This window comes from Ambystoma mexicanum, chromosome 7q (assembly GCF_040938575.1).
Source record: "Ambystoma mexicanum isolate Mex_15411 chromosome 7q, UKY_AmexF1_1, whole genome shotgun sequence".
Lineage (NCBI taxonomy): Eukaryota > Metazoa > Chordata > Amphibia > Caudata > Ambystomatidae > Ambystoma > Ambystoma mexicanum.
Genome location: NC_090941.1, coordinates 736,072,306 through 736,649,021, shown reverse-complemented (window position 1 = coordinate 736,649,021; position 576,716 = coordinate 736,072,306).

The window sequence follows — 576,716 nt, the reverse complement described above, 5'->3', positions numbered from 1 at the left end:
TATGTCCAGTTCATGCGTTCTGGATGACTACCCCTATATAACACCCCTCTCTTGGAATCCCCCTGACCCCACTGAGCCAAGAAGTAGTTATGTTTTGCAAGTTTAAAAGGTTTATTTGATAATTTAAACAATAGATATATATATCACACTTTATAATAAATTAATAATTGAATATCACACTTAATCTGAGCAGTAATCAATAATGGATAGTCTGGCACTAGCACACTTCTTTATAATCAATGATGAGTGGTTATAGGATGGATAAGATAGCAACAATACTTTTATGGTTTCAAATGGATGCAAGGTGGAATGAAAATGCAGTACAGAAAAAGAACTTGATAGGATTTCAGCAAAAGACAATGTAATCACTTTTCTCTGGCAATTCACTCTCCCCCTTTATGCAATGCAAGGAAATGGAAGGAAAGCACACAGTTCTCAGGAATGCAATCAATACAATACGAAATTCAGTTCCCCCCAGCAAGCTTAGAGGAAAACAGGTCGGAGTTTTAAACACAGGCCCAAAATGCTTTGAATGTGGTTTGCAAGGAAGTGAAAAATATGCTAAAGTGCTTTTAATTCCCTTTAGGAGGTTCAGGGTAAGTGGCATCTAGTTAATATTAGTCCAGGCTCACTCTAGCAATAATTCAGGGATGTTTCTTAAGAGGCAAACGAAATTTAGTAGTTCAGGCAACAGCAGCTGTCTTTTTACAAGTAAAGAAATCGGGCCAAATCGCAAATCGCGGCAAAATTCGCGAGTGCGAGAATCGTGATTACAGAGAAAGTATATGAGGAAGTCGGTTCTAGGCTCGTTGAAAAGCTGAGATGCTAAGCTTTCAGAGGAAAGTTAAACCAAGTTCCTAGCCCAAACGGTTCCAGAGATATGGACAATTAAATAAAGGTAGTTTTTCGGATTTGAAATTTTAAAAGTTCAAAGCGACAGGTTACAGCTTACAGCTTGCAGCTAGAAAATGACAGGTGACAGCTTTGCAAATGACAGGTGACAGTTTGGAGGCAGTTCTGATTAGATTAAAATAGATTGAATTATATTATTTTAACTAAGAGATTGGTTCTGCACAGTTCTGCTAGGTACTCACAATATATTTAGAAATAGAATGGGCCTCGCCACGGATCTGGTCAGGTTTTCTTCACTCGCCACGGACGGTCTCTGCGCACAGCGTCTGGGTCAGCTCTCTAGTTCTGCGAACAGCGGTCTGGGTCAGCTCTGCTCTGCCTCTGGTTCTGGATACTGCTCTGCTTTCTCTGGGTACAGCACTGCTTCTGGATCTTTCTGCACAGCTTTCTCTGGACCCAGCGCTGATCTGCACGGCTCCTGGATGCTGCTATCGCTGTTAGGTTTGCTGGATGCTGAGGCCCACTGAGAAGAGTTCTCAGTTTGTGGGTTTAGGCCCTTGCTTTGAGTTCTGAATCAAGTTCTTTGGAGTTTTAAAGTCTAAGTGTTGAATCTAGTATCTTCTGGATGTTGTGTGGTCCGGCAGAGCGTGTTGCAGCAAATGGAATTGAATGTCCCTATCTGTCCTGACTGTCTGCGTTTATGTGTTTTGAAAGTGGGTGGAGAGGCTAGCTTTCTAGACCCTACCCCTCTCCACTTGTCATTGGCCACTTCATCCTCTTCCCCTTGATTGGGGGAATGAAATGAAGTGTCATCATGATGAGGTCTGTTTATGATACAGAGAACCCACCCCTGTCAAATTACACACAATCTATATTTTGACCCAAAAGACATATTTGCACAGGTACACATTTGTTTAAAATTGCATGCACCCATCACATATCACAGGAGGTATACCCTGTCCAAATCTGCTCTTCCTGAGAGCTTGCATTGAGAAATGGCAACATTTGCACTTTTTAACTGGTTTTGCAATATCGGACATTAACCCAAATTTACACACATGTGCGCAAGGAGTATGGACATTAATTGATGAAGTGTCAGATTTTTAACATGCATACATTTTAAGTAATACCCTCTTAACTGCTAGCTTGCCCGCAGATCATACCACCGGTTCTAAAAACCTCTTAAAATGTGGGCAGAAAAATCACAAGAATTATAGTATCATTTATAAAATTTTCACAAGTCCGCTCTATGAATGATCCATCTTTTTAGAGTTATGTTCTGGCCCCAAAGGGGTGTGGTTTCCCCCCAGCACAAGGTTGAATTTCTGGTTTTTCCAGTTCTGCCAAGCCAGCTTGCTCTCACAGGCAGTGCTCCTCCCCTTTCCTTCCAGGAGGAAGCCACATTTACGACTCCCACCAATAAAACATTTGCCTGAGTCAGGACAGGGCTTTGTTCAATTTCCTGCAGAGCCCAGGTAATTCAATCAGAGAAGTGTCATATCCCTTTTGGTGGGAACAGCAAAAGGCAGCTAGGCCTGGGAACACAGCTGTTGTGCAAGTCTCAACTCCTGTCGGGGGTAGCTGGTGGGCAGAATTCAGTTCCTTAAGCCAGGCCCCAGCTAATGTCACTTTTAGTTACCCAGTTTTCTGCATTCAAATAAAACTAACCATTTTTACATATGCAGCTAGAATGCTGATTCTAAGTTTAAAACTATGACATTTAAACAATTGAAACCTATGTGACACTCAAAAGTAGGTCACTCATTTCTTTTAAATATTTAGATTTTTAGTGTCTTTCAGTCCAAATTTACTTAAACTGCTGAAATCCACAGCTCAGCCAGTCTTGTTATAACCCTTCAAGTCACTTCAGAATATAACTTTACATTGGATCCACCTCTCAGTAAGTCTTTCTTTGGCCTGCTTTGGGTTCATTTATTCAGTTTTACACACAAAAAAAAGTCTGGTGTTGTTTTAAAACGCCGGCTTTCTGATAGTGGTGAGTACTGGTAATGCACCCATTTTTGGGATTTAAGAAAATGAATTCCCCACAATTCTAGGTTGCTCTTGGCAATCAGCATTGCCATTCCCAATGGTTTCAGGCTACTGTGTGGGTAGTCCAATGGGGTTTTAGGCAGTGCCCTCCTGTGCCCATAACATCGGCAAAAAATGGGTGGCAGCCTATTCTTCATGCATTTCCCTGGGCATTTTCTGGGAAGCTCTGGCCATCATGATGTTTTCAATGCCAGTACTGCAGAGTTTTTGAGGTAGGGCTCGGATGCATGGGTAAAAACATCCCACAAGGTGTAAGAGGTTTTTTGGAATTTTTGATGCACGTGATGTTAAAATCTCCTGCCAAGATGGTGTAAAAGCTAGATGGATGTGCAGTTATTAGATCCTATAATGATTCTAGATCTTTGATGAAATCATCATGTGCAATACCTGCATGATTCCAATATGCATTTATCAGGGCGATGGTTGGACTAGAAGAATGTATCTTTACCAATTGTAAAACTGTTAGGCTGTTAACCATAGGATGTCCTCTAACCGGAATTTTAGCTGGTATCAAGGAGATCATGTGCAGTTCCCAGACTGGCGGTGAGGTAAGCCAGATCTCCTGAAGGGCTATTATATTGTATTCCACTAGAGGATTCAATTTTGTTTTGGTAAGGTGTTTATGTCCTCTGGTGTTCCAGGATGCCAGAGAGCAAGAAGAGCATTTAAAACAGCTGTGATGGCCACCGGGAGATAAGGTATTGAATTGTTATTGGCGGAAAGCGAAGCCGCAGGAAATTAATGAATTTGGGCCGTATACGCTCCTGCAGCAACGTTTTTGGCACATCTTGATGAAAGGGCGATATTAACAAAGCACCCGCTTGGACCAACGAATCTGTTGATGTGTTTGTTAAATCGACTCTCTCGTCATTCGAAACGAAGGCCTGCCGTTCAGCAAGGATCACTGGGGGGGACAGGCAATGGAACAATCAACGTCTCATTACATCTGCTTTCTGGGGTGCAGAACTTTCGTATATCCAAAGTTCAAGAGATCATACTAGCATTCAGAATTGTATTACTACTGCGACGTGAGAGATGAATAGGTCTAGATTAACTCTTCGGGGTTGTCAAGGGATCAGACGCCCAGCTGTTGATTTCTTTTACAGGAGGCCTATCAGAGGTAAGGGTTACAGCCTCAGAATACACAGATGTTATTACTTTATTATTGCAGACACATTAGATTTCGACACAGCATATCACCAGTGAAACAGAAATAAAAAAAAACACAAATAATGATCATTCAATGAAAAACACGAACCAATTGTGTAAATGTATTACTGCTGGCTCACCCGCTCCCAGCGTCCAGCTGACAGCCAACAAGCACATGACAAAGCACCTGACAAAAGCGTGCGAGCAGAATGCGCGCGGCCTGGTGATTTTATGGGATACTGGGAAGCGGGGAGGAGTCTGTGGCCAATTAAGCCCAAAACCCTTAGTTCTTTCTCGGAGTACAGCAGGGAGTGGAGCCAGCAGCCGACAGCACTTGACAAAGCACTTCACAAAAGCTATTAAATGTGTAATGTTCATTTCCAATGCTCACTTTCAGTATGTTTTTGAGTTATAATAAAAACGTTCCACTTGTTATTTTTTAACATCTTTATTTGTTTTCAAGTTAGACATGTGGAAGGCTACAACAATGAATTCTTCGAATAATATAATCAACATGCTATAGAACACTTGTTTAACTCTCTAAAGCACATGATCAAAAACTAGAAAAGCCTTATAATACATTTTCTGATGGAAGTTTGTCATTTCAAGAGGTACAGTCTGATTCTCTCTTATTTTACTCTTTTGAAACCTCTTTTGGGAGCAGGGAAGGGCAAATGTCACCATAGAGGGTTGAACCCTGATGTGCATGGAATCAAAGAGCATTTTGGGAACATAAAAAGACCACAGAACTTTATAGTTGGCAAATATGTCTGTGATAAATGGATTGTAGGCTTGAATCACCAAGTAGATAATGCATTCTGGACTTGGTGCTCATTTAATTGTTCACAAGACTGACCCTAACATTAAAATGTTTGCAACATTGAACTATACATACTTATTTGAACGGATTTCGAGAGCCGAGTTGAGGGTAAAATGATGGTAACATCAGTCCCTCCATTGGGGTACAATGGTTGCCTGGCGATAATGTTTCCTTTGCCTCTGCAGAATTTTTGCTGAGTCTCAGGGCAAGGAAGGCCCTGCACATGCTCATTTGCAAACACACAGACATCCAATGTGAATTATATATACAGGATTCACTTACTATATCAAAGGTATATAAGCAGTTTCCAGCTATTATCAAAACAACTTTCAGAAGTCTTCCGTAATGTAAGTAAATATGTTTTTTTGTAGTTATACCGCACCATCTAATTCAAGCCACAGTAGTTCTACAGTGTAGATTAACAACTACTTGGAGGTGGAGGTAAGCATAATGAATGTGCAAAAAACAATAATTAATTTAAAAGCACACCAATGTCATGTGGTTAGAACAAATAGGGCATATGATTTTCTCTAACAAAGGGTCTAAGAAAAGCAAAGGAAGAGATGTCCTACTTAGGTCTTTTGCTCTGCTGCAGGTGTTCATCTCCTTATAATGGGTCATTTGTGATCAAGACAGAGAAAGAATTCAATTTGAAAAAAGATGACCTCAATTTCTTCGAACATTATAGCTTGTATTTCTATTCTAGAAGGAGTTCTTAATTAGGGCTACTAAATATAGCTGATTAATGGTAAACCGGGCTTGACATGTGAATCACATAACAAGAACATCACACATGCATAGATAAATATGACACACTTGAAGCATGAGAGGGGGTGTTTGCACATCTGCATTGTAGGTGCCCCAGCAGAAAAAAAGATTTGAAGCTAGAGTTAGAATATGTTTTTAAATACACATGTTTACCAAACTTCTGTTTCCTGAACCTCAGGTCACAGATTGGCTGTTTGTATGTTTTTCATTGAAATATATACAGCACAATAAAATCATTGCTAAAGGGTCAAAATGCATCAATTCCTTCCAGCCAACAGTGTCCTGTTTCTATCACACATCTCCAATCTACCGGCCTCTATCACTCCACGTCCACTGCTGTGGGGATAGTGTTGAATCATTCTGCACTATTCCCCCAAAGTTAATTCCTTGATTGAGTCGACTCTCTTTGCCCTTTGTAACATGGACACAATAGGTCCACTTTTTTACTGCTGTTTCATCTTCAATTCAATTAATGCAATCACACCAGAATGTCTCAAAATGAGTGTGACTACCTGATCTATGACCCTTTTGCTCTAATAGCACTATTTACATTTCCTCATACACCCTTTCTTCTTAACAACGTACAGGTGTGCTAACCGAAACGGTTCACATGATCTGTTTAGGTCAAAGCAAAATGATGTATTATTATACTGCGGCGCTACTGCACTATAGTTAAGGTGAGTACTGCGTACCATAGGAAATCGAAAACATTAATTGCTAATAACTTTTGATTTGTATGGCGAATTTCGCTGAAATTTTGCAGACAATTTGGTACCGCAATTGTAGTTCTCTTTTGTTGGTATTGCCTTTTGAAATGTTTGAAAGACACCATTTGGTATACCTGTCACTTTTCTTGCAGAACTTGTACAGTGCTGATGCCAATTGATTGGCTCTTGTGAAAAGCTAGTTCACAGTGAGCATTTGAAATTACTTAAACATTTCAGAGGTTAATTTGACTGTGGTGAATACAATGTATATTATATCATTTTGATCAGTTTGTGTGCTCTTAAAAGAGTGAGTGTCAATGTGAATGGTGAGTAGTAATGTGAAATGAGATTCAGAAGTACACTTGTGATGACTTCTGATATCCGACAGCAGGTGCTAATAGTCATTCATCCTTTTTGTTGCTGTTACTTTAATAGAATTACTTTACTTTATAACACGAAAAAAGGAACTGGGATTATTAGGTGTTTTTTCTCTTCTATATGTAAGGTGTAGGGTTTTGGAAGTGTATGTAATAGGAACGCATTGTAGGTTTTTTAGGTGTACTGAATGGTGATGTATGGTTAAACCTTAATTATGATGGTTTTTATGTTTCACAAGGCCTACATTGATATGGTAACATTTCTTATTATGTACACGCAGTAAGAACCGTTTAATTATATGTGGGGAGATTCCATGTTATGTTTGCATGGCATGACATTAAAAATGAATTAGCTATGGCTACTAATAACTGGAAAATGGTACAATTTGGAATCCTTCTTTTCACAGTAATGTAGGTATTTAGCAGGGGAAATTATTGCGTGAGAGGTAGAGGGCTTGAAATGTAATTTAGTAGACATGAGGAGAAAGCAGCTCCAGCGTATTAGAGAAAACCATATAGGCAGGAGCTAGGTTTGGCCAATCAGGTGCTAGATTGATTACATAGGGGAGGGCCTGAGTAGCAAAGACTTATCCAAAATCTGTAAATGATCTTTAATATTTTGACCTTTTCTGGTGATGTTGTTTCTTTCTTCCTTTAGTTTGCCTGTATGTGCCTCTGATTTGTATGCATATGTATCGTTTGTACTAACACAAGTGTGCAGTAAGTCTTGAATTGTTAGCTATTTATTCCATGTTTAACATTGCTCAAAACTCTGATAAGGTAGCATTTATTATTTTACTATCCATAATTACCAGATTAAAAATATTGCACTTCTATGGTGCATGCTGCAGCCATCGCCTCTGAGTATATATGATTATGTTCTTGTATTAACAACAACACTCCAATATAATATTTTGTTTAGATGAGTAGATTCTTTAATACATGACGTACTTCATAATAGGTCTCGTAATCACCTCTAATAATAATAATAATTTAGCATGTCCATAGCGCTACGAGCCCTCAGGTATCTGAGCGCCGCTTATTATTACCCATGGTGTGTGGTGCTCATTTATCGACCTCAGAAGGATGAAAGGGTGAGTTTGGCCCTTCCGTTATTCAAACCTGCGTCAGCAGGCTCTACACAGATGTCAAAGCAAGCGCTCTACTCACTGTGCTATCATACCTCTGACATCTTGGTACCACCATTGTAAACACAACCCTTTGTAGGACCTTTTTATCACAATTAATTTAATATGGGATGTCATCAGTGATGTCATCCATGACATTTGTGATGTCATCTTTGATGTCCTGGCTGTTAGTGTTAGCAGTGCACAGTGGTGGTGTGAGTTATGGTTGCTTAGCTTACCATAACTGGTGAATTTCTGGGGGTTTTCGGTTTTACTTGTAACCATAACATCCCTTAAACAAAGTTGTTTTTTTCACAGAATTTCATAGGTTTTTATTAGTGCAACTTAACCATAACGTCCCTTCCACAAAGCTTTTTCACTGAATTTCATGGGTTTTTACAAGTGCACCCTAATTTGCTACAGCTTCCTACTTTTATACTTACCCCCAATATAGCAGCATTTTCAGCCGATCGAGAAAGTTTCACCTTAAAACTGTGCCACTACTCAACTTCTAACAACATTTGTAACACTTCTATTAACTTTTTGCACCGTTTTTTGTTTGCTGATGTTCAGGAACGCTTGATGTCATGGCGAACTTTCCCGACAGTGTCACGTGACCCTACACACATGCGCAGTGTGATGATGTGTTCGCAAATTGGTCAGCGCTTTGCGAACGGGTCTGTGCTTTGCAAACAGTTAAAAACAAGTTTCTCAGCTGATCTAGCAAGTTTCAGGCTGAAGATTTACCCTAGCACAGCTCCTAGACCTATTCTTACTGATTTTCATTTGAAATCCAGGAGAGAACACATGCTTGGAAGAATTTTAGCACAAATGCTAGCACAGCTCATAGACTTATTCTTACTTATTTCCATCTGCAATTCAGGAGAGAACACATGCTTGGATGAATATTAGCACAACTGCTATTTGACTTCAGAAATTGCATCATCCATGGCCATTCCTCCTTCCCAGGAGCCACCACCAACAACACCACCATCACCACCACCAGTTGGTGGGCCTGGACAATGGAAAAAGCGTAATGATGCAGAAAAGAATCAAGAGGACCAGGAAGATTAGATAGAGAAAATGCCTACCTGCAGCACCCAGAGAGAATTATGGGTGTGGCAGTTCTTTACCACCATTGGGGGTGTACCGAACGCTAAGGCTACCAAGGTGAAATGCACAACCTGGGCAGTGCTCCTACAGAACTACCTCCATGCGCCGCCACACCAAATCCAACCACCGGGATGCTCTGAGAAAGGCTGTTCCTTTCTCAGGAAGTAGTAGACTGTCTTCCTCTACCTCGTCTTCCTCAACCAATACTGCCACCACACAGGCTACTCCTGTGTGGCACAAAATCCCAACAGCTACCTCGCAAGCCAGAAAAGAGGCTGTTGATCTATATCTTTCCATGACAACAGTACTCTGTATATACTACAACACACCACTCTGCAAGGGGGAGCAGTTTCAAAGTGCTTCCAAGGCTGTAAACAAGGAGCATGAGAAACACTGCACCGACCTTAGATTTAACACACGCCCAACATCTTCCCCAGTCCACCTGCCCCCAAATCTGTGGTTGGTGCCCCTTCCCTTATTTCCCTCCCCACCTTACTTCCTGGCATCTCCTTCAAAAAACACATTTTCAAAATAATAAAACACAGAAAAAAAGCTTATAGACTCCATCTACTTTACATTGTTCAGTAAAGTAGTTAGACTCAATAAGATTCTCCAACATTCCCATTAGCATGTTCTGCTGTGCTAATGCAAATAATTGACAATTTTATACTAGAGAAAAAGAAAAAAGCACAGGAACAATTTTCTGTCCCAAATATTTTTCTCCAGCATACAATAAGGGGAGAAAAATCCATGACCTTCATGACTATCTGAGGTCTCTGCAGTACCCTCTACAGGCCATGCATCATTAAAAAACCTGGATTGCACATGCACAAGACAGCCCTTCTACTCGTTTTACTGTTATGTTTGTAACATTCCCTCATTGCCTGCTTTCAAGCAGTCACACATCTATCCACCAATAAGTTCAGAAAAATCTACATATAACCCTATCAACATATTCAACTTCCACCCGCCGACTGCCACTTAAGAATGTTCTAGAAATCTTTTGCATCTGCACTTCCCTTTCTTATCCAAATAAATTGTATATAGTACTGCTATAAATGCACATATGTATTGTGCAGTAAGAGAAGTGCATGAATGGAAAGGGGAGTAGGGATTGCCAAGTGCTGATAGGAGCCCAGAAGGAAAGTGCAAAGAGATGCCAAGGTGGGAGGGCACTGGCATGCTGGGGCAGAGGGGTCCCAAAGGTCGGATACACAGCTGCCGGGCAGTACATCCGCAATGGCAGTGCTGAAGTTTGGGGGGGTGTACTGTGTTGACTAGATATAGGTCCTGGAACCTGTGAGGTTCATGAGGGACCAGGACACTAGTCTCACTGGCAGTGGTATGAGTTAGCAGGGAAGGGATTAAGTAAAACAGGAAGAGGAAAGCAAAGTTTTCAGAAGTTTCTGGGACTTAAGGAACTCCAGTTGAAGTATAAGAGGAGCAGGGATGCTGTTCTAAAGAGACGTACCGGCCAAAGAGAGAGACATGCCTCCCGCTCTCTGATTCAAAAAGTGTTTGACAAGCAGAGAATGGAGTTAGAACAGCAGAGGGCCCTAGCAGTGAAGTATTTAGGGAGACAATGTTGGAGATATTGTAGTCCCTGGCCCCAGAAATCCTTATCACTGATGCAGAGGATCTTGAATTTCATCCTTGGAACCACTGGGAGCCAATGTCCACATTTTAGGGCTGCATCGATACGATCCCTGGGCTTGAGACCAAGGATAAGTCCTGCAGCCCTATTCTATATGAGCCGAAGGGGCATAGACAACAAAGGGGGAGGTTAAGGAAGAGGCTGTTGTAGTAATCCAGCTTACAGAGGACAAGCTTCTGGGGGAAGGTGAAGAATGGTAGAATGCCTACAAGCAAATGAACCTGAAAGTGGGCTTTCTTTACAAGTTCCACAATGTAAGGAGTAAAGGAGAGATAGGGCTTAAAGATGATCCCAAGGTTTTCGGCCTCACAGGATGGTGAGGGTAGAGGGCCCAAAGAGGGCGGCCAGAGGTTAAGGGAAAAACAGGGCACAGGTGTCACAATAAGAAAGATTTCCATTTTACTGGCTTTGAGACAGAGATTGTTAGCCACACACAATGGCCCTCATTACAACCCCGGCGCTAAACCATGGTGCTATTAGCACCATGGTTGGTGCTGGTGTTGTAACGAGTCTGCCATGGTGAAATGGGGAAATACCGGCCCATTCCAAGGTAGGCGGTGCAGTATTTCCCCATTCCACCATGGCCCTTCCCCATTCCCATTTTTGCCCCATAGGGCTCAATGGGACTGGGGAAGGCGCCAAGTACGGTACCGCAAATTGCAACTTTTTGGTCAACATTATAAGAATCCCTCCTACAGAGTTTTCATGAAAAGTAAATGCACATGTGATGTCATCAGTGATGTCATCAATGACATTTGTGATGTCATCTTTGATGTCCTGGGTGTTAGTGTTAGTAGTGCACGGTGGCGCGAGTTATGGTTGCTTATCTTACCATAACTGCCGAATTTCAGGGGTTTTTCGGTTTTACTTTGAACCATAACGTCCCTTTAACAAAGTTTTTTTTACTGAATTTGATAGGTTTTTAGTAGCGCAACTTAACCATAACGTCCCTTTTAACAAAGTTTTTTCATTGAATTTCATAGGTTTTTATTAGCGCAACTTAACCATAACGTCCTTTTAACAACATTTTTTTACTGAATTTCATATGTTTTTAGTAGCACAACTTAACCATAAAATCCTGACTTTATATACATGTAACATAGAACATACTGAACCCCTAGCTAGTGATTTCGATGTCCGCGGACTACCGCCATGTCCGCGGACATATCGAAAATCTGAGCGTGGTGAATGTAAATTTAAATAGTGTGCCCCATTTCCCCTTTGAGGTTGGCTCTGAAAAGAGCGTTTTTTTTGGGGGGTTTTTGCAGATGCTTGACAGACACCTGTTATTTTGTTTTTCTTTTATTTTTCTTACTTTACTCCTAAAATCTTCACATAACCTTCTCCAAAGCAACCCTTACATTCCAAAACAGAATGGCATTTCCCATAAAAGTTAAGGAAATGCCATCTTCTTTAAAATAAACAGCATTACTGGAATCAATATTCTCATTATTACAGAAGAACATACCAGCTCTAAGCATGAAGGCACACATGCCTCGGTTGATTACACACATAGCATTGTTTTGCTGAGGACAAAAAACTGAACTATTGTCCCATATTGCCCTAGGTACTAATCCAGAAAAAATTACTTTGGCATTTGGAAGGATGTTCATTACTGCTTGAACCAAGTGTTCCAAATCTGCCAACAAAGTAGGGGCACTGACATAGCCCAAATGGAAAGCACCATAGTGCAAAACTACCACATGGGGACTGTTCATCCTGCCCATATCTTCACAAACCTGTACAATTCCCTGTACATCGCAATCAGGCACAGTGCTCCACACCACCTCCACTCCTTTAACATCAAAATTCTTTGCAACATGCCTGCATTGAGCATACTATTGTAAAGCATGCACAAACATATCTCCAAGCACCAACACCCTGACTTTCTCCACTTCTGCCATCTTCACTAAACACAGTCTCTTTGAACACAAATCCACAACCTCAACATCTGATTGGCTGATCCCTACAGTCTTCTTTCCATGCTGGATTTGCTGGAAAACCCTGGATGTAGCATGCCCTGTCCGTGGGCCGCGTAACTCTTAGACAGCCCTTCTACCATTTCCACTTCACTCTCTGTGCCATTCCCTCATTGGATACAGCTGAGCAGGCACACAATACGGAGAACGTCCTCAGAACACCCCCATTTTGTTTATTTTCAAACATTTTAGGACACCGCGAGTGTTCTTAGAACACATTCAACTTGCCAGCAAACAATACAGACAACGTCCTCAGAACACCCCCATTTTCTTTATGTACGAATATCTCAAGACTTCGAGTGTTCTTAGAACACTTTCAGCTTGACAACGAACAATACAGACAACGTCTTCAGGACACCCCCTGCGAACATTCCAGGACCCCACAAGTCTTCTTAGAACACTTTTAACTTGACACCGAATCCATTCTGTTTATTTACGAACATTTCAGAACAGCCGTGTTGTCTGCAGAAAAATCAAACACAACAAAAGCATCTAGCACATTAAAAAAACAGAACATTGAACCTATCTCATACTCCCCCACCCTCCCCAAACACTCTTACACACCAACACACTCCACTAAATACAATTTTTCATCCAAGTTTCTCCGCGCTGTCCGCGGTCGTCGGCCAACGCAAGATGGCGGGCGCCACAAAAATCTGACACGCTCCACGCCCCATGCCGTCCAATCAGCAAACACGTTGCATGTTCGCGGACATCACGCAAGCCAACCGGCCAATCAGTGCACTGTCCGTGGAGTGAACCGGGAAGTCCGTCCGCGAACAGAGATATCACTAATTTTTTTGTCTTACATTTTGGTCATTTTAAAAAAACTCCTGGATGGATTTACACCAAATTTGCAAAAGCACGCTTTTGGGAGCAAGCCCCCGCTCCTGCCGCAAATTTGGTGTAAATCCATCCAGCGGTTTGGGCTGTAGGCGTGCGCAAAGTTTTTTCCCATTATGTCTATGGAAAAAAACAAAAGTTTTGGGACCCCCCTATAACTTTGCCCCCCCGGACCAAACCTCTCCAAACTTTTCAAAACAATTCAGAGTGGGCCATATACTATTTTTGCAGAGTTTGGTGAGGATTCGTCCAGAGGGAGCGAAGTTATAAGCCACCCAAAAAATGCTCTTCCTATGGAAACACCAACTTAACCATAACTACATGGACACTACCGCGTCCATGTAATATTCACTAACAAAAACATTGTTAAAGGACGTTATGGTTAAGTTGCACTAGCAAAAACCTATGAAATTTGATGGAAAAACATTGTTACAGGGACTTTATGGTTGCAGGTAAAACCCATGAAATTCGACGGCTATGGTAAGCTAAGCAACCATAACTCATGCCACCAGTGTGCACTGCAAGGACTAATACCCATGACATGAGATTTGTGATGCCATCTTTGATGTCATGGGTGTTAGTCCTTGCAGTGTACACTGGTGGCACGGGTTATGGTTGCTTAGCTTACCATAACTGTCGAATTTTGTGGGTTTTTCGATTTTACCTGTAACCATAACGTCCATGTAACAACGTTTTTCCATTGAATTTCATAGGTTTTTGCTAGTGCAACTTAACCATAACGTCCGTTTAACAATGCTTTTGTTAGTGAATTCCGAAGGTTTTTAGTAGGGTACTGTAAGCAGAGCGTTGCTTTAGCATTCTGTTTAAAGAGGTTAGGTATTTGGTATGGCAACATAACCATAACATCGTGTTCACAACGGTTTGTTACTGATTCCTTGCCGGCCCTCATGATAAACGTGTGGAAAGGGCAAATTGTCTGGCATATGTATCCATTTGCGCAACCCCTTACTTTGCCAAATGGAGTAGGTGTATCATACCAATTACAGATGTACATAGTAAATGTTGTATCGGTTGTCCGGAGGCTCTCTTTTTCTGTTAACACTGCATGATAAATCTGTACTGCACACTACTGGCCGGGATAACTACAGATGAGCAATATGGACGTTTCCTTGGGACACTGCACCTGTTTGTCATATGTGTAATCACAGTGCAGCTATCCGTAGGACTCTATTACTGGCCGCATGTCTGCATCTTCGATTGCACTTGTAAATAGTGTTAAACGGGATATGATATCGTGCCTCCTTTATTGTATATATTGGCCTAAGCCCAGTCGCTCTGCGAAGAAATCTGCGTTGCAAAGTTCCGATCTTAGATCGACTTAGCCACCATTTTAGGTCCATCTGTCATTTTGATTTCCATTCCAAAGTAGTTCTGTGTTCTAAAATGGTGGACAGTGTTTCCCGCTTGTAACCTAGCTGTCCCGACCTTTGAATACAAGTTAATGTCTAAACTGTCCGTTGGCCGAATGTTTGGGTTGAGTAAAGAGACCTTGTCCCATGTCTGACTTATAGACAGAGGATTACCTGCGCCAACAAGTCCGATCCGCGGACATACATCAAATACAATGCTGTCTAAATACTGAACATGGACATTTGTTGAACTACATTGTATAGGACGTTTGTTAAGACATAATGTTAAATCTGAAGATACACTGTTGCCATTGTGACTTGTTGATGTACAAACTGGAAATAATCCATATGCATATAGTTGGACAAACTAGAAGTGAACTCGGTACGAACCCTAGACCGAGAATTACTAACCTGTAGGGGGGCTGGACATTATGATCAAAACTGTATAAAAAGTGTACATTTTAAACTTCCAGTACCTCTCACTTCTCACACCGAAAGGGCTTGTATTCTCTGTGATGTACTGAGGGCCAGATAGCTATCTGATACTTTGTTTCTTTGTAAACTGTACAGTTATTTGAATAAAGATCTGTGAATCTTTATAAGCCCGTGTTTGGTGTATTTCTTTTTGGGGTACTCAGCCTCGATATTTCCTTTTGCTTTTACAGTAGTTGGGGGAGGGCACGTGTTTCTGTTCCACACCTAGACCCATGCATAGGTCATCCGCTGTTTGCTGGTAACACCGCCCCTGTTGCTTGCCCTACGGATTCATGCAGTAGGCTACCGCATTTAAAGTACTGCTGCCCACTTTGTGGGTGGCTGTGCAAACCTGCCAATGTGTGGCTAAAGTAGTCCTAACTGTATAACAGCCACTGGTAAACAAGCAACAGCAACCTGCAGTGTCACATGGGTGGGGTAAATGTTGCATTACTTTGATTTATCTGCTGCTTGCCTTTCCATGACCCATGAAACACATACATTGTGTCTGCACTTAGCAGTGTGACGTAAAGTATCAAGAGGTCGCCTGTCATTCGTGCAGTTGAAGAAAACATGTAACTGCAGGTGGAACAGTTTGTACTAAGTCTGCAAAATGGCAAAGCTGGTGCACTTTCCTCACGCAGATGCTAGTGCATGTAAAGACAAATAAGAAAACAGCAGAATATGCAGAGCACAAACAACCTTAGCGGTGGTTAGAAAAGCGCGGTAGCTGCATGGGTCACACACAATAAATGGCTTCCTGCTGCATGTAATAAAGCTGTGTTTCCCTTTGTTGTAAACATTCTTGTATTCCACAATGTATGCATATCTGTGAATACTACCCCTAACACTAATGGCGTAGCATACAGTGTTTATACTGCATGTGACGACAACTGAAATGAAAGCACAGGGGACCAGTGGGCAGGCTACCACCCTTCCAACAATTACATATCCTACTGTCATGTGTGTATATTGCATGTGACGACAACTGAAATGAAAGCACAGGGGACCAGTGGGCAGGCTGCCGCCCTTCCAACAATTACGTATCCTACTGTCATGTACAGCATTTCCCACATCTGCTGAGGGCAACAAGAGGGGGACTCCTGTAGGGCAGCAGAGCTGTAAAACAACCTTAGAAACCATATGCCGCACTACAGAGCCTTACAGGGCAAAGGGCATTGTATTGTGCATGTACTGGAACACGCTACTGTACAGAGGGAAGGTACTTCAAAGTGTGTGGTAATGGTCCTTACGGGAGTATTACAATGACTGGTGCCTATGTATGTGAGGGCAACCCAATAATTCTGTCTCCCGACACGTCCCCTATACTATCCAGGTAGGTGCTGACCCTTCTGTACCTGACCTTTGCTGTCGTTCCTTCTGTGGCGTGTGTGAGACCAGCATGATAAATGAAAATGTAATGGGAAAGGAACAAAAGGTAAATAAAGAAAGCACCTTTCACAAATCAACAATGGAATTGCCAGTGCACACATGCATGGCTGGACGTGTGGCAGTGTGGTAAACACTGTAGTGGAATCATTTAGAAAGGGGGGCGCTGTAGAAATAGGTTTTTTTACGTGTTGCAGAGCATTTTCAAGAGAGTCACATTGCAACACTAACTACAAAAAAATATGAATACTTTCCAAAACGGCACCAAACCAATGTAGATGGGGTAACAAAATCGGGATTGCTGGCATACTAAGATGAACGTTATAGCTGACGAAAGGTATTTGTGCTGTGAAACGTCCTATTCCCAAGGGCGAAGTATGTCATTGGCACATGTCAAAGAAATGTAGAAATACACTTCTTTGCAATGTACCGCGCTGTCTGCATTCACGGAACAAATAGAAAATTACGCTCCCACATCAGTGGCTGCATAATGCAGTAAAAGCGTGTGCAAGAGATCGGAAACAAACGCATAAACTGGGCAAGTGCCTCCTTCATCGCAAACGGCACTGAAACTTGTGTAACACGCTGTGCAATTTTCCCTGCACAATCAACAACAAGAATATCGGCATGATGGTTTGTCACCAAATTTTCACACAGAGAAACCCAAATCAGGCACTTCATTGTAGCTACTCCATAGCGCTACAAATGCACATCATAGATTGCAAACTTAGTAGCCACTGCACTGTGTTTTCCATTCACTTTCAGTCAATGTATGTCAGAATCGCATAAAACCTGCACACTGTGCCTCGTGAAACACACAGCCATAGCCACACCCTCTGCATTTCTGTCCACAAATACAGCGTGTAGCACAGTCTGTCCGTACACACCATGCCCACAAACTTTGTTACCCAATCCCGTAGTCTCTGCATGCCCATTTCTATGGGCATCATCTGAAAAAGGGGCGTATGTAACACGTGCCACCCTACAACTATCGCGATATTCTGAGAATTTTCGTGCTGGCCGCTTGCGGGAGCGGGGGAATAACTTTGAACCCGGTGAACGGACATCGTTAGTTGTGGTGGCTCTCAAAAGAACCTTTGGGGTCTTTGTGTGTGTTGTTTTTTTGTTTTTCTTTAAGGTGCTTCCCTAGAAACACTGTTTTTGAGGTTTTCATACATAAATGTGTGTTTTCAACGTTAGCTCACATTCTTACAATAGGGTCTTCAGTGCAGTTTGTAGATTGCAAAACAACATTTCATTGCCACTGTATGACAAAGACATGCCATTTGTGGTGAAAAGGTGTATGTATCGCGAACCAATGTTCTCATTCTCAAAGTAGAACATCCCAGCAGCACTTAAGAAGTCATACATTTTTCTGTTGATGAGCCCTTGGCGGTAGGAAAAATGCGCTGCACTGCTTTGATCATAATCATCAGTTGACGAAACACACAGGAACAAGGCATGTAACCCATAAAGAAGGCTCCAAAGTACACAATCATTACATGTACAGTTGACGAAGAGGCCAAGCATCGACATTCTAGAAGCAGTCCGCTGAAACAGCACGATGCAACACTACTCCACAAAGCGTCCACTCTCTCCAAACCGAAATTCCCAGACATATCTTGTTGAAGGGCATACATCCACAGATCTTCCACAAAGCCATCACCCACGACAAAAACTGTACGTCTTGCCATGTTTGCCAGCCGCAGTACACAAAGTAATGGGGAATGTGAATGCCTCCCTTTCCTGTGATGACACCCAAAGCACCTGATTGGCCAAAAGGCCATAGTCCCATTTCCATTGGCTAGCATGCTCTCAAGTGCAAAATGTGGCACATGCCTTTCTCCAAGTACCGGCAGGGCCACGCCCCAGTAAAGCAGGAAGAGTCCATCTTCCTATTGGCGTGCTTTCCTCTGACACACACCCTGAGCAGCACCTGATAGGACAATCGCTACAGTCCCATTTCCATAGGCCAGCATGGTGAGGCGCATTGAATGTGGTACGTGCAGGTCCCCAAGTACGTTGAGGGCCGGTCCCCTGTGCAGCAGGAGTCCCTCTTCCTATTGCCGCACATCCTAAGCAACTCATTGGACAATCCCCACAGTTCCATTTTCGTGGCTGCCACCCACAAAATCCCTGCATGTGGCTTCCATGCTGCGTCCGGGCGTGGGGGCATGGGGGAATACCTTGCAAACAGGGCGACTTAAAAGAGTCTGTTGTTTTTTTTTGTGTAGATCCTTCTACAGAAACACCTTTTTTGTCTGTTTTTAGTAGCTTTTGTGTTTTCATCTGTGCACATTAGTTCAGTAAACTTTTCACTGCATCCTGTAGACAGGCAAACAAAACTGCATTGCCAATGGGTGACAACAAAATGCCATTTTCTTGGAAAAACTCTGCATTTCCACAAGTAATGAGCTCATAGTTGCAGAAAAACATTCCATGAGCGGACAAAAAAAGTCTACATTCTTCTGTTGATGAGACACCTTCCTGCGTCTGGCTTGGATCAACATCCATGAGCAGTGGGCCATACTCTTTGGGGTATTATAGATGAGAAAAGAACCTTGGCGGTGGGAAAAAGCATCCTCACGACATCCAGCAACCTCCTCAGTCTACACAACAAATCTAAGCAAGGCAGGCAACCCATATGCATGTTGCCGTAATGAATGATGATAACATCTACTACTAGAAATGTGATAAGGTCTTTGCAAAGTGCATGCATATCGAAGAAATTGCACTCATACACAGCGTTCCACAATGCGTCCACTCCTTCCAAACCAAAATTGCTGTCAAAGTGTCTTTGCAGGGCATAGTTGTGCAGATGCATTACAAAGGGATACACCTACAGACAACACAATATGTTTCGCCATGTCAGCCACCCTCAGTATGCAGAGTATAATGTGCAAGCGTTTCACCTCCCCTTCCTGTTAACCACACCCACATTACCTAATTGGCTAATCCACACACTGTGATGGCAATTTGGCAAGGTGGTGTAAAGGACAGATTTTGGCACATGCGCCTCCCAAAGGAGCGTTTGCGCCGCACCCCTGTAAAACTGGAGCAGTCTTTCTTCTCTGCAGCTCTACTTGATTGGGTTACGGGTAAATAGGCACAAACGCATCCACCAATCGCATTGAAGCCACCATCTTCGAACACTGTCACTCCTTTTACAACACTTGAAATGTACCGTTACACATTTAAGTACAATTTCTCCATCCGCATACATCAACATAGCCACCAAGGATGTGGCACGTGCAATTCTGAAAGTACCTTTTAGTGATAGTGAAGGTGGGGGTTGAGGGGTGTGGTAAACAATATGAAACTGGGTAGGGGATTTAGTCTTCAAGCTTAGATGTATAAAGGTTTATTTTTTTGTTAAGTGCGTGCAAGCAATTTTGTTTAGTATTTTCTCTTTATATGCATTTCTGTTTGCCTCTCACATTTTTACAACATTCTGGTCAATGTTTCTTGCACAGTATAAAAGAAAATGGCATTGCAATGGCACTCAAATAAATGTAATTTCTACAGAACCACTGCATATTTTGCGACCTCATGATCTCAAAGTGGATGGAAAACATGCCAGCAGTCTGCATAATCTGACACATAATTCCATTTATAGCACACCTTCCGACCTCTTGGGGGGGACAAATTACACCGTCATGGACCTACACTGCTCTTGGTGTTATGCATGCGAAAACAACCTTGGCAGTGGGAAAAATATGCATCACTGCAGTCAGCAACCTCACGACATGTAACCCAAATGTACACTTCGATAGTGCACCATGTCAAAGTCCACGTTCGTGATGGACGCCACATATCTGCACAGGTGAGCCATCCCACCGAAACTGCAGTCACCCTGGCAGGCCCAGAAAGCATCCACTACTTCCAACCCAAAATTACCAGCTACTCCTCTTTGCACGCATCACCTGTGCAGATGGCGCACAAAGGTATCACCGACGATAAGCACTGTGTGTCTGTCCATCTCGACCACCCTCATGACACAGTATTGGGGCGAAATGGTACCGCCCCTTCCTATGAACCACACCCTAAACTCCTAATTGCCTATTTCCCACAATTCCATTTCCACCCTGCTTATAATGGGAGGCAGGCGCCCTGTCCCCATCTACAGTGAGGGCCATCACCCAGTAAAGCTCAGACAATACTTCTTCCCTTTGCACAGTCACTTTTTGCAGCACTCCCCCATTGGGTGCTGTCACATTTTAAAACACGCATGCACCAATCACATACAAAACCTCTGCGTTGCACACTGTCATTTCTATACACCACTCCATATTTACCATTAAACACTCTCAGTACATGTTCTGTTTGATTGCAAAGCCCCTCCACCAGAAACTTCTGCTAAAGAATTCACAATTACAGCATCCACAAACATCCTAACATGCACCCAGCACACCTTTGGCCATGCACACAACATTGCAACCCTTTCCGCACCCACCACAACACTATACATCCAAGCAAGCGACTATGTGGGCACCTAACATTATGCCCAAATGTAACATACGCAGCGGCACTTCTACCCAACTCCCCCACACCAAAAAACACCCATTCACGAAAACGTGTCACACTTAGCAGAAGCCACAAACAGCGCAGCCTGCACCACCCCTACGCCCTGCCATTCAAAAGCTATTGTGTCACTATCATCCTATGCACAGCAGCTTCACAACACTGGGCCTACTTCAATAAATCTGCACACAGCAGAGTAACCATCCACATATATACTGCCCTTCAACCATTCCACTTCTATACTCACATTATGTACGCACTTCACCCTGTGCCCACACTACACAACTTCTCACTGCACCATCTCCTGCCACACACCAAATACAGTAGCATGTTCCAACTATCACCACAACCATAGAATGCACAATACATGATTTGCAACTCACCTGTGCTGCTGTAGCATGTCGACAATGTGCTCCACATGCATTTTCCAAAGAGCACCACCCTGTGCCTCATACACTGCCAAACCTGCACTGTGCCAGTGGGTGTGCTCCATGCACACATTCCCCCCACCATAATTCAACCATACATGTCAGCATATCACCAACTACCACTATGCACATATGCCCCACTGGCATCAGCACTCCTAACCAACCTCCACACCGCAATGGATGTGCACATCGTTACATACAACTGTTACCATAATGTATAAACATCACACTGTCTCCGGCACCCCTATGCCCTTGCATTCACGTACTATTGTCTTACCCACTTCCACTCAGAAAAGATTGTTTCACTGCCAACATAACCACAAAATGCTTACAACATTGCCCATACTGCAAGCATTGTGCACACAGCACATGATCCAAGCACATATAAGCTGCCTTTCAACCATACCATGTAACATACTGACAGTATACAAGCATTACACCCAGTGCCCACACTGCGTGACTTTTCACTGCAGCATCTCCAACCACAGCGCACCGCCATGGAGCTATGCAGTAACGCATTGCAACAGTTACCATGATGTACAAACAAGACACTCTCTCCTGCATCCATGTGCACTTTCAATCACATACTATGGACGTACCCACTACCATTCGCAAAGTGTTGTGCCACTGCCAACGTACCCACAATAGGTTTGCAACAGTGGCCTATAACGGCTTAAATGGGCTCGACACCCATTCCTTACATTTCATCACCCTCTAACTGATGCATATTGAAAAATGCATTGCTGCTGTGCATGTCCTCAAGGCCTAGACTCTTCAATGCATGGCCTACGGCCTACGGCCTTCGGCCACGCATCCAAGAGTCTAGGCCTTGAACACACTCACTGCAACGTAATGCCACCATGCATGTCTCCATGTCAGCAACTACAACAATCCACATAGACAGCACTGCCACCAACACTCCTACCCAACCTGTACACAGCCATGTCGCTACGCAGCAACACATTGCAACAGTTACCATAATGGCCATATGGGCAGCTAACATTTTGCACAAACATGCCATATGTAGGTAGCAGCACTTCACCCCAACTCCCCAACACCATAAAACAACCAAACACGAAAACTGGTTGCACTTACCAGAATGCACAAACACACCACATCCTCCATCACCTCTACCCACGGCCATTCACAAGGTATTGTGTCAATAACCACAACATTTTCACAACATTCGGCCTACTTCAACAAATCTGCACACAGCATAGGTATAGAACACACCTACAGCAACTTAATGCCACCATGCATGTCACCATTTCACCAACTACGACCATTCACATACACACCACTGCCACCAGCAGTCCTACCTAACCTGCGCATCACCATGTAGCTATGCAGCAACAAATTGCAACAGTTAACACAATGTACAAAGAACACACTCTCTCCTGCACCCCTATGAACTTTCATTCACATACTATGGGCATACCCACTCCCATTCACAAAGTACTGTGTCACTGCCAATATACCCACATTTGGTTTGCAGCTCTAACGTTACTGCAACCAATCTGCACACACTGCACTATGCAAGCACCACCCTGTATCGGATGCAGAGTCAAACATGCCTTCCTGCCGCACCTCACCCATGCATGCCTCCATGTGCCCAACTACCACATTCCATCTACAGCACACCACCACCCGCGCTCCCACCCAACCTATGTCATGTGCAATTCACTCCCCATCTGCAATTCACCTGCCACCTCTCACCACAAAAAGAGGTTGCTGCAAACAGGTTGCAGCAGAAGGAATGGGACAGTTAAGACAGCTGTTTCCAATGACAACAGAAAATACTCGCCTACATATGTCACATGAACCACTTCTCACTCCCCCAGCCGTTCCTTCCTGTATTTCCGCAAACACAATGCATACGGTACATTTTCCAGACTTTTCCGCCGCTGCACTGTCCTCCAATACACCATGGCGGCTTTCCCAAAAAATGTTGAAGCACAGCAAGCTTCCCTCCAGCCAACCAACGGCCGCGTCCAAACTTCTCCGACACCATGCCGTACCGCGATCCAATGACACTTCTGTCCACGGAGAGAACAGGGAAATGGGTCTGCGGAGCGGTCCCGGATTTTGGGATGTGCATTTCAGTATTTTGCAAAGAAATGACTTGTTGGATTTCCACCAAACACACAAAAGCACGCTTTCTGGCCCAAGCATCCGCTCCTGGCGCAAATTTGGTAAAAATCCATGCAGCCGTTTGGGCTGTAGCCATGCGCAAAATTTTTCCCCATTCAGTCGATGGGGAAAAAAAATGTGTGACCCCCCCCTATAACTTTGCCCCCACCCACACGAAACCTCGCCCAACTTGGTGAAAAAATTCAGAGCCGGCCATATACTTTTTTTTGCAAAGTTTGGTGAGGATTCCTCCAGAGGGAGTGAAGTTATAAACCGCCGAAAAAGGGCTCTCCTATGAGTTTAGCAACTTAACCATAACTACACGGCCGCTACCACAAGCCGTTTAATATATGTGTTTGTGTGTGTGTGTGTGTGTGTGTAACTTTATCACAGTCGGTGGACATTGCCCTATTGATAAGATATTGTGGCGTCCCGCAGGGCTCTGCCCTGTCTCCTCTCTTGTTTAATTTCTATATGCAGGCACTGGCTAAACGTATTGCCAGTGACGGAGTGCACTTCTACTCTTACGAAGATGATACTCAGATTCTCTTTCGCCTGAATGTGCCATCATCTGATCCCCCTAACAAACTAAAAAACCGCCTGGCTGCAGTTGGGGACTGCATGGCCAATAATTGGCTCAAACTTAACGGAGAAAAAACAGAGCTTCTCCTGGTGGGATCGAATATTGTGGGACAGCCCCGGACTTGCGACTATTGGTCTTCCTCCATGGGTCCATGTCCAGAGCCTACTCCAATATTGAAGAGCCTAGGGATTAAACTAATTGCTACGGGCTCTAGAGAAGCCCAGATCTACACAGTCTGACAATTAGGCTACACAAAATTGAAATTTGGGGAAAAAGGTCCTACCATTTCTTCCGGCTACATGTATGTCCAAAATTGTAACTGCATCCAACATGAGTTCCCTGGATTATTGCAACGCCATCTGGGTCAACCAGAGATGCTACTGCAATGCCTTCAAACTCTCCAGAAGGCAGTGGCGTGCCTTGGTCTGGGAGCCCCCAGACTGGCTCACTCCCGAGACCTACTGCATCAACTGCATTGGCTTCCCATTAGGTGCCGAATTAGGTTTAAGGTGCTCTGTCTCGTTCACCATGCTACTCACAACGCCGGCAGAACTTCTGTGTTCTAAACTCGTGCCCTATATTTTTATCAGACTACTACACTCAGCAAATCAATCTTTGCTATATGTTTCTAAGTTTCATTGTGCCAGAGCGGGAGGAAGATCTTTTACAGTCCTTACCCCTATGCTTTGGAATGCCCTGCCATTTGATCTTCAAAATCTTTCTGAATATCTCCTTTTCCGAAAAGCTCTAAAAACATATCTGTTTTAGTCCTTGCTGTTTAGTGGCTTCTCTCTTACCCTAGCGCTTTGATGCCTTGCAGTCTTTATTACACTTTAGAAATACCTATAGACTGCAATACAATAAAACCTACTTAAGTTGACTTTTCCCAAAATTCTCTTAACTTTCATTTGTTGGATGGATTTTGATGAAAATGTCCAACAGAATTGTCTGGCAAGGGCTCCTCTAAACTGGAAGCTTTGGGGAAAATGCAGTAAATGGTTCAAAGATTATTAAGAAAACAAAAAACATCTGTGTTCAACCTACTCCCATTCATTTCCCTATTGAAAAAAGGTTCTTACTTTGAACACCAGTAGCACAAAAACTGCCTGAAAGATTTGCACCAAATAATAAAGAAGTTGGGCACAAAGCATTGCAGGTATTTCTCTTTATTGGTTTGGTGTAAATCCGTCCAGTAGTTTCTTTTAAAAATCCACAGAGAAGGGGATCCCACAGTCCAAAAAAATGTTTTATGTATCTCTCATGGGCCATTGCAGTATTGAGACTTTTCAGAAATGAAAAGACACAATTTTGTTTACATGATGCAGCAGATTCCTGCTGTAATCGTGCTGGAAGCCAAAGATGAATAGAGCTCACCACAGTACTTGGACGAGGGAAAGTGGTGGCTTCATAATAGGGTAAAAAGGAAGAGGCTGAAAGAAGAACACATGTGCAGTGGAATTGTTTGGGGGGGGTTAGAAGACTGGTTTTGTAACAGACAATGTCCGTCTTGCATCGACAATCCAATCCTCTGTGAACCTTTTGCTGCAAAGTGGACAGTGATCACAACTTAGCTTCAATAATAATTGGTGCTACATGGACAGTGAACCCGCCTGAAGGCCATTGCCAGTGGGCTGTGGAGAATATATAGCATAACAAAATCCTTAAAATTGGATGAAAAACCTTTAATTAAGCCCTAGTTAATATGATCCGATTTATCATGAAAAAACCCTTGTAATTTGGCTGATGTGGAAGGCATGACAATCTTAACTCGATGTACCCTCCGCTGCTAAGCCCAGAAGCACATGCATGAGATCACAGCAGAGATTTGCCATGGGATAAAAAATGGGATCATTAGGGATATCTATGGGGGCTACTCTGAGTTAAACTTCTCGCCAGCTCCCACATCCGCTGAACTTCATGGAGTTTTTTTTATATCTGATTATCTTAACTCTGTCTTAACTAAAGTGTTCTCACTGAAAATTATAGGGCAGTGGTCGACTCACCAGAGTTAAGTTGAAAAGTACAAAGTATTGACAAAAGAAATTGCCTGACACACACCAAATCCCCCAAATTGGAAGATTAGGAGCAAAACAGTTTTAAAATGATTAGGCATGTAAAACAAAGCTGGTTTTGAAAGAAGCCTATTCATTTTTCCATTGGCTGAAAGGTGCATCATTTAGGCACATGCACAGCGAAAATTGTTGGATGGATTTGCGACAAAAAAGAAGACAGTTGGGTGCACAAAGCCAGACAGTTGTGCCTTTAGGGGTTTGTGGAAATCCATGTAGTAGTTTTCAAATGTAATGATGAAGAAGGCACACCTGATCCAAGAAAACTGTTATATATCTCTGAGTGTTGCACTGCAACACTGAGGCTTTTCAGAAATGAGAAGTTGCTGCAATAATCCTGTGGGAACTCAAAATTATATTTGGATGAGGAAAAGGGGAAGTGTAACATCATGGAGGATGTGGGGGTGAAAGAGGAGCAGGTGATGAGTTTGACACTTTGTCACATGGCTGTCATCTATCACAGAGGGGTTATCGCAGGTAAATCACGAGATTCAAGCAGAAATGTCAGTGTTTCAGGAGGCACTTTGACTCTAGGAGGAAGGTTGGCAGACCTAAACACAAAGAAGGATGCACATGTAGAGTTTCAGGGAGGCTGTGGAAGACATTTTAATTTGAAAGTGTAATTTAAAAAAGTTGCGTGTCCACAGGGACTGCTCTCATGAGAAGAGAAGTCCATGCAAACACGGTTATGGTTCCGCAAACAATTCTCAGTGGAACATAATGCAGGATAGAAAGGGCGGCCAAAACAAAAAGCAAAACGACGGCTCTGATACCAAAGGGGATATTGGCCCAGGTCTTTTATCATAATTGTTGCAAAGTGATCAGAGGCCATTGCCGAAGGCCAAGGCCAGTGGACCATGGTTAATAATTATTATAGATGGTGTAAGATACAGCACAACTAAACCCTTGAAACTCAGTGAAAGCACTTTAGTTAAGTGACAGTTAAGGTGACACAATTTATCATAACAAAAGCCATGATATTTGGTGGGTGTTGGAATGGAACGCAGCTGCTTGGGTAGGGTAAGATTGTAAATAGTGTTGTGTGATTCACCCCTTTTATATAAAAAGTTTAAACCCTGCTGTTTTACTGGGAAAGGAGATAAGTAAGGGTTGAAGGAGTGTTCCTTATGGGGGGCGTGGCGGTTGTCTGTTCCTACAGTCTTTCTAACCCCTCTACAACTCTGGAAGAGGCAGCTACACACAAAAGAGATCCCCGGGTGGGGGAGCGTCACGGGAGTGTTGAAGGAGTGTTCTTTGTGTGGTGTACGGCGGCAGTCTGTTCCTACAGTCTTTCTACCACCTCTACAACTTTGGAGGAGGTGGCTACAAGCAAAAGAGAACCCCAGATGCGGAGGCATCACAGGAGTGTTGAAGGAGTGTTCTTTGTGTGGTGTACAGCGGTGATCTGTTCTTACAGTCTTTCTACCACCTCTACAACTTTGGATGAGGCGGTTGCACAGAAAAGAGAACCCCGGATGCGGCAGCATCGCAGACGTGTTGAACAAGTGTTTGTTGTGTTCCTTGTGGAGCATGAGGAGCGAAGTTCTGGTTGGGACTTGACACAAAAAAATGCAGACCCGGACACTCCAGATACCAGGTAATACCCTATCAACGTTTTACCCTCTGCCATGTTTGTTTTGCAGCATGCTTCATTAGAGGTTAATATCACATATCATAAGTCATAAGCAGACAAATTACAACTGTGGAATCATTGTAGTGCGGTTGTTGTCACCGTAACAGCACCTACTTTTAATTGGACTGTGTAATTGTGTCATAAGAGATCATTTAGGATCACTTGATCATCCATTCGAAAGGGTTGGGGTTTGGTACCTCAAGGAGACATATGCCCAACTGCTATAATTTGAGAAGCAGTATTGGCACTCATAGATGAAGGGACAATTTAAAAGCTCCCGAAATTGATAACATGCCACGTGAAAACGCAAATGATCTGGGCTATATGCTTATAACTTCATCTATGAAGCGTATTATAACTAAGGGGATGACACATAAGAGGAGAAGTTTGAGTGGTAGCCAGAAATGGATGTTAGGATAGTGGTAGTGGATATGCGAGAAGCATGTACCCTGCTGAACCCCGAGAAAGGCACAAGAAAGCTGGTGGAGCAAGGGGCTCTACCTTCCACCTCTATGGGCCCGCAATTTTCTAGGCCCTCCAGCGATGATTGGCCCAAGTCAACAATCGCCACCAACCCAAACAGCTCACTTCCCAATCAAACTCTGTCAGCCCTGAGTTTTGTTCTAAACTCCCTGGTCAGTGTTTTTAAGCTATTAAGACTGAAGTTCAAACACATTCAGGAACTCTTCTTGAATTAACCAGGGAGGTGGGACATGTGAGTCCTCAATGGTGGGTCTGGGTTATTTAATAAACTCATCTGTCTCTAAGGACATGGGACTTTTAAAGGAAGCAAGCAGCAATCAATCTATGTTATGCAAGGAAATTAAGTCCCACTTGGCAGACCTCGGACAGGAATTTCATGAAATGATAGCTGAGCTCAAAAGTATGAGTATGATAACAAGATGGCGGATCACCAACCTGTGGCAGATGCTTTTGAAAATGTCTCCCCTGATGAGGCTCCCCTTTCGCAGTCAACTCTGAAGGAATTTATAAGTCTTGCCCAGTCTGGGGAGGCCATCCTGGAAACACAGAAAAAGGGGTCCAAAGAAATTGGACCTCCGCAAGAGAAAGAGCCTGATCAAGATACCAATATGGCCCAACATACCATGGCTCCACTTAGGATTGAGGCTGCAAGATCTGTGCCCACATCCAATGTGGAATATGATTATGTGGAAGGAGCAAAGAAAAAAATGGAACGGAAGAATCAGAGGGATGCCCAACAAATAAAATTCAGGGAAAAGACAATTCTTCAATGCCCTAAATAAAGTGATCAGTATGGACTCACCAAATGCTTCAAATTCTTTGGCTGCTCATCAAATGAACACAAATGAAGATCAGGGTGGTACCGGCATAGGTATGGGAAGTGAAACCCGCAATTGTCACAAAACCTGGACAGAGCCACTATCACCAAAATCAGCGTGGGCCTACATACGGATTAACCTAAATGAAGTGAACAAGGTACCTCTACACCTGGCCGCAATGTTTCTCAAGGAAATTGCAAAGTTGGGCCAGGAGCTTAAAACCAGTGATACTATCAGTTTGAGCACCACAGCTGTGAACCAAACGATCGCAATTAATTTGCAAGGGCAAAGGATGGTGGTATTATAAACATTGTGAATGAAGATCCACCGACTCATGGCCCGAATTGCTTGCCACATTTGAGGCTCATACAGAAGCGAGAGATCAATCAGGCCAGAAGGAAGCAAGTCCCTTTACCTTACCCAGAATATGGCTGAAGAGACTGGATCCAATCCCGGATAAAGCTAGCCTGATTAGAGGAACTATCTTGGCCTTAACAAGACAAATTCCGGACCTATTTGTATTATCATCCCACAACATTGACCGTATAAGTTTCCCGTACGATCAGAATACTAGCATAGTGGAGGTGGTGAGGAAATCTCAATTGGGTGCCAGGGTGATTCTTGAATCAGGGCAGGAATTTAAGGATTTAGGGTTAGAAGTGTCCCCACCCTGCCCTTAATGTCACAAAATGTAAGGTCTGGGTCTTCCCTAATTCCCTAATTAAAATGAAAGGAAGAGGTGGATCTCAAGATAGAGAGTAATGTGGGTAGCCAAGGAGTCATAAAGGGGGAGGAGGGTGGACGGCTAAGGATCAGCGTGGTGACAACAGGATCTGGTCATTGCTCCCAGGTATCCTGAGTGAGGTATTCCAAAGGTTGAATGCTGTGGAAGAGCTACTTTAGCTGAGGGGAGTCTGAGACTTCTCCGCTGGAATACGCGGGGCTCTAGCTCTTTCAAAAATGCATAAATGAGGAAATATATCTTTCAAGGACATGGCTTAATTCTCCTACTGGAACATGGGCTGAGGGTGTCCTTTAACTTTGACGGTTTTACTACCTTTAACCAGTCAGCCACAATGTGGACGGGGGAAGGCCCTGGGGGGGGGGAGGTTGGTGGTTGCTGTTCGTAACAGCTGGGCAAGTAGTATCGAACAACTTCCCGCTAAAATATTGGGCTACTGATTAGGATCTGCTTTTCTCCCCAGTACATTTGTAATTCACTGTTATTGATCAACATATATTGGAGCCCTGCTCATTCCACCTTAGAACATTTTCTGGACGATTTAGCAGAAATACTTCTTAATGTGGGGATTGCCTTCCCAAAAGATAATTGGCCTCATTACGACCCCAGCGGTAGTAGTGCCGGTAAAAATGGCAGGCTGCTGCCAGAGTCGTGGTTTTTTTCTGGCATCTGACAATGGGGAATCACCGGGACATTACAGCCCTGGCAGTCCCTGAAGAGAAAATGTTCCTCCCCATTCCCATTGAGTGCCATAGGACTCAATGGGAATGGGGAGGATGGATGCAGCGGCACTGTGTGCACCAGTGCTGGTGCATCCGTCACAGTCTGGGGGCGGGTGCCATTCTGCCCGCCAGGTCAGACCTGGTGGGAGGGAGGGCACAAGCCTGCAAAACTGTCCGGTAACAACGGTGCCGGTAGCTTAACGGCACTGTTGTTACCGGAACCGACACACTCCTAATGAGGCCCAATGACTTAGTAGCAGGCGCTTTGAACTCCAATTGCCTGGGTGGATCATCAGGAGGTCTCATAGAGGGACTTCATGTGTGAATGGTGGGACATGGTTAAGTTTCTTCAAGCAATGGAACGTGTATATTGCAAATAGTACAATCTCCAGGGATATTCCCCGGCTAACACTTGGAGAAGTAGTGGCTCTGCTTCCACCATTGACTATGTGGTCATGTCGAATCTTTCTTCAGGGACTAGAGGGAGTTTAAGGTTGTCGACATAGGTACGAGTCATCATATACCACTGTCAGTCATCTTTGAACCTTCTAAACTGTGTCCCCAGAAAGCAGTTTATTCCACAGCACTCATGTAACCAAGGGTGGGAATCGACTGGTCATGTTGAAGTGTAGAGGGGGAATCTCAATTCCAAACTGTAAGATCTATTGGGGGCTGCAACCCCAAGGGCATCAAATGACCTATATGATCCCAGGTGTTTTGTTGACCTTTTATGCGACTTAGACACACCAGGTACCAAACGAGGCCCCTCGGGTGGAACCCACGCTCATAGTTATGATTCAGAGACCATGGAGCGCAAAAGATCATTGCGCTGCAACATCCAATTGCTGGCAAGAGAGGGGCTGAAATTAGAAGTATTCCTTACGGAAAAGAGGTCCCTCTGTAATCAATATAGAAATTGGTCAAGGAACAAAAACTTCGAGAGAAACCGCTTGCATGGACTGTCTATGCTTAAAGCAGTGACAGAAAGCAACTCTTAGACTTTTTGAGATCTTATTAATCCACAGTCACAACAACAAGCCTCAGTCCAGTCTAATTGCATTACTGAATTAACATGGATTAAGTATTTTTCGGGGGTATTCGAGGAAACGAACCCATGGAGCTGCAGGTTGAATGCAAAAGCGAAGTGGGATCTCGATTTTGAGGAAAAAGAGATTGAAGGACTACTACGTAGTTCATCGAGATCTAGGGCTGTGGTGCCAAACGGCCTTACAAACGAAATACTACGGCCTGCAATAGGCTTATGGACCTCCATTCTATTTAATCTCTTTAACAACATCATAAAAACTTGTAAAATCCCAGATTCATGAAACAGCCATAATAATACCCATTTAAAAGAAATGTGATTGTGGGAATCCAGGTAATTTTTGCCCTATTGCCTTGATGGATATAGAGAGCAAAATTATTGCCCGCATAGTCTTGAAAGATCTGGAAGCATGGCAGAGCAGGCAAATATTATCTCTAAATCCCAAACATGTTTTCAAAAGGGTATGTCTACAACCTTAAATGGCTTGGTGCTTAACATGTTAAATACAAAGCAAAATAAAGATCGAAGACTCTATGGGGTTTGGATAGACCTATCCAGGGCATTTGATACCATCAACAGAGATAAACTCTGGTGAAAATTAAAAGATTGGGGCATTCCTGAGGGTCTCTTGGCAATCTTAATACATCTGCACGATAAAACCATGATACCAGTGAGACTCAACCCTGAGGGACATTTGTCCTCACCCATTTCAACTGAGAAAGGGTTAAGACAGGGATGCATACTTGCATCCTGTCTTTTTAACCTTTTCTTGGCTGATCTTTGGAATAATCGTGCACTCCTTTCATTGGCTGCCCCATCAATTGGCAGACTTAAATTTACCGGTCTGGCATTTGCAGAGGACGTGGTACTATTGGATAACACCCCATAGGTTTGCATTGCCTGATCACAGTTTTTGAAAATTATGCATGTTCAAACGGCCTCATCATTAACTCTAGCAAAACCTTCATTATGACCTTTAACTGTTCAGCTAATAAAAAGACCAGAAGTTTCAAATGGAAGATGGCAAAACAGAACGTACCCGTGGTAAACAAAATCAAGTACTTGGGCTTTCAGATTAGATCGACTCCTTCAATGGTAGCCCTAGAGACAGATTTAGGAAAAAGTTGACACAACATATTTGCCAAATGAAAAAAATCCTCCAGGGCAAGGTGATTCCAATGTTACTGTATGGAATCGAAATGGATAAAATGGCCTTAAAGATTAATTGGGTTCGAATTGAGGGTCTGATTTGGAAAAAAGTTCTCAATTTATGACGCTCACCCCCCCCCAAGCCCAGGCGACATTATGAACTAGGTCTACAATCTCTAAAATCTCATGTAGAATGGAGAAGGGTCATGTTATATAGATCAATTTTATGTCTCTAAAAAATTCTCTTTATGTAGATATCTGTAGCCTGATGGAAAATAATACAAATGAGTGTCTCGGTGAACTCAAACAAGACGCTATAGTGACGCTATCAATGCCAGTCCACAGAAAAAGAGCTGATGGAAAATCCACTTAGGATCAAAAAAAGTTGATACGTCTGAATGACTGGATTGCAACTAGGGCATTGTTTGTAAATATGAAAGGTTTTGAGGATTTCCCTGTTACCGACAAATCCCTGCGTTATCTGTCACCTTACCTCAGGAAGTTTCCAAATCCAAAGTGAAGGATGAACTTCCTATGGTTTTGCATGAACCTATATGTCACTCCTGACCTGCTCAGAATCGGGAATAAAGGCTCACAGGCAGATGCCATGTGCAATCTTTGCGACTTGGGTGCCCGACAAAACGTGAAACATCAATTAATATCATGTATGGGCACTAGACAGCAGAGGGTTGCCCACTTCTCCTGCATTGGCCAACACATAGACTGGCTAGATTCTGAGGAATTCTGGAATTGAATGTCAGCAGGAAGAGAAACTTTCTTATCCTTGGAAGTTAAGCGGTTTTTGGAAAAAATTCAATACATTATTAGGGTATGACGATTGTCTTATTGGAAAAGTGAAAACATTTTACACTTTAAAATGTTGTGGTAGATGCATACTTTTATTTTATTTTCTTTGTGTTCTTTTTTTATGAATTAAGTGAATGTAAATGTGATGTTCATGTTGCATTCATGAATTGATTTTTTATCTTGTTTCTTTTTGTATGTTTTGTGAAAAGTCAAATGTTGACTAACCACAAATAAAAAATAAAAAAAATAAGACAAAAAAAGATAAGTAATCAAAAGATCAACTGAAGGGACCTTACACCAGCATTTCATTATTTGCCTTTCCTTTTGTGTCTGCTAATAGATGTTAGCACATGGAGATCGTTATTGACCTCCTCTGAGCCAATCAGACTCTTTATAATGCAGTCAATAACTACTGGTATTGATTGCGTTCTGAACATTCGGTCTTCAAATGCATACAGGGAGACAACAATGCAACTTCTAGGGATATTATTTCAACAAGATAATTCCTCTCTGGAATGACCTTTATTTTCAGCAACATGTTATTTAACACACGAAAGAGAAAGAGAAAAAAGAAGAAAATGTTCTTTATTATAAAGAAACCATTTTGACACCTAAGTGCAAAGGTTTTCCGAGCAGTTGTTTTCAGGGTGCAGATGAGAGGTGTAATACAGGGCTGTGGAGGGGAGGATTTATATATATATTTATTTATTTATTTATTTAACATTTGTATGTTGCCCAAACAGCAAAAAGTGTTTCCAGGCGCCACAAGACAAAAGGGGAGTGGGGGGTTGGCAGAGGAGAAAAACAACAATAACGGTCCAACTAGGCCTTGTGATATTTGGATTGTGCAAGTGCAGTATCAAGGAGTGGGGAGATCAGGGTGAAGGGGTGGGATAGGGAGATGGTGGCGATAAGTGCAAGAGGGAGGGGGCCCAGGGGATGGGCATGTGCTGAGGGGAGCCGGGAGGGAAAGTGCAAGGGGAAACAGGGGTAGGGGTAGGCTAATGCAAGGAAGGAGGTGGACCAACATCAGTAGGTTAGTCAGGGAAGGGTAATGAAGAGCAAGTGCTGGTAAGAAAGGGTGCGGTGGAGGACTGGTCGAAGGAGGGTCTGAATCCAGTTAGACTCATAAGGGAACAGGCAACCAGTCCCAGCAGCAGGAGGGGGGTAGAAAGGGAGGGGGAGAGAGAAGGAGGTGGAGGAGAAAAGGAAGGTCTTGAGTGAGTGTAGTAAGAGGGTAGTGAGGGGGAAAAGGGAGCATAAAGAGTAGTGTTAAAGTTAGTGAAGGCTTCTTCAGCGGATGGAAAGGTGAGATCAGTGTAGGTGGAGAGAGAGTGGTATAGGTCAGAGAGGTAGTCAGGGAGTTTGGAGGAGGGAAACTTGCACTTAGTAATAGTTGTAGTATATTGAGAGAGTGAGGAAGAAACAGGAGGGGGGGTTGAGGCAAACACCATAGGGTGATCATAGGGAGAAGGCACAGTGGAGATATTAGAGGCAGAGAGTTAAGAAGAAATGAGAATAAGGTCAAGGGAGTTTCCATTTGAATGAGTGGGCCGAGAGTGGATAGAAGTGAGTGAGTGGTTAAGTAGAAGAGAGTTAAAGGCAGTGGATAGAGCAGCAGAGATAGAGAGGGGTGGTTGAAGTCACCAATGAGGTGGTGATCGGGAGGGAGAGAGTTAATTAGTTGGGAGATGTGGTTGAAGAACTGACCTACCGGACCAGGTGGCTGGTAGAGAGAGCTGTTATGATGCCTACCCCCGGGGCACCAGACCAGGTCCAGCAACCCCGGAAGCAGGTATCAAGTTATTTTGAGCAAGCCCAAAAACCCCTGCTAGGGGCTGTTTGGGTGTGGTCCTCCTGGTGCCTATGGCGCCAGGCTCATATGGAGAGTCAGTCCTGGCGCCATAGGTGCCAGGCTCATAGAGTAGAACTTACCTGATGCAGACCATGCTGCAGAGCTCCAAGCCAAATGAGGCTTGGAAGGGACTATTTTACCTTGGGACTATTTTTTACTCGGGTGGGGCTGGGAAGGAATACTTACCAGGGACTACTTTGGAGGCTATTTAAACCCCGCCCGAAGAGCAGCACACGCTTTGCGTTATTCTGCATCCAGCAGCATAACGCTCACCGTGTCTGCAAGCCTGCATCCAGTCTTCTGCCACGCCCGCCTCGAGTCTGCAGCTCCTAGAAAAAGGGAGGAACAGAAGGAGAAGAAGTTAGAATAAGAGCAAAACCTTCGATCCTTACCTGAATTCCGGATCCACTGCACCTTCGAGCTGGAAGAAAGAAGCATTTTACGCGCGCCGCCTCGCCTCCTGCAGCGCCACGCTGAACTCACCGGCCTTCGCAGCATCCTCACGATCCACCGCATCCTTCTGCACGTTCCCGCCGCATTCTGGCACCTAAGGGGAACACAAGAACAGCAAAGGTGAGCAAAGGGAAGAAACAGAGGCAATAGTAACTACCGCCCATAGACTTACCTGATTACCACTGGGGGTACTATTCCTCTTCACGGGTCGGCGCAGTCTCCAATGCATCCTCGCCGTACCCCGGCCCCTAAGGGGAACAAAAGGACAACAAGGTGAGATGAAGGGACATACAAGGGGAACTCTTCTCACCACAATAGACTTACCTAACTTTACCGCCGGAGGCATTATTCCCCGAACTTCATATTTTCTCTCCACACCTCAATAAGGGAGCAAGCAACAGGTTACATTCTGGCCATATTTTATTGAACTGTGTAGGCTAAGCCAAATCCTTACCTGAACTTCGTCAGCTACCACGAGGAACTCTTCGCTGGGGTTAAGCTGCAAACTGCAAGGAATCAGACAAGAGTGAAAGTCAGACATGTGAACTCTTACGAACTACATACTTTTCAGAGTCAGTATTGTTCTGGAACTCACCAATTCCTTCGAGCCAATGAAGCAACTGGTTATCAAGGCGCCCCTGCGCTCAATGCAGGATGGAGAGCTCATTTTTTCAAACCATCAGGTGAGACTATAAGAGGGGACATCAAAGGTAATCTGTGGGGAGAACAGCAGGGGTGGGGGGATTTACGCTCAACCCCACGGGTGGTTAATTCCCTTTCTCCATTTACAGAAGAATATTCCTACGGGCCAAGCAAACGAAGCTAGGTGGGCCAGTCCGGTCCGTCATCTCGGCCCTACGCGTCACACTGGTGGAGACCGCACCTGTCCAGTTCATATCGACGCCTCTGTGGGAGCCAGGTGAGCATAACAGAGATAACATGTATGCCATAGGGGCAGTGATTGGGGAGATTGTGTATTCGAATGAGGGACAATTAGCAGGAGGTAGGGGAGTAGGAGAGATACAGTCCTACACCAACACCCCTGCCAGTGGGGCCGGAAGAGTGAGTGAAGGTGTAGCCAGGGTCATGATGGGCTGCAAGGGTTGCACAGTCAGAGGCAGAGGTCCAGGTTTCTGTAAAGGTAATGATGTCAAGAGAAGGAGAATGAGAAAGGAAGATGTCAGAAGTAAATGATGTTTTATTGCAGACAGACTGTGCATTCCAAAGAGCAATAGAAAGAGAGTGAGATATAGAAGCATAGCCATGTTGAGTCTGAGAAATAGAGAGGCGCTGAGGGTAGATACGAGAAGAGAATGTTTAATGGAAGTTAGGGTTGGAGCAGGTTTTGCAATAGAAAGAGTAGTGCAGCGAGAAGAGAAGTGGCATTAGGAGAAGAGATGATAGGGATGGGGAAAGAGTTGAGATGGTTCTGACCGGCTGAGAGTGAAGAGACATGTAAATGGGAAAGGAAGAGATAGCATGAGAAGTGTATGGCAAGGGTGAAGCTGAGAAGAAGCAATTAAGGGTACTTACAGACAAGTAGCAGGACACAGCAAAGCAAAGGCTCAGAAGCTAAGTGGCAAAGAGACTGGTCAATGGCTGGTCTTCATCCTTTACTGTTTCACCCTTAACTGGGATGCCCCTAGCTGGATGCCGCTAAGGGGTTAAGAAGGGATGACACACTCTCCTGTCACGTGATTGCTTAGTCCATCAGTGGTTGGTCTCTCTGATATTGTCCTTGATGTTGCTGGGATGAGGCGATTTCTTCCTGATTGGTGTTCCCAGAGGAGCCTTTTGTTGCCTTCAGCTGGAGATGGCTGATCAAAGATGACTGCAGGAAGTGATGTCATCGATCCAAGATGGCTGCTGGAAGTGAAGTCCTAGATAGAAAGGAAAGCCAAAAACCAGAAGGGATGAAACACGCTCTTGTCACCTGATCGCTTAGTCCATCAGTGGTTGGTCTCTCTGATCTTGTCTCTGGTGTTGCTGGGATGAGGTGATTTCTTCCTGTTTGGTGTTCCCAGAGGAGCCTCTTGTGTTATTCAGCTAGAGATGGGGCTGATCCAAGACGGCCACAGGAAGTGATGAAGATCAGAAGGGTAGAAGCAGAGTGAAACCAACCATTTTTTTTCGGGAGCTCAAAGGACACAATTTAGAAGGGCATTGTGACTAATCACGCAGTGCCCCTTAGGAGTCTGCACAAACAGCGGCTTAATATTTTAATTAAGCACATTAATTTATTCATTTCCGATATTCTCACGTACCATCATATATCACGAGGACACCCTAATATGCCCATTCAACATATATTACAGGAACACTTCATATGCCCATTTTAAGTCTTCCTTTCCACAGACAACCATCAATAACAATGATACCAATGATAAGTTGTTTGTGCTTACTGGTCACTCCCGCAGTTTAATTGCTTCTCAGAATTGTAAATAATAGGCATCACAAATAACCATATCGGGGACACTAACTTTATCAATTAGAGAAGGATCAATAACTTCTGAGCATTTTGTTTTCATCTAAGCTGTAATTCACACGTATACTTACAGGCACATTGGAGAGCTAAGTACATAAACCATATCCTATAGAATGAACCCACTACATCGTCAGTAGTAAAAGCCAACAAATGATAGTAGTGCCGACAAACCACTGCCTTTCTTTCTCAACCTGCATTTCTAGTGAGACTCAGTAGTGAGGATGCAGCAAACAACCAAGTTTGCAAGTTACTTTTCACTGATCTTGCTTTTTTGACCACATCATTTTGCATTTTCATGCCTCCCAAATTCTTACAAATCACAGTAGATCAGCAGGCCGAGTGCCTTAGTTTACAGAGTTGACTTAAGATAAATTCACTCGCCCCGTGGTGACCACATATGTACCACTGCTTCCTGTAAAATGGTGCTGTCTCGGGAGGTTAGCTCAGGGGTAACGTGCTCGCTTTGGAAGCAAGACGCCACGGAGCACCACGGGTTCAATCCGCGGGTCTGCACTTAGAAACCTCTGGGTATTAAGCACATTATAAATATCATATCATAAGCACACATCATATTAAGTGCGATGTTGCCACCCAACGGCCAGCCATGTACAGTGAAATTTTTATTTGCTGTTTACTGCAAACGTAATTTCTTTGCATTAAATGTCAAATTAAAGTTTCAAACATTCCCATACTCACCAGCAAGGTCCAGTACCAGGCAAATGGTACTTGCCCTTCATAGAATCTCCTCGCCAATGTGAGTGGGCCACCCAGGCTAGTAGATTTTACAAGCTCTGATTCTTGTACTTAACTTGTAGTTTTTATATATTATGAATTAAAAACTCCACAAATCAGAACGCAATATCAAAGTAGCCAAAAAGCTGTGACTGATTATTTCACACCTGATATGGAACAATGTGATACTGCTGGTAACTGCCATATGCATTATTCTATTTTTAAGATCTAAAGATAGAGCCCAGAAAATGATGGTGATAAAATCACCTGCTTTTATGAATTGTGTGACACAGGGTAGCAGCTTACATTAACGTGGCCGCATTCAGAAAAGCCAACTCAGAGCCTTGAAATGCACAACGTGCTTTTTCAGCGCTAGTTACCGAACATTCACGCTTGACAGAATCAGCATCTGATCAGTGAATAGGGTCTCTCCTATACTTCATTAATCACTATCTGTGGTGTCTGCTTCAGCCCAGTATCACAAAATCACTTTTTTAAATAAAGCTACTGTATGAAAAGACAGCAAAACACATTGGCTGCCTCACAAGGCCAGGATACTGTTGAAGACTGTGTGAATCATCTTCAAAGCAGTTACGAGTAGCACACCAGCCTCTAGGGCAGCTAAGATCCATATATCTGGTGACGCACGCTCCTTGCGCAGCAAATTTACCAGCCGGCTCGAATCACAACTAGTCCGCAAAGAGAGGACCCACAAATAATCCTTCTCATGTCATTAACCCACCCACTGGAGTTCGATCCCAGTATCAACTTGGAATGCCCCCACAATTCTCCAATTTAGCAAATCTCTCAAAACGTGGCCTTTTCACCAGCGCCTGATCATGGACTAATCCCAATAGAGGCACAGAACACACTCACAGTGCTGCGCTATTGTTAAAAGCTGCCAGCCCAAACGCTGGCTACCCAAACCGTGTGCAGTGCTAAGTCAGCGCTTTCAACATAAAATAATAAATACAATGGTAATTATTGCCAGAGTGAGAAATGCTACTTTTGTCGTCATTTTTGGAGAGCTTCAGCTCCCCTAAACCAGTGGTCACTGCTGCGCCTGGATAGGAGTACACCCGCCACAGAGGGGCCAGAAAAACATAGTCACTAGTAGCCCATTTCTTGAGTTCATTTCATGCTCATGTTTGAGTGACAGTGTACCTGGGTACAGCTGCTGTTGCTCATTGTCCGTTTTTATTGGCTAAAGGGATAAATGCTTTTGCAGCAGAAAAATCTTGGAGAGTTTGCAAATAGACAATGTACTTATAAATGACATGATGAAATAATTATTTTGTGAAATGTTTTTATCTAATTTGGGTTTTCGTGCCGTTTTTTCCTAATTGTTTTATTACAAAACAAATAGTTGTTGATAATATTGCAATGACTTTATGGTTTTGGGGGCTCATTTGCAATACATGTTTTTTCATGGGCGGCACCTTCTAGCATTTCGCTCTGGGTGCCACATTCTCTTGAAACTGCCCCGTGGACCGAGGAATTGTATTATACACATGTTATGCTTTACTCTTATGAAATACTATTTGGAATGACTCAAAATCAGGCTTCCTGGTGATGTTAGATAGCACCATAATTTCCTAGAACTTTAAGTTTACTTTTCTTATCCGCCGGTAGGGGGCAATAGAGCCATTGAAATCGTAGAACATTGGAATCAATTATTCTTCAATAAGTATAGGCAATGAGTGCTTGGCGGGAAGAGATTTTGGTGAAAATAACGCAGAAGGAGGGGGCCGCGGAGATTATGGTGGCTTCCCCGGCTGGATAATTACAGCCCCATTTTTCCCCCTCATAGCCACCCCCACCCAGGACTGTGTTTAAGTTCACACCCAGGAAACCGTCTGTGACTGCCTGGTCCAATGAGTTAATCCGGCGAAAGTGGGTCGGTCGAGCAACAGATTATGCGCACTGTATATATAGCACGTATTGTGTAAAGCTTTGGGGGCCGGCTGGCCGAGAACAGAAGGCAGTGGTCGTTCCTGTTATTTATTTGTGTTTTGGTGGATCTGGGAAGAGCCCCATCGAAACAGGACTGTGAACGCCGGACAAAGGCAGCCACCCAGCGCTCCTCACGGGGAGTCGTCCAGTGTTTGCGGTGCTGTGTGTGAGGTGGTCTGAAAGACAGTGCGCATGGGGGTATTTATGACGTTCTCTCTCTCCCAGCAGCAGGCACCGCCGTTTTTGGCCAACAGCGCTCATGCACGGCCCTGTGTTGTCTCGGCTGCTGGGTTTCTTGGCTCCAGCCGTCTCTCCAGTTAATAGTGCTTTTGGAAGGCAGAGCCTCGACTTGACTCGGCTTGCGCTCCTCAGTCCTGGGCAGTCTTCTGGCCCTCTGCAAAGCAGTGGCGTCGCTAGGGGGAGGGGGAGGCGAGCATTGACCATGTTCGCCCCTTACCTTTGTCTGTGCCCCCCCTACTTTTGTCTTTGGCCCCCTCTGTGCCCCTCCTAAATTTGATTCCTGGCGACGCCACCACTGCTGCAAAGTAGCTGCAGTACCTTTTAGGGAGAGCCTCGGTAATGGCGCAGCGGTTTTCTTTGCAGGCTGTAGCACGGCCGACGACGGCTCTTGTTCATTTGTTGCGTGTTATAAGAACCCTAAATAAGTTATACAGAAATAAATAAGAATGTTTTTTTTCAATTAGAACAGCAGAAAGGGCAAAAGAGATGTGGAACGCTACATGTTTAAACGTTAAATACACCTATTAATGTACCCTTGAGTCCCACAAAAATCACTAGTGTACAACCATATTTTGGAGGTTTCAACATCCTTATGAGAACAGGGAGATTAGCAAGGATATTTTGGTGTAAATTGCTGACTTCACGGGCGATCAGAAAGCCACTCAGACATGATCTAGTCTTCCTTTTAAAGCCCAACACATTTAGGGAACACGTAGGTTGCTTTTTTCCATGCGTGAACGGTTCCAGTGGAATTACATAAGGGGTACAAAGCCCAGATGAACAAACACCGCCTGCTGTCACCGCCTCCTGATCACGACAGCTAAGTCACCAGGCCACACATACAAGCCACGCACAATAAGGATGGAGGGAGGGGTGAGCAGGTCACTGACATGGTAGCCATAAGCCAAAGGGGGATTACCACTGGGCCCGCTGCTTTTACTGAATTTAGGACATCGGAGCTGCTTTTAAAGACAAGGGGTGGTTTTGTTTTGGGCAGAGTCAGAGTGCCCACTAAAAAGCCACAGAAAGCTGAACGGCAAGGGAATGGGGTGGGGGAGGAGTGTAAGGTCTCTCTGTTCGTTGCCTCGATGTGAGCATACAAGTAAAGGGGAGCTGGCCACAAGTAGCCCCAAAGGAAACAGCACTTTTGTGTCTGCGGAAGGAATACGAGTTGCTGCTCAATCAGAAGTGAATATTACAACTGATATCTAGACTATTGCCCAGGGAAGTGAAAGGACTGTGTCTGTGCCCAAACGCCTGGACCTGCCAAAACAGTCCTCGAACCTCATGCTTAGGATAAAAAGGGGGGTGCCCCGAGGGCACACTCAGAAAATGCAAACGAGCATGCAGATGTACACCCCTCAAATTGGAGGGCTTAGTTAGCATGCACTTGTGAGTTAATGTTGTGCTTGTCATATACGTATGGTTGGGATTAGGGTGTTTGCCATGTTCATTGGAATGTAAGGACGCACGTTATTTGGTAAGTGGTGTGCCCTCTGGCATCACAACATGGAGCCTTAGAAGCTGTAAGTTGTATACGGTGTCACAGGCCAAGGGGTGGGTGTTGCATAAGATCTGACAGATGGGCACCTTGTATTGTTATCGGATGCCCATCGTGGAATGCTTCGGGGGCAAATTGATGTTCGAATATCCAGGGTACATTCCAATTGATGGGTATATCAGGGCTCAGGGCTTATATCTAGCTAACTATTCTGCTGTGGGTACTCTTTGAGGGGGCATCTGAGGCATCTGGGAAGGTCCCCCTGGAGGTGGAACCCCTGTCACACGAGCTGGAGAGAGGTCTGTGCAGGGCCATGGGCCCCTGGCATGCAGAGCTTTACCTAGGCCAAGAGGTCCGGGCATTCCATGTAATGGTGAGTGGCACTGTGCAAGTATCCAGAGGGCGTTGTTTAGGATGATATAACATGCTCATCACCTACTAATCAGCGCAGGGTCCTCTGCATGGTAGACTGTCAGGCAAATTTGGGCAGACTTTTGGGGAGCAGAAAATCCCAACGTAGGGCCATCAATAATGTCCCATTCACACAGTGGACACCTAAGATGCCCACGGCCCTAGGTAAGGGTGAAGCCGGCATGGTAGCAGATTCTGAGAGCTCTCTGTGCACTGAAAAGGAAGGGGTTTATCAGCCTTTCTGCTCTACGTATAGAGGTAAGGGGTTAGAAGGTGAGCTTTGGCCTGTTTTACAGCACAGTAGTTATACCATCCAGATACACGGCTCAGTATCACCAGGCTGGGAATACAAAGGCGCCAAGGCTTTCCCGATCTAGTGTCCAATTATCTAAAACACAACCTGACCCCACACATTAGGCTGCCCCCAGCAATTCCACCCTCCTGCAATTCTGAGTGAAACGGATGACTTCCCTCTTCAAGAAACACCCCCTTAAGCCACATCACAGAACACCCTAAAAGCATGCACCTACCTTTCTACCCCTCTTATTCTTCCCTCTCCAATCTTTCTGCTCTCTCAACACCTCCTCCCATGCTCACCCTGCAATTCACATCCCCCTGTATCTTGTGCACTCTTTCGGTTCGGTCCCCCCTACTGTACAGTCCTGTGTGCTTTACAGCTAGGTTTGCATTTTATAACACCCAATTTGCATACATATTTGCATACACACAAGGAGTCCCCTATCTTGGATTAACAGCGGACGGCCATCATGGTACATAATTCATGTTCTCATTTTCGGAAAAGCTAACATCAAGAAAGTATTATTTTACACAGTCATTAAATACAGACATATATACATTTGTAATGCAGGCCTCTCTGAGCAAACTACACACCAGGTACATAGACAGGCACAGATAAGGAAAGTCTGCAGCAGTCTTGGAGGAGTGAGGAGCTGCTGCTACTGCTACTGGAGCGTGAATTTGCTTGCTTTTGTGCCTTTGAGCGAGTATCTCTTTAAGAAAAACAACATCTATTGCCCTTAAAAACTCCAGGTGAGCGCGGAGCTCGCGCGGAGTTCGGGCACAGAGTTCAGTCTGCAGCAATCCGCAGCAGCCGGAAGCAGAGGTAAGACCCAGTATATGGCCGAATCCGTCCCACAGACACGCTCTAAGTTAAAACAATCCCTCCATTTGCGAGACTGCGCTGTAAACCAAAACATGTTGCGACATCAAGGAAATGGGGATGGGGTAGAACTAACCGAGTCTTTGGGTGGCTATGACTGGTCAAGGAGGGGGCTAGCAGAGCATGGGGACGTGCTATCTAGGCTTCAAAATCCTCAAAACCTTCTTCAACCTCAAAGCTCTGAACCCCGCACCTCACCTTCAAGAACCTCTATACATGTGCCCACAAGTGTATACCCTCCATCCCTAGTGCAAATCGTGACAGAGCACTTGCATACCGCATGTCAGCACACGATGGTAGCACACGGAGCCACAAACGTGACAAAGTACACCAACGAGGCACCCGACATCTGCGACGATGCCCATGGAGACGGCCATGGCGACGACGCCCTTGTCAACGCTGCCAAAAGCGCACCGTGGGCTGAGGCGGAGGTCCTGCCCAGCGAGGCTGCTGAGGTAGCTGAGGCCGACGGCGACACGAAGGGCGACGGATATACGAAGATGCCTGTTGATACAAACACGGAAGCAATTTCAAATGTGATCGAAGTCAACATTACGGCCTTTCAGTCTCCATTCGATGTACTGACATCGAATTGTTGGAGATGGAAGTGCCAACGATCGATACTGATACAAGAAATTTCACCTTTCCTGAAAAAACAAAGGTGGCCAGTATAAATCTTGCAAACATCACAAATAGTGCTGCTCTTGAGCCAGTTGCCACAGGGAAACAGTCCAAAATGGCGCCGCAAACAAACTTTGACAAAACAAATACTGCGCTCACAGAGAGAGGCACGAAAGGAACACTGGAGAAATTAATTACCAATGCACAGAACGATTTATACAAAATTACTCCACAATCGCACACAAAAATGACAACAGTGCATACAAGAGAAGCAACTGTATACCCCATCGGGCTTGATCTTGCTGGGCGGGAAGCCCGGCTCACCGAGCGTCTTAGAGCAGACTTCGTAACAATGAAGGAGCGTCTTGCTGAGAGCTTTGAAAACACCAACAAAAAAAAAACACAGGGCTCGGCATCCGAAAAATCGCAGATGGCAGAAGGACACAGTCTGCTCCAAAACTCACAGCAAACCTATGCGGACCAAATCCAACATGCTGAGTCGCCCCAGTGCAAGGAATTGGGGTCCAGCCGATATCGCGCTCAAGGTTCGAACATTAACACAGCAAATAAGCGAGTTAATGGGCCCCTTCAAAACATCAAAGACAAAATCTTACCGGCAAGACCCCCGTCTCACTGCTCTACTCCGAAAATACAGCACGATGTGAATGGTTCCAACCAGCGGTCGCAGGGAACTGTGGGACCTGGGGTCCAAAACGACCACGAACTGTGTAACATAAGCAACGAAAATGATTACACGTACGTTCCAAAAGAGGCATCTTCTGCAATCAAATCCAATTTGTCGGCAGCCGCTGCCATACAGATACATAACAATGTATTAGCAGCGACATCGCTGGCGCTTATCCCATTTACCAAGCTTTATGAAAACTTACATGAAGCGGTACAAAACAACGGGGCAATTGTAGGGCAATTAAATTAAAAGTTAATAAAAATGGAAAGTTTGAATACAATGCTTCAAGGACGTTTGGATAACAAAGCCGCAACCTCAACAATGTGGCACAATAGACTGAATGAAATAGCTGTGAAAGACATGTTGGAAAAAAAAGCACTGATCGAGTGCATGAACCAATTGACTAAAATCATGAGGCAGAATCCTACAATGGGCTCTGGGTTGAGCTGCAGTGTCACAAACGCGATTACATAGGCAATCGCGCCAATTGAGGCTCCCACGATGAACACGCAAGAAAATGCTGTCCTAAATGCTGATATTCTGCGAGATTCTTGGGACTTAATGCCTGAAGAAGCTGTGATCCCATCATCAATGATGCCAAATAAGACACTGGCTATTCAGAGTGTGATTCCACATGCGACAGATGATACCCATGTTGGAAATAGTGAGCCTGTAACTAGACTGCCAGTGATTGCTGATAAGGCCGAGAAAATGATAAATAATGAGCTGGCAGAAAAAGTCCCCCTACAACAATCGCCTGTCAATGCACACTGCTCAACATCAAAAATGTCTTTCGGCATATTTAGTGGAGCAGCAAAAACAGTGAAGATCGCAAACCCAAAGCAGAAAGTGCAAGAGACAGGTGCTGGTCAAACTAAAAAAAAAACAGAGAAAAAGAAAAATTGTGCACCAAACAAAATGACCAGTAATTCAAGAAAGTTCATAAGAAACCTAACAACACCAGCCAAACCAAGCCTTTTTGAAAGAGAAAAAAAGGGGGAGATGGTCAACTCACATGCCCCGTGGAGGCGCAGAACATTGTAGAGGTATCAACGGCGACACTGATCACATCAAATCCCAAAAAAAGACAAAGATTGGACTCGGAAGCAGAGTCAATCTATTCAGTGACTTCATCTGAAGAATTATGTAACCTCTCCACTTACTCAGAAGATTATGAGGAAGAAAACAGCCACGAACGACACGAGGAAAGCTCATCTCGCCCCGATGTCTTGGACAAGCAGGCTAGCGAGGCTGAGATGCTAAATCGAAATCCTTGAATTGCAAAAATAAACCCTGGCTCAAATTCCGATCATGAGGGTGCATGAAAGGAAAGACAAAGACAAATCGGAAGCAGGAAAGATAAGGTCACACCAGCACCCTTTCAAAGAGGTGTCAAAGAAAGTCAACAAACTGCTAATCAAAACTTAAAATCGAAAATGACAGTGAAATTGAATCCCAAATTAACCACAGCCCAGCGTCAGAAGGAGCTAAGTCAGATTGGACAAAAAACTATTGTAGACCTTAAACCACTGACTTTGAAAATTCTGGTTGTGAATATATTTGAAGATGACAACGATGTGAATCTAAATAGAGGAAATGTAATTCGACTCCTGCATTCAGTACCGGCCTTAAGAACTGTGTCCTCTCGTGATATTTCAATTGTTGAATACATCTCTGAAGAACAAGCTGACAGAGTATATCTACACATAGAATCTCAGGCTGTACGTAAGAGCATATTATCTGCAAAAGAAGAACTTCTGGTGTTAGGTTTTGAGGTGTCAGAAGTGCTGCATGAAACACAAACAAATCAACATAAAACAGCGACAAGTGCCAGAATGAGATTACTAGCGAGCAGCGCAGAGATGAGATAAGACAACATCTGACCACAGCGCCAAACATCTGGAAAATGGAAGACTGGCGGGAGAAACCATTAGCTAACACAGACCCGTGGAGAAACATCCTCGACTCTGCTATCATGGAACACACGTGGATTTCGCCATCTATACGAAGATTTTCCTGTAGACCTGGGTAACAACTTTGCAATATGTCTGCAGGAAACATGGTGGAGGAGAACTTCAGTGAAAGACGGCTATCTCACCTTGTTAAATCCTGCAGGGAAAAACTCCCAAGGCCGTCCATTCTCAGGATTAATAACGATGATAAAGATTGGGACAAATTGGGAGGTGCTCGAAGTTGAAAATCCAAATATATTTGTGCAAAGCACACTGATGCAACACGTTACTACAAAAACATCAAAAGCGCTGCAGTTACTGCTAATCAATGTGTACTGGAATCCGGCCCAGATAACATCAGAAAAGTTTGTGTCATCAGTAACGGCGATTATAGATAAACAACAACAAATCTATCGTGACTTGCTCAATATTATTTGCAGCGACATGAATACCACTTGGTTCAATATAAATGGAGATCGAATGAAAGAGACTACAAAGGAAAGGCAAATTCATCACCCAATAAGCGCCAAGTGGGAAACAGAAATGGAGGCACGTGACTGTGATATGGCAAATGGGCAGGTAGAGGGCGATATACCGCCCCATACCACCTGGCATAATATGGGCTACGAGAAGACCTTGGACTATATATGGTTGTCAAAACATTTTTGGCACAAAATCGTGAGATTGAGAACAATCCAGACAACAAATAGCGATCACAATGTTTTTGCTTTGGATATGATCTTGCCCGTAAAAACAGACATTCTGAGAATGGACCAAAACTTGGAGGTAACTAACGGCCAAAACAGGCTAAGAATAACTAATAAACAAATAACCTCGATGACCAACAAATTCCAAAAGCTGGCCAAGTCTTATAGAGTTACAGTAAATTACCTCGCACTGCTTCCTCGCCAAAAAGAAAGCTCCTTATTGAAAAAACAAACAATCAAAACACACACTCATGAATGGAGCACAAAAGTAAAAGAGGAAAAAAAGAAGGCTTACAAAGAAATACGTAAACTGAAAAGGCAAGGTGGACTGGATGTCCTGGTTTGATTAAACAATGGAAGCAAAAATATCGCAATTGGGTTAAAGCCTTTGCCTTTTTGCACGACCAAGAACGAGGTGTTGGGCTAATCGAATAATTGTAGAGATATTTGGCGCACCCTGAATAATTGTACCAGAAATCAAGCTGATACGATGGCCAGTGGGGTGGCCGAAAGTGATTGGAAAAAACATTACAACAAAGTATTCTTGAAAGACAAGGTAACATCATCCCCTCTAAAAGAGGAAGTGGTAGCGCGATGGGATTGTAATGAAACGGCCAAAGATATAAGTGCCATAATTGTAAAGTTGAAAATCTCACGTGCAGCTGGACCGGACGGCATCACTAACGTCATGTTGAAAGCAAATAAACATGAATGGTCGATTTTCATTGCAAAACTATTCGCAAGAATCGCAGAGCACAAAAAAACACCACTCTCATGGACAACAGCAATAATAGTTCCTATCTTTAAGAAGGGCAATCGGGCTGATCCAGCCAACTATCGCCCGATTGCCCTACTTCATACAATCGGCAAGATTTTTGCTAATTTCCTACAGCAGAAATTAACAGCATGGGCAACCAAGAAGAAAATCACTGATTGTCGTCAAACAGGTTTCACCGAAGGAGTAGGGACTGAAATCAATCTGACACTGGTAAACATACTAAAATTGGAAGCCCTAGAAAAAAGAACAAAGCTTTTCATAGTATATATTGACATGCATCAAGCATTCGATACCATGAACCGCAAATTGATGTGGCAGCAACAAAAAAATTGGGATTGCCCGGAAAATCTCTTACAACCCATAAAAGCCCTACATACAATGACAACAATCCAAATAAGAATAAACGAAAAAGGCCAACTATCAGAAGCAATAATAACGCAAAAGGGCGTAAAACAGGGCTGCCCGATTGCTGCATATCTGTTTAAATTATTTATTGCCGACGTGCCTGTTGCATTGAGTGTTGTGAAATGTTTCCCTCCCAAAATAAATGGTCAACACATCAACTGCATAACCGACGCTGACGACTTAGTCTTGGTGGACACTACACAGCTAGGACTACAAAGACTGCTGACAAATCTCCAGCACTACATGAACCATAATGAGCTAAAAATAAATGTCAGCAAAACAAAAACCATGCAAATTGGATCAGTAAAAGGTGGCAGAAATAAAAACTTCAGTTGCAGGATCGAAAACATACCTATCGCAGAAATAGCGGAAATCAGATACTTGGGTGTCACGGTTAACAAATCAATATGCGAATGGAGTTGGGTACAGGACATTGTGCGACGAACCAAAACTTTAGCCATACAAGGTGCACAAATCCATAGTTTATATGGAAAATTCACCTTAACACCAGTACGGTCGTTCTACCGCCAAAAGGTAATACCAGCCATCACCTTCGGCTCCGAAGCTGGGTGGAACATAGACCACAGAATTTGGGCAAAACTCGAAAGGATATTTTGGAGGCGAGTATTAAAACTGCCAAAATATATATCGATCACAGTCATCAGACACGAGTTGGCATTAGAAGATCTATACATGAATGTGATCTGGAAGTCACTGGCCCTTCTAAGGAAAATGATAATCTCAAATCCAGAACCAGCGTACGAAATACTCGCCCCCAACCACAGTCGATCATATGTGGGAATACTCTCAAAATGGGTAAAAGGAATAGAGGCGATCATGCAAGCCGCCGATATAACCAGTGAGACGCTGACGGCCCAACCACAGATTGCAAAGAGACAACTACAAGAATGGGCGTGGATATCAAATTTGGCTAAGTTTGAAGAACTACCAACTGCCCCAAAACTTGGCCCCACTAAGAACAAATTGAACTTAATGCCGAAGTATCTGTTGCAGTTTCCGTCACGACATCATCGCAATGGATTTATTCGCTTGAGACTGAATGCAATTAAAACTAAAGAAATGTTACTAATGAGACACAATCCACTACGAAGGACAACACATGCAGATACTGTGGGATTGAAACAGAATCGATAAGGCATCTAATCACAGACTGTCATATGCTCAAAGACTTGAGAACTCTGCATTTGGGAAAGAAACTCCCAGAAACATGAATATGGACGACTGGTGGTTCTGAATATTAAGTGGGAGCTGTGTGCACTTGTCATGCTCAGTCGTAAATTTCATAGACACATTCAGGTGCTGAAATTGTGGAACTCAGAAAATTGGCAAAAAAAAAATGAAATGAGAGGATTTCTTTTCTTTTATTTTGTAACAAAAGTTTGTAATAAACTATATGTTGCAATAAAAATAAAAAATTAAAATAAAAAAATAAGGAAAGAAGTAATCACAGGACTGGCTACTTAAGCTGTAGTGTAATGTATTTCAGAAGGCTCAATTTCATTCCTTCCAGAGGAAGTGGTCAAGAGCACGAAAACTCACAAATAAAGGACTTTGTTAGCCTAACTAAGGTAACGACTTGTTGTGGGTTCAGCAGGGAGGCAGTGGCAGTCAGCGGAAGAAACAATACAGACACCTTCCTTTTTGGAAATATATGGCCACATTTAATTTTACATTTCTAAAGAATGAACCCATCAAAGTATTAATGTGACCCTAAAAAGGTTAAGAATGCACAATCATAACAGATGCATAACAAATGATATATACATATTTGCTGTGGTTCCCCCTTGTTACAGGTGGTCCAGGTGGAACTGTTAACTCCGCCCCCCCTGGGTGTTGCATAACGGTGAGGTCTCCCCTACGTTGCTGAGGACCTCCCCTCAATACACTATGTTGGGGGTGATCCCAGGAGGCACCTTTCTCTTATCTGACACTTTCTGCCTCGTGGCCCCACCCCACCCCCTTAGCCACCTCCCATCGAACCCCTGATGGGCCAAATCCACTCAGTGTGAGGCAGACTATTCTCTCGCCACTGCACCCTACCAGCCTCAGGGTCACCCGGGGAGGGGTAAATCACTGACCACATGGTCCACCCCCACCTGCCACAGGACCTTCGAACAACCAGTCGGGGTTACTGCCCCAGCTTGCAGTGTGCACATTACTGCCATAAACTTCCCGAATAATACGTCTGCTCCTTGGTCTGACAAGTGAACGCCATCGTGATGCAAATTCTCTGTCCCTCTCATCGGTCCATTCGCTACTACTCGCAGCCGGTCCTGGGCCCCTGCCAACCAGACCAGTTCATTGTTCAGTTTCCTCGCCAAAATGTTAAGGGGTCTTGCTGAGCCAGAACTTCCCATCTTATCCTTGGGATGATTTGTGACCAAGCGATCACCACCCATGGGCAAAACCTGCCCATCGAACCGAACAGCGAGACCAGTGCTACTCGTGGTTCCTTCCACCCCATGGGCACCATGTAATTTCACTCTACGTGTAGGATAACCAAATCCGCTTGGGCAGTTGATGTACAGCCCTGTGTTTTTTCATGATGATGCGCACTTCGCTTATCCTCATTTCCCCTTTCGCAATCCAGTCTATTGCTACCTTCATGTGCATGTGCACTCAATGGTATTCCCTCACTCTTTTTTCCATCCGCCTTATAAAGGAGTGACCAATCACCCAGACCTCTCGCATCAGCGGCATTCTCTACAGATAATAGAAGCGAATGATAAGTTATGCATGGTAAAGACAATCCTTTCATCTTTCGTCATGACATAGGTCAACCAATTGCATTCCCCCTCACCCCCCCTTTTGTTAATGCTACCCTCCTGACCCTAGCAGGCCAGGTGTGGCCTTATGTAACCCGTGTAGACCCCTGACTTCCATCTTCCCAGTTTCATGATTGCATCCACCTGGAGCCCATGTTTTGCCCACGTTGTAGCTACTCCCATTCTGAATGAATGAGGGGTGAACTCCAGCACCCCCCAGCCTGGCTACTTGGATGGATTTCTGAACAAGCACCTTGAACTGGAATTTTGAGGCCACTCACCCGTCATGGTGCCTGAATGGCGGACCCTCTGTGTCCCCCCTCAGAGTAATAAAATCCCCCAGGGCAGCCACCAGACAAATTATTCTGATTGTGTTACTCAAAGCAGAGATGTGAGATGTTCCCAGTATTGTACAATTTGCATGTCGCAGATTAAAATAGGGGATGTTGGCATCTTATGCTGATGACACTGTCATAATGGACAAGACTGCAGTTGGCCTCCAGAGATTGTTGGATGCAGTGGGTATGTATGCCAGTGATAATGACCATGTTATTAATCCTCTTAAATCGAAAGTAATGGTAATTGGTGCTCAAGTTAAGAAAAAGAAAAAAAGATCATATGTTTGGAAAATGAATAACGAAGCACTACAGATTGTGTATGTGTATCCATACCTAGGGTCGCCCTTTGGTAGCAACCCCTGAATCTCAATTTTTGAAAACCTGTTGTCAAGTGGGATGATTTATCGGTGGAATGTCATCAGAAAATATCTGGGAGCAAATAGTGGGCATTTGATTGAGGGGTTTATAGAAATGTATAAAGGCAGTATTGTCCCTGGAGTTCTGTATGCAGTGGAGGCACTGGAGGAGAAATGCGTACTGCGGTTGGACACATTAGAGGGCATGTTTTGGAAAGCTGTGCTCAGGCTTCCTGGTGCAGTTCTGATCGAAGCAATTAGACGCGAGCTGGGTACGGTTTCTCTTTCTACACTGAGGAAAACTCGATGTGTTAAATTAAATAACTAGATCATGAGACATGAAGAAGAAGCTAGCCTTTTTGGACTCATAGCTAAAACTGCTAGATCTGGATACATTAACACTTGTTTTAACATATTAAAATTATATGTGAATTCTTTTCTTCTCGACATCAATCTAAATAATATTGACCATGACAGTGAGGATCCCCGTTTTAACTCACTACTGAGGAAGAAGATATAAGAAGGGGATATGATAAAATCCTTAAAGCATCTGCACCTGCTTATTACATTTTGCAAGGTTTTAAAATTGGTAAACCGAGTGGCTATTTTTAAAATATGGTAAACTTGATTTTAAAAGATTCATGATGTTCTCACGTTTTAACATACTCCCCTGTAAAGAATAGATGGCTGGAACTCAGTTCCCTATGAGTTTAGGAAATGCAGTTTCTGTGGAAGGGAAGTAGAAACAGCGAGACACTTACTCACGGGGTGTTTAAATTTAAGGGGTTTCTACTCCAGGGGTTATATGGAATTAGTAAGTGATTTGGTCTCGATAACCTGAGGCCAATTTTGGGATGCAATTTATGCAGCCACATCTCAGGTATATGTTTGGGCTGCATTTTATATATGGAAGAACAACTTTATGTAATATTGTTTGATGAAGATTTTTTTTTGTATGATGAATTAATAACAGTTAAGAAAATAAAAAAAAACATGTTAACAGTGATAATAAACTGTGTGTATAAGGTTTTAATGAACCAATTTTGCACAATAAAGAACATAAAAAAGGATTCCGTTATTAGCTAGGTCGAGGATTGCCCTCTTTCCCTCCTGATCCATTTTTGATTTGCTCACATTTATTTGCAGCAAGTTATGCCCTAGAAAACGGACGTCGGACAGGGCTAACCCCCAAACCCCCAGATATGTCTTTCCTAGTGGCTCACACTACTTCCCCCAACCTTAAAGCCCCAAAGAAAGCTGTGATGAAGATGGCAGCATCTTGTAAGCATCCCTGCAAATTCTTTCCAGTGACCGCACCATTTTCTCCAGTTTTTGAAGATAGGGGGATGCCTAGAGTCCTTTTTTCCTGACCCCTGGCCTTCGCCACCCTGCCAGTGCCTTTTTGACATCAAAGTCATTGGTTGTCCTTGTTACCCTATGTAGAGCCGCTACAACACTCATGGCGGCCACTTTCCCTTTAGCCATTCCTACTGATGCCCCTGTCATACAAATGCCCCAGGAAAGCAATCAAGGTGTCCCGGTGAAATATATCACCCTTTCCCTTATCCCATCAGAATTCCCTGCATTCCTGAAATGCTTTTTCATATGCTTTATTTGTCGTCTTGGTCAGGGAACCAGTGATCAAGGGTGCTATGCTGGGTCACCAAAGCTCCAGAGAGTGTCCTGCATCTTAAAACGAGACAATGCGTCAGCAGCGTTATTGAACAGCCCTGGGATGTGCTTTGATTGACAGTGAAATGCATCAGTAGTCTAACCAGTACCATGGAGCTAGACGCCCTTTGATTCTTTATTGCCCTTACTACTGACATGCTGTCTGACCAAAGAACACATGCTTCCCCTGCAGGCCCTCACCACATATTGTTTGGGCTACCACGATGTGGAACGATTCTAAAAATGTTACCTTCCTAGTAAGCCCTCTACTGAACCATGCCTCTGGACACCTCTGTCCGCACCCCCATATGGCCTCACACCCCACAATCCCTCCGGCATCTGTGTATAGCCCAATCTCTTCGTTAGGGAGTTCTTTTTCAGGCCACACTTGAATCCCATTGCAATCAGACAGAAAATTGTCCCAGACCCTGAGATCCCCTTTGACAGTCTTCTATGATGATACTCTTCCGTGAGACCGGACCTTTCCTCAGCTATGGCCTGCGAGAAGGGGCGCCCCATCTGGATGATTCTAAGTGTGAAGTTTAGTTGCCCTACCTGACACCACTGAAATTGAGCCAAGGACACTTTGTTACACTGCAAGCGTATGTACACGGAGTCCCGGAATTCCACCACCTTCATGGCCGGGAGGCAGCATGTCCCCTGTACTGAGTCAATCTCGATACCCAGGAATGTTATTGTGGTTACGGGACCCTCTGTTTTTTCCTGGGCCAACGGTACCTCCAATTGTTTTGCCATTTTTTTAAATGCTATCAAGGTGCCCGAACACTGTCCGGAACGAGGTGGACCCAAAAACAAGACATCATCTAGGTAGTGCACCACTCTAGCCCCCTTCCATTGCCACTTCATGACTCATTCCAAAGAGGATCTGAATGCCTCGAAATAGCTACATGATATGGGGCTCCCCATTTGCATGCATTTATCAAAGTAAAACTTTCCTCCCGCCTGAAAACCCAGTAGTTGGCAATCGTCCGGGTGGACGGGTAATAATCTAAAAGCTTACTCCATATCGGCTTGCACTAGCAGGGCCCCTGTTCCTAGCCCCTTTAATTGACAAAGAGCAACGTCAAAGGATGCATATCTTACTAAGCATACATACTCATTGATAGCGCCATTAACTGATGCCCCTTTTGGGAATGACAAATTGTGGATTATTCTGAACTCCCCCTCCTCTTTTTTGGGCACAATGCCCACTGGGGCGCAAACAAAAGAAGGGAATGTAGGGGTGTAAATGCCCCCCTTATTCTCCCCAACCTCTTCTCCTTCACAAAAGACTGGTTTCTTTGTACTGCCGGAGTTACAAACCCCTGCACCGGAATGTGAAAGCCTTCTGAGAAACCTTTTAACAATAACTGCGCCTCCACTTTCCTAGGGTAACTATTCTCCCATAAGCGGAGTACAACCACCTTGCTTGGTGAGGGCAATGGGGCTTGTTGTGATGGGAAGCTATACATTCTTTCTGTGGTCCCTGTCTTTTGCTCTCTTATTGCATCCCTTTTTGGGGTGACCTGACTACACGCAGATGGAGCACGCATGTTTAAACCTGCATATTCTTCTGGTACATGACTTGATGTTGAATGCCCAGCATGTTCCTTTTTTATCCCCCCTTTGGGGGGTCTGTAAAGACTGGAGGGGGGTATCTGTACTCCTGCTCTCTATATATGGCAGAGTCGAAGCACAGAGCACCCAAGCCAAGATTCTCTCTTTGGTAAAACGTGGATGAGCAATCAAGGCTTTAGCACTCGGAAGGTGATGCGGGCTGGTTCCTAAGTACAGCATAGTCCCCAAGCCCCCACGAAGGAATGTCTATACACTATGTTAGTGATAACACAGTTCTTTATATAAATAAGGTTCAAGTTATATACACATACAATAACACACGTTGTACTCTGGCAATACTATAATGGTAAATATATACAGGTTTACGTGGTACCACTCTTTTTTTTTCATAAAACATTTTATTGATTTTTCAATAACATATACAAACACGCCCACGCTCTACGGGGCAACAATGCCTTTTCGTACTCACAGTCATCGGCCTCACACTAAAGGTGCAGCATATTATGGTTATTTACCACACATGATTACATTCCACTACAACAGTGTTATGTAAACCTAATTCCCTCATCACATCCCTGGATGTCAATTCAATTTGCTAATACAATCATCCCCTCAGTGGGAGTCTTCCCATTTCTGCCATATTCTCTGGGCCTTCTCGGGCAACTTCTAGCTGTGTAAACTCTTTTTTGCATTGCAATACAGATATCCACATCTGTGGCCCATTGTGCATAGTTCGGCGTCAGCTCAGATCCCCAAAGCTGTGCTATGTTCCTTTTGATCAGTGCGCTAGTGGTGGATATAAACAATTTTTCGTATCGTGACAGTTCACCATCGTCTTCCATCCCTAGCAACAATTGTTTCGCGTTTCTGTGAATCACTTTGCCCAGTACCCTTGACAATTCATTGGAGCACTTCTGCCAATATCGCTGAATATGAGTACATTCCCAGAGGTTGTGGAAGAAAGTGCCTTCCTCCCTTTTGCATCGCAGACAAGATGGATTGGTGATTTCTCCCCACTTGAATAATGTTACCCTTGGGTAATATATCGTATGCAGTATTTTCAATTGAATTAGCCTGAGCCTGGATGAGATGGCGGATTCCCTGGGAAACATCAGTGCAGTTACCCATTCCTCCGGAAGTATGACACCCACATCCCTCTCCCATTTGGTTTTCAGACCCACCAGTTCAGTGGTGGCAAAGGAGGTTATGGCGCTGTACATAGTTGACGTGACTTTGTGTTTGATCATTTCTGGAAATAAGTTGCGTTCTAGTGGGGTATAGTCAGGCATGTCAATCATGTCAGGGAGGTGGGTTTGTAGTGCATGCTTAAGTTGCGTGTAGTGATATTGCTCATTCAGGGGGAGTTTAAAGCTGGATACAAGATTTGCAAGTGGTATTATCGCGTTCTCCTTCATGAAATCTCCGATCTTTAATATGCCGAGTTTTGACCAAGAGGGCCATTTGGGTAGTTTGTTCACTTTTGGGAGGTGTTTATTGCCCCATAGTGGTTGTACCAGAGTTAGCTTTTTGTCCCAGCCTAGATATTTATGTGTGTCCGTCCATATTTGTGTTGTGTGTGTTAGCATGTATGGGGTGGCTGATTGGTTCTTCTCGTGATAGAGGTATTTCATGATGGGTCTTTCTTGTGCATTTGGGTTTAATATTCTATTGTGCGGTAGTGTAGGGTCTCCATGAAGTTTGTCGTTCACTACTGCCATTTGACTGGTCCAGTAGTAGGTTTGAAGATGGGGTAGTCCAATCCCACTCTCCCATATTGATCTTTGAAAGGTAGTGAATGCTAAACGTGGGTGACCTCCGCTCCATAGTAGTTTCCTAAGTGTTTGATCGATTTTATGAAATTCACTTGTCGCTATGGGTAGTGGGGTATTTGTAGTATGTAGAGAAAGCAGAGAGGGCCATCATTTTGAAGAGTGCTGCTCGTCCTAACAGAGTCAGTGGTAGGGACATCCAATGTCGGACATCTTCTTTGAACCTCACCGTCAGTGGATGTTAGGGAGAATTCTCTGTTTAGGCTGAATTTCCTAACCTAGTGAGTCCCCCAGCAACTTTGCTGGATTTCTGGAGTTTGTTTTTTTTCCATCCTGCCAAGAGTGAGACTCTTTTTCTCCCACTCTTGGACATGAATGTGTGTAATTCCTTTGAATGTCAATGTGTTCTATGGGCGATGGGGTCTTTTACTCCATAGGGTCTCATATGTTTTTCTATGTGTGTTACACCGCACCTTCCGTGCCGTAGCACTGGGGCATCCTAGCAGACCTCCATCATAGACTCCATACCCGAGGACTGATTACTGTCTCCCCGGGCATGTAAAGTCACCATTGGCTTTACTAGACCTAAATTTACTAACAGAACTAGTACACACCATCCTATTGTGGACGTACTAGTAGGGGTAATTCGATTATTCCTGAGTCTGTTATTCGAGGGGGCACTGTCCCGTCCCTCCTCGTCGAGTTTTGGCTGGTGGCAGTGGAAAATACTTGTTATATTCGACCCCGAATATAACTGTATGGGATTCTTCCCATTGTTGGAGGTTAATACTTTTCCTCGTTAATCTCTAACATACCACCGGTTTATTTATCTTAAATAAATCTATCGGTTGGTATTTTCTGCCAGAACTCGGTTTTTAAAATGGCGTCTGTGTTCGTCTTTGTGACTCCTAAACCAAAGGTTGAGCCCTTTGTTCCACTTTTGGCGGGCTTCTGTACAGAGACCATCCAAAGTGGTGCCATTCTGTCTGGGTAACCACAGGGGGTATGGGAGGGGGTTTAGGCACCCTGGACTGAGTTGCCTTGCCAACTCCGGTCGCACTCTGGTGTCATTGGCCCAAGTGGTGAGCCACTCCGCTCACCACTTAGCGTGTTTTGATTGACAGCTAGGCTGAATGAATGGGGGTTTTCTGCATAAAAGCAGGGCTTTTGGGACTGGATCTTTAGAAGTCGCCACAGGACCTAAGAATCTGACGAGGGTAAAGCTGAGCCGACCTGCAATGACGACACCTCTGGTGGAGCCCTGCTGAACCGACTCACCACTTCCCGACGACAGAGGAGATCTCCCTGCCGGAGAGTCTCTTCCCCTGACTGGTGGGAACAACCAGTCCCCTTTGCTTTTTCTTCGCTCCAGGACGCAGTGGTCGAATTGCCCCTGCATAGCACCTCGGCAACCGGATAGCCAATACCCCTGTACCGCGACCAAAAGGTGGTGCCTTGTGACGGAGCACTCCGCGGCTGGTCTCTTCCCTGGTGGTGCACCAGACTTCACTTTTCTTCGACGACGAGATCATCTCTACTCTTGGCAAAGACCCGACGTGCATCCACCACCAGGAACAACTGCCCCCGCCGGAGCTGTCTCTCCACAAACAAGGTACTGTGTCCGCCTGGCCTCCCTTTCTGCTGGATAGAGTGAGGTGTCTTAATCCTCGCCTTTCTATTGGGTCGCCTCCAAGCTTTCTTAACTTTCTGTTCTGAACTGGTCCAAACTTTCGATAACAATTTGCGATAAAGACTCGAAGAGCATTTCCACTGAGACACTTTTAGGACATATCGCCTTGCCTCTCTCCGAGTGGGCCTGGCCTCTGAACTTTGTGATCTGCAGTAGACCCTGCCTTATTTGCCATGTATTTGTCCGTAAAGTATTGGTACTGAGTTGATTTCATAACCTGCCTTGTTTTTCTCTCCCGTCCTAACGAATACTAGAGTGCCATCTAGGTTAAAGCATACACCTCTGTCTGCAAATAAGTGATGCCGGTAAACCTAGACTTGTCGAAATATTGTTAGGGGGATTGATCTGTTTCTTCGTATAAGTAATTGTGATTGAAGTTGTTTACCGTTTTAGTGCCAGAGTGTTTTCCAAAGATGTGCTGTTATAAATAAATACCTTTATATCTTTACAACAAAGCCTTGTTCCGTGTTTGCTTGTTCTACTGTGTAAATTGCCCTATTTTGTATACTTCACATACTGCCTAATTCTTCTTGAGGGAAGTCTGACTGCTCAGCCACAGCTACCAAGTGAATCTGTGTAGTACAGACTGCTACCAAGTGGGTTTACTGCCAAACACCTGTAGTCCTAAATCTTTTGCAGTGACCCAGAGAGAACTGCACAGGTTTCCGCCTAACACTGGTGTACAGCGGTGGGATTTGTATCGAGTATACAGTTTAGAGTGCTTTTCGACACTTTAGGATAACTAACCACAAAGCTTAGCACTAAAAAGCAACTTTCAAAAACATGTCTACTATGGAATTTTACAGTCAAGAATCCTTGTCAGGTGAAAATACTGAGAGTTTACGAGCTCTCTGTAGGCAAGAGAATCTTTCTGTAAGAGGCAAGAAGTTAGAACTGATAGCGAGATTGCTGGAAAACCAAAGTCTGGGTACTGGTTCAGAGGAACCAACTTCTCCAGAAAATGTAGATAACAGTAATGGTGTTGATCTAAATCAAAGTAATGATAGTGATGAAGAGGCTGAAGAGGAAGGAGAGGCTAACAAAACTGTCTCCCCTGCTCCTCTACCTGCCCTACCAGCTGTACCTACGGGGCCCATACCAGGTCCCACATGTAACCCTGCTTATTTTGAACTTGAAAAAATGAAGCTCGAATTAGAATACAAACAGTTCTTGGCTCAATCTGAAAGAAACCAAGAGCTCGAGTTCAGACGGATGAATGCCCAGGCTGAGCAGAAGCAAGCTGAGTTAAGACTCAGAGAAATAGAACTTAATCACGAGTTAGAGATGAAAAAGTTGTCTGTGGAAAATGCTTCTCTCTCCTCTGGTTCCTCTAGGAGCTCCAGTCCCAAAAGACCCTGGATGCCAAAGGAATTAGTGGGTATGTATGAACCGAGATTGGATGTGTTGGATTGGTTAAAACTGTTTGAGTACAATCATGGGCTCCAGGACATCACCAGGAATGATTTACTTCCCTGGTTGTTCTCTAGGCTCCCCCCTGTTGCGACTGATGTGGTAATGGAGTTGGGGGAGGCGGATAAGACGGATTACGAAAGTGTGACACTAGCTTTGATAGCTAGATTCGGGAAGACCCCTTCCCAGAATCATAAAGGTTTAGAACCCTCAAAAAGCATGATGGTACCCCTTGGGCTACCTGGGTGAGTGAAGGGTTGAAAAACTTAGAGGGATGGATTAAGGGTTACAAAGTGAACACTTATGAGGGTATGAAGAATCTTTTTATGTTGGAGTCTATTTATGATGCCTGTTCTCCTGAGCTCAGACAGCATTTGGCTGATTCGAAGGAACTGGATTCCAGGAAACTAGCTAAGGCTGCTAACTTGTGGGTTGTCAACAGGGCTACTCATAAGTATTCTGGGGCAACTCAGAAAAAGGATGAGGGAAAGCGGCCTAAGAAAGACTCAAAAGAGAATTCAAATAACTCAAATTCCAAAGAGGGCCCCAAACAAAACCAGAAGGGTAAGCCACAAGGAAAACCGCAGCAGAATAGTGTGTCTTCTGGTGCCAAACCGGAAGGGGGCCAGAACCAGCCACCATTCCAAAAAGCATTCGGTAAATGCTTTGTGTGTGGCTCGACTGACCACTTGAAAGGAGATCCCAGATGTAAGGGTAAACCTTCAGGGGTCCAGCTTGTCTCCTTAGTCTTCGCTCCAGAGGAGGAAGTCCAAATGGCAAGTGGAAACTTTCTACTGCTAGCTGATGAACCCATTGGAGTCTCAGCCAGCATTTCTTTAGTATCTCTGGGGTTGTGGGAACAACACAATTTAGACATCTATAATTCTATCCCCGATAATACTAAAGAGTATTATAAGGACAGTGTCCAGGTGAATGGTCAGGAGACTCATGTCATTAGGGACACTGGGGCCAGCATAACTGTGGTGGATAAATCGTTTTTTCAGGCTGAGGATGTTGCTAAGGCACCCAAATGCCTCACCAAGTTAGCTGGAAGGCCTGTGCAGATGCTTCCCCAATTACCAGTTCTCATCCAGTGTAACGACATGACTGTGAAGATTCCTGTCAGCATACAGAGTGAGGTACCAGGACGCGTGCTGTTGGGTAACGATTTGAAAACTCTCGGAGTTGTATCGCATACTCCCAGACCTCCTAGTAAACGGTTACAGGAGCTAACCAGACCTGCAAGAGAGAGGACCATGCGCGGTACTCTCCAGGAGATGATGAAGAAAGAAATCACTCCTGCTCCACTGGAATTTTCGGCCGCTGTCTCGAAGAAACCAGCAGCGAAAGGGAAACCTAAGACTCCTACCCCGAAACCAGCAGCCAGCATTTCAGTGCAGCCAACAAGGACTTCCCCGCGGTTGTCCAAAGTTACACCCGTAACTCCACCTCCAGCTGAGGCTGAGAGGGAGGTACAACCCTGTGTGGTAGAATTAGACTCTGAAGAGGAGCTAATGGAAGGCCAGGAACTCATTGGAGATCTGGATCCTGTTGACCATCCTGAGCTGCAGTCTTTACTGGCAGAAGGTGGACCCAGCAGGGCAGACTTCAGTAAGGGACAGAGAGAATGTCCAACTCTGGAAGGTCTTCGGCACTAGGCAGAAGCTCAGGCTGAAGGGCAAGAGCCTGGGAAATACAGGTTGCACTGGGAAGATGGCCTCTTCTACAGTGAACCGACCGAGTCTGCACCTGGAGACTACAAGCGACTTGTAGTACCCCAAGAGAACAGACCACAGTTCTTGCAGTTAGTCCACGAGATTCCTTTGGCTGGTCACTTCAGTTTCAAGAAGACTAAGGAAAGGCTCTCTCTCTACTTTTATTGGCCAAAGATGGGGGCCGAAGTAGAAAAACAATGCAGGAGCTGCCACACCTGCCAGACCTCTGGTAAGGTTGGCTCCAAGAATGTGGCACCTTTAGTGCCTCTCCCAGTTGTGGGAGTCCCATTTGAGAGAGTAGGGATTGACATTGTTGGTCCCCTTGATCCTCCAACCTCCTCAGGCAACAGGTTTATACTTGTTGTAGTAGACCATGCTACTAGGTATCCTGAGGCAATTCCTATGAGGACTGTTACAGCTCCGGCTGTGGCTAAGGCCCTCCTTGGTATTTTTACTAGGGTCGGGTTTCCTAAGGAAGTCATCTCTGACAGGGGGTCAAACCTTATGTCCCACTACATGAAAGCCATGTGGAAAACCTGTGGAGTTACTTACAAGTTCTCAACAGCTTATCACCCACAAACAAATGGGTGGGTAGACCGGTTCAACCGAACCATGAAGAGCATGATAGGTGCTTTAGAGGAACCCCTTAAGCATAAGTGGGACCTTCTACTGCCATGCCTTTTATTTGCTTATAGAGAAGTCCCTCAGGAGGGAGTAGGTTACTCTACCTTCGAACTACTCTATGGTCATCCCGTCAGAGGTCCATTGGCCCTGATTAAGGAGGGGTTGGAGAGTGCTCCTTCCCCCAAGCCAGTCAGAGTGACTGACTACGTGATAGGTCTCCAGAGGAGAATATCGCACATGATGACAGAAGCAAGCGATAACTTGAAAGCTGGACAAGCATTGGTCAAGCACTGGCACGATCAAAAGGCTAACATGGTTGAGTTCGCTCAAGACCAGCTCGTTCTCGTTATGATCCCAACAAGGCAGAGGGCCTTGCAAGACAAATGGATGGGACCCTTCAGAGTTGTGGGTAAACTCGGAGAGGTCAACTATCTGGTGGACTTGGGCAATCCCAAGGAGGCTCCGACAGTCTTCCACACCAACCGACTCAAAGCGTATGTCTCACGACCTGATGTAGGAGCGTTGCTTCTAGCATCATTCGAGGAAGAAGAAGAGAGTGAAGCTCTTCTGGATCTCCTCAGAGGCTTACCTTTAGAAAAAAAATTGAAGGAGTAAATCTCTCTTCAAATCTGACTCCCGAGCAACAAGAAGAGTGCAAATCTATGTTGAATCAGTTTGTCTCCCTGTTCTCGCTTTCGCCAGGCTTGACCCCTTGGGGCCAGCATGACATACTCACTGGTGACTGTCTACCAGTCAAAAGCAGAGTATACCGAATGTCAGAAAATGTACGAACCCACATCAAAGGTGAGGTCAGCAAGATGCTCGATCTCGGGGTAATAGAGCCCTCTACTAGTCCATGGTCTAGCCCAGTTGTGTTAGTACCAAAGGCCGGATCTAAAGAACTTAGATTCTGGTGGATTATAGAGCTCTTAATGCAGTCACCAAGACTGATGCCCACCCTTTGCCAAGAACAGATGAGTTGGTGGGCAAACTTGGAGCAGCCAAGTTCCTCAGCACATTTGACTTGACGTCAGGCTATTGGCAAATAGCCCTGACAGACCATGCCAAGGAGAAAACTGCATTTTCGACCCCCGTTGGCTTATACCAGTTTAAGGTAATGCCTTTCGGATTGAAGAATGCACCTGCTACATTTCAACGGATGGTAAACCAGGTTCTGAATGGGATGGAGGACTTCTGCATGGCATACTTGGATGACATAGCAGTGTTCAGCAATTCCTGGGAAGAACATGTAACCCACCTGAGAGATGTTTTGCAGGCTCTTGGACGAGCCAATCTGACCATAAAGGCGAGTAAATGCCAAATTGGACAGAGTAAGGTAGTCTATCTTGGACATGAGGTAGGAGGTGGAGAAATAAGGCCTTTGCTCAGTAAAATTGAAACTGTGCAAAATTGGACAACACCTACTACTCAAACCCAAGTGAGAGCCTTCCTAGGCCTCACTGGGTATTACAGGAATTTCATCGAGAACTATGGGACCATAGCTTCTCCACTGAATGTCATCTCCTCGCCCAAATTTCCTAAAAAGGTTAGATGGAACGAGGAGTGCAATCAGGCTTTTGAAAACCTGAAAAAGGCTCTTTGCCAAGCCCCAGTACTCAGAGCTCCGGATTACCGCCAACACTTCATTGTGCAGACAGATGTTTCAAATGTAGGAGTAGGTGGCGTACTCAGTCAACTGGATGGGAAAGGTAGGGAGCAACCCGTTTGCTTCATCAGCCGCAAGCTGAAGGATCCTGAAACAAGGTGGGAAACAATTGAAAGAGAGTGCTTTGCTATCGTGTGGGCTCTGAAGAAGTTTAGGCCATACTTGTATGGTTCTACTTTTGTCATTCAGACTGACCACCAACCCTTGAGATGGTTAATGCAGATGAAAGGGGAAAACCCAAAACTACTGAGATGGTCGATCTGCCTGCAAGGGTTTGATTTCACCATTGAGCACAGGTCAGGGTGTCACCACCAAAATGCTGATGGTCTCTCTAGGATGTATCTCATCGACTAGAGGTATGAGATTCATCCAGGAGTGGATTAAATCCTCCTGTCCCTTAGTCTGGGGGGGGCGAGTGTTAGGGAGAATTCTCTGTTTAGGCTGAATTTCCTAACCTAGTGAGTCCCCCAGCAGCTTTGCTGGATTTCTGGAGTTTGTTTTTTTTCCATCCTGCCAAGAGTGAGACTCTTTTTCTCCCACTCCTGGACATGAATGTGTGTAATTCCTTTGAATGTCAATGTGTTCTATGGGCGATGGGGTCTTTTACTCCATAGGGTCTCATATGTTTTTCTATGTGTGTTACACCGGACCTTCCGTGCCGTAGCACTGGGGCATCCTAGCGGACCTCCATCATAGACTCCATACCCGGGGACTCACTACTGTCTCCCCGGGCATGTAAAGTCACCATTGGCTTTACTAGACCTAAATTTACTAACAGAACTAGTACACACCATCCTATTGTGGACGTACTAGTAGGGGTAATTCGATTACTCCTGGGTCTGTTATTCGAGGGGGCCACCCCGCTCACCACTTAGCGTGTTTTGATTGACAGCTAGGCTGAATGAATGGGGGTTTTCTGCATAAAAGCAGGGCTTTTGGGACTGGATCTTCAGAAGTCGCCACAGGACCTAAGAATCCGACGAGGGTAAAGCTGAGCCGACCTGCAACAACGACACCTCCGGTGGAGCCATGCTGAACCGACTCACCACTTCCGACGACAAGAGGAGATCTCCCTGCCGGAGAGTCTCTTCCCCTGACTGGTGGGAACAACCAGTCCCCTTTGCTTTTTCTTCGCTCCAGGACGCAGTGGTCGAATTGCCCGTGCATAGCACCTCGGCAACCGGATAGCCACTACCTCTGTACCGCGACCAAAAGGTGGTGCCTTGTGACGGAGCACTCCACGGCTGGTCTCTTCCCTGGTGGTGCACCGGACTTCACTTTTCTTCGACGACGAGATCATCTCTACTCTTGGCAAAGACCCTACGTGCATCCACCACCAGGAACAACTGCCCCCGCCAGAGCTGTCTCTCCACAAACAAGGTACCGTGTCCGCCTGGCTTCCCTTTCTGCCGGATAGAGTGAGGTGCCTTAATCCTCGCCTTTCCATTGGGTCGCCTCCAAGCTTTCTTAACTTTCTGTTCTGAACTGGTCCAAACTTTCGATAACAATTTGCGATAAAGACTCGAAGAGCATTTCCACTGAGACAACTTTAGGACATATCGCCTTGCCTCTCTCCGAGTGGGCCTTGCCTCTGAACTTTGTGATCTGCAGTAGACCCTGCCTTATTTGCCTTGCATTTGTCCGTAAAGTATTGGTACTGAGTTGATTTCATAACCTGCCTTGTTTTTCTTCCCGTCCTAACGAATACTAGAGTGCCATCTAGGTTAAAGCATACACCTCTGTCTGCAAATAAGTGATGCCGGTAAACCTAGACTTGTCGTAATATTGTTAGGGGGATTGATCTGTTTCTTCGTATAAGTAATTGTGATTGAAGTTGTTTACCGTTTTAGTGCCAGAGTGTTTTCCATAGATGTGCTGTTATAAATAAATACCTTTATATCTTTACACCAAAGCCTTGTTCTGTGTTTGCTTGTTCTACTGTGTAAATTGCCCTATTTTGTATACTCCACATACTGCCTAACGCTTCTTGAGGGAGGTCTGACTGCTCAGCCACAGCTACCAAGTGAATCTGTGTGGTACAGACTGCTACCAAGTGGGTTTACTGCCAAACACCTGTAGTCCTAAATCTTTTGCAGTTGTCCCAGAGGGAACTGCACAGGTTTCCGCCTAACACTGGATGTAGATTTTTAGGCACATAGTCTGTTAAGTTGTTCGTTATCTGTATGCCTAGGTATCTAAATTGTTCGCTTTCCACGCGGTAGGGGCAGTCGGCTGGTGCTATGTTTTCTGCTTGCCCTAATGGAAACAATATGGACTTAGACCAGTTGACTCGGAGACCACTGAATGTACTGTATCTATTCAATAAATGCGTCACGGCGGGGCAGGATTTTCGTGGGTCTTTTAAATATATCAGCAGGTAATCCACATACAAGGACACCTTGTCTTCCCAGCCCTCCGACCAGTTAAAGCCATTCCATGTTTGTGTGGTTCTCAATAGCACTGCTAGGGGTTCGATTGCTAATGCGAAGATTAAGGCTGACAAGGGAAAAGCCTTGTCTTGTTGCTTTTCCTATTTTAAAAGGGTTCGATACGTGCCCATTCACCTTTGTCACTGCCTCTGGGGAGTTATATAGCAGTTTGACCCAGCTTATAAAGTTCGGGCCGATGCCCATGCGATGCATAATTTCCCAGATTGCCTCCCAATAGACCGAGTCAAAGGCCTTTTCGAAGTCTGTGGCAAGCAAGGCCAGGGGACCTCAAAGCTCGGGTAGTTTTTCTAATGTTGTGTGTAACCTGTGTATATTGTCTGGTGGATCTTTGCGGCATAAATCCGCACTGATCCGGATGTACCAATGAGTGTATAACCTGTTGTAGCCGATTGGCCTGCACTTTTTCTAATAATTTAGTTTCCGTGTTTATAAGGGAGATGGGTCTGTAGGAGCTGCATTTATCAGATGGTTTGTCTGCTTTTGGCAGTACTATTATGGTAGCTCTCCTTAGATCTGGGGGCAAGCATCCCTGTGAGTGTGATTCCTGGAAAAGTCCTAATAAGTGTGGAGTCGTCACATTTGCCCCTATCTTCTTCCATACTTCGATGGGGAAGCCGTTTGGACCTGGGGTTTTACCGGGTTGGAGCTCTTTCATGGCTAGGGTTATTTCCTTTCCATGATTTCCCGTTCTAGTAGATCGAACGGTTGCTCATTTTGGGTGGGTAGGGTAACTTCCGCCAGGATGTCAGTATTAAGCCGTGAGGATGGTGCTCTATACAACTCAGCGTAATACGCTGCAAAGCCTTCTGCTATATCTCGGTCTGCCACCAATGGCTCAGAGTCTGCTATTGTCAGCTTCCTAACTTGGGTAAGGCCGACATCTCTGTGTTCTAGCCATGCCAGTAGCTTCCCTGCCTTATCTCCCGTTTCGTACACCTTTGCCCGCATCGCTGTGTGTGCCTGTTTTGCATTATCTAAAGCTATGTGTTGTAGTTGTTTCTGTGCTAGTTGTAGTGCGCAATGTGTTTCTGGTTGATCAACGATCAGGTGGGCAGCCTCAGCGTTTTGTACTTTTGCTTCGGCTTCGTGTAATGCTTTTAGATGCTTTTTTTTGTGGGCTGTGATCCAGGATACGATTTCGCCTCTGAGCACTATTTTGAGTGCTTCCCAAAGCGTCCCGGGGCTGTCTACAGAGCCAGTGTTTGACTCAAAGTATGTTATTGTGACATTTTTAATGTGTTCTACCAGTTCTGGAAATCCTAAGTAGTAGCTGTTTAGTCGCCAACTGGGCGGAGGGACCGGTCTGTTGGTTCTGATCCCTATTATAAGGGGGGAGTGATCTGATATGCCCCTGGGAAGCAGTTGTGCTTCACGTGCTTCGTGTATGTTTACTAATGGCATGAAGAAATAATCTAGTCTTGGTAGTGAGCCGTGTGCTCCGGAGTGGTATGAGTATTCCTTTGTGTCGGGATGCAATTTTCTCCACACATCCTGTAGCCCTAAAGCATCAGTGAATGTGGCATGTTTGGTGCGTATGTCCGGGTTCCTGGTACGTACATGTGTTCGGTCAAGGTCTACATTGATCACTTTGTTAAAGTCTCCTCCAATTATCATGAGATCTGTAGCGTCACTGGTGATCAAGGGCGTAATGTCGTTGGTCAGGGGGGGCTAGTAAATTTGGTGGTGCGTAAATTGCGAGCATAGCTATGCTGCGTTCCCATAGGGTCCCCGTTAAGTATACAAATCTTCCTCCTGTATCTTGTATAACAGTTGAGAGAGTAAAGGGGAGTCTTTTGTGTATTAGAATTAGTACCCCACGTGAACCCATGGTGAACCCAGCATGTATTGCTAGTTGGTAATTGGTGCATTTAAATAGTGTACAATTTGTACCCGTTAGGTGTGTTTCGGTAAGGAACACCACGTCTGGAGAGTGACGATTCAGTAATTGTAGGACTAAGCGCCTCTTGATGCTATTGCCAACCCCATTCACATTCCATGTCATAGCTCGGATGGTCCTATTTTTTTTCTCGTTGGGAGCTCCCGCCATTTGGCATATACATAAGTTGTATCAATGTGTATTGAGTATCTAGGGTTACGGAGTGCTCTGACAGTGTGACTAGGGACTTGTCACGTCCACGTGAGGAGTGGCTTTTTGAAAGGACATGTTTACTAGTTGCTATGATTTGACTTGTTAGTAGAGAGATTAGTGTGCCATACGTGTTGAAGCTGGTGTGATTCATGACTATAAAACTTTGTTCCCCCGTCCCCATACTCCACCCTACTTGAAGCATCTGTCGCTCAATACAACAAAACTAAAAAGAAAACACTGTCAGAATGGCTTTTTGAAGGGACATGTTTACTAGTTGCTATGATTTGACTTGTTAGTAGAGAGATTAGTGTGCCATACGTGTTGAAGCTGGTGTGATTCATGACTATAAAACTTTGTTCCCCCGTCCCCATACTCCACCCAACTTGAAGCATCTGTCGCTCAATACAACAAAACTAAAAAGAAAACACTGTCAGAATTAGACAGTTAACTCGGTAACCATTAACTAACTCTTTCTTCTCCCCCCAGGTACCTGAAGTTCACGTCCGGAGAGAGTGAGCTATTGTTTTGCCCCATTAAGGGGGGGGGGAAGGGAAAGGGAGGAAGTAAGGCTTTAAGGGGGGACTTTCTTGTAGCTATCCAGGGCTTCCCAGTGTTGGGGACTCTTCATTGGGCTAGACTACTTGTGCGTTGTGCTGGCCGTGGTGTTCGTTTAGCAAGGCAATCCCACGTGGCTCATTCATCTATATCTGTGCGGATACCACAGGCTCTATTCTTGTTCTTCTTCCAGGCGTCCTGGATCCGGTGGTTCTGGTCATATTGGGTTTATAGTCAAAAAGTCGAAATACAAAAAGTCGAAAGTCATAATGTTGAAAACAAAAAGTCGAAAAAAAAATCAAATGTATATTTTGGTATGTTTTTTGTTCGAAATGGGGGGGTTCCCCCCAACCCCTCTTTTTTGTATTTTTTTTTTGTTTTACCCCTTTATTTTATTAACGAAACCCAAAAAAACCATATAAATAAAAAAATAAAACATTCAACTTTTTTTTTTCGACATTTTGTTTTCGACATTTTTGTTATTCGACTTTTTTTTTGTTGACTTTTTGACTTCCCAACGTCGTTTTGGGGGCATTCTCCTGTCCATTCGGGGTTGGGGTTCTCTGTTTCTGCTGTTCCGGGGAGTTCACCAGTCGCCGTCGATATGTTGCTCTGCCCATCGCCATGCTTCTTTGGGGTCGCTGAAATGGACCATGGTGCCCTAATGGTATATTTTGAGTTGAGCCGGGAATAGTAGCCCATATTTGACATCCAGCGTTTGTAGTTGCCTCTTTAGTTGGTCAAAGGACTGTCTGGCTTTCGGTACCTCTCTCATGTAATCAGGGAAGAAGGCGATTTTGGATCCATTGTGCGTTATTGTGCCCTTGGCATGCGCTCGTTGGAGCAGTGCATCCCGATCCCTGTAATTCAGGAGCTTGGCTATTATTGTGCGTGGGGGGGCACCCTGCACTGGTCTGCCAGTTGGTACTCGATGGGCTCTTTCAATGGAAAAGAACTTAGAAAAGGTTTCTGGTTCAAATGAGTCTGTGAGCCATTTTTCTGGAAAGAGCTCCGTGCTGGGGCCCTCGGCCTTTTCCGGTAGTCCGATTATTCAAACGTTGTTTCTTCTTGATCTCCCCTCTCCTTCATCAACCCTCTCTTCCATTAATTTTAGTCTGGCGCTGACACCGGATAGATGTTGCATGCTGCGCATTCCATCCTCTGTGTCGGAGATTCATTGCTCTTCTTCTCCGGGGCATGAGGTTAGTTTTTGTAGGTCATGTCGGAGTAGGGGTACATCTGTGCTGATGCCATCCATTTTCTGTTCCATGGATGCTCGAGAGACTGAAATTGCCGCCATGACATCCTTTAGAGAGAGTGTATTTTCAACCCCTTCCATTGCTACCGGTAGGTTGTGTCCCTCTTGTGTTTGTACGATTGGTGTTGTGTACTGGTCGATCCTGTTTTGTACCAGTTGTTTCTTCAGTTTGTCTTTGCTCATGCTGGACTCCGGGTCCACGATGTTGTCGTGTAGCTTAAGTCGTGGGTAGCACCGATGCGCGTAACTTTATGGTCTCTGCTCTTGGGTACAACAGATCAAGCATGGCAGATCACGAGTATTGTCTGGTACTGTTGTAATCGTGTTCTGTTTTAGTTTGTTCTCCTACGCCAGTGTAGTGGCTTTCCCTTTGAGCTGTGGTGAGTAGGACTGTGTGGTAGGGTGGTGCATACTGGCACACGACCAGTCCCTTATTTACGTTGTTCCTACTGAGCAGTATGAGGAGTGTTTGCAATACAACGTTGTTCTTTTATTGACTCATGTGTGCCTTTGTGATTGGTGGGGAGTAATCCGGAGTGTTTAATAGTTGTAGTATGCTTGCCTGCAGTAATCCAGGGGTGTTGCTGCTATCAGAGTAAACGTTGTGTTGTTTCCCTGGACTTCAGGTCGGTAGTGCGGTGTGGAGTGGCTGGAGTATCACCCTCTCTGGTGACAGGGAGTGGCGCGTGTCCTGCCGCAATCCCTATGACGGGAGCAACTCACACAGTAGCCGGTTCCGGCAATCGGACAGGGCAATCCATTTCTTTCCTTCTCCACTCAATGGTTTTGGGGAGGAGACAAGTATAGGGTCTGTGTGCCTTATGTGCTGCTTTGTCTCCGTTGAGGCTGGGCTCTGATGTCAGCCAGTGCAGCAGTGCTCGGGTCGTGATGGCGCCCAGGGGTCAGCACAATTGCTGTGTGTTGTCGTTTTACGGCCATACCGCGCCTTGGTGTCCGTTAGTTATGGTCATCCAGGAGGGCTCAGGGGAGCAGTGTTATTTTTGGGGCCAAGCAGGTGTTGTCGGAGTTGTGGTGACGCTTACAACTCTAGTGGGGATTCCCCTTCCCCGCACTCCGGTAGACCGTGACTGCTTATCTGGGCAGGAGTCTCCGCCGGCGGGCAAAGCAAGGTGCGGCCACTGCAATTGGGCCGACGCATCCATGGGCAGAGGTGCCAGTCACTGTCTCTCTGTGTCCGCGTATAATGCGGCTCTGCGACCCTCTGCACTTCCACGAGCAATCCAGCAGCTCTCCTCCGTCATACGCTTCACTCGCTGTTTATCCCAGGCTTACAATGGTTGTGGGTGGGCGAGTTGTGTCTGGTCTGCGGGGTCCCACAGGATCGAGGGTGTGATCCAGGTTGGTGCCAGCGTTGCGTGGGGGCAGCGGGCTCATGTGTTGTCTCTGAGTCTCCGTTGCACACTGTATCGTTGTTCGGTGTGATAAAACTGATATAATATTGTTTCGTCCTCATTGTATATGTTGGCCTATGCCCAGTCACTCTGCGAGAAAATCCACATTGCAAGGTCGTAACCTTAAGTTAATCGAGCCTCCATTTCAGGTCAAAGCCGCCATTTTTAGTTATTAGTGCAAAGTCACCCCGTGGCCTAAAATGGCCGACCTGTGTAGGCGAGTTAATGTCCAACCTGCCTGCAGGCTACATGTTAGGGTCATGTAGACCTTGTCCTTTGTTGACCCTGGGATCAGGGGATTACTTGAATCGGCGATGTTAACCTACAAGTATACAAGAACAATGACGCTGTTTAAACATGTCATACGAAACATCTGTTTGACCTGCATTAAAGAAAATGTGTAAAGAGTGTAAAGTTAAACCCAGAGAATAATAGTGTTTGTTAGTAAATGCATTAAGAAATAAACCGCATGCACGAGATATGTAAATTAGGAATGAACCTGGCGCGACCCTAGCCCAGTACATGATTAACTTGTAGGAGGCTGGACATCGTTATGAAGAAATTGTATAAATATGCTGATGTCCAGCTAGCAATTCCTGTTCATTGCTCACATTGAACCTGCTGGTGGTCTCTGTGATGTACTGACGGCCAAATAGCTATTTGTATACTTTGTTTTGTAAACTGTACAGTATTGCAATAAAGATTCTGGGAATCTTTACAAGCCTGTGTTGGTGTATTTCTCTTTGCATGGTGTAAAATCCTTAATATTGTATTTTCTGATTCCACAGATGGCGCCCGAATAGGGACCCTCAAGATTGACTTTGTCTCGTTGAAGGTTGGCTCGGCTATCGGACCGGGATCGGACGGTGTGAACAAACCAGCCCCTCTAGATGAGAAGTGAATTCCTCGGCGGAATAGCACGATCCGATTCCTGAACGGTGAGCTGTAGCCCAAGACGACGTCTTGACGAGGGTCCATATATCGAGGTGGGTAAATTTGCCGAAATCACCAGACACGTGGGTCCTTAGAACTGTTCTTAGTAACCCGATCGGGCCTCCCAGTCCTTTGGTCAGGTGAATCATGACCCGATTCTTAAATTAACCCTGACAATTTGAATTTGGCGCATTGTACTCGCGAGCACAATTATTTGACCAGGTAACACCAGAACTCTGATATGCCTGGTAAATTGTCTGCCTGCTTCAGGGCATTATTCCGCAGTGACAGACAATCTTTGGAAGATAGCCATCCCGCACCACAGGAGGGGTCGCCGGCATGTACTATGTACTGTAAGAAAGGCTTTGGTAGTATCGCATTTAATGACATTTGGCACAGACAGACCAGACATAATTCGAATCTTCGGTGGCCAACCAATGGTAGCTTTGAAATCCCTTGTATAGAATATTTAGAGTCTGTATTGGTAAAGAAAAAGGCTAGACCTGCAGCATTTGACGCATTGTACAGTTGGAAAACAGAAGCTTTGCAATAACAAAAGAGTAGAGAGAAGCACATGCGTCGACATATGACGAGTGTCGAAAAGGCACGGTTATATGATCAAAATTCACAATTGGAATCAGTTAGGAACACGGACAGAGCGTTTCAATTAGGCATTCAGAAAATCTACCCTTCGAAAGATTTTCATACATCCAATGAATCGATTAACAAACTTTTGCATGAACAAAGGCCTGATGCCTCTGCACCACCCCCGTACGTCCCTCCTCCTGGTGCTTTGCCCCTTCCTGTTGTTATTCCTCCTCCTATAGTTCCTCCGGTCCTCCCTGTTGTTGTTCCTGTTGTCCCTCCAGCTGCCGCTCCTTTGCCTGCCCCCTTGCCTACACCTGTTGACATTCAGAATGTGCCGACTCTTCCTCTTCCAAGTGATTCTGTATCCCTTGTAGTAGAGGGAGCGGGATCAAGGGTTGTGACTCGTAGTACTGTGTCCCCAGAGAAAAAGAATGAATTAATTGCTTGGGCTAAACACTGTATGGAGAAGGGTGAACAAGCTGATGTTTTTCCATACTCGAAAATGTGAAAAGTATTCCGGAAAAGAATGTTTTTATTGAAGGGTTAGGAATTCATTTGAGTATAATGTGGAATAGATTAAACGATGTAGATATCCAACAAGTGTTACGGGATTTGAACGCCTTAGCGTTGGCTAGAGATACTGCGGAGAAAGTATATGAGCACGTCAAGAGGATTTTCGTGTATAGAAAGGAGTTGGAAGAGTTACAGAATGAAGAAGTAGATGATGATAGTTTAGGTGCTATGTTCTTACAGAAACGGTTTTCTCCTCGCTGTGAATTGATAGGTGAGGAAGCACGAATTTGTACAAAGGATGCGATAAGATGGATTTCGGATATGTCGATAACTCCAGATGAAGTATATGACACGTATGGTCAGTATACGTTAGAAATGCAAAAGAAAGTGATTCAGGTTATGGTAAAATACCTGCAGAATGAGTGTGTAAAAAGAAAGATTTGTTGTCCCGCAAAATTGTTGAGTGTTTATGAGAGAGCTTTTTCGATGGATACCTCTTTGACTGCCTTAGCGCTTGATTTGGCCCTGTTGCTTAGTAAGCGTTCGGAGCTGCCTACTTCTCAGTTGCCTATGAGAGAGGTCCCTCCGACATTTGTCCCAAAAGTTGTGATTGCGGCCGATGCTGCTCGAGGTATACTCGCTGTGGACATTCCTGCACATTATGTATCGCAGTTTGTTCACGTCCCGTTCTCAAGACAGGAAGTGAACACCATAAAACAATCTATTCCTGATATAAGAAAGAATCTGACGGGGTTCTATAAAGAAATAGAGTCGGTCTTACAATCATCGGTATTCACCTTAAGTGATATTGATTTATTATTTCCTGTACTCCTGCCAGTTGATTTATGGAAACAGATTAGGACTGTAGATGATGTACCTGGGTTAGGAGATACATGTGATAACATGGTTAGGCTCGACAGAGAAAGACCAGCTGGCGAGCGACCGCCTCAAGTGATATTAACTTTGCCTGATAGGATTATTGTAAAATTAAAAACTATAGTTCCTGAAAAAAGGATAATTTGAGACAAGCTTACGGCCTGTGTCCAAGGAAAGTCTGAGGGTGCCACCGAGTTCTTCAATCGATATGAACAGGTATTTTCAGATTTCAGTGGACAAGACTTAGGCACAGAGTCAGGGAAAAGGCTGTTTGTCGACAAATTTGTACGAGGATTGCTGCCTGACATCCAGTTACAGATTATGTCCTCCGAAAGCGCTTGGCAGGCGAAGTCTCAATCAGAAGTACTGCACATGGCTCAGTACTATGAAAATCATGTAAACAATGAAAAGGAAAAACTTGAGAAAAAAAAGGGTGTCCTAAAAACAAAAGTACTATTGCAACAGATTGTTAGAAACCCTAGAGGAGGAAATCAATTTAGAGGTCAATACATTCAACAGGGAAGTACGCCCCTAGCGCCGGTAACCATTAACCAGTGTGCCTATTGTCGACAGGAAGGTCACTGGCGTGCACAATGTCTGACCTTGCAACAAAGGTCATTTGGGAACATGGGTAGATGATCCAGAGGTCGCCTAGGTGTAGGGGGTCCTGGTAGAGGTCAGTTTGCGCCAGAATCACAGCAACCCTCTTCACAGGATAAACAAGTATCGAGTGTGGATAATAGTAACATTTTTGATCACCCTTCTGCCGTGTACCTCTCTGAAGAGCTTCCTTTTGATGACATTCTATTTCATTAGGATTGCCCGAAACAGGATTTGGAACCAACGCCTATTCCCGTTCATCAGAAAGGCCCCTACGTTGGCGGTGGGAAATAGGAAGCATCTATTTTTAGTAGATACAGGAGCACAAAAGTGTTCAATTGACCATTCACGGGTTCCAAACAATCCCCTGTCAGGACAGCCCAAAGTTTCTGTGGGGGTTTCAGGCACACCTGTAGTTTGTCCGGTCTCTTTGCCGGTACCGATAACACTGGGTCCCTTTATGGAGCAGTGTCCATTTCTATGTACTACAAACTGTGGGGAGAATTTGCTGGGGTTGAATTTGTTGAAGGAATTGAACGCAGTAATACATTGCTCCCCGGACGGAGTTCGGTTAACAATTTCACCTCAGCAATCACTCGCCTCTCAGTTTTTGACTCGACCTTTACCTCCAGAATTCAGTAACATTCCGGAATGCTTATGGGCAATTGATGATATGATGTGGGCATTCTTCAAATTGAACCTGTTAAAATTATTCTGAAACATGGAGTAAAATCGCCTCGCATCCCGCAATATAAGATCTCAGTTAAAGTCGAACAGGCTTTGAAATGTATAGTTTCTGATTTTGTACATCGTGGAGTAATTGAGGAAATTACAGGTAGTGTGTGTAATAGCCCGATTTTGCTAGTATATAAAAAAAGGTGATAATGCGATTCCCTTTTGATTTATAATTGATTTGCGTGCTATTAACAAAATTGTGGCTCCTCAATTTCCCATTGTACCTGATGTTACGACGATACTAACTATGATTCCGGCTTCTGCCACTCACTTTAGCGTTGTTGCCCTTAAAAACGCATTTTTCAGTATTCCTATACATAAGGATAGTAGGTATTTGTTTGCGTTTAAGCTAGGTGGACGCTCGTTCACATTCACTTGTGCACCAGAAGGGTACACTGAGAGTCCAAGTATTTATAGTAGAGCATTGAAAGAGCAACTCGATACTCTCGAGTTGCCTACTACTTGCACATTACTACAGTATGTAGATGATCTCCTCTTGGCTGCTGATTCTGAGAGTGCCTGTAAAGAAGGCACCGTGTTGCTGCTTTGTCATCTAGCAAAACATGGCCACAAAGCTTCACTCAAGAAATTCCAATATTGTTGTCAGGAGGTCGCCTATTTAGGCTATCTCCTGTCAAAGGAGAGAAGAAGGTTGACACCTGAACGGAAAAAAACTATTTCTGGCATGTCTGTCCCAAATACGCAAAAGGAAGTTAGAGCCCTGATAGGTATGGCTTCTTACTGCAGATTGTGGATCCCTAACTTTTCGTTAACGATTAAACCAATGCTGGCTTTGCAAAAGAAGGGCATTTCTTTGCCATTGCCATGGACTTTGGAACACCAGACAGCATTTGATTTGCTCAAAACTGCGCTGTGATCGGCACCGGTTTTAGGGACTCCAAATTATGAAAAGGCCTTTGTGTTGTATGTGCATGAACGTGATGGATGTGCTTTGGCTGTGTTAACACAGGAACATGGAGGGAAGAATAGGCCGTGCGGCTATTTCTCATCCATCCTTGATCCTGTTGCATGCGCTTTGCCGAGATGTTTGAGAGCTGTCGCTGCTGCTGCTGCATCTGTAAAACAGAGCGAGGGAATGGCCCTGGGTCATGCGTTAACCCTAATGGTACCCCACTCTGTAGATATTTTATTGAATAGAACTCAAACGCAGCACCTCACTTCCGCACTATTGACAAGATACAAATTGATCTTGTTTGCTCCCCACATTCAAATTCAGAGGTGTTGTGTATTAAATCCGGCTCAACTTTTACCTGTCCCGCAAGATACTGTTGATGGTGACGAAATGTCACACGATTGCCTTTACACTACAGAACAAGAGACTAAAGGTAGAATCGATTTGAAAGACACGCCTTTGAATAACCCACAAGGAGAGCTATTTTGTGATGGCTCTTGTTTCAAACTTCCGAATGGTACATCCACGGCTGCTTATGCCGTCACTACTTTAAGCACGATTGAGGAAGCCAAAAGAATTATGCATAATTCCGCGCAGGCCGCAGAAACTATAGCATTAACTCGAGCTTGTGAACTTTCTGAAGGGCTTACGGTAAATATATATACCGAAAGTCAGTATGCCTGGGGTAGTTCACAACTTCGGTAGACTGTGGAAAGAACGAGGTTTCTTGACCTCACATGGCACGAAAATACAGCATGGCACGGAAATAGTGCAATTGCTTTCTGCGTTCGCACTCCCTGTTCAGCTAGCCATTGTAAAATGTACAGCACATCAAAAGGTTACAGATGATATAGGAAAAGGGAATGCTTTCGCTGATCAGATAGCTAAACATACTGCCACTGATTTTAGTTCAGAAATGTATACTGTAAGAGAAATTGTAAATGTTTGCACTTCTGGTGATAGTATCGATTCTGTAAAAGACATTCAAGCAGATGCTACTGTAGAGGAGACCAAGAAATGGTTCGAGGGTGCAGGGAGATTGGATGGTGATGGGTGTTGGGTGGACAATGTTGAAGGAAAATGGTTACTCCCTGACACCTATATTACAATGATGGTCATTATGGCTCATGGTCCGACCCATGTCTGCGCGCGTAAATTGACTAAAATGTTACACAGTGTATGGGCCAATGATAACATTTTCAAAATTGCAGAGCGCTTTGTCCAAGGGTGCATGGTCTGCTTGCAGCACAATGTAGGAAAAGGTACCTCGACTCCTAGAGGAAGTTTTGCTCCACCTTCTGTTCCGTTTGAAGTTATCCACTTTGATTTTATTGAGATGGAACGTTGCAACAATCTTAAATACGTGTTGGTTGTCATTTGTGCATTTAGCAAGTGGGTTGAGGCCTTCCCTGTTAGAGATGCAACAGCCATAACCACGGCAAAAACTCTGTTGAAAGAGTTCTTTCCTAGGTTCGGGCTGCCGAGAGTCATCTGGTCAGATAATGGGCCACACTTTATTGCTGCCGTAATCCTCCAAATATGCGAAGGATTGCAGATTGATAAACGGTTCCATTCGGCCAGACATGCCCAAAGTGCCGGATTAGTGGAAAGGCATAACAGCATTATAAAGAACAAGCTCGCTAAGACGTGTGCTGGCACCAAGTTAAAAAGGCCGGACGCCTTACCGATCATGTTGCTGTCGATGAGAACAACCCCTCAAACTAAGACTGGGCTCTCTCCCTTTGAGGTGGTAATGGGGAGGCTTGCTAATATTTCGGGTATGCCAAAAAGTCGCTTGTTGGGGATATAGAGAATGTGCTTCTTTCAGATTACTGTAACCAGTTGACTAAAAATCTATTTTCAATTTATCACCAGGTGCGAGAGGCAATACCTGTACGGTACGAGGGTCCTGGTCACAGTCTAAGACCGGGGGACTGGATCCTCGTGAAAGTTTTCGAGAGGTCGTCTTGCCTTGCACCTCGGTGGAGGGGTCCCTACCAGGTCCTGCTAGTCACCCAGACTGCTTTGCGGGTAGCAGGGCGAAAGAACTGGATCCACGCGACACACACCAAACCGATCCCGCAGCCCGTGCCATATGATACGGAAGACACAGAATCCCTTTCCAATGCTGTAACCAACGTGCCTGAAACAGCAACAATCGACAAGAGAGTATCGGAGACCGTTCCAGAGTTCGTAAGGCCGGACAAAACAGCCATCTTGTCTCTGCACTCTCCAACAGTGGTACTTCCGGATCAATCATTTTCTGATCCCATTTCCATTCACTCGGCACCTCCAGTGGGAAGTGACAACATACTTTTTTCTGATCCTTCAGCATCGGAAATTGTGAAATATAATTTACGTCCATGAAGATAGATGTACGGCATTGTTTGACTGTGCGATCGAGGAAATCATTTGAGGGCTTGCCTTTCTGGCCCGACTGTACGAAAGGATTTTGTTGGCTAAGGGTTGTGGGAAAGTCATTAAAGGAATGGTTCGCCCAAACATTTTTATTTCAAAAATAGATAGGCAACATAAAAAAAAACGATTGTCGTTTTTTTTTTCTCAAAGTCCCTATGTAAAGTTTTGAGCAATTCAAGCTCAAAAATTGAAAAAGCAAGCACATGGGTGCATCCATTTTGTGAAATGGCTGCCCGCCTGTGCTGGCTTTTGCGGCACTAATGAAGGAAAAGCCAGCCAGCTGTAGTAAACAAAAGCTACCACTGGGTGGCTTTTCCTTCATTGGTGCCGGGACTCGGAGGACACGGACCGGAGACTACAGGCAGAAAAGCTGCAGCTGCATCTCGGTAAGTGCTATTTATTTTTTTTAAAAAATAAGCACTAGCTGCGTTTTTTTTTCTAAGTTTTCTGGGCTGGAGGAGCCCGGAAAACTTAGAAATAAAACTGCAGCTTTAAAAAGGGTTGTATTAATGTTTGCGGTCGCTTTTGAAGTGACCGCAAACATAAATACAACGTTATTGTGTTTGAAAATGCTGCGGTTTTTCTTTCTAAGTTCCTCAGGCTCCTCCGAGCCTGAGAAACCTAGAAAGAAAAACCGCAGCGTTTTCAAACACAACCGCGTTGTGTTTCTGCCTAAATCTGCTTTCCCATTTGGGGCTTTAGGGTTCCCCACAGGGAGCCCTAGAGCCCCAAATGGGAAAGCAGATTTAGGCAGAAACACTGCGGCATGTAAACACAACCGCGTTGTGTTTCTGCCTGCCTTGGCTTTCACTTTGGGTCTCCGGTGCTCCCATTGGGGAGCACCGGAGACCCAAATTGATAGCCATGGCAGGCAGAAACACAACGCGGTTGTGTTTGAAAATGCTGCGGTTTTTCTTTCTGAGTTTCTCAGGCTCCTCCGAGCCGGTGGAGCCTGAGAAACTTAGAAAGAAAAAACGCAGCGTTTTCAAACACAATAACGTTGTATTTATGTTTGCGGTCACTTCAAAAGCTACCGCAAACATAAATACAACGTTTTTAAAGCTGCGGTTTTATTTCTAAGTTTTCCGGGCTCCTCCAGCAGCTAGTGTTTATTTTTATTAAAATAATAGCACTTACCGAGATGCAGCTGCAGCTTTTCTGCCTGTAGTCTCCGGTCCCCGTCCTCCGCGTACAGCACCAATGAAGGAAAAGCCACCCAGTGGTAGCTTTTGTTTACTACAGCTGGCTGGCTTTTCCTTCATTAGTGCCGCAAAAGCCAAAGCGAGCACAGCGACGGGCATCCATTTCACAAAATGGATGCCCCCATGTGCTATCTTTGAGCTTGAATTGCTCAAAATTTTACATAGGGACTTCGAAAAAAAAAAACGCCAATCGTTTTTTTTTCTATGTTGCCTATCTATTTTTGAAATAAAAATTTTTGGGCGAACCATTCCTTTAAGAAGACGCGCGACTGGACTCGCCAGCAAACGAACAATTGGTGTTTTTCGATTGAAGATGACGATGCCTGCACCTGCTACCGGTCGCACTGAACTTTTAGATCAATATGTGACTAGCAGGGACAATGATCAAGCGTGTAAGGGGACCCTGTAAATGTATTGTTGCCTTTTAGTAATAATAACTGGGTTTGTAGTAACTATTGGTTTTGGGTTATGGTATCTGGAGGAAGCATATCTGCTAGAGGACTTTTTACCTGTTGAAAATGTATCTGTTTTCCCCACTCCTTCCATGCAATTGCATACCTTGTTGCCTAGAGATTCTTCGCATAGACGGAATTATCAGAATAATACTCTTTTGTTAATAATGAATGCCACTCATGGAATATTGAATAGGACCAACTGCTGGATCTGCTCACATCGACCGCAACATGGGGATAAGGGGCTAGGTTGGTACATTCATCCTTTACCTTTGACAACTGCTTGTTATGCTTCTCTTAGAGCACTATTCTTTGGCCGATGGAATGACAGCATCTCAGGGAACTTTGATGGTACAAATTTGAATAGTTTTGAAAAACGTGTTTTGATGCCCCTGGGATGCTCGCTTTTTGCAAATAGGAGTAAGCCAAACATTGCTTCTGTTAGGCCCTCTGATAGATTGTCTCGTCCTTTTCAGTCTTTCATTTCTTTCAAAATGGCTCCTATAGGCAATAAGGATGCCACGCCTCCATCTTGTTCTGTTAACCATAGCCCTGATTCAGTTTCCTTCTGCATACAGAGGAATGGAACACGGTCAATGGGTAATTTTAGAAAATGCGCCAACGTTGCGAATTTGACTAGTGAGAACAGACCTCTGTACGTAGGTGAACCTGTCTATTTCGTTTGCGGTAATGTGGCATTTCCATGGTTGCCCAGGGATTGGCAAGGAACCTGTTATTTAGGGATTCTATTACCTGGGCTATTTATTGCCAGTACTGCAGAAATTTCGAAGATGTGAAAGGGGATACTCCAGCGCAAACTCTAGGCGACACCATGAAATCCTTTGTGCCATTTTTTGGGCAAATTTTGAATTCAGAAGATATCAGGGGACTAGCGAGAGTACTGGAGAGAACCATCAACCGGACCACTGACATACTCTATAATATGACGTTAGAACAGAAAGTGATAAGATTAGTAGCTCTTCAGAACCGGATGGCATTAGATGTCATTTTGGCAGAGTGTGGAGGAGTATGTAAATTAGTGGGGTCCGCTTGCTGCGTTTTTATGTACCAGACTCCTCTGCAACAATCTTTAGGGCGATCCAAAATCTACATGTTCTTAGTTCGGAAGTACATGTTCCTGTGGTAAACTGGGAACTTAGTACATGGTTTTGGGACCTCCTACGGTCGAGGGGATGGAAGTTGTTTTCAGCCCTGCTGATTATCTTGGGTAGTTTTCTATTCCTTTGTTGTTGTACACAGTGTCTCCCCGGTATATGTCCGGTAATAGGGGGGTGTTGCGTGCAAGCAACAAGTGTATTAGGGCATAAAATATACGCCCCAGATAAGGTTTCCAAGGAGTATGTGTTGAAAGAAACTCTAGTGTCTGATCTGATGGCAATAGATATGTCTGATAATGATTCAGGTGTATAGATGTTGAAATGTGGAGTTAGTCGTAAAGGGACTGGAAGTAGTTTAGCGCTTGGCATAGGCCAAAAGGAGGGTTTGTTAAAACTGATATAATATTGTTTCGTCCTCATTGTATATGTTGGCCTATGCCCCGTCGCTCTGCGAGAAAATCCGCATTGCAAGGTTGTAACCTTAAGTTAATCGAGCCTCCATTTTAGTTCAAAGCCCCCATTTTTAGTTATTCGTGCAAAGTCACCCCATGGCCTAAAATGGCCGACATGTGTTCTCTTGTTCTTACTTAACCTCTTCAACCTCTGTAGGCGAGTTAATGTCCAACCTGCCTGCAGGCTACATGTTAGGTTCATGTAGACCTTGTCCTTTGTTGACCTCGGGATCAGGGGATTACTTGAATCGGCGATGTTAACCTACAAGTATACAAGAGCAATGACGCTGTTTAAACATGTCATACGAAACATCTGTTTGACCTGCATTAAAGCAAATGTGTAAAGAGTGTAAAGTTAAACCCAGAGAATAATAGTGTTTGTTAGTAAATGTATTAAGAAATAAACCGCATGCACGAGATATGTAAATTAGGAATGAACGTGGCGCGACCCTAGCCCAGTACATGATTAACTTGTAGGAGGCTGGACATCGTTATGAAGAAATTGTATAAATACGCTGATGTCCAGCTAGCAATTCCTGTTCACTGCTCACATTGAACCTGCTGGTGGTCTCTGTGATGTACTGACGGCCAAATAGATATTTGTATACTTTGTTTTGTAAACTGTACAGTATTGCAATAAAGATTCTGGGAATCTTTACAAGCCTGTGTTGGTGCATTTCTTTTTGCATGGTGTAAAAGCCTTAATATTGTATTTTCTGATTCCACAGATGGGCCGCGGTCACTGGGCTCTCTCATCGGCCACTTTGTCTCGCCTTTCCTGTTCATTTGTGTGAGGTTCAGCGGTCGTTTTCTCCGGTCGGGCACAAGCGAATCTTCTAATTATTGCAGCTGCTGATGCCACAGGGTGTACGGTGCTCCCGGTGCATGTTTTGGGAGTCAGTATCAAGCCTTTTCAGGCTGGAAGGCAGGATGTTTGCAGGCAGTCACGGAACCGAAGAAGGCTCACGTCTGCATCGCTTCGTTGCCGGCCATGCCCCCTACGTGGTACCACTGCTAACAGTTCAAATGGCATACAAATCAGATCATAAAATGAATCAACGATAGACCACAGAAAGAAAGCAAGTTAAAGTGAGAAATGGCAGAACACGGACTCCTGTTACCTAGAGACCGTTCTGTGTGAGGATCCCCCTACCTCAGCCTCCGTATTCGTAGTGCACCTTGCTGGACCTGGTGGAGGTGTGTTATGTCCTGCTGTGCTGCTTACTGCTGCCTGCACTATTGTTGGTTGCCTGTTTGTGATAGATACCAACACATCCATCGTTGTCCCCTCTGTCCCTTTCCTCTTTTTTGTGGTTGGGAATGCAGCACTTGGGGCCACATTCTTTCTCCTGTGTCTTCCCTCTCTCTCTTCAGCTGCACCCACTACCTGTTGGTAAACCTAGATTACCCAGCCCTCTCCCCACCAAGCTGTGCCACCACATTATCTATTCCCCTATCCTGTAATAAGGCAAATAATGCTGCCACCTTGCTTGGGTCCATAATACCCAGCTACTGTGACTTAACACGCTCTGTAGTGTTTCCAATCCTTCCTAAACACTGTTCCAAATCTTTTGCATACAGCTGACTGCTAAGTTCTCCGTTACCCTTAACATGCCTTCTATTTCGTAATACTGCTGCAGGCCACGTTCTCTTTTGTGCCGCCTTGCCCTTTCACCTGTGTAGGTTCCTCGTGAAAATTCCTTATGCATGGTTCCTTTATTGTATATATATATGAATTGCCCCCAATATGCCATCAAGAACATGTGCAGAATTCAAGTTACAAAAACACAATCAGTAATGTCATTTGTAAATACAGTTGCTACGTCTCCTAAGCACTCCTGCAATTGCTGCTCCATGCCAGAAATGTTCTATGCGTCCTCCGAAAAGGTACACAGTCAACTTTTGCTCCCTCCGCCTGCTCCCACCACCGGAAACAACGCCTCTTATAAACGGCGCGCAGGGATCGCACTGCGCTGCTCTACTACACAGCCCTACAACTCTCCGGCATGCGTGCAACCATCCTCCCGACCGTTCCCAGAGTCAGCGCTACCCGCAGAGAGAGCCCACAACCACCTCCCCTCTCCTTACCTGCTCCACGAAATTAGTCAAACCCGGGGCCGCAACTTGTCCCAGGAACACAGCCAACGGCTTGCAGGAGTCCCAAAGCAGCGGTGGCTGCAGGCTCTCCCCGGCAACCTTCCTCCAGCAACGATCGGCAACCCAGCACAGGATACACTGGAAAACAGCAGTCATAACTGGATCTTAAGCATGGCAGTGCATTTCCTGCCAGGGCGGACGGTAGTGGGGGGTCCAGAGCAGAGGCGTTGCTAGGGTGGGGCTAAGGGGGCTATAGCCCCTGGTCTTTTGGTTGTAGCCCCGGATAGAATCTCAGGAGGTACAACCAAAAGGCTAGCTAGCCCCCAGTCCCAACATGAGCATAGCCCGTGTCTTTTCCAGACCTAGCAACACCCCTGGTCTAGAGGATCTTGATGGCGTTGGCAAGGTCACTTTGCAGGAGTGGAAGAGCTGCTGCTGGCACTCAATCCTCCGACCCTTTTAACAGCTGCCATTGGCGCAGTAGCCGAGGACTATGCATACACACAAGGACATCATTCATGTTCTCATTTTCTGGAAAAGCTAACATCAAGAAAGTACTATTTTACACAGTCACTAAATACAGACATATATTCATCTGTAAAGCATGCCTCTTTGAACAAACTACACACCAGGTACATAGATAGGCATGGATAAGGAAAGAAGGAATCACAGGAGGGGCTATTTAAGCCGTAGCGTAATATATTTCAGAAGGCTCCATTTCATTCCTTTCTGAGGCCTTGGTCAAGAACACGAAAGCTACTAAATAAAGGACTTTTAGCCAAAATAAGGTAACGACTTGTTTTCTTTTGGATCAACACGCTTTTGTACCCTTAACTGACACAGTGCAAGCAAACTGTCATTTTTGATTTTACAGTGTTGCCCAAAGGATAACATAACAAGTTTTAAGCTGTTGATCGAAAAAAGACAACAGGGGGATTAATATCTTAATTAGGCTAAAAAAATTATTTATTTGCAAGCTTGTGTAATCTTGAGATGACTGTAGCTTTTTGAATAGCTGGACAGCTTAAGAATTCACCCCTGGAATGCCTTATCTGTTCAAGTCTGTGTTTCAGATTTGTGGTTCCTTCACAAAGAGCCAGACATTTTTAAAGTTATCCTCACACATTCCAGTCTGAAAAATTCAAATGTGGCAATGCAAACTATATGCAAGCAGGCAAGAGGAAGGAACGCTGCTTGGGTGTTTTCAGAAAGACGTGCAGTGATGGGGTAGTGTCAGACATAGCATGTGCAAACCCACCGAAGGTCGGTATGTTTTAGACCGAGCAAATGGGTGTCCATCTTGACTGACCCCCACCATGACATCTATGTTTATGCACAGTCAGTCGCATGTTGGTCAATCGTATTTAGAAAATTAAGGAGGCTATTGATCACTTTTGCAACATTTCCTCTAAAAGGCTGGCAAGACTGAATAAAGCAAGACATTTCTCAAGCTGATCTGTTAGTGGGATTTGGTGTGGCAAAGACCTCCACATGTTGGGCTTGTGCTTCTAGAAAGCCAATTGGGAGGGAGAGCAGTCAGTCACGTTTTGGGCCTCTGACTTGTGAAGGCTGGTGTGAAAAGAATAATGCCATATTGAGAGTGCGCTTCTCTGCATCTTAGTGAAAAAGAGACAGATTCGGACATGGACCAGGAGCCCTAAGTAGTCCCTGGGAAGCTTGTGGGGCAGGACCTTTGAAGCACCAAGAGGGCTTGGGCTGGAATGAGTCCAGCAACAGGCCATTGCCTCATAGAGGCAGTTGGGGATGGGGATGTGTTAGTCAGGTGTCAATGAATAGCAATAGAAAATATTATGGGGAATAACAGGTCTATCTTTTATGACCTTTGGTTCCCTACGGTTGTAAAGTGTTGGAATTTGTCAATTGGGATAGTGACTAATAAAACCTCAATGTCTGTTCAAACCATCTTGGTCATTTGCATGCATTTGAATGTATATGCTTTTAGTGCATTTTCTGTGATGACTTTACAAAGTAACATCTCTAACTGGTTCCCATTGTTACAGACTATTCTTGTACCGATTGCTCCAAGTCACTTGAGAAAAAACAGTTGAAGGTGCCTTTTCATTTTTTACTCAGGTCATTATTGGGCATTTCTGTTTTTCCAAAAATATATTTACTTATGTTCATGCCAAACAAGGGCATGCTTTATTTTCTCTTAGGGGTGTTCAGTAGAGATATTTTTCTACAATTGACAAGTATTAATTATTTAATTGTTCAGGACATCTCACAGTTTTTAGCTTGTACATATGTGAGTAGATCATAGATTCTTCTGTTTCTGTATTGTTTATAGAATGAGCACTGATGATGGACTAAGTGTCCGAAATGCATTGGCTAGCGATTCTGCCACTCAAGCAATGGCGAAAGGACAGCAACAATAAAAGATGTCATTAAGAAAATGAAGCAATCAGGTTTCTACTTATTCATTAATGTATTGAACTGCTATACTATATACAACAAAGCTATCACCAATTCAGGTGGGGCTTCATCACTTATTATATCACCATAGACTTGCTGATCTCTGCATCTTCTCTTTTCAGGCTCGATTTTTCTAAGCAACTACCTTAACAATCACTGCTTTTGAGCTACTCTCTGGGTTACTAAACTATGCAGCATATTGTATTTCTTGTTACTTAAGTTTCACAAATTGTAACTAGGGAATGTTAACATATAAGTCACATGAAGTAGGGTCTTTGTTCAGTAACTATCTAACTAGTAACTCATCATTGGACCATATCTTCCTCCACTGTTTAAGTGGTGCCAACCTAATTTGATATGATGCATGGTTAATCCAAGTACTTCATGCAGAATGAAACTTGGAGCCAGGGAAGAAAGCCTCAAGAATGAATCGTCTTATAAGACTGCTCTCCACTACTTGTACAGATGATAAATAATTGTGGCCCAAGATTTCAGCACTACATTTTGCTATTTCCAGTTTGGCTTTAACATGTGTACTCATTGTCTCAAATGGTTGGCAATCAAAGTGCTCTTCAATTTCAATACAGCAGCAGTTGCTTATGAAAATATAGTCCTTAACCAGTAACATGACATGCAAAGGATGAGATGCAGAGTAACTCTTACACCAAATAATCAGACCGACTCAGGAAGTTGGCAAAGTCCCATTCAACTGTTTTAATGTCAGTTATCTAAAACAGGGAGTTACAACGGACATCGATGGACGTTCACTCAAGCTCTAAATACATTTTGCATGAAATCACACTTATATATTGAAAATTCATCATAAGTGACATCATACTACATGGCAAATGAGAAAAACCTTTGAGGGATGGTGGTTGGCTCAAGGGGAACATCTAAGTATACTTTCTATACAGGGTTGGGTTGTGATAGGACATCTACTGTCAGGTGGACAATTTAAGCCTGCCTCTAGTGCAAGTCATCCTCAACACTTATTAAGTACACCGAATACTATTGGCTCTTAAGGTATAAGGCCCTCTGTTATACGGCCCTTTATAACTGGTTGGCACGCTCTTGGCATGTCTGGGACTTTCGGCTCCTAAACAGCAGGTAAGCTAATACCCAGGTGCCGGGAGGTGGACTTGACTTTGCTTTCCCACCCAATTAGCCCAACATCTCTCATCGTCCATGCCTTCTGCCATGAGGATTGCCTTTGAACTTGGCCTTGCAATGTATTCTCGTCTCTGGGAATATAAGGGAGTACAGGCACATGCTTATCACAGTTCTGGTTGGCATGCCCAACTCTTATTTTCATCCTTAGTCCACGTGACAGGAGACCGTAATTCGGTAAATTGTTGAGTAATTATTTGTCTTGAATTAATAAACTTGGCACTCATGGTGTACTTTCTTTGCACTTTAACAAGGGATGATTCAGCGTCTCACGGTTTCTGTTCTTCAAGGATAGATAACCGGCCTTGGCTTTCTCCAGCTTTGATACCAGGCCAAACAGCTTCACCCTTCAAGTCTGTGATCTCCAGCTACTTCTTTGCTGTGACACACCGCTCTTGATCCTTCTCCCTCCATGGGTTTGAACTTACTAAAATGTGTGACTCCGATGTCCAGACACTATACAATGGTGGCTTTGCCTGCTGTCTATTCACTATGTATAGCTAGCTTCTATGGTTACTTAGTCTACTTGCGTTGCTGCGTCTGTACATTAATTGAATGGCTTGCATTTTCTGCAGTGTGTCCCACACACTTTTGCAATCTTCTTTTTCGCTTAGGAACGTTCACTCAATTCCTTATTTCATCATCAGTTTCTATAAGGTCCATACATCTTGTTCTTCAGCTAGTCTTCTCTGTGTGTCACATTTGTTTCTTGTGACATCACCAGCTTCTCTTTCTCTCATTTTCATATTCCTTCGGGGACCTCTTGCAAGAGATTATCATCTCTTCGGGCATTCATCTGGTATGGCTTTCTAAATAGATATCTTTTCTCGAACACTCGTCGCGGTATGGTCATAACTACTGGTGTCAAGCATCATGCAGTTTCAGGTTTCCAACATACAGGCAGTAGGGGGTGGGACTTCCTGCAGTAGCATTTGGCTGCTCCTCTACACTCCCCCCTCTGGTTGAGTCATCAACCACACCTTCATCAGTCTCCACATCTTGATATCTTTTCTTGAAGAAGTGCTTCTTTGGAGTCCAGATCTTCATCGCTCCCTTCAGAGAACCGGCTGATTTGGAATGTTCATCCACACTCCAGGTCATGTAACCGGACTGTCCATTTGGATTACAATAGACCCATCGTCCCATGTACTTCTTATGATTCTTTGGATATAGTAACTTCGTTCCCTCAGGCGCTACGATGCTGGCCTTTATGTATCCTCTAATTTCTTCATCAGTCAATTCCTTGGGTCCAAATTCTCATCAACATCAATCATGATTCTCATTCCCACTGCTTTCTTGGCTGTATTCTTGCACTGTGTAGTTATTATCCTGATCACACAGAATGCAAACATCACCATCACCAATATTTCTCCAAGCAGATTGAAGATGTTTGACATCCACTGTGGAACCCATGAGAATATAGACGCAAACCAACTGTCATCTGCAATGTCCTCTGTCTCATCTTTAATCTTGTTATGCAGGTTCGCCAGCAACTTTATGGCCTCTGTCAAGGTCCCATTCTTGTCATCGTGAGAAGGTATGAATGTGCAAAATGATGGCCCGATTTTGGCACAAACTCCTCCTTCCATCGCTGTGATCACGTCAAGGACATATCTGTTCTGCAGGGTCATTAGTTGTATTGCCATCAATTCTTCTTTGATGGCATTGAATCCTTTTATGGTAGTATTGATTGTCTGCAGAAGCTCCCTTCTGGTAATCTGCAACCATTTGGCATTGGATCCCAGGAATAAAGCTAGTCATGAAGATTGAATCAGTTTTGCTAAACAGCCTATGCTCATATGGGATAGCCTGGTATGCATCTATTGTTTTTACTGAGAAGTAATTCTCTCTCTTGGTTCGATTGAGAAATTCGAGCAATCTTCTCCCTCCGAAATGGGCATCTGCTTTTGGAAAATTCTCCAATGTTCAGGTCACTCTGAGGCATCACTAATGCTGGAACATGGATAAGCACTAAGGAACAGGTTCCTCCCCAATCTTTGGGCAGCTTCATGTAAGCTCTGGACCCACAAGCCCAATATCGATCCATCAGGGCCGCTGTTCTTGCTCCCATTCTGGAGACATTAATTGTAGTTTTGCAACCTATGTTATCGACAGCATGCCTCTTGCCTTCTCTTCAGAAGCATTGTGTCACATTCGCCAGTGGAATTACAAACATTGGACCTGATTCATCTTCTACCCATGTCAGCAGCTTGGCATGTTCGGGCCATGGCTTCAAACACCGATCATTTACTCTTTGCAATTCTCACACGTATTCTGGCTTCAACAGATGAGCTACACAGGACATCAATCCTTCTTCCTATCCTTTCTTGGACTTCACTCGTCCATAGACTAGCAGCTGAGATCGTTCTCAGCATCCAGGTGTCCAAGCTATTTCCGCTCTATCAGGACAGTCCATTATCTTCATTTCTTTTATGACTACTTCATCAGGTCCTGCCCTAGGATACGTGAGCATCTTGCTCTTCCTTGCAGACTCCTTTTCCATCTGTCAGTCTTGATATAATCATCCTGGAATGGAAATTACCATTTTGATCTCCATCGCAGAGTGGCTCAATTTCCTTGGAACTGTCCTAGAGTCATGCATGCTGCGAGATGAACAAGACTTCTGGCATTGTGTTCTGCAATTTCTCTGGAAATTAAAGTTCGGCCAGCATTCATGGCATAAGGTATGAGAGCACAAATGTAACAACTCTCTTTAGACGTTCTTTCCCCTACACTTCTCTTGTGCTGATACCACATGTTGTGTCCCAAGTGTGCTGTTTTATCCAAGTATGAATTTATCCCCTCATTATCTTCCTCCACACTTCTCCTATGTCTCCCTAACAGAATGGTTGCAGCCCATGGAAACAACTCTAAAGCAGCTTTACTACGGGGCGACAACACAGGGGGTTTTGGCTCATCTGTAATGGGCAAGTCAACATTAGTTCCTGGAGTGGGGAGGATCAAACTGGCCTCTATCTCAACAGGAGCAGCAATATAATAGGGAATGCTAACTAGGAGAAACAGAAAGACACAGAGTCTAGTTTCACAAATGTATATCAAGAATCAACATATTAACCCGCACCATTCATGTCATTCTGTAATTGGTTGGATTTGTTTGTTCCCTAAAACCGTGTTTAGCTCATCATTTCTCATTTCTACTGTAATTCATTTAAGGAAAAAAGAAACACTTTATTCCTGAAGTTGTAATACTTGTTCAATAATTGCAATTAGCAATCTTCTAATCACTGGACCATTTTTAGGATTCTGTAAAAAAGTTTGAATATCAAAATCTCTCCTGACAAGAGCAGGATAAGCTTGAAGGATAAATACAAAAGCAGCAAGCAAAAGACGATGAGCATCCCGCCTGTTAAAACCATAGAGCTAGCCAAATAGATACTCAGTGAGAAACGAGCCAGGATATTGCTCTCGTTTCCAGTCTTCAAATTCAAAGTCGAGCTCAGGCATATTTGTGATACATCAATACTTTGCTAAAGTTAATTTTTCAAGATTCCTGTGACTCTCGTGAAAGAGTTGCATGCCTGCTATAATATCTATAAGGAGTGTTCAAGGTGAGTCACAGTCCAAATGCTAATCTGCATTTTTCAGCTAGTAGCTTTATTGTCCTTCTTCCTTGTCATCGATCGAGTCTGCACACGCTGAACTACTTCTTTGTGTCTTGCTTCCGGATCGGCAATGGTTTGAGGTACGGTCTCACCTCTGTACAGTTTAGTGTCACTTAAATGAAGCCAAACTCACCTGCCTTGAACTTTTACTGCTGATGGGGTTATGTTTTCAACAATAAAAGAACCATGGAAGCGTGGCTCCTGCCACTTACTAGTGACATTTCTAATTAACGTGACGTTGCCAATAAACAATGTAGGTGTCGATAATAGTTGAGTTGATTTGGTTTTTGCATGGTTTTCATCTGTGTTCTGAGCCCGACCCCCTTGGCGCTTGAGTTGATCTGCAATGAGAGAAATGCTACACGTCATACATGTCAAATATTCATTTAATTCATGTTCTAACATTTTTGCTGTGCTCTGGGCATCATTCTACTCCTTCATGGAGGTGTAAGAGCCGTTCTCATTTGCCTCCCTGTTACTAGTTCATGGGGCGTGAGGTAATGGTTCAAACCAGGCTTGTTACATATGGCATATAAAGCTATAGGCAGGCAATATAGCCATCCCCTTTTCAGTGTCAGTTTTATCTTGGCTATCCTTTCCTTAAGGAGTCCATTGAGTCTCTCACATATCCTGTTCACTTGCGGGTGATAAGCAAAAGAAAACCTATGCTTAATGTTCAATAAAAGCCCCATCGGTTCAAATACTTAATTGACAAAATATGGCCCATTATCGAATCTTAGCACTTCACACACTCCCCATCTTGGAATGACTTTGCACACTAGAAACTTTGCTTCGCAAGTTGCATCAGGGTGTGTAGACAGACCTGCCTCGATCCACCTGGAGAAGGGACACACCACCACTATCAGATACCTGTATCCACAACACACCTGCATCATATCATGTCATGGGTTTTGACCCATGTTGAATCAATAGACTGGGTAGATGTGGGGATGAGCTGTCGCCGCCCATTATTCTATCCCAGAACAAACTAAATCAATAGACTGGGTGGATGTGGGGAGGAGCTTTCGCCGCCCACATTCACGCCAGAATAGGAGAACTGCGCAGTTGGCACAAGACCACTCCAAAGATACAACCTTCTTGTGGGGAATTAATTTTCTTAATCCCAAAAATGGTTGCATTACCAGTACTCACCACTATCAGAAAGCTAGCGTTTTAAAACCACCAGACTTTTGTGTAAAACTGAACAAATGAAACAAAACCAGACCTAGGAAAGACTTGCTAAGAGGTGGATACAATGTAAAACTATATTCTGAAATGACTTGAAGGAAGTAATTATTTAATGTATATGTAAAAATTGTCAGTTTGATTTGAATGTAGAAAACTGGGAACAAAAAGTGACATTTAGCTGAAACCTGGCTTAATGAAACTGAATTCTGCCTGACAACTACCCCCGACAGGAGTTGATACTGGATCAACAGCTGTGTTCCCAGGCCTGGCTGCCAGGCCTGGCTGCATCCTGAGGTCACATGGCCCTGTTGATTAGATTAGGGGTGGAGCACCTGGGGACTACAGGGAGTTGAACAAAGGCCTGTCCTGGACTCAGGCAAATGTTATATTGGGGGGCCGCAAAGTGGCTTACTCTTAGGGGAAACTGGGAGGGGCAGTGCCTCTGCTAGCAGCTGAGCTTGGGGGAAGTGGATAAACCAGTTATTTCACCCTGTGATGTGGGAAGCCACACCCCTTTTTGACCAGGGCATAATTTTAAAAAGATAGATAACTCAAAGTGCGGACTTGTCAGAATTATATAAGTAATATCATTATTTTTGTGATTTTTCTGTGAACATTTTGAGATGCGTTAGGACCCTGTGGTGTATTCTGGGGGGTTGCTAGTGGAAAATAGGGCCTCACTCCAAATGTCTGCATGTTAAAAATCTGACACTTCATCAATTAATGTCCATACTCCTTGCGCACATGTGTGTAAATTTGGGTAAATGTCCGATATTGCAAAACCAGTTAAAAAGCGCAAAATGTTGTCATTTTTGAATGCAAGCCCCCAGGAAGATCAGAGGCGGACAAGCATGGACCATAAGGAATATATAATGTGCACATGTAATTTCAACAAATTGTATATCTGGGAAGGATGTATTTGAATCAAATATAGATTTGTGGGCAAACTGACCAGGGGAGGATCCTCTGACCCATAAAACCTACAGCATCACTCTGACTCACATTTCCTTCCCCCAATCATGGGAGAGGGGAGAATTGGGCCAATGACAAGTAGAGAGGGGCAGGCTTAGCTAGGCCCAGGCACACACCCATTTTCAAAAGACATAAAAAGAGCCACTGGAAGCTAGAGAGGGGATTCAAATCCAGTTGCTGCGGAGCGTTTTGCCGGACCACACAACATCCAGAAGATCCCAGTTCCAGACTGACTACAGCTACATACTCCAGAACCTAGAACTTATACTTTAGAACCTAAATAATAGGCCTAAAACCACAAGCTGAGTTCTCTGCAGCAGGCCTCAAATCATTGCACGCTACTCACAGCCGGGCGAGCTGCTTGAATCCCTTGCCAAGAATTTTTGCCAGGACCAGTGCAGAGATCCAGGAGCCGTGCAGAGACCGCTGTATCCGGACAGACCAGACCAGAGATCCAGAGTGACCCAGACCGCTGTGAGCAGAACCAGAGAGCTGACCCAGATCACTGTGAAGTGCCGAGACCAGAACCGGAGTCCAGTCCAAAACCTGACCAGATCCGTGACGAGGCCTATTTCAAATTTATATTGTGAGTACCTAGCAGAACTGTGCAGAACCAATCTCTTAGATAAAATAATCTAATCCAAACTATTTTAACCTAAGTAGAACAGCCTCCTAGAAATCGTGTCATCTGTCATTTGTAAAGCTGCACAACTGTCACCTGTCAATTCTGAAGCTGCAAGCTGTCACCTGTCATTTTGAGTTTACTTTAAATCCGAAAAACAACCTTTATTTAATCGTCCGTAGCTCTGGAACCGTTTGGGATAGGAACGAAATTTAACTTTCCTCTGAAAGCTGTAATCACGATTCACGCACTCGCGAATTTTACCGCGATTTGCGATTTGGTTAAAAATCCAGCCACGTGTAACCATCAGCAGTCATTTCTTTCCTTGCTAAAAATTTGTTTGCCTCTAAATCACCATCTCTGAATCATTGCTAAAGTGAGCCTGAACTCATCCCAAGTATCTCTCACTCACCCTGAACCTCCTAAAGGGAATTAAAAGCATTTTCAGCATGTTTCTCACTTCATTGCCACCACATTCAAAGCACTTGGGCCGGTGTTTTAAAACTCATACCTGATTTCTCTAAGTTGCTGGGGGGGGAATTGAACTGAATTATATTTGATTGCATTTCTAAGAACTGTGTGCTCTCCTCTTCATCTCCTTACATTGCATAAAGGGGGGGTGAACTGTCAAAGAAAAGTGATTGCTTGTTTTGTTGAAATCATCTCAAGTATTTCTGTACTGCATTTTATTCCTCATTGCTTTTCCCTTGAAATCATAAAAGTATTTTTGCTACTTGATCCATCCTATACTAACTCCTCATTGATTATAAAGAAGTGTGCTAGTGTCAGATTACCCATTGTTGATTAACATTATATTTATAAGGGCGATATCGATTATTAATTTATTATAAAAGCGTGGTATCTATATTTTGTCTTATTTCTCAAATAAACCTTTTAACCTTGCAAAACAGAACTACTTCTTGGCTCAGTGGGGTCAGGGGGATTCTAAGAGAGGGGTGTTATATAGGGGTAGTCATCCAGAACTCATGAACTGGACATAAAGATATATCAATAAGGGTTTCCATTCAGTATCCCAGACTAGGCATTGACTTAGCTGTAGTGTTGAATTGAATCTTCTTACAATCAACATAGTCAATATGTAAATGCTCAATAGGACCATTTGGTTTCGGAATTACTCCTCTAATCATTCTCAGTGTGTGCCCAGTGGTAAACAATTGACATACGATGCAGTTTACTACATAAAATGCAATGTGTTCTAACAAATATGGAATGAACCTGTCTTCCGCAATCGTTGCTGCAAGACTTTCCCTAGTTACATGTGCGGGGTAATGCAGCTGTTCAAATACAACTTTTAATAATGCTACTGGCATCACCAGCTTTCTAGTGCTGTCCTGTCACCATAATGCTTCCGTGGGGGATAAAGAACACTCCCTTTGCTTCTGTATATTCCTGTTTTTCCTGTGGTGCACTTCCTTGAACTTCCATTAATTGGATCATCAATAATTTATTAAACCCTTCTTGCATCACCTACTTTTTCTTTGATATTTGGTGTATCAAAACTTGAAATGTCTAGAGAATATGCAACCGTCTTGGCTGCCACATCTGCAGCTTTGTTTCCGCAAGAACTAAAGTCTGTTTGCTTAGTGTGAGCTGCGCATTTAACGACTGCCTGGGAGTTGTAGTGCTCTAACAAGCCAGTCCAATAAAGATGCGTGCTGCACTGGAGTGCCATCCGCACAGAGGTAGAGGTAGCCCCCCTTTTCCAATGCGCTAACCCTGTATGTACGGTTGACATCACATAGGCAGAGTCACTGTAAACCATCACTTCCTGCCCTTCGTGAGTCTCAAGCGTGACAATGAGTGCTATTAATTCTGCTGCTTGCGCCGGAAAGTGAGACAGTATTCTTGCACTTGCTACCACTTCAAATTCCCCATTCAGTCTATGCCTTATCACAGCTGCGCCAGAATGCCTTTCTACACTAGTTTGATCAATATTCGAAGAACCATCAATAAAGAGAATTTCCCCTCCTGGCAAAGCATTTTCTTTTATACAAGGTATATCATCATAATATTCAACATAATTTGCACAGTCATGCACATGATCGCTCTCTGCCACTGGCCAGCTACACATGTGGCAGGATTCACTATTTTACATCTGACAATTTTGATCGTTGGATTTGAAATTATTACTTCATGAACAGAAGCTCTCTGGGATGTCAATGTACCCTTGGGTTTCTGTAAAATCAAAAAGAAAGCATGTTCCACAAAAAGTTTCATAGAGCAGCTATTAGAATACTCGAAGACTTCTCAATTGCGAACGTGGCGGCTGCCAATGACTGTTCACAAGGAAAATGTCCTTTCATAACTGGGATAATATCCCACTGTAATATGCTAAAGGTTTACACCTCAATGTGGACCTCTGTTTAAGCACTGCAGTCATGACTGTCCCATTCGCAAGCAAGAATAAGAAAAACTTCTCAGTTTAATTGGGAATCCCCAAAACAGGAGCTGTACAAATTGCTTTTTCAACTCCTCAAATCCTTCCTCTATCTCCTCAGTTCATTCTATTTTATTTTTGTCCACTTGTGCGTTTTTTAAAGCCTGCAAAAGGGGTCTTGTGTATGAACTGTAATCGAACACCCAGGCTCTAAAGTAATTACATAGTCCTAAAAACGTTTGCACCTTTTTTAACGTGTGCGGTTTTCATAATTGCCTCAGCCCTTTCAGGTGTCACCTTCTTTCCCTCATGTGAGATCAACTGTCCTATGTATAACACCTCTTCTTGGCAATATGCAATTTGTCCTTGTCTACGTTTTATCCCTTATCTGCTAGGATAGTCATCAGATGAATCTAGACTTGTTTGCACTCATCTTCTGTAGTACTACAAATTAAAATGCCACCTATGTACTGCATTACCATACTTTTCAAATCAACATTTCCTAGGTCCATCTATAGGACTCTGTTATAGATAGATGGAGACTCACAGTAACCAGTAACCTTGAGGCAAACAAGTGTGTTTCAGATGATTTTGGCAGAACGTAAATGAGTCCTTGTGCAACGGGATTGGGAAAAATGCATTTTTCAAATCAATCACTGTGAAATATTGAGCTTCCACTGGGATACTGCATAGTATTGTTGTCCGGTTAGGAACTAAAGGAAACTTTGCCTCTACAACCTGGATAATCGGTCTCATGTCCTGTCTGAATCTCCACGACCCTCCCTTTGATTTTTTCACAGGGTAAACCACAGTGTTCCACTGTGATTCTGATGGTACCAGATGCCTTGTTTCTGTGCTGAAATGGTCTTAAATATGCCCTCATCAGCCTCTCAAGACACGGGATACTGTCTTACTCGAGGTAAAATCACCCCTGGCTTCAAATCTATTTTGACTTCCCCTATCCCTTTTAATAATTCTACGTCATAAGGGCCTGTGGTCCAAAGGATGCTTGGCACCTTGTCCAGGTCTTCTTCAAAAAAGTCTGGATGCTTTCGCATTATTGTCATTCGCTGTGGGATTTCCCTTTTCTCTATTTTTATCCAGTATCTGATGCTAATAAAGAACACTACTTCATTTTCTGTTGGGCCATCTCTAAAAATATCATTCTCAGTAATATCGGTCAACCTGTACCCTTATTCAAGAGCTATTACTGTTCTCCATGGTCTACCCTCATCATCTGCTCCTTTCGAGCATTGCCATTTCCCCTCCTACTGTGGCAGCTTCTAGCTATATAGGGATAGTCTGTCCTCCCTCTTCGTCCATGGGTATCTGTGGTTTGAACAAGAATTTGTCAGGTATCCTCACAGTCTTCCCCATCAAGCAAGGTAACCATGTTAATAGAATGCTCATCCCATAAAGAAAAACCTCAGGCTCTACTGGAAGGCTTTGCAGAGCCACTTGCCCTGTGAACACCAGTACACATTCCCCCACATTTAAATATTGTAATCCAGGAGTGGAACATACTATTCCTTCGTCAGTAAATGAAATCATCATGTTAGGTTTTGTCATCAAATCTCTTCCCAAAATGTTAACCAGTGTCTGTCGTGAATACAATAATGGAACAGACATGTCACACACTCCTATAGAGACTGGTAATTCATCAGTAAAAGAAAATCAACTCATAGCTCCAGAGAACCCTCGAGCATTCATTGCAATTCCCGACATTAGATATTTTACTACAAAAGAAAAAGATTTGCCTCCTATCATCACATCGTCCCTTGGTTCCTCTTGGGGGTCTGGTGTCACAGATAGTACTGAACACATCAAGGCACTCTGTGAGCTGTCCTATTGTGGGTATACGCATACCCCTGTACCTATGAAAGGATTCCTCCCACTACAGTGGTACCTCCTATTCTAGGTGTCAATAGTTGTCCTGTATCTGCATACCTCTGTGTCTGCACAGGGGCATGTTGCGACTACCCTTGCGGTGGATTCATTCATACTTGCTCTGGTTGTGGTGTCTGTGGCATTCGTAGTGCTTGCATCTGATACACTGTCTGCCCTTGGGCATACCCTTCCCTAGTTTGTGTGCTATATGGTGGAGGATTAGCTGTCCCCCCTCTTGTGAATTGTCCATTCTGTATATACCCTTGGCTCCCACATAAGCGTGCAATGTCACCTGTCATCCCACAAGTCCAACATACAGAAGGAGACCGCCTGCCTAATCCCCCTTGGTTGAATCCTCCTTGCACATTCTGATTCTCATTTTGCACATTTTGAAACCCACCTTGATTGTTTTGAAATCCACCCCTTGCTCTATATCCCATACCTCTGCCTTGTGACATGAACCCATTCGCTCCTTGATCCATCGGGTGCTAATTATTTGCCTGCGATGTATCCACTGCTTGCTGCATTCCCTGCCCTTCTCCACTTGTCAATACCGCCGCTTCTATGGCATACTTTGACAATTTCTTCTGAACTAATTTAGCTTGCTTCATTTTCCTTGCCTCATCTGTCTTTTTATTTTTCTCCTGCAATAGCCGACAGTTATGCATTATCGTCAGCTGTATTTCTGCCCATGGATTTGCTTCCATCACCACTTACTTCTTAATTTGCCTCTGTACTTTCTCGGGCAACCCTTGTCATAAAATGTGGTAAAATAATGCCACCGATTTTTCCAATTGCTCCCTCGTTTCAAGAGTCCAACGCTCTTGAATGTCCTGAATGTAAGCAATATGGTCTTCATCTTCCTTCATCTTAAGTGTCATAATTGCACCCATATCTGATGTGTCAGGATACTGCACCCTGAAACCCCTCCAAACATCTGCTCTGCAATCTTAAACAACTCTCCATCATGTGCTGTGATCTGTGCTGTCACACTTGCATATCCTGCTCTCTTCAATATGTCACCAGCTCTCTCTCCAATAATGGCTGCAACAAGACGCTTAATGTCCGCTATGGCCAATGCGTATCCTCCTGTCATCTTTTCTAACTCATGTATACATTTCCCAGCACCCGATGTCATACTCGGGTGCTTGCACCTTAAATTATCCTTGACCATCTGCGACCATGTAATCTTGTGGGGTACATTTATCCGCCCAGTAGATCCCCCCTACATCACCAAGTTGCATTTTCAGCAGTACCAGCAGAAGGGCTGCACTGGCTCTGTTGAGCACTCTTCCCTTGCATCAAAACTGTGTTTTGCAGCTACAACAATGATGGCTGCGCTGTCTTTGCCAAGCACATATGGGACGAGACGGAATATGGAACACCCCGAGAATGGCTGCCAGTGTTTTCCTTATGTGCACCAAAGAAAAGAATTGAAAAGCAGCGCTGCGAGGCTGCTAGCTCAAAATCTCCCATGGAAAAAGGAAATATTTTGCATTTAGAATGACTGCGCCCTGATGACCGCTTCAACAGTACACCATTGGTTTCAGTGAGACCCAGCTATGTTTATCCACCTTCAGGTTGTGCTCCAGCAAAAAGGGGCATTTCTCATTGAATGACAGGCTGTGTCAGGCAAGATCTGTAAAATAACAAAAAACTTCACTCCAAGCCGTACAGAAAAATGCTTGACTCTGCAACAAAATATCACAGCTAAACTCTTCTCAAGAAGCCCTTCTCTCTGTGCTTATGTCAGTTTCAGTGGACCTTTGCTTTGAACGATTTCTGTGTATGAGAAAGTGAATAGGGCTACAAATAATGTTTAGAATCAAGATGTAAGAGAAAACCGCATTCTGAAGTGAGAGCAAAGGAAAATTAACCACGTTTAAAATTGTGCTTTTTATAAATAAGGAATTGTTGGTTGAAAGGGAAATTGTTGAATTAAGGCCCTGTCCTTGCATAGAAATGCGAGGGGGGTTTGTTTTAAAACCTATGTAGGATATTTAATTCCAACAGTCTTGTTTTCTGGTTCAGATTTTTTTTTAAAATGCTAGCAAGAAACAGGTTTTTCCTGGCCTGGCTTCAAAGGACTTTGCTTCCTGGGAAAAGGAACTGCCTCCCTTCAAGTGGACCAGCCCCCGGGGCATATGAATAGGCAAGGGTGGTGGATCTCGTACCCTCGCCAGACTCTGTGGCAGTGCTACAGGCTGGTACAATGGATTTCTGGGACACATAGATGTGACTTTTAGCAGCACCTCCCCTCCACTCAAACTGGGGAGCTTCAAAGGGTACTCCAGAGCAACATTGGGAAGTATGCCCTTATTTGGAAGACAATGCTGGGCATTTGGGGCAAAAGACTGTTCTTAATTAATAAACGTTAAGACTTTTATTTCTGCAACCGGAACACATACTAATGCGACAGTTTAAATGTAATTGTTGTGGCATTAAAACAAGACATTGCAGCTTTCTCTAGCATGTGGGGGACGCAAATGGCAGAAAAATGTAAATCATGGTAAAAGTATACATGGTATAACTTTGAAATTTGATGCAAACATGCTCTGTGATAATAGGTACACATATATAAAATTGTATAATTTTAAGTGAAATGTTTCACATCAAAACTTGTGAAACATTATTAGAACAACTAAACAACATCGTACAGATGTAGGAATGGTAATGACAGGTTCAGTGTAAAATATGTAATCTGGTTATGTGATGTTCCAAAGTGCTACAACTGTAAAAATGTGTAATTTATTTCATAACTGATTTTGGATAAAATGACTGTGGGATGGCCATGGGCGTTGTAAGCACACACCATGAAAACTGATGTCATGTCCCTGAAGTCCAACTGGCTGACATGAAGGCGGTGACTGCCACCCCTGACCAATCCAGTTGTTAGAGGCATGCCCAGCCAAAGCCTGCCCAAATAGTATAATCCTGTGATGTCATCCTCCTTCTATAAGGTGGAAGATCACAGAGACAAAGGACACTCTCTTCTGAATTTTCCAGCTCCTGCGCATCCAGAAATTTCATATTCACTCTGCAAGATTCCAGATTCCACTGCCAGGCAAGAGCATAGCTGACCCTATCCAGGCAGGACCACTGATCCAGAAAAAAACCACTAAAAATCCCAATAACTCAGGGAGGAAGGGGAAAGTTGGCTGAATCTCATTGGGATTAACCAGTACTACCTGCTTGCCTTGCTCCCTGCTTTATCCAGCTCAGGTGCTGCTGTGCCATGACCAGACCTTTGCTCAGCTGTTTTCTTCTAGGAGAGCATGCCGCTGTGAGCAGTGAACAGATATTGCCTCGCTGTCCAGAAACCAAGGTCTGCTGCCCAAACTACCCCATTCAAGTGAGTATTTCCCTTCCCCAACAACCACAAACTGCATCCCTTGCTTTGTTACCTTGTATGAAGTCCCATCCCATAGAAATCGCATAACTGCCTTAGCAGAAATCCTTAAAACTAAATCCTCTGTGCATCCTGTTTTTGATCTCCATGTGTTAGCACCATTCTTCCCTATCCTTTTAGTCCACTGCATAAGTCCTTAGTAATATTTCGAATAAACTAATTAATTCCCACATAAAGAGCCACACAGCACCATGGGGTTACATTTGCAAAGTAACCTGTGTCACGGGCAGCATCTCTCTTTTCTAGCCACTAAAATATAGTTTCTGTAAACTTCTCATTTCCTTTTTAAACCGATTTTTCCCTGTCCACTGCTTTCACTTTTAAAACCGAATGTCCTTTCCTGTTAAGAATCTCATCCAGTCATTCATTAAGAGTTCCCTTTTCACTTTTATATTATCCATGTAATGTGCATTGTCCCTCAGCATAAAAATCGCATTCCAATTTTGTGTTTCACCCATTTTAAAGCTGTTTTGACATTTAAACCCGTGAAAATTAGCAAATGTAATTTCTTCAGGTGTGATTTGTTGCACTGAATGTTCCTTCCAAAGTTGATTTTCTGAATTGTATGCCCATTGTTAGGACGTTGCTTGTAGTGTTCTTAAATCCCTGATACTGTTATAAATCATATTTACCTCATTCATTCAACCGCACATGTAAATGAAATATTTACTAATTCCGAGTGCTATTTTGTGCAATTGCAAAGGTTTTTAAATCCCATCCCAGTCCTTGGTGTAAGGTCGGATTTTAATTCTGTTTGCTGCCTAGTATACCTGACTCCTTGCTACTCCTTTCTATCCACCCACAATCTGATTAATCAGGGTTTGAGGGAGCATTGCAGGGGGTAATCTTAACTGGGGTGCTATCTACTCAAAAAGTAATATTGCTCTCATTCATTTGTACTTTGTATATGTTATTTTAGGAGGTCAAACTAAGTGTATTATATCATTTTACAGTGTTATTATCAGCCCACTGGTGATTCCTGCCCAATATTAAACTTGTCTGATTTCATTTGGATTTTCAAAATAAATAAATATTGTATTACCACCCACCGGCCTGGTTCACGGTCCATTGTGGCCCGGGGTATTTGTGGTTAGGGTTGGGTGCCATCTCAATCTGAATCCTTAGTACAATAAAGTAAAAGTGTTTTAATTGTGCGCTGCAGCCTCGGCCAGTATCAAAAGTCCTAGTCTGGTGTGTGACGCCCCATTAAAATCCTTAACAATATACTGTGGTCTTGCTCCCTCTTTTTCCAGTAAGGGAAACTCTGTAAACCCTAACTTGCAGTCGGCTCCCATCGTCGGTCTATCCATGGTGGGGACAATCATTCCTGAACGTCTCCTCGCTGGTAACGATCTTAACCTATTCATATATGGGAGTGATTCTCCCTTCTCACTATACGATTGTCCTTTCGGACGTGAAGTCCTGCTCTCAAATCATGACACTAACACTCCCTCTGTCCTCATTCTCCTTTATCTCTCCTCTGCCTTTGACATGGTTAACCACAACATCCTGATCTCACATCTTCGTGACACCCTGGGAATCACAGGTCAGGCTCTGGCCTGGTTAACCTCTTTTCTCTCCAACCGCCTATCCCAGGTCGAACTTGGTGCCTTTCTCTCGACTATCACCCTCTCAACCTGCAGAGTTCCCCAGGGTTCTAACCTATCCCCCTGGTTTTTCAATGTCTACATGGCCACCCTGACATGTATAATTGCCACTTTCACCTCTAATTTCCAGTTTTACGCAGATGACACGCAACTATCCTTCAGCCTATCCTCGGCTGCCTCCTCCTCCTCACTCATACCTGACTGTCTGCTATTCAGGCTTGGTGTACTACAAACGACCTCTGTCTCAATGCCAGTAAAACTGAGATTGTTTGCATTGGGACCTCTGCTCCCGCTTTCCCCTTCTCACTCTGTCTGGCCTCACTTGGCCCTGCGCCCACCCCCACCTGCGAGGCCAAAAACCTTGGGTTCATCTTTGACTCCACTCTCTCCTTCTCCTCACACATTTCTGACATCTCAAAAAAGTCTAACTATCAACTATACCTCCTCAGAGGTACTCTACCTTTACTCACTTTCCCCTAGTGGCTCCAGAGCCCTGGTTCTCTCCAGCCTGGACTAATGCAACAACCTCTTCCTCAACCTCCCTGCTTCTGCCCTGCACCTTCTGCAACCCGTCCAGAACAGAACCGCAAGACACATCCTTGGCCTCAAACACAGGGACAGCATCTCTCCAGCACTGAAATCCCTCCATTGGCTCCTCGTGGCTGCAAGGATAAAATTCAAGACCCTCTTCATTGTCCACAAGGCTTTCTGGGGCCTGGGACCGACTTACCTTCGATGCTGCCTTCCTAAATACTGTCCCTCCTGAGCCCTCCGCTCATCTACCTCCAACCTTCTGTGACTGAGCAGGTTCTCCAAGCAGAGATTTGGAGGGAGATCCCTTTCCTCAGCAGGCGCCTCCCTCCTGATATTCTTAAGTTCCAGAAACTCCTCAATGCCTTCCTCTTCTCCTCTTCCTTCTCTCTCACTCTGCTATCCTAGCTCTCTGATCTTCCCTCTCTCCCTCCTTCCATACAGCTCACTGACTGGCCGCCTGGTGTACCCCAGAGTCTCACAGGTCCCAGGCACCCCTACCAGTCCTACTGCATTTGCCTCGGGGCCCTGCACCCCACCCACTCACTGCACTTGCGATACATCCTGAGAGCTTCTCTCTCCGCACTTCCACTGTCTCCACTGACTGGGTGCACTTGATCCCCTGCCCCTCCCTCGTCCTGCTGCACTTGCTCTACAGCTCTGCCTATAGATCTTTATCCTTCCTTGTCTTACCCCTTAATGTGCACTTGAAAAAACTGCAGAATCGCCGTCAGGCCTATTTGTTGTATCCTAACTGTTAAATGTACCATATCCACTTAATCTGCCTGCCCAGACCGTTATCGCTTCAGAAATTCAAGGGCTCTGAGCGACTGCTGTTTTTACCACGTGTTGCCACCCTCCTTGAGCAGTTTGAAACACTTACCTGTGTATAGGCGCTTTATAAATAAACAATACCATATGGTATGGGATCTGGCATCCTGTCCTTAGGTTTTTCCAGATCTGACCATTTTACTACCTTATTTGTCTGCAGGCTGCTTTCGGGGGCGCATTCACTTCCTTCCTCTCCTCCAAGGAAAGGTTCCCTTTCTTCGTCTGACATGTCTTGTCCCCAAAAAGTTTGACTACCGTCCCCTTCACCCTGGTCTAGGTTCAGTTTACTTAAGGACAAGGCTCTATGCTCAAGACGAAACAGATTTTCTTCTTCGTTTCGTGGTTTAAATGCTGGGGACGCATCCCCTTTCCCTCAACTCTCATAGCTGCTACATCCCTTTAATTCCTGATAGGCCTTATCAATCCTATCTCTGATGCTTCCTATGTCAAAGTTTTCCTCTTCTAATGCTACTCTAGATGCCCCTAGCGTTACTTCCTTCATTGGAAGAAAATCTATTCTGTCTCATCATATAGCTGGTCTCGGCCATACTGACTCCCTTTGAGCAAGGCTAGATTCAAAATGCTGCTGTCTCCTTTTTCGTTCTAATTCTTCATCTAATTCCCTTTGTTGTCTCGCCTCCTTTCTGATTCTCTCCTCCTCTTGTCTTATCTCTTCTCTCCTTACTCCTGCTCTCTTTTCTTTCTCTTCTCTTCATCTCTATATCCTTTTGTCCCTTAATTTCTGAGCCTTTTCCTCTTCTTTCTTCCTTTCTCTTCTTTCCTTATCTCCCATTGCTCACTGTATACTATCAGATTTTCTTTGCTCTTCTGCCCTTTCTTCTTTCTTTTGTTGCTCCTCCTGATATATCTGTTCTCGCCGCTCTCTGCTCTTTCTTTTGTGTTCGTCTTCCTTCAATCTTTCTTCACGTTCCCTGTCTTTTCTATCCTATTGATCTTTGTCCTCTCTTTGCCGTACTTCCTCGATGCTTTTCCCATCTAGCTTGAGTAATATCTGTCCTCCCATCCATTAGTTCTGCACAAGCGTTATCTCGTCTTTTTCTCCTTTCCATCTCTTAATCTCTTTCTATTTCTGTTGACACATTCCATGGCTGACTCTTCTTTTCTTTATCTTGTATGATTCTAAAGATTTCCTCTTTTTTCTTACTCTCCTCTGGACTATCGTCACTGCTATACGCAGGCGGTTCATATATCGGATTACTATACCCTGCCACCATCTTCAGTTCCTTTAATGGATACAACCCTACATTTCCATATCAACGACTTTCACTTCAGGAGAGGTAAGGGGAGCCAAAGGCTTGACGCCTTCCTCTTTACGCTGGCTAAGCATCCACTCCTCGGGTGGTGGATCTTCCCTCTCTTCCTGGTACATTTTCCAAAGCTCTAAAATAGCTAATCTTTTCTTTAATTCGTTTCCCCTTGTAGGCAGCATGCAAGTATGTGGTCATGTGTTGCAATACTGCTTTTGACAGTGATCCCCACATGGCATGAACATTTTATCTGCTATGCCTTTCACCCATTACGCACTATACTGTTTGAGCTTGGGCATGTGCTTTGGGAATGTCTTACATAAATGCATCAGGGTAGTGATATCTCCCATTGTGACAAGTCTCAATTGACTGTCGATACTTAACAGATTTTAAAAAATGGCTTTCACTGCTTTTTAATACTTTTAAAAAAACAAACATGAGTGCACTCCAACAATCGCTGCTCAAACCTCTACCCTCAATTATCTCTGTCTGTGGATTGGTACCAATCTCTCCACTAAATTATCTACTTATAGCTTCTAGATTCTTCTCAACAATAATTTCACGGCTTCTACTGCTGCCTCAATATTTCTACTTCAACAGACAAACTAGTCGACTTTACACATATACTAAAAATATCCCATGATCACCATTTTTTCTCTTTGCCTCTAATCAATTACTCTGTCACAGAGTTTAACTTGTCTTCTTTCGAAAACCTGTTTAGACGTAGCCTAAAGACTCAGACTAGAGTGTGAGATGGCTTCTTCTGAAACTCCCTTGAGCCAGGACTCGTTAGTCGCTATCTCTATCTCTTTACACAATATTTCCCATTACTTTTAAAATTACCACAAACCTGTCCCCTTAATTTCCCATTCCCCTCAATCTACTCACCATTCGGTCGTTTGACTCAAGGCCCTCGGTAGCGTCTCCTCCTCGAACCGACCACTTTTGCATTCTGTCTGCAAAGCACCTGTGCAAACCAGGTAGGGATTTCGTCAAAGAGGGACCCTGCCCACCGTCTCGATTTTCTTGCAAGATTTCTATTTGACCTCTCTCCACAAGAAACCATGTGATCTTCCAGCTAAATGGCAGAGGATGCCCAATTGTCCAAACATTTTAAGTTGACAGGTCAATGGGTCAGAACCATCAAACATTGCTACCAAGTGAACATATGGTCCTTAATCAGTAACATGTCATGCAAAGGATGGGATTCAGAGTAACTCTTACATCAAATAATCAGACCGACTCAGGAAGTTGGCAAAGTCCCATTCAACTGTTTTAATATCAACTATCTAAAACAGGGAGTTACAACGGGCATCGACAGACGTTCACTCTAGCTCGCAATACATTTTACATAAAAACACACTTGTATACTAAAGATTTATCACAAGTGACGTCATATTATGTGGCAAATGAGAAAAACCTACGAGGGATTGTGGTTGGCTCAAGGGGAACATCTAAGTATACTTTCTATGCAGGGTCCGGTTGTGATAGGCATCTACGGTTAGGTGGAAAACTGAAGCCTCCCTCTAGTGCAAGTCATCCTCAACACTTATAAAGTACACAGAATACTATTTGCTCTTAAACTATAAGCCCCTCCATTATACGGCCCTCACTAACTAGTTGGCATGTTTGTGCCATGTTTGAACATTCAGCTCCTTAGCAGCGGGTAAGCTCATACCCAGGTGCCAGGAGGTGAACTTGACTTTGCTTTCCACCCAATTAGTCCAACGTCTCTCATTGTCCATGCCTTCTGCCATGCAGATTGTCTTTGAACTTGGCCTTGCAATGTATTCTCATCTCTGGGAACATAAGGGAGTACAGGCACATGCTTATCAAGTTCTGGTCTGCATGCCCAACTCCTATTTTCATCCTTAGTCAAAGTGACAGGAGACCGCAATTAGTCCATTTTTCAGTAATTAAGTGTCTTGAATTAATAAACTTGCACTCATGGTGTTCTTTCTTTGCACTTTAACAAGGGATGATTCAGTGTCTCACGGTTTCTGTTCTTCAAGGATAGATAACCGTCCTTGGCTTGCTCCAACTTTGATACCAGGCCAAACAGCTTCACCCTTCAAGTCCGCTATCTCCAGCTAATTCTTTGCTGTGACACACAGCTCTCGATCCTTCTTTCTCTGTCGGTTTGAACTTACTAAACTGTGTGACTCTGATGTCCAGACACTATACAATGGCGGCTTTGCCTGCAGTCTCTTCACTATGTACAGCTAGCTTCTATGATTATTTAGTCTACTTGTGTTGCTGTGTCTGTACATTCATTGAACGGCTTGCATTTTCTGCAGTGTGTCTCACACACATGCAATCTATCTTCTTTTTCGCATAGGAACGTTCACTTGATTCCTTATTTCGCCATCAGTTTCTATAAGGTCCATACATCTTCTTCTTGTGCAAGTCTTCTCTGTGCATCAAGTTAATTTCTTGTGAAGTCATCAGCTTCTCTTTCTCTTTTTTTCATATCCTTCGGTGACCTCTTCCAAGAGATTATCATCTTTCTGGGCATACATCTGGTATGGCTTTCTTAATGGATACCTTTTCTCAAACACTTGTCGCAGTAGCTCAGCGGCAATGTGCTCGCCTTGGAAGCAAGACGATACAGAGCAACACAGGTTCGATCCCTGGGTCTGCTCTTAGAAACCTCTGGGTATTAAGCATGTTGTAAATAACCTTTCATATCATATCATATGGTCACAACTACTGGTGTCAAGAATGGTGCAGTTTCAGGTTTCCTACATATAAATATAGGCACTGGGGGGGGTGGGACTTCCTGTAGAGGCATTCAGCTTCTCCTCTACCCTTGTATCATTCTAATGGGGTGTATATGTGCCCACATTGAAGAATATCTGAATGCTTAATAACCCCAAAATAATTAAATGTATGAACTTGGTCTAATTCTTTCCCATTTAAGTAAAATGCATGTTTCAAATTACTCTTAAACCATTATTTTACCTTTCCCAATATTGACTTGTAGTCCACTTTCTTTCATATAATTATAGTAGCCACTTAATGTCTGGATCGCTTTGGGCATTTTTGCTAAAAGCAAAGAATCATCTGCATAAGACAAAATTGGAAAATGCCTCCTACTTGCTCTTGGTGTATCCTTTGTAAGGTTGTCCAGTTCCTTACTTAATGAAGTAATATACAAATTAAAAAGGAACCCTAAATTACATTAAAAGTAAATGTGCATACCCCTGCTTCCCACATCGCAATATTATTTAATTATCCTTAGCAACTGTGCTGATATGGCAAATACTCTAGACTTAACCACAACTTGTCCCTTTCCACAAAGTCAAATGCCTTGCTTAAATCAATAAAAGCCATCAAAAGTGACAATGTAATTCCTATAGCATACTTAGATAATAGCAAATATAAATTAAAAATATGATCATTGGTTTCTAACCCCTACTTAAAAACATATTGAGTCTCATTTCAAATTTTCTGTGTTGTGAGCTACTCCAGATTCCATTCTTCAAAAAACATTTCAAATAAGGCTGCCAAAACATCTATAAAAATGGATGATGGGAATCTTGGTGACACGTGACACTTGTGCCCTTTTTTAAATATAGGGACAATAACGACTTCTCTTCAAGATTGTGTAATAGATCCTGCGGTCACAACAGAATTCACAACCTTTAAAAACAGTGGTGCCCACTCCTTAAAAACAGGATTTGAACAGGTCTCCAGTAAATCCATCCTGGCATGGGCTTTTTATGAGATTTTAGGGTTATCTACTATCTTCTCTAATTCTTCAAGTACGAATATTTTAGCGACTTTCCATATTACATGGAAGCTCAGAAACATAAATAGGCTGACTTTGTCCTGTATGACTATAACCTACTGTAAAACAATGTATCCAGTATTCCTCGAAAAAACTTTTTTCTGGTTCCTTATTGGCTCGATTATTTGAATATGAATTAGCAGACAACTTCCAAAATTCCTCATCTTGTTGATTACCAAATGTGCAGAGGCAATTAACAATTGGTCATCTGTCTTTATATTATTTTGCATCAGAACAGAAAATAACAAAGGGAAATTAGCACTTTTAATCTTGTACGTGTCCCCAATCATTACCACTAAACAGAAAATAATGTTTTGTGGAGTCTCCCCTCTGTGTACATAGATTGGCTTCCCTGGTCCAATATCTTAGCATTGCCCCATTCACGCCATGTAGATAACATTCCACCATTGTATCCAGAAGTCATACCATAAACATGAGGGCGGTCCCTCCTTCTAAATCTTTCTCGTCCTGTTCTATCCCCTCTGCATGGCCATTCCCTAAACTTAAATTAAAATTGACATCAACAATAGAAGAGTGGGGCCTCTCCCCAATATCTACAATTACATCTTTCAGCTGGATGGGGTGGTTCATTCTAGACTTTTATTTAGGTGATGAGTCGCAATCTCTCTTTTTCTTCCCCAATGATGATTAAGCCAAACTATTACTTTACTTAAAATCTGACCTTTCTTTTAACCTGGAAATATATGTAAGGGGATATACACATGCCTCCCAAATTGTCACCGTTTTTTCTTTTACTTGCGTTTTTAAAAAATGCAGGTAAATCCATATGTTTAGGCGGCATATAAAGCCCAGCTCTCTTGCAACATAATATCCTGGTGAAATACAAAACCTATGCCTATGTTTCATCTACAATTTTAGATGCTTGACCTGCGGTATTCCAGGATAAAATGGCAAGTTTCTTCACACACCGCAAAGCATTTTGTCTGGGGGTCTATCACAGTAATGGGAAGAACGCCAATCATAAGAATAAAACGTCCTGAAGAGTATAGCCTGCCCTCGGCCCACCTTAATTAAAGAGGTGAAGGTGATATACTTGCCACGCTGTGACTCTTTCACCTTTACGATTGGGAGGGATTGCTGCTGATTTAGTGCTAGTGTGGGGCTAGGTAGGTACTTTAGCCAGTACACATCCCTGTACTGTGCTGCGTAGTAGTAATTTTGTCACACTCCTTCTCTGTCTCCACCTAATTTCTCCAGCAAAACCCAACTGCAAGGGGGAGAAGTCCAACCAATGAATACAAACCATACCCCTAAAGCAGAGCAGATGTTAAATCTTGGTGTAGTGAGTGCTCCAGCCCAGCGGGGGAATGGGAATGGAAGTGCGCTGGGCAAAGAGGTTGAGCTTGGAGGGTCACACACCCCTACAACCCCCACTGACTCTACCACTGTTGCCCAGCTATTTTGATGGAAATCTGGAAATAAATTAGAGAAAAGGCGTATTTGTGTGAATTGGATTGAAAGGTGATAAGGAACCTCCCATTATCGAGTTGTATGGATCACAGAGTGGTTTTGCTGTGGTATCAGTGAAGGGTGAATGCGATGAGCATGAAAGTTGCTGAAGGTGTGGTAATACTTGGGTTGTCAATTGTTTTTAGTAGGAGGGTACAGAAAATAATATTTAGTGTTCGGAGTAGTTAGTCAAGCATTCAGCTAGCGACGAATATGAGGTGGAATAGTTGCATTTATTTGATAAAGATTGTTCAAAACTTAAAAAGCCAACTATTTTTTAGGGGAAAAAGAAATTAAGGCCCCATTTTAAATGTGCTCCCACGTTTTTAGTTCTCTTCATTTTAATCAAAACATCCTCCTTTTTTAAGACAGAATAGAATAGATTAACAAAAAACAGGGACCTGATGTACGAAAGTATGTTGCATATGTAAAGCCCATGTTACTCACAGTTTTAGGCTTTGCACATGCAAACTGGCAGGTTTCATTGAACAATATGAACCATTTCCAATTACCCTTGAGTATTGTACACATGGCAATCGCTTGCAATTGTCCTATGTGAGGGGTCAGAAATGTAAGTCTGACACATTTTAGAGTGTTTTTCAAACAATGCCATTTTATTAAACCCAGATTGTAAATCCAACACCTTTCTTGCCGTACTCTAATGGGGATTTCCCTGCCTAAATAAACTAAGGAAAAGCACTCTAACATAACATGTTTGGCCCTCACACTTATACAATAACATAAACAAGAAAGTATATGGCAATTTGTAAATCAAACACGTTTATGTGTAACACCTTTGTGTTTGACGTTCATAACCGTAGAGAAATCCCCTCCCCCAGGTTTTTAGTCAAAGTCAGGTCCAACACAAAAGAACAAGGAAATCCAAGGTTGAAACACAGTCCCAACAAAGTTCCTGATAAAGTCTGTTTGGATTGCATGATATGTCCAACACTTCATAGTTCAAGATCCTTCTCCTCCAGAGTATACAGTTCAAGAAGTTCTTTAAACAGAAATGTACTGCTTCTCTTGCAGTGCCACGTAACACAATAACACCTTGACTAAATATCACAGTGCTTTCTTCTTGACACCGTGAAGCACCAGCTGTACCTCACAGTGCTTTTCTCTTGGTACCATGAAACACAAGGTTCGCGTCACAGTGCAATCCTCTTGGCACCGTGAAACCAGAGGCGTTTCTCGGGGGGTTGAGGGGGCTATAGCCCCTGATCCTTTGGGTGTACCCCAGATAGAAGTTTGGGTGTTGCAACCAAAAGGCTAGCTAGCCCCTGTTCCCATCAATCCTGACATTAGCCTAGCCCCGGATCTTGTTCAGACCTAGCAACACCCCTGCATGAAACACAAGGTTCGCTTCACAGTGCTTTCCTCTTGGCACCATGAAACGCAACAGCTTCACCTTTCACCGGGAGATCCACTCCCAATCTTCTATCTCTGCTTCTGTCTGGTCCACCCTCGTGCAAGACCTAATTACTTCAATGGTATGCCACAAGGCGTTCACTTGTCTGCGTTTAAACATAACTTCTTCCACTTCAAACAGCTTTTAACATTTCTGTACAACATTATAGCAAAGACAAGATTTTTATCAATGCCCCTTTAACTCTGATAGACAAGCAATGTCTTTGTCTCCTTTTTAACACCACTTTCCTTCTAGGGCCACCTTTTAACCATTCTTTTCTTTTAAGCCACCAACGTAGTACTTTCAATTCAACTACAATTGGCTTCACCAGACGTCCTTTGCAGGACCCGCAAGCAGACCTCATAATGAGGCGGTAGAGGGATAACTAAGCCGACAGCTCTACCGGCGCCTTTAACCCTCTACCGCCTTCCTCGTAGTGAGGCCCAATGAGTTCATGTTCTGTGTTGCGGCCTTGGTTCACACATCTATATTTACAGATGAGTTTATCTTTTCTTTATCGGCGTCTGAGTCCCCAGTCCCCTCCGCTTGTGTCACATTTGACAGTTTCCAGGCCCACAAATTGGATATCCTGTTTATTGTCAAATTGGTGGTTCTCTTGCCAGTGGGTATCTTGCATCCTGGGTGTTGAGGAGGTTCAGGTGTTCCTGTATCCTTGTTCTCAGTTCCCTGATCGTGCTCCCAATGTACTTCAGGTTGCAGACACATATGATCACATAGACAACGTATTTGGATTTGCAGTTTATACATTGGTTGATATTGTGACAATGGAAATACTGGGTCATTTGAACCATGGCGTCAATGACCCCTCTGACCATCCCGCCACCACAATAGCCAAATCCCTCTCCACACTAGGTTTCAAACAACATATCACCAACCCCACACACAATAAAGGCTGCATGCTTGATTGGCTGGCCAATACTAACTGTGATATCTCACTCAAATCCAACCTGCCTTGCCTGTGGATGGATCACCACATCATCACCTTCTCAGTCTCTACTATCCCTCACATTAGACCTGTGACCACCCCTCTACCACCTGCCTGGGCCTGTCGCTCTTGCAAGCTCACTAGAGAGAACATCTCCCCCTTCCTTGACTCACTCAATTCTGAAAGTCTAGATTCCTTGGACCTGACCCACCTGGCAGAACTGTACACAGCTACACTAATGCATGCGATTGACTCCATTGCCCCTCTGGCCCTAGAAAAAGTCAAATCAATTAACCACACCAACGCCTGGTACACCAAGGATCTCAAAGTCCTCAAAATACAAAAAACACAAGCCATGACTTGCTGGAAAGATAACCCCTCCGAGGCCTCCAAACTACAAGTCGCTAACCTAGCCAAACAATACAAAGAAGCCATTATCCATTCTAAAGCAGACTAGCCTTCTGCAAAGCCCTCAAGACCTGGCTATTCAACTAAGCCTAGACACTCGCTGTATTACTTCCGGTCTGACTCGACCAGTAGCAGCTGTATAACTGTTCTATTACTCTGTAACTATGATTTATGCATCCTGCTCTCTCATCGGAGGTTCATGTAACTGGTTTCTGAGCGCCCTGATGCCTGAGGGATTGCGTGCACTTTACAAATGTAAAAAACAAAAAACTAATTTATAAAAATTAAACGTGACAATCTTTGCATTAAGTGTGTGGGAGCATATGAAGAATGTTCCATATTTGTGGAAACCGGAAACCAGTTTAGGCTTGGGTGCCATGTATGATGGGCTGAGCATGCTCTTGAGTGTTGGTGCTTTTATGAACGAGAGTTGGGGACTAGGGGGTATATATTTCTAAATGTCTGCATCAATATTAAGTATTTTGCAGTGTCTATTGATGATTGATTGTACCTTATAGCTGTCCTGGTGAAACTGGGGGACATATTACAGCACCTTGATGCCCTTGAGCTGTGCGCTCTACAAATCTAAATAAATGAAAATAAATAAAATATCTGACTTTTTCTTCTTCCTTGTCATTGGCCTTTATTTTTGCGGTCAGTAGGGTGTCAGTAGTGTGTCCCTGGCACTTGTCTTGGCCATTGTTGTTGCTGTTTCAACTGTCTTTTGTTGGTATCCCCTGTTGGTAAATCTTTCTCTAAGGAGATGGCATTCAGTTTGGTATGCTTGGTCGTTGCTACAATTCCTTTTTTTCCAAATGAATTCACCCTTGGGAATGTTTTCTATGACTGACTTCCTGTGGCAACTAGTGGCAAATAAAACAGAGTTGACCTCGGTAAGTTTCCTGAAGGTTTTGGTATGTAGGTCCAATCCGTCAACAGTGATTTTGATATCAAGAAAATCAATGGTGTTGGTTTGTCTGTAGTATGCAGTAGTATGTAGTATGAGCGCTTTGAACCACTTGCCTGTGTATAGGTGCTATATATATTGCTCCCATGGCAATGCCTTTGGTTTGTCTGTAGTATGCAGTAGTATGTAGTATGAGCGCTTTGAAACACTTGCCTGTGTATAGGCGCTATATAAATAAACAATACCAACAATGGGTCCCTTTTAAAAAGGAACACTTTGTTGCATAGTGAGAATTCAAGAAATTCCTTGGTCATTACCAAATGTAAGTAAAAAAGAAGCTGAGGCCTTCGTGTATGTGTGGCCGATGGCTTTGAGAGCCAAAGCATGGTCTATTGAGGTGTACAGTGCCCTGACATCTAGGGTCACAAGGATGTATCCTGGGTTCCAAATCACATCTTGCAGAATTAGTAGGGTATGCATTGTGTCTCGAAGATAGGTTGGGATTTTTGGTACTTCTCTGTCAATTACACTGTTGATATAATTTGCAATTGGTTCTGTTACCCATCCAATGCCGCTCAGAATAGGTCTTCCTTCTGGGATAAGGGTGAAGGTCTTGAGTACTTTGGACCAGAAGTAAATCCTGGGCATTTGTGCCTGATCCGTTTTCAGAAATGTGGCTTCATCATTGGTTAGGAGCCCACATTTATGCCACTTAGTGATACGTTCCTTAAATTGCCTAACAACTGTGGTGGTGGGGTTTGAAGCCAGGATCTCGTAGCAATTCGGGGTTTCCAGGTGCATTGTGCCATTTTGATGTAGTCAAGGCACCTTCTCTCGGTCCTCCCCTCATTGGGTGGCCTCTCTGCCCCCCTGCTCCCACACCTCATTAATCATTTCTTCTCAGGGACCCCCTCACACTCACTTTTCAACCACCATGCCCTTAACACTCCCACAGCGATGTGGATCCTACACACACCACTTACTTACCAGTAGTACACCACCTCTCAATTAAAACAAAATCCTCCCACCCCTTCCTTTGGGAACACCCCACCTCAATCTGACACTTCTAATCTGGATCTGGGGGCACGTCTCCCTCCAACCAATCAGGGTACCACTAACATACCACCCAATCACACAACCCTTTTCAAACTATATAATCAGCAATTCGAGATGGTGGGTGGAATCAAAAAATCACTGCGACCGCCCATCTTGAATGCAGAGGCCTCGCTGGCCCCATCGGTAAGTGTGTGCTTCAACGTGTGCAACCCTAGCACACACCCTGCAACCCACCGGTTCCCCCTTGCAGTTTGCCCTCCACGCGCCCAGGTCTGGACCCTGCTCTCACGCCCGAACTACGGGCAACCTCTGACATCGCCTCCGTGGGCCCATGATCCCAAATGACCCTACCCTTTCTCCTTACCCTTTTCGACCCTGGTAAACACTCTAACGGCCACCACACAATACGCATAGATTCACAGGTCTCTCAGCAGCACTTGAACATCAGGAGATCGCAGATGCCCAATTCTTGGCGGTTAGGCACCTCATCCTCTTTTGGGCTGGTCTGTGTCCCTCCACACAGCCACGATCCTGCAAAATTTGCCCAGGCCCCGTACATGGGGTCTCACCAGCCCGGGGCACCTACAATAACATGCTTAGAATGATCATGTGCCCGCTCCCTGCACCCGAAACTTCCCAACACGGAGTTCCGGCGCACCGCCATTATTAACCACACCCATTGAACGTCTCACACACCCCCATGGGCACCACAATCAACATGATTAACTCAAGACGACTACTCAACCCCTTAATGACACACAATTTTCATCATTGGCCTGGCTCCCACCCCAGATGCCTGGGCAACATATTATTAGGACCCTCACGCAGAATCCTAATTCCCCTGGGCACCACCCAAGACCCTACCACTGGATATTTAATTCTCCAGGGCAATACCGATGACCTCTCTCTGCCCAACGTTCTGATCACTGGACCTTACAATAACTCCTCAAACATATATAACTCCTATCCCTTCTTCTCCTACAGCTTGCTAAACAGCATGTACACCAATTTTGGACCTCCATGCACAACCCAAATGCCTAGATCATCATCCAACCTGGTAAGATACAACCCACTGCCCCCCTCATAGTGAGCCTCCAGCAGCCCTACTTCTCATCCATGTGCAAAACACCAGTAATTAGCCTCACTCTGCTTTTACAAAAACCAATGCGATTGTGCCAAACAGAATGTGCTAAATGCATACCCTCAAAACGTATGTATACTGAACGAAACACCACTGAATACTGTGCTTACTCTGTAACAATGCTGTCTTCACCATCTGTACCACCTAAATGTCACCATGATATGTTGATTATCACTGCACCCATGTCACGTCACACTTGTTTCTACATCACAATGACAGCATCTGTCATTATTCACCACAAAAAACACCATGTTATTTCATGCACCATGCAACAATGCACACTTCACTACGTCCGAATCGGCACAGCCCTGATAAAGACCCCTGTGGGTCGGAAAACGTGCCAGCACCTTGTATGCTGATAAGTCACATTGTCTGCTAATAAAGCATCACTTAAACCAAACCTGAGTGAAAAGACTTCTTATTTTGTGCTCTACCACGACCAATCGAATAGGATAGCAACCCCTAAAATATGTTCTAAATATCCAGCGCCTGAGTGTATGTGGGTCTTACAAACCTTCTTCATTTATTTATTTATTTATAATTATATAGCGCGCAAGCAGCCCAAGGGCATTGAGGCGCTGTTACTTGCAAGAACTTAGTTACACAGGTACAGGCATGGTAGCGGTCGTTGATACATTATGAATACTACAGAACATCATACTGTTGTTACAGACATTGCACTTGGTCATTGTGTTACAACGTATGCAGTGGGTCATGTGGTGAGTATTCATGCTAAAGTGCGGGGCCTTATGTGAAGAGGATAGTTTTCATAGCTTTGCGGAAGGTGGTGAGGGAGGCCTCACCTCGGATCATGGGAGGTAGGGCATTCCAGTGAGTGGGTGCAAGATAAGGGAAACTGGATCCACCCACTCTGGGTTTTTTTCTAGTGGCACTGAGAGCATGTTGGTATATGGTGATCTAGTTGGCCTGGTAGTGGAGACGGGGTGGATTCTTTTTGAGAGGTACGCAGGAGCGATGAGGTGAATGCACTTGTGGGTCAGTGTCAGAGCTTTGAAGACGATCCTTTCCTTTTTTGGGAGCCAGTTGGCTAGTTTCCTGGCCTCAGAAATGTGTTCTCTTTTGGCAATGCCTTGGGCTGCCTGGAGAGCATTGTTCTGTATGACTTGTAGTCTCTCTAGGTTTTTATTGGAGGTTCCTAGAAAGAGTACATTGCAATAGTCTAGCCTAGAGATGGTGATGGCTCTGGCTATGTTGATGCAGTTCTCTGATTAGTTTAGCAGGATATGCAGCTGCAGAGGCTATTGCATTGACTTCTCTGTCCATGGATAGTCTGGAATCCAGGTAGACTCCAAGAGTTTTGACAGAATCTGAGACAGGAATTTTAATGGTGTCGATGGTGAAGTGACTGAATTGTGAATCTAGGTTTTTTAGCATGTCGGGGGAACCTACCAGGAGGAGTTCAGTCTTGTCAGAGTTGAGGCATAGTCCATTGTCTGCCATCCAGGCTTGGATGGTGTTGTAGAGGTTGTTGAGGGTCAGGGAGTCGGTGTCATAGTTACCAGTGAGGGTGAGGAGGATCTGTGTATCGTCGGCGTAGTTGGTGTAGGAGATGCCCATAGCGTCGAGTATGAGGAAGAGGGGTCATGTGAAGATGTTGTAGAGGGTGGGGAAGAGGCAAGAGCCTTGGGGCACACCACAGAGTATGATGGTTGGTGAGGCGGAGGCTAGGTCGGAGAATACTTGCATGGTTCTGTCTTGTAAGAAGGAAGTGATCCATGCTGTGGCCTCTGGGCAGAATTTGGCAGTGGAGGAAAGGTGGTTGCATAGGACGTCATGATCTACGAGGTCGAAGGCCGCGGATAAGTCAAGGAGAAGGAGAAGTGCTTGTTTACCCATGTCTCTAGCATCGTCCATCTGGTTTTTCAGGTCAAGTAGGGCGGTTTCAGTCCCGTGTCTGGGGCGGAAACCCGATTGGCAGAGTCCAAGAAGTTTGTTTTCTTCAATGAAGTGCTGAATCTGCAGGTAGGCTGCTGTGTCCAGTATTTTAAGGAGGAATGGGACAGTGGTCATAGGTCTGTAGTTGTTGGGGGAGGTGGGGTCGAGAGTTGGTTTTTTAAGAGTGGGCGGACCCAAGCTTCCTTGAGGGAGGCCAGAACTTTCCCTGTGGCAAAGGAGGCATTAACGAAGGCTGTCAGGAAGGGAGCTAGCGCTTCAGAACAGTCTTTGATAATGGGGGCTGTGCATGTATCCCCTTTGCAGTTTGATGGTTTGATGTTCCTCATTATGTTGATGATGTCTTTTTCCTGAATGGGTTTGAAGGAGAAAGGTTGGGGGGGTCCGGGGCAGGTTGTGGGAGAGGGATGTGTTTATTAGGTAGGGCTTGTTTAGTGGCTATTATTTTGTTTTTGAGGAGGTTCAATTTGGTTTGCATGGCTGTTTGTATGTCATCACACCAGGTTTTGTCTTTGGTGAAATTCTGGGGGGCGGCAGTGGGTGTCTCGAGCTCCCTAAAAATGGCGAAGATTTCTTTTGTGCTAGATTGAGCTTCCGAGATTCTGGATTCAAAAGAATTGGCCTTTGCTTGGGTGATTGCTTTTTTGTATTTAGTGGATTGGGCTTTAAAGATCATCTTATCTTTGTCAGTGTGGGACGTTTGCCATTGTGTGAGTGCCGCCTTTTTCTCTTTGCGGAGAGTGAGGAGGTCCGGGATGAACCATGAGTTGGAGTGGGTAGTGGGTTTGGATTTGCGGTGTTTGAGAGGGGCCATGGAGTTGATAGCTGCTTTGATGGCAGCATCATAGGCTGTTGCAAGTGTTTCTGGGTCTGAGGAGAAAGGTGGTCTGAAGGCTGGGCCTTGGAGGAAGGGCAGTAGCCTTTCCTTTGTGAGCTGGCAGGAGCTTCTGGCGAGGCAGGGTGGGAGGGGCTGGGGTGAGGGGTAGCGGGGGAGCTAGTGGTGAGGATGCTAAAGGTGATGATGTGGTGGTCAGACTATGGGGTGGGAGTTTTTCCGGTGATGATGAGTGGGCAGTTATGTTGTGCGATCCAGTCCAGAGTTCTGCCCTGGGTGTGAGTTGGGCTAAAGTTGGTGTTCTTGTAGCACAGAGCCGTGAGGGCTGAGTCAAGGGATTTGGCTGCTAGGTCTTTACTATCCAGGAGCCCTGGGTTGACATCCCTAAGGAGAATGGCTTTAGACTGTTTTTTGAGGTTGTCAGAGAGGAGGTGGATGAGAGAGGATTGAAAGTCTCCTGTTGGGCCTGGAGGGCGGTAGACGGTGTACACAGTAATGGTGCAATGGGGAGAGATGGTTATTTTGACTTGGAGGTAGTCGCTGTTGTTGTGCAAGGATTTCGCTACCTTTCTGATAGAGAGGCAGTCTCTGGCAATAATTGCTACACCTCCACCTTTAGGGAGGCGATCTTGCCTAGTGATGGAATAGCCAGGGGGTAGAACGAGGGAGAGCGCAGGGCCGGAGGCCTCATGTAACCTGGTTTCTGAGATCATGAGCAAGTCGAGGTCATGGGTGGTTAGGAGGTTATGGATGTCATTTTTGTACAAGTGCAACCTTTAAAGATGTTATATCAGCCCCTTTACATCTGGTAGTAATGGTTATTTTCAAAGGAACCATTATTTCACTCACTTTTGGCTGAGGGTAATGCTTGTTCACCTCTTGTTCTTTCTTTCCTTTTCAATGTTAATACTTGGTATTTACAAGATACAATGTGGTCAGGCCTTTACCGAGGCTTGGTCTTTGTTTTAAAGTCACTTTTAAGCACACACAACCACTATTAATGTTGTAAAAGCTGATTTGAGAATGTAAAAGCTTTAAACTTCCTTCCACAGCTTATTTTGCTTATACGCGTGTGCTACATTTGGTACACTCCATTGGCTGACACGCTCCGGTTAGCTTTATTCACTTTCACTCCTTTACGAGTGAAAGGTAACTGATTACAGTTACCCACCTGCACTCTCCTAAGGCCTTGGAAACGTGCAGCAACACTCACTGGCTCTGCAGCCTCTGTCACAGGCTGCAAGGCTTCTACCACAGGTATATTCTTGACCAGGCATGCTCCTCTCTGCAAGCGGTCTACGGATCCACCCCAGAGGCATAGAGTTCAGCTCAGCACGACCCCCCTGGAGCAAGCCAGCCTCCAGGCCTGGTCTGCTGCGCGCTTGTCGTTGCTAAAACTCTGCAATCAGGTTCACATGGGGGAAAGTTTTCAGACTTCACGCTTCCTGCTGCTCAACCTCTGCATTTCAGACTTTGGAGGAAAAGGACCAACTCAGGATTGGAAATTGGAATAAGTGGATGGTAAATCTCGGCATCCCTTTTTCCTCCCACTTCTGTGGATATCGCCAACAATGTGTTTTCTTACAAGCATCTAGGGTCATGGGCAAAACAATACCGAAAGAACCAAAGCAGCTAGTGTTGGGGGTGGATGACGAGAGCGATATGACAAGATACGAAAAGTTATTCCTGTGAACTGCCACGGCAATACTCAGAAGGAACATTGCACAGTTATGGGGCTCAGAACTCACCCCCAGCTTCGATCAATGGGTTACGGACTCAGACATGTGCGCCGCAATGGAACACAGGGTGTACACTGCAAGAGGCTGCCCTGATAAAGCAAACAAAATATGTCAAAAATGGGAAGACTCACACTGACCAGGAAAAGACCTAGGGCCTCATCACGACTTGGGCGGTAACGCCGACGGTATTACCGCCGGTGGTATTAGCCCTACCGCCGAACTCCCCGGTGCTAATAGTGCCAGATCATGAGTTCGGCGGTAACGTTAATCCCCATTCCCCATTGGGCTCAATGGGGAAATTTTGTGCTAATGAGCGCAAATTTTCGGCGGATTTCGCCCCAGCTAAGAGCTGGGGCGAAATCCGCCGAAGTCCTGATTTGGCGGACCCTTAAATCCAGCGGTAATAGCGCTACCGCCGGATTTAAGGGTTACAGCCAAAGTCGTGATGAGGCCCCTAGTCAGGTAGATACAGACAGGTGTATATTGCGAAACAGGAAAACGCCAAAAGAACATTGCCCAATACTGACAGTGACTCCGTGCTCTAATCTGCGCTGTTGTTCCCCGAGATTCAAAGGGAGTTGGGGGGGGGTTTACGTAGAGACTTTAAATAAATGTACGTTTATTAATGTATGTGAAAATTAATAAAATTGTTTGATTAAAAAAACAATGTGTTTTCTCCTGCCACCTTCTCCTGCCCCAGCAAGTACTTCTGCTGCTTTAACTGCTACTAATTCTTCAACCACGACTACTTCTCCTAGCCTGCACCTGAGGAAGTATTTTAAGCCTCTCGGTCTCCCTCCGTTGAGGGCTGTTAAGCCAAATGGCCGACCTTCAGGTCTGCACTGCTATTCAGCCCTCTTCTTCGTCCCAGTTTTTTTGGGATTATGGGACTTGGAGTCCCAAGCAACAAGATCAGTTCTAACTACAGTTCACTATTCTTGACTTTAGAACTGTTTTGGTTATAGATTTTTAAAAGTACTTCATCATGTTTCATTGCAGTAGGGAAAGGCAGTTCTCTTATGCCACCATTTACCGATTTCCTCTTTCCATACCTTTAGGAGTAAGGGGGAAGTTTAACCACATCAAATATAACGGGTTCCTCCTTAAGTGGGATATTTAAAGATGTGGCATTCCATTTACCCATATTTCTAAACTTAAATTTAATATGGGGGTCATACATATTAACATGGCAATAGGCCATTGTATGTTTTTGTATATACGAAAAGGTTATTTCCTTTCAAAGGAGAATACTGTGTCTCATCCCATGGGATCCCTTCACCTCCCTGGGCCCTTTCTCCTCCCATGTGATCCTTCCGTGGTACACCACCCCCAGGGTCAGGATCAGGAAGCGTCTGCCTTTCCTCTGCCACCTGGGAGGAGACTTTAGGAAGGCGTACAGTGAGGGATCCATAGGATTCATCACACAAGCAAGATTGGGCAAAAAGTGATTTACACCCTTTCATTGCAACTCACATGGAAAGGTTTTGATGGTTTCTGGCTGCTGGGGCACCCTCAAAGCCTTCAATCATAACTCTCTCTCCCAGGCAGAAGTACTGGTTTGCTCGCACCGCCGCCATCATGTCAGTCAATGCATCTGGTCCCAGACATTGGGCTTTCTGACAACACAGACAGAGCACACTGGTGAACAGTGAGAAACAGTGAGAAATATACTTCTGAACAGGAAGGTTCCTCAAAGAGGCCAATATGTTTGGAGAAGGGCCAATCAAACATTACAAAGCTTGACATGTGACTAACTCTTCCGTAAGGCCTGTGTGCTATAAGAAGACACCCACTTGTTAGAAAGTCTCTCAGTTTGCAACTCCTTAACTCGCCTCCTTCCCACCACACTAGGGTATCATGGCCCTATGGCTTTCTCTATGCTTGTCAATTTTTAACACTCCAACCTGGAACACCAACAGATACAGGGCTCTCTGTCCACACAGAAGAGTGCTCTCATCTGTCACACCTTGTGCATTCAGGAAAAATGGCCTGTGGTACAAGCTGTTTGCTTGTATATCTCTTGCTGTCAAATTGTCTGCCGCCCCTCCATTGCGCCCTGATTTCTCTGCTTCCCTCACTGTGATCTTCTCCATATGAGTGTAAAGTACGCTGTTGCTTCCTAAAGCTAGGTCGACACTCAATAACTAGCCTATTAATAATGTATGTATTTTTTTATTTATATACAGGAGGAACAATGCTCCTTTGATCACAAAAGAACTAAATTAGTACCCGGCAAGGGGGTTGTGTCGGCCTTCTAGTCAATGGGGAGGCTCAAAATGTGGGCATTACCGCATGGTAATCCCGCTGTCCTGAGCCTCCTCGCCGGAGAATCAGGTAAGTCTTCTCCCACCTCCATCCTTCTTCCCCCATCCACAGAATTCCCTTCCCCTACTTACCTTCTTTTTTGTCCATTTCGAGAGCGGACGAGCTGGGAACACTTCAGTCCCCAGCGTGTTCGCTCCTGATCTGCAACAGGTTGTCATGGAAAGGAAGAAGGGACTATGTGTATTTTGTTTGTTTACTTTTTTTCCTATCTTTTTAATGGCCATCATGGAAAGGAAGAAGGGACTATGTGTATTTTGTTTGTTTACTTTTTTTCCTATCTTTTTAATGGCCGCCATGGAAAGGGTGAAGGGACTTTGGTTTCCCTTCCCCAGCAGCCACTTTTTTCAAAATGTTTATTTTCTGTTCAGAAACGCCAGAGCGTTTCGGAACAGAAAATGAAATGCCTTTAGTACACTGGTCTAACGGGCCAGGGCACTAATGGCAACAAGCCCCTTGACTGCGCTATTACTGCATACGTTAATGCCGCCGGGGTCCTGTAACTATGGGTCCTTATGCAGTAATGGCCCGCAGTCTCGGGGCTTATTGCCTAAATAGATGCGATTTGACAGGAAGCAGTGAGTTTCTTACAATGGGGTGAGTTTTGGGGACATTCTACCAGGTTGGGTAGAGGTGTATATCAAACAGTCACTGGGGACAATATATAAGTGGACATACATAAATTAAGGATAACACACATTGGACAGTTTTAAGTGGGGATAGGCAGTACGGCCAGCTGTGCTCGGGATGTGACAATAATAATAATAATAATAATAATAATAAGTGTGATTTCACAATAAGCAAGCTCTGCTTAGGGGCCAATATGGGTGGGCAATGTTGACTACATCCTGAAATGGTCAAAATGTAACTTGAGTCCACCTTTCGTCACCTTTCCTACAAGTCACACTAACAGAGCATGACTGTCAATCTACTATACAGAGTCCTCACACCAATCCCTCCATAGCCCTGAGGAAGACTGGCATTCAGGGAAACTGGAGAGATTTCACAAACGATGAAATCCCCCCGAGATGGCTTTTGGGTACGGGCATTTCACTCTGCTTGACATATAACTGTCTTTAACCCAGCCTGAACCAGTCTCCACTAGAGACCTGTTGTGAATTCAAGTTTCCTAACGGACCCTTCCCATACTTGAAGGCAGAGTTTGTTACAGCCCCTAATTTTTGGGAAAACTCATTTGCAACTGGGTTTCTGGCACATAATACAGGAATATGTGAGTTGGCTGGAGCGTATAATATATCTGAGAGTGCTCCTCAGTTATAATAACAGCCAGTCCACTGGAGCCTTGAGTAAGGCATGGGTGTGCATTAATGAAACTAATGCCGGTTAGCTGAAATGTGTGGGGACTTCTCCTTGCTCTCCTAATTCTTTACAACTTATCGAGAATAGTTCTTTGGATTTGCAGTGCAGGTTTGTGCCATATTTGCCTGTGGAGTTTGGAAAAGCCAGAAACAAAAAGCTTAAAAGGATTGGTGGTTATCTATACTGGAGAGATTTATTGTATCATTTGTATTGTGCTACCTTGTACCTTAGGGCCACTTACATCAAAAATTATTATAAATAATTTAAAATTGGCTTGGCCTTGGAATGGGGTTTGGGGAGATGGGCTCAAGCAGCCCCTTTATGCCAGCCGGGCGTGCCTAGCCAAGCCATATTAAGGCTAGTGGTTTATTTTCGCCTCACAGGAGTGAACACGCTTGCTTATCATTGCCATTATCTATGTGTCCCTCTACACTTCAGTGGGTACTGGAGCCTTCTGGGCTGTACACGTGTAAGAAAAGAGGAAACGCCAACGAACCGAACTCTCCCGCAAAGACCTCTGCACCCCTTCAAAACTGCACCCAACTCACTTTGACTCATGCAAAGAATGCAGGTGAATTGAATGAATACATCTCAAAGGTTAAGAGCAGATTAAGAAAGGAGGTTGGTGACGTTCTGATTCTTTCTCCTAGCATCTACAAGCACGTGGTTCCAAGAGAGGAATCCAAGCACCCGCTCCTGCTCAGGTTAAGCACCAAACGTTCGTTTGACCAAGGTCACACTTGCATCAGTCCATCTTGGCCGAGGGCTGGAGTGCAGGACGCTACGTGTGGGAATGGGCAATAGTGGCAAACATACAGAGCATAAAGTGTAAGGGAACAATGCACTACAGAAACCCTGACAATTAAGTTGGTACTAACAATGATGGTGAACAGGAGCAACATCATCATAGTGAACCAGACAACTGTTTGGTTCATCTGGTTCCTCTTGCGTGTGTCAATAAGCCCACTTTACTCCACCCTCCCTCGTTATTATATTTCAATTTCGAGTTTAAAACAAACAATTAGGTTAATTCAGCAACTAAATTAGAAACAATGTTTGCACGGGGCTTATTTGCCGCGAGCTGCAGTTTGCTGGCCTAGCCCCCATTGTGTACATGCTGCGTCTTCTTTCACTGGCGTGGGGCTTTTGTTTGGGTCGGCAGGTGTTACTGTTCACTTAGGCATTCATCAGATAGGGTCCGGTCCCCCGGGGCTCATGAAAGAAGGTCTGCCAGTGACGTGCTTAAATACAGCAGGTGGGAAGGCATTTTCCTATTTAGCAGGTGGAGGCTCCTGGGACAGCGCAAGAGAGAGTAATCTAAAGACAGGGGCCTAAGAGACTGCGACCAGCCCTATGAATTATACATACTTCAACAGAAGAGGTGCACCTCATATCTGCCACACACTAAAAACTAAACACTCACCAATTGTTTCTACGTTGAGCTTTGGTTACAGCTTTCCTCGTGAAAAAAAAAACTAAGGCCATGCCGCTGTGCACCTGACATTAGGAACTAAGGGGTGGGGCAAAAGTAGGAGAGGGACAGGAAGTAGCTGTCACAGGAAGTCGCCTTCGTGTTACTGAGAGGCTTTTTTTCGATGTGGGATCGAATGATATTGGACGGCAGAGCCCATTAGAAGGAGGAAAGGAAGCCAGGAGTTCTTAAAACCAAAATATGTCAATCTGTCAGATGTCCACCAGATGGTATACCAGAGGTGAAAGTGGGAGGGAACTAAAGGGTACGACGTCACGTTCCCTTACTTCTCTGGGAAATCAGTTATAGTTCCCTTACTTTATGTGACCTGGAGTACCTTTCCAGGACAGAAGGAAAGGCAAGAAAATAACAGTAAATGGCATTGTGCTATTTCACAAGTGCTGGCTAAGTGTAGGCTCAGGGGGCTTGTTTAGGCACAAGTCTTTTCAGGTAAAGGGAGGGGCGGGCCTGTCAATGTCTTTTGTCATGTACATGCCCCTTAAGAGGTGTGAATGGTGGGTGAAGGGAAAGGGAGGCTGCATAAAGCTGCATGCTGAGGGGGCAATGACACACTAATGGTGGTCATTGAAATGTGTATTCTTTCTTTGCGTTTTCTTTAGCAAGAACTTTTCTAAATCAGCTTTTTGGGGTGGAGGGAAGGACTGAAAGGACCCATATGAGTGTTTGAATTGTGGGGGGGGGGAATGGCTGTATTGGGGATTTAATGGAGCAGAAAATGGGCGGGGCATAAAAAAGGGTGGGGCACGGAACACGTTCCTCTTTTTTTTTTACACTTCGACCACTGTGGTATACAGATATTGCAAGTCACCAAGAAGTTAGGTGACAATTCAGAGGAACAAGGCAGAAGGTATATATTCCTTTCTTAGGTCACGGAACACACAACACACTAAGATGTAGGGCAGGAACTTCATTCCGTATAAAATCTGTAATCAGCCAATGGTATCATTTTGTTACCCAACTTTGATTTATTTTCTAAAGTTTTGTTTCTGTTTCCATTTCTCGCCTTTGCCTCCCGTCTTCTTCTAGCACTATGAGATTTTAATAATTTTATCATTCTTTCAATTTTACACAAATTTTTACTTTGCCTTTTTTAATGCATGTTTCTTTCTCCATTCAGTAACTCCCGCATGTCTTTAATTTCTTTCTTTCTTTTTTTCCCTCCTCTCATTTTGCTCTCCTTTTGACTATTACTTCCTAAACTTTTCCCTCACCATTTTTGTTTTGTCCCTTTTCTATCACACTTTCTCGTTCTTGAATTTTCCTTTTATTTATTCTCTGTGTGCCCCGTATTTACATTCTACCTCCCTTTTTTGAAAACAGAATCTTAGCCCTCCTCAGCCCCCAAAAGCAGAGCAACGTCTTCTGCAAATCTCTGTTTTCCTTGTCTGTCAGTGAGAGGCAGCTGCACAGTGGCGTAACACAAAATTTGGGGCCCCCCTGCGAGCCATGCTGAGGGTCCCAACCCCCATCCCCAAACATGGCAACAAATCACGGGTCGCGCCACACTCTGGTCCGGCCTAGAGTACCACACTTGTGCAATACGCACACGCGTGCTGCTGCGGTGGTACACTGCACACTGCACTAGGAGAAAGATATAAATAAATGTTTTAATGCATTATACAGCACACTTTCTGAGAAAAATTGGCTAAAAGGCCAGAGAGCTTGCAATTATTTTGTATGGTAACACCAATCTAAAAATCCAATACATGCAAGTCATCAACAGTGCACAGAAACATTAATGCTTTAAATAATATAATGCTTTGCCTTTACAAATGACATTCCACAATGAAAACATGTCCAACTGGCTGCACAATGTAGGCCAGTCTAGACACATAATCACATATTAAAGTAAAACATGCCAGGCCACATTTAGACATACCTAGACTGGTTGCATCAAAATGCCAGTCGAAGCAAACACACTTATTGTGGTTACTTTATCACAGATGCCCAGAAAAATATACAATGTCACAGAAAGAAACGTCTAGACTGGCAGCACCAAAATGCCAGTTTAGCCAGGCAATTAAACTTAGCAGGATATGCCCAGTTAAAGAAAAGTCAAGCCAACTGAGAAATGACTAGACTGGCTGCACCAAAAGTCCTATTTAGCCACTAATACCACATTTCATGCCTGCTTAGTTTGGACATTGATGACCGTTATGATTTATCGCACAATCCCTGTCCCACACATCCCCTCTCCCTCCCATCCCCTGCCCCAACATCCAAAAACATCTACTCAGCCAGAATTACCTCCACACTCCTTTTCCGTGTCCCAGTGCTTATGTATGAGGCTCCTTGCCTCATATCTAAGTATAGGGATGAGGAAGAGTGGGATTAGGAGTAATGAAGATTACAGGTACTTAAGCCAGGCATTACCTCCATGTCCCTCTTCCTGATCTCAGTACTTGTCTATGAGGCAAAGTGCCTCATACACTAGTACTGCGACGAGGAAGAATAGGGCTATGAGTAAGGAAGATTATCAATAAGTAACCAAGGGATTAAACACAAGTAGTGTCGCAACACCATTCAGCTGACTGGGCTTCAGCCCTCCCTGCATCCCGCTCTGAAATTGTGAGCTATATTGACTCGACCTGGCTGACCTACAAAGCCGTTGCCGAGCAGAACAGGACACAGATGTTAAACGGCACCTGGGTTTCGCTGTTAACAAAGGCCCGGCAATTTCACTGTTACTACCTGCATTCAAATGCATAATTTTTTAGGTAATTGAAATATTGATGTGGGTTTAGTACTTGCATGCCAAGGAAGTGATTGAAAGGGTAGAGAGGGGACAGGAGACTGGTTATTCTCACAGCAGTCCATAAGTGGGTGATTTCAGACGTAAAGGAGAAATGTAACTTCTTGTAACATTGAAACTGCACTAGAATAGTCTCATTAGAATGCATACAGAAGTTAGCTGCCCCCACACAAATAGGTTTACCCCTCCCCCACCGCCCGTGAAGTTAGCACCTCTTCCAACATTTAAAGGGTTAGCACCGCCCCGAAATGTAGGTTGTGTTGCGCCCCTGAACACAAGCACACACACCATTCACCATACACACACACACACACACACACACACACACCCAGTCACCCCACAAAGGCACACCCAGGCATTCACCCACACATTTAAGTATGCACTCTTTCACCATACAGGCACACACAACCAGGCAAGTGTGCACCCTTTCACCATACACTCACACAGGCAGCCACCTATACATTTGAGTGTGCACCCTTTCAACATACACTCACACAGGCAGCCAAATATACATTTAAGTGAGCACCCATTCACTGATCACTCGACAGGCACACACAGCCACCCACACATTTAATTGTGCACCCTTTCGCCATACACTCACATGGGCAGCCACCTATACATTTAAGTGTGCACCCTTTCACCATACAGGCACACCCAGGCAGAAACCCATACATTTAAGTGTGCACCCTTTCACCAAGCACTCGACATGCACACCCATCCACCCATAAATTTAATTGTGCACCCTTTCACCATACACTCACACAGGCACCCACCAATACATTTAAGTGTGCACCCTTTCACCATACACTCACACACGCACATGTCATGGGGTTGGGGGGAGCCCTATTACTTAAAAAGGAAATGGTCTCTTTTTTGAAGTCACTCCGACTTCATAAAGAAATGATTTCCGTTAAGGACCAAACCATAACGGGACACATTTATTTATGAAGGCAGAGTGACCTCAAAAAGAAATTATATCTTTTTGAAGTCATAGAGCTCCCCCCACCCGGTGACATGGAGGTCATGGGGTGGGAGGAGCCCTCTGACTTCTTTTGTAGTGACTCACCCTTCATAAGGAAATTATTTCAGTTACGCATAGGGGGGGGGGGGTGGTGGCTGCGGGGGCCCCCGTTACGCCAGTGCAGCAGCATCAACTAGAGCAGGGCCTGGGAAACTGCCACACCACCATCGCAGCTGTACAAAGTTACTACAGTCCAATGGTCGTTTTGATTTTATTGTTACAAACTTGATGAGATGTCACATTGCATATAATAGAAAGTACGTTTGGGAGTTTATAGGGAGATAATCTCCCATATAGTACATACAGAATAACGTACCACCAGCCATACATTAGAAAGATGTTAACAGTAAAGCGTGAGGCAGCAAGTCAAGTACTGTTTAAAAGACCCAGACTCTGATGCGACTTTTGATATCTTTACAATGCATTTGTCCTATATATATTCTATATACTAAATTGGATATACTATATATCAAATTAAACACAGCCTATTTGTTAATGTGTGCAATTTTTAGGGATATTTTTGTTGTATGATTAACAAATTACTTTTTTCTCAAATGTTATTTTTAAAAATAGGAGCTAGTAGGAAGTAAGGAAGGGCTGTGCATGTATTTTCTGTACGGAAGCAGCTGGTGAGAGGCTTGATGTTTTCAGTGGCACGGTGGAATGACGGGTGCCTTCCAGGGGAATGTGGCTGGTGTCTGGGAACAGTGCTCCACTCGGCTCCAGTACTCGGTGTCGGGTGTTTTGCGGTCGAGGAAGCAGGGCGCATTTGTTTTTTCGATTTCTTTCCGTCTTGTGCTTAATGTGAGGGAGGCGGCGTGTTTGCTATGTGGCTGTTCCTGTGTTGTTTTTTTGACACTGAGTTGAAAGAATGTCCTGGACGCCAGCGTGGGATGTTGTTTATTTCGCCAGAAGTTACTTCAAACAGGACAACAGAGCTATTGACCTCTGGTGAGACAGGGTGAATTTTAATACGTTGCTGGATGCTTTCACAACAACTCACACTTTATATTGCAACTGTGAAGGATGATATCATTAGCAGGCGATTAAAAGATTACTCTGAGCTGTGAATTTGTGGATATCATGTTGAAGGTGGTATTATGAAATGAACTGACCATTCCCTCCTCCCCCCCCACCACCCCTGGCGTTGCCTGGGTCTGTAGCTGACATGCGCATGTTGGCCTGTTGTAGCCTTGTGTATGTTATAGTGTGTCCTAACTGCCCATTTTTGAAAAATCGCAAAATCTGCAATCTTATGGAATCGCCTACACTGATAGCACAGAGCCGGATCCCCCTCCACCCCTGCTCAGGGCAAATGGGTGGGGTTGGTCAAATGTCACTGTCGCCAGTACACCCCAGACTGGTATGCCTACCTAAGGCCGAAATTTCAGCCCACCAACTGTTGTGGGACTGGAGCCAAGAATCGCAAAACTGGCAATCTCCCGAAATCGGCTATACTGATGGCACAGGGCTGGACCCTGCCCAGCGCAGGGCGAATGCATAGGGTTGGGCAAATTTCACTATCGCCAGAACACCCCAGACTGGTATGCTGACCATTTGAGCCCACCAACTGTTATGGGGCTGGAGCCATCCCCCGAACATACAAACACACTTTCACAAATATATATATAGATTATTTTGCTTCCTGTGCCCTACGGTCAGCTCCCCTTGGTTATTGGTATCTGCACTGTCCCCTTTGTACTATGTTAAGGATTTGCTCCTTTTTAGTTTGGCCTATTTGGTGGTTCTTGCGTGCCACTAATAATTCACTATTGCACTGGAGCACATATAGGAGGGAAGGCGAGGGACTATGAGGAGGGACACACAGCTTGCACATTTTTGGATTTTTACCCACCCATTGACCCTCTATTGCCATGCAAATCCCTATGGTCATTCCCATCAACTACCTGCCCCTACCTGCCCAAAATACACTCTCCTGGAATCTCTTTCAGCGATATTTTATCATGCAGTAACATCAAACCCTATGTTGTATAGGTCCTGCCAGTATTTTTCGAAAGCAGTCTTCTGAGAGTCAATGGCTTAATTGCCAGCTGCACATTAGCACGTGGTGTAATAAACATGCCTTCAACCTCTTGATTTATTAGAAATAAGTGTGCTTTGGTACATATTCCTTGCACTGAAATCCCTCACCGGCAAAGCCCATAGTTATGGTTCATGTATAGGTATTAGCTAACACCATCAGAGTTATGGTGGGTTTAAAAAAATGCATGAAAAACCCTTGTATCTTAAATGAGAGAGTGTAATCTGCCAAGCCATACACCTCACAGCATCACCTAGTAGCAGGGCTATAAGTGGGGTAAGAAATTGAGGGGGCCCCTCATTTGGGGGTGTGGTTTGTGGGATGGGCGTGGCCTAAAAAAGTGCACAAACTGTAGTAAGGTACGCAAACAAATATGTAAATGCTAGTAAGCATTTATATATTTGTATGTGTACCTTACTATGGTTTGTGTATTATGCAAGACATATTTTAAAAACATGGAAATATATAACATATTTCCATGTTTATAAAATATGGCTTTGAAAGTACACAAACCATAGTAAGGTGGGCACACAAATATATAACATTTATATATTTGTGTGCATACCTTATGGTTTGCTTACTTTTCAAGCCATATTTTATAAACCTCGAACTATTTCAAGGAATCCCCAGGTTCGCCGAGGGTTAAAGACGCCTCAGGGACCTGGGGAAACAAAGGCACAGTAACTTCTTCTGGTGACCCCTCGCGTAAGGGGACACACAGAGGAATTTACAGTGACTGACAGAAGTGCCAGCCAGTCACAGCGTCGCTGTGGCTGGCTGGCTGGCACTTCTGTCATCTTGCCTTATTTAAGGTGGGCGCATCTCCTGCCGCGGCTGCGGTAGGATAATGTGTCTTGCCAACGCTATGGTGGGACCGAGGGCCCCAGCAGGGCCCAGGCTCAGCCCCACTTTTTGGAGACTGCTGGAGACCAGCCCTGGGTGGCCCCGGCCCACTTCAAGCACTGCCTAGTAGCCATCCCTGGAAATTTCCAGTTCATAGCCATTGATCAATGCATTTGTGGGTATGCAAATTACCTGCAAAGCATACATTTCGACTCCATTAAAAAGACAGACAGCTTTCAAGAGTGCAGACAACCATATATGTTTTTTGCCCTTGTTAGGGATCATTAGTGTGGTACATTCTGGCATCCTTGTGATGGGAGTATTGGGGTATGTTTAGCAAACACCCTCAATCTTATGGTGAGTTTAAAAATGAATGAAAAAAAATCTGCCTGAAATGTGAGTGTATAACGGTGTTTCAGCTAACAAGCCACAAATACCACAGCACTACCTAGTAGTCATCCACGGACGCACTTAGATATGCATTAGCCTGATATTGACCACAAATGCCCAGGTACTGACACCATTTTCTAGCTGTTTCCATCTTATGGCCTGGTAGTAACATGTTGCAGTGCCTGGAAAATCTCTATACCTTACCTACTGAAAAGCCAAAACTGTTTTGTTTTCCAACACTTGTTTCCTTTGGCACCCAACACTGTCCTTATGCTGGGCCCCTTCTCTCTTCATTTAAAAATCTCACCTTCAAAACTATCTTCTTTCCAGATAGTTTTGTCATCATCCCTCACTTTGACTTTTTGAATGTTTAAGTTCTTTTGTCATTTTGTAATGTTGTACTGTCTACAGCGGTTTAGATAAAAGCTGAGCCCTGTCTCACACACCATTACAATTGTCCCCATAACATTTCTAGCAGGCTTCAAGAATTTTCAAGAATCCCTGTCCAGAGTTTTGCTCCCAGAAGAGCCACAGTTCTACACCTACCTCCCAGCTTTCCTGTCTATAGAACCTAGCCGTTCATGGCCGTTCTTGGCCTAGGGGAGTAAGTTGTATGGCTTTGCTCTCCTGTTTTCTTGTGGCTGGTTTGAACATACCCCGGCTTACAATGACACCCTTGAAATGTGGCCGGCATAAAAGTCCGACCACTGCTGAGCCAAAGACATGCCCAGGTCCTTAAACATTGTTTACAAAAGGGTGCCTGATTTGTCAAAAAGGGTGCCTGACTCACTGAGTACTGAATAACAGGCATCGCTCCCTGTCTACACTGTTCTTGGACATCCACATTCACCTTGCACACAGTCTACTCTTGTTTTTGCTACGCTTGGTCGATATGGTTGGTAGTTCCAAAATGAATACTCTGGAGTTTGCTATATGGGAGAAATACCTATATACTCCATGATAATAAAGGCCTAAATGCTTCACAAGGTCATTTTAGCACATCTCAAATCGATCACTCAGCCATACAGTTTGTTATATCCTATATTAAAGCTTAAGCGAGATTCATTCTTCTTTATGTACAGTCACCTTGGAAATTACACTGAACTTTCTGCACTATTTGTTTCTATTATTATTATTATTATTATTATTATTATTATTATTAGTTTTTGTTCCTCTGTTCGTCCTCTATTTGTTGTCCCCTTCTTCTCTTCCTCCACTCCCTCGCCTGCTCGTGTTCCTTACAGACTAGGGTCTGGAAATCCCGGGTAGGGGCCAAATGCAACCCTTTTCAGACAAACCTAAGTGCTCGGCAGAGTTTTGGCGCAGTACAATAACTTTGTAGCATAACAAAGAAAAAAGGGAGCAGTTTGCCAAAATATATTTAGAAATAGTTGCACATTTTTCAGTGAGTTGCTCAAATGTCAAATCCACATTTCTGAAACACAACCAAATGCAGTTATTCAAAGGGTCTCCAGGTGTACTCAGTGCCCAGATCACAATTTCTCTTGCCTGGGCGTCTGTATGAAGCACATTAACTTCGGCTTCTTGACCATTCTCTCAGCCTTGGCGGGCAGCGAAGGTAAGGGGCCCTTCGGTGTAACCTTCTTGGGGCACTGGTGTACAGGTTGTTGGATTGTAGCCTGAACGATTCCCTCCCTGCCCCTCAGTCAGATGAGCGAGCCTTACTATGGCATAAAGCACTTTACAACCAGCAAAGTTTGTCGTGGCCTTATGAGAAAGGCCATGTAACACGCAGCTCCTTGCAGCTCCCTGTACAGGAACCCTGAGCTGTGCAGTGACTGCACTCTTAGACAATATATCATCAGAATATTGAACGATTCCCCCCTCTTTCAGAGTGCCAGGCTGTCAACATATCCTAGGGTATGGCCACATGACCCATAGCAGCCGCCCTACCTTTTGGCTCTTCAGCTGCATTCACCTTTCACACAGTCAATCGTAGATTGGGCCACATCGGGCCTCCTGGCTTAGCAGCCCGACATTACTGTTCAGGAGTTTGCCCCTTGGAATAATGTAAAAGTAAAAACCCAGGTCAAAAAGTCACCACAATTAAACTGAGCAGCTGGAGCGCATCTTGAGCCCATCAAAAAGCTAAAAAGTGCAAGTAATTAACTTTCGCATGCCCCAAAAACGTTCTCACATAGACAATCACTCCGTATCAATCTCTATAGGAGATTGATATATCCAATGGTGGGGGTCTATGTTTCAGACTGAATTCAGACATTCCTTTCAGTGTGCACACTGCCATGGTGTCTGAGTCTCACACCTACAAACACAACAGCCAGCAAATCAGGACAGACTGTGAGGAATTGCCTGCCCATTTTTTAGAATTGGACCAAGGAACTAGATTGCCCAGGATACAGCTTTCCATTTTCCACCTATCGCTGGAAGGACATCCAATGCTTCTAGTTAGTAAATAAACAGATAATGATGTCAAAAAGGAACATTGAAAATCATTCGATACTCTTGAGAGTTAGTTCCCTTACGTTTCTTTATTATATATCCATATCTCTAGAGCTTAAGCAGTATGCAAGCCAGAGCCTGCACACCCTTTCCAAATCCCACTGACATTTGGCCTTCTGAATTCAGGCATTACCTTATAAGTCAACTGTGAAGAACAAGGAACACACACACAGCATTTACCCTTACAAGTAGGGTCCAGGAATAATCAAGTTTTTAAACTTTATTAATTCACTCCATCCCACCGCTCCCTGCCTTTTGATACCAACAACGTTCACTTTCTCACATGTCCTAATCTTGGACTAGGCCGCTTCATGGAGTCGGCTCGACAGTCCGGACTGAATTTACCTGCAGTATAATAATAGACACTGCAGGTATTGTAAGCCTATATATCTTCCAAGATTGCAGAACATGCCCTCTTGCCCCTCATGCTCCCCATACTGCTCGTCTGACTGGACCTGGCTCAGCCGGACACTGCGTCTCGGCTTAGGGGTTGCTTGGCAGCGGTGGGGAGATGGATGGGCAGCAATTGGCTGAGACTAAACACAGACAAGGCAGAGATAACGGAGGCATCCACTAACCAACATATAAGAAGTGTTGACACTGTGGGCGAAGTCAGATTTTGCACAGTGATGGTCCTGTCAGCTGCATATCACCAAGTGCTGCTGTTACATGAGAGTCAACACTTAACTTCCTTCATAACACCTGCAGGGCCATTCAAATTGTGTAGTGTGCCTTTTGGGCTGGTGTCGTCCACAGTCGTTTTCCAAAGAGTGATGGAGAAGGTGACAGAAGGATTGTCAAACACTGTTGTATTCCAAAATGACTTGTTGGTGTGTGCAGCCACTAAATAAGAGCTTGACTAAGTATTGAGGAATGTGTTAGAAATGCGTAAACCGGCTGGATTAATGGTACAAGGAGCAAGTGTAAAATATGTACAGAACAGGTTTAATACCTTGGCCACATAGTGACTACGATGGGGATTAGTCCCAAAATCACTCTAGTAGTCTAGTAGATGGCATCAATAAAGCACCTGCCCGTGAAAACTATGAACAGTTAAGGACATGCCTAAGATTAGCAGAGTACTACCACAAGTTTGGGAGCGGATTTTCAGTCTGGAGGTCGCACCACGTTGACAGTTGATGAGTTGCGATTTGGATTAGGAGCCACTTTGTCCCAGCATACGAAAGAAGGAGGAGAGCATGTGGTGGCGTTTGCATCAAGGCCATTGAGATGGGCTGAGTTGATCTACTAGGTTGTTGTGAGGTAGGCACTAGCTGTATGTTGGTCTATACTGCATTTCAAGTTTTATTTGTGAGGGACATCATTTCATTGTGAGGTCGGATCCAAGGCCTGTTATACAAACGTTTTCTAACACAGGGTGGAGTAATGTGTTGCCTAGGATATCCAAATGGCTACTGGGATTACGGTCATATACTTTTCAAGTGATATATTTACCAGGTGGGAAGAATGCTGCGGGGGATTGCTTGTCACATCTTCCTATAGATCCAGGAACACATAGTGATGAAATGTTGACGCTGAGGTGATGGTGGCGAGTTTGAATGTGAAAGCTGCCAGTTTCCAAGAGTGGAAAGGGGCAGAGGAGAATGATGAAGTCATGTGTTTTGTCAAGGAGTGGGCAGTCACAGGATGGCCTGAGAAAGTAACTCTGAGCAGGTAGTTTGACAATTGATTTGAAGTGAAGGAAGAATAACTCTACTTGGTTGTATGACATAACTTGACTATTTGCCTTGTAACCTGCAAAAGCTCCTCACTGCCCCAGGGTTGTATGTGTACTATATAAATGAAATAAATAAACAAATAAATTGACCATCATTGAAAAGGAATTGAGGAAGGGTGCCAAGATCATACATCATACATCCAGAAAGTTTGAAGCGCAAGTTGGTGGAGTTAGATCACCAAGGGTAATTAGATATAAGTGGTACCAAGAGAAGATTGAGACAGAGTTATTGGTGGCTCAATATGGATGACAGTGTAGAAAGTCAAGTTAGGGAGTGTGGAACAAGTGCAAATAGTGATAAGAGCAAAGAAGGTAGAGAGACACCTTGATTCCTGTAGAAGTTCTGTCACAACCATGGATCAAGGTGCTGGTAGATGTGATGGGGCTCATTCAAGGATTAGGTTGGAGTTGTAAGTACATATTTGTATTATTAGACTATCATTGAAAGTGGGTAGAATGGAGGCAACCCCAGTTGAGATGTTTAAGATTTTTCAAAGAAGTGTTTTTCAAGGATGATTTCCCAAGTAAATAATAACTGACAATAGAGTTCAGGTTTGTTCAGAATTGACGCAGACATTTTTAACAAGGTATTGTATTAAGCATATGCGCATTGCCTCATACCAACCAGGGCCAACAGGTTGGTGGAGTGGATGAATCACTTCATCAAAGAGGGGATGCAGTTAGCTATCAGGGCCAGAGCACCATGGAGAGAGGTTCTCAGGTACATGATGTGGAGATATTGTACCACTCCCCATTCAATGACCTTTTGTGTCCTTAAGGACGAGGGAAGACCGGGCACCAGGTTGTGCTCGGGGTGGTTGAGGTTGGCAGTTGCTCCTTAGTAGATAGGCAGAGGATCATGAGAGTAATAAAGGAAGGACAGGGATCCTACAAGCAAGTGTTTGATTGTGAGAAGAAAACCAAACAGAGAGAGTAGACAGTGGGAGAATCTGTGTTGATATTAAATCCCTAAAGGGGCCACAAATTCCAAGGGATATATATTTGGGTCCTAAGAAAATGATGGCGATACACATTTTTGTGGTGATCGTGAAAGCTGGTGAAGTGTGCTCCATGGGAAGACTAGTACCCTGAAAAGATGAGGGAGAAGGAAGTTGTCTGAGTAAGACATAAGATAATTTGAGTGACAGTCGTGAAGGCCAAGGCATCAATAAGTGTGATGAGGGTGTGGGAGATTGAGTGCTACGGCGAGGTCTCAACCAAAATGGCAACAAGAACAAAAATGTAAGGGATCTCTTAAGATCATAAACATTAGCTTTCACCAAATGTATTGTAAATAGTGTCTGTAATCTGGGTTGACTCACAGATGCAGTTACAATAGAATGCTGGTTTTGGTATTAAAAGTTAGGAATTAAGATAAATTAATCCGTGATAGGAGCCGGAGAAAGTTACCAGTTTAAAGACTTGTTTATTTGTCAATTTGCTGGGTGCACTGTTGTAACCATGTTGTTTATATAGATTGCAAGTTAAGCGAAGTTCAAAAGAATTGTGTGAGGTGGGAGAAATGTTAAAATGATGTCACCAGTTCCAGTTGGTAAAGTGGGAGAGGCCTGCCGGGAATGTATCGTTGTCATGGCCAGCTCCCTGCAGGTGAATAAATAAAACATAAACAAATAAAGAACCCACTTACCCCATTTGTGGAGCACCTCGTTTTAATACTTGGCAAGGCAGCAAAAGATCTCAAGGAAGCCACTGATGTGCCTGTTTCTGAAAAAAAATCTGCGGACCCCAACATTTTGGCCCAATTCTGGTCAATCACAATCATCCACTTCATGGTATAAATACTGGAGAAAATGGCAACAAAATAGCTCATAGAATATTATAAAAAAAGGAAATGTTTTACATCACTTCCAATCAGCGTTCTGCCCTGCACGCAGCACAGGATCTGCCCAGTTGCATGTCAAGGAGGCTCTTCGGTCTATGTGAGATGAAAGCTGCCCATCGGTTCTCTTCCTATTTGACTTATTCGCAGCTTTCAACACAGTCAATGATTGGACCCTGCTGCAAAGTCTTCGGCACCGTCTGGGCATTAAGAGCACTAAATGAAAATTGATCTTGTCATTCATTCTAGACAGAGTATCATGCATAAAATTCCCACGAAGAAGGGGGGGAGGGAGGACCCACGTAAGGACACCGGGGGTACAGTGTTTGAAAAAGCCATACCTGCTCACTTGCAAACCTGTACCGAAGAAAAACCTCTAATAAGCCATTTACGGGCGGGGCTCCAGGAGGAAGCACAACCGATTAATGTCTGCGGCTGCAACTCCTTAGGGAGAAATATGTGGCTCGAAGAAAGATGAACCTTTATAGCATGTTTATTGACTTACAGACCGCCTTCGACTGGGTCCCTCGTACCGGACAATGGTCCACTCTTAGCAATTTAGGCATCCCTGTTGCACTTCCCTAGGCTATCCAACTTGCCTATTTATCCAAGAAGGAGGTAGTTCCTTACCTTGGTGTGTGTGCATCAAGGAATAGCTTAACAGAATTGCTTGCAGTGAAGCATGGAGCAAACCAGATAATATGAATAATTTAACTAAGTTCCTGGTAAAAAAGAGAATTTAACTATAAGGAACAAGAGCAAATTATGTTGAAACTTAGTGGTACCCAAAGCTTAGCTAAATACTGGGAAAACAAACTCTCATTTGCCCTTGAGAGATTGCTTGATAATTTAAAAAATGTAGAGAGCTCTTTTAATTAAATTTAGAATTGGCACTCTACCCGTAGCAAGTCTGCTGAACAAGCGGAGCAGTGACAATCTGGATACATGCTGTTACTGTCAGGGGCTGGTGGAAAACATTGTTTATTTTATGTTTAAATGCCCCATCTACCTGGACGTGAGAAATGTTATTTGAGACCATTATTTGCCATAAACAGCGTTTGGAGGGACCCCACAGGGAGGGTTTTAATACTGACAATGAACTGATCATCTGCTCTGTGCCAAAATATCTCCTCAAAGCTTGGATGGGGAGGCAAACTTTAGCAAAACTTGAAACTTGGCTCACCTATATCGATGTACAGTTTTAAAATAATGATTTCTGCAGATTTGTATTCTTTTTAATAGCTCTGTGCATTTTAGCACTGATCTCTGGAGGGCTGGACTGTATTTTATGCGTGTATAAAATTATGTTGGATTTCGTATGCATTGTGGACTGAATGATAGTCTATCGAAACGGTCAATAAACTGAAACTGAAAATCTGTTTCTTTCTGCTCAGCTCTGTTAACCTCAAACACTGGTGTCTCCCAAGGTACAGTCCTTTCACCACTCCTCTTTAACTGTTACAGACACGTTTGGCCTTCACTGTGTGTTTTAAGCTGTATGGTGTGGCATGCAGATTGCTTTCAAACTGCAATCACCTGCCTGCTCATCTCATAACATCACTAAGTGTTTGGTCTCGAACGAAGACTGGACACCCGATAAACACCGGTTCCTGAACACGGCAAAAACAGAAACATGTATGAGCATTCTCTCTCCCTTCCCCTTTCCAAGCCTTGCTCCCATATCCCCCCACCCTATTATTGTTTCTGAGTGTTGCGGTTTATTATACGGTCACACGCAAGTCAGGGATCTCCTTCCCCTACAATGAATGTGGCACACAATAAAAATGCTTTTATTTATATCATTCAGATGCTTTTTGATAAGGCCTCCAACCCGTCCCGCACACACCCTCAACAAATCCCCAGTGCCACAGTGGACTAGGAACCAGGCCGGTGTGTATTAAGAATATTTATTAATTTATTAATTTAAGTCAAATTATTACACACAGATTACATCAGCCACCAATGTTGTGGCAACAAAAAAACAAAATGACTTGGTAAAGTATCCACACAGAGATGACACTAGAATATACAGTACAATAGTTTCCTTTTACATCATCCCCCAATACAAGCAAAGAACAGTTCAAAGCATGCAAGAAAAATGAACAGAGTTATACTTTTCTCCCAGCAACCCTCATCCCCAAACATCCACTAGGCTTGACTCTTTTGAATGGAAGGCAGTGGCAGGGGGTGGGAACACAAGGGAAAACTCAGTTTTTGGGTAGTGCTCACAGAAACAATATAGGAGACAGAAAGGGAATGGAAACATTTGTTTTGCAGAGCACAACCGTAAAATCGGTTCTTAATTATTTAGCACCACTGCTATGGGAAAGAATAGATAGACATGGGGAATTCGTTTTTCTTACACTTAAAAGAACAGTTAGGCTTTGGGGGATATTGGTCATCTCACAATGGGAAAATTGGTTTTGGGTTTTGATTCACAGAAACAATATGACATTAAGAAATGGAAGGGGAAAATTAGCTTTGCTGCACCGGATAATAACATACAGCGCTTTCCGATTATGGTCAGAACAGAATGGGAAAATCGATTTTGGGATGTTTAGCACAATTGCTCGCAATGGGAACAAAGGGAACGGAGGGCTTTTTGAAATTAATTCTTTTGGCAAATCTTTATGACTATACCAGCTCAAAACACACTAGGAAAAGATTGTTGGTTTTGAATGCCACCAATACAGATCCCATGAATTCAGTGGGGGAATTAATTGATTTACTTTGATCAATATGCTAATGATCTACACAGACAAATAGGGGATTTTTCAATGGGAAAATACTAAAACAATGCTTGCAAAATATTGGGCTACGCAATCTGTGGCTCGGGGTATTTCTACTTACAGTAGAGGTCTGGACTGGGCACCAGAGAGCATAAGGGCACGCTGCTGGGACAGCCAAAGGGGTCAGTCAAGGGGTATCTTCTCTTTCCTCCAAGGGTCCCAATCAGTCTCTATGTTTCCTGGCTCCACTGCAAAGTTATGCCTCTCACTGCTGGGGTGTTCACGCCAGATTTCGGCAGCAGGTCACCTCATGGAATTAGTGGGAGACCGCTAGCTCCGAGGCAAGCTGGCTTAGTTATAGGGCAGATGACATCACTAATGTCATAATTCTTATGAAAGGGATTGGTGGAGTCTCACTGCCCCACTCTCACCCGTGCGCTGATAGGCCAAGAGAATAGAGCAGTGCTTTGGAACAACTAGGGGAGGAGAGAACTTCATCATCCCACTTTGACAGGTAGGCTCGGTCTGCTTCCAGGACATAGAAATCTTACTATATAGCAAGTGCCCTTAATCTTCACATCTCGACATGTATGAATACATTTTTGAGCACCACATTTTAATATGAGTCAAATGAGACAAGTTAGAAGTCCTTGCCATGCTTTATCAACTTTTTGCATTGCTGTAAACACAAGGAGGCCCACATCACATTTTCATTAATAACTTTAGTTGTGTTTATCCCAAAAAAATCAATTTAGCATGGTTAGAAGGGGTTAATGGTCACCTTTCCTAAAAGCCTGGAATGACTGTTGTGCAGTGTACATTGTCAATTTTACATGATAAAAAGCATTTAAAAGCAATGGGCAGTTTTACTTCTCTGTCCCTCTGACACTCATCTTTTCTTGTTTCAGTTTCCCTGTTCATGTCTGTGACGTCAAGAGAGGGGTCTGTGTTTAGATTAGCCTGGCCTTTCAAGGGCTAATGACTAAGCTAATGCTCTTTTTATGAGACCTTTGGCCTGCAGGTCACAAGGGCTGCAGAACAGAACCAACCTTATCTGGTTTGCGCTGCACTTCCCATCTCAAAAGTAATTATTTTCTTGTATATTTAAGGGAGGGACTGACAATGAAGAAATCCAGGCCTAAATCACCAGGGCAACGGAAGGGCTCTGAAGTCCAGTTTCCCATATGAAGAAATCACCAGCCCACAGCTCATGGCCTTTCAGCAAACAGCCGGTCAACTCGTACATAATGTATTTTAAATGACATATAAGGCACACAATTTTCAATGTATGCTCATTATTTCTGAATGGTACATCTACATGGGAACACCATGCCCAAGGTTACGAGTCTGGTGGGCATTTTTCTGAGCCTATTATTAGTTTAAATGGAAAAACAAAATGACCTTATGTTGTTTAATGTACATTAAAGCAAATGCTCTGTTTCACTGCATCTGCTTGAACACTCAATTCTGGAATTTCATTTAGGGTTCTGTAGACTGCTGTTTCATGGAAATATCAGTACAGCTCTTCATGGATTTGACAATACATCCTGGCCACGTGTCTTTCCTTCATGTGAAGTTTTGTGCACATTTTAGCATCTTCAGATTTTTAGGCCAAATTTCTCTCCTTTTTGCTTTGCTTCTATAGGTCTTATGTTGGACATCCTTTCTGCACTGGCCTTTTATTTAGGGGCATGCCCACTAACTCTGGCCTCTTGATTTCTGGAATCCAGGGGCTATTTCACCCCACATGAGGCAAAACAGATAGCCCTCTTTTTCATCCTGCAAACTGTCTTTAAGCAGGTAGATTCACGAACTTTCAAAAGCATGTACTTTTTCACCAACACATGGTGGCCTGCTTCACCGCTCTTGATTGTGCATCATAACATTGAAGTTACTAGGACTATGGGATTAGCTAGGTTGGACAACTTTAATAGTTGGTACCTGGGCCTCAGCAAACACCTGTTCCACATCCTTGAACTAATACAAAACAAAGCAGCATGTTAATCCTAAAACTAAAAATGCAGAACTGCATCACTCAATTCATGAAGGCAATGTACTGGCTTCCACTGCAAAAAAGAGTTAAATCATTGTGCATCTGCCAGAAAGTACTGCATGGCAGGGCACCAGGATACCTCTATCTGTTCATTAAAACACACTCCCCACTAGAATCTTAAGGTCATCAACAGCCAACGAACTAACAACACCCTTTTTTAGAAAGAAGCGTCTTGGCCAATGCTCAATTAGTGCAAAAGGCTCTTGCCTCTGAAATCTCTTCTTGTCTGATCCTCAACACAAAGAAAACCTTGAAAGATTTAGAGAAAACGCAAAACTTACTTTTTTAAACAAGTCTTTCTGCCTACATGATTTTCAGATACATTCGGCATCACTCGGTGTAGCTCAAACTCAAGACGCGACAACTAAGAGCCACCTGCCAATCAACATCCACACACCTGTTTGTGTACCTGCACTTTATGCTTTTTACCAATCAATTGCTCCCTTCAATGCTTCATCAAAGTTGCATTTTCCTGCCCGTCTTCCATTTGCACTTACTCTGATCTGAATATACCGAGACCTTTGAAGGATCAGTTTCAATGTATCCCTCCTTTGTATTGTATCTATGCCCTCTCCCTTCCTACCTGGGACACTACAAAGTAGCTCTGTTTTGCATTTGTGCTGTACAAATCAACAATAAGCAAATAAATAAATAAATCAATACAACTACAAACTGCTTTGGAGCTGGCACATGAAACAGTGATAGGGAAAACCTTGCAGGAATTATTGTATAAATGGTAGACCATTTCCCGAACGATAAGGTGCTACTAGTGGGAGATGGAAACGCCTAATGCCCACAAGACGTCAGATGATTACCATATTTCAGTTATTAATAATAACAATGGTTGGTGTGGCCAAGAACCTGTTGTTGCACAATTAGAATTTCAGCATGTTTAACGAGGAGGTATACCAGGGAATTTGAGCATTTTCTCCACCTTTGTGTAGTCCTTAGTACACTGTGCCTTTATTTTGATTGAATACCATGGGGAAGGTAGGGATATGAGGGTTGTAACCACGGTAGAAAGTGATCATGTGCTGGTATTTAAGCATTGTGGTTTGGAGTATGTGAGGATACCCTGCACAACGTGCAGTCATTTGGTGATTAATGCTCTAAATAATAAAGTTGTGTAGTCGGATGATAAGATGAACTCTTAGCTATAAATGGCAAGTGGGCAAGTGGTCATGGGGGAGATAATGGCATCTTAACTGGGGTATGATGTATTGAAAAGAGGTTGGCCTAATCAGAGGAAGCATGAACACTGCTAATACTTCAAAATATTTTGCACAAAATATTAGCTCTTTGGAGAATGACTTACCATATACATCGTTAGTTTATTATCCAAACTGAGCAAACGTGTGAATGTTGGGAACCCAGAAGCAATCGATTAGGCAAGAAATATCCTAGTGGATAGGAATCAATATCTTATATCCGTCAATCAAAATCGCCATTATTTTAAAGTAGTCCACATCCTGTTTTACACTCCTATTAGTAATAATATTTGTGACCATGTTATTTAGCCACGAGTGGGGTCCACAAACGGTCCAGCATAATTTCCCAGGTTAAAAAAAGCTTTTAATAAACTAAGGTTTTCCCCTATATCAAACTGAAAATGAAAGGGCTCTGCACAGTCTCTTCTCAACAGTTCCAATAGTGTCAGAGGTGCCTTTGCACGATTTGGGTTACTTCCTTGTCACTTCACTCAGAGTTTGAAGGTGAATCTTTCTGGGCATCCTCCTGCTTGCTGTTGGGTTTCATGGGATGCAAGCACCTCAAATTCACCTTGTTATTCCTGTAGTCGTCCCTACATCAACCACCTCAAGCAGTAGTTAGTAGTCGAACCTCTTCCCCGTAGCGAGACAGAGCCAAATGGATTTTCTGTCCTTACTGACATCCCTCGTCACTGCCTCTGTACTCATTCTCTGGCCTCAGGTTCTTGCTCAAGCTTCTGCCTTGGGCCAAGCATGTACACCCATTCCTTCCTGATTTGGCAAGCTAGGGCCTCACTGCCCCCCCTTATTTTCTCCTCCAACCCACTCCCCTCTTAAACTTTCCATGCTAATGAGCTTCCTATGAGCGTCTACGGCTGTGAATGAAGATGGGTTTGGGACTCTGGTTTGCTGAACCTAGCTGGTGCAACTGTGCATGCTTTGAAACACTGAGGGTGGGCCAAGCCTGTAAAATGCTGATCGTCCATTTTGGATTTTTCCTCTACATTCAGTACTGCCACAGTCTCCCTGTGCCATCCTCCTGCTGGTTAAAGACCACAGAGCATGTGTCAGTGAACTAAGGTTTCCCATGAAGGTAATATGAAGAAAAGTATTTTGGAATTTGGCACTGTTTTCCTGCTTGCACTATTTGGGGTTGTGGTATAGTGAAACAGATGCCGTGCATGAGGTACAGTGTACTTGTTGTTTGAGTATTGGAGAAAAATCCAAGATGCCTCTGATGTTCACACAGGTTTGAGGGTAGAGTGGCACAAGAACATCTGGTGCATCTGATGTCTTTGCAGGTTTGCTCAGTGAGTCCCAGAATAACAATTAACATGGTTTCCCTGTGGGTCTGACTTCCCTGGTTCAGAAGCTGTGCCTCCTATAGGAATTACGTTCTTGGCAAGCACTGTGTCCCCTGTCCTGAGGTGGGCACTAGGTAGGGGGTACCTGGGGACCATATCCACACCACACCTAGGCCCATCATATTCTGGTTTGGGAGGCCCCCTTAGCCACGCCACTAGATGTCCCTAGATCTAGGGAGGGGTCTTTGTCACATCCCGCAGTTAAGCCGCTCTCTTTCCAAGATGTTTCTTGTCCGGTGCCAATTTGAACGGAATGCTCCTGCACTCGCTGATTCTAGAAGTCTATTGCGTGCAATGCTTCCATAAATTGTGTGAAATACTTGTGTATCAGCTTCATCACTTCATTCAGATAATAATTCTCGAAGAAGAGAGGTGCTATAAAGGGACACTACAAATTGGGCGGTATTGCAGCAGTAAATCTGCCGGAATACCGCCCAACGCAATTACTGTTACTGTCACTTGGTCCAGCGGCATTACCGCCAGATTACAAGTGGTGGTGTCGGTGTAAATCCACATTTCTTTTGGAGTCCATAGGATTCAATGGGGCATTTACAGCTGAATTACTTCAGCAGTAATTTTGCCAAAAATGGGTGGAAAGTCGATGGGCTTACCTCCAGTTCAGAGCTGGTGGTAAATCCTCCAAATTTGCAATGGTAACTGTATTACCGCTGCATTTTTACTGCACCGCCCAACTCATAATGAGGCCCACTGTCTTTTTCGTTAAAGTAATTATTGCGGCTCTGCTAAGTATAACTATCACTGGAAACTGGAAGAGCAATGTCTGTCCTAATGTGGTCTCACGATATATGGAGATGTTACCAATATACTTTAAAGAGAAAAAAACTATGGATGATTCAGAGACTATCTTAGCGTCTGACTAAGGAACGGGGGTGTTTTATGGGTTTTTGCAGATTACTCCATATATTCATCATTGTGCAAAACATGGTTTGGCAATAATCTTTCTATTTTAGGCTGGTTGAAAAGAGGCCTAAATTCAAGAAAAGATGGCTGCGTTTAAGTGGTATGGCCTATTATTTTTAAGTGATGAATAATAAATAATGAGTGGCTCAAAGCTGCCAATATGCATTATTTTACATGCAGCTTCCTAGGGTGCCATTTTACATGCATCTGCCTAGGGTGCCATTTAACATGCAGCTGCCTAGGGTGCCATTTAACATGGAGTTGCCTATGGTGTCATCTTCCCTGATGGCAACCAATTCCTCAGTTATGCCATTATTGTTAAGAGTAACCTCATATGCATGCTTCTGCTTGTTGTAAATTCCCTGTGTTGGGTATTATTTAAATGATTCGAATTCCTGGGGCTTTTTCTTTTTATTTCTCAAAGGTGCCATCATTTTGTAGTGACCCTAAAATGTGTAGAACGTAGATGGGTTCTCCTAAAAGTACTTAGATTTGAATCACTCATTGACTCTGGTAGCGAGTATGAAAGTATTTTCTCTCAAAAAACAATAACTTTACAGTGGAATGGCTGTGAATCCTATCCGTTGGGATATGAATGCAAAACAAGGTGAATGAGGAGGGAAGCAAAGATTCGGGAGGAAGTGTGGAAGGTCCTGGATGGTATGATAGTGAGCAAATACAGGAAGGACCCAGGCTTCCCCCTCCCTCTCGACACTTACAGGTGTCCTTCACACCACATTAGACAGATTCTTGAATTTGATCTGTGTTCTCATTCAGTAGATCACCACTGTTTTGTTGCACAGCAGAATTCTTTATTTTTCTTATATATTAAAATTAAAAAGCCTGCTTGAGGCTATTGACATTCTTTGCATATGTTACCAAACAAACAATTTTCTTGGTGCCCACATTGGTTCATCATATTGTACAATCATATAATGTAACTGCAGGATGTCAAATACACAGTGAGAGGGTTAGTACTTGAAGTGACTTAAAGTGTAGCTTTTATAACAATACACCTATCAAGTCAACACATTTTGTGTTTCCAGCATGAACAAAAATTATTACTGTTGTTGTAGTTGTTGTTCTTATGCTTTCCTCAGGACTGGTAAAAAGGAAGGGGGCACTGAATGAAGTGTTGCTCATCCAAACCTTTTCTTGGCTAAGTAGTGTATCTAAAAATCAAAGATTTTAAAATGAGGACTTGGTGTGTCTACATATGTGTCTGGGTTCATTAAAAAACGTGAGTGTCAATCATACCTGTTCTTATTTCTTCGGTGTCTCGGGTCAGTGTTTCTTGTATCAGGTGCCTTGCGTGCGCCATGATTTATGTCTCATCTATAATGACTCAAAAGTTGGGGTTTGGATGACTCGCGTTACAGCCATCTCGTCAAATCTGCAAAACATAGTGACACAGATTCAAGGTATATTCCTTAGTAGTTTCCACATGCTCTGTTTTGCTAACTCGTGATAGACCATATTGTCTTTCTGTATGTAATGGCTATCGCACATCCAGAGTGTTATGATAACTGGACTCTGCTACTGTAATTAAACTGTATTCTAGATTATTCAGAATAAATATTCAGGGAACAACAGTGCGTGGTGCGCTGATCCTATTGTTTAAAGGTTAATGGTCTAAAAGCTGCAAATAACAGCACGTGCGGTCTCCCTAAACCGACACACTCATGATAAACATAGCATAGATAATGCTGTCTTGCGCTGAGACCTGAAAACTAGAGCAAAAGCAAATGAAATCGACAAATAGTGCTTGTGTCAAATGAGTCCATTTAATTGATACAGAAGACACGTGTTTCGACCTATGGGTCGTTCTCAAGGCTGTTGTAATTCATACCATGTATAAATAAATAATCAAAATTCCCAAATAAATACAAACAAACAATATAATTTTTACATACCAAATTAAATCCGAGGCAGTGGCGTTAAAGGAAAAGAAAAGGATAAAATCCAATGAGCCATATAAGTAAGAAATAACAACTTAATTCAACAACACTTGTAGTGAGTTACTGTGATGTGTTAGGTCATGCATTGCCATCTCCATGCCAATCACCAAGACAAGTGACCAATTACCAAGAAAACCATACAATATATTCAAAGTACCAGGCCTCTGTCTATATGGCCACAAGGTGTACGAAATTAGTAGATGAAATGTGAAAATAATAGTAATGTAATCAATGTTGCATGTTTTGTCACTCTAATTGCGATATAGGTAAAATGGGGCTTACCCAATCTTGAAGTCACTGTTTGGATAGTAAAACAAAAAGCGTTCAATATGTGATAGCTATAAAAGATAGGCAAGAGTGTTGGTAAAGTTAAATGGGGCCCTGAAAATACTCACAAGCTGAATGCTTGATGATTAGAAATTATAATGTGTTAATTCACATGCATGTCGTTACAGTCCATGGGTCCAAATACCTGCAATAACAATAATGAACGCTATGTATTGCAGTAATACCATACTAGAACATGATACAATAGGAGCTATAATAAATGTATGGAGCATACATATGCTGAGGAGGAGGTCGCTTACCAGCTGTGCTAGAAGATCGGGTACAATCCCCTTCGGTCTAAAGCGGCTTGCATGCACTACGCTCGCGTGTTTATGTTGCACTGAAAGACATGGGATGTCACGTGTAAGCGTCCGCGGCGTCATGAAGCATGTGATTGTCACGTAACCAGTGGGTGCGGTAGCCGATGTGCATGCGTTAAGGGATTAGTGCTAATGCTATATGAAAATGCTTGAGAAGTTCTGTAAATGTCACACACAATGTATTAAACAGCAAACATAGTGCAATTGCGTAGATGCATGGAATATATTGCTAAAACATATGAGATGCTAATGTTCAAGATGCAAGTCATTAAATACCACACAGGTTGATGCAATATTAACTTAAGGTGGCTAATATGTAATCCTAAAACAAAAGGATTGTGATCTAATGGATGAATCTAAATGATAGGTGTGATATTGTAAAATTGGCAAAATACCCGACTAAGTTGTAATGGGCTCCTGTATTCTAATGATAGAATTAAAAGAGTTCTTAATACTGGATCGAGTATGAGATATAAATTATCAGACCAGTGTATGCTAAAGATGCAGTGTTTTAATGATGTGTCACTTGTTGTGGGATATCATGAATCAGGCAATGCATTAATGTTAGTACTAATTATCACTAAGTTGGTGCTTCCTAACCACATTTGCGTCCACTGTCCAAAAAACTGACATATCATAATGGTAACTCACATTGTAAGATACAGTAGTGACATACACAATAAATAAAATATAAAATTGTTGACCAATTAAAGACAATATATTATGAAGATCATACTTATGCATTAACCACTTGCAACAGGTTTCCTCTGATTTAATTTGGCATGTAAAAATTATATTGATTGTTTGTATTTCTTTGGGAATTTTGGGATTATTTATTTAAACATGGTATGAACTACAACAGCCTTGAGAACGGCCCATAGGTCGAAACACGTGTCGGCTGTATCAATTAAATCGACTCATTTGACACAAGCACTATTTGTCGATTTCATTTGCTTTTGATCTAGTTTTCAGGTCTCAGCGCAGGACAGCATTATCTATGCTGTATTCTAGATTATGCCCAGTTGTTCTTTTGGTACATGTGCAGTCTTGGTCTCTATAACTGATAGACTCAGGCTGACGCTGTGTGCGGCGCGGTTCCTTTCGAGAAGCTATATTGCAAAATTATTTTAACAATTGCGGATGAATAGTCTGTAGGATTATTGAAACGCTAACTATTACGTTTTTTCATTAAGCTGTATCTCATGGGCGTTTACGTTTTGTTGCTGTCTGGATCTGCAAGGAGCTGTAGACGCCGGTAGCTTCTGTCCGTGTACTGCACATGCATACTCGCGGGCCAGAGCTACGTGACTTGTTTAATACTGATTAGGTGCATGTTTTTTGTTGAGCGCGTAGCTAGGCAACGGCACGTTGCTGTTCCGGGTATTGCTCATGCGTGTTCATTGTTCCCAGGCTCTGTAACATGTAGGCATCTGATTGGATACATGTACGGGGTGTGTGTGTTCCTAGGTGATGCCTTATTGTTCCTTAAAGGATCCATCTTTGGCGTAATAGTCTATTTGACTACAGATTGACATACTTTATATCGTCAGCTACAGGACTAATGATGGTGATTGTGTTGTGATTTCTGTGATGGGACGGACCATATTAAATAATATTAAATAAATAAATAAATGTGTGTCTACTGGTTGCTCTAGTTATGAAGTGAACAATGGGACTCCCGCATTCTAAGTGCAGGGCGGGCAGATCGAAGGTAATGTGGTGCACCGTTCGACTAAACAAGTAAATTCAAAGACATAATACACTTCTGCTATTGCATATAGAGTAGATTTGACCTGAACATGTCAATATTTCATGCTAACATCCCACAGGTTATGTTAGTACAATTAATACTTATAAAACGGTCAATTTGATGCAGGTGTTTTCGTGTCAGTTGACGAGATCTTTTACACATTCTGTCCAGGTTTCACAAATGAGATAAATATTATACTTCACACATTTTGGCCCTTTACATATGTTGATGTAATTGTTTATTTAGATGCACCACTCTTTGGTCTTTTTTCACTTGTTTTAATATAGACTAGGTTTAGGTTGTGCTCTACTATATATGGGATGTATCGGTATCTGATTGGTCATTGTCTGGCCATCGTTTTTAGAAGAACAAATTCCACTCTATGGATACATTGAGTCCTTTTTTAACTGTATCCAAATGGTGGATCCATTTCTGTTCCAGCTTTCATGGAAACATAAACACACTGAACTCTGCTGGTTCATTATTCAAAAAGTCAGCGCAAAAGCCAGGGGGGGAAACTGTGACCTGGCTTTGAGAAAACTTTAACAGAAATGGATCCACCCCTTTTTGTAAGCTAAGTGGTATGATAGTGAGGCACACTTTGGCAGGACAATAAAGGCGAATTGCTGGAAGATTTCTGCCTGTAAAATCTACTGATTTCAGCGTATATTAACTCCAGTGAAAACTTTTTTTAAATGTATTTATTTATTGGGTATTTATAATGCGCCTATACAGCAAATAGTGTTTCTATGCGCAACAAGACAAAGAAGTGGGGGGCGGGGAACAGGGATGAAAAACATAAAACAAAACAGTTCTACTAGGCCTTGTGTCATTCGGATCGTGCAAGTGCAGTAGTCAAATTGTCACTTACAATGTAAGAGGCACTAGATTTACAGTGGATTACAGCCCCTATTGATATATAAGTATGCAAAGCAGGAACATAGGCCCAAATCGGTCCCAGGTAGCTATGGTAACATGCTTGTTCCCTAAGGGAAACCCAGAAAAAAAGAGAGACCGACACCAGGGTTATAGATGACATATTTTATTTAGTGTGTTTTTTGTGTGTCTTTAATGAACTGATCCATTAGAATGGGGCTGGATGCAATGTTGAAAAACGGAAGTTAAATGAAACGAAAGGACAGAACAGCCCTGTCCAAGAATGGGATGGGCAGGGGTACATTCTAGAAGAAGAAGAAAACCATTAGGAAAAAAAAGAGAACATTGTTAGAAAAGGAGAAACCAGAGAAGAAGAGAGAAAGAAAGAAGAGAGGGAGGAAGAAAAAAAACAACTCCATGGGGACTGCGGCCTGATCAGCACCCCAGGCCTTGAAGAAAATCCTACACCGGGCCGCTTGTGTATGGTTATCTGCATGTGCACAGTGGGCACCGGCTGTATGCCTGAAGCAGCTCGGGCACCCATGGGCGGTGGTGGCCGTCGACCTGCCCGGAGGCCAGACCAGAAGTCTGCAGTAAAGGCGTGCGCAGAGCTGCCCGGGGCAAAGATCCAGGAGCTGCACAGTCCGGGCAGCGTGTGGGGGTGGTCTGAACCAGGCAACCCAGCTGTGTCCTTTGATGGCGAGGTGGGCCCTGCATAGATGTCCTCCTGGACTGGGAATGACAGGTGTCCCTGGAGATTAAGAGGGGTGAAGCCCGCTCTGCTCTGCAGGGCGAAGCCATGATGGAAAGGCCTGGGCTGCCCCGCTGGGCAGCGTGGGTGAAGAGAGAGGCCAGAAAATTACTGGCCTGCAATGTCGTGGCAGCTCAGTTAAGGAAAAGTGCTGGGCTCCCACGGTGGAGCAGCCCGGGTGAAGGGAAGTAGCCCACCCCTCTAAGCCTACGATGCAATGAGGAGCGGGCCGCAAAGAGGCGAGCAGCGCCGTGGGTGCAACGGTTGACAACATTGACTTCCTCATGGAAAGGTGGATGCTCAGAGAATACACTGCAGGGTGCGCTGTTGAATTGAACAGCCACCCCAGGCTATGGGGCCGCCCAGAAGATGGCAAAGTGGCAGTGCATCGCAGAAGTGGCGTTGGGTGTCCCCCCAGGCTACAGGGCTACCATGAAGAGGGAATGTGGCCAAGGGCTATGGCAGTGATGCCGGACGTGCCCCCCATGGCCATGGAGGTCGCCAAAAAGAACGGTTTTGCCACAAGGTCATGACAGTGATGACAGCTGGGCCCCCATGGCAGAGGGCCACCAGAAGACTAATTAAGAGTGTCGACCATGCATGGTGAGGAAGGGTGGTCCCATGTATAAGACAGGGCCACCCAAGAAGATCAAGAAGGGGAGGCAGCCCCCGACCCACCATTACAGACCACTACTATAGGGGCTACAAAGAGATTTGTATTCAGGAAACGTGAAAAGTGACCACAACAGGCTCCAACAGTAAGAAAATTAAACATGGAGAAAGAGTGTGTATAAAACTGAACTCGGAGCCAAATGCAAAATAAGACTGCTTTGGAATGAGATAATATGGGAAATATCACCCAGTGGTGCTAGGGCTGGGCTCTATGTTGACTAAGGGAACAACTGCTGAGCCTAAATAAAGTTGAAGAAACATTGTGCACCCACACGATACCAATGGAGTCGCAACATCAGCTGGTCATCTGAAGTGGAAGTAACTCCTGAAGGCTGAGATCAAAATGAATACAGGCTCTCCACCACTGGTATAATGATGAATGCATATATAACTTAATGTGCTCTGGTGACCATATAATCTACCAAAACACTGTCTTTAACCGGCTTACTAAGAAAGAAATAGAATGCACTGAAAGAAATCAAAGGAAACACGACAGCAGCAAAGAGATAGGCCTGCATCGAGGAAACCCCAAACACAAGGATTCAAGTAAATTCTGTAAAGTCATTGCACATGGCATTGGTAACTACAGGGAAATGGTTAATCCCAGAATGAGAAGGAAAGAATGGGTCAGCTATAATAAGATGGCTTTCAGTGAGGCTGTAAGCCCCTGTACAGTTCAGAACTTGCTAATAGGTGTGCATGGTATCCGAGGTAATGTGTTCCAGCATTGTTTTCTGTAAGCCAAATGCACATTTGAAGCAGTCTGCTAGCCATGGTTGCACATGTGGGGTTTAGTGTAGTGGGGACTGTGGAATCCTTCGTAGAATGTGTACAGTCAAACATTGTTAATGATTGTTTTAGATATGCCACCATTTATGTATTCAATGCATCGTTTTACTAGTATTTAAGCATGCCATACCTCAATATACAATTTATATAAATATATATTTACTTTCAGTTGGTATGGTCCAAGAGCCCTCATGACTGTCATGGAATATTCGGAGACAGAGGCTGGTTAAATGGAGAGTGACTGTTACAGTAATAACACCCGCAGCAGCGGGCTCGAATAGCTGGTAACGGCCCAGGGCCCAAGGTACAGTCCTAAGTGAACTGAGGGCCCTACTGCCAAACCCTAATGCCATTAGCTGTGAACTAGCCGGCTGCCGTGGATGTTATTGCTTTTTAGCTCTGAGTTGCTACTAGCAAGTAATATTTTATCAAACATCTGTCTGCATCGTATTTATTTATTTATTTTATTTATTTATATTTATATAGCGCGCAAGAAGCCCATGGGCATTGAGGCGCTGTTACTTGCAATAACTTAGTTACATGGTACAGGCATGAAAGCGATTGTTAACACATTATGAATACTACAAGATATCATACTGTTGTTACAGATACTGCATTGGGACGTATATTACAACATATATGATAAGTATTCGTGCTGGTGTGTCAGGTCTTATGTGAAGAGGGTAGTTTTCAGAGTTTTGCGGAAGGTGGTGAGGGAGGCCTCCCCTCGGATAGTGGGAGGTAGGGCATTCCAGTGAGTGGGCGCGAGATAGGGGAAGCTGGATCCGCCCGCTTTTACTCTTTTTACTAGTGGCACCGAGAGCATGTTGGTGTACGGTGATCTGGTTGGCCTGGTAGTGGAGACGGGGTGGATCCTTTGAGAGAGGTATGCTGGAGCAGTGAGGTGAATGCACTTGTGGGTCAGTATCAGGGCTTTGAATGCGATCCTTTCATTTATTGGGAGCCAGTGGGCTAGTTTTCTGGCTTCAGAGATGTGTTCTCTTTTAGCAATGCCTTGGGCTGCTCACTAACATTGACTCAGAGCTTGATTTGAGGACAGTCAAGGTAACTGCATGACGCCAGACTCAGGAGGGATTTGGTTGAGAGGCCTGGGCCCTGCTTCTGTTCCTGTTTACTGAGTTTTCACCTCATATGACAAAGCCTCATTGCGGTGCTTGCCTCTGCTTCCTGGCGCCTGAGCGCATGCCTGAACCACCACCATATAGTCAAATTTGGGCACTGTCATCCAGGACTGAAAGCAGTATGCACCTATCTGTTTTTGTCTCAAGTAAGCTGGCAGACTATTATTTATATATTTTTATAAGTTTAACATTTTTTTTTAAAGAATCACTGAAGCTGTCATATCTAGCACATAAAAGTGTTGGGGATGACTCTTGTGCACTGTTAACCAACGGGTTGGAACCTTATCCTGCCTGTCGTCCTGTCTAATTGTCAATGTATCTCATCTCTCTCTGTCTCGTCTGCCCTGTTGTCGTTCCCTCGTGTTCTACCCTACTCCTTCCCACTCCCTTCCTCCTCTCTCCTCTCCCTTCCTACTCTATGGTGCTCTCTGTCTCTCTTATCTTTTCTAACTGCTTCTCTATCGACTATCCTGCTCTCCTCAGTAAACCTGGTAGGAAGAAGTTTACAAAGGACATCCTGGTCTCCAACCCAGGCCTCCCTATCGCTGACACCTAAACCAGTGCCTCCTCCAGACAAACTTTCACTGACATCCTCTTTGTCATTCCCTTGACAGACCTTTGGACTCTACATATGGTCTCTGTGCTCTCTCCCTTCTCTTGCACTCCCATTAATGGTGGCACTCCGTGGGAGGCCCTCCTGGCCTCCTTCCACTCCTCTAAGGTCATCATTAATGTATACTTGAATGGTACCATCTTGGTCCAAGGCCCTCAAGCCAGCCTTCTCCTCTTTGATAGGCGCTTCCCCCGCCTCATCAATTTCCTTTCTTCCCCTGCTGTCCCCTCTCTCCCCTCCATGGCTTCCTCCCCTTCTCCTGATTTCTCCTCCTTGGCTACCTTGCCCTCTCCTCCTTCCTTCTCTTCTGCCCCCCCTCGGGCATCTTATTCACCTTCACAGGGCTTACCTCTGATTTTTATCCCTCCCCGGAAGTCTTTCAAGGTAGGCAACCTTCTCCATTTTGCCACTCTTAATTCTCGCGCAGCTGTCAAACACTCATCTGACAACTGCCGCCTCCTGGAGGAACTTGACCTTGATGCCCTCGGTCTCACCGAGATATGGTTCACGGCATGCTCTGTCACAAGCTTTTACACTCTCCTCCCTGATGGCTACAAGCTCCTCTCCGCGCCCAGATCCAACTGTACTGTAGGGGGTGTAGCCCTGATCTTCCCTGAGTGGGTTCCTGCCTCTGTCATTCCTACGCAGGGCTACTCCTCTTTCGAATGTGCCTGCAGGCTCTCTCTCTCTCCTGGCCATTCCCTCACTGTGGGTACCATCTATCGGCCACCTGGTCACATCTCCTCCTTCCTCTCTGAGTGGGCGGACCTCTCCTCTTCCCTTCTGGTCTCGAGCACTCAACTCCTCCTTCTTGGAGACTTCAACCTCCACCTGGATGCTTCCTGTCCTTCCACTGAACTCTTTCGTGACCTCTGTGATTCTCTCTCACTCTCCATTCTCCCCTCTGGCCCGACTCACTCTGCAGGGCACACTCTGGATGCCCTGATCTCTTCAGACCTTCCCCTTTCCAAACCTCTCACCACTCCTCTCTCCTGAAGTGATCACTTTCTCCTTTCTTCCCAGCTCACCCTCTGTACCCCTCAGACCAAGCCAACTCCTGCACTGCCATCTACCTTCTCAGTTCGCCGACCCATGAAACGTGTGTCAGTCGAGGCTTTCGCCACCACGTTCTGACCCCCCTACCGTCTTGGCTGACTCACACCCTGACACAGCCCTTTCCATGCTCCACTCTGCTATATCTGATACTCTTGATGTACTTACCCCGGTCATGAGGATCCACTTGAAGCTCAAAGCCAAGTGCAATTCTTGGTATGACTCTGACCTCGCCACCCTTAAATGCAAGTGCAGGGTGGCTGAGAGGAAATGGCATTCTTCCGGTACATCCTCTGACAAACTGGCCTGCTGCCTGCTCCTAAGGCAATATCAGCTCTCCGTCCGCACCAAGAAGAGAGCCCTCATCCAAGCCTGCATCTCTGCGGCATCTAACAACTCAGCCCGAACTCTTTAAAATCTGCAAGGAGCTGGCCAATCCTGCTGCACTCTCTACCTCTCCTGTCCCTTCCCAGGCCCTCTGCACGGCCCTAGCTTCTCATTGCATCTCTAAAACTCAGGACATCCTGTCCTCTTCCTCTTCCTCTTCCCCTCCCACCTCCACTCCATGATCTTCCTCAGGCCCTTCTTCGGTCATCTCTCCTCCCGCCTTCTCTGCCTTTCCCCTGTTCTCCTAACACAAGGTCTCTAGACACGTCTGATCAATAAAAGTCTTGTCCAAACAGGTCCAGCCCTGTTCCTCCAAAACCATTAAGTATCACATTGACACTCTGGCCCCTGCTCTGGCTGATTTCTGCAACCACTCCTTTGCCACTGGAGTCTCCTACTGCCCCCTCAAGGACTCCCTTGTGCACCCTCTTCTTAAAAAACATCTGCCGACCTTTCCTGTCCAGCTAACTATCGTCAAATCTCCATCACTCTTTTTCTGGGCAAACTCCCGGAAAAGCTGCCCATCTCCCAGCTTAATCTTCACTCTGAATCTGTTGGTTGTCTCCATGACCATCAGTCTGGCTTCAGAGCTGCCAGAAGTTCAGGAGAGTTCATCAGGAGAAGTTCAGGAGAAACTGCTCTACTGAACATCTGTCAAGACCTGCTCTCCAAACTCGATTCCAACACCCCCTGTGTCCTCATCTTACTTGATCTCTCTTCTGCCTTTGACACGGTCAACCATGCCATCCTGTTCCACTGTCTCTGTGATAACCTGGGTATTACCGATCGGGCCGTTGTTTGGCTGACCTCCTTCCTCTCCGATCGACACTCCCAGGTACAACTTGTGTCCTTCCTCTCCTCTATTTCTATCTCTACCTGTGGTGTTCCACATGGGCCTAACCTCTCTCCCTGGCTGTTCAACCAATACCTGTCACTTCTTGCCCACCGCAGTGCCGCTCTCTGCCCCAACTTTCAGTGCTATGTGGCTGACACTCAACTCATTTTCAGGCTCCCTTCTGCCACCTCTTCTCCTTCTCTTATCTCTGACTGTCTATCCGCCATCCAGGAGTGGTGTGCCGCCAATGATCTCTGCCTTAATCCCAATAAGACTGAGATTCTCCTCATCAGCACACCTGCTCCCTCCTTTCATCTCACTCTCTGGCCGGCCTCTCTTGGCCCTCTTCCTGCTCCTAACTGTGAGGCTAAAAACCTTGGGGTCATTGTTTCTCTCCTCACATCTCTGATGTCTGTAAGAAGTCACACTACAAGCTGCACCTCCTCAGAGGTATTCTTTATTTCCTCTCCTTCCCCCAGAGGCCCACTGTCTCTAGAGCTCTGGTTCTCTCTAGACTGGACTACTGCAACAGCCTCTTTCTAAATCTGCCTGCCTCTATTCTCCACCCTCTGCAACTTATCCAAAACAGGACTGCGAGACTTGTCCTTGGCCTCAAGCCAAGGGAGCGTAACTCTCCAGGACTGAAATCTCTGCACTGGCTCCCAGTGGCGGAGAGGATTAAGTTCAAAACCCTCTGCATTGTCCACAAGCCCTTCTGGGGCCTGGGACCTCATTACCTTCAACTCTCTCTTCCTAAATAGCTTCCTTCTCGAGCTCTTCACCCATTCGCCTCCTACTCCCTCAGACTTAGTTGCTTCTCCAAGCAGCGAGTTGGTGGTAGATCTCTTTTTTCTGCTGGGGCAAAACCTCTGGAACAGCCTCCCTGCCTCTCTGAAACTTGAGGAGAACCATCTCTGGTTCCGGAAGCATCTCAAGACCTTCCTCTTTGCTTCTGCTTTCTCTCCTCCTCTTCCTGCTGATCTCCTGGCTGAATCTGAACTTGAACTGGTTACCTGGCTACCCTCTGATCTCTGGCCCAGGTACCCTCCCTGCCAGTTGCACACCTGCACTGCCCTCCTGACTTCCCTTGCACCTGGGGACTGTTTCTGTATCCCTACAGCCCCTACTAGCACTTGACACCTGATGTCTGCACTTACCCTTGCACTGGCCACCAGCTGGCCGCACTTCTATTTATTGTATTATTTATTTATTTATTTACTTGCTATCCTATGTACTACACTGCCCCCCGCCCCTTTCCCCCTGCACTTTTACCCTTCCCCCCTCCCCTGCACTTGCGCAATCTCATTGTCACTTGGCCTAGTATGATCGTTGTCTCTGTCTTCCCTCTGTTTCACCCCCCTTTCCTCGTCGGGCCTTGAAACACTTGTGTATAGGCGCGTTATAAATGCTATATATTATATCATAGCATATTCCACAGTTACAACACCAGTAATTACTTCGAAAATATATAAGGGGTTGTGGGTAAAGGGGTAAAAAGGGGATAGGGTAGGTTGGGATAGTGGTAGTAGTGTAGGGGCATGGGGGTATGAGGGAACCCCCCAATAAAAAAATAATCAAAGTAGCATCTCAAAGAATTTACTTCAATGTAATTTCTGGCATTCAATTGACATGGAACCGTTAGAACAAGCTCTTTATAGCATACACTAGTGTATTGTGGGCTGGCATATCTTGTTTGACCCTGTCAAAGACCAATGTATTGAAAGAGGTTGCATGCTTTGTGTGCTACATTTGCCATGCCCAGCTGTTAATTTGTGAACAAGGAAGGGCACCTGGTTGAGACCCTAATCTTCCCAGGAGGGCTCTATAGTAAATAACACAAATGAAAAGGGTCGGTCTTGCCTATATGAATATCCCCATGGACTCATTAACATAACAAAGTAGTCATATCTGTTTCTTCGACAATTATTTTATATTAAAAAAAAGACCTATTGGTCTATTGGCACACATGAACAATGGACAAGTTAATATTGGCTGGACATGGACATGATAAATGTAATTGTAAGGAATACATGTTCAAAAAAAGCTGTTTCGGAATTATTAGTAAAAAATAACATTCAATGTATAACCACCTACTGTTGTGAAGAACAGGGGTTAACACAATTTGCACAGTTATTCGACAGAGGAAAAAAACAACAAATAAAACAGTGTGTATACATGGCACACAGGGGTACAAAAGTCTACACAGGTGTGTTTCGGCCCTAGTGGGCTACTGAATTAGCCTGTCTTGTATGGGCCTTCATCAAGACGACAAAGAAGTTGTGCAGGGAGCCTGTTCGGTGAGTGTGCTACCTAAAGGAGTGAGAAATAAGGGATAGTTTTAGATCTTTCCAATGTTTCAAATAGGCAAGATAATATTTCTTATTGCTTAATTAAAGTCAGTTAATGTCTGGTTCGTACAATATCTTACCATGCGGTGGCCTGAATCTCTGCACAGTTCAAATTTTTAATTATAGATGGAGGTCTAAGCCTTGTTAGAGGTGCTCCTACAAGGACTTCATATTATTATTGCTTGAAGTACAATTTATGGATAAAAAGACTGATGTCATTATGCGTCTAATGTGGACATGAATCATGTGGACAGGATGCGTCGAGGGACGCCCACTCCATGGGAGAGCTAACCTGTGCTCGACTAGGTCTGTTGTATACGCTGTATTAGTGGTGCGAGAAAATGCTGTGGTGTAAACAGCTTCTAAAGTCTGTGCAGGTCGTAATGCCTATCAATATGAACAAAACAAAATATGGGGTTTTACTCCCTAGCTTGATATTGCAAATCATTATCAGCATATAATGCGGTTAACAAAAATAATAATCTGAAATCATCTTAGAGGCTGCAGATTCCGCAGACAATTAAGTGTCTGATTATTGCGATCTCTAGGTATGGAGGGTAAAAACGGAAAGGCGATCTAATTACCTATCGCGTTTCCTGGATGTTGTACAGCGGCAATTGTTCTGAGTGCTCAGTGCGTTCTCAAGAGACTTTTGTAGTCGGCACCTATTCCGTCTCGAGGAAGTCTGCCAAAGAGACAGACCCTCATCAGATCGAGGAGCGGTAGAATCGTGTGCTAATCCTGTCTTTGCTTAGTTTGTCAATCTCTTACCTAGTTCCTATCGAAGTGATGCAGCAGCCGGGTGGCGGTCTATGTACTGCAAAGGGAAGAATTGTCATCATGGCGACCAATTGTTTATATACTCCGCGGCCATTTTGAAGCATGTATTGCTTGTTAGTCGTTATCTCTACAGTGTTTACTGTAGTGAAGGAATCAGCAGATAGCGATCTAATTTATATCAATGTTTATGACAAATGTCATCAATATTTATCAAACTTTACGAGAACATGTTTTTAAGAAAAAACAATCATTGTTGTGACAACTGTTTCCATGCTAACCGTTCGTGGGTCCAGCAAAATGTAGGGAGCACTTTACTTAGTTTGTATCGACAGTGAAGCCTGCATCCGGATGGTAAGAGTCATCGTGTGTTCATCTACGACCGTGCTTTGGTTAAGGTGCAATCGTATCAAATTGCACGTAATGAGTGGCTGTAAAAAGGGTGTATAGCGGGGGCTAAAAATTGTAAATGCGCCTATGTGCTATGTTGTGCCAATCAACATCAATACATAATGCTTATAATGGGTGGCGAGCAAGGACATATTCTTGTGCGGTATTGTCAAAATGGAACCCATAATTACATTTGATGTGACAGAATCCTGTATCCCTCAATCAATTACTAGGTACAATTTCATGTTGGCAATGTACAGGGTATTCAACTATTGAATGTGTGCAGACAAATCACTCAGTTTAAAACATACAATTTTGAGGCACCGTGCATACAATCACCCTAATTTACTGTGTATGAACACCACATAGACAGATACTGTTGGCCAAATGGTTTCAGTTATTTTAGAAAAAGGACTTCCATTCAACACTAAGGTTTAGACCCTCATTAACATTGTGGACCCATCTCTGTTCAAGTTGTATTAGCACTTTGTTGATATCTCATATCTCCCCCTCTGAGGGTTGGTTTCCGTTTTTGCAGGATGAAGCATTGTAGATCTCTGTAGGTTTTTTCTCAGTGTAGTGGTCCACCAATGGTTTGTCGGGGACCTTATTGCATATGCAGGACCTATGTTCTGAAATCCTAGTTTTAACTGCTCTGATGGTTTTGCCTACGTAAAGTAGCCTGCATGGGCATTTAATAACATAAATGACCATTTTGGTATTGCAATTCGTATGGTCAAGTAGCTTCCACTGAATGTTGTTATGGTCAAAGACCTGTACCTGCATTGTGAAATCACAGGCTACACAATGGCCACATTTGAAGTGGCCCCGTACTGGACGAAGATCCCAAAGAGTGTTGCTTGGGACCTCAGGTTCGATGAATGTATGGACCAGCGACTCCTTCAAATTTTTGTTCTTCTTAAAAGCGAAACAGGGTGTTTTGTCCAAGGTCCCTAGGTGTTTGACTAAATGCCAGTGTTGTTTCACTGTTTTCTGAATTAGGGTACTGAGAGGACTGAATGTGGTTACACATACCACGCGACTCATAGTGGACTTGACTTTGGTTTCTAAACAGATGTCACGGGAGGTGTTTGCCACTCTTTTTTTAGCATCCTTGATTGCTCTTCTTGGGTAGCATCTCTGAGTCAGTCTGTCTTTCAAATCTTGCGCATGAGTCTGGAATTTGGCGGGTTCTGTGCAGTTACGCTTTACACGCAAGAACTGCCCATATGGCAGATTGTATTTTAATCCCTCAGCATGGTAGCTTCCAAAATGCAGTATTGTGTTCCTGTCTGTGCTTTTTCTATACAGTTCTGTTGCAAGTCTGTCACCTGATTTATAGATGTGTACATCTAGAAAGTTCACGTTATGGTGATTCCATTCCAGGGTTAACTTGATGTGTTTATTTTGTTCATTAAGCCACTGGTGGAATTGCAGAAGTCTGGTTAATGTGCCTTTCCAAATGAGCAGGATGTCGTCAATGTATATCTTCCAGGAGATGATGTTGTTCAAAAAAGGGTTGTCGGTGGTTTAGATGTTGTCAATCTCGTATTTTGCCATATATAAATTGGCAACATCCAGGGCGAATGTTGCCCCCATACTAACCCCTTTGACCTGTTTGTATATCTGGGTTTTATCCAGGAAAAAGTTCTCGAACATAGCCAGTCGAACACATTCAAGAATGAAATTAGTTGGTGTGGTTCGGATGTCGTTTCTTTGGTCTAGGAACATTCTCAGTGCTTCTAGTCCTTCTTGTTGAGGGATGGAGGTGTATAGTGCCTCTACATCCATGGTTGCTAAGATCAGATCGTCGTGCATCCTGATGTTGTCAAGGAGTACGATGGTTAATTTGGACACATCAGAGTCCCCAGTTTTTAATAACGAAAAGTACACCACAGATCATTTTGTGTGGTGTGGTTCTCATTAACCCATGCTCCTTTGGAATTCTATGCCATGTCTAATATTCATGAGATCTTCTCTCATGGTGATTAGTGGGTATTAGTAAAGATTTCTCTTTTAGCAACATTCCCTCCATTTCTATGGACCCCCCAAACCTTTTGCTTTTATCTTTCTGAATCTGACCTGAACTTTACACAGTAGAGAGAAGTCTTATGTTTTCCTGCACTGGTCTTTGCTCATATTTATGGGGAAACTGATACGTCCTTCAGGCTGTTAGAAATATTGTTTCTCTTAGTCTTGTGACTTTGTTGCTGCTTGCTGGTAACATTTTATTATTGCGCAAAGTATTTTAAGTACAGCACAATGGGGCCATTTGGGTTTATGGCCCTAGACACTCCAATGTGCTTTAGGACAGACTGGCAGCAGCAGTAGCTTTTTCTTATATTTGTGCAACCTTTTATCGAGCCATACCATGTTTATCTCGTTTGGCCCAAGACTGTGGCTGGTGTCCAATATGGCCGTGCCACGAGATCTTATGTTTGTTCCTTTTGCCATTTTGTCCTCTGACCTTGCCCCTGCCTTTCCAGGTGCGGGACTTCCGTATTTGGGCATGCAGTCACCCGCGAAAGCTGCTTCTTCTGCAGTTCCTTGCAGGTCACGTGTGTAGGCACCCAGGTAGTGGGCTGGGACTTTCTGGTCCCAATCCACATAACTGGTGCCATGGTGTCTGGTGTGCACAAGAGCATTAAGACCGCAGTGGTCCCTGATTGGACTGCTGCTGGCGTGCATTCACGGGGCAGATCTTCCGGGTGTGAGAACTCACCTTATTTTGGATATGAGGAGGGGTCCTGTGTCCATTCCAGCAGATCAGCAGCAGATCTGAATGAATCTGCAGAAGGAACCAAGTATCCTGAAGAGCCAAGCAGAACAAAAGATGATCCTGTGATGCACGCAAGAGGGTTGGCACCCGAATCCTGTTGTTGTCCCAGTCAAGCCCTGCTTTGTACATGATCTCAGAAGACCTGTGAAGGTGCTTCGAACCCTTGGAGTGGTGGGACCAATCACTCTCAACGTCTACTGGTAACCCTGCAAGTGAGCCTTTACGGAAGTCTCCCTGGGTCATGCAGTGGACTGACTAGCTGAAACTTGGGCACTGTGCAGGAGTGTCACTGTTTCGAGTTTCAACCTGAGACTTTGGGGAATCCCAACTCATCATACAAAGCACCTATTTACCAGATGTCACTGTTGCAGCACCTTTGGGTTGTGAGATAGGAGGTTTTGTCATACCACGAGAGTTAGGTGCTGTGGGTCACTGTGCGGCAGTGACGTTTGCTGAAGGTGGTTTTTCCGCATTCCTTCCAGTTCCCTGAGGCCTGCTGCATCTGTGTTTTCTTCATTCTTCATTCATCAACCGAATCAAGAGTAGCAGCTCCTGTCCCATATCAGATCTGAATCAGCACTCTGTGCTGTACCACAGGGTGGGAAACCAAACCTCTGACAACCACCTCTAGACCTGCCAAGTCTGGACCAAAACTGAGCTAAGGGCGGTAAAAAGTGAAGTCACTTATCAGTGGCCCTTTGTTCATCAAAACACATTTACGCAATGAAGGCCATTTTGGTCTTCCTTTTGGTTTCGGGTAGTATTCACTCCCTAGAACCCTCCGAAACCGTTTGACCCCTTAAGAATTCTCCCACTCTCTTTTAACTTCATCCTAAGAAGTGACCAATTGCTTTTTTTTTTCAACAAATCTTTTTATTAAGGTTTTTTAAACATGTACCTGCATCATTAAGTCTCAGGTAAATCATATAATCATATAAGGAACAAAAACAAAGAAATAAGAAACAGTAACAAAATGAGTACGGGGAATTCGGGGGGACCAAGGGGTGCAGCAATATATGTAAGCATCGTTACTCATGTTGGGTGGATTTAGAAGTCAATGGTTGCAGTCATAGGGCCACATTACGACCCAGGCGGTAAGTTACCGCCTGGGTCGTACCTTTACCACCATGGCGTAAACTACTTTTACGCCATGGTGGTTGGCAGACTTATCGCCCCATTCCGAGGTTGGCGGGGCGGTAAGTCCCCATTAACCCATTTACTCTTCCCCATTCCCTTTTTTGCCCCATAGGGCATAATGGGAGTGGGGAAGGCATTAATTACGCCACCGTAAATTACGGTGGCGTAATTAACAACAAGGTCCCTTAGCGCCATGGATTTTAACACCTGCTAAAAGCAGGTGTTAAATCCTCCATGGCGCTAAGGGACCTCGGAATCAGGCGGTAAGGGTCGACCTCGGAATCAGGCGGTAATGGTCGGCGCTGTTTACGCCGCCGTAAACCCCTTACCGCCTGGGTCCTAATAAGGCCCATAGTGTTTGTGGAATTGGGACTGAGATGGGGAGTTGCGAGTTTGATTCCCTCTTTCTTCCGGGATCACACGTTCAAAGAGTAGTTAGAGTATAAGTCTTTCCGGTGCCCAGCTGCCGTTTTAGTCCTGCTTCGTCAACCAGTGGAGTGTTGGAGGTTGCCGCATTTTTCCAGAAATTGCTCTGCATACTTAAAGAAGGGTGCAGAGACACTGAAAAATTTGCTATTTCCGAAATGGAAGGCTGTTATTTTTTCTGCAACTGCTATTTCCCAACATTTGGTCCGCCACATTGGGATTGCCAGGCCCTCAGGGTGTTTCCACAGCCTTGCTGTCGAGATTTTTGCCGCTGGACCAATCACTTTTATGCGCACATCAAAAATTGAGTACAAGGTACCATTCATTTTGGGGCTGGACTTATAAAGTTAGCATTGCCATCTCTGATGGTTGTCTGTGCTATAAAAGTTATTCACCCTCTTCCTTTACAGGTATTAGTGGAGTTACTAACTTTCTCACACTGACTCCAGTGTATGTATATATGTTGTATAGTAGGTTGCCTGAGTGATATTTTTACTATTGCATTTCATAATTCATTTGTGTTGTTGTTGGCCCTATAATAAATAGTATATATATTCATATACGACTGTCTAATTCTAATTCTTGGTGTTTTTCTGTGTTTAGCCTTGACTGCTTTCCAAGCTATGGTGAATTGGTCTTGCTATATTCCCATAAGTGCTCCCCTGTTCATCCAACAAGGGCGGCCTCCTAAACATCTGTCCACCAGGCCAGAGTTTAGAAATACATTCTAACAGCGGGAACAGGGTTGACCCCTTTATCTTGTGATCACCATCCTTTCTTTTCCATGGCATTTAACCTCCTTTCCTTGCCTCTGGCCAACTACTGCTGCTGTTTAGGTAAAAGGTAATGCAAGGAGCCTGAAAGGTCAAATTTATTTTGTGTTCTATCACTGGGAGGACATTCGCTCCCGGCCTGCCCTGTGTCCCTTGCATGCCTAGTTCCACCCGCTGAAAGGCATTGGCGGACTGTAATCCATTGCTGGGCTAAGTAGAATCAACTTGGATAATATGAAATGGACACCTGAATGGGCACAATGAAGGCCCAGGCAATGCCAGTTCTTTCTACCATAGCTATCAAACACGAAATACCATGCATCACAAAAGCAAAAACACTAGGGCTAGTTAGGGAGCCTGCAGCGGTCCTTAATCAGTTTCCAGCATTTGGGGCTCGTCTACTCAAGGAGAGTTGAATCTTCTCCTGTGGTGAACATTTTGCAATAAGCTTGGACAAACTTAAAAAAAAAATGTTCTGGGCCCCCTTGAATCCTTTTGGCATGATCCATCTTATCCCGCAAGTGTACAATGGGAATGTGGTCAAATCCTGTGATGATTTCAGTCCAGTCAAGAGCTTGGTTCTCAGGTCAAATCTAAGGCTTAGGCATTGAGTTTGTTCAGCCACTCAGAACCCCCTCGGATGATTTATCAAGTTCGGTAAGGCAACCAGAGCCCTTATAGGTCCTAAAGTAATGTTTACCCATTATAAATGTCTGAGTTCACATCCTGTTCCTTTGTGCGTTTTGCTAGGTTGTGAGAGGGGATGTATAAAAAGGCAGTTCACATTTGCAGGATATTTGGAGTGTATTAAGGAGTTTTTGGTTTTAGGTGCTTGTTTCTGTGTAGTGTGTTGGTTTCAGGAGTTTTTTTGTCAAGTAGTATTGTGCCACTTTGTCTTTGTGTTTCTTCATTCTTCTGTTACTTTGTCACTTTAAAAAAAACATACTCCTTTCCTCTTTTCCCTTTGTTTCTCCAAATAAAACATAAACAAATCCAAGAAAAGCTTCCTTATCCAATCCCATTCCCTCCATACCCTTTCCCAGTTGCCTCCTGTGTGGTTGTTGCTGTTGTTGCCTTGTCTCCCCACTTGCTGTTGTGTTGGCTTTGTTGGTTTTTCATAGCGTAGTGTATGTAGTGTTGTATAGTGTTATTTCGAGTGTTTACTTGTTCTCAGGGCATTTTTGTTTCTCATGTTTTTGCTGTTTTGGGTTCTTTGTGTGATTTTCAGTTCTCCCGGTTCTCTTTGTTTGTTGTTTGATGGCCAATTCTCTTAGATTGCGTGCATGCAACGCTCGTAGGAGATGAAGGCAGGAGGAGAGAATTTGCTGCATTTCCCCTTCCAGAATGAGAAACATTCCCTCATGGTGAATGAGGGGGCTGGCTTGTGCTGTTTCTTGCCACCGGTTAATCAGCCTGGGCAATGTAGCATCAACAAGGCTCTGAGTTGGCAGGGGAACCTGCTGAGGCATTGGTGGAGACTTCATGCGAAGGAGTGGGAGAGGGGTCCTGAGCACAGAGGCAAGGGATGCAGGGCCTCTTGTGGAGACTCCCACAGATGCAGCAGAGGCAAAGGCTCTAGTCAATGTTCCTTTTGAGGCAGGGCCAGTGGAGGAGCAGGAAGGCATGCAAGTGGAGCGGGAGGACACAGGCATGTTCCTCATGTGGGAGGAGGGGCGGCTGCAGCAAGCACCCAAGGGGATTAGTATGGTGGAATGGCTCATAACTGGTTGGTGGCTATTGGGTAGGGAGTGGTCTCCACCCGCAGAGCAAAAGTGACCAGTTGAGGAAAGCTGTCTGGAGGAGCCTCAGACAGAGGTCAGCCTTAGAAGGCGCCAAAGCAGTTGGCAGACCTACATACATAGAAGGATTTAGAGGAGGGAGATGAGGAGGTATTGGGGGAAGAGTCGTCTCCTGTGCCTGCTATTGCTGTCTACCCCCTCACAGAGACAACCTGGTGTTTGGTGTGGCTGTATTTTGCCCTGACACGGTGAACGACTATCAAGGTAAAGGAGAATGAGGTAATCTGCAGTGTAGAGGGATATGGGAAGAAGATATGGGGCAGAAAGGCAAGGGACATGCCCTGGGGACAGTGGCCATGCAAAATCAAAAATGATGGTGACATGCAGAGATTTACCAGGCAAATGTGTCCCCGGGCTCTGCTGAATATACTAGTGACCCAGGTGCCACAACAATGGCACAGCCTGGCATCATTGGACACAATGCCAAAACATCCACATTCGCGGAGCCTGTCCAATTGGTTCCTGTGGAACTAGCAACAGCAGCCAGTGGCAGGCCATAGTCACCAATACTGCCTTAACGTGTAGTCCGGGCAGCACATCACGGGTAGAACTTGGATTTGGGCGAATCCCCTGAACAATCAAGCTGATGAGGGATGAAAGCATAAATTGCCTGCATTGCATGATGCCTGTTCATCAGAGGGGAGCTTCCCAGCTCAGAGGATGCAACAAACATGGAGGCGAATGCAGCTGCACCACCTTTGTAAGGAGGAAGGAATGTGGCAGTAATGGCAGACAGATTAAGCTCACATGGCGACTCTCGAAGTACAAAAGTGGCATCTGTCTGTAGGAGAGCTGGAGGACTTTAGTGGGAGGCAACGCTCTGTGGGAGAGCCTGCACATTTTTGTGGGTGTTAGAGCTCTATGGGAGAGCCCACGATCTTTAGCGGATGGTTGCTGCTATGAGTGAACCTGAGAACGTTAGTCGGAAGCAGTGCTCCATGGGAAAGCCAAAAACGTTTAACGGGTGGCCCTGCCCTGTGAGAGAGCCAAAGAGCTTAAGTGGGTGGCAGTATTTTCTGTGAGATCCTGAGAACTTTAGTGGGTGGCAGCACTCAACAGGAGGGCCTGAGAACATGAAGGGAGGGCTGTGCCATGTGGGAGAGCCCAAGAAATGTAAAGGGATGGCAGCACTCTTTGGGAGAGCTTGATACATTTTGACAAGTGGGGCTTGTTAGTAAGATTCAAAGACATTAGTGCCACAATAAGCAATGTCATTCCTGTGTACATCACCAACTGGTCAGGGCCTCTCTGTCACTACTACAGTTATCCGTTTCCCAACTTCTGGCCACTTGATGTACCATAACGGTACTGGGTCATCATCTGTTCCTACAGTTGTAGAGGCCATTAGATAGGTGCGATTAAATAACTTCTACTCTGCAGGAACACAGAGTTGAGCAGTGGCTAAACCACTTAATCACACCCACACTACTAATAAACCTTGCAGTGATCCTAATCATGAAGGTGAAACAGGTACAGCCTGACAGGTATACCTCGTTTGCCTCCTCTGGTAGCATGGGCTGAGGCAGGCTATGTCTTCAGGAGGAGTGTGAGCTGATCCATTTGCAACACAAACAACAATAGTATGGGGGTACCCAAATAAAAGAATGGTCTATCACGGTTCTATAAATGTAGGGACATTCAATGCAATCAACTATCTGAAAATTCTGGTTTCCTCTGGGTTTTGTGTTCTTTATTAGAGTGATATGTGTGTCTCAGTCTAATAAAGAACGCAAAACCCATGGGAAACCTGAATTAAAATAGTTTTTCTTTTAAGTGCAAGATATCCGGGCTAAATCCCCTTCAACTCAATACAAGAGGCATGGGAAACGTCTCCTACCCCCGTGACTTTGCTGCAAATAATAAGCTCGCCAAAATCATGCACGTGCTGCACAAGTTTAATCAAAATCTAGTGCCCAAATCCTTCTACGAAGAACTAATTAAAAACACTAAAGACCCACCAACATAAGATTAACACATATACTTCAGGCTGTTGAACATGTCACAGATGGTCCAAGAATCGCTCCCAGTCTCAGAGGCAGTGGAAGGATTTTTATTGAATATTGTGTGGGGCCTATGGACATTCCTCTCTCGTCTAGGGTAGAACCCCCACCCTAACCCAAGCGTCCCTGACCTCCGATTAGTAGATACTGTTAACATATAATGTCTGGTTTTATCTTCTGCTAAGGGTGAGGGCCTAAAGGCTGAAGACTTTATCTCACTTTTACTCCCTCAGGGGCTTCCTGACTCTCCCTACACTAACCAGCATTTAGCGTTCTAATGGGGAACGGGATGTTTCCTTGCAAATAGTTTGATTCAGGCCCTTTTCTAACATGTCCACTCTCACCTCTTCCTTTTCTATTCTTACTACTTCGCCCCTCAGCCTCACACCCCCACCAATTTTCTGTCCCTTTGATATTTCACTCCTCCTAGGTCTTGTCACCACCCTTTTATGTTACTCCTCTCTCTGTGACTACTGCACCCTCTTCTTTCCCACTACTCCCTCCTCCACACTACTATTATCTCCTCGACACAACTACTCCTCTTCTTCACACTACCTCTTCCCTCCTCCACACTAATACTCGCTCCTCAACACTACTACTCCATCCTCCACACTACTACTCCTTTCCTCCACACTTATACTACCCTCATCAACTCTATTACTCCCGTCTTCCCTACAAACTATTCAAAAACCATCCTTTCACTCACAACCACTCTTTACATTAGCCTTTCTATAAGACTCATCAGAGAAACATGCACACATACAATGTAGTACCAGTTCCACTCTAGCCTCTACTTCACCTGCTCCACAAGTTGCCTTCACAGTCCACCACTCCCTCCTTCCTCCTGCTGGTCTCTTGGTCATCCTCCACCTCCACCTCGGACCTCACCCAAATAAACCACACTTCCTGCTTCCCGCTCTATCCCCCTCTTCTTGCCAGGATTGGATCTCTTTCCTTGGCCAATTTGGCCCTGTCTTCCCCACCCATCCCATGTGTGTAAACAGAAGAGGCATAAGTAGCGGGTGAAGCCTTACCCACTTTTCCATGTGGCCTTACCGCATGGGAAGGTCAGCATTTATATTTGTGTTCTGGAACCTGATTCCGAGGTGTCCAGAGCTAAGCACTTTAGGGCAGGGTGGTTCTTTCAGTTCTTGCATTCCCTAGTGGTAAAGGTGGCCTCTTGGTGGTTGCACAGGCTTGTCTCTATTGCTCAGCAGCTCCCTGAGGTCCTCTGCTCTGCTGCATGTAGAAGTGTCTTCTTCTCTCCCTGTCGAAGGGTACCACTGTCTCTAGTTTCTGTTTGTAGCAGAGGCTCTGCTCCCCTTCTTGTAGATGTTTCACTCTCCCTCTGCAGCCGTTCATTGCAGCTGTCTAGCGATGACTCTGATCTCTCTCCTCTTTCTTTGTTTTTGATTGCTTATCTTGGTTTACGATACGGGTGCTCTGAAAGCAATAAAAAGACGTTGGCAATGATCTGACATTGGAGGTAAGGTTAGAGATAACGGTAGTCTGCATAGAAAATGCTGGCACAAGGAGGTAACAGGAACTGGGGCCCACTGAACTGCCCTAGTCCCCAGCCTGAAAATTGGTTCTGGACTTCTCCTTATTCCTCCTTACCTCTTTTCTTGCGAGTTCTTAACCCCATTGGACAAGGCCAGAGTATTGCCTTGTCGCAATCAGAAAGGGACTGGGTTGATAAGCAGGGGTATTCAAGCCAATGATCCCAGCACCAATATCAGTGTTCAAGTATATCCCTTCAAAAATTCAGATAATGTGGTCTAAAAGGTCACTATGGTTCTTGTAGACAGAGAGTGGGATAGGACCCCTTCAAATATCTCTTATCTATGGGATTGATCAGCACTGAGCTGGATTTCTGGGTGCTTTGCTGAATCAAGATGGTGTTGATATAATTGAGTTGTGCTGTCCCTATGGCATCAAGTTGGTTTGAGGCATGGGGTTGCGTTGGATCGAGTCAACATTCAAGATTGTCAAGCCAATGGCTTCCGATAGTTTGGTACGACAGACAATGCTTCTGTGGAGATGAATCAGTGTTCAAGACATTGAGTCGGAGGCTTCCTCAACTTGGCGCTCAAATCCATTGCTTCCACAGAGTCGAGCTGGGGATTAGATTGGTGGATGCAGTCTACTACAATGGTTGAGCTGCTGTCTGGATAACTCAAAGAGCAGGTCAGCAGTTTGAAGATTGTAGAGTTCTAAAAGCAACACAAAGGGTCCTGTAGAACCTCAACGAATACTTAAGGTGGCAAACAGGGTTCCAGCTGCTTCTGGATTTGTGGGTTGCTGGGAGACCCAAAACAGTGACTCCTGGGACACGGCGACTCCTTTGATCTGCACTTCCAAACAGGGAAGATTATCTGGTACAACAGGAGGTCCTTCACCTCCAGTAAACAGAATCCTGGTCCCAGTGCACAGCCAACAGAGAGGACGTGCTCCACAGCAGTATCCCTCCACTGTTTCCCGGAGATGGTTGAGGAACAGAGCTCTCAGTTGCCTTTGGAAAAGACTGTACCCCCAACAGATTTCCAAATGAATCTTTCACCTTTTAGATTCCAAGGAGGCCTTAGAAGGCGCCAAAGCAGTTGGCAGACCGACATACATAGAAGGATTTAGAGGAGGGAGATGAGGAGGTATTGGGGGAAGAGTCGTCTCCTGTGCCTGCTATTGCTGTCTACCCCGTCACAGAGACAACCTGGTGTTTGGTGTGGCTTTATTTTGCCCTGACACAGTGAACTACTATCAAGGTAAAGGAGAATGAGGTAATCTGCAGTGTAGAGGGATATGGGAAGGAGATATGGGGCAGAAAGGCAAGGGACATGCCCTGGGGACAGTGGCCATGCAAAATCAAAAATGATGGTGACATGCAGAGATTTACCATGCAAATGTGTCCCCGGGCTCTGCTGAATATACTAGTGACCCAGGTGCCACAACAATGGCACAGCCTGGCATCATTGGACACAATGCCAAAACATCCACATTCGCTGAGCCTGTCCAATTGGTTCCTGTGGAACTAGCAACAGCAGCCAGTGGCAGGCCATAGTCACCAATACTGCCTTAACGTGTAGTCCGGGCAGCACATCACGGGTAGCACTTGGATTTGGGCGAATCCCCTGAACAATCAAGCTGATGAGGGATGAAAGCATACATTGCCTGCATTGCATGGTGCCTGTTCATCAGAGGGGAGCTTCCCAGCTCAGAGGATGCAACAAACATGGAGGCGAATGCAGCTGCACCATCTTTGTAAGGAGGAAGGAATGTGGCAGTAATGGCAGACAGATTAAGCTCACATGGCGACTCTCGAAGTACAAAAGTGGCATCTGTCTGTAGGAGAGCTGGAGGACTTTAGTGGGAGGCAACGCTCTGTGGGAGAGCCTGCACATTTTTGTGGGTGTTAGAGCTCTATGGGAGAGCCCACGATCTTTAGCGGATGGTTGCTGCTATGAGTGAACCTGAGAACGTTAGTCGGAAGCAGTGCTCCATGGGAAAGCCAAAAACGTTTAACGGGTGGCCCTGCCCTGTGAGAGAGCCAAAGAGCTTAAGTGGGTGGCAGTATTTTCTGTGAGATCCTGAGAACTTTAGTGGGTGGCAGCACTCAACAGGAGGGCCCGAGAACATGAAGGGAGGGCTGTGCCATGTGGGAGAGCCCAAGAAATGTAAAGGGAAGGCAGCACTCTTTGGGAGAGCTTGATACATTTTGACAAGTGGGGCTTGTTAGTAAGATTCAAAGACATTAGTGCCACAATAAGCAATGTCATTCCTGTGTACATCACCAACTGGTCAGGGCCTCTCTGTCACTACTACAGTTATCCGTTTCCCAACTTCTGGCCACTTGATGTACCATAACGGTATTGGGTCATCATCTGTTCCTACAGTTGTAGAGGCCATTAGATAGGTGCGATTAAATAACTTCTACTCTGCAGGAACACAGAGATGAGCAGTGGCTAAACCACTTAATCACACCCACACTACTAATAAACCAGCAGTGATCCTAATCATGAAGGTGAAACAGGTACAGCCTGACAGGTATACCTCGTTTGCCTCCTTTGGTAGCATGGGCTGAGGCAGGCTATGTCTTCAGGAGGAGTGTGAGCTGATCCATTTGCAACACAAACAACAATAGTATGGGGGTACCCAAATAAAAGAATGGTCTATCACGGTTCTATAAATGTAGGGACATTCAATGCAATCAACTATCTGAAAATTCTGGTTTCCTCTGGGTTTTGTGTTCTTTATTAGAGTGATATGTGTGTCTCAGTCTAATAAAGAACGCAAAACCCATGGGAAACCTGAATTAAAATAGTTTTTCTTTTAAGTGCAAGATATCCGGGCTAAATCCCCTTCAACTCAATACAAGAGGCATGGGAAACGTCTCCTACCCCCGTGACCTTGCTGCAAATAATAAGCTCGCCAAAATCATGCACGTGCTGCACAAGTTTAATCAAAATCTAGTGCCCAAATCCTTCTACGAAGAACTAATTAAAAACACTAAAGACCCACCAACATAAGATTAACACATATACTTCAGGCTGTTGAACATGTCACAGATGGTCCAAGAATCGCTCCCAGTCTCAGAGGCAGTGGAAGGGTTTTTATTGAATATTGTGTGGGGCCTATGGACATTCCTCTCTCGTCTAGGGTAGAACCTCCACCCTAACCCAAGCGTCCCTGACCTCCGATTAGTAGATACTGTTAACATATAATGTCTGGTTTTATCTTCTGCTAAGGGTGAGGGCCTAAAGGCTGAAGACTTTATCTCACTTTTACTCCCTCAGGGGCTTCCTGACTCTCCCTACACTAACCAGCATTTAGCGTTCTAATGTGGAACGGGATGTTTCCTTGCAAATAGTTTGATTCAGGCCCTTTTCTAACATGTCCACTCTCACCTCTTCCTTTTCTATTCTTACTACTTCGCCCCTCAGCCTCACACCCCCACCAATTTTCTGTCCCTTTGATATTTCACTCCTCCTAGGTCTTGTCACCACCCTTTTATGTTACTCCTCTCTCTGTGACTACTGCACCCTCTTCTTTCCCACTACTCCCTCCTCCACACTACTATTATCTCCTCAACACAACTACTCCTCTTCTTCACACTACCTCTCCCCTCCTCCACACTAATACTCGCTCCTCAACACTACTACTCCATCCTTCACACTACTACTCCTTTCCTCCACACTTCTACTACCCTCATCAACTCTATTACTCCCGTCTTCCCTACAAACTATTCAAAAACCATCCTTTCACTCACAACCACTCTTTACATTAGCCTGTCTATAAGACTCATCAGAGAAACATGCACACATACAATGTAGTACCAGTTCCACTCTAGCCTCTACCTCACCTGCTCCACAAGTTGCCTTCACAGTCCACCACTCCCTCCTTCCTCCTGCTGGTCTCTTGGTCATCCTCCACCTCCATCTCGGACCTCACCCAAATAAACCACACTTCCTGCTTCCCGCTCTATCCCCCTCTTCTTGCCAGGATTGGATCTCTTTCCTTGGCCAATTTGGCCCTGTCTTCCCCACCCATCCCATGTGTGTAAACAGAAGAGGCATAAGTAGCGGGTGAAGCCTTACCCATTTTTCCATGTGGCCTTACCGCATGGGAAGGTCAGCATTTATATTTGTGTTCTGGAACCTGATTCCGAGGTGTCCAGAGCTGAGCACTTTAGGGCAGGGTGGTTCTTTCTGTTCTTGCATTCCCTAGTGGTAAAGGTGGCCTCTTGGTGGTTGCACAGGCTTGTCTCTATTGCTCAGCAGCTCCCTGAGGTCCTCTGCTCTGCTGCATGTAGAAGTGTCTTCTTCTCTCCCTGTCGAAGGGTACCACTGTCTCTAGTTTCTGTTTGTAGCAGAGGCTCTGCTCCCCTTCTTGTAGATGTTTCACTCTCCCTCTGCAGCCGTTCATTGCAGCTGTCTAGCGATGACTCTGATCTCTCTCCTCTTTCTTTGTTTTTAATTGCTTATCTTGGTTTACGATACGGGTGCTCTGAAAGCAATAAAAAGACGTTGGCAATGATCTGACATTGGAGGTAAGGTTAGAGATAACGGTAGTCTGCATAGAAAATGCTGGCACAAGGAGGTAACAGGAACTGGGGCCCACTGAACTGCCCTAGTCCCCAGCCTGAAAATTGGTTCTGGACTTCTCCTTATTCCTCCTTACCTCTTTTCTTGCGAGTTCTTAACCCCATTGGACAAGGCCAGAGTATTGCCTTGTCGCAATAAGAAAGGGACTGGGTTGATAAGCAGGGGTATTCAAGCCAATGATCCCAGCACCAATATCAGTGTTCAAGTATATCCCTTCAAAAATTCAGATAATGTGGTCTAAAAGGTCACTATGTTTCTTGTAGACAGAGAGTGGGATAGGACCCCTTCAAATATCTCTTATCTATGGGATTGATCAGCACTGAGCTGGATTTCTGGGTGCTTTGCTGAATCAAGATGGTGTTGATATAATTGAGTTGTGCTGTCCCTATGGCATCAAGTTGGTTTGAGGCATGGGGTTGCGTTGGATCGAGTCAACATTCAAGATTGTCGAGCCAATGGCTTCCGATAGTTTGGTACGACAGACAATGCTTCTGTGGAGATGAATCAGTGTTCAAGACATTGAGTCGGAGGCTTCCTCAACTTGGCGCTCAAATCCATTGCTTCCACAGATTCGAGCTGGGGATTAGATTGGTGGATGCAGTCTACTACAATGGTTGAGCTGCTGTCTGGATACCACAAAGAGCAGGTCAGCAGTTTGAAGATTGTAGAGTTCCAAAAGCAACACAAAGGGTCCTGTAGAACCTCAACAAATACTTGAGGTGGCAAACAGGGTTCCAGCTGCTTCTGGATTTGTGGGTTGCTGGGAGACCCAAAACAGTGACTCCTGGGACACGGCGACTCCTTTGATCTGCACTTCCAAACAGGGAAGATTATCTGGTACAACAGGAGGTCCTTCACCTCCAGTAAACAGAATCCTGGTCCCAGTGCACAGCCAACAGAGAGGACGTGCTCCACAGCAGTATCCCTCCACTGTTTCCCAGAGATGGTTGAGGAACAGAGCTCTCAGTTGCCTTTGGAAAAGACTGTACCCCCAACAGATTTCCAAATGAATCCTTCACCTTTTAGACTCCAAGGAGGAATTAACAGAGGACAGGATTTCGTGTCCTTACAAAGGTAAACTGCTTCAGCAGATTGGTCCAAAGAGAGTCTGTTGTCAGGGCTCTAGTCCATGGTGCTATAACAAATGCCTTTTGCCTTCTCAAATCATAACCAGAGTCCTTTGTCTGCAGGAAGTGAGGGGGACAGGAAGTTGTAGAGAGCCCTGGTAGAAACCAAGATGGTGGAATCCGAATTTGGCTGAATATTTCTGTTTATTAACACAAAATGCAGGGGGAGACCATGCACACCCCCTTCATTTGCCCCAACCCCTAATTTCTGTATACCTAACCTAAACCCACCATCTAACTGTTTTGTGTTTAAAACAAAACTGAAAACATTTGGCAAATTGTTGGTCGAAAAAAGTGTGGAATACCTCAAATTCCCTGCTCTGTGATTAGCACTCCAGTGTGAGTGTGGCTTTGTTATATCAGTGCTGCCTTTGAAGTGCTGGTTCCAAGTGGAAACGGTTCCTGCGTCCTGGGAGGAAGGTGTTGTCCTTCCTCTGGGAGATCAAAGAAGCAGCTCCTTGGGCATTGTCCCACATGGTAGTTGTGGTGACCCCAGGCCTGACACTAAGACACATAATTTCTGTCATAGCTGTAGCACTGATCTAATATGACACCCAAGCTGTCACCCAAAGGCTGTGGCTGTACAATTGTGTGACCGCAGTAGCCACTATCCCATAACCAAGGAAAGCTTACATTTACAGTTTAATGTGACACCTGGCTGACTTGGGTGCACTTGATTAAAAATAAACCTCTGCTTGTTGGAACTTTGTGGTCCAGCAGCTGTCAGGAATGCACATGTACCTTTAAATCTGCCCTGCTGCCACTACAAAGCAGTTACTGGAGATGTCAGAAGACTGGCCGCAGCAAAGGTGCATGGGTAAACTACGTTTTTTGGCATTACGATTTATTAAAGGTTGGTCTGATTACAGTCCACCCTTTCAGTGACAGAATAACATGCATCATTTTATTAATGCAAATTTTCAAAAGCTAAGGCTTTCACACATTTCCCGAGAGCAACTCTGCACAATATGCATAAAAGAAGATAAACATCAAGCATCTGTCTGGGCAGCCTGTGTCTGTTGATGACCTCCTGTCTTCATTAAAGATGCCTAAGTCACTGATGGAAGTGTTCCACAGCATCTCCTCCTCATAGGCTATGTCTGCACTGCTCACAAACCTTTCAATAGGTGTCCGTGCCAATCCATGACATCCCATTGTAATTGGCAGAATGTGGGATTGTTGATATTTTTCCTGCTGCCTGCATTCTTTCCTTCAATTTAAGTTGCAAGTGCTAGCAAAGCATCCTTGTACGTTTGCACATTGTCTCCCCGTGTGACATTTGCTGAGAGGCCTTGTAACACACAGATGCAGATTAAAAGTGTCTGCTTTTTCTTTGAAATGTGGGCCCTTACAGGAAGCCAGGGGGTGCTCAAATGTAATTCCAACCAACTACCTGTGAATCACCACTCAAGTTTCAAATTGGGTCTCTCTGCAGCTGTGCTGCATCTGCATCACCTGCCAAGGCAAGGGTGCTCGCCCTGTTGGGCACATGGCTCAAGCAGGTAGACCAGATGGAAAACCTGACTAAAGGATGATTTGCAATGGCTAACCCACTTGATGGTCTCCTCGAAAATGCATAGATCTGTGGAGACATTTTACAGCAGCTGCCATGGCCACAGATTTAACAAGCATTGGCTAGCCAACAGTTTGGGCTTTTGTGTGGGTATGAGATAGGCATTTTCTAGGCACAGACATAATGGTACTACTTGACCATAAGACTGCAACAGCTGGAAAATGGAGCAATTATCTGGGCATATGATGTCAGGACATGGCAAATTGTTATCTAATACCTCAAGCCAAAACTGTTGGCTTTATCGTTAATTGTTTTAACAGGAATTGAGTGCATGGAAGAGATATAAATGAAGTGGCCACTGGCCCACTTGGTTAAGACATTTTTATCACACCAGTAATAACCATTTACAGCTGCAAATAAGCCATTACCTATCAGCATACTGCTGAGACAAAATACTGGCAGGCAAACTGTAATGTTACTGATGGATAGAGGGGATTGAGGGAGCTCAAAGTGGGTGGGAATGGCCATAGGGATTAGCATGGCCAGGGGCATTCAATGGGTGGGTAAATAACCAAACACCACTGACAAGCTGTGTGTCCCTCCTCACATATTGTCTGCTTCCTACCTTTACTCGAAAGGAATAGCGTTGGTTTATAGGTGGCTTAAGTGCCACCTAATAGCCCACACTCAAATGCCCCATCTATAGTTCTGTTTTGAGTGATGACATTGCACATCTCACTTAGCCTTTACACATGTGCAATTGGTGGGCACTGAGGTTTTCAGGATTGTGCAATGGCAACTTGTAGTGAAACTGCTGTTGGTGTAGCACATTTCTGGCATGGTAAGTCTGGCTGAAATGTAAGCTGATCTTCTGGGACAGAGCAACCATTTCTTTCACAGGTTGACAAATGATTATAAAGCATGTTACCATGAGGTGAAGGAGGTACGCAAAGCAGAGGATTACACTATTTTGCCAATTTGTAAGGAACCAGGTCATCTGATCCACTGTATTCTGCATGCTGCAACAAAGCCCAAAATGCAAGGAACGAGGCCCCTCCCACTGTGCCTTAACTTCTTGCTCCTTTTGCCAAATGTCCATTCACCTTTGAATTGAGACCCCTGAATACACACCATTGCCTGATGACGAACTGTATACACATGCTGTCTCCTTGCATTATTTCGGTCTCCCTCTTGGCTGGTAGAGGAAGGAAAGACATTCAGTGCAGTGGGATGGCCACTTTGTTGTATAATTGTGTTACCTCCTTGCAAGAGCAAGAAAGCAGGCAAGAACATCCCATCATTGATAGGATTTTGATGTAAGCCACTGGAAACCAGCATTTTCCACAAAAGAGTAGGGCAAAAGTTGTGTTGCCAGTTTGAAGTCAGGTTAGCATTGTTTGCCATGAGATTGGGGATATTTTTCACCATGCTCAAATGCAATGACACAGCGGTAGTATTTGCAGGGGTAATTATGCAGACTGGTGGTGGAATGTTGCTTCTATGATGGCTTAGCAAGGGATACAATTCATATCTTTTGACTTCTTCAATGTCTGTGCATAATGGCGTGGGCAGCACAGATGTGGTACCCAAGTTGGTTCTTGTCATGCTACAGCACACCGTTTCCGGGCAGTGTGAGGAAATGGGCATATTTGGTACAGCCATGCTTTTGATTTTTGTTTCGGGCTAGCAACACACAGCCTTGGCTCATCTGGGTGCGAAGGTGCTGGTAGATGCCTGTTTTCTAAATGACTTGTATAGACATGACATGCTTTCTTATCTGTGACACGAATACTGTTTCTCAAAGAGATTGTACAGATGGGGGTGGGGGGTTAGCTTCTATTACCATCTCTCTACCTGTTGTATCATTCTCCTCCTCCTGCTCCTCCTCCTCCTCCTCCTCGGTATCACTGCTTCCCAGCAGCAATGCACATTCTTATCTGGGCACTGATGGATCATAATCTTTGTCTTGATCAACATCCATGACGTTGTCATCGTTAATATTGTCTGACTTATCAGCGAACGGGTGTGCAGAGATAGAGACCTTGCATTTTCAGTCTCATCTTGCTGTTCAATGAAACTGTGTGTTGTTCTTCCCTGATCTTTGCTAGATAAGATTGGTGCACCTCTGCGCTCTGCTGTTGAAATAGTAGAAGGAAATGAATGTGCTACTTCCTTTGTCAGTCTCAGTGGATGTTCATCGTCTAGTGGTGCCATACTCGTGCATTTACTTGCACGGGTACATGTACTCCTGACCTGTGGCAGAGGAATGGGACATGAGTTGGCTGAGGATGTTCAATTGGCCACATGACATTCTGACATCTCCAGTGCTTACAACAATTGCTGATTCAGAAGGAAAATGACCATGAGCAGCACGTGGCCCCTTCCCTCTGGTTCATTTGGGTGCTGACATGTTGTCCCAAATGTGTCACTTACTCACCCATTGGTGTATTTCCTGCCTTCCTGAGTCTCTGCTGCTTCCTCCCACAAAACTCATGTCAGATTGACGCGTGCACAAGCCTCCCTCAGAGAATCCCTTCTATTCCTGCTCCTGCTCCCTGGTTTCAACCAATGGCACGTGTTTCAACAACTCACTTCAAGAGATGGACACTGACTCTGGTGCCTCATCTGCCTCCATGAATCACTGGTTGTCTCAAGTTGCCCTCAATAATTCTCTGCTCTTCCTGCTCCTCCCTAGCGTGAAGCACATGCCATACATGTTTGGTTTTCTTATGGCAAGTGTGTTGCAGTCACACAAGACACAGAAAGCCTGGTTCCTCTTCCTTTCACAAACAATTATTCCGATTCTTACAGAATCCTAGTAGTGTTACTCAGAATCAAGACTTTATGTGAATGTACGTGTCACAGCCACTCCTGCTGCGCTCCTTCTTGGAGGTCTCCTCTTCCTAAACTCAGAACAGATGGCACCTGTGTTTTTAGTTCACTTCAAGTCAGTAAATGTGCCACACATGCTGCGTAAGTAAAACCTATCCCAAATCTAAGTCCTCAGACATTCACCATCTCTCCTTCCCATTCTTTCTCCTTAACCCCTCTAAACGCAATTCATCTTATTCATGCTTCCATAACTCTCCTGAAACGGCCTCCACCAAAACACTCCTGCCTCTCTGAAAGCTAGTGAAGATCACAAAGGAACTCCAACCACAGGTCCCCATATTTGCTATGTGGGCAAACGTTGGTCAAACATCTTAAAAAGTATGGACAAAGTTCAACCTGCTTGAATCACATGAAATGTGTGTGATTTGGAGTGTCAGGGTTAAGCCTGCTTCCCAAAAGTTATAGATGAATACAGTAATTGTACTGCTATACATGAAAGTCCCAGCCAGTGAAAGCAAATCCCAATCTGCCGGCTGGACCTTGACAGTACGATCTACACTGAAGTTATCCTGAGAGTACTGCAAAACTGAATCGAGGATAAAGAATGTTTCAAACCGAGTACATGCAGCATGTGGCGTTCTACTGGCCCAGCCCACAACAGAGCATTGGTTCATCCTCTTACATTATACAAAATTGAGTATATGCAGTAAAAAGATACTTTATGTGGTCTACCTGCTCTTCAGTTCTGCCTTTCAACTAGTGGTCAACCCCAACTCTGGAGGAACAAACAGTCAATGTGTGTTGTTAATCGTAATCGTTCATCCACCTTCCGATACCTACATGAAAGCATAACAGCCCAATTTAGGAAAAAGTGCAACGGCAAGTTAATACAGCCTTTTCTACCCACTGTGGTACCATCCAAGAATGCTTCTTAGCCCTGCCCCTTTTTTGACTGAACATAAACAACCTCTACAGTGAGGTAAAGAAGGACGCAGGAGACATACAAACAGCAGGAGCCTTTGAAACATTTCCGGATCAGAGCGTGGGTGGCTCTGTAGCCATAATCTGCACACCAAAAGCCTTGCAAGAACCGCTGTATGCAGTAGAAAACTTCTGCAAAGGAAAGTTTCCAGAGATGAACAAAAGCAAGAAGAAATTCACGGTTTTTGACAAAAAGCGACGTAAGCATACTACAAGAAGATTTAGGAAAGATGCTGAACTTCTAGAAATGGTCAAAACCATTACAAACAAATTCGTAGTGACGGCCAGCAACTTTAGTTGGGACCCACGTGTCACCAGGTTGAAGAAAAATATTGACACTAATGCAATTACTTGCTGATTAGGAAGACATACCATAAGAATATTTTCTTTGATAAACACAATCCTACAGGTAACATTTAGAAGTAGTATATTCTAGTGTCCACAAAACTAGGAAAATGACTTTGACATCATGAAGCGTACCTCCTAAATAAAGGTATTGGTATTGCCCACAACTGTCCCTACTTTTGTGCCACAGCCTGACTTGCCAATCAAAACCATTGGCATGAAGATCAAGACACAAAACTGACTGATAGGTTTGGCTTTGAGAGAATCAACACACACAGGAGGAGGTATGAGACTAAAGGAATTCAGCATCTCGGGGCTCATCAGTGGCTTACTGGCAGACCCTTAGCTCACAAGCAATGCACTTTGCTTTTAGCTCGAGGACGCAATGGCATTTTTAATATAAAGTTTTATTCTGTATTTGTTGCTTCATTTTGTGTCATGAAAGGCTCCGTGTTATTGAGAGCATGCCACTGGTGTTTATTGGACAGCCCTTCCTTGTGAATTTGAATGAGTCGAACTGCGTGTCAATCCAATTATTTTCGATGGTCGGGGCAAAAGACAATCCGCTTGGTGAGAACTCAGTCACTTCTTTACTGGAAAGGTTAAACACTACATTGGTGAGCGCCTGGGTCTCTGTTCTATACAGTGATTCATTGCTACCCACAAGTTCCTCTCCAGCTCGTGCAGCATTGATAGTAGGTCTCCTTCCTCTGGCACTGCTCTGCTGGTTCCACGGACCCCACCGTGCCTCTGGAGCTCTGTGAGTGGAAGAGCAGGGCATGCCTCTGTACTCTATGTTTTGTTGGGAGTATTTTTACTCTCTATGTCATTTGTTCGGAGTATTGGCCTGTTTTGAGGGAGTAAAGGTGACCTGTATGCTGAATATCTGTAGGGCAGCAGGTGACCCTATGGCACAAAGAGTTATATATAGGTCCTCCATTGCCTGTTGACATCCAGTTTACTCTCTCTGAGTCGGCTCTGTGCCCTCCTAGCTTTTCTTTGTTGTGCATTTTGTATTTTTGCATTTGGGTCTATATAGCGCAAACCTAGCTAGCAAGTAACAGAGGGTTCTACAAGTTATTTGTCATGCAGTGTGTACCTTATCTTTTTAAGTAGAGATATCTGAGTATGTTTCCTAAATCTTATTCCCATTGATGCCAAACATGTACAGAATTGACATGCCTTCAAGCCCACAGTGAAAGGGAGGGGGTGTTTTGCCCGTCTTGCCTGACACTTTGCTCTGTCCCAGGGGGACCACAGTATTGCTGCTGCTGCTGCCTTCACCATGCCCCCTCCTCCACTTAAACATCGGCACCCTCCCGCAGGGTGAAGCCAGTGAGGAAAGAGGAAGGGTGTTTTGTGCCTGCAGGGTGTTCGGCACCTGCAGGGGGCAGGCTGCCTGGTATGGGAACTGTTCAATGGTGGATTTTCTGTGGACTTCGAGACACTACACAGCGGAAATCAACCTGTCTAACTAGGCATCAGGACGCCGCTGGATGACCCGTGAGAACTTGTCCAGGTGAGTAGACAGGCAGGGAGGGAGGGGTGTAGGGGAGGGGCGCCACTGTAGCACCACACCACCATTACCACTACCACATTGTACTGAGGCTCTCTGGCACTTGTTGGTACTAAACACAAAACGGTGTTAATGACTGCAAAACCCAAGGAGCAATTATTCAATATTAGTAACCCTACCCAACATGCCACTTGTCATGTTACTTGATGTGCCCAAACGAAAAATGCTAACTCTAAGGTGCAAAATCTGAACAGCTCTCTTACCATTTACCAGTACCATACCAGTTACCTAAGGGTTCGGTGCGCATTACCAAATAAACAAAACAAACAAACCATTCGCACCAACCGGTGCTGCTAAAATTGGGCCTAAAACCTGCAGATGAGGCATACACCCTCATCAGTGGGATACGGTTTATAGTGATATTTTCGAAACCCATATTTTCAAATGCCATTTTCTCGACACCAAATTTGCCGAACATTTTTTTCGATTTTTTTTTTTATTTTATTTTAAAATGGGGGTTCCCCCCAAACCCCTGTTTTTTTTAATTTACACTTTGTTTTACTAACGAAAGCCAAAACAATCATACATTTTTAAAAAAGCCATTCGAAAAAAAAGAATTTCGGCTAAATGTTTTCGACATAATGGTCATTCGAAAATATGTTTTCGAAAATATGACCGGATACCATGGGATACATCAGTTCCTGGGTTCCATCAATGTCCACAGGAGCTTGGGCCCCTGGGGGTGGGGGGCGAGAGATAATGTTCAGCTCACTAAGGCTAAAAAGGATGACCCATGCGCTAGCAGCAGTGATAGCATTTGAACTGCAGCTACCACTGATAATTTAGGCAACCCATGGTGCAAAGTGCTGCTCCATAGTTCTCACAGTCTTTGCATAAAAGACGGGCAGCACAATCTGCGCCTTTGCAATGGACAATAGCTCACGGGTTAACCGCTTACCTGTGATTTAAAGAAAGCCTACACTTTGCTCGAAGTTGCTGAGGAATGTGTCATGAAGTGCTATATTTAATAATAATTTGCAATTATATAGCACTACGAATATGCAGGCATCTGAGCGCTGAATATTGTTACCTACGGTGTTTGGTGCTCATTTATCAACCTCGGAAGGATGAAAGGCTGAGTTTGGCACTGCTGGAATTCGAACCTGCGTTGTTCTGCACGGATGTCAAAGCGAGCGCTCTATCCTCTGTGCTAGCGGTTAAACGCAGGTAGCACAGGGTGTGTTATAACAGCAGGCTCGGAACTGAAGACAGGTGGCCCAGTCAGTGTGACTCTACTGCTGTGTGAAACTACTTATGCCATCTAGACATCTGTGTTTGAAGACTGCGTTTGTTTTGGAAAACTGACATTGTCGTCACTTGCCTCATGTGACAAGCCAAAGGCATGCATGTCAGGAAGTGGGAACAGGGAAGAAGGAACATGGATGAGCATCCATCCATGAATACAACCTCACCCTCCCTCCTCACGCCACAGCATTAGGTTTGTCTCACACTAGGTGACGCTAAAGCACCACCCGTGATCCAAAACTAAAAAAGACAAGGGGCTTATTCAATGTAATTGAATTGGAACTGAGATGGATAATAAAGCGCAATAACAGCAAAATGTAATGCTAAAGAGCTGGATCACGATTGTGTACTTTTAAAAAATATTCCCAAAACAAAGATTGAGAGTGTTCCCTTTACTGAGAAGTGAACAGCAATTTTTAACGGAAATTCTTACAATGAGAAAGATGCATGCAAAAATGGTACAACAGCTGTCGTCCCTGATTAGAAGCCTTACATTGCCTGCAGAAGCCATAAACATTTGTCTAAGGGAATCCCCGTGGCTGTCAGATAAGAACATCCAGGGTCTCTTCTGAAAAACAAAAAGAATTAGCATCAAGGAATGGAGCGCGAGAATACTAAAAGTGAATTAAGTTGCCTGGACATATATTTTTACTCTTCAAAGGAAACCTAGGCTTATATAGTAAGCATCCAAAATGGAGCATATTGGCCCCGGGGGCTTTCACATCCTGGAGACCAATGATCAGAGAAGATCCTTGGTGCTTATAGAAGGTGATCACTGTACACACCGTCGCAGCCAGACCGTTGCCATGTTTTATATATGTGCCTGCACCACTGCAGAAAAGGAAAGAACTTCTCTTCCGGCTAATTAAAGAATTAAAAAAGGAAACGATAAATAAAGTATTGTATACCTTTTTAGCCACCATGATACAAAGTCTTTCAGAAAGTTGCAAGGTTTCTGAAACAGGGGGAAAGTAGACCCCCTAAACAGAGGTTCAGAGGACTGAAGCTGAAAGAATGCAGTGAGAATGCCAGTGTACTCCAGGGGACTTTGCATCTTGGGCTGAGTTACCAGGATATAATGGGGAGGAACACAGTGGACTGAGAGTGAGCGTCGGTGACTGAATGACATCTGTTCAGGTATGACAGCATTGCTTTGGACATTTTCAAGCAAGATGGATTGTAACATGGCATAAGTCTAGGATTTTCTTTTTTAATTTTGGCTGTTAGGTGGGACTAACGCACCTCCGAGAAGCCAAAATGATTGCACTGGAGGACAGCTAGAAGGAAGATGGGATGTGAGGAGGGACACCAAGCTTGTGGGTTTTCTTTGGCTACTTATCCACACATCGACACAGTCTTGAAAGCCGACATATATTTCGACCAGAAGGTCTTTATCAAGGCTGTGATGGTGTGGCATAGTGAATGTGCCATATTTGGTGATGTGGTGAATGTCGGTTTGCTGTGAGTAACAAAGGTGAGTGGTGACATAGTACGTTCCTCTTGTCTGCATCCCCATGTCCTGCGCCACCCACCGCCATGCTAGCCATGCCAGCTAGCACCCGCACTGGCCATTTGGCAACCTTCAGATAGGGTGGTTCTTGACACATCCTGACCCTCAACTAAGGGGACCCACCCTCAACATCAGGATCACCACCCCTCCACTACGAGACCACCTGCCAGGGGGGCACAGGCCACACCCTCACTTCTGCATCACACACCAGCCATCTTGCACTAGATAATATTGAGCACCCCCCCCTAACACGCTATTCTCCTTCTCCGCAGTTGCTATTCAGCCTCCTTAAGTAAGGAATATATAACTTCATCAATTAACTCGGTAAGAACCTTCTCCTTACCCTACCTATTACATATAGTATGGAGCAAAACCAAATCTAACAATCAATTTCTCTCTCCTCTCCTCGCCCCTTGGTGCACTCTCTGTCAATTATCATGTTGTCCCCAATGTGGCCATTTGCATTATTATAAATGTATAATTTTTCCACCTCTACATGCATATATCGGTCACTTCACACTCACCTTGCATCACTACACTGCTCAAATGACAACTATATGTCCTCATGTCACCTGGCAATGTACTATGACACCACTCACGTTTGCTACTCACGGCAAATCGACATTCACCATATCACCAATATGACACATTCACTATGCCATACCATCATAGCCTTGATAAAGACTTTCTGGTCAAAACATATGTCAGCTTTTTCCATGTGATTGGCACTACATGTGCTCTCAAGACTGTGGCAACTTAATGCCAATTAAACCAATACTGCACTTAAAACCAAGTAGTGAGACTCATCATTTGTTCATGCTAGAGACACTAACTTATCTGGGAATAATCATTGGAATCCAGTACCATTACAGACGGGGTTCCCGTCCTATTCCTATATCTCACCATACAGGATTTTTGGAACATTGTCCCTCAGGAATCCAGTACTTCCTTTCCTCTCCTTCCCCAGAAGCTTACTGTCCCTAGAGCTCTGGTTCTCTATAGGCTGGACTACTGCAACAGCCTCATTCTAAATCTGCCTGCTTCTACTCTCTGCCCTCTGCAACTCATCCAGAACAGGACTGCAAGACTAGTCCTTGGCCTCAAGCCCAGGGATCGTATATCTCCAGCCCTGAAATCTCTTCATTGGCTCCCACTGTCTGCAAGGGTTAAATTCAAGACCCTCTGCATTGTCCACAAGGCTTTTTGGGTTCAAAATACCTTCATCTCTCCCTCTGCAAATACCTTCCCACTCGAGCTCTTTGCTCCTCCATCTCCAACTCCCTCAGGGCAGCTGCTTCTCCAAGCAATGAGTTGGGGGGTAGATCTCCTTCCTCTGCTGGGGCCTCCCTCTGGAACGGCCTCCCTGCCACTCTGAAACTTGAGGAGAACCATGTCCGGTCCCACAAGCACCTTAAGACCTTCCTCTTTGCTTCCGCCTTAGCTCTTCCTCTCCCCTGCTGATCTGTCTGCTTCGGCTCCAAGCACCTGGCTACCCTCTGATTTCAGGCCCAGGTCCCTGCCCACCCAGCCACACACCCGCACTGCCTCCTGGCAACACTTGCACTTGGGTCTGTATCTGTAACCCTACAGTCTCCTTACCTGCACTTATCAGACACCCGTTTTCTGCGTTTTAAAACTTGCACTTGCCACCTTGCTGGCTGCACTACCAGTTGTTTTTTTTATCCCTTGCTCAGCACTTCCACCGTTCCCCTCGCCATGCACTTTCCCTTTTCCCTGCACTTGCGCATTCTCAATGTCAGTGGGCCTTGTAAGGTCATTGTTATGTCCCCCCTTGTTGCCCTCCCTTGCCTCGTCGCGCTCTGAAACACGTGTGTATGAGCACGATACAAATAATATATCATATCATATCATACTTGGCAGCAGGACGTACTTTATAACACAGAACAAGATCAGCGCAGGGATCCATCTTTCCTTTAATGCTCTTAACACTACCTCCCTTACTTATCCACACATTGACAGCCCATAGCCAGGCGAATCCCCACAGCCCTTCAACCCACGACATGCCATTCCTCCCCCAAAACACATCCTCCTGGAATCACTTTGAGGTAGCTTTACCAAGCAGTTACTTCAAACATAATGTTCTACGTGCCTACAAGCGTTATTTCATTCAAAGCAGTTTTCAGAGAATGAATGGCTTAACTGCAGCTGTAAGTGTGCTGCTGCCATAATAAAATGGTCTTAAACGAGTGTGACTTCAGCCACTTGATTAATAAGCAGTTCTTTTCTCTGAAGTCCAGTTAAAAACAAACATTGGCAAAGCCAACAGTTTTGGCTTGTGTATATGTATTAGGCAGGCACAGCTATCATATGCTCAGCACTGAAACCATGTGGCAGCTGTTATCATTTTATGCTCAAGTAGCACTATTATGGTAGTGCCTGGCAAATGCCTTTAAAATGCCTATCCAAAGTACAAACTGTTGGCTTTGCCCATGGTTGTGTAAAGGTTCCTTTTGGGACTCCAGCTTTGTAGTCAGGAAGGGGGCCTCCCTTTCTTACATGCTAGTGTTCACAATGAACGAACTGCATGGCTCACATTTCCAGATAGGAAGCTTGCTGCAAGGAGGACATGGATTTACATCTGGTATTCAAGAACCAATGGAAGCCCTCATACTTTCTGTGCTATCAGTGGACTGTACTAACCTTGATTGTGGACATGTTGACTGGAAGTGGAACAGAGACTAAACAATTGAGCAGGTGGTTTTTGTGGAGGAAAGCAGGTTGACTTAATGCAGAGTCCCAAACTCTACAGAAGTGCTACCCAAGTAAATAAGGCTCCTGACCACCTATGACCTATGTTCCAATCTGTTGTCATAGGCTTCAAGGGAGACCTCATATAGCTTTGATTCTTGTTGACAAATAGCTTTGGAGGATTCTCCCAATGAGATCAGATTCTTGTTGACAGAGTTCTTAAGGGATCCCTCCCAGGTATCTGACATGCTGAAAGAGGATCTTCTACTGGCGTCATATTCCAATGGGCACTTTCTTAATTGGAAGGATTCTCTGCTCTATCCGTCATTTTATAGTCTCAAGGTACAGAGGTGCTGTGCAGTTGCTATACTATGGCCTCATACAAGGGTGCCGGTCCCGTAACAACGGTACTGGTATGCTTGCCGGTACCGTTGTTAGCGGACCAGCAAACTCTGAGTTGTGCCGCGGGTGCCTTTCATTCCGCCAGGTCTGCCTGGATTGTGTATGGATTGGGATGGATTGTATGAAATGGATTGTGTTTTTAAAGAGGGCTGCCGGCCCATTTCCCGTTCCTGCGCGATGACGTAATTTCCGGGTCCGGTTTTTGCAAACACGGTATTACCATGCCGGTATTACCGTGCCGGTATTTAGGGGTTGTTATGAGGCGGTACCGCTATGGACGGGTACCGTGATGCCGGTATAGGGGAGTTGGAGGCCCTTTAGCGGCATGGCGGTATTGCCACTACTGGCATGGGGGAACGCGTGTGCTCGCGCACTCATAATCACCCGGTATTAGCGGGTTCATACGTGCACGGACCCGCTCATTCCGGCATGCCGGTAATGAACCCGGATTTACCGGGATACTCGTAATGAAGGCCTTTCTATTTTTGTAACTGTATTGACTAATATATACAACTAATTAGTAATATAAATGTAGTCTCAAAACTAAACTTGTATTTATGAAAGCATGTATTTATTAAACCAGTGAAGAGGAAGTGCCAAGCACCATCCACACTCCAGCCACCCCCTTCGAAGTGCCAGGTACGTTCACGCCAAAATATGTGACGTATGATGAACAGAAAACAGCAGAGCCAAAGCGCTTTACAATACAACAACAAGAATACATTGTAAACAAGAAGCATAACGTCACAAAGACATGAAACAAAACATCAAAAACAGTATGTAGATCAATTGACCAGTTCTAAAGGAGGAATAGATAAGAGGAAGAAGAAAGGGAAGTAGAAAGGGAGGTCAGAGCAGGGGAAGAAGAGGGGAATTAGGAAGTGACACCTAAGAAAACCTGGACAGTAAGGTACCCATTGAGAAAACCATATCTACAGGCAAGACGAAATGACATTTGTCAGAATGGACTACCCGAAGAAGCCAAGAAGATAATGGAAGACGAAGGGTGATGTCATAAGAAATCGGACTGACGCACATATAGAAGATATAATGACCTAAGAATACTGGCAAAGAGACGAACTACCACGGATAAGTGACATCTTGAGCCCAAAGTGAAGCAGTTGATGTCAAGACGCAGAAACGGATGTCATATACACGATGAAGATATTCAGTTAGTTTAAATGTGTACAGATGCAAGAAACCAAGAAATCGTATAGCTTGCTATGCTTAGTAGCAAAGATTGAGGCAAGCGCAAATATATACATATATATGCCTAAAAAGCACTTTATAGATGAGTGTAAATCCACTACGCACATAAGCAGAATTGAACAAAGGTTACTAAAGGTCTCAAGAGGAGAGTGTTGCAGCAAACAAATCAAGAATTAAGACGGAGAGAAACATAGCTGAAGGTAACCAGGCCAAGAAGCCAAGTATCGGGCTGGAAAAGGCCAACAGTGGATACAATTAAAGAGAAAAAGAACAGATTATCCTGTTCAGAAAGGTCAAGATAAGCCACAGATGGTAGAAGACTGGCAGAATTAAATCAAATACATGAAAATGCATGAAGAAGAGGCTGATTACACTGTGTGCGAATCACGTGACAAGGCAGGCAGGAAGGGATGAGACTTTCACACCTACGCATGGATCCCTGCCATACCCATACTCCTCAAACTTTCTCAGACCAAGAAGCAGACTCGAGGGAAAAATACAAAGAAGTGACACATGACCACTGAGGTGATGATTGATTGTAACATAATTGGAGGGAAGATGGGGTGCAGACATACTCCTTGTACCTGGCTGGTTGTTCTGCATGCTGCTAGACGTAAGTGGAAAAGTATGAGTGGGGTTGATGCCAATCCAATCATAGTGGACCTTGTAATCTAGGGTCCTATAGTGAGTAGAACCAATGACACGTCGTACTTTTAGTGACGTTTATAGTGGCCATTTTGAAGGAAGGGCTTAGTTGCCCCACCTGACATTGATTATCCAATCCCCTCTCCCTGTTACCACATACAGTTATAGTACCTATGTTAAAGTTACCTTCCTATAACCAATCACGTTGCATGTCAGGTTTTTAAGATTGCGCATCAGTGATGACGACTTTTTGATATAAATACTGTGTTTTTTTCAGAAATTAAGTGGAGCTGAAGCGAGAAGTAAGATCGAGCTGTTGCTGATGTTCATTGTACTCCCCGTTATTTGTACTTGTCATTAAATGGACTCCCTTTGCCAAACTATTGAGTTACCATAGTTATTTGATGCAAGAATACGAATATGCATCCCCATCTATCTTGAGGGTGCTGCTTCTCATTTTAAAGGGCTGTTTGGAGACCCCCAGTTAAATGGGCCAGCTGGGGTCCATCGAGTTCACCAGATAATCAGGTATCCAGTGATGTGACCGAATATAAAATAGACTGTGATTTTACACAAGGAAAAGTTAGAGAATGAAATTTTAACGAATCTCAAATACCGAAAAATACTGAATTTGTTTAAAAAATAAATATGGTGATGGGGTAAGGGGTAAAGTCCTGTGGGGAGGGGTTTGGGGTGGGTTTTTAAAACAGGAGGAAACAGGGGGCTTTAGGAGGAACACAGCAAAAAGAAAAAAAAAGAATTGATATTTGTTTCGTTATTTGAGATTTGTTAAAATGTAATTCTCTAACTTTTCATTCAGTAACATCACAGTAAACTGATAATCACTCTTCCTTTACATTCTTCATTGAAATTAAAGCTACAACATTTCTACTCTAAGGCCCTGATTCACTGAGCATTTTCCTATGGGATTGCACCATTATAAAATGCTTCTGTGAATCAGGCCCTAAATGTAAAACTGGTCAGTAAGTCATCAATATTCACATTCAAGTTAAATGCATCCAATTAGCTGCCCCCCCCCCTCATTACTCCCCACTCGTTTGCAGTTATATGGAAGCCACTATGAAAGCCAGCCATTTTCAGGAAGTCTGTATCAGGCTGACCCCAGCTGTTTTTTGTATTTTTAAAATGTTCAGAGGTGTAAATCAGCTCATATTTATCAGAACTCGAATGCAGGCCCCTTTTTGCCCTAAGAAAGATGTCCGCCTCTAGTTCACAATGCAGTTTAAAAAATGCCCCCGAATCAAACGGCACAAACACCAACAGCAACCAATTCCTCCTCTCGTAAATATTCACCATTATAGTTATTTTCTTCTTCATTTATTTGCTATATGCACCAAGATGGTTTATCCAATCAGAAATGTTTGTGCTCAACCATGATGTGACGTCATCTGATGGATTCTTGGTTACATGTCTTTATGTCAAAATATTTGATATTGAAAGAACATATCTCGAATATTTTATAACGAAAAATGTTATAGTGAATGCACAGTTTTTTGTTTTTTTGGGGTGTGGGGGTTCCCCCCAAACCCTTGTTTCCCACCCCTAAAAACCCACCCCAACCGTTTCCCAAAAATATTTAACCAATAACCCCACCCCTAAATGTATTCACTATAACACAAGAACCTGTGTTCCGAAATAAAACATTTCCATCTAAAGGTATTCCCAGCTTCCCTTTCTGTAACAGCGGATGCAATAATAACATAACACTGGCTTCATTCAGCCCACTGTTTCTCATGTAACAGGGCTTTCCACAGCTGCGAATGCTGTCACAACTCTCATCCTTATCTGGCTCACATAGCAGCAATAACGCCAATGTCGCACAGATAACTAGTTGTCATACATGACCTGCTCATGGCACATTTTATGCTGCATTTCTCATGTTATTGCATTTTCACCTTTCCATGGCTAAGCCCAGGGGTCAAGTCCTAAAAATTAAAGAGGGGGGACTCATCAACAAACGCAATGGGATTTGTTGCCATAAACTAACGTATGAAGGTGAAATATGCACATTTCATTAAATTGGCTTTGCATAACCACTCAAATTGCACAGGACGAATGGATTTGCCTTTCACAAAATCAACACGCACAAAAAAAAACAAGAGAGGGTATTTTCATCTAAAAGTGTTTTTGAAAATGTTAAAAGGTTTGCACGTTTTAAACTCCAAAACCAATACCGGAGTTTGCAGCACTGAAATGGGACATTTTACCTTTAGTTGTTTGTTATTTTTCATCAGGTTTTATAGTGCAGTAGTGAAGTGTCCGGCCTGCAAACCTGGTGACATAAATTCAAAGAGGACATTCAATGTTTCTCATTTTAGATGGGGGGGACTGAGTCCACCCTCTGAAAAAAAGTGGGTGGACTCCATCCACCCGCATGCATCCTCGTCTTGAGCCCTGGCTAAGCCATTTTCTAGGTTCTGTTTTTTTTGTAATGGAGCACACTGATTTCTACCGTACCTCAGAAACTGCATTTTTTAACAAAAATAAATTAGCCCCCCCCGAGCACAGCAGAACAGTAGTTAAGGTATTAGTAACATCAAATGCATGTCCTATTATTACTAACAATTGTTGACATATCATGCTCCATATTCATGCAATACAGTTCCCTTAAATCTCTCACCCATATCACGATACTCCCCTTCAACATTTGCCCTTTTTATCCTGATATCTTTCCCTCGATTTTCAAAATCCCAATCTATAAAATGATCTTTGAAAAGTAGAACAATGTCAGGCAACATACCAAACCATATCATTCTTAATTCCGACCTGCAGACCTTGGCAAATAGATGATATTAAAAAATAAAATCTTACATCTTTATCCAACCCTTCCCTAAAGGTAAAATTGTATGCAAATAAGTGATCCTCAATATAATAATTATTTTAATAAGATGTGATTTTCCAGCCACCTTTCAAACAGTTCCATATAGTCAAAGATCCATCTTAACATAGGCTTCAATTCTTTAGTCTTTTTTCTTTTTTTCCGTAACAGATTATTCCTATTCTAGGATCTCTGGGAAAATTGTTTTATATCTTATTTCTGTACTGTTATTGTCCCTACATTTCTTCTTTATGGTTAAGATGGGGTACAACAAGTTTAAGTTCCTCCTACATCTTTGTTGCAATTTTCCCTGGGAATTTAGTCCATTTTATGCACTTTCTTTTCGTGGTTGGCTCATCACCATCGTCGAAGTCATAAACCCTGATAATCCTCATTTTGTTGGTTGACAAATTATCCTCTTTGGATCATTTGGTCCTTTCTTCTCCTCGGATTCAGTATGCTATGGTAAAAATATAGTGTAACAGAAGGGTAAAGTATTAATTCTAACAATCTGTGCCCCTATTCTGTTTTTATTTTACTGAGGAACATAATGCAGTTCTAATGATCTCTCAATCTTTCCTTGCGTTCAAAACATTCCTACTTGCCTGTAATATATATGGTTTCCAATCCTTCATAGTGTTGCATCTGCCTCAGAAATCTATTTACTTATCTGTAAAAGCATGTGGTTTCCAGATCCTTTATATAATGATGTCAGCTGGTTCCTCCATGTACTTTTGTGAAAACTGTGGAGAATCCTGCAGATCCCCCACTAAAACTCTGCCAGACCCTTCCTGATCCCACTCCTGGGGGTGGTGAGAATCTCCTGGATGGAGACAAGGCCCAAGGTAATGGGGTAAATTCACAGGATGAGACACTATTGTTCCTTGGACGATAGTGAGATAATTCCCAGAGAAGTTATAGCATCTTGTAATTCAGAGGGATTGTTAAAGGAAGCGTCAGATGGGCGCTGCTTATCTGAACTTCCTGGTGATGGACGGGGAGGGGAAGCCAGTCTGTCAATGAATGCTGAATCGAGGAAATGGTGACGCAGGAAACCAACCCAACCTGATGGATTAAAAGGTCGGGGTGGACCGGCCCCCAACGTCACAAGATGGCGCTTCCCTGATAAGCGTGGTGTGAGGACAATGCAAGCACTGGCAGGGAAGGCCACTTGATGCCGAGTAGAAAAGCTGGGTAGTGCGCAGAACTCAGAAGGCAGGGTGCTGGTCTCTGGAGGCAAGTGCTGGTCTCTGTAGGCAGATGTTGGTCTCTGGAGGCAAGGTACCCAAAAAGAGACTCAAAGCAAGGCAATGACATGAGACCAAGAAGGAGAACCAAGGAACAGGGCCCCGGAGGCGAGAGAACAAGCGCAGGGAACCAGGATGGGAGGCCAAGAGAAAGCCTACTTGTAAGAAGCCCCGCCAAATGGAACCCAGAACATGGTTGTCCGCCCATACACAGACCCGCAAACATGGACACACCCAGAAAGCCAGTGGTTGGGACCAAAGGAGGTCGCCACAAGCACCATCGAAGGTAGACCCTCCATGTTGGTTCCCGCCGGTCCTGATGACCCTGCATCCTCACCCAGGTAAGTGGCATGAAAGGGAGGAAGGCTAGCTCAGGGGCAACGCGTTTGGCTTGGAAGCAAGACAATGCATCGCAACACAGGTTCAAATCCCGATCCCATGCTTAGAAACCACTTGTTGCTATTAAGTGAGTTATAAAAGAACAATTAAAATTATAAATGTCAGTCTAGGGTTAAAACCATGCCAGTAAAATCTGGGATAAAAATGTCCAAAGATGTTAACTTTCCAGAACCTTTCTTTTATATCCCCAAAAACCCATACCGTCCACAATACAATGCCCAAGGTATGCCAACAGGAACGGCAAATCTGTGACATTGTCTGCCCCAACTGTCTCTAAAAAGATTAAACATTTTAACTAGTATTATAATAATATCAACGGAGGACAATCTCTAATGAACCCTTTTAAAGATGTAGAGAAATTGTAACTTTCTACAATGTACTGCATGCCCCAGAATTCCTCAAGTACTGTGAAGAATAATAGGGCTGAAGAGACATGAAGGAGCTCAGGTCAGGCAGGCAAGCATAATGGCTTTTGACAGGATCAGGCAATTCATTCTAAGGGCCGGTAACTGAAAACAATAGGATGCTGCAGGGAGGAGCAGTAGAAAGAAGCTGGAGCAGGAGCTGGAAGGTCGGCAGTAGCAGAAGCAGAACAGAGGAATAGCAGATTTGACCTTCAGTCTCCTAGTTCGTCCTGTGCTCACAAACCATGTTTGGCTGTGGCAGCATTGGAATGGAGTGTATTTTGTATTTTATTAATTCTATAAATCGCTTTTATCCAAAGCGCTGTGCATAGTATAAAAACAACGGTACAAAATCAATGAAATAGGATAATTCAAATATCAAGTCAGAAAGCAAACAATCATTGGCAGTGAAGTAGGCGATTTTTCAAAGAAACATGAAAAAAAGAAAAACAGTGATAAATCGAAAAGGTAGCGGAAGAAGATTCCAATGAAGAGGAGCAAGAAATTCAAAAGAACAAAAACGAGATTGGGCACAGGGTGGGTGGGGAACAGTCAACTTAAAAAGACATGAAGAATGAAGAGAGGGAGAAGGGATATAAAAAGAAAGCAGAACAGCAAGATAGTCTAGGGCAAGCCCATAGAGAGATTTAAAAACCAAACAGAGAAAATTAAATTGAATTTGGGACTGAAAAGGCAGCCATCCAAGGGATGCAAGTGAGGCTGAAATAGAATCACGATAAGAGAGAAGGCAAAGTACGCACATAGAAGAATGATGAATAGATTTCAAGGACTGGAAGAAACAGGCAGTCTTTCCAGGTGCGTCTAATTGCTGTGAATGCAGAACTGAAGTCATGCATCCATCCAAGGGCCATGTGCAGAGGCAAGCCAAAGGAAACTGGAGAGTAGAAATCTCTCCTTTGATGAAGCCGGATCGGAGACACCTGTGCAGCAGAGGGGCGTGGGTCCCAAGAATGCCTGCAGCAGTATCAGTAGAAGAAACCAAGCTGGGAAGCAAAGCAGCCCGCAATCACAATGATTGTGGAGTCGGGAAAAAGAAGCTCCATACTCCAAATGAACTAAAATACCTTGCTGGTAACTGTAGCCAGCTTTATTGTCCCTCACGTACATATTCATGCGAGGAAAGTTGTTTGTAGAAGTAGGAAGTCAATTTAACAAGGAAAATGTAACATGCGTTGAGATTATAAACATTGCTGGGCAAACCTACTGAATTCTATTTGACTTACCCAAAATGTTACAAGAACAGTTTTAACATCTGAAGAGGTCGCGCATGAGACATTGTTTCCCGATTACTTTGGAGGCTATACGCTGATCGAAAGCAGGGGACGCTCAACTTTTCTTGTGGCAGTTCAAGAGTAAAATGAAATTGTGTGTGCTTAATTTCACTTTTATTAGACAACTGACTTCTTGTAACATTCTAAACAATGAAGCTGAAGTTTCATTATTAGAAGGAGTTGCTGGAGAGGGAAATAATCCCGAGTAGAAGCATCCTGACAAGACTTATATAAAAGACACTGCAGAAGTTGCAAGTAAAAAAGTTGTTAAGAAGAAGTGGTACTTTTGTCTTCAACTTTTTACTTTTGTCTTCAACTTTGTTAATTTTTTTCTTGGAAGGATCCCATTGGTGCTGTTGTTTTCTTCGTGGAACAGGAAAGGGGAATATTTTCATCAAGCGAAGAAGAACTGTTACCAGTGGATTTTTATTTATGTGAACTTTTATTCCTTTGGAACTTTTCAACACTTTTCTTTGCCTTGGAAGAATTGACTTTGGGACATTCCTGGGGGAACAAGATCTGCCCAGAACAAGTAGAAGTCATCCAAGACACGTGTTGTTTGGTAACCTTTCATTTATTTTGTTTTCATGTTTCTATAAATGTTTATGTTGTTTAGTGTGAGGGTTAGTATTGTTAATGCTATGAGGTTTTCCCTTAGATCCTAGACTAGGTACGGAATCCCCTTGTAGAGTATGTTTAGTTTGGGTTTATTGTTTATTTTGGTTAAAAATAAAATGTTGAACCTTGAGAAAACTAAAGATAGTCTGGAGTCTCACATTATTGACCCCTCACAAAACACAAAAGCATGTTGGAGATAATTCCTCAGGTTATCCCACATTGATGAACAGTGGACGTATTGATCAGGTTCTGTTAATTGGTTTAATGCAGTAAATGTGATACATAATGTTCCTGTCATTAACCAACTTGTTTCGAATTAAGTGGGTAGCTTTGGGGGGTGTTGCTAGCAAATACCAACTAGATCTTGCCTCAGCAACAAATGTCTTCAATGTGCTGATAATTGTTTGATTCCTTGTCTCAATTCCCCCACTTGTGCACAGTGTGTAGGAAATGTGTAGCTATTGCTCCATACAATCTTCCACATTTTTGTCATCAGTGTGCTTGTGAAATGCTACTTCTGTCTGTCTCACTTCTTTGGGGATAACTGCATCAATGGTGCAGGTGTTTCTGAGCTACAATTAGGAGTTGTGATGCATTCAATCTATCTTCATATCATTCAGGCTACTACCATCAGCATGTACTTATTTGCATGGGTTGCTCTTTGGACAGGATCCATAAACCCATAAAGTCAACCTAAGGACTGGACCATGGCAATATAAATCTTCTTTTATGGAGTGGTGCGATGACATGTGTTGTCAATATGCAAATTCCCTCAAGATTTCAAAAGTCATTTGTGCTCCCCTCTGCACTGCAGTAACAGCTTCAACCCTTTGGAAGACATGGGTACAACCCATTGAGTAAATCCTGATATTGGTTGCCATTCTAAAAGCCCATATTGTAAAATTAAATCATTTCTTGGTCTTCATCAATTCTCATAACTCTTCTTTTCCTGCACAATCTTCTTCTGAAATTGGATTCTTCTCAGGTTCTTCAACGTAATAATTGATTATTCTCAGTATGGGATCTTCTCTTAGGGCCATAATTAAATCCTTAGAAGAAGCATCACAACTCTAGGGAGCCACTGGGAATTAATGTTCATATAGTCTCCTTTTCTGGCTCTTTCCTTTGCCAGATTGTGGAAACAGAAAAATAATATGAGGCCGGGAAACCCAGAAAGAAACACACCAACACAGGTTACAAAGAACATACAAGTGCTTTATTTAAAAGCTACAACAGTTACCAAAGTCAATTGACAAACGGATAGCTATTCGGCTCTCAGAGTAACATAACAAACTTCAACAAGAGTTCAATGCGTTAGTGAGAGAGACCATACATTGGAATACTTGAATCTTTTATACTATTTGTCCAGCCCTTGGCCAACCCTCTCGCGGGTTAACCATTATAGGAGTCGGGCCTATGGGTTCCTTGCCAGGTCAATCCTATAATATATGCATTTTGATTAGTTTCGCTGATATAGTTGTACATTTACACATAGGTCAACGGTAGGACAAGGTCTCAGTTCGCGACCCTGACAAGTGCCCTGCAGGCATATTAATTATTCATGTGTACGGAGGTCACTACGGCCAGGCTCTTACTCAGAATGTCATTCGGCCTCCATTTTGATGTTCAGGGTGACTTCCATATTACAAGAGAACCTAAAATGGCGGCTTAATCCAAGATGGCGACTTACATTACTTTTCTCTAAGGTCAAGACCTTGCCGTGGAGTTTGTTCGCATACGATGTTTAGACAACTTGGCGTAGGCCAATACACATACAATTGTTGCGATAGGAGGCATAATATTGTTTCAATTCCGACAAACCCTCCTTTTGGCCTATGCCAAGTGCTAATATAATTTCTGATACTTCTGTAAATAACTCCATGCATTGTCGTCCATACATCCTGAATCATTATCTGTAATGTCTATAGCCATTAGGTCGTTCATCAGAACCTCTTGTAACACAAACTATTTAGATGCTGTACCTGGGGCATACATTTTGTGCCCTACTGTGCTCACTGCTTGAGCACAACATCCCCCTAGCATTGCACATATACTACGTAGACATTGGAAACAGCAACAAAGGAATAGCAGGATTCCCAAAATAACCAGGATACCAGAAAGCACCTTCCAACCCCAGGATCTTAGAGAATCCCAGAACCAGGCGCTAATATTCCAATCTCCCACAGGAACATGCACTTCAGAACTAAGGATGTGCAAGTTCTGTATTGCTTTGAAAATTGTCGGTGAGGAATCTGGTACGAAAACACAGCAAGCGGACCCCACTAATTTGCATACTCCACCACGTTCTGCTAGGATGACATCTAATGCTATCCGATTTTGGACCGCTACCAATCTTATTGCCTTTTGTTCTAGTGTCATATTGTAGAGTATATCCGTGGTCCGGTTGATGGTTCTCTCCAGTACTCTTGCTAGCCCCCTAATGTTTTCAGAGTTTGCTATCTGTCCCCAAAATGGCACAACTGATTTCGCTATATCTCCCAATACTTGCCCAGGGGTATCTCCGTTCTCGTCCCGCCGTGGGCGAGCCTTAGAAACTTCCAATGTACTAGCTATAAATGCCCCAGGTAACAGGATTCCTAAATAACAGGTTCCCTGCCAATCCTTGGGCAACCAGGGAAATGCTGAACTACCACAAACGAAATAAACAGGCCCCCCTACATACAGAGGCCTGTTCTCCCCGGTCAAATTTACAATGTTCACACAACCTTCAAACTCTCCCATTGACCGAGTGCCATTTCTTTGTACACAAAAGGAGACTGAATCGGGGCTATGGTTAATAGAGTAGGAAGGGGGCACAGCGTCCTTATTGCCTATCGGAGCCATTTTAAAGGAAATTAGAGTTTGGAAAGGAAGAGATAGTTTATCAGATGGCCTAATAGAAGTGACATTAGGTCTACTTCTATTTGCAAAAAGCGAGCATCCCAGGGGAGTCAATTCACGTTTCTCAAAATCATTTAAATTAGTTCCATCAAAGTTCCCTGAGATGCTATCATTCCAACGGCCAAAGAATAGTGCTCTAAGAGAAGCATAGCAAGCAGTCATTAAAGGTAAAGGATGAATATACCATCCTAGCCCCTTGTTCCCATGTTGCGGTAAATGGGTGCAAATCCAGGAATTACTCTTATTAAAAATGGCATGCGTTGAATTCATTATTATCATTAAAGTATTATTATGATACTTTCGTCTATGCTGGGAGTCTCTAGGTGACAAAGTATGAAGGTGTACAGAGGGAGTCAAAGCACTAGGTACAATCTCAATGGGCAGCAGAGGTTTTAGAGGGTAAATTTCTTCGAAGTACCAAAGTCCCACAGCAGTAATTACACAAATTCCAATTATTATTAACACAACACAGCAATAAGTTTTCGGGGCCCAGGCACATTGTTCGTTGTCTGAGTTGGTCACCCCCTTATTTACAAGTCCAATGCGGGGAGCAGCAGTGGAGGTGGCAGGCATCATAGTTTCTCAATCGACGACCCCAATGTTCGTTGCTGGCGACACTACGGTCGCACGACTTCTTAGTCCTTCCCAACCCTAGCCAGCAGAATCCCTTTTTTCCTTTTGTTCAAAAGGAACTTTCTTTTACAAGAGAAAACTTTCAATCACTTCTTCTTTCCGGATGCACGGAAAAGACCCGTGCCGTAGTTCTATTTTCTTCGTCGAAGGTCGTACCTGGTGGTACCCAGAACTGTTTGATCCGGAAACAAGGTAACGTCACTTCCTGAGGGAAGCAATGTATCGGAGGCGACGGAAGTCGCAGAACTTAAAACAGTGTTTTCCGGAAGTGACTTTTTGAAAGAGTGCAGAGACGAAATGGACTGTTCCCCAAGCTCCACGGGCTCAGAGAAATTCTCCGACGCACTCACAGTGCTGTTTGCTACTCCAGGATCAGAGATTGTAGCATCAGCGAGGGGTTCTGCTTCTTCTGTAACTTGTGGCGTCGGGGGAGGAAGTTTCTTGACATGCGTCGCGTGGATCCAATGTTTCTTTCCAGCCACCCGCACTGCTGTTTGGGTGACCAACAGTACCTGGTAGGGTCCCCTCCAGCGAGGAGCGAGACAGGAAGACCTTTCGTAGGCCTTCACTAGGACCCAACTTCCAGGCTGAATATTGTGTCCTGGGCCCGTAAACCGTACAGGTAAAGCTGATTGGACCTGATGATAAATGAGATACAGATTTTTAGTCAACTGGTTACAGTAGTCTACAAGCAATACATTTTCGACCTCCCTCAATGCTTTAGGCTTCGGAAGGCCCAAAATGTTAGCAGGTCTCCCCATCACTACCTCAAATGGGGAGAGCCCAGTCTTAGTTTGAGGTGTGGTACGCATGGCTAACAATACAATAGGTAAGGCATCTGGCCATTTCAGTTTGGTGTCGGCACATGTTTTTGCAAGCTTATTCTTTAGGATGCCGTTATGTCTCTCTAACAACCCAGCACTTTGAGGATGTCTAGCTGAGTGAAATCGTTTTTCAACATGTAACGCTGTGCATATCTGAAAAATTACTGCTGCAACAAAATGGGACCATTGTCAGACCAAATTACCCTCGGAAGCCCAAATCGTGGAAAGAATTCTTTTACCATAATCTTTGCAGTGGTCATGGCAGTAGCATCCTTAACGGGGAAAGCCTCGACCCATTTACTAAAAGCACAAATAATCACAAGAACATATTTTAGATTGTTACACCGTTCCATCTCAATAAAATCAAAGTGGATGACCTCGAAGGGAACAGAAGGTGGCCCAAAGCTTCCCCTTGGAGTTACTGTCCCCTTCCCCACATTGTGCTGTAAGCAAATCATACAATTCTGAACATGTCGCTGTGCAATCTTCGAAATTTTATCATTCACCCATACTTGTTCTAACATTTTCGGGATCTGCTGAGCACACACATGCGTAGGACCGTGTGCCATCGTAACCATTGCCAGCACATATGAATCAGGGAGCAACCATTTTCCTTCAGATGTATCCACCCAACACCCATCGTCATCCAGTATCCCCATTTCTTCGGCCCACTTTTTAGACTCTTCTATTGTGGCATCAGTTTGGATATCTCGCACAGACCTGATACCCTCATCCATTACATAGGCATCTTTTATTTCCCTTAGAGCATACATGTCTGCGCTAAGGTCTGTAGCCGTTTGCCTGGCTATCTCGTCAGCAAAAGCGTTCCCTTTTCCCACATCATCTATGACCTTACGATGTGCTGCACATTTCATGATCGCTAACTGCCTAGGGAGAGTGAGTGCCGAAAGCAATTGCACTATCAGGGGACCATGCTGAATCTTAGTCCCATGTGAGGTTAGGAACCCTCTTTCCGACCAGAGCCTCCCGAAGTTGTGAGCCACCCCAAAGGTGTACTGGCTATCAGTATATATGTTTACTATATGCCCTTCGGAGAGTTCACAAGCTCCGGTCAACGCTATAATCTCTGCGGCCTGCGCGGAGTTCTGCGGAATTCTCTTAGTTTCAACAACCGTACTCAACGTAGTAACTGCGTAAGCAGCTGTAGATGTACCATCTGGAAGTTTGAAGCAGGAGCCATCACAAAACAGCTCCCCTTCTGCATTGCCCAAAGGAGTATCTATAAGATCTATCCTGCCCTTCATTTCCTGTTCAGTGGTATACAGGCAGTCATGTAATTCTTCGTCACCGAAAACAGTATTTTGCGGGAAAGCTAGGAGTTCAGCCGGATTAAGAACACAACACCTCTTAATTTGAATGTGAGGGGCGAACAGAATTAATTCATACCTTGTCAGCCGTGCAGAGGTGAGGTGTTGCGTTTGGGTTTTATTCAATAGGACATCTACAGAGTGAGGTACCATCAGAATTAAATCATGGCCTAGGACCATCCCCTCACTCTGTTTTACAGACACGGCAGCAGCAGCGACAGCTCGCAAACATCTTGGCAAAGCGCATGCGACAGGATCAAGGGCGGAAGAGTAGTAGCCGCACGGCCTATTATTCCCTCCATGTTCCTGTGTTAACACAGCTAAAGCACATCCATCACATTCATGCACAAACAACACAAAGGCCTTGTCATAATTTGGAGTCCCCAGAACCGGTGCAGAGCATAACGCGGTTTTGAGAAGCTCAAATGATCGTTGATGTTCCGATTTCCATGGCAGCGGCAAAGAAATGCCCTTCTTCGTCAAAGCCAACATCGGTTTTATCACTAGTGAAAAGTTCGGGATCCACAACCTACAGTAAGAAGCCATGCCTATTAAGGCTCTGACTTCCTTCTGTGTATTTGGAACAGACATGCCAGAAATGAGTTTTATTCTTTCAGGTGTCAATCTTCTCCCCTCCTTTGACAGGAGGTAGCCTAAATAGGCGACCTCCTGACAACAATATTGAAATTTCTTGAGCGAAGCTTTATGACCGTTTTCGGCCAGATGAATAAGTAACAATACAGTGCCTTCTTTACAAGCACTTTCAGAGTCTGCAGCCAAAAGCAAATCATCGACATACTGAAGTAGTGTACAAGTAGGTGGCAATTCAAGGGTGTCAAGCTGCTCTTTCAAAGCTCTACTATAAATGCTTGGACTTTCAGCATACCCTTGAGGTGCCCGAGTAAATGTAAATGAACCTCCTCCCAAGGTGAACGCCAACAAATATCTACTCTTCTTGTGTATAGGAATGCTAAATAAAGCATTCTTTAAATCCACAACACTAAAGTGCGTAGCTGTAGCAAGGATCATTGTTAGTATCGTTGTTACATCAGGCACAATTCGAAATTGTGGGACGACAACTTTGTTGATAGCACGTAGATCAATTATAAAACGGTATGGGATTGCATTGTCGCCTTTCTTGTATACAGGTAAAATCGGGCTGTTACATAAACTACCTGCAATCTCTTCAATCACTCCTCGATGCACAAAATCGGAGACAATGCACTTCAAAGCACGCTCGCACTCAACTGATATTTTATATTGCGGAATGCGTGGTAGTTTAACTCCATGTTTCAAAACTATTCTAACGGGTTCAATCTGTAGCACCCCGACATCATTGTCGTCCACCGCCCACAAACATTCCGGAACAACGCTAAACTCAGGAGGCAATGGTCGAGTCAGAAACTGAGAAGTGGGAAGTTGCTGTGGTGAAACCGTCAGTCGTACTCCATCAGAGGAACACTGAATTACTGCATTCAATTTCTCCAACAAATTTAACCCCAGCAAATTCTCTCCACAGTTCGAAGTCAGAAGGAAGGGACAATGGTCCGTAAAGGGACCCAAAGAAACAGGCACCGGCGAAGAAACCGGGCAAGCAATTGGTATGCCAGAAAACCCTACAGAAACATTTGTTTGCCCTGACAGTGGAATGTTTGGAACCCGGGAATGATCAATGGAGCACTTCTGTGCTCCAGTGTCTATCAAAAACTGATGTTTCCTATTCCCCACTAACAATTCAACGTAGGGACCTTTCTGATTAACGGGAATAGGTGAAGATTCCAAACCCTGCTTCGGGCAGTCCTAACGAAATAAAATGTCGTCAGAAGGAAGCTCTTCAGAAAGGTAGGCAGCAGAAGGGTGATCAAATATGTTTCTCGTGTCCACACTTGAAGTCTGATTTTCCCGTGGAAAAAGGTTGCTGAGGATCTAGCGAGAACTGACCTCTGTCAGGGCCCCCTGCTCCAGGGCGACCTCTAGGTCATCTACCCATACTCCCAAAGGCATTGTTTGACCTTTGTCGAAGGACGGGGCACTGTGCTCGCCAATGACCTTCCTGGCGGCAATAGGCACATTGAATAACATTCACAGGACCCAAAGGAACGTTTCCTTTTGGGACATACTGACCTCTGATCTGTGAAGTACCTCCTTTGGGATTTCTAACAATTTGTTGTAACAATACTTTAGTCTTCAAATCTCCTTTCCTCTTCTCTATTTTCTCTTTTTCATTATTAACACGGTTCTCATAATACTGAGCCATGTGCAAAACTTCAGATTGGGATTTCGCCTGCCAAGCGCTCTCAGAGGACATAATCTGTGACTGGATGTCGGGCAACAACCCACGTACAAATTTGTCCACAAACAACCTTTTTCCAAACTCTGTGCCCAAGTCCTGTCCACTGAAATCAGAGAATACCTGTTCGAATCTATTAAAGAATTCGGTGGCACCTTCAGTTTTTCCTTGAACACAGGCCGTAAGCTTGTCCCAAATAATTATTTTCTCAGGAATTATGGTTTTCAATTTTGCGACAATTCTATCAGGCAAAGTAAGTATTACCTGGGGTGGTTTCTCACCAGCTGGTCTTTCCCCATCAAACCTAGTCATGTTAGCCCACGTATCTCCTAACCCTGGCACATTGTCTATTGTTCTAACCTGCTTCCATAAATCTACAGGCAAGAGTACAGGGAATAGCAAGTCAATGTCACTTAAGGTGAACACAGAGGACTGCAAAACGGACTCTATCTCTTTGTAGAATCCTGTCGGGTTTTTCCTAATATCGGGAATTGATTGTCTAATAGTGTTCACTTCCTGTCGTGAAAACAGGACGTGAACAAATTGCGATACATAGTGTGCAGGGATGTCCACAGCGGGTGCACCAGTCCCGGCGTTAGCGGGACTCTCAACCTTAGGGACAAATGTCGGAGGAACCTCTCTCATAGGCAACTGAGATGTAGGTAACTCTGACCGCTTACTAAGCAACAGAGCCAGATCGAGCGCTAAGGCAGCTGAAGAAGTGTCGGGCGAAAAAGCCCTCTTACAAATACCCAATAACTCTATACGACAACTAACCTTCTTCCTTACACATTCTTCCTGCAGGTACTGTACCATTACCTGAATCACCTTCCTCTGCATTTCTACTGTATACTGACTATACGTGTCATATACTTCATCTGGCGGTATCGATGAATCCGAGATCCATCGAATCGCATCTTTGGTACAAACTCGTACTTCCTCAAGTGCTGATCTACGACACGGAAGGAACCGTTTCTGCACATACATACTGTCGTCTTCATCATCCTCATCCCGCAATTTCTCAAAGTCCCTCCTATACTCAAACAATCTCTCAACATGACCGTGTACTTTCTCCTCTGTATCACTCGAAAGCGCTAAAGTATTTAGATCCCTCACCCCTTGTGGGAGATCCGTATTATGTAATCTACCCCACAGTACACATAAATGAGTCCCCAAACCTTCGATAAAAACATTTTTCTCTGGAAAATTGCCCATACTTGATATTGTGGAAAAAACGTTAACTTGATCACCTTTCTCCATACAGTGCTTAGCCCATGCAAATAATTCCCGTTTCTTATCTGCAGAAACAGTATTTCGAGTGACAATCTTTGACCCCGCACCCCGATCAACTTCAGTCAATACAGAACCACTCGGGAGCGGAGGTGTGGGCAAATTCAATGAGGGCGCAACTATCGGCGTAAGAGGAAGGGGTGGTGGAATAGGTGGAGGGACAACAACTAGAGGAATAGGAACAATAGGTTGCACAGGGGGAACAGGAATAACAGCAGGAACAAAAGCAGGAATGGGCAGAGCACCAGGGAGAGGATCATACGGAGGTGGCGCAGAGGCAACAGGCCTGCGTTGTTTAACAATTTTTCAATAAATTCTTTAGAAACATGGAAATCTTTAGAGGGATACATTTTCTGAATACCGAGTGAGAAAGCCCTGTCCATATTTTTGACTGACTCCGAATGTTTTTCCTTATCATATAACAGCGCCTTTTCGGCATTTGTTTTATGACGGCGTGCATGTTTATCCCTACTTTTAAGCTGCTGCAACGCTTCTTTTTTCCAATTCTGCAAAACATTAAATGCTGCAGGTCTGGCCCTCTCGAAACTACCATTGATTGGCCACTGAAATTCGGAGGCATGTCTGGTTTGTCTGTGCCAAATATCATTAAATACTATACTTCCAATGCCATACTTACAGTACATAGTACATGCCGGCGACCCCTCCTGTGGTGCCGGGCGGCTAAATTCCAAAGATTGTCGATCGCTGCGGAACAGAGCTCTAAAGCAGCTAGACAATTTCCCAGGCATTTCACAAAAAATTGGTGTTACCTGGTCAATAATTGTGTCTGCAGATACAATAGCCCAAATTCAAATTGTCAGGGTTAAATTAAGAGCCGGGTCACGACTACACCTGACCAAACCTAAGGAGGACCGTACGGTTTACCAAAGAACTTACCTAACGAATTTTACCTTGTGTTTGGTGGTTTCGACAAATCTGCCCGCCTCAAAAATGGACCCTCGTCAAGATGCCGTGTCAGACCACACGACTATCGTCCAAGGATCGGATCGTGCAGCGCTGCCGAGGTATCGCGTCTCGTTCGGTCGGGCCCGCAGTATCACACCGTCCGATCCCGGTTCCATAGTCGTTCCATAGTCTGCGTCAACCTTCAATGATCCGGCATCAATCTTGAGGGTCCCTATTCGGGCGCCAACTGTGGAAACAGAAAACTAATATGAGGCCGGGAAGCCCAGAAAGAAACACACCAACACAGGTTACAAAGAAACATACAAGTGCTTTATTTAAAAGCTACAACAGTTACCAAAGTTAATTGACAAACGGATAGCTATTCGGCTCTCAGAGTAACATAACGAACTTCAACGAGAGTTCAATGCGTTAGTGAGAGAGACCGTACATTGGAATACTTGGATCTTTTATACTATTTGTCCAGCCCTTGGCCAACCCTCTCGCGGGTTAACCATTCTAGGAGTCGGGCCTATGGGTTCCTTGCCAGGTCAATCCTATAATATATGCATTTTGATTAGTTTCGCTGATATAGTTGTACATTTACACATAGGTCAACAGTAGGACAAGGTCTCAGTTCGCGACCCCGACAAGTGGCCTGCAGGCATATTAATTATTCATGTGTACGGAGGTCACTACGGCCAGAATCTTACTCAGAATTTCATTCGGCCTCCATTTTGATGTTCAGGGTGACTTGCATATTACAAGAGAACCTAAAATGGCGGCTTAATCCAAGATGGCGACTTACATTACTTTTCTCTAAGGTCAAGACCTTGCCGTGGAGTTTGTTCGCATACAATGTTTAGACAACTTGGCGTAGGCCAATACACATACAATTGTTGCGATAGGGGGCATAATATTGTTTCAATTCCGACAAGATGGTCAGCCAGAACATTTCCTTATTTGTAGATAACTGGGTTCTTTGAAATGACCCATGATTTCCTGCAGTAAACAGTCATTTCATTTTCAGCAACCAATTGATCAATTGTTTGAATACATTAGTTGTGTTTTAAAGATTTATTTTTGTTTGTTAACATTCCTCTGACTTACCAAGTTGGGAGACAATCCACAAAGATGTTTCTATTATAGTCTTAATCTGTAATTATTACACATTATTTTATTTGATGTTGTGCTGCTGTGCTTATGGAGTGATATATGGCAATCAGTTCAGCCTCTTGACTACTTCTAGGACCAATTTTATTGCCAGCAGATAAAATCTTACAATTACCGAAAAAGACATTTCCTATTCCTGCTAATTATTTTTCGGAATCCTCATTTATATGGAATGCACAGCCATCCACATGCACAACGGGCATAGTTTGCAATATTCCTCATCCAAGTATTTGTGAGGGGATGTCAGGTAATTTTAAAGGTTATCATCACATTATAATTCTTCAGTAATTTCCATTTGTGCACAGTCATGCAACTTTGCCATCCTTGACCAAATTGACTCTTTTGTATGCAGTCCATAATTGAATTCTTCTGGAAAACCCTGCACAGATCAAATCTGAGCGGTAATCCTAGAATTAGTAAGAATTACAAAACTAATTTTCTTACTTTGAAGATATTGTAAAAGTTGGTGTGCAGTCTCAATTATTACTCTTTCACCTTGGACGACTGGACGAAAATGCTGTAATGTCCATATGGCCATCAACAACGCTCGTTCACACTCATTGAAATGGTGCTCCATTTGGGAGAAAGACTTACTAGCATAGGCTATCACCTTTTTCTTTTTCTCCTGTTCCTTATGCAAGACTGCAGTCATAGGAGTCTCAGAAAAAACAGCCTCCAGTAAAAAGTCCTGACCTTTTATTGGACAGGCAGGACATGGGACTTGTGTCGTGTATTTTCTTTCAGCTGAATGGCTGATTCATGCTGCTCACATTCCCATTATCAAGAAACACCCTTTTTTATATGGTAAGGCTTTGCGCCATTTGAGCATACTCTGGTATAAATGTTCTACTGTAATTTGTCATACCGAACAAACACCTCAATTTCTTACCATTTATATTTTAACTTCGACAATGCTTTAATCTTTTCAGCATTGAGACCTTGTGTGGTAACTTCATGGCTTCGAAAGTTCACTTCCTTTCTGCACCACTCTGCCTTCTGCAAAGAAACCTTTGCTCCAACATTTTGCAGTTGGGTGAGTCCATGTTTGATGTCCTGAAAATGTTAATTTAGTTCTTTACTATTCAATAATGCATTGTCTACATGTATTAAATTACATCTTTCTTCAGCGTGCAATATCGCCTTTGCACGAAGATATTGATTGACTCCCTCCTTGTCCAGCACAGATGCCTCAATTTAAAGGTGAAGGCAAACATCAGCTGAATTGTGGGGTCTTACCCAACTGGCCAGTAGCCGGAGGTTAAATCTAAGGTGGTAAATACCCAGAAAACTTCGATCTGTTCAAATCCGTGGGCAATAAATGGTAGCGGCCATCTTGAAACTGGAACTCTCTTGTTCAGGTCTCTTAGATCTGCACACAATCTCCACTGACCTTTAGGATTGAGTACTTCTAGAACAGGGGTATTGAAAGTACTATTTACAGGCCGTAGCATTCCTTTGGATTCAAGTGCATTTATAATTTCAGGTAAAAATTCTGACAAACAAAAACTGGCTCAAACTCACGATCATTAGCTAAGGTAGTCATATGTAGGGGCATATATACCCAATCATGTGCTTTTCGAGAAAGCACATCTTTCAAAAAATAAAAATATCCATCTTAATTGCTCTCTTTCTACAAAATTGGAGCATGTGTCTGCTAGCTGGACCTCTTCCTCTACTTCTCAAACTCTGTAAAATCGTCTAATGGAGGTATTTCTTTGTTTCCTTCTAATTGAGTGGCAGTATCTTTTCATATAGAGATTTGTTTTCTTTTCATCAGGTTATATTCTGATTCATTATTATCGTTTTCTTGGTCATCAGTGTCGAATTGGAAAAGTATGTAATTATCTTGAGGGCGACATATTGCATCCTCAGCTTCATATGGACATACTGTATTAACTGAAAATATTCCCTCTGGTCTCGTGTGAACAACTTCATGTCTTTCTCCTTTTTCGTTGATACACGCTTCACGTGTATTCCCAATATTCAGATGTTCAGATCTGCTGTGTAATGATACTCGCGTGTTCAGATCTGCTGTGTAATGATACTCGCGGATGGTCAATCCAATGGAAGTTCCTATTTCAAGATTGATGCTTTGACAACATTGTCTACTAAAACCTTGATTCATTCATACATGACTTCCACCAAAGGTGCATGATCACAAGTTAAACACTGATGTGTAATAGTGTCATTAATGCTGACAAATGCACCAGATCCCGTAAATTCCTTTATCTGATTTAAGGTCAATGTGAACTATCTGTTAAAGGCTGGAATACATAATTACTCTTAAACTACACAATAAGCCACTGGGTTGGGGCAGGCATACGGTGGCCCAAAGATGCATGGTCTGATGGTGGTCTGCTATCCTTTGATTTCTCAAATTTCAAATGCAAGCTAAACAAGAATGTTATAGCCAATTACGGGAATCTTACTGCACTATTTACAGAACTGTGAGAGACCCTAGGGATCATGTCGTGTGACGTGTTGTTGCTTCAGAAGCAGTCTCACCTGCATGCATGTGCACTGTGAGCCTCCATAATATACTGGCTAAATATTCACCCTGGTGTGCCTCATGACCACTGCAGGAAGCATTGGGAGACTGATCTTAGGAGGTGGTAAGTGAGGAGGTGTGGTCTGTAGCACGTTTAAACATTGCAAGAATCGAGAGCTTATTCAGGGTGTATTGGTCCCCAGCAAAGATGTTTTGCTGTGTTCTGCTGGATAGGAACATGTGGTGGGGGAGTAAGAGGTTTGGAGGCTCCAACGATCACACATTTGGGGCATGAGAAAATATGTCTGGATTCTGGGTGTAGGAGTGTATACATGTGAAGTTGCTTGTCAGCTGTATGCTTCCAAAAACTTTTGCGAACCTACTGGCGGTGTTCCCTCGAAATCTGTCCCTCTCTATAGGGTTCAGGCAGTGGTTATTTAGAGCAGTGGTCTTTGTGAAGAGAGATATACTAAAGGTATAGAATTCAGACAGGAAACCTTTGTGTGAGGACCGTTTGGAGAGCCTTACATTACGATGTTGTCTGCCAGAGAAGAAATAGCCTACCAAAGGAGGGATTGCAAGGAGAAGTACGAGGCTATTTCGAAGGCATCCTGTGATTTATACATTTGATGCCCTGATTGCCTGGTTCATTCCTCTGAACACTCTGTTCCTTCTAACTTCTTTCCCCTGCCCTGCCTTGTTATGCTCTGTGTCTTCCCTCTTTAGTGATGGTGTATTGTAAGTGCACCCCACGGTAACTGTTTTGTCCACCTAAACTGCCGAAAGCCGTGATTAAAGTGTTCACTGTGATAAAGTCATGAGGCTGGTCATGTTGGGTCGTTAAGGTGGAGAAGTTTGCTATTCTATGTAATCGTTCTTATGTTTTGTAGTGTTGATGCCGGGTAGTAGTTTTTTGAGGATCTAAATGTTTTGTATACCTAGTTCTATGATCTGTAAAGCACTCCTCTGTGTGACATTGTATCTTTAATTCTGATGTTCCTCTGTATGGATGTGTTCAATCACAAAGGGGGTAACTCATAGAATTCAGCGCACAAGTGGCGCATGCGGCTGGCACACAGTGTGCGCGTGCAAATCCCTGCACCAGCCGCGTGCGCTAAAATACATTTCGGCGCACAGCGTATTCATGGATTCCAGCCACCAAAACCAGCCGTGGCGCACAGTGGCGCAGCGAGCCTGCAGCAGCGCCAGTTACGCCCCCAAGAACGCCCCTTGCGCAGGGAAAAGCCATCAAAATCCCCAATCCAGCGCAAAGGGCTGCGCTAACCCTGTACCAGCACGGCAAGCGGGGTACGTGTATCACTGGGGTGCGCGGTAAGTTTCTCATGTGATTTCAGCGGGGTACGTGTATTACTGGGGTGCGCGGGAAGTTTCACACGCGATTGGCCCTCTGCGAGCGGGTTACGTGTATTACTGGGGTGCGCGGGAAGTTTCACACGTGAATTCAGCAGGGTACGTGTATTTCAGGGGTGCGCAGGAAGTTTCACACGCGATTCCATCAGGGTACATGTATTTCAGGGGTGCGCGGGAAGTTCCACATGCGATTCCATCAGGGTACGTGTATATCAGGGGTGCCCGGGAAGTTTCACACGCGATTTCAGCTGGGTACGTGTATTTCAGGGGTGCGCGGGAAGTTCCACACGCGAATGTCCTGGGTATGTGTATTTCGTGGGGTGCGCGGGAAGTTACACACACGAATTCAGCAGGGTACGTGTATTTCAGGGGTGCGCGGGAAGTTCCACACGCGATTCCATCAGGGTACGTGTATATCAGGGGTGCGCGGGAAGTTCCACACGCGATTCCATCAGGGTAAGTGTATTTCAGGGGTGCACGGGAAGTTCCACACGCGATTGGCCCAGTGCGAGCGGGGTACGTGTATTACTGGGGTGCGCAGGAAGTTTCACACGCGATTTCAGCTGGGTACGTGTATTTCAGGGGTGCGCGGGAAGTTCCACACGCGAATGACCTGGGTACGTGTATTTCGGAGTGCGCGGGAAGTTACACACGCGAATTCAGCAGGGTACGTGTATTTCAGGGGTGCGCGGGAAGTTCCACATGCGATTCCATCAGGGTACGTGTATATCAGGGGTGCGCGGGAAGTTCCACACGCGAATGTCCTGGGTACGTGTATTTCGGGGGTGCGCGGGAAGTTCCACACGCGATTCCATCAGGGTACGTGTATATCAGGGGTGCGCAGGAAGTTCCACACGCGAATGTCCTGTGCACGTGTATTTCGGGGTACGCGGGAAGTTTCACATGCAAATTCAGCAGGGTACGTGTATTTCAGGGGTGCGCGGGAAGTTCCACACGCGAATGTCCTGGGTACGTGTATTTCGGGGGTGTGCGGGAAGTTCCACACACGATTCCATCAGGGTACGTGTATATCAGGGGTGCGCGGGAAGTTCCTCACGCGAATGTCCTGTGTACGTGTATTTCGGGGTGCGCGGGAAGTTTCACACGCGATTTCAGCAGGGTACGTGTATTTCAAGGGTTCCGTGGAGTACTACATGTGAATTGGCCATGTGGGTCCTCCCAGGTGTTCGCTCTACAACCTCCACGGCCCCTGCAGGCAGCTCACACCACGGGGGACCACCCTGCACCCCTGCTCATGTCCCGCAGGCAGCCCATCCACCATGGGCATGCCCCCCAGCCAAGCCACATGTCACCTTGCACTACTGAACAACAATGCATGTCTCCCAGCACCCCCACCCCCCAGCAGTGCAGGGCACCCTCCACCAGGCCCCCACACATGTATCCCAGCACCCCCACCCTCCAACAGTGCAGGGCACCCTCCACCAGGCCCCCACACATGTCTCCCAGCACCCCCACCCCCAGCAGTGCAGGGCACCCTCCACCAGGCCCCCACTCCAGTCTCCCTGCACCCCCACGCCCACCAGTCAGGGGCACCCTCCACCAGGCCCCCACTCCTGTCACCCTGCACCCCCACCCCCCACCAGTTAGGGGCACCCTCCACCAGGCCCCCACACATGTCTCCCAGCACCCCCACCCCCCAGCATTGCGAGGCACCTGCCAGCAGGCCCCCACTCATGTCCCACTCACGTCCCCCTGCACCCCCACCCCCCAGCATTGCGAGGCACCTGCCAGCAGGCCCCCACTCCTGTCTCCCAGCACCCCCACCCCCCAGCAGTCAGGGGCACCATCCACCAGGCCCCCACACATGTCTCCCAGCACCCCCAACCCCCAGCATTGTGAGACACCTGTCAGCAGGCCCCCACTCATGTCCCACTCATGTCCCCCTGCACCCCCACCCCCCAGCATTGCGAGGTACCTGCCATCAGGCCCCCACTCCTGTCTCCCTGCACCCCCACCCCCCACCAGTCAGGGGCACCCTCCACCCGGCCCCCAGTCCTGTCTCCCTGCACCCCCACCCCCCAGCAGTGCAGGGCACCCTCCACCAGGCCCCCACTCCTGTCTCCCCGCACCCACACCCCCCAGCAGTCAGGGGCACTCTCCACCAGGCCCCCACACATGCCTCCCAGCACCCCCACCCCCCAGCATTGCGAGGCACCTGCCAGCAGGCCCCCACTCATGTCCCACTCATGTCCCCCTGCACCCCCACCCCCCAGCATTGCGAGGCACCTGCCAGCAGGCCCCCACTCCTGTCTCCCTGCACCCCCACCCCCCACCAGTCAGGGGCACCCTCCACCAGGCCCCCACTCCTGTCTCCCTGTACCCCCACCCCCCTCCAGTCAGGGGCACCCTCCACCAGGCCCCCACACATGTCTCCCAGCACCCCCACCCCAGCAGTGCAGGGCACCCTCCACCAGGCCCCCACTCCTGTCTCCCTGCACCCCCACCCCCCACCAGTCAGGGGCACCATCCAACAGGCCCCCACACATGTCTCCCAGCACCCCCACCCCCCAGCATTGCGAGGCACCTGCCAGCAGGCCCCCACTCATGTCCCACTCATGTCCCCCTGCACCCCCACCCCCCAGCATTCCGAGGCACCTGCCAGCAGGCCCCCACTCCTGTCTCCCAGCACCCCCACCCCCCAGCAGTCAGGGGCACCCTCCACCAGGCCCCCACACATGTCTCCCAGCACCCCCACCCCCCAGCATTGCGAGGCACCTGCCAGCAGGCTCCCACTCATGTCCCACGCATGTCCCCCTGCACCCCCACCCCCCAGCATTGCGAGGCACCTGCAAGCAGGCCCCCACTCCTGTCTCCCTGCACCCCCACCCCCCACCAGTCAGGGGCCCCCTCCACCAGGCCCCCACTCCTGTCTCCCTGCACCCCCACCCCCCACCAGTCAGGGGCACCCTCCACCAGGCCCCCACACATGTTTCCCAGCACCCCCACCCCCAGCAGTGCAGGGCACCCTCCACCAGGCCCCCACTCCTGTCTCCCTGCACCCCCATGCCCCACCAGTCAGGGGCACCCTCCACCAGGCCCCCACACATGTCTCCCAGCACCCCCACCCCCCAGCATTGCGAGGCACCTGCCAGCAGGCCCCCACTCATGTCTCACTCATGTCCCCCTGCTCTCCCACCCCCCAGCATTGCGAGGCACCTGCCATCAGGCCCCCACTCCTGTTTCCCAGCACCCCCACCCCCCACCAGTCAGGGGCACCCTCCACCAGGCACCCACTCCTGTCTCCCTGCACCCCCACCCCCCACCAGTCAGGGGCACCCTCCACCAGGCCCCCACTCCTGTCTCCCTGCACCCCCACCCCCCACCAGTCAGGGGCACTCTCCACCAGGCCCCCACTCCTGTCTCCCTGCACCCCCACCCCCCACCAGTCAGGGGCACCCTCCACCAGGCCCCCACACATGTCTCTCAGCACCCCCACCCCCCAGCATTGTGAGGCACCTGCCAGCAGGCCCCCACTCATGTCCCACTCATGTCCCCCTGCACCCCCACCCCCCAGCATTGCGAGGCACCTGCCAGCAGGCCCCCACTCCTGTCTCCCTGCACCCCCCACCCCCCACCAGTCAGGGGCACCCTCCACCAGTCCCCCACACATGTCTCCCAGCACCCCCAACCCCCAGCATTGCGAGGCACCTGCCAGCAGGCCCTGACACATGTCCCCCAGCCAACACGTCATCACAATCTAGATCCCTGGCCCTTATGGGCAGCCTCCACATGCCAAACACCCACCCAAGTATTGCATCCACCCACTCAGAATTGCCAATTACATGATACAACCCCAATGGCAAGTATGTAAATGAACACATGTCCCTCACATACACACAATGGTGTAAGTGAATGTCAAAACCCATATCATGACATGCATGAAACCAATGATATGATACTACACATTGAAGTTTGATGGAAAAAATGTATTAAAAGCAACATAAATGGGATTAAAAATAAACAAACGACAATGGGAATTAAAATAAAAAAAGCAGCATGTCCGTGAAATAATGAAAAACCACAAATCATAATCCAAAGGAAAGGTGTCCATAGTCACAGTTCAAAAAAGTACATCCAAGGGAAAAACAAAACCAAAAACCATTGCTCCATGGGTAAATCAAAAATAAAATCCATAATCCAACAGTCAAGTTTATACAGATATACAATCCAGGGTCCATGATCCCAACTGAAGAAATGAAACCTATCTAAAAATACTACGTAATAAAAAAACTATATACAAAAATGTTGGTCATTGTCCAAAAGGTCCAAAATCAAGAAAAAAGCAAAGGAAACCTAACACTAACTACATAACTATTTACAAGGGCAGCGGGCTAGTCCAACGGCTCACTGGATGTTGTCATGGGCCAGGGCATCATCGAACTCCTGTTCAATGGCTTGGAGGCGGGCATGTTCCCTGGCCCCGAGGTCTCGCAGGGATAAAGTAGTGTCCAGCTCCAACTCCCTGCGAAGACCCTCGAGGCACTCAGCCCGCCTCACCGCCCTCCGCATGGAGTTCTCCGCCCTGACCATTGTGAGCCGTTCCTCCACTTCCCGCTGCCGCTCCGCACCTATTTGCTGGCCTAACCACTCCCACACGGAAGCCACTCCCATTCCAGGGTTCTCCTGCCCTCCGGCCGATGCCTGCACCCCTGATGTTGATGGCCCCGAGCCATGATGCCTCCCATGTCGAGCCTGCCGCTGCCTCCGATGCAACTGCCTGTGCCAGCACGACGGCATCCAGGCTGATGGAATCCACCGACGCCGTCGTGCACGTGCCCTGCCTGATGATGCCGTCACATCCTCCATCTGCTGGGGTCCAGTTGCTGGTGTGTCCACCCCTGCTGGACCTCCGACTCCCGACTGTGGCATGGATGGAATCCCCACCGAGTTGGCTGCATTGGTCGGGGCAGGTCCACAGGGGGCCCTGGTGGCATCTGGACCGGAAGACGGCATGGAGAACAACTGGCGCATAGCCTCCACAGAGGAGGAGAGGGTCGCCAAAGTGCCCGACACATGTATGAGACCCCCGACCACGACCGCTCCCAACTGGGCCACATTGGCACGGTGCTCTTCGTGATGATGTGCGCGCTCCCCCCGGGAAGCACGCACCTCATCACGAATGCCACCCGTGCGCAACGCGACACCAATCATGACCTTCTCCATACGGCCAGGGGTCCCCTCGACTGCAGGTGGAGGGGAGTCAGATGACATGGACATCCCCCCTACCTGCGGACGGGCCTGGGATGGGGCATCCCTGCTGGTGCATGGTGGCGCAGTCACAGTGTCAGGGACAGTGACATGCACAGGCACCTCCACGGTGACCTGTGCTGCCTCCTGCCCCTGGACTGCACCACTTGCACCAGCAGGGATGCCCCCACCAGGCCCCATGTGCGGCTCAGTAGTGGCCTCCTCCTCCTCTGTGGAAACCACCAACCTGGATGGCTCCACACCGTCTTCCGCCGTTGCAAGCCCCTGTCGGGGCTCACCCACCCCTTCCACTGCAGCCGTGGGGGCATCCCCGTCGCTTGGCTCCACAGCGCCGTCTCCGCCCTCTTCTTCACTTTGCGCTGCGTAGAGGGAGACATAGAACACAAGCATCAGGGTACTGTACAATGGTCCCCTAGACAGGAATCAATAGCAGATGAGTGGCACTGTCAAAGATCACTTCCATCATGTCCCTCCACAACACATGGGTCAGTGCAGGCAAAACACATGCAGTAACAGGCATGGCGCATGATATGGATATAAGCAAACATGTCCAAGGGACTCTTGAAACATACAATGTTGTTTTTGAACTCACATGCATCATGGGTCATGCCTATCACATTCACACACTTCACCGTACTTTCATCCATCTGGACTCGTGCACCCCAGACACAGTGGATGCAAGGATCGCTAGGCTGCATCAGTGGATCTGAACATTGACACAGACATGTGTCATGCATCCATGGCATTCACAAGTCACAGAAACGCAGTTCAGACACACAGACATGGACACCATACATGTACATGGCATCATCACCCATCCCTCACCCCCACCCATGTCCAGGAACAGAGACTGGCATGCTCTCATGTGTCCATTCCGCATAGGGCTCCCCATGTAGCATTTAAACACATACACCAACCGCGTGCTTCACACATTACTGGTCTCACATGCATGACCCTGATGTCCCTGCACACACACACGCGTACATGGCCTATGTCACACATACAGGCAAGTATCAGACAACCAGCACACTACAACATGCCCTGTCTCACACAGCAATGCCTGGCCACTTACCGCTCAACCCCAGACGGGTCTGCCTCTCAAGGACCTGGACGTGGAGCGCTGGGGATATGCGTTCCAGGACCCTCATCTGATCTTCCGACAAGTGGCCCCGGCGCCCCTTAGCATCCGCTGCCTTCAAGAGGCGCCGGGCCTTGTTGAGGGTCCTGGACCTGAAGTCCTCCCAGCGCTTCTTGACATGTTGGAAGTCGCGGACTGCCACCCCCTCCGCGTTGATGGCAGTCACGATGTCCGTCCAGATCCTGTCCCGTCCATCCTTGTCGGCACGTGATGTTCCGAAGAGGGCATCATAATGCCCCAGGACATGCTCCACCAGGACACCAACTTCCTTCTGACTGAAGCTGGTGGCCCTCTGCCCCTCTGGCTGGGGGTCGCCAGTGGTCTCGGATGGTGTTTGCCCCGACATAGCGACCCCCGAGGCAGGCGTGGGTGGGCAACGGGGTCCTGGGGCTGGGCTGTGGAGTGATGGTATCCCAGTCGGGAGTCTTCTGTTCCAGCAGGGGTGGACACAGCAACTGGACCCCTGTAGATGGCTGATATGCAGGCACCAAATGGCAGGGCACGGTGGCAGCAGGCAGGCAGGCAGCAGCAGATGGCTTGTGGGAGGCTGCTCAGGGCTCTGGGGGGCAGTAATTCGGCCTTTTGGGCAGGAGCGTGGTCTTCCGTGTGCTTACGCGTGGCCAGCTTGATACGGAGTGATTTGGCACGTGAAAATTCTGCACGTCAGCGTGTAATTCGAGGAAAGGCCCTAAGTGCGTAAGCGCATCTGCACGCATACGCAATTTCATTGGACAGAAGGCCCTTCAAGCGCAAGCGCTTCTGTGACGTGACGCGCGCAGGCGTGCATGGGCGTTTCAGCGCACGTGAAAAACTGCACATCCGCGTGTAATCCGAGGAAAGGGCCCATGCGTGTAAGTGACGTGACGCGCGCGGGCGTTTCCCTCAGTTTCCCTTTGCCTTGCATCCACTGTGTCTGGGGTGCACGAGTCCAGATGGATGAAAGTACGGTGAAGTGTGTGAATGTGATAGGCATGACCCATGATGCATGTGAGTTCAAAAACAACATTGTATGTTTCAAGAGTCCCTTGGACATGTTTGCTTATATCCATATCATGCGCCATGCCTGTTACTGCATGTGTTTTGCCTGCACTGACCCATGTGTTGTGGAGGGACATGATGGAAGTGATCTTTGACAGTGCCACTCATCTGCTATTGATTCCTGTCTAGGGGACCATTGTACAGTACCCTGATGCTTGTGTTCTATGTCTCCCTCTACGCAGCGCAAAGTGAAGAAGAGGGCGGAGACGGCGCTGTGGAGCCAAGCGACGGGGATGCCCCCACGGCTGCAGTGGAAGGGGTGGGTGAGCCCCGACAGGGGCTTGCAACGGCGGAAGACGGTGTGGAGCCATCCAGGTTGGTGGTTTCCACAGAGGAGGAGGAGGTCACTACTGAGCCGCACATGGGGCCTGGTGGGGGCATCCCTGCTGGTGCAAGTGGTGCAGTCCAGGGGCAGGAGGCAGCACAGGTCACCGTGGAGGTGCCTGTGCATGTCACTGTCCCTGACACTGTCATGCGCCACCATGCACCAGCAGGAATGCCCCATCCCAGGCCCGTCCGCAGGTAGGGGGGATGTCCATGTCATCTGACTCCCCTCCACCTGCAGTCGAGGGGACCCCTGGCCGTATGGAGAAGGTCATGATTGCTGTCGCGTTGCGCACGGGTGGCATTCGTGATGAGGTGCGTGCTTCCCGGGGGGAGCGCGCACGTCATCACGAAGAGCACCGTGCCAACGTGGCCCAGTTGGGAGCGGTCGTGGTCGGGGGTCTCATACATGTGTCGGGCACTTTGGCGACCCTCTCCTCCTCTGTGGAGGCTATGCGCCAGTTGTTCTCCATGCCGTCTTCCGGTCCAGATGCCACCAGGGCCCCCTGTGGACCTGCCCCGACCAATGCAGCCAACTCGGTGGGGATTCCATCCCTGCCACAGTCGGGAGTCGGAGGTCCAGCAGGGGTGGACACACCAGCAACTGGACCCCAGCAGATGGAGGATGTGACGGCATCATCAGGCAGGGCACGTGCACGACGGCGTCGGTGGATTCCATCAGCCTGGATGCCGTCGTGCGTGCACAGGCAGTTGCGTCGGAGGCAGCGGCAGGCTCGACGTGCCAGGCATCATGGCTCGGGGGGTGCAGGCATCGGCCGGAGGGCAGGAGAACCCTGGAATGGGAGTGGCTTCCGTGTGGGAGCGGTTGGGCCAGCAAATAGGTGCGGAGCGGCAGCGGGAAGTGGAGGAACGGCTCACAATGGTCAGGGCGGAGAACTCCATGCGGAGGGCGGTGAGGCGGGCTGAGTGCCTCGAGGGTCTTCGCAGGGAGTTGGAGCTGGACACTACTTTATCCCTGCGAGACCTCGGGCCAGGGAACATGCCCGCCTCCAAGCCATTGAACAGGAGTTCGATGATGCCCTGGCCCATGACAACATCCAGTGAGCCGTTGGACTAGCCCGCTGCCCTTGTAAATAGTTATGTAGTTAGTGTTAGGTTTCCTTTGCTTTTTTCTTGATTTTGGACCTTTTGGACAATGACCAACATTTTTGTATATAGTTTTTTTATTACGTAGTATTTTTAGATAGGTTTCATTGCTTTTAATACATTTTTTCCATCAAACTTCAATGTGTAGTATCATATCATTGGTTTCATGCATGTCATGATATGGGTTTTGACATTCACTTACACCCATTGTGTGTATGTGAGGGACATGTGTTCATTTACATACTTGCCATTGGGGTTGTATCATGTAATTGGCAATTCTGAGTGGGTGGATGCAATACTTGGGTGGGTGTTTGGCATGTGGAGGCTGCCCATAAGGGCCAGGGATCTAGATTGTGATGACGTGTTGGCTGGGGGACATGTGTCAGGGCCTGCTGGCAGGTGCCTCGCAATGCTGGGGGGTGGGGGTGCTGGGAGACATGTGTGGGGGACAGGTGGAGGGTGCCCCTGACTGGTGGGGGGTGGGGGTGCAGGGAGACAGGAGTGGGGGCCTGGTGGAGGGTGCCCCTGACTGGTGGGGGTTGGGGTGCAGGGAGACAGGAGTGGGGGCCTGGTGGAGGGTGCCCCTGACTGGTGGGGGGTGGGGGTGCTGGGAGACAGGAGTGGGGGCCTGCTGGCAGGTGCCTCGCAATGCTGGGGGGTGGGAGAGCAGGGGGACATGAGTGAGACATGAGTGGGGGCCTGCTGGCATGTGCCTCGCAATGCTGGGGGGTGGGGGTGCTGGGAGACATGTGTGGGGGCCTGGTGGAGGGTGCCCCTGACTGGTGGGGCATGGGGGTGCAGGGAGACAGGAGTGGGGGCCTGGTGGAGGGTGCCCTGCACTGCTGGGGGTGGGGGTGCTGGGAGACATGTGTGGGGGCCTGGTGGAGGGTGCCCCTGACTGGTGGGGGGTGGGGGTGCAGGGAGACAGGAGTGGGGGCCTGGTGGAGGGGGCCCCTGACTGGTGGGGGGTGGGGGTGCAGGGAGACAGGAGTGGGGGCCTGCTGGCAGGTGCCTCGCAATGCTGGGGGGTGGGGGTGCAGGGGGACATGCGTGGGACATGAGTGGGGGCCTGCTGGCAGGTGCCTCGCAATGCTGGGGGGTGGGGGTGCTGGGAGACATGTGTGGGGGCCTGGTGGAGGGTGCCCCTGACTGCTGGGGGGTGGGGGTGCTGGGAGACAGGAGTGGGGGCCTGCTGGCAGGTGCCTCGGAATGCTGGGGGGTGGGGGTGCAGGGGGACATGAGTGGGACATGAGTGGGGGCCTGCTGGCAGGTGCCTCGCAATGCTGGGGGGTGGGGGTGCTGGGAGACATGTGTGGGGGCCTGTTGGATGGTGCCCCTGACTGGTGGGGGGTGGGGGTGCAGGGAGACAGGAGTGGGGGCCTGGTGGAGGGTGCCCTGCACTGCTGGGGTGGGGGTGCTGGGAGACATGTGTGGGGGCCTGGTGGAGGGTGCCCCTGACTGGAGGGGGGTGGGGGTGCAGGGAGACAGGAATGGGGGCCTGGTGGAGACCGACGTGTGTTGCTTCTTCCTGTTGTTTCGCGCGCCATCACAACTTCACTTCCTATCAAGGACGTATCTCTTCTTTTGGCGGGGGTATTGGCTACGTGTGTTTTTCTGCATCGCGCTAGTCAGACGGTGAGTCGCACACGCTATTTTTCCCACTGCGGGTGCCCCTGTGTATCGCACCCATTTTCGATGTCATAGTAGCCTGCGTGTCCCACGCGTACGCGTTATTCGTGTTACTGGGTGCCACCGCGTACTGTGGGAGGTTGATTCCACGCACGTAGGCTGCAGGGTTGCGTGCACGGTTTTACTGCAGTTTTGGGGTGCCTGAGCATTGCATGACCCGTCACTACATCACCGGGGTCACATACAGCCTTGCAGGTGCAGGGGGGCTGTTAACATCTTGCTTCCCACCCCCTTCACCCCAATTGCCCAGGTCAATTGTGGTGTACACCTCCCATTGGCACTACTCCATCTGTGCCGGCACTACTACATCTGTGCCATGGTTGGGAGGACACCAAAGGTGAGGGGCGCCTCAGCTGGGCATACTCCTCGTGGCGGGCGTGGTCAGGGACGTGGCTGTGGTGACCAGGGAGTAGGGGGACTCCAGGGTGTCCAGGGCGGCCACAGAGGGGGAAGAGGCAGGGGTGCGCCACTTGAGCACAATGTTGTGCCATGTGTCGGTGCAGTCATGCCACCACCCCCTGTGGTTCCGGGGGATGCAGCTTCTGCATCTGGCACTGGTGCCCGTGTGACCCGGCAGTCCATTCCATCGACTGCCACGGGCCCAAGGGTAGTGGTAGCTGCAGGTACAGCTGTGGACACCGCCACCCAGGCTCAGGGTCTGCCAGCGCAGGCTGTGTTGGCACTTGAGGAGCCCTTGGTAGATTTCCAACAGGCCAGGAGGGAAACCATAGGGGCAGGCAGGGCTGCTCAGACCAAGACACGTGTCCCTGGGGCAGTTATGTCATCTGCTGCCCCGAACAGCCGGGTGTTGGCAAGTGCAGGGGCAGATGCACCCAACAACACCCCGGTTGTGAGTCTGCCAACCAGGACCGTTGCGGTCAATGACCCCGCCACAGCTGATGTTGCTGCGCAGAGTCCATTAGAGGGCACCCAGATGCCACTGACACAAGTCAGGCCTTTGGTCGTCCCTCCACCTGCCACTCCCTTGGCTCAATCCACCGAACCCACTGGCCATACTGGTCAGGGCAGCATTAGCCAGCCAGGGTCTGCGCCACAGTCCAGGAGGAGGAAGGTTGCACCTGCAGCACAGGCTGGGACCCCACACACAGCCACGACCTCCTGCACATCGAGGAAGAAGCCTTTCTGCAAGCAGGAACTGGACTTCCTCGTGGGCTACGTGCGGGGCCACAGCCGTGACATGCTAGTGGGTGCCAATAGTCAGACTACGGCTGCCCAACGTGCCACCCACTGGAAGCATGTTGCGGAACATGTCAGTTCATTCGGCCATGAGGTGCGCACGGCGCAAGAGTGAAAAAAGCGTTGGAATGACATCAAACGCAGCACTAAGGCTAAGCGTGCCTGTAATTACAACTTGACTCTGGTGACTGGCAGTGGGCCTGCACCAGAAGAGGAAGAGCTCACTCCACATGAGGCACTCGTTGTGGAGTTCATACCACCTGAATTGGTCGAAGGAGTGGGAGAGATGCTGGACTTTGATGCCCAGTCCAGTGAGTGTTGATGCGTGTTTGTTGAGGACGTGTGTGTTTCACTTGTGGGATGTGTTGTGCATGATTGCCACTACATGTGACGTGTACATGGTTCTGATGTGTAAGTAATGCAATGCTTCCGTGATGCATGTCTGCTCTGCTGGATGTTGGACATGTGGAGCAGACGGGGACTGTCCGCATCACCACTATTGCACCCTACTGACATGCTGGTTACAAGTATGCCCCTCCGGTCCATGTTCCAGCTCACTGACCCTTCTGCATGTGGCATGGGGTGACCTTCCTCTCAGCCCAGGCACAATGTCATTGCATGTTTGACGTGCATGTCTCCTCTGCCTGCATGCGGGGACTCCATGTAGGCATGCTCCCTTGCCCCTCCTCTGCCACTCTGCACCCCAGTTCCACCTTTGCACTGGTCTGCTTCAATCTTGCCAATGTGTACTTTCCTGTTCATGCATCCTGTGTAGATGCCAACTTCCAGCATACAATCTGCCAGACATATGCCGTGTGGTACAGCCTTAGTACTTGATGCAGGGTATCTCACTTGTACTGTGCATAGGTCAGATGTCCCGCAGGGACATGAGTGCCCATTCATGCTCCATGTGCATTGCACGCATGCCCCTATGTGTCCTTGACTGGATGATCACTGTAATACAAGTCCTGGGTGACATACATTGCATGGCATCTCATCAGCCTTCCCATGTCAACTGTGGGTCAGTACTGCGTTGACACATGTTTAGGGTCTGACAATCTGTGTGGCTCACAGGCCTCAGCCTGTTTAATGGCCAATGACTCTGTCCAACTGTTGATGTGTCTTCTTCACACGTGGGCGGCCTCCAGAGTTTTCATCATGTGTCCTGCTTACTGTCCCATCATCATTTGCAGTGTTGTCACTTGAATCACATTAAGCTGTTGATGCCAGTCAACACTGCCTGTCAATACACAGGTGTATGGTCAGCCTTTTGATACCATGCTAGGCATCCCTGCTTTTGTACTTGGGTGGAGGGGTGCTTGGCTTCTAGATATGGTACACATTGAATGCACAATGCACGTGATGCCTGAATTTGACCTTGCACTGCCTTCACATTTCCTGCCACACATCATGGAGTCCTTGTACATGTAGGTAGTGAGTGGCGTACACATTTTCTGCACTGCATAGACCCACTTCCATGGAAACTGCCACCTTTCAACAGGTCTGATCACAGAAGCAATTCAAAGTTGACCCAGCATGCATGCCAGGTTATATGTTGTGTGTCACATGTCTGCCTGATGCGTTTGTTGTCGGTGTGTGTGTGTGTGTTGTGTGCTTCTGACATGTGTAGTGACCTTTTTTCTCTCTATTTTTCAGGTGATGATGCAATGGAGGCGGAGGATGGTGTTGTCATGCCAGACACAGAGTTGTTACCACTACATCAACCCGGCACAAGTGGGGGTCGTGGGGTGGTAGGCCACGAAAACCGCCAAGTGCTACAGTCCATCTTGTCTCTGGCTGACTATGAGTCCAGCCTTGATGACGACTCTGACGTCCATGTTGAGTTGGATGAGCATCAAGTCCATGTGTCAGGGGTGAGTGATTCTGATGTGGACACTCCTCTGTCCGCGACACCTGCACTGAGGGATCAGACAGTCTTGGTTCCTCCGCCCGTGGTGGATCGGGACGCAGGGTCACCCTCCACACTAGTCACTGATGTGCCTGGGACATCACGTCGACGGGGTCATGTAGTCGTGCAGCCGCGGGCGGTGCCAACACAGCGAGGACCCCCGGTCCTTGGGTCCCGCAGGGGTCAAGCCCGGCAACGCGGTCGCCGCGCACAACCGCAGTATACTGAGTGGGAGCAAGACATGACTGCCAATTCAGAACGGCAGGGGGCAACAATGGAGAACATCGCTGAGAGCATGGAGCGTGTGGCCCGATCTGTGCTCCCCCCTGCTAGGCAGGTGCTTCTCCAGCAGCAGGCGGCACGGTCCACGACCCGCTTGCTCAGGCTGGGCATGGCGGCCTCAGACAGGGCACGCCAGGCTGAAATGTCGTCTCTGCGTCAAGCAATTGCTGCTCACGCAGAGGCGCACATGGATGCCCTGAGGGAGGAGTATGCTTCCCTCAAATCCACTCTGGGTGTCCTTATGATGTCCCAGAGGCAGCGGGCAGAGGAGAGGTTTGCACAGCTTGAGCGTACCATCTCGGCTGAGCTACAGGCTTGCCGAGAGGTCCAGCGGTTGTCCAGCCAGGCATTGCAGGAGGAACTCCATGTTACACGTGCTACCTTGCAAGAGGAAGCACGTGTATCACGTGAGGTTCTGCATGCAGACCTACGTCACATCGCCACACAGAACCAGGCTCACCCGTCCGGCAGACTTGCTGCTGACGAGGGGCAAGCTGCGGCTAGGCGTGGCCAGGCTACTGTGCCACGTCCTCCTTTCCAGGATGAGCCAGACTCGGACGACCATCTATCTCCCACATAGGTCGGGCTGTGCAGGCGTTGAGCCCATGGAGGTTTTTTTTTTGGCTCAGCATCATCGCATGTGGGTGTTGAGCAGCACCCTGTACCTCCCCCCTCCAGGGTGCCTCCCCTCCCCCCCGGGTCGTATGTGGCCATTTTTGATTTTTCTTTTAGTTTAGTTAGTTAAGTTTCTGTTTGATAGTTAGTTTAATTAGGTAATGTAGGTTTTTCATAGTTAGTGTAATTAGTTAATATCGTTTAAAATTGCTAGTCTATTGTGCTTTCATGTGACGGTGCGGTGCTTTGTGGCTTTTGAAAGCATCCACTGTCTGTTCCAGCTGGGCCCTTCAGGCTTGTCTTGTGTATGTGTTTGCTGCTTGGGGTCCTTGACTCACATATGCCACTCCTGCCTCCCTTATCCATGGGCTCGCAAGGATGGTTCGATGTGACAGCCTATTACACAAGGGCTTTGGACTGTCATATCTGTGGCATGTCTGGTGCTGTGTGACTTGTGTTGACACCCCTAGTGGGGATGATTGCGGTGTTATTGTCCACTGTTCAGCTTTTGCTAGATGGGGTGTTTCATGATTAATGTGTACGTTCATTGCTATGCATTGTGTAGTATGTTTCTTATCTTTACTGTACACATGCTTGTTGCAATTCATGCCGTAGATAGTGTGTTCCACACTTTGTATGTGAAAGACGGACTGATGGTGTGATTTCTGATGTAAGTCTCTGACATGGTCCAGTAATGAGATGCCTGAAGAGACACACACAGATGACTTTAAAGCATTAATCATGTGTTTCATGCCCTTTCTGCAGGGGGATGAGCCTCCAGACCACCTTTGCCAGCAGACATGGCCCATTGGACATCTGAATTCTGGACACGTTTGTTGGTGCCCACATGCACATGTGTGCACAAGCAGAGGCACAGGGATTACAGACCTACATCCTAGAACTGCTGACGTGTTCCAAGGAACTCCAGGCAAGGTGAGCAGCACAGGGGGGCCACAACACAGCAAAGCTTGCACCAGGCGAGTTGCACATGCAGGCTTAGTAACAGCACTGAGGGTGAGCTTGGATGAATATTGGTGTTGAAGCACACAATGCAGCTCAGATGTGTTGGTGGACTGATGGCTGTTGATTGTAAGGTTGTCTGGGACACCTGCAGGGGCAGTGGCACATACCCTCCGGTACACCAAGGTCCATTGAGGCACTTGTATCAACCATGTAGCCTTCCGAGACATGGAAAGGGGCAGCTCACAGGGACATACAGCAAGGGACATACTCGGGTGCAGTGCATTTCATTTCCATGTACATTTTGATACATGCACTGCCTACTTTGTTTCGGTCATGGTGGAACACGACTTGTTCTGAAGTCATGCCTTCTGTCTGCTTACCCAGGGAACATTGCATGTTGCGTGAATTGTGACATATTGGTGTTCCATTTGCCACGCACCCACCGGCGGCTGACTTACTGCATTGACTGTGTATGACCCATCACAGGGGTAATGTTACATATGGGTACGAAGCACCTACACCAGATTGTCTGTTTGTAGAGTAGTTTTTTGCTATGGGGCATGTTTGGTGGTCTGTTTTTGTGTTATGGGCACGGACAGATTATTAACTGTGGCTCTCTTTGCAGCATTGCAGTGCTCCTGTAACCGGACCTGAGAATGCGCAGGCAGGAGACCAGCATTCAAAACCAGAGCTAAGTGTCTTGTTGTTTTTCTCTCAAACTGCTCTGCATAGGCTTGCTGGGGGGTGCACTAATGCATGGGTGAATGTGTAATTCAATCTGGTATGTTTGTTTTCCCCTAATCACCCAGAGTCCTATCCAATTTTAAAACCTGTACCCTCTACCCGGTGTTCCTGCTTCCTGTACCTATCCAAGCAACGTTCCCTAACCCTCTTTCCCCGCTGGGGTTGCGGATACCTGTGTAAGCCCCAAACTTGCAGGCGCCAGAACCCTAGAGGGGGTGGTTGGTTCGTGCCACTCCTAAACCTGGACTACAGAAGGCCATGACAATGATGTCCAAGTTTGTTCGGATTGTGTATGTGTTCATGCAGGTAGTACATTTTCGTGCATTCCCTACTTTCATGTGTCATTCCTCCTCCCCTCTCCTGCCACTCATTCCAGTTATCCAGTGTGCCAACACCTGTCCCGACTGCATATCCCTGACCCTCCTTCCCCACCAGGGTCTCAGAGGCCTGTGTGAGTTTGACCTTGCAGGCACCCAGGACACGGTGGGGGTGGTTGTTTCGTGCCACTCCTGCGCCTGTACACGGGACCTGTGACAGTACACATCCGTTCATGGTGCATCATTCTATGTTATGTACCACACATGGTTCACATCCTGTTGTGACATTATTTTACTGTGCTACCTTGGTTGTTACATCATTGTGGTAGTACTTGGCCTTTGTGAGGTACTGCTACGTCAAGTCATCTACTGGAGGGTGTTCTGGTTCGTTTTTCTGGCTTGGATTTTGTGATTTTGCAAATGAGGGTGGACTCTTAGGGTGCAGGCACCTTTTTACACACAAGGTGGGAGATGGTGACGAAGGGGAAGGGTGATCCTGTGGCCAGGTGAAATTGAGGGTTGAAGGTTCCATGACCCAGGTGCAGTTGTTCAGTGGGTCATGGTCATTTGTGAGGGGGGGGTTTTGTTGTTAATAGTTGCCTTGCCCTGTAGTGTGATGGGAACCCTGATATTGTAATTGTGGTATCCTATGTACATGTTGTGTTCTGCTGATCAATGCCTGTTCATGTGTTGTGTTTACCTTTCAGGTGTGAGGGGATAGTTGTGGTTTGACATGCTGGGGTGTACACATGGTGAATGTTCACATGTGATGTGTAGAGGACACTGATGGTCACTTGATTGCACATGCATATGTTGAGTGCATGTCCTTACTGACCCACACACTTGCACTATGATGCACTACATGTACAACCACCCTTGGATATCCACGTGTACACTCTGTTTGCCTTCTGGTGCCCACTGTATCCCTGCGGCACATGTTCTGTGACCAATTATGGATCCTGTACATGCCTAATTTGCTTTTTGATGTGGTTTGTCGTTTAGATGTGATGCTCAGGGTGTGCATCACACACAATAGCTGTTCGCTGTGCGCTGAGCAGTGTGTTGCAGGAGTTGGACACAGCACACAGAAGCTGCAGTGTTGATTTTGCAATGCACAATGTGCATGTAGACAGGCATTCATTGTTATGTTACGTCTACAACTTTTGTAATGCATTTGGGAATGACTTATTTTGGGTGGGAGGTTGTTGGTCAGTCATTTCATCTGATTCCATGTCAGGCATCATTGTCTGATGCCACTGTACATTTTTGACATGGCAATGTGTACCTTATTGGTACTGTGTTGTTGTATGGGTATTGCTTGCCATGTCATGTTGTGGTTTGGGAGGGTTTGAGTGACATAACAGTGATGGTCATGGCCTGTTTTGCAGGTGTGTGTGATTCACACCTTGCATGTCAGGGTCATCCGCTTCTCAAAGCAACTAGCTGGGGGTAGATCTCTCTCCGCGGCAGGGGCCTCCCTCTGGAACAGCCTTCCTGCCTCACTGGAACTTGAGGAGAACCATCTCCGGTTCCGGAAGCACCTCAAGACCTTCCTCTTTGCTTCTGCTTTCTCTCTCCCTCTCCCTTGCAAAATTCTTCACTTGAACTGCACTGGATCTGCAACTGGGCCACTCTCACCAACCTCGGTCCCTGGCCCAGCCACTCTCCACTTGCACTGCCTCCCTGGCAAACCCTGCACTGCGGGACTGTCTCTCTATCCCTACAGCCCCCCCTTCCCAGCACTTGTCTGCACTTACCTTTGCAGTTGCCACCAGCTGGCCTATTTATTTGTTTTTTAGTCTACTTACCCTGTACTGCACTCCCCCCTCCCCTTGCACTTTTCCCTTCCCCCTACCCCTGCACTTGTGCAATCTAAATGACACCTGGCCTAGTAGTATCGTTGTCTGTCTTCCCTTGTTCCCCCCTCCCTGCCTCGTCGCACCTTGAAACACTTGTGTATAGGCACGTTACAAATGCCATATCATGTCATGTCATATGTGTGCCTTTTGGTCACACAGGATAGCTTGTGTTTAATTAGCTAGGAATGCAGACAATGTGGCACTTCCATGGCAACTATCTCAGGGTGGTAGGTTTGTGACAGTTGACTGTCTCTTTGTCATCATTGATTGTCACCTGGTATGTGCCAGGCCTGTGTGCACCCCGCAGGGGTGGGAGTTTAGGTGAAAAATGTGGCCACAAGCTGGGTCCGGGCTTCCTCGCCACGTGCCCTGTCCCCTCCCATGGGCAGCGCCTGTGCCTGTGGTTGGGGATCTGGGGGCACCACCATGTCCACCGGTACGCCCTGCCGTGTTGCAACATTGTGCAGGACACATGCTGCCACAATGATCCTGCACACTACTGGGGGTGCATAGAGTAGCTGCCCGCCAGAGCGGTCAAGGGAGCGGAAACATGACTTGAGCACTCCGAATGTGCGCTCCACTATGGCCCTGGTTGCAATATGGGCAGCGTTGTATCTTACCTGGGGTGGTGTGGTGGGGTTCCGGATTGGCGTCATCATGTGGTTGCTCAGAGGGTAGGCACTGTTCCCTGGGGAGGTGTAAATGGTTGTGATTATTGGGGTTTGTGTATTTGTGTGTGTGTGTGTGTGACATGCATGCATGTGCAAGGGCATTTGTACTCACCTAGGAGCCAGGTGTCGCCATGCTGCCCATCTTCCAGGGCCCGGCTCAGGGCGGACAGTCTGTATATGAAACTGTCATGGGTGGAGCCAGGGTAGTTTGCATAGACAGAGGTGATGATTCCCTTTGCATCACATACCACCTGTACATTGATGGAATGCCAGTGCTTGTGGTTTCGGTAGATGTGCTCAGTGGCCCTAGGTGGACGTAGGGCCACATGGGTGCAATCTATGGCACCAAGCACTTTGGGGAAGTGTGCCACCCTGAAAAAATCCAGGACAACGGCCTGCCTTTCTGCGGGTGTTCTGGGCATGTATATGTGCCTGCGGACTGAGGGGCGCGCTGTCATGCTTGCCAGTACCTGGTGTAGGCAGCGTGAATGCGTGGCCTGTGAGACCCCCCCCACTATGGCAGTAGTCCGCTGAAATGACCCAGTGGCCAAGAAATGCAGGACATTGAGCACCTTCTCCAAGGGGCTCAATGCTTGGGAGCAAAGGGTGGGGGATGTAAGGTCATCTTCCCACTCCCTGACCAGGTCTAGGATGATATGGGGTGTAAACCTATACCTGCCGTAGACCTGGTCGTCAGGCATCCCAAAAAGGCTTGTCCGTGGTGCGAAAATGCATGTCCTGGCTATTCTCCTCCTCCTGCGATGTCCCTTGATCAGTACTGCAACAAATGGGGCATTCATCTTAGCTATATATACGTGTTTGTTGTTTGCGCGCACTTTAATACTGTGCGCGGGGACGCTTCCGCCTGCCTTCGTGTGGCGGATGCGTTGACGCCTGTGTGCGTCTTTTGCCGTGAGCAGGTTTCCCATATTCGAATCCATGAATACGGGTTGTTCGCGTGCGTGTGGGCGTTCCGTGTAGTTCCCTGCAGTACTTCCCCAGTTACGCCTTCTTTTTTACGCGTTATTCCCCATTCCGCGTGTTATGCCCACTGTTCCGCCCACTTTGGTTGTGTGCGCCGTGCTATGTGCGCTTTTGCTGTGCGCGTAGCGCACGCCGTGTGTGCCAGCGTGCGCCATGGCAGGATTTGGCGCACGGACAGCGGGAAACATGCACAGCGTCTTCCTTGAATCGCACGCGTGCGCGTGCGCTGGGTTTCTCACGCTTGCGCCACCTTGCGCCTGCTTGCGCTGGGATTTTCGGCGCACGTTGGCTCCATGAATCGACCCCAAAATGTTTTAGGAGCATGAAAGGGATTTCATATCTGTTCATCCATTCTCAGTGCTGCCCCTGGGATGTAACAGAGAAGAAGAGAAAAGTGATTAGGAACTTAATCAGCAAACAGTGGAATGGAACAAAGAAGGCAAACACTCTCCCCCAGTGTGGGAGAGGAGGTTTTTCAGGGCTGTGACAAGGAAGAGCATGAATAGGCATAATACAGATCACAAATAAATAATCTAATAATTACGGCCACATCCTTCTCTTCCTCATCCCAGTCCTTACAATCTGAATATTACACAAGACCGGACAGAATACCTGTCCCAAACAAAAAAGGCAAAGCCAGGAAAAAACAAAACCTGTGTACCTTTAATGCAGACAGATATCAACAAATCAACCATTCAAGGAATTACTGCCTGTAACATAGCCAAAGTGAACCGGTAATCAGTCCGCCCCAAGATGGACAGCCTGTAGTGGTATGATATGATATGATATACACAAGTGTTTCAAGGCGCAAATAAATGGTGAGCGAAAGTATTCAGAGAAGCCCATGTGAGGGGTTCCATGTGTTAATATCCCCCCAAAAATATTGCAATACAAAAATATCACCATATTTTTGTGGCGATATTGAGCCATGGACCCTGCGGGGGACACCCCCGAAACCCCTGCACTATTTTTAAATGTACGGGGGACACCCCTGCAATCCCCGCTCCCACAAATTAAACCCACCAAATATATCACCTATGGCGAGACAAACGACCATATGTACGGTGATACTTTTGGTGGAGATAATATGTAGGGATACCATGTGGTGGCCATGCACATCTCCAACAGAGATGCACCACCTAGCCTCTATGCAAAAAGTGGCTGTGCCTCCGGCAGACAAACCCACCACCCTTCCTGGAAGCAGGGCATCCGAAATTGCAAAGGCCAAAGTTGACCAACAACCTGTTAGAAGATATAAAGGGGTGGTCCAACTCAAATATGTAAATAGCACCTCCCTCACATCAAAAGAATTCACCTAGGCCCTTACTTTCGAATGTATATCTGAAAGCAGGACTGAGAAAAATGGTAAGTCGATGCCACCTTTGGTCAAAATGTGGGGTCACATCTAAATATCACGACCTTTGGTGAAATTGACAGATACATAGGGCAACAAAGGAAAGCCCCCAAATGCTAAATCCTATGAACTGACAAAATGGCAATCAGTAAAGTGGTTTTAAAGGTAAGGTGCTTAAGATCTGCTGAGTCCAGGGGCTCGGACCGCACACCCTGAAGAGCCATCAAAACCAAGGAGCGATACGAAGGAGCGGCAAGAGACTTAACTCTCAGTCTGGACATAGGCCCTCATTACGACCCTGGCGGATTTTTTCCGCCATCGGCGGACTTTTCCGCCATGGCGCAAAGTCCCTTTACGCCATGGCGGATGGCGGACTTACCGCCCCATTCCGAGGTCGGCGGGGCGGTAAGTCCCCATTGACCCATTTACCCTTCCCCATTCCCATTTCGGCCCCATAGGGCTCAATGGGAGTGGGGAAGGTGTTAATTACGCCACCGTACACTACGGTGGCGTAATTAACACCGAGGTCCCATAGCGCCATGGATTTTTACGCCCGCAAAAAGCGGGCGGAAAAATGACCATGGCGCTATGGGAACTCGTAGTTGGCGGTAAGGGGTCGGCGCAGCTAACGCTGGCGCAAACCCCTTAGCGCCAGGGTCCTAATGAGGCCCATAGACAAATTATGCAAAAACCTAGTTATGATCATGGCTGACTCACAGACTGTTGAGCCTGCAGTGAGGAAACTAAATGCCCTAGGTGAAACCCATCCTGCAAAAATCTTACAATGTCATTAGCCCCGCAATCCAAAAGAAGCAGACCATTCCTGGCACACCAGTCAGCAAACATGCCCCAGTGCCTATCATAAGCACAAAGGGTAGAGGGCTTCTTGGACCCCAGGGTTGCCAAGGATATGGGAGGACAGTCCCTGTTGCTTCCATCTTTCTCTTCTAAAGACCAAACTGTCAATTTCTAGCTGTTCTGCTGCTAGAATCACTGGGGTTGAGGATGGCAGAAATGGAGAACTTGGTTCCCTCATGGCAGAGGGAACCATGCTGTATGGGTCCAGTAGAGGGCCCTAAGAGACTCCTGGCGTTGGATTGTCTGAACCGACTCAGGATGCTGTGAATCACAGGAATCAGGAGAAATATGAACAGACTAGGAGGCCAACGGCAGGGCAGAGTGTCAACTACCCATATCCCCTCCTCCACTACACTAGAGCAAACCTTTGGAAGACTGGTTGAGACAAGAGGTAAATATGCCCATCTATGGAAGTCTGGTGTGCTGCACAACGGTTTGAAATGCCAAAATGCTGACCAGCATCTCCTGACATGAAGAGAACTTCCTGCTGAGGGAATTGGCCAACATATTGCGAATTCCCCTCATGCGTGCCACTTCCAGTGACAATAAATTCCTTTCTGCCCAAGAATTTAGCTTGAGAGACACAACCACCAAGGATGGAGAGCCTACCTTCCCCAAACAATTGTAGTTACCCTGGCAAATTTGGGAGAGGCTGGAGGGTTTGTTTTGGAGGAAAATATTAAGACTGCCTTATTTGCTCTCTCTGAGTTCAATCAAACGTGAATTGAGGATTCAGTCCCTTGAATTATTGGTCTTCTGGAAGTCTGTAACTCTCTATAGAAAATGTACGTATGAGCCGGCAGTAATTCGGTTTGCTATCTTTGACCCAAGCAAAGAATTGCAAGATAGATTCTTAATTCAGTGGAGAAGGAAGATTGAAGCCATTTTAAAAGGAGCTGGACTCGACTTGTGTGATTTGGTGGGAAATCTCATCCAAGTAAAAAAGAAACTCCAAGCTCTAGTCTGGACAACAACAGTCGAGAGATGGTAGCAGGATAAGCTGAGACAACCTCTTGGTTTAGAACAAAAAGGTTTAAATTGTCTCCCGGTGTACCTTCAAAAATGTCCTTCAGTGATATACTGTGATCTCCTTCTAAGATGTCGATTGAATGTCCTTCCCACTATAGAGGTGCAATGGGTGAGAATAACTCCTGGAATCAGAAATGCTCAGTGTAGATTCTGTAACGAAGTAGGCAGGGTTGAAACACTGACCCATTGGGTAACAGTATGTAAATCACTAAGGCAAGTCAGACGTCATTTCCTAGATGGGAAGATGCATGGAGACCCTTTCGCAATCCATGCACCCTGAACTCACATCCTTTTCTTTCCCGCCAGTTCCTGCACTCAGCCGTTCACTTATATGCTAAGTTGAATCCACGGCCTGTGCCTCTGCCGGATTCCTTTCTCCTCCTCTACCTACAGAGAGGGGACAGCTCACTCGAGGCTACGCTACCTCCCCTGACCACGGACACCCCATCCCGTGGCCATCAAGGTACAGAGACTGCAACTCATGCAGTCAACATTCACCTCCTCACACCCACAATGGCAACCTGGTGTCACAGCAGTTGGGGGGAGACGCGGGATGTTGAGCACCGATAAAAAAAGGGAACATTTGGATAGAACAAGTGCACTCCTTTTCTATCTCTTCACTGTTGACCAGGCAGCCACAGTAGAAAGCTTTGCACGATTAATACACTGAACTAGTAATTCCTGTGGAGATCTTTCTCTTTTTCTTCCCTTGTTGGTTTAATTTATTAATAAACTTAATTTTAACCCTGACCTACCGTTTGGACACCAATACAAGAGGCAATCACTGCCTTCTGCACCTCATTTTTACAACATGTCCTTCGTTACAAGTTTTCTTCTTTCTCTCTATTTCGCAGAATTTGTCCTTCAATGCCCTGATGAAGGCGGAATACTTCATTTCTCTCTACTTTCCTTTTGGTCAGTAACCGCCGAAATGCAAGAACTGTGAGGGGAGTGTAGGGGTCACTCCATCCACCCACACATTGTAACTTCCTCAAAACTGGGATCCCCCATTGCGTTGGCAAACTCTTACCTTGGATAAAAGACGATACACCCGAGAAGACATATCAGGAATCTATTGTTTGCATATTGGGAATAACAAGGAGTTATCTCTCAACCATAGCAGCAAAAACCATGTTGACTTTATTGATTTGTTCTTAATTTTGTGTAAGTACAGGCAGGTACACTCCTGTCCTTATTTTGCTGCTACTGTCAACTACGTGTTTCTCTTTCTCTACTTCTGCCTATCATTCCTCCCCCTCATCTGCATGTCCTTCCCTTTTTATCTGACACCACCACTTGGATTCAAACCTACTTTGTCTGTGACTATAGAACAGGAAAGTACTAGGTGTGTGTTATAGTTACTGTTACCTTTATTTGGTTTTTATCCTTTCAATGAGTACAACATCACAGGTTGTGCTTTTTTATCATATTTCATGCTTTGATTTACACCACGGACACTGGTTGCAAACTTTACATGTCTGGGATGATAATCACCAGACAAAGTTATTTTCACAAATCTGCGTGTGCAACCAAATACAGAACTGTTTTACTTCAATTAAGACTTGTGTTCTATTGTTTGTTTGTGTTTTTTCATCATATTTGCCTTACTTTGGTGTTCAACCTCTTTTTGTCTAGTGGATTAGATCTAATGTACCTCATGGCATTCATTGCATCAATATTGGGTTGACAAGGGGAGGTTTAGGAATAATACCAACCCGTCCGTTCTATAAACCCATGGCACAGCAATACCCTCTATCCCTTGATTTATAAGATGCATGGATGTGACACGCTGGGCCCTTCGGAATGGTGGTAATGGGTTTTGTTGGGGGAAAGAACCAGTCTTGTGGTTGCTGTGATGAAGATGGTGGAATCTATGTTAGCGAACTCCGGAGATATTAAAGGAGTGTAAATAGAAAATGGTGTAAGATTAATGGAAATAATTGAGGTATCTCAACCTCCGTTCCCTGATGCTCAAAATCCCTCTCTTCTCTTCTCAAGTCCCTCTTGCACCGTCGAACTGTACTCTATGGTTGAATGGAAATTAATTTTAAGGAAGTAGCAAATGACTACAATAGAAGATTTTATTTTAAATCAATGTATTGAATATGAGGAAGTAATTGTGATGATTTGTTAACTGAAGATGGGTATGTTAAAGGTTTAATTGTGTATGTTGTTTTTAAACCAATAAATAAAAAATAAAAAAATAAAAAAAATATTGCAAATTCCCCTCATGTGTGCCGCTTCCAGTGACAATAAACTCCATCTGCCCAATAATTTAGCTTGAGAAAGACAGCCGCCAAGAATGGAGAACCTACCTTCCCCTAACAATTCAAGTAGGAGACTGACCTAAAGGTAAGATTGGTAGTTTTTTTTGCAATCTGTGACGTCTGTTATTCCTTAAAGTCCTTGAGTATTTCTCTTGCTTGTGGGCACAGTGGACTTTCTCCTCTATCTTATCTCCAAACTATTTTGCACCCTGAAGCGGAAGAATTAGAAACACTTTCTTCTGAGATGTCTCTGTCTGCCAGTCCTTCATGTGAATATGCTTTCAAGCTGCCACCGTTGTGCCCACAGTGATGGGTGCTGCTCGGACCCCATCATAGGCCAAAAATACAGAGGAACTCCACCTGGTGATGCATTGCATCTAGAAGGGTGAAACACTCCTGCCCCTCTTTGCTACGAACAAATAGCTACTTGAAAGTCATCCAGCAAGGGTTGTGTAGTATAGGATACATAAGTGGAGGATCATAAGGAAAGGTAGGCAGCTGCCTAATTCTTTCTAATAGAGGAGGTGACTTTCTTTTCAATTGAGTCGTATACCACTGCTTCTCATGGAGACATGGGATGTCACTGTAAGATTTGTCAACAAGGATTCCATCCCTAGAGTCGTGGGCATCTACATCTCCTCACCCGTAAAGAGATAGAACTTACCTAGAAATCTGGGAATGGGGATTCGGTCATGTTCCTTCCATTCTGGCAGAACCTTATCTCTGATGTCCACAATAATCAGATGCCATTTTAACTGTCACATTCCAATACTGTGCCCACCGCCTCCTGATCCAAACAATTTCCTCTTTGGCTCCCTGCCTTCCCCTTTGGAATGCAGGGTGTCAGGAGAAGTGCATGAGGAACTGGAAAAGGAGGAAGGAGAATCCATCCTGTGAGGAGTTCTTGCCCTGCACCTGTGAGGAGTCCTTGCCCTGCACCTGTGAGGAGTCCTTGCCCTGCACCTGTGAGGAGTCCTCTGTTCCCGAGGCATGGTTTGTCTAACCAGGGCTTTAAGTTCTGTTCTGTAGCCCTCCACCCTCCAGTGTGATGAGTGCGATGAGGAAGCAGATTCACTGAATGAAGAAGTATTCCCACGCCTCCACTTTGCTCTTTTCTTGTGGGACGCCATGTTGCCACTGCATAGTCACTTCTAGTTTAGGAGTAGCACTGCCATCCACACCTACATCTATATTAATGCTTCCCTATCACCCTGTGCGATCGTTAGGGTCCCTTCCCGGCTGGCTGCAATCCGTGTACCGACACAGAGAATTAGCCCCTCCTCCTACGTCTTCTCTAACATCCAACACTTCTGTATCCTCTTCCTGTTCCCAGCAAAGGGGCGGGCCATCTAAGGTGAACATAAGCATAGTCTAGCAGGCCTATGCAGTACTACGAGAATCAAGAAAGTCAAGAAACAGGAGGATGGTCATAGAGTCAAGTGTTTTGTACCCTCAAGTGCAGGGATAGGGGAAGTTGGGAAGTTTTAGTAAAGCAACAGCATTTTCTGTTGTAACATCCGGGAAGGCTGGGAAATGTAGTCACGGGCGGGGACGGGACCTGGGGAGTGTCAAGGGAAGTGATGGAAACACAGGGAACAAGTTAGTTGTAAGGTAGAGCGCGATAAAAAAAGTTGTGCCCTGTTCTTTGGCATCCCAATTTTTCTTTGGGAAGATGCGTGTGGAGTCCTTGAGTCACGGGCAACCCCCATGGACTCAAAATTAGCGACAGAGGAGCAGCCTGCACTGTGGAGGTTCGAGGTGACTGTTATGTTCGCGGGCCCGCGGCCTACGCGCGGGGGCTGGAGTTGATCGATTAGGCCGCGCGGCCTGTGGCGCAGCTCCAGCGGGAGCTGGAATGAATGCACTCCCACGCTGATGTTGGGTCTGCCCCGGAACTGCCTCCCGAAACGCGGGGGCGGGGCTTTTATTAGGACGCCCTGCGTCACCGCGCAGCGGGACGCAGGGCGGAACGTAACATTCCTCCTTTATTATAAAACAAAACAAAACACATAACTATAACTGCCAAACAACTGCGAGGTCCAACAACAACTGTCCGTCTTCAACACTCAGCCGCCCTGCCATTAGGGTTCATGGCACCAGGGTACCAGCTACCACACATAGTCACTTAGCTTAGCTGGCGGTCTTGTTGTTGTTCTCAGTCTGTATCGTCCTTCGCGGGGTTCACCCCCCCTTGCTTCCGGCTCTGTTCCATCTTCGCGGTTCGGGCCCTCGAGGCCGGGTTCATCCACCGGCTCCCAGTCTCCATCCCTCGCTCCGTTGTCCTCAGGGATGGCCTCCGGCTCTTCTTCACTGGGAGGAGTGTCCTCGCCTTCCCAATGGCCCTCCTTGTCGGTCCACAGTGTACGTGGTACGGCCTTGAACCATGACGCATTCCTCGTCACTTGGCGGCTTCCCCGTGTCACCGTTACCATGGTTCCATGCCGGTTGCTGACGGTCCATGGAAGTTCCTCGTACCTGGTGTCCAGTTTAGACTTGGAGGGGTTTCGTAGCATGATGACCTGGTCACCCACTTGATGATGGGACGGCCTCGCTCTCCGCTTGCCACTCATGTGTTCGTTGGCCTCCCTTCTCCTTCTCTCTGTGCGTTCCTCGTTCACCGTGTCCGGGGTTCTGCTTGGGTGATGCGGGATTGAGGATCTGATGACGGTGCCGAACATGAGGTCCGCAGGCGGAATGCCGGTTGTGCTGTGAGGCGTGACCCGGTAATTTCGGAGGAATCGGAAAAGGTCAACCTTCCAGGGGCTGGCGTTAGCCTTAGATACTCTGAGCACTTTATTGATAGTCCTCATAAATCGCTCTACATCCCCGTTTGCCTGGGGGTGTCTTGGAGTGATGTGATGATACTTCACATTGAGTTCCTGTAGATACTTTTTGAAATCCTCCCCTGTAAACGGCGGCCCATTGTCGCTTTTGATTGAGATAGGTAGTCCGTGAGTCGCGAACATTTTCTCTAGTGCCGGAATGACCACTTCCGCTGCTGTGGACTCAACTACCTCGACTTCCGGGTATCGAGAGTGATCATCGACGGCCACCAACAGGTGGAGGCCTTCTCGGAGCTTGCAGAAGTGAATGCTGATGGCCTCCCAGCGAGATCGGCCCCGTTCTGCTGATATGATGGGTTCCGGGTCTGGCGGGGCCCCCGTGATCTGACAGGGTAGGCACGTGGCAACGAGTGTCTCGACCCGCTCCTCGATCTGGGGAAACCATACTCGGTGCTGAATGCGGGCTTTCGTCCTCACCAGTCCTTGGTGTCCTTCATGTGCTAGGGCCACTATCCTGTCCTGTAGTTTGAGAGGTATCACGATGCGGTTTCCCCGTAGTAACAGTCCACCTTCCGTGACTGACAAGTCTTGCCGCACTGTGAATATGCCGGACAGAAACCCTTTTGCTTCCGCTGTTCTGTTGTGTGTGTGTCTCATGAAAGTCTTCCAATCACCGGAAAGGATGGCATTTTTCACTAAGTCACAACACGGGTCCTGGTGCGTTTCCGCCTCGATCTCCTCGATGCTCACCGCCTTGGGTCTCATTGCGCGCACTACTTGGCATATGTGTTCCTCTGTCTCTGCCGCCACTTGGATCTCTTGTTGAGTGGCCTCTCGCGGATGCCTGGAGAGATAGTCCGCTGGGTTTCCGCTGCCTGGTTGATAGACGAGATTAAAGTCATATTGCTGGAGGTGCAGTAACCACTTGGTGATTCGGGCCGGAGGGTGTGCCGATGTTCCCATGAAGATTGGTAGCAGGGGCTTGTGGTCCGTGATTGTCGTGAAGTGACGCCCATAAAGGTAGAGGTGAAAGTGTCGGCACCCCCACAGCACGGCAATGGCCTCCTTTTCGATGTGTGAGTACCTTTGTTCGGTCTCTGTGAGGGCTCTCGACGCATACGCAATCGGTCTCTTCTCCCCTTCTCTCGTGACTTGCATTAAGATGGCTCCGAGCCCTACGGGGCTGGCATCTACGAATAGCTCTGTGGGCAGTTCAGTGTTGTAGTAGGCCATCTTGGTGTCAGCTGAGAGGGAGTCCTTGATGCTCTCGAACGCGTCCTGGCATGTTGGCCCCCATTCCCACTTGACGTTGGCCTTCGTGAGTTCCCGCAGCGGCTCAGATAGCGTGGCCAGGTTTCGGATGAACCTCCCGCAGTAGGTGGCCATGCCTAAGAAACTGCGCACTTCCGTGGGGGTCATCGGTGGGCTTGCCGCCTGGATGTCTGCGACCTTCTGCGGGTCAGGTGAGATGCCTGTGCTGCCAAACTTGTAGCCAAAAAAAGTGATCTCGGATTTGAGGAACTCGCACTTTTCCCGGTGTATTGTGAGCCCAACCTCTTGTAGTCGGCCCAGTAGGGCGTGAAGCCTCTTGACGTGTGTTTCTTTGTCGGGGGCGTGAATCAGAATATCATCGCTCACGTTGAGGACACCGGGGATGCCCCTGATGACCTCCTGGATGGTTTGCTGGAACACCTCCGCGGCAGACGATATTCCAAAACTCAGGCGTTTGTATCTCCGTAGCCCCAAATGTGTAGAGAACGTTGTTATGTATCGAGAGTCTCTGTGGAGTCTGAGTTGGTGATACCCTGCCTTTAGATCAATCTTTGAAAATATACTCGACCCTGTGAGGTCAGCCACAATCTCGTCGATTGTTGGGGTTATGTGGCGTTCCCTTTTGATGGCGGTGTTGGGGAGGCGCATGTCTATGCAGATCCGTACCTTTCCAGGCTGCTTGGGCTTCCGTGTTACCACCATGGGAGAGACCCAGGGTGTGGGCCCTGTGACTTCCTCAATGATACCTGCCTCTTCTAGGGCCTTGAGTTCCTGCTCCACTTGTTCTCTCATGTGGAAAGGCGTTCTCCGGTGCCGGACGGCTTTCGGCTGCACTGTCTCATCAATATGAAGCTTGATGGTTTTGCCTTTCAGACAGCCTATGCCTTCTTGCAAGTCAGGGTACTGGTTCAGCATCTGCTCCACTTCCTTTTCATCGTTGACATGGCAGATGAATTGGACCACACCCAAATCCTCCGCTGCGTCCCCGCTCAGGAGGCTCTCAACACCTGCCTTCACCACATAGACTTTGGACCATAGTCTGTTTTTCCCGTGTCCCAGCGTGGTGCGGAACCTGCCAATGACCGGCAGGGGCTTTCGACAGCCGTATGCATATAACAGGGTGTCGGTGCTTTTCAGCTCTGGTGTAGGACTTAGGGTCAGGAAAATGCTTTCAGGCATGACGTTCACCGAAGCGCCTGTGTCGATGGTCATCAGAATGCACTGGTTTTGGATGGATACCATGCATTTGCGCCTTCGGGCGGCTTTTCTGCGAGGTCCTCGGTCTTGGCATAGTGCAGACACCATGTATACCTTCCTTCCTTTCCTGTCTGTGTCCTTGGAGGGGGCCTGCAGCATCGCCGAGATATCATCCCCTTCATCCTCCGTGGAAGAGCTGGCCACTGCGACCCTTCTGGCACTGGCTTGCTTCTTTTTCTTAGTCGCGGCCTTCTCCGGCTGGTTCTGCGGGGGCTGTATGGGGGTGTCCGTCGATCGGCATACCTTCGCGTAATGGTCCTTCCGGCCACATGCTCCACATGTGGTGCCTTGAGCAGGACAGTTGCGACGGCCATGTCGTGGGCCACCACACCAGCCACACTCTGTGGGTCCCGGAACGCGCGGTTGCCACCTGTTTTGGCCGTATCCACCACTGTTGTCATCTCTCGAGGGTTGTTTGTTGGTGACGCGGGCCACCATAGCCGTATTTAGAGCAGGTTGCAGCCTGTGTAGTGTGGCCTCCATGTTGGCCGCTCTGGTGTGTGCTAGTTCCCTCTGACGTCCTAGTTCAAGGATCCGCTGTAGGGGAATACCCTTCTCACTAAGTATCAGGCGCCTCAATTTTTCCGAATGAATCCCGTTGATGATCTGCCTCCTGATTTCCTTCTCCACGTTCGTGAATTCACAGGACATGGCTAACTTTCTCAGGCGGGTGTGGTATGCATCAAGGGTTTCCTCCGCTGCCTGTAAGGTGGTGCAGAAGAGAAATGTCTCATAGTCTGGGTTCAGTTGAGGGAGGAAGTGATCGGTGAGGGCGTCTTTCGCGCTTCGGTACCCATCCTGGCCATCATCAACGTTGAGGGAATTGAAAATGTGCAGTACCTCGTCACCCACGCTGAGTAGAAGGTGTGCCTTCAGTTTCCTGGGCGCAGTGATTTCTTTGCACTCCATCGCCATCTCAAACTTCTGGATCCACAGCTGCCATCTGGGTCCGCATGACGACGGATCCGTGAAAGGGTCAAACGGCTGGACCAGTGTCGACGAAGTGCCTTGTGTTCGAGGTGGAGGTGGCGTCATGGACAGGTTTGCTGCAATTCTGGACGGCGTGGAGGGCCCAGGCGTGGATGCGCCAGCCGCCATGTTGGTGTGGACCTGATCCGTGTTGTCGTAGTTGTCTCTGACGGCCACCCATGCAGCGACGTTGGGCCTACCTTGGAGGTGCCGCCGTATCCAGGCACCGTGTTACGACTCAGGGCCTGGCATTCCCTACACGCCGTGATGCTGCTCCCTTGTGTTGGATGTTCGATGCCACCTGGTTTTCTCGTTTCTGGAGTGAAGAAAAATGGACTTGGTGGCAGAGAGCATGAATGGATGAGGTAGGCAAAAAAAAAAAAATGTTTTTTTTTTTTTTTTGGGTGGGGGGGTCACGTGTGTGATGGCACCCCCACCGGGTGTCCAAAAATTTAGCCGATGGCTGTGTGGCGTTATTGTGCTCTCCGAGCACCGAGCCTTTCGTGAGATTCGTCTCTCCTCGTCGCCATTGTTATGTTCGCGGGCCCGCGGCCTACGCGCGGGGGCTGGAGTTGATCGATTAGGCCGCGCGGCCTGTGGCGCAGCTCCAGCGGGAGCTGGAATGAATGCACTCCCACGCTGATGTTGGGTCTGCCCCGGAACTGCCTCCCGAACGCGGGGGCGGGGCTTTTATTAGGACGCCCTGCGTCACCGCGCAGCGGGACGCAGGGCGGAACGTAACAGTGACCTGTGTCAGGTCGCTGCTTATTTTCTACGCGCCTGGGCGTAGTCAGTGATCAGCGCGGCCTGCACGTTGCAGGAGTGCACTCTCTGAACAAGCCTGGTGCTGCAGCAGTGTGTACAATGAAGTGAGAGCCTGGTGCTCTGGCTGTGATTGCAGGTGAAGGAGGCAAGTTTGTGCACAGTAGAAAGGCAGTGCTTGTGCCTAGCAGGCAGCCACCATTGTGGGGGGTGTGGGGGCTCTCTGATCTTTCAGAAGCGTGGGACAGAATCTAACAGAACGACTGGCTGGCCGGAGGCACTGCATACCGCCGGATACATGGCCCAAATCGATTGATGCACACACATCTTTAGTTTATTTTGCAAAAGCACGAAATCTATAGATTTCAGTTTGACTATTCAGCCCTGTGACATCTAGGCAGGGTGTATTATACTCTTTTAGCAGGTCTGATCAGGACATTCCGGCCACCGTCCCTGTCACACCGAAGGTGCAAGTACAGAAAAGGGTCAAGGAATCCCTGGCAGTGCAGTTGCCTGGGGTGTTTGATGTCACTGACACCAGCAATATGGGGCCCAGGTGGATCAGGGATTTCGACCTTTATATAGGTGCTATGGGGTTCATGCAGGACAATAGGTAACAGTGCCTTTTGAAGCTGGCAGCAGGCCCAGCCTCCAGGGACATTATCGATGAGCTGCCAGCTGGCCCCATAGATATTAATCAAGACCTAAAGACTGCTCTGGCCATGTACTTCATGGCACATACTAATGTGGACTATGAGAAACACTTATTTCCTACCATCAAATAACTAAAAGGTGGGACTATGGATATCTTTGTGACGAGGCTACGCATCTAATTAAAACACAGTGGCCCTCATTACGACCCTGGCGGAAATCGAAAAACGATGGCGGAAATGCAATACCGCCATCGAATAGCGCTCGGTGCGATTATGACCCGTCACCGTAAAGTACGATGCCATTAGCGACACCGTAGTGAACGCCAACGCTAACTGCACCAAGTACGCGCACGCGCGCCATGCAAAACCGTAATTACCACCATGGCGCAATGGTACGCGAATTCTGACCCTAGCGGACATTTACCTAACGCCATCAAGCATGGCGGAAAGTACCATTCCGCCATAGTGAGAATTACGGCATCGCGAACCAACCGTAAATGGCCCTACTGAGTGCCTGTACACCACTCCCTGGCCACATTGCACAACTCCTCGTAGGTGCAATGAAGTCACACAATGCAACCAGTGAAATGTACAAGTCACCCATGCATGCCAACGAACAAATGAATGTAGGGGCTCCAAGTGCCTTGTGAGTGGCCATCCATATTTGGCATGTCACCATTGCCGTACTGATGCAGCACAGGCATGTGAAGGTTCAAGTACAGCAATATGAACTGAAATATGAGACAAAACAACAACAGGCCCCCATCGCTTGACACCAGTGTAAGGCAACATTCAAAGCAGTATACTGAGGGAGACTGCACCAGCCCTGTACTCTTGCCAGTAAACAAACCAACCATCAGCATAAGCATGTACCACACAAGTTGGCAGAGTGACTGAGCAGCCAGGCTCATCTCAAGAGGGGCCAATGGGAGCTGCAGGGCACAGATGGCACGAATACAGAAGCTATTCCAATGGACATGACCTCAGTCTCCCTCCAAGAAACGCACGCAAACACAGGCACCTGTGACCAGCCATATTCTGATAATCACATCATTCCACCAATCCACCTGGCTGACCGGCATCTGTTACACAAAAGCTAATCCCCCGCCCCTGAGCATGACATCATTAAAACAGTCATAATGGCAGCCCCTATCCCTGACCTCACTGGGCTTCGTAGGCAAACGCGCCCAGTACAGTACCACGCAACTATACTCAGAAGCCGGAACCCAATGCAGATCTTCTCACAATACATCGCTCCACAAATAGGAATATGCTACATTACTTGCAAAGAATAACGCTACACGGTTAATATCATAATAAAAATTTAATGCACAACAAAATCACCAAGCCCATACAGCTATTAGGTCATGAACTCCAAAATATATTTCATTATTGTGGGCTGCATCCGCAATAAATGACCAGCTTCTTCTTGTGTGACGCCCTGTTCCTTCATGGTACACAGGGGCTACATTCACGTTCAGAAAGGCAACATGGAAGCGCCTAGAACCGCAGGGCCGTCCCATTAGGTAGGCACTAGTCCAGCTGAAAGGTCGATATGTTGCTCCTAGCCACTAGTACTGCGTAAGGGCATGTGGCCCATTGGCGATCGTCCCATAAGATCGTAATGGTGCTCCACTGATTAACTCGAAGCAGCAGGTGTCGGGAGTAAAAGCCATCTGCAGGAGTGGCATACAGATGGCAGCGGCAAAAGGGGAGGAGATACCTGTCACCCAAATGAAATGAAAAAGAATAGTATGGGCATCAGAACTTCATTTGAATTACTCACTTCAATGATCACACTAAATCTACAGCCATATGCATGCTAGCCCACTCAAAAGGATTATTCCCACCCAAAAACCACTTGCGAATCATAACTATATAAATCGAGGTGAAAACACTATTACAAACGAGTCTTTGTGTGCATGCGTCTGTTAAAACAGAATCCATTAGATGGGATTAGTAACGTGCATAGACACAAGTGTTTGAAGGCGCGTCGAGACAGGGAGGGTTCAACAAGGGCAGATAGACGATGGTCCCACTATGGCAGCTCTGCATCACATAGCGCAGGGGAAGTGGATAGATTCCAAAAAGCCATGTACATGGCAAACTCTCAATTAAATCATCTGTCCATGCATTCATACATCATTCCCTCATCCCGGTATGAAAACGCCTGATTATTTACTCACATAACATGTGAAATTTCCATTGAGTCTGTGCGTAATGCAGTCTGCAAAATCCACTGTGCTCCAGCCCGGAATTCCAGTGTTGTGAAGTAACATGTATTTGGGAACGTCCTGCCTTATCGTCCACTACGCTATTGCGCATCCCATACTATTCATATCAATCATTGCATTCTCGCCATGGCCCCTGTCCGAAGGACATTAAACAATAGAACGTTATATTTGCAGTCAGACCTGTGGGCGTCTCCTCGCCGCTAGCTGAAAACCGAAAGCGCTGTCCTTCGAATTCCTCATTTGCAACATCACGTCGAAAAGGCATCTGTGACCGCTTGAAATCACAAATTCATCCATGTAGTGCGGCAGTGTGTGAAAATGGCAACTGGCTTCACTCACAAATGGGACGCCCCGCACGTCGGTGAACCTCGGTACAGTGCTGCATGAGGGTCCACCGTTAATCGAGTACTACATTCCACTGACCCTTCACAAGTTTGTTCGCGACTGCAAAGATAGTATGTGAAACAATGGGACCATAGCAGAATGAACATATGAACCAATATTTCACTGCCATCGGGATTAAATACATGATTGTAATAGCAAGATGCCATGCGTCAAATTGCAGCGTTGTGTGCGGGACGTGCTCGCCCAAAGGGGATTGCAGCTTGCACAGGTGGAATGAATCACCACAGGTGGAGGCTATACAGCCTGAAAACACATAAATTGCACACCCAACCCCCTCCCACAACCACACCCACTCCAAAATGCTACCGGCAGGACTAGCGATGTTGGCCCTGGGGGACCTGATAGCACTGCAAGTACTCCAACTTCAAGAAGAAGACGAACACCAACTACTACAACAACCGGCCGCACAGAGGAGACGCAGGAGGAGGAGGAGGGCAAGGCAGGGCCAGCAAGGCCCACCAGCACAGCCACTACCACCACGCAGGCAGCCCGCAATCCCACGCCTCCGAGCTCATCCGTTCAACCTCACTGATGAGCAGATCCACACCCTCTACCGTTTGGACCGGGACACCATAACCGCCATTGTGGACATGACACACGCTGACCTTGTCAGCATGATAGATAGCCCAACCGCCATCCCACCCCTACTGAAGGTGGTGTCTGTACTCCACTTCCTGGCCACAGGCACCTACCAGCACACAGTCGGACAGTTGCATGGCATTTCACAGCCACTGTTGTCACGGACACTATTGCAAGTGCTCGATGCCCTCCTGAAGCACGCAGACGACTACATCTCTTTACCACGCTCGGAGCATGAGATTACAAACACAAAAGTGGGATTCCATGCACTTGCCGGCATACCGGGTTGCATTGGTGCCATCGACTGCACCCATGTGGAATTGGTTGTCCCACATGCCATGGAGGTCCAGTACCGCAACCGAAAACAATATAATTCTCTTAATGTACAAATGGTGTGTGACTCCAACAGGATCATTACACATTGTTGTGCCCGATTTCCTGGATCAACCCATGATTCTATGGTCTTGAGGAACTCTACAATACCACGCTACATGGAGCGACATGCAGGGAACAGATCCTGGCTACTCGGTGAGTCTCATTTCATGCATGATAATGTGGGGTATGTGATGCGGCAATGACCTGGCAGGAAGGGGGGGGGATGCGTACGTAGCAATGTCATTCCACAAACATCCTTTATTGTCCACATACAGGTGATGCCGGGTATCCACTGAAGAGATGGCTCCTTACACCACTCCGGAACCCACAGAACCAGCATGAGGAGGACTACAACCATGCCCACTCACGTACCCGTGTAGTCATAGAACAGGCATTCGGCCTACTGAAGGCTCGTTTCCGCTGCCTCAGCAGGTCTGGCGGGGCACTCCTGTACCGCCATGAGAAGGTTGCAAAGATGGTCATGGCATGTGTCATGCTACACAACATGTGCGTACGTAGAAATGTGCCCATGCCCCCTGACGCAGAACTGCAAGCACCTGAAGATGGTCATGATGAGGGTGGGGATGTGGCAGCACCTCAAGGAGTCCGCGAGGCACAGGAGGCCCATGAAATTCGTCAGAATATCATAGATTCATGCTTCTAGCACTCACGCCTGGTGGCTGATACATGGACACGGGACTTGTGGCACTGTGTGTGTCTGGAACATGCACAATATGGACTGTACGCCTATAAAGGCCTCGTACACAAAGATCAATGTCCACACATCTCATTGGATGATTGTGAAATGTTTATAGCATATGTGAAATTATGTTACACACCCCATCGACCCGCCACCCATGAAAGCCCAACACACCCCCTCCACCCTCCTACCTCCCCCCCGAACACCAGTGTCCAAAGATGCTCATTGTCAGTGGGCAGATGCTATTGCAAGCCCCCTCTCCGGGTATCAGGGGCACCCCTGCCTGTGGAGCGCAGGTTCCTTCCAGATCTACGTTGGGGGCTGCCCTGGACGGAACTTGCAACGGATGATGTCTCTGCCTGCTCACGTCCATGCATGTCCCTAAGGGTTTGTGAGAGCTCAGTGAGCACACGGCACACAGCGGCAAGTTCAGCACATACGTCTTTGGACGTCGCATGCAGTTCCCCCCTCAGGCTCTCGGTGCTTCTCTCCATTTGTACCCTCAGGCTCTCGGTGCTTCTCTCCATTTGTGCCCTTAGTGTCTCTGTACTTCTCTCCATTTCTGCCCTTAGTGTCTCAGTAGATGTTTCTATGGCTGCCTTAGTACCCCCACATTCATCAGCATGCTCCTTGAGGAGCGTGGCCAGTTGCTGCTGTTGCACGATCACCTGGTCGAGGGACTGTTGCCTCTGCTGGGCCATGCCCATTTGCGGTGGTGTCACAGAGGGGCTGATCACCTCATGTTGCCTTGCCACAGGGCTTGTGGGGGATGGCCAGTCGTCGTCTTGTGGGTGCCCCTGCGTGGTATCCTCATGGTGTATGGGATGAAACAAACAGGGGGATTGAGACAGGTCATGGATGGATCCTACATCGACAGCACCGTTTTCTGTGTCGGAGCATGCTGCCATTAATGCAGTGTCACCTATGGTGCTGCTGCCACCAGAAGCAGTGCCTTCTGTGGCATCCATTGGGGGGACCTGTGGTGCTGCTGTTGTGGGCATGCTGGCTGCTGGGGTGCCTGTTGAAGTCCCCTCCTGTGTGCTGCCACTTGATTTGTGCTGCTGCCGTGTCTTGATCCGTGCAGCTGAGGTGGAGGGTCTTTGGCCGTTGGTCTTGGCCCTCTTTGCAGGTGTGCTGGTAGGGGTGTCCTGAAGCTCATCGTTTGAATCGGACCCTGTGGTGGAGTAAAGGAGGGCGAGCGTTATTTATGGGTCTGTGGAAATTGGAATGGCAATGTATCACTTGCATTGGGGTGGTACCTGAGGGTGATTTGGGTCAGGGCCTTGGAGGTGGTTTCATTTTTGTGTGGATTGAGGATGCAGTTGTTTTGCAGCCTGCAGTTAGGGTGTGCATGCTGCACGTGTAGAGGGTGTTTTTAGGATTTTTGATTATTTATGTATTTAATGTGACTTTTAAAGTGCGCTATCAGGCCAATGTATGTGGACGTTCTCCTGGACATGTGTTTCTGTTGCACTATGTGGACACATGGTACTTCACATGATTGGATATTGTGGATTTAGCATTGTTTTATTTGGCCCACCTACCTGATTCTTCGGATGTCTGCACTCCTTTCTCCATCCCTCCGACTCCCTCTATACTCTCCATTCCGATGGTGGAGGCACAGATTTCTTCCCAGGGGGTCAACTTGATGGGTGATTCCGATCCTCCCCCGGTAGCTGTGGCAATGTTACGGTTGGCTGATAGTATGCTCCGTACGCGTATCCGCAAGTCGTCCCATCGCTTTCTGCATTGCTGTGGGTTGCGGGGTGCGGTCCCCACCGCACTTACCCGCTGTGCCACCAGGGCCCATATGGCCTTCTTGTTCGCAAGTGCCGTCCTGGTCATTTGCGTCGAGAAGACGACGGCAGCATTCTCCTGGAGGGTCTCTGTGAGCACAGTGAGTTCCTCATGGGAGAAGTGGACCTGCCGCTTGTGGTCGCACGCTTTTTTCGCAACTTTTCCCATTTTGATTGTTTTCACTAGGGTGGCTAACGGGTTGGGATGTGTCTCAGGGTAGGATTTTTAATGGTTGTGTTGGGATTCTGATTTTATAGGTGTACGGCGTGCTGTTTCCCGTTCCGGCCCCATGTTTTTGCTTCCGTTTCCGTATATTTACGGTCACCGTATTTTGCGATTACCGCTCATTACGGTGACCGCTATGATGGGTGGCGGAATTGCACCTAGGGCGCCGTACGACGGCGGTGAGGGGCGTTTTGGGGACATTTCCGCCATCGCGGACTTTGCACTTCCGCCATGGCGTAGTGCTCGTGCCCGATGGGTCAGAATTAGCCGCACTTTACTCCGTCGTGCAATGGCGGAAACGCTATTTACGCTATGGCGGTCAGGTCAGTTACTTTCCGCCAGGGTCGTAATGAGGGCCAGTGACTTTAATAATTATTCCAACACGGAGGCCATGCGATCACAGATAATTGCAAGGTGTGAATCACAAAGCTTCAGGAGGAAACTTCTGTGCAAATCCAGAACAGTAGAACATATACTGATCCTGGCGAGTGCAGAGCTAGCAGTGGAGTCACAAGTGGAACCCATGTGCAATCCAAAGGGCTTGCATGTGCACCTGGAGATGATACAAAAACAGATGGGGGTGCAAAGGACTCAAGGTGAGCTGTTTTGCTACAGATGTGTATATGAATTTCCCTGTGGTGACAGCACATGTCTGGCAATAGGACAGAGGTGCTCAGCGTGTGGGGGGAGAACCACTTCAAATCAGTGTTCCGGATGCCCAGAAGTCTGGGGAAAGGAGACAGTGAAGGTGGCAGCACGACTAGGCCCAGAGAAAAGGTGCCAACTACAGCCTCTGAGGAATCCCAGATGGCGGCCCAAAATACATGGGCAGCACAGAGAAGGGGGACGAAGTGTGCACGATTCAGGGGATGAAAAACCTGGTAGAGATCGGAGAGAGGACAAACAAGCGAGACATCGGAGGAGGTACTGAGTCTTGTCCTCAAGACCAGAGAGACAGTCCAGACGCCATGTGCGATATTTAGTTGAACAAGCACCATCTGAAATGGAACTGAGCTCTTTAGAGGGAGAGCAACGACGGAAAGGATACCTATACGCATTAGGCAACAAACAGGCCACTGAACACATCCATGTTGTGCTCATGCACCTGAACGAGCAGCAGACAGAGCTTTTGATAGACACTAGTGCCACAGTGAACATCATAAGTGAGCATATATGCCGGACTCTTCCAAAAGCACTGTTTAGAGGGATTTCTAAACTCTGACCTGGTGGGCAGAGGTTCAGAAGGCCAGTCTAGTTTCTTGGAACAGGGTAACCTTCTGGACAAGCCAGACCAATCAAGGTAGCTTGGCGGCGATCAGGTCTCAGGAGGGGTGAGGGTGACTGAAAGACCTCAATGAGCACACAGAGAAAAGGACACTTACAAATCACTCCCAGTCAGGTGTAGCTATATTAAAAATACATATCCATTTATTTCAAGGCCGTTGAGTTTCTAACACACACGTAAAATCACAGTAATACTTATTAGACCAACACAATCTTATCTAAATACAAGACCAATGGGATCTAAAGGGTTAATACACAAAATGGGTCTGCAACCTAAAAGGGGAAGGAAACAGGCAGTGCAAATAGTCTTTAGCCCCTTGTACATCCAACACACTCCTAACTAAGAGGCAGTCCGATCCCTAAGAAGAGGGGAGTCTAATGCTCAAAGGTACAGGCAATGCAAGCGCAAGCGGTAGTTCCAATTGGCAAAACGGGGTCTCTTCAGGGGTCTGTAGCAGCTCAGGAAGGTGGGTGAGGCGATGAAGAATAGGTTCCCACTATTCGAGGAGGGTCTCCACTTGAGGGCAGAGTCGATTCCAAAAGTTGGGAATACTTTGCTAGTTCGCACTAGCAGTGGAAAGGAGAGGGTCCCCCGGGGCCACTCGTGCGTAAAAACGGATGGAGGCGCTAGGGGCCACTGGCTAGTGTTGCAATTACTCACCGACCCTCGGCGCTGACTCTGGACTAAACTTCGGCAGTCAAGTCCACTTCGGTTGCAGGTTCAAGTGCAGCAATATGGCGGCTCTGCGGATTTCAGCGATGAAGATACAGCAATGATTCCCAAACAGCACAGTGGAGATTTATCAGCTCCTGGTGGATGGATTGAGCCAGTTTCACTGCATTAGGCTTCAGGGGCAAGAGGGGCACAAATTCAGCACACCTGCAAAGGTCGCCAACACGGATGGGTGACACGGTAACCCTGTATGCTCTGGTTCGGGCACAGTCTTCTCACTTCAGACCTGGGAACGCCAAGTGTACGAAATTCAGTGTGAGGGTGCCGTGAACACAGAGCTAGCGATATACCAAGTTTCGAAGGCCTCCTCGAAACGACGGCAGAGACAGAGCAAAAGTCCTGCGTAAGCTGGTGAGCCCACTGGTTGGCCCAGGGACACTTCTGAGAAAGCTTACTTGCAGGGTTTGATGAAGGTGCAGAGAATAGTTGTCCCACTATTCCAATGGGTCGAAGCATCTTGGCAGACCTTCTAGGACGACCAGATGCAGAGGGGTCCCACGGGACGACAGCTGGCTCAGGGTGTCACACCTTCCAGCGGGTCACCAGCGGTTCCTCAACTCGGCTTCTTAGCTTTAGGATACTTGGATCCTATCCTTCGTTCAGTGAGAACTGGTATGGGTGTTTGGGTCTTCTCTTATCGAGAATCTCCTATACACCAAAATGAAGAGGACCCAATTGGAGATCTGCTCACATACAGGCATACCATACTTGGACCAATCGTGGACCACGGTGGTCTCAGGCATTCACAGCACTCCAGACTCTCTGTCACCCAGGATGAGTATTGGGGACAGACACCCCAGCCCACATCTTGGAGGCACACACACAAAAAATGTAGAAGCCCGCGAAAGCTTGGCGTTTCACAGGGAAATGCATCTCCAAATAAGGACTGACCCAGGTCAGCTCGACCTGGGGAAGGCAAAGGGGAAAGATGGCCAAAGGACAGGACAAACAACCTTGTGGCATGGGCATTTTGGCGCCAGGCCACCTGTTTGTGCCAAACACGGTAATCGCGGTTTACCTGGCAGGAAAGGGGTAAAAGTACATGAAAAGATAAGCTGCCACCAGCCCTGTACGTGACACATCTGCACATCTCCTAAAAAATCTTTCCAGAGTATCTAGGGCCTTTGGAAATGACTAAGAGACCTAAGTGCACTGTACTGGAACGTACATTGTACACTTGTTACATGTTGCAGAAAAGTTGCAACATTGGAAAAGGACTAAGGGAAACAAAGTCTCCCAGTACTGACTGTCTTAAAGCCATGTCAGTTTCCCCATAAAAAGTTAACAAAAGCCCAGAGGAGTGCAGCAGATGGCTGGGCTCCTCTGGCAAAGTCAGACTATGGTGTTAAACAGCAGCAAAAAAGTTGGGGGTACACAACTGGAGAGAAAATTACACATAAATGGAAATCTTTCCAAACAAGCACCCAGACTTCACCCATCTGAAGCGGATATATACCCATATGTGTCCAAAACCCTGTTGAAATACCTAGGTTAATTTGAGGCAAGATGCCGATGCAAGGAGCAAGAAAGGAGGATTCCATTACATGTAATCTCCATGTCGACGGAATGCGGGTGCATCCTAAGCTTTAAGACCGCCATGGACATGGGTCTGATTCATATCATGTGCAGGCTGATGGTCAACAAATACATTGAAACAGTAGTCCAGTTATTTCCAACATTCTTCAAGGGAAAAGCAAAATTACGCAACTGACAGATCAAGCTTCACATCGATGACGACGTTCAGCTGGTGGCATAACACTATAGAGACATTCCTGTCATTAAACAATGTCAAGTGGAGGAAGAACTCCACAAATTGCTGGAACAAGACATTATAGAACCAGAAGTGGGCCCCACGCATTTGGTGTCACCTATTGTACCTGATCCAAAGAAAGGCTTCGAAACCATCAGGCAGTGCGTGGACATGAGACGGCCTAATCAGCCCATCAAGAGGGAGCAGCATCTGGCCCCTCTCATCACAGATATAGTATACCACCTGAATGGAACCAAGGTATTTTCCAAGCTGGACCTGAAAAAGGGCTATCACCAGCTGGTCCTGAGACTGGAGAGCCGCTATATTACAATGTTTGTTATGCATCTGGGGTTATATAGGTTCAAACGACTGAGTTTTGGGGTCTCAGTGCCAGCGGAAATATTCCAGGCAGAAATACACAATGTAATAAAGCACATTCCGAATTGCATCAACTATTGTGATGACATTCTGGTATTTGGCACGAATGTGGAAAAACATGACGACACCCTCTCAAGAGTGTGCATGGCATTGGAAGCAGACAACCGCATGTTAAATCGAGATAAGTGTGAGTTCCAGAAAGGAACACTCTGTTTCTTTAGACACATTTTTTCAGAGAAAGGAATGACCCCAGATCCTGAGAAGGTTGATGCACTTAACGAGACGCCACCTCCAACAAACGTGTCGGAGCTTTGCTCTTTTCTAGGGCTGGCAAGTTATTCTACGAGATACATTAAGGATTTCACCACCATCAGTGAACCATTGAGGGCCCTCACAAAGCAGCAAGTGCCATTCCAGTGGTCAACAGCATACCAAAACGCATTTACAACCATTGTGGATCGGATAGCAGAGAGTGAGAACATGGCATATTGCGATGCAGAGAGAGACTGAGCTGACGGTAGATGCTAGACCGTAGGACTGGCCCCATTTTGGCCCAACAGGTGCCAGACAACTCCCAACAGAGACATATAGTTTCATATGCCAGTAGGAGCATGTCAGAAATAGAACAAGCATATTCACAGGCCGAAAATGAAAGTTTGGCCGTCGTCTGGGCCTGTGAACATTTTCATCTGTTTCTCTGTGGGAAGCCATTTACGATAATCACAGATCACCAGGCCTTATTGTTTCTGTACGGGAACCCCCAGGCGTAAATGCCTCCTCACATTGCTCAGTGGGGCTTACGGTTGCCAGACTACGCATTTAACATCATTTATTGCCCAGGGAAGCAGGGCAATTCGGACGATTTTCTATCCCATCATTCAATATCAGAGAAGGTGCCAGAACCGTCAGTGGCTGATCGGTACATCAGATACCTAGTACAACAAGCAATTCTGCAAGGAGTGGACCTGGTAAGAGTGAAACAGGAAGCGGAAAGTGACACAGCCATTCAAAGTTTCATAGAAGGTCTACGGTCGGGGAGGTGGAGGAAAGCCAAGGAGAGGAACCGACTCGAGTCTGAAGAGGGGAAGAGAGATGTGAATAGCCTCCTGCAGGTGAAGGAAGAACTGGCCGTGTCTGATGAAGGGTTACTGCTGAAAGGTAATAAGATGGTGGTGCTTACACCACTGAGAATGCCAGTTGTGGATTGGCACATGAAGGGCACCATGGATTGTGTTGACTAAAAGGTTGTTGAGGCAGAAGGTTTGCTTCCCACGACTAGACTCGATTGTTGAAGACCTACTGAAAGAGTACCGAACGTGTTGCTTGATCACACCCACACGGCACCCCAAAACTTTAAGAAGGAATAACCTTCCAAAAGGGGTGTGGGAGAAAGTGGTAGTCGAGTTCTTCAGACCCGTTGAAGGGGGAAATATGTGCTAGCAGTCCTGGATGGATATTCATGGTTTCTTGAGGCCAAGATGGTAACGTCCACAGTGGCCCACCACATCATTCTAGTACTGGAACATATATTCACTGCATATGGCATTCCTAGACAGGTGAAGCAGAGAACAGGCCCCCATTTACGAGCCAAGACCTCAAGACGTTTGCCGAATATATGGGGTTCAGCCACAGATGGATAACTCTGTTATTGCCCCAGGCCAATGGGACAGTTGAGCGCTTTATGGCCAACTTGAAGAGAGCACTACAGATATCCCACTTGACAGGACATTTGTATGCACAGGTGCTACATCAACTGCTGTGAGACTACCATAGCAACCCTTACAGCTCTACAGGGAAATGCCCTGCAGAGGTAATGTTTGGTAGCAGCATTCGCACTCGGTTGCCACAACACCATATGGAATCTGAGAAATATGTGGGAAATTATGTCATGAGAGCAAAGGGCATGGCTGCTAAGGAAAACATTAAACACTATGCTGACACCAGGAGGAGGGATAAGGACTCCTCACTGATGCCTGGAGATGTGCTAATTTCGAAACAGCCCAGAACCATCAAACATACTGCCACGTATCATGACCCATTGATCGTTACAGGAAAGAAGCGTTCCATGATCACTGGAGAAGGAGACCAGCGCCAGGTGACACGAGCCTCGTCACACGTCAAAAAGGTGTCAGCCACTGACCATCCATGGACAAGCAGAAATCATGAAAGTGAGCCAATCTATTCTTTGGAGGCGTCCTATCATGGTGACGGTGAGGACTCTGATGCTGCTGAGCAAGACGATCCAGTGTCAGTGCTTAGAGCCTGACATTCGAAGATGAGATATGATCGACCTCGAAGGGCACGAATAATGCACTGCAGACTTATTGAAGAAATGGGATAATGAGAGACAGTTAACGTTTGAATTGGGGGGGTTTAGCATCAGGGAAGGCTGGGAAATGTAGTCATGGGCGGGATGGGACCTGGAGAGCAGGGTTGGGAGTGATGTGGCAGAAACATGGGGAACAAGGTAGTTGTAAGGTGGAGCGTGATTAAATAAGTTGTGTCCTGTTCTTCGGCGTCTGCGTCTTTGTTTGGGAAGACGTTGTGTGGAGTCCTTGATTCACGGGCAGCCCCCGTAGACTCAATAGCTGTGAGAGGGGCTGGATGAAAGCAAACGACCTTCAGTTTGTAAGGCAGGGGAAGAGGAAAAGAAGGATGTGGAGGTAATGTTGACCAGTTCATCATAGTAACAACCGCAGCATGTGCACATGAAGCATCATCTGTGCATATGCTTGTGAAAATTAAATGTGCTGGAATAACAGCTCTGTTGTGCGTAGGATGTATTACAATGATATAAATGCAAACATTGTATTTGCTCGCCAACAGGCTAAAGGCGTTTTGCTGGCAGTACTGCAAGAACACATGCCCTACCTTTGCAGTTCAATGGCAGCAAAAGCTTTCATAAATCTGACCCTGGTTCTTACAAGGTGCTTTTCTCATCGCAGCATAGCTCAACGCAGCGCAATGGATAGGAAACGCGCTGCAATTTCCACCCCAATATTCCCTTTATAATACCTGGCAGACTGCAATACCCATATAAAAGCCTGTATTATTACAGGCCAGTTGTGACATCACTTGTGACCTGTAATAAGAAAATAACATCACTACTGCTCTGTAATCAGTTATTACGCTTTGTTGTGACTGCACAATGCCCGCTGCTTGAGTTAGCACAGTATCCAGTAATAAAGTCGCTAAGATTATCCAGCGGCAAAAAATGCAGATTTTTTTTTTTGCACTTATTTCACATATATATGTGGGGGGTGGGTCAATGGTAAGTATTTATGTTATGGGGAGTTTGGGCGGGCGGCTGTGTGGTGTCTCCGCCCTCATATATATGTGAAAAAGTTTTTAAAAATCATAATTTTTTACCGCAGGATTTATTATTGCGACTTTATTACATGGAACCGTTAGCCCAGAGCAGAAATCCAGCTGTCACTGAAGAACTTAATTAAAGTCATGACTAGCTTTTCCAAATTCCTTTCTTGTAAACTAGTTTTCTGTGAAACGTTGCAGACATTAACTGAGAAGGAGCTGTTTTGTTTACGGTAGTATGCTTATTTTGTGGACTGCTGGAGTTTAACACATGTCAGCAATAATCTGCACGGTATTGCCTTTTTAAAGGAAAAAAAAGAAAACGTTTTTAGATGCATTTTATTAAACTACTTGAATTATTTTTCTGCAACATGTAAGAAGATGCAGATTATCGGCAACTGGAAGATCACTTGCATTACATTAGGCAAGAGGTCCGGTATTAAAGGGGTTTACAGTGGATGTTCATAAGGAAAACAATCCTGTATGGTATCGATTACTTCATTTAATACATTCTATGAAAAAAAAGAACCACATTTTCATTGTACATTTAACAATTTGTAGTTGCCTTTTCGGCCAACGAATTTTAAAAAATTCCAAATGATCCCTTCTGAATCCTTTCAATTGCACAGAGACACTTCTCTTTCACGTGCTTTCCATGCCCCAAGATCGTGAGGTCGAAACTCACCAGCGACATATAAAACACCTTGTTCTTTAAGCCTCTCACCCGCTCACGTATAGCTTTTGAGAAATTGCGTGATGAAATCCAGTGAAAGCAGCTGCATTTCTGAAGAGGTGATTGCTTGGCGAACATGCAATGAAATCCGCGGTGGCCGGCCTTGGCCTGCAGATATGTGTGACATTTAGATGCTCCTCGCTGGAGGGGCCCCCTCGGTGGAAGCGGCCCTCCCTGGAGGTCCCGACGACACTTGTTTGAGAACAGGAGCAGATGCTGTGGATGAGGGCTATTCGCCATTTCACTGCACGTGTGCCTGGGGACTGCCGGCATGGCTGATTGAATCTGTGGCCTGCTACATGGCCTCTACTGAAACTTGTCGCCCTTTGGCTCCGCCATCTGTCTGCCCTGTTTTTGTAGACACAGCTAAAGGCCGCTGCTAATCAGATAAAGGGGAAACCATAAACACAGACTACCAGTGCCAGCCCGAAAGGGTAATAAGAGATTGCAACCTTAAATCTTCAACATTTACCCCAAAAAATGGATTATGGCCGGAGTCACATTCCGGGGTCAAAGTACCACGCTGCCTTTTAGGAGGACATTTGAAACTGAAAAGTCACATTTACTTCAGTCGTTTATTGCCGATTATTTTCTACATTGCAAAAAGGGTCATTTAAATCAGAATGGCATTCACTCAGAAAAAGACATGGTCACACTTTACCAAAACACTAAAAGACCACCTGACTGATCCCCTACATGTGAAAAGAACAGGCTGCCCGCAGGAACTAGAAATAATTCCCTGTACAGTTTCAAACGTTTCTGTTTGGAAACCTTATGTAACTGCTTAAAACGTCTACATGAATCCTAGCCCTGCAGGGGCCATGCATTCCAAAGAACTGAGAAGGGCTAAAAACATTGAAAGCACGGCAATTGACGTTTCTAAAAGGTTCTTAAATTCGCGTTCACAATATTAGTACAGATGTTACCAATACTAGTTATAATTTGCACAGCAGTTTGCAAAATATTATCCACAGCGTTTCATGCCTTTTACCCTTTTTACTATTTCAATCGGTGATTTAACACATTCAAAATATGATTTTCTTTTCAATCAAAATACTAAATATTATATTTTAACAACCCTATGAAGTTCAGCACAAGCTCTTGAAGTCAGTGTCCACCAAAACCCTGATTCAAAAACAAACCAATATACCATGGGCTAAACATGGAACCAATTCATGGAGTAATCTGCATGGAAAATAGGGCACTTGTGCGTGCAACTGTGCGCAAATCTGCCTTTGTCGATTCAGGGAATCGAATGTGCAGTACTTTTGCTGGACTTGTGTGGATTTCGCGCTGGCTCGGCACATTGCTTCGAGCGGAGGAACGCCTTGCGCGAGACTCCAAGCAGAGTGTGTACCGTGCCTATGCAGTGAGCAAAATAGGGGGCGGAACATGCAGAATGAGGATATACACGAGAAAATGTGGACATGTTGAAGGACGGTCCACAGTGAAGCAATCGCACGCCCATACTAGTGAAAATAAACACGTATTCATGGATTCTAACTCTGAACGTCGGGTCGCGAAAAAGTTCACGGAAATCCGGGTACACTCCCACCACCTGATAGCAGGCGTAAACGTCAACGCGCATCTATAAAGCACACAATACACACCAAACTAAACAAATCCAGCCACGATGAATCCAACATTTGTCAGAGCGATTGTGCACGGACACCGCAGGAGGAGGAGGATGGCTAGGGCCCGGATCTACAACCCATGTACCACCCTCTTCGGGATGCCTGATGACCAGGTCTATGGCAGGTACAGGCCCCCCCCCCATATCATACTAGACCTGGTCAGGGAGTGGGGAGATCGACTAACATCACCCACCATGTGCCCGAGGCCCTTAGCCCCCTACAAAAAAGTGCTTGCTGCATAACATTTCATGGCAACTGGATCCTTCCAGCAGACCACTGCCACAGTAGGCGGCATATTCCAGGTGTGCATAACTGCATGACCTTCTGTGCGCCACCACATCCATATGCCAACAACACCAGCAGAAAGGCAAATAGTAATGCAGGACTTATATGCTGTGGCACGCTTCCCACGAGTGCTTAGCGCACAATAGAGTGCACCCATGTTGCGCTACGTCCCCCCACATTGACAGAGCACCTGTACCGCAACTGCAAATATTGGCACTCAATCAATGTTCAGGTTGTGTGCGATGCCAAGGGCATCATAACTGAAGTGTATGCAAACCATCCAGGAAGCACACACGACATTTATATATTCCGAATGTCACCACTACACCGGTATCTGGTAGCTGGCAAGCATGGCAACGCATGGCTCATTGGTGAGTATGAATGGACACATACATGCATGCATGTTGCACACTTACCAATAGACACTGGCAACAAATGATAATGACAACCATGTGTACATTTACAGGGGACCGTGCCTACCTGCTGAGCACATTCATGATGACGCCCATACGGAATCCTACCACACCAGCTCAGGTAAGGTACAATACTGCCAATGTAGCGACTGGGGGCATAGTGGAGTGCACATTCAGAGTGCTTAAGTGACGATTCCCCTCCATTGACCACACTGGTGGTGTGTTGCTATATGCAACACCAGTTGTGTGCAGTATCATTGTAGCAGCATGTGTCCTGCACAATGTTGCCACACAGCGTGGGTTCCCAGTGGACATGCTGGTGGGACACCACCCACACCCACAGACATGACACTTGCACATGGCTGGCCAAAGGGCACATAGAGAGGCTGCACGTACACAGTTGGTGGAATCTTACTTTACGTCAAATCCTGCCCCTGTGTTTTCAACACGATCAATCCACATCCAAGGTGCCATTCAATGATGACCATGGGCCAATCCTCCGTGCCCACAGAAACACCCTGAGAATGTGCCCCTGGGAGGACAAAATTGTGTGCATCCATTAGATATAAAACAACATGCACAAAGTGTGACCAAATGAAAGACACATATGTGGGAGTATATCACCACCACCACGGTAAGCATGGAGTGAAACCACAAAAACATCACTAATGTCCAAGAAAATTTCACCCAAAATATGTTTTGCCACAGATAGATTCAGCAACTTGCCAACTAACAATTATGAGCAGCGAGGCATTCATGGACTCCAAAAGTATCATTTCCACCAATCCCCATAAGCACATTGAAATAGGGTTGCACACCTATGTGAGAATGTGCATGACAGGCAAAAATATATTCTTGTTGCTGTGAGCACAAAAGCAGTAGTTTCAGGATCCACATGTGACATACATGCAGCCAATGTGGAGACAATGCACCCCATATCAAAAAATGTACTGAACAGGGGACAATTGACAAGGAAGGCAAAGGGATTGACACATCAGCAAGTAACGTAGACATTCCATAGCAACATCAACAGTGAGTCATGACTATAAGCAGCATGGCATTGCACCATTCAGCAACACAGTCACATCAATAGCAAATAACAGTGTACATGTAGTACACCAAAAACAACACATCAAAATAGACAAACAACAAGACGACTGTCACATTGACAACAACTGTACTGCATGTAGACACCAAACCTCACACATGAGACCACAAGTAGTGAGGCACAGTATTATCCTCAAACCAATTAACACATACAAGGAAAGCCCTGGACTCACAGTGCGTGTTACACAACAAAAAACACATGCACTGGCCAACCCATTCCCTGACCGCAACAATGCACACAATACTCAGTGACATGAAAGTAGTCATTTTGAATATCAACAACCAAAGAACAACAAAAGTGCACTGCAAGAGAAATGCACATCTTATGCCATGTGTATTGCCTGACACATGGCATCCCATACAATGATTCACTAATATTGTTTCATACACACAGAAGACACTATTTAGCCTTTCTTGGGCAGGGTTCACCATTCTTGTTGTGCAGTCCTAAGAATAATCCACACACATGACACCATTGATGTACATGTTCAGGATGCTGTGTTGTCCATACACACCAGGCACACTACATTGAGCAGGGTTTGTTATTTGCCATGCATGTGCCATGCATGGGGCACCATGGGGATTACAGCGGCATATTGACAGCTGATATGTGCATGTCGATGCTACCTTCGATTCAATGCACATTTTATCCAATGCAATTGAGTTGCAGTGAAGTTTGCATTACCTTGCACTTTCCAGTTGCCTGCTCCCCTTTGTATGCATGTGTCTTTTGTCTCTGTTTCTCATTGCTTTGTCATGTCTGCTTGTGTGTTTCATGCCAGTTACCTCGGTGCCCACAACAATGTGCATTGACAGACAGCTGAGATATGGATTCTCGCAAGGAAACCCATAGGAGGAGGTGACAAAAGGAACATGCATCTCTGCATGACATGGCGTGTAAGTGATACTTTGTGTGCATGCACCGGTCTGGCAGTGCAGAGTGAAACGCAACAAGAATGTAGCAATGAACACTACTTGTAGGTGTCACATGTTTCCCAAGTACCGGGGGAGTACCCTTTGGGGGTTGTGTCCTGTCACACAGATATGTGCCACGAATGGCTGCCACACGGGCCACGCCCAGTATGATGGTCAATTGACAAGAGTCTGTACATCACAGGACATGCTTTACCCAGGGCTGTCATACAAATGCAGCCATATGTCCCAATACACATGATGTTGGTGATGCATGACTGGCAAAACACTGGAGGCGCAATGACGGACACTCACCTGATGTGTCCTCATAATTCTCCAGGCCTCCCATGCCTTGCACCAGCTCAGTGAGGATGAATTGGGCCATGGCCTCTTCATGCAGTGTCAGCTGTTCCTCCTCTGGTGGCCCCCCTCCAATTGCCAGTGCAGAGGTCAGGTTGATGCTGAGCTTGTGCTTAGCGCGACGGGTGAGATCATTCCAGCGCTTCATGACCTGTTCCGCTATGCCATCTCCACACCATAAGCAGTTTATCTCTTCTGTGACACGCTGCCAATGCACCATACGTTGTGTGACTGTACGTGTGCTCCTCACATACAGGCACATGCCACGATGGTGATCAGTCACATAGTCAATCATGATCTGGAGCTCCTCATCATAGATGTTCTTCTTCTTATGCGGAGCAGTGTCCTGTGCCGTGTCTTGGGGTTGAGCCGCTACATGCTGTGCAGGACGTTCCTTCCTGCCACGAGTGGCAAGGGGGTTGGAGCTACCCCTGTCTGGCTGGAACCACTTTGGCATCAAGGTGCCAGGCCGCCGTTGGACTGGGACCTGCCATGTCCTCCTGGGGCTGGGGCAGGTGTGTCACCACCACTTACCCGACCACCTTGGGCTGGGGCAGGTGTTTTACCACCATCACCTCCACCCCAAACCCCTCTGCCCCCTTTCCCTTTTGGGACCTTTCTAACCATGTCAAAGGTGTAACGTATGAATGGGAGGCACACAAAGTTATTGTCCTGAGCAATGTGAGTCAGGGAACAGTCTATGTGATGTACGACGTAGATGTGTGGTCCAGCAATGCTCAAATGTACCCCAAACAGGAAAACTAAGTGGTACATGATACACAATGGCACCCAATAACACAAAAAGTGCAAAGGCGACACCTGGAAAGCTTCTGAAAATGAAAAAAGATGTATACAATACGCAGTGGCACCCAATAACACAAAAGTGTATACACGAGACCGGGATAGCTTCCGACAATGAAAAAAGTGGTACGTGATTCGCAGTGGCAACCACAAACAGAAAAAGTATGGATGCAACCGACCGAGTGCTTCTAAATGGGGGAAACAGAAAATGTGCATATGCGCAGTTGCAAAACCATCCCAAAAAATAACAGTATGCTACCTGATGGGAACGGAATGCGTGACCACCGAAAATATGTGGAAACAACAATACTCTGTCTTCGCTCCTTCATGCCACAGCCAGTGATGCGTTTACTCATCCTTATGTATCCCTGTCAATGCTGTCAGCCACTTCAGCGTGCTGCGTGCAGCATGTGTTATGTGACCTATGTGCTAAGGGCCTTTACTATGTTTTTGGCTGCCTTTCGAGCTACACGCAGAAGACCCACTCTCCCGTCTCCGTGCCATGTTACCTGCCTCCTCCTGCCCTGTGCTGCCTGCAATATTTATAACACAAAACAGACAGTAGTTGTTTTATTAAAACAAATTATTCCTGGGTCTAAGTCCCTATTGATAGCTTTCTGGCCATGTGTTCTAATATCTCATACCCCAATGGTGTGGTACAACCATCCCTAGGTTGGCGATGGTGTACCGCCTCTAAAACGGCTGTAGAGATCCTTGCCCTAAGCTCTCTCACTACTTTCCTAAAACTAAATGATTAAGTGCACATTTCTTGGTGGTCGGTTCTCTTTTTATTTTTACCGCCCCCAGTCCATGTGTCTTATGGTTAGAAAACTGCTGAGGCCGAATGGCCGAATACAAAATATAAAATGTAGGTCAGGTCGCGGAGCGACGCGGAGTGACGCTGAGTGTTGGCAGTGTTGGGAACTCTGTTTTGCTGCCTGACTACCTCGTTGTGAAAGGAAGTCGCTTTTCCCTTCAAAGACCCAGCACAGGTCGCGGAGCGACGCGGAGTGACGCTGAGTGTTGGCAGTGTTGGGAACTCTGTTTTGCTGCCTGACTACCTCGTTGTGAAAGGAAGTCGCTTTTCCCTTCAAAGACCCAGCACAGGTCGCGGAGCGACGCGGAGTGACGCTGAGTGTTGGCAGTGTTGCCAGGGGTGCCTGGGGTGCCTGGAGCGCCTAGGGAGCTGGGAGCCGCCACGGCCCCCGCCTACGCCTCTGTGCAGAACTCCACTCGATTTTCCTCCTTGCAGCTCCAATCGTATTTTGTGCCTGAACGCGTCTCTCAGTGCATTTATTTTTATTTTTATTTTTTTTCTTCTACGTGATCCCTATGACTTCGATGATGAACACCTTAGACCCTGGCCCCTCGGGGATCAACTTGGACAATGCAGTGGTGTATCAAGGAGAGGAAGATACCACTCATCCGCTTACACGGCGGCAACAACGCTTCCTGGCTGCAGGCGGCTGCGTTCCCACTGACCCGCGCTTGGATCTAATGGAAAGTCGCTGCAAGTTCCGTAAAAAGAACTGTGCTTCCTCTACTTCCATAGACTCTGAGAACTTTTTTGATTGTCAGGATAGCACCTTAGTTTCGTGCAGTACTGACCTATATCCACTAGCAACGTCAACTTCAACGTCTCCGACTACACTAAAAACATTACAAACAGAGCCCAATATAACCTATGCGGCGAAGGAGGGAGAGTCCGCTGTGGCTGATGATGCTCATAGGGCATCTTTGGACTCTGAAATTGTTAACTGTGCATCTACAAACACCCGACTGGATAACACAATAGTTAATGCGGAGAAAGGTAATGAATTGCTGTTTACTAAATCTCTTTCAAGCATGGCCGGAACGGTAATTGATTCTGACAAAGACGTACAGGAGATGAGTATCGCCGTCAGTGATACCACTAGCGGAGGCATGACGAACTGCACAGACCCTATAGACAGTGCTAGTGGCATGGCTAGCGATGGCTGTGAACTTAACGACAAACGGCCTGCCGGACCTTTACATAACCCCAATAAAATTCTCCAGATGGTGGAAAGAAAAACGGGCGAGATTGTGGCCCACAGTGAGTTCTTCAGAAAAACACCACTGATGGATGCTGCTCCTGGGGAAATAGCTCTGATAACACGGTCTAGTCCTGGATCTGCTTCGGACTGTCCGCCATGTGTCAAGAAGAACTGTGACCGATGTTGCCTGATGGTCCTAGCAGACAGGAGTCTTGTAGACTGCGGAACGGAAATATCATCGGCAGGATCCCGCAACCCCTTGGAACAAGTGAAGCCATTGGAGGTATTCTCGACCCGTGAGGAGCATGTCAGCAGTCTCCCACGTGGCTCACTAAACCCAAACGAACTTCCTAAACCTTGGTTAAAACCAGTGACGAAAAGGAAACGTACAGAATCCATCAATGATGATTTTAGTGACCTTATTATTACATCACAAAAAAGGCTCGCCGATGAAAGAGAGCTAGCTGGCTCTCCTTTCACTGGATTGGAAATTTACTGTCCACCATCTGTGGTAGATATACAACCAGATGCTCGATCTAAGAAAAAATCGAATTTACGTAAGAAAAAATCTAGATTCTCTCGAATAAGATCTCAGAAAAGTAACAAACAGAATAGCCAAACATTAAACATGGCAGAACTGATGGCTAAAGAAATTACGAGAGAACTAAATACACTTATAATGGCTGCTCATACGATTTCGATGTCGCCATATATCAAACTGTACGAACAGCTGAATGAGAATATTAAAGATCAAACCACTCTCATAGCTTTGTTGAACACGAAAATTAACAATGTGGATCAAGATCTAAATTGGATGAAACAAACTTGGACTGATGACCATCTAAGAGCTGACGCATATATTAAGACCATTGTGGATCAAACCAAAAATAGTGCGATGGACAAACGACTGTTCGCCGAAGTAGCTCGAGAAGCCATAACACTACTGCAACAACATAAATCAAATCCTGCTCTTAAATCAATGATACCTAAAGAGATTATAGAGCAGAATGACGATAAAACAAAGGAACCTACTGCGAACAATACAATAGACTATGAGACCCAAATTATGATCCCAGATACTAGCTTAAATGCAGAGATAATCACGCATGAGATGAGGTGTGAAAAAAGAGATGCTAATGCTCATCCGAGGAAATGTACACAAAAATCAAAACGACCACGAGAAGCTGTCATCTGCACAAATGATAGAAAAAGAATCTGTAGTAGCGAAAAAACGACTACGCTAACCAGACAACTAAAAGATGTTCCACAAAGGTGTGAAGTAAATGAGAAATCATACCTATCTCAAATGCAGGACATTCCCTCTGACAGAGATGAGGATTCAATGTCAGCAAATCCTATAGACAAGTGCACAATGGACGGGGCTGTCTCAACTTCTCAATCAGAACAAGGTGTCAATGAACCCGAGACACAAGATCTCAGGAATTCTATGCTTAGGATTGAAGGTTCTGGTGCGACAGTCTCTCCTGCCAAGCCAGATTCAATACAAAAAGAGATGTACCCAATATTTGAATTAAAAAAATCAGATGCAACACTAAATAATAAAGTCAGAGACAAGATGATTGAGAAAAAATCCATAAAGAAAAAACAAAGAAAAAACCAATGTAGATCAAGTGTACGATCATTCTTAAGGAACATCAAAGGGCTTTGTTCTACAATAAACATCAAGCAAGTGGATGAAACTGCCGCGAAGGCTAATCATTGTACAGTGAAAAACGCCATACCAGCTGAGCTACTAAACCTAAAAGACGCATCAAACGACCAACCTGTTGGAATTGTGAGCATTTCTGAAGAGCTTTTAGATCTTTCAACATATGAGCAAGATGATTGGATTGAGATTCCTGATTCGGCCATGTCTGAAGATCGGCCCCCCTCAGACGCCTTAATCAACATTGACCTCAATATAGGGGAAAAAAACCAAGTATTCCCTAAAACGAAGATTCTTATAAAGCAGCCGGCTAATAGAACTATTCCTCCTTCCAGACCTGGCTGCTCAGATCATGAGACACATGCACTTCAACAAAAAGTCACTAACAGTGATTTTCCCAAACACTCTGGCACAATCTTACCCACCGTAGTGGAAATCTCCTCTGAATGTATGACAATTGAGGCTAAAAGAGCGCTAACCTTAGCCACCAAGAAACTCTTACAATCTGAGATAAAGCATAGCTCGAGTAACTCGGACTTGTGGAAATATGAGCAAAACCTTGGCATCTTGGAGGCTAAAATGGCGCTAATGGATAAAGGATTAACTGAACCTATTCTGATAAGAGAAGCTGATCTTAAAGTAGGATCTCACCATAAATTCAAACCTTCTTTGGAACATTCTTTAAAAGCTCCATCATCGCTAAAAAAGAGCCATTGGATTCCGCTAAAACCGTCATATCTGGAAGTACAGCATAACGCACAAGCAAGCGACGCTGATGGCCCTGATCATAGCCTACAAGTTCGAAGATCTAAGAAAATGGGAAAATACCTGTTGCGCTTAGAACGTATAGTGAGAGAAAAAGATGACCTTCTCTTGAATAGGAATAATGTGATGAAGCTATTACATCATATTCCACAACTAAGAACTGTGGCCTCTGATGACATCCTAATAGTAGAATTCGAGGATGAGAAAAATAATGACTGCGTGATCCTGCACATAGCGTCTTAAATCATCTGTGACTCACTTTTAAACGCTGGAACCATTCTGAACTCTATGGGGTTCGATATACACGAAATTCAAAATTCACAGAAGGCAGATCAACCGACGAACAAAGGACTAGTATTAGTCTATAATCCTGAAACTGAGAATAAAAGAGTGCAATGTGCTGAAGAACTATACTCAAAAAGCAAAAATGTTCCTTCTAAGTGCCACATCATTAATGAAACACAAACTTCAGAAACAGAGTTAGTTGAAGTATCGAATGAGCAGATGCACTCCAAAATGAAGAAAGTAATCAATCCACAAAGGGAAGATATGGACTGGTCATGGGTCGCTAAAACTATTAATAACACAAAACATAGCTAATGCCCAAAGATCAAGGAGACGGGTAATATATGCATCGCTTCATGGAACACACGAGGACATTCACATCTTTTTGAAAATACATCTAATGAACTGATGGATATAGACTTGCTCTGTTTACAAGAGACTTGGCTACTGGAATCACCAGTAGCAGACGGCTTTGAGATAGCCTTCAACAGAGCAATTAAAGGAGAAAAAGGACGACCCATGTCAGGAATGTTAACGCTCGCCAAAGTAAAAAGCGGTATACGTATCTTATCTCACACTATTGTGTCACCATATATACAAGTGTGCAAAGTGAAACTTCCGGAGAGATACGTGAACAAAGACAATGTACTAATACTGATTAATATATATTGGCAACACGCAACAACACTATTAGACAACTTCATGGAAACTATCTCAGAAGTAATTTGTAATATCAAAAGGAACAAAAAGTATACAAACATCTTAGTATGTGGAGACCTAAACATAAATTGTCTGTCTATTACAAATGACTCCCTTGAAGAAAAAATAACCAATGGCGAACATGCAGCCAGGCGATGGATGCAAGAGATGGAAGTTTGGAACTTACACTTGCTGAACGGCAATACGCCAGGGGACATTCTCGCCCATCCAACCTGGAGAAGACTTTTGCAAAGCTCGACAATTGACTACATGTTCGTAGACGGAATTCTAAGAAGCGAGGTCTTGTCCCTCAAAATCATCGAAATGAAGGCTAGCGATCACTGCCTAGTAAAGCTGTATTTGAAATCAAACGAATCGAGAAGACCAGTTGCCAATAAAGTATCGACACTTGAAGCAGGTCCTGGTCGTAACAGGTTAAGATTGAGTGAGAATAATATCATCTCACTAAGGAAATCACTTGAAAATACAACAGAAATGGAACAAATCGAGTACACAACTCTATTAGAGATATACCGGGAGAAAAAACACCGGATTTTACACAGCTCCATGCATGGGATGCAGAAGTTAACGAGAAGAAAAAAAATTTGAAAAAAGCACTGAGAATGTTCAAAAACAAGCCCAATACAAATAACCAAAGCATGATAAGACATCTGAAACAAACCTATAAGAACTGGCTAATCAGCCACAAACACATCATGTTACAGAGAGATGCCGAACTTATGATGGAAGTACTTGCTAAAAGAAAGATTAGAGATTTTTGGGCTTTGCTGAATAACATCTCAACACCCCAGGGAGCCATCATGAAATCTATGATTTCAGAAGTTCAATGGATCAGACACTACGCAGAAACATTCAATAACAATCAACCCAATATAAGAATTTTGCCATCCTCAGAGCACGAGTGGTCAATTGAAATAAATAAAGAGGAAATCTACAGAAACATTCAAAAACTAAGCACATCAAGAGCTCCAGGACCAGATGGTCTAACAAATCAACACTTAAAACAACACCCAGAACTATGGGCAGACATCTGCTACTTATTATTCCGGACCATTCTTCAGACGAAACAAATACCTTCTTCCTGGCGGTGCGCCATTGTAGTACCAATTTTTAAAAAAGGTGATCGAACCGACCCCAAAAATTACCGGCCGATAGCTCTACTTGATGTGGTCGGAAAAAATGTTGCCTCCCAGCTCCAAAACCAACTATTACGTTGGATCCAAGATACTAAAAGATACGATCTTCGGCAAACTGGATTCGTGAAAGGAGTTGGTTGCGGGCTGAATCTAACAATTCTGAACTTTCTGAAAATGGAAGCAATTCGACAAAATAGAAAGATCTACGTAGCATTTGTCGATCTATCTAGCGCTTTTGACACCATCGACCGAGAGGGAAAAGATGAAGAAATGGAAGTGCCCAGATAATCTACTACAACCTATAAAGGAACTCCACACGGATACAGTCATTAAAATCTGACTTGATTCAAGTGGAACGTTGAGCAAGCCAATCGAAATGAACCAAGGTGTGAAACAGGGCTGCCCGCTTGCAGCAACGCTGTTTGGTTTATTTATATCCGATATTGGCGATAGTCTCGCAGATGTAAACTCCTTTCCACCAAAAATAAATGGGCAGGCAATAAGTTGGATGCTATATGCAGATGACATTGCATTACTGGACCTAACACCAATTGGACTAACTCGAAAACTAGCAGCTCTGGAGAGATACGTAGAACAAAATAAACTAAAAATCAATCCAACAAAATCTGAAATAATAATCCTGCAGGACTTAACACGAAATAATAAACGGAGTACAAAAAGTATCCCAAAGTGGAGACTGAGAAATGAAATCTTAAGATGTGTTAAAAAGACAAAGTACCTAGGTGTTTGGATTAATAGTAACATAAATGATGCTCCCTGGACAGAGAATGCTAAACAAAAATGCAGACAATTAGCAAGTCAAGGAGTAATAATAAATAAAAAGTTTGGGAAATTCTCGTTACAACCAGTAATAGCCCACTATAACCAAAAAGTGATTCCATCACTGATTTATGGGGCAGAAAGTGCCCTAGGAGTGTCTGCCACTCTATGGCCAGAACTAGAAAATCAATATTGGAGGAGGGTTCTGCATTTACAGAAAGGAATCTCGAGTGCATGTGTGAGATATGAACTTAATTTAATATCCATGCATGCCCGTGTGCTATGGAACATGCTATCCATATATCGGAAAATCATCACAGTAGAATGTTTTCCTCAATTCAAGATCTTACAAAATGCTATGAAGGGCAACAAAGAAACTCTACTATGTAAATGGGCAGCCGGGTGTAAAAAGCAATTGGAACTACTGGGGACTGATCAAGATACCCTGAGAAATAACCCGAATTATGTGAAGAAAAAGCTATGGGAACAGGATTGGTGCTCGACAGTTGATGATCGCAATCGCCACAAACTTATGGAAGACGCAGCTATAGAAGCCAAAGATCGAAAACAACTGCCGCAATACTTGATGAGATCAGCTAATGCAAGACACCGAACAAACTATATGAAATTTCGTATGAACTTAATAAACACCAGAGTAAGTCGCGCAATAAGAACGAGGAATCTGAAAGCTTTACTCAGGTGTCGTTTCTGTAATAAACATCAAGAAACCCTTAAACACTTGACACTGTACTGTGAGGCCCTGAAAAATCAGAGATCTGTACGCTTAGGACACATAGTGCGAAAATACGCCACCTTAAGTGGAGAGGATCTATGGCGAAAATTTCACAACCCATGTGAAAAAGACACTTTTGGGTTGACATACTTCGTGGAAATACTTGAAAGTCTCCTAAAAGAGAACTAAATTAGAGAAAGAATCTAAAAAGTAATGGGTGCTTCAGAAATGTTGAGATGAGGTGAAGAGGCGAAACAAAGCCAGACAAAGGATTGGTAATGGAGTAATAAATCATTTGTAGCGAACAGAGTAATGAAAAATGAGAACAACCAGGTCGGGGAGAAGAAATAAGTTATGGAACGCCATACTCTATTATGAAAAATGCACCGTAAAGACCCATTTCTGAAGCACCCTAGAGATAGATAGGGGAGGAAATTTGTGTATAATTTTGTTTTTTCAAAAAGTTTGTACAAACTAAATGAAAAAAATAAATAAATAAATAAAAATAAAAAATGTAGTTTTTATCTGTCAGTAGGTATACTTTTACTGTTAGATAAGGTTAAAATGATGTGTAATTACTCGAGCCCTATCCTCAAGTGTGTGTGGGGTCTCGGAGTTGAAGTCATCAGCCTATCAACACTTAAGGCTGCCAACCGGTTTCAGCGGGGCTGAAAACTGGCTGCCTTCTTCAGGACGGAGAATCATGCATTCTCAATGACACTATGATTTCTTCAAAAGTCTCCACATCATGGAGAGTTAAAGAGTTTCTTTGGGGTTTCCCACAGGCTATTCAGCTTTTGTCCCGATCCCTGTAGGGTTACAAAAATGGACAAAGAGGAGGTAGTCAATAAAGGGGTTTGGGAAGTCAAATGCTAGTGTAGCTACGGAGAAAAGGAGGTATTACCTGTTGTTTCTCTGGGTTCTCTAGTGATGATGGTAGCCTTGCTGGTTTCACCTTTTTACTTGGTGACTTCCTGCATGGACAGCCTACAAAAGATATCCTCATTTGCCATATTGTGTACTCATAGTGTTGCAATTACAACAGGTGCTGACACATCTACATGTTAGGTTCAAATAGGGAAAGGTACCTGTAGGGTTTGGGTCCCTTCTTGTCAGGCTGTATGGATTCTTTCTAATTACTGGCGTTTCTATTGCCTCCAGTCCTCTTCATGCTCAGGTGGTAGGTGGAGCTGTGGAGAGGAGACCATGCGGGGTCAGTACTGTTTGTATTCTATACCACAATGCTGTGCGTCAACCATTAGAAAGATTAATGGGTAATGTGGTGTTGTATGCATAATCAATGTTGCTATGCCAAAGTGAATTGTTGTGACTGTGCTCTTGAGTCACAACAATCCACGTGCTATATTTGGGCCACATGCTGTGTTGGGCTCGCGGTGCCCCTGCTCTTCCTTACCTTAGTTGTTCTTCATATTTTCCCCAAATGAAACGGACCGTTTGCAGTCAGTCGGCGATCACGGCCGCCATGTTGTGTTGAGCCCGTATTTCTTTGGGACAGCTTCACGTGGTCATGTGAGTTGGAGGAGCTACAAATACCCCAAAGCATGGTGGGGATTGTAGTCTTCTAGCAGGGGGTGCTGCTCATTCCCGTTCGCGTCGTCACGTATGGCGCAAGAACTACCCATGTCGATATGCACATTGTGGCGTGATAAAGTATAGATGCAGGCTGCCGTTCAGTTCGCATTATATGGGGACTACAGATAAGCCAAAGGCATGCTGGGAGATGTAGTTCTACCTCAGATAATCAATAAAGGGTCCTGCTCTAAAGTGAATATTCTGCCCAAGGTTCCCACTGTTTTAATAGTCACAAGTGTGATTAAATAAGTGACTATTGTGGATACATGTATTAATGCCCCAATAGTACTTAGATGTCTCGTCATGTAATATAGCACTGGATGATGTTCTGATGCTGGATGATGTGCAGCAGTCTCATACGCACTAGAATTCTGAGTACTGGCGTGTCAACTCATCAAGTGAATCAATATCATTGTCAAATCAGTTGATGGCATCGTCTTACTAGATGTTACTACAGGTTGCGCCTCGTGTATCTAGGTCTTACAGCTTACTGTACAGCCAGCGTTTGCCAAAATATTTCTTCGTTAAGGCCAGTCTTATGACTTTGAAGCCTAAAAATCCACAGTTGCTCTCTTCTTAATAACAATGCAGCTAAGTTGCCACCTCTTTTTGGTATAGTGACTTTCTCTAGGATAGTCCATGTCAAATCGTTTTCAGAATGACCCTTTCTCATATAATGCTCTACTAATGGGGCAGTGCATCATTTGGTCCTGATATTGGATCTGTGTTCACAGATCCAAGTTTTTATTGTACGTGCTGTCATTCTGATATATCTCATATTGCATGGACAGTGAATCAGGTATACTACATTTGTAGTGTTGCAATTTGTGAAAGTCCTCTGTTCCCAGGGATATTTCCAGCCAATGTCTACTGTGGTGGTGCATTTTGTAAATTGGCACACTGAACAGTTTCCACAGGGAGCATGTCCAAGCGTTCTCGGTGCATTCCAAAGGGTATTAGTTTGTGGAGGTTTGATTTCTTGGTATGTGTGTACTAGGCTGTCTCTGAGGTTTTTTCTTCTTTTGATGGCAAAGAGTGGCGCTGGTAAGTTGTGGTCATCGACATTCAGAAGGTGCCACGATTTTTGAATTTCTTTTTTGAGAAGATGAATAACTGGTGAGTGGCTAAAAACTGCTGTAATGACATCTGATCCTCTTTACTTTTTTCCCTGGTCCTGGGCTTGAGGCCAAGGATAAGTCTTGCAGCCCTATTCTGGATTAGATGAAGGGGGGACGTAGGGAGCAAAGGTGGAGGTTGAGGAAGAGGCTATTGCAGTAGTCAAGCCTAGAGAGGACCAGAGCTCTGGAGACATTGAGCTTCTGGGGGAAGGCGAGAAAAGGGATAATGCCTCTGAGGAGGTGAAGCTGGAAGTGCGCCTTCTTGGCAAGGTCCAGGATGTGAGGTGTGAAGGAGAGCAAGGAGTTGAAGATGACCCCAATGTTTTTGGCCTCACAGGCTGGTAAGGGTAGATGGCCCAAGGAGTGGGGCCAAAGGGTAGGAGGGAAACTGGGCACAGGAGTCCCAATAAGAAGGAGCTCCATCTTGCTGGCATTGAGACAGAGATCGTTAGCTGCACACCATGCCTGGATGGTGGCCAGACAATCGGGGATGAGAAAGGAGGAGGAGGAGGTAGTAGAGGGAACTTTGAAGGAAAGCCTGTGTGTCATCAGCATAACACTGGAAATGATCAGAGAAGGAGGAGATCAGGGGAGCCAAAGGGTCAAGATAGATATTGAAGAACCACAGCGATAGGATTGCGCCCTGGGGGACGCCACAGGTAGAACATGAGGTGGTGGAGGAGCCCAGTTCCAGCTGGGAAGGGTGGTTAATGAGGAAAAAGGTCAGCCGGTCCAGTGCCCCGTCCATGATGTAATGTATTTATTTATATATTTATATTGACCCAAAGTCTGCAGGCATCAGGGTGCAACAAACAAAACATAAATATAGACAAAACAATTACAAGGGACACAAGCCTACTAATGATATGATAGGTTATTTATAATGTGCTTAATACCCATAGGTTTCTAAGCGTGGACCCGAGGATCGAACCTGTGTTGTTCCCTGTCGTCTTGCTTCCAAGGCGAGCACATTGCTCCTGAGCTATCCTCCCGAGATAAACAAAGTCTATTATCAGTTTTAGGTCTGATGGAGTTTTGTAAAGATCAACACAGAGGGCCGAATAGGACGTTAAGTTACTTCTACCACACCCCACCAAGATTCAGTCCTTGTTCTTCTGAATACACCACTCGTCAATCTTGATCCTTCTAATGACCTTAAGGTCAGACATTCTTACAACACCCAGAGCAGTCTTCTGACACAACCATGCCATCCCCTTGTTCCTTAAGGCATCTCTTGGTTCGTACCCTAATGAGCGCTCCACATTAGAAATAATAAAAATAACAACATTCCTTTGATCTATTACAGCCCTCCTCACAGAGTCTTTAACAAGTGGAGGCATGGAGGCTTTACTAGCACGCAGACATCTGGAACGACAAAATTTAGAATTGGTAGTATGCTGCTGCCAATTATGCTTAAAGGTCTGAGCTGTATCTCATATGTCAGCCCGGAAACTAAACACGGATACTTGCTCTGGTTGCCCCCTTAAAAATGATGGATTAGGAGTTAAGACTTGCGGATTGAGTGGAACTTTCCAATATTCCGTAGCTGACAATGTCTTATTTCTAAGCACACAATTTGACTGACAGGGTGCATCTCCATTTCCACCCAAAATCAAGTCCCCCCTTCTCCCAGGGATTTGGTTAAGACCTTGAGGTATCACATCATTCAGGTCATATTGCATTGTTTGGAAGCTCTGGGATTTTATTTGATTCTTTTCTGTGTTAATAGGCAGATCCCACTGACAGGATTTGTCTACCTTTTCTGGCCGGACGTGTGCCCCAATGTCATCAATCGCATCCAACCATAAAAAAGGTCTGATAGGTTGCTACATAGATTTAATTCCCCCATAATTATGGTCTTCATTTGTAACCATTGCATGGGACTAATATGGGCCAGTTGGTAAGGAAACTCGTCAATTTTCTCTGCCATCTATGAAGAGGGCTGCAAAGAGCACTCTATATTAACCAGCTGAGCACTATTCACTGTCTGGGAATTAATGTTCCACTCTTAAACTACGGGGCTCTTCCTTTGTGTGAGGATGGCATTGAAACGTCCAACCCCTTCTCACAGCTTCCCGAAGCACTGTTCATGGATGAACATCCCGGCTCTCCAATATGGGCAGCTGGTTCATCAAACAGTTTCGCATTGATTGAAGAGGTGACTAATAAACAACCAGGATCAGTCACAACGTCAAAAGAGCGAGATTTTGCAGCTTGCAGTCTCAATCTTCTTTGAGCACTTAAAGCAAGTACTTTTATTAAACTGTTGTTTTTGGGGATGGGGGTTGTGTCAAGCCCTGCCGATATTTTAGGCATTTTCTTGGCTTTATTCCTGGTAGTGGCCATAATGGTGATAGTGGTAATGAAGAAACCGTGCATTCTTATGAATAATAAACTTACCTCAGAATCCCAAGTCAATGCAGAGACCTGACCCTGTCAAGAGAGGATGGAGACCCATCTCAACCTGGGCAGGAGGCACACCAGGGTACTTTCCAGAGCCAGTCCTGCCCCAGAGGCGGGGTGAGGGAGTTGGGAGGTTCCCAGTCTCTGTCTCTTCTACATGCACCTAGCTAAAGGAAGGAAGTGAGACTTCTTGTCCAGACCTGCTATGAAACATGCTGGCAATGTCGTTCTTTTTGTCCTGTAGGACTGTAGCTGCCAGATGTCCTTGTAGCAGAGATCCAACTACACGTCTCACCTGTGAGAGAGGTGGCGGGAAGCAGGGAAGTCAGACCGGCATCGCAAACCCGAACTCTGAAGAAATTGACAATCATTGTAGTGAGCTGCCATTATGGAGAGCCGGTGGACCCATATACAAAAAAGTGGTGGGGCTTAAAGGCTGTTTATGTTCTTTGATGCCCGTAAACCAGCCCAGGGAGAAGCAAAGGCATCCAGTGACCCGGGGAACTAGAATATTAGGAGGACCAATCAAGGGGAAAACAGGAGGATAAAGAGAGGCAGAAAGGATATGCGTTGTTCGGGTGAGGTCAAATGAGGTGAAGGTCGACTGAGAAACCAGGCAGAAGAAGGACTATGCAGAGGAGGATTTCTGAAAGCGTGTGCGAGGTGAGGCATTGACTAGTAAAAGAAAGTGGTACTTGGTTGTGAGAGTGTGTGTAAGGTGAGTCAGTCAGAATAAGTGAGAGGGTAGGGGTGTGAGTATGATTGACTGGGAAGGTTACTGAGAAGTGATTGAGAGAGAGATTGTGGGAGAAGGAGGGGTGCTATGCAGTGCAGTGTAGAACGGGGAGAGGAGAGCACTAACATGGAGAAGGAAGAGTGCCACAGGGAAGAGAGTAGAGGGGGGAGAGCATAGAATAGAATAGAACATTTATATCATGCATATCCGAAGAGCCAAGCATAATATGCATCTGGGTGCAGTTGAAAAGTAGAAAATTGCAAACAGCAGCGGATGCACAAACATTACTCAAAAAGTAGGATTTCAGCTCTTTTCTAAAGGCATCAAAAGACTCAATCTTTCTTATGTCAGTTGGTAGTTTATTCCAGATCCATGGGCCTGGGCATGAGAAACATCTGTCCCCATAGGTAACTAATCTAGTAGATGGAAACCATCCGGAGACATTGTTTATATGAACTCAGAGACCGATTGGGATGATAAATAGCAATTTTTGAAGAAAGGTAGGCTGGTGCCAAACCATGAATGCATTTGAAGACCAGATAAAGAGTCTTAAACAAGACTCTTGGCTGCACCTGAAGCCAATTGATACTCCTATCAAAGTGGGAAACAGATGCTTTCTTAGATAGCGAAAAAAATAAGCCTGATTGCAGAATTCTGGGCAACCTATAAATGCTCTATTTGGTGTTTTGGACTGCTCACCAAAAGAGCATTACAATAATCGAGCCTCAAATGTATAAGTGCTCCAACCACTGAGCAACGATCATTTTCAGTGATAAGAGGCATTAAAGGTTTCAACAGTTTAAGTTGAAAATAAACTGATTTGGTAGTTTGATTCACCTGTGGATTACACTTCATATTTGACTGTCAAATGCAGCCAAGATTCTTTGCCTTCTGTGAGAACTGAGTTGGAACATCAAAAGTGGGTGGGCAGGAGGCAAAACTAGAGTTTTCCAACCTCTTCTTGGGACCAAACACAATGATTTCAGTTTTAGACGGATTTGGTTGAAGCTTGTTCTCAAGAATCCAGGTTTTGATTTTCTCTGCACAAAATAAAACACAAGCTGTTGTGTAAGAAGATTCAATTCAACACTACAGCTAAGTCAATGCCTCGTCTAGGATACTGAATGGAAACCCTTATTGATATATCTTTATGTCCAGTTCATGAGTTCTGGATGACTACCCCTATATAACACCCCTCTCTTAGAATCCCCCTGACCCCACTGAGCCAAGAAGTAGTTCTGTTTTGCAAGTTTAAAAGGTTTATTTGAGAAAAATTAAACAAAATATATATATATATATATATATATCACACATTTATAATGAATTAATAATTGAATATCACACTTAATCTGAGCAGTAATGAATAATGGATAGTCTGGCACTAGCACACTTCTTTATAATCAATGATGAGTGGGTATAGGATGGATAAGATAGCAACAATACTTTTATGGTTTCAAATAGATGCAATGTGGAATGAAAATGCAGTACAGAAAATAACTTGATAGGATTTCAGCAAAAGACAATGGCCCTCATTACGACCCTGGCGGAAATCAACCGACCGGACCGCCATAGCGTAAATAGCGTTTCCGCCATTGCACGACGGAGCAAAGTGCGGCTCATTCCGACCCATCGGGCACGAGCACCACGCCATGGCGGAAGTGCAAAGTCCGCGATGGCGGAAATGACCCCAAACCGGCCCACACCGCCGCCGTACGGCGCCCTAGGTGCAATACCGCCACCCATCTTAGCGGTCACCGCAGTGAGCGCCAACCGGAAAGTACGGTGACCGGAAATATACGGAAACGGAAGTAAAAGCATGGTCCCGGAACAGGAAACATCACGCCGTACACCTATAAAACCACAATTTCCACACAACCATTAAAAATACTACCCTGAGACACATCCCAACCCGTCATCCACCCTAGTGAAACCAAGAAAAATGGGAAAAGTAGCGAAGAAAGCGTGCGACCGCAAGCGGCAGGTCCACTTCTCCCGTGAGGAACTCACCGTGCTCACAGAGACCCTCCAGGAGAATGCTGCCGCCGTCTTCTCCACGCAAATGACCAGGACGGCACTTGCAAACAAGAAGGCCATATGGGCCCTGGTGGCACAGCGGGTAAGTGCGGTGGGGACCGCACCCCGCAACCCACAGCAATTCAGAAAGCGATGGGACGACCTGCGGATACGCGTCCGTAGCATACTTTCTGCCAACCGCAACATTGCCACAGCTACCGGGGGAGGATCGGAATCACCCATCAAGTTGACCCCCTGGGAAGAAATCTGTGCCTCCACCATTGGAATGGAGAGCATAGAGGGAGTCGGAGGGATGGAGAAAGGAGTGCAGACATCCGAAGAATCAGGTAGGTGTCCCAAATAAAACAATGCCAAAACCACAATGTCCAATCATGTGAAGTACCACGTGTCCACATAGTGCAACAGTAACACATGTCCAGGAGAACGTCCACATACATAGGCCTGATAGCACACTTTAAAACTCACATCAAATACATAAATAATTAAAAATCCTAAAAACACCCTCTACACGTGCAGCAGGCACACCCTAACTGCAGGCTGCAAAACAACTGCACCCTCACTCCACACACAAATGAAACCACCTCCAAGGCCCCAACCCAAATCACCCTCAGGTACCACCCCAATGCATGTGATACATTGCCATTCCAATTCCCACAGACCCATTAATAACGCTCGCCCTCCTTTACTCCACCACAGGGTCCGATCCAAACGACGAGCTCCAGGACACCCCTACCAGCACACCTGCAAAGAGGGCCAAGACCAACGGCCAAAGACCCTCCACCTCAGCTGCACGCATCAAGACACGGAAGCAGCACAAATCAAGTGGCAGCACAGAGGAGGGAACTCCAACAGGCACCCCAGCAGCCAGCATGCCCACAACAGCACCACCACAGGTCCCCCCAATGGATGCCACAGTAGGCACTGCTTCTGGTGGCAGCAGCACCATAGGTGACACTGCATTAATGGCAGCATGCTCCGACACAGAAAACGGGGATGTCGAAGTTAGATCCATCCATGACCTGTCTCAATCCCCCTGTCTGTTCCATCCCGTACACCATGAGGATACCACGCAGGGGCACCCACAAGACGACGACTGGCCATCCCCCACAAGCCCTGTGGCAAGGCAACTCTGTGACACCACCGCAAATGGCCATGGCCCAGCAGAGGCAACAGTCCCTCGACCAGGTAATCGTGCAACAGCAGCAACTGGCCACGCTCCTCAAGGACCATGCCGATGAATGTGGGGGCACTAAGGCAGACATAGAAACATCAACTGAGACACTTAGGGCAGAAATGGAGAGAAGTACAGAGACACTAAGGGCACAAATGGAGAGTAGCACCGAGAGCCTGAGAGTAGAAATGGAGAGAAGCACCGAGAGCCTGAGAGTACAAATGGAGAGAAGCACCGAGAGCCTGAAGGGGGAACTGCATGCGACGTCCAAAAACGTATGTGCCGAACTTGCCGCAGTGCGCTGTGTGCTCACTGAGCTCTCACAAACCCTTAGGGACATGCATGGACGTGAGCAGGCAGAGACATCATCCGTTGCAAGTTCCGTCCAGGGCAGCCCCCAACGTAGATCTGGGAGGAACCTGCGCTCCACAGGCAGGGGTGCCCCTGATACCCGGAGAGGGGGCTTGCAATAGCGACTGCCCACTGACAATGAGCATCTTTGGACACTGGTGTTCGGGGGGGAGGTAGGAGGGTGGAGGGGGTGTGTTGGGCTCACTTGGGTGGCGGGTCGATAGGGTGTTTAACATGATATCACATATGCCATAAACAATGCACGATCATCCAATGAGATGTGTGGACATTGATCTTTGTGTACGAGGCCATTATAGGCGTACAGTCCATATTGTGCATGTTCCAGACACACACAGTGCCACGAGTCCCGTGTCCATGTATCAGCCACCAGGCGTGAGTGCTAGAAGCATGCATCTATGAGATGCTGACGAATGTCACGGCCCTCCTGTGCCTCGCAGACTCCTTGAGGTGCTGCCACATCCCCACCCTCATCATGACCATCTTCAGGTGCCTGCAGTTCTGCGTCAGGGGGCATGGGCACATTTCTACGTACGCACATGTTGTGGAGCATGACACATGCCATGACCATCTTTGCAACCTTCTCATGGCGGTACAGGAGTGCCCCGCCAGACCTGCTGAGGCAGCGGAAACGAGTCTTCAGTAGGCCGAATGCCTGTTCTATGACTACACGGGTACGTGAGTGGGCATGGTTGTAGTCCTCCTCATGCTGGTCCCGTGGGTTCCGGACTGGTGTGAGGAGCCATCTCTTCAGTGGATACCCGGCATCACCTGTATGTGGACAATAAAGGAATTTTGAGGAATGCCATTGCTGCGTACGCACCCCCCCCCTTCCTGCCAGGTCATTGCCGCATCACATACCCCACATCATCATGCTTGAAATGAGACTCACCGAGTAGCCAGGATCTGTTCCCTGCGTGTCGCTCCATGTAGCGTGGTATTGTAGAGTTCCTCAAGACCATAGAATCATGGGTTGATCCAGGGAATCGGGCACAACAATGTGTAATGATCCTGTTGGAGTCACACACCATTTGTACATTCAGAGAATGAAATTGTTTTCGGTTGCGGTACTGGGCCTCCATGGCATGTGGGACGACCAATTCCACATGGGTGCAGTCGATGGCACCAATGCAACCCGGTATGCCGGCAAGTGCATGGAATCCCACTTTTGTGTTGGTAATTTCCTGCTCCGAGCGTGGTAGAGAGATGTAGTCGTCTGCGTGCTGCAGGAGGGCATCGAGCACTTGCAATAGTGTCCGTGAGAACAGTGGCTGTGATATGCCATGCAACTGTCCGACTGTGTGCTGGTAGGTGCCTGTGGCCAGGAAGTGGAGTACAGACACCACCTTCAGTAGGGGTGGGATGGCGGTTGGGCTATCTATCATGCTGACAAGGTCAGCCTGTGTCATGTCCACAATGGCGGTTATGGTGTCCCGGTCCAAACGGTAGAGGGTGTGGATCTGCTCATCAGTGAGGTTGAACGGATGTGCTCGGAGGCGTGGGATTGCGGGCTGCCTGCGTGGTGGTAGTGGCTGTGCTGGCGGCCCTTGCTGGCCCTGCCTTGCCCTCCTCCTCCTCCTGCGTCTCCTCCATGCGGCCGGTTGTAGTTGGTGTTTGTCTTCTTCTTGAAGTTGGAGTACTTGCAGTGCTATCAGGTCCCCCAGGGCCAACATAGCTAGTCCTGCCGGTAGCATTTCGGAGTGGGTGTGGTTGTGGGAGGAGGCTGGGTGTGCAATTTATGTGTTTTCAGGCTGTATGGCCTCCACCTGTGGTGAGTCATTCCACCTGTGCAAGCTGCTCTCCCCTTTGGGCGAGCACGTCCCGCACACAACGCTGCAATTCGACGAATGGCATCTTGCTATTACAATCATGTATTTGTACCCGATGGCAGTGTAACATTGGTTGATATGTTCATTCTGCTATGGTCCCATTGTTTCACATACTATCTTTGCAGTCGCGAACAGACTTGTGAAGGGTCAGTGGAACGTAGTACTCGAGTAACGGTGGACCCTCATGCAACACTGTACCGAGATTCACCGACGGGCGGGGCGTCCCATTTGTGAGTGAAGGCAGTTGCCATTTTCACACACAGCCGCACTAGATGGATTAATTTGTGATTTGAAGCGGCTACAGATGCCTTTTCGACGTGATGTTGCAATGAGGAATTCGAAGGGCGGCGCTTTCGGTTTTCAGCTAGCGGCGAGGAGATGCCCACAGGTCTGACTGCAAATATAACGTTCTATTGTTCAATGTCCTTGGGACAGGGGCCATGGCGAGGATGCAATGATTGATATGAATAGTTTGGGATGCGCAATAGCGTAGTGGGCGATAAGGCCGGACGTTCCCAAATACATGTTACTTCACAACACTGGGATTACGGGCTGGGGCACAGTGGATTTTGCAGGCTGCATAACGCACAGACTCAATGGAAATTTCACATGTTATGTGAGTATGGAAACAGGCGTTTTCATTACGGGATGAGGGAATGATGTATGGATGCATGGACAGATGATTTGATACAGAGTTTGCCATGTACAGGGCTTCTTGGAATCTATCCACCTCCCCTGCGCTATGTGATGCAGGGCTGCCATAGTGGGACCATCGTCTATCTGGCCTTGTTGAGCCCTCCCTGTCTCGACGCGCCTTCAGACACTTGTGTCTATGCACGTTACCAATCCCATCTGATGGATTCTGTTTTCACAGACGCATGCACAGGAACACTCGTTTGTGATAGTGTTTTCACCTCGATATAGATAGTTATGATTCGCAAGTGGTTTTTGGGTGGTGATGATCCTTTGGAGTGGGCTAGCATGCATATGGCTGTGGATTTGGTGTGATCATTGAAGTGAGTAATTCAAATGAAGTTCTGATGGCCATACTATTCTTTTTCATTTCATTTGGGTGACAGGTATCTCCTCCCCTTTTGCCACTGCCATCTGTATGCTTCTCCTGCAGATGGATTTTACTCCCGACACCTGCTGCTTCGTGATAATCAGTGGAGCAGCATTACGATCTTATGGGACGATCGCCAATGGGCCACATGCCCTTACGCAGTACTAGTGGCTAGGAGCAACATTTCGGCCTTTCAGCTGGACTAGTGCCTCCCTATTGGGACGGCCCTGCGGTTCTAGGCGCTTCCATGTTGCCTTTTCGTACGAGAATGCAGCCCCTGTGTACCATGAAGGAACAGGGCGTCACACAAGAAGTAGCTGGTCATTTATTGCGGATGCAGCCCACAATGGTGAAATGTATTTTGGAGTTCATGGCCTAATGGCTGTATGGGCTTGGTGAATTTGTTGTGCATTAAATTTCTATTCTGATATGAACCGTGTAGCGTTCTTCTTTGCAAGTGATGTGGCATATTCCTATTTGGGGAGCGATGTATTGTGAGGAGATCTGCATTGGGTTCCAGCTTCGGAGTATAGTTGCGTGGTACTGTACTGGGCGCGTTTGCCTACGAAGCCCAGTGAGGTCAGGGATAAGGGCTGCCAATATGACTGTTTTGATGATGTCATGCTCAGGGGCGGGGGATTAGCTTTTGTGTAACAGATGCCGGTCAGCCAGTTGGATTGGTGGAATGATGTGATTATCGGAATATGGCTGGTCACAGGTGCCTGTGTTTGCGTGCGTTTCTTGGTGGGAGACTGAGGTCATGTCCATTTGTATAGCTTCTGTATTTGTGCCATCTGTGCCCTGCAGCTCCCATTGGCCCCTCTTGAGATTCATTTGTTCGTTGGCAGGCATGGATGACTAGTACATTTCACTGGTTGCATTGTGTGACTTCATTGCACCTACGGGGAGTTGTACAATGTGGCCAGGGAGCGGTGTACAGGCACTCAGTAGGGCCGTTTACGGTTGGTTCGCGATGCCGTACTTCTCACCATGGCGGAATGGTACTTTCCGCCGTGCTTGATGGCGTTAGGTGCATGTCCGCTAGGGTCAGAATTCGCGTACCGTTGCACCATGGTGGTAATTACGGTTTGGCATGGCGCGCGCGCGCGTACTTGGTGCAGTTAGCGTTGGCGTTCACTACGGTGTCGCTAATGGCATCGTACTTTGCGGTGACGGGTCATGATCGCACCGAGCGCTATTCGATGGCGGTATTGCATTTCCGCCATCGTTTTTCGATTTCCGCCAGGGTCGTAATGAGGCCCAATGTAATCACTTTCTTGGACAATTCACCCCCCCCTTTATGCAATGTAAGGAGATGAAGATGAGAGCACACAGTTCTTAGGAATGCAATCAAATAGAATTCAGTTCAATTCCCCCCCAGCAGCTTATACAACAGATAGGAGTTTTGAAACACAGGCAAAATGCTTTGAATATGGTGACAATGCAGTGAGAAATATGCTGAAAATGCTTTTAATTCCCTTCAGGAGGTTCAGGGTGAGTGGTATCTAGTTAATATTAGTTCAGGCTCACTCTAGCAATGATTCAGGGATGGTTCTTAAGAGGCAAACGAAATTTAGCAGTTCAGGCAAAAGCAGCTATCTTTTTACAAGTAAAGAAATCGGGCCAAATCGCAAATGGCAGCAAAATTCGCGAATGCGTGAATCGTGATTACGGAGAAAGTATAAGGAGTAGGAAGTCGGTTCTAAGCTTTCAGAGGCTTTCAGAGGCAAGTTAAACCAAGTTCGTAGCCCAAACGGTTACGGAGTTATGAACGATTTTGTGAAGGTTGTTTTTCTGATTTGAAATAAACTCAAAATGACAGGTGACAGCTTTGCAGCTGCAGAATTGACAAATGACAGTGGTGCAGCTTTACAAAATAACAAGTGACAACTTCTAGGAGGCAGTTCTGGTTAGATTAAAATAGTTTGGATTAGATTATTTTAACTAAGAGATTGGTTCTGCACAGTTCTGCTAGGTACTCACAATATATTTTTGAAATAGGCCTCGCCACGGATCTGGTCAGGTTTTGGACTGGACTCCGGTTCTGGTCTCGGCACTTCACAGTGATCTGGGTCAGCTCTGCTCTGCTGGTCTAGCCTCTCTGGATTCTGGATGTAACACTGCTTTCTGGGTACTGCTACAGGTTCTGGAGATTGATGGATTTGAAGTCTGGATCTCTGGATGTGAAGTCGTCGGTCAGCATGCTCCGCAGCAAATGGAATTGAATTTCTACCTGTCCCAGCAGTCTCTTTTTATGTGTTTTGAAAGTGGGTGGAGCCTGGGCCTAGCAAAGCCTGCCCCTCTCTACTTGTCATTGGCCCAATTCTCCCCTCTCCCATGATTGGGTGAAGGAAATGTGAGTCAGAGTGATGCTGTAGGTTTTATGGGTCAGAGGATCCTCCCCTGGTCAGTTTGCCCACAAATCTATATTTGATTCAAATACATATTGCACAGATACACAGTTGTTTAAAATTACATCCACCCATCACATATCACATGAGGTATACTCTGTTCAAACTCTGCTCTTCCTGAGGGCTTGCATTCAAAAATGGCAACTTATTTTCGATTTTAGTGGGTTATGCAACCTTGGTTCTTCATTAAAAGTTATACACATATACACAGGCTGTACATACCTACTCCAGTAAATTCCCATATCTCTAGCTTAAACACAGAGTATGTTGTGTCAATAAATAGCGGGGTTTTGCCCCAGAACATCACACAAATTGGAGTTTGGGCTTGAATCGAAGGTACATTTTTTAAATTAAGGCTCTCAAAGTTATAAATTCCTGTCATTTGATTACAAAGAGTTATCAGTATTTCTGTAAAATATAGATTTTGCTTTCAATTCAGTTCTCAGAGTGTTGGAGTGTGCCTCCAAGACTTGGGTGGGTCAGTGATCACATGTGTCTTCTGCTGGGAGCTCTTTGTGTACAGTCAACAGTCAATATCAGCATATTCTATTCAAGTGCAAGAGCCTATTGTGTGGTCTCTGGAAGGCTGAGGCCAGCAGACCAGGGAGCCACTTTGCATTTGGTTAGTATGACCATGTGACTTCCTGGGCTTCCGGGGGTGAGAAGGGTTCCCAGCCTTTTGGCCTGTTAATTAAATCAGATTGTCTTCTGGGAACAGCATGTGATTGAGATTTTAATTAACTCCCAGCCTTTGATGTAAAGGCCTCTCTTGTAACTCCTGACATGCAGTTTCCCTGTCAGAGTTTAGACCGCTAGCGCCGCCCTCAGTCAAAAGCGGGTACTGCATGCATTTTCTAAGGATCAGTCTTGAATTCAAGCATTTCAAACAAGAGATATTACATGGATGTATATTGTCCAGGTTCAACAAATGGCATTGGTGTAGTTCTGCAGTAAAATAATTTTGTGCCCATAAATTAGCCATGTTTGACCTGAAGAAAACGAATTCCCAACAGTTGTGGGTTGCTTTTGGCAATCAGCATTGCCCCTTTTACAATGGTTTTAGGCTCTGTGCCCTTCTGTGCTCACAACAGAGGCAAAAATGGGTGGCACCTTGGGTGACCATCTTGGTGTGCGCAACTGCGCGGTTCTCCTAGATCCTGGCGTGGATGTGGGTGGCGACAGCTCAACCCCACATCTACCCTGTCTATTGATTTATTTTTATTCCGGGATAGGATAATGGGCAGCGACGGCTTAATCCCCATGTCTATCCAGTCTATTGATTCAGCATGGGTCAAAACCCTGCACAAATCCCCCCCGCCCGACTACGCTTTGATCCAAATCGAGGGGAAGTTGGGTGCAATGGAGGTTTTTAGCCCTTGCGCTGGTATGTCCTCATTATCTTCTTCCAATTCTGCAAATGGCACAGTTCAGCATCTTTTCCTCCCTCCAGTCGATCAATCAGTTTTCCTTGCTGGTCCTGATGGGAGGATTGGGCGGTAACCCGGGCCACTCGGGTCTCTGCTCCCGGTCTCCAGATCGTCCTCCTTGGCCAGTCTCCAGGTTTTCTTTCTCCTAGGACGACAAAGGAAGAGCGGCAATACCTATTCATGGACATTTCTCCCCCACCATTGATATAGTGGGGTGGCATATATATTTTAGAAGTCAACAGATATGAACATGCACATTTTTTTAAATTAAGAGACAGGAACACATAAACTTGAGAAACACAGAATTTGATAGGCTATATGTAGGATCTTTTAGGGTTGGAATTGAATTACTCTGGAGCGGTACCCTCTGGGATTACCGAGGACTCCTCCAGTTGCTGCAAAGTGTGCCTGGGATGGCAACACTTCAACTGGTTTATGTGGACCCACTTGTCTTCCCCTCTGCCAAACCGCCTTTGGGGATGCAGATCTTGTAGGCCACAGGAGAGATCTTGTCTATAATCTCAGAGGGTCCCTTCCATGTAGGCAAAAATTTTCGCTGTTTGGCCTGGTTCCTTTGGAAATTGTATAGATAGACCCGGTCCCCCACCTGATATTCCTTCCTGGAAGTTTTCAGGTCATAGTGGGTCTTCATACTCTCGGCTGATCTTTCTAGATTCCGCTAAGCATAGGCAAAAGCATGTTGGAGGTGTTTCCTTAAATTCTCCACATACTCATGAGTTGTGGAGACATTTATCAACGTTTGCTCTTGGGTTCTGTAGAGCAAATTCTGAGGAAGCACCATCTTGCGTCCAGTCATCAACTCAAACGGTGACATTTTGGTTGCAGATGAAGGGGTAGATCTGATGGCCATTAGGACCAGAGGTAATCGGATATCCCAGCTTGGCCCAGAATCTGCCACAAACTTTTTTAAGATGCTCACAATGGTTCGATTATATCTCTCTACTGCTCCAGAAGATGCTGGCCTGTAAGCAATGTGTAGCTTCCTTTTAACCCCCAGTATCTCCCACATCTTTGTCATTACTTCACTGGTGAAGTGGCTACCTCTGTCTGACTCAATCCTTTGAGGTAGACCAAAACGGGAAAAGATGTGGTTAATCATCAGGACAGCTGCTGTTTCTGCCTTGCAGTTTGGGGCTGGGAGACATTCCACCCACTTGGTAAACAAGCATGTCACAGTCAACATGTACTTATTCCCCCTAGCAGAGCGAATCACGGGGCCTACAAAGTCAATTTGCAAATCTGACCATGGGAGTGTCATTCCCCTCTTTTGGAGAGGCGCCCGGTGTGTGAGAGATGTTGGCTGAAATTGTGCACACACAAGACAACCCTTCAAATATTGGTTGAGGTCCTGGCCCATGTGTGGCCAGTAGGCAACCTCTCTTAATATCTCAAGTGTTGTATGAAACCCCCTATGACCGGCGGTAGCCGCATCATGGGCGTGACTTAACATCAGGCTTTGGAAGGAGGTAGGAACCACCCACTGATCATGGCCAGCTTGGGATTTCCTTACCAACAAACCATCTTGGTTCCAGAACATTTTTGGACATTTCATCAACACTCTAAGGTCCTCTTTCCCGTTGTAATCGGTATCCATCAGGGGAAAGTTCTCAGGGTCCTCAATGTGTTGGTAAAATTTACCAATTATTGGATCCCCCTTCTGAGCGGTAATCAAATCAGCATCAGGGGTTTCCTTACTCCATTGTGCAATTGAAAGATCATTGTGAGCATTTGTTCTAGGACCTAGTGATAGCGGTGACCTGGATTTCCCCCAACAGGGACTCAATCTCAATTAGATCACCTTGGATGGCCCCGGTTTTGGCCAGCTGATCAGCTAAGTCATTTACAGTTTTGTCTGGTCTCTCTACTTTGGAATGACCCTTGATCTTTTTCCAGTAGATGGTCATCCCATTCGATGTGACCAGATCATCAATGTTTTGGATTAACTTCCCATGTTTCAAGGGTTTGTTATTAGCACATAACATGCCTCTGGTTTTCCAATTAACCAGGTGCTCCACGAACCCGTTCCGTTCATAATCCGAATCGGTGATTATGACCAGTTCGTGGAGTTGATGTTGGAGAGCAGTGAGGATGGCCTGATGCACAGCCATCAATTCTGCCACCTGACTACTTCGGGGACCAATTTTGTATCCAGCGGAGGGTTCTGGGAACTCCTTCACCCATGCATTCCCTACGCCAGCCACTAGTTCTTTCTCCCTGTCATTGTCAACAAGAGCATCCATCCACATAGACAGTGGGCATTCCCTCACACTTGCCTTCTTCAAAGAATTTGTGTGGGGAATTAAGGTATGCCTCTGTGTTGTCCTTGATTTTTAGACTTTCGTCCTCGAGACAGTTTTCTCTGGCACAATCATGCAAGTCAGCCAGACCTTGCGCGAGGGGACTCTTCTTGTTTTGGCCATATCTGACCTCCACAGGAAAGCCTTGCATTGACAGAATCCAGGAAGTAATTCGGGAATTACTCACGTTTCCGGCCCGGATTCTGTAACTCTGGAGATATTGCAGAGGCTGGTGTGGAGTCTCCACTATGATGTGTTCCCCATGGATGAACGGGCGGTAATTCTTCAATGCCCACACCGTTGCCAGGAGTGCCTTCTCACAATCGTTGAATTTTTCCTCCACAGAGGATAAAGTTTTGCTCGCATAGGAGATTACTTTATTGACCTTGTCATGCTTTTGGTATAATACTGCCGTCAAGCACGTATTAGAGAACCCCGTCTCCAGGAAGAACTCCTTGTTTCTGACAGGGTAAGCTAGGCAAGGCGCTTGTGAGAGGCTTCTTTTGAGTTGTCTTACTGCCTCGGCTTGTTCTGGACCCCATTCCCACTTGACCCCCCCCTTCAGGAGATGAATCAGGGGTCTGGTGATCTCTGCGTAGCCCTCAATGAACTTTCTGTTGTAATTAGTCAGTCCAAGGAGGCTCCTTAGTTCCCGCAGAGTTGTGGGGTCTTTCAGTTTCTGAAGTGCTTCCACTTTCTTTTCCTGGGGACAGAGACCCTGAGGAGTAATCTCATGCTCCAAAAAATTAACACGGGTTCTACACCACTGTGCTTTCTGAAAGGAAAGTTTTGCTCCGGCGGCCCTCAACTGGGTCAGAACATAACGGATCTCCGCTATGTGTTCCTCCACAGATGAACTTTTGATGAGGACATCATCTACATAAGCCAGGTTACCCCTTGCACCCAGGTCGAGCATGGCCTTGTGTAGGAAAATGTTGAATTCATTGCCGGAGTTGAGGTATCCGAAGGGAGTCCGGGTCCAGGTGTACTGCTGGCCCCCAAAGGTAAAAGCCAGCTTGTATTGGTCCTCCCTACTGACAGGCACAGTCCAGTATCCATTGGTCAGGTCTATTGCAGTGAATACCTGTGACCCCTGGATCTGGGCCAGCCCTTGGTAAATGTAGGGCAGAGGCCATCGGGAAGTATGGACCCGTTTGTTGAGCTCCCTGAGGTCGGCGCAGAGTCTCCACTGGCCGTTTGGCTTCAATATTCCCAGCACCGGATTATTGAAGGTGCTGTGTATTGGACGAATTATTCCCCGGGACTCAAGGTTCTTATTTATTTCAGTAAGGGACTCCATGGATGCGAGAGGCAAACGATATTGCTTCACAAACACTGGAGTCATTCCAGGGTCCATGGGAATTGTTGTGGTGTGGATGTCGGTGCGACCACAGTCATATGAGTCTACCGCAAAGAGATCTTGGAAATCCAAGAAAACTTGTTTCAACTTTTGCTTTTGTTCCAGAGTCACACAGGCATCAGCTAGGTTGACTCTCTCTTCCACCATCTCCCTGAAGCCTGGAAAGACTTCTGGTTTGGCTATCTCAGCGGCCTCCTCCAGCTGGGTGGAGAAGTCCCTGGTCAGAGTGCTGATTTGGACTGGAGGCCTCAGGTGGGAAAGGCAACCCTCATGGACCTGGAAAATCACCTCATCCCTCCTGAAGTCACAAGTCACATCTTCCTTACCATAGGGGCAGGAAGTGTACACCAGGAAGTTCCCCCCATGCCGGGTAAAAATCCTGTCTGGTGTTGTATTGTCCTCACTGTCACTGTCAAAACAGTCCTTGGGGATTGGTCCTAACAGTTCATTTCCTAGATCAATGGAAAAATGTCGGTCATCAACCGCCATTCCAATAATGGTGCCTGCGGCTAGAGTAATACTCTTTAAGTCGCTGTTATCCACCTCTATTGGAATGGTGTCATGTTCTATGTTGACTAGTGGTGTTGGGTTTACCCCTAACCCTTGCTGTTGGAGAGAAGCATTTCGATGAATATAAGCATCAGGGTTTTGCAATTTCTGTCCTCTTTTAACTTTCACTTCCAGGGAGAATTGTCGGGTCCTTTCTGGGATGGTGACTTCCTCTTTGATCTGAATTTCAACTGCATAAGGTAGCAATTGAGCTGACCTAAATGCTTTTTCTGGATCATCAAAGCCCATGGGATTATCCGCTAATCGGGACCAAGCTTTGAAGTTTATTAGGTCAAAACTAATGGCAAAGCGATTGAGAATGTCACTGCCTAAGTAAAAGGCGGCAGTGACGTCTCGCACGACCCAACAATTATGGACTATGCTCTTGTTGTCAATGGAGATTTTGAGCATACACCTGATTGGCAGGAGATGTTTGGAATTAGGTGCTTCCAGGTCCATTTCCCATTTGTCTATCAGTTTGAATGTGGGAATGGCTGGATCTTTTGGGAGTTGGCGGAACATGGCTTCGCTGATGAAGCTCTTACCGTTGTGCACACACACTCGAGCGAGAACAGAGTCCTTCCCATCATTTAACTGAACAGGGATGAACAACTGCTCTCCAATTTGCTGAATATCAGCCAGGCTCTGAGCTGATTTCACATCTTTCTGGACTATAGGAGTGGGAGTTTCTGATTGTGGATTGGTGAAGAATTTCAGAGTGTTTCCTTCCAGTGTGGAATACCACCTTAAACTGGAAGGAAGGTTGATTTTCAGAAATAGAGAGGACCCCCCATCACCAGTCTGTTGTCCTACTGCTATTACTGTCAAGTCTGGAGTTTGGTTGTTCTGGAAGTGAAATTCTACTTGGTCAGATTTTTGTTCAACCATGTGGCAGGTGCCGTTTAAACTAACATGGTTGACACTCTGTTTTAATTTTATTGGTCGGCTAGTCTGGGTCCAGAGGACCTTGTTTACACAATCTATTAGGGGTGACAACCTTCACAGGAGGTCATTCCCTAGTAAACAAGGGGTGCCCTCTGGAGTCACTACTATGACCGGGTGTTTCACCTTGTGTCGCCCAATTTTGTTGTCCAAATCTGCAGTCCCCTCAACAGGAATTTCCTTCCCGTCAAAGTTCTGCAGTTGTCCCGGAAGAGAGGTGAGAGGAATACGGTAATTCTCCCCCATTCCTGGATTTAGTTCCTCAAAGGCCCTTTTGGACAGAAGGGTAGCTTGGGATCCAGTGTCCACCAGTGCCAAAATTGTACCCTGCCCCTGTACTTGTACCGGGGCATAGTATCTTCCCTCCTTCTCCTCAAGGGGGCGCAGATAATGAACATTTTTGGACAACTGGTGGGCTAACTTTCTAGTTTTGTACATTGCTAGCGAAGAGATTTGGGCAGAATTCTGTGGAGAACCTTGGGAATCTGAAAGAAAAAGTTGGCAATTGGAGATCAGAGCCATGGTGGGTTCCCCTGGTTCCGGTTCTGGGCCGCCCCCCCCTTTTTGGAGGCAGTCACCAGGATGGGTTTGAACTAGGGGATTTCGGTATTGTGGGTTCTGGGATGAGATGATGGGCGGCGGTAGCTCAGTCTCCATATCTCCCCAGTCTGGATTGGAATCCCTTGGGACCCATTTTTCTTTGGGAGGAGTTCCCCCATCTCTGAAGGAGAAGATCCTTTTCCCAGGATCTTCTGAGGATCCCTCTCCCTCAAATTAGAAGACCTGTACCTCCTCCACAAAGTGGGTCTGTTTGGGTCCTTTGTTTCTCCTACCTCCCCTCTGCTCCTTGGGAGGCAGGCTTTCAGGGGTAGGAGATTTTGTTTCCGGTTCCTGGTTTTCCAGGGGCTGTTTACAAGTTGGGAAGGAAGGTTCCTCCAAGGCTTTACACCCCCCTTCCCCTTGTGCCTCCTCCCTGGGAACCGGTGTGTTATCGGGGTGCTGCCCCCGTCATTGTTCTGGAGCACCAGGTCCAGAGTTTGGGGCATTCGGCGGTGGCATGCTCATCTGAGGGTTCTGTTGAGCCCTCAGTATGTGACCCAGATCCCGTGCCATATTTTGGACCTGGCGCTCTAACTGGGAAACCTGCTCAGGCTGATACGGGGCTCTATTTTCTCCCCTGGGCTGATCCCGGGAAGGGTAGCTATCCCTTCTCTGGTAGTACCCCTGGTTGGGAAGATTTTGGTACCCCTCCACCCTTGGCCTCCCCTCTCCCCAATTAGGTTGTCTGGGCTCAGGGAATATGGGAAAGAAGAATGGATGATTTTGGGGCTGGAAATTGGGTGGATACCTGGGGAAAAAGTTCTGCCCAGGATTTGGAGAATTTCTGCCCTCCTGGGGGAAGATGGGAGGGAAGTTCCCTGGGTTAGGTGCTTGGCTGGATCCCCCCCTTGGGCTGGAGGAGTCCATACATAACCCAGGATTGGTCGGTTTCCCTTGTAGCGGGGACTTACATAGTCAGGGGAGCGGGGGACCCATTTGTGGGACTACCTCCTCGACTCCCTGTCTGTGACTGGCCCGAGGGCCTTCTGGGCTGTGAGTTATTTGGGGCAGGCAGGTTTTTAGGCCCCCCCATCTCCAAATCTAAAACAGGGGCAACCTTTACCTCTGCCACCTTGGCAGCAGCAGGGGTGCTGCTGGTTTTGGGGGTTTTTCGGTGCGTTATTTTTATTTTCGATAGGCTTCTGCACCTCATAGATCCGGGTAGCCTGTTCAATGACCCAGTCTAAAGATCTTTTCTCGTGAAAATCTCTCACGAGCTGGGTCATGATGTATTTGGGCAAGGCATGGAAAAAAGTATTGATAAATTCTCTGCTGTCTGTGCGCACCCTTCTGGTGGTCTGCGCAAAAGCACGCTTTAATTCTTGCACAAACTCTTGTGGGGCCTGATCCTCCCCACACTGCAAATTGTAGGCTGCCTTGCGAGCCTCTTGGGGATTTCTGTGAACAGAAAAATGTTTTAATATGGCCGCCCTATAGGTGGACCACCTTGAATGATTTTGGTCCTCCAGCCCCGCAAAGAAACTGGAGTACTCTGGGGAGAATGTCCACTTTACATATTGGATACAGCTTTGGCTGTCCTTCAAATGAAAAGTCTCCATCATTTGCTCATAGAGCTCCAAGTGTTCCCAAACAGAGTACTTGCGTTCTTATGACAAGGCGTGATGACACTCCTGATTGCCTTAATCTGTTTCAATGGGTCCTTAAGCAAGGACCTTTTTGCCTTATTGTCCTTTTTGGTTTGGGTAACCCTGGTCCATTCATCCTCTGACTCAGAGGCACTGCTCCCAGAGGTTCCTGTCTGATCTTCCAGGTTTTCCCGGATTCTGCGAGCCTGGGAATGGCTGGCAGAATGTGGGGACCTGGTCTCCTGTGTCCTGCGCCGTTCAGAGGAGTCTTCAGATTCCTCCTTGCTGCCAGGATTTGATGGGTACCCCCCCACTGACCTTACTGGGCAGAAGTTTTCAGGATGCCCTTAATGGGCCTATTCTCCTGGGGTTCCCCACTAAATTGCACTGTGCTTGGGTTCCCATACCCGGATGCCCGCCCATCCATTCCTGGGAGGTACTGGCCTATGAGCCCCATGCTTCTGGCTGGATAGTAATCTGCCATCCCTGTGGCCCGGTGCTCATGTGCACCAGGGGACATGGGGGTGGCAGAGTCCAGGGAATGAGAGAGATAAAGGCCTCTGGTACTAGGGCTCCTGAGGTTATGCTCAGGAGTTTCCCTTTCCCAGCGAACCTGGTCTCTATCCGCCCCTGCTCCCTGCTGCAATGCAAGAGCCTACGCCTTCAGTTCCTCAGTTAAGGCCTTACTAGACTCTATCAGTCTCTCCTGCATCGCTACCTGTTGTTGGAGCCTATCATTGTGCTGGCAGAGAGCCTCATTCTCTCTCTGTGTTTCCTGATTGGTCCTGGAGCACTGGGCCAGTCTTTGCTGCAGGAGGGTTACCTCCTGAGTCCCATCCCTACTGGCCTGCTCCTGTCTTGCCAGAGCCTCCTCCACCCTCCTGGTGTGCTCTAGCAAGTCCTGGTGTTCTTTTTGGAGGTCACCCAGTCCCTTGTGGGCCAGGTGATTTTCTTCCATTTTCCTTTTTAAGTGGCAGACTTCCTGGCCTAAGGTATCCCTTTCCTGACCAAGAGCCTGCATTTGTGACGCCAGGTCGTCCCTCTGCCTTTGAAAGGCACCAGCTTTCTGGCATTCTTCATCAAACTCTGCCTGGGTATCCAGGTCTTTTAGAATCAATTTATTGCTCTCCTCTTTTTCTCTGTCTAGTTGGATTTGCAGGGTGGCTACCTGCTCTGTGCATGCCCTGTTGAAATTGATCTGTTGCTCCAGCTTTTTCTGGCACTGCAGTAAGGAGTCCAAACTGTCTTGGTGCTCCTTCTGCAAAGCCAGAATTCTGGTATCCTGGTTTGCCTTTTCCTGTTGCAGTATATCCATGTCCTCTTTTATTTTAATTATATACTGCCTACTATCATTTTCTGCCTCCTGGCTCCTCTGCAGCCTCTGCTCAGAAGAGACCAGGTCAGATTGGACCTTTTCTAATGTCATCTGTTGCCTATTTGCCAGATCGTGGCCTTCAGCACATCTGTCTTGCATGGCTCCCATATATAGATACAAATATGCCGCTATCCTAACCATCTTGTCTTGTTCATCCTTAGCTTTAGGAGCCATGTATAGTTCACTCAGGGCCACATGTAAGGGACCCTGATCTCTCCATGTATCTGACCCTGTTTCAGTGACCTGTTGCGTGATGGCCTGCAACCAGACCGTTTGGTCCTGGTGAGTCCACTCACCTCTCACAAATAACTTATGTAAGAAGTGCTCTCTGGCTATTTTCATGTCTACTAAGGTCGTCATTCTAGAGATTGGTCTCTGTCCTGACTTACAGAAATTAGTATTTTATTTTTGCAAAACAGACCTTTTCCTTAGAGCGTTCCTTTGAGGAGTGCTTTACAGCGTAACACAGCGTGGTGATCCGACCGGATGTATGTCTCCTGTCAGTTAGCACATTGTATTAATCTGCACAAGTGATAGATCTAACCCAGACGTCCGGCTCGAGCCCCCAATTTGTAAGAAGATTCAATTCAACACTACAGCTAAGTCAATGCCTAGTCTAGGATACTGAATGGAAACCCTTATTGATATATCTTTACGTCCAGTTCATGAGTTCTGGATGACTACCCCTATATAACACCCCTCTCTTAGAATCCCCCTGACCCCACTGAGCCAAGAAGTAGTTCTGTTTTGCAAGTTTAAAAGGTTTATTTGAGAAAAATTAAACAAAATATATATATATATCACACTTTTATAATGAATTAATAATTGAATATCACACTTAATCTGAGCAGTAATGAATAATGGATAGTCTGGCACCAGCACACTTCTTTATAATCAATGATGAGTGGGTATAGGATGGATAAGATAGCAACAATACTTTTATGGTTTCAAATAGATGCAATGTGGAATGAAAATGCAGTACAGAAAATAACTTGATAGGATTTCAGCAAAAGACAATGTAATCACTTTCTTGGACAATTCACCCCCCCTTTATGCAATGTAAGGAGATGAAGATGAGAGCGCACAGTTCTTAGGAATGCAATCAAATAGAATTCAGTTCAATTCCCCCCCAGCAGCTTATACAACAGATAGGAGTTTTGAAACACAGGCAAAATGCTTTGAATATGGTGACAATGCAGTGAGAAATATGCTGAAAATGCTTTTAATTCCCTTCAGGAGGTTCAAGGTGAGTGGAATCTAGTTAATATTAGTTCAGGCTCACTCTAGCAATGATTCAGGGATGGTTCTTAAGAGGCAAACGAAATTTAGCAGTTCAGGCAAAAGCAGCTATCTTTTTACAAGTAAAGAAATCGGGCCAAATCGCAAATCGCGGCAAAATTTGCGAATGCGTGAATCGTGATTGCGGAGAAAGTATAAGGAGTAGGAAGTCGGTTCTAGGCTTGGAGAGCTTAGATTCTAAGCTTTCAGAGGCAAGCTAAACCAAGTTCGTAGCCCAAACGGTTACGGAGTTATGAACGATTTTGTGAAGGTTGTTTTTCGGATTTGAAATAAACTCAAAATGACAGGTGACAGCTTTGCAGCTGCAGAATTGACAAATGACAGTGGTGCAGCTTTACAAAATAACAAGTGACAACTTCTAGGAGGCAGTTCTGGTTAGATTAAAATAGTTTGGATTAGATTATTTTAATTAAGAGATTGGTTCTGCACAGTTCTGCTAGGTACTCACAATATATTTTTGAAATAGGCCTCGCCACGGATCTGGTCAGGTTTTGGACTGGACTCCGGTTCTGGTCTCGGCACTTCACAGTGATCTGGGTCAGCTCTGCTCTGCTGGTCTAGCCTCTCTGGATTCTGGATGTAACACTGCTTTCTGGGTACTGCTACAGGTTCTGGAGATTGATGGATTTGAAGTCTGGATCTCTGGATGTGAAGTCGTCGGTCAGCATGCTCCTCAGCAAATGGAATTGAATTTCTACCTGTCCCAGCAGTCTCTTTTTATGTGTTTTGAAAGTGGGTGGAGCCTGGGCCTAGCAAAGCCTGCCCCTCTCTACTTGTCATTGGCCCAATTCTCCCCTCTCCCATGATTGGGGGAAGGAAATGTGAGTCAGAGTGATGCTGTAGGTTTTATGGGTCAGAGGATCCTCCCCTGGTCAGTTTGCCCACAAATCTATATTTGATTCAAATACATATTGCACAGATACACAGTTGTTTAAAATTACATGCACCCATCACATATCACATGAGGTATACTCTGTTCAAACTCTGCTCTTCCTGAGGGCTTGCATTCAAAAATGGCAACTTATTTTCGATTTTAGTGGGTTATGCAACCTTGGTTCTTCATTAAAAGTTATACACATATACACAGGCTGTCCATACCTACTGCAGTAAATTCCCATATCTCTAGCTTAAACACACAGTATGTGGTGTCAATAAATAGCGGGGTTTTGCCCCAGAACATCACACAAATTGGATTTTGGGCTTGAATCGAAGGTCCATTTTTTAAATTAAGGCTCTCAAAGTTATACATTCCTTTCATTTGATTACAAAGATTTATCAGTATTTCAGTAAAATATAGATTTTGCTTTCAATTCAGTTCTCAGAGTGTTGGATTCCGCCTCCAAGACTTGGGTGGGTCAGTGATCACATGTGTCTTCTGCTGGGAGCTCTTTGTGTACAGTCAACAGTCAACATCAGCATATTCTATTCAAGTGCAAGAGCCTATTGTGTGGTCTCTGGAAGGCTGAGGCCAGCAGACCAGGGAGCCACTTTGCATTTGGTTAGTATGACCATGTGACTTCCTGGGCTTCCGGAGGTGAGAAGGGTTCCCAGCCTTTTGGCCTGTTAATTAAATCAGATTGTCTTCTGGGAACAGCATCTGATTGAGATTTTAATTAACTCCGAGCCTTTGATGTAAAGGCCTCTCTTGTAACTCCTGACATGCAGTTTCCCTGTCAGAGTTTAGACCGCTAGCGCCGCCCTCAGTCAAAAGCGGGTACTGCATGCATTTGTTTTGGATCAGTCTTGTATTCAAGCATTTCAAACAAGAGATATTATATGGAAGTATATTGTCAAGGTTCAACAAATGGCATTGGTGTAGTTCTGCAGTAAAATAATTTTGTGACCATAAATTAGCCATGTTTGACCTGAAGAAAACGAATTCCCAACAGTTATGGGTTGCTTTTGGCAATCAGCATTGCCCCTTTTACAATGGTTTTAGGCTCTGTGCCCTTCTGTGCTCACAACAGAGGCAAAAATGGGTGGCACCTTGGGTGACCATATTGGTGTGCGCAACTGCGCGGTTCTCCTAGATCCTGGCGTGGATGTGGGCGGCGACAGCTCAACCCCACATCTACCCTGTCTATTGATTTATTTTTATTCCGGGATAGGATAATGGGCAGCGACGGCTTAATCCCCATGTCTATCCAGTCTATTGATTCAGCATGGGTCAAAACCCTGCACAGTTGTCTCCACTGGATGTTTAAACCGAACATAACTTTTAGTGTCATCAGTGTGAGAATGATACTGCAAACCAAATTGGGCAGCAGAGAGAGAGAGATAGAGAGAGAGAAGTAGTGGATGAAAGCACATTGGAGGGACAGACAGAGGAATAGAATCAGAGAGGGATTGGGAGGAAGAAGGGAGGAAAGAAGACATAGAACATCAATGAAAGGAACATGAGAGTATGAGAGATAAAGATCCAGTGAGGCTTGGGTGATTAGAAAGCACCACGTCTTGAGTCCATTCTTATTGTGGGACCCAGGTTAGGGTTCACCTAGATTGTTGCCAGAGGGCGTTAGTGAGATAAGTAATTTCCCTTTACTGCTTCATCATTAGTCAGGTAGATATTTAGATAATACAGGTTATCGATCTCTAGTAAACATCTTGGGGTTTAGGGAAACCTAGGATGGGAAGGGCAAAGCCCATGGGGCACGAGAAAGAGAGGGAAGACCCTTAGTCTTAGTGTACCCCTTTCCAAACATGGTAATAAAAGCCCTTGAATCGTCTTTGAGAGTTGGTGTGTTCTTGAGGCCCCATGAAACAAACCTCACTGTCATTTCGCTGATTTCATCAAGCATTGATTATTCCAACAGCACATAACCCAACAGGACATATTATCTTACTATGAAACGTTACGGCATCCAGAACAGTGTGACAAGGCTACTTGACAGGGAAGGGGGCTGGACACATAATGCCAGATCTAAGATCACTCGACTGGCAAGCAGTCAAGAAAAGGAACCATTTCAAACCACACTGCATTGCCCACCAAGCTCTTCATGGCAGATGAGGCAAAATTCATCTAAACAGATGGGGCCCAATAAATCCAGGCCAATGTCCCACCATAACAGCCATGAAGAACACTGAGCTCTAACAAAGACATACTTCTTGAACCATGCAGTATGTCAGCAGAAGGCAAAGAGGAACAGACTCTTCTAACATCAACAGGATCACCTCACTTTCGAGAAAAACTAAAAGACTTGGCTTTTTAATACACATGACAAGCCAAGACACCATCCCGGAAATCTGCCACATATGCATCAGACTATCGCTTTTAACCATCCTTAAAATACCCTCAGCTAATCTCCTGCTCTAACATACTCAACTTTTTCGATGCTCAAACACACTGTACATAGACGAACTATGCCTTGCGCACATGATATTCTAACATTCACTCCATATTTCCGTCAACGCAGCATTGCCCCTCTACAACGAACTTACATACCACATCCCCAAACAGTGTACCCTAATACCACAGCCGCACTAGACTGCCTCACTGAGACCAAGCACATCTGTCCCTTTGACAACACAATCAAGAAACAGACCCACATGCAGAGCTCAGCATACTTTCGGTCTGCACATATCAACACAACTGCAGGACAATCTTGCATCTTCCCTTAAACCTAACATCCATCCGCTCTGTTCCCGATGCATCAGAGTGCCTGCAGACAATGCAAATGGCTGAAGTGTGTGGAATAAAGCCCAGTAATATAGCATAACATATTGCTTTTAGATTATAAGGGCATCTCTGTAGTTATATGCCATATTTAGTAACCTAGTAAATGATAAAAGCTTGCAACATCAGGCCCTGAAAAAGCATTGGCAAAGCCAACAGTTTTGGGTTTTGTATATAGATTGGTTTAGATATTTGACAGATGCTGCCATTGTATGGTCCCCGTTCACACAGTGTGCCAGCTGGTGCCCTCTAATGGATAAGTAATAGCATCAGTTTCTTTGTGAGAGTGGGCAGACTGCTCTGCAGCACCCCTATACTTTGAATGGTGAGAGTAGTGGGCAAATGAGGACAATACATGTCAAATGTGTGAATACCTGGGCATATGATTAACATATGCAGAGCGTATCCCCAAATGTGTAGTTGTTGCTGCCATATACCAAGTGCAGCCTCAAGTGCTCCAATAATGCCATGATATGCCAGGTATAGTCGCCATATGTCAGGGGCTTCCTCGCAGGGGCTTCCATATTATGCCAAGTGTCGCTCCAAATGCCCCAGTAAGGCCACAATATACCTAGTATAGTCACTGTATGTAAGGTATAGCCCCACTCGTCTAGGTGGTGGCAACACATGCCTAGTGCAGTCTTAGATGCTCTAATAATGCTGCCATATGACTTACATGGTCAACATATGTAAGCTCTACTTTCAGAGGGGTAGGGGAATAGAGGAAGAGCAGCTGGAAATGATGGGACAAGAGAGGGGCAGGGAGCCCCCTCCACTGATGAGCAGATGAGAAAGAAGAGGAAAACCTTCCCATTCAGCAGATGGCCCAGACACTCCCCATTCAATCTTTTAGTGTGGGCCTATTTTGGCGCATCAGCCCCAGCTCCCGATCCTTCCCCAGCCCTACCAGCCCTGCTTCTATTGTTCACCACTGTGATTTAGCTCCTGGGCTTGCCCTTCTGTGATTGTGCTACTACTGTCATTTTGCTCCAAGGTATTCACAACTTGATCATACATTTAGGTTGCCCCCGCCATTATTGTATTTTGGGGGGGGTTACATCCCCCAAACCTCCTCCCCCACCCATCTTTACCTCTTCCCTAGCCCTCAACCTCTTATCTCCCCTTTCCCACCCCCCTAAACAATTTGATGAACGTTTTTGTTATGATATACACTTTGAAATGCCTGGCCTTGCAATAGCAGGCGATGAAAGGACGTTGTACCGAAAATTGTACACTCCTAGCTCCCACTCTAGATTCCATCCACATACTTCATTCACCCTAGAATTACCCACTGTCATTTGGCTCCTAAGTGCTCATTCTGTGGTTTTGCACATCGTCTTTCCTCGTAAGTGCCTACTCTCACTTGTTCCAGTCTGGTTATTCCTTCGGTGACCCATCACACCTGGTACTAAGCCCAATCTACTGTGATTTGCCACAAGGTTCCCCTCTTCTATTTTGCTGTAAGATGTTTCCTAAGTGCTCAATATTGCAAATAATTTCAACGGGCAGATCATTTGGTGGCTTAACAGTGGGGGTGTCAAACCCGATAACTGTTGCTGAGTTTTTACCTGCTGGCAGTGTCAACATGTTTTGGCTGCTCTTACAGATTATGATATGATATGATATGGCATTTATAACGCACCTATACACGTGTATTATAAGAAGGCTGAGAATAAATGTCATGTACTGATTATTAATGTGTATAACTCTCCAGGAAATGGTTGAATTCTTGCTAAATGAGTGGCTACATGGGCACCCGAACGGCCAGTATTTTATCGTTGGTGATCTAAACTATCATGGCCCTGATTTTACTCCTAGGAATGACTCTACTTTCACAGGATATTGTTTGATGAAAAATGTATGTGGAGGAAGGGCCATAGAAGATGATTATGGTGAGCCTGCTGATGGCCATGGTCCGTGGTCGTTTTTCATCGTCTCATATCAGTTGATGGAGCTCGTTGTAGTAAAGGGTATACAAGGAAGCGCATACCTCCTGGGTTGATTTTGTACTAACTACGGGCACAGGTTTTGGAAAGGTAAGGTCATTTCAACTGGCTCACAATAAGTTGAGTGACCATGTGGTGGTTGGAATTACCCTTTGGATCACTGACTCCAGAGTGCCGGAGGGTTTAAAAGGACAAATGGCTTTAATAACTCAGGAAATAGAATCATATGGTCTGAGAGAAATGCTCTAATATTGGAACAATTAGTGATAGAAGAAATCTCAAAATGTCACAGTTCTGAAGAATATTAACATTTCGCTGAAAAACGTTATAATATTTTTGAAGTAACCCAGGAAAAATCATATGCTATTGTGAATGGAGAGGGGAAACATGTACGATTTTGCCATCGACAATAGGAAAAACCGATTGCAGGCTGATATAAAATGTCAAAAACCAAGATAACTGACAGAGTAGATAGACAAAGAGTTATTCATAAACTCAAGCTAAGGTTTAAGGACTGGCTTAGAGTTCACAAAGGCTCCATGGCTGCAGTGCAGTGGTAAATGATGTCGCATTCACTTTGCGGTTCTGATATGCGCATGCTCTGGAACATTTATAATAGGCATAGTGAAGTGCAAGGGAGGAAACGAGCAATGAATCCCATTTCCAAGGTTATGTGTGGAGAGGCCATATGAAGACATTATTTTCTCGGGAAACCTTAAAAGTAGAGGTAAATAACTTTCAGGAAATCAAAGATAATCGAATATTTTATTTAAGAAGGACCCAAGAAAATGGGTATACATTATGCATAGAATCTTCCTGGAAATTAAAGACACAGGGAAGCTCTAAAATAGTTGGGGTAAATCATTGCTAATTCCAATGTATGACAAGCATTGGCAATGCCAATCGTTTTGGCATTTACTATTGGTCTTTGCATTATGCATTCATAGGCCCCAGGGTGCAAGGAGGAGAGTGCAATATTTTAAAGGAGGATGTGATAAGGGGTGTGCAGGTGTTCAAGAGAATGAGAAGGAAAACAGATCAAGGGAGGAAGCCATTGATGGACGGTACCATCGATAATGACTAAGACGAAATTTGAGGAAGAAAGGGTGCGATTGAGAGGGTAAGAAATAAAGCGAGTGTGTTAGAGGAAGGATGAGAGGGGGTATAGAAAGGAGGTAAGATAGGTGGGTGGGGGAATATAGGGTATAGGTTGGGTGGGGATAGAGAGCTAGAGGGGGTAGAGGTGTGCGTGGGTGGAGGTAGCTATGCCACCAAAATGCGCCAAAACTAAACAGGAGCATTGTGAAAGCCGAATGTTCTGGCTTTTGTATAGGTATTAGATAGGCATGTATAGGCACTGATCATATGCCCAGATACTCTTACTGTTCTCATCTTATAGGAAAGTGGTACCATCAAAGCAGTGCCTGGCAAATGCCTACATAAAAGGCACAACTGTTGGCTTTGCCAATGCGTGTTCTGCCTGGCGTTAGCTAGCAATTCGTGCAGCAGTATACAGAGAAGCTGTGATGTTAATCAGCTGCCCAGTGGGAGTCAATCATAGCAAAATGGGTTCGTTTCTGCCATTTTGCATAAGCTAATGCATCTCATTTTGAGTTATTATAATTCTGGTTTACGTGGAGCTTGGGAAATGGATTTCCCCCTGTTGGTGTACTACCCACGTGTGTAGCGTGATTAACCACCTAACTCTTTTTGCAGTGCTACCCAAGCTTTTATGGTCACCTACACGAGGACGGCAAGCACACCCAAGGATGTAGATGGCCAGTTGTACGGCATGGCACAGACAGGGCATGCCTACAAGGCCAGTAGAGGCCACCTGGCATTAAGTGGTAAACATTCTAAATTATATACACTGGCTGGCAAATTCTAAATACAATGTTAATGCCAAAAGGTCTGGCTTTGCATGAGACATGAGTAGCACTTTTTTCAGAGTCCTGGGAGAAATCAATCCACCTGAACGATCCCTGCAGAGTGACTCGCTCTCTCTCGTTGCGCATGCTCCATGTACAGCAACGCCTGCGCTAACAGGTGCTCGATCTAGTAAATGGACTAAAACTTTGATACCGCTTTACGTTGAGGGGTGGGCGGGGGTGCAAAACTCATGAGAACAGCCTGATGTGCTAGGGCGGAGAACGGCCACAAAAAGAACAGGTTCCGGCTGCTCCTTTAGACTTGCACCAATAAATGTGACAATGGCCCTCATTACGACCCTGGCGGAAATCGAAAAACGATGGCGGAAATGCAATACCGCCATCGAATAGCGCTCGGTGCGATTATGACCCGTCACCGTAAAGTACGATGCCATTAGCGACACCGTAGTGAACGCCAACGCTAACTGCACCAAGTACGCGCACGCGCGCCATGCAAAACCGTAATTACCACCATGGCGCAACGGTACGCGAATTCTGACCCTAGCGGATATTTACCTAACGCCATCAAGCATGGCGGAAAGTACCATTCCGCCATGGTGAGAAGTACGGCATCGCGAACCAACCGTAAATGGCCCTACTGAGTGCCTGTACACCACTCCCTGGCCACATTGCACAACTCCTCGTAGGTGCAATGAAGTCACACAATGCAACCAGTGAAATGTACAAGTCACCCATGCATGCCAACGAACAAATGAATGTAGGGGCTCCAAGTGCCTTGTGAGTGGCCATTCATATTTGCCATGTCACCATTGCCGTACTGATGCAGCACAGGCATGTGAAGGTTCAAGTACAGCAATATGAACTGAAATATGAGACAAAACAACAACAGGCCCCCATCGCTTGACACCAGTGTAAGGCAACATTCAAAGCAGTATCCTGAGGGAGACTGCACCAGCCCTGTACTCTTGCCAGTAAACAAACCAACCATCAGCATAAGCATGTACCACACAAGTTGGCAGAGTGACTGAGCAGCCAGGATCATCTCAAGAGGGGCCAATGGGAGCTGCAGGGCACAGATGGCACGAATACAGAAGCTATTCCAACGGACATGACCTCAGTCTCCCTCCAAGAAACGCACGCAAACACAGGCACCTGTGACCAGCCATATTCTGATAATCACATCATTCCACCAATCCACCTGGCTGACCGGCATCTGTTACACAAAAGCTAATCCCCCGCCCCTGAGCATGACATCATTAAAACAGTCATAATGGCAGCCCCTATCCCTGACCTCACTGGGCTTCGTAGGCAAATGCGCCCAGTACAGTACCACGCAACTATACTCAGAAGCCGGAACCCAATGCAGATCTTCTCACAATACATCGCTCCACAAATAGGAATATGCTACATTACTTGCAAAGAATAACGCTACACGGTTAATATCATAATAAAAATTTAATGCACAACAAAATCACCAAGCCCATACAGCTATTAGGTCATGAACTCCAAAATATATTTCATTATTGTGGGCTGCATCCGCAATAAATGACCAGCTTCTTCTTGTGTGACGCCCTGTTCCTTCATGGTACACAGGGGCTACATTCCCGTTCAAAAAGGCAACATGGAAGCGCCTAGAACCGCAGGGCCGTCCCATTAGGTAGGCACTAGTCCAGCTGAAAGGTCGATATGTTGCTCCTAACCACTAGTACTGCGTAAGGGCATGTGGCCCATTGGCGATCGTCCCATAAGATCGTAATGGTGCTCCACTGATTAACACGAAGCAGCAGGTGTCGGGAGTAAAAGCCATCTGCAGGAGTGGCATACAGATGGCAGCGGCAAAAGGGGAGGAGATACCTGTCACCCAAATGAAATGAAAAAGAATAGTATGGGCATCAGAACTTCATTTGAATTACTCACTTCAATGATCACACTAAATCTACAGCCATATGCATGCTAGCCCACTCAAAAGGATTATTCCCACCCAAAAATCACTTGCGAATCATACCTATATAAATCGAGGTCAAAACACTATTACAAACGAGTCTTTGTGTGCATGCGTCTGTTAAAACAGAATCCATTAGATGGGATTAGTAACGTGCATAGACACAAGTGTTTGAAGGCGCGTCGAGACAGGGAGGGTTCAACAAGGGCAGATAGACGATGGTCCCACTATGGCAGCTCTGCATCACATAGCGCAGGGGAAGTGGATAGATTCCAAAAAGCCATGTACATGGCAAACTCTCAATTAAATCATCTGTCCATGCATCCATACATCATTCCCTCATCCCGGTATGAAAACGCCTGATTATTTACTCACATAACATGTGAAATTTCCATTGAGTCTGTGCGTAATGCAGTCTGCAAAATCCACTGTGCTCCAGCCCGGAATTCCAGTGTTGTGAAGTAACATGTATTTGGGAACGTCCTGCATTATCGTCCACCACGCTATTGCGCATCCCATACTATTCATATCAATCATTGCATTCTCGCCATGGCCCCTGTCCGAAGGACATTAAACAATAGAACGTTATATTTGCAGTCAGACCTGTGGGCGTCTCCTCGCCGCTAGCTGAAAACCGAAAGCGCTGTCCTTCGAATTCCTCATTTGCAATATCACGTCGAAAAGGCATCTGTGACCGCTTGAAATCACAAATTCATCCATGTAGTGCGGCAGTGTGTGAAAATGGCAACTGGCTTCACTCACAAATGGGACGCCCCGCCCGTTGGTGAACCTCGGTACAGTGCTGCATGAGGGTCCACCGTTAATCGAGTACTACATTCCACTGACCCTTCACAAGTTTGTTCGCGACTGCAAAGATAGTATGTGAAACAATGGGACCATAGCAGAATGAACATTTGAAGCAATATTTCACTGCCATCGGGATTAAATACATGATTGTAATAGCAAGATGCTATGCGTCAAATTGCAGCGTTGTGTGCGGGACGTGCTCGCCCAAAGGGGATTGCAGCTTGCACAGGTGGAATGAATCACCACAGGTGAAGGCTATACAGCCTGAAAACACATAAATTGCACACCCAACCCCCTCCCACAACCACACCCACTCCAAAATGCTACCGGCAGGACTAGCGATGTTGGCCCTGGGGGACCTGATAGCACTGCAAGTACTCCAACTTCAAGAAGAAGACGAACACCAACTACTACAACAACCGGCCGCACAGAGGAGACGCAGGAGGAGGAGGAGGGCAAGGCAGGGCCAGCAAGGCCCACCAGCACAGCCACTACCACCACGCAGGCAGCCCGCAATCCCACGCCTCCGAGCTCATCCGTTCAACCTCACTGATGAGCAGATCCACACCCTCTACCGTTTGGACCGGGTCACCATAACCTCCATTGTAGACATGACACACGCTGACCTTGTCAGCATGATAGATAGCCCAACCGCCATCCCACCCCTACTGAAGGTGGTGTCTGTACTCCACTTCCTGGCCACAGGCACCTACCAGCACACAGTCGGACAGTTGCATGGCATTTCACAGCCACTGTTGTCACGGACACTATTGCAAGTGCTCGATGCCCTCCTGAAGCACGCAGACGACTACATCTCTTTACCACGCTCGGAGCAGGAGATTACAAACACAAAAGTGGGATTCCATGCACTTGCCGGCATACCGGGTTGCATTGGTGCCATCGACTGCACCCATGTGGAATTGGTTGTCCCACATGCCATGGAGGTCCACTACTGCAACCGAAAACAATATCATTCTCTTAATGTACAAATGGTGTGTGTCTCCAACAGGATCATTACACATTGTTGTGCCCGATTTCCTGGATCAACCCATGATTCAATGGTCTTGAGGAACTCTACAATACCACGCTACATGGAGCGACACGCAGGGAACAGATCCTGGCTACTCGGTGAGTCTCATTTCATGCATGATAATGTGGGGTATGTGATGCGGCAATGACCTGGGAGGAAGGGGGGGGATGCGTACGTAGCAATGTCATTCCACAAACATCCTTTATTGTCCACATACAGGTGATGCCGGGTATCCACTGAAGAGATGGCTCCTTACACCACTCCGGAACCCACAGAACCAGCATGAGGAGGACTACAACCATGCCCACTCACGTACCCGTCTAGTCATAGAACAGGCATTCGGCCTACTGAAGGCTCGTTTCCGCTGCCTCAGCAGGTCTGGCGGGGCACTCCTGTACCGCCATGAGAAGGTTGCAAAGATGGTCATGGCATGTGTCATGCTACACAACATGTGCGTAGTTAGAAATGTGCCCATGCCCCCTGACGCAGAACTGCAAGCACTTGAAGATGGTCATGATGAGGGTGGGGATGTGGCAGCACCTCAAGGAGTTCGCGAGGCACAGGAGGGCCGTGAAATTCGTCAGATTATCATAGATTCATGCTTCTAGCACTCACGCCTGGTGGCTGATACATGGACACGGGACTTGTGGCACTGTGTGTGTCTGGAACATGCACAATATGGACTGTACGCCTATAAAGACCTCGTACACAAAGATCAATGTCCACACATCTCATTGGATGATTGTGAAATGTTTATAGCATATGTGAAATTATGTTACACACCCCATCGACCCGCCACCCAAGAAAGCCCAACACACCCCCTCCACCCTCCTACCTCCCCCCCGAACACCAGTGTCCAAAGATGCTCATTGTCAGTGGGCAGACGCTATTGCAAGCCCCCTCTCCGGGTATCAGGGGCACCCCTGCCTGTGGAGCGCAGGTTCCTCCCAGATCTACGTTGGGGGCTGCCCTGGACGGAACTTGCAACGGATGATGTCTCTGCCTGCTCACGTCCATGCATGTCCCTAAGGGTTTGTGAGAGCTCAGTGAGCACACGGCGCACAGCGGCAAGTTCAGCACATACGTCTTTGGACGTCGCATGCAGTTCCCCCCTCAGGCTCTCGGTGCTTCTCTCCATTTGTACCCTCAGGCTCTCGGTGCTTCTCTCCATTTGTGCCCTTAGTGTCTCTGTACTTCTCTCCATTTCTGCCCTAAGTGTCTCAGTAGATGTTTCTATGGCTGCCTTAGTACCCCCACATTCATCAGCATGCTCCTTGAGGAGCGTGGCCAGTTGCTGCTGTTGCACGATCACCTGGTCGAGGGACTGTTGCCTCTGCTGGGCCATGCCCATTTGCGGTGGTGTCACAGAGGGGCTGATCACCTCATGTTGCCTTGCCACAGGGCTTGTGGGGGATGGCCAGTCGTCGTCTTGTGGGTGCCCCTGCGTGGTATCCTCATGGTGTACGGGATGAAACAAACAGGGGGATTGAGACAGGTCATGGATGGATCCTACATCGACAGCACCGTTTTCTGTGTCGGAGCATGCTGCCATTAATGCAGTGTCACCTATGGTGCTGCTGCCACCAGAAGCAGTGCCTTCTGTGGCATCCATTGGGGGGACCTGTGGTGCTGCTGTTCTGGGCATGCTGGCTGCTGGGGTGCCTGTTGAAGTCCCCTCCTGTGTGCTGCCACTTGATTTGTGCTGCTGCCGTGTCTTGATCCGTGCAGCTGAGGTGGAGGGTCTTTGGCCGTTGGTCTTGGCCCTCTTTGCAGGTGTGCTGGTAGGGGTGTCCTGAAGCTCGTCGTTTGAATCTGACCCTGTGTTGGAGTAAAGGAGGGCGAGCGTTATTTATGGGTCTGTGGAAATTGGAATGGCAATGTATCACATGCATTGGGGTGGTACCTGAGGGTGATTTGGGTCAGGGCCTTGGAGGTGGTTTCATTTTTGTGTGGATTGAGGATGCAGTTGTTTTGCAGCCTGCAGTTAGGGTGTGCATGCTGCACGTGTAGAGGGTGTTTTTAGGATTTTTGATTATTTATGTATTTAATGTGACTTTTAAAGTGCGCTATCAGGCCAATGTATGTGGACGTTCTCCTGGACATGTGTTTCTGTTGCACTATGTGGACACATGGTACTTCACATGATTGGACATTGTGGATTTAGCATTGTTTTATTTGGCCCACCTACCTGATTCTTCGGATGTCTGCACTCCTTTCTCCATCCCTCCGACTCCCTCTATACTCTCCATTCCAATGGTGGAGGCACAGATTTCTTCCCAGGGGGTCAACTTGATGGGTGATTCCGATCCTCCCCCGGTAGCTGTGGCAATGTTACGGTTGGCTGATAGTATGCTCCGTACGCGTATCCGCAAGTCGTCCCATCGCTTTCTGCATTGCTGTGGGTTGCGGGGTGCGGTCCCCACCGCACTTACCCGCTGTGCCACCAGGGCCCATATGGCCTTCGTGTTCGCAAGTGCCGTCCTGGTCATTTGCGTCGAGAAGACGACGGCAGCATTCTCCTGGAGGGTCTCTGTGAGCACGGTGAGTTCCTCATGGGAGAAGTGGACCTGCCGCTTGCGGTCGCACGCTTTTTTCGCAACTTTTCCCATTTTGATTGTTTTCACTAGGGTGGCTAACGGGTTGGGATGTGTCTCAGGGTAGGATTTTTAATGGTTGTGTTGGGATTCTGATTTTATAGGTGTACGGCGTGCTGTTTCCCGTTCCGGGCCCATGTTTTTACTTCCGTTTCCGTATATTTACGGTCACCGTATTTTGCGATTACCGCTCATTACGGTGACCGCTATGATGGGTGGCGGAATTGCACCTAGGGCGCCGTACGACGGCGGTGAGGGGCGTTTTGGGGACATTTCCGCCATCGCGGACTTTGCACTTCCGCCATGGCGTAGTGCTCGTGCCCGATGGGTCAGAATTAGCCGCACTTTACTCCGTCGTGCAATGGCGGAAACGCTATTTACGCTATGGCGGTCAGGTCAGTTACTTTCCGCCAGGGTCGTAATGAGGGCAAATGAGTTTAGTGGGCAGTGGTGCCTGCCACGGGGACACAGGTCTGGTTTACGCTTCCTCTTTTGGTTTCAATTGATACATGAAAGCGGCTCGCCAAACCCACCACCTCCTGCACAGGAAAATGCCTTTCCCGACTCAGTGTAGGATATCTTCTCTGTTCTATGGTCCTGCAGCCCCGAGGAGGGCTGCCCCTACACTTATCTGCGCTTTGCTTCCCACCTGTGGAGATGTGCTGCCTCATGTTGAGACTCATGGAGACACTGGTGCAGTGGCAGAAGTGTACCGAAAAAAGTAGTGGAACTGTGGTCTCGGCAGGCGCGAGGGTAGGCGGAAGCATAGTGCAACATGTGTTGCGGCCGGGGCATTGCAATAGTCTAAGTGACTAGTAACTGAGGCTCTTATCACAACTTTACACTAGCACAAGGTCATGAATGGACAAACCCTCTGTATAGGATGGTGAACATAGTCCTAAAAAGTAGAGGAATGGTAAACCGAAAAGAATGAAAGCAGTGGAACACCGCTCCCGAGCTCACTTCGATCACTGCACTGATGTTCCTGCAGCACTAGAGTATTTGCCAGGGTCTGTCCTAAAGTTGTGAGAAAGAACGCATGCGGCCATTACTGGATACAACTACTGTAACATACAAATACCTGGTGTTTTGGGCAGTAGCACCTCTATATTCTGCTCAGGAAAGAAAAACCTTCCACACGTGTACCAATGCAGTATTGCCACATTGCCTCACATCCCACATTATGACGACACACACTGTCTACCCTCTTCGTCGTGGAACCCTAAGTTGTCAATGCCAGATACTGGCTCCTGGGTGACATCAGCGGTGTGATTTGCGTCTTCTATTCACAAATGCTTCCAATCTGGGTGTCGCGCGAGGGTCTGGCAGTGCAAGCAAATGGTGACATATGGTAAGGGCTATGGCTCGAGATTCCGTTTGTATACAAAGACAAATACATATGTGCCACAAAATGCAACATGAACAGTAACGCCCACTACAGTGTTACACACACGTATAGCTTGAACATGTTAGATGGAACTTCTGCCTCACCAGTCCAATACATGCCATGGCCCTGTGACGCCTGCCTGCTAGTGAGACTGCATGTCTAGAGTTAGGCTATAGTAGCGATTCACCAAAGATGCAACCCAGAAGGTGATGTGGACAAATCACTACAGTGGTTATATGACGTCCTGACACAATAGTGCACACGCTGGTATGGTTTTGTGTGGCTTGTTTGGTTTTTGCACAGCGGTAGCAGCACACTATGCATAGAGACATATTCATCATGTGGGGACAACGACGTTTGATGCATCCTTTGGCCTAGATGATGTCATGGGATGTGTCATTATTGGTACTGATAGCACACTGCATGACAACACAGGAAGTGGCATCCTAGGCACCTTCCTGTGGGCAATACCCCGTCTAAGCCTGTCCCTTTTACTCACCTTCTGCTTTCCAATAAAATTAAAAGAGGATGGATGAAAGGCTTGGCATCCATCATAAGCACTGGTATTGCTCTGGGAAGCCTTCCACAGCACTGAACTGCTTAGCCACAGGGAGAGAACATGTCTGGAAATGCGGGGGTTCTCGTACCGAGGCCGCTTGGCCTACCAGGTTATACTGGACTGCTCCATTTACTGACATATCCTAGAAGCATTTCACTGTGGCAGTTCCCTTTCTGTGGACTGGTATATCATGGCATGTAAGGATGCCCAGAGCAATTTTAGGTGGTATGATGATTTGTACGCAAGGCGCCTTCACTTTTTGATTCTATTTCACTTTCACCTTTAAACCATGTTCCAGCTGTCATGATTGCACTTATCTAAGTAGGGAATGCTGTCCATCAGAGATATCCTTCCCAGGGGGTCACACTGCATGTTCATGAATAGCGCTGTGCTGAGTGAGCAACTTTCAGACCAGCAGCATGTGGTGTAGCAGTGTGACTTTGGACTATCTACACAAACGATGAGTGCGGCCTAATGCAAGCGTGGCCAGGGCGCACGCGCACGCATGCCACGTGGGACTTATATGCACATACATCATCTACTCAGGTGCTTAAGATGGAAAAAATGGTAGTGTGGCTGTGATGCTAACTTGTGAAGGACTTAAGCTCAACATTGGACATGTGTGCCCTGACTCATCCACGCATGAGGCCTTCACTCCTGAGGATGATAATGTGTTTTGCTGGCCTCTGGCAGGAGCTAGAGACATAATTTTGCCTCTCCTGCACAGAGAGGGGTCGAACAGTCATGGACACAGGTTCCACCTCCCCCACTCCTTTTCCTCTGATGCCATCTCGCATTGCCTTGGCTGATGCTGCCCAACCTCCATATCCTTTATTCGTGCCATGGCAAGCCGCTGTGTTGAGTCTTGTGCTGTTCCCTTCTGGCAGTGCTGGTGTGCGTTGCCCCCAAGGAGACTCTGGCTGTGTGCTTTTTGCCCTGTGGTGAATAACGTGCGCTATTTGACACAGGGGTTCTCTGGTCCCCAGTGCGGGCACACACTCACCTAGGTTCACGGTCAATGGGCAGCACAGCGGCAGCACACAGTGCGCCAGTAGCAGGCAGGGTTTCTGCTTGGCTGCCGGGCTCCCCTGAGGCGGCCGTATGTTCGCCTGGCACTCGTGCAGGTAGTGCACTGCAGTGGCAGCACGCAGAGCGCCAATCAACACACGTTATCGTGCAGTACCACGAGGGGTGCTTTCTGCCTGTTCACAACTAACGTCTGAAAGCACCATTTAATAATTAAATGGATTTTCACGCAGAGCATCAGTCCCTGCATGTTATCATACAGTGCCCGAGGTGTGCTTTCTGGCAGTTCACAGCTAACGTCTGAATTCACCATTTAATAATGTGATGCATTTTATGTTTACTTAGCCGGCAGGGGGTCTGCTCAGTCGGCAGGGGATCCGCTCCGTTCCCGGGGTCCCTGGAGGCGGCAGCATGTTCGCCTTGCATCGGTGCTCTGGAAGCAGGCTGCTGCCTCTTCTGCCACGCCCGAAGCTTTAGGCTAAACTTTCAGTGGCCACCTTATAACTCCAAGATGGCTAACGTGTATCCTGCTAACGTGATCCACATTGACGTGGAAGCGAAAACATACCACTCCACGCTGAAAGTCGCACAGACACACGCGACATGTGTCAGTACTCCTGATTGGGAGAAAAAACGTTAAACAAGCCACTTTTGCATTACATCCTCGTAGTTTGACTGAAATGAGCGCTTTGTGCTTTGGTCATTGTATAGCACAGCATTTCCAGTTGTCATAGCAACTACAAACACTGCTTCTTGGAGCTCCCCTTTTCCCTTTCGTGTAGCAATGTTTTGGCGTAATTTGGTGGCGTAAACCAAAAAGGGCTTGTGTCACTTGCCATCCAACTATCATCGGTTGTTAGCAATGATTGATTCCAGCTAAAACAAATTTGCTCAATTGCTACTGGGAAAGAAAAACGAATGGATAAAGAAGGAACATATTATCAAGAATCAACGGTCAGGGTTTAGGAGGGATTTAGAACCCTTCCTAACTTATGGGCACATATATTGATCTTTGTATGCTTGTTTATTTGATTATTCCTGTGATTTTGATACTGTAAACCGCAATATTTTATGGGAAAGAATTGAGCATTTGGGGCTACACCCGCACATTTTTTACTGAAGGCCCTATGTACTAATACTATTGTTCAAAACAGAACTAATCAGGATGGGATCCTTAGTGAACTGATACATCCAAATTATGGGTTGAAGCAAGGTTGCTCGTTAGCCATGATTGTATTTAATATACATCTGGCTGATTTGGAGAAGGACTTAAGGATGTGTAATAACTACCCTGCGCGCGTAAGACAACAGCCCGTAGCATGGCTATCCTACACGGATGACACAGTGATCCTTGACCAAACAGCAATAAGGTTACAACACAGCCTCACTGCTCTGGAAACATACTCTGCTAATCTTGGTCTGGTCATAAACCTGACTAAAACAAAAATTATAATTACCCAACCTAAAAGGAAGAAAATAAATAGATTTGTGTGGACAATCAATAAGGTGCCTATACAGGTGGTGACCAGTTATGTTTACTTAGTGATCACTGTTTCTGACTCTTTCAATCGACCATGCAGCTCCGGCAAATACCATGACCAAGAACACCCGAGTGAAATTCAATGCAGTTAGGTCCTTTATATGGAAAAGTGATGGCTACTCTATTGAAGGACTTATACAATTATATAAAACTTGCACAGTACAGAACATTTTATACGGTCTCAAAGTATTTACTAGTAAAGAACTGTCCTGGCTAAGAAAGAGAAGCTGTGGTAACAGGCTCTGGGATTATCTAATGCAGTGTCAGTAGATGCCATTTGTAGTGAATTAGGCTTTATTACATTGGCTACTTAGAAAAAATATTTCTGCTTGTATCTTTTATTTGAAAATGCTGGGAGATAGGAACAAATGTACTTCTATGTATTCTCATTTCTCAGGTCAAATACACATTAGAGCCCCTAGTAGAGACCTGACATTTTAGATTGATGATGTTGACAGTTTCTTCAAAGATATAAAGTGGACATGTCTGAAATTGTTGGTAATATTTGTAAGGAGATCTAAGAGAAGACAGCTATCTGGTATAGAATTAAACGATTCACCATGCTGTCTGGAAAATCAACCTACTCATTATACAAAAGCCAAGGCTTTCTTATTAACTCCCCCTGTAGTTACATCAAGAAATTACAAAATTACAAAATACCAAAGTGCATCGGTGTGATATGCTGCTTAGACTTGAACAACTACCAACTCTCTCGAGGATGGGTGCTTGGACACATGTCCCTTACTCAAAACGGTTATGTCGACTAAAATAGAAGTGGACACCCCATGCCAACTGCTAACAGATTGTTGTACCCTTTTGGATGTAACAGAACAGGGATATAAGAACCTTTCCTATAATGTGAAGCATTTGCACAACGATCAATTTTGGGGACTTGTTTATGCTGGTGAAAACCTGGTTATGAATTTTTCTATTTATTATATATGGTAGAAGATTTTCAAACGTATTGAGGAAATTGTTTAATTGGATTTTTAAGTTTTGATGATTTTAATAAGGTTAACTGTGATGAGAGACTTTTTATGAATGTCAAGCAATGTGATGTAATATACATTAATAAATATGCAAATTATGATTTTATGATTTTTGCATTATTGTGTAAAATTTTACATTTAACCAATAAAACACTTTAATAAACATGTTTTAAAAATACTGCTATTATGTCCCACTGTAATATTGCTGCTAGGTGCCACACACTCAGGTTGCACTTTTAGGTCGCCTGATGGCTCTCTGCTCTTAGTTGTTTCTAAATGTGCCTGCTGTGTCTTGATTCCGAGTGTCGCGACTGTGATTTTGCTCCTTGATCTTCCTGAGGGCTCTGCGCTGTAAATGTACTCAGTATGATTTTGCTCCAAGGTTTCTGCAAAGTCGATTGTGCTAGCACCATCATACGAGTGGGAATGTGCTCTTAGCTGCTGTGTGATTTTGCTCCTACGTGTCACATATCGGTAAGTGTCACTTGCCCTCACTGCTCACTCCTAAATCACACTACGACCTAAGTCATGTCTGTGTTCAACACAATATTTTGGATCTGTCCTGCAACATCCATAATATGACTGTACAGGTTTGTTAGAACTATTTAAAAGGTACAATGATTTCCTCAAATAGAGGCCTACTAGATTTGGCACTCAGTACTGATCTCAATGACATGCCATGCGCTTTTCATGGGCAATATTAATTTGCATGGAAGATTCATTAAATTAATTTAACAAAGGTACCACCCTGTCAGGAATACCAGTACATGACTGATTTTTCTATATGTTCCTTTTTTTTCTTTTACCTACACCATACCAATTTGATGTCGTACAGGTGGTATGCATTCTTAATTCATGTTGTTTTAGAGGATACTCTCAGTGTAGTTAATATTTAGCGTTCCTTCAGTTCCAAGTTTCCATACTTTGCTTAAATTTGCCAATTTGGAAGAGCTCATTCAATTAGCTGTTATAAGTCTTGCGGGTCCATGGCAATCACAGACAGACAAGTCTGTAGTGTACACTGGTGGGTACCATCAGTCTTGTGTTAGCTGCATTGTCCACTTGCTACCTTCTTCAGGATTGAAACAATACAGCCATGGAACACTCCTCCCTGCCCCCTCTTAAAGTCTTATTTTCAGAACAAGCTCAAGATCTCATAAGAACAGCCTCATTAGTACACCATCAACATTGCTAAGGGTTGAAAAGACAGCATAATATGGAGAGAAGCTCAGACAATCAAAAAAAGCCCTCTTTTGAGGCAGCAACCAATCACTCAACCAGAAAACTCAATGGTAACTCCAAAGACCCACCTACAAAACAACTGACCTCCAATATTTCAAGATTGTAAATTAGATGCTTGCCACTCTAAGAGCAATCCCTCATCACAAACAAAGCAATCAGCATACATAAGAGCTTACCAAACCAAGAAAAGAAACACCCACCTTCAGGGATACTTATCAATGCCTGAATCTAAGCTCCGACCCAGTATTCGACAACCAACCAACAGACAAATACCCTGAAACCCATAGTTCTTTGACTCACAACAGATCACCCCTTTCATCACAAAACACTGCCTGGCTACCAGCCGCCAATTGAGCCGAGAACATAACCTTGATCCTAAGAAGAGCCTTCAAAGACTAAAAGAGCACACTCAAGAAATCAGAACACAGCAGGCGTATTTGTATAGCATATGTTTCCCTCCCAAAGGGCTTTGTTTGCACTGTTGACAGATAACAGATGTTTGCTACTCAACTCAATTGTACTCATTATATCGACCCTAGAAGGATGAAGAACTGAGCAGATGTACTGGGATTTGAACTTGTGACTGTGAGGTCAAACACCGGCCCGTGTAGGGAATGCATTAGTCCACTGAGCCACAGACCTGGCTACATCACCGCGCAAACACACAAATAACCTAGAAAATCTCTGAGAGACTTGGGAACAGTACGCCAAATAATAGCACCAGACGCCTCTTCATAAATTCCTGTGCCATGGCAAGACATTCCAAAGACACCTAAAACCCACCCAGTGTCAGTAAAATGAATAAACCATGTATGACAGAAGTTTCTCTTACAGGCAGTTCCTTGGCAGACATACATGAGGTCATCGCCATTGGCTACAAGATACCACTCACTAAAACACCACTAAGAAAGGAGTTGGATTCACACTGGTACACAGCACTCTATTGGCATTAAACTATCACCCTTTAAAGCCATCAAGGTTTGAGAATCACTCCTCTTCCTCTGTATCACCTCACACACATCCACAATAAAACCTCATCCTGGACAATTTAGTTGCAATCCGCTTTCTAGTCTTCCGACATGGCCCCCCGTACTGGGTTATTTCATTCTTTGGTTGGAGAAAAGGAACAATTTGGCAACAAAATCCCTTTCAGCAAACCTGGGCACCTTGCACCACGAGCAGTTAGTAAAAGGCCCCAATCATTCAGCATGATAAACCCTGGATGTAGTCCCCTTCAAAGAAAATATCACCACGCTGGCATCCCCACTACTTCCCTGGTGAGACCATAGTCCCACCCCGTTCGCTGCTTTCGCATAAGTTGCCCCACCACCAAATTGTATCAAGGCTCCCCCAGGAATGAGCAGGCTGTGGAAGGACATCAAAGAGGAGGTGCAAAACCAGAACCCTCTATGCCACCCCTTCTATAAAAAGATGGGAACTGGTTGCATTTTTATTTCTATTTGTTTGCCTTTCATTAAGCATGAACAAACACCTTTTCAGCATGTTTGTGCTGAGAAGTAAAGATTCAACCACGAAGAAACACTAGAAGTAATAAACAAACATAGTATTTAGGGTAGAGCCACTTTTCAAAAGCATTCAAAACCTGAATAGCTCGTGTGTGGCCCTTAATGCTATGAGCAAAGAGCTCCATCATCTAATTACATGACAGGCAAAGCTGCAGCCTCAACAAAAAAGATCTATGCGGACAGAGAGCCAGGAAACTGACTTTATACCAACATCCTTCACTACCTCTGCGGTGTCCGGACAAGGAAATATGCTGCACACCAGAACACTTTGGGTTATAGATTTAGAGAACCATCCACTAGCAGGATCTACATGTTACTTACATTTTGTCTGAGGCAATTGAGGAAAATCAATTGGTAAACTAGCTCCAGAAAGAAAACAGGAGGCTTAAGTGAACCAGGAAAGAAAACGACTTACCCACAGACAAAATGACCCACTACTGACAATTCCAGACTTACTAAGCAGAGCCGATAAAAGCTAAACAAGCGCACTGCACACACACTTCTCAGAGTATGAGCAGCAGGTAGAAGCAACTGTTCAAAACTGTCGACGAATTAACAACAACAAAAACAGCCTGCAAGACATCACTATGAGCAGAGTAACAGCTCTGACTTCATCTCAGCACACTTGAGGGACACACTTTTAGTATTCAGCCCAATACTGAACAGATCATCAATTATTTGTTAGAAGTGCAACATCAAGCCAAATATATGTTATATTTATTAAATCATATTGAAAACTTTAAAAAAAGACCTTAAAAATAGAGCACTGCTTTAAATATATCCTCCCATGTTTCTTTTATATCTCTTAATTTCATCAGCACATTATCCTTATTAAAGCATACTAGCTAGAGAAGAGTAGATTAACAAAAAAACAGGGATCGGATGTATGCAAAGATATTGCATGCACAAAGTTAAAGCCAGACAAAGTGGCAGCTTCACTAATGCAAAATGCCAGGTGGCAATTATTAGAGTGAAGATCATGACTTGCCACTGCCATTGCAAATAACACACATTGCTTTATATTGTGAGTTGCAAGGTAGATTTAGTGCAAGCCTCCTTTGCAGCTCACATGGTCATGTAGTAATGGTTTCTGTCTCAAAGTACTTGATGGAAACTGTCTGTCTAGGGAAAGAAATAACTTACCAAAGTGGAATCGATTCATGCCTGACTGCTTCTACTGTGCATGAAGCAACATCTGGCATCTCATTCAGTTCGGGAAAGCCTTGACAACCCGTCCATTCTTGAAGTGTTCTGGATGGTAGGCCATCAAGGATCCCGTCCAACCTCACAGATCTCTGCACCTCACACTGGGAAATATCTCAAGACTTTAACAAAGGCCGAACTTATTCTAGTGGTTACAGCTTTACCTTGGAACTACTCTTCATCTACACTTCCAAGGTAACATGGAACTAGGCGCTCATGACCAAAGCAAAGGAAGGGGCAGAGGGAAAAGACCTAGAAAGGGGCAAGAAAAAAACAACTTCAGACAAGGGAGATGAGACCAGAACTACAGCGAAGTGAGACGGAAAGGACCCCAGACACAGCCAGAGAAAGATATAAACTGCCATGGAGCTGAGTAAAGAAACCAAAGAACAAAGAGGGGCAATAGAAGGAGAATCCAAGAAAGGAGAACCAAGGACAAGGTTCGGAAAGGCCCATAAAAAGAGATGGGAAGTAGAGATAGAGAGAAAGAGAGAGCAAGAGAGAGAGGGAGAGAGAAAGAGAGATAGAGAGAGAGAGAGAGCGAGAGAGAGAGAGAGAGAGAGAGAGACCAGAAATGGTACTCATGGGAGAAGAAAAAAAACATGGAGAGAAAGAAACTAACCCGAAAAGGGGAGACCAAGAAGAAGCCTGATACTGGACCAGAAAAGACTGTGAACATCGCCCAAGAGAGTATCCTGAGTAAAAACATATTGACCATCATGAAAAGGACTTATATATTACATTCAACTTGACTGTTTCAAATGTTTTCACCCCACCTTTCTGCCCTTACTCGTCCTTGCCTCTAGCGCTCTCAAGCTCTTCTGATACATACGTGACACACCAAAATAAGAAATAAACCGTAGGCTGTAAGCATTTCCTGTACATACACATTTTTCTCTAGATTTTCAGCTGTAATTGATACACTTTGCCGTATATATGTAAATGTTAAAGGCCGCTGCTGTATTTAGCAGTTTTAAAGGCATATTTTTGGAAGACCGTTTACATACAATTTCCAAACCTTTGAAACTATAGCTTGAAGCAATTCCATCTTTCGCAGCAGCCTGTTACATACAGGTGACAGGTATGGCACCATAAATAGGGAAGAAGGGTGTGCGTGGCAAACGGACACTGGCCGATGTGTTTTCAGTCCGGAAGTGAATTTCTGGTTGCACATTTTAAATGCAGAAATAGGGTAATTCAAACAGAAATACAGATTATGATTAAGGCGTCTTCCACCTTATGTGGTTGCAGCAGGCCTGCAGTACTTGTCATCACATTAGTTATTATTTTTTACTAGCAGAAAGTACCCGTACTCCGCACGGGTCTGTAGACAGACATGATGACACACTCATCAATTGTTAAAAATCAATGATCCTGTAGGTCGCTGTTCAGAATAGCTTATCACTTGATGTACTTTGCACTCTGCAGCAAACTGCTCTGAGAATGGGCAAAGGCAATTAACAGGTCCGGCGGGGTCGGAATACCCCAGTAATTGCCCATTTGCGGGTGCCGGACTTTCATGCCAGTATGGAGGTAGCCTTGCCGCTTTTACCGGCAATGCTACCTCCAACCTCGTAATGAGGCCCAGCGTTTTTGTATATTACTAAAGTTGAAATAGGCCCATTTTTGTTCATTCACTAGGCCGTATATTAGAAAACAATGTTTTGAACTGGCCTGCTCTTTCCAGCCAGCTTCACTCTCACAATAGAGGCCTAGCACGACCTCTCTATCTCTGACATTTGTGGGAAGTATTTTACCCTACATACATCTTTGATATAGGTGACTCAGAGAGAAGAGCAAGGGAGAGCAGGGTTTTGTTGTCTTTGTGCCTTGGCGCCCGGCTTTCTCGCTGGAGCACGTCTGCTCTTTTTCCTGTCCTGAGGGAGAGGTGCTCTAGTCTGCACTCCGCTCTTTTTGGATTTTGGGGTTTGGTCCTGGAAACCCTGCCTTTTTGGGACCTTCACCCCCAGGCTGTAAAGGTAAGGAGTTATTGAGTCTGCAGAGAGTAAAAGAGAGGTTACATATTTTATACAGTAATTCTTTCCCCGGTAAACAGGCATAGAACTTCAACAACAAAACAACATCACGTAACACATAGAAATGTATTTCCCTTACATGAATATTTCTACACAAATTAATTATTTATTTTCTGATTTTTATACATTCTTTGTGAGTATAAATTATTTTACTTCCTGTTAATATGTGATATTCTCCATCTGGGTTTCCATCCTTTCATTTCATTCTTCAGATGGTTCCTGGGCTCTACCCTCACTGGTCTCTTCAATCAGTCATAAAGTCTGTCTGGGGCGATAGCTCTTCAACTGATTCCTATGAACCCATTTCTCTTCCTATGCTCTCCTTTAGGAATGCAGATTTTATAGGCGTCAGGTGAGATTTTATTGACAATTTCAAATGCACTGCACCAAGAGGGGAGGAACCTCTGTTCCTTGGTCTGGTTCTTTGGAAATTGTACAGGTAGACCCTGTTTACTACTTTGTTCTCCTTCTTGGTAGTTTTTAAGTCATAATAGGCTTTCATTCCTTCTGTCGACCTTTCAAAAGTTCACTGAGCGTAAACAAAAGCGTGCTTAAGGTGTTTCCATAAATTCCCAATGTACTCATGGGTAGTGGACACGTTGATCAGGGTCTGCTTTTGAGTTCTGTTGAGCAGATACTGAGGTAGAACCATTTCCCATCAAGTCATGAGTTCAAATGGAGACATTTTGGTTGCAGAAGATGGCGTGGTCCTAATGGCCATTAGGACAAGCAGTAATGGGATGTCTCAACTTGGTCCAGAGTCTGCCACAAATTTCTTCAGGATGCCCACAATTGTTTTATTGTACCACTGAACTCCCCCGCTCAAGGCTGGGTAGTAGGCAATGTGGAGTTTTCTTTTTACCCCTAGTATTTCCCACATCTTGGTCATCACCTCGTTGGTAGGGGAAGGGCGAAACAAGAGAAAGTGTGATTGATCATTAGTGTAGTATTGGTCTCTGCCTTACAATTCGGGCCGGAATACATTCTACCCACTTGGTAAACAAGCATGTGATAGTCAACATGTACTTGTTTCCGCTAGAGGAGTGAATCACTGGCCTGATAAAATTGACTTGAAAATCCGGCCAAGGCAGTGTCATTCCCGTTTTCTGTAGGGGAGCTCTGTGTGTGAGAGACCTTGGCTGAAACTGAGCACAGACAAAACACCCCTTTAAGTAGACGTCGATGTCGAGGTCCTGGTCCATGTGTGGCCAATATACGACCTTGCGCAAGATTTCTAATGTGGTATGAAACCCCCTATGATGGGCAGTGGCCGTGTTATGGGCATAACTTAACATCAAGCTTTGGAATGAGGTAGGTACCACCCACTGGTCACATCCAGATATGGATCTCTGGACCAACAAACCGTCTTGGATTCGGAACTTTTTGCAAAACTTCATAAACACCCGGAGATCTTCCTTCCTGATATAATCAGATTCGGTGAGTGGAAAATTTGCGGGGTCTTCAATATGTTGATCAAATTTCCCAATAATTGGGTCCTCTTTCTGTGCAGAAAACAGATCTTCATCTGGGGTTTCTTTACTCCACCGGGCAGTTGAGAGTTCATTATTGGCATGGGTTTAGGACCTGGTGACAGCAGTGACCTGGATTTCCCCCAACAGGGATTTGGTTTCTATGAGATCCCCATGAATGGCTCTGGTTTTCGCCAACTGGTCAGCCAGGTAATTTGCAATTTTGTCTGTTCCCTCTATTTTAGAGTGACCTCTGATATTTTTCCAATAGATGGTCACCTCATTAGAGATTACCAGATCATTAATTGATTTAATTAATTCCCCATGCTTTATCAGTTTATTGTTTGCACACAGCATGCCTCAATTTTTCCAGCTGATCAGGTGATCACATTCCTGCCATAATCAGAGTCAGTGATTATTACCAGTTCTTTGAATTGGTGGTGTGCTGTGGTGAGGATCGATTGATGTATCACCATCAACTCTGCCACCTGACTACTTCAGGGATCTATTTTGTACTCAGCCAAGGGTGTCATTCACCCAGGCATTCCCAATGCCAACCTCTATTTTAGCCTGTGATTGTCAACATGGTAGGAACACCTATCCACATAAACTGTGTGTATCCCCTGACACGTGTCTTTCTCATAGACTTTGTGCGGGGAAGTCAAGTACACCTTCATATTGTGGTTGGTCCTTAGACATATGCTCGCAAGACACTTTTCTTGAGCACAGTCATGCAAGTCAGCCAATCCTCGCGCAAGAGGACTCTTCTTGTTTTGGCCATACCTGACCTCCACAGAAAAGCCTTGCATGGACAGAATCCGGGAACTAATACTAGAATTACTTACCTTCCCTGTTCGGATTTGTTAGGGAGAATTCTCTGTTTAGGCTGAATTTCCTAACCTAGTGACTCCCCCAGCAGCTTTGCTGGATTTCTGGAGTTTGTTTCTTTCTCCTGCCAAGAGTGAGACTCTTTTTCTCCCACTCTTGGACATGATTTGTGGTGTACCTTTGACTGTTAATGTGTTTTATGGGCTATGGGGTCCTTTACTCCATAGGGTCTCATGTGTTTTTACTATGCGTGTTACACAGCACCCTCAGTGCAGTGACACAGGGGTGTCATAGTGACACCCCACCATAGACTACATACCCTGGGACTGACTACTGTCTCCCAGGGCATGTAAAGTCACCATTGGCTTTACTAGTCCCAAATTATGAACAGAAACCAGTACAAACCATCATAATGTGGACGTGCTGGTCGGGGCAATTTGATTGCCCCGGGGTCTGTTATTTGAGGGGGCACGTCTCCGTCCCCGCTGATTGAGTTTTGGCTGGTGGCAGTGGATACTACTTTTTAAATTCGACCGCGAATATATCTCTATGGGATTTTCCCATTGTTCGAGGCTACCAACTTTAATTATTTAATTCTCATAGCCTCGAACATACCGCTGGTTTATTTATTTCATATTAATTCGCCGGTTGGTATTTTTTGCCAGAACTCGATTCTAAAATGGCGTTTGTGTTCTCTTCTGTGACTCCAACCCAAGTCGAGCCCTTTGTTCCACTTTTTGGGGGGGCTACTCCACAGAAGCCTCCAAAAGTGGTGCCACTCTGTCTGGGTACCACAGGGGGTGCGGGAGGGGGTTTAGGCGCCCTGGACTGAGTTACCTTGGTAACTCAAGTCGCACTCTTGTGTGATTGGCCCAAGTGGTGAGCCAGCCGGCTCACCACTTAGCATGTTTGATTGACAGCTAGGCTGAGTGAATGGGGGTGTGCTGCATAAAAGCAGGGCTTTTGGGACTGGAACTTCAGAAGTCACCACAGGACCTGAGAATCTGACGAGGGAGAAGCCTAGCCGACTTGCTACGATGACACCACCGGTGGAGCCCTGCGGAACCGACTCACCACTTCCCGACGACAGAGAAGATCTCCCGGCTGGAGAGTCTTCTTCCCCTGACTGGTGGGCACAACCAGTTTACCTTCTTTTCCTCGCATCCCAGGACGTCTTCTGGTCGAATTGCCCGTGCCAAGCACCATGGCAACCGGATAGCCACTTACCACTGGACCGCGAATAAAAGGACCGCTCCTTTTAACTGAGAACTCCACGGCTGGTTTCTTCCCTGGCAGTGGCACGGACTCCTGTCTTCCTCCCCGACGAGATCCTCTCTTCCCCCGGACGAAGCACCGACTTGCATCCGCTGCCAGGAACAACTGCCCCCACTGGAGTATTCTCACCAATTTAAGGTACTGTGTCCACCAGGCCTCCCTTTCTAAAGATTGCTACAAGGTAATAATAATCCCTTAACCTTCTGGACTGGGCTGGCTGCCTTGACCATCTAACTGGTCCCTTTCTTTTGGTCCAACTCTTTCTGAACTGATTTCGAGACTTTTGGGCACTTTGAACCGTGTGACCTTGGACACATTTCGACCGGAGCCTCTTAAAGTGGGTCCGGTCTTGTTAACTTTGACTTTACGGTTTTAACCTGCCTTCTTCTCCTACTGTGTTTTTCTGAAAGTGTTGGGATCTGTTTCTATCTTTGCTCTGCCTTTCTCTCCCTTGTAAACCGATTGATTAGAGTGCCATCTTCGCTAAGCGCTCACCGCTGTCTGAAAATAAGTGTTGCTTTACTTAAGACTTGTCTAACTAATTGTTGAAGGGAGTGCATATATTTCAGTGACCGTGTTTTTTAACGGCTTAATATTAGTGCCTGTGTGTTTTATTAGATGTGGTTTTAAATAAATACTTATATCTCTTTTACACCAAGCTCTGGTCAGTGTTTGCTTGTTCTACTGTGTTCTTTTGACCTATTGTAAATACTCTGTATACTGCCTAACTCTTCTTGAGGGAAGTCTGACTGCTCAGCCACAGTTACCAAGTGAATCTGTGTGGTACAGACTGCTACCAAGTGGGTTTACTGCCAAACACCTGTAGTCTTAAATCTTTTGCAGTGGTCCCAGAGGGAACTGCACAGGTTTCTGCCTAACACTGGTGTACAGCGGTGGGATTTGTATTGAGTATACACTTTAGTGTGCTTTTTGAATACTTTAGGACAACTAACCACAAAGCTTAGCACTAAAAAGCTGATTTTCTAACTATGTCTGCTATGGAGAGTTATACCCTAGAATCATTGTCTGCCAAAACTGCTGATTGCTTAAAAGTATTGTGTAGACATAAGAATCTCTCTGAGAAGGGCAAGAAAATTGAACTTATAGAAAGATTGTTAGAAAACCAAAGTCTGGGTGGTACAGAGGAATCTACCCCCCCAGCAAATGTAGAAAACAGTTATGGTATTGATCTGAATCAAAGCCTTGATAATGAGTCAGAAGGAGTCAGAAGAGAAAAGTGAACCTAATGAAGTTAGCCACTCTGAGCCTCTGTCTGCCTTACCTACTGTACCTACTGGGCCTATACCAGGTCCTACATGTAACCCTGCTTATTTTGAACTTGAAAAAATGAAGCTTGAATTAGAGTACAAACGGTTTATTGCTCAATCTGAAAGAAACCAAGAGCTAGAGTTCAGAAGAATGAATGCCCAGGCTGAGCAGAAGCAAGCTGAGTTAAGACGCAGGGAAATAGAGCTTAATCATGAACTAGAAATGAAGAAGTTGTCTGTGGAAAATGCTTCTCTCTCCTCTGGTTCCTCTAAGAGTTCCAGTCCCAAAAGACCCCGGATGCCTAAGGATTTAGTGGGTATGTATGAACCTAAGTTGGATGTGTTGGATTGGTTAAAAATGTTTGAGTATAATCATGGGCTCCAGGACATCACAGGGAATGAGTTACTTCCCTGGTTGTTCTTTAGGCTTCCCCCTGTTGCAACTGATGTGGTAATGGAGTTGGGGGAGGTGAATAAGAAGGATTATGAATGTGTGAAACTAGCTTTGATAGCTAGATTTGGGAAGACCCCTTCCCAGTACCTTAAGAGGTTTAGGACCGTCAAAAAGCATGATGGTACCCCTTGGGCTACCTGGGTGAGTGAAAGTTTGAAAAACTTAGAGGGATGGATTAAGGGTTACAGGGTTAACACTTATGAAGGAATGAAGAATCTTGTAATGTTGGAGTCAATTTATGATGCCTGCTCTCCTGAGCTCAGACAGCACTTGGGTGATTCAAAGGAATTGGATTCCAGGAAGTTAGCTAAGGCTGCTGACTTGTGGGTTGCCAACAGGGCCACTCACAAGGATTCTGGGGCTACTCAGAAAAAGGATGAGGGAAAACAGCCAAGAAAGGACTCCAAAGAGAATATTAATAATTCCAATTCCAAAGAGGGCCCCAAACAAAACCAAAAGGGTAAGCCACAAGAGAAACCAAATCAGGCTAGTGTACCTCCTGGTGCCAAACCAGAAGGAGGTCAGAACAAGCCACCATTGCAGAAAGCATTTGGTAAATGCTCTATTTGTGGCTCTACTGACCATGTGAAAGGAGATCCCAGATGTAAGGGTAAACCTTCAGGGGTCCAGCTTGTCTCCTTAGCCTTCGCTCCAGAGGAGGAAATACAAATGGCAAGTGGAATATTTCTATTGCTGGCTGATGAACCCATTGGAGTCTCAGCCAGTGTTTCTTTAGTGTCTCTGGGTTTGTGGGAACAACAGAAGTTAGATGTCTATAAATCTATCCCAGATAATACTAAAGAGTATAATAAGGACTGTTTCCAGGTGAATGGTCAGGAGACTCCTGCCATTAGGGACACTGGGGCCAGCATAACTGTGGTGGACAAATCGTTTTTTCAGGCTGAGGATGTTGCTAAGGCACCCAAACGCCTCACCAAGTTAGCTGGAGGGCCTGTGCAGATGCTTCCCCAATTACCAGTTCTCATCCAGTGTAATGACATGACTGTGAAGATACCTGTCAGCATACAAAGTGAGCTGCCAGGAAGGGTTCTGTTGGGTAATGACTTGAAAACTCTTGGAATAGTGTCACATACACCTAGACCTCCTAGTAAAAGGTTACAGGAGCTCACCAGACCTGCAAGGGAGAGAACCATGAGAGGTGCTCCCAAGGAGATGATGAAGAAGGAGATCACTCCTGCTCCACTGGAGATGTCAGCTGCTGCCTCTAAGAAACTAGAAGAAAAAGGGATACCTAAAAATTCTAAAAATAACCTCACAGCCAGCACTTCAGTGCAGCCAACAAGGACTTTCCCTAGGTTGTCCAAAGTTACACCAGTAACTCCCCCTCCAGCTGAGGCTGAGAGGGAGGTACAACCCTGTGTGGTTGAACTAGACTCTGAGGAAGAGCTAGTGGAAGGCCAGGAACTCATTGGAGATCTGGATCCTGTTGACCATCCTGAGCTGCAGTCTTTACTGGCAGAAGGTGGACCCAACAGGGCAGACTTCAGTAAGGGACAGAGAGAATGTCCAACTCTGGAAGGTCTTCGCCACCAGTCAGATGCTCAGGCTGAAGGGCAAGAGCCTGGGAAATATAGGTTACACTGGGAAGATGGCCTCTTCTACAGTGAACCAACGGAGTCTGTACCTGGGGACAACAAACGACTTGTAGTACCCCAAGAGAACAGACCTCAGTTCTTGCAGTTAGCCCATGAGATTCCTTTGGCTGGTCACTTGAGTTTCAAGAAGACTAAGGAAAGGCTCTCACTCTACTTTTATTGGCCAAAGATGGGGGCTGAAGTAGATAAGTACTGCAGGAGCTGCCACACCTGCCAGACTTCTGGTAAGGTTGGCTCCAAGAATGTGGCACCTTTAGTGCCTCTCCCTGTAGTGGGAGTCCCATTTGAGAGAGTAGGGATTGACATTGTTGGTCCCCTTGATCCTCCAACCTCCTCAGGCAACAGGTTTATACTTGTTGTAGTAGACCATGCTACTGGGTACCCTGAGGCAATTCCTATGAGGACTGTTACAGCTCCGGCTGTGGCTAAGGCCCTCCTTGGTATTTTTACCAGGGGTGGGTTTCCTAAGGAAGTAATCTTAGACAGGGGGGTCGAATTTTATGTCCCACTACATGAAAGCCATGTGGAAAACCTGCGGAGTTACTTACAAGTTCTAAACCGCATACCACCCTCAGACAAATGGGCTGGTTGAAAGGTTCAGCAGAACCATGAAGAGCATGATAGGTGCTTAAGAGGACCCCCTTAAAAGAAAGTGGGACCTTCTACTGCCATGCCTTCTCTTTGCTTATAGAGAAGTCCCTTAGGAGGGAGTAGGTTATTCTCCCTTTGAACTTCTTTATGGTCATCCGGTCAGAGGTCCATTGGCCCTGATCAAGGAGAGGTTGGAGAGTGCTCCTTCCCCCAAGCCAGTCAGAGTGACTGACTATGTGATAGGTCTCCGAAGGAGAATGTCACAAATGATGGCAGAAGCAAGTGATAACTTGAAAGCTGGACAAGCATTGGTCAAGCACTGGCATGACCAAAAGGCTAACATGGTTGAGTTTACTCAGGACCAGTTAGTTCTCGTTATGATTCCAACAAGGCAGAGGGCCTTGCAAGACAAATGGATGGGACCCTTCAAGGTTGTGGGTAAACCTGGAGAGGTCAACTATCTGGTGGACTTGGGCAATCCCAAGGAGCCTCTAACAGTCTTCCACACCAACAGACTAAAAGCGTATCTCTCCAGACCTGATGTAGGAGCTTTGCTTTTAGCATCATCTGTGGAAGAAGAAGAGAGTGAAGCTCTTCCTGATCTCCTCAGAGGCTTACCTTTAGACGAAAAGATTGAAGGCGTAATTCTCTCTTCAAATCTGACACCTGAGCAACAGGAAGAGTGCAAATCTATGCTAAATCAGTTTGTCTCCCTGTTCTCACTTTCACCAGGCTTGACCCCTTGGGGACAGCATGACATACTCACTGGTGACTGTCTGCCAGTCAGAAGCAGAGGATATCGAGTGTCAGAGAATGTAAGAACCCTCATCAAAGGTGAGGTCAGCAAGATGCTTGATCTCGGGGTAATAGAGCCCTCTACTAGTCCATGGTCTAGCCCAGTTGTGTTAGTGCCAAAGTCAGGATCTAAAGAACTTAGATTCTGTGTGGATTACAGAGCTCTTAATGCAGTCACTAAGACTGATGCCCACCCTTTGCCAAGGACAGATGAGTTGGTGGATAGACTTGGTGCAGCCAAGTTCCTCAGCACATTTGATTTGACATCGGGCTATTGGCAAATAGCCCTGAAAGACCATGCCAAGGAGTAAACTGCATTTTCTACCCCAGTTGGCTTATTCCAGTTTAAGGTTATGCCTTTTGGATTGAGAAATGCACCTGCTACATTTCAAAGGATGGTAAACCAGGTTCTGAATGGGATGGAGGACTTCTGCATGGCATACTCGGATGACATAGCAGTGTTCAGTAATTCCTGGGAAGAACATGTGGACCACCTGAGATATGTTTTGCAGGCTCTTGGAAAGGCCAATCTTACCATAAAGGCAAGTAAATGCCAGATTGGACAGAGCAAAGTGGTTTACCTTGGACATGAAGTAGGAGGTGGAGAAATAAGGCCTTTGCCCAGTGAGATTGAAGCTGTGCAAAATTGGACAACACCTACTACTCAGACCCAGGTGAGAGCCTTCTTAGGCCTCACTGGATATTACAGGAATTTCATTGAGAACTATGGGTCCATAGCTTCTCCACTGAATGTCATCTCCTCTCCTAAATTCCCTAGAAAGTTTAGGTGGAATGAGGAATGCAATCAGGTCTTTGAAACCCTGAAAAAGGCTCTTTGCCAAGCCCTAGTACTCAGAACTCCTGACTACCACCAAACTTTCATTGTGCAAAAAGATGCTTCAAATGTAGGAATAGGTGCAGTCCTCAGTCAACTGGATGGGAAAGGTAGGGAGCACCCCATTTGCTTCATCAGTAGAAAACTGAAGGATCCTGAAACAAGGTGGGCAACCATTGAACAAGAGTGTTTTGCTATTGTGTGGGCTCTGAAGAAGTTTAGGCCATACTTGTATGGTTCTACTTTTGTCATTCAGACTGACCACCAACCCTTGAGATGGTTAATGCAAATGAAAGGGGAAAACCCAAAACTATTGAGATGGTCAATCTGCCTGCAAGGGTTTGATTTCACCATTGAGCACAGGTCAGGGTGTCACCACCAAAATGCTGATGGTCTCTCTAGGATGTATGTCATCGACTAGAGGTATGAGATTTATCCAGGAGTGGATTAAATCCTCCTGTCCCTTAGTCTGGGGGTCAGGGAGGCGAGTGTTAGGGAGTATTCTCTGTTTAGGCTGAATTTCCTAACCTAGTGAGTCCCCCAGCAACTTTGCTGGATTTCTGGAGTTTTTTTTTCTCCTGCCAAGAGTGAGACTCTTTTTCTCCCACTCTTGGACATGATTTGTGGTGTTCCTTTGACTGTTAATGTGTTTTATGGGCTATGGGGTCCTTTACTCCATAGGGTCTCATGTGTTTTTACTATGTGCGTTACACAGCACCCTCAGTGCAGTGACACAGGGGTGTCATAGTGACACCCCACCATAGACTCCATACCCTGGGACTGACTACTGTCTCCCAGGGTATGTAAAGTCACCATTGGCTTTACTAGTCCCAAATTATGAACAGAAACCAGTACAAACCATCATATCGTGGACGTACTGGTCGGGGCAATTCGATTGCCCCGGGGTCTGTTAGTCGAGGGGGCTGTCTCCGTCCCCCCTGATCGAGTTTTGGCTGGTGGCAGTGGATACTACTTTTTATATTCGACCGCAAATATATCTCTATGGGATTTTCCCATTGTTCGAGGCTACCAACTTTAATTATTTAATTCTCATAGCCTCGAACATACCGCCGGTTTATTTATTTAATATTAATTCGCCGGTTGTTATTTTTTGCCAGAACTCGATTCTAAAATGGTGTTTGTGTTCTCTTCTGTGACTCCAACCCAAGTCGAGCCCTTTGTTCCACTTTTTGGGGGGCTTCTCCACAGAAGCCTCCAAAGGTGGTGCCACTCTGTCTGGGTACCACAGGGGGTGTGGGAGGGGGTTTAGGCACCCTGGACTGAGTTACCTTGGTAACTCAAGTCGCACTGTTGTGTGATTGGCCCAAGTGGTGAGAGGGCCGGCTCACCACTTAGCATGTTTGATTGACAGCTAGGCTGAGTGAATGGGGGTGTGCTGCATAAAAGCAGGGCTTTTGGGACTGGAACTTCAGAAGTCGCCACAGGACCTGAGAATCCGACGAGGGAGAAACTGAGCCGACCTGCTACGACGACACCACCGGTGGAGCCCTGCGGAACCGACTCACCACTTCCCGACGACAGAGAAGATCTCCCAACTGGAGAGTCTTCTTCCCCTGACTGGTTGGCACAACCAGTTTACCTTCTTTTCCTCGCATCCCAGGACGTCTTGTGGTCGAATTGCCCGTGCCAAGCAACCTGGCAACCGGATAGCCACTTACCACTGGACCGCGAATAAAAGGACCGCTCCTTTTAACTGAGGCCTCCACGGCTGGTTTCTTCCCTGGCAGTGCAACGGACTCCTGTCTTCTTCCCCGACGAGATCCTCTCTTCCCCCGGAGTATTCTCACCAGTTTAAGGTACCGTGTCCGCCAGGCCTCCCTTTCTAAAGATTGCTACAAGGTAATAATAATCCCTTAACCTTCTGGACTGGGCTGGCCGGCTTGACCTTCTAACTGGTCCCTTTCTTTTGGTCCAACTCTTTCTGAACTGATTTCGAGACTTTTGGGCACTTTGAACCGTGTGACCTTGGACACATTTCGACCAGAGGCTCTTAAAGTGGGTCCAGCCTTGTTAACTTAGACTTTACGGTTTTAACCTGCCTTCTTCTCCTACTGTGTTTTTCTGAAAGTGTTGGGATCTGTTTCTATCTTTGCTCTGCCTTTCTCTCCCTTGTAAAACGATTGATTAGAGTGCCATCTTCGCTAAGCGCTCACTGCTGTCTGAAAATAAGTGTTGCTTTACTTAAGACTTGTCTAACTAATTGTTGAAGGGACTGTATATCTTTTAGTGACCGTGTTTTTGATCTGCTTAATATTAGTGCCTGTGTGTTTTATTAGATGTGGTTTTAAAAAAATACTTATATCTCTTATACACCAAGCTCTGGTCAGTGTTTACTTGTTCTACTGTGTTCTTCTGACCTATTGTGAATACTCTGTATACTGCCTAACTCTTCTTGAGGGAAGCCTGACTGCTCAGCCACAGCTACAAAGTGAATCTGTGTGGTACAGACTGCTACTAAGTGGGTTTACTGCCAAACACCTCTAGTCTTAAATCTTTTTCAGTGGTCCCAGAGGGAACTGCACAGGTTTCTGTCTAACAGGTTTCCACTTTGATGCACTTCCCATGGATGAATGGGCTATAATTCTTCAACGCCCACACCATTGCCAGGAGAGCCTTTCACAATCATTTAATTTTTCCACCACACAGGACAAAGTCTTGCTCGCATATGAGATTACTTTGCTGACTTTGTCGTCCTATTAGCATAATACTGCTGTTAAGCAAGTATCTGAGAACCCTGTCCACAGGAAGCACTCCTAGTTATTTATGGGTTGAACCAAACAAAGTGGCTTGGGAAAGGCTTCTCTTTAGTTTTACTGCCTCTGATTGTTCCGGACCACACTACCACTTGACACTTGCCTTTAATAAATGGACCATGGGTTGAGTGACCTCTGCGTAGTCTTCAATGAACTTTCTGCTATCATTAGTGAGTCCAAGAAGGCTTCCTAGTTCTCACAGAGTAGTAGGGTCTTTCAGTTTCAATAATTCTCCACCTTTTTTGCCTGGGGACTGAGACCGTCAGGGCGGTTTCCTGCCCTGAAAAATTCACACAGGTCTTACATCACTGTGCCTTTTGAAAGGACAGTTTAGCCCTGGCTTTCCGCTACTGGGTCAGAACATAGCGTATTTGCACTATATGTTCCTCCACATTTGAGCTCTTGATTAAGAAATGATCTACATAGGCCAGGTTTCCCCTTTTGCCCAAATCGGGCATGGCCTTATGTAGGAAGATGTTAAATTAATTGCCGGAGTTTATTTATCAAAAGGGGGTTTGGGTCCATGTGTATTGCTGTCCCCTGAAGATAAAGGTAAGTTTATACTGGTCTTCCCTACTCACGGGTACTGTCCAGTAACCATTGGTCAAGTTAATGGTGGTATGCACCTTTGTGGGATAAATTAACCCACTCAGCTGTGCTTTACTACATCACTTTGCTGCAGTGGTGCAAGAAACAACAAAATGACCACGCTGACTACTGTGCGCTCCAGGATCTCTAAACTGCATTTTTGCAACAACCAGAAAATGGCTGCACCACCCTGCCACACACCTTTCAGGTGGGGTGGAACAGAGTACTCACTGCAGGAATGTGCCAGTGTGTTCTGCAACATTTAACATGCAGTAAAGTGAAAGAGGCAGCATTACTTTGCTGAAAACCCGAAATGCCTCTTTAAAATGACACCTCTTTCAACCTTTAAAAGTGCTGCTTGGTGCTAAACTCATCCAGTCCTTATGAACCACTATGATTAAAAAGGCCCTGCAATGCCCGGGATCATCCATTGTGTCTCAGAGGAACCAGGCCTCATTTGAATGACAGCTCCTGTCAAAAGTATCTTTGAAAAATCAACCAGGGGCTCTGTTTTCATTTTACACAGGAAACGCGTCTATTTTCTTTGCAAAAGTATCTAAATCAGCTGTTCAGAGAAAGACTCTAAATAGATGCCTGTGTAAATGTATCCATGCTGCAAAACACCTCCAGCACTCACGAAAAGAACTATAGCTGCAGTGTGTATTTGCTGGAGATGAAAACTGAATTTAAAGAAATAGTAAAATGTGCTTTCTCTGGCTGAAGAGAGAAAATCGCCTATTTAAAAGTAAATTGTTATGTGAAGGCCTGTTTACTTAGCTATGTAAAAGGATTTCGTTCTGGTAAAAGTACACCTATAAACTGTTTTGATTCCACAGGTTTAAGTCAAGATGTAAAACTCATAGGCTAAGTTGGCAAGCTAAAATAAACTTGCTCTGCCAGTTGCTAGCCTTGAGAAAGGGTGACACATCATAAACTTCTGGCACAGGAAAGCACTAATTGCCTCCTTGAAAGAATTTAATATAATAATAATAATAATAATAATAATAATAATAATAATAATAATAATAATAATAATAATGTTAATTTGAATGCACCAGGACAAAGACACTTCAAAAGCTCATCAGACATTCGTTTTAGCTCCAGACTGAGACAATAGCAGGCTGAGACTCTCACCTGTCAAGTGTGAGGGGCAATAAAACCTTCAATCAAGGGAGAGACCCCCTCATCCTGCTTCAAAGGAAGTGACAATTGACTGCAGTTGGGGGAAAAAGGAAAAAAAACTGATCAAGTGACACTGGACTTCCTTTTGGTTTTAAAGGCTATTTTGTAACTGAACTTAAAGATGTTTAACTTTGCAGCAAGAATTAGGAAAAATATGAAAAGTTTGTAGTTCTAAATCTAATTGTATGCTCTTTTGTTGAAAACTTGTAGAACTGAACTCATTACTGCATAAGGAACAGAAGTTATAAAAAAAATGACAGATTACCGGGAAAGTATTGATGTTACAACATAACATTTTGTACATGCATCCCTGGGGTAAATGTGCATCTGTGTACAAAATTGGTGAATTTTAGGCCAAATCCTTCATGTTTAGAATTACCAAAATGTGTCAGAAAGGCGAAACCAGGTCCCACAGGCTTGGGGTTTGGATTGAAATATGATGCACAAAATATGTAACCTGTGTATCTGAGTTTCTCTGAGGTTGCAACTGCCTAAATATGTGTTTGGTGCAAAATTAGATTTTGGTTCCAATAGCTAGGGGAGGTTTCTAGACATTGTAAAAATCACCCCATAAACATGACATCCTTTTGCTGTGATCCAATCAGCAAAGAGCTAGGAGGAGACCTCTACCTTGCCCAATCCTGTTATTAGATGCAGGAGTAGTATGCCTGTCCTGGTCATATACTTTAGTGATGTCATCTGGCATGATAAATAAGGGCCCTTGACAGCACACAGGACAGACACTGATTCCTGACTTTCTTCCTGAATTCCTGTGTGGCGTCCGGTTCCTGAATTCTTCATCGTGTTGGATCCTGATTCCAGATTTTCATTACAAAGCCAAGGCCTATGCTTTGCTGACCCCATTTTCAGCTTGGCCTCAAATTCTAAAAAAATCCCAAAAACCCAAGGGACGCATCCTGATCCAGCCTGGCTTGCAGCTACTAGATGCATTCCTGCTGCAAACCTAGTATCCAGTAAAGTGTCAGTCCAGTGCAGTCCGGTGAGCAGAATGGCCCAGCTGATCCTGTCCCACCAGATTTGCCTAGCTGTCCTGTGATAGACCAGATCTGTGTGGTGACAAAGACCCTTGACGGTCCAAAATCCTAAATTAAATTGGACTGTAAGTATTAATAGGAATCATAGAAAACCATAGCATACCTTGCCTTGCCTTGTCCTATCCCAATCTCTAAATCATCCCATCCGTACCTTAATAACTTGTAGCATTGCCAGAATCCTTATTGCAATCCTGTCCTTGATTTATCTTGCTAAGCGCCATTTCTTTAGTCATTTTTATCTTGTGTAAATCCTAAACTATCAATCCTATTTCAAGTGATCTGACTGGTTCCACCAGGGCGGGCGCTGGGGATTTGGGGTGGTATTCATGAATCAACTCTAGAGCTACTCTGTCCCTCTTTGGTATTCTAGTCGGAATGCTCTAGTATTGTCTCGACCCTCACCCAAAACCCCCTCTGGCAAATCCATTTGCCACGTGGAGTCAGGACTCGGGCCTCTAGAGCCTGGCATTCTCTTAAAAAGCCCTCATGGGGCCAGTCCTGGTGCCTGTGGTGCCAGGCTCATACACCGTGAAAAACAATGTGCTTGGGAACTACTTTATTGTATTGTCAGCCAACATGGAGGCATCCACATAGCTTGGTTCCTAAGAACCAAGCTATGCGGTCTAGTGTTTTGGGAATGGTAGCCTAGGGACTACTTTACCTGGACTATTTTGTTGGGGCTATTTAAACCACACCCAAGCAAGATAATATGCTTCGCGTTACTTAGAAGCTCACCGTGTCCAGCTATTCCCTCGAACCTCGGAGAAGCAGAACTTGCTAGGAGACAAAAGGAACATCATTAGCAGCAGCATCTTGCCTGCAGTCTTCATCTTTAAACACTAACAGCTACCGAGAACAGCTTCCTCGAATCTGCACGCCTCCCGGACAGAACAACCTGAAAGAGGAAGATAGAGGCAACATTAAAGAAAGCAGTAGAGACATTTACAAATTACGAACTGCTCAAAAGGCTTACCTGGCTGGTCACCTCTCGGCTGGCACCACTCCGGACATTCCACTTGCGCTGAAGAACACCTCGACCTACAAGGAAGGAAAACACAGGTTAGCAAAGGCAAGACTTTGCAGAGCTGCGCATAGCGCTTACTTACCGCATCATAGCGCTCTTAATGTGCCATCATTTACCAACGGGGCTCAACCAAGCCAGTTCACTGCGCTGAAGCTCTGCGTACCTAAGGGAGAAAAAAGAGACATTTTAAACAAAGAAAGGCATGCAGGATAGCAACAAAACTAAAGAACAGCAATAAGACCTACCTGAACAATATCAAATGGGCCGGCGTCAGTGAAGTAACTGGACCGCACTCGCCCATGAAAGACAACGTGCCCCTGCAAAGAAGGCAGGACGGGGAGCACGCCTAATTCTACCACAAGGTGAGGAGAGGGCGCCAGAGGGACTGAATCATACGGGGGTGGAGGGAGGATACTTACCCCAGTCGGTCAGTCTTGAACACAGTTCTCCTGTATTTTCAGGCAGAACCTTCCCCTCAGACCACATCAGGGCAAAGCTGAGAAGCATACCAGCGAGCCACCCGGCTGGGTGGCGTCCCTCTGGATACCACGTGAGCATAACAGAACGCGAAGCCTACCATAACAAATCCACCTGGGCGCCATGGAGACATCAGAAATGGACCAATTGGCCCACTCCTTAGGAGAGCTTTGTGCTGAGGTTCATTCTGCCCGACAAGAGACTAATGCCCTCCGGAGGGACCTAATAGTGACCAAAGAACGCACTGAAGAGATTAGCAGGCAATACTTGCAATCACAGGCAGGACAGATGCCTCAAACCTGGAAGCAATCCAACGATGCAAAACCCCGCCATACCACCCACTCCGGTACAGATCACGTTACCTGGAACAGTGCCCCTGGCACCACCAGAAAGGTTCTCAGGCGACCCACGGAAGTATGCGGCATTCATCAATCAGTGCCGCCTTCATTTTCTTTGCAGGCCTGGAGCATTTCCCAACGACCAAGCTCGGGTAGCTTTTGTCTTATCATACCTGAGTGGTAGTGCAGCAGATTGGTCGGTGCCATTAGTAACCCATGACGATCCTCTATTACATGACTTTGGGGTTTCCAGAGAGAAATGGAAAAACTTTTTTCTCGCCATACCCAGGAACAAGCAGTAGACAATGAACTCTTGTCCCTCCGACAGGGGAATCAGGACTTGTTAACGTACATTGCTACCTTCACCAGACTGGTTGCTGAAACTAGGTGGCCAGAAAACAAAAGGACCATGTTATTCCATCGAGGCTTACGAGGCAAATTAAAGGATGTCTTAGCCCAGGTGGTTGATCCACCCAGAGACTGTGCAGAATTCATAAATCTGGTCGTGCAGCTAGACCACCGGTTGCAGGACCGAAAGGCAGACCGGTCTAAGACGGACCCTCCAACCATGTATGTTCGACCAAGGGAAAACACACCCTGTGTACCTGAAAATGCTGTAGAACCCATGCAGATTGGAGGGATACGGCCTCCATTAACAAAACAAGAGCGGGACAAAAGAAGACAACAACAGCTTTGTTTGTATTGTGGGAAACCAGGACATTTCCTGAAGGACTGTCCAGTAAAACGCCCAAGAAGAACAGTCGGCTCCACAGAGAAGGATGAAGCTAAGGAATCGGAAAACTACCAAGCTCGACAAACGTAGAGGTCAGTTTGTCGAGTGAGAAAAAAGAGTTGCTGACCTTGCACTTTGCAATACCAGTTATCTTAATTAACCAGCAACAGTCATCAAGAATGCATGCCGTTGAAGCATACATCGATAGCGGAGCAGTTGGAAATTATATTGATCAAGAACTGGCAGCAGAGATGGGACTTCCTTTGTGTTCCAAGCCAACTATGGACAAGGTAACCACTGTGGATGGGACAGAAATTGCTTCCAGACCAGTAACCCAGTGCACAGCCAGGGTAACCTTGCTGTGGCAGGACCGACATCGGGAGTCTATTTCATTTGATCTCATCAAGGCACCTCAGTTCAGGCTAATACTAGGGATGCCATGGTTGGTTGTTCACAACCCTTTGATAAACTGGCAGGCACGAAAATTAACCTTCCCCGGTGACTGCTCCCCTGCCTGCTATTACCAAGAGGAGAAACCCGACGTCTGTATCCCCATGACTCCTCGAGCGACAGTATCAACCCTGGGAGCAACTAATACATTGCCAAGTGAATACCATGATTTCCAAGATGTTTTCCGAAAGGACCAAGCCAATACATTGCCACCGCACAGCCCTATGACTGTCAGATCGACCTTGTTCCTGGTGCACAAATCCCTTGCAGCAGGATCTACGCTCTCACAGAACCAGAAAACCTTCATTCCTTCATTTGAAATCCTATTTAGACCAGTACCTTGCAAACGGATGTATCCGTCCTTCGAAGTCCCCTGCAACCAGTCCTTTGTTCTTCGTACCGAAAAAGGAAGGAGACTTGAGAACCTGTATTGACTATCACGCTTTGAACCAGATCACCGTGAAGAACCGCTACCCCTTGCCACTTATCCCTGAGATGCTAGACCAAGTTAAAAATGCCCAGATTTATACCAAATTGGACCTTCGAGGAGCGTACCACCTGGTCCGAGTCAGAAAAGGAGATGCATGGAAAACCGCCTTCCATACTAAGTACGGCTTGTTCGAATATCAAGTCATGCCCTTCGGGTTATGCAACGCTCCTGTGGCATTCCAATATTTCATGAATGACGTCTTAAGGGAGTTCATCGATGTGTGCACCTTGGTGTACATAGACAACATCTTAGTATACTCAGCCTCGGAACAAGATCATGTCAGGCAAGTTCGTTCAGTCCTCACCAAGCTCCGTCAACATTGCTTGTTTGCAAAGCTTGAAAAATGCTTTTTTCATGTCACCGAAGTAGAATTTCTTGGTTGTATCCTTACTCTAGGAGGCATCAGAATGGACATGCACAAGGTAGATGCCATTCTGAAATGGCCTTCACCGACCTTTCTGAAAGGGGTACAAAGCATGCTGGGCTTTGCAAACTTCTCCCGCCGGTTCATCCCAGACTTCTCTCAGGTTGTGGACCCAATCACAGTACTATTACGAAAAAACAATAAAAACTTTGCTTGGACCGAAGAAGCAGAAGAAGCCTTTCAGGAACTTAAACAAAGGTTTACCACCACTCCAATCCTGCGACATCCTCGTCCAGACCTCCCTTATGTCGTTGAAACTGATGCGTCCAGTCTCACAATGGGGGCTGTCCTTTCACAGAGAGTCCCGGAAACCGGCCAACTACATCCTGTGGCCTTCTGGTCGAAAAAGTTCTCACCTCCAGAGATTAATTATGCCATCACGGACAAGGAAGTCCTGGCTATCAAATCCGCCTTTAAAGCCTGGAGGTACTACCTTCTGGGGGCCAGACACACCATAACAGTCATCACAGACCACCGAAACCTGCAATATCTCAAAACAGCCAAGGCCCAGTCCTCCCGCCAATTACGGTGTCCCTTTTCTTCGCCGAATATGATTATGTAATCACATTTCGACCAGGAGTCAGAAACGGAAAGGTGGATGCCTTATCTCGCATGGGCATAGATGAAATAGTATATACAACTCCAGACCCAGTACCTATTATACCTGAAGACAAACTCTTGGGTATCACGACAGCCTTAACACAAGCAGAACTACGAAAAGAAATCCAACTGACAATGAATCCTGATGCTTAACTCGCATGGCAAACTCAAGGAGAACAATATACCATCAAGGACCATCTACCCTTTTTTAGGGATCGCCTATATGTACCCAAGAAGGAATTACAACAGCATATTATTTCAAACTATCACGATTCACTGATCGAAGGGCATCCTGGGATCGCCAAAACCCTAGCTAAGGTGAAAGAGAACTTTTGGTGGCCTACCTGGCGTAAGGACATCATTCAGTATATTCAGTCCTGAGGTGTCTGCGCACAAAATAAATCACAGAAACAAAAACCATCTGGTCTCCTACAACCATTGGACATTCCTCCAGTTCCATGGCACACTATTTCCCTTGACTTCATCACTGATCTACCTCCAAGCCAAGGGTTCAACACTATCTTTGTAGTTGTGGACTTATTCTCGAAGATGGCCCATTTTATTCCTCTCAAAGGCCTCCCAGATGCAGCCACTTTAGCAAAAGTGTTCCTGGAGAGCGTAGTTAAGCTACATGGCTTCCCTTTGGTTCTGGTCTCTGATCGAGGCAGCCAGTTTGTTTCAAACTTCTGGAAAAAATGTTGTGCAATGGCGCAGATCAACGTTTGGCTATCTACCAGTCACCATCCCCAAACGGACGGCCAAACCGAGAGAACCAATCAGACACTCAAGCAATATTTACGGTGCATGCTGCACCACGAACAAAGGAATTGGAAAGACCTGCTATGGATAGCCGAATATGCATATAACAATTCTTTGCATTCAAGCACGGGACAAACGCCCTTCTATACCCTTTATGGCAGACATCCACGTACCTCTGAACTAGACCTTCCAGCCAGCTTGGAAATGCCAGCGGTAAAGACTCTACACACAACCATTACTCAGGCTTTCAAAAGGCCAAAGGAACACCTTATTCATGCCAAAGAAAAACAAAAGAGATTTGCCGATCAACACCGGAAAAAGGCCCCTGATTATCAAGTAGGAGACAAAGTAAATTTGTACCTATCAAGGGAACCCGGACCTTTCATCCAAGATTCTTAGGACCCTATACCATTAAGGCAATTATCAACCCAGCAGCCGTGAAACTGGATTTACCACCTAATCTACACATCCACCCGGTATTCCATGTGTCCCTCCTGAAACCAATGCAACACGGCACACGGATTGGGACACCACCTAAGCCCATATTTGTTGACAGAGAACCAGAATTCGAAGTCAAATATATCTTGGACTCTAAATACTCTAGGACCGAGCTATATTATCTCGTCGATTTGAAAGGATTTGGACCACAAGATAGATCCTGGGAGCCCAGTGAAAATATCCACGCACCACGTCTAATCAGGAAATTCCATCGGAACTTCCCAACCAAACCTGGGCCAGAAAGAAGGAAAACCATGGGAGGGGCCTTAGGGAGGAGTGCTGTCACGACCCTCGCCCAAAACCACCTCTGGCAAATCCATTTGCCAGGTGGAGTCAGGACTCGGGCCTCTAGAGCCTGGCATTCTCGTCAAAAGCCCTCATGGGGCCAGTCCTGGTGCCTATGGCGCCAGCCTCATACACCATGAAAAACAATGTGCTTGGGAACTACTTTATTGTATTGTCAGCCAACATGGAGGCATCCACATAGCTTGGTTCCTAAGAACCAAGCTATGCGTTCTAGTGTTTTGGGTGTGGTAGCCTAGGGACTACTTTACCTGGACTATTTTGTTGGGGCTATTTAAACCACACCCAAGCAAGACAACACGCTTCGCGTTACTTTGCAGCTTGCAACGTGACGCTCACCGTGTCCAGCTATTCCCTTGAACCTCAGAGAAGCAGAACCTTCAAGGAGACAAAAGGAACATCATTAGCAGCAGCATCTTACCTGCAGTCTTCATCTTTAAACACTCAAAGCTACTGAGAACAGCTTCCTCGAATCTGCACGCTTCCCGAACAGAACGACCTGAAAGAGGAAGATAGAGGCAACATTAAAGAAAGCAGTAGAGACATTTACAAATTACGAACTGCTCAAAAGGCTTACCTGGCTAGTCACCTCTCGGCTGGCATCACTCCGGACATTCCACTTGCGCTGAAGAACACCTCGACATACAAGGAAGGAAAACACAGGTTAGCAAAGGCAAGACTTTGCAGCGCTGCACATAGCGCTTACTTAACGCATCATAGCGCTCTTAATGCGCCATCATTTACCAGCGGGGCTCAACCAAGCCAGTTCGCCGCGCTGAAGCTCCGCATACCTAAGGGAGAAAAAAGAGACATTTTAAACAAAGAAAGGCATGCAGGATAGTAACAAAACTAAAGAACAGCGATAAGACCTACCTGAACAATATCAAATGGGCCAGGGTCAGTGAAGTAACTGGACCGCACTCGCCCATGAAAGACAACGCACCCCTGCAAAGAAGGCAGGACGGAGAGCACGCCTAATTCTACCACAAGGTGAGGAGAGGGCGCCAGAGGGACTGAATCATACGGGGGTGGAGGGAGGATACTTACCCCAGTCGGTCAGTCTTGAACACAGTTCTCCTGTATTTTCAGGCAGAACCTTCCCCGCAGACCACATCAGGGCAAAGTTGAGAAGCATACCAGCGAGCAACCCGGCTGGGTGGCGACCCTGTGGATACCAGGTGAGCATAACAAGTATAGAGTAAAACTATTCTTGTCCAAACTGAGTTTCTTTTCTGTTTTCACTAACCAATTTTTCTAGAAACGCCTCTTATTCTACATTGCATATCTCCCTCAGTTTAATAGCTGGAGACCTCATTTCAATTCTGGATTACACCCAAAACCTCTAGCTAAACCCCAACCCAAGAACCACATTCAAAATCAACCGTTTGGTTAATTTTAGGCGGGAATCAACATTTTTGTAAAGTTTTACACGTGTTATTTTTACTATCAATTGGTTTAAACCTTCCTTTCATTTTATAATTGTATGCTTTTGCTCAAACTATCTGATAGTATCTTTCCACTGTTGCTCCCATATAAATTTGTTCTGATTTAGGGATTTTTGCACACTTTCAGTTTTTTTTTTCAGCCATTTTCGAGTGGCAGTTTATCAATGTAAGGTTTCAAATCCGTTTTTCTCTCTTATGTGATGGGGGAAGGTTGGGTTTGAATTTTGTTTATTGTTCCTCATTCCTGATTACCTGCTGCTTCCTTATATCTCTTTAGAACTGATTATTTGTGGGTCAAGGAATATTGCGGGGGAAATTCCAAGCTGAGTGCTATCTTTACAAAAATTCAGTGTTCCAGTGTTCTTATTTCTCTGGTGTTTTCTATTTTGTGTTGCTAAAGAGTGAATTTAAGTGCATTACATACCTTCTTATTTGTTATTGTCACCACAGTAGTGATTGCTTCCCCATATATTAAAAAGTATATGTTTGATTTGAATTTTAAATAAATAAATAAATATTACCTTTATCAACCAGCCTGATTCCTGGTCCATCGTGTGCCTGGGTATTTGAAAAGGGGTGTGATATGAGTGGTGTATCTCTCAAATATTTAACCTACATATTGTAAAGGGATTTCAATCAGGCACACACCCCAGTCTTGCCTAACATGTGGTGTGCAAATGAAAGCCTTATTTATTTTTATCTATAAGTTCAATATTCTGAACGCTATACCACTGATATCACACCCTTCTCAAACTACCCCCCCCCGGTCACACTGAACCAGGAATCAGGCTAATTTACAACAGTAAATATTTATTTATGTATTTAGAATTTAAATCACAATATATTTTTAATAGGTAACAACAATCACCAATGGGTGACAAGAACAATGAATAATATCTTTAATGCCCTGGGAATCAGGTAATGAACACAAAAAAAATGCAACACAGAAAAGAATACGTTTGCAACACAGAAAAGAATACGTTTGGGTTGGTTTGGAACAGATAGCACTGTAGTTAGAAGTTCCCCCTGCAACACCCCTCAACCCACCAATAGGCAATTTAAACAGATGCGAGGAGAGAGCAGGTAATCAGGAATAATTCAGAACAAACAGAATATCACTCCCACCTTCCCCCATTAAACACAAGAGAAAACGGATTTGACTTTTCAACTGTCAGATTGGCTTTGAAACTAGCTGAGCAAAAACACTAAATGTGGTCATAAATGCTAAAATTATTATACATTTCTACAGGTGCCACTTTCAACATATGCAAACAATCAAAAGCTATGATTTACTCAAAAGAAAACATTTGGAATCTCAAAGGCAAAGTGGGAAATAATTTAAAGGCAATTCACACGTGTAAAACTTTTGCAATATGTAAATTTGCGGCAAACTTTTACTATGCGAGTTTTGATAAAAACAGGTCAAATACACTGTTCAGTTTTTAGTTGTGGAGATAGCTGAGGACGTTAGGTATCAGTGGGAATTGAAATTCCGTTTCTGTCTTCAAAACTGAGGGAGTTATGGAGGTTTTAGTGAGAGGTGTTTTTCGGAAATAAAGACACAAATTTGGACAAGAACTTCAGTTTAAAATCAGAAAATATGGGTTATGCTTCTACTCAAGACTAGAGCATGAAGGCTAGACTACCAAGTTGGGACGAAGTAAGCTCTGATACTGATTCATGACATCAGTAACAGATCCCCATCACCTTCCCCAACGGAACCAGTCCAAACACTCAAAGTGGGATTTATGGATAAGAGTTACAAAAATAAAATGTCTATGAAAAATGACGCCTTAGCAAATAGACAGAATAAGATAGCACTAAGATTTTGACACTGTTGCTGGTTATGAAATTAAGGATAGTTCAGAGATTTAGGGTGGGACAAGCTAATGCAAGGTATGCAATAGTTCTCTAGCATCCTGTTAATATTCACAATCCACTGGGATTTAAGATTTTTGGCCCGTCAAGATTCTGGTCAATGGATCAGTCTATCAGGGAAGGAAAGCACATCAGGCGCGGGACTGGATCAGCTAGGCCGGTCACCGGAACTGCACAGGATCTGCCCTTCTTATTTCTGTATATTTCAGATCAGCAGAATGGCAAGTTCATCAGGCAAGCATTACGGTAGCAAGCCAGATGGTTTCAGTATGCTTCCCCACACCATAGCGCTCCACTGGGTTGTAAGGATTAGTTGGATTAATGGTGGCCTAGCTGAAAATGGTTCAGCTACTGCTTGGCCTGGTCATTGGCATCTGGATCTGGAAGGATGTTAAAGGCTGAATGTTGAATGCTGGATCAGAGTGCTTTGCTAGAATCAGAAGAGAGAGTGTCTGTGTGTTGCCAGCTGTCTCTATTTATCCTTTCCAATGACATCACAAAAATGGGTGTATGGGCCAGCTTAACTAAGCTTGCCCCTGTGAACTGGGATTGGATCAGAGCCTCATCTCCACCTTGCACCTGAGAGATTGGATCAAGGACAGATGATGTCAAGTTTTATGGTTTGGTTTTTACAATCCTTAGAAACCTCCCCTAGCCACTAGTATCAAAATTGAATTTTGTCCTAAATACATATTTATACATTTGTAACCTCTATAAAAATCACATGCAAGGATTACATATTTTATGGAGTATCTGTTCCTCAAGCTGTGAGTCCTTGTTTTGCCTTTCTGCAGCATTTTGTACATTTCTCCATGAAAACATTTTCCAAACTTTCTCCAAATTTACACAAATATATTCGTGTTTACCTTAGGAATGTGTGTGCAAAGTTTAACAATTCTAGCATAAATACAGTTCCCATAAAACCACATATATTGCCATTCCTGTTCAGAATATGCTACACAGTTCCCACCACGTTTTGAAATGTAGGGCCAAAAAATTGAGTAACAAATTTGCCCTTTTCAGATTTTTAACCACTTCTGATAGCGAGTTATAAGTCTCTAAAAAAATTTCATTCCATATTCTTAGCAGCAAGTGGTCCACCTTTTGTCTGTCTCTGGAGGCAAGGAGCAGCCCCCCACCTTTGGGATTTCCTTCTGCAGTACTAGTTTATGACCTTTTCATACGTCCATTTCCTGGCCTGGAGAATCTGCTATTGTTCAGTCCTTGGGAGCAGACACAAGTCTGTCCTACCCCACAATTATCATATGTCAGTGAGCATCTGCTGAGAGGAATGCCCTCCCCTTGGGTGGAAACCTGTTTTTCCACTTCTTGCAGGCCCAGCCAGCCTAAGTTAAATTCTTAATTTCTTGACTTAAAAATGAGCACAAAACAAACTTGTTGCATCAGATGACATAGATAAATTACATTCTTAGATTTAAACCTGTGGGATCAAAACAACTGAGATCCGTGTTCCTTTCAGCAACAGTCCTTTTATATTTGCTAATCCGGCAGATCTTTAGTTTTAGACAACTTTATGTTTAATCAGGAGAGCCCATTTGACAGAGGCTGTCACTCACAGGTAGCCCAGTGTGGCTGCACATAGATTTTTGACAGGAACAGTCATTCACAGGCAGTCTGGTTTTGCTGAGAAAATGTTTTGCTTTTAATAATTCAGGACTTTTTAAATACACAGTGCTTCATTAGATTAAATGAATTTTAGCGCAAAGCAAGATTTTGAGTGTTGGACAGTGTTTTGTACAGACATTTCGAAGTTTCAGCAGCAAAGTAAATGTTATTTACAAACAAATTTTGGAGTTTCACTTGCAAAGCGCCGCTGCTCCCTCTGCACTCTGTTTATTTGTCATGGAGCCCACTGGCACTTTTTCTGCATTGTGTGCTCTGTTCCACCACACATGCACCATGGGTGGCAGGTTGTCAGCCATCTTTGTGTGTGTTGAAAAACACAGTTTTGGGGTTTTGCCGCCATTTTGCTGTTTCTCACACCATAGATAGCAGAGTGAGGCCACATAGTATAGCAGAGTGGGTCAATACATCCCACAATACATAACAAAATAAGCATTTCGGTTTTGACCTGCATACTAGGCTGAGACCAGGGTGTATCGCCTGATTGAAATCCTTAACACCTTTGACCCTTGGATCTGGGCCAGTCCCTGATCGATGTAGGGAGGGTGCCATCTTAACATGTGAACCCATTTATTTAGGTCTGTGCAAAGTCTCCATTGGCCATTGGGTTTGAGTATCACCAGTACCGGGTTGTTAAAGGTACTGTGGATTGGACTAATTATCCATGGGATTCTAAGTTTTTAATAATCTCTGTGAGTCGCTCTATTGATGCGAGAGGTATAACTGGTATTGCTTCACAAATACTGGATCCATCTCGGGGTACATGGGTATGGTGGTTGAATGAACCTCTCTGCATCCATAATCATATGAATCCTCTACAAAGATATCCTGAAAATCCAGAAACACCTGTTTCAACTCCTGATTTTACTCCTCGATCCGACCGCCATGAGCGAGATTGATCCGTTCTTCGACCATCTGCTTAAAGCCTGGAAAGACCTTGGCTTGGCAATTTCGGCGGTATCCTCCAGTTGGGTGGGGTGATCTCTTGTGATGGTATTGGCCTTGATGGGAGGTTCCAAGGATGGGAGGTAGTCACTGTTGACTTAGAACACCACCTCATCCTTCCTGATGTCACAGGTCACCTCTTCCACACCATAAGGGCAGGAGGAGTACACCAAGAAATTCCCCCCTTGACTGGTGAAAATCTTTTCCAGAGGAATACCTTTGTTGATATGGAAGCAGTCATTGGAATTGGTCCAATGATCTCATTACGTAAATCAATAGAATAACGTTGGGCATCAACTGTGATTCTGATAAAGCTGTGTGTGCCCAAAGTGATACTTAGAGGGTCGCTATTATCTACAAATATTCGAATGGTGTAGTGTTCTAGGCCAATTAGGGTTGTCAGATGTAAATACAAACCTTACTGTTGGAGATGATAATTCAAATTTACATAGGCGCCCTTGTTTTTGAGGTTCTGTCCTCGCTTAATTTTTAGGGGAATTGTAAATTGGTGCATCTGTACAGGGATGGTAACCTGTTCTCTCACTTGAACTTTCTTTCTCAGTGTTGTCAAAGCCCATGGGCTTACCCCCCAGCCGGGACCAGGCTTTTTTATTAATTAGGTCCAAATTAATTGCAAGTCAATGTAGAATGTCCCCAGCCTAAGTAAAAGGTGGAGGGGACATCTCTCACAACCCAACAATTATGTTATATGCTTTTTCCGCCAATTGTCATTTTTATCATACACCTGCTTGGCAGGAGATGTTTGGAATTTGGAGTTTCAAGGCCCATTCCAATCCGTTTAAATGTGGGAATGGTACGGATATACCCATCATTCCCGAATGAACCCGAAATAAACATGGGACTAGGTTACATATTCACAGGGGGGACCCAGAAAGTCACAGCCTCCGCTCTCTACAAAACCATAATACAAACACGCCCGATGGTACCTCACACGGCTAAGTCCGGGTGGGAGCGGGATCTGGGCTAACCGATAGAAGACCAAGAATTGTCCCAGATTTGTGCACTGACCAAGTTGATATCATGCAACTCTAGATTCAAACTGATCCACTATAAAATTGTTCATAGAACCCACTACACGCCGGTGAAACTCAAGCAACTATACCCTGCTCGCTCTGGCACCTGCCCAAGATGTAACTCTGAAAATGCTAATATATACCATATGTTGTGGGACTGTGTGGAACTGAGACAATACTGGTCCGAGGTCTGTGGAGCTCTAGATAAGATGGCAGAGCAACCATTGGAATGGACACCACGGATATGTATGCTAGGTGCGATGGGGAAATTGAACCCAACATGGCAAAAGCTGCTCAATTTAAACCTATTGTTAGCAAAAAAGGTAATATTAATGAGGTGGAAGAATGCACAACTGCCAACAATAGAAGACTGGAACAGAGATATGATGTGGGCTAACGATACCAAAGAACTGTACATAGATTCAGTGATGGCCCCCTCTAAACCCAGAAATGTATGGGCACGGTACAGGCAATATTTGGCAGATTTATCTGCCCTTGATGACTTAAATACAACGCAAAACTAACCTGTATATACTGTATGTTTACTGGAATTGAATGTCACGAATGTATGTGCTTAACTTGCTTGCAATGTTAAATAAAGTTGTAAAAAAAGATTAAAAAAATAAAAAGAAATGTGGGAATGGTCTGTTCTTTTGGGAGTTTCCTGAATAATGCTTCACTGATGAAGCTTTTTCCATTATTCAGGCATACTCAAAATCAGTGTATTTAACCCGTTTTTTATTAAGAACCGTTTGGGTAATTTTAGGTGGGAATCAACAGTTTTGCAAAGTTTTACACATGTTATTTTTACTATCAATTGTTTTAAACCTTGCATTAATTTTATAATTGTATGCTTTTGCTCAAACTATCGCTTATAATTTTAAATTTATAAAGCGCTCACACAGCCCGCAGGCATCGAGGCGCTGTTACAAGAATTGTTTGTTTTTCTTAGTTGCGTAATTGTTTTTTTTTTGTCTTAGTTACGTATTTATAACGCGCTTAAACACCCATAGGTTTCTAAGCGCGGACCCGGGGATCGAATCTGTGTTGCTTCGTGTCTTCTTGCTTCTAAGACGCGCACGCTGCCGCTGAGCGATCCTCCCGGTAGGGAAGATACCAGCTTATGACTGATGGTATCTTTCAACTGTTGCTCCCATAGAAATGGGTACTGATTTAGGGATTTTTGCACACTTTCAGTGTTTTATTCAGCCATTTCTGAGTGTCAGTTTATCATTGTAAGGTTTCAAATCCGTTTTTCTCTCTTGTGTGAGGAGGGAAGGTTGGGTTGAAATGTTGTTTATTGTTCCTCCTTCCTGATTACCTGCTGCTTCCTTATATCTCTTTAGAATTGATTATTTGTGGGTTGAGGAATATTGCGGGGGGACATTCTAACTTGAGTGCTATATTTCCAAAAATTCAAAGTGGATAACATGGAAGAGAGGGTTTAGTCTGAGTTTTGCAGCTGGTTTCTGGTCCACTTATCGATGAGCTGACGTCGAAGAAGTTCGAACATCGTGTGCAGCTGTGTTGTCTGTTTGTGGGAATGTAATGTTTTATGTTTGATGTTTTGTCTTGGGGGATGTTTAGAATTAAAGCATGCTTTGTCCACAGCTTAGTTCACCGTAGGAAGGGGAACATAGTTGCCCGACCGTGACTTTGTTTGAATCCGTAATTTGTATTGGAATTGATCCAGAGCAGTTTTTTATGACTGGCAATTTAGAAAATGTTTGTACAACCATTTGACCAAGCTAGAGAATTATTTTTTCTTGATGACGCTGGCGGTATTTTGTTTGGAAATTCGTGGATGACACTTTTTGGAAAATCTGACCATTGTTTGGATTTCAAAGGCTGGAATGTGTGCACATATTTTGCAAGTCGACGACTATATCTGCATGTTTAGAGAAGTCTAGAAGCTTGTTTTTTGAAACTCACTTAAGTGCCGCGAGATTTGTTTGAGAAAAAACCTGAGGGTTAATTAATAATAGACCTGCAGAATGAGCCCGTATCTTAGTATTTTGAAAGCAATAAGAAATTTGCAAGACATATGCTTGATGCATGGGATAACCCGCTGGCACCAACCATAGTGATGGGAGGGAACAGAGTTCCTATGAGAAACGCAGCAGGGGTAATGCACGATGCAGTGCATGGAGAAGATGTGAATATTGTCCTTGGGGAGAAAGAGTTACCTCAGGGCAATAATAGAGAGAGTGTGACCCAGACAGTTTGTTCCACTGTGCAGTGATTGAATAGATTGTCATAACAGCAGAGCAACAGAAGGAACATGTTGAACAGAATGTTTGCCATGAAGAGAAAATGGAGAGTGCATTTTTGCCAGACATGTGCAGTTTGCCTAGAGAAATGCATAGAGGGATTGCCTATGAAGATTTGCATTCTGAAACTGTATCATTGGAGACATCTTTGCATGGAAACAGTTATGTGCATGACAGCAGTTTTGTGAAGGATTTGTATTCTAGATTTGTGGGAAGAGATGAGATGGTTAAGATCTTTGATGTAGCATGTCATGACAGAATTTGTGGCAGCAGTGTTTGGCTAATGTTTGGGACTAAAAATTTTGTTTTGTCTACCGGCTCTGTAACTTGGTTAGGAACCAAGAGGAGAATGAATTGACTGAATCGTGCTAATTTAGGCTGTTCTGAGATGTTGCATTCTTTGAATATTTTGAGTTTTCCAAGTAGACACATGAAGAGAACGAGTGTTTATGAGAGATTAGCAATGCCGAGACATTGTGCGTTTTCAGTATCAGCGATTCCAGCAGACTGCTGTTTTGAAGAAGGAGTAGGCCAAGAAGGGATGGAATGTTTACTGAATCTGAATTGCATTGCACATGCAGGAAGCAGTGTCCATTTGAATGAATACGATTTGTTTTGTCAACATTTAGTGATTCAGCATTGTGAATACATCATATTGAAAGGGGAGTCTGTAGATGTGGATAAAACACATGGAGATGCCACAGAGAGTAATGCAGAGAGGAATGCAACTTTGCAATTTTCAAATATGCATTTCTTGAATTATGTGAAATGGACTGTCCTGTTTTGTTTTGAGAAGGACAGAGATGGCTGGAGAAATGCATCATGCAGCATGGAGAGACAGGCATGATTAGACAGAGACAGGGACACACTGATACACTGGAACTGATCAGTGGTCGAAGTGAGCAGGAGCGATCGGGAGTGGTGCTCCTCTACATTTTTTAATTACCTTTTACAGCTCCTATACTTTTCATTTTAAAAAGAAACCATTCCGGAATGGGTTTGTTTTAAAATAAGTGTAGGAAGAAGTTGAAGTTTTCCCTTTCAGTGCACTGCACGTTCCCTTAAACAGCAGGTGCAAGTGTTTGGTGGTGTGTATTGTGTGTGGGAGGGGACATGATGATGGGTTTTGTGGGGAGTGAGTGCAGGCCAGCAGGCAACATAGTTCCACTACTTCTTTTCGTACACTTCGACCACTGGAACTGATACATGTACACTGATATAGGGCAGACACTGAGAAATTAGCATTGATGTCTTTTGAGGGACATTGGGAGTTTAGACCTAGCTATGTGCACTGACGCACAATGAGAAATGTTGTTTTGTGTTTGGCTTGAATACACCTGAAATCCAAGTGAACTAATACTAGCACTTTTGTTTTCCTTGCATGACACCTGGGGAGATACACCTTGACCAGACCAAGGCTTGCAGACCGTGAGACCTTGATGGACCAGATTGCACTTGATGAATTGACCAGACCAGATTGACCAGACTTTGATGACCGTTTATTCAAGATCCATGATGGCTGACACCTTTTGACATTTGCATTCCGGCTGTTTTGAAGCAGCACCGACAATTGGCTTTTGTCACCTTGTGATGTGACACTATTTGACACCTATGCTTTGCAGCAGGTTTGAGGCCTTGGGGTATGGCTTTGTCAATGGCTGTACTCAGAAGACGTGCTTGCTGACTGAGTTCCTGGCTGACAACTGAAGTGCCATGGGAAGTGAACATCCTGACTGTTTTGAAAATTGACACCTTGTAGCATGCTGTGCCAAAGATCAAAGATGTTCAGCAAAGGAGAGAAATCGTGATGTGGGCTGTTTTGTCGTCTGCAGCGAGAAGAGAATCCATCTGAATGCCTTACCTTGTGAACCAGAAGAAGTCACAAGCTTGGGGCTAGGGAAAAGGAGAGAAATGCAAATAAGCAGGAAGACACACTCTGCTGGTGCATTTGATTTCCCGGTGCTAAACTACGTTTGAAGAGCAGTGAAGTTCTTTGTCTCTTGTGGGAGTGAGAATTGATCCGACACCATAGTGCTTTGAAATCTGCACTTGCATCCAACGTTGGCTGGTCCCTCATGTGAAGAGCAGGGACTGGCATGGTATGCCATGGCATGGCATGGAAGGAGTGAGCCTGATAGTGCTCTGAATCTGAATCTTGACCATTGCAATGCCATTGCATTGCTACTGGAGAGTTGCCGCCTGCATTGTTTTGCTTCAATACTCTGAATGAGTGCCACTGTGAATGATACATCGGTATCAAGTGGATAGAGAGGGAGAGTTTTGGAGATAGGGAGGGTTGAGGAAAGTGCTTGAGGCACCAACGAAAGCTTGCAGCAGTGAGCATGATTTGCTCTGAAGAAAGATCTGTCACCTGTTGTGAGAGAGCTGAGGCAGTGAGACTCTGAAATCTGTCACTGAAAGTTGTCCGTTTGCGAGGACACACTTGGGTTCCATTTGCCGCTGGAATACCACTTCTGCTTTGGGCTATGCTTTGATGCCCACACATGTTTGCTGAACACGCTCTTTGTTGACATTTGTGAACACAATTGTTGACATCGCTTTGTTGACATGCTTTGTTGACACTGATTTGCTACACCTTTGCACTGGCACTGATCCGTACTGACTTTGACATTTTGCACAGATGTGAGGACACACATACTGTTCTGATTAGCTACAACCTGAATTGATCTGAATGATTTGATCACAGACTGACATGCATTGAACTGGAATTAACTTTAACTGGAATTAACTGGATGTATACACTGAATGTATGCATTGATCTGTAATGTATTGACATGGGCTGTTTGGCTACTGACACGTTTGAGTCTTTGACACCTTGACACCTGTGAAAGTGAAATATTGTAATTCTGTTCTTGACACACTGAAATTGAATCCATCTTAATGTCCACAGTACACATGCATTGATTCTATGCTTTATTTCCATTTTGAATACACCTGCTTGTAGAGCCATAGTTGGCTTTGCACACTTTTGGATTCACACCATTTGACTTGATGTTTTGCTTGAATTGCTACATTAGGATTTGCCATTAGAGATTTGTTTAGAGATCTGAATATGCCATTCTGAATTCTGACACGCTTGAAGCTATGCATTTGAGATTTGAGTTTTGAGTTTGACACTGATAGAGTGCAATTTTTGCATTTTGGGTTTTTGCATTATTCAGAAATGTCCATGATAGAATACTTTTGGAGATTTTTGCAATTTTGCTTGTTTTAGCATGCCACATTGACTATCTGTCTTGACATTTGTGTCTAGTAATGTATTATCTAATTATAAGAGGAGAGAATTGTAAAACCAGATATTATATGAATAGGCCTGGTATGTTATAATTAGTAATTCATTACTCATTTAGGGATTCATTTATCCATCATTCATTCTGAGTAGTGACATTAGTTATCCATAATATTCAGCCATTTGGTTTTCTAGAGAAAGAGGCCCTGTTATGTCAAGTGCCTTGCTTATACATGTTTAGACATATGTTATTATGTATTATGTTTGCAATTAGACACACGCATGTGTGCACTTAGAAGTATGCATTGAGCCATGGTATAGCGCTTGGGTTGCGAGTTAATGCGTTAATGTCATGGCCACTTTACAAGGGCCTATGTCTTTATCACCTACAGGGTCCAAATGGACCCAGTCCTGGCGCCTCTGGCACCGGGCACACTTTGTGCCTATGGCACGTGCATCCAGGCTGGGCGTGGCCATAGAGGAACATTGGGGAGCATGTGCAAGAACCTCTGGGAGTGGCAAGGTGGAGCCACAAGGCGGGGCTAAAGGGAGAGTCCGGGGCCAGCCTATTTAAGGCCCACCCGCCTGCATACTGGCGCTTCGCGTTAGTCTGCCTTCAGCAGCGTAACGCTTACCGCTGTCCTTACCTGTTTTCCAGCGCAGCACCTCGACGCGCTGGGCCGCCACACGCACGGACTAGTGAAGCAACTAGATTCACTCAAGGCGCCCTGCTAATAAGAAGCAGGATGGAGAGCTCATCATTATGAGAAACCGGGGCAGTACCAGCATCCAGAGCAGTTGACTTCGCAGCAGCTGGGGCAGAGACCTGATCCAAGGGAGCCACGTCCAGGGAGGGCTCCAACCGTGCCCCAACGTCCCTGCAGAGACCAGGTGAGCGTAACAGAACGCAAAGCCTCTCCGAATCTCTGCCTGGGCGTCATGGACACCTCAGAAACTGACCAGTTGGCCCAATTACTGGGGGAGCTGCGGGCTGAAGTGCATTCCTCTAGGCAAGAGACCAATGCCTTGAGGAGAGACCTTATTGTAACCTGTGAACGGACTGATGATTTGGGAAGACAAATGCTTCAGTCACGCAGGGCAGGTTCCGTTACCCAGAATTGCACCAACTCTGTTTCTGCAACCATCACCACCAGTGCAAGTGGTGCTTCCAGGGCAGTTCCACTGGCCCTGCCAGAGCGTTTCAACGGCGACCCTAACAAATATGCCATATTCATGAACCAGTGCCGCATCCACTTTTTGTGTCGACCTGGGGCCTTCCCTAACGATAGCGCAAGAGTTCCTTTGTACTTTCATATTTGGGAGGCAGCGCAGCTGACTGGTCCATACCATTAGTAAACCAGGATGATCCCATACTTCGAGACTTTGGGGAATTCCAACGGGAATTGGAAACATTGTTTACCAGACACACCCAAGGACAAGCCTTAGATAATGAACTGTTGTCTCTCAGACAAGGAAGCCATGATTTGTTGACTTATATTGCCACCTTTAATGGTCTCATAGCACAGACTAATTGGCCTGAGGAGAAAAGAACCACGCTGTTTTACCGGGGGCTACGTGGTGAGTTAAAAGATGTGCTAGCTCAAGTGGTCAATCCTCCCGTGTAATGTGCGGAATGCATCAATCTGACGGTGAAATTGGACTACAGGTTACAGGACCGAAAAATGGACCGCACACGAACTGAAGGGAGGTCAGTGTACATGCGACCTCGAGACAACCAAACCAGAACTCATGAATCCACTGAACCCATGCAGATTGGGGGATTACGAGCCCCTATTTCCAGGGCTGACAGGGAAAAAAGGAGAAAACAACAACTCTGTTTATATTGCGGAAAAGCTGGACATTTCCTCTGAGATTGTCCCATAAACCCCCCTAAGAAAATAGTAGGTGCCACAGACAACGGCAACAAAGAGAAGGAACCGAAGTCAGAAAACTCTGACTCCCGGCAAGTGTAGGGGTCCACTTGTCAAGCGGAATAAAGAATGTTGTACAGACCTCACACCTGGTCATCCACCAACAACCATCAAAAGTACATGCTCTAGAAACCTACATTGATAGTAGAGTGGTGGGAAATTACATCGATCAGAATTTGGCCGCACGGATAAACCTTCCTTTTCAGCAAAAACTACAGTCGGAAAACCTCACTGCAATGGATGGCTCTCAGTTGTCTTTTGGCCCAATAACACAACATACCGACAAGGTGACACTGATGTGTCGGATGGTCATCGGGAGGACATTTTTTTCCATCTTATTGGGGTCCCCCAGTTCCAAATGATCCTAGGAATGCCATGGCTAGAAATCCATAACCCAAGGATTGACTGGCGCACAAGGGAGTTGACCTTTCCTCAAGAATTTGCAAAGAGTTGCTACCACAGGGACGTGAGGAATCTACAATTCAAGGTGAAACCTATCCTAGGAATTTCTGGTTCATTACCCTCTGAATATCAGGACTATTTGGATGTGTTCCAAAGGGAACAAGCAAACACCCTGCCTCCACACCGACCTTACGACTGCCAAATCGACCTGGTTCCAGGAGCACAAATCCCGTGCAGTCGTATTTACACTCTGACTGAGCAAGAGAATCAGCATTTGAACACATACCTAGATAAGTACCTAGCCAACAGATTCATCTGCCCATCCAAGTCTCCAGCCTCCTCAGCTCTCTTCTTCGTGCCAAAGAAGGAAGGGGACTTCAGAACTTGTATAGATTATAGGGCATTAAACCAGATCACTGTTAAGAATAGATACCCTCTGCCGCTCATCCCTGAGTTGCTCGATCAGGTGAAGAATGCTCAAATCTATACAAAATTAGATCTAAGAGGAGCTTACCTTTTGGTAAGAGTTAAAAAGGGCGATGAATGGAAGACAGCATTCCGAAGCAAATACAGACTCTTCCAGTATCAGGTTATGCCCTTTGGGGTATGCAATGCACCAGTGGCATTCCAGTTCTTCATGAACAATGTACTTCATGAATTGCTGGACGTCTGTGTCCTTGTTTACATCGCCGACATTCTTATCTACTCAGCGTCCAAGGAAGATCATGTTGGCCATGTAAGGGCAGTTCTGGAAAAGCTTTGTAAGCATCGCTGTTTGCCAAATTGGAAAAATGCTTCTTCCATGTTACGGAAGTCAAATTTCTGGGATTCATGCTTACACAACGAGGGGTTCACATGGACACTCGCAAAGTGGAAGCTATTCTTCAAAGGCCATCCCCAGCATCGACCAAGGGAGTGCAAAGCGTGCTCGGCTTTGCCAACTTTTACAGGCGGTTTATCCCGGGGTTTTCTCAGATCGTTCATCCAATCACGTCTCGACTGAGAAAGAATAGAAAGGTTTCCTGGTCCGCTGAAGCTGAAAAGGCCTTAAAGGAATTAAAACTGGCCTTCACCTCAGCACCGGTTCTTCGGCACACCCGACCTGACCTGCCCTATGTAGTTGAAACAGACGCCTCCAGCGTGGCCATGGGGGCAGTATTATCACAAAAGGACCCGGACACAGGGAAATTACAGCCCATAGCATTTTGGCCCTGTAAATTTACTGCACCAAAGATGAACTATGCCATAACTGACAAGGAGCTAATAGCAATTATAGGAGCTGTTAAAACCTGGAGACACTACCTTCTAAGAGCAAGACATACAGTCACGGTTATCACAGACCACCGTAATCTGCAATATTTAAAATCTGCTAAGGCCCACTCTTCACGTCAGCTTCGCTGGGCTCTTTTCTTCGCAGAGTACGATTTTGTTATCACTTACCGACCGGGAGTGCACAAAGTAAAAGCAGACGCTCTGTCACGCATGGGAGAGGACAAGGACGCGTTTATACCACCTGAACCAATACCCATCATTCCCGAAGAGCGGATTCAAAACCAGATCGCAGTAACCACCTGCTGGGAAGACTTGAAGGTCAACCTCCAATCTCAAATTGACCAAACAGCCCAACAAGAATGGTTGGCTAAAGGGGACCAGTACTCCATCAAGGATAATTTACCTTATTTTCAGGGAAGATTATATATTCAAGACAAAGAAATACAAAACAAAATTATAGCAAATTACCACGAGTCATTAGTGGAGGGACATCCCAGAATTACTAAAACACGGCCCAAAATCCAGAAGAGCTATTGGTGGCCAACTTGGAGAAAGGACGTGGTGCAGTTTATTGCAACCTGCAGTGTTTGCGCGCAACAAAAACCTCAAAAGCTAAGTCCCGCAGGGTTATTGCGTCCGTTGGCTATACCACCAGCACCATGGCATACGCTGTCTAATTTCAGATCATGGAACTCAATTTGTCTCAACTTTCTGGAGGAGTTGTTGTAAGATAGCGCAAATCGATCTTCGCCTTTCCACAAGTCACCATTCCCAAAACGATGGTCAAACTGAAAGGACCAATCATATGCTAGAGCAGTACCTGAGATGCATGTTGCAGCAGACGGAAGGATCTTGGAAAAACATTCTCTGGTTGACTGAATTTGCCTACAATAACTCCACCCACACTAGTACTGGACAAACCCCATTCTATAACATGAATGGTCGACACCCTCGGACGTCCTCCTTTGATCCGCTTGATGAACTAAAGATGCCAGCGATCACCTCTCTACATAAGACCATTACACAAACTCTTAAGGAAGCAACCAAGAACCTAATCAAAGCCAAGGAACAACAAAAAAGGTTTGCTGACAGGCATAGAAGGGAAGCCCCTCATTACCAAGTTGGCGATAAAGTATGGTTGGCATCCAAGAATATAACATTGAAGGGACCTCGGGTCTTCCGTCCAAGATACCTCGGACCTTACCCCATCAAAGCCATCATTAATCCCGCCACCGTAAAATTAGATATACCCACCAATATGCAGATCCATCCAGTATTCTACGTTTCCCTCTTAAAACCCGTGAAACCGGAGACTAGGATAAAAAAGCACCTGAACCTGAGATCATCGAAGGAGAACCTGAGTACGAGGTTAAAGACATTCTGGACTCTAAGATAGTACGATCAAAACTGTACTACTTGATCGACTGAGAAGGTTACGGACCTCAAGATCGCACATGGGAACCTGTTGAATTTATCCATGCGCCTCGACTAATCAGACGGTTCCATCGTAATAACCCTGCCAAACCAAGACCAGGGAGAAGAACGCCCATGAAAGGGGCCTTGAGGGGGAGTGCTGTCATGGCCACTGGACAAGGGCCTATGTCTTTATCACCCACAGGGTCCAAATAGACCCAGTCCTGGCGCCTCTGGCACCGGGCTCATGAAAAAGTGTGCTTTGCACACTTTGTGCCTATGGCACGTGCATCCAAGCAGGGCCGTGGCTGTAGAGGAACATTGGGGAGCATGTGCAAGAACCTATGGGAGTGGCAAGGTGGAGCCACAAGGCAGGGCCAAAGGGAGTGGGCCAGGGCCAGCCTATTTAAGGCCAACCCGCCTGCATACTGGCGCTTTGCGTTAGTCTGCTTTCAGCAGCGTAACGCTTACCGCCGTCCTTATCTGTTTTCCAGCGCAGCACCTCGACGCGCATCCTTCTGACTACAGCTACACCGTCGCTGAACGTGCATCCTCCTGCATCCAGCTACACCATCGCTGAAAGTGCACCTTACCTGACTCCAGCTACGCCATCGGTGAAAGCACACCTTACCTGACTCCAGCTACACCATTGCTGAAAGCGCATCTTACCTGACTCCAGCTACACCATCGCTGGAAGCACATCTTACCTGTCTCCTGCACTCCATCGCCTGCAGCGCATCGCATCTTACCAGATTCCATAGTCATCGGAGTTGGAGCGCTTCCTCACCTGTTCCAGATGTCCAGCTATGCGGGAGCTTATCTTGTTATCTTGCATTCTTCATCTTCACGGAACCTACAACCGCGGACTGGCCTTCAAACAGTCATTCTCCGCTCCACACCGCCAGGAATTCCCTACAAGAGAAAAGAACACACAAGTTTAGAAGTTGCATAAATAACTAACGCTTGGCTGCGCCACACCTGATCCTAGCGTTCAACCCTGAAAGCCAACTTACCAGCTACTTTTAAGGGTTCATTATCTTCTTGGGCATCATTGGACTCACTCCAAACACCGCGACTCCATGCAGCCATCTTCACATCTATAGTAGAGAGAAAAGACATTGCAAGAATTATGAACTATAATCACGGCAAAAAGACACTGTAATAAGAACTTGGACAATAATCATTGCAAAGAATACTTACCTTCTAAGTGGTTGGTCGCGGCCGGCCTGGGCCGCCACACCCACAGACCAGTGAAGCAACTAGTTCCACCCAAGGCGCACCTGCTAATAAGAAGCAGGATGGAGAGCTCATCCTTACGAGAAACCAGGGGCAGTACCAGCATCCAGAGCAGTTGACTTTGCAGCAGCTGGGGGAGAGACCCGATCCAAGAGAGCCACGTCCAGGGAGGGCTCCAACCATGCCCCAACCTCCCCGCAGAGACCAGGTGAGCATAAGAAGTTAAGTACTATAGAGAATGCATGAGGCCTGTGGCTCTGAAGCCATTCTGACACACAGAGCTCCACTTCGTTCCGCAGACATTGTTTTGAGTTACACTGGTACATGGAATGTCAACAGACAGATTAGGTCGCCTTTGCCCGAGTAGAAACGGAGAGGGAAGCTTATCAGCATCCCTGGCTTGCTCGCAGACAGAAAGGTGGGGGCATTCGCAGGGAGTGAGGAGCTTTGCACAGACACGAAGAGAGGGATTTCTAAAAGCTGACAATGAATGAGAGAAATGGGAGGATGGTTTCGTAACAAAGTAACACAGACAGGAGAAGGCCATAGAATACAGACAAGAAAGGATGAAATGTCACGGTAACTAAGAACACACAGTTACTGGGGACAGAACAAGATTGACGTAACAGACCGGATTTAGAAATGCTGGTTGGACAGAAGAGAGTTTTGACATGTAACAATAGAGAAAGAGCGACGTGACTTGACACTATAACTGGGAGCCTGAAATGAGCAGTAATTGTATGAGAGAGAGAGGAGATGGGGAAGAATTTTTTATGCAGCTTGGAGGCGGTTTGGCAGAGAGGCTTTTGGAGAAACGGACGGCTTTGGCTGACATGAAGCTTGGGGAAGCATTCTGGGAGAGCTGATGAGAACAGATGTGATCGATCTGGCAGGTAGCTTTGGCAGGAGACCAGACTGGCAGGATACCAGATCACTGAGAGGCCAAGGAGAGAGGCCCTGACTGGCTGGCTGCAAGGGAGCTGGAGAGAAAAGAGATGGGACACATTCGAGATTGGGAAGCTTGCCATGCAAAGGGGAGTATTGCTGATTGAGTATGAGGCCTAATTGATTGATGTTATTAATCAGCATCAGTGAAGCCTCGTGATGGGTGCCATTGCCCCGCGTTAAGGGCACCATTGTTGTCAGTTAAAATTCAAAGTGTTCCTATTTTTCTGGTGTTTTCTATTTTGTGTTGCTAAAGAGTAATTTTCAGTGCATTACATACCTTCTTATTTGTTATTGTCACTACATTGGTGATTGCTGCCCCATATATTAAAAAGTATATGTTTAATTTGAATTTTAAAAAAATAAATAAATATTACCTTTACCAACCAGCCTGATTCCTGGTCCATCGTGACTCGGGGTATTTGAAAAGAGGTGTGATATGAGTGGTGTATCTCTCAAATATTGAACCTACATATATAACAAAATAAGCATTTTGGTTGTGTGCTGCATACTAGGCTGAGACCAGGGTGTATCGCCTGATTGAAATCTTTAACACATTTGGGGGCTCGTCTGGGATTGAGTTGGGTTGCCACCCATGACAGTCTAACACAGCAGACTAACCTGCAGAGAAGTAATACTTTGTGTGGTTGTAATACTGTGCTACACTGTACAAGCGCCTCCCAAAACAAATACACCAAAACCAGGCCTGTCTTTAAAAGTAAAATGAAATCAACCCCGAAATAATTAATAAAGAAAGAACATCTCAAAATGGTTGTTCCTGTAGAAATCAGTATGGCTAGGGTGCACCACCTGCACAAGCTTTTTGTCAGAGGTGAGTGGTCAGAACAGGATGAACATGTCTGGCTACAGGAAATCACACAACAGGTCACTGCCGTGAACATGGATACATGGCAGGACAATGGCTTATAACACCAAGCACTTAGTGAATTATACATGGCCCCAAAATTTAAAGAGGAGCAAAACAAAATTGCCAGAATTGCAGCCTTCCTATACCTCCACCTAGGAGTGTTACGGGAAAAGAATGCTGAAAACACAGCACTGGCACAGAATCAAATCGAATTATTGGTTAAAATCCAAAATGATCTAGATTCAGCAGAACAAAGGCTACTGAAGAGCAAAGAATTAGAGGCAGAATCTAGAGATTATGTCACAAAATTAAAAGAGGAGTTGGCTCGCCAACAGCAGGACAATGCAGAGCAAGACAGCCAAGTAGAGGCATTGAAAGAGGAGTGTAGGTAAAAGGTTGACTCTTTGCAAGAGAGTCATCAGAAGTTAAATCAACAGATAAAATATAATAGCGTCTGCGCAGAACAGATAGATAATCTACAAGATCAGATAAAGAAATTGGAAGAGGAAAATAACCAATTAATTATGAGAGACCTACATTCTCAGACAGAATTTGATGAGGAGCGTCAGAAATCCAATGCTATTAAAAACCAAAGAGATGACCTGGCGGAGCAGAGGGGCACCCTAAATCAAGAGAAAGATGCCCTAGGCCAGGAAATATGTGAGTTACAAACCAAGTTACACTAAAGTAAGTTGGCCCTCCAGGAGTTAAAATAACTAAGAACTGAGCATGGGAAGCTGCTAGAGCACACCAGATGGTTAGAAGGTGCTCTGAAAGAGAACACCCAAGCCAAAGACACACAAACCCAGCAGATGAATCACTTGCAACAGAGAATATCCCACTACTCCCAAAACATGCAGGAAGCGCTGAGGGACAATGAGGCCCTCTGTGAAAAGAATGATGGACTCCACCAACAATTAGCAGTGCAAGAGCGAATCATTGAGACCAGTAAGGCCTTGATAGATGAACAAAAGGCTCAGATGTTTGCTTATCACCAGGAAATAGGGGCTGAAAAAGAAAAGGTAGCAAGATCGGAGAAAGAGGGTGCTAGACTAAATTCTAACTGGAGGGACCCTGAACAGGTATAGAGGGACAGAGCAACCCCTGATCATAACATAAGGACCCCTGTACTCAGGGACTCAAACCCATTCAATTCCAGCGGCCATGGGGATGGCAGCATTCAATAGGGTTGGTAAGATGGGACTGACAGATCAGCGCCCCCCAGAAATTGATGAACAGGCATCCCTCTAAAGATACCCAAATGTTAGGGCTGATATGTCTGACAAGGAAGACTCCTGTGAGGGGAGGGTTAGGGAATTAGATCCACTAAAATACCAACTTCCAAGGGAAGTGAAATGTGGTGGGGAACTCAAGGAAATAAAGCCCAAAAGAGCATCGTAAAGACCTCTACCCAGTTAGGGAAGTGGGGGGGATACTCTACTAACCCCGGGAGCAGGGGAGAGTCAGAAGACTCTTCTGAGCCCCACAGGAGTAGAGAAATTAGGCCCTAACATTCTATGAGCCCTTCACAAGCTCACAGAATCCGGGAGTGCCTAGAGGATCAAGAAGGGACCTCCAGTCGCAGCGCCTCTGAGTCTGAGGATGAGTGGACTCGGGTGACTAGAACCAAGAAAGCAAACAAAATTAAGAGAGCTATGCAAAAAGATCCCATTAGGCAGATCAAGGCCATTAGAAGTGTGGTAACTCCATATCATAAAAATGCTAAGTATTCTGTCTGGGAACACCTAGAATTATATGAACAAATGATGGGTACTTTTCATATGAAGGACAGCCAGAATCGCATAGAGTATGTGAAATGGACATTCTCCCCTGAACCACTCCAGATGGTCCACCTACAGGGTGGCCATCTTAAAACATTTCTCTGCTCACAGAAACCCCCAAGAGGCCCGCAAGGTGGCCTACAATTTGCAGTGCGGGGAAGATCAGGCCCCACAAGAATTTGTACAGGAGCTCAAATGCGCTTTTACACAGACCACCAGGAGGGTGCGCACAGAAAGTTGGGAGTTCATCACCACCTTCTTTCATGCACTCCCCAAATATATTATTACCAAGCTGGTGAGGGAATTTCATGAGAAGAGATCACTGGACTGAGTCACAGAACAGGCTACCCACATTTATGAGGTACAAAAACCGGCAGATAACAAAAACACAAACAAAACCCCCAAACCAGCCAACACCGTTGCTGCTGCTAAGGTGGCAGAGGTGAAGGTTGCCCCCATTTTAGATCTGGAGATGGGGGGGCTTAACAATATACCTGTACAAAATCCATCCATTGAAAGAACCAAAAGGCCCTCGGGCCAATCCCAGATAGGTGGTAGTCAGGGAGGTAATCCCACAAATGGGACCCCTAACTCCCTTGATTACATCGACCCCGGATACAGGAGTAATAGACCCATCCTGGGGTATGTGTGGACTCCCCCAGCCCAAAGGGGATACAACCAGGTAGGTACCACCCCAGGAAACTTCCCTCCTAACTTTCCCCAGGAGGGCAGTAATCCCCCAAATGCCGGGTTGAGTTTCTTTCCCTGGTACCCTCAAAACCCCAACCTACAGATCCACCCTCCATTCTTTCCCCACTTCCAAGAGCCCAGACAGCCAAATCCGGGAGAGGGGAGGCCAAGGGTGGAGGGTTACCAAAATTCTCCAAACCCAGGGTACTATGGGAGAAGGGATAGTTACCCTTCCCGTGATACACCTAGGATTGACAAGAGACCTGTAGAGAACATAAAGTCTCTCGCGGCGGTCGCGCGTGCTCTCGTGTTTACGTTTCGAATGAGAGCCGCGCGACCGCAGCGAGGATGGCGGTTAGAGCGTGAGGGGAAGCGGCTCGGAGTGAGGAGGGCGACGGACGAGCTCCGTGGAAATAAACTTTGAGGCAGAATTTTTGGTGCCCGGGAATTGACAGGTGTGCAGAAAGGTGCGTCAAGGATTGTATAATTTGCCAAACGAGTGACAAATGCAGAGTGGTGAGAGAGGCTCCGATGATACCAAATGTGGTACCGGACCAGCCGTGGAGCAAGTTAGCAGTGGACATAATGGGTCCGGTGGCGGGTCTGGGAGATGGGTTAAAGTTTGTGTTTGTCGTAGTAGATTTTCATTCCAAATGGTTTGAGTGGGAAGCTGTAAAGGAGGTCACGGCAAGGGAGTTGATTGGTTTCTTAGAAAAGGTATTTCTTAAGGAGGGGGTGCCGGTTGAAATTGTGTCGGATAATGGGGTACAATTTGTGTCGGGAGCAATGAAGAAGTTTCTAACAGGATACAGTATAAAACACACAAGGACTGCTCTGTATAATCCTAAAGCCAATGTACTTGTTGAAAGAGTTAACAGGTACATAAAGGGGGGCCTGCAGTTGGCCATGAAGTCGAGGCAACCATGGAGGGAAGTATTGAGGATGATGACATGGAATTATGTCACTACGCCACATTCTGTGACGGGAGCATCTCCATTTGGTTCGATGAAGGGAAGGGAGCCTGGGACAAGGCTTTGTCCAGGATGGCTAGGAATGGCCAAAGTGGTTAATGTTGACCGGAATCAGATTATAAAACTTATTGCATTGAGTCAGGAAAGAAATAAGGAACTGTTTGATAACAGGATGAGGGTGAAAGAACGTGAATGGAAGGTTGGGGAAAAAGTGTATGTCAAAAACCCTAGACTAGTGAACAAGTGTGTGGAAAGTAGATTTCTGGGTCCTAAGAAGATATGTGCAGTAAAAGGTAATGTGGTAATTCTGGAAGGTGGCGAAGTATGGTCGAAAGGAAGGTTGGCGAAGGTGGGTGATGAGGAAAGGAGTGAAGGTGAAAAGCAGGTGAGGAAGGTGGAGGAGGATAATACGAGATTGAATGAGAAGGTGAAAGGAAGGGTGCCGGATGAGAACATGGGAAAGACAGGTGGGAAGGTCAGAGAAGATGACATTCAGAGGTCAAAGGTCGAAGAAGATTCTTCACATAGGGCTAGGTCTAAGCCGGTGTGGATGAGGGATTACGAGACTTGACACTGAAGTGCTCACGTCATGTTTAAGGAATACATGATGTAGATGGACACTGAGGGTACTCAGGTCATGCGCAAGCTATGTGCTACTGTTAATTTTTTATTGTATTCTGGTTCAGACAAACTTGCTGATTAGTTTTAATTGTTGCTAAGTTTTACATTACAGTTATAAGCATTATTAAAAAATATATTTGCCCTGTTTGAGGGGGAAGATGTGTAGAGAACATAAAGTCTCTCGCGGCGGTCGCGCGTGCTCTCGTGTTTACGTTTCGAATGAGAGCCGCGCGACCGCAACGAGGATGGCGGTTAGAGCGTGAGGGGAAGCGGCTCGGAGTGAGGAGGGCGACGGACGAGCTCTGTGGAAATAAACTCACTTACCTGTTCATCTGTGTGGCCTCCCTTCTTCAAGACCCCGTACCAGCCGGAACGGGTGTCCCAACTGGAGTGCCAGGTCCAGAACCTGTCCCAGGATCTGGGTCGCATGTTGAGAGCTCAATGTAACCCTCAGATGAACATGGCAGCTCAGAACCCCACAAAGCAAGGGTCTGGTACTCCAGACAATGACGGGGAGAGCACCCCAACAACTCACTGGTTCCAGAGGAGGAGGCACGTGGGGAATCGAGGTGTAAAGCCCTGGAGGAAGCTCCCTTCCTCACCCGTGGAAAGCCCCTGGACACCCAGGAACTGGAGCAAAAATCTCCTGCCCCCGAAAGTCTACAACCCAGGGAACAGAGGGTGGGTAGGAAAAATAAAGAACCCAAAAAGTCCCATTTTGTGGAGGAGACTAGTGTCCTCCAATTCGAAGGGGAAGGATCCTTAGAGGATTCTGGGAAAAAGATCTTCTCCTTCAGGGATGGGGGAACTCCTCCCAAAGATAAATGGGTCCATAGAGATCCTAATGAAAACTGGGGGGGATGTGGGGACTGAGTCAGAATCGCCCATTATTGAACCCCAGACTGATAATCAAGGAAACCACACTGTCCAAACCTATTGTGTTGACTGCCTCCAAAAAGGGGGGGTGCCCAGAATCAGAAAAAGGGGAGGCCAAACCTCCCCAAATATCCAACTGTCACATTTTTCTTGCCGATCCCCAAGATCCCATACAGAATCATGCCCAAACTACCCCTGTGTCAGAGTCAAGAATCAGGAAATCGACCAACCAACTTGCCCGAAAAGCATATTATCTTTGCCCCCTTGAGGAGAAGGAGGGAAGATTTTATGCCCCGTTCCAAGTACAAGAGCAGCGCACAGTGTTGTCACTGGTGGACACTGGATCCTAAGCACCTTTTCTGTCAAAGAGAGCCTTTGATCAGCTGAATTCAGGAAGGGGGGAGAGATACCAGATCCCTCTCACCCCTCTTCCTGGACAACTTCAGAACTTCGATGGGAATCACATTCCTGTCGAGGGGACTGCGGATCTGGAAATTAAAATTGGGCAACACAAGGTGAGGCACCCGGTCATAGTCGTGACCCCGGAGGGCACACCGTGTCTACTGGGAAATGACATCCTGCGTAGGTTGTCCCCCCTAACAGACTGTGAACAAGGTCTTCTGGACCCAGACTAACAGGCCAATAACATTAAAACATAGTGTCAACCATGTTAGTTTAAATGGCACATGCCACATGGTTGAACAAAAACCAGATCATATTGAGTTCCTCTTTCAGAACAACCAAGTACCTGACGTGACAGTAATTGCTGTAGGACAACAAACTGGTGATGGGAACTCTGCTCCATTTCTGACCATCAACCTTCCTTCCAGTGTCAAGTTGCATTTCACACTGGAAGTAAATACTTTGAAATTCTATACTAATTCACAATCTGAAAATCCCAATTCCATAGTCAAGAGTGATGAGAAACCAGCTCAAAGTTCAGCTGACATTCAGAAGATTAGAGAACAGTTATTCATCCCGATTCAGTTAAATGAGGGGAAGGAATCTGGTCTCGCCCGAGTGTGCGTGAACAACGGTAAGAGCTTCATCAGCGAAGCCATGTTCCGAAAACTCCCAAAAGATCCAGCCATTCCCACATTTATATTGATCGATAAATGGGAAATGGACCTGGAAATGTGAGTTATTCCAGAATTACTTCCTGGATTCTGTCAATGCAAGGCTTTTCTGTGGAGGTCAAATAAGGCCAAAACAAGAAGAGTCCCCTCGGGCAAGGTCTGGCTGACTTGCATGATTGTGCCAGAGAAAACTGTCTCAAGGACGAAAGTCTTAAAACCCAGGACAACATGACGGCATACCTGAATTCCCCGCAGAAACTCTATGAAGAAGACAAGTGCGAGGGAATGGCCACCGTTTAAGTGTACGGGTGCTCCTACCATATTGACAACAACGGGGAAAAGGAACTGGTGGCCGCGTTGGGAAGGCATGGGTGAATGATGCCCAGGAACCCTCCGGTGGGTACAAAATCGGTCTCCGTATTAGTCAGGTGGCAGAGCTGATGGCAGTTCATCAAACCATCCTCACTGCTGTCCAACACCAACTCCACAAACTGGTCATAATCAATGATTCAGATTATGTCCGGTACAGATTCATGGAGCACCTGGTAAATTGGAAAACCAGAGGCATGCTTTGTGCTAACATCAAACAACTCAAACATGGCAAACTCATCCAGAATATTGATGATCTGGTCACCTCTAGTGGGATCAGCTGCCCAAAACCGGAGCCATCCATGAGGATTTCCTTGAGATCGAGTCCCTGTTGGGGGAAATCCAGGTTGCTGCTATCACTCAGTCCCAGACAAATGTTCACAATGAACTCTCAACTGCCCAGTGGAGTAAGGAGACCCCAGATGCTGATTTAATCATGGCTCAAAAAGGGGATCCAATCATTTGTAAATTTGATCAATGTGATGCTGGAAATGCATCGGAGGCACAGGGCCTCCGTATCCTTGTTCTTTACTGCTCTTTATCGTGTGTTCTGTCGTGTTTTCCTCGCAGGAGTTCATGTGGGACTCCTGGCGGTGCAGCTCTCTTTCTTTTGGTTTGGTGAACGGACCCGTGGGATACCCTTATGGCACCCATGGGTGGGGGTACAACCCTGTGCCCCTAGTGTATGTTTTTGGGCACCTGTGGGTGGCCCGCAGAGCCAGGTATGGGCTGGTGGCAGCTCCATGCTGAGTTTGACAGGTGTGCGGAGTATCCTCCATTTTGGGATACCGGGGCCCTGCCATTGGGATCAGTTGATTCCTGATGGAAAACAAGATGGCCCCGGTGGCCTCTTGCTTTCTATTACCCATTACCTTGTTTTCCTAAACTCCTGGGAAGCCCTGACTCTGTCCCTTCCCCCTGACTGGCTGTTGGGTGGAAATGCCATATATGGTGTTGATGTGAAGGCCCGGCCAGACTAGCTGGAGCCTTCCCGGTGATGTATGTTGTGGGTACCTCCTGTGGGTGGGACCTGGGTGAATAGAGTGTGTGACTAATATGCATTTTGTGTTGTGGGTGTCTAGTATCTGGTGGTTGACACAATGACTGAGACAACCCTGCCAGAAACCGGTATGAATGCGGCTTGGAGTGTTGAATGGCTCGGTACTTGTCCCAATACACATAACTTGTTGTGAGTGTCTGGAGAGAAGTGAATGGCCTGAATACATTGTGTGCCTGATTGGCTGCCTGCCTGCCTGAATGCCCGTAGTCGTGATTGGATGCTTGAGTGTTACCCAGTGGAATGAATGGGAGATCAACAGTATATCTGGGGACCTCTCACTGCTAGGAATCGTGTTCAGAAGCTGAAGTCCACTACGACGAGTAACTGGATTAACTGACGCTTGACCTTGAAGCCCTGCTGGACGAGAAGAATTGCTGTTGCTCTCCTCCACAATCTGAAAGCTGCTGTGCCTCCAAGGACTGACCCAGAGAGGACCTGGTAAGGCGCCCTCTTCCCAAACTACGAGGGACCATCGTGCACAGCTGATCTTTGCCAACGCTCCCTGGTAGACAGACCTTCGACAGGCTGCCGACCCGATACGGGGGACTGCTGCGGAACTCCAAGGAGAAGTCCCCGGACTGTTGTCCGCCACTATCGACGACCACCTTCGCCGACCGGAGCCGCCGTGCTCCGTTTGCCTAAGAACTTAAATTGATCATTGGATGCTCTCGTCTGCATCGTCATCCGCTTGTCTCCCGCTGGAGAAGGCCCGACCGTCGACGCACCGAGGAGCATCCACCGGTGGGTTTCCCGCCACCTAAAGACCACAGAGACGCCGACGACTCGCCGCCCTTGCTGGGCCACAGTTCTTCATCATCTCTTTGCGGTCCAGAACTATCGTCACTAAGGTGCCCCGCACGCCTCTTCCTTGCAGGACGCCAACGCTCTGTCGTCGACGATGACCGCTAGGAACGAAGCTGCCACTTCCCTGCCGTAGTTCACCCTGTTCTCTGTCGGACGTTTGACGACCCGTGACTCCTGCCTTAAAGGGAGGGCACTCAAGAAGGGCCGTCGATTCCCCGACACCGAACGCCAAGTTCCCCGACACCTCTCGCCGATCCGTGGCTCCCGCCTGAAAGGGAGGCACTCAAGAAGGATCGGTCGGCGCATCGTCGGAGAACTCTACTCCACCAGGTACATTGGGGGGGGGGGGTAAAACCTTAATAGGAAGAAGTGAGACTATTGAACATATGGGCTGGGCTTGTGCGATATATCTTTATTTTACAGGTTGCCCAGGTGGGGGGATCACCACACAGAACTGTGTCTGGGGCACGGGGCCAGTATTCTGCCTACTGTTTCAACCATCTTGCGTACCTTCCTATCTCTATTGCTGGTTTCCTCGTTATTAATCTGTGTGACATTTTAACCGTACAGTTGATGCATTTTAATGAGATTTGATAACATTGGTGGTACCACTTTAGGATTGTATATGTTTATCATTATTGACTTCTAAGTACAAAGTGCGTTATTGTGATCGTGTACATACCTTTGAATATTAATTATATAAAGACTGTGTTTTCAGTAATACAGTGTGTGGACATTCCTTTGTGGGGGTTCGGGGATTACACTGTCCTTAAGTACCAGCCTGCATCACCTCCTGAGAAGCTAGGCCTTGATTGCTCGTCCATTGCTACCGTAATAGAGAATCTTGGCTGGGGTCTTCTGTGCCTCTCCTCTACCATATAGAGAGCAGAAGTACAGACACCCCCTACCAGTCTTTACACTGGTGGCAGCGGTGGGATGCTTATGGTTTTAAGAATCAGTGTATAACCGTGCCACTTACAAAATCTCTGCACTTTATTCGATTAAGGTTTGGGTGTGTACAAAATAACTGCATTACAAGCAATGGAGTCTATTGCGAATGGTAAATTGACTTGGATGAGCTTAGAGGCTCTCCAGAGTGCTTGTGAAGCCAGGGAGTTAGACATTGTGGATAAGTCTAGGGCTGAGCTGATAGCTGCCCTGGTGGACTAGCAAACTGATGATGAAACTCTTGATGAAGGGGGGAATGCAACCAATGAGGACTCTGCCCCTGGGGTTTCTACTGAATCTGTTTCTGGGAATGCCGCCATTCCTGCTGCCTCTGTTCCGAACCCCAGCAATACCTTGGAGCTTGGGTTATTAAGGATGAAATTGGGCTTTGAATATCGCAAGTTGGAGATAGATGCTGAGCTTAAGAAGGAGGAGTTGGCTCAACAAGTGGAGCTCAAGAATAGGGATCTTGAACTCAAGAACTCAAGAATAGGGATCTTGAACTCAAAGACAAGGACACTGAATGTCAGAGAATCCAGCTAGAGAAAGCTCGAGTGGAGACTTCAGCGAAACCCAGTGAGAGTGTCAGGTCCTCAGCAACTAAATTTATGAAGGATTTGGTTGGTGTGTTTTCGGAGGGTTCCGATATCCTCCAATGGATTGAAGCGTTTGAAATGGCTTGTGCAATTCATGATGTTGACAAAAGAGATTGGGCTAAGTGTTTGCTAAGCAGAGTGCCTCAAACTGGATATGACTGTATTCTGAAGCTGAGTGTGGAAGAAAGGGGTCAGTATGAGTGTATGAAATCTGCTTTGATTGCCAAGTTTGGCAAGACGCCTACCCAAAACCTTAAAAGGTTCAGGGATTTTAAGAAAAGAGAGAATGCGCCTTGGGTCGACTGGGTGAGTGCTGCACACATGAATATGATGGGGTGGATTGATGGTTACAAGGTGAAAACTTTTGTTGAATTGTCCCACCGGTTGTTTTTTGAGCATTTTTCTGAAGCCTGTTCACCAGAGCTGTGTCAGTATGTTGCTGACCAGAACATTTTGGATCCCTTTAAGCTGGCTAGGTTGGCTGACAAGTGGGTCTCCCACCGGGTGTCCCCTAAGGACTCCAGTGGGAAGGACAAGGACAAAGAAAAGGGGGCCTTTAAGAAAGCTGAGGAGTCCCAAAAGCAGTCACAGTCGAATAAACCTAAACCCTCCTCTCCTAAGACCCAAAAATCTAGTGGGGATAAGTCATCTGTGGGTGGGAATAAGAGTAGTGGTCCAGTACCGTACCCCGCACTCCCGGCACTTGTTGGGACTGTGGGGCTCTGGATCACAAAAGGGGTGACTCCAAGTGTAAAGGTAAGGCACTCGGAGTACATGCTGTCAGCCTGACCTACCCTTACCCCATGTCTGAGGTGGAGGCCACTGTCCTCCCCTCCTCTGCCGGAATCACTTTTGGTGCTCCCGTAGAGATTTCCTTAGTGTCCCTTGGGGCCTGGGACCAGTACGCGGAAGTACTGGCGACTATCCCACAGAACACGCGTAGATGTTTGAGAAGTGTCCTCTTGAATGGCCAGCCTTCTACTGGTTTGAGAGACACTGGGGCAAGCATGACAGTGGTGGACAGGACCCTGCTCAAGCCAGAGGACTATATAGATGCTCCTATGAGAACCACCAGGTTAGCTGGTGGGCCTCCCAAATTATCGCCTGTAGCCCGAGTCACACTCGTAATTGGAGACAAGACAGCAAAGCTTCCTGTCCTGGTTCAGGACAACGTCCCTGCTAACATTCTGTTAGGGAACGATCTAGTAGAGTTGGGATTGATCGCGGATGGTCTTCCCATGACTGCTGCTGCGGTCACTAGGTCACAGGTGACACCGGGTCTGGCTGTGAGTCAGGTACCCGAGCTGAAGGCGCGGCCTAAGGCACGACGAAGGAAGAGCAAGAAGGCCACCTCTGTGGAGGGAGCTCCTTCTTTTCCTGCTGTTCCTACGGCACCCATTGGGATCCATGCTCCGGACGGGCTGGGTCCAGTGGTAAACCCCGTCTCAACTCCTGTGGGAGAAGAGCCAGAAGACTCTCCTGTGGGAGAGGTTCTCAACCCGGAGGATCATCCCGATCTTCAATGCTTGTTAGCTGAAGCGGGACCCTCCCGGGCAGACTTCTGTAAGGGACAGAGAGAGTGTCCTTCTCTCGAGGGTCTGAGGAAACAGGCCCTGTCCCAGTCACACGGAGAGGTGCCTAGGACCTTCCGGATTTATTGGGAGGGTGAACTCCTTGTTAGTGAGCCCACTAACCCTGAACCTGGTGCCCTCAAGAGGTTGGTGGTACCCCAGGTTTACAGGCCCTTCCTACTGCAGTTGGCACATGAGGTGCCCTTGGCTGGTCATCTTGGCACCAAGAAGACTAAGTAGAGGCTCTCTGCCCATTTCTACTGGCCTCGGATGGGAGTAGAAGTGGAGTCCCACTGCAGGACCTGCCCAACTTGTCAGTTGTCTGGCAAAACTGGAGGCAGTGTCATTGCCCCACTGCAGCCATTGCCAGTAGTTGGCACACCGTTTGAGGGGGTGGGCATCAACATCGTCGGTCCACTTGACCCTCCCACGTCAGGTGGACATCGGTTCATCCTGGTTTTGGTAGATCATGCCACCAGGTACCCTGAGGCTATACCCCTTCGAACTGTTACAGCCAAGGTGGTTGCCCGGGCTCTCCTGGGCATTTTCACCTGTGTTGGATTCCCCAAGGAGGTTGTCTCTGACCGAGGATCCAACTTCATGTCTAGTTACATGAAAACCATGTGGAAAGAGTGCGGGGTAACCTACAAGTTCTCCACATCTTACCACCCCAGACCAATGGTCTGGTCGAGAGATTTAATAAAACTCTCAAGGGCATGCTAGGTGCTTTGGAAGAGCCCCTAAGGAGGAAATGGGATCTCCTCCTGCCATGCCTGCTGTTTGCTTACAGAGAGGTACCTCAAGAGGGTGTTGGTTTCAGCCCCTTTGAGTTACTCTTTGGACATCCCGTAAGGGGGCCCCTTGCCTTGATCAGAGAAGGTTTGGAAGCCACCCCTCCCGGTCCCGCCAAGCAAGTGGGGGACTATGTGTTAGGCCTCAGACGGAGGATGACACAGATGATGGGTCAAGCAACGGCGAATCTCAAGGCCAGCCAAGAATTGAACAAATACTGGCATGACCTTAAAGCATCGCAAGTGGATTGGACTCGGGGACAGGAGGTCCTCGTGATGGAGCCTACCAAGCCTCAAGCATTGGCAGATAAATGGACTGGACCCTTCAGGATAATCTCCAAGATGGGCGAGGTCAATTATCTGGTTGACATTGGAATCCCAGGGGTGGCCCATCAGGTACCCCATGTCAATAGGCTCAAGCCTTTCCACCGGCGAGCCGAAGTCTCATGTCTCTTGCTAGCTTCAGAGCAAGAAGAGGATGAGAGTGAGCCCCTTCCTGATTTGCTGCATAGCAACCCTCAGGATGGCTCAGTGGAGGGAGTGCAGCTCTCTCCAGATTTGACAACCGAGCAGCAAAGGGCCTGCAGGACTTTGCTCCAGCAGTATGCCTCTCTGTTTTCGCTGACGCCAAGCCTCACACCGTGGTGTAAGCACGAGATTGACACTGGTGACAGCGTGCCTGTCAATAGCAGGAGCTACCGAATGTCAGATACGGTTAAGAACCACATCCAGGCTGAGGCCGCCAAGATGTTGGATCTGGGTGTTATTGAACCCTCAACCAATCCCTGGTCCAGTCCCATGGTCCTTGTCCCCAAGGCAAGTTCCCAGGCAGCTACCAAGGATTGGAGGTTCTGTGTGGACTACCAAGGAGTCAATGCCATCACCAAAACTGACGCGCACCCATTGCCCAGGGCTGATGAACTCGTGGACACCATAGGTGCTGCCAAATTTGTGAGCACCTTTGACCTCATCTCAGGCTATTGGCAAATAGCTCTGACAGACCATGCCAAGGAAAAGATGGCGTTCTCAACACCAGAGGGACGCTACCAGTTTAGGGTCATGCCTTTTGGGTTGAAGAATGCCCCTGCCACCTTCCAGAGATTGGTCAATCATGCTCTCAGTGGGCTGGAAGCCTTTTGTTTGGCTTATTTAGACGACATTGCCGTCTACAGTTCCACTTGGGAAGAACACTTGACACATCTGGGTAGAGTGTTGCAGGCCTTAAAGAGGGCTAACCTCACTATCAAGGCCACCAAGTGCCAGATAGCTCAGGGGAAAGTCATGTATCTTGGTCATGAGGTAGGAGGCGGTCAAATCCAACCTCTCCCCAGTAAGGTACAGGATGTACAGGACTGGGAGACTCCCACTACTCAAACCCAGGTGAGAGTCTTTTTGGGCCTCACTGGGTACTATCGCAATTTCATGGCGGACTATGGAACCATAGCTGCACCACTGACAGCTCTGACTTCACCCAAGCAGCCTAGGAAGGTCAATTGGACTGAAGACTGTCAGAGGGCCTTTAATGCCTTGAAAGAAAGTCTGTGTCGGGCACCCGTGTTGTGTGCACCTGACTACAGCCAACCCTTTATCATCCAGACGGATGCCTGCAACACCGGAATTGGAGCTGTCTTGTCCCAGTTAGATGACTAAGGGAGAGAACATCCTATCATATTCATCAGTAGACAACTCATTGGGAGAGAACTTAGGTGAGCTACCGTTGAAAAGGAATGTTTAAGTATAGTTTGGAGCCTTAGGCGTTTTAGGCTTACCTTACGGGGTCTACCTTCAAGGTCCTAAAGTGGCTTATGCAGATGAAGGGTGAGAACCCGAAACTGCTCAGGTGGTCCATTAGCCTGCACGGGTTAGACTTCACCATAGAGCACAGACCAGGGAAGAGTCACGATAATGCAGATGGCATTGCCAGAAAGTATGTTGACCGTCTGGATGAGGGTGTCTATCCCGTGGGAGATGAGGCACCCTCCACCTCAGTCTGGGGGGACGACTGTGATGCTGGGAATGTATCGGAGGGACAGGGCCTCCGTATCCTTATCCTTTACTGCTCTTTATTGTGTGTTCTGTCGTGTTTTCCACGCAGGAGTTCATGTGGGACTCCTGGCGGTGCAGCTCTCTTTCTATTGGTTTGGTGAACGGACCCGTGGGATACCCTTATGGCACCCATGGGTGGGGGTACAACCCTGTGCCCCTAGTGTATGTTTTTGGGCACCTGTGGGTGGGCTGGTGGCAGCTCCATGCTGAGTTTGACAGGTGTGCGGAGTATCCTCCATTTTGGGATACCCCAGCCCTGCCATTGGGATCAGTTGATTCCTGATGGAAAACAAGATGGCCCTGGTGGCCTCTAGCTTTCTATTACCCATTACCTTGTTTTCCCAAAGTCCTGGGAAGCCCTGACTCTGTCCCTTCCCCCTGACTGGCTGTTGGGTGGAAATGCCATATATGGTGTTGTTGTGAAGGCCCGGCCAGACTAGCTGGATCCTTCCCAAGAATATACTCGTTATTAATCTTGTGTGAAATTTTAACCGTACAGTTGATGCACTTTAATGAGATTTGATAACATTGGTGGTACCACTTTAGGATTGTATATATTTATCATTATTGACTTCCAAGGTGATGTATGTTGTGGGTACCTCCTGTGGGTGGGACCTGGGTGAATAGAGTGTGTGACTAATATGCATTCTATGTTGTGGGTGTCTAGTATCTGGTGGTTGACACAATGACTGAGACAACCCTGCCCGAAACCGGTACGAATGCGGCTTGGAGTGTTGAATGGCTCGGTACTTGTCCCAATACACATAACTTGTTGTGAGTATCTGGAGAGAAGTGAATGGCCTGAATACCTCGTGTGCCTGATTGGCTGCCTGCCTGCCTGAATGCCCGTAGTCGTGATTGGATGCTTGAGTGTGACCCAGCGGAATGAATGGGAGATCAACAGTATATCTGGGGACCTCTCACTGTTCAGGAATCGTGTTCAGAAGCTGAAGTCCACTACGACGAGTAACCGGATTAACTGACGCTTAACCTTAAAGCCCTGCTGGACGAGAATAATTGCTGTTGCTCTCCTTCACAATCTGAAAGCTGCTGTGCCTCCAAGGACTGACCCAGAGAGGACCTGCTAAGGCACGCTCTTCCCGAGCTACGAGGGACCATCGTGCACAGCTGATCTTTGCCAACGCTCCCTGGTAGACAGACCTTCGACAGGCTGCCGACCCGATACGGGGACTGCTGCGGAACTCCAAGGAGAAGCACCCGGACTGTTGTCCGCCACTGTCGACGACCGCCATCGCCGACCGGAGCCGCCATGCTCCCGTTTGCCTAAGAACTTAAATTGATCATCGGACACTCTCGTCTGCATCGTCATCCGCTTGTCTCCCGCTGGAGAAGGCCCGACCGTCGACGCGCCGAGGAGCATCCTCCAGTGGGTTTCCCGCCACCTAAAGACCACAGAGACGCCGACGACTCGACAAACTTGCTGGGCCACAGTTCTTCATCATCTCTTTGCGGTACAGAACTATCGTCACTGAGGTGCCCCGCACGCCTCTTCCTTGCAGGACGCCAACGCTCTGTCGTCGACGAGCACCGCTAGGAACGAAGCTGCCACTTCCCTGCCGTAATTCACCCTGTTCACCGTCGGACGTTCGACGACCCTTGACTCCCGCCTTAAAGGGAGGGCACTCAAGAAGGGCCGTCGATTCCCCGACACCGAACGCCAAGTTCCCCGACACCTCTCGACGATCTGTGGCTCCCGCTTGAAAGGGAGGCACTCGAGAAGGATTGGTCAGCGCATCGTCGGAGAACTCTACTCCACCTGGTACATTGGGGGGGTAAAACCTTAATAGGAAGAAGTGAGACTATTGAACATATGGACTGGGCTTGTGCGATAAATCTTTATTTTACAGGTTGCCCAGGTGGGGGGATCTCCACACAGAACTGTGTCTGGGGTACGGGGCCAGTATTCTGCCTACTGTTTCAACCATCTTGCGTTCCTTCCTATCTCTATTGCTGGTTTCCTCGTTATTAATCTGTGTGAAATTTTAACCGTACAGTTGATGCACTTTAATGAGATTTGATAACATTGGTGGTACCACTTTAGGATTGTATATATTTATCATTATTGACTTCCAAGTACAAAGGGCGTTATTGTGATCGTGTACATACCTCTGAATATTAATTATATAAAGACTGTGTTTTCAGTAATACAGTGTGTAGACATTCCTTTGTGGGGGTTCGGGGATTACACTGTACTTAAGAACCAGCCTGCATCACCTCCTGAGAAGCTAGGCCTTGATTGCTCGTCCATTGCTACCGTAATAGAGAATCTTGGCTGGGGTCTTCTGTGCCTCTCCTCTACCATATAGAGAGCGGAAGTACACACACCCCCTACCAGTCTTGACAATCAACACATTGAGGACCAGGAGAACTTTCCCCTGATGGATACAGATTGCATGGGCAAAGAGGTGTTGATGAATTGTCCAAAAATGTTCTGAATCCAAGACGGTTTGTTGGTAGGAGATCCATATCTGGCTGTGACCAGTGGTTGGTCCCTACCTCCTTCCAAAGCCTGATGCTAAGTCACGCCCATGATGCGGCCACAGCCAGTCATCGGGGTTTCATACTACATTAGAAATCTTGTGAGTGGTTGCATACTGGCCACACATGGGGCAGGACCTCGACCAATACGTGAAGGGGTGTCTTGTGTGTGCACAATTTCAACCAACATCACTCACACACCAAGCTCCCCTCCAAAAGAGGGGGATGACACTGTCTTGGTCAGATTTACAAGTAGATTTCATTGGGCCTGTGATTCGCTCCTCTAGGGGGAACAAGTACATGTTAACAGTAACATGCTTGTTTACTAAATGGGTGGAATGTCTCCCAGCCCCAAATTGCAAGGCAGAAACAGCAGCTGCCTTGATGATCAATCACATCTTCTCGTGTTGTGGACTACACCAAAGGATTGAGTCAGACTGAGGTAGTCACTTCACCAGCAAAGTGATGACAAAGATGTGAGAGATACTTGGGGTAAAAAGGAAACTATACATTGCATACCGCAGACCTCTAGTGGGGGATTTGAGAGGTACAATAAAACCATTGTGAGCATACTAAAAGAGTTTATGGCAGATTCTTGGCCAAGTTGTCCTAACGGGCATCAGATCTACCCCTTCTTCTGCAACTAAGATGTCTCCATTTGAGCTGATGACTGGATGAAAGATGGTGCTACCCCGGCATCTGCTCTATAGAACACAAGAGCAGACATTGATAAATGCCTCCAGAACTCATGAGTAAATTGAGAATCTGAGAAAACACCTTCAACAAGCTTTTGCGTGTGCTCAGCAGAATTTAGAAAGATCTTCAGACAGCATGAAGACCCACTATGATCTAAAGACAACCAAAAAGGAATACCAAGTAGGAGACAGGGTTTACTTGTACAATTTCCAAAGGAACCAGACCAAAGAGCGCACATTTTTGCCTACCTGGAGGGGACCTTTTGAAATTGTGGACAAAATCTCACCAGTTGCCTACAGAACCTGCATCCCCAAGGGTGACTTGACAGAAGAGAAGTGGGTCTACATCAATCAGCTAAAGAGTTGCCACCCCAGGCACACTTTGCAACAGATAGAGGAGTCCATAGAAAACCCAGTGGGAGATACATCTGAAGCATAGGAATATTTCAATTGTCACTGAATTCATGCATATCCCACTGCTGTCATCCCGATTGGAGGACAGTTAGTGGGAAATTGTTGTAAATGGTTTGTGTTCTCTTTTATAGATTCATACTGGTTGTGCCTACCTAACAACCAGGAGGACCGCCCCGGCAATCTGGAAGGGAGAAACCAAAGGAGATCCGTAATTGTTGCTCAACACTATGAAAGGAAGAACCCGGGGAAAGTGAGGAAGTGTCATTCCACGTTTCGTCCAGAGACAACAGGTGGAACATGTTGCATCGTTCGCTGATGGAAGAAGGACTCATACCCCACTGAACCTGTCTTTCCCATGGAAGAAATCCCACTTGCCTGACTGCCCCACGACTGGAAGTCCAGAAGAAGTCGGGGGGGATCTGGGGATAAATTAATCCACTCAGCTGTGCTTTACTACATCACTTTGCTGCAGTGGTGCAAGAAACATCAAAATGGCCGCGCTGACTCCTGTGCACGCCAGGATCTCTAAACTGCATTTTTGCAACAACCAGAAAATGGCTGCACCACCCTGCCACACACATTTCAGGTGGGGTGGAACAGAGTACTCACTGCAGGTATGTGCCAGTGTGCTTTGCAACATTTAACATGCAGTGAAGTGAAAGAAGCAGCATTACTTTGCTGAAAACCCGAAATGCCTCTTTAAAATGACAGCTCTTTCAACCTTTAAAAGTGCTGCTTTGTGCTAAACTCATCCAGTCCTTATGAACCACTGTGATTAAAAACACCCTGCAATACCCAGGATCATCCATTGTGTCTCAGAGGAACCGGGCCTCATTTGAATGACAGCTCCTGTCAAAAGTATCTTTGAAAAATCAACCAGGGGCTTTGTTTTCATTTTACATGGGAAACATGACTATTTTCTTTGCAAAAGTATCTAAATCAGCTATTCAGAGAAAGACTAAATAGATGCCTGCGTAAATGTATCCATGCTGCAAAACAACTCCAGCACTCAAGAAAATAACTATAGCTGCATAAGGTGTGTATTTGCTGGAGATGAACACCGAATTTAAAGAAATAGTAAAATGTGCTTTCTCTGACCGAAGAGAGAAAATTGCCTATTTAAAAGTAAATTGATGTATGAAGGCCTGTTTACTTAGCAATGTAAAAATATTTTTTCTGGTGAAAGTACACCTATAAACTGTTTTGATTCCACAGGTTTAAGTCAAGAAGTAAAACTCATAGGCTAAGTTGGCAAGCTAAAAAAAAATAACTTGCTTTGCCAGTTGCTAGCCTTGAGAAAGGGTGACACTTCATAAATGTCTGGCACAGGAAAGTGCTAATTGCCAGCTTGAAAGACTTTGAATGCACCAAGACAAAGAAACTTCACAAGCTCATCAGACATTCGTCTTTGCTCCAGGCTGAGACAATAGCAGGCTGAGACTCTCATCTGTCAAGAGTGAGGGGCAGTAACACCTTCAATCAAGAGAGAGGCCCCTCATCCAGCTTCAAAGGAAGTGACAATTGACAGCAGTTGGGGAAAAAAGAAAAAAAAACTGATCAAGTGAAACTGGACTTCTTTTTGGTTTTAAAGGCTATTTTGTAACTGAACTTTAAAGACATTTAACTTTGCAGCAAGAATTAGGACAAATATGAAAAGTTTGTAGTTCTAAATCTAATTGTATGCTCGTTCTTTCAAAACTTGGTAGAACTCATTACTGCATAAGGAACAGAAGTTATAAAAAATGACAGATTACGGGGAAGCATTGATGTTGCGAACATAACATTTTGTACATACATCCCTAGGGTAAATGTGCATCTGTGTACAAAATTGGGAAATTGTATGCCAAATCCTTCATGTTTAGAATTACCAAAATGTGTCAGAAAGGCGAAACCAGGTCCCACAGACTTGGGGTTCAGATTGAAATATGACGCACAAAATATGTAACCTGTGTATCTGAGTTTCTCAGAGGTTGCAACTGCATAAATATGTGTTTGTGGCAAAATTAGATTTTGGTTCCAATAGCGAGGGGAGGTTTCTAGATATTGTAAAAATTACCCCATAAACATGACATCCTTTTGCTGTGATCCAATCAGTGAAGAGCTAGGAGGACACTTCTACCTTGCCCAATCCAGGAGTAGTAAGCCTGCCCTGGTCATATACTTTAGTGATGTAATCTGGCATGATAAATAAGGGCCCTTGACAGCACACAGGACAGACACTGATTCCTGACTTTCTTCCTGAATTCCTGTGTGGCGTCCATTTCCTGATTTCTTCATCCTGTTTGATCCTGATTCCAGATTTTCATTACAAAGCCAAGGCCTATGCATTGCTGACACCATTTTCAGCTAGGCCTCAAATTCTAAAAAAATCCAAAAAACCCAAGGGAAGCATCCTGATCCAGCCTGGCCTGCTGCTACTAGATGCATGCCTGCTGCAAACCTAGTATCCAGTAACCAGAAGTGTCAGTCCAGTGCAGTCCGGTGACCAGAACGGCCCAGCTGATCCTGTCCCATCGGATTTGCCCAGCTATCCTGTGTAAAAACAAATCTGTGTGGTGACCAGGACCCTTGATGGTTCAAAATCCTAAATTAAATTGGACAGTAAGTATTAATAGCAATCATAGAAAACCATAGCACACCTTGCCTTGCTTTGTCCTATCCCATTCTCTAAACCATTGCATCCGTACCTTAATAACTTGTAACATTGTCAGAATCCTTATTGCAATCCTGTTCTCGATTTATCTTGCTAAGCGCCATTTCTTTAGTCATTTTTATCTTGTGTAAATTCTAAACTATCAATCCTATTTCGAGTGATCCAACTGGTTCCGCCATGAATCAACTCTAGAGCTTACTGTGTCCCTCTTTGGTATTCTAGCCGGAATGCTCTAATATAGAGTAAAACTTAGAGTAAAACTATTCTTGTCCAAACTGAGTTTCTTTTCTGTTTTCACTACCCGATTTTTCTAAAAATGGCTCTTATTCTACATTGCATATCTCCCTCAGTTTAATAGCTAGAGACCTCATTTCAATTCTGGATTACACCTAACACGTCTAGCTACACCCCAACCCAAGAACCGTACTCACCTGTCTTTATTAAAAACCGTTTGGTTAATTTTAGCCGGGAATCAACATTTTTGGCAAGTTTTACGTGTTATTTTTACTATCAATTGTTTTAAACCTTCCATTCATTTTATAATTGTATGCTTTTGCTCAAACTATCGCTTATGACTGCTAGTATCTTTCCACTGTTGCTCCCATAGAAATTTGTACTGATTTAGGGATTTTTGCACACTTTCAGTGTGTTATTCAGCCATTTTCGAGTGTCAGTTTATCAATGTAAGATTTCAAATACGTTTTTCTCTCTTGTGTAAGGAGGGAAGGTTGGGTTCGAATTTTGTTTATTGTTCCTCATTCCTGATTACCTACTGCTTCATTATATCTCTGTAGAATTGATTATTTGTGGGCTGAGGAATATTGCGGGGGGAAATTCTAACTTGATTGCTATCTTTCCAAAAATTCAACGTTTTCCTATTTCTCTGGTTTTTTCTATTTTGTGTTGCTAAAGATTGAATTTAAATGCATTACATACCTTCTTATTTGTTATTGTCACCACATTGGTGATTGCTTCCCCATATATTAAAAAGTATATGTTTGATTTGAATTTTAAATAAATAAATAAATATTACATTTACCGACCAGCCTGATTCCTGGTCCATCTTTACCCAGGGTATCTGAAAAGGGGTGTGATATGAGTGGTGTATCTCTCAAATATTGAACCTACATATACAACAAAATAAGCATTTTGGTTGTGCGCTGCACACTAGGCTGAGACCAGGGTGTATCGCCTGATTGAAAGTCTTAACACCTTTGACCCTTGGATCTGGGCCAGTCCCTGATCGATGTAAAGAGCGGGCCATCTTGACATGTCAACCCATATATTTAGGCCTGCGCAAATTCTCCATTGGCCATTGGGTTTGAGTATCCCCAGTACCGGGTTGTTAAAGGTACTGTGGATTGGACTAATTATCCATGGGATTCTAAGTTTTTAATATTCTCTGTGAATTGCGCCATCAGCGAGATTGATCTGTTCTTCGACCATCTGCTTAAAGCCTGGAAAGACCTTGGCTTGGCAATTTCGGCGGTATCCTCCAGTTGGGTGGAGTGATTTCTTGTGATGGTATTGGCCTTGATGGGAGGTTCCAAGGATGGGAGGTAGTCACTGTTGACTTAGAATACCACCTCATCCTTCCTGATGTCACAGGTCACCTCTTCCACACCATAAGGGCAGGAAGAGTATACCAAGAAATTCCCCCCTTGGCTGGTGAAAATCTTTTCCAGAGGAATACCATTGTCGATATGGAAGCAGTCATCGGAATTGGTCCAATGATCTCATTACGTAAATCAATAGAATAACGTTGGACATCAACTGTGATTCTGATAAAGCTGTGTGCGCCCAAAGTGATACTTAGAGGGTCACTATTATCCACAAATATTCTAATGGTGTAGTGTTCTAGGCCAACTAGGGGTGTCAGATGTAAATACAAACCTTGCTGTTGGAGATGATAATTCAAATTTACATAGGCGTCCTTGTTTTTGAGGTTCTGTCCTCGCTTAATTTTTAGGGGAATTGTAAATTGTCGCACCTGTACAGGGATGGTAACCTGTTCTCTCACTTGAACTTCAACCGCATACGGCAGCAATTGAGCTGACCAAAATTATTTTTCAGTGTTGTCAAAGCCCATGGGGTTACCACCCAGTCGGGACCAGGTTTTGTTATTAATTAGGTCCAAATGCAGGGACGTCATTTAGGGGTCGCCAGAGGTCGCAACTGCGACCTCTGAGGTCTCCCTTGCAACCTCAGTGGTCGCCCTTGCAACCTCTAGAGAACAAAAAGAAAAAAAACATTTTTTTTTTTTTTTTTGTAATGCAAGCTCAGGAGTGGCTGGCTTTCTTGTTAAGGCCCCTTAAAAAAGAAGAAAAATAAGAAAAAGGAGTAACACAAGTCTAACACTTTCAGCACTGACACTAAATAAGAAAGATTAGGAATACCAAATAATGTGTCTTTCTGGAATTCTATACAATACTTGCTAGATTCATCAAAAGTTTATTTCAGGCACACTTCAGAAGATGAGTCACTGATTTAGTCTGTTCTTAAATGCCTCAACTCAGCCTTTCATCCTTCTGAGGTCGATAAATGAGTGCCAACACAGGTTGGGTGAAATTGGGTGTATATTCTTTCTATATAAAGCGCTTAAGGGTAAGTGCTATGTAATAACACATCATTATCATTTGGTCATGGACGTCTGCTTGCATTCACAGTAATTTGGTAATATGGGCCTATACACACAGATCTTAACGATACATATGGCGATACATTCTTGTATGAAATGTACATCACATTATAGTGATATCGTAACCATATTTTTTTGTGTGTACAATGCTATGTGATAGCACTTCCTGTTTTGTCAACGGGTGAAAGGTCACATTCCATCGTATCCCGCGATATCACTTCGGGGTGGGGTCAAATGAAATCACTTCCTGTGATGTCACCAGGGGTCAAGGGTCGTGTGATGTCACTTCCGCTACCCCTGGCATTTTGGTGAAATGACGTCCCTGTCCAAATGAATTGCGAATCAATGTAGAATGTCCCGGGCCTCAGTAAAAGGTGGAGGGGACATCTCTCACAACCCAACAATTATGTTATATGTTTTTGCCACCAATTGTCATTTTTAGCATACCCCTGCTTGGCAGGAGATGTTTGGAATTTGGAATTTCAAGGCCCATTTCAATCAATTTAAATGCGGGAATGGTCTGATATTTTGGGAGTGTCCTGAATAATGCTTCACTGATGAAGCTTCTTCCGTTATTAGGCATACTCTGGTGAGAACAGGCTCCTCACCCTCATTTATCTGAAACGGGGAAAACAGCTGTTCACCCTTTATCTGGATGTCAGTCAAACTTTGAGCTGTTTTTTTTTATCATCTTTTGTCATGGAATTTGGGTTTTCATCTGATTGTGGGTTGGTATAAAACTTCAGAGTATTTCCCTCCAGTGTGGAATACCATTAATACTGGGAGGGAGGTTGATTTTCAAGAATGGAGAAGGGATCCCATCACCAGTTTGTTCTTCTACAGAGATGACGGTGATGTCTGGGACTTGTTTGTTCCTAAAATGGAATTCTATTTCGTCGGACCGTTGTTCAATCATGTGGCATGTGCCATTCAAACTCACATAATTTGTGCTCTGTTTTAATTTAATTGGTGGTCATTCCACAAGAGACAAGGTGTGCCCTCTGGAGTCACGAGTATCACCGGGTGTGGGAGGGGCGTGGCTTGTAGACATGGAGTGAAGCTGCTCTTTGGAGAGGCTCCTGCATGATCCTTTCACTGAACGTGATCCTAGCGCTAGGAGAAGCGCTTTACCCTACCAACCACTGTCACCGGTGTCGGAGCACAGAGGGAGTAGGGGTGACCCGAAAAGGAGGCTGGCAGAAGCATAGTGTCAGAGAGCGCCGGCCCTGAGGTTTCAATGCGAACTCCCCAGGATGGCAGGCACACCACCGAGTGCCCTCGGCGGTGGATGCCGACCCGGTACGCACTGAAGACAGACAGCAGGAGGCAAGGAGACTGCAGCGCACCAGCCCGGACACATGCACAGCTTATCCTCCAAGGGTAGCGACCAGCACACATACGCCGGCAGGACATAATTTTAAATGGAAGCACCTGTGGGTCACGGAGAAGGCATACCTTCCTTTGCCCTTGGTCCCTCCTTGTCTTCCCCCCCTCCGCTGTGACTGCATATGCAGTGAAGGGAGGTGCTGAGGTACCGGGAGGCAGCTGGCAGGCGCGAGAATACTGGGAGGACCGAGCTGGCATGCAGGAGAGAGTCGCCAGGAGAACACCCACACAAATTGGATGCAGGTCTCCGAAAACAGGCCAGGGGGACACCAGGAAGAGGCGCACAGGGTGGAGAGAGGTCCATCAGGACCCGGGTGCCAGCGCCTGCCCAGCAACAGATGCAGGTGAGCTGGGGGGACTGGTAGGTGACCCTCCCCCCCGGCACACTGCCATAATGCCGCAGACCCTATGGCACATGTGCACTGGGCTAGGGGCAGTTGTCAGATCTGGGGGCATTGCTGAAGCAGCGAGCTGTAACCGTGCACAGGGTGGGGCAAGTGGTGGTCTGCCCAGCAAGAGCACACAACACATAGTGTCAGTCACTGGAAGGACTGGTAGATAGTGCAGGGTGTTAGAGGAGGAGAGAGGACAAGGGGAACAGCTACTAGAGCATGGAGCATGCCCTGAGGCGGCAAGCCTGAAAGAATATTTGGCCCAACAAAGGAACGGCTGATCTACCCAGCCAAACTGAAGTTACTGCACAACAGAAGATCACACTTCTTCGACTGCACAGGGGAAGCACAATCTTGGATGGACACACAGGGAATACCCCATGGTGCTACTGCACTACAGTAGACTGGAACATGAGGGTGAGAGTACAAAGCGGGAAGGAATTATGGGGCCCAAGCACTGGGACACCCCAACAGCAGCCAAAGGCTGACCTGGAAGTAGCCACAAGCTGCAGTTGAAACTTTGGACGTCAGTTTTAAGGCAACTGTTTGGTTAATAAACAAGTGGAACTATGAACTGCTGCTAAAGTGGTAGGGAAATGTTGGGATAAGGGACAGGTTGCAGTATGACAACCATGGTAGAGACAGACAATACGCAGTAGTGGGCAAGATTAGAGGGTTTGAATCTCTTCATGGTGTGGCGGTAGGGCAATGGGAAATGGGTGATCCTGGTTTTGAGAAATGTTACAACTAACGGGCTGCGAGTGATCACCTGGAATGTAAGGGGAATTTATAATTACGTCAAGAGACTGAGGGTGCATGTATACCTGATCAGGGAAGGCATTCAAGTGGCAATGCTGCAGGAAACACACCTCACCAAAGACAGACAAGCCATACTGGCCAAGAAATGGGGAGGCAAAATGCACGTCTTGCCCTACTCGGTGTATGTTAGTGGAGTCATTATCTGGGTGGCGCCTACTGTCCCCTTCCAGCCACTAGAAAATAAAAAAGATGATGAGGGGAGACTGGTCCTAGTGCATAGGCTCCTGGAAAACAGAGATGTTTGTTTCATTAACACCTATGCCCTGAATTATGACACTACGTCATTTTTTAAATCACTATACACTGCCTGCATACAGAGCATCCACATGGGATTGGGACAGAGACTTCAACTGTTCTCTAGACCATATCCTTGATAGGTCAGATGGGAAAGACAAGAAGCCAGTGGCGCCAGCAAAAACCCTTGGCGCCCTTCTGCGAGACCTCGGATTGGTAGATGTCTGGAGAGAAACACATGGAGAAACATGGATTCTCACACTTTTCGGCTCCACATGGGGTACATAAGTGAATCTATTAAGTTATCACCGGAAGAGAACACTTTGGAGAGTTTGTTCAAACATGGTACATGGCCAGGGTGCTCTCTGAGCATGCACCCCTAACAATAACATGGCACGGCACACAGCAGAGACCTAGAATACCCACCTGTAGGCTGAGGGCAGAGGGGCTAATGGACGACACCTTCAATGAATACCTGGGTGACCAGGTCATAGATTACTTCGCCTCTAACACAGGCAGTGTGGCGCAGGCAAGCACCCTATGGGATGCATTTAAGAAAGTCATGCAAGGGGCAGCGATAGGGAGGCCGGGGTCTTAGGAAAGAAATATTAGACAGTTTGTAAGTGATTGAGGATGACATAGCACTGAAGGAAAAACATCAGAGAGGTAGCAGGGGAAAAACCAGAGGAGTTGATTGAACGGAGGCAAAAGTGCATTGGTGAATGGGAAAGACTTGGCAGACTGGATTTTGCGAAATACACACAGAGATTGCAGGCAGAGGGGGACAAATCAGGGAGACTACTCACTTGGTTATGTAAACGAGAGGAACCAAGGGACATGATAAGCGCCATAATGGACTAAAGTGGGGATATAGTCAGGACACAACATGGGATCAGTGAGGTGTTTGGTAGATTTTATAAACTCCTATATTCAGCGGACATGACTGAAGCAGACGAAATGTGGCTGACGCTCTAGCCCAACCCCATTTGCCACGAGTGCCAGATGCACAGGCCGCTGAACTGGATGCCCTGATGAAAGTAGAAGAAATCCGGGAAGTAATTAGGGAACTTCCGACGGCTAAAGCCCCAGGACCAGACGGACTCCCAGGGGAATTTTACAAAGCACACATTGGCACACTAGCCCCTAGACTGCTGGAGGTCTACAGGGGAGCACATGACCGGGAAGTGTTGCCTGACAGCCTGAAAGAATCAACTATTGTACCAATATTAAAACCATGTAAAAACCCTCAGAGCTGCAGATCATACAGACCACTGCCAATGGTGAATCAGGATTGCAAAGTCTAACTGCAGTGCTAGTAAATAAGCTCAAGAAAGTGATAGGAGGACTGATACATGTAGACCAGACTGATTATGTCCTTGGGCCTAATACCTTGTGGAACCTGCAGAGGCTCCATCATGTCATAGATAGCACAAACCAGAGGAAGGGAGACTTTGCGATAGCCTCGCTGGACGTGGTGAAGTTCTGTGACTCTGTTTGCTGGAACTGGCTTCTGGCGACCCTTGAACGCTTCGGGGTTGGGGCATCCTACCTGAGATGGGTTAAATTAATTTACTCACGGCCCATGACAAGAGTCAAAATAGGCAGACAGGTCTTGGGAACATTGGGAGGTAGCTGGAGCCATTGGCTGTGTTCCTTAGGAGCGAGCACAGAGAAGCTGGGATAGTGATCGATCGGGCAGTACATTTGATGTCACTGTACGCTAACAACATGCTAAGCCGACCTGAAGACAACCTGCTGCACCTCTTAGACATTAATGACCACGTTGCCACGCTCTCTGGGATCAAGATACACCGCAGGAAGTCTTGTTTGTTTCCGCTAGCGGACCTCAGGGTGCTCCGGGTGGCACAACTACCGCACCTGGGCCTACAGTGGGAGACCAACACTTTAGATACATGGGCATTAATGTGCAGCATAGCCCTGAAGACATGCACAAGGATAACACAATGAGGGCCCTGGAAGGGCTGCAGAACTCCATGGGGTTTTGGGAAAGACTACCTTTGGGGATGCCAGGCAGAGTCGCTCTTCTGAAGACGGTGGTACTCCCCCGCCTCCTAGATCCTTTTACTAATATTCCCTACAACATACCCAAAGCATTCTTTCAACATGTAGATGCGATACCAGATCATTTCTGTGGGGAGAGGGAGGAAAAGGATTACATTTAGCATCCTGCAGAGGGACCACAAGCAGGGCAGGATAAAAGTGCCACACTTTGAGTGCTAATAACTGTCAGGAGAGTTGCAATTTCTGGTGACCTGGCTGGGAGACGAAGCCTCACAGGACACTGCATTGCTGCAGCCAATGCTGAAGCAACACCTCCTGAAAGAGATCCTACGGGTAGAGGACATACACTCGACTAGACCCTCTGGGCTCCTGAAATTGGGTAGGGAAATATGGCACAGGGTGTGGACGTTTCTAGGAATACCGGAACCCTGCTCAGTGCACATCCGCCTGATAGGCGTCATCGGAGGATGGCAGCGAGCGGTGGGACAGTACAGGCAACAGTGGGAAGGCAAAGAGGTAGCTACAGTGGGGGACCTACTGCGAGGTGACAGAATTGCTAACTTCCACATCCTAGTCAGCGAACATGACATCCACAGGGGCCAATTCCTGCTGTACCTGGGAATGACTTAAAAGATCAGGAGGAAATGGGAGGGCCAACAAGCAAAGATTATGACAAACGACATACTAGACATTATGTATGACGTATTGGAAGGAGGGCACATGGTCTCCAGACTGTACAAGGTGCTCCTAGGCAGGAAACAGACATGAGAAGGGCATTCACAGACGCAGACGCAGAATGGGGAAGGGTCCTTGCATACACTAAACAACAAGATTGAATTTAAGTGCATTACATACCTTATTTGTTATTGTCACCACATTGGTGATTGCTTCCCCATATATTAAAAAGTATATGTTTGATTTGAATTTTAAATAAATAAATAAATAAATATTACATTTACCAACCAGTCTGATTCCTGGTCCATCTTTACCCAGGGTATCTGAAAAGGGGTGTGATATGAGTGGTGTATCTCTCAAATATTGAACCTACATATACAACAAAATAAGCATTTTGGTTGTGCACTGCACACTAGGCTGAGACCATGGTGTATCGCCTGATTGAAAGTCTTAACACCTTTGACCCTTGGATCTGGGCCAGTCCCTGATCGATGTAGAGAGCGGGCCATCTTGACATGTCAACCCATATATTTAGGCCTGCGCAAATTCTCCATTGGCCATTCGGTTTGAGTATCCCCAATACCGGGTTGTTAAAGGTACTGTGGATTGGACTAATTATCCATGGGATTCTAAGTTTTTAATAATCTCTGTGAATTGCACCATCAGCGAGATTGATCTGTTCTTCGACCATCTGCTTAAAGCCTGGAAAGACCTTGGCTTGGCAATTTCGGCGGTATCCTCCAGTTGGGTGGAGTGATTTCTTGTGATGGTACTGGCCTTGATTGGAGGTTCCAAGGATGGGAGGTAGTCACTGTTGACTTAGAATACCACCTCATCCTTCCTGATGTCACAGGTCACCTCTTCCACACCATAAGGGCAGGAAGAGTATACCAAGAAATTCCCCCCTTGGCTGGTGAAAATCTTTTCCAGAGGAATACCATTGTCGATATGGAAGCAGTCATCGGAATTGGTCCAATGATCTCATTACGTAAATCAATAGAATAACGTTGGGCATCAACTGTAATTCTGATAAAGCTGTGTGCGCCCAAAGTGATACTTAGAGGGTCGCTATTATCCACAAATATTCTAATGGTGTAGTGTTCTAGGCCAACTAGGGATGTCAGATGTAAATACAAACCTTGCTGTTGGAGATGATAATTCAAATTTACATAGGCGTCCTTGTTTTTGAGGTTCTGTCCTCGCTTAATTTTTAGGGGAATTGTAAATTGTCGCACCTGTACAGGGATGGTAACCTGTTCTCTCACTTGAACTTCAACCGCATACGGCAGCAATTGAGCTCACCAAAATTATTTTTCAGTGTTGTCAAAGCCCATGGGGTTACCACCCAGTCGGGACCAGGTTTTGTTATTAATTAGGTCCAAATGCAGGGACGTCATTTAGGGGTCGCCAGAGGTCGCAACTGTGACCTCTGAGGTCTCCCTTGCAACCTCTGTGGTCACCCTTGCAACCTCTAGAGAACAAAAAGAAAAAAAACGTTTTTTTTTGTAATGCAAGCTCAGGAGTGGCTGGCTTTCTTGTTAAGGCCCCTTAAAAAAGAAGAAAAATAAGAAAAAGGAGTAACACAAGTCTAACACTTTCAGCACTGACACTAAATAAGAAAGATTAGGAATACCAAATAATGTGTCTTTCTGGAATTCTATACAATACTTGCTAGATTCATCAAAAGTTTATTTCAGGCACACTTCAGAAGATGAGTCACTGATTTAGTCTGTTCTTAAATGCCTCAACTCAGCCTTTCATCCTTCTGAGGTCAATAAATGAGTGCCAACACAGGTTGGGTGAAATTGGGTGTATATTCTTTCTATATAAAGCGCTTAAGGGTAAGTGCTATGTAATAACACATCATTATCATTTGGTCATGGACGTCTGCTTGCATTCACAGTAATTTGGTAATATGGGCCTATACACACAGATCTTAACAATACATATGGCGATACATTCTTGTATGAAATGTACATCACATTATAATGATATCGTAACCATATTTTTTTGTGTGTACAATGCTATGTGATAGCACTTCCTGTTTTGTCAACGGGTGAAAGGTCGCATTCCATCGTATCCCGCGATATCACTTCGGGGTGGGGTCAAATGACATCACTTCCTGTGATGTCACCAGGGGTCAAGGGTCGTGTGATGTCACTTCCGCTACCCCTGGCATTTTGGTGAAATGTCGTCCCTGTCCAAATGAATTGCGAATCAATGTAGAATGTCCCGGGCCTAAGTAAAAGGTGGAGGGGACATCTCTCACAACCCAACAATTATGTTATATGTTTTTGCCGCCAATTGTCATTTTTAGCATACCCCTGCTTGGCAGGAGATGTTTGGAATTTGGAATTTCAAGGCCCATTTAAATCAATTTAAATGCGGGAATGGTCTGATATTTTGGGAGTGTCCTGAATAATGCTTCAATGATGAAGCTTCTTCCGTTATTAGGCATACTCTGGTGAGAACAGGCTCCTCACCCTCATTTATCTGAAACGGGGAAAACAGCTGTTCACCCTTTATCTGGATGTCAGTCAAACTTTGAGCTGTTTTTTTTTTATCATCTTTTGTCATGGAATTTGGGTTTTCATCTGATTGTGGGTTGGTATAAAACTTCAGAGTATTTCCCTCCAGTGTGGAATACCACTTAATACTGGGAGGGAGGTTGATTTTCAAGAATGGAGAAGGGATCCCATCACCAGTTTGTTCTTCTACAGAGATGACGGTGATGTCTGGGACTTGTTTGTTCCTAAAATGGAATTCTATTTCGTCGGACCGTTGTTCAATCATGTGGCATGTGCCATTCAAACTCACATAATTTGTACTCTGTTTTAATTTAATTGGTGGTCATTCCACAAGAGACAAGGTGTGCCCTCTGGAGTCACAAGTATCACCGGGTGTGGGAGGGGCGTGGCTTGTAGACATGGAGTGAAGCTGCTCTTTGGAGAGGCTCCTGCATGATCCTTTCACTGAACGTGATCCTAGCGCTAGGAGAAGCGCTTTACCCTACCAACCACTGTCACCGGTGTCGGAGCACAGAGGGAGTAGGGGTGACCCGAAAAGGAGGCTGGCAGAAGCATAGTGTCAGAGAGCGCCGGCCCTGAGGTTTCAATGCGAACTCCCCAGGATGACAGGCACACCACCGAGTGCCCTCGGTGGGGGATGCTGACCCGGCACGCACTGAAGACAGACAGCAGGAGGCAAGGAGACTGCAGCGCACCAGCCCGGACACATGCACAGCTTATCCTCCAAGGGTAGCGACCAGCACACATACGCCGGCAGGACATAATTTTAAATGGAAGCACCTGTGGGTCACGGAGAAGGCATACCTTCCTTTGCCCTTGGTCCCTCCTTGTCTCCCCCCCTCCGCTGTGACTGCATATGCAGTGAAGGGAGGTGCTGAGGTACCGGGAGGCAGCTGGCAGGCGCGAGAATACTGGGAGGACCGAGCTGGCATGCAGGAGAGAGTCGCCAGGAGAACACCCACACAGATTGGATGCAGGTCTCCGAAAACAGGCCAGGGGGACACCAGGAAGAGGCGCACAGGGTGGAGAAAGGTCCATCAGGACCCGGGTGCCAGCACCTGCCCAGCAACAGATGCAGGTGAGCTGGGGGGACTGGTAGGTGACCCTCCCCCCCGGCAGACTGCCATAATGCCGCAGACCCTATGGCACATGTGCACTGGGCTAGGGGCAGTTGTCAGATCTGGGGGCATGCTGAAGCAGCGAGCTGTAACCGTGCACATCGTGGGGCAAGTGGTGGCCTGCCCAGCAAGAGCACACAACACATAGTGTCAGTCACTGGAAGGACTGGTAGATAGTGCAGGGTATTAGAGGAGGAGAGAGGACAAGGGGAACAGCGACTAGAGCATGGAGCATGCCCTGAGGCGGCAAGCCTGAAAGAATATTTGGCCCAACAAAGGAACGGCTGAGGAGGGCGAACCTACGTTACATGCTGATCTACCCAGCCAAACTGAAGTTACTGCAGAACGGAAGATCACACTTCTTCGACTGCACAGGGGAAGCACAATCTTGGATGGACACACAGGGAATACCCCATGGTGCTACTGCACTACAGTAGACTGGAACATGAGGGTGAGAGTACAAAGCGGGAAGGAATTATGGGGCCCAAGCACTGGGACACCCCAACAGCAGCCAAAGGCTGACCTGGAAGTAGCCACAAGCTGCAGTTGAAACTTTGGACGTCAGTTTTAAGGCAACTGTTTGGTTAATAAACAAGTGGAACTATGAACTGCTGCTAAAGTGGTAGGGAAATGTTGGGATAAGGGACAGGTTGCAGTATGACAACCATGGTAGAGACAGACAATACGCAGTAGTGGGCAAGATTAGAGGGTTTGACTCTCTTCATGGTGTGGCGGTAGGGCAATGGGAAATGGGTGATCCTGGTTTTGAGGAAATGTTACAACTAACGGGCTGCGAGTGATCAACTGGAATGTAAGGGGAATTTATAATTACGTCAAGAGACTGAGGGTGCATGTATACCTGATCAGGTAAGGCATTCAAGTGGCAATGCTGCAGGAAACACACCTCACCAAAGACAGACAAGCCATACTGGCCAAGAAATGGGGAGGCAAAATGCACGTCTTGCCCTACTCGGTGTATGTTAGTGGAGTCATTATCTGGGTGGCGCCTACTGTCCCCTTCCAGCCACTAGAAAATAAAAAAGATGATGAGGGGAGACTGGTCATAGTGCATAGGCTCCTGGAAAACAGAGATGTTTGTTTCATTAACACCTATGCCCCGAAACATGACACTACGTCATTTTTTAAATCACTATACACTGCCTGCATACAGAGCATCCACATGGGATTGGGACGGAGACTTCAACTGTTCTCTAGACCATATCCTTGATAGGTCAGATGGGAAAGACAAGAAGCCAGTGGCGCCAGCAAAAACCCTTGGCGCCCTTCTGCGAGACCTCGGATTGGTAGATGTCTGGAGAGAAACACATGGAGAAACATGGATTCTCACACTTTTCGGCCACACATGGGGTACATAAGTGAATCTATTACATTATCACCGGAAGAGAACACTTTGGGGAGTTTGTTCAAACATGGTACATGGCCAGTGTGCTCTCTGATCATGCACCCCTAACAATAACATGGCACGGCACACAGCAGAGACCTAGAATACCCACCTGTAGGCTGAGGGCAGAGGCGCTAATGGACGACACCTTCAATGAATACCTGGGTGAACAGGTCATAGATTACTTCGCCTCTAACACAGGCAGTGTGGCTCAGGCAAGCACCCTATGGGATGGATTTAAGAAAGTCATGCAAGGGGCAGCGATAGGGAGGCCGGGGGTCTTAGGAAAGAAATATTAGACAGTTTGTAAGTGATTGAGGATGACATAGCACTGAAGGAAAAACATCAGAGAGGTAGCAGGGGAAAAACCAGAGGAGTTGATTGATGTCATGATCTCTGCTTCCAAAAGGTCAGGGTTTTCCCAACTCCCTTGGAAGCAGATCCATAACCCAGGTTCCGAGTGCCAACCAGTCCCAATTGGGACCTTTTGGACCCAGTCCTGGCGCCAGTGGCACCAGGCTCATAAATATGCCCAGTCCCAGCGCTGGAAGCGCCGGGCTCATAATGCTTGGGTGGACTTACCTTCAGCAGACCATGCTGCTTACTTGCCTGCCAGTTGAGCCTCTGATCCTCTTCTGTTTGGAACTACTTTTCCTGTTGGGTGGGGCTGGAGCCACTCCCTAGATTCAGAACACTGGAACTCTTCTGGAAGGCAGGAACTCTTTTCTTACTTAGGCGTGGCTGTGGAAGGAGACACCTAAGCACTACAGGAGGCTATTTAAACCACACCCGGTGGATGAATCTTGCTTTGCGTTATTCTGCAACCTCTGCAGCAGAACGCTCATCGTGTCTTCTGCATCTGGTCCTGGGCCTAAGGAAAAAGGCTTACCATCCTGAATCCAGTCTTCAGCAACACCTATAAAGACAAGAAAGAACAGGTTAGCTTTCCGGCATCTGAAAGGCAAAGGCTTACCTACTCTTCGTGCGCTCCGGAGGTCTTCACACTGCATTCCGGCATCTGAAAGACAAAAGTTTACCAACTCTTCGCACGCTCCGGAGGCCTTCGGCGCTGCATCCCGCATCTGAAAGACAAAACAAGGTGCGTTTAAAGACATTGGGGAACTTTAATACTCACGTGCCATTACTCCTTTCCACATCTAATCCAGTGGGTATTCCGGCACCCTGCAGCCGCTCCGAACTCGTACCTGCAAAATAAAAAGACAGTTAGAGCGCATAGTGAAGCAGGCAACAAGCGCTTACTTACGTGCTTCCAGGCGCTTCTATTCATCACACGGGTTCCATCTTCAACTCACTTCAGCCCGTCATCCGCCATCGCCGGAACCCTGCAAAACAAGAGACATCATTACTAAAGACTTTAAAGACATTTGAATGACTCGAAACTTACCGTTCGTGCAGTAAACGACGGACAGCAGTCCTCTGAAGTCAAGAGGCCTGCGCTACCTATCCAGTGAAGAAACTGGTTACAGCACCCTGCCCCGAGGCAGATGGAGAGCTCGGCATTCACTTACCTAAGGTAAGAGCGTTAACCTTTGGGGGTCTACAGGAGAGGAGAAGAGGAAAGAGATAGGGACACCCCAATAACCCCAGTTCATTAACCCCATATTTTCTATCTGCAGACATCTTACTCTACACGTCAGGCATACAGTGCACAGAGGTCCAGCCCAAAGAGCCAACCGGGTGCTACACATCACCTTTGAAGATACGGTAGTCGCCCAGTCAAGACCGGCGCCTCTGCGAGAATCAGGTGAGCGTTACAGAACGCAAAGCCTACTGCAAAACTCTCGCCCAGGCGCTATGGAAACCTCGGATACTGACCCCCTAGCCCGGTTACTTGGGGAACTAAGGGCAGAAGTGCATGCAGCTCGTCAGGAAACGAATGCTCTAAGAAGGGAACTAATTATTTCCAAGGAGAGAACAGACAATCTTGCTAGACAAGTGCTACAGTCACAAGCCGGACAGACCCCGTTACCCGCATCAGGGGCAAATCTTCCTTCAACATCCTCTATGAATCCAGTGCAGATCAACCTACCTGGGAATGTACCTCTGGCTCCGCCCGAACGATTTTCTGGTGACCCAAAGAGGTTTGCAGTATTTATCAATCAGTGCCGGTTGCACTTCTTATGCCGGCCAGCAGCCTTTCCAACTGATCAAGCAAAAGTAGCTTTTGTACTTTCGTACCTTAGTGGCAATGCGGCAGACTGGTCGATCCCTCTAGTTAATCAAGATGATCCGGTTCTCCATGATTTTCAAGCCTTTCAGCTTAGTATGGAAAAACTGTTCGCAAGACATTCACAGGGGCAGGCCTTGGACAATGAGCTTCTTTCGTTGCGACAGGGTAATCAAGACCGTTTGGCTTATATTGCATCTTTCAATAGACTAATAGTGGAAACTCAATGGCCTGAGGACAAAAGGATTACGCTGTTTTATAGAGGTCTACGTGGAGAGCTCAAAGACGTTTTAGCCCAAGTAGTGAATCCCCCACAAGACTGTTCGGATTATATAGACTTGGTCGTTCAAATAGATCACAGGCTGCAGAACAGGAAGGCCGATCGTTCCAAGTTTGATGCTCGAGTATTTTCCAAACCGCCAACTCCTTCCAAAGGAGTAGACTCCGGGGAACCCATGCAAATAGGGGGTCTGAAAGGTCCTCTAACACAAAGGGAGCGGGAAAGGAGGAAACAGTTGCAATTATGCCTATATTGCGGAAACTCAGGGCACTTTCTTCGAGACTGTCCGGTGAAACCTGCCAAGAAGGCAGTAGGAGCTGCAGTTACCAAAGTTACAAACTCTGAGCAGGGAAACGACCTCGCCCGACAAGAATAGAGGTCCTCTTGCCGAGCGTGAAAACCAGTTCCGTGACCTCGCATTTCGTGATACCTATGGTCCTCATTAGCCCTGATAATCCGGATCGATTACATGCAATTGAAGCTTACGTCGACAGCGGTGCCATCGGCAATTATGTGGATCATGAAATGGTTTTGAGGATGAATCTAACTCTTTGTCCCAAGGCTGTAAAGGACGTCATTACTACGGTGGATGGTACGGAGATAGCCTCCGGGCCAGTAACGCATACCACTCAAGAGGTGACGCTAGTAAGTCAAGATGGACACCATGAGAAGATCGTGTTCGATGTGATCAAGGCCCCTCAGTTTCAGATTATTCTAGGAATACCTTGGTTAGAGAAACACAATCCTCTGATCGATTGGCGAGCAAGAACGGTCCAGTTTCCAGAATGTGTCTCTACTTGTCACCCTCCACCTGGTGTTGCACTGGCTGCAATTTCTTCAGAGACTCCCCAGTTACCTCCCGAATACCTAGAATACCAAGATGTTTTCCGGAAGGATCAGGCTAACTCTCTACCTCCTCATAGGTCTTATGACTGCCAGATAGACCTGATACCTGGATCTACTCCTCCTTGTAGTAGAATTTATGCCCTCACCGAGCCTGAGAACCTTCACCTTCGACAATACCTGGATCAATACCTGGCAAATGGGTTTATTCGTCCTTCCAAGTCCCCTGCTTCTTCAGCTTTGTTCTTCGTTCCAAAAAAGGAAGGAGACCTTAGAACTTGTATCGATTATCGCTCCCTGAACCAGATCACCGTTAAGAATAGATATCCGTTACCTTTGATCCCTGAACTCCTGGACCAAGTCAGAAAAGCATGCATATATACAAAGCTGGATCTTAGAGGAGCTTACCACTTGGTACGAGTAAAAGAGGGCGATGAATGGAAGACGGCCTTCCGCACCAAGTATGGGCTATTTGAATATCAGGTCATGCCCTTCGGACTTTGCAATGCCCCGGCCGCCTTTCAATATTTTATGAACGATGTCCTCAGAGAGCTCATAGATGTATGTGTTGTTGTTTACATTGACGACATCCTCGTTTATTCTTCATCGGAATCTGAACATCGGAAACACGTGAAAATGGTCCTCGAAAGATTGCGTCAACACAAACTTTTCGCTAAGTTGGAAAAATGTGTTTTCAACGTGACTGAAGTTGAATTCTTGGGATTCATATTATCACCTGGCGGAGTGCGTATGGATTCAAAGAAGGTCGATGCAGTTCTCAAATGGCCATCACCATCCTCCGTAAAAGGTGTGCAAAGCATGTTAGGCTTCGCTAACTTTTACCGCAGGTTTATCCCCGAATTCTCTCGAATAGTCCAGCCCATCACTGCCTTGTTAAAGAAAAACAAACGTTTTGAATGGTCTACCGAGGCGGAACAAGCTTTCCAGGATTTGAAGACTAAATTTATCTCTGCACCAATCTTAAAACACCCTCGCCCCGAACTCCCCTACATCGTGGAAACTGATGCTTCAAGCCTTGCCATGGGGGCAGTTCTATCACAAAAAGACCCGGTAACCAATCAGTTGCATCCCGTGGCATTTTGGTCCCGCAAATTCTCGCCTCCTGAAATCAATTACACGATTGCTGACAAGGAACTTCTGGCTATCAAGTCTGCCTTTAAGGCTTGGCGGCATTATCTGCTGGGGGCCCGACACACCGTTACTGTGATTACGGATCACCGAAACCTGCAATATTTGAAGACCGCAAAAGCCCAATCCTCTAGACAACTCCGTTGGGCATTATTCTTTGCCGAGTTTGACTTCATAATTACCTATCGACCTGGTACAAAGAACGGTAAAACCGATGCCCTTTCTCGGATGGGAGTGGAAGAACACTTGGTCAACCCTAAACCTGTACCAATCATTCCCGAACAAAGAATTCTGGGTGTAATCGCCACAGAATCCATAGAGAAAGTTAAGGATAAAGCCAGGCAACTTGTAACTACAGCAGACATACAGAATTGGCATCTGCAGGGAAAGGACTTTGCAGTAAAGGACAACTTATTGTATTTCCAAGAACGATTATACCTACCCAGCACAGATTTACAGAAAAAAGTAATCTCTTGTTATCACGACTCTTTAATGGAAGGTCATCCCGGTATAGCCAAGACCTCAGAAAAGATCAAGCGCTACTTCTGGTGGCCGTCTTGGAAAAAAGATATCAGAGACTTTATAATGTCCTGTGGAGTATGCGCCCAAAACAAGAGTCAAAAGGAAAGACCAGCAGGCCTCTTACGCCCTATTGACATCCCACCTCGCCCTTGGCATACGCTTTCTATGGACTTCATCACCGATCTACCTCCATGCTCCGGATACAATACGATTCTAGTAATCGTGGACTTATTCTCCAAGATGGCGCATTTCATTCCGCTCAAAGGCTTGCCAACAGCAGCAACTCTGGCCCGAGAATTTCTCGAAAACATCGTCCGACTGCACGGTTTTCCTTCGGTTCTAATTTCGGATCGAGGTAGTCAATTTATTTCTCATTTTTGGCGAAGTTGCTGTCGGTCGGCTCAAATTGATGTGAGACTATCGACCAGTCACCACCCTCAGACCGACGGACAAACCGAGAGGACCAATCAAACTCTGGAACAGTATTTACGCTGCATGCTGCAACAAACTGAAAAAACTTGGAAAGATATCCTTTGGATAGCCGAGTATGCCTACAATAACTCTGTCCATTCGGGAACTGGGAAAACCCCGTTTTTTCTTTTGTACGGCAGTCACCCTCGAACCTCGGAGTTGGATCCCCTCCAAGATCTTGAAACACCAGCAGTAGACTACCTGCATTCTACAATCACCCAAGCCTTTAAGGAAGCTGTTTCTCACCTTCAAAGGGCTAAAGAACAATACAAGAAAGGAGCAGATCAACATCGGAAGGAAGCCCCTCACTATCAAGTAGGGGATCAAGTCTGGTTATCCACCAAATATCTATCTCTAAAAGGGCCACGCACATTCAACCCAAGATACCTTGGTCCCTATTCCATCACTACCATAGTAAACCCAGTAGCGGTCAAGTTGGACTTGCCCCCGCACATGAAGATACATCCGGTCTTCCACGTCTCTCTATTAAAACCCGTGCAACCTCAAACCCGACTAACCAAATCTCCAAAACCTATCCTAGTGGATGGAGAACTCGAGTTTGAAGTCAAAAGCATTCTGGACTCCAAGATCTCCAAATCTAAACTATTCTACCTAATTGACTGGAAAGGCTACGGCCCCCAAGAGAGATCCTGGGAACCTGCTGAATATGTCCACGCTCCTCGCCTAATCAAAAGATTTCTCCGAACATTTCCTGACAAGCCAAAACCCCCGGAGAAGCCCGGTTTGGGAGGGGCCTTGAGGGGGGGTACTGTCATGATCTCTGCTTCCAAAAGGTCAGGGTTTTCCCAACTCCCTTGGAAGCAGATCCATAACCCAGGTTCCGAGTGCCAACCAGTCCCAATTGGGACCTTTTGGACCCAGTCCTGGCGCCAGTGGCACCAGGCTCATAAATATGCCCAGTCCCAGCGCTGGAAGCGCCGGGCTCATAATGCTTGGGTGGACTTACCTTCAGCAGACCATGCTGCTTACTTGCCTGCCAGTTGAGCCTCTGATCCTCTTCTGTTTGGAACTACTTTTCCTGTTGGGTGGGGCTGGAGCCACTCCCTAGATTCAGAACACTGGAACTCTTCTGGAAGGCAGGAACTCTTTTCTTACCAGGAACTCTTTTCTTACTTAGGCGTGGCTGTGGAAGGAGACACCTAAGCACTACAGGAGGCTATTTAAACCACACCCGGTGGATGAATCTTGCTTTGCGTTATTCTGCAACCTCTGCAGCAGAACGCTCATCGTGTCTTCTGCATCCGGTCCTGGGCCTAAGGAAAAAGGCTTACCATCCTGAATCCAGTCTTCAGCAACACCTATAAAGACAAGAAAGAACAGGTTAGCATTCCGGCATCTGAAAGGCAAAGGCTTACCATCCTGAATCCAGTCTTCAGCAACACCTATAAAGACAAGAAAGAACAGGTTAGCATTCCGGCATCTGAAAGGCAAAGGCTTACCTACTCTTCGTGCGCTCCGGAGGTCTTCACACTGCATTCCGGCATCTGAAAGACAAAAGTTTACCAACTCTTCGCACGCTCCGGAGGCCTTCGGCGCTGCATCCCGCATCTGAAAGACAAAACAAGGTGCGTTTAAAGACATTGGGTAACTTTAATACTCACGTGCCATTACTCCTTTCCACATCTAATCCAGTGGGTATTCCGGCACCCTGCAGCCGCTCCGAACTCGTACCTGCAAAATAAAACGACAGTTAGAGCGCATAGTGAAGCAGGCAACAAGCGCTTACTTACGTGCTTCCAGGCGCTTCTATTCATCACACGGGCTCCATCTTCAACTCACTTCAGCCCGTCATCCGCCATCGCCGGAACCCTGCAAAACAAGAGACATCATTACTAAAGACTTTAAAGACATTTGAATGACTCGAAACTTACCGTTCGTGCAGTAAACGACGGACAGCAGTCCTCTGAAGTCAAGAGGCCTGCGCTACCTATCCAGTGAAGAAACTGGTTACAGCACCCTGCCCCGAGGCAGATGGAGAGCTCGGCATTCACTTACCTAAGGTGAGAGCGTTAACCTTTGGGGGTCTACAGGAGAGGAGAAGAGGAAAGAGATAGGGACACCCCAATAACCCCAGTTCATTAACCCCATATTTTCTATCTGCAGACATCTTACTCTACACGTCAGGCATACAGTGCACAGAGGTCCAGCCCAAAGAGCCAACCGGGTGCTACACATCACCTTTGAAGATACGGTAGTCGCCCAGTCAAGACCGGCGCCTCTGCGAGAATCAGGTGAGCGTTACAGAACGCAAAGCCTACCGCAAAACTCTCGCCCAGGCGCTATGGAAACCTCGGATACTGACCCCCTAGCCTGGTTACTTGGGGAACTAAGGGCAGAAGTGCATGCAGCTCGTCAGGAAACAAATGCTCTAAGAAGGGAACTAATTATTTCCAAGGAGAGAACAGACAATCTTGCTAGACAAGTGCTACAGTCACAAGCCGGACAGACCCCGTTACCCGCATCAGGGGCAAATCTTCCTTCAACATCCTCTATGAATCCAGTGCAGATCAACCTACCTGGGAATGTACCTCTGGCTCCGCCCGAACGATTTTCTGGTGACCCAAAGAGGTTTGCAGTATTTATCAATCAGTGCCGGTTGCACTTCTTATGCCGGCCAGCAGCCTTTCCAACTGATCAAGCAAAAGTAGCTTTTGTACTTTCGTACCTTAGTGGCAATGCGGCAGACTGGTCGATCCCTCTAGTTAATCAAGATGATCCGGTTCTCCATGATTTTCAAGCCTTTCAGCTTAGTATGGAAAAACTGTTCGCAAGACATTCACAGGGGCAGGCCTTGGACAATGAGCTTCTTTCGTTGCAACAGGGTAATCAAGACCTTTTGGCTTATATTGCATCTTTCAATAGACTAATAGTGGAAACTCAATGGCCTGAGGACAAAAGGATTACGCTGTTTTATAGAGGTCTACGTGGAGAGCTCAAAGACGTTTTAGCCCAAGTAGTGAATCCCCCACAAGACTGTTCGGATTATATAGACTTGGTCGTTCAAATAGATCACAGGCTGCAGAACAGGAAGGCCGATCGTTCCAAGTTTGATGCTCGAGTATTTTCCAAACCGCCAACTCCTTCCAAAGGAGTAGACTCCGGGGAACCCATGCAAATAGGGGGTCTGAAAGGTCCTCTAACACAAAGGGAGCGGGAAAGGAGGAAACAGTTGCAATTATGCCTATATTGCGGAAACTCAGGGCACTTTCTTCGAGACTGTCCGGTGAAACCTGCCAAGAAGGCAGTAGGAGCTGCAGTTACCAAAGTTACAAACTGTGAGCAGGGAAACGACCTCGCCCGACAAGAATAGAGGTCCTCTTGCCGAGCGTGAAAACCAGTTCCGTGACCTCGCATTTCGTGATACCTATGGTCCTCATTAGCCCTGATAATCCGGATCGATTACATGCAATTGAAGCTTACGTCGACAGCGGTGCCATCGGCAATTATGTGGATCATGAAATGGTTTTGAGGATGAATCTAACTCTTTGTCCCAAGGCTGTAAAGGACGTCATTACTACGGTGGATGGTACGGAGATAGCCTCCGGGCCAGTAACGCATACTACTCAAGAGGTGACGCTAGTAAGTCAAGATGGACACCATGAGAAGATCGTGTTCGATGTGATCAAGGCCCCTCAGTTTCAGATTATTCTAGGAATACCTTGGTTAGAGAAACACAATCCTCTGATCGATTGGCGAGCAAGAACGGTCCAGTTTCCAGAATGTGTCTCTACTTGTCACCCTCCACCTGGTGTTGCACTGGCCGCAATTTCTTCAGAGACTCCCCAGTTACCTCCCGAATACCTAGAATACCAAGATGTTTTCCGGAAGGATCAGGCTAACTCTCTACCTCCTCATAGGTCTTATGACTGCCAGATAGACCTGATACCTGGATCTACTCCTCCTTGTAGTAGAATTTATGCCCTCACCGAGCCTGAGAACCTTCACCTTCGACAATACCTGGATCAATACCTGGCAAATGGGTTTATTCGTCCTTCCAAGTCCCCTGCTTCTTCAGCTTTGTTCTTCGTTCCAAAAAAGGAAGGAGACCTTAGAACTTGTATCGATTATCGCTCCCTGAACCAGATCACCGTTAAGAATAGATATCCGTTACCTTTAATCCCTGAACTCCTGGACCAAGTCAGAAAAGCATGCATATATACAAAGCTGGATCTTAGAGGAGCTTACCACTTGGTACGAGTAAAAGAGGGCGATGAATGGAAGACGGCCTTCCGCACCAAGTATGGGCTATTTGAATATCAGGTCATGCCCTTCGGACTTTGCAATGCCCCGGCCGCCTTTCAATATTTTATGAACGATGTCCTCAGAGAGCTCATAGATGTATGTGTTGTTGTTTACATTGACGACATCCTCGTTTATTCTTCATCGGAATCTGAACATTGGAAACACGTGAAAATGGTCCTCGAAAGATTGCGTCAACACAAACTTTTCGCTAAGTTGGAAAAATGTGTTTTCAACGTGACTGAAGTTGAATTCTTGGGATTCATATTATCACCTGGCGGAGTGCGTATGGATTCAAAGAAGGTCGATGCAGTTCTCAAATGGCCATCACCATCCTCCGTAAAAGGTGTGCAAAGCATGTTAGGCTTCGCTAACTTTTACCGCAGGTTTATCCCCGAATTCTCTCGAATAGTCCAGCCCATCACTGCCTTGTTAAAGAAAAACAAACGTTTTGAATGGTCTACCGAGGCGGAACAAGCTTTCCAGGATTTGAAGACTAAATTTATCTCTGCACCAATCTTAAAACACCCTCACCCCGAACTCCCCTACATCGTGGAAACTGATGCTTCAAGCCTTGCCATGGGGGCAGTTCGATCACAAAAGGACCCGGTAACCAATCAGTTGCATCCCGTGGCATTTTGGTCCCGCAAATTCTCGCCTCCTGAAATCAATTACACGATTACTGACAAGGAACTTCTGGCTATCAAGTCTGCCTTTAAGGCTTGGCGGCATTATCTGCTGGGGGCCCGACACACCGTTACTGTGATTACGGATCACCGAAACCTGCAATATTTGAAGACCGCAAAAGCCCAATCCTCTAGACAACTCCGTTGGGCATTATTCTTTGCCGAGTTTGACTTCATAATTACCTATCGACCTGGTACAAAGAACGGTAAAGCCGATGCCCTTTCTCGGATGGGAGTGGAAGAACACTTGGTCAACCCTAAACCTGTACCAATCATTCCCGAACAAAGAATTCTGGGTGTAATCGCCACAGAATCCATAGAGAAAGTTAAGGATAAAGCCAGGCAACTTGTAACTACAGCAGACATACAGAATTGGCATCTGCAGGGAAAGGACTTTGCAGTAAAGGACAACTTATTGTATTTCCAAGAACGATTATACCTACCCAGCACAGATTTACAGAAAAAAGTAATCTCTTGTTATCACGACTCTTTAATGGAAGGTCATCCCGGTATAGCCAAGACCTCAGAAAAGATCAAGCGCTACTTCTGGTGGCCGTCTTGGAAAAAAGATATCAGAGACTTTATAATGTCCTGTGGAGTATGCGCCCAAAACAAGAGTCAAAAGGAAAGACCAGCAGGCCTCTTACGCCCTATTGACATCCCACCTCGCCCTTGGCATACGCTTTCTATGGACTTCATCACCGATCTACCTCCATGCTCCGGATACAATACGATTCTAGTAATCGTGGACTTATTCTCCAAGATGGCGCATTTCATTCCGCTCAAAGGCTTGCCAACAGCAGCAACTCTGGCCCGAGAATTTCTCGAAAACATCGTCCGACTGCACGGTTTTCCTTCGGTTCTAATTTCGGATCGAGGTAGTCAATTTATTTCTCATTTTTGGCGAAGTTGCTGTCGGTCGGCTCAAATTGATGTGAGACTATCGACCAGTCACCACCCTCAGACCGACGGACAAACCGAGAGGACCAATCAAACTCTGGAACAGTATTTACGCTGCATGCTGCAACAAACTGAAAAAACTTGGAAAGATATCCTTTGGATAGCCGAGTATGCCTACAATAACTCTGTCCATTCGGGAACTGGGAAAACCCCGTTTTTTCTTTTGTACGGCAGTCACCCTCGAACCTCGGAGTTGGATCCCCTCCAAGATCTTGAAACACCAGCAGTAGACTACCTGCATTCTACAATCACCCAAGCCTTTAAGGAAGCTGTTTCTCACCTTCAAAGGGCTAAAGAACAATACAAGAAAGGAGCAGATCAACATCGGAAGGAAGCCCCTCACTATCAAGTAGGGGATCAAGTCTGGTTATCCACCAAATATCTATCTCTAAAAGGGCCACGCACATTCAACCCAAGATACCTTGGTCCCTATTCCATCACTACCATAGTAAACCCAGTAGCGGTCAAGTTGGACTTGCCCCCGCACATGAAGATACATCCGGTCTTCCACGTCTCTCTATTAAAACCCGTGCAACCTCAAACCCGACTAACCAAATCTCCAAAACCTATCCTAGTGGATGGAGAACTCGAGTTTGAAGTCAAAAGCATTCTGGACTCCAAGATCTCCAAATCTAAACTATTCTACCTAATTGACTGGAAAGGCTACGGCCCCCAAGAGAGATCCTGGGAACCTGCTGAATATGTCCACGCTCCTCGCCTAATCAAAAGATTTCTCCGAACATTTCCTGACAAGCCAAAACCCCCGGAGAAGCCCGGTTTGGGAGGGGCCTTGAGGGGGGGTACTGTCATGATCTCTGCTTCCAAAAGGTCAGGGTTTTCCCAACTCCCTTGGAAGCAGATCCATAACCCAGGTTCCGAGTGCCAACCAGTCCCAATTGGGACCTTTTGGACCCAGTCCTGGCGCCAGTGGCACCAGGCTCATAAATATGCCCAGTCCCAGCGCTGGAAGCGCCGGGCTCATAATGCTTGGGCGGACTTACCTTCAGCAGACCATGCTGCTTACTTGCCTGCCAGTTGAGCCTCTGATCCTCTTCTGTTTGGAACTACTTTTCCTGTTGGGTGGGGCTGGAGCCACTCCCTAGATTCAGAACACTGGAACTCTTCTGGAAGGCAGGAACTCTTTTCTTACCAGGAACTCTTTTCTTACTTAGGCGTGGCTGTGGAAGGAGACACCTAAGCACTACAGGAGGCTATTTAAACCACACCCGGTGGATGAATCTTGCTTTGCGTTATTCTGCAACCTCTGCAGCAGAACGCTCATCGTGTCTTCTGCATCCGGTCCTGGGCCTAAGGAAAAAGGCTTACCATCCTGAATCCAGTCTTCAGCAACACCTATAAAGACAAGAAAGAACAGGTTAGCATTCCGGCATCTGAAAGGCAAAGGCTTACCATCCTGAATCCAGTCTTCAGCAACACCTATAAAGACAAGAAAGAACAGGTTAGCATTCCGGCTTCTGAAAGGCAAAGGCTTACCTACTCTTCGTGCGCTCCGGAGGTCTTCACACTGCATTCCGGCATCTGAAAGACAAAAGTTTACCAACTCTTTGCACGCTCCGGAGGCCTTCGGCGCTGCATCCCGCATCTGAAAGACAAAACAAGGTGCGTTTAAAGACATTGGGGAACTTTAATACTCACGTGCCATTACTCCTTTCCACATCTAATCCAGTGGGTATTCCGGCACCCTGCAGCCGCTCCGAACTCGTACCTGCAAAATAAAACGACAGTTAGAGCGCATAGTGAAGCAGGCAACAAGCGCTTACTTACGTGCTTCCAGGCGCTTCTATTCATCACACGGGCTCCATCTTCAACTCACTTCAGCCCGTCATCCGCCATCGCCGGAACCCTGCAAAACAAGAGACATCATTACTAAAGGCTTTAAAGACATTTGAATGACTCGAAACTTACCGTTCGTGCAGTAAACGACGGACAGCAGTCCTCTGAAGTCAAGTGGCCTGCGCTACCTATCCAGTGAAGAAACTGGTTACAGCACCCTGCCCCGAGGCAGATGGAGAGCTCGGCATTCACTTACCTAAGGTGAGAGCGTTAACCTTTGGGGGTCTACAGGAGAGGAGAAGAGGAAAGAGATAGGGACACCCCAATAACCCCAGTTCATTAACCCCATATTTTCTATCTGCAGACATCTTACTCTACACGTCAGGCATACAGTGCACAGAGGTCCAGCCCAAAGAGCCAACCGGGTGCTACACATCACCTTTGAAGATACGGTAGTCGCCCAGTCAAGACCGGCGCCTCTGCGAGAATCAGGTGAGCGTTACAGAACGCAAAGCCTACCGCAAAACTCTCGCCCAGGCGCTATGGAAACCTCGGATACTGACCCCCTAGCCTGGTTACTTGGGGAACTAAGGGCAGAAGTGCATGCAGCTCGTCAGGAAACAAATGCTCTAAGAAGGGAACTAATTATTTCCAAGGAGAGAACAGACAATCTTGCTAGACAAGTGCTACAGTCACAAGCCGGACAGACCCCGTTACCCGCATCAGGGGCAAATCTTCCTTCAACATCCTCTATGAATCCAGTGCAGATCAACCTACCTGGGAATGTACCTCTGGCTCCGCCCGAACGATTTTCTGGTGACCCAAAGAGGTTTGCAGTATTTATCAATCAGTGCCGGTTGCACTTCTTATGCCGGCCAGCAGCCTTTCCAACTGATCAAGCAAAAGTAGCTTTTGTACTTTCGTACCTTAGTGGCAATGCGGCAGACTGGTCGATCCCTCTAGTTAATCAAGATGATCCGGTTCTCCATGATTTTCAAGCCTTTCAGCTTAGTATGGAAAAACTGTTCGCAAGACATTCACAGGGGCAGGCCTTGGACAATGAGCTTCTTTCGTTGCGACAGGGTAATCAAGACCTTTTGGCTTATATTGCATCTTTCAATAGACTAATAGTGGAAACTCAATGGCCTGAGGACAAAAGGATTACGCTGTTTTATAGAGGTCTACGTGGAGAGCTCAAAGACGTTTTAGCCCAAGTAGTGAATCCCCCACAAGACTGTTCGGATTATATAGACTTGGTCGTTCAAATAGATCACAGGCTGCAGAACAGGAAGGCCGATCGTTCCAAGTTTGATGCTCGAGTATTTTCCAAACCGCCAACTCCTTCCAAAGGAGTAGACTCCGGGGAACCCATGCAAATAGGGGGTCTGAAAGGTCCTCTAACACAAAGGGAGCGGGAAAGGAGGAAACAGTTGCAATTATGCCTATATTGCGGAAACTCAGGGCACTTTCTTCGAGACTGTCCGGTGAAACCTGCCAAGAAGGCAGTAGGAGCTGCAGTTACCAAAGTTACAAACTGTGAGCAGGGAAACGACCTCGCCCGACAAGAATAGAGGTCCTCTTGCCGAGCGTGAAAACCAGTTCCGTGACCTCGCATTTCGTGATACCTATGGTCCTCATTAGCCCTGATAATCCGGATCGATTACATGCAATTGAAGCTTACGTCGACAGCGGTGCCATCGGCAATTATGTGGATCATGAAATGGTTTTGAGGATGAATCTAACTCTTTGTCCCAAGGCTGTAAAGGACGTCATTACTACGGTGGATGGTACGGAGATAGCCTCCGGGCCAGTAACGCATACTACTCAAGAGGTGACGCTAGTAAGTCAAGATGGACACCATGAGAAGATCGTGTTCGATGTGATCAAGGCCCCTCAGTTTCAGATTATTCTAGGAATACCTTGGTTAGAGAAACACAATCCTCTGATCGATTGGCGAGCAAGAACGGTCCAGTTTCCAGAATGTGTCTCTACTTGTCACCCTCCACCTGGTGTTGCACTGGCCGCAATTTCTTCAGAGACTCCCCAGTTACCTCCCGAATACCTAGAATACCAAGATGTTTTCCGGAAGGATCAGGCTAACTCTCTACCTCCTCATAGGTCTTATGACTGCCAGATAGACCTGATACCTGGATCTACTCCTCCTTGTAGTAGAATTTATGCCCTCACCGAGCCTGAGAACCTTCACCTTCGACAATACCTGGATCAATACCTGGCAAATGGGTTTATTCGTCCTTCCAAGTCCCCTGCTTCTTCAGCTTTGTTCTTCGTTCCAAAAAAGGAAGGAGACCTTAGAACTTGTATCGATTATCGCTCCCTGAACCAGATCACCGTTAAGAATAGATATCCGTTACCTTTAATCCCTGAACTCCTGGACCAAGTCAGAAAAGCATGCATATATACAAAGCTGGATCTTAGAGGAGCTTACCACTTGGTACGAGTAAAAGAGGGCGATGAATGGAAGACGGCCTTCCGCACCAAGTATGGGCTATTTGAATATCAGGTCATGCCCTTCGGACTTTGCAATGCCCCGGCCGCCTTTCAATATTTTATGAACGATGTCCTCAGAGAGCTCATAGATGTATGTGTTGTTGTTTACATTGACGACATCCTCGTTTATTCTTCATCGGAATCTGAACATTGGAAACACGTGAAAATGGTCCTCGAAAGATTGCGTCAACACAAACTTTTCGCTAAGTTGGAAAAATGTGTTTTCAACGTGACTGAAGTTGAATTCTTGGGATTCATATTATCACCTGGCGGAGTGCGTATGGATTCAAAGAAGGTCGATGCAGTTCTCAAATGGCCATCACCATCCTCCGTAAAAGGTGTGCAAAGCATGTTAGGCTTCGCTAACTTTTACCGCAGGTTTATCCCCGAATTCTCTCGAATAGTCCAGCCCATCACTGCCTTGTTAAAGAAAAACAAACGTTTTGAATGGTCTACCGAGGCGGAACAAGCTTTCCAGGATTTGAAGACTAAATTTATCTCTGCACCAATCTTAAAACACCCTCGCCCCGAACTCCCCTACATCGTGGAAACTGATGCTTCAAGCCTTGCCATGGGGGCAGTTCGATCACAAAAGGACCCGGTAACCAATCAGTTGCATCCCGTGGCATTTTGGTCCCGCAAATTCTCGCCTCCTGAAATCAATTACACGATTACTGACAAGGAACTTCTGGCTATCAAGTCTGCCTTTAAGGCTTGGCGGCATTATCTGCTGGGGGCCCGACACACCGTTACTGTGATTACGGATCACCGAAACCTGCAATATTTGAAGACCGCAAAAGCCCAATCCTCTAGACAACTCCGTTGGGCATTATTCTTTGCCGAGTTTGACTTCATAATTACCTATCGACCTGGTACAAAGAACGGTAAAGCCGATGCCCTTTCTCGGATGGGAGTGGAAGAACACTTGGTCAACCCTAAACCTGTACCAATCATTCCCGAACAAAGAATTCTGGGTGTAATCGCCACAGAATCCATAGAGAAAGTTAAGGATAAAGCCAGGCAACTTGTAACTACAGCAGACATACAGAATTGGCATCTGCAGGGAAAGGACTTTGCAGTAAAGGACAACTTATTGTATTTCCAAGAACGATTATACCTACCCAGCACAGATTTACAGAAAAAAGTAATCTCTTGTTATCACGACTCTTTAATGGAAGGTCATCCCGGTATAGCCAAGACCTCAGAAAAGATCAAGCGCTACTTCTGGTGGCCGTCTTGGAAAAAAGATATCAGAGACTTTATAATGTCCTGTGGAGTATGCGCCCAAAACAAGAGTCAAAAGGAAAGACCAGCAGGCCTCTTACGCCCTATTGACATCCCACCTCGCCCTTGGCATACGCTTTCTATGGACTTCATCACCGATCTACCTCCATGCTCCGGATACAATACGATTCTAGTAATCGTGGACTTATTCTCCAAGATGGCGCATTTCATTCCGCTCAAAGGCTTGCCAACAGCAGCAACTCTGGCCCGAGAATTTCTCGAAAACATCGTCCGACTGCACGGTTTTCCTTCGGTTCTAATTTCGGATCGAGGTAGTCAATTTATTTCTCATTTTTGGCGAAGTTGCTGTCGGTCGGCTCAAATTGATGTGAGACTATCGACCAGTCACCACCCTCAGACCGACGGACAAACCGAGAGGACCAATCAAACTCTGGAACAGTATTTACGCTGCATGCTGCAACAAACTGAAAAAACTTGGAAAGATATCCTTTGGATAGCCGAGTATGCCTACAATAACTCTGTCCATTCGGGAACTGGGAAAACCCCGTTTTTTCTTTTGTACGGCAGTCACCCTCGAACCTCGGAGTTGGATCCCCTCCAAGATCTTGAAACATCAGCAGTAGACTACCTGCATTCTACAATCACCCAAGCCTTTAAGGAAGCTGTTTCTCACCTTCAAAGGGCTAAAGAACAATACAAGAAAGGAGCAGATCAACATCGGAAGGAAGCCCCTCACTATCAAGTAGGGGATCAAGTCTGGTTATCCACCAAATATCTATCTCTAAAAGGGCCACGCACATTCAACCCAAGATACCTTGGTCCCTATTCCATCACTACCATAGTAAACCCAGTAGCGGTCAAGTTGGACTTGCCCCCGCACATGAAGATACATCCGGTCTTCCACGTCTCTCTATTAAAACCCGTGCAACCTCAAACCCGACTAACCAAATCTCCAAAACCTATCCTAGTGGATGGAGAACTCGAGTTTGAAGTCAAAAGCATTCTGGACTCCAAGATCTCCAAATCTAAACTATTCTACCTAATTGACTGGAAAGGCTACGGCCCCCAAGAGAGATCCTGGGAACCTGCTGAATATGTCCACGCTCCTCGCCTAATCAAAAGATTTCTCCGAACATTTCCTGACAAGCCAAAACCCCCGGAGAAGCCCGGTTTGGGAGGGGCCTTGAGGGGGGGTACTGTCATGATCTCTGCTTCCAAAAGGTCAGGGTTTTCCCAACTCCCTTGGAAGCAGATCCATAACCCAGGTTCCGAGTGCCAACCAGTCCCAATTGGGACCTTTTGGACCCAGTCCTGGCGCCAGTGGCACCAGGCTCATAAATATGCCCAGTCCCAGCGCTGGAAGCGCCGGGCTCATAATGCTTGGGTGGACTTACCTTCAGCAGACCATGCTGCTTACTTGCCTGCCAGTTGAGCCTCTGATCCTCTTCTGTTTGGAACTACTTTTCCTGTTGGGTGGGGCTGGAGCCACTCCCTAGATTCAGAACACTGGAACTCTTCTGGAAGGCAGGAACTCTTTTCTTACCAGGAACTCTTTTCTTACTTAGGCGTGGCTGTGGAAGGAGACACCTAAGCACTACAGGAGGCTATTTAAACCACACCCGGTGGATGAATCTTGCTTTGCGTTATTCTGCAACCTCTGCAGCAGAACGCTCATCGTGTCTTCTGCATCCGGTCCTGGGCCTAAGGAAAAAGGCTTACCATCCTGAATCCAGTCTTCAGCAACACCTATAAAGACAAGAAAGAACAGGTTAGCATTCCGGCATCTGAAAGGCAAAGGCTTACCATCCTGAATCCAGTCTTCAGCAACACCTATAAAGACAAGAAAGAACAGGTTAGCATTCCGGCTTCTGAAAGGCAAAGGCTTACCTACTCTTCGTGCGCTCCGGAGGTCTTCACACTGCATTCCGGCATCTGAAAGACAAAAGTTTACCAACTCTTCGCACGCTCCGGAGGCCTTCGGCGCTGCATCCCGCATCTGAAAGACAAAACAAGGTGCGTTTAAAGACATTGGGGAACTTTAATACTCACGTGCCATTACTCCTTTCCACATCTAATCCAGTGGGTATTCCGGCACCCTGCAGCCGCTCCGAACTCGTACCTGCAAAATAAAACGACAGTTAGAGCGCATAGTGAAGCAGGCAACAAGCGCTTACTTACGTGCTTCCAGGCGCTTCTATTCATCACACGGGCTCCATCTTCAACTCACTTCAGCCCGTCATCCGCCATCGCCGGAACCCTGCAAAACAAGAGACATCATTACTAAAGGCTTTAAAGACATTTGAATGACTCGAAACTTACCGTTCGTGCAGTAAACGACGGACAGCAGTCCTCTGAAGTCAAGTGGCCTGCGCTACCTATCCAGTGAAGAAACTGGTTACAGCACCCTGCCCCGAGGCAGATGGAGAGCTCGGCATTCACTTACCTAAGGTGAGAGCGTTAACCTTTGGGGGTCTACAGGAGAGGAGAAGAGGAAAGAGATAGGGACACCCCAATAACCCCAGTTCATTAACCCCATATTTTCTATCTGCAGACATCTTACTCTACACGTCAGGCATACAGTGCACAGAGGTCCAGCCCAAAGAGCCAACCGGGTGCTACACATCACCTTTGAAGATACGGTAGTCGCCCAGTCAAGACCGGCGCCTCTGCGAGAATCAGGTGAGCGTTACAGAACGCAAAGCCTACCGCAAAACTCTCGCCCAGGCGCTATGGAAACCTCGGATACTGACCCCCTAGCCTGGTTACTTGGGGAACTAAGGGCAGAAGTGCATGCAGCTCGTCAGGAAACAAATACTCTAAGAAGGGAACTAATTATTTCCAAGGAGAGAACAGACAATCTTGCTAGACAAGTGCTACAGTCACAAGCCGGACAGACCCCGTTACCCGCATCAGGGGCAAATCTTCCTTCAACATCCTCTATGAATCCAGTGCAGATCAACCTACCTGGGAATGTACCTCTGGCTCCGCCCGAACGATTTTCTGGTGACCCAAAGAGGTTTGCAGTATTTATCAATCAGTGCCGGTTGCACTTCTTATGCCGGCCAGCAGCCTTTCCAACTGATCAAGCAAAAGTAGCTTTTGTACTTTCGTACCTTAGTGGCAATGCGGCAGACTGGTCGATCCCTCTAGTTAATCAAGATGATCCGGTTCTCCATGATTTTCAAGCCTTTCAGCTTAGTATGGAAAAACTGTTCGCAAGACATTCACAGGGGCAGGCCTTGGACAATGAGCTTCTTTCGTTGCGACAGGGTAATCAAGACCTTTTGGCTTATATTGCATCTTTCAATAGACTAATAGTGGAAACTCAATGGCCTGAGGACAAAAGGATTACGCTGTTTTATAGAGGTCTACGTGGAGAGCTCAAAGACGTTTTAGCCCAAGTAGTGAATCCCCCACAAGACTGTTCGGATAATATAGACTTGGTCGTTCAAATAGATCACAGGCTGCAGAACAGGAAGGCCGATCGTTCCAAGTTTGATGCTCGAGTATTTTCCAAACCGCCAACTCCTTCCAAAGGAGTAGACTCCGGGGAACCCATGCAAATAGGGGGTCTGAAAGGTCCTCTAACACAAAGGGAGCGGGAAAGGAGGAAACAGTTGCAATTATGCCTATATTGCGGAAACTCAGGGCACTTTCTTCGAGACTGTCCGGTGAAACCTGCCAAGAAGGCAGTAGGAGCTGCAGTTACCAAAGTTACAAACTCTGAGCAGGGAAACGACCTCGCCCGACAAGAATAGAGGTCCTCTTGCCGAGCGTGAAAACCAGTTCCGTGACCTCGCATTTCGTGATACCTATGGTCCTCATTAGCCCTGATAATCCGGATCGATTACATGCAATTGAAGCTTACGTCGACAGCGGTGCCATCGGCAATTATGTGGATCATGAAATGGTTTTGAGGATGAATCTAACTCTTTGTCCCAAGGCTGTAAAGGACGTCATTACTACGGTGGATGGTACGGAGATAGCCTCCGGGCCAGTAACGCATACTACTCAAGAGGTGACGCTAGTAAGTCAAGATGGACACCATGAGAAGATCGTGTTCGATGTGATCAAGGCCCCTCAGTTTCAGATTATTCTAGGAATACCTTGGTTAGAGAAACACAATCCTCTGATCGATTGGCGAGCAAGAACGGTCCAGTTTCCAGAATGTGTCTCTACTTGTCACCCTCCACCTGGTGTTGCACTGGCCGCAATTTCTTCAGAGACTCCCCAGTTACCTCCCGAATACCTAGAATACCAAGATGTTTTCCGGAAGGATCAGGCTAACTCTCTACCTCCTCATAGGTCTTATGACTGCCAGATAGACCTGATACCTGGATCTACTCCTCCTTGTAGTAGAATTTATGCCCTCACCGAGCCTGAGAACCTTCACCTTCGACAATACCTGGATCAATACCTGGCAAATGGGTTTATTCGTCCTTCCAAGTCCCCTGCTTCTTCAGCTTTGTTCTTCGTTCCAAAAAAGGAAGGAGACCTTAGAACTTGTATCGATTATCGCTCCCTGAACCAGATCACTGTTAAGAATAGATATCCGTTACCTTTAATCCCTGAACTCCTGGACCAAGTCAGAAAAGCATGCATATATACAAAGCTGGATCTTAGAGGAGCTTACCACTTGGTACGAGTAAAAGAGGGCGATGAATGGAAGACGGCCTTCCGCACCAAGTATGGGCTATTTGAATATCAGGTCATGCCCTTCGGACTTTGCAATGCCCCGGCCGCCTTTCAATATTTTATGAACGATGTCCTCAGATAGCTCATAGATGTATGTGTTGTTGTTTACATTGACGACATCCTCGTTTATTCTTCATCGGAATCTGAACATCGGAAACATGTGAAAATGGTCCTCGAAAGATTGCGTCAACACAAACTTTTTACTAAGTAGGAAAAATGTGTTTTCAACGTGACTGAAGTTGAATTCTTGGGATTCATATTATCACCTGGCGGAGTGCGTATGGATTCAAAGAAGGTCGATGCAGTTCTCAAATGGCCATCACCATCCTCCGTAAAAGGTGTGCAAAGCATGTTAGGCTTCGCTAACTTTTACCGCAGGTTTATCCCCGAATTCTCTCGAATAGTCCAGCCCATCACTGCCTTGTTAAAGAAAAACAAACGTTTTGAATGGTCTACCGAGGCGGAACAAGCTTTCCAGGATTTGAAGACTAAATTTATCTCTGCACCAATCTTAAAACACCCTCGCCCCGAACTCCCCTACATCGTGGAAACTGATGCTTCAAGCCTTGCCATGGGGGCAGTTCTATCACAAAAGGACCCGGTAACCAATCAGTTGCATCCCGTGGCATTTTGGTCCCGCAAATTCTCGCCTCCTGAAATCAATTACACGATTACTGACAAGGAACTTCTGGCTATCAAGTCTGCCTTTAAGGCTTGGCGGCATTATCTGCTGGGGGCCCGACACACCGTTACTGTGATTACGGATCACCGAAACCTGCAATATTTGAAGACCGCAAAAGCCCAATCCTCTAGACAACTCCGTTGGGCATTATTCTTTGCCGAGTTTGACTTCATAATTACCTATCGACCTGGTACAAAGAACGGTAAAGCCGATGCCCTTTCTCGGATGGGAGTGGAAGAACACTTGGTTAACCCTAAACCTGTACCAATCATTCCCGAACAAAGAATTCTGGGTGTAATCGCCACAGAATCCATAGAGGAAGTTAAGGATAAAGCCAGGCAACTTGTAACTCCAGCAGACATACAGAATTGGCATCTGCAGGGAAAGGACTTTGCAGTAAAGGACAACTTATTGTATTTCCAAGAACGATTATACCTACCCAGCACAGATTTACAGAAAAAAGTAATCTCTTGTTATCACGACTCTTTAATGCAAGGTCATCCCGGTATAGCCAAGACCTCAGAAAAGATCAAGCGCTCCTTCTGGTGGCCGTCTTGGAAAAAAGATATCAGAGACTTTATAATGTCCTGTGGAGTATGCGCCCAAAACAAGAGTCAAAAGGAAAGACCAGCAGGCCTCTTACGCCCTATTGACATCCCACCTCGCCCTTGGCATACGCTTTCTATGGACTTCATCACCGATCTACCTCCATGCTCCGGATACAATACGATTCTAGTAATCGTGGACTTATTCTCCAAGATGGCGCATTTCATTCCGCTCAAAGGCTTGCCAACAGCAGCAACTCTGGCCCGAGAATTTCTCGAAAACATCGTCCGACTGCACGGTTTTCCTTCGGTTCTAATTTCGGATCGAGGTAGTCAATTTATTTCTCATTTTTGGCGAAGTTGCTGTCGGTCGGCTCAAATTGATGTGAGACTATCGACCAGTCACCACCCTCAGACCGACGGACAAACCGAGAGGACCAATCAAACTCTGGAACAGTATTTACGCTGCATGCTGCAACAAACTGAAAAAACTTGGAAAGATATCCTTTGGATAGCCGAGTATGCCTACAATAACTCTGTCCATTCGGGAACTGGGAAAACCCCGTTTTTTCTTTTGTACGGCAGTCACCCTCGAACCTCGGAGTTGGATCCCCTCCAAGATCTTGAAACACCAGCAGTAGACTACCTGCATTCTACAATCACCCAAGCCTTTAAGGAAGCTGTTTCTCACCTTCAAAGGGCTAAAGAACAATACAAGAAAGGAGCAGATCAACATCGGAAGGAAGCCCCTCACTATTAAGTAGGGGATCAAGTCTGGTTATCCACCAAATATCTATCTCTAAAAGGGCCACGCACATTCAACCCAAGATACCTTGGTCCCTATTCCATCACTACCATAGTAAACCCAGTAGCGGTCAAGTTGGACTTGCCCCCGCACATGAAGATACATCCGGTCTTCCATGTCTCTCTATTAAAACCCGTGCAACCTCAAACCCGACTAACCAAATCTCCAAAACCTATCCTAGTGGATGGAGAACTCGAGTTTGAAGTCAAAAGCATTCTGGACTCCAAGATCTCCAAATCTAAACTATTCTACCTAATTGACTGGAAAGAGAGATCCTGGGAACCTGCTGAATATGTCCACGCTCCTCGCCTAATCAAAAGATTTCACCGAACATTTCCTGACAAGCCAAAACCCCCGGAGAAGCCCGGTTTGGGAGGGGCCTTGAGGGGGGGTACTGTCATGATCTCTGCTTCCAAAAGGTCAGGGTTTTCCCAACTCCCTTGGAAGCAGATCCATAACCCAGGTTCCGAGTGCCAACCAGTCCCAATTGGGACCTTTTGGACCCAGTCCTGGCGCCAGTGGCACCAGGCTCATAAATATGCCCAGTCCCAGCGCTGGAAGCGCCGGGCTCATAATGCTTGGGTGGACTTACCTTCAGCAGACCATGCTGCTTACTTGCCTGCCAGTTGAGCCTCTGATCCTCTTCTGTTTGGAACTACTTTTCCTGTTGGGTGGGGCTGGAGCCACTCCCTAGATTCAGAACACTGGAACTCTTCTGGAAGGCAGGAACTCTTTTCTTACCAGGAACTCTTTTCTTACTTAGGCGTGGCTGTGGAAGGAGACACCTAAGCACTACAGGAGGCTATTTAAACCACACCCGGTGGATGAATCTTGCTTTGCGTTATTCTGCAACCTCTGCAGCAGAACGCTCATCGTGTCTTCTGCATCCGGTCCTGGGCCTAAGGAAAAAGGCTTACCATCCTGAATCCAGTCTTCAGCAACACCTATAAAGACAAGAAAGAACAGGTTAGCATTCCGGCATCTGAAAGGCAAAGGCTTACCATCCTGAATCCAGTCTTCAGCAACACCTATAAAGACAAGAAAGAACAGGTTAGCATTCCGGCATCTGAAAGGCAAAGGCTTACCTACTCTTCGTGCGCTCCGGAGGCCTTCGGCGCTGCATCCCGCATCTGAAAGACAAAACAAGGTGCGTTTAAAGACATTGGGGAACTTTAATACTCACGTGCCATTACTCCTTTCCACATCTAATCCAGTGGGTATTCCGGCACCCTGCAGCCGCTCCGAACTCGTACCTGCAAAATAAAACGACAGTTAGAGCGCATAGTGAAGCAGGCAACAAGCGCTTACTTACGTGCTTCCAGGCGCTTCTATTCATCACACGGGCTCCATCTTCAACTCACTTCAGCCCGTCATCCGCCATCGCCGGAACCCTGCAAAACAAGAGACATCATTACTAAAGACTTTAAAGACATTTGAATGACTCGAAACTTACCGTTCGTGCAGTAAACGACGGACAGCAGTCCTCTGAAGTCAAGAGGCCTGCGCTACCTATCCAGTGAAGAAACTGGTTACAGCACCCTGCCCCGAGGCAGATGGAGAGCTCGGCATTCACTTACCTAAGGTGAGAGCGTTAACCTTTGGGGGTCTACAGGAGAGGAGAAGAGGAAAGAGATAGGGACACCCCAATAACCCCAGTTCATTAACCCCATATTTTCTATCTGCAGACATCTTACTCTACACGTCAGGCATACAGTGCACAGAGGTCCAGCCCAAAGAGCCAACCGGGTGCTACACATCACCTTTGAAGATACGGTAGTCGCCCAGTCAAGACCGGCGCCTCTGCGAGAATCAGGTGAGCGTTACAATTGAACGGAGGCAAAAGTGCATTGGTGAATGGGAAAGACTTGGCAGACTGGATTTTGCGAAATACACACAGAGATTGCAGGCAGAGGGGGACAAATCAGGGAGACTACTCACTTGAAGTAAACGAGAGGAACCAAGGGACATGATAAGCGCCATAATGGACTAAAGTGGGGATATAGTCAGGACACAACATGGGATCAGTGAGGTGTTTGGTAGATTTTATAAACTCCTATATTCAGCGGACATGACTGAAGCAGACGAAATGTGGCTGACGCTCTAGCCCAACCCCATTTGCCACGAGTGCCAGATGCACAGGCCGCTGAACTGGATTCCCTGATGAAAGTAGAAGAAATCCGGGAAGTAATTAGGGAACTTCCGACGGCTAAAGCCCCAGGACCAGACGGACTCCCAGGGGAATTTTACAAAGCATACATTGGCACACTAGCCCCTAGACTGCTGGAAGTCTACATGGGAGCACATGACCGGGAAGTGTTGTCTGACAGCCTGAAAGAATCAACTATTGTACCAATATTAAAACCATGTAAAAACCCTCGGAGCTGCAGATCATACAGACTGCTGCCAATGGTGAATCAGGATTGCAAAGTCTAACTGCAGTGCTAGTAAATAAGCTCAAGAAAGTGATTGGAGGACTGATACATGTAGACCAGACTGGTTATGTCCTTGGGCCTAATACCTTGTGGAACCTGCAGAGGCTTCATCATGTCATAGATAGCACAAACCAGAGGAAGGGAGACTTTGCGATAGCCTCGCTGGACGTGGTGAAGTTCTGTGACTCTGTTTGCTGGAACTGGCTTCTGGCGACCCTTGAACGCTTCGGGGTTGGGGCATCCTACCTGAGATGGGTTAAATTAATTTACTCACGGCCCATGACAAGAGTCAAAATAGGCAGACAGGTCTTGGGAACATTGGGAGGTCGCTGGAGCCATTGGCTGTGTTCCTTAGGAGCGAGCACGGAGAAGCTGGGATAGTGATCGATCGGGCAGTACATTTGATGTCCCTGTACGCTGACAACATGCTAAGCCGACCTGAAGACAACCTGCTGCACCTCTTAGACATTAATGACCACGTTGCCACGCTCTCTGGGATCAAGATACACCGCAGGAAGTCTTGTTTGTTTCCGCTAGCGGACCTCAGGGTGCTCCGGGTGGCACAACTACCGCACCTGGGCCTACAGTGGGAGACCAACACTTTAGATACATGGGCATTAATGTGCAGCATAGCCCTGAAGACATGCACAAGGATAACACAATGAGGGCCCTGGAAGGGCTGCAGAACTCCATGGGGTTTTGGGAAAGACTACCTTTGGGGATGCCAGGCAGAGTCGCTCTTCTGAAGATGGTGGTACTCCCCCGCCTCCTAGATCCTTTTACTAATATTCCCTACAACATACCCAAAGCATTCTTTCAACATGTAGATGCGTTACCAGATCAATTCTGTGGGGAGAGGGAGGAAAAGGATTGCATTGAGCATCCTGCAGAGGGACCACAATCAGGGCAGGATAAAAGTGCCACACTTTGAGTGCTATTAACTGTCAGGAGAGTTGCAATTTCTGGTGACCTGGCTGGGAGACGAAGCCTCACAGGACACTGCATTGCTGCAGCCAATGCCGAAGCAACACTTCCTGAAAGAGATCCTACGGGTAGAGGACATACACTCGACTAGACCCTCTGGGCTCCTGAAATTGGGTAGGGAAATATGGCACAGGGTGTGGACGTTTCTAGGAATACCGGAACCCTGCTCAGTGCACATCCCCCTGATAGGCGTCATCGGAGGATGGCAGCGAGCGGTGGGACAGTACAGGCAACAGTGGGAAGGCAAAGAGGTAGCTACAGTGGGGGACCTACTGCGAGGTGACAGAATTGCTAACTTCCACATCCTAGTCAGCGAACATGACATCCACAGGGGCCAATTCCTGCTGTACCTGGGAATGACTTAAAAGATCAGGAGGAAATGGGAGGGCCAACAAGCAAAGATTATGACAAACGACATACTAGACATTATGTATGACGTATTGGAAGGAGGGCACATGGTCTCCAGACTGTACAAGGTGCTCCTAGGCAGAAAACAGACATGACAAGGGCATTCACAGACGCAGACGCAGAATGGGGAAGGGTCCTTGCATATACTAAACAGCTCTCTAGGAACTCCAGATTTAAAACTACCCATCTCTACGTAACACACCGGGTAGTATATGACCCCACACAGGTTATCATACATAACAGGGAAAGAAGGCCAGGCCTGCCCGAGGTGCACACAAGAAGGGGCAAATATGATGCACATGTTTTGGACATGCCCACAGATTCAGATATTCTGGAGGGCATGATGGAGAAAGCAGAGAAGGGAGGCATCCAAATGCACTTCTGTAATGGCTTGGCAGGCAAAGAATGGTGGTGTGGAGGGTTGCCCAGAGCAATGCCAGTGGTTAAGATTCATTCTAAACCTTCCAGCCATCACCTCTTTGTTTTTTCTTTGTCACCCCGAGTGGGACGGGTATGCCCAGACGTGGGTCCCGTGCCTGCTGGGCCTAGAGACCCAAGCTACTCCTCACTGATGAGCCCCAACAAGGGCGAAACATGTTTGGGGATGCTTGTGGTCTCGTGCAGAAGGGATGTGACCTAGCAGTTCGGGCTGGACTGCCCCTTTTGGGGTGGGGCCAAGACTGATTTGCATATGGTCTTTCCCCTTCTGTAATGGCTTGGCAGGCAAAGAATGGTGGTCTGGAGGGTTGCCCAGAGCAATGCCAGTGGTTAAGATTCATTCTAAACCTTCCAACCATCACCTCTTTGTTTTTGCTTTGTCACCCCGAGTGGGACGGGTATGCCCAGACGTGGGTCCCGTGCCTGCTGGGCCTAGAGACCAAAGCTACTCCTCACTGATGAGCCCCAACAAGGGCGAAACATGTTTGGGGATGCTTGTGGTCCCGTGCAGAAGGGATGTGACCTAGCAGTTCGGGCTGGACTGCCCCTTTTGGGGTGGGGCCAAGACTGATTTGCATATGGTCTTTCCCCTTCTGTAATGGCTTGGCAGGCAAAGAATGGTGGTCTGGAGGGTTGCCCAGAGCAGTGCCAGTGGTTAAGATTCATTCTAAACCTTCCAGCCATCACCTCTTTGTTTTTGCTTTGTCCCCCCGAGTATTGCCTGTTGCGGTTGTTTCCAAGGGGCAGGGGTCGAAATGCCCACATCGCCAAATAGAAAGACTTGATCTGCATACTTGAGAAATGTAGGATACTAATGGCCTGGAAAGCGGCAGAGGGTCCAAGCCTGGTGGGGGGACCTGTACATATGGTCACTTGCGGAAACTGCAGTGTGGCACAGAGCCCTCAGGTGAGGAATGCATGAAAGCATTGCGTGGGTGGAGGCCTGGAACGCATTGATGCAAAGCATGTTCACCCCGGATGAGGGTGTGCGCAGTGGGGATGAACATAATGAGGTAAGGAGCATCTGATGGGACTGCATCCCCGGGCATGAAACAATTGGTTGTGCAGGTGGGGGCTGGGAATTAAAGAGCAGCTGAAATGAAATGGTGGAGAGGAACAAGACCAGGAAGAACCACAATGCTCAATAACTTTGCACATGATATATGCCCTCAGAACTGTAATGATACAACTAAACCTGTCCTTGCAGAGTCACACCTGTACCTGTACCTGTCCACTTGTTTGTTGTTGGTTATCAATAAATAAAACATAAATAAAAAAAAGACTATCACCAGGTGTTTCACCCTATGTAGCCCGATTTTTATTCCCAGATCTGCAGTCCCTTTGACAGAAATATCATTCCCATTGAGGTTTTGAAGTTTTGGAGTTGTCCAGGAAGAGGTTTGAGGGGAATTTGGTGACTCTCCTCCTTATTCCTGAATTTAGTTGGTTGAAGGCCTCTTTAGACAGGATGGTGGCTTGGGATCCAGTATCCACAAGTGCTGATAATGCACACTGACCCTATATCTTGATAGTAGCATAAAATCTTCCTTCTCTCTCCTCAAGGGGGCAAAGAAAATGTGCATTCTGTGCCAGCTTGGTGGTTCACTTTTTATATTGAACTCTGAGTCTGTGTGATCTTGGACAGTTTTCTGTGTCGGAGTCCAGGAATCTATATAAAAGATTTTGCACCCAGAAACAGGTGGGATTGGGAAGTCCCCTTTTCCCCCCAATTCTTTTCTGTCCCCCTTTTCCTGGAGACAGTTACCGGAATCCGTTTGGGTTAGGATACTTCTGTGATTTCTGAGTCCTCTGGGTGACATTGTTTGGGTTGAAGAGCTTCTTGCTCTGGGTTGGTTTCCATACTTACCCCATCAACATCAGGGCCTGTTGGGACCCATTTCTCCTTGGGATTAATCTCTCCATTTCTGAAAGAGAAGATTGTCTTCCCTGAATTCTTCTGCTTCGAAAGGGATGATGCAGACTTCCTCCAGAAAGTGGGTTGTCTTTGGCTTTCGATTTCTCCTACTTACCTTCTGTTCTTTAGATTTCAGCTTTTTAGGGGTAGAAGATTTATGTTCAGGCTCAGAGGTTTCCAGGGGTTTTGTTCTGGTGGGAAAGGAAGCTTCCTCTAGGGCTTTACATCTCCCTTCCACCCGAGGCCCCTCCCCTGGAACCTGTTGGTTGTCAGAGTTTTCTTCCCGTCATTGCTCCCCCAAGGCATCGGACTCGGGTGTTAAATTATTTGGGCCGCTGTTTCAAGTTGAGGGTTCTGCTGAGCCCTCAACATGCAACCCAGGTCATGGGTTAATTTTTGGACTTGTTGCTCCAGTTGTAACATGCTTTCTGGTTGGTAGGGAGGTCTGGATTCATACATTTGCTGCTCCCGGTAAATGGTAGCTGTCCCTTCTCCCAGAGTAGCGTGGATATTGGGAGTTTTCCTCATAACCTTTCATCCTAGGTCTCCCTTCTCTGGGATTTGGGATTCTATTGTCCTGAAAGCAGGAAGAGAGAGGAGGATTAGGCTGGAAATTAGGATTTGAAGGGTATCTCAGAACAAAGCTTAGGTTAAGGGGGGGCAGGGGGTGAAGTATGTCTTCCCTCCTGAGGGAAGTTTGGAGGGTAGTTTTCAGCGAAGTTTCACGGGGCTGTCCCTACCTGGTCGGCCCCCCCTTTCTGAGCTGTAGGAGTGTCGACATACCCAAGGATGGGTCTGTTACCTTTGTATCTCAGACTGATGTAGGTGGCAGGGTCAGATGGAGTATTGGTCTGGTATCCTGCCTGTTTCAGAATGGCCACCTTATAGGTGGACCATTTTTGGTGATCCTGGTTCTCCAGCCCTGCAAAGAAGCTGGAGTATTCAAGGGAGAGTGTGCACTTAGCGAATTCCATACAATTTCCATCATTTGTAATATCAAATGATTTCACTATTTGGTCAAAAAGCTCTAGATGCTCCCATACCGAGTATTTTGCATTCTTATAGTAGGGAGTCATGAAGCTTTTTATGGCCTTTATCTGCCAAATTGGGACTTTCACCAGACCTTTCTTCTGTCAGACAGCCTTCCTTTTCTGCTGCACCTTAGTCCACTAATTCTCTGACTCATAGCTGCTACTGTTGGTGGCCCATTCCCTGCCCCCTAGGCACTCCCTACCTCTATGAGACCTGGAATACCTCCCAGAATTTCAGGGTCTGGACTCCTCTCTCTTGTGGTGCTGTGAGCTCTCAGGGTCCTTTCCCTTGTACTCCCCTTTTCACACAGGAGAGTACACATCCTCCTCATCCCTCCTTCCAGGTATGGTGGGGAATTCTCTGCACCTCCCTGAATGCGTGGAGGTTTTTAAAATACTCTTTTGAGGCCTGAACTATGGCCCTTCTCTTTCTGCAAAATGGGCCAGGTGGTCCGTTTGTAACTTCCTTGTCTGCCAGTCCAACTCCCTGATATTTTCATCATAGGAGCCCTCCTGGTCAGACGTACATGCCACGGTATTTCTATAAACCCAGAGTCCACTGGTCAGGCCACCTTCCCGTCTGCTTGGTACAGATAAATACTCATCAATATCTGATAAGGACTGGCCTTCTGGCTCAATTTGACCATGCCTGGGTGAGTCTAGCTGCCTGATGTTTCCCTGTTCTTGAGAAGTGGTATGCATGAAGTCAGCTGTACATAGGAGGTAGTGAGGTGGCTTGAGGTCCTTTGTAGAGAGGTCATCCCTCTGTAATCAGAGGTTGCATTTCCATACCCTGCCTGGTCAGGGTGCCTCATAGCCTGTTTATATTTGGCTATTTCACTTTCCAACCTCTCACATTTATTTTTCTCAGTCTCTATCTCTTGGTGGTATGCAGAGGCCTGAGTTTACAATTCTGACACCAGTGCTTGAGTGGCTTCTAGCACTGTACTTTGGGCCATTAATCAGTCTCTTAGTCCCTTGTTCTCTTCGTGATGAGACTAATTTTCCTTCTGTGAGGTTTGCATCATCTGCACATATTCAGAGCGTTTCTTTTTCAGGAGACTAATCTCCTCCTCTTGCTCAATTCTGGCCTGTGCTGCCTGCTCTACGTCAACATCAGCTTGCCTCACATGTTCCATTATTTTTTAATTTTCTAGCCTCATGTCGGTCAGTTCCTGAGAAAAGGATGCACTTTTCTTTGCATCCATCCTTAACTGATGCACTTCCTGAAACAGGGCACTGTTCTCTTGACTTAATGTGTCATTTTCTTCCTTCAGCTGCTCTCTATGCTGCTTCATAGTGTTCAGATCTCGGTTCATCTGATCAAACTCACCTTGAGAGTTAACCTCTTTGATAATTAACGGCTGTTTTGAGCATTCAGTTGTTTTACCTGTGATTGAAATGTGAAAATGTCCTCTAAGCAGGCTCTATTATGAACAATCTGCTCCTTTATTTTGTGTTGACCTGTGCTCAGATTTTCAACATATTCTTTATAGTCCCCTTGCAGTGCAGAAAATTGAGTCTCACACTCTGCATTTTCTTGCTGTTGTTTTGATAACTCATCTTTTAGCTGTTCACTAATATTTTCTCATTTTGACTCTGAATTTTGGCTCTGTTGCGCTTTCACTTCTAATTGTTTCAGCTCTTTCTGGGCTTGTTTCAAAAGCTCTGCCTGGTTTTGCACAGCGGCCTCACTATTCTGGTGTCTTTCTTCCATGATCAGCATATGGAAATATGTGATCTGAGCTTTTTTTTCTTCTTTTTGTGTTTTGGTTCAAACAACAAGTGTAAAAACCTTTCACTATTACATACAAAAAGAAAAAGAAAAGCCTAGCAAGCAGTTAAACAAATAGAAATGATCATTTTACATTTCCTAAAAAAGATAGGTCTAATTATAATTTTTAAATCAATTTTCATCATTAAGAATGTTTACATTAAAATCAACACATGTTAAGTCATCCATTAGATTAAGAATGTTTAAACGAGTTCTTTACTCTTCAATTTTCCTCAGTAGATAAGCAAAGAAACCACAAAATGCAAGTATCAAGCTTTGCCGTTGTCCTCCCATCAGACCAGTCCACATAATCTCACTCACACTTAGTGTCCCAAGATATCTTTTTCTTTCCACCCCAAAGGCTGGGCAGTTTGTTACCAGATGTTTAATGGTTTCCCTAACAGAACATGTTGTACAAAACCTACATGCCTAATTTCCCAAAACCAATTCCCACTTGCTTGTTCTTTCTAAAGTAGGAAATTGATTAATTTGGAAGCGCAGGTACAAAGCTCGCATTTTTGGTTTGTTTGTTTGTTTTATTATTTGTAAGGCGCACCTAACCCGTGGATAGCAGGGCGCAAAGCAGCAAGAGGAGTGTATAGCTTAAGTTACAGAGCACGCAGTGTATGAATCCAACTAGGTTACAATGTTGGAAGCATCAAACAATAGGACCAATACATCAGACTATAAGTTATAGGTGAATATACATAGTTTACAAGTTGTAGTTATCTCTAAGCATAGAGATGGGGGGATATACAATTTATACACAGTTCACAATAGGCACAGCAGTGGAAGAGATTACAAGTGTACAAGAGATAAGGTGTCTTAGCATTAGATGTCATGTTCCTTGATACAGCGGATGGTGTTAGATCTGAATTGTGGGTAGGGAAGGTCTTCCCTAAGAGATGGTGGTAGGGAGTTCCAAAATTGTGCTGCTTTGACAGGAAAACTATTCCCTCCAGACATAGAACATTTGAATCTAGGGACAAGGAGGAGGTTTGAATGAGCTTTTCTGGTGGGGCGGCAGGAGGTCGGTCTGGTGAATCTCGTTATCAAATATTTAGGGGCCGCTTGGTGTAAGCATTTATGGGTCAGAGAGACCGATTTAAGGAAAATCTTATCTTTTGTAGGAAGCCAGTTATACGATCTTCTCGTCTCTGAGATATGTGCTTTCCTCGGGATGCTTAGGGCTGCTCTTAAGGAATTGTTTTGTAAAGTTTGAATTTTATTTGTAATGTATTTGTTGCTACCTACGTAGAGCGTGTTGCAATAATCCTACTTAGATAAGATCAGAGCTCTAGCTAGAGTGATACAGTTATTAGGTGAGAGGAACGGTTTGGCTACCCTAATGAGTTTACATGTATAAGATGTGGCGGAAGCCATGGCATTGCCTTGTTTTTTGAAGGTGAGCGTTGAGTCTAAGTAGAATCCTAAAGTTTTAACCTCCTTAGCTATGGTGATGATATTATTGTCAATGATAAAAGATGATTAGTTTTGACCTAATTTATTGAGGTTAGGTGTGGTGCCTAGGATGAGGAGTTCTGTTTTGTCATCATTCAGGCATAGACCATGAGAGGCCATCCATGCCTGGATGATGAGGTACACTCGATTTACAAAGGCCAAATCCTTGTCATAATCCCCGTCAGCGGGATGAGGATCTGGGTATCATCAGCATAGTTAGTGTAGATGATACCCAGGTCATCTAGATCATAGAAAAGGGGCTTTGTAAAAATGTTGTGTGGGGGAGACACAAGAACCTTGTGGCACACCACAGGTAATGGGCATAGGGTCAGCGGCAGCTGAGGGGGAAAAAACTTGCATGGTGCGGTAGTTAAGGAAGGACTGAATCCATTCAGTTGCCTTCTGGGAGAAATGAGCTGCCGACTGTGATGGGCATGGGAAGATAAGAATATATTTGGAGATCTCCTCCCTTTTAGTGTGGAATTTCGCATATTCTCCATATAGAGCGTACATGCCCAACTTGTCATTTGTGACTGCCCAGTTGTGTTTGAAGAGCTTTTTCTTTACTGTAATCTGGTTGAAATTGAGCTCTTCTATAGAAAAACAATTTTAAAGAGTATTTCGGTCACCTGTGCCTTAAATTCAGTGATAGTACAGCCCAAACCTCTTGTCTGGTCTGCCCCTCAACTCTGGTAAAGGGACATGGATGGCGGGTTTAGAAATTTGGCGAACTCTGTCAGTTTCCTCCATTTCGCCCTGGTTGCGAGGGAGATTAAACCAAACTCATGTCTAATGATAGGATTTGGTACTGAGTTTGCTAAACCCAACATTTGTTTCTAGAGCATACCTTGAATGGAGTCTAGGTAGACCCTCAAATCGCATAAAGAAATATCTAAGCCATACAGCACAGTGGGTTCTACACTTAATAAGTAGTACTGCAACAAGAGTTGTAAAGAAAGATAGCACATCTGAGAATGTATCTGCTTCATTTTTGCTAGCAGAAGGGTGAATTTCTCTTTGAGAGAGTATTTCCAGCCCTCCCTATAGCTTTTATATGAGATGGCATAGCCCAGGTATCTCCTAGACTCAACCCTCTGCAGGACTGTTGCTCCCACATGCCATCTCATGGTCTTAGCCATTAATATAGAAGATCATGACCTTGGACCTTTGCCTGTTTACCTTAAGATTATTTTCTACAGCATAGGTATAGAAGAGAGTCAACTTCCTCTGCAGCCCAATTGGTGTCAAATCAAACAAGAGAATATCGTCTGCAAAGGCGATCCAATCGAGGAACACAGAGCCCAGTTTGACTGAGTTAGTGGCACCTCCCTCTCAAACCTTTTTAAGGTTAGCCATGTAGAGGTTAAACAGGGTTTGTACCACGATGCAGCCTTGCCGCAAGCCAACATAAGTAGCTATAGGGTCGGTCGTGGCCCCTTCCCTGCTGAACCTGACCCTTAATGTGGTGTCAGTATGTAATAACGCCAGGAGCTGTATCAAAATAGTTGGCAAATTTGCTGCTAGGAGCGTTCTTCCATAACCTTGCTCTACTTACAGTATCAATGGCATTTGAGATGTCTATTGATGCCATATAGACTGTAGATACCATTCGCCTTTTTACCGACCGCTAGCAAGTGTGACATAGTCAGGGCATTTAGGTGGGTCACCATTCTTGCTCAAAACCCTATCTGGTATTGTGATTGCGAGTTTCGTGAAGAAATCTGAGCCTTAAGGTCCCTTAGTATGAGGGTCAAAATATTTTACTAGAGGAGTCTAAGAAGGCAATGGGTCTAAAATTTGTAGGGTCCCTGTTGTCTCCCTGCTTGAACATTGGAATGATGAGTGATTGTTTCCACGTTTCGGGAACTTTAAGTGTTAATTTGACATGTTTAAATAAGTCCCAAAGGGGCTGGACCCAGGCCTCTTGCTTACTTTTAATTAAGACAGGCGGAATTTGGTCGGGACCCGGAGCCCTTGACGGTTTTGCTTTACCAATGGCCCATAAGAAATCTTCCCTTTCCCAGCCAAGGTTAGTCTCTTCCCTCCCCATATTGTCTAGATTTAGCTGGTCGCCATTATCTTTGGGCAAAGAGTATTTTTAGGTAATATAATTCACCCATTCTTGTACCGTGATATCACACTCGATAAGATCTTGCTGCCGTCTATTGGCTCCCTGCAACAATCTCCAGAAGTTAGCACTGTCTTTTTGAACGAGGGTCCTAATTGACTCTTGGTTTGCCCTGATGTGTCTTTCACGGCAAAGAGATTTTAAGATAGGTTTATGCTCCAATAGAATCTTCCTCTTGATATGTTGGTACACGACTTGTGTTTTTAAGGTTGGCTTTAATTGCCTTCCTCTTAGCCTGCTCTGCCTCTGTGACCCTCGTGTCATAGGCATGATTGTGTGCTTTCCTTCCCAACTTTTCACCTCTATGGGAAAGAAGTTTCATACATTCCAATAAACTTTGGTTGTAGTTATAAGCATGTATCCTGTCTCCTGCCCTTTCCAACGTTGTCATCTCATGTCCCCATATGATCATAAAGGTTCTACACATCTTAGCGTTCCATTTCCCCAACTGTCCACCCCTCACTGGTGTGATGAATGCTGCTCCGTGTTCCAGATGATAAGTGGAATTTGGTAAGGGTATGGTAAGGATTAAAGGGAAGTGATCACAGCCAAGGGCATCCGGCCTGACCATGGGATCACACAAACAGTCCAAGTTAGTGGACACATTAACATTATCGATCCAGGATCTCCTATTCCCTCTACACCATGTGTGGAACCCATTTAAAGAATTTTCCCCTGGCAAGCAGACCTGGAGGTCCCATGTTGCTAAGTATTGGTCCCAAGCAACCCCTGCTGTAAGGTTTGTGAGATGATCTTATCAGTGGAGTGAGGCCCTCTTGCAGGCTGTGATTAAACACAGGTTGCATTTAGATCCCCTGCCATGATGATGTACTCATTATTGCCCCTCCCTAGCTATTCTGTTAAACAGAACGTCTAGTTCTGAGTGTAGGCCAGAAAGTTGGGTATTTGCTTGGTTCCAGTATACATTCACAATTAGTAAATTTGCATTTAGTCGTGGTAAATAGATGTTGATGGGCATTAGATCTTTAGACCTAACCTCTATCTCAAAGTGGGTACAGTTACAGTTCAAATCAATGGCATTGAGACACCACCTGCAGGTCTACCCTTAGGGCCTCTGTTTGCTGGCTTGCAGTAAGTATGGTAACCTTCCACCTCTAAGGTGGTTATGGCCATGGTTTCTTGTAGTAGGATCACAGTAGCTGTCTTTAGGTCCGTTCCAGAGTAGCCATTTAATTTATGAAAACCACACAGGTTCCAAGACATTACTTTCAGGTGGCCTCCCTCAAAGACTTTTCTGCTTCGCTTTTGATTTTTCAAACATCTTGATTGCGGCTTCGAGCCAGGACCAATCTTCTAAATCCGTTCTTGCCTCTGCTGAACACTCAGACTTGTTTGATGTGCAACTTGCCAGATCTTTTACTGTTTGTGCGGTAGTCAGAAAAGCCTCAACATCATCTTGTGTATATAGTTGCCCCAACTGATAACCAAGGGTCTTGAGGACTTTTCGGTATTCCATCCAATTTGTGTGATTAAATTGTAAGCATATTAACATACTAACTAACATACTGACTTTCTGCACCTTTTTTCGGGATCTAAAGGCTGAAAGCTCAGGAATTGGCAGAAATCCTTTGATAATGTGACCCCGGTTGATGTGCAGTCAGCCGCATATTTATGGGTCAATTTGCCAGCTCATTATGGAACCCTAAAAGATTTCACGTTCAGAATGTTGTAGGCTGGGACCTAGCTTCTGCAGCGGTTGGCATATAAGGGCACAAACTACCCGGTCAAGGTTAGGCGTTCTCTGTTGTTCAATGTAGAGGAGTTATGTGGGGGCCTGGATTATGTCAGGTACATCGGGGTTATCCAGAAATACTGTTATTTCGGATTGTTTTTTCTTGGTCGTTATTTTTGAAGTGGCTCCCTTGTTTCCTGAGTTATTGCCCCACAAGTTTTGTGCTCGGTCACTATGGTCGATCGCCTCTTCTGATAGAGCATTAAAGAAATGTTTAGAGTTCCTCATTACGACCCAGGCGGTAAGTTACCGCCTGGGCCGTGACTTTACCACCATGGCGTAAACTACGTTTACGCCATGGTGGTTGGCGGACTTACCGCCCCATTCCGAGTTGGCGGGGTGGTAAGTCCCCAATCCCCATTTACCCTTCCCCATTCCCATTTTTGCCCCATAGGGCATAATGGGAGTGGGGAAGGCGTTAATTACGCCACCGTAAATTACGGTGAAGTAATTAACTCCATGGTCCCTTAGCGCCATGGATTTTAACACCTGCTAAAAGCAGGTGTTAAATCCGCCATGGCGCTAAGGGACCTCGTACTCAGGCGGAAAGGGTCGGCGCTGTTTACGCCGTCGTAAAACCCTTACCGCCTGAGTCGTAATGAGGCCCATTGCGTTTGTTGCCATTTGGGGCTGGAAGGTTTTTAGACTTTTTCTCATTTTGGAGTTTGCCTTTTCGCTTTTGTTTATTCTCTTTTATCCACCCTCTCTAGCACTTTTCTCTTCTGATGAATCAGTAATGGTATGTACCTCCCCAGCCTCCACCAGGCTAGGTACCCCAACCAGGTTTTCTTTTTCCTTGAGGCACAGTTCAACTGGCGGTGTAGGGCTGTCCAGAGATTCACTAGTCATAGCCTGTAACTCCGTCTGATCATCCCTGGTTTCCGTCCATACCACCTCTTATTGTTGAGATTCTGCCCGATTGGAGACCACTTCCTTGGCCCTGATAGTAGTCTTATTAACAGGACTCCCATTTTACAGAGGCAAGTGGTTTCTGCCTTTGTGGCCAGCAGTTTGCTCATTCCCTGGCACCACCTCTTTAACATTTTCATAAAGCCTTAGTAGAGATTACAGCATTAAGTGACGAGCCGAAATTGAGGCTGGGCTAATGATTCCATCTGTGGCATTATGTTGTAATCCCTGCGTAGCATAACGTCCCTGGGGGTAAAGAAATTGTCATTTAGTGGTCGATTGTGGGCTTGTCTCGTCCTCTGAGTATTCTGGTGGTCCATTATTGAGCTATTTAGGGGTCTCAGCTCTTGTTCCTGACCACTCCCGGACCTTCCCTGTTCTGGATGATAGTGGAGAGTGTCTTTGTTACATGTTCAGTGGGAATGCTCCATAATGTCATCCATGTCATTGCAAAGTCTCTCGAAAGATTGTCGCAGCACACTCATACTTTTGTTGTTTAAAGGAGAGAGGTTTTGTGTATTTCTGTTTGCCTGTACCTCTATAGATGGTGCGTGTAGATGTGTACCTAAGCCCACCATCAGATCTTCCTCAGATCTTTCTCAGTGGGCATAGGATTTGGGGTTGCAAAAGTTACATGAGCTTTTTCAAAAGCTGGTGCAGCTTCTCCTATTCACCCAGGGCCTCCCCTTTGTAGCATAAATGTTCCCCAAGACTTCAGAATACAGGCTAGGAGTGCTGGTTCGTCTCATAGATCGTATCACTGTGTGCTCTACTTTTTGCTGCCTTCTCTGCTTCAAGTTCCATAGTGGTTACACTATGGCATCTGTTTGAATTTGCTTCCACTTCAATTTGAGGGGCAGTTAAGTCCAGGAAAGCCCTTTCCATTTGGGGATGCAAACCTCCTTTCAGACACTTTGTGTGCTCATAGCACTGCTCACCCTTTTTCCATGATTAGCAGTTTTCCGGTACGTAATTTAGACATTTGGCAAGTTTCAGAGGACCGACTAAGTGTGTGTACTGCACGTAGCTTGATGTCTGGAAAACAAGTGTTAGATGTCAGCTTCCTTGAACTACCGTGGATTGGGCTCAAAGGGGAAAAAATAAACACAGTCACTGAGTTGACAGTCCAATAAGGTGTTAGTTTGGAGGCCTGAATTTATCCATGGGCAGTCAATTAAAGGGTCAGAATTTGGAGATCTAAGAGCGTAAGGAGGTCAGCGTCTCTTACCCTTTAGCAAAATGCTCCAGAGCGGGGACTGCTTCCTATGCTCACCGAAGCCACCAAAGACCATGACTCTGCCACGACTCCACAGACCACGACTGTGCCAAACCATTTTAATTTGCTCATCCTTGCTGGTTTGTGTCATGTAAATGTCTGTCAGTCCCATATCCTGCCACATATCAATATCTTCAGAGGTAACCTCCTGCATCATTCTGGCTTGCCACATTTCATGTTCTTGTTCTACCCATTCACCTTTAATAAACAGTTTGGATAGGAGGTACTTCCTGGCCATACTGATTTCTGCGGTGCCCATTCTGAAACGTGTTCTGCACATTATATATTCTCTAAGCAAGGGCCAAAATCTCAACCCTGTTCCTGCTTAGTTTCCACTCACAATGACAACTCTGTTTTATCTATACACCGCCCTGGAACCTAGGGTATATGTCTGAATGGCACCTTCACAATGCAACACAGCTTTCCATCCACTGCAATGCAATTACACCCAAATGAATAGCCTGCTACTACTGCACTGTCACAAGGGAAGACTCTCAACCAAATCCCGGCCCAGCTTTGTCACAATTTAATAGGCGGTCACTCTCAACTCGGGGAGTTCCCCCCTCCCCCCCCAGGCAAGGTGGCGCGCACCCAAAGCGCTTATACAGATTCAACTTTAGTGAGGCCTCCTACCAGTCTGGCTTCACCCCAACAAATACCCTCTGTACTACCAACAAGCTAGGAACCAGGCTGGTGTATAGTAAGAAAATATATTTATTTAAGGTTTGACAAAGAAGAATAGCATCCAAAACATCAGCCACCAACGCCGGGGCACAACACAAGATCACAATCACAAATTTCGCACCACCAATTGATGGACTTGTATTTCTAATTGACTTGCAGATACTACAACACACAGGTAAACTTTTGAAACTGTACATCAAACACACACAGATGATTTCTTGCACATTAACAATTATGAAATAAATGCAAACAACACCCGTGCTTGCTTGGGTTATCCCAATGCTCTTCCCTCTCAGAAACCCCCACCCCCAGTCATCAGTTATGTATGACCCCTTAATTAGATGGAAAGGTACAGGCAGTTGGAAGACAGTAGCAAAATTGTTTTGGCTTTTTATTAAAAGGCAGGGTTTGAAAAATTGACACAAGGAAAAAATGTATCGTTTTTTTTATTTGAAAGGCAAAGTTTAGGAAAGGAACTCAATGAGAAAAGCGTTTGGGCTTTTTACTTGCATAAAATGCAGGGGCTTGGGAAATCGTTTTTGGATGCAAGTAAATAAATGGAAAATTTAATTTTGAACACTCAACATTCACTTGAATGGCAGCATTTTAGGGTTACTTCTTTTGGGATACCGGACACCCCACTTCCGTACAGAAGATTTTGATATTGACATTTTATTTCTATCGCAATCATACACAGGTGTTTGAGAGCGTGATAAGGAAAGGGAGGGGACAGGGGAGAACAAAACAATGATCTTACTAGACCCACTGACATTCAGAGCGCGCAAGTGCATTGGGGAGTGGGAGGGGAAAAGTGCGAGGAAGGGGGAGAAATGGAGAGTGCAGAGTAAAAGGAGAAAAGAATAAATAATAGTAAATAAATAAATAATAAAATCAACACAAATGGTAGTGCAGCCATCAAGTGCTGAGTTTAAGGCAGCAGATGGGGTATGTCAGATAAGTGCAGGAAGACAAAAAAGCAGGGGAGCCGTATGGGTACAGATACAGACCCCAGTGCAAGGGGTGGCTTGGAGGCAGTGCGGGAGGGTGGGAGGGTGAGCAGGAACCTGGCCCGGAGGACAGAGGGTGGCCAGGTGCACAGTGCCAAGAGAGAACAGATCAGCAGGGGCGAGGGGGGGGAGGCAGAGGCAAATAGGAAGGTCTTGAGGTGGTTCTGGAACCGGACATGTTTCTCCTCAGGTTTTAGAGAAGCAGGGAGGCTGTTCCAGGGGGAGGCCCCAGCCGAAGACAAGAATCTATCCCCAGCTCGTTTCTTTGAAAAACGATTGACCCTGAGGGAGTTAGAGGTAGAGGATCGAAGAGCTCGAGAGGGGAGGTATTTGTGCAGGGATAGCTGAAGGTATTTTGCACCCAGGCCCCAGAATGCCTTGTGGATAATGCAGAGGGTTTTGAATTTAATCCTTGCATCCACTGGGAGTCAATGGAGAGATTTCAGAGATAGAGAGATACGATCCCAGGGCTTGAGGCCAAGGACAAGTCTTGCAGTCATGTTCTGGATTAGTTGCAGAGGGCGGAGAGTAGAGGCAGGTAGATTTAGAAAGAGGCTGTTACAATAGTCCAACCTAGAGAGAACCAGAGCTTGGGAGACAGTTAGCTTCTGGGGGGAGGAGTACCTCTGAGTAGGAGCAATAGGAAGTATGACTTTTTAGAGACCTCAGAGATGTGGGCGGAGAAGGAGAGTGTAGAATCAAGGATGACCACAAGGTTCTTAGCCTCACATGTGGGGGTAGGAGGAGGGCCAAGGGAGGCCAGCCAGAGAGTGAGGGGAAAGGATGGAGAAGGTGTGCCGATGAGGAGGATCTCAGTCTTGCTGGCATTCAGACAAAAATCATAGGCGGAACACCAATCTCGAATGGCAGTAAGGCAATCAGAGATGAGAGAGGGAGAGGAGGTGGCTGAGGCCAGCCTGAAGATGAGTTGAGTGTCATCAGTGTAGAACTGGATATGTGAGCAGAAAATGGCAATGCAGTGGGCAAAAGCTGCCAGGTATTGGTTGAAAAGCCAGGGCGAGAGGTTCGACCCCTGGCGAACCCCACAGGTAGAGAGGGAAACAGATGATAGGAAGGACCCCAATATGAGGGTCGATCAGAGACGAAAGAGGTCAGCCATGCCAGATCGATGATACCCAGGTTATATGCTTGACTGTGTCAAAGGCAGAAGAGAGGTCGAGTAGGATGAGGACAGAGGGAATGTTAGAATCAAGGTTGGAGAGCAGATCTTCACAGATGTTCAGGAGAGCAGTTTCCGTGCTTCTGGAAGCTCTGAAATCAGACTGGTGGTCATGGAGACAGCCAACAGAGTCGGAATGCAGGTTAAGCTGGGAGCTGGCCAGCTTTTCCAGGAGTTTGCCCAGAAAGGGAGTAATGGAAATTGGGCGATAGTTATCTGGACAGGAAGGATCAGCTGTGTGTTTCTTGAGAAGAGGATGCACAAGGGAGTGCTTCAGAGGGGAGGGGAAGGATCCTGAGGCAAAGGAGTGGTTTCAGAAATTGGCAAGGGCAGGAGTGAGGGTATCAATGTGGTCCTTCATGGTTTAAGAGGAACAGGGATGAACCTGTTTTTTTTTTATCAAAGATTTTATTGCTTTGAAAATTAAAACAACATTACACTTATCTCTCTGCAATACAGGGTAGGGACGTGGGAAAGGGGGAGAGAAAGGAACAGCAGGGAGGGGCGGAAGGGGGGGAGGCCGGAAGGGAGAGGAACATATGCAACATCAACATTTCCAGGTGAGGGTAATGGGATGGGGAGAGAGAAACAATCAAGAAACAAAAGCATCTAGAAACTCAACTTCCGGGACCAGGGTCCGACAGACCGTCAACTTGACATCGGATGACCTCGTGGCATAGTCTATTCATGGCAGATTCATTACCCCCACTTTCCCGGGGCATCTCTCAGATTCAGAGGCTGCGGAGCCACCCTTGTCATTTAGCTAGCCTCTTCCCATCTTCTCCATACTTTGTCCGCTTTTTGCAGGCAACCCCTCGCCGCGTACACTCTCTGTTCCATTATAGTGCATATGTCCACATCTGTGACCCACTGGTCATAGCTTGGCGTACGTTCCGAGCCCCACAGTTGCGCAATGTTCTGCCTGAGAACCGCCATCGCAGGCGATCAGAGCCATTTCTCATAACGGGAAAGGTCAGTTTCACTGGAGATCCCCAGGAGAAGGAGTTTTGGGCACCTCTGTATCGCTTTACCCATAACGCTAGACAGTTTATCACAGCATTTCTGCCAGAGCTGCCGTATCTTACTACATTCCCACAGAATTTGAAAAAAGGCACCTTCTTCTCGTTTGCAGCGTAGGCATCGTGCATCCGAGGATTTGCCCAGCGGAAGAGGGCCACTCTCGGGTAGTAGGTGCGGTGCAGGATCTTCAGTTGGACCAGTCTTAGCCTTGAGGAAATGGTCGATTCACGCGGATACATCGTGGCTTCCACCCAGTCCTCTGGTTGAAGTGGACCCACATCTCGTTCCCACTTTGTCTTCAAACTGGTTAGTTGCGGTGTCGCAAAGGATGTTATCACATTGTACATGGTAGAGGTGACCTTCCGGTCCACCCGGTCCAGAACTATGTTTCGCTCTAATGGGGAGCTTTCTGGCATGTCTTGTGTTATGTGTCGATGGGTCGTCCAAGCATGTTTCAGCTGCATGTGGTGGTACCTTTCTGTGGCTGGGAGGGAGAACTTGAATAATGCAATGTCTCAAATGGTACCAGGTTGACCTCGTGAACCACATCTCCTATGTTGGTGATTCCTCGCTGGACCCATTCAGGCCATCTGGGCAATTTTCGTATTTCGGGAAGGTTGCAGTTGTTCCATAGGGGTTGCGCCAGCGTTAATTTCCCGCCCCATCATAAGTACCGATGTGCTTCCTTCCATATTGTCACTATATGCGTTTCCATATCTGTTTTTGGTGTGCGGTTCAGGCCTCCATTCAGGTGCTCTAGAGGCGTGGTAGTGGCATTGCAGATAAGACCTTTGATGTGTGGGAGGCTTCCGTCCCCGTGGAGCATATCATTTACTACCGCCATCTGGCTGGCCCAGTAATATGACTGCATTCTGGGCAGTCCAATCCCTCCTTCCCAGATAGACCTTTGGAGCGTGGCAAGAGCAATTCGTGGGTGACCTCCTCCCCATAGCTATCATTTTGAACAGGGCCGCTCTGCCCATCAGCGTTAGTAGCAAGGAGATCCAATGGCGAGTATCTTCTGCAAATCTTGTTACAAGGGGGGAGAGGTTCAGGTTTGTGTATTCAGTAAGATGCTTCGTGATACGTATCCCCAGATATTTGAACTGTTCCCTCTCAATCTGGTAAGGGCCAGCCTCTAGGTTTGCCATCGAGGTGTCTCCTATAGGGAAGAGGATGGATTTGGACCAGTTCACACGTAATCCGCTGAATGCCTCATATTGCTCTAACAGGTACATGACTCTGGGGCAGGAGTTGCTCGGGTCCTTCAGATAGATGAGCAGGTCATCCGCATAGAGGGATATTCTGTCTTCCCAGGTCTCAGACCATCAGAAGCCTTCCCAGGTTGGCGGGATTTGCAGGAGGATTGCCAGTGGTTCGATAGCGATTGCGAAAATCATGGCCGATAGTGGGCAGCCCTGTCTCGTGCCCCTCCCCAGATTGAAGAGGTCCGAACGCCAGCCATTGACTCTGGTCCTGGCCACCGGGGATTCGTACAACAGGCGCACCCACTTCATGAAGTTCTCACCGAAGCCCATGCGGTGCATTATGGTCCAGATGGCCTCCCATCTCACCGAATCAACGGCCTTTTCAAAGTCAATTGCTAGTAGGGCTAGTGGGCCCCGTATGCTGTTGGCCCTTTCCAGGGCTGAATATAGCCTGTGGAGGTTCATGCGAGTTGATCTCTGTGGCATGAAGCCGCACTGGTCCGGATGTATCAGGGAGGGAATAACCTGTTGCAGACGGTCCGCAAGTAATTTCGCCAGTATTTTGGGCTCGCTATTGATGAGTGAAATGGGCCTGTATGAACTGCATCTTTCCGGGGGATTGTCCGGCTTGGGTATCACTATTATTGTTGCTTCTCGTAGATCTGGTGGGAGAATGCCCTTTTCTTGCGCATGTTGATACATTCGGAGTAGTTGGGAGGCCACCACATTGGTTCCCACCTTTCGCCATAGCTCAACCGGGAAGCCGTTAGGTCCTGGGGATTTACCGCTTTGGAGGCCCGACATGGCACTTAGGATCTCATCTTCCGTGATCTCCCTCTCCAGCAGTTGCAGTTGCGTCTCATTTAAGGTGGGGTTGTCAATTTGGTACATGATCGTGACGTCCATCTGTATCGTGGGCTTTCCGTACAGCTCAGCGTAATATTCCGCAAAACCTTGGCTTATTTCCTGATCCGTCACCCCTGCATTCGGCCCTCCTGTGTCGAGCCTTCAGACATGACTGCGTCCCTGCTCCTTCCTTTCCAGCCAAGCCAGCATCTTGCCAGCCTTGTCACCTATTTCATAGAGTCTTGCTCGCATTGCAGTATGCGCTTGTTTCGCATTGTCCATTGCTATGTGTTGTAGCCTTTTCTGTGCTAGTAGCAACGTCCGATTTAAGGCCGGTGTGTCCTCAATTATGTGCCTCTCCTCTGCCTGCTTAACCTGTTGTTCGGCTTCAAGTGTCTTGCTCCAATGCTGTCTTTTTCTTGCGGTCATCCACGATATTAGTTCACCTCTTAACACCGTCTTGTAGGCCTCCCAGAGTGTTCCTGGGTTCATTGCCGTCTGTGTATTGAGCTCGAAATATGTATTGGTGGTCTCCTGTAGCTTGTCCACAAGCTCAGGGTCACCCAGGTAGTAGCTATTCAGATGCCAGCTCGGCGGCGAATCCGCCTGGATGTTATGAGTGTCAGTTCTAGCGGGGAGTGGTCAGAGATGCCTCTGGGAAGTATGTTTATTTCTTGCGCCCTATGTAGATCAGTTGCTGGGGTGAAGAGATAATCTAGCCTGGAGAGCAAGGCATGTGCCCCTGAGTGGAAGGAGTATGCTCTCGTGTCTGGGTGGATTTCTGTCCATACATCGCATAGGCCTAGTGCGTTGGCAAACGTGGCAAGTCTGATGGGAACATTGGGGTTTCTATTCCGCAAGTGTGATCTGTCCAGGGTTACATTCATGACTTCATTAAAGTCACCTCCCAGTATCATGAGGTTAGAAGTGTCGTTTGCGATTAACAGGGCAATGTCAGTAAGTAGTGGATCTAGTAGAGTTGGGGGTGCATGGGTGGCTATCAGTGCGATGGAGTGATCCCATAGCTTGCCTGCCACATATACGTATCTGCCGCCTGTGTCCTGGGTTACCGTTGTAAGGTGGAAGGGGAGGTTTTTGTGTACCAGGATCATGACGACTCTTGAGCCCATCGTGAAACCTGAGTGGATTGTCAGCTTGTAGTTTGTACGTCTGAATATGGTACAGTCTGTGCCCGCAAGATGGGTCTCAGACAGGAACACTATGTCAGCACCCCGCCTGTTTAGAAATTGCCACACTAACCGTCGCTTGACTGCATTGCGCAGACCATTAACGTTCCATGTCATAAGCCTCAGTGTTCTGAGAGCGTCGCTACTACCGCTATGTGATGCCATGGGTGCTTGTGATAGTCACTGCCTGTGTTGCCACTGACAGTGTTATGCGCCAGCTGCGAATATGCCCGTGGGTTAACACTGTCTTATCTAGCCATATTATCTTGTGCGTTTGACAGGTCCCATGTATAAATAAACTTAACAAATCCCCAACCCCCCCCCCATACTCCTCCCAACAAGAAGCATCGGTCGCCCGAACAAAAAAACCATGGTGTCAACTGGACACCTTACATGCGTTTAACTTAACTTCAAGTACAGGTGGCCTCCCACTGCCTGGATCCCTGGGGGGAGGGAGCCCTCCCCTGGGGGTGTGACCAGGGGGGAGCCGCCACGTATAATAAATGTGGAGTTTGTTGCACTATCGGGAGGGGGCTCTCCTTGTGTCACGGTCTTGGGGTATACTGCGGCCGCATCAGGTAAGTGTGTGTAGCCTGCTGTTGCGTGTGTGTGTGTAGACAAAATGATTCAGTAGTTCAACCTGGGTGACCCAACGGGACCTCGGGCATCCGGCAGGTGTGGAGGCAGTGGTCAGCCCCCCTGATCTTCCGGTGGGTCTTGCGCTGGTGGTCGACGGGCCTCTCGCTGTTGGTCTGGTGGAGGCCTTCTGTTCCTCCCCCTGTTGTCGCGGGGGGTCGACCAGTCTCCGTCTATGTTTTGTTCAGCCCAGAGCCAAGCCTCCTTGGGATCATTGAAGTGGACTGTTGTCCTTTGTGATAAATCTTGAGTTGCGCAGGGAAGAGCAGGCCATACCTCACTCCCATTGTTTGCAGTTGTTTTTTGAGGTGGTCGAAGGATTGCCTCGCCTTTTGCACTTCCCTCGTGTAGTCGGGAAAAAAGGCAATTTTGGAGCCATTGAATGTGATGGCGCCTTTTGCGCGCGCATGTTGCAGTAGGGCAGATCTAGATCTGCCTTCTCCATCTTTAATTTTGTCCTCCAGTACCTTCAGTTTGGTTGTGACATTTTGGAGCTGCTGTTGCATGTTATGCATTCTATCCTCTGTATTGGATATGCGATGTTCAGCTTCCCCGGTGCGTGGCTTGTGGGATGTTTTTACCCATGCATCCAAGCCCTACCATAAAACTGTGCAGTACTGGCATGGAAAACATCATGATGGCCAGAAATCCCCAGAGAGTGCACAGGGAAAACATGAAGAATAGGCTGCCACCCATTTTTGCTTATGTTGTGAGCATAGGAGGGCACTGCCTAAAACCACCATTGGGCTACACACACAGTAGCCTGAAACCATTGGGAATGGCAATGCTGATTGCCAAAAAGCAACTCAGAACTGTGGGGAATTCATTTTCTTAATCCCAAAAATGGTTGCATTACCGGTACTCACCACTATCAGAAAGCCGGCGTTTTAAAACCACCAGACATTTGTGTAAAACTGGACAATGAAACAAAACCAGACCAAGGAAAGACTTGCTAAGAGGTGGATACAATGTAAAACTATATTCTGAAATGACTTGAAGGAAGTAATTATTTAATGTATAGGTAAAAATTGTCAGTTTGATTTGAATGTAGAAAACTGGGAACAAAAAGTGACATTTAGCTGAAACCTGGCTTAATGAAACTGAATTCTGCCAACTACCCGCGACAGGAGTTTAAACTGGATCAACAGCTGTGTTCCCAGGCCTGGCTGCATCCTGCTGCCCCACAAAAAGGAGGTCACATGGCCCTGTTGATTGAAAGGGGAGTGGCAGCTGGGAACTACAGGGAGTTGAACAAAGGCCTGTCCTGGACTCAGGCAAATGTTATATTGGGGGGGCCGTAAAGTGGCTTCCTCTTAGGGGAAACTGGGAGGGGCAGTGCCTCTGCTAGCCAGCTGAGCTTGGGGGAAGTGGATAAACCAGTTATTCCACCCTGTGATGTGGGAAGCCACACCCCTTTTTGACCAGGGCATAATTTTCAAAAGATAGATAACTCATAGTGCGGACTAGTCAAAATTATATAAATAATACCATTATTTTAAGAGGACATTTTAAGAGGTGTTAGGACCCTGTGGTATGTTCCTGGGGATAGTAGCGGAAAAAAAGTTGTTACTCCAAATGTATGCACGTTAAAAATCTGACACTTTATCATCTGTAACCCATATCCCTGGTGCACATTTGTGTAAAATCTGGAAAGGTTTAGAGGTCGTTTTCTGGATGAAAAGGGGAGAATTCTGTCATCAGTGGACACGACATCGTACAAAGACAGGGATCGGATGGTTTGGTGCTACAGAAAATATGTTAACTGGACCTATAATATTAGAAAAATGGTACATAGATAAATATGTATTTGGATCAGAAATAGATTTGTGTGCAATTTGACAAGGGGAGGTTCCTCTGACCATAAAACCTACAGCATCACTCTGACACTTCATTTCTTTCCCCCAATCAAAGGAGAGAGGAGGAACTGGCCAATGACAAGTAGAGAGGGGCAGGCTCAGTTATGCCACGCACACACCCATTTTCAAAACACATAAAAAGAGACTGCTGGGACAGGTAGAGACAGTCAATTCCATTTGCTGCGGAGCATGCTGACCGACGACTTCACATCCAGAGATCCAGACTTCAAATCCATCAATCTCCAGAACCTGTAGCAGAAATTAACTCCAGAATGTGTAGCAGAGAGGCCTTAATCCACCAGCTGAATCCTCTTCAGCAGGCCTCAAAACCAACCAAACTATTCAACCACCAAGCTGTTTGAATTTTGCCAAGAATTTTTGCAAGAACCTGTAGCAGTATCCAGAAAGCAGTGCTGTATCTGGAACCCGAGAGAACCACAAACCAGACCGTTGTGAGCAGATCCTGTGCTTGACAGACCCAGAGAGCAGAGCTGACCCAGATAGCCGGGACTTCAGAACCACCCGCCGGAAGTCCCGTCCAACCTGACCAGACCGTGACGAGGCCTATTTCAAATTGATATTGTGAGTACCTAGCAGAACTGTGCAGAACCAATCTCTTAGTTAAAATATTCTAATCCAAACTATTTTAACCTAAGTAGAACAGCCTCCTAGAAATCGTGTCATCTTTCTGCAGCTGCAAGCTGTCACCTGTCATTTTGAGTTTTACTTTAAATCCGAAAATCTACCTTTATTAAATCATCCGTATCTCTGGAACCGTTTGTCCTAGGAACGAGATTTAACTCTCCTCTGAAAGCTTAGAATCTACGCTTTCCAACAGACCTAGAACCGGCTTCCCACTCCCTATACTTTTTCCGTAATGGCGAGACACGCACTCACAAAATTTACCGCGATTTGCGATTTGGCCCGATTTCTTCATCTGTAGAAATCAGCAGCTTTTTGCTTCTCTCTGCTAAAATTCGTTTGCAATCTCTAATCATTCATAGAGTATTGTTAAAGTGAGCCTGAACTAATATAAAGTAGCCATGACCTACCCTGAACCTCTAGAGGGAATTAAAAGCAATTTTAGCACCTTTTCACTTCCTTGCAAACCACATTAAAGTAATTCGCCTGTGTTTAAAACTCATCCCTGTTTTCCCTAAGCTTGCTGGGAGAACTGGAACTGTGTATTGCATTATAAAGTGTGATTTGTGGGGATTCTTGAAGACTGTGTGCTCTCCTTCCATTTCTTGTATTGCATAGGGGGGGAGTGAATTGTCAAAAGAAAAAGTGATCTTATTACCTTTTGCTAAAATCATAACAAGTTATTTCTGTACTGCATTTTATTCCACCTTGCGTTTCCTTGAACCATATAAAGCATTCTTTCCCACCTTATTCTTCTGTTCCTATTCATAAGTTACCTCTTGCGGACTACTGCTCATATTCACAAGTGTAATATCCATTATCAATTTATTTATAGAAGTATGATATATATATATTGTTTAAATTTTCAAATAAACCTTTTAATTTGCAAAACAAACCTACTTCTTGGCTCAGTGGGGTCAGGGGGATTCTAAGAGGGGGTGTTATACAAGGGTTGTCATCCAGAGTACTGAACTGGACATAAAAATACATCAATAAGGGTTTTCCTCAGCATCCCAGACTAGGCATTGACTTAGCTGTAGTGTTGATTGAATATCGCTTACAGAAGTGGGGGCTCGGAGCCGGGATATTCTGGGTTAGATTTACCACTTGTGCAGATTAATACAGTGTGCCAACTGACCAGATACACATATCCGGTTTGATCACCACGCTGTTTTACACTGTGAAAGCACCCCTCAAAGGAACGCTCTAAGGAAACGGTCTGTTTTGCAAAATAAAATACAAACTTCTGTAAGTCAGGAAAGAACTCAAATTCCAGAATGACGACCTTGGTAGATATGAAAATAGCCAGAGAGCACTTCTTACATAAGCTATTTGTGAGAGGTGAGTGGACTCATCAGGACCAAACGGTCTGATTGCAGGCAATCGTGCAACAGGTCACTGAAACAGGGTCAGATACATGGAGAGATCAGGGTCCATTACATGTGGCCCTGAGTGAATTATATATGGCTCCTAAAGCTAAAGATGAACACGACAAGATGGTTAGGATAGCGGCATATTTGTATCTATATATGGGAGCCATGCAGGACAAATGTGCTGAAGGCCAAGATCCGGCAAATAGGCAACAGACGGCGTTAGAGAAGGCCCAATCTGACCTGGTCTCTTCTGAGCAGAGGCTGCATGGGAGCCAGGAGTCAGAAAATGACAGCAGACAGTACATCACTAAAATAAAGGAGGATATGGATAGGCTACAACAGGAAAAGGCTGACCAGGATACCAGATTTCTGGCCTTGCATAATGAGTACCAAGAAGGTTTGGACTCCCTTCTGCAGAGCCAGAAAAAGCTGGAGCAACAACTGGACTTCAACAGGAAAATGGAAGAAAATCGCCTGGCCCTCCAGGGACTGGGTGACCTCCAAAAAGAACACCAGAACTTGTTAGAGCACACCAGGAGGGTGGAGGATGCTCTGGCAAGAAAGGAGCAGGCCAATAGGGACACAGCTCAGGAGGTAACCCTCCTGCAGCAAAGACTGGCCCAGTACTCCAGGACCAATCAGGAGGCACAAAGAGAGAATGAGGCTCTCTGCCAGCCCAATGATAGGCTCCAGCAACAGGTAGCGATGCAGGAGAGACTGATAGAGTCTAGTAAGGCCTTAACTGAGGAACTGAAAGTGCAGGCTCTTGCATTGCAACAGGGAGCAGGGGCGGATAGAGATGAGGTTCGCTGGGAAAGAGAAACTCCTGAGCATAACCTCAGGAGCCCTAGTGCCAGAGGCCTTCACCTCTACCAGTCCCTGGACTCTGCCACCCCCATGTTCCCTGGCGCACATGAGCACAGGGCCACAGGGATGGCAGATTACTATCCAGCTAAAAGTATGGGGCTCATAGGCCAGTACCACCCAGGAATGGAGGGGCGGGCATCCGGGTATGGGCACCCAAGAACAGTGCAATTTAGTGGGGAACCCCAGGAGAGTAGGCCCACTAAGGGCATCCTGAAAACCTCTGCCCAGTTAGGTCAGTGGGGGGGATACCCATCAAATCCTGGTAGCAAGGAGGGATGTGAAGACTCCTCTGAGCGTCACAGGACACAGGAGACCAGGTCCCCACATTCTGTCAGCCATTCCCAGGCTCGCAGAATCCAGGTAAACCTGGAAGATCAGACGGGCACATCTGGGAGCAGCGCTTCTGAGTCAGAGGATGAATGGGCCAGGGTTACCCAAACCAAAAAGGCCAATAAGACAAAAAGGGCCTTGCTTAAGGACCCATTGAAACAAATAAAGGCAATAAGGAGTGTCATCACGCCTTATCATAAGAACGCCAAGTATTCTGTTTGGGAACACTTGGAGCTCTATGAGCAAATGATGGAGACTTTCCATTTGAAGGACAGCCAAAGCTGTATTCAATATGTAAAGTGGCCCTTCTCACCAGAATACTCCAGTTTATTTGCGGGGCTGGAGGATCAAAACCATTCAAGGTGGTCCACATACAGGGCGGCCATCTTGAAACATTTTTCTGTGCACAGAAATCCTCAAGAGGCTCGCAAGGCAGCCTACAATTTGCAATGTGGGGAGGATCAGGCCCCACAAGAGTTTGTGCAATAATTAAAGCGTGGTTTTGCGCAGACCACCAGAATGGTGCGCACGGATAGCAGAGAATTTATCAATACGTTTTTCCATGCCTTACCCAAATACATAATGACCCAGCTCGTGAGAGATTTTCATGAGAAAAGATCTTTAGACTGGGTCATTGAACAGGCTACCCGGATCTATGAGGTGCAGAAGCCCATCGAAAATAAAAATAATGCGCCGAAAAACTCCAAAACCAACAGCACCCCTGCTGCTGCCAAGGTGGCAGAGGTAAAGGTTGCCCCCGTTTTAGATTTGGAGATGGGGGGGCCTAAAAACCTGCCTGCACCAAATAATTCACAGCCCAGAAGGCCCTCGGGCCAGTCACAGACAGGGAGTCGAGGGGGTAGTCCCACAAATGGGGTCCCCCGCTCCCCTGACTATGTAAGTCCCCGCTACAAGGGAAACCGATCAATCCTGGGTTATGTGTGGACTCCTCCAGCCCAAGGGGGGGATCCAGCCAAGCACCTAACCCAGGGAACTTCCCTCCCAACTTCCCACAGGAGGGCAGAAATTCTCCAAATCCTGGGCAGAACTTTTTCCCCAGGTATCCACCCAATTTCCAGCCCCAAAATCATCCATCCTTCTTTCCCCAATTCCCTGGGCCCAGACAACCTAATCCGGGAGAGGGGAGGCCAAGGGCGGAGGAGTACCAAAATCTTCCCAAGCAGTGGTACTACCAGAGAAGGGATAGCTACCGTTCCCAGGATCAGCCCAGGGGAGAAAATAGAGCCCCGTATCAGCCTGAGCGGGTTTCACAACTTGAGTGCCAGGTCCAAAATATGGCACGAGATCTGGGTCACATACTGAGGGCTCAACAGAACCCTCAGATGAGCATGCCACCGCAGAATGCCCCAAATTCTGGACCTGGTGCTCCAGAACAATGACGGGGGCATCACCCCGATAACCCACCGGTTCCCAGGGAGGAGGCACTAGGTGAAGGGGGGTGTAAAGCCCTGGAGGAAGCTTCCTTCCCAACTTGTAAACAGCCCCTGGAAAACCAGGAACCGGAAACAAAATCTCCTGCCCCTGAAAGCCTGCCTCCCAAGGAGCAGAGGGGGGGTAGGAGAAACAAAGGACCCAAACAGACCCACTTTGTGGAGGAGGTACAGGTCTTCCAATTTGAGGGAGAGGGATCCTCAGAAGATCCTCAGAAAAGGATCTTCTCCTTCAGAGATGGGGGAACTCCTCCCAAGGGAAAATGGGTCCCCAGGGATGCCAATTCAGACTGGGGAGATGTGGAGACTGAGCTACCGCCGCCCATCATCTCATCCCAGAACCGATAATACCAAAATCCCCTGGTTCAAACCCATCCTGGTGGCGGCCCAGAACCGGAACCAGGGCAACCCACAATGGCTCTGATCTCCAGTTGCCACTTTTTCTTTCAGATTCCCAAGGCTCTCCAGAGAATTCTGCCCAAATATCTTTGCTAGCAATGTCCAAAACCAGAAAGTTAGCCCACCAGTTCTCCAAAAATGTGCATTATCTGTGCCCCCTTGAGGAGAGGGAGGGAAGATATTATGCCCCGGTACAAGTACAGGGGCAGGGTACAATTTTGGCACTGGTGGACACTGGATCCCAAGCTACCCTTCTGTCCAAAAGGGTCTTTGAGGAACTAAATGCAGGAAGGGGGGAGAATTACCGTATTCCTCTCACCTCTCTTCCTGGACAACTGCAGAACTTTGACGGGAAGGAAATTCCTGTCGAGGGGACTGCAGATTCGGACATCAAAATTGGGCGACACAAGGTGAAACACCCGTTCATAGTAGTGACTCCAGAGGGCACCCCTTGTTTACTAGGGAATGACCTCCTGAGAAGGTTGTCACCCCTAATAGATTGCGTAAACAAGGTCCTCTGGACCCAGACTAGCCGACCAATAAAATTAAAACAGAGTGTTAACCATGTTAGTTTAAATGGCACCTGCCACATGGTTGAACAAAAATCTGACCAAGTAGAATTTCACTTCCAGAACAACCAAATTCCAGACGTGACAGTAATAGCAGTAGGGGAACAGACTGGCGATGGGGGGTCCTCTCTATTTCTGAAAATCAACCTTCCTTCCAGTTTAAGGTGGTATTCCACACTGGAAGGAACCACTCTGAAATACTTTACCAATCCACAATCAGACACTCCCACTCCTATAGGCCAGAAAGATGTGAAATCAGCTCAGAGCCTGGCTGATGTTCAGCAAATTGGAGAGCAGTTGTTCATCCCTGTTCAGTTAAATGATGGGAAGGATTCTGTTCTCGCTCGAGTGTGTGTGAACAACGTTAAGAGCTTCATCAGCGAAGCCATGTTCCGCCAACTCCCAAAAGATCCAGCCATTCCCACATTTAAACTGATAGACAAATGGGAAATGGACCTGGAAGCACCTAATTCCAAACATCTCCTGCCAAGCAGGTGTATGCTCAAAATCTCCATTGGCAACAAGAGCATAGTCCATAATTGTTGGGTCGTGCGAGACGTCACTGCCGCCTTTTACTTAGGCAGTGACATTCTCAATCGCTTTGCCATTAGTTTCGACCTAATAAACTTCAAAGCTTGGTCCCGATTAGCGGATAATCCCATGGGCTTTGATGATTCAGAAAAAGCATTTAGGTTAGCTCAATTGCTACCTTATGCGGTTGAAATTCACATTAAAGAGGAAGTCACCATCCCAGAAAGGACCCGACAATTCTCCCTGGAAGTGAAAGTTAAAAGAGGACAAAAATTGAAAAACCCTGATGCTTATATTCATCTAAATGCTTCTCTCCAACAGCAAGGGTTAGGGGTAAACCCAACACCATTAGTCAACATAGAACATGACACCATTCCAATAGAGGTGGATAAGAGCGACTTAAAGAGTATTACTCTAGCCGCAGGCACCATTATTGGAATGGCGGTTGATGACCGACATTTTTCCATTGATCTAGGAAATGAACTGTTAGGACCAATCCCCAAGGACTGTTTTGACAGTGACAGTGATGAAAATACAACACCAGACAGGATTTTCCCCCGGCATGGGGGGAACATCCTGGTGTACACTTCTTGCCCTTATGATAAGGAAGATGTGACTTGTGACTTCAGGAGGGATGAGGTGATTTTCCAGGTCCATGAGGGTTGCCTTTCCCACCTGAAGCCTACAGTCCAAATCAGCACTCTGACCATGGACTTCTCCACTCAGCTGGAGGAGGCCGCTGAGATAGCCAAACCAGAAGTCTTTCCCGGCTTCAGGCAGATGGTGGAAGAGAGGGTCAACCTAGCTGACGCCTGCGTGACTCTGGAACAGAAGCAAAAGTTGAAACAATTTTCTTGGATTTCCAAGATCTCTTTGCGGTAGACTCATATGACTGTGGTCGCACCGACATCCACACCAGAAGAATTCCCACGGACCCTGGAATGACTCCAGTTTTTGTGAAGCAATATCGCTTGCCTCTCGCATCCATGGAGTCCCTTACTGAAATAATTAAGAACCTTGAGTCCCGGGGAATAATCCGTCCAGTCCACAGCACTTACAATAATCTGGTGCAGGGAATATTGAAGCCAAACGGCCAGTGGAGACTCTGCGCCGACCTTAGGGAGCTCAACAAATGGGTCCATACTTCCCGATGGCCTCTGCCCTACATTGACCAAGGGCTGGCCCAGATCCAGGGGTCACAGGTATTCACAGCAATAGACCTGACCAATGGATACTGGACCGTGCCTGTCAGTAGGGAGGACCAATACAAACTGGCTTTTACCTTCGGGGGCCAGCAGTACACATGGACCCGGACTCCCTTCGGATACCTCAAATCCGGCAATGAATTCAACATTTTCCTACATAAGGCCATGCCCGACCTGGGTGCGAGGGGTAACTTGGCTTATGTAGATGATGTCCTCATCAAAAGTTCATCTGTGGAAGAACACATAGCGGAGATCCGTTATGTTCTGACGCAGTTGAGGGCCGCCGGAGCAAAACTTTCCTTCCAGAAAGCACAGTGGTGTAGAACCTGTGTTAATTTCTTGGGGCATGAGATTACTCCTCAGGGTCTCTGTCCCCAGGAAAAGAAAGCACTTCAGAAACTGAAAGACCCCACAACTCTGCGGGAACTAAGGAGCCTCCTTGGACTGACTAATTACAGCAGAAAGTTCATTGAAGGCTACGCAGAGATCACTAGACCCCTGATTCATCTCTTGAAGGGGGGGGTCAAGTGGGAATGGGGTCCAGAACAATCCGAGGCAGTAAGACAACTCAAAAGAAGCCTCTCACAAGCGCCTTGCCTAGCTTACCCTGTCAGAAACAAGGAGTTCTTCCTGGAGACAGGGTTCTCTAATACGTGCTTGACGGCAGTATTATACCAAAAGCATGACAAGGTCAATAAAGTAATCTCCTATGCGAGCAAAACTTTATCCTCTGTGGAGGAAAAATTCAACGATTGTGAGAAGGCACTCCTGGCAACGGTGTGGGCATTGAAGAATTACCGCCTGTTTATCCAGGGGGAACACATCATAGTGGAGACTCCACACCAGCCTCTGTAATATCTCCAAAGTGACAGAATCCAGGCCGGAAATGTGAGTAATTCCCGAATTACTTCCTGGATTCTGTCAATGCAAGGCTTTCCTGTGGAGGTCAGATATGGCCAAAACAAGAAGAGTCCCCTCGCGCAAGGTCTGGCTGACTTGCATGATTGTGCCAGAGAAAACTGTCTCGAGGACGAAAGTCTAAAAATCAAGGACAACATGGAGGCATACCTTAATTCCCCACACAAAGTCTTTGAAGAAGACAAGTGTGAGGGAATGCCCACTGTCTATGTGGATGGATGCTCGTACCATGTTGACAACAACGGGGAGAAAGAACTGGTGGCCGGCGTAGGGAATGCCTGGGTGAAGGAGTTTCCAGAACCCTCTGCTGGATACGAAATTGGTCCCCGAAGTAATCAGGTGGCAGAATTGATGGCTGTGCATCAGGCCATCCTCACTGCTGTCCAACATCAACTCCACAAACTGGTCATAATCACAGATTCGGATTATGTACGGAACGGGTTCGTGGAGCACCTGGTTAATTGGAAAACCAGAGGCATGTTATGTGCTAATAACAAACCCTTGAAACATGGGAAGTTAATCCAAAACATTGATGATCGGGTCACCTCGAATGGGATGACCATCTACTGGAAGAGGATCAAGGGTCATTCCGAAGTAGAGGGACCAGACAAAACTGGAAATGACTTAGCTGATCAGCTGGCCAAAACCGGGGCCATCCAAGGGGATCTAATCGAAATAGAGTCCCTGTTGGGGGAAATCCAGGTCACTGCTATCACTAGGTCCCAGACAAATGCTCACAATGATCTTTCAACTGCCCAATGGAGTAAGGAGACCCCTGATGCTGATTTAATTACAGCTCAGAAGGGGGATCCAATTATTGGTAAGTTTTACCAATACCTTGAGGACCCTGAGAACTTTCCCCTGACGGATACCGATTACATTGGGAAAGAGGACCTAAGATTGTTGATGAAATGTCCAAAAATGTTCCGAATCCAAGACGGTTTGTTGGTAAGGAAATCCCAAGCTGGCCATGATCAGTGGGTGGTCCCTACCTCATTCCGAAGCCTGATGTTAAGTCACGCCCATGATGCGGCCACCGCCGGTCATAGGGGGTTTCACACAACACTGGAAATCTTAAGAGAGGTTGCATACTGGCCACACATGGGGCAGGACCTCGACCAATACTTGAAGGGGTGTCTTGTGTGTGCACAATTTCAGCCATCATCCCTCACACACCGTGCGCCTCTCCAAAAGAGGGGGATGACACTGCCATGGTCAGATTTGCAAATCGACTTTGTAGGCCCTGTAATTCGCTCGTCTAGAGGAAACAAGTACATGTTGACCATTACATGCTTGCTTACCAAGTGGGTGGAATGTCTCCCACCCCCAAACTGCAAGGCAGAAACAGCAGCTGCCCTGATGATTAACCACATCTTTTCCCGTTTTGGTCTACCTCAAAGGATTGAGTCAGACAGATGTAGCCACTTCACCAGTGAAGTAATGACAAAGATGTGGGAGATACTGGAGGTTAAAAGGAAGCTACACATTGCTTACAGGCCAGCTTCTTCTGGAGCAGTGGAGAGATACAACCAAACCATTTTGAGCATATTAAAAAAGTGTGTGGCAGATTCTGGGCCAAGTTGGGATATCCGATTACCTCTGGTCCTAATGGCCATCAGATCTACCCCTTCATCTGCAACTAAAATGTCAGATTTGAATGTAGAAAACTGGGAACAAAAAGTGACATTTAGCTGAAACCTGGCTTAATGAAACTGAATTCTGCCTGACAACTACCCCCGACAGGAGTTGAAACTGGATCAACAGCTGTGTTCCCAGGCCTGGCTGCATCCTGCTGCCCCACAAAAAGGAGGTCACATGGCCCTGTTGATTGAAATGGGAGTGGCAGCTGGGGACTACAGGGAGTTGAACAAAGGCCTGTCCTGGACTCAGGCAAATGTTATATTGGGGGGGCCGTAAAGTGGCTTCCTCTTAGGGGAAACTGGGAGGGGCAGTGCCTCTGCTAGCCAGCTGAGCTTGGGGGAAGTGGATAAACCAGTTATTCCACCCTGTGATGTGGGAAGCCACACCCCTTTTTGACCAGGGCATAATTTTAAAAAGATAGATAACTCATAGTGCGGACTGGTCAAAATTATATAAATAATACCATTATTCTTGTGATTTGTCTGTGCACATTTTAAGAGGTGTTAGGACCCTGTGGTATGTTCCTGGGGATAGTAGCGGAAAAAAGGTTGTTACTCCAAATGTATGCATGTTAAAAATCTGACACTTTATCATCTGTAACCCATATCCCTGGTACACATTTGTGTAAAATCTGGAAAGGTTTAGAGGTCGTTATCTGGATGAAAATGGGAGAATTCTGTCATCAGTGGACACAACATAGTACAAAGACAGGGATCGGATGGTTTGGTGCTACAGAAAGTATGTTAACTGGACCTATAATATTAGAAAAATGGTACATAGATAAATATGTATTTGGATCAGAAATAGATTTGTGTGCAATTTGACAAGGGGAGGTTCCTCTGACCATAAAACCTACAGCATCACTCTGACACTCCATTTCTTTCCCCCAATCAAAGGAGAGAGGAGGAACTGGCCAATGACAAGTAGAGAGGGGCAGGCTCAGTTATGCCACGCACACACCCATTTTCAAAACACATAAAAAGAGACTGCTGGGACAGGTAGAGACAGTCAATTCCATTTGCGGAGCATGCTGACCGACGACTTCACATCCAGAGATCCAGACTTCAAATCCATCAATCTCCAGAACCTGTAGCAGAAATTAACTCCAGAATTTGTAGCAGAGAGGCCTGAATCCACCAGCTGAATCCTCTTCAGCAGGCCTCAAAACCAACCAAACTATTCAACAGCCTGGCGAGCTGTTTGAATTTTGCCAAGAATTTTTGCAAGAACCTGTAGCAGTATCCAGAAAGCAGTGCTGTATCCGCAACCCAAGAGAACCACAAACCAGACCGTTGTGAGCAGATCCGGTGCTTGACAGACCCAAAGAGCAGAGCTGACCCAGATAGCTGGGACTTCAGAACCACCCGCCGGAAGTCCCGTCCAACCTGACCAGACATTTGCCTGTGTTTAAAACTCATCCCTGTTTTCCCTAAGCTTTCTGGGAGAACTGGAACTGTGTATTGCATTATAAAGTGTGATTTGTGGGGATTCTTGAAGACTGTGTGCTTTCCTTCCATTTCTTGTATTGCATAGGGGGGGAGTGAATTGTCAAAAGAAAAAGTGATCATATTACCTTTTGCTAAAATCATAACAAGTTATTTCTGTACTGCATTTTATTCCACCTTGCGTTTCCTTGAACCATATAAAGCATTCTTTCCCACCTTATTCTTCTGTTCCTATTCATAAGTTACCTCTTGCGGACTACTGCTCATATTCACAAGTGTAATATCCATTATCAATTTATTTATAGAAGTGTGATATATATATATATATATATATATATATATTGTTTAAATTTTCAAATAAACCTTTTAATTTGCAAAACAAACCTACTTCTTAACTCAGTGGGGTCAGGGGGATTCTAAGAGGGGGGTGTTATACAAGGGTTGTCATCCAGAGTACTGAACTGGACATAAAAATACATCAATAAGGGTTTTCCACAGCATCCCAGACTAGGCATTGACTTAGCTGTAGTGTTGATTGAATATCGCTTACAGCCGTTAGTTTTTGGAGATCGTGCCGGAGGAGGGATACATCCATACTTATCCCATCCATTTTCTGCTCCATTGATGTGCGGGAGTCGGCTATCGCAGCCATAATGTCCTTCAATGAAATTCCCTGGTCCGTTTCCATCTCGTCCGTGGATTGCGGGTGGAGGTCTGACGCTTGGGGCGGCGGGATGGTGTATTGATCCATCCTGCTTTGTGTGGGGAGTTTCCTTGACTTGTCTTTCCCCATGGTACCAATATCACTAGCTGCGTACGGTTCTGCGTGCTTGGCCTTTTGTAGGTGTTATCGTCTCACTGCGTGCTGTATTCGTGCTCTGACCGCACCCTGTAGGTGTTGTGATTGCGCTTAGGGGACCACATCGTGGGCTAGTCTGGGAGCGGTTTGCCTATTCCAGCTGTCCCCACCACTACTCCTACTTCGGGTATTGCCCCCTCGCGTCTAGCCCTTCTTCAATAATGCAAATTGTGGATGGTTCAGTGTGTTTGCTGCAGGTGCTACCCCGCGGAGTCCGCTCTTGACGTTGTTCAACTGCAACATGGCCAACTATTTGGGGGAGCAGTGGTCCTCCAGGGTCTAGATACAGCATGAGTTTGTGGGCCTGTGTGGGCTATTTGGCCCGATCAGTATTAGCACCCCACCCCCACTGTACACCTCTTGTGCTGTGTGCTTTGCCAGCCCGGTGGATCAGCAGTTGTCGCCACGTGGTCTCGCTCCGGGGGGATTCTGTGCCACGGGCCCACACAGGCTCACGCCCTCAGGGAGCCTCTTTCCGTGTCTTGTGGTGGCACACCTCCAGTACGGGGCCGCGTATGTGCTGTTAGGTTCGCTGCGCCTGCAAAGTTCGCCAGTAGACGGGGCCGCGTGGGCTCTAGCGGCTCACCCCCAGCCCTCCACCTCTTCCCCAGGCTGTCTTGCACGCCGTCGCCACCGGGAGCAGGGCTCGGGCGGGGACACTCACCCACGCCTCCCAGCTGCACCGGCACTTCTTCTCCATCGGTGGCGCACAGGCTTGCCTCACACACTAGGCCACTCGGGAGGTACGTCCCTCGTTCTCGAGTAGCAGCGCTGTCGGTGGGGTTCCCGGGCATCCCACATGAGTAGATACGCGCCCCGCCCTCGCATCCGCACGTGTCTGCTGTAGTCCGCCAGTTGGGAGGGACACCGCCGGAGCCTCACTGGGACCGCACTCTTCGTCCGATGTAGTCTGCGGATCAGTAGCAGGCTGGGTTCCGTTGCAGCGCAGCCTCACTGCTTCGCTTCAGGGTGTTTGTCCATGCTCGCCGGCGGCCATTTTGGAGGCTGGATGTTGTGCGCCTCCAAACTTCTTGTGGTCGTTTCTTTTGAAATCGGCTGCGGTTTCCTCTGCTCTACACCTCGTTTGTGCCCAAGGGTGTCCGACACCACACGAAGGTGTTATCAGCTCTTATGTCGTCGAATTTCAGGCGATTTTACCAGGATGTTTGTTGCGGTCGCGGGAGTCGAGGAGAACTACGTCTTTCTCATCCCGCGGCTAGCCACGCCCCCGATGAACCTGTTTTGATGAGGCTTTCATAGATCGGACTTGGCTAGCGACCTCATCATGGGAGAAAAGAGGAAAGGATGAGAAGGGGCCTGGGGGTGGCTGAAGGAGGGTCAGAATGCACAGACTGAGAGGGGAGAGGAAGGGGAGTAGAGGAGAGGGTGGACAGGATGTCCTGGGTTTTTGAGTAAAGTGAGAGGCAAGGGCATTGCAAGGAGCCTGGGAGGCAAGAGGAGGGGTAGAGACTGCAGCAGGGTTGGCCAGCTCCTTGCAGATTTTAAAGAGTATGGCTGAGTTGTTAGATGCCGCTGAGATGCGGGCTTGAATGTGGACTCTCTTCTTGGTGAGGACAGAGAGTCGGTATTGCCTTTGTAGCAGGCGACAGGCCAGTTTGTCAGAGGATGAACAAGAAGCCCACCATTTCCTCTCAGCCGCCCTACACTTACGCTTTAGCGTAGCTAGGTCGGAGTCATACCAGGAATTGCACTTGGCTTTGGACTTCAAGCGGATTCTCATGACAGGGGCAAGATCATCAAGAGTATCAGAAATAGAAGAGTAGAGAAGGGATAGGACTTTGTCAGGGTGTGAGTCAGCCAAAGGAGGGGGTGGGGGAGAATGTGGCAGCGAAGGCCTCGACTGACACGTGCTTCATGGGCCGGATATCTGAGAAGGTAGGTGGCAGTGTTGGGGTAGGCTTGGCTTGAGTGAGGGATGAGAGGAGAGAAGGCAGTGGTCACTCCATGAGAGAGGAGAGGTCAGAGGGATAGAGAGGGGGAGGCCAGAAGGGATCAGGACATCAAGTGTGTGACCTGCAGAGTGTGTCAGGCCAGAGGGGAGAATAGAGAGGGAGAGGGAATCGCAGAGGTCACGAAAGAGCAAAGATGAGGAACAGGCAGAATCGAGGTGGATGTTAAGGTCACCAAATAAGAGGAGTTGAGTAGTTGAGACTAGTAGGGAGGAGGAGAGGTCAGCCCACTCAGAGAGAAAAGAGGTGATCTGACCAGGGGGCCAGTATAGAGTAGCAAAAGTAAGAGAGTGGCTAGGCAAGAGAGAGAGCCTGCAGACAAGGCATTCGAAAGAGGAGTAGGTCTGCATGGGAATGATAGTGGCAGGAATCCACTCGGGAAAGATCAGGGCTACACCACCTCTGGGCCCGGTGGATCTGGGCACGATGAGGATCTTGTAGCCATCAGGGAGGAGAGTGTCAAAGCTTGTGACAGAGCTGGCCGAGGACATCAAGGTCCAGTTCTTCCAAGAGGTGGCAGATGTCAGAGGAGTGTTTGACAGCAGAGCGAGAGTTGAGAGTGGCAAGATGAAGAAGGTTGCCAGCCTTAAAGACCTTCCGGGGAGGGTTACAAATCAGCGGTATGCCCTGCGGAGGAGTGGAGGTAGCCTGAAGTGGGGCAAAGGAGGAGGGAGGAGTGGGCACAGAAGCCAAGGAAATAGAGGAGGGGACAGCCAGAGATGAAAGGAAGTTGATGAGGCGTGGGCACTGCCTATCGAAGAGGAGCCGAGTGGCCTGAGGACCTTGGACCATGACAGTGCCATTAAGGTAGATGTTGAGGATGACTCTGGAGGAGTCAAAGGAAGCCACGAGGACTTCCCAGCATGTGCCACCATTAATGGGAGAGGAGGAGACAGGACAGAGCACAGAGATCATATGTGGGGTGCATAGATCTGGCGAAGGAACGACAAACAGGATGTCGGTGAGGGTCTGTCTGGAAGAGGCAATGGAATAGGTATCTGCGATAGGGAGACCTGGGTTGGAGGCCAAGATATCCTTTTTAAACGTCTTCTTTCCAGACCTAGTGAGAAGGGAAGGATAGTTGATAGAGGAGCAATTGGAATAGATGGGAGAAACAGAAAGCGCCATGAGTGGGAAAAAATAGGAGGCAGAGGGAGGAGTGTGCGGGTACAACGGTATGGAACAGTCACTGGGCTAGTAGTTTACAAATCGATGGGCAAAGTTAAATGTAAAAAACACCCAAGTTTGACTTTCAATACAAATGCAAAATACACTCAAGTTTGACTTTCAATACAAATTCAAGGCACTGTTTTTAAGAAAAACGAAAGTGGGAGTAAGATGGAAAAGGTGAGTACAGAAAAGGCTTAACTTAGTACATAACAGGCAGAGATGGGAGAACAAGGGCAGTCAGGAGGAGGTAACTAACCCATGCTGTGTGAGGTAAGAGAGTCATAGTAGCCCAGGGATAGCAACACCTGGAGAGTTGGGCCGTGGTAGTAGTCACATGTAGTGGCCTGTCAGTGGACAGGGAAGCTGACAGGGGCCTTAGAAGTGGGACTTGGAAGAAGGGGGGCCAGCTAAAAGCCTGCCGGTCCCCGGTTGGTCCATTTGTCTGGACAGGTTGCCAATCAGTGCCCAGATGAGGGTGAGGAGGCCCAGACAGTCAGCCTCAAATCATCCCAGATAATAAGGTGGCCATTTTGAAATTCACCACGAAAAACGGCAAACAAAGGCAGAATAATGCACAGGTATTTAAAAAGGCAGCCAGAACAGCTTTGCCAAGCAGGGCAGGAGAATGTCCATTGTTGCACAAACAAAACACCCCCACATCAGAATTATATTTTGATTTGTGAGATTCAAAATGCGGATTTGCACAGCATGTGTTACATTTCAAGTCTGTATTTATAATAAGACAGGGGTTTCAGAAAGGTAGAGTCACCTAACGTGGGTATACTGTCCTACAGTAGTGCAGTCAGGCTTGCAAATGTTTTATTGCATATAAACCAATGTAGGAAAACTCCTTGACCCACCGACAGAGGAGGAAAGAATTTAAAAAAAATCAAACAGAAACATGTCTAAAGGGATACATCTTATATAAATACCAAACTATTTATCAGTCAATTAATGACAAACCTAGAGTATGACTGACGTTGTTGTGAAGCTTTAATACATATATTAATAAACTATATTATTAATATAGTTCATCACTGAATTAGGGCAAATAAGTCCTTATGATACGCACAACACAATACATATACAAATTGCTCAGAAATAGGTGCACAATAAAATAGTGGTGAATAGGAAAACACATTGACACTAATCAAAGTAAAAAACATCAAAGCATCAAAACAAAACTCGTGCAAAAATCGGACAAAAGCACATCAATAACATCAACAAAGCAGAAATGCTATTTTTATATATTCATATTTTGGACGTGTCTTCACAGCGCTGTAAAGTAGTTTTGATGAAATGTCAAGATGTAGGACTACAACTTCTTCAGGACCAGAAAGAAATGTTTTTGTCTGATCTACAAAAATGTAAAAAAGACCTAAAAGGTTAACATAATTCTATGACAGGTTCAATGACTGAAACAAATTATAATCATAGTTTGGAAGTCTGCGGTGTCATTTCATACCTTAATACTCTGGGAACTTTTTGTATGAAAAGTAAAATGCCCCCAAATTACATGGAGAGAAAGGATAAGGCACATTCAAATGATTAGTTTGCGCGGTCTCCAAATTCATTATTCACAAAGGAAAATGACCATATGTTGGTGATACAGTAGTTAAAGAATAAAGCCAAGGATAATGTCTTCAATGGCTAATTCCTGGACACCACATTGTTTGCATTATTGTAAATATGATTGTTTATTTCCTAATTATTTGTATTTGTGTATTTATCACATGCTAATCCCTTCTGAACCAGACAGGAGACCCTGTATCTGGACGCAGATTTCAAAATACAAGAGTCACACTACGTAAGCATGGAGTGATCAGCAGAAGTTAAAGGTTTTGAATTTGTTTCTGAAATGTGAATAGGATATCAACCTTGTGTAGCTCCATGGGAAGCTTATTCCACAATGTGGAGCGTCTATCACCCCTGGAACGAGTGCAAGGAATTACCAGAAGGTTGCTGGGCATTGACCTTAAACACATTGCTGGCTGATGCCATTGCGATCAGGTAAGGCGGGGCTAGGCAAAGTTTGCACTTAAATCCCCAGCAGAGGATTGTAAACTGTATCCTCTGCTGGACCAGAAGGCAAGGAAGTTCTCGCTGGAAAGGTGAGATGATGGTAACTTTAGGTAGCTGGAAAATGAGGCGCATTGCCGCATTTTGAATCTTTTGAAGCCTTAATAATTGTTTTTTCGGAAGACCAGCATACAAAGTGTTACTGTAATCATTGAAAGAATTGATTAAGGTACTGGTACTCAGTTGCCAATATTCTTTGGGAATGAAGGCCAGAGCTCTTTTCAGTAGCCAAAAGTGAAAGAAGGCAGCCCTCTATGGGAGGATAGCTCAGTGGCAACGTGCTCGCCTTGGAAGCAAGATGACACGAAGCAGCACAGGTTCGATCCCGGGTCCGTGATTAGAAACCTCTGGGTATTTAAGCACGGTATAAATACGCAACTAAGACAAAACAACTACGCAACTAAAAGAAACAAATCCTGTAACAGTGCCTCAATGCCCGCAGACTGTGTGTGTGCTTTAAAAATGCAAAATAAAATAAATAAATATAGACGTCATTAATCTGTAATGGAAATAATAAGTCTCGGTCCCATATAATTCCGAGATTTCTCATCCTTGATGCATAAGAGGTAGGGAGCCCAAAGAGTAAAGCAGGGCTAGGAATACAGTGACGGTTATCTAGCAGCAATCTTGGGCCAGCGGTAAAACCCCTGTTTTGCTCGGGTTGAGCTGTAATCATGTACAACCCATTTTACATTGCATCTAAAAGAAAACATATGCACAGAAGTCTATATTGTGAAAGAGGACCGAATCTTACATAAATGGGAATAGCCATGTTGGAGTTTCTTGGTAAACCTGGATGCCGCAAAATGTCTCTTCCCTGTATTTTGTATTGGTTTTCATATAACTTATCAATGAAGGTTGCTCGCAATCCTCGAATAATATTATTCAAACAGCTGTTTGAATTACCTTAATCTGCAAGTCACGCCGTGCATTCGCTGTTCACTTGCACGTTGCTGCTGAGTTTCTCAAAGCATTCTTTAGGGTCTTCTGCATAGTGTATCATTTGGTTCATATGCTCTGTCAGGAGGTGACAACTCCAACATGATCATAGAAGGGCTGCAAAGAAAATTGCAGCCGTCTGGGAATAGGTCTGACTCTCTATTGAGCTAAGCAGGCATGCATCTGTTGTTAAATTCTGATTCTAAATGATCGTGTTCTATTAAATGCACAATTCGTTAGAAAAAATGTGATGTGTGGCTGAACATGTAGCCAAGTGGGAAATAGAACCCATATTAACAACTATTAAATATAGCGCTAATTACCAATGGAACTATGTGCATCGAAAAAACTGTTAGCAAATCCATTATTGCAGAAAATAACCAATTGTTTAAACGCATCCCAAAGGGTGCTATTCTTCCAGGTCATTGAGGCCCTCTAAGTAGCTCTTTAAATTGTATAGCCAGAATTGTTCCCTATGTGCAAGCTTCTCTTCTATGTTGATGTTTCTAGAATATTAATTTTTTTCAATGGCACACCATTGTAAATCGTCAATGCTATGTACATTTTGCAACAAATTGTTGGACCAAGGGCGCTATCATTGTTTTGGTATCAATTTTTGACAGATGTTCAATAATTCTTGTACTGACAGCTCTCGATTTTTTACTTATGTATTATGTATGGACACTGTGAGATATAGATACTGTAAGCTATAGGCATTATAATTAAGCAATAGGCCCCGAGCAGGGGGAGCATTACCACTTCCGGTAATGTCCCGGGCCCATAGTTACAGGCCTGAGCGAAGCGACAGCATTAACGAAGGCCCCGGGGCATTACTTGAAGTGGTAATGCCCCCCCTGCAAGGGACCTATTGCTATTAGTACCCGAGCCCGTAAGACAGGGGTACTAAAAGCATTTTTTTTCAGTTCCGAAACGCTCCTGTGTTTCGGAACAAAACAAAAAAAAATCAAAAAAATGGCCTCCGGGGAAGGGAAAACGAAATCCTTTTCCCTTTCCATGGCAACCATTGATAATAAGTGGGAAAAAGTAAACAAACAACAGGCCACCATGGAAAGGGAGTGTAGTTCCATCTTCCTTTCCATGATGGCCAGTCACGGATCGGGAGCCGACATGCTGGGGGCAGAAGTGTTCCCAGAGCGTCCGCTGCCGAAATGAACAGAAAAGAAGGTAAGTGGGGTTGGGAGGGCAGAGAGGGAATTCTGTGGATATGGGGTGGAGGGAGGCGGACAACACTTACCTCGTTCGGCAGGGGAAGATGGCAGCCTCCAGCCGTGAGGCGGCTCAGAGTGGGGGATTAGCTCTGGTAATTCCACCGTTCCAAGCCTTCTCATTGGCTGAGTGGCTGCCACACCCCCGCTGTCATGACACCTCAGAACACACCACACACCTAGTCACAAGCACAGGAACATGGTGGTAGGCTGGACTACTTTGCTTGCTGGCTGACGCAGGCACCTTATGCCAATGGAAGTGTACCAGGCAACCAGCCCTCACCAAGATGTCCACCAGGTGTGGACACAACCTGGAATCCAATATGGCCCCCCAGGCATCCTCATTGCTCCAGCAGGCCATGTGGCCTAGAAACACAGAGTGCCACCCGGGCCTATAAAACCACGCCCATGGCCACACCCTGTGCTTGCCTTGCTTCTGCTACCTTCTGCAGCAGCTTAATGCTTACTGCTCCTGTTTGCCCTCGCCCCACCTACTTAAATACTCTAAATACTCACTGGACTACTGGCTCCTGCCTCACTCCAGTCTTGAAAGCATCCAGCGCATCCCTGCAATAAAGGGAACAAAGTAAGGAAACTGCTTGCTTTCTGCATCTCGCGCTGAGACCCGTGCTAGCCCTGGCTTACCTGGCATTTCCTCACAGCTCAGCTGTTCATCGGGCGCAGTTGCTCCATTCTTGGGGGGCTCTTCACTGGCCCCACTCATCAGCCTCAACAGCCAGAGCACGGCATCTGCAAGTGATAAGAAGATACAAAAGGACATTATTCGCTCTGCCTCACACCGCTTAGTGCAGCAATAAGGACATACAATGGACAGCATTGCAAGGACAGAGGGGGCCTCTTGTCCCTGCACCTCGCAAGTGGCAGTTGGACTGGCCCGCACTCCACCATTGACGGAACTGGACCTGGTGCCTTCCTTGCACACATGTGTGCTTATCAACAATAAAGAGGTGAGCCAGCCTTCCCGCAAGTCAGTAAACCAGTGGGCATGAAGGCGAGGGGAAGAGGTTTGAGCAGCTAGTAATCTCCCCATTGTCTTGCTCTTAGATCCAACACCTTGGCTACACCCGGCCTATCCAATTATCACTGGGGAACCTATCCATCCATCGTTGGGGACCAGTCCAACCATCCCTACTGCACCATACACAGAGTTTATTCTTACCACACTGTTTGACTGTGGGGAAGGAGTGGCTTCGAACGCGCACCCAACACCAGAAGGCCAGGCACTCCTGCAGGGCGTCAGGTAAGCGTTACACCCATGCCGGGGACGGAAGGGGAAGGAACGTGGAGAACAGCACTGCAGGTAAGGGCTTCCCGGTCAGGTAACGCCCGCACTGGATCCAATGGCGTTCGTGTTTAGAAAACACGTGGCCCCTCGCCTGGTACTAATATATGTTACTGGGCTTTATGGGTAAAGCAAATATGACAAGTGTTATTATGTGGCTAGTGTGACGTACATTGTCGCAACCAGCCCAGTTATAGTTTCTCATTGCGGCATGGTGCTTTTTACCGGGCATCAAGGGTAAAGCAAACATGATAAGTTTTATTGCATTTCTAGACTGGCTTACATTGGTGCAGACAGCCTGAATATATTTTCTTACTGCAGCATGACATTTTTTACTTGCAAAGCCAACAGGAGTATGTTCTTACATGGTAATATTGCCATGTATAGGTGCAGCATGCATAGACATGTATGGGCACAGCCAACTTGAACGTTTTTTTAAACTTGCATATATTTTGGGCAAAGTCATCATCAAAATCAGTTGGAAAATGCACTTGTGCACTGCTGATCACTTGCATCCACTGGATTTGTATTATGTTACCATGCAAACCGATTGCAAACTGTGTGGCTTTTTACCCATTTTTTCACAAAAAGTGTACTTTTAAATGCACCATTTTAACTCATTATTTTACAAATGTTTGCAGGGGCTGAGAACCCCCATGAACCAGTTTGTTGGTTCAAGCTCCTTCGCTAATCTCAGTCACTTTGGCTTATCCATGAGAAACTTTTAAGCCTCTCTAATTGATAAACTAATTTAAACAATCACTAGCGGCCACTGTACTCCACACCCCCGCTGGTATACCGCTTCCTACTTTTCATGTTAAAAATAGTTGTTTATAGTTGATGCTTGCTCCCTCGTCCACATTTGTTTCACCTTTTCCCCCAAGTTTCCAGAAATGTCATTAAAAGAAATGAGCCTCTCTTAACTTAGCCGTCTTTGCTTTTTTTCACGGTGGCCATCTTGGAATGGCTTTCTCTGATGTGTGGGACAAATGCATCTTATTTTGGGCACTTTAGCATCCACGTTATAACACTTTGATAAAGGGCAGGCACTAATGGCAGTATTGACCCATAGGCCCTTCTCTTAGGCTGGCAGGCTGTACTGGCTGTGTAGGCCAACCTGTGTTTGATTATTGTTTATGTATGACCCAATGAAGAAACTAATATTAGACCCGTTTGCACAGACAACTAGAAGATAAATATAAAAATATTTTAGTCTCAGTGTTTTATCTTTAATGAAGCAACATGTATATAGATTGATTCTAGTCCTCGTCATGGCCATCACGTTTGAGTATGCAGTATAAAGCCCTCGGATCAAATAGTCTATTAATTGCTAATCATGATAAATTAACATTTGGGGCACTTTCAAAGTAAATATTACTTTATGTTAAATGTTTTCTTGCTATTGTGATGGCTTGATTCAGATGATTATAATTGTCATTATTGTTATTGTTATTTGTATTTTTATGATGATGATGATGATGATGATGATGATGATGATGATGATGATTATTATTATTATTATTATTATAGCAAATACAGGGATGATGATAGTAGCAAAGCCGGGCATCGGATGCCAAAGGATTGGCTTTGTCAATGTTCATTTATATTGCACTGACTCCATTTTTGCAGGTCTGTAAACACCTACCAACACCTCACTTGCCATGGCACATTATGGAAAGAGTGCAGACTGCTTTAGAGGCCCTTCCTGCAAGTGTCTGTCAAGCGACGAAGTGTCATGGAGACACTAGGTTAGGTAGTGCATGATAAATTTAACAAACTCCCTTCCCATTCTCATACCAGCCCACTCAGAGGTCCACCATACCAAAATGTACACATAGGGGCTCAGTACCAGTTTGGTAGCATCTCAATGGTAAATCCATTATGGTTACCACCAAACCATAATAGCTTTAGCTCCACTTGGTCTGGTGGTATTACTCCCTCATTCTACAGCATAATCCAACTTATAACGAGGACCAAAATCAGGAGAGCTGGTGGAAACTTCTAAAAAGATGCTCAAAACTGCAGAAGCGTGTAGCACTTTCGAGAGCAGGTTACTGAGTAAATAGAAAACAAAAACACCATCAATATCCCATGGATTGTAATTAATTGCGGTATAAAACATCTTTCATCAAAACAAGGGCAAGGAGCGTATTTATAGAGCGACTGAATGCAGCCATTGTGCTGGTGGCTGCTGGTGTGAGGCGCAGATCTGCCACCAAATGGAAGACAAAGAAGCAAAGTGGGTCGAGGCAAATGATCATTTGAGGAGAATGGCCGCGCGTGTGCAAAACATGCTCTATGTTTAGTCACAGCGAGTTTGGAAGCAAATCACGTTGGTAATTACAGCGCCTTTTTTGGCCCACGGCATTAATTTTACTTGAATAGATAGCAAAGCTCACCGTTCCCTTCTTTCTTCCTGGACAATTGTGTCCACGTGAAGCCACGCACACATGAATGCAGTCATTCCCTTTAGATTTTGTAAGCTAAAGGCCTTCTAATACAGTATAATGAAATCATATACTCTAAGATGGAGAGCTAATATGAGGTTGTAAACAGACAGCGGCCCTGAATCACAGAACGTTTTCCAATAGGGGTTTGCTATTATAAGACGCTTCTGTGAATTAGGCCCAGTCAGTCTTCCAGAGAGAAAAAGCATTGGCAAAATGAATAGTTTTGGCTTTTGTTTAAGACTTTTTCAGGAACTAACTTCCATAATATGCCCAGGTGCTCACCTTTTGGCTGGTTAGAGCATCATGTGCCCAAGTAGTTATGTTATTGCCAATGATGGCCATTAAATGTCCAGGGGTTAATACAAAAGGCTGAGCGGTGCCCTTACCCCATTCCTAGCGCGCCTGTTTAATGACATAATGGCCACAGGGGAAGCCCCACCATTGTTCACAGAAGTCAGGATCGTTGTTATACCAAAAGAGGGGCAGGAAAGGTCAGACTGCGCCTCATACAGGCCAATGTTGCTGCTGAATGTAGATGCATAGATATACGCAAATACCCTGGCTAGTATGCTGAGACGAGTCCTCCCTCAGCTGGTCCACAGTGACCAGGTGGGATTTGTGAAAGAGAGACAGGGAGCCCACAACGTCTGAAAAATACTAGACCTAATAGCCTCGATCGATGCACATGACATGAAGCCCACACTGATCTCGGTCGACCCCGAAAAGGCCTTTGACCGGGTGGAATGGCGCTTCGTGACACAAATCCTACAAGAAGCGGGACTGGGCCCAGAGTGGATAAGAGGCGCACAGGCTCTATATAGCAACACCCGTGCCAGAGTGTTAAGACGGATTTCTGAACTCTGTCCTGGCAGCGCAGAAGTTCAGAAGGCCAACCTAATTACTTGGAACAGGGTAACCTTTGGACAAGCCAAACCAATCAGGGTAGCGATCTCGGCGGTCAAGACTAGGTCTCAAGAGGGGTGAGGGTGACTGAAAGTCCGCAATGAGCACACAAAGCAAGGACACTTACAAACTACTCCAAACAGGTGTTATATTAAAAATATATACACATTTATTCCAAGGCCTTTGCAATAATGACCGTAGAAAGAAATCACAATAAAACTCTAGTAAACCAAAACATACCGAACCAATACAATATATATACAAATACAAACAAGTCTAAAGCGTTAGATGCACAAAATGTGTAGTCCACCTAGAAGGGGAGGAAAACAGGCAGTGCAAAATAATGATTAGACCCAGTCCGCCTTCAGAGGCACCTAACTAAAAGGAAGTCCAAGCCCTACGAAGAGTGGAGCCTTGTGCTCAAAAGTACCTGCACACGCTGGTGCCAACGGGCAAAAAGGGGAGTCTCTTCGAGGGAATCAGGCAGTTCAGTTTGGTGCACAAATGAAGAACAGAGTTCCGCGACTCAAGCGCAGCCTCCACTGTGGGCAGAAGCAGAGCGCGAGTACGGAAAGGCGTGCTGTTTGACACCACGGGGAAAAGCTATGGGCTCCTGCAGGAGGGCAACCAGTTCCTAGCTATGCTACTCACCGGTCCCCGATGCAAGCAGACCCAGGCTTCTCCGCGTCAGTTTCAGTGCTGGCAGGTTCAGGAGAGCAGGGGACGTCTCGTCGGCGTGTAGATTCTGCAGCAGCAGAGTTGAGTTAAAGATGTCCCAAACAAAGTGAACCCGCACAGTTTGTTACCACAGCAGGGCAACGGAGCGGCCGTGTGTATCTCAGCCAAATGTACACTACTCACTTCAGACCTGGGAATGCCAAGTGTACGAATCGTGTGAGAGTGACAAGGACTCGAAATACAACACAACCTGACGGCGGTTACAGAGCAAGACTCCTGGGTAGGCTGGTCAGTCTGCTGGATGGCCCAGAGACACTTCCGAAGGCTTACGTGCAGGAGATGGTGAAGATGCCGAGAATAGCTGTTCCCGCTATTCCAAGGGTCGAAGTACCAGTACAGGCCTTCTGGTTCGATCAGAGGTAAAAAGGGTTTCACAGGGCGACAGCAGTGCAGAGGAGCAGCCCTTCAGCAGGTCACCAGCGATTCCTCGGTTCAGCCTCGTGGTTGCAGGATACTTGGCTCCTGTATTCCTTTGTTCTTGAGAACTCAGGAGATCGACATGGTAGTGGCGTTTCCAGCCCCCTCTTATCCACGGTTCCCTTCGCGCCAAAACGGAGGGGACCCAATGGGAGATCGGCTCATCAAACACTCACACCATACGTGGACCTATCACGGACCACGGTGGTCCCAGGCATTCACACCACCCTAGACTCTCTGGCACCCAGGATGTATATTGGTACCAGACATCCCAGCCCACATCCTGGAGGCACACACAAGGCCTGTAGAAGCCCGCGAAAGCATCCGTGTTTTGCGGGAAAGTACATGCCCAAATAAGGAAGGCCCCGGGTCGGCTCGACCTGGGGAAGGTGAAGGGGGCAAGACGGTCAGCGGACAGGACAAAGGAGCCTCGTGGTCTGGCCATTTTGGGAGACAGGCCACCATTTTGGGCTAAGCACGAGAAACGCGCTTAAAACGCCAAAAGGAGCTCAAAACACAAGAAACAATTGCTGCCACCATTCCCGTCCGTGATTCACTTAGACCAATCAGTTACAATCCAAAAAGAGTATCTAGGGCCCGTAGAAGACTAGAGACCCAAGAGAGCAGTAAATTAGTTTACAGTGCCCTCTTGTGTCATGTTGCACGAAAGCCGCAACATGATAAAGAAACTACGGAAAACAGCGTTTCCCGGTACTGACTGTCTTAAGGGCATGTCAGTTTCCCCGTAAGAATGGAGCGAAAGCCCAGAGGAGTGCGGCAGAAGGCTGCACTTCTCTGACAAAGTCTAGATCATGGTGAAAACAACAGCAACAAGTTTAAGGGTTGCCACATGGAAGGAAAATTACCCACAATTACGAAATCCTTCCTAACACTCGCCCTTCCCAGAGTATGGACAGGGGGAACTAATCCACCCCTGGATGAGTCTCTTGTTCAGGTCGGTTAAACATTCTGGACAACCCATCAGCATTGCTATGTTGGACACCTGGCTCAATAGTGAAGTCGAAGCCTTGTAGACTTATGGACCACCTAAGCAACTTTGGATTCTCTCCCTTCATGTTCATTAGCCACTTTAAGGGCTTATGGTCAGTTTGCACAGTGAAGTGGGTCCCATAGAGGTAGGGCCTCAGCTTCCGTAGGGCCCACACAACAGAGAAACATTCTTTCTCCACTGTGGACCATCTGAGCTCTCTGTCCTTAAGCTGGCGACTAATAAAACCAATAGGGTGTTCCTTACCCTTCTCATCTACTTGCGATAGTACAGCTCCTATCCCAGTGTCAGAGGCGTCCGTCTGCACAATAAAAGGTCTTTGATAATCAGGGGCCCTGAGGACAGGGGCCTGGCACAAGGAGTCTTTTAAGCCATTGAAGGACTTCTCACACTCGTCGGTCCAAGTTACCTTCTTGGGTTTCTTCGGAGTGGTGAGGGCAGTCAGAGGGGCAGCTATGGTGCCATAGTTTGCCACGAAGTTGCGGTAATACCCCGTGAGTCCTAAGAAGGCTCTCACTTGGGTATGTGTAGTGGGGGTAGGCCAGTCTTGTACTGCTTGTACTTTACTGGGAAGAGTTTGTATCCTCCCTCCACCTACTTCATGTCCAAGGTAAACCACTGAGCCTTGTCCAATCTGGCATTTACTAGCCTTTATGGTCAAGTGTGCTTTCTGAAGAGCCTGGAGCACAATCCCGAGGTGTTTCACATGGCCTTCCCAGGTGGCACTGAAAACTGCTATATCGTCCATATATGCAAGACAGAATTTGTCCAACCCATTCAACACATGATTCACAAGCCTCTGGAAAGTGGCAGGTGCATTTTTCAACCCGAATGGCATTACCCTGAATTGGTAAAGGCCGTCTGGAGTAGAAAACGCTGTCTTCTCCTTGGCATGTTCTGCTAAAGCTATTTGCCAATAGCCAGCAGTGAGGTCAAACGTGCTGAGGTACTTGGAGGCACCCAAAGTATCCACCAGCTCATCTGTTCGAGGCAAGGGGTGTGCATCTGTCTTGGTGACAGCATTCAGAGCCCTGTAATCCACGCAGAACCTCAATTCAGAAGTGCCTGCCTTTGGAACCAAAACCACAGGGCTGGACCAAGGACTACTAGAGGGTTCAATCACCCCAAGGTCTAACATCTTGTTGACCTCGGTCTTAATATAAGACCGTACTTTGTCTGACATCCTGTATCCCCTACTTTTGGTAGGTACACTGTCTCCTGTGTCTATGTTATGTTTTCAGCAAGGTGTCAAACCAGGCGACTGTGAAAACAGGGGGGAAAACTGCCTAAGCAAACTTTTCACCTCAGCTTGCTGATCAGAAGTCAGGTGAGGGGCCACTCGGACACCCTCAAAGGAGCTATCTGAAGGACCGCTTTGGAACAGGTCGGGGAGAGGTTCAGACTCCTCTTCCTCAACATCTGAAGCCAGTAGCAGTGCTGCGATTTCGACTCTTGGGACGAAAACCTTCAGCCTATTTATGTGGAACACTTTTGGAGCCTGTCCAGGTCTTCCAAGGTCCACTAAATAGTTAACCTCACCCAGGGGCTCCACCACTGTGTAAGGGCCTGACCATTTGTCCTGTAAAGCTTGGGGCCTTATGGGATTCATGATCAGGACTTGCTGACCAGGTGTAACGTTGATGAGGGAAGCTTTCTGGTCGTACCAATGTTTCACCAGCGCTTGTCCTGCCTTCAATTTATCACTAGCCAATCCCATCAGAAGTACCATCCATTTTCTGAGCCCCAGCACATAATCTACTACGTTGGTAGTAACAGGGGGAGTGGGCATCTCCCATCCCTCTTTGACTATGGCTAAGGGTCCCCGTACAGGATGACCGAACAGAAGTTCGAAGGGGCTGCAGCCAACACCCTCCTGTGGTACCTCTCGGTAGGCAAACAGTAAGCATGGTAAAAGAAGATCCCATTTTCTTCTCTGAGGTTCTTCCAGAGCCCCAATCATGCTCTTTAACGTTCTGTTGAAACGTTCCACCAGACCATTGGTCTGGGGGTGGTATGCAGAAGAGAACTTGTAGGTGACCCCACATTCTTTGCACAAAGCCTGCATATACTTTGACATAAAGTTGCTGCCACGATCCGACACAACTTCTTTAGGGAAGCCAACCCTAGTAAATATGCCAAGTGACGCTTTTGCAACTGACTTGGCAGTTACAGTTTTCAATGGGATGGCCTCAGGATATCTGGTGCATGGTCGACCAGCACCAGGATAAACCTATTGCCTGAGGATGTTTGCGGGTCAAGGGGACCAACAATGTCGATCCCTACCCTTTCGAATGGTATTCCCACAACTGGGAGTGGTACCAATGGAGCTTGGATTGTCGAGCCAACCTTACCAGATAACTGGCAGGAGGCACAACTCCTGCAGTGACTTTCTACTTGCACCCCCATCTTGGGCCAGTAGAAGTGCATGGATAACCTTTGCTTGGTCCTCTTAATACCAAGGTGACCAGCAAGGGGCACTTCATGCGCCAACTGCAGGAGGAAGAGTCTTACAGCGAGGGGAACCACCAACCTCCTATGGTCTCCTTCTGTAGACTCTGTGGGCTCACTATACAGGAGTCCACCTTCCCAATAAATCTGATGCGTCCCAGGAGGTTCACCCTCAAGCTGGGAGCAGACCTGTCTCCTTAGGCCTTCCAGAGATGGGCACTCACGTTGGCCTTTACTGAATTCATCTCTATCAGGACCACCTTCTACTAACAAGTCTTTTAGTTCAGGATGGTCGTTGGGGTCAAATACTTCAGGCATCGCCACCTCCTCGTCAGGCCCGGGCGATTGACCAACTTCCTCCACCGCAGTGGTAGGCGAGCTCGGGGGAATATTCTCTTTCCCTCGTCTTGACTTGTTTACTCCTTTCGCCTTGGGTTTCCCCTTCGGCTGGGGCGGCGTATTGGTCTTGGCCAATGCTGCCCGTGCTTGAGACCGTGTGTAGGGTCTGTCAGCAGTGTCTCCTACGAGCCCTAAAGCTCTGAGATCATTGCCTAACAAGACCTTTCCTGGGACGTTTCTCTGAATGCTCACTTGAATCCTGACTGCTGTACCATTTAAAGTAAGATTTACAGGTATTACTGGGAACATGCCGAGTGGGCCGTCAGCCAATTTAGTGGGCATCAGAGTAGCTCTGGCAACTTCCTCTGAGTCTATCAATGTAGAATCCACTACAGTTCGACTGCACCCACTATCCCTAAGAGCTGGAGTATCTACTCCATTGATCAGCACACTGTCTTTAAAGTAGTGCTTGGTATTATCTGGAATCCTAGCATAAGCTTCTGCTACTTTAGGCTCCCAGGAACCCAGGGAAACTAAAACTACCTCAGCTTCTATCCCGCTGGGGAATGAGTCTGAAGAGAAGGATGCTCCTGTCATCTCTTCTTCCTCGTAGGAGGAGAAGGCCAGATTAGCGGAGTGGACCCCCAAAGGTTTAACCTTACACCGGGGATCCCCCTTCACGTGGTCAGTTGCTCCACAAGCAAAACAAGATCCATTGGGTCTGCTTACATAAGGAGGCTTATTGTAACCAGAGTTCTGTTTCGGAGGCTGACCTCCACTACCCTGTGAGTTCTGTTGTGTCTTACCCTTATTTTTCTTTTTGTGGCCCTTTTGAGAAGAAGATTTATCAGATTCTCCACCCTCCTTATCTTTGGACTTTTTCCCTTCCTCCTGCTTACCGGGATGAGTTTTGTCCTTATGGGACACTCGATGTGACACCCATAAGTCTGCTGCAATGGCCAGCTTCTTAGGATCTATCTCCTTCGAATCGGCCAAATGCTGCTTAAGCTCCGGGGAAGAAGATGCAAAAATGTGTTCCAGCATGACAAGATGTATCATGCCTTCAAAGGTAGAAACCTTATAACCTTCGACCCAGCCAGTCAAGTTTTTTAAGGATTCGGTGACATAAGATACCCAAGTACCACCTTCTTTTTTCTTGTACTCTTGGAATCGTTTTAAATATTGGGCCGGAGTTTTTCCAAACTTTAAAATGAGAGTTTGCTTTAACATTGCTAAATCAGCTCGCTCAGCCTTCGACATTTCCATAATGGCACTACAGCCAGAATGGGGCAGTCTGCTGAGTAACCAGGCAATCTTATCAGCATTGTCAACTTCTTGAACTTCACATGCATACTCAAACGTATTCAGCCAGTCCATAATGTCATTCCTTTCCTCATACACACTGAGCAGATCTTTCAGAAACCGTGGATGAGAGGAGACCCCAGACCCATGTCCAGGACCCTTGGACCCATTTGCAACCTGAAGCTTGGCCAGTTCCAACTAGTGATCCCTGTCTTTCTGTTTTTCTGCCTGTTCGATTTTTAGTTTGGCTATGCTGAACTCAAGCTCCTTCTGCCTAAACCGCAGCTCTTGCTTCTTGAATTCAAGCATAGCCTCCCCATCAGCACTGGCAGAGGAAACATTAGACATCTCATCCTCCCTGTCCTCGTGGTCGCGGTGGATCAGTGCAGCGGCAGAACTGTCGGTTCTACCAGTGAGAGCAACCCCACCTCCTTCCGCACTGTCCTCAGAAGTTATAGCGTCAAGCTGCGCTTCTTGCCACGCCACGATTCTTTAGATCATATCCAATTTGGTGCCTTGAGAGGAAACACCTCTCTCCGCACACATCTTTTTCAATGTTTCGGATTTGGAAGCATTTAAAGTTAACAAGGTATTTGTTTCCATACTGTTAGATAGGACTATGGCCTTTTTAAAGTTATACTATAACAATTCACTACGTGTCCTGGTAGGAATAACTTGAAATGCCTTAGTTTGTGCGCAACACTGGATACCTTCAGTCGTATCCCACCGCTGTACACCAATTTGTTAAGACGGATTTCTGAACTCTGTCCTGGCGGCGCAGAAGTTCAGAAGGCCAACCTAATTACTTGGAACAGGGTAACCTCTGGACAAGCCAGACCAATCAGGGTAGCAATCGCGGCGGTCAAGACTAGGTCTCAAGAGGGGTGAGGGTGACTGAAAGCCCGCAATGAGCACACAAAGCAATGACACTTACAAACTACTCCAAACAGGTGTTATATTAAAATTATATACACATTTATTCCAAGACCTTTGCAATAATGACCGTAGCGAGAAATCACAATAAAACTCTAGTAAACCAACACATACCGAACCAATACAATATAAATACAAATACAAACGAGTCTAAAGCGTTAGATGCACGAAATGTGTAGTCCACCTAGAAGGGGAGGAAAACAGGCAGTGCAAAATAATGATTAGACCCAGTCTGCCTTCAGAGGCACTTAGCTAAAAGGAAGTCCAAGCCCTACGAAGAGTGGAGCCTTGTGCTCAAAAGTACCTGCACACGCTGGTGCCAACGGGCAAAAAGGGGAGTCTCTTCGAGGGAATCAGGCAGTTCAGTTTGGTGCACAAATGAAGAACAGAGTTCCGCGACTCAAGCGCAGCCTCCACTGTGGGCAGAAGCAGAGCGCGAGTACGGAAAGGCGTGCTGTTTGACACAGCGGGGAAAAGCTATGGGCTCCTGCAGGAGGGCTACCAGTTCCTAGCTATGCTACTCACCGGTCCCCGATGCAAGCAGACCTAGGCTTCTCCGCGTCAGTTTCAGTGCTGGCAGGTTCAGGAGAGCAGGGGACGTCTCGTCGTCGTGTAGATTCTGCAGCAGCAGAGTTGAGTTAAAGATGTCCCAAACGAAGTGAACCCGCACAGTTTGTTACCACAGCAGGGCAACTGAGCGGCCGTGTGTATCTCAGCCAAATGTACACTACTCACTTCAGACCTGGGAATGCCAAGTGTACGAATCGTGTGAGAGTGACAAGGACTCGAAATACAACACAACCTGACGGCGGTTACAGAGCAAGACTCCTGGGTAGGCTGGTCAGCCTGCTGGATGGCCCAGAGACACTTCCGAAGGCTTACGTGCAGGAGATGGTGAAGATGCCGAGAATAGCTGTTCCCGCTATTCCAAGGGTCGAAGTACTAGTACAGGCCTTCTGGTTCGATCAGAGGTAAAAAGGGTTTCACAGGGCGACAGCAGTGCAGAGGAGCAGTCCTTCAGCGGGTCACCAGCGATTCCTCGGTTCAGCCTCGTGGTTGCAGGATACTTGGCTCCTGTATTCCTTTGTTCGTGAGAACTCAGGAGATCGACATGGTAGTGGCGTTTCCAGCCCCCTCTTATCCAAGGTGCCCTTCGCGCCAAAACGGAGGGGACCCAATGGGAGATCCGCTCATCAAACACTCACACCATACGTGGACCTATCATGGACCACGGTGGTCCCAGGCATTCACACCACCCTAGACTCTCTGGCACCCAGGATGTGTATTGGGACCAGACATCCCAGCCCACATCCTGGAGGCACACACAAGGCCTGTAGAAGCCCGCGAAAGCATCCGTGTTTCGCGGGAAAGTTCATGCCCAAATAAGGAAGGCCCCAGGTCGGCTCGACCTGGGGAAGGTGAAGGGGGCAAGACGGTCAGCGGACAGGACAAAGGAGCCTCGTGGTCTGGCCATTTTGGGAGCCAGGCCACCATTTTGGGCTAAGCACGAGAAACACGCTTAAAACGCCAAAAGGAGCTCAAAACACAAGAAACGATCGCTGCCACCATTCCCATCCGTGATTCACTTGCGCCGATCAGTTACAATCCAAAAAGAGTATCTAGGGCCTGTAGAAGACTAGAGACCCAAGAGAGCAGTAACTTAGCTTACAGTGCCCTCTTGTGTCATGTTGCACGAAAGCCGCAACATGATAAAGAAACTACGGAAAACAGCGTTTCCCGGTACTGACTGTCTTAAGGGCATGTCAGTTTCCCCGTAAGAATGGAGCGAAAGCCGAGAGGAGTGCGGCAGAAGGCTGCACTTCTCTGGCAAAGTCTAGATCATGGTGAAAACAACAGCAAAAAGTTTAGGGGTTGCCACATGGAAGGAAAATTACCCACAATTACGAAATCTTTCCTAACACAGAGTCATCGTCAACGGAGTTGCATCGCCTCAATTCACTCTCACCAGAGGGACAAGGCAAGGCTGCCCTCTTTCACCACTGATATACATCGTGGTGATGGAGCCACTAGCCCAGAGCATTAGAAGCGACAACAGGATAAGGGGTTTTAAAAGACAAAGCAGAGAGTATAAACTTGCCCTGTTTGCTGATGAGGTGCTAGTCTACATCACCCACCCCGCACAATCAATTCCTACCCTCCTAGAGAGGGTAGAGAAATACAGAGCCCACTCTGGGTTTCACATAAACCGCAATGAAACAGTGGACCTCCCCCTGAAGGCAGACGTCACACTGCCAGCCGCAGACCCAGCAAATTGGGGCCTCAAAGTGGCAGGAGAGGACCTACGCTACCTCGGGATAACGATAACCAGACAACTACAGGATTTATTCCGAGCCAACTACAAACCGCTCTGGGCCACAATACAATAAGACCTAGTAAATTGGGGTAAATTGAAACTTTCATGGACAGGAAGACTAACTGCCATTAAAATGAACATCCTGCCGCAACTCCTCTTCCTTTTCCAGTCTTTGCCTATCGTTCTCCCAGAGCCCTTCCTCACCATAGCCAAAAGGGCCTTACTGGTATTCCTTTGGGATCGGAAAAAAAAACAGAATCGCATATAACACATTTATTCTCCCAAAGGAGAAGGGAGTGTTTCGCTTTCCCAGTGTTAGGCAGAATCCAGTGCAGTTCCCTTAGGGAGCACTACACCAGATTAGGACTACAGGTGAGAGCAATAAATCCCCTTTGGTATCAGTCTGTACCACAAAGATTTATTTGGTAGCTGTGGCTGAGCAGTCAGACCTATCTCAAGAGGGAGATGAGGGTTTACATAATAGGCCTAATAGACTATGGCACAAGGAAACACTGACCAAAGCTTGGTAGTTAAAAAGTAGACATATATTTATTTTATACACTTCTCATCAAACACATGTATCACAAGTATCAAGCAAGTTAAATTAAGTCAAGGAAAAATATACACACTCCCTATATGAATTGCAGACCAAGTGAACCTGAGTGAAAACTGAGCAAAACGGCAGAGTGAAAACTACACACAAGGGATTGTCTAACAATTCCTCACAAGGGAGGGAAAACACAAGTTATTCAGAAATAGGTTCTTATACACACTAGCAACACTTCCCATCAGTTGTGAACCAGTTCAGCAAAACAGTGCATCAGTGTAAGCAATACTTAAAATGATAACTGAGCAAAATGGCATTTCACAATGATTATGCAGAGGGATGAAAGAGTAGTTATAAGAAAGGGGTGCACCACACAGTTCGAATGGAGAATCAATCTCGAGAAGGCAGGTCTAACAATCTGACCAGAGTCAATAGGCCTGTGCCAGAGTTAGTGGTACAGGGGAAGGGCCCAGAAGCAAAATGTTCTTTTAGCTGCAGTCCAGTCTTTGGTTAACGATATTTGAAGAGGTGGTTGCAAAGGTTGAAAAGACAATGTTAAGAGAGAGGAGCGGCCAACCCAACAGGTAGGTAAAGGATTTAAAACATCTTTAGCACTACCGCGAAGAAAGGGCGGCCTGGCGGAACAATGTACCTTAAAATGGAGAAGTGGCTTCTGCGGTGGCGGTTGTTCCTGGTAGTTCCTGCAGTTCGGGTGATCCAGCAGAGGAAGAGAGGCTCTCACCGTGGAGGAAGGTTCGAGTTACTGCACTACCCAGGGATGAAACCAGCCGCGGTGCTGCCCAACAAATAAAAGATACGCTCCTTTAAATCGCGGCCCGGGTGGACTGGTTCCTGGCTATCCGGCCTCTGAGTACTGGGTACAGGAGATTCGACCAAGGCAGGTCCGGGAAGGCAATTCGCAAACTGGTTGGCCCCACCAGCTCAAGGGACGAAGGCTCTTGCAGGTGAAGATCTTCTCTCGTCATGTGGAGAAAAGTGGTGAGATGCTGCAGCAGGGCTTCACCAGTGGTTCAGTCGTTGCAGATGTATTTTGGCTTCTCTCCTCTTCGGCTTCTTAGTTCCAGTGGTGACGTCTTGCTCTTCCAGTCCTCAAGACCCTGCTTTTATGCAAAAAGATCCCCATTCATACAGCCTAGCTGTCACTCACACAGCGGAGTGGTCATCTTGGCGGGAGACCCTCCAGCCTATCAGGATAGAGTGTGACATGGGTTGCTGAGGCAACCCTCTCCAGGGGTCCTACTCTCCCTTCCACACAATGGACCCACCCCAGACTCAGTGGTGCCAGAGGAGGGCTTCTGGGTAGAAGCCCACCAAACGGTCAAACAAAGGATCCCCGACCTGGGTTAGGATGGTAGAGAAAGACACGAGAAAGAAGTTATATTAAAGTTCTGGCAAATAAAACCTACCTGAGCAAAGTTAATATTAAAATGCACCGGCGGTATGTTAGAGGCTGTCAGAAAATGTGATAGCCTCGAACAATGGGAAAATCCCATAGAAAAATATTTGCGGTCGAATATTTATGCTAGTAACCACTGCCACCAGCCAGAAACTTTTGAGAGAGGTACTGTAGGGTACACTCTCGAAAAATGAACATAGGGGAAAAACTATTCACCCCTTCCAGTACCTCCATAGTAAGATGGGTTGTACTGGTTTAGTTCATAGGATTTGACTAGTAAAGTCAATGGGGACATTACATGCCCTGGGAGACAGTAGTCAGTCCCAGGGTATGGAGCCTATGTTTGGGGGTCGCTACGACACCCCTGTGTCACTGCACTGAGGGTGTGGTGTAACACATGTGAATAAAGATAGTTCCTATGGGGTTGAGAAAGATCCCCCAGGCATTAAACACAAAAATAGCCTCGAACACACATAGCAAAAATGCCCAAGAGTGGGAAAAAGAGTCTCACTCTGACTCTTAGCAGGTAAAAAGAAACAAACCAATCAAATCCAGCAAAGCTGCTGGGGGACTCTTTAGGTAAGGGAAATTGGCCATACAATGAGAATTCTCCCTAACACCCAGATCTCCACGAATACTACAAGGCGGCACAATTGCGAATACTAGTGAACCATATCCGAGAGTCGACACAACTAAACAGTGGGCCCTCCTGGAGAATGGCTACTTCACCCCAGAGAGAGTGGCTGTGGCCCCACATCCAATCAATTCCACTAAAGGCAGGCACAAGAACACACAGTTTTAGAGTCGCTGTGGACCATATGGAATGTCAAAAACCCAAGCATGGTAGGGAGTACATCTTGGCCATCCCCCCTCGGCTGCATTTGGGCGCCTCCCATTAGAGACTCCATAGTAGATCCAAACCGTTTTCAGGCACAATGTGAACAAGGGTTAGTTAAAGTGGGTCAAATGTGGAAGGATGTGGTCTTTTTGACAAAGGAGGAACTGGAAACAGCGCAACAGGGCCTAGCCATCAAACCCCTCCCATTCCTACAACTAAAGGGGTTCCTCACAGACTCGAAAATATTTTAAACACTCAATCGGGCACGAAAGGCCTTATATCTAAAATATATCAGGCACTTATAGACAGGGGCCATCTGCCACCACCGCTTATAAAAGCGAATTGGGAGGAAGCTCTAAGGTGGGAAAACAATCAAGAGGGGTGGGAGGCAATATACAGACCGGTGTGGAAGTCATCCATTGCAGTACAATATAAAATGCACAACTGCAGGATCCTAACACAATGGCATCTAACCCCCCAACGCTTGGGCAAGATGTTCACAGGCATTTCCCCCACACTGTTGCAGAGGGTGTACCCTGATCAGTACTTATTGGCACCAATGGTGGGAATGCCCCTGCATTCAATTGGTTTGGAAAGAAATCCTTGGGTGGATTCACCAGATAGAGGGCATCCACAGGGAACTCTCCCCTCTTACAGTCCTATTCGGAGTTAAGCAGACTGAAGGGCAGTACGAAGTCCTCCCCCATATGCCCAGAAACCTTCTTCTAGCGGCTCGTGTCTGTGTTACCATAAAATGGAAATCAAACACACTCCCTACCAAAACTAACTGGCTGCGGAAAGCGATAGAGGTTTATGAAATGGAGAGTCTCATTGCCTTGCTTATGGAATCCCAGACACACATTGATACTCAATGGCTCCCCTTTCTCGAATTTCTAAGAGAAGGTACCCTTACGCCATGAACCAGCTTACAGCAAAGAACAATTATAATTATGCCCATCATGTCAGGCTATGTCTCTACCAGAAGCATAAAAAAAGCATAAATTTAGGGCAGAAACTCACTCGGGCCACCAGACTCCCCGTTCGCACTAAACAGATCAGGGATATTAACCTTAACCAGGTTAAAGGCCATTTTCCGTGCACCTCGTCGCAGCTTGTACATTTTCGAAAAAAACGACTCACTTTTCTTACAATGGCAGGTCTTGGGCACTACGCACATTTACTACTTGCAAAAGTAAGAATGTTATTTATGCCATCCAGTGCCGTGCCAGCTTTTGTATGTAGGTAAGACTTCTAGGGAAGTCCACTTACGCATCAATGAGCATCGGTCCAAAATTAGAACACGCAATTTATCGGCTCCATTAGTGATCCATTGTGTTGAAATGGGACACAACCCAGATTCTTTAATCTGGTTTTGTTTAGAAAAATGTTTTGCCAACAACACAGTTCAACTGGCTAATAAATTGTCCTACAAGGAACAAATGTGGATATTTAACTTAAAAACACTCCACAAAGGCTTCAACACAGTGGAGTCGTGGGACTTCAATAGTCGCTAACTAGATGCCTCTGCGTTTTTCAATTTTTAATTTGCCCTGTATTGCTATGATGATTATTTAGTATTCTAGCTCAAGTTACAAAAACTTTTGTCTATATTAGAGCACTGTGGCCAGTTGTTGTCATTTTTGCTCTCAGCTCCCGTGTTTATAGATACCATTTATATCAGATTCTGTCTTCTATAGTCATCTTACGGTAGCCTGGACAGCTGTAGCTAGCGGCCGTCAGTGTCTGTCTATTTCTGGTTTATTGACATTATTTTCATCAGAACATTCCTTTTTTAGTCATTGTGCGGCAGCTTCGGAATTGCTTTGAGACACTGGGACTGACCAATTTACAGGGTCATTCTGAAGCTCTTCAGAAACAATTTATAAATTGTTGGTCTGAATACCGTCCTGAAAGTGGACTACGACTCCCAATATCCACCTGGTGTTCAGTCGTTAGCCCTTAATTTACTCATGCTGTTTTTGTAGTGTTATGGTTATTTCTTCGCTCCATTCTTGCATTATTTTTCTAATCATCTGCGGCGATATTCTTCTTTGCATTATTTCAATTTAATACGGTCTGAGCATTTGTGATTTGTTTTGGTAATTGGGTTCCTTGAAGCACTTCAGAACCAATTCATAAATTGCTGGTCTGAATACCGTGCCTAAACTGGACTACGACTCCCAGAATCCACCTGGTGTTTAGTCAATAGCCCTTAATTTACTCATGTTGTTTTTGTAGTATTACGGTCATTTCTTTGTTCCATTCCTTAATTTATTTCTTAATCAGCTGCAGCGTTATTATTCTTTGCATTATTTCATTTTTATACGGGCGGAGCATTAGTGCTTTGTTTTGGTAATTGGGTTCCTTTTTCTGCAGCCTGCCGGTGAGTGTGTGTCCACCTAGGCCTCGATTTTAACTTCCTTTTGCCAGCTGAGAGGCCCCGCAAGGCCCGTGTTCAGCCCGATCAGCCCCCTTCCCCGATCGTTTCCCTTCCGTGTTTCCCTCCCCAAGCCCGCCTTCCAGCCCGCCCCGCTCCCTGATTGGTGTATCCCTCAGCAGCATCCAGGTCTATCGACCGTAGCTGCAAATTTCAGGCCACTTTGCCTGGAAGCCTGCCGGTGAGTGTGTGTCCACCTAGGCCTCGATTTTAACTTCCTTTTGCCAGCTGAGAGGCCCCGCAAGGCCCGTGTGCAGCCCCATCAGCCCCCTTCCCCGATCGTTTCCCTTCCGTGTTTCCCTCCCTAAGCCCGCCCTCCAGCCTGCCCCCTGCACTGATTGGCCCCCATCTAGGTCATAACTGACTCTCCCAGGCAGCCCTTCTGCCCGTGCAGCCCTGCGGCTAAGGGCCCTAAGGCCAAGGGCGGCTCCAACAGAGGCGGCGTCAAGAAGTGTCAGCAGGTGTCTGCAGGGGAGGCAGTGGCCAGCCGTCAACCATCATCTACGGGTACCAGTAAGGTAGGAGTGGCCTGGATCAGGAGTAGAGCAACTACTCTGCCCCAGATCCTGAGCCACTTACCAAACCCAAAGCAAAGAAGCTAACTGCATGGTATGATGTTTGGATTGCACTGATAGGCCTCTCTCCCACTATACAGGTCTCTCAAATTTACCAGGGGTTCTGTCTCCTAATTGCATTTTATGATATTTAGACTGCATTGATAGGCCCCTCTCCCACTATAGCAGGGGTTCTGTCTCCTAATTGCATGGTATGATATTTAGACTGCACTGATAGGCCTCTCTCCCACTATACAGGTCTCTCAAATTTAGCAGGGGTTCTGTCTCCTAATTGCATTGTATGATATTTAGACTGCATTGATAGGCCTCTCTCCCACTATAGCAGGGGTTCTGTCTCCTAATTGCATTTTATGATATTTAGACTGCATTGATAGGCCTCTCTCCCACTATAGCAGGGGTTCTGTCTCCAAATTGCATTGTATAATATTTAGGCTGCATTGATAGGCCTCTCTCCCACTATACAGGTGTCTCAAATTCAGCAGGGCTCTGTCTCCTAATTGCATTGTATGATATTTAGACTGCATTGATAGGCCTCTCTCCCACTATACAGGTTTCTCAAATTCAGCAGGGTTCTGTCTCCTAGTTGCATTGTATGATATTTAGACTGCATTGATGGGCCTCTCTCCCACTATACAGGTCTCTCAAATTTAGCAGGGGTTCTGTCTCCTAATTGTATTGTATGATGTTTAGACTGCACTGATAGACCTCTCTCCCACTGTAGCAGGGGCTCTGCTCCCCTAATTGCACTGTATGATGTCTAGGTTGCACTGATAGGCCTCTCTCCCACTGTGCAGGTCTCTCAAGCTTAGCAGGGGTCTGTCTCCTAATTGCATTGTACAATGTTTAGATTGCACTGATAGGACTCTCATCCACTATACAGGTCTCTCAAATAATCTAACTGCGCTTAGTACAGTACCCTACCAATCCCGAAAACCCGCCACTACCTAACCCAACTAAATCCCATACCAACAGACCGCTAACACCCTAACCCCCTGACAGTGTACCCTTAGGAAACACCCCCAACCCATCGACAGAAAGCAACACTGAGCCAGAGAACACCCCAGCGTACCCAGAGAAGGAAACCGAGGTCACGACGACCGCACAGCACAGCATACAGGACCAACTACCATACTATGCCTGCACCTAGACTGGGAAATGGCCCGTACCCGAAAAGGACGCCGAGAAAGAGAACAAGACCGAGCAACAAGAGACGCGAACACACAACACCGACAGAACCCACAAGAAACAGCCCCATTGCAAGGAAACACACCTAAAGCAGCCACAACAGGAACAAAATCCACAAGAGAAAAATCCTTATACCTCACACCTTACCTCGCAACAACTACGGTACACCGACACCCCAACACGGAAACCTCAAAACATGCAAAGAATTTCCTGATAGACGTGGAAAAAAGACTGGGGAAATCAAGAGAATGGGAAGGCTCCAACCCCATTACCCCTTACATTGCAAGAACAGAGGGACAACACTGATTCCCACCACGCCCTGCACAATACAGCGAAGTACCAACAACCAGCAACGCCACTCCCCACCCAACAATCGGACCCAAAGAAGAAACCACTGCTGATCCTCATCCAAGTAGCATTACAGCAGAAACGCCAAGACTAATCAGCCCTGTTATCAACTTACTAGACCGCTTCAATGAAGAAGCAGCCGTCGCCGTTCTTCATCCTACCGACATCAATGCAGAAACTCCACGAACAGACAATTACAAAATCAAACAACAAATAACCTCAAAACAAAATCTCACCCAGAGAATCCACTGTAACCTAATAAACGCAAGGTCGATGTCCAAACACTCAACGGAAATATACGACCTGCTGTCAGAAGGAGGCATAGACATCCTATTTGTAACCGAAACATGGCTAGATGACAACTACAAGATCACCCTCAAAAACTGCCTGCCTGAAGACTTCAAATGCATCCAAACAAACAGGAAATCCAAAAGAGGTGGGGGACTAGCGATCATCCACAAGGAACAACTGGCCATCAAAATGGAAGATCCACTAAACATCGACAAATGCGAATCCTTAATACTACGATTTTCAGTAAACCCCAAAACCAACCTGAAATTCATACTGATATACAGACCACCAACCTACGATGCGACCTTCATAGACGCCTTCACTGAAGCAATCACTACCCTAGCCATCAAGTACGATCATCTGATCATCCTTGGAGATTTCAACATCTGGTTCGACGAAGAAACCACAACCACACAAAAATCATAAACTGCCCAACTAGCAACCATGAACCTGCAACAACTAGTCAAAGGAGCAACCCACTCAGCAGGGCACACACTTGACGCAATCTTCGCCAACAGGGATCTCATCACCACGGCACCCCCAATTCAAATACTTTGGAGCGACCACCTCATTATTCCGTTCATAATCACAACGGCCGCTCCAAAAAAAAAGCAACAAGAAAAACAACCCATCATGATGAAAAGAAATTGGAGAACCATAAAAAACTCCAACCTAACCGAGCTCCTAGAATTCAGCAAACCACAAGCATCAACCATGGAAGAAGCTGACCTAGACAAAAAAGTTGCCCTACTTCATATCTGGATCGCAACAACCCTTGACGACATCGCCAAAGAAATGCCTCTCACCCCATCACGCAAGAAAATCACAGTAAAATGGTACACCCCACTACTCAACGCCATGAAAAGGAAAAACTGAAAACTAGAAGCTGAATGGAGGACCAACAACACCACTGCAAACAAAATGAAATTCCTACAACAGATCCGCGCATATAAAAAGGAAATACAAAAAGCGAAGAGGAAACATTACGACAACCGAATCGCCAGAGCACCAAACGCTCAAAAAGAACTATTCAAAATCATAAACGAAATAAAAAACCCGCCGGCCTGCAACAACACTCCAATCCCATCGACGAAACTCTGCGAGGACCTCGGAGACCACTTCAAAAACAAAATAACCTCCATCCAACACACCATACGAAACAATCCGAGTGTTCACAGCTCAAACCCCACCGACACAGACGGGGAACACACAAACAAGCTGTGAAACTTCCCAGAAATATCAGTTGAGGCTTTCGTCAAACTGGTAAACCAAAGCAACAAATCAGGCTCTCCCGAAGACCCTTGGCCCCCGGATATATACAAAACAATTATCAAACAAGGAACCCCCATGGAATACCACAGGAATCGCCTCAACCTCTCAATCTCAACAGGCAAAGTACCGAAGGTCTTCAAAACGGCTTACATCAAGCCACTACTTAAAGACACAACAGGAAATGTGGAGGACCCATCTAACTACAGACCCATCTCCAACATACCCTACATAGCCAAACTGCTAGAAACCCATGTCTACCAAATAACCCAAGAATTCATAGAAGAGCATTGCCTACTAGACCAGGCACAAGTTGGCTTCAGACCCATGAGAGGAACAGAATCGGCTCTCCTCTCAATATGGGACGACCTAAAAACAAACGCAGACTCAGACAAAAGCACCGCCCTGATTCTCCTTGATCTGTCTGCGGCCTTTGACACCGTCAACCACGCCATACTCATAAAGAGATTAGAAGGACTAGGGATAACGGACACTGCGCTACTATGGATCAAATCCTTCCTAACAAACAGAAGAGAAACAATATGGATGAAACCTTGTAAATCCAAACCCAAAGTCTCCATGTGCGGAGTACCACAAGGATCATCCTTCTCCCCACTTCTATTCAACATCTACATGTACCTATTAATCAAACTCATCAAAAAACACGGCCTCACATGCTACAACTACGCCGACGATACGCAAATAATCTTCAACATACAAGACACCCGAGAAGGAAACACCACACTAGAGAATTGCCTTCGAGACATATTCAACTGGATGAACCTCAACCATCTCAAAATCAACCCAGGTAAAACAGAGATAATGATTGTTTCAAAAAAGGGAGGAGACATCAACTACATCCCTTGGCCAAGAGAGCTCGGTACCACACCAGAACCATCGTCAATTGTAAAAATCCTAGGGGTCCTGATGGACAACAACCTCACCCTGGAGCCACAAGTAAACTCTGCAATCAAGAAATGTTTCTTCCTCCTGCGAGCAGCAAAAAGGATCCTACCGTTCCTGTCCTTCGCCAACAAAACACTTACCATCATCGCTCTAATCATGTCCAGAGTAGACTATGCCAATAGCCTATACATGGGCATGCCCGAACGACTTCTAAAAAAACTGCAACGCATACAAAATACAGCAGCCAAACTTCTCCTCAAGCTACCCAGAAGAGAACACATCACACCCGCGCTAAAAATACTACACTGGCTACCGCTGAAACAGCGAATAAAGTTCAAAACCATGTGCATCACGCACAGAGCAATACACAAACAAGGCGCAGAATTCCTAAGCGCCAAACTACGACTACATCAACCGACAAGAACACTAAGATCAAGCATAGACATACGCCTGGAACCAAAACCCTACAACAGGAAAAACTCGGAGGATCGTCTTTCTCTCACCAGGCACCCAAAACTTGGAACGCCCTACCTAAGAATATACGGAATACAACAAACCACCTAGCATTCAGGAAACTCCTCAAATCATGGCTCTTCAAAGTATAACCACTACAGAGACGCACCAGAATGCCCATACACTAAAACAATGATGGAAATAACTCCAACCTCGGCCACTCTCAAATTGGACAAACACTCAAGGCAAAGAACCAACCACTCGACAGAGCATAAGACATCATGGAAAACAGCCGCAAAGGAAGGCCACAGGAGACTGACCACATAACTAGACCCAGACGAAACCTAGACCTAGACTCTCCCGCTCGTACGCACCGGACGAACACACTCAGACCGACAGATGCATCTAGATAGACGTTGGCCTGCGCCGCATGTGGATAGGATTGATCGAAGGATAACACGCGTGGCGTTCGGATGGAGTTGTGAATGTTAGCTTGCCCACACCTGGACCGATCTCTAAACACTAGCCTGCGCCACGTCTAGATAAAAATGTGAATGTTGGCATGACCACACCTGTATGGAGCCCTAATCACTGGCCTGCGCTGCGTCTAGATGGGAATGTGAGGGCCAACAATTACCACACCCCCCAGAACTGCGAGTGCTAGCAATGGTAAAGGTCAGGTAACCCACTAACCAATAAGCTCAAACTCTGCATACTTATCTCACTCAAAAACTCACACAACCATCTCTCGCACAACAAACCGCACGCACTTCACAACACTGCAACAACACATAAACCGGAACAACAGCACACGCGGACTGACTCCGATCCGATACCCGCACCAAAGCTCAGCACCCGTTGTATACTGAGTTGAAGCTGCCAACAGCACACCACTCCTCTCACTATCCTACTCCCTTCTTCAACCTACTAACCCATCCCACCTTTATCCTTTGCAGATCCGACTGAGCGCCTGGCGACCAATTCCGTTGGTGACGGTGCGCGGTACAAATACCTTTAACATTTAACATTTAACATTTGACATACAAACATGCGCAGTCAGACATCTCTCCTGCCTTTAAAAAGCCTTGCTGCACCATTGTGTTTAGCCAGCCATTCCGTGCAGGTCCCCCCACGTATGTGTAGCGTTTCGAATCTCAATCTATTTTGGGACCAAGAGATTGCCATCTGCTCTCCTTCAGCACCTGGCTATTTTACAATACAGCAGTCGTTTGGCAGGTAAGCCTGCGGCCAGTCTCCTCGCTTTGTAAATCACTTTTTAGCCATAGTCCTGTTTATAATTAACTTTGAGGCATCGCCCCCTAGACTGTTGCATCTTGCCTTTGAGCTCACTTTTACAGCGTGACTGTGTGAGCAGCTCTAATTGATTGATTGTGCATACCACACCTCTACATTTTAACACTTCTTTGCCCCCTCATTGCGGCGCGGCTGCATGTAGGTGTTCCCCCATTTCATTTAGGCATTTTAGATGCACATATTGCAGTATTTTTACATTCGGGAAAGCCGTGGGTAATTTCTTGCCACTTAATATTATAATGGAGTTTCTTTGGGGTTGTTTCAGCATTTCGCAGATGGTGTTGATTGTTCAGGCTAAGTTGTGCTGCCTCTTCAAGTGTCTAACATATGCAGCTCTGGATTTCCCTAGACTGCATGGGACGCCCTCCAGGTGAGTTACCATCTCCGCCTTAGTTACAGGCACTCCTTTCTGAACCCAGGTTCCCACTCACCTAACCTAGTGCATTTGGGGTCTCTTTTAGGTCATGTTTGAGTTTTGAATTTTTCGGTGTGACTGGCCGCACTACACTGTATTGGCTGTTACAGCAGCTCGGTTTTTACCAGGGTAGTGTACAACAAGCGCTGTTCAGATATAGACACTGTTATTGATCAGGCTATTCTTATTTATAGAGATATATAATTACATATATGTTTTCTAGTGGTTGCTTCACCATGGCTCTGAAGGTCCTTTTCCACGCTGCACGGTTCTCTTTTGGGAGTCACTCACCCACTTATTCTGGAATACAAAGCTGTTGTAGTGGGATCCCTATGTGCTAACTTTTATTATGGCATATATGGTCCTAAATCGTTTTTAAATATTTAGGCTGCTAGCAGTAGTCTTTTTCTTTCTTTTTTAATTATTAGTTGCAGACAGTCGGCAATATTTGGTCTTTTCATGTAGTAGTTTATAGCTGTTTTTCTTGTGTGTTCCTTTACAGAATGGTAACATCCACCTCCTGAGGAAGACGGTGTGTTTACTACCACTACACGTCGAAACCGGTCGGGAGATAAACTCTACAGGGATGCGATCTTTGCACGTGTTCCTCTGATCCACCCTGACAATAGATTGTCTAATAATTTTTTCTATTGTTTGTAAACACTACAATAATGTGTGTTATTATGGGGACGAATTATGACTTCCTTTTCCCCATAGGTTTTTAGTATGTTTCTTGTGTCTTTTAGCATTTTGGATGTATGTCAAGGTATGATGAGTTGTGTGAGAATGAATGCACCATGAACTGTTTGTATGAGTGATGATGTTTTAGCTGACTTTTGTCATATTGTTGCTGCTGTTTTGCTATATTAAAGTGATTAGTGTATAATTAATTGTGATTTATTCACCAGTTTTCAATTTTTGTATCACCTTAAATAAATTTTGATACATTATTTCTAATAATATCCTTCTCTGGACATATTCTTTCTGTTTTTCTGTCTCTACCAGCCCGACTTTCTAACTTTTCTACGTTCATTTTTTCTCAGTACACTGATCGGTGGCGCTAAGAGCCCATATACAGTAGGAAAGACATTGCATCGCGTTGCCTTGGGTAGTGTTTCCCGATTATTTGGACCGAGTGGACCCGGAAGAAAGGGAGGTGGTTACCGTGGAGGGGGGAGGGATCTCGTTGTTTTCAAAACTGTTAAAATCTATTTTTGTTGATCACGCTCAGCAATGATGATAAGAGAGAATACTGTACTGTACTCGTGTTACCCATGTTGATCACAATAAAAATATATATTTTTTAAAATATTTCCTGGGGTACACACCATGGCGAGGTACTGCCTTTAGATGCCAAGGCACTAAGGACATTGTTATGTATTGTCATAATTCACACCAGCCCCAGAGAATGACATCAAATTACAGGAACTCACCAAATGGCTCGGAATTGCCATTCACTGCCCAGGTACTATATACATGCCATTGCCATGGATTGCAAGGAAGACTAGCTACTCACCCTCTTGCCAGGGATTGTCATTGACCAGATGTACCCCCTGTAATCTGCTGGGTCTTATTCCAGGAGCCACTGATATAGAGCAGCCGTCACCTGATACGCATTGTTTTAAAAATCGACACAGAGTGCTTCAAGGCACTAGGAACATGCGTGAGTAAATGAAATAAATTGTCCTAATATACTGGCCAAATCGTTGAATTTTGTGAATATAAATGCAGAGTGTGTGTTCAAAGATAGGGGGTTGGTGTGTACAGTGGGTGGGCAAATGTGTTGGTGGTGCTTCGCGGGCTTCTGGGGGCAGTGCACATGTATGTGTGGAGGGGCAGGGTGCTTGGGGAGCAATGTGTGTGCATGTGTGGGCAGTGTGTGTAAGCATGGGGCAGTGTGTGTGCACGTGGGGGAACTGTGTGGTGGTATTGCATTCAGGAGACAGTGATTATGTATGTGCCTTATGAGGGACAGTGTTTGCTCAATGGGCAGTGTGTGTTTGGGCGACAGCGTGTGTGTGTGGGGGGCGCATTGTGTGATTGTGGGGGTAGTGTTTGTAGAGAATTTCTTGTAAATAGGGACTAAAACATTCTTGCCTCAAAGTCTCCTGCTTAGAGAGTAAGTGCAAATACGCACCGACAATACACTGTTATCAGTCACTGAAACACTTTCTGGCACAGTGAGAAAAGGAAAGGAACTTTATGAATGTAGTTGCCACCGCACACGATGCTGCAGACGCTTGCACATTAAGCACACACTGCACGGAGCTCATGTATGCGCCTTGCCGAACTCCTAAGCACAGATTCCCCAACTTTGGTGGGCAGGGCCGGCCCCACGATTTGCGAGCACCCTTTATTTTCATATTCAATGACGTCACAGAAGGAGCCTGTAGTACTTGATGTGTTCAGACAAAGTTTCATAAAAAGATGTTTCAGGAGTAAGCCAAGAAACACATAAACTGTGGGGTCCAGTTCATGAATTGTCACGGAAGGCTATTACAATATCAGGAGTAAGGCTTTTTTGGAGCAGCAGGCAATTTGAGTTGAATCAGTTCTAGAGAGTTCTAATTTTGCCAGACAAGGGAAGGTGGAAAAATGATAGGAGCACGCACTTTGGTTAACTACAAAAGCTAGATTTGAGACCAGTCCACACGCACATCTCTGTAGCTTTAGATGGTAGAAATTGAGTTTGCCACAGGACCTTTTGCAACTTTAGTTTGAAATTGAAACTCCATCTGACTTTGGAATGCAGTGAAACAAATTGTGATTGTGTTCTCCTAACTGAATTTTGGAATTTAAACATACACAAGACCAGTTGAAATGGTGGGTCCTTGACAAAATTCAGAACACCTCTAACACAAAAATGCCTTAAACTACAAGGAGGCTTGGTGGATTTTCAAATTGCAGACAATTGAACATGGACTGAATGAAGCCTCTTCTCCAGAAAATTACCATCATAATTGAATTTTTTGAGCCAGCTAATTTTTTACAATTCACCGGCGTGGGTCCAGGATGTTTGATTCCCACACTAGGGCTCCAGCTGTGTGCCCTAGACTAACCCTAACCTAGTACTCTGTAGACACACTATCTCCAGATGACACTAGGACTGACATCCATCAGGGAATATCATCAACCTTATGTTTTCTGCAACCCCCCTCGGGGTATCACACTCACAATGCCTCATTCACAACCTTACGGATTCAGCACTACTCCCTTCACCTCTTTATGTTGGGACACACGCTCATTGCCGTCTCTACTTAATAGTTTTCTTAAATACTGCCTGGTTATGTCTTTACTACAAGGCTCTGTGTACAATGGGAGCTTTATACACACCCACTCCCCCTGTCCTCAGCCTAGCAACAATAATAGGGCACACAGAGCCCTCGAGCAGCAGCACAGTTCCAGAGCTATTTATTATTCTTTTTAACCAGACCAGACTGCATTACCTCAGCCTCTGCTTTCTTACAGGGCTCACACCACGCGTCACTGCTAGTTAACACTGCAGCCCATACACAAGACGGGCACCTCACGGCAGACACAGCCCTCGCAGCGCATGCGCGAGTAGATTAGTGTCCCTGTTTGCCAACAGGAACAGTATACAGAGCCCTTGATCTAAAACACTAACTTTTAGCGCATGCGCATATCTGCGCACGTAACACGCACTGCTTAAAACACTAGTCCAAAGCGCATGCGCACAGCTAAGAAGCACATCATCCAGCCCAGGATCAACCCGGACGAAGCCCCGAGCTCCCCACCATCCCGCAGCGGACTACGATGCTTTTCTCTCCCCCCAGCCCTTTGAAGGTAGGCTCACGCTCTCAACAGGCTCACCCAGGGTGACACACTTTTCTACTCAATACAGCACGGCATATTCCCATGCCACTTTTCCAACATCTGCCCCTCTGCATTTTACAGGAACCACATTTATACGAATTGACCAGTTCAACTGGTCTTGGATTGACTCTGGCCTCACGCAGCTGCACAGTTACACGCCCGGCGCAGCCTTACAACAGCCCGCTCCTGTGCTGGGTAAGATTTAGATGCATGTTTGACCTTGACACCCGCCAGTCTTATGACAACCAGTTGTCATATTTTACATGTAGTAGCAACCTTATGCCTCTCATCCTTTCCCGCCTTTTCTTTTGTTGTGTGCTAGATCTCCAGCCTCTCCAGCGGACATCCCCGCACATACCAGACTCTATTTAGAAGGCCAAAATAAGGGTCTCATACGCACTCCGTGGTTGCATCTCATCAGCCACATTCCAGTCTAAAGTTCGATCACGACCCTTCCCTTCCCAGCCCGGACACACCCAAGGTGAGTCTAATTTTAATTCCCCCACATTCCAGAATACACACCTACATGTGTTTCTGCGTCCTCTCTCTTTTTTTAACTGTTGACCCAGCAACACTTGCTGTTAATATAAAAATTCGAGCAAGTATACTATTTAAAACAGGCCATTTCTGTTTTTCTCTTCTTACACATTATTTTAGGCTATCACAATCCTACTGGCCCAGAAGAAGGCTGTCCACTCAGAAGCCGAAACGTCACTGCAGCAGATTTTTCACCTGCCGTCAGTCAAACATCAGGGATTTTTAGTTCCCGACGTAGACCAAGGATTGGCCACCACCCTACTAATGTGCAAGATTTCACCATAAACAGAACTTTGCTTGACTAAACAAACCAAAAAAAGCTAGGCCACATACCCTTTAATAGCAATGCATTTGAAATGTCATTTTTTCTAACCATAATGTCCGGTTCAGAGTTACCTAACGGCATATATAGAATAGAATGCATTGAATCTTGGCTATTACTGTTTTGGTATCATTGTATCACAAATCTGTTGTGCTAACATTGGATGTATTACAATCCAGTGTTGTTTTACCAGAAGACTACCACATCAGTAAAAATTGCTTTTGTTTACTTGTTGTCTTCGGTTTGAATATTAGGAACCAATTGATTTTCAAGAATGGTTTTCATGTAGAAAGCAATCTCCTGTTAAACCTAGCATTGTTTTCCATTCTTATTTCAGAACCTATGTTTTGTCTCAGATGTGGGTAAACCTGGTTCTAAACATTGTCTCTATTCCTTGACCATATACAATGACAATGATTTTTTCTGTGTTTATATGTTTTTCATTTGATTTTCATTTACAATACATGTAAATAAATACATGTCCCCTGAACTAAGGGATTTAGAAAAGTTGCTATGATTTATTCGAATATCATCTGTTATTTCTCTAAAATGTGAAGATAATTTAAATACTTGCATGCTGGGAATAAGGTGATTATTTTTAACACCACTACAGTTCCCTACAAATAATATAACATTCCACAATTTGAGAATGGTTTAATTCTTTCGGCGGTTACCAACCCCCCCAGTTATACCTGCTAACTGAAGCAAACTGTTGTGTTGATATCAGCTTTTTGATTGCTTTTATTTTTCTGCTGTATATATGTGGCTATATTATCCAAAGTAGCTATATATTGTTTTTCATTCTGATGTCAATTATTTTGAATAAATCTCCAAGCAAAGCTTTTATTACTTTAAGCGACATATCTGCAGAATGTCTCCTGCTATGAACCCAGGTGCCAGGTCAGGGATTGGGCCTGGGCAGACAGTGTAAAATGTAGTTCGATCGAATCAGACCCTTTTTACTGCAAAGGCAGTGAGAGTAAGCAGTTTCAAATGTATTCAAGTGTTAACAAAATCAGCACGGCTCCAGACCTAAAACATTGGGGGGGGGGCTCGTTGATATACATTCAGGAAGTAAAGAAACTGAAATCTGCACGTTTAATTCAGTGGGACCTTCTAAATAGAAGAAAGTGGACAGGACGAATGAGCAATGGCCTTTCAAAAAAAGTATCATCACCATCTGAAAAATAACCTGGGAGAGATTTTCCTATAACGTTGCCAACAAAGTATAAAAGGTGCACACCTTTTAAACCCAACAATCTATATTGAAATATTCCCTGCAAACAAAACCCCAAATAGAAGATATGCTTTGATGACACTCTCATGTGGTCCTGTGGGTGCCTGCCCTGGGAATGGGACGACATGGGCTCAAATGTCGGTGGGCGAACACACGAGCAAACAAATGTTTTCTATAATGCTGACCACAAAACAAGCCAAAGGGGGATGGCATTCGCCCTCTGGAAAAAGGCACTGTCCCACCAGGTGTACCCTTGAATGAACAAAGAAATGCTGCAAATACTCACATAACAAAAGTAATTACTCGCGGCTGAAAAACGCCTGGCAGAAGCAGAACCCCTTCAGCACAGATCCCCTAACCATAATGAACACAACAAGAAGGTACATGTGCCTCCAAAGCCCTCTTTCAAACATACATCTCGAAAAAAATCAAACTCACACTGATGCTAAGGTGAACAAAGGTGTGCGTGAAACCACAACAGGGACCTCGGGCCACAGAACATGACCTGGGAAGAGCTGACGTCTACAGTGTTTCTACTAAATGTCATATATATATGTTTGTACAAAAAAGAGATCACTAACTGCAGTGTGCTACCTTCATTGACTTACATATGAATGTATAGTTCTTTGAATATAGTGTAAAATACATCTCATGTTATATATAATGTACCCGATTGGATTGCATTTTTTTCCCTCTATAATGAACCTACCTTTCGTTTGTTTGATATTTGCCTACAGTGTGCCAAGCATGCGCACACCATGAATGCATGCATTGTGCAAGCACCGTTTCACACCTACCATCTCAAGCACTCCAACGCTTGTGTCCTATCATTGTCAGAAGTGTCTACTACAGCAGCATGAGCAGGAGTTCCAGGTAAACCTGTTTCTTCAGCTTAGCTCACTTTCTTACTGCTGACGGGAAAGTTAAAAGGGAAACAGGATACATCAAATCTGTTTTTTTCTCCAAAATGCAGCTCTTACAGCGATACCTAATAGCCACAACTAAAAATGCAAGTTAAACGACATGAATAATGCATACTTTCTGCAACTGCAATGCATTCAGTATGGCCATTAAAAAAACACTGAACATTACATTTATGTCCCTGAAAGCAGTACTTGTTATTCCTATTAAAGCCCCTGTGCACTTTAAAGAGGAACGTCGACACCTCCACCAGTGTATTTCTTTTGGTGGTGATTTGTGGAATGCTGAAGGCAGCATGGACCGCATCAGAGAGCTTGGGAACCAGGAGCAGGGACAGGGACATCATTTCACCAAAATGCCTGGGGTAGCGGAAGTGACACCACACAACCCTTGACCTCCGATGACATCACAGGAAGTGGTGTAATTTTACCCCTCCTCCAAGTGACATCGCAGGAAGTGATGGCACACCCCCTTTCAGCCCTTGACAAAACTGGAAATGGCATCACATATCATTGTTCCTCAGTACACTAAGAAAAATATGGTTACAAAATCACTGTAATGTGATACACATTTCATACAAGAATGGATCACCATATGTGGCATTAATATCAGTGTGTATCGGACCATATTACCAAATTACTGGATATGGTAGCAGACGTCCAACACAACAACCTGGACTATTGTACATCACTCGGGCTAAACTATAAACAGACAGAGCATCTCGAAGAGGCCTAAACCCCAAAGTGCAGACATCCAGTGCCTGCTAAGTGTCTGGCCACAGACTGTAAACAGCAACTCACTAACACAAGTCCAACCAGAAGACAACCAGAGGCTGTACCACTTCATGCTGAGTCACACTTACCCTAGCATCTTTATATCTACATTCAATGCATTTCAACTCTCGTACAACACATTGCGTCCCAAAAGCTCTCTCCCAAAATCTGTAAGTCAGTAGTACAACCTCTTAAGTCTCCAGTGCCAGCCTCCATAATATTGAGCCTCAAGTACACACCTCAAACCCAGAGCTGTGCTAGTGTTTATGCATGATTTGAAACCATCCCCTTTCTGTTTTGCTTATTTGGTAAGTAACCCACAGTTTTTTGTTGTTAAATGGGAGATTGAGGGGAAGAATGTGTTGCAGGTCACAGTATTTGCAGTTTTTTTTTAATTTAAAATGTAAACAGCAGCAACAGTCGTTGCATCACCCCTAGAAAAGGCTCATTTCATTATTTATTTTGGTCCTTTACATATTGTGTAGTGCCAGCTTCCTCCAGCTTCTAAGCACTGGAACAGGAACTGTACCCATGTTGCAGTGCATCCTTTTGTTCCTAAAGCAAATGCGTTGTCCCTGAGCTATCCTTCCAAATATATATATCTTTTGCTTGAGGAAGCAACAGATGGCTTACTTCAAAGGCAGAGGGCAACTTCATGTAAATTAATTATCTACAGTGTGCCTCTGATGTAGGTCTGGCAGGTGTGGGACAGGTCACACAGTGCCCAGGCAGGATTGGTGGCAGAAGCCGCTGCACAACACCCCTCACATCACAGGCGCAGTGGCTCACTGGATGTGCAAATCAGTCAACGAGAAACACTGATGAGATTTGGATTCATGCAGTGCTGTCACTGAGTACTGCAGGCTGCTCTTACCCATTCCTGGCGGATCCATGTCTTCAAATCGCTGCAAAAATGGCTGTGAATACAAAATGTTGCGGCAGAAATTGCTGCCAAAATCATAAAAAGGATGCGGGGATACCCCTGCAACCCCCGTACCCATTAAACCATTTAAGGGGAGCGGGGGACATCCCCGCATCCCCCGCTCCCATAAAATGGTATAATGGGGTACACCTTTACCGGGTCAAACCACAGCATTTTTGCTGCGTTTTTTTTTACCAGCGACATTTGTGCCGCAATTCTATTACCTGGTAGCTTCCTAGCTAGACCTAGCACCCATTCACTTCCTGTTACTACAGTACTTGCTATGAGCTGCACAGACATCCCCGCCTCTGAACCCAACCATTCAGACATTCTTTACTAATCGACTGCCAACCTGTTAGTGATGGCGGCTTCATGGTTTTTCCTGCATCCCTGTTATTTCTCCAGCTAGTGAAATCTAGATTCCAGGTGAAAAAAGCTGTGGCCCATTTACCTGCATTTACAACCACCGTTTTCAGGTACAACACAGTTATCTGCTCTTGGCACTGCCTCTTTGTCCAGTGGGCAAAGGGTCGTAAGTACAGGTCTAGGGGTAGCAGAGGGGGAGCCAGGGGTAGCAGCTGCTACCTCTGGCAACCCCCAAATTACATCCCTGAGAAGGGATGGAAAAGAGGAAAGGATGTAGGACATAGGCAATTATGTGTTGAGAACACTGTGGATCCGATCGCAGAAACCCATAGTTGGCATAACTTGCAACTTATGGACCTTTAAGCATGTATGCATCAAAGTCAAGCAATATCTTCTTTGCTAAACGATTGGTTTATCGAGGAACAGAGAAATTCATATGTGATTGGGATGTAGTCGGTAAATAACTAGAGAATCAGACTTCTGCGATTACCACCTCATCAACATAACCACGCCCACATCCAGGGTCAGTCTCTGCACAGTCAGCACCCTGAGTGAAACAATATTTGGACCTCCTGCAGGAAAAAGATTCTTCGCCCTTGTACACATGTGTATGCAACACTTTATTGCAACATGACAAACCATTATTTGTTTGCCTTTTCCTCCCTGAGGTGCACTTCATGCAAATATACCTAAAAGAAGATTTGAAGACTGTAAGCAAGAAATATTTATTAAAACGTGAACTAAACAGCAAAAATGTTCACTAAGTAAACATGCAAAAAATGTAATGTATTATACTATTGTTTTTTAAGATTTATGGAAAGACCACTTATGCCATTTTGTGTTGTTCCCTGTTGCATGTGGCTCTGTAAGAAAGGAGGCTGGGTTGGTAGTGGGTTTGTGGGAAAGGCAGATGCAAAGCCTGGGGTGGTGATGGGTACAGGTAGGAAGAACCAGTGTCTCGAGTGTAGATCTGGTTCTATGGGTTTTCTGGTGACATTTGGAAATACGTTTATCCGCAAGAGAGAGCCTAAGATCTGGTAACTTAACGCACTCTGGTTTGGCTGCTGATGTGGGGATGTGGCAGAGCTGAAGAGTTGAGCTTTATCATAGGCTGATTAGTGTTGATGTGGGAAGAGTGTGGGGAGTGTGTGTGTCGTGTAAGGTGGTATAAGATTTTAGAGGAGGGTCCCTTAGTCGACGAGAAGAGGCGGTTGACAAACATAGGGTACATCTAGTGAGAGGGAGGCCATAGTTAACTTCCAGGGAAGTGAATAAGGTGGTCTGTTGGGTGTCCGAAGTAGTATTCATCCCTTTCGGCTTTGTGACGCCTGTTATGTTATGTTATGTTATGTTATGTTATGTTATGTTATGTTATGTTGTGTTGTGTTATGTTATGTTATGTTATATTACAAAAATGTGTAAAGCGCACGGTCACCCAAAGGTATCATGGCGCTGGCGAGGAAGGTCATTGATCCACATGCCCATCTAAAACTAAAAGTCATCTAGAATAAACAGATTTTTAAGGCCTTTCTAAACGCCAAATGATTTGACAGGTTTTTCAAAGCCAATGGGAGGTCATTAGATAATTGGGCTGCGGCCATTGAAAAAGCCTGGCCTCCAATTCGAGAGCGGCAGAATCATGGTAAACACAGCAGACCAGCCGAAGCTGATCGTAATGACCTATTAGGAAGATAACGCGTGAATTTAGCCCGTAGATATTCTGCCCCTTGATTGTGCAACGCACGATGGACAAGGCAGAGCACCTTAAACCCAATGCACCGGGCCACAGGCAGCCAATGCAGAGACTGCAAAACTGGCGAGATATGAGCCCCATAAGGGGATCTTGTTGCTTCCGGAGCAACCAGATTTTGCAGGCGCTGCAGCAGCTGGACAATGCCCTTAGGCTAGGCAAAGTATAACGTATAACGTCTAACCTATATAACGTATAACGTCTGATCTGAATTAGTCTGTTTCACGATAGTCTTTGACAGAGATATGTGTGTGGGTTCCTGGTATGCTCCTATAATGTTAGGGGGTGCCCTCCATTGAGTTAATATTGGAGTTTTAGGTATATAGGCAGTTGAGTCACAGTGCTGGTCTCGTGCTGGTGTCATTTGAGAACGGTTTGGTGATGGGCACATGCTGGTGTTAGTTAAACAGCCATCAATGCCTGGATTACCATGAAGGGGGCAGGACAGGGGCATAATAAGCTTCTCTTCTGCCAAACCTCTCTATGTGGATAGAGCGCTGTGGTGGTGACTGGTGCAGTGCAAAATAACTCTTAACATAACATAAAAAGGCTGGAGCACTTTCAAGCCAGGTACAGCCAAACACACAACACTTCCCACGCAACACATAAGAATTGTTAATGTTACAGAACCAGCCTTCTCTGCCAAAGCTATTGCTAGTTTCCTGCAATTAAATGCACAGTCTTATCATGTAATGTTCAAACAACTGTCAACCACATTCCCAGAGGTTAGGCGCTATATATATGTCACTTAACATAACACCTTAGACATTGACTTTCCTGTTCCCTTTTGCACACTCCCCTTGGTGGATTGATTTGAGGCAGGCTAAGAGCCTTTAAGGTGCTACACAAGTAACCCAAAAAAAAGTAGGATCCTCTGTCCCATCTTTCTCTGCAAGCATTCCTACCTCCCCATCACTTCTTTTCCTTTCAAATGGCTGGCATCAGGGCACTTAGAGAGCTACACTTCCTCAATGTTGTAGTGCTAATTATGTTCCAAATGTGTAATCGGTCCAGACTGCCTTTGCACTGCAAAGCCATAGAAATGGCAGTCAAGAGCTTCACAAATGCCACACAACCTAACCTAGCATCACCCCTTCTACTGTGTAGCGTGACTTTTCTGGAAGTTCAATTTGGAGCACATTAATGTGTGTGTCTACAAGTTTCCATTGAATCCCATTTGGGTTTTTGAAGTGTTTCCAAGCCTATCTACTGCTATTAAATACTTCATAACATAGTGTTTCCTAACATAACATAACACAATTGAACTCTCTGCCGGTTTACATGGTGCATTATATCTGCTTTTCCACCAGATGCCTAATAATTAGCAGAGTTATTATCCTGTTTAATAGGCCACAGAATATATACAGTGCTGAAGCGCTGCAATGTATCCAGCTGCCCAATAAATAATGATATTCAGCGATATGTAATGGGACACTGCATACAGAGTGTAGAATCTCTGCTATTTATTCAGCCGCCTCTTAAACGCTGTATTTCAGACCTATTTAACAGGCTACTGGATGCATATTGTCGGATCTCTGCTATTTATCCAGCTGTCCAATGAATAATTAGTGATGGATTCTGCCCTATTTAATGGGCCAGTGGATACGCAGAGTGGACTTTCTACTCTCTATTCCTACTCCCATTAGGTAGCATAGATTCGGCCCTGTTACACAGATGACTGGACATAGAATGCAGAAGATCTGCTTTTTATCTTTCCACCTGAAAAATAGCATAGATTCAGTCCTGGTTAACGGCCTATTGGGCATACGCTGTGGAATATCCGCTAGATGCCATCCGCCCATTAAATAGCAAAGATTCAATCCTGGTTAATGGCCTATTGGGCATACACTGTGGAATATCCGCTAGGTGCCATCCGCCCATTAAATAGCATAGATTCAGTCCTGGTTAATGGCCTATTGGGCATACACTATGGAATATCCGCTAGGTGCCATCCGCCCATTAAATAGCATAATTAATGGGTCACTGGATGTACTGTTAAATGACTCCAATCAAGCAGTCCCACTAAGTGAGTGCCTTGTCTGGGATTGCTCAAAGGAAGCCCTTATTTATATATTTGTATGTCCAGTTCGTGTACTCTGGATGACAACCCTTATATAACACCGCTCTCTTAGAATCCCCCTGACCACACTGAGCCAAGAAGTAAGTTGGTTTTGCAAATTGAAAAGGTTTAATTTGAGAATTAAACAATATATATATATATATCACACTTTTATAATAAATTAATAATTGATATCACACTTAGACATATGACAGTGAGTGATCAACAATGGATGATGTGATACTAGCACACTGGGTAATTACTTAGGAGTAGTATAGAGGATAAGGTAGCTGAGAATGCTTTATATGGTACAAGGAAATGCAGGGTGGAAAAGAAGCAACACAGGAATAAACTTGATATGATTTCAGCAAAACATAATATAATCACTTTTCCCCTTTTGGCAATTCACCCCCCCTCTATGCAATGTAAGGAGGTGGAAGTGACACACACAGTCTTCAAGAATACAATCACAGTACAATCCCAATTCAGTTCCCCCCTAGCAAGCTTAGATCAACAGGGATGATTTTAAACGCAGGCAAAGTACTTCAAAGGTGGTATGCAAAGAAGGGAAAAATATGCTAAAAATTATTTTAATTCCCTCTAGAGGTTCAGGGTGAGTGATAGCTACTTTAAATTAGTTCAGGATCACTTTAGCAAAGCTCTATGAATGATTGTCAGGTTGCAAATGAATTTCAGCGAAGGAAAGCAAGGACAAATGTTTTTACACGTGGCTGAAATGAAGAAAAATGTCAAATCGCGGCAATTTTTCCGAGTGCGTCGAGCGCGATTACGGAAAAAGTATAAATTTCGTTCCTAGGAAGGAACGGTTCCGGAGATACGGATGATTTCGTGAAGGTAGATTCTCAAAAGAAAAGTCAAGCTCAGAATGACAGATGATAGTTTTCAGGTTTGAGATCACAGAAGGAACACAAGATTTCTAGGATGCAGTTCTCAATAGGTTAAAATAGTTTGAATTAGATTAGTTTAAACTAAAAGATTGGGTTTTGCACAGTTCTGGCGGTACTCACACTATATTTTGGACAGTAATGCCACTTCGCCACGGATCGGGTTAGGATTGGACTGTGGTTCCCTCGCCACGGAGGGTCTCTGCCTGGTTCTGCTCACTGGATAATTCTGCCTTCTGGGTCTGTCAGGCACCGGTTCTGCTCACAGCGGTCTGGTCTGGGTACAGCTCTGCTTTCTGGTCTAGTCTGTGGTTCTGGATTCAGCACTGCTTTCTGGGTACTGGCACAGGGTACTAGCCAGAATCAGACAGCTCAGCCTGGCTGTCTGAATAGTTTGGTTTGGTTGCTAGGTTTTGAAGGCCTGCTGATAGGAGTTCAGCTGTTGGGTTCTAGAGTTCTTGGAGTTTTGTTCTGGAGTGAAGAGTCTCTGGATGTGAAGTCTGAAGTCTGGATGTGGAGTTGTCTGTCAAAATTCTCCGCAGAAAGTGAAAAAGAAAGTCCCTATCTGGCTTCCAGTGACTCTTTTTATGTGCTTAGAAAGTGGGTGGGTTGGCTAATTCTGCATGCCCAACCCTCTCAAGATTTGATAGGTCAAAGTATTCTTTGGTCCCTGATTTGAGAAAGGATAGTGTGTCAGAGTGATGTCAGCCATTTACGATCTATTGAAGAAACGCCCCTTTGCTTTTACCTTAGAAATCATTTTTCATAACTACACATATTTCCCAGATACACAGTTATTTGACATTACATGTACACATTACAGATTACTTAAGGTACATTCTGGCCCAACTCTGATCTTCCTGGGGACTTGCATTCAAAAATGACAACTTATTTATTTTCGTTTCTAGTTGATTTACCATTTTCGGACGTTTACCAAAAATGGCACACATGTACACCGCCTTTCTACCCATATTCCATTAATTTACTAGGTCTCTAGCATAAACACAGTGTCTATAGTATTAATAATTAGCGGGGTTTTGGCTCAGAACATCACAGAGCGACCAGCCTAGTTTTGAACTGGGAGTGAATTTGTCAATTTAAAGATCACAAAGTTGTACATTTCTGTCATCTGGTTACAATTAGTTATCAGTGTTTTTATAAAACATATATTTGCCTTCAATTCAATTCACAAAAAGTGTCTGGGTCCGCCCCTAGAAACTTGGGAGTCAGGAATCACATGTCTCTTCTGCCAGGCGGAGCTCTGTTTACAGTCCATGCCCAAATTAACATACCCCATTCAATTGCAAGAGTCTTATGTGTCGGCTGAGGTTAGCAGGCCAGGGGGCCACTCTGCATTTGGTTAGCATGTCCATGTGATCTCCTGGCTTCTTGTGTGTAGTTCTGAGGTGAGAAGGTTTCCCAGCCTCTTGCAATGTTAATTGAATCAGCCTGTCTTCAGGGAACAGCAGGTGTTTAAAAATGTTTTAATTAACCAAAAAGGCTTTGAAGTTTCCAGCTGTCTCAGGAGGCTGATTAGCTGCTGAAGTAGCAGTTCACCTGTCAGAGTTTAGACCGCTAGCGCCGGTTTGAGGACAAAGCTGGTACTGCATCCCCATGATTTTAGCAACTTTTTGACATCAAGAAAATGAATTCCCAACAGCTCTGGGTTGCTTTTGGCAATCAGCCTTGCCATTCCCAATGGTTTCAGGCTACTGTGTGTGTAGCCCAATGGTGGTTTTAGGCAGTGTCCTCCTGTGCTCACACCATAGGCAAAAATGGGTGGCAGCCTATTCTTCATGTTTTCCCTGTGCATTTTCTGGGGAGTTCTGGCCATCATGATGTTTTCAATGCCAGTAATGCACAGTTTTTGTGGTAGGGCTCGGTTGCATGGGTAAAACATCCCACAGTACCAGGCAGAATATCTGATATTTATTCTCAGCCCATTAATTACATAGATTCAGCCCTGTTATTTATCTCCCCACTGAGTGTATTAGTTTCACAGACCTAGCATGGGACAACTTGGGATCTCCGTGTGTGCTCATATCATAGTTACTTCAGCATTGTATGTAGCATTTACTACAGTAAAATTTGCCGATTTATAGTGCTGTGAATGACAGGTGTAGCTATTGACAAGCTCAAAAGAACTTAATTCCTTAACCTTGGAAGAATAAATGGAGGAGTTCATGATCATTGGAAATATGTGACATCGAGGATACACCCAAAATGCAGATTGTGCTTGGTGACCATATGTGTTCTCTGTAAATAATGAAAAATGTGTTTTATGGTATGTATTGCACACAATTATTTTGCGACGGTGCATTAAAAGGGTGTGTATGCATTTTCTGCCATACATACAGGTTACCTAACTGTCAAATGAAGTGTATGTCAGTAACTGGATCCAGCAAAGACCAACTGGGATTTCCCACACGTCTTCTATGGTTTTCTCTGCATAAAGTTGCTCAGAGATGGGCGTCTGTACCTCTACTGAATCGCTACCAAGTACAGTCTGAGGGTGATTTGATTTTATAAAATGAACACCATTATTAAAACCGATATGTCATAACTGAATCTAGAAGAAACACTTTCTCAGATGCCAATTGCAAGTTTCACTGGCATGTGCTTTTCTCAGAGCTGGCACAGTACTCCTTAAGATATAAAACACCCTTTAATGACACAACTTTCTTTATTTGATGATAGGGTGTGCTGTAGGATATTTCACATGGCTATTTTCAAATGGTTTCTGCTGGATCCCGTTGCTGATATATTGCTCTTTGAACACTTGTGTGTATGTGCGTTGTAAATCCCATATCATATCATATCTGTTGAACTGCCATGAACAAAGGTTTAGTGGTGATGTTTGTCCATCCCATGAACTGGACCACTCTCAGTCTCCCAGTCCATATATCTGCAGAGAGTCAATGAAACTCCACTCTTTACATTGCTAATCACCACCCACCTTTGTCAGTTCTCTTCTCCACTTCTCACTGCCCATCATTCCCTCACTCCCCCAGACCCTATTGGCAATGGCTGAAACAAAACCCTCACAATTGCTGCTGCCAAGGCTTGCTTTGTTTTCCTGCAGCACTTCTAACGGTGGTCACTGTCTTGTGCAGTCCCAATTTTGACACTTACGTCCACTGAGGCACACAGAGAGAAGATGACATGGACAGAATTATACAATTTCGGTACTGTGGGGAGTTCAGCTCTACTGGTTCCAAATGATACACGTGTGCCTACAACACTTTTGACACAAATATGAATTGTCCAAAAAAAGCAACAAAGAAAATCAAAATGGAATTGTCAAATGAAGTAAACTTACCAAGTGGCCCCCTGAATATTGATTATGCATTGGCTGTACATGATTGGCATAACACCTGCTGCTTAACCTATGGACAGAATGAGAACATCTTGTGTCTGTGTTTCAGAGATTGATCCCACAGGGAAGCTCCCCATCTAACAAGCAATGTATCATGTGTTTGACTTTTTTTGTGAAATAATCATAAGTGAACCTGACAAAATACAATAAGTTTATCAGACAAACATTTTAGGAAAAACAGGCATGGTTCTCTTTTAGAGGATGCATGAACGGAAGAGAGAGTGCATATCTTCAAAAGGCAATTAAGTAAGATAGGTGGATTTGAACAATAGAAATGGATCCATGCTATTCTGCAAAGAGGAATGTCTAATGGAAGGAAGGTCACATGGTGGGAATTAAGGTCTGGTAAGTTGGCATTATGAAACAAAAAATACATCCAAATTTCAATAGATGTAATAAACTGCTACATTTGAAAATGTTAGGTGCCTGCGGGCAGCTGTTGGCACTTGCACTTTTATTAAAGTACATGTTCTCCAGTCTGATGATCAAGAGGTAAATATGTCAAGCATGGGGACATAGCAAACTGGCTGTCAGGCACAGGGATGTCATTGCGACCCCTTCTGTTAATTTGTGACCCCAGCCAATCCAGTTGTAACCCCTGTTCTGGGGCGTGGCCACAGGCACAGCGCGGCAATCCACGCCCGCGCCGTGTAGCTTGGGCTCTTCGCCTCCTCCATTTCATTTCATCATACCAGCAGCAGCACGTGTGGTGAGCTGAGAGCCCTGGGCCTGCCTCAACTCAATGAGGTAACTTTAAAGTTTACTTAGTGGAGGGATCACCCTCCCCACCGATTGTCTCGTTGGCCTCTAATTTGTCTCCTTTGACGCACCTTTCCCTGGGTGGCTTTTTGTGTTGTAATTAAACCAGATTGTAACACTGACCCCCCTTCAATGTGTGTGTCCCTTTTGTGAGCGGGGAGCGATGTTGGGTCGAGTGACAGCATCACAGCTGAGTCCCCACTCCTTCCCCTGTCGCCCCTTCTTTTGTTCCCTCTCTGTCACTGAACAATTGGGCTTTGGGATTTGAGCATCAATAAAGGTGATCCCTGCAGGACTTAACAGGTAGCTTTTCTTCTACATACTAGACTGCGTGTTCAGTGGAATTGTTGTTCCCTGGGCTCTGACCATGAAGGGAGAGCCACATACGACTAGCCACCTGATAGGCCCGCACACTGATGCTTGTAAACCCTTCTGGGCCTGCAACCCCCTGAGCCACAGTCCGTGCTAGCCTCATAGCCGATCCGCTTGGCACTGTAGTGTCCACACTCCCCGAGTCTGGGATTTGCACATAGGACAGTCCGCGCCGATCCTCAGCACCCCCTAGCTGCACACACTGGCAGTTTCTGTCTATGACAGTGGAGTCATATCCATTTTTGTGGTCCTCATTTCACCCCCTGCCTCATTCACTCAGCACTGCCAGGGGGCTGTGCCGCACAAGCTACAGCGTTGTAGGTGGCCCCTGCATGCACGAGATATGTGCCAGAGTCCCCTGGTGTTTACCAGCACCAGAGGAGTATGTGTCATGTCTGGTTAGTTTATCTGCAGCGCTCCTGCAGCCCATTGGTGCCACCAACCACAGATATTTTAATGGATATCAAGCCTGCTTCAGAGCTTCATTAGCTTGCAGACATATTAGACGCCGCACTCTACTGCCTCCCATGTATCTATTTTTAATAATGAGTGCACCTACTGTTTCTGACATGCCATTTGATACTAGCCCACACCTTTCAGTCTCCAGCCCATAAGATGCAACCTGACCAAAGAGGTGCCCAGAAGAGTGGGAAATCCGAGGGGGGGAGACCCTACTTCTTCTAGACGGAATTGTACGATCGGACCGAAAAAAAAGGTCTGACTGTACAAAAAGTGTCTGAAAAATGCTAGCACCAAAGGTTTGAACCTTTGATGGTAGCATTGTAGGTAAATATAATTAAAAAAAGATTGTGGGGGTGAGCGGGGTGTTGCGGGGGACACCTCCGCAGTACACCCGAAAAAAAAAGTAACGGACCCTGCGGCGCCGGTTCCCGATCACAGAAGTGAATGGGATCTGGCGCCACAGGGACACAGCGTGAAGAGAAGGTAAGTAGGGTTTGTTTATGTTGGGGGTGTGGGTGGGGGTGTGTTAAGGGTATGGGTGGGGTGTGTGCCATGGGTGTGTTGTCGTTGTGGGTGGGGGTGTGGGTGTGTAAGGGTTTTGAACGTGTGATCGCATTGGGAAATGTACAAACCTTTTGTGGTGCGTACATTTCACTTTCCGGGCGCAGGAAAATCAGCCGCAGTCGGATCCCTTCTAGACTACCAATGCCAGTGATTCATGCGGTTGGGGGGGCTTAACAATAAAACCGGCTAAGGGGTAGCTAAGTCCCATCACTCCCAACCCCCCCGAAAAAATTGCTTGTGCAGTTGTCTGTCACGGGTGGCCCCCGAATACATAGAGAACTTGGACAAGGAAGAGAGATGATGAGGTAATGTTTCATCTTTTGTCATCTCTAGCACCCCAAAAAGATTATGAAGTATATGGGCTGCTGAGCTATTTAAAGCCTGCACCTATACTCACGTGGAAAGATTCAATCGTTGCCTTCTTTCAAGCTCCTGTGTTATGTGTCTCTGCGAGGTATTCAGGTTGTGCAGGATCATATTAGCAATTCATTTTTCTGTGGGTCTTCCACTTATTGGATGGTCTGGCAGAAGGTCAGAGCCCAGAAAGGACACATAAGAGCCCAGGCCACCAGTCACAGCTACTGTGAGGTTTAGTACGGGAGGGATTAGGGAAATGAGGAGATCCGGCTCAAGACGGAGAGAGAGGGGGCGGCAGTTTCAGAGGAGGGAGCCAGCTGAAGAGAGGGAACAGCACCCGCTCCCTGCTTTAAGAAGCGATTGAGAAGCAGAAAGTTGGAGCCGGAGGATCGGAGGGATCTGGAAGGAGAGTATTTGGTGAGAGCAAGTTGCAGATAGTGGTCCATGGCCCCAAACAGCCTTATGGATGATGCAGAGGGATTTCAATTTGATCCTTGCAGCAACCAAGGTCAGTGGAAAGGATGTAGGACTGGCAAGATACAGTCCCTGGGCTTAAGGACAAGGATAATACTTGCAGCCTTATTCTGGATTTGCTGGAGGGGGCTGGCAGAGGAAGAAGGTAGTTTAAGAAAGAGGCTGTTACAATAGTCCAGCCTGGAAAGTAACCAAGCTCTGGTGACACTGAGCTTCTGGGGGAAGTGAGGAAAGAGAGGATGCCCTTGAGAAAGTAGAGTTGGAAGTGGGCCTTCTTGGCAAGGCACAAGATGTGAGGAACGAACGAGAGAGAGGAGTCGAAGATAACTCCAAGGTTCCTGGTCTTAGAGGAGGGGGTGGGGTTAGAGCACATTGAGGGTGGCCCCAGTGAAGGGAGAAAGGAGGGGACTGGAGCGCTGATAGGAAGAATCTCAGTCTTGCTGGGATTGAGACAGAGGTCATTGGAAGTACACCAAGAATGGATAGCAGGCAGTCAGGAATGGCAGAGGAGGTCGGAAGAGATACAGAGGGTAGTCTTAAGAAGAGTTGGCATCGTCTGCATAACACTGGAAGTATGGTGAAGCAATGGACATAAGGCCACTATCTCAACAACTGTGCCTGCCCTCATATAAGCAGGTATTACCTTTGGTGGAGCTATGGGCCACAGTATAATTTAGGACCACAGTGTTCATAATGCTTCAATTGTTCTTAAACCGTTAGCACACCATTCAGCAACGATTAGCAATTCCTAACCAGAAAGATTTTTCAGAAATATCAATCATATTAGTTGCCACGGCAACTCACCATGCCAATAGCCCGTGTTCAACTGTGATCTTTATTTGTAAACCTTATCTAGCATTTTATTTATGTCACTAATTCAAATTAATGTTCATTTGGGAAATCAACACATAATATAATTTAGAACTATTGTGTTCATAACGCTCCATTTGTTCTTAAACCGTTAGCACACCATTCAGTAACAATTAGCAATTCCTAACCGGGTAAGTATTTCTACCAGTTGTCATGGCAACAGCCTACGAATCTTTTTAGGAACAAGACATCTGCCAATATTTATATTAAGTGCCTTATACGTGATGTTCGCAATACGCATTTATAATGGGACCCACTCTAACTCCAGATTCTTTACTATTATACATCACGCCGTACTTTTGAGCACATATATTTTGTATTCTATTCGCAGTATAGGCTCATACGGCTGAAAGCGGTATTCTCTGCTCTCCGAGCCCATAACATGGCGCCCATAGTAGAAACTGCAGAAGGACCATTATGGTCGCTGTGGAGACCGTAACCATAACAGTTAAGGCCACCATTTTCACTTTGCCTTTCGAACGCGGACAGATTTGCACGGTGGTCGTGCCTGAAACAAAGAGGTAAGAGACTAGCAGTAGTAACCTGCACCCTTGGTCCTCACGACACGCGGAACAATTAATAAGAATGAACTTGCCAATTATTTATTTAACAGTGTAATAAGGTTCTACAAGTACGATCTAACGTTATATAAATAATAGATTCCTCACGCAGCCTTCTGACCAACTGAATGGCACTAGAAAAAGCACTAGATACTTTAAACCTGTTTCCCGTCTAATTTTACTTATGGGTCTTTTCAAATTGGAAAGTAGAAATCAAGTCTATCCTGACTTATATAAACACGTAAAATGTAAATAATAATTCAGTAAAATTAATATCAAACTAATTACCTAAGGTTTACTTGGCAGGCTGGGATTGAGCCCATGACTATTTTTTAGTTGCTGAAAAGCCACGTTACGAATTATAAATCAATACTATAAGGTAAGACGAAATTGAAAGTTGAAGATCACTTATTATTTGCTTTTAATTTTGCAACCCGATACCCAAAAGACTAATGAACTCATGAAAGATATTTTTTTCTCTTTTCCCGTTCTCCCATTGTTATTGTCTTTTGATATTTATGTCTCTCACTTTTTCTTTGTTTTTAATGCGACACTGTTTATCCATATCAATCCTCCCCAAATCCCCCTCCCTTGATGTCTGTGCTAGATACGACACTTTTTTCTTTGCACTAACTGTACATTACCTAATGAATGTCACTGATTGTGATTTGAATGTATGATGTTTCACTAACTAGCCCTGATTTTAAAAAGACGGCTGAGTCTGTTGAAACACGTGTCATCATAAAGGGCACTCGCTTATCATAAATACAGTCTTAAAAACCGGACTTTGACTAAGTGTAGTCTTTCTATTTTGCATTTGGCGCATGAATGGAAAAAAGTAACCATCTTCTCACTATCAGTTTACAAAACGGAGTGGAGGAACCACATTTTCTCCGTTGTTACACAATTCATGCGACTAATATCAGTTTCTGTTAAGAAACAGAAGGGTGCTGAGGTCTACCTTAACAAGTGTCCTTTGTGAAAAGGTTCCTCAACCGATTATTTTTAACACAATTAATGTCCCATATTAAAGGTTTTTTTTCTGTTCCAACCCAGGGTCCCTACTCCCAGCCCCTAAAGTGCCATGGCACATTACAACTGAAAACATTTAAAGGCTCTAAAACTATCCCTGCTCTGGGGTGAGTGGTGAGGTCACCAGTCAGCAGGTCTCCTCCAGGGGCAAGCAAGATAGATCAGTAGGAAATGGGACCAAGATATAGCGTTTCCTGGGCTTGGGACTGAAAAGCTCCTTCAGTTGAAAGACAGGCCCAGGTAGGGAAACTGCTGCAGCTCAGCCAAAACTCTTCTTGTTCAGGCATTGAATTACATTTTACTCAAGTATCTGTCTTTTATCTATTCTTTCATTCTGTACCTGGGTTGTAGATGTGTTCTGATTTGCAGAGGAAATGTTGCCCATTTTTCCTAGCCCTCCCAACCAAAAGGGTTAGCATAAACACCCCTCCTCTTAAAAATGTGTCTTGCAGTGACAATTCTCACATCTTGTCTCTGTGGAAAACTGTGAAATATCAGTTTTGCAACAGCTTTCTAGGCAGGCTCTCAGCATGAACTGCTAGTAAAGCACCCTATTTTTTAAAGTGGGACGTTTTTGTAGCCTACTGGTACAAAAACACAGGTCTCCTTTCCAACCCATCACATACAAATATTACCCAGTATGTGTTTAACAGGAGAGCCATCCTCACCTTGCTAAATCTAACTAAAAGCAATTTAAGGGTGAATGGGAGAGGCCAATCTGAAATCATTTGGCACTCCAAAGATGTCCCGTCTGTGCTTTTGTAACAGATCAGTCGATGGGGTAGGAGCGAGGAGGGGTTAAATTGTTTTTATTTGCTTTTAATTCATTACAAACTTACAGCCATTCTATTTGAAAATTAATATCTTAACTCTAAATCATACCAAGAAAATATTACTTTGTGACTTTGTGGGCTTAACATTAAAATCTTCTCACTATCTTTGAAAAGATGCTCTTGTGAATGTTTTTGATTTCTCAGATTTGCCCTCCAGCCTATGGCAGGAAAGTGGGGTGCGACAGCATCCAGCTTTGCACCCACACACCCTGCACTCCACAGAACAGTGACCTCAATGGGCAATTCAAAGGAAGGAAAACACAGTGGCCCTCATTACGACCCTGGCGGAGAACCATGGTGCAATTTGCACCATGGTCCATGGCGCTAAGCTGCCAACTCCGCCATGGTGGTTGGCGGACTTACCGCCCCATTCCGACCTTGGCGGGGCGATAAGTCCCCAATCCCCAATTACCCTTCCCCATTCCCATTTTTTTTCCCCATAGGGTATAGTGGGAGTGGGGAAGGCGTTAATTACGCCACCGTAAATTACGGTGGCGTAATTAACAACAAGTCCCATAGCGCCATGGATTTTTCCGCATGCAAAAAGCAGGCGTAAAAATCACCATGGCGCTACGGGAACTCGTAGTCAGGCGGAAAGGTACGCCATGCATTACGCCGGCGTAAACCCCTTTCCGCAAGGGTCGTAATGAGGGCCAGTCTGTTTACATTTCTAGCACTCGGGAAAAGAAGCAATGTACCTTTATATTTTTTATAAGCATGACAGTATGTGCGCTATTTTGCCTCAGGGGGTGATTTTTAGATAAGTGTCTGTATAGCTAGTTTACTTTGACGTGTGAATTTACTAACAATCCGAGTGGACCCCATATACAGACTCCCCTTCAAACCTTACTTAGAGTATGCACCTCGCTACCACAGTAAAAATCCCTATGATTGCGAGCGCTGGGCACCCGCACATATACAAGCAGGTGCCGTGACAACTTAGAGACAGAATTCTAACTGCGCATGCGCGGTTCTTAGACACTGGTCTCGCGCGCATGCGCACTCCCTAAATTACACGCACAGCTCAGTTCCTCCACTGAAGCTACGTGAGCAACAGCAGCCGCGGAGCGACACATAACGAACTCGAGCCAACATCAAGCGCCCCAGGTAAAGACACAAAATAATGGTAGACTGACTGTGAACAGGAATAGCAGTACCTTACATTCTGCCCTCCTGTCCACCAGTCCCCCACCGAAATATTAGACTCCTTCATATGGACTGGACAGCCCGCGCACATCCAGCCCCACGAGTCCTCTAATGCCATCACACTAATCAATTACGATTTCTTTTCTGCTTGTTGCAGGGGCACTAGGCAGTCCCTCACAGACGGTTTTGACGCAGATCCAAGGGCCCTGGGACTGGGAACACAACCGCGCCTCTTGACCTGCACTTTTTCATCTAGGCTGCAGGCACAAGGGCTCCCCCCTGCCACTACCATCGCAGAACCACCCATTTGAATGCACTTGTACGTGCGCCAAGGTAACCGGGGCTCCCTCATATGGCATATTTTCTATCAGCCCACAATAGTAAGAATATCAATGAGACACACATTGTTGTCCTCTTTTTCTTTTGTTTTCTCTCTTTTGCCTCTTCAAGCACATTCTTTGTCGAAGAAGCTGTGTCAGCAGATCCGCCAATATTCTACTATCAAACCCGCTGAGAACGGCGGTTTCACAGCCCAATTGTACACTGTGCCTCCTACCACGTGGAGCCAGTCTAAACCCAGGACACTTGTCCAGGTCAGTAAGTGAGCCACAGCAAGCCACAGGACAACTGTATATGTTGTACCCCCATTTGGTCTTTAATTGTTTTAATGCATGCAGGTCACACTAGCATTAGACTCATCCCTTTACAGAGATGCACCTAACAGCAAGTTTGCCCCGCACTTTTATGTATTTTCTATTTAATACTTTTCCTCTTTTACCACACACAGGGGTGACCAAGTCAAGGCCCAAGAAGAAGGCTCTAAGCCGAAACGTCACGGGACTACATAATTTTGAAGGCTTTACTTCCTCCAATCCCGTCCATAAGTTGATCTGTCTCTAGACGTAGACCAAAGACTAGGTCCCTGTTTCTCTAAGAATTTACAGACGCCAATTGTCTTGCACTTATTACTTACTCAAGACAAAAAACTTTGTTATTGATGGTTCAAGGTTTTCCCCTTTTTTTCAGTTTTTTTCATTTGTTCATTTCTCTGTATTTGTCAAGTTTTTTGCCACAAATATGTTTGTTTTCTGTTCCTTTCTCAAATGCATTTCTAAAAATGAGAAAATGAATGTATTTTGACGAACGATGTACCTTAAAAAACACCTATACATCTTCTTGTAAAATCAATTGCATAGAAGATGTTGTGCAGTTACAAGCACTAAGTAATCCTTTTTCCCTAAAAAATAAAAAAAAATTAAAAAAATGTTGCAATTCAAGGGCCTCTTTTGCTCATCTTTTTAGAATACCCTCTGACAGCTAGCCAAGTAACACAGCTGATGTCAAATCCTATTTTGCATGCAAAATAATCACCCTTTACCAAAATGTATAGGTAAAGAGACCTAAAGACAAGTGGCAGGACGCCTCCCTACTCGTTCCTCTGGAAAAGAAGGGCAGGTTTCTAAAAAGAAGGCCATACTTCCCAATTGGAAAAATAAACAGCCTTTCTTTTCACTTCCAGATTCTGTGGGGTGGGGGGGTACATCGTATTGTTTCCCCCTTCGTACCATTGTGGGGGATTAACCCCCTAATGCCCCCATTTCCTACGCCCATGATTTTCACACTTGTATGTAAGGCATGCCATTGTGGGCGCATTATGCTTTTTTGTACATCTGGTATGTAATCCTGGCCTTCGATATGCCATTTCCAAGGGTGGCAGATGCTCCTAGCTGTACAAATGCCCCATAGTTTGTGGGCACATATTCTTCGCTTGTCTATTGATATTGAATAGATTGTCTGCCTGCCTGCATATGAGACCTTGGAGCTTGGACATTGGAGCTAGCTGCAGTTTTTTCCTCTCTTCATGTGTGTGAGTTTGGTGAGGTGGTGAGAGGCACGGATCTCATGGAAACGTGTTTCTTGCTTTGAACAGTGTGCTGTTTGTATTGAACTTCCATCCACATTGTAGTCCTTCAGCTGGTGGAAGTCGTCATGTTGAAGCTCCATTGTCCATAGGTGAGGTTTTGAAAAGTGGTGTTTCGTTTCCTGATGGGTTTGTGGAAGTGGGCTGAGGTGTGCTGGTACGAGCATCGAAATAGCGCAATCACCTTGGTATTTGGAACTCAGCCCACTATTCCCTGGGTTTTTGTGGTTGTACTTCTTTCTGTTGTCCATTTTTCTTGATTGGAGTAGGTAAGAGATTTTCTGTTTTTCTGAATATGAGGGAAGACGATTTTTGCATCTTCTTAATCAATCTCAGTTTATGTGTTTTCCCAGTCGGGTCCATGTTTCACAGCAAGACTCTATGCACAATGAAGAAAAAGCTTTCCATGGAAAGGGATCATGACAATAGTTGTGAAGGTGTTTAGAACAAGGATAAGAATGGTATAAAAAAAAACGATTCATTTATAGATGTTAGTACTAACAAAGAAAGGACAAAAAGTTATAAAGCTGAACAAACTTAATAAAACAACTTAAAATACAATTTTCACTGATATAACATGAAATAAATTACAATTCATGTACATCATTGTTCAATTTCAGTTTTTCTTTTGAACGAATACTAGATTCCATAAAAATTCATAATTTATTAGTAAACCTTATTTGCCCTTTATACATCTCGGCCAGAAATATAGATTTAGTTTCGAAAAAATTATGAAATTTCTCAAGATACATACGATGTAGTCCTTCTAGTTTATTACATAATATACATATCAGAAAGAGGACATATGCCTCCTATAGCACCCAGAGATTCTGTAATAGCCGGCCATGTTCTTATATATGTAAACTCAGTTCTACACAAATCCGCAGATTCATTATCTACTCACAATTTGGGATTCTGCCTATGCAGGAATGCACGGGTAGATGGATTAACCAACCTTTTGGAGAAAGATTATGTTGATTATGCAGAATGTCTTTGGAAACTGCTCGACATATCCTTGCCCAATGTCAAAAATGAAGAGGGTGTTATTTTGAGAGCAATGTTAATTTCATATCTGCCCCCCTATAAATCGAGGCAGATCACTTTTTGTCGACTATCTTTAGGGCAGATTCACTTATTATCGCATCTGCTGCTTGCCATGTATGGTTGGAGGCTCTACATCTTTTGACTGCCCCTACGCAATTTATGGGACTAGTTTGATGTATCTGGTCTTATTATAATTGTTTGCTGGGTAACTTTTATATTGCCTAATTAATGAATTGATTATGATTCTATTGTTTTAACTGTTATTTGTTGCTATTTAAAATTGTGGGAAATGATTCTTGTGACATGTGTGTATATTGTGAATGTTATGCTGTAATGATTCTATATTGTCTTAATTTTATAAGTAACTGCACTGAATAAAAAAATAAAATACAAAAATAAATGTACATATGCTTGGGCTTCTAAGATGTTTTTGTCTTTTTTCAACTGAGGTCAGGAAAGTCAAAGCCTAAGTGGTCTCGTTTCTCTTTGTTTGTTTATTTATGGATGGCTCTTGTTTCTCCCCCACCACTGGAAGAAGATCTGATTCTGAGTTCTCAAACGAATACTGCGATAAGTCCTTCAAATCTATTGATTTATCCATTTTGTCAGTGATTGTCAAGACTATGGGTTTTGCCGCCTCTGGTTCCGGCCTTTCCAGTGTTGGTTTCCCAAGTTTTCAATTCCTATTTTAAGTTTTCTAGGTGCTAGTTGTGGGGGTTTTAATGCCTCTTTTTTTCTTTTTTCCCTGGTCGGTCCTTCGCCAGTTTTCTCATCCCTTTGGTTTGATGTTATATTTGATATTTCATGAGTATTGGGAGCCTTTGCGTTGTCAAAGATCGAGAAATCTTTTATACTCCTATCTTGTTTGTTTATCATTGAAGTTTTTACTATAGTTTGATCACATGGTGTTATTTCCACTGCTGAGTCAAAAAGCCGTGGGTCCACACAGCTGTTGTTCCTCCTATTTACTCTTTCCTTCCTCACGCCAAGGGTTGATGTTATTTCATTCTCCACCTCATTGTCTTCAATGTTTTAGAGGATTTTTACCTTACGTCAACATTTCTGTAATGATTTTGCCATTGATTTCTTTGATAGTTCCATTGTTAGGTCCATTTGGCCCATTAGTTTTGTACTCTCAGCCTTGTCTGATGATTCCTTTAATGAGGTTTCTGATTCTACTCTCTGGCAGCCCTTGTCAACCTTATTTACCTGCTGGGTCTCTTGGTGTTTTTTTTCTGTAGATGTTATGTATCCTTCCAAGAAAACCAGCTTTGTATGCTATAATGGTAGTGTGGTCTTTCAGTGTGTCATTTATGGATTCGTACAATATCAAAAATGGCACTAATGCAATTGTAACTGTGGACATAATGGTTAATAGATCCGATTTTCTTGTTTGATCACTAGTTTTTAACTCTTGGAATTCCCTAGATCTTCTTTTCTCCCTCCAATTGAGCAGTCAAAATTGCCCCATTGTCTTCCAAATTAATTGTAGTCCTTGATTGTTCAACGGGCTCCATAGTGTTAAGTTTACGTTCTCATCCAGTCTTATTATGATTCTCTTGTGTCCTGTTTCCTTGGACCTGTACATGTTTATCTAATAAGTTGGGGTTTGATACGTGGTTAAGGCCATTCCACCCCACTCTCCCCCTTCTGTGTCTCCTGGTGTTTGGGGTTCTTGTGTTGGTTGGTTTGTTTTTTCCCTATTGGAGGATGTAGTGTGGTGAACGGTTTCTCTAATCCCTCCCCTGTCTCCACCCGTACACTCTTCTTGGTCTGGCTCAGCCAGTTTGTTCTTCGAGGCACTGTATCCAATGAATCATTTGTACTCAGTTTTCCGGTTAAATAGTTCAGGGAGTTGTCTTGCCTTCGGGTATCCTGCACCTTACTTAGGAGCTGGGGCAGTTTCCCTTGAGTGTTCATGTTTACCAGGGTTCAAAGTCGATCATCTTGTTCTGGGCGACTTTTCTTCCCCCTTTACTCAGTAGTTCCAGGGGGCCATTTCTCTCTAAAACATTATGCTCCTGGTTTGGCTGTGTTACATTTTTTTCTTTTTCTTTTGCCTCCCGGTTAATCTCTCCTGGTAAGGGTGTTTGTCGCTTTGCATCAATGATTGCTGATTGAACTGAGACGGCTCCATTCTATTTAAATGATTCATTGCTCCCTCCAAGAGCTCTGCATCCGATAATTCATGCACAGACTCTTTAAATGACTCGTCCAATGTTGGTTTCCTTTGTTTCAAGAAAAAGTTGGCCAAATTTGCAGAGAATAGGGGTTTCTTCGAAGTGATTTTTTTATAAGTCCTTTGATTTGTTGTTACTACCCCTCCTTTTTGTGTTATGGTATTCAAATTTGATTGGCCTTTCACGTTTACGGCATTCTTTAATTGGTCTACACCCTTACCATTTGTTTTAATCTTAGTAGTCCTGTATTTCGTATTACTCTTCGATGTTAAAATTGTCTTCTTTTTCTCTGCTAACGTTTACTTGGATAGGAGGGAGGGATAGTATTTCCCCTCATTCTGGATTCTGTATTGTCAATATGGTGATCTTTCTTCCCGTTCTCGTCATTGCACTGTGTTTGGTCAACTGTTTCGAGAGCAAGCTTGTCTTCCTTTTCAACTAGTGCCCCACCAAAAATGTTATGGGTGGGGTTATCGGTTTTGAAGTCATCTCCGGTATCAATTTCCACTAAAGCAAATCTGTCGTCATGTGTGTTCAAGGCAAGATGGACATGTGCTATGACACGCAGGCTTTTTTTTCTTGTTTTCGTCTTGGGAGAGTTGCAGTTCCTCTATATCTAAGTTTTCTTTTGGAGATAGCTGAGTGCGGACAAATTTCCCGCGGTTTTGCATGGTTTTGCATGGGATGGCGTTTGATAGAAATGTCACATATCTTCCCTGTCAAATCTACTGGTGCCCATCGGCTTCAAGTTCGGTAAGTCAGGTAGCCCTCCCGGGTGCAAGAATCCACCTGCTTCAGATGACTCTGGTCACTCACGTAGCGGGTGCGTTGAAGCAGGTCGGTCTTTCTCTTCTTCACACCGCTTCGTATTCTGCAAAAGGTGACCTTTCTCCATGTTATTGGCCGGACTGCCCCAACTTTGAATACTGCAGGACTGCAACTCGCTGCAATTCGGCAGCCGCTCCACGGTCCAGATGACTTTTTGAGTGGGGTTGAATAGATCCTCCCACTGATAGTGTACAGCATACTTCTGTATGGACCCCACCAAGTAAGGGATTGATTTTACATATACAAAGGCCATCAGGACAACAGTCAACAGGTACACATGTTAGAAGAGCACATAAAGTCTGTAGATTCAAATTGGATTGGCTCTAAATAAAAGTAGGATGGCACCATAAGCCTTTCTGATGCATAGTCACTGAGGATTCTGAAGTCTGTGTACTGGCTGCATAGGGCGAGGTAGGGATTGTAGAATCTGCATGTGGGTCACGGGACAGATTATGTGAGGCTGTATTACTTTTGAATCCTTTCACTTTGCACTGCACCTGTTGTTTTGTCCTATTACCAGTGGTCGAAGTGAGCGGGAGCGGTCGGGAGCGGTGCTCCTATACTTTTTTAAATTATCTTGTACAGCTTCTATACTTTTATTTTAAAAAGAAACCGTTCCGAAATTGTTTTGTTTTGAAATAAAAGTGTAGGAAGAAGTTGAAACCTTCACTTTCAGTGCACTGCACTGAACGTTCCCTTAAACAGCAGGTGCAAGTGTTTGGGGGTTGTATTGTGTGTGGGACAGGTTGTGGCAATGAGGTTTGCGGGGAACAGGGGCAGGCCAGCAGGGAACATAGTTCCACTACTTCTTTTCGTACACTTCGACCACTGCCTATTACTTGCTTTCTTCCATGGTAATGAGGTTGGACAACACTTTCAAAGATTGCATCAACAAGCCACTCAGGGGGGAATGCGGGTTACAGGCCTGTATATACCGTTATTGTTCCTCTGGATTGTTGTACTGCTTTTCCTGCTCAAATAAGTCTGCCATCAGCACTGCAGGCATCTCTTGAGGGGACGTCTGTCTTCATATGTCTTCATACCAGAGTTCCCAAACAAACATCACCTGGTCTGTGCACCTATCGGGTGCTATGACAAACTGGCAGCTGTCATTTTCAGACAAAGCTGTGACATCAAAGATGTTTGAGTGCTACGTCATTGAAATTAACATTAGTGGATGGACACAGACTGTAGTATAGTTGCAGGTCCTCGGCTCGAAATCCATAGGGAACGCACACTGCTTAATGGTCAAAACTGAACCTGTGGAGCTCCAAAGTTGATAGTTATAGGAAAGTACTGCTGTAATGTTTGGGATTAGCTGCACGGGTAACAATGATAACAGTAAGGGACACGCTATCTGTAATGCCTAGTAATAAGTGAATAAAGAAATATCAACTTTTATTTTTTAAGAAACAGGAAGGACATTTGGATGGAGTTAGATGTCAACTTTAAGAGCATGATAAGATGTGTAACCACAAGGAGAAGTAGCTCAGTGAAAATGCCACATCCTGAAGAGTGTTCCAGGTAATACCGGGAACAGAAACATGTTGATAAGATAGGGCCTCAAACTCTGCACTTGCTAGCCACTGGCGAATGATAACTGTTTCTTATCGTGTAAGAAAGGGTGTGCTATGTAAATGTAGGGAATTGAGGGGTGGTGACTTCATAATGCCTAGATAGTACCTTGTGAGTTGAAATGTTTTACCTCTGAGGGGTATATAAGACAAATTAGAAACCGCTTTCAAAAAAACGAAACAAAACACATGTAATGTCTCTAGCTCACAGTGTAGCAGTACAGTAAGTCATTAAGGTCTTGGGTAGTACAGAGTCTTCCTCGGGGGGAAGGGGGAAATACTGTGTCTTATCCGATGGGGTCACCACCTCCCCCTTGTCGTTTTTCCCTTCCCTGTGATCCTCCCTCATATAGCCGCTCCCAGGGACAGGATGAGGTAGCGGCTGCTGTCCCTTGGCCACAAGGCATGAGGTCACTGAGGGAAAATCAGTGATGACTCCAGTGGAGTCATCACAAGTGTTTTTTCCATTTCTGCAAGTATTACAGGCAAATGGAGGAAAAATGCTTTTTCAATAAATAAATGGTTTTAGCTTCGCTTCTTTTGTAGTAGTCTAATCTCTATTATTTAAAGTAGTACATTATATAGCAACGAGTGCAAAAGCCTATATACATGGGGCAAATGAGGAGAGAAATGTTCAGAGTGTTGACAAACGTACAGTTGGCCTAATATATTTCCAAAGACAACAACTCCCTCTAGCGGTGACAACAGGCGAAGCAAGCAGTCTCTACTTAGCATGACGGCATCGGACACACATACAGCAGGCCTTTTATTATATTGCATGATTATTTTAAAATATCACAAACCTTTCAAGTTATCTCTTTTTCTCAATTAGAGTTTAAACATTGAGGGTGCCATGTATTCAAAACAATTGATTTAGAAATATTTGGAGGCTAACATGCTGTCTCACCTACTTGTTTACTTGCAGTTGTAACCTCAAATATTTAGCTATTATTTTATTTATGACTTACAGGAGTAGCGGTTTCTATTTCAACATTGCAGCCATGTGCGCATACATGTGTATTGTTTCAAATGGCAGATTTTGCTTCACCTGCTTTTAGTTCTGGTCTTGCTGTAAAATACTATTTCAGGTAGTCCTCATCAGCTAACTTTCTGATTGGCTAAACCAACACCTTAATGCCAAAGGGCAGAGATACCTGAAATATAGCTACCAAGCTATACCCCTGCAAGTAGCCTCACAAGATATCCCTAAATGACAGAAATTGCAAACTCAAAACTCCCTTTTCTGGTTTATAAGTCGCAAACATAATGGCACCCATTTCTTGAAATGAGGATAACTGCATGTTAACAACCCTACAAGTAACCCAAATGCATGTGGGAAAGACGTATCTTGAGAAAGACACTGATAAAGCTGAAGGTTCGCTGGCAATCATGTGAGGGCTGCCGCTGGCAGCTTTCAGACATGCCTATCTTTAAAAGATTATGATGGCCACTTGCCGTATCCTTCCGCTATGGCACGCCCCCAAGAGACACTGGCATTAATGATTACACGAACAAGTCAATGCAGCCAAAACCGTACCAAAGTGCTTGCATTTTTCAAACAATACTTCGACATCGTGTGACGCCAGAAAACAGGTCCAGTATAAAGTCAAACATTAAAAGGGAATTTCAATCAATATTTTCTGTTTGAAAAAAGCATGGCAACTTAAACATTGTCACTGAGATGTTTCTGTTTTCGAGGATGCTCTCCTCTGTATACGTGATCGTGTCCTTCATCTATAAATGCAGTCCTCTACAAGCAGCTGTTTTGCATGGAGCTGCCGCTTTGGCGCCTGATTCACAGAGCATTTTCCAAAGGAACTTCGCCATTATAAAAACGCTTCTGTGAATCAGGCCCTTAATTGGGATGCAGCCATGCCCACCCATTACCTGCTGGGGCTGGAAATGCAGCAAAGCTCCTACACTGACATCCAACATTTTCAGAACTCCTCATGACTCTACATCCTACCATAACAGAATGCCATTTGCTGATGGTTGGATAGCCTATGCTTTGTTCATTTTTAATATTGAAATGATGTTGGTAATTTTGTTTCTGAAAGGGAGATCTGCTAAACAGACCCCATTTTCATAATGACTTCATACCAAAAAGCATAATCCACAACTGTAACTTGCTGTAGCAGTCTACTGGCATCTGCAGAAGCTGCACTGCAGTGGTGGCAGGGCATGATCAAAGGTGAAATGTGAATTCCTTACCAGGGCTGCTGGAACACAAAGTTCCAACAGGCTGAGGTGGCGTTTTAACTGTATAAGCCTTCGGGTTCAAAATATCATGAGTACCACCCAAGCAGCCTGCTGGCAGAAAAAAATCTAAATAGAAGCCATGACTTGTTCTCGCATGGTGGCTGCTGCGATTACACAAGTATACAGCCACAAGCCTTTGGTGTCACTTTGTTGTCGGCTTGGTGATCCATGAACTCATTCATGATAGCACATGTTGTGCAGTAAGCTGTCGGGACAGGGTGTACCCACAACAACTAGGTCGGGTCCAGCCCAGTACACCCTTGCTTTAATCCTCATGAGAAGGATTGTCACATTCCTCCAGGGAACAAGAACACTACGTGGGGTGTCTCATGGGGGCCAGTGCTTCAAAGACAGTCCTGTCATTACAATGGCCACCTCAGACAAGAGGGCTGATTACTGGAGAACTTTTGATGTAGGCAGATGGAGAAAGGGGGCAGAGTTAGCATGGCAAAGATGAGCAAATTGTTCCACAGTGGGGTCACGCCATCAAAGATTTTGATAGAGCTCCCAAATTTCCTGTCGCCCTCTGCACTTCCTGCAGATAAGGTGCTCTGTGCATGACATCAGAAGACAAAGGGCACTTGGTACAGCAGCCAGGATTGGACCCTTAACTACACGCTTGTTGTGGACCAGTCTGCAGTAGCATTTTTCATATATGGAGGGGTGTGGGGGAGTGGTGGAACTGCCCTCGTAGTTAATTCATCTTTGGGCACTGCTTGAAGGGTTCACTGGAACCCAGATTGGGAGTACAGTCTACACCAAAGATTTCTGCCAGCAAGGTTATATATGAGCTCTAAGGAAGAGGAAAGTTCTTCTCCCTAACCATCCCTAGTGCCTATTTGGGATGATCAGCTGGCTTGACAAGGCCCACTACATCTGAAACACTGGTACCAAAGACCCTGCTCAATGGAGGTAACAGAATCATGCAAGTGCTCTCTATGAGCTTTCCTGGTTAAGAAAGGCAGAGACAGGACTCACCTTGTCCCTGAGACCTTGGACTGGGTCTCCCAGCAACCAAAGGACAGACAAAGTGGCCATTGGCTATCCCTGCATCTCTGAACTGCCTCTACACTGGTCTGGGCACCTTCGACACCATCCAAGTTGCTGCAAGGGAACCACTGGAGTCATCTTCAACTTCGACCGCCTCCGCATCACAGAGTTCCCCACAACACCGCCACTGAAGCTCAACCGTCTAAGCATCTGAGACCTGCAGTCTTCCAGCATCCCCAACAAAACACCGCCTGCCTGGTTATCAGCCTCTTCGAGCTCCAAGCTTTCGCCACTGAAGTACACTGGCAAAGTGCTAAACCAGTCGAGCCCACTCTCCACCAAAGGACAGTTTTCACTTCTCTGCAACCAAATGTGCTGTGTCTTTGAACACTGCCAACCCATCATTGCCTACCATTTCCCAGCTTCTTCGAACCACAAGTCATTGCCACTGCCTAACCACATTTGGTTGGTGGACCCCATGCATGCTGCTCCCTGACTCGACCCCGGCTCAGTGCCAAAAGCACCCAGACTCCTGGTTCAACACCAAAAAGCTGGACTTGATCCGGGTGAGCCCTAAAAAACAAGAACTAAAGGTATTTGAAATGGCCCTGTTCCCCTGATGATCTGACTTCACAGACCCTTGTGACTTTTAAGCCTCATTCTCTATCTTTTTGAAAGACATATCCAACTCTGACATTTTGCTGCTAAAGTCTTGCCTGAGCAACCCTGTCTACAAACCCAGAGTGCCCCTTGATTTTAAAGTCTGCTTTCTCAGTGTTTTCCCTTGCAGGCAGGGGTGTTGCTAGGTCTGGAAAAGACCCCGGGCTATGCTAATGTCAGAACTGTTGGGATTGGGGGCTAGCTAGACTTTTCGCTGTAGCTCCTGAGATTCTATCCGGGGCTACAACCAAAAGACCAGGGGCTACAGCACTCTAAGCCCTCCCCCCCCAGCAACGCCTCTGTTGCAGGGGTGGACTAGCAGTGTTTTTGTTAGTTGTGTGCACTATTGTTAGTTTAATTAAAGATCCTATTTTTATAGAACATTGGTTGGACATTCTTTTATTTTGGTGACCTGTACTATTGTGTGTGTTGCTCTGTAGCAGCTCACAGACCTTCTGAAGAGTATAGCCTGCCCTTGCCCCTCGCTTCTCTTATCAGTGAAGGAGGTATACCTGTCGGGCTGCGCCTGTTTCACTTTTATGATTTTGATCGCTGTTGCTTAAGTAGTAGTGTGAGGCTCAGTAGTCGCTTTAGCCACTATGCATCCCTGTTATTCTGCAGAAGAGTAGTCATTTCATCACACCTAATTTATCTGGCTACAGTCCTTACCTGTATGAGGACGTCCTGGTCCTCAGACAGATATGGTATTCATTATCCACACGATATTTCTCCTCTATAAAAAATGACAACTAAAACTCATTCCACCTTGAAAAATGTCTCAGTGAGGTGGCACCCGGAGGAAAGATGACATAAAACCTATGCCACCCACCAGCTAAAGTATAGATAAGCAAATGAATCAATACTGTGCACAAACACTGCTGAACACAGGAGAACGTCCCCAGTTCTCTGTGAGTTGCAGGCTGGGCCATTCTATAGATAATGATGAGAGGAGAAACAGCACTGGTATGGCTTTCATTTTGTTACTAACATAGCTAAGGGATGTGTGCTACCTGCCGTCACAGATTCCAAACCCGGAACACCTATAATTTGAGTGACACTAAGACATGAGATCAAAGGAAATACATCATTAGAAGCGGGAGGAGTCCGCATGCTTCGATATCAAAACAAGTATTGACAACATCGGCAGATATGGTTTTTAGAGTGGGAAGCTTGGATGGGATGAGGCTGAGGGTGCACTTCTCAGCACACATGGCAAAGGTTAATTGGGCATGCAGCCTGAGCACCTGCGCATCCCCTGATGCAGGCAGCATGTAGACTGGTGGTCGTGATAGATGCCAGGAATTTTCCTTTTAGCAATGCCACTCATTTAAATGTGGCACTGCTAGTTTCGGAGGGGCTATTTTTTAAACTTAAACAAAACAACACCAGTACTCTCAGCAGGACACTATCCATATAATAAGAAAGTATGGTGCGTCTCAACTGAGCTTCTATCCTCAAATAATTCAACAAGTTCATTTCTTGCCAGTCTCAGCAAAGAGGCCAATGTTTCAGATGCCTGAAGTGCACCCACTTTGCACTTAAGACAGGTTCTGAAGCAGATGCAATAGAGTATACGCAGCACCTTTTGCGACCCCTCGTGAGCCTACTGTGTGACCGACCCTGCCAGGACCACATTTCCTTTCTGAAATAGTCTGTAGGAGGTGGCATGATAACAGGACCTCTACGCTCCTCTGGCACCTACTCCCTGTGTGTAAAGCGTTTCTCCAAACAGAGAGCAGGAGGTCGTTCGCTTTCCTCAGCGGGGTCCCTCCAATGGAACAGCTTCCCCTTCCCTCTGCGTCTTGAGCAGGACCTTCTTTAGTTCTGGAAGCTCCTCAAGACTTTCCTCTTTTCCTCCTCCTTCCCCTCTTCCATCCTCTGCTAATTTCAGAGTTGCTGTGATTGGTGTCTTGGACCCTTATGCATCCTCTGGGCCCCTGACCCCTCACACCCAATCTCCCCAGCTTCTGTCTAGCTTCAGCACTTAACTGGGCACACCCTCTGCACTGGAGACTCGCACTTTCCCACCCAACGCGGCTCCTGGTCACATAGCACTTACCATTCCTTGCACTTCACTTGTGGCTCACCCTCGAGCACGGACACTCCAGAGCTTACCCCACTGACCTCTTCCTTGATGCACTTGCATGTTCTGAATACTCACAAGGCATAGTAGGTTCAGCCGTCCCTCCCCCACTGTATTTTTCTTTTTCTTTATTTTTGTATATTTTAATTGTACTGCAATCCCATGTTCCCTCCCTGCTGCCCTGTGGGTGCTTTGAAACGAAATTTATTTCCTGAATATGTGCCTTTTGTAACACATACCCCTTGTTAAAAACACATTTTGGGTTCACCTGTTGTATACACAATATGCGCCTAACAAGCAAACAATAAACTAAACTAAACCTAGTATGGACATTATAGCGTTTGCAGAGATTCCATCGACCGCAATACTTTTCTAGACTTCTACTTCGACTCTTCCATGTTCCGCCCCTGATTTAAATAAACAAATAAGTCGACATGGACCACAAAGCCAATGTGGTCAATGGAATGACATTGAACCGCACCCAGACAAAGACTGATACTGAAAAACAGGGAAGCACAGCAAGATACCCAGACACCTCCATCCTGACTCCCACCTCCATTGTCTGACAATGCCCCACATTAAGCATTATTTTGAGACTAGCAGACTGCTGGCAAATATCTAGTTAGTCCAGGAAGAGCCCTTAAATCAAGGCACCATAAAAAGCAAGATGGCCGCCGGCGCAGGGAGACGCGAGTGAATCTCGCTCCGGCCGGGCCTTTAAATAGCACCTTCTAAGCGTCGACCCTGAGGGTACCAGCCCCACCACCTAGCAGCCCTACCCGCCCAGATACAGAGGGCAAATACGGAGACAGAAACCCCGACCGTAAGACAGGAAACGGCGGAGCGAGAGTGAATCGCCCCTCCCCCACCGCGGCACAGCAACTACAGCGCGGCCCAGAAAGCAGAGGACAACAGCGACAGGGAAGCCCGGGACGGAAGCGGACCATCCCCGCAGGCGCCCAGGACACAGCGGGGCCGGCACAGAAACCAGAATCCCCCCCCCCGCCACCCCCCACGGAGATCGCTGCGGAGGTACCGAGGTCGGAGCAGGAGCAGGCGGGAACCCAAAGAGGCAGGACCAGGGAAGATCAGAGGACGCCCGCGGGACACGGCCACCACGGAAGGCGCAGAGGAAGCGGCGGAGTGGCAGCACCTGTGACGGCCTCCGCCCTGAGGCGGGAGACGCAGGCGGCAAGACCCGGAAACTCAGACAGCCAGGTGAGAGGCTGCCCCAGCCCCCCCCTCCCTAGCTCCCCCATAGAAAGAAACGGGACTCGGAGCACCCAGAAAGAGGGTGTCCTCTACAAGCCCCCACACAACAATAAAAGGAGACCGGCACCTCCAACCCCACATCTCGCAACAACCAAATAAGAGGAAGGGGCAGGGGGCACGGTGAGGGGGGACAGACCAAACTAAACCACACTACCCTACACAGGGGAACCTTCAACAAGGGCGAACCTCGGGCACACCATAAGTGACTGGAACGCCGGCGGCACAGCGGAGGCATACTGACCTCAAACCCCATGTCCAAAGTGAAAAGTAAAGGGGGGGATCCCAACAGAACCCAATCCCCTCCAAGAAAGATTCGAATCTCCTACAACTTTGGGCAACGGACTCCACGGTGACAACCAGAAGTCGATCACAGGAAGACCCAATAATGCCCACAAACGATCCCACCCAATCCACCGACGCCAATCAACCACCATCGAAAGCAGATATGCACGCCTGGTTCACGGAGCTACAGGACAAATTTATGTCGACAGTCCATGATCAATTCGCCTCACTAAAGAATGAGTTTAAACAAGCAGTCCAGGACTGTAAACTCGATATTGCCAACCTCGAAGAAAGGACAGACACACTAGAGAAAATAGTGCAGAACGTAGAAGACGAGGCAAGGCAGAGCAACGAAACACAAGAACATCTAGTCCGAGTAACACATAACCTGGAACTGCAGTGTGAGGACCTGGAAAACAGGTCCCGTAGATCGAACATTCGCATAAAAAACATGCCCGAATCCGTCATGGACAAAGACCTGAAGAAAGCAATGCAGGAAGTATTCAGGGACATCATCGAAGCACAAGACCAGGACGACATAGGGATAGATCGTATCCACAGAGTGGGCCCTAGACGTACAGGGGCACCAGGGGAGAGACCTAGAGATGTGCTGGCTGCTATCTCATCATATCCTCAAAAAGAACTCATCCTAAGCAGAGCCAGGCAAATGGACCAGATCAGAATGAATGGTGTGGACATTCAGCTATATCAAGACCTGTCAACCACTACACTCCTAAAGAGAAGAGAAATGGCCCCACTGATAAAAGAATGGATCACGAGAGAGATAAAGTATAAATGGACATTCCCTTTCGGTCTGCTGTTTGACTTTAAAGGGAAACAATGGAGAGTTACCACCTGGGGAGAAGGTCTACATATAATGGACATCCCAACAGAGGAGGCCCCCAGCAAACGCGAGCAGACAAAAGGGGACCAGCAAAGGAGACCGAAAGGCTGGGATACGGTCCGACAAAAAAAGAGAAAGGGCGGAAGGGGTTTCAATCCGCCAGCCACAGCGGAATGAAGGTAGAATCACGGTGGGAGCAGGAAAAGGACTAACTAACACCCAAGGAACACAGAGGGGTACCCAATGAAGGGCAGCGACACCAGCGGGCTGTACAGGCCCGGTGGGGAATTAGAATGACTTGCAGTAAAGTCGAATCAAAATGCGGGGTTTAGGATCCCCCGCAAATTCAGTCTCGAGCCTACAGAGGGCAGGGAGCGATAGGCGGAACGCCAGAGCTACCTTAGGTACCCGGGCCCTCCTCGGGAGCAAATGTTGTTACAAGGGTAACAGTTGGGGCACAGTTGGGGAGTTTTGGGGGGGTGGGAGGGTAGGTTTACCAGGAAGAGAGCGAGGTCCATCATCCAGGGCGCAGCAGAAGGCCAAGAAGGGCAATCCGACATGGGGAAGATAAGATTGCTCACCCTAAATGTCAGGGGCCTAAACTCCCCGGTGAAGAGGAAGAAAGTCGAACATATGCTCAGGAGGGACAGGGCCGAAGTGCTTCTCCTACAGGAAACGCACATTAGAGCAATGGACAAGGGGAAGGTACGCCTTAGAGGATACGATATTCTAACACAGTCGAACGCACCAGGGAAAAGAGCAGGGGTAATGATAGCAGTGAAGGGGGGACTGAAGGTAACTGTGATAGACAAACGGACGGACAAGGAAGGGAGATATGCGTTTGCCAATAGTAAACTACACAACTCAGTGCTCACCCTAGCGTCCATCTATGCCCCAAACACGGGCCAAGATAGCTTCCTGCGGGATACCATGGGGAGACTAGAGGGGTTCGCAAAAGGAGAAATCATTATAGGGGGAGATTTTAATGTGGCATGGCACCCCCAGTTAGACAGGAGCGCAGGAAGACACCACAACCAAGGGGTCCCATCCGAACATCTTAAAAAAGCGATGGAAAACATGGCACTCTGCGATACATGGAGGGAACTTAAGGGCCAACACAAGGGGTACACTTATTACTCACATGTACATAATTCAATGTCTAGAATTGACTATTTCTGGGTCTCGGCAGGGCTTCTGGGCAAAGTTCAGGGAGTGGAACTGGGCACCATAGCACTGTCCGACCATGCCCCACTCTGGCTAGACATAGCGACCCCAAGGAATGAGGGAGGCCTATGGCGCTGGAAACTTCCGCAGGAGCTACTCACGGACCCGGAAATGGCTGAGGCCATTAAAGACAAAATCTTAGAATTCTTCGAACACAATGACACGGGGGAAGTCCCTCAAGGCACCGTCTGGGAGGCATTCAAGGCAGGCGGTAATCAGGGGACACTTGATAGCACTGAAGACCTCAAGAGACAAACAAAGGCAAGGGTGGGAAAGAGAACTGGAGAAGAAACTAAATGAGATCAGAGAGGAACTTCTGACCCATCCCACCAGAAACTTGAAGAGGGCTTTAAAACATACGCAGGGTCAACTGGAACTCCTCCGCAACAAAAAGGCAGAGAGATCCCTCCTATACCTGAAGCAAAGATACTACATTAAAGCCAACAAAGCGGATCGTCTTCTGGCAAGACAACTCGCCGCAAAGCAAAAATCCATGACCATCCTCAACATTAGAAACGCACAAGGGGACACACTGACGCGTACCAAAGACATAGGGGAGACATTTAGGGCATTCTATCAAGAACTATATGCCACGAATCACCCGAACGAGGAACTCCAGAACAGCTTCTTGAAGTCACTCCCCATCCCAAAAATAACAGAAGAGGCCAAAATGGCACTGGACACCCAGATAACCGAAAGTGAAGTTAAAAAGGCGATAAAAGATCTCCCACTCAACAAAGCACCCGGCCCAGACGGGTTCACGGCCCCCTTCTATAAAAAATATGCAGATATCCTATCCCCAATGCTAACAAGACTCCTAAACTCCTTCAAAGACAACGGAAATGTAACCCCATCCATGAATGAGGCGAAGGTCCTGGTATTCCATAAACAAGGGAAGGACCCCTCCCTCCCAGCCTCGTACAGACCCATTGCATTGATAAACCTTGATGCTAAGATTTATACGAAAATTCTTGCTGCCAGGCTTTCTCCACTGCTACCCTCTCTAATAAATCCGGATCAATCGGGCTTCATCCCGGGAAGGCAAACCCATGACAATTTCAGAAGATTAATACACCTACTTGAGAAAATAAACATTACACACACCCCAGCAATCCTACTATCACTCGACGCCGAGAAGGCATTTGACAGGGTGGAATGGACCATACTCTTTAAAACCCTGGAACACATGGGATTTGGAAACCACTTTATTAACATGGTTAAAGCCAACTACACATCCCCATCAATAAGAATCGCGGTCAACGGGGCAGTCACGGAAAAGATATCGATCACAAGGGGGACAAAACAGGGCTGCCCACTTTCCCCCCTCCTATACGCGATATTTCTGGAGCCGCTACTAATCAAGATAAGGGAAACTACACAAATCAAGGGGATTGAGATGGCGGGCAGTCAACACAAGGTGATAGCCTACGCAGATGACATGCTACTCGCGCTAGAAGACCCAACGAATACACTCCCTAATGCAATGCGGGTCTTGGAGTCATTTGGGGATATCTCTGGCCTGAAAATCAACAAGAAAAAATCGGAGATCCTACATCTAGCAGGGAATAGAGAACTACTGGATAAAGAGGCGGGAGCATCAGACCTGAATATAGCAGAAGAAGGCATTAAATATCTGGGCGTAACTTTGACGCATAAAGTTGAAGCGCTTTACAAACGAAATTACCCCCCTCTGCTATCCAAAATCAAAAAAGACCTGGAACGCTGGAGCCCCCTAAACATCTCATGGTGGGGGAGAATACAAACGGTGAAAATGAACACACTACCCAAACTTTTATATCACTTCCACGCCCTCCCGATCACAATCCCTAACGCGTTCTTTAGGGACCTGGCAAAATCAATCTCAAGATTCATCTGGAATGGGAAACCCCCTAGAGTGGCCAGAACAGTCCTCACGTCCCACGTCAGGGAAGGGGGACTTGCACTCCCACACTTCAAAAACTATTATCACGCAGCACAACTCTGGGTCCTGAAAGAATGGTTGGGGGACAATCAAAGAACAATCTGGGTGACTCAAGACAGGGCAGTGGCACGAACCCCTCTAGAAGACCTCCTGTGGAAACTCAAGCAACACAGACACCCAAACCTACGAATCAGCGAAATCATGATGGCCACGTTGAAAGCCTGGGACGAGCAAACGCGGAAAGGGAATATAACCACAGCTACCGCCCCATTTACACCAATATGCAGGAACCCCCAGTTCCCGCCGGGGCAAGAACAAGGGGCCTTCGATAAATGGGAAGACGCAGGATGCAGGAAAATAGGGGAGATGTTCCAGGACAGTGAAATCAGACCATTTGCAGAAAGCAAGACCATGTGGAACTTAACGAACTCTGATAGATACAAATACGAACAGCTCAGGCATTGGCTAACAACACCCGAGATGGCCCTGGCGGCAACCAGGGAATTGACCATATTCGAAAAATATCTCCTCACCAACCCAGGGGACAAGAAACTAGTCTCCACACTCTACAACTTTATAAACAAACAAGCAGAGGATGTGACTTGGGCATACATGAAAAGATGGGAACACACACTGGGGGAAGTAATCACGAAGCAGCAATGGCAAACGCTTTGGGCTGACGTCCCCAAATCTACAAGAGCAATCCAGACTAGGGAAATGTGGATAAAAATAATCACACAGTGGCACTATACCCCAGAGAGACTAAATGGCATGTATCCAGGAACGTCAAACCAATGCTGGAGAGGCTGCATAGAAACAGGCACGTGGAGACACATCTGGTGGGAATGTCAAAAGGTCAAAGGCTTTTGGACAGAATTGATATCAGAAATGAAAAAGATATTCCCAGACGCGGACCTAGCAGGAGAGAGGGTTTGGCTGTGCGGATTGAGAGACCAACATACCCAAAAATATACCAAGGCACAACGAAGAAGTTTCATGGGCCTGGTCATCGCAGCATGGGCTACAATCGCGCAGAATTGGAAGAAGCAAGACCCACCATTGATCTTCACTTGGCTACAAAAAGTCTGGTCGCAAATAACCATGGAAAGAATCACCCATAACCTGCAGGGTACACGGGACTCCTTCACGAAGGAATGGGGGGGGGTAATAGACTATCTACAGTCGGACTATATGATGCAGTGGTGCCCACACACCATAAGAATAACGGACATCTTCACATCATAGAAGCTGGATGATAAAGGAACTCAGTTAACTCTTCCAGAAGGGGGTGGGCAAGGGAGGGGGGTGGAGGGACGTTTGGGGGGATTGTTGACACCTTGTGTTTAAATGGAACTATGAAACTAATAAAAAAACAACTAAAAAAAAAAAAAAATCAAAGCACCATCAATCATGCAGACCACAAAGCCTCTGGTCGTGTGAGATACAATGAAGACAGGAGAGAACTGGGTAGCAAGAGTCCCAAGGTTGGTCATTCAGTACCACTGGGCAAGCACACTTGCTGGCTAGGGAAATGCAGCATACTGCATACAAGCTGCTTAGAGGAGCCCTAATGCACAGATCTGAGGTCCAGAATGTGTGAAGGGGAATTCTTTGCTGCACACTGGACAGATAAGAACATTTGCTCACTAGGCACGCTGACCGTCTCAGATATCCTCTTGTGCAATGAGTGGGTTGAGAGGTAACTCTAGACATCAGGGGTCAAGAAGAAAGTCTGCGTATGCCAAGTTGCAAAATGTATGGTGCCCCTTCTCCAAATGCTGATTTATTGTCTAGTCTGACAAGTGACAGCAAACATAAACAAGCCACAACCAAATTACAAAGGCAATAGGAGAGAATGGAGGAGCTGGTAGGGGGAGAGCTCGGGAAAGTGGTAGGAGAAAAGATCAGGGTGGTGGCAGAGGAGAGTCAGAAAAGGCGATAGAAGGAGACACCAATAATGTGAAGGAGGAAAGTCACAAGGAAGTGACAAAAGGAGAGAAAGAGACTGAAGATGGAGAGGAGGTCGGAAGAGATGAATAGCGGATGAGGAAAAAGGGACAACTTGATGAGAGAGATTAAGGGTTTGTACCGGAACTGATAAGAGAAATAGAACAGGAGAAGATCAGATATCAGAAGGAGACAGTGGGAGAGTGGAGAAAGTGGGAGAGCTGCAGATGGAAGGAAACTTTAGTGAAATCCAAACACCCAGACAGCATCAGGAGGTACAAGATCATTCAACAGACCCATAGAAGGTATTAGCGGTCAGAAGAGGAATGAGTCGCTGGTGAATCAATGAGGTGGGAGCTTATCATAGAGAAGTGACTGGTACAGGTGACCAGAATCAGGGAAACCTTGGGAACCCTTGCACAGCGGGCAGGATCCACAGGAGGCCATCAACCTGGCCACAGTCAGGTCTCTCTCCATGAGAAACTGTAATGCTACTTTGAAGCGGCACAGAAAGAACTGTTTGGACTGTTCCTAACGAGGGTTCAGGCACCGCTTTAAACCCTGGGAGAAACCTGAGGGTATTCTCACTCATACTCCCCCTGGATCATCTGTTCAGGTGACCGGGGGAAGGCTATCACTTTTGGATCCTGACCCTGGGGGTGGAGAAGCGAGGGAGGATCATATGGATGGAGGATCCTTGGGGATTGGGAGTGGGGTGCCTACAGGCAAGACATGATATCCCCTTTACCTATTGGCGATCAACCTCTCCCTTCTCCAACCTTTATGGGCTATTGTAAGCCAGTTCCCCTCATTTCCCCACATGTGACACTTGACAGTACTGAGACGAGGAAGAGGCGACTAAGAGTGATAAAGACTATGACATTTCAACACTCTGGTACTGGGGTGAGGAAGATGCCTGCAGAGTATGGTGAGAGTCAGACATGTCCTCTTAATCACAGTCAGGCAAACCCAGTTGAGAAAGTACACCTAAACCTGTTAAGTGGTTACAGGTGTATAAAATGAGAGGCGGAGAACACCGTAGGGAAGCCTTTGTTGAGGAGACCAGCAGGGGACCTTTTATATGTGGAGGCAGCCGTGGTGGGACCGTAAAAGGAACCAGGACGCAACTGAGATCCCCAGAGCACTTGTGGGCCCAAGACAAGTGGACCGTGTTGTTGTCACAGGTGGGGGAACCTTTACGAAAGAGCAAGCAGCAGGAGCAGCCAGCAAACCAAGAAGACACCATCCGTGTCCGGAGAGAAGCCTTTCAAGTTCCTGGCGTGCAGAGGAGCATACCCGGCAGGCGAGCGGGGCTCGCAAAGGTTGGCTTGATGGCCGCGCAAGCAAAGAGAAGCAACGGGAGTCAACGGAAGGAGACGCAGAGAGCCGGTGAGTGTTAGGGAGAGCACTTGGGCATAGGGTGCTCCTAGTAGACCATATAGAAGTAACGGTTCCTGAAAGTAAATACAGTGAATGTATATTGAATACCGAACTGAACAAAAACCTGAAAGTAAGCAATAACGGAAGCATATGGAATACCGAACTGAATGGAAGCCTGAAATTGAACGTGCTGAATGTATACTGAACAGTGAATTGAATGAAACCTTGACGTTAGACACATTGGCCCTCATTCCGAGGTTGGTGCTAGTCATGGCGCCATTAACGCCATGACTCGCACCAATACCGGTACCGCCACCGACTTGGTGGTATGGGGACTTACCGGTCTATTCCGACCATTGCGGGACCTGTAAGTCCCCATTCGAAAAGCCATTCCCCATTCCCATTTGAGCCCCCATAGGGCTCAATGGGAAGGGGGAAGGCATCAATAATGGTACCGCAAATTGCGGTACCGTTATTGACCCCGGTATCGCATTGCAGGTCCTGTCCATAACGCCTGGTAAAACTAGGCGTTAAGGGAGGGACCTGCAAAGGGACCTCGGAATAGGGCGCAAAGGGATTACCGGCACCGGTGTCATTACAGGTGCCCAGTATCCCTTTGCGCCCAGGTCGTAATGACCCCCATTAAGTATTGAAAGGAATGAAACTTTATGGGCAAAGCAAATATCAGAGGACAACCAAAGTGCCCATGTGAAAGCAACCACTAGAAAAAGGTGCAAGTGTGGAAGAGCGCCATAGAAAAGTGGTCTTAGAACAAAACCCCCACAGAGTGAACTTTTATGAGTGAATGCAGTATGGCAAGGCCAAAGACTGGTAAGAGATATGTGACACATGATGGCAGACCCACAAGACTGACAAAGAGAAACCAGAGGAGTGTAACTCTGCACATAAATCCAAGAGGCCGATAAAGAGGAACTAAGTGAATGTGATTTGGTCTACAGGAGCAAGTACCAAAGAACGTGAGCAGGCTGAAGACCCCAGGGACCCGGTTGCATGACCTGTGATGGGTGAGCCCTGAATGCTGAAAACCAAGACATTGTGAAACAAGCAAATATAAGTGGTGAAGTTAAAGTCTTGGGGAAGGGAACCCTGTGGTGTGAGAAACTGCACAAATTGTCTTGGGTACAGACCTCAAGACCTTCGTAACTATGTTGCCTGGAACTTGGGGAAGGGAACCTTGACGATTGTTTGGAACTGTATTGAGGTGAACTTGAGAAAGGTAATCTTAAGACTTTTGTGGAACTTTCTTACACTTCTGGAAGGGGACTTGAAAGAGAGCTGAGAGTTGGAAGAAGCTCAGAACTTTGAGTTAAACACTATTTCTTTTAGTATGGACATCCCTACACATTGTTTAACTTTCGTTGTGAGGGCATGTATAGGTTTCGGACACAGACAGACTTTTAAGTTGAACTCCTTGTCTCAGACTTTCCTTAGTTTCGTTCAGGTAGGGAAATCCCACCTTTGCATAGGGCAAGTTAGGCCTTCTACTATTCTGACAGTTGATTTAATAAAGTTTTTTATTTTGAACATTAAGTCTGTTGTCTGAGTCTTGCTTCATGATGCCTTCACACCCCGCACTAGAAGAACCCACCACAGATGAAAATCCCAACAGCAGATAGTGAGAGAGACTGAAATGGGAAGTAACACCTTGCAGGGGGCTTCTGATGAACCACGACAGACTTTTAGATAACTTCAACCACCCCGTTTCTTGTGGCCCCACCGTTACCCCAATCCCAAATAAACTCTTGATGCACTATAGCTTTTAGCGTAGGTGTCTGTTGATTCCTGGTGGCCATCCTGACGCTAAGAGCAAGTTTCAATCACTCAAGATTTCTGCTCTACTTACAAAAACACTGCTTTAATTCCTGCAATGCTACCATGGTTCACATCAAAGAAGACTCATCAACGGTGTACGCAATTATTAGGTGTACAGTAGCATAGCAATACTTCTTTTCAAGTAGAAAAATTGACTGCAGTGCAGAAGAGTACAACATTATTGAAATGCGCTGGCTTAATAAATCCTTGACCAAATATAGGCTGGTTTCAATTAAAAACTGGTCTTTATTGTGGCATAGAAATTACTGTTGTAATGGCTGACATCTATTTTGCGACTTGCACTTCATCAATGCCAATTATCACAAAAAGGTGTATTAGACCATACATCATATATCCGTTGAGTGAAGATAAAGAAAATATATGGTTTTGAGTGAAAACAGAAAAACAAACTTGAAAGAAAAGGTTGATTCCAATATAAATACAAATGTCAACATAATCACTGACCTTTTGACAAAAGATGTCTTATTAAATCTTATTCCATTTCTTCAAAATTATATCTAATCAAAACGTCATGCTTATAAGAAAATTATATTTATGGTGTGCCCACTGAATTTAATTTATTAATAAAAATTAATAAGCTCTGCAGCACTGGAGGAAGACGGACCAACCCGGTCTCAATGGTTCATTTGTCACATATTGTTCAGGGCATTAGAACTCACATAATGCCCAACAGGTTTGCACACATTTTCTATCAATCACTGAGTTCGTCCACTGTGTCTCCACGCAGCTCTAATTTATTTATTTATTTATTTAAATTTATATAGCGCGCAAGTAACCCATGGGCATTGAGGCGCTGTTACTTGCAAGAGCTTAGTTACAGGCAAAGAGGCATTCAGCAGTGCATTATGTATTCAACAGGCATAGAGCTGCTATTTTCGTTGGTACAGTTGGTCATTAAAAACAGTTTATGCACTGGAACATAAGAGATGTATTCAACTGGTGCGAGGAATCTTATGTGAATAAGATGGTTTTTATGGATTTGCGGAAGGTGCAAAGGGAGGCCTCACCTCGGGTAATAGGAGGTAGGGCGTTCCAGTGAGTGGGTGCGAAATATGGGAAGCTGGAACCGCCAGCTCTGGCTTTTTTTACTAATGGCACAGAAAGCATGTTAGTATATGGTGATCTGGTTGGCCTCGTAGAAGAGACGGGGTGGATCCTTTGGGAGAGGTAGTCGGGGGCAGTAAGGTGAAAGCACTTGTGAGTCAGTGTCAGCGTTTTGAAGATGATCCTTTCTTTTATTGGGAGCCAGTGTGCTCGTTTTCTGGCTTCCGAGATGTGTTCTCTTTTGGCAATGCCTTGGGCTGCCCGGAGAGCGCTATTCTGCATGATTTGTAACCTCTCTAGGTTTTTGTTGGATGTACCTAGGAAGAGTACATTACAATAGTCAAGCCTAGATCCAGTGATGGCTCTGGCTATGTTAGTGCAGTTCTCTTTGGAGAGAAAGGGCCTGACTGCGTTGATTAGTTTGGCATGATATGCAGCTGCAGAGGCTATAGCGTTGACTTGTTTATCCATGGATAGGTTGGAATCTAAGTAGACTCCAAGGGTTTTGACTGATTCTGAGACAGGTATTTTGATGGAGTTTATGGTGAAATGACTGAACTGGGAGTCTAGATTTTTCAGCGTGTCGGGTGAGCCTACCAGGAGGAGTTCAGTCTTGTCTGAGTTGAGGCATAGTCCATTGTCTGCCATCCAGGCTTGGAGGGTGTAGTAGAGGTTGTTGAGGGTCATGGAGTCAGTGTCGTAGTTGCCAGTGAGGGTGAGGAGGATATGTGTGTCATCAGCGTAGTTGGTGTATGAAATGCCCATGGCGTCAAGGATGAGAAAAAGGGGTCGTGTGAAGATGTTGTAGAGGGTGGGTGAGAGGCAGGAGCCTTGGGGCACACAGCAGAGTATGATAGTAGGTGAGGCGGATGCTAGGTCCGAGAATACTTGCATGGTTCTGTCTTGTAAGAAGGAAGTGATTCATGCTGTGGCTTCAGGGGAAAATGTGGCCGTAGAGGAGAGGTGGTGGCATAGGAAGTCATGATCCACGAGGTCGAAAGCCGCGGATAGGTCAAGAAGTAGGAGAAGTGCTGTTTTGCCCATGTCTCTGGCATCGTCCATTTGGTTTTTCAGGTCAAGTAGGGCGGTTTCGGTCCCGTGTCTGGGGCGGAAGCCTGATTTCGGAGTCCTAGGAGTTTGTTCTCTTCAATGAAGTGGTCAACCTGCAGGTAGGCTGCTTTGTCCAGTATTTTGAGGAGGAAGGGGACAGTGGTGATGGGTCTATAGTTGTTGGGGGAGGTGGGGTCGAGGGTAGGTTTTTTTAGGAGAGGGTGGACCCAGGCTTCCTTGAGGGAGGCAGGGACTTTCCCTGTAGCAAAGGAGGCGTTTACAAAGGCTGTAAGGAAGGGAGCTAATGCTTCGGCGCAGTCTTTGATAATGGTGGCTGGGCATACATCACCTTTGCAATTGGAGGGTTTGATGTTCCTCATTATGTTGGTGATGTATTTTTCTAGAATGGGTTTGAATGAAAAGGATTGGGGGGGGGTCCGGGGCTGGTGGTGGGACAGGGGTGTGTGTGTTGGGTAGGGCTTGCTTGGTGGCTAGTATTTTGTTTTGGAGCAGACTCAGTTTATTTTTCATGGCTGCTTGTATATCATCACACCAGGCCTTGTCTTTGGTGAAGTTCTGGGGGTGCTTACAGCACTCTGAGGGAAGCCACACTGAACCCCTCTGTCCACATCCCAGTTTCCATAATCTGTGGGTGATATCTAAAATCTACAGACATTTGCATGCACTAACTACACTCAATAAGAAATCTGTGTTTTCTGCAGAAAAAGCTGTGCTGCAGATTTCGGCTGTCTTTGCCTTTTGCTCTGCAGCTACTGTGATATCCGACACCAAACGAAAGTTGGAACTTTCCAAAGCCTCCAAAAATGTGCTAACATAAGTGAATTACAATTCTCTACAATCTAAGTTTTAGAATTAGTTAAAACAAAGGGCGTGAGGCATAGATCCCCAGTGAGAGAGCTACAGGGGCATAAGAAGATACTTAACTATGGCTTGTTGGTGGGCACTTTAAAGTGCGGTATTTGGTATTTGTAGCTCCAGCTTTGCTGTGATTCCCATCTCCTATTCTCTTCACTTTCACACCTAAATGGGTGGCAAAGTTTTAGTTAATCCTATATCATGGCAGGGAATACCCAAAAAGCGTTATACATTTGGATCTTGACCTGGACTGAGATGAAAAAAACAGTACACACCAGTAGAACATATGTTCAATGTTAGTTCACAGTTACTGGGATTGTTGTGCATGGCACAAGTTTATACAGTGTCTACTGAGTCATGAAAAAACTTGAGAGCTGTTTCTTCTTTGAAAATGTTGTAATATTGCATACATTTGTAAGAAAAACATAATTCTTTACTGGAGATGTTTGGATAATACATTTTAAATACGTTAGGCCACAATTGTGTTTTTTCTCTCAGGTGTTTAAGTTTTTTTTTAGAAACAGATAGTTGCTAGTTAATATTTTCTTTGCATGGGCCAATAGTAATACTATCACAACAACACATTATTTTATAACTAAATGAGGGAGCCATCTATAAAAAAAAATGTTTATTGTGTATCATTCTACTCTACAATTTTGATGGACGTACTCCCTAAGTAGATACCAAAGTACACGTGTGTTCCGCTTTTCCAATTTTCAAAGTGGAACAGTAACTATTGGTGCTGGCATGCATGCTTTCATTGCCGACGTCCGTTCACTTGTATGTAGCAACCGAAGACACACACCAGTCAGTCTTATATGCGTTTATTACGAATAAATGGACCCGTAAACTCTTCGGGCTGAATCAACGGACAGAAGCTGATGGCACCATAAACTTCTACACTTTTGGACAGTACATAAGTCATGCATATATCACAACATAACTCATCACACCCTCCCCCCACCAATGGCAGACTATTGGTTTTACCTGATAAAACATGCTCAACCAAATTAATTACATAGAACATTAGCTATATAAAAAGTAATTCCATCACATAATATTTGTATCATAATTGCATAGCTGTTTCCTTGGCTCTTACCAATGTAGCATGTGTGGTTTATATTAATTTGCAATACTCTTCTTCTCCATTAACACTTCCGATGCCTAGTTTTCATAATTAACATGTTTGGGTCCTCCAATACTCACTTTAACTACGTCATTCATTCTTCACCAACCACTTGAGAGACATATAGAAAGGCAAACCCATCAGCACTGGGGCAAGGTACCATGCCTGGCAAATGCTAAGGAAGTGACCCAGGGCCACTTGCAATAGGTGGATGATGGGTATGGTGGAGGTATGCACTGCCTTGCGCCCCATTGCTTGGCAGGGAAAAGCTACAGAAATCCACGCTCTAGAACCCATCTTCAAGAGAGATAGACTGAAGCTCTGTCTAGGCAGACCCAAATCCCTAGCAAGGGAAAGCGGAAGCATCCCTTCTAGCAGTGCCAATTTCATTCACCCAGCAACACCAGTGTGTGTTTTGATACGGTCACTCTTTGATGTTAGAGCAATCCATTGCAGGCCCCAGTGCGATGCTCTGTGAGCTCTGGAATGACCCGCTTGATACAATGTTGCAATTCTGCATTTTTCTTACCTCAGGTTTCTCTGGATGTGACCCTGATTGTTCTGCCCATGGGTTTAACAGCGTGTGTAAGTGAAACATAAAAAACAATTCACTGTCGCCGGCAGAGTGTTCCCCTGCTTAGAATACAATGTTACAAAGTCACTGAAAACTAACACCTTTTAAACATCCAGAGAGTTTGATCCAGCCCTCTAAGCCCAAAGTGAGGACAGGTGCACAAAGGGAGCAGCAGACAATCCAAAACCCTTCCCCAATTACAAGTCACTGATGCACACACTCGCCAGTCGGCCAACCCAGGTGAAGGAGGGAGAGCACTATGGGTTGTGTGTGGGTTGTTGTAGAAGGTTGTGACAAGCTGTTGGAGAGTGCTGCAGAGTGGTACACAGAGCATTATTGCGATAACGGGTGTGAGAGACGGAGAAGGGACAAGAGGGAATTTGAAGCAACAGAGGTAGAGCAGAGAATTTCCAAGGAGAAGTTGGTGAAATAATGAGCAGGAGGAGTTGTAAGATTTAATAAGGAGTAGAGAAGGCAATAAGATCCGAGAAGGATGTGGTGAAAAGAGGATCAGAGAAGCCAGAGGAGGGAATAAGATCTGAGGAGATGGTGAGGAAGGGGAAAGCTGTGGTGGAGGAGGATGAGAATAATCCCAGAGTTAGGCAGAATAGGAGGGTTCTGGTGGGCCATGTCAATCATAGGCAGGATCTGGAGGTGGGTCACCTGGGCAAAGAGACCAGATGTAGGGCATGTAGGGTGAACAATGTAGAGAGACCATGGCGTTTGTGGAAGGAGGTGATTCCTGGGTTGAGTGAGAGGCTAGAAAGCAGAGTGGGCTATTCCTGACTCCATCTCACCCAGAGAAGTTGCAGCGGTATCATCAGTCTATCAACTTGACAAATAGAATCACCTGGAGAATATGTCAGCACCAGGACTGGTGATTGGGCTCGGGAACCCCAGGGAAATCTTCAACTGAGTGACTTTCTATGGTTGGGAATCCCTACGAAACCCACAACACCACTGTGTGGTGAGACAATTCCATGCTCTTTTTATCTGATCTCTTTATCAATTAAAGCCAGTAAATCATTCTTAGTGAGTCCAGTCTTTTGCGCATCTCATCCTGACAATAGATAGCATGGGTCTTTATCCCACAGATGAAAAGTGGTGCCATTGGCAAAAGAGAAAAAAGTTAGGCCACTGGGATACAGAAATGATGTGATGGAAGGAGTCCTAAGAAACTGTTTGGTCAGTTGAGTTCAACTCTTTACTCATCTTTGACACTAGTGGGACCAGGTTGTATGCACACTCTATGTGATTCCACTCTTGAGCATACCATGTGTTCAAAGTTGAAACCCAACATACCCGTTTTGTCCTTGATTACTTATGGATAGGGTAATTCTAAAGACTCTTTGATAGTATTCTTTGTCTGACCTGCCGAGTGCAACGGCCCCTGCAGGCATACTTGTAGTCTGGCGGTCCGGAAAGGGTGCTGGTACGCTGCTACCGGCACCCTTATTTCCAGACCGCCAGGCTTGTAATGAGGCCCACTGAGTATTCAGTCATGTGTGCCACATCATAATACCAGCAGCATGTCAACAAATGCCGATTATCCTCTTCATACCACTGCTACTGCCCACCTCACACATGAAACCCCAAGCACAAGAATACATGCAGACTCCACAGAATGCACCTCCAGAGGACACACACATGGTTTCAGATGACGAGAGCACCTGGATATCAAAAAGATGAAAGCAAGTGAGCTGCCAGGTGTGATGGAGATAGTTACTGTAGTGAAGAGGGATGGAGAAGCGTACCCCCTCCTCCCCTTCCTATAAATTACATGACACGGAAGAAGACCAGGAAACATTGCAATCACCCATCCTATTTCAGCCGAATTCCCAACTGACCTATCGTTCACAAATATGTCAAGAGGTACCCCTCAGTCAGCCCTACAGACCAGGTGCGGTAGAAATCTACCCCAGAATGGATGAGGAGCCCCAGGCTCCAACCAAAGACACCTCAATCAACAGTATCGATTAAAGCACCAAGAAGCCATGTTGCTGATGTTGTTAGAGGCACCACGACTTAGCAGCGTTAGACATGAAGCACACATGCCATCCGCACTATGGGACACAAACACGCACTCAAATTCATGAAGAACACGAGCGTACAGTTCTATAGCTCGAGGACAGATACATATATATACTGCCATTTCTTTTATTATTTTGCCATTAGCCAAACGCAGCAACACAGAAACTGCATGAAGAAACAAGATCCTGAGCAAAGCTTTCAGATGCCTACATGCGAATAACCTTAAGGAACTGCAGGAGCTCCTGTGGGACCTGACAGAACCAAGCGTGACTAACCTATGGAGACTATAGAATAGCACGAACACTGTAGAAGCTGCATAATGGTTTAGGAAAAATACACCAGGCAACAGGCCTCTAAGCAAGAGCAGAGCTGAGCTGAATTCAGGCTCAACAGGGAGCAAACGTGTGGTACAGGGCCCACAGCCAAGGCCACAAGATATGGATGACTTTCCATTCCCTGAACAACAGTAGTACCAGCTGCAATAAATATGAATAGTTCCTCATAATCCCGAGCTGCACAACTCCAACTCATGGTCTCCGAACACGTGACCTGGCCGACGCAGACAATGGACAGCGACCGGCACTGGGAAAGAGAAACAATCTCACGCTTCCAGACAGAGGACCGCTACAAAGATGTTACAATGTGAGACAAGTATACAGAGCGAACAAGCACTCTCATAGCCTAAGGTGGTGCACACAAGTTACAATGCAAACACATAGGGCCTCATTCCGAGTTTGGAGGTAGCCATGGCGCTATTAGCGCCATGGCTGCCTCCAAACCCGGGTCCGGGTCCGGTCTGGTTGAATGGGGACTTACCGGGACATTCCGACCTGTGCGGACCCGGTAAGTCCCCATTCAACCAACCATTCCCCATTCCCATTTGAGCCCCCATAGGGCTCAATGGGAATGGGAAGTCGCTAATTACGGGCCCGCAAATAGCGGGCCCGTTTTAGCACCCTGGTCCCTTAGCAGGACCCGCAAAGGACGTGTGGTCAGACCACACTTCCTTTGCGGTTCCCGCTAAGGGACCTCGGAATTGGGCGGTAAGGGTTTAACGGCATCTGTCTCCTTACCGGTGACCGTTAACCCTTACCACCCAACTTCGAATGAGGCCCATAGTCATTCTTATTACCTTGAAAAGGTACACCAAGAGCTGAGAACCTTTTGCCTATCCCAGGCCTGGGGACGTCAGCTCTAGCCAATCACAGTTTAGTATCCTAGGGGTGGGAAGCAACGGGCAAGAACCAATGGCAAGACCCTCACACTGAAACATTGTTATAGTCACATGGGGATGGACCAGGCCAGCCACCTGACATGGGAGAGCCAGTAGAATAACACATATAGGTGACCATATAGGTACCATATAGGTAATTAGACTCCTGACGGCCAATCCAGTGGTCCGATGGGTTTTCTGGAGAAGGGCCCAGGTTGTAGCGTTACTCTGACAACATTAGAGTTAAAGACTGGCCTGGGAGGCAGGAGAAGTTGAGATGTCTATGGATTTCCTCTGTCCCTGTGCTGATCCCTGTTGGTTTTGTCTGTAATAATCTGCAGTTTGAACTTGCCAGTGACTGAGTCCTCTGTTTGTCATGTGGAAGGTGTTGGGCCTTCCAAGAGTCAGCGAACTCCTGGTGGTCCTCTGGCATACCTGGGAGTTTGTCCCAACAGTAGCTATGCAGAAAGAAGAGTCGTTCAAAACACCCAGCATATCCATGTGCTCCTAATAGGCAACTGAGGCCATCATAAGACTTTCACTGCCACAAACGGCTGCCATGTAATAGAGATGCAAGTATTTCCATCATCTGTAACACTGGGTCACAGCCATGGGTGTAATTTTCAGGGGGGACAAGGGTGTTTTTCCCCCCAACTTTGGTGGCACACCAATTTGTCCCCCTCACTTTACGAGGCAGGGATGGCGCCCTGCTGCCTGGCTCACTGCTCAGGCTCCCAGTACTGGCCTGTGATGCTGCCCCCGGCATATTTGGGCCCCACGCCTCAGCCATCACTCTAGCATGTCTGACTAAAGTAAGAAGCCATTGTGCTGGATTGGGTGGTGGCGGGCCCACTGCAACTGACTGCCGCTGGGCTGCCACCTGCCTGGCAGTCATTGAGCATGTCACTCTCTGCTGTACAGAAGTGCTTGTGTGACAGGAACCAGGAAGCTCACCTGCAAAGCTTCCTGATTTGTATCTGCATGGAGCGTGCACAGGCAGAACAGGGGAGAGAAGGCAAACAAAGACGGAACATTGAGGCGTCAGCCAGCACTGGAAACACAAGTACGTTTTTTACTTACATTTGTGAAAATGTGTCTGTGTTTAAATATGTGTATGTGCATGTATATACATATGCTTGTGTTGTGTGCACAGTGCATGCGAATGGTGTGTATGAGTGTGAGTGTGTGGAGCATATGTGTTCTTGCGTCTGTGTGAATGAATGAGAGTATGCTCTGGGTGCACAGAATGAAGTGTGTGAATGGCATGTTGTAGTTTCTGAGTGTGCGCGTGAGAGTCAGAGAAGGTCATACTCAGATATAACTGGGTGAATGGGTATGAATGGTGGTTGTGTGTGTCTGTATGGAAGAGGTGCTGGAGACTTAGTGGGTGGGTCACATGCATTTGTATGGGCATCTATAATAAAGCAAGCATGACAATTGTCATTACATGGCTAGACTGGCATTTAGGTGCAGCAAGTCTCTAGCCATTCTTACTGTGGCATGATGTCATTTCATACTGGGCATCTATGATGACGCAAACATGATATGTGTTATTACATAGCTAAACTGGCATTTTGGTGCAGCAAGTCTCTAGCCATTCTTACTGTGGCATGATGTCATTTCATACTGGGCATCTATGATAAAGCAAGCATGATATGTGTTATTATATAGGTAGACTGGCACTTTGATGCATCCAGTCTAGAAATTCTTACAAACGCATGAGATTTTATGCTGGGCATCTATGATAAAAACAAGCATGATACATGATATTATGTGGCTCGATTAGCATTTTGGTGAAGCCAATCTAGACATTCTAACTGTAGCATGACACTTTATAATGGGCATCTATGATAAAGCAAGAATGATAATTGTTATTATGTGACTAGACTGACGTTTTGGTGCTGCCTGTCTAGCCATCTCTTACCGTGTCACTGACTGTCATAACATTGTGTACTGGGTGTCATCAGTCAGCAACTCTTTGGTGGAAGAGGGCACAGATCTCTGCCATAAATTCCTGGTTTGGAGGGACATCATTAGGCACTACTTCAAATACCTCAGCACGCCAGCTCGCTCGTGGTTTGTCAAAAAATGTTCTCCTCCCAATTGGAATCGTGACATTAAGTAATGTAATGCTGATGAAAATTAATCCTGTTCAGATTATGATCAAAGTGTGCACTGACTAGCTGCAGACTTCATGGTTCTTCTAGTTTGGTTTCTTCTTTGTAAGTAGGAATTCAAAACATAGCAATTTATGTTTTCTTATGCTGCACTGTGCTCCACAGACAGTGATGTTTTTCACCAGATTGTAGGGGCTCCCATTCTCTGGATTTTACATAAAAGGTGGTCAACAGTTTTTATCCCACATTTGGTTTCATTTTGTTAGAAAATGCATTTTAAATTGATTTTCTTACAGCACCTATGTTTGTGACCTGAGCTTTGATTCACACGCAGAAACTAAGCAACTAAACACACCTCCCACCTCCTGCTATATGCAGACATGTCCTGTTTAGCTGAATGTAAGTAGAAATCCACCTATACAGGACTTGTTTGTTTGTATAGCTGAATTTCTACTTACATTCAGCTAGACAGGGCATGTTTGCTGTGTCTTTAGAATTGAACTCTAAAGGCATGGCATTGGTGTAACTTTTATAAGAATAGGTTGCTTCTTTTTCGCTAGTATAATGAAAGTTATGACAGAGTGTTGGCAAGGGACTCGTGTGGTCTAGTGGTTAAGTCTTATCCCTCACAGCCACACTCAGCCCTTCCTGCACGTCTTTTCTTCAGATGTGATGCGCCCCCCCATAACATTTCAGCAAAGTTACTCCATTGGTCACAGCACCCAGACAAACAACAGACCTTGTCAATGAGTCTCATGCCTGCTAGAGGCCCACTCAAAAATGGTTCGTGGAACAAAAGAAATCTTGGTCTAGAGGAGGAGCCAAGTACCTCTACCAGATGTCCAGCCCCCATTTTACCTATATGTTGGCAGCCAGAAACTGCGACATGCACAAAGCCAATAATGGTACCTATAACGCGAAAAGTCCTTGAAACGAGGTATCCATTGAGAAAACCCTACATAATGTATCCACTGAGCAATTAGTCTCCTGAAGGAGGTTCCGGAAGAAGTGTGAAGATGATTGAAAGAGTAGACTGGTGACATCACATGAAGCAGAATTGACGCACCCAGAAGAGATGCCAATGAAGAAAGTTAATAGACCTTATAGAATCTGATGGTGAAGTAGAGAAACAAGCAACATTTTGGGACCAAAATGAAGATTTCAGGTGTTGAGAAGCACTGAAGAAAATGCAAAACCGTTTCATAAATGTACAGATGCAGTAATGCAAGTAGACAAAGTAATCATAAGGCTGGCTATACGTAGTGAATAGACTGCAGGCGGTGCCGCCAATATATATATGTGTGTATACAATCTGGATGTTCCACAACATATTTTAGCAAACTTGGACCCTGTGAACGGAAGGCCTGGAAGTGTGGCACAGTATGATAAAATAGCTGACGGTGAAGGAAGATTCGAAAAGGCTTGCCTGGCCCAGTGTCAAGAGTTGAAGCCGCCAAGAACCTGATTATCTACTTGAGGAGATACAATAAAGGTGAGAAGCGAGCTGAGCCCCTGTTTGGGGTGTAATGGAAAAACACCTGAAGTGCAAGGTTTTCTTCATTTAATAGTATTAAATGCAACAAACAATCTCAAAAACGTGGTCTCCAGTCACATGGCCAGATGAAAATAGACTTTGAGGCGAGCTACACCGAGACAAGACGATATGGCCATGCTCTCACTCCCTTTTATTCTCAGGCACTGTGAGCCTTTGCAAGGCCGAGTTCAAAGACATTCATTGAATGGCAGACCACAGAAGTGATGATGGAATTGGGCTAATTGGGTGGGGAGGCATGACCAGGCCAACCTCCCAGGACCTGGGGTACCAGCTTGCGTGCTGCTAGGAAGTGGAATATTCCAGAAGGGTACAAGCGTGCCAACCAATCATAGAGGGCCACATAGCAAAGAGCCCAATATTTTGAGAAGCCAATAGAACATTGTGTATTAGTCTGACACAGAAGCTGACGTGCACTAGGGGTGAGTTTTGCTGTCCACCTGACTTTAGAGATCCAATCACGATCCCATACCCCATAGAAAGAATACTTAGATGTTCTCCTTAAGCCTATCACAAACCCCTGTAGGTTTTCTTATTTTGCCACGTAGTATGACGTCAGTGATGACACATTTTTAGTATAAAGGTGTGTTTTTTTATGTGCTGCGTTGAGACCCTTGAGAGAATACTTGCGTGGCATCAGTTGTTGTCAGTTGAACTCCCTGCTTTAACAAAATGCAATTAAAATAGTTGTGTGTTTGCCAACTTCCTGAGTCGGTCTGATTATTGATATATGAGGAAGATCTGCATCCCATCTATCTCAGAGACTGTTGCCTCGTTTTAAAGGGCCTACTGGTTCACTTTGTAGCAGAAAGAGGATGGTTCAGATCTGTCGGTTATTAGGCTGTCAGTATTTTTGGAAGATCAGACATCCTCCGCCTTTTAGCCAGAGGATCGAGGGTTTCCTGTGGAGAGCAGCCGATATAGAACTCTTGTAAGAAAATCGATACAGGTGGGATGAGTCCCTCTTTCACGAAAATCCCTCCTGGTTTCCACAGGCACTGAGTGGCCCGAAGGAGTCAGTGGCTGTTAGGAGAGGAGATAATCCCGAGGGTCTGGAGATGAAAGGGGATTGGTGAGAAGATTGAGGGGACTGGCAAAATAAGTGAATGGGGATTGTGGTAAAAGGATAAAGTAGCAGGGGGTTGATTAATATATGACAAGGAGCGTCAGAGGTATATGCCGAGGAGCGACAAAAAAGCCCAGAGTCCTAGCTTAAAGAGTTTTAGAAGGAGTCATTTCAAAACCCAAGTGGGTTATGATAGGGAATGATCCAAACTCCAGTCGGAGTATTTTAGGGGCTGAGAGAAAAGGAGTGTCATGACGAGATATATGTAAGGTCGGCTAGTCTGTCTGTTTGTGTATTTTGAAGTTGAAGAAAAGTGTCGAGGAGCGACAAAAGTAAAATTGTGAGGTTAAGGAAGAGGAAAAAAGTTGTTGTCTATTTTTAGCCATTGTGGGTGCCGACTGAACAGGTAGATTGAAGTAATTGAGAAGTAGAGGCTTTGAGCGGCGAGGGTGGTGCTCACTCATATTTGTTATTTTCCAGAAACGTATTCTGTTTAAATCAATGGTAAGTATTGACAGTCAATTAAGACTTGTCACAATGGGGGATGTTACTCCACTGATGCACCTGTGCAAAACACTGCCAAACACACACCAAAGCTCAACACTATAGTGCAGAGTTGGTCAAGGGTACAGCAGACAAAATGTTCATGCCATGGCCACAAGGGAATCGCTGTCAAGGGCGGTTTAGTAACACATGACCACATACTTGCACGCTGCGTGCACAGGGAATAAATTGGAGAAAAGGCTAGCTAGTTTAGAGCTCTGGAAAATGTACCAGTGTGTATCAGTGTAGAGAGGAAGGTGCTGAGCCTTCTGCTCCCCTTACCTCACCCGAAGTAAATGGCGATAGTGCAGAAGATGAAGGAGTGTATCCATTGAGGGAATTAAAGGTGGCGACAGGATATAGTAATCTGATACATGAACCACCTGTATAAAGCAGTGATGATGGTTCAGAAAAAAACTGAAGGAAAAGAGGAGATCTTGAAGTTCTTACAAGACAAAGAGGAGAAAAGCGAATGACCAAATGCAACCCTAGATATAGAACGAGAGATTAAGAGATGGAAAGGAGAAAAGGATAAAGCTGACGAGGTAACGCTCTTACAGAACAAATGAATGGGTGGACAGATATTGCTCAAGCTTGATGGGACAAGTATCAAGGAAGTTAGACAAAAGGAAGATCAAGATGAGCAGGATAGAAAAGACAGGGAACGAGAAAAACGATTGAAAGAGGATGAACACAAGAGGAAGGATAGACAAAGGCAAGAACAAGTATATTAAGAGGAGCAGCAAAAGAAAGCAGAAATGGCACAGGAACAAAGGAAGTATGACAACATACAGAGAGCAATCCAATAACGAGCTAGGCTACAAAATGAGAGAGAAGAGGAAGAAGCTCAGAGATTACAGGATAAAAGAATGCAAAGACGTAGGGAAGAAGAAGTGCGTAGAGCCAATAAAAGAAGGGAAGAGAAAAGACAAGAGGAGGAAAGGATCAGATGGGAAGCGAGAAAACAAAGGGAGTTAGACAAATAAATGGAGCGAAATAAGGAGACAGAGGGGACGAGTTATTGATCGAATTTAGAAAGAGTTCATGGAACCGAGTCCAGTGATATCATGGAGCCACATAGAAATGATCCTCCCGTTGCAGTGAGCAACGTCAGGACCGTCCAAAGTTACATTAGATGAGAATTTTGAGTTATGAAAGTTAGGAAAGTTATAACAGAATGTCCGCAAGTGACTTGTGTGGTCTAGTGGTTAAGTCTTATCCCTCACAGCCATACTCCACCCTTCCTGCACGTCGGCCCTTTTCTTCAGATGTGATGTCCCCTTCCCCCATAACATTTCAGCAAAGTTACTCCACTAGTCACAGCACTCAGTTCCACCATGCCAGCACATACCCAGCCTTATCACAGAAACTTTACCCTTCACCGGAGGACCATAACACCAAAGCCTTTGTGCCTTAGTCATATGGGGGAAGGTGTTGATGGACATGTACATGGTGACATCAAGTAGTCGAAAGCATGATTAGCAAACCACTGTGTATCATGAGGCACATCAGGCAAATGTGTCATAATGCACTGTACATGTATAGTAATTTTTCATTTGCAACACACCCATCAGATCTGAGTACATCATGGACCTTTTGACTTCATTTGTGTGAGTGCTGTATCAGATGGAAAGGTCCCTGAGACATGAACAGCACCAATCCCCCCAACCATGGATCATCCCCAAGTACACTTACCTGGCTCTTACTATAAGGAAATGTCAAGTGCAGTCATGAACAATCTGTGGCATGTGATCATGAACACTGTACAGGCTGTGCACACAAGGAATGACAAAAATATTCATAAGTACACTTACTATTGCTCCCATGCAGGTGATGCTGGGTATCCCCTGAAGCTGTGGCTCCTGACCCCCATCAGGCAACCAGTCAACAGGCACAAAGAGGACTACAACCGTGCACATGCATGCACCCGTGTCACGATTGAGCAGACTTTTGGGCTGCTGAAGGCCTGGTTTTGCTGCCTCAGCAGGTCGGGTGGGGCACTCATATACAGGTCTGAGAAGGTGGGCAAGATGGTGTTGACATGTGCCATGTTGCACAACATGTGCATCCGGCGCAACGTAGCCCTGCCCCCCGACATGGACCTGATGCCACCTGAGGACGAGGATGAGGAAGATGCTGAAAATCTCCCACGGCAAAATGTAAATAAAAGACGTGCAGCACACCAAGATTTGATAGCACAATACTTTTGATGGACTGGGAAACACAAGGCACTGGGAATGGGGAACACTGGGCACTGGGCACTGTACAAAATTAAATTTACACACATTCAAGAAGCAATGTCCAGGCATGTGTTTTTCTTAAAGAACTTAAGAATGAACCACCCAGTGACTGCGCCCCGAGTGATTCAATTTGGTAGAAAAACTGTTTTTTCTATTTCCTTTTTTATGAAAAAATAAATGCATTTCCAGCAAATCAGCAATTAGTGTGCTATGCCCTTTAATTGTTAACACGTGTTTCGGCCTCTCAAGGGCCCTTTTCAAAACCAAAATATCTGGGCAGTTTGGATCCTTATTCCATTTAAACATTCAATCCGTTTAGAATTCTTTTTGGGTAACTATCTAATTCACGGGATAATCCCTCTCCGTATGAGTGGCGAAGCCTCCAGGGTTGTCTCCGGTGCAGAGTTGTATTTTTCTTACACACACCAGCTGTATTGATTAGATGTGAACTATGTACATTTAACATGAATTAACGTGCACCTCTCTCCCAGAAAGTTCACCACACTACCCCCACAACCCCTAAACCCCAACACCCCAACACCGACACCCCCCACCCCCCACACCTCAACAGCATTCGAAATCCCTGATGCATTGAGCTGCAGGTGGCTGCACTGGTGTTGGGGTGTGTGGGTTCCCGGGGCTGTATACAGCTTGGGCCATGTTACTGTCAGGGACACTGTCATCCACTGAGCTGTGGCTTCCTGTGCCATGTTCCGGTGAGTCACATGGGGTAGCCGGCATGGGTGGTGTATTTTCCTGGTCTTCCTGCGTGCTGTTGCGTGCAGTTTGTGCCACCTCCTCCTCCTCCGCACTGTGTTGTGCAGATTGGGCCGCCTCAACCAGCTCACTAGTTGCCGTTGATTGTGGCTCCTCCGCTAGCCACTGGGGATACCAGCACTTGCACTTGAGGTGGTTCCTGTGCCCCAGATGTGTTTTTTTTGGTGTGGGGCCTCTGTGCCGGGGGGGCCTTTTGGCTGGTGTGCCTTGCTGCCAGCAGTGGGTCTTTGCTGGGGTGCCTTGCTGGGTGTATGTTGCTCCTGCTCGACCTGCTGACCAGCCTGTGTGTCCTCCTGGCTGGGGGGCTGTGGCGTGGAAGCTGTGGGACGCTTCTGTTGTAAGAAGATTCAATTCAACACTACAGCTAAGTCAATGCCTAGTCTGGGATACTGAATGGAAACCCTTATTGATATATCTTTATGTCCAGTTCATGAGTTCTGGATGACTACCCCTATATAACACCCCTCTCTTAGAACCCCCCTGACCCCACTGAGCCAAGTAGTAGTTCTGTTTTGCAAGTTTAAAAGGTTAATTTGAGAAATAAGACAAAATATAGATACCACGCTTTTATAATAAATTAATAATCGATATCGCCCTTATAAATATAATGTTAATCAACAATGGGTAATCTGACACTAGCACACTTCTTTATAATCAATGAGGAGTGGGTGTAGGATGGATAAGGCAGCACAAATACTTTTATGATTTCAAGGGAAAAGCAATGAGGAATAAAATGCAGTACAGAAATACTTGATATGATTTTAGCAAAAGATAAGATAATCACTTTTTCTCTGGCAATTCACCCTCCTCCCCTATGTAATGTAAGGAATGGAAGGAGATGGAAAGAGGAGCACACAGTTCTCAGGAATCCAATCAAATACAATACGAAATTCAGTTCCCCCCCAGCAAGCTTAGAGAAAACCGGTATGAGTTTTAAAACACAGGACAAGTGCTTTGAATGTGGTGGCAATGAAGTGGGAAATATGCTGAAAATGCTTTTAATTCCCTTTAGGAGGTTCAGGGTGAGTGAGAGATACTTGGGATGAGTTCAGGCTCACTTTAGCAATGATTCAGAGATGGTGATCAAGAGGCAAACAAATTTTTAGCAAGGAAAGAAATGACTGCTGATGGTTACACGTGGCTGGATTTTTAACCAAATCGCAAATCGTGGTAAAATTCGCGAGTGCGTGAATCGTGATTGCGGAAAAAGTATAAGGAGTAGGAAGTCGGTTCTAGGCTTGTTGAAAAGCTGAGATTCTAAGCTTTCAGGGGAAACGGTTCCAGAGATATGAACGAATTTGTAAAGGTCATTTTTCGGATTTAAAGTAAACTGAAAATGACAGGTGACAGGTTTGCAGCTGCAGAATTGACAAATGACAGTGGTGCAGCTTTACAAATGACAGGTGACAGTTAGGAGGCAGTTCTACTTAGGTTAAATAGATTGAATTATATTACTTTAAACTAAGAGATTTGGTTTTGCCCAGTCCTAGCGTACTCACAATATATTTGGAAGGACTGGGTCTCGTCACGGATCTGATCAATCAGGCTAGCAGCACTTCACAGCGATCTGGTCTCTGGGTCTGCGGTTCTGCACGGTCTGGTCTGGTCGGGTCTGGCACTGGTCTGGTCTGTCCGGATACAGCGGTCTCTGCACGGCTCCTGGATCTCTGCACTGGTCCTGGCAAAAGTTCTTGGCAAGGGATTCAAGCAGCTCACCCGGCTGTGAGTAGCTTGCAGTGATTTGAGGCCTGCTGCAGAGAACTCAGCTTGTGGTTTTAGGCCTCTGATTTAGGTTCTAAAGTATAAGTTCTAGGTTCTGGAGTATGTAGCTGGAGTCAGTCTGGAACTGGTATCTTCTGGATGTAGTGTGGTCCGGCAAAACGCTCTGCAGCAACTGGATTTGAATGTCTCTACCTGTCCCAGCAGTCTCTTTTTATGTGTTTTGAAAATGGGTGTGTGCCTGGGCCTAGCTAAGCCTGCCCCTCTCTAATTGTCATTGGCCCAATTCTCCCTTCTCCCATGATTGGGGGAAGGAAATGTGAGTCAGAGGGATACTGTAGGTTTTATGGGTCAGAGGATCCTCTCCTGGTTAGTTTGCCCACAAATCTATATTTGATTCAAATACATATTGCACAGATACGCAGTTGTTTAAAATTACATGCACCCATCATATATCACATGAGGTATACTCTGTTCAAACTCTGCTCTTCCTGGGGGCTTGCATTCAAAAATGACAACATTTTGCGCTTTTTAACTGGTTTTGCAATATCGGACATTTACCCAAATTTACACACATGTGCGCAAGGAGTATGGACATGAATTGATGAAGTGGCAGATTTTTAACATGCAGACATTTGGAGTGAGACCCTGTTTTCCGCTAGCAACCCCCAGAATACACCACAGGGTCCTAACGCATCTCAAAATGTTCACAGACAAATCACAAAAATAATGATATTACTTATATAATTCTGACAAGTCCGCACTATGAGTTATCTATCTTTTTAAAATTATGCTCTGGCCCAGATGGGTGTGGTTTAGGTTCCAAAGCACATGGGGGAAGCTTCTGCCTGTCCCCGCCTCCAGCTCGGGTGGCTCCCAGAGGCACTTCTCCTCCCACTTCTCCCAAGAGGAAGCCACTTTTACGACGCCCCCAATATAACATTTGCCTGAGTCCAGGACAGGCCTTTGTTCACCTCCCTGTAGTCCCCAGCTGCTCCACCCCTAATCTAATCAGAGAGGTGACAACTCCTTTTGGCAAGGGGAAGAGTGGCTGAGCAGGTTTTTAACTCTTGTGGGGGTAGATGTCAGGTAGAATTCAGTTTCATTAAGCCAGGTTTCAGATAAAATGTCACTTTTTGTCCCCCAGTTTAAGTCAATACAATTTTTACATATGCAGCTAGAATGCTGATTCTAAGTTCAAAACTATGACATTTTAACAGTTACAAACTATGTGACACTCAAAAGTAGGTCACTCAGTTAATTTAAACATTTCGATTTTGGTGGTTTTAATCCAGTTTCAGTTAGGCTGCTGACATGCATAGCTCAGCCAGTTTTGTTATGAACATTGTTTTGGGCTCTTCATCTTCCCAGATTTTGTATGCACACATACTTCATTCTGCCAGATGTCCGCTGGTGTTCAGTGAGATTTTTGGATGTGTTGCAATGTTTGAAAATAGGCATTTTGAGCTGGCATTCAGAGAAACCAAAGGTAATTTTAAAGCGATTTTGAGCTAACAGGTGCTTCTGTTTTACCTTTGGCACCCATTCCACTCCTGGCACCCTGGCCCATCATGCTCGCACTGGTGGGTGGCAAGTTAGGCAGCCATTTTGGTGTACGCACAAACTGCGTGGTTCTCCTGGATTCTGGCGCACATGTGGGCTTTTTGGCCATCTTGGATTTTCTAAGCCCACAGCACCAAATGTTACAGCATGATAGCTCAAACGTGGGTCAGGACACCCAACAAGGCCCCCCCACGCGACTGCACTTTGAATTTGAGTCGATGGGGAGTCGAGTGCACAGAAGGTTTTGACCCACGCACTGGTATGTCCGCATAATCTTCTTCCAGTTCTGCAAATGGCACAGTTCAGCATCTTTTCCTCCCTCCAGTCGATCAATCAGTTCTCCTTGCTGGTTCTGATGGGAGGATTGGGCGGTTCCCTGGGCCCCTCGGGTCTCTGCTCCCGGTCTCCAGATCGTCCTCCTTGGCCAGTCTCCAGGTTTTCTTTCTCCTAGGACGACAAAGGAAAAGCGGCAATACCTATTCATGGACATTTCTCCCCCACTATTGATATAGTGGGGTGGCATATATATTTTAGAACTCAACAGATATGAACATGCACATTTTTTTAAATTAAGCGACAGGAACACATAAACCTGAGAAACACAGAATTTGATAGGCTATATGTAGGATATTTTAGGGTTGGAATTGAATTACTCTGGAGCGGTACCCTCTGGGATTACAGAGGACTCCTCCAGTTGCTGCAAAGTGTGCCTGGGATGGCAACACTTCAACTGGTTTATGTGGACCCACTTGTCTTCCCCCTCTGCCAAACCGCCTTTGGGGATGCGGATCTTGTAGGCCACAGGGGAGATCTTGCCTATAATCTCAAAGGGTCCCTTCCATGTAGGCAAAAATGTTCGCTGTTTTGCCTGGTTTCTTTGGAAGTTGTATAAATAGACCCGGTCCCCCACCTGATATTCCTTCCTGGAAGTTTTCAGGTCATAGTGGGTCTTCATACTCTCGGCTGATCTTTCTAGATTCCGCTGAGCATAGGCAAAAGCATGTTGAAGGTGTTTCCTTAAATTCTCCACATACTCATGAGTTGTGGAGGCATTTATCAACGTTTGCTCTTGGGTTCTGTAGAGCAAATGCTGGGGAAGTACTATCTTGCGTCCAGTCATCAACTCAAATGGTGACATTTTGGTTGCAGATGAAGGGGTAGATCTGATGGCCATTAGAACCAGAGGTAATCAGATATCCCAACTTGGCCCAAAATCTGCCACAAACTTCTTTAATATGCTCACAATGGTTCGGTTGTATCTCTCCACTGCTCCAGAAGAAGCTGGCCTGTAAGCAATGTGTAGCTTCCTTTTAACCCCCAGTATCTCCCACATCTTTGTCATTACTTCACTGGTGAAGTAGCTACCTCTGTCTGACTCAATCCTTTGAGGTAGACCAAAACGGGAAAAGATGCGGTTAATCATCAGGGCAGCTGCAGTTTCTGCCTTGCAATTTGGGGCTGGGAGACATTCCACCCACTTGGTAAACAAGCATGTAACGGTCAACATGTACTTGTTTCCTCTAGACGAGCGAATCACAGGGCCTACAAAGTCGATTTGCAAATCTGACCATGGCAGTGTCATCCCCCTCTTTTGGAGAGGCGCACGGTGTGTGAGGGATGATGGCTGAAATTGTGCACACACAAGACACCCCTTCAAGTATTGGTCGAGGTCCTGCCCCATGTGTGGCCAGTATGCAACCTCTCTTAAGATTTCCAGTGTTGTGCAAAACCCCCTATGACCGGCGGTGGCCGCATCATGGGCGTGACTTAACATCAGGCTTCGGAATGAGGTAGGAACCACCCACTGATCATGGCCAGCTTGGGATATCCTTACCAACAAACCGTCTTGGATTCGGAACATTTTTGGACATTTCATCAACACTCTTAGGTCCTCTTTCCCAATGTAATCGGTATCTGTCAGGGGAAAGTTCTCAGGGTCCTCAAGGTGTTGGTAAAACTTACCAATAATTAGATCCCCCTTCTGAGCTGTAATTAAATCAGCATCAGGGGTCTCCTTACTCCACTGTGCAGTTGAAAGATCATTGTGAGCATTTGTCTGGGACCTAGTGATAGCAGTGACCTGGATTTCCCCCAACAGGGACTCTATTTCGATTAGATCCCCTTGGATGGCCCCGGTTTTGGCCAGCTGATCAGCTAAGTCATTTCCAGTTTTGTCTGGTCCCTCTACTTTGGAATGACCCTTGATCTTTTTTCAGTAGATGGTCATCCCATTCGATGTGACCAGATCATCAATGTTTTGGATTAAGTTCCCATGTTTGAAGGGTTTGTTATTAGCACATAACATGCCTATGGTTTTCCAATTAACCAGGTGCTCCACGAACCCGTACCGTACATAATCCGAATCTGTGATTATGACCAGTTCGTGGAGTTGATGCTGGACAGCAGTGAGGATGGCCTGATGCACAGCCATCAATTCTGCCACCTGACTACCTCGGGGACCAACTTTGTATCCAGCGGAGGGTTCTGGGAACTCCTTCACCGATGCATTCCCTACACCAGCCACCAGTTCTTTCTCCCCATCGTTGTGAACATGGTAAGAGCATCCATCCACATAGACAGTGGGCATTCCCTCACACTTATCTTCTTCAAAGACTTTGTGTGGGGAATTAAGGTATGCCTCCATGTTGTCCTTGATTTTTAGACTTTCGTCACCGAGACAGTTTTCTCTGGCACAATCATGCAAGTCAGCCAGACCTTGCGCGAGGGGACTCTTCTTGTTTTGGCCATATCTGACCTCCACAGGAAAGCCTTGCATTGACAGAATCCAGGAAGTAATTCGGGAATTACTCACATTTCCGGCCCGGATTCTGTCACTTTGGAGGTATTGCAGAGGCTGGTATGGAGTCTCCACTATGATGTGTTCCCCCTGGATAAATGGGCGGTAATTCTTCAATGCCCACACCGTTGCCAGGAGTGCCTTCTCACAATCGTTGAATTTTTCCTCCACAGAGGATAACGTTTTGCTCGCATAGGATATTACTTTATTGACTTTGTCATGCTTTTGGTATAATACTGCCGTCAAGCACGTATTAGAGAACCCCGTCTCCAGGAAGAACTCCTTGTTTCTGACAGGGTAAGCCTCAGATTGTTCTGGACCCCGTTCCCACTTGACCCCCCCTTTCAGGAGATGAATCAGGGGTCTAGTGATCTCTGCGTAGCCCTCAATGAACTTTCTGCTGTAATTAGTCAGTCCAAGGAGGCTCCTTAGTTCCCGCAGAGTTGCGGGGTCTTTCAGTTTCTGGAGTGCTTCCACTTTCTTTTCTTGGGGACAGAGACCCTGAGGAGTAATCTCATGCCCCAAGAAATTAACATGGGTTCTACACCACTGTGCTTTCTGAAAGGAAAGTTTTGCTCCGGCGGCCCTCAACTGTGTCAGAACATAACGGATCTCCGCTATGTGTTCCTCCACAGATGAACTTTTGATGAGGACATCATCTACATAAGCCAGTTTACCCCTCGCACCCAGGTCGGGCATGGCCTTATGTAGGAAAATGTTCAATTCATTGCCGGAGTTGAGGTATCCGAAGGGAGTCCGGGTCCATGTGTACTGCTGGCCCCCAAAGGTAAAAGCCAGTTTGTATTGGTCCTCCCTACTGACAGGCACGGTCCAGTATCCATTGGTCAGGTCTATTGCTGTGAATACCTGTGACCCCTGAATCTGGGCCAGGCCTTGGTCAATGTAGGGCAGAGGCCATTGGGAAGTATGGACCAGTTTGTTGAGCTCCCTGAGGTCGGCGCAGAGTCTCCACTGGCCGTTTGGCTTCAATATTCCCAGCACCGGGTTATTGAAGGTGCTGTGAACTGGACGGATTATTCCCCGGGACTCAAGGTTCTTAATTATTTCAGTAAGGGACTCCATGGATGCAAGAGGCAAGCGATACTGCTTCACAAACACTGGAGTCATTCCAGGGTCCGTGGGGATTGTTGTTGTGTGGATGTCGGTGCGGCCACAGTCATATGAGTCTACCGCAAAGAGATCTTGGAAATCCAAGAAAACTTGTTTCAACTTTTGCTTTTGTTCCAGAGTCACACAGGCATCAGCTAGGTTGACTCTCTCTTCCACCATCTGCCTGAAGCCTGGAAAGACTTCTGGTTTGGCTATCTCAGCGGCCTCCTCCAGCTGGGTGGAGAAGTCCCTGGTCAGAGTGCTGATTTGGACTGGAGGCCTCAGGTGGGAAAGGCAACCCTCATGGACCTGGAAAATCACCTCAATCCTCCTGAAGTCACAAGTCACATCTTCCTTACCATAGGGGCAGGAAGTGTACACCAGGAAGTTCCCCCCATGCCGGGTAAAAATCCTGTCTGGTGTTGTATTGTCATCACTGTCACTGTCAAAGCAGTCCTTGGGGATTGGTCCTAACAGTTCATTTCCTAATCGATGGAAAAATGTCGGTCATCAACCGCCATTCCAATAATGGTGCCTGCGGCTAGAGTAATACTCTTTAAGTCGCTGTTATCCACCTCTATTAGAATTGTGTCATGTTCTATGTTGACTAATGGAGTTGGGTTTACCCCCAACCCTTGCTATTGGAGAGAAGCGTTTAGATGTATGTAAGCATCAGGGTTTTTCAAATGTTGTCCTCTTTTAACTTTCACTTCCAGGGAGAATTGTCGGGTCCTTTCTGGGATGGTGACTTCCTCTTTGATCTGAATTTCAACCGCATAAGGTAGCAATTAAGCTGACCTAAATGCTTTTTCTGGATCATCGAAGCCCATGGGATTATCCGCTAATCGGGAACAAGCTTTGAAGTTTATTAGGTCCAAACTAATGGCAAAGCGATTGAGAATGTCACTGCCTAAGTAAAAGGCGGCAGTGACGTCTCGCACGACCCAACAATTATGGACTATGCTCTTGTTGCCAATGGAGATTTTGAGCATACACCTGCTTGGCAGGAGATGTTTGGAATTAGGTGCTTCCAGGTCCATTTCCCATTTGTCAGTTTGAATGTGGGAATGGCTGGATCTTTTGGGAGTTGGCGGAACATGGCTTCGCTGATGAAGCTCTTACCGTTGTTCACGCCCACTCGAGCGAGAACAGAGTCCTTCCCATCATTTAACTGAACAGGGATGAACAACTGCTCTCCAATTTGCTGAATATCAGCCAGGCTCTGAGCTGATTTCACATCTTTCTGGACTGTAGGAGTGGGAGTTTCTGATTGTGGATTAGTAAAGAATTTCAGGAAGGTTGATTTTCATAAATAGAGAGGACCCCCCATCACCAGTCTGTTGTCCTACTGCAATTACTGTCACGTCTGGAGTTTGGTTGTTCTGGAAGTGAAATTCTACTTGGTCAGAGTTTTGTTCAACCATGTGGCAGGTTCCGTTTAAACTGACATGGTTGACACTCTGTTTTAATTTTATTGGTCGGCTAGTCTGGGTCCAGAGGACCTTGTTTACATAATCTATTAGGGGTGACAACCTTCTCAGGAGGTCATTCCCTAGTAAACAAGGGGTGCTCTCTGGAGTCACTACTATGACCGGGTGTTTCACCTTGTGTCGCCCAATTTTAATGTCCAAGTCTGCAGTCCCATCAACGGGAAATTCCTTCCCGTCAAAGTTCTGCAGTTGTCCAGGAAGAGAGATGAGAGGGATACGGTAATTCTCCCCCCTTCCTGCATTTAGTTCCTCAAAGGCCCTTTTGGACAGAAGGGTAGCTTGGTATCCAGTGTCCACCAGTGCCAAAATTGTACCCTGCCCCTGTACTTGTACCGGGGCATAGTATCTTCCCTCCTTCTCCTCAAGGGGGCACAGATAATGCACATTTTTGGACAACTGGTGGGCTAATTTTCTGGTTTTGGACATTGCTAGCGAAGAGATTTTGGCAGAATTCTGTGGAGAGCCTTGGGAATCTGAAAGAAAAAGTTGGCAACTGGAGATCAGAGCCATTTTGGGTTCCCCTGGTTCCGGTTCTGGGCCGCCCCGCCCTTTTTGGAGGCAGTCATCAGGATGGGTTTGAACCAGGGGATTTCGGTATTGTGGATTCTGGGATGAGATGATGGGCGGCGGTAGCTCAGTCTCCATATCTCCCCAGTCTGAATTGGCATCCCTTGGGACCCATTTTTCCTTGGGAGGAGTTCCCCCATTTCTAAAGGAGAAGATCCTTTCCCCAGGATCCTCTGAGGATCCCTCTCCCTCAAATTGGAAGACCTGTACCTCCTCCACAAAGTGGGTCTGTTTGGGTCCTTTGTTTCTCCTACCCCCCCTCTGCTCCTTGGGAGGCAGGCTTTCAGGGGTAGGAGATTTTGTTTCCGGTTCGTGGTTTTCCAGGGGCTGTTTACAAGTTGGGAAGGAAGCTTCCTCCAAGGCTTTACACCCCCCTTCCCCTTGTGCCTCCTCCCTGGGAACCGGTGTGTTATCGGGGTGCTGCCCCCGTCATTGTTCTGGAGCACCAGGTCCAGGGTTTGGGGCATTCTGCGGTGGCATGCTCATCTGAGGGTTCTGTTGAGCCCTCAGTATGTGACCCAGATCTCGTGCCATATTTTGGACCTGGCGCTCAAGTTGTGAAACCCGCTCAGGCTGATACGGGGCTCTATTTTCTCCCCTGGGCTGATCCCGGGAAGGGTAGCTATCCCTTCTCTGGTAGAACCCCTGGTTGGGAAGATTTTGGTACCCCTCCACCCTTTGCCTCCCCTCTCCCGGATTAGGTTGTCTGGGCTCAGGAAATTGGGGAAAGAAGGATGGATGATTTTGGGGCTGGAAATTGGGTGGATACCTGGGGAGAAAGTTCTGCCCAGGATTTGGAGAATTTCTGCCCTCCTGTGGGAAGTTGGGAGGGAAGTTCCCTGGGTTAGGTGC